Genomic DNA, 481,807 nt, shown 5'->3' with positions numbered 1-481,807 from the left:
GACAGTGGTAAACTAATGACTGCATCTAATTCCCAGCAGGTAAAGTTTATAACACACTGACGTTATAAAGTTAGTGACTATAATACATGGAATTAATAAATACTGTCCAATAAACATTTTTATAAGAAGCAACTTTGCATTGTATAATTCTTTATATATATACTAGCTGAAGGACGCGGCTTCGCACAGGTATATTTCATCCATTTCATTTAAAGTTTATGTGTGTCGTTAAAAGATATCAACAGTTTCCCCTGATAACGTGACCTCTACAGCCCCCTGCACCCTTAACAGTGACCTCCACAGCACCCCACCCCTTAAGACTTACCGCTCCCACAGTGCCCCACCTCCTTAAAATTTGACCTCCACAGCAGCCCACCCCCTTAACTTTGACCTTCGCAGCAGCCTGCCCCTTTAATAGTGAGTTCCACAGCACCCCAACCCCTTGACAGTAACCTCCACAGGGGATCGCCCCCTTAACAGTGACCTCTACAGCACCCCGTCCCTGAACAGTGACCTCCATAGGGGACAGTCGCCTTAACTGTGACCTCCACCATTCCCTGCCCCTTTAACAGAGACCTCCACAGTGCCTGCCCCTTTAACAGTGACTGCCACATCACTCCACTGCCCTAACAGTGACGTCACAGTACCCCACTGCCTTAACAGTGACCTCCACAGCAGATGCCCCCTTAACAGTGACCTCCACAGTGCCTGCCCCTTTAACAGTGACCTCCACAGCGGGCTGACAATCGTCCAATCGAATTCCTTGTCTTGAATGGGGTCCACGAACCGCATGCTGCGGTCCACACCGCAAAAAGGTAGTGCATGCACTACTTTTTTGCGGTGCGGAGGCATGTACAGTAAACCCACGGAAGCACTTCGTAGTGCTTCTGTGGGCTACCGATCCGTGCCTCCGTTCCGCATTCCCGGAATGCGGACACGATGAAGTGAATGTGTAGACGGGATGTGATGCGGGATGCACACGGCCTGTGCCCGTGTATTGCGGACCCCGCGGTATGCGGGCCGCAATACGGCCACAGCCAGGCAACGGCCATTTGCATGAGCCCTAACTCACACATAAGCTGTCTTATACTAAGAATGTCCTTCGTTGCCTATAGGGACTAATCAGAGCTCATATTAATGACCTGTAGGAAAACAGAAGCTGAGCTGCAATTGGTTGCTATATGCAACCCAGTGGCGTAGGGATCGCCATAGCAGCCATAGCAATGGCTATGGGGCCCTACGTCACTGGGGGCCCGGGCCGCCGGCTGAGGATTTAAAAAATAATAATTCATGTGGCGGTGCGATAGGGGGCGGCCTCTCCACCCAACCATCATTGGTGGCAGCGGCAGTTCCGATCGGAGTCCCAGCAGTGTAATGCTGGGGCTCTGATCGGTTACCATGGCAGCCAGGACGCTACTGGAGTCCTGTCTGCCATGGTCAGTATGTCAGCAGCATTATACACTGCTCAAAAAAATAAAGGGAACACAAAAATAACACATCCTAGATCTGAATTAATTAAATATTCTTCTGAAATACTTTGTTCTTTACATAGTTGAATGTGCTGACAACAAAATCACAAAAATAAAAAAAAGGAAATCAAATTTTTCAACCCATGGAGGTCTGGATTTGGAGCCCCCCTCAAAATTAAAGTGGAAAAACACACTACAGGCTGATCCAACTTTGATGTAATGTCCTTAAAACAAGTCAAAATGAGGCTCAGTAGTGTGTGTGGCCTCCACGTGCCTGTATGACCTCCCTACAACGCCTGTGCATGCTCCTGATGAGGTGGCGGATGGTCTCCTGAGGGATCTCCTCCCAGACCTGGACTAAAGCATCTGCCAACTCTGGACAGTCTGTGGTGCAACGTGACGTTGGTGGATAGAGCGAGACATGATGTCCCAGATGTGCTCAATTGGATTCAGGTCTGGGGAACGGGCGGGCCAGTCCATAGCATCAATGCCTTCATCTTGCAGGAACTGCTGACACACTCCAGCCACATGAGGTCTAGCATTGTCTTGCATTAGGAGGAACCCAGGGTCAACCGCACCAGCATAGGGTCTCACAAGGGGTCTGAGGATCTCATCTCGGTACCTAATGGCAGTCAGGCTACCTCTGGCGAGCACAGAGGGCTGTGCGGCCCTCCAAAGAAATGCCACCCCACACCATTACTGACCCAATGCCAAACCGGTCATGCTGGAGGATGTTGCAGGCAGCAGAACGTTCTCCACGGCGTCTCAAGACTCTGTCACGTCTGTCACATGTGCTCAGTGTGAACCTGCTTTCATCTGTGAAGAGCACAGGGCGCCAGTGGCGAATTTGCCAATCTTGGTGTTCTCTGGCAAATGCCAAACGTCCTGCACGGTGTTGGGCTGTAAGCCCAACCCCCACCTGTGGACGTCGGGCCCTCATATCACCCTCATGGAGTCTGTTTCTGACCGTTTGAGCAGACACATGCACATTTGTGGCCTGCTGGAAGTCATTTTGCAGGGCTCTGGCAGTGCTCCTCCTGTTCCTCCTTGCACAAAGGCGGAGGTAGCGGTCCTGCTGCTGGGTTGTTGCCCTCCTACGGCCTCCTCCACGTCTCCTGATGTACTGGCCTGTCTCCTGGTAGTGCCTCCATGCTCTGGACACTACGCTGACAGACACAGAAACCTTCTTGCCACAGCTCGCATTGATGTGCCATCCTGGATAAGCTGCACTACTTGAGCCACTTGTGTGGGTTGTAGACTCCGTCTCATGCTATCACTAGAGTGAAAGCACCGCCAGCATTCAAAAGTGACCAAAACATCAGCCAGGAAGCATAGGAACTGAGAATTGGTCTGTGGTCACCACCTGCAGAACCACTCCTTTATTGGGGGTGTCTTGCTAATTGCCTATAATTTCCACCTGTAGTCTATCCCATTTGCACAACAGCATGTGAAATTGATTGTCACTCAGTGTTGCTTCCTAAGTGGAAAGTTTGATTTCACAGAAGTGTGATTGACTTGGAGTTACATTGTGTTGTTTAAGTGTTCCCTTTATTTTTTTGAGCAGTGTACTTACATGCGCTGTGGCCGCCCGGTGCTCCTTCTTCTTGTAACTCGTCACAGGTCTGTGCAGCGCATTGCTATAAGCATAAGCAATGCACTGCACAGACCTGTGAGTTACAAAAAGAAGGAGCGCTGGGCGGCCACAACGCATGTAAGTATGCTGCTGACTAACTGACCATGGCAGCCAGTACTTCAGTAGCGTCCTGGCTGCCATGGTAACCGATCGGAGCCCCAGCATTACACTGCTGGGAGTCCGATCGGAACTGAACAGACATATAGCGCAAATTCCAGTTTTTGATAACGTTTTATGTTGCACTGAATTTTCTGCAAAATATATATATATATATTATTTATTTTTTTTGAGGGGGGGGGATCAGGGTGGCAGTGGATCTTGGGTGAGTTTCCACACTTTTTTCCCCAGGACTTGACCCCTGGAGTGGTCCCGCAGTCTGGGCGGCAGTTCTGACTAGTCCTACCAGCCGGAAGTGGAGGAGGCGGACTCGGAGAGTACAGCGAAGCTGCGTGCTGCTGGAGTGTGGGTGGCTGGCGCGTGTGGGTGGCTGGTTCAAGTGGCTGAGCTGAGGGCTGGCTCTGGCTGACTCTGGCTGGGGAGTGGGGACTGTAGTGGTGTGTCCGAAGCCCATGTACGGTATTTAGCCAGGATACCAGCTGGCAGCTGCATTATTTAATAGTGTGGTTGATTGCAAAGACACAGCCACCTATCTTCACCTTGCTCAGAGTCGCCTTCCATTCTTCCCGTTGTTTTTACGGTGGTCGCCGTTCCACTCAGTTCCACATCTCGACAGTCACTGGCACTGGCTGCTCCTGTTTCCCGTCAGCCGTGTCTCCTGCTCGCTCTTCATGACCGGGGTGTAGTCCCCAGCAGCTTGTAACCTTATTTACCGGAGCCGTTCCTGAGCTGTTTATTTCTGAAGATAGCTAACAGATGGTCAGTACATTTGTGCCAGTGTAGGAAATGGATGAATCTAAATGTCTGTGTATTAAAGATTGTTAAATTGTACAGGGGTCTGTAACACAAGAAGGTGAAAGTACATATCGTGGGGCGTGTATGTGTATTAGACAGAAGGTAGGGATATGTATCTTGTGTAGTTTGGGTATTAGGGAGAGTAAGGGGTATATATCTAGTGCTGATACACGTGTAGGTGAAGAGCGGCTCTGTATCAGCACTAGATATATACCCCTTACTCTCCCTAATACCCAAACTACACAAGATACATATCCCTACCTTCTGTCTAATACACATACACGCCCCACCATATGTACTTTCACCTTCTTGTGTTACAGACCCCTGTACAATTTAACAATCTTCTTTAATACACAGACATTTAGATAGTGTGAGGAATTCAGGTTAAAAGAGAAAAAAGGCTCAAAATAAGTAATACACAACATAGAATAATTAATTCACTGCCTAGACATCAGACATTAAAGGGGTTGTCCTGCCATATACTGTATATTGATGACCTTTCATCAGGATAGGTCATCAAGATCTGAACGGCGGGGGTCCGACACCCGTTTCCTCCGCCGATCAGCTGTTTGAAGAGGAGGCGGAGCTTCCTGTTTGTTACACTGCGCCACGTCTCAGAAGTGCAGTGTAATGACAAGTACTACTTGACTTCAATGGAGCGAGTACTTGTAATTACACTACGCCGCCGCTCCACAGGACCAGGAATGGAGCGCCGCCTCAAACAGCTCATCGGCAGGTGACCGACAGATATTGATAGCCTATCCTGACGATAGGTCACCTATCCTGATGATAGGTCACCAATATATATGTCAGGACAACGCCTTTAACATTTACTCAAACCCCCACACAGCAAAATCAGTCTTGGGGTCTGAGTTCTCTCTGGGGTGCTGGGTCACGTGCTGCTTGTGGACACGTTGTCACTGAGACCAGTCATTGGCTGCAGTGGTGCACGTTGCTCTGTCCATTCTGAAGTTTACAGGATGGGCACCAGAAGACAGCAGAAGCGAGCAAGGGATTATTTTTTTTCAACAGGTACAAAATGCTGCCACCGTTTAAAAGGGGTTGTCCAGGATTAGAGGGACATAGTTGCTTTCTTACAGGAACAGTGACACACCTGTATACAGGTGGTATATGGTATTTCAGCTCAGGGCCTACGGATATTATATAGGAGGGTCTCCCACTTTGGGCCCCCCTCTGTTCAAGAATGGAGACCCACTCTGTAAATTTGCCAGAACTAATGCATCCCATAATTCAGGTGGTCCATGCGCAGTCATCTCCTTGTTCCCGGTGGGCACTGCCACTGTAATGCTCACCTGTCCCCCTGCTCTTTGCCTGCAGTACCTCTATGTGCCTGTAGGGTGCATGCTCCCTTGCTCTCTTAAAAGGCCAGCGTGTACATACTAATCTGCCAGCCAATTCCTGACCCTTTTCAAGGTATGTAAGGTGGGAGGGTGCCTGAGCAATAGGTATTTTAGCCTGCTAGTTCACTGCAAAATTGCACCATATTACATTATGATCTCCAGTTTCCGACTTCTGCCTGTTGATCAGATTTGACACTATGCTTCCTGACCTAACTTCTCCATAACTCTCGTGTTGACCCTGAGCCACCTGCTCTGACCTTTGGCCTGTTTTCTGGATTGAACGAACTCTACCTGCCCTGACCTCGAATTGGCTACAATATTTTCCTTATCCCTTGGTGTTCTGCAACGGTATCATTTGGCCCTGGTGGTCACCAAACAGAGACTCCTCCAGGAGGTAGTGGACTGGTCATCACCCTGCAACAGAATCCAGATTACTATATAGGGGTGAAAGGTTGAAGAACTGGGGGCACCAAGGACAACGCACTCAGGAGTGGCCCCAAGCAATGGCGCAACTAATTGGGCCCTCAGTGGCAAGGTTCTCATGTCATTATTCCCCAGCTATCCTACATGCCTGCTGGGAATAGTGGGATATGCTCAGGTCATCGGGGGAAAGGGGCTAGATGAGTATTGCCTTTTACACTGCGTGCAGAATTATTAGGCAAATGAGTATTTTGACCACATCATCCTCTTTATGCATGTTGTCTTTCTCCAAGCTGTATAGGCTCGAAAGCCTACTACCAATTAAGCATATTAGGTGATGTGCATCTCTGTAATGAGAAGGGGTGTGGTCTAATGACATCAACACCCTATATTAGGTGTGCATAATTATTAGGCAACTTCCTTTCCTTTGGCAAAATGGGTCAAAAGAAGGACTTGACAGGCTCAGAAAAGTCAAAAATAGTGAGATATCTTGCAGAGGGATGCAGCACTCTTAAAAATGCAAAGCTTCTGAAGCGTGATCATCGAACAATCAAGCGTTTCATTCAAAATAGTCAACAGGGTCGCAAGAAGCGTGTGGAAAAACCAAGGCGACAAAAATAACTGCCCATGAACTGAGAAAAGTCAAGCGTGCAGCTGCCAAGATGCCACTTGCCACCAGTTTGGCCATATTTCAGAGCTGCAACATCACTGGAGTGCCCAAAAGCACAAGGTGTGCAATACTCAGAGACATGGCCAAGGTAAGAAAGGCTGAAAGACGACCACCACTGAACAAGACACACAAGCTGAAACGTCAAGACTGGGCCAAGAAATATCTCAAGACTGATTTTTCTAAGGTTTTATGGACTGATGAAATGAGAGTGAGTCTTGATGGGCCAGATGGATGGGCCCGTGGCTGGATTGGTAAAGGGCAGAGAGCTCCAGTCCGACTCAGACGCCAGCAAAGTGGAGGTGGAGTACTGGTTTGGGCTGGTATCATCAAAGATGAGCTTGTGGGGCCTTTTCGGGTTGAGGATGGAGTCAAGCTCAACTCCCAGTCCTACTGCCAGTTTCTGGAAGACACCTTCTTCAAGCAGTGGTACAGGAAGAAGTCTGCATCCTTCAAGAAAAACATGATTTTCATGCAGGACAATGCTCCATCACACGCGTCCAAGTACTCCACAGCGTGGCTGGCAAGAAAGGGTATAAAAGAAGAAAATCTAATGACATGGCCTCCTTGTTCACCTGATCTGAACCCCATTGAGAACCTGTGGTCCATCATCTGTTTTAAAATTGTTTTTATTGTTTTCCGACATGAAATAAACAACCAACATAAAGGTCAGCAATAATTCCAGTTTCCTTATTTTTTTTTTTTTTAAATATACACATACCCTGCTTATACAGTCTACAAGTATATTCATATAGTTGTCCCTATCGAATAATAACATGCTCATTGTTTTCCAGATGTTACCAGCAAAGAAAACGCCTCTGATCATCTTAATCTAAAAGGTATATGAGTATCCACTATATAATTAAATGGACTGACCCTAAACACAATAAAACAAAACAGAAACGAAAGCATAGGTTGGGGGAGGGGAGGGGGGGGACAAGTAGCTTTGTAAAGCACAGAATTCCATCGAGGCCGGCGTAAAGTGTAATGTCTCCTACTGACTCCAACCAGGAGCAACAGTATGGGTGTTCACAACCGAATGAGACCCTTTCAAAGGAAAGCAGCTCAAAAGGAGGAGGCCCACCCTCGCAAACAATACCTCTCACAGTAAATACTCAAATCCCAGAAAAATTCCTAAATGTTTTCCATGGATTCCAAACCATTTCGAATTGCATAGGGGTACGAGCATCCCAGTGTGCACTGTGGTCCATCATCAAATGTGAGATTTACAAGGAGGGAAAACAGTACACCTCTCTGAACAGTGTCTGGGAGGCTGTGGTTGCTGCTGCACGCAATGTTGATGGTGAACAGATCAAAACACTGACAGAATCCATGGATGGCAGGCTTTTGAGTGTCCTTGCAAAGAAAGGTGGCTATATTGGTCACTGATTTGTTTTTGTTTTGTTTTTGAATGTCAGAAATGTATATTTGTGAATGTTGAGATGTTATATTGGTTTCACTGGTAAAAATAAATAATTGAAATGGGTATATATTTGTTTTTTGTTAAGTTGCCTAATAATTATGCACAGTAATAGTCACCTGCACACACAGATATCCCCCTAAAATAGCTAAAACTAAAAACAAACTAAAAACTACTTCCAAAAATATTCAGCTTTGATATTAATGAGTTTTTTGGGTTCATTGAGAACATGGTTGTTGTTCAATAATAAAATTAATCCTCAAAAATACAACTTGCCTAATAATTCTGCACTCCCTGTATTATTTTATTAACATTACAAGTGCATAACTACTGTAAGTAGGGCACTAAGGGGTCAGCCTTTTCTAGTTACGTCCCTTGCCCCAAACCAAATCTATTGAGTGACACAGCAGATCCACATCCATTTCCGTTAAACATCCATTATGTAGACACATCCATGGATGGCCATTCACTTGTATGGCTGGCATGTAAAGCCATGTGTGGCTATCTGTGGCTACCCTTAGTCGGGTGAAGGGGAATAGAAATGCCCCTTTAATGACTCACTGATTTATTGCTTTTATTTTAGTGAAATGCACTTCGAGGAGATCTGTCCTTGTTACTCAATGTATTAAACTCTGCTTTTAATTTATCTTACCCATTAATCTGCATTTATTACTTATTGCTTTAATCCTGTAGCAATGAGTTATCCAGATGCTACAGATAATGTGCTCAGATGAGTCTTTATATTCCCTGCTCCCAAATAAACTGTGAAATATTCATTTGATTGCCCAATGTGGTTTTATCTCTTCTGTGTTTTACAGGTTTATGTGACTTGTGTATATAGATAAATGCAGTCAACGTGTGCGGAGAATTCTTACACGAGCTGAGCTCTGTGTTAAGGCCTCATTCACACGTCAGTGTTTTGGTCAGTGATTTCCATCAGTGTTTATGATGTTTATGAGCCAAAACCAGGATTGGAGTGCAGCGACCGGAACCGCAGGGGCGGCAATGTTTGAGTGTGGTGGCCTGATAGGGGTAGTAGTTGGTACTCACGTTTCTGCAGCTCCCTGTGCTCCTTCACCAGTTGGGAGGGGGGGGGGGTTGGGGTGGGGGGGTCCTTGCACAGTCTGATACTGTCTAACCAGCGCTGCCAGTGTGAGCCTTTGCAGTGAAACACCCCCAATGGGTAACACCTGGTTGTAGATTCATTAATACACTTCTAATAGCAATAACTGAGGAACCAAACACATTGGGGCACATTTATTAAGACCGCCGTTTTAGACGCCGGTCTTATTAAGCCCCTGTGCTGGCGGTGGATTTGCCGAAGTTATGAAGAGGCGCCAGCCGCTTCTAAAAGTAAAGCAGCTTCCATTTTCTAAACCAGGCGTAGAAAATGGTAAATGAGAGGGGCCTGCTGGCCCTACGCCCACTTTTCTAGACCTGGCGTGAGCAGAGTGAAGTCGCAGATTGCGGCGCAAAGGTCCAATGAGAATCAGAGCGCAGACATGACCCAGTCTAAGTAACTTTATTCTGTACTTACCAAAGTACTATGTATACTTATTTAGATACATTTATGGATAGATGCAGTTTGCTGCCTATATGTATCAAATAGAGAATGATAAGAACATCTATAGGAGTTGCTCCTGGTTCTAAAATTGAGCACTGTCAGGAATATTGGTGGAGCAGAGTAGTCGGTCCTCGAAGGGTCTTTTGTCTGGGCTGAGAGAATCCTAAAATTTCTGTGTGTGGGTGGGCGATAAATGATTACTAATGGCAATATTATATTTATTTTGTATATGTTTTCATGTGTCATGTGGTTTACTGCATGTGGGAAAGACCAATGAGGTGTTAAAGGTCTCACACTGTAAGATAAACGTTACAGGAGGATCAGGAAGGGAGGGGTCCAAATCCATATCCAAACACTTTACTGGGTAATCTGAGGATCTGAGATCTACAAGGAGACTCAGAATTGATACTTTCCCTTTTATATTTGTGAAGTAGGAACTGGAATATAGATAGATAGATATTCTCTGACCCTGGATCTTTCATGCAAAACCATTAAAATAAACCCTAATATCATGGTTCCAAGGATACTGTATTGTGAGACATGCAAAATTCTGGACACAAGTGGCAGAGTAGTGACTCCAAGAAAGATCTCACCTGCACCTGTAGATAAATAGAAGAACTGAGAGAGTACTCCTGAAGGAAAGCGAACAGACACTTATAGAAGGTTTAGAACAGCCAAGGCCATGCAGATACCGCACGTTTATGGCACTAAGACTTTACTGCTTGTGGAGAGGGTTAATTGCCTCCAGCACCCACGACACTTTGATACAGACTGGCCAGCCAGATCTAAGATCTGTACCCCACAGGCTGGGAATTGCAGAAAGAGGTAATGAGAATGGATTTGCATACCTGTGGTTATTCGGAAAGATTGCAAATGGTATCTAGAAAGGCTGGGGAAGGATTTCCACCATCATTACCTACAGTATACATAACTATTTGAAAAAAAGTCTACTCTGTGAAATATCCCAGAACTTTATTTAGTGTAATCAAACTGCCTTGGTCATTGACTCAACTCTCCATTCGCCAGCCCATACATCTGCCCCCCTGCCTTGCACCTATCTATCCAACATCAAGGGCAGACCACCCAAGACCAGGCAGGGGCCCCAGAAATTCTATAGTATGCCCCGAGTGCCGAAAGGGTGCACCCTCCATTTACTGCACGGTCCTAGGGAGCATTGGGAGTGAAGAAATCATGGACTGGAAAGGAAAATCAGCTGGAGCATTGATGGTGACACACAGCAGGATCTGGCACCCTAGAATGGCACTGGCATCTGGGGCAGGTCCAAGAAGAAACCAATACCATGGGGCTTGTTGAGCAGAGCAAAGAAAATTTAAAAAGATTTGGAGGTTTCTGATGACATCGTGTGTCACTTTCTACTATCTGGTTCTCAGCTGCAGCATTCCCCTATAACCCAGATGGTTTTGGGTTGGTAACAGACAATTAGTGTGACATAGGGTATATCCAAGCCTCACAAATACATAAACAGACTATCACCAGGAGGGCATAATATGCCTAAAAATTAGGGTCCAGAATATGACTACTATAATCCCAGACATTGTATCCACGGAACCAAACATAGATCATCACAAATTTCTATTGAGATCTAGATTTGGTTTAGTAAAACCATGGGGGGTCTGGGTGTTGGAGCCATTAAAGGGGCCCTAAGTTGCAGCTGTATTACAGCCGTCTGACACAGGAAATAATGGTCTTAGGCCTTCTGCACACTAATGTGTGCGCTCCGTGGCCGAATTGCGGACCGCATTTGCGAATGGTGCGGGATGGAAGCACGTAATGGAACATTACGGAAGCACTACAGAGTGCTTCCGTGGGGTTTCGTCCCGTTACTTCCGTTCCGCAAAAAGATAGAACATGTCCTATCTTTTTGGGGAACGGGCGGATTGCGGACCCATTCACTTTAATCTGCTGCAGCTGCCCTGCGGTCAGCGTTCGTGCATTGCGGCCCCGCAGCACGGCCACGGGGCGCACACGTTCGTGGGCAGGAGGCCTTAGTCTAAACATTGAGAAAAGAGGATTTATAGGAAAAATCTAATATGGAGCGTAATCTAACAGGATCAGGACTATTGATTTCATCCTGTCATAAAATTCTGGAGTTTCCTTTGAATATTTTTGGAAGGTGATCTCATAAAGGAGTCGCCGTTGTAAATGTAAAGCTGAATAACGTATGCAATTAAATGTTTCCATTTCAACGTACACCCATTTGTAAGCTGAACATATGGATCATTGTCTGCCTCCTAAAAAACCACATCATGATGTCTGGTGTAAGTGTGACTAATCGTATCTGAAATCAATCATGTATATTTCACGCAATATCCATTGCAGCGTGGTCATGATTCATTGTACAGTATTCATGGGAAACATTAGTTTTATATACAGGTCTAGGAAATTGAGCCCCACTGAGGGAATATCTAGCTAGGACTCTGTTCACATTGCCATATGTGCTGTGTTGCTAAATGTATGCGGCGTCGTACTGAAGAGCTCAGTGACTGGCGCTGTTATAGGACGCCACCTTTGTAAGAAGTTAGATTGTGAAATTTATCACCCTCCCTGTAAGTGGTATTTTTGTAAAGTGGAGCAGCTCCGCCATGATGTCGTAGACCACACAAACTCAGCGTCGGACCGCCGAGTGCTGAAGGGTATGCCACACAAAAATCATCTAAGCTCTGCTGCTCCACTAACTACAGAGTGATGATGTCACTGGAAGTGACATCATCACAGGAACTATATCAGAAAGAGTGGAGGCTGTTAAGGCTGCAAAAGGGGGCCCCACTCCATATTTGCACCCATGTTTTTGGAATGGGATGTCCGACATGCTCGTATACAGTATATGTGATGGTCAGGTGTCCACATCCTTTTGGCCACATACAGTAGTGTACTTACCCATTATTAAACATGCATTGTACTACCAAAGAAAGATAAATGGCCCCAAGGAGCTTTCTGATGCTGAAAATATTCAGTCCCTAGGTCACACATGGCCGGAAGAGCAGGAGTCTAACCAGCAAGGTTCATTTAAAGAGGACAGAGCTGAAACTGGTGACATAACTTTACATCCACTTCTTCACTGGTTCTGGAAATGTTTTTCTTCAAGGCCCCTCCACCTTGTTCTCCAGCTGGCAATGCTCATTGTTTCATCACTCGATGTCAGTGGCATGTCGGGTAGCCGCCAGTCAGTGTCAGTGGAGCGTCACCTCAGCCTTTAACACTGCGCAGTGAAGACCATACACTGGACAACTCACTAGAATCGGGCACCGAAACTGATGTCATCGAAGTAGTAAAATATAAAGAAAGCCAGGTAAATTTGCTATTGCTGTAATCATGACTACCCACAGAATAAAGCCATCGTCTATAATAGTGAAAACGCTGAAAATACTAAGGCTACATGCACACGACCGTATGTGTTTTGTGGTCCGCAAATTGCGGATCCGCAAAAAAAAAGGATGGCGTTCCGTATGGCATCCGTTTTTTTTTTTTTTTGCGGATCCGTTTTTTTTGCGGATCCATTATAATAATGCCTATCCTTGTCCGCAAACTAGAAAAAAATAGGACATGCACTATTTTTTTTGCGGCGCAATGGAACGGACATACTGATGCGGGGAGCACACGGTGTGCTGTCCGCGTTTTTTGCGGACCCATTGAAATGAATGGGTCCGCATCCTATCCGCAAAAAAAAAAAACGGAACAGACACGGAATCAAAATACGGTCGTGTGCATGAGGCCTAAACGCTGTAAAAAGAAAACCCAAAAATAATGGAAAAATTTTCGTTTTTTTCCCACCTCCCTGCAAAAATATTAAAAGTTATAAATTATATGTACCCCAGAATCATGCCATTAAAAATACAACCCATCCCTCATGCAGCAATGTTGACAGGAAAAAATAAATATATGGCTTGTGAAATGCAGAAATGAAAATATGAAAACAAAAACTGCATCATTAAAGTTGTCCCTCAAAATATCTACATTTTTCAAACCAGCACGTGGATTTGAATATTTTTGTAATTGCATGTAATAAGCATGTAATTAAAAGTTTAGTATAGCTATTGAGTTGGTCAATACAATCCATTTCTGTAGCCCCACCTGCTGTTTATTCTTTGCATTATTTCTCTGTCCACCTCAGAAACATTGTTGAGCTAGTCGCATATGCTCAGTTCCATCCTTCAATTGCCACCAGCGAGATCTTCTTTTAGAAGCTGTGACAGTTACAGGAAGAGTGCTGCAGCGATGGGACACCCCCCCTGAGCTGTGATAGGGAGAGAGCTGCAGCGATGGGACACCCCCCCTGAGCTGTGATAGGGAGAGAGCTGCAGCGATAGGACACACCCTCTGAGCTGTGATAGGGAGAGAGCTGCAGCAATAGGACACACCCTCTGAGCTGTGATAGGGAGAGAGCTGCAGCGATAGGACACACCCTCTGAGCTGTGATAGGGAGAGAGCTGCAGCAATAGGACACACCCTCTGAGCTGTGATAGGGAGAGAGCTGCAGCGATAGGACACACCCTCTGAGCTGTGATAGGGAGAGAGCTGCAGCAGAAGGACATACCTCCTGAGCAGCCAGCCTGGAAAAAGTCTGGCAGAGCAATTGGAGCAATGAAATGTTTACATTAATTATGGAATAACCCCTTTAAGTATCAAACTAACTCACGTCCTTAAGGCCTCTTTCACACGGGCGATATTTCCACGCAGGTGCAATGCGTGAGGTGAACGCATTGCACCCGCACTGAATCTGGACCCATTCATTTCTATGGGGCTGTGCACATGAGCGGTGATTTTCATGCATCACTTGTGCGTTGCGTGAAAATCGCAGCATGCTCTATTTTGTGTGTTTTTCACTCAACGCAAGCCACATAGAAGTGAATGGAGCTGCGTGAAAATAGCAAGCATCCGCAAGCAAGTGCGGATGCGGTGCGATTTTCACGCATGGTTGCTAGATGATCGGGATGGGGACCCGATCTTTATTATTTTCCCTTATTACATTGTTATAAGGGAAAATAATAGCATTCTTAATACAGAATGCTTAGTAAAATAGGGCTGGAGGGGTTAAAAAAAAAATAATAATAATTTAACTCACCTCATCCACTTGTTCGCGCAGCCCGGCTTCTCTTCTTTCTTCTTATTTGCTGTGCAGAAGGAAAAGGACCCGTGGTGACGTTACTGCGCTCATCACATGGTCCATTACATGATCCATCACCATGGTGATGGATCATGTGACGGACCATTTGATGAGCGCAGTGACATCACCACAGGTCCTTTTCCTGAAAGAAGAAGAAGAAAGAAGAGAAGCTGGGCTGCGTGAACAAGTGGATTAAGGTGAGTTAAAAAAAATTTTTTTAACCCCTCCAGCCCTATTGTACTATGCATTCTGTATTAAGAATGCTATTATTTTCCCTTATAACCATGCTATAAGGGAAAATAATAAAATCTACACAACACCTAACCCAAACCCGAACTTCTGTGAAGAAGTTCGGGTTTGGGTACCAAACATACTGATTTTTCATATGCGTGTGCAAAAATGTTTTGCACTTGCGTGGAAAAATCACACATTTTCCCGCGACGCACCCGCATCTTATACGGCCCAAATCCATGACGCATGTGTGAAAGAGGCCTAAGGCCCCTTTCACACGGACGAGATTTCCGCGCGGGTGCAATGCGTGAGGTGAACGCATTGCACCCGCACTGAATCCGGACCCATTCATTTCTATGGGGCTGTGCACATGAGCGGTGATTTTCACACATCACTTGTGCGTTGCATGAAAATCGCAGCATGTTCTATATTGTGCGTTTTTCACGCAACGCAGGCCCCATAGAAGTGAATGGGGCTGCGTGAAAATCGCAAGCATCCGCAAGCAAGTGCGGATGCGGTGCGATTTTCACGCACGGTTTCTAGGTGACGATCGGGATGGGGACTCGATCATTATTATTTTCCCTTATAACATGGTTATAAGGGAAAATAATAGCATTCTTAATACAGAATGCATAGTACAATAGGGCTGGAGGGGTTAATTTTTTTTTATGGTGATGGATCATGTGATGGACCATGTGATGAGCGCAGTGACGTCATCAAAGGTCCTATTCCTACTGCACAGCAAAGATGAAGACAGAAGAGATGCCGGCTGCGCGAACAAGTGTATTAAGGTGAGTTAAATATATATTATTTTTTTTAACCCCTCCAGCTCTATTGTACTATGCATTCTGTATTACGAATGCTATTATTTTCCCTTATAACCATGTTATAAGGGAAAATAATTACATCTACACAACCTTGAACTCAAACCTGAACTTCAATGAAGAAGTTCGGGTCTGGGTACCATATTCAGTTTTTTATCACGCGCGTGGAAAACGCATTGCACCCGCGCGATAAAAACTGAACAACGGAAAGCAAGTCAAAACTGACTGAAATTGCATACCTACTCGCGCGGGTTTGCCGCAATGCACCCGGGACTCATCCTGAGCCAAAACGTGAAGCCTGTGTGAAAGAGGCCTTTATATTTGGCTTCTCCTCATTAAACCCCATGGAGAAAAACAATTCCACAAAATCTGTTGAGTTTGTCTGCGTTGTCCTTTCTGTTGGGAATATTACTGCTGTATTACTTCTGCATCATATTACCATAACAGGTCCACTGGCCATTATACCAAATGACATCAAAAATATTGTGTGGTTTGGAGAATGGCCAAAGAATACAGTGGAGAGATTTGGAAGCTAATTGTACAAGAATTCTGGCTCAATTTACTCCAAAAACCTGGCATATGTGCTTTGTGCCTGATTTACACAGTTTTTGGGGAACATTATCCAGAAATATGCTTATATTAGGCATATTTTTTGGCGCAGATTGCACCACAATTTGCAACTTTTCCCCGCCTATCTCATTCATCATTTTCTATGACTGTTTTAGGTATGGAAAATGGTCTAAATGTAAGACAGCATGGAAGCCGTCTTACATTTAGAACTGGCGCTGGATGCGCCGAAGTTATGTAGAGGCCACACCTCTTCACAACTTCGGCGGATCCACCGCCAGATATAGGGGTTATTAAGACCGGCGTCTAAAACATCAATCTTTATAAATGACCCCCTTTGTGCCCCACTAGACAGTTTTGAAAAGTCTCTAGAAAGGTGAAGTTGTTTACAAAAGGAGGCTTGACACAGATCTATCTAATTTGCTAAACTGTTTCATAATTGGGCCAGAAAATGAGTTACTAAATATTGTTTTAAAGTAAGCCAACCAAGAGGTGTTTGTAAGGACGAGAAAAGGGTCTAACGTCCGGCAAGATGCACCAAATCCGCCACAAAGCGTGAGCCACTTTGATACATTTGGTGCATCTTCTGCCTGGTCTAGTGAAAAGCTTCCAATATGTAATTAATAATACATTTTCCCCAGTGTTCTTATCAGTTCGGGTAATATCTGTTTATGAATAGGGATGAGCGAACTCGGAGTACAAGGTTCGGGTTATCTAAAAAGTCTGTTATGGATTCCGCTACCAAGGACCATACGTTATGGTCTGTGGTAGCAGAATCCATAAGGGAATTCTTAAATAATCCGAACCTTGAAAACACAAGTTTGCTCAACACTATTTATGAACCCAGCAGTCTCGCCTCCTTTCGCAAATCCACCAGCAATGGCTGCTATATATTCAGTAAGGCTAAAAGACTACTGAAGGTACGCATAGCGGAGCATATCTCCAATATTAAAAAGGGTTATGAAAAACACACACTATCTAACCACTTTAAATCCACACACAATCAGGATCCAAAAGGTTTAACTTTTGCCGCTCTAGAAAAAGTCGAAATTGACTGGAGGGGTGGGAACCATATCAAAAAAATGTCAAGAACTGAATCTAGGCATATTTTTGAATTTAATACTCTTCTACCAGCAGGATTGAACGCTGAGTTAGAACTATATGGTTTCCTTTAGGATGGTGGGGCCCCTCACCGATGAAGGATCCGCGGGTTATAACCTACGCGGGCCCCCCCTCGGTGGGTGACCTCACTGCCCTATCTATTCTACTTCACATAATTTAAGAAGGCGATGTAATTATTCCAAATGATCAAACAAGACGAAAGTAAATATTAATAATTTTAGTAAATCTTAAATTTTTATTACAAAAGTAATTTTTAATTTTTTTTTTTTAATGTTTATTGTTATTTTATACTTTTTATTTATATCTATCTGTATATCTTAATTAGATTCTATAATATTGACAAAAAACCGCAAGAAATTTTTTTTTCTTGTTTTTTTACCCTCATGTATACTTACAGAAAAACGCAATATTACCGCAAGGGACAAATCCGCTTGGAATTAAAAACAATAGTAAAAATAATACTACTGATAGAGAATAATGATGAATATGTTCATCAAATAGTTTAGTAAAACTGATCTAATAAACCTCATGTTCTATACATTCTATCTATCCTCTACCTGCTGGTATTAGCGATTTAAAAAAAAAAAAATATAGAGAATAACAACATTGGTAAAAGACCTCAGAAAAATTACCTCTATGTATACACACAGCAAAATACAAAATTGTCTGCAAGGTCGCCTGGAATAAAAGGCTGACACAAATTGATATTCCCTATATGTTTTATTGACTCCATTTTTGTTCATTCTGTGTTTATTTTTATTTACATACAGTACAGACCAAAAGTTTGGACACACCTTCTCATTCAAAGAGTTTTCTTTATTTTCATGACTATGAAGGCATCAAAACTATGAATTAACACATGTGGAATTATATACATAACAAACAAGTGTGAAACAACTGAAAATATGTCATATTCTAGGTTCTTCAAAGTAGCCACCTTTTGCTTTGATTACTGCTTTGCACACTCTTGGCATTCTCTTGATGAGCTTCAAGAGGTAGTCCCCTGAAATGGTCTTCCAACCGTCTTGAATGAGTTCCCAGAGATGCTTAGCACTTGTTGTCCCTTTTGCCTTCACTCTGCAGTCCAGCTCAACCCAAACCATCTTGATTGGGTTCAGGTCCGGTGACTGTGGAGGCCAGGTCATCTGGCGCAGCACCCCATCACTCTCCTTCATGGTCAAATAGCCCTTACTTTCAAAGTTTTCCCAATTTTTCGGCTAACTGACTGACCTTAATTTCTTAAAGTAATGATGGCCACTCGTTTTTCTTTACTTAGCTGCTTTTTTCTTGCCATAATACAAATTCTAACAGTCTATTCAGTAGGACTATCAGCTGTGTATCCACCTGACTTCTCCTCAACGCCACTGATGGTCCCAACCCCATTTATAAGGCAAGAAATCCCACTTATTAAACCTGACAGGGCACACCTGTGAAGTGAAAACCATTTCAGGGGACTACCTCTTGAAGCTCATCAAGAGAATGCCAAGAGTGTGCAAAGCAGTAATCAAAGCAAAAGGTGGCTACTTTGAAGAACCTAGAATATGACATATTTTCAGTTGTTTCACACTTGTTTGTTATGTATATAATTCCACATGTGTTAATTCATAGTTTTGATGCCTTCAGTGTGAATCTACAATTTTCATAGTCATGAAAATAAAGAAAACTCTTTGAATGAGAAGGTGTGTCCAAACTTTTGGTCTGTACTGTATATCAATTTGTATATCACAGAGTTGACAAAATAGGATTGAATATGGGGTCAGATAAACATATAATCTCCTAATATGATTTGATACAAAGAAAATCGCATAGGGAGTACTATTATTGCTTTTTGAAAAAAACGCAGGAACAGCGCAGGATTACCGCAGGATAATTAATAATGGATAACAATGATGAATGTATCCACAGTATTTAGCGAAATATATCTCTGCACAATTTATAGACCGCATTTAACTCTTTAAGTTTTATATTGGAAATATATATAGATATAAATATGTTTGCTATAATAGCATTGTGAGTGTTTAGAAAATTCCACTCCATGATTTTAATGCATCTGAATCAATCCACACCTGGACAGCTGGATATAAAAGACGACCAGTCTCATGGGAAAACTAGCCACTGAGGAAGGAGTCGTAGCCAACTCCGAAACGCATTTGGTGAAAGAGGATCCCATGAAACTGAATATACAACCGGAATATTGAAGCGCTTTAAACCAACTATAAGGAGAGGGATCGGTATCGGTATCAAACAAAATTGGCAGGAGAAATCTAAGACTGATGGCCGCAGCAAAAACCAGCCTGCTGCTTGATCAGAGCACCTGGCAGGAATCTCCACCTACAAATTCTTAACTGCAGCACTCCTGCAATTGATGACCGAAGATCCCTGGATCCATACCCTGGAAGCTACATCACTGCCTGCAAGCGGAACACACGTGGGACGCCACGCTAACCGCAATACAGCCGGCATAACCGTGAGTAGAAAACTATTGCCGAACTAGTGCACATATAAAGTGAGCTTTGGGACATTAAAACCAAACCAAAGGAACATAAGTGATAAGATTACTTACCCCTATCCGTTAACACTGAGGACACTTTGGGAACTTTGTCCTGCAGTTCCTGAATACTACGAACTATGTTAAAGAGCTAAATATTTCTGACTGGCTATGTGAGCATCACCCTACGGACAAACCTAGTTGGAAGGATTTATACTTCTCTGTCCATATCAGGACTATATATTCAAGTGTGTGCATTTTTATTGATCTTATTAATTTTATTATGAGAATTTATAGCATGCGAATATTTGTTTAATCAAGTTTTATATGTTATTATACATATGTGCCATTGCACACAGTGTTTGTTTGAATAAACTGTATTACATTAAATCTCCTATGTGTATCCAAGTGTAGGTGTGCCCTACTACTCTTTCATTTATATATTCAGTAAGATATGCCATCGATCATTGGTGAGGAGGATAGCAGGAGGGCGGCCGAACTACTTATGAATGCAGTGCACTTATAGCTATGAGCTTGGTTGGTACATTATTTCTTCGCATCTGTTAACCAAATGGCTCTTTACTTGACTTTTTTTTTTGTGCCATTTGGTACAATAACCCAGACTGTCGGAATAGTACATGACAGCAATGATGTGTAGCCTCACCATTACCTAAATGTGCCGAGTTGCACAATATCAGACACAACCTACGGAGGACATATATGCCAATGTTTTTGAAATGAAGGCAGACATGTTTTTTCAATCCTGTACAACGCCTTAAAGGGGTTGTCCGGGTTCAGAGCTGAACCCGGACATATCTGATTCTTCCGCCACTCAGCCCCTCTGACATGAGCAACGGAGCATTTCACGTTCCAACGCTCTCCCTTTCCCTGCGCGATACGCTGTTTGTTTATATTTTTTACTCTGCTAGTAGGAGGCTTCCACCTAGCAGTCCACCCGGTGACGTCACCAGCACTGATGGGTGGGCTTTAGCGCTGCCCTAGCCGATTTACTGGCTAGGACAGCACTAAAGCCCGTCCATTAGTGCCAGAGATGTCACTGGGCTCACTACTAGGTGGAAGCAGAGACCTGGTACGTCACTGGATCTGCAGAAAAAGGGAGAGTATTGGAGCACTCATGCTCCGATGCTCATGTCAGAGGGGCTGAGTGGGAGAAGAGGGGTATAGGATAACCCCTTTAAAATAGGGCAGTATATTCTGATCACACATCTCCATATGACACCAAAGCACTCATTGGGAAACCCAGCCCCGGACTGATCGATATCATATAGGACAAAAACAGGTGAAGGACAAGCCACCAAGTCTCCAACTTTTTATTAAATCTTCTTCACATCCTTGAGAATCTGAATCTGCAAAGTCGTTAAATTGAATGAGAAGCACCTTTTCTATTTCCAAGGTCATCCATTCCCATAAAGTAAAGAATTTTATTGTTTTGGTTCCACATCTTCTTATTCTGTTCTTGGCCTTCTTTGCTCTTTTATGATTTATGCCCCCCTCCCGTTTCAAGGTCAGAACCATTCTGTGCAGCTGTTCAGCTTTCAGTACAACATGGGCTGTTCCCATTGCCAAGTTGTTCCATCGTTTCAGACAAATTTTTGAGACGTGCATCTCTCTGGTTAATGGGTGCGTCTCCCTTCAAGACGAGTGTGACCTCACACATTTATGAAAAACTCTTTATCATTGTTACTTTAGTGTTTATTTGAGAGGGGTTCTTGAGTAAGGGAGTGAGAGAATGGAAATTGCTCATGCTGAGGATTACAGAGGAAAGGAGACGTCTGGTCAATCATCGTCGTAGACATTCTTCAGAACCTTACATGCTTAACATTATAAAGAGTGTTTTGTCTTCTCCTTTATACAGTGAATACAGAACCTGGCAAGCGGCCCGATTAACTGGCTTCTGGATGTGATAACAATATGTGAGGCCTGGAGAACGTCGATCCTACAATTCTCTCGTAAGGCCACTTCATCTTATCATAGACATCCTCTCACATCTTCTAGAAAGCACTTTTTTTCCTGAATTAAACAAGATGTGTGTTTAGTCCTGAGTACTCAAAATTAATTTCTTCTTTACGTTCCGTTACAGTATTGCATGTTTGCTTAGAACTGGGATTCTTATTTTATTTTATTTTTTTATTATTGAAACATAACAAAACTATATAAATTTGGTATCACTGTATTAGCACCAATGGGCAGAATAAAAGTAGCGTATCATTTTTACTGTACAGTGAATGTGGTAAAAAGCAAAACCCATGAAACCATAGCAAAATCTGATTTTTTTTACCAATTCCTCCAGTACAAATTTTTATATATATAATACATCATATGGATTATTAAAAGGGTTTTCGGAAGTATAATATTGATGACATATCTGACCAGTGGAGGTCTGACTCTCCAGAGCCTCTTCAAACAGCTGATCGATGGGGGTGCCAGGAAGTGGACCCCCTATGATCAGATATTTTTGAGGATAGGCTATTAATACTGGTACCATTGGAAAGTACAGTTTTCGATGTACTGCGATGTAAACAGAAAAATGAAAAATGCTACGGCTTTTTGAAGGGAGGGAGTGAAACGCAAAAATGCAGAAAATGGTTGCATCGGGATGGGGTTTACTATATACGCTAAACATAAAAAATGAGCTTGGCCAGGACCCCCCTACTTGTCCAAGACTGGTTTTAATTAGAGCTGGATCCTTTCAGTGTTGAGCCCATTTAGAGGCTTAGGACCAAGAAGGGTGAATCTGTTTAGTGTAAGGTCCCATCTGACGAGGGAACAATTTGACCAAAATGTGCACTGAAAACCTCACATTTTCAAGTATGTAAATATATCAGTGATGCAATTCTGAATCATTCATAAGTTTACACGCGACTTAGTGCCCGCTTCTGCACTTTTTTGCTTTTGCACTGAAGTCACATCAACAGGCACCTGCACATTTGCTCCATTGGTTTGGATGTGCTGGCCTATTTAGTTTTTTTGCATTGTACATTTGAGGGTGGCGACTGCCTTAATCTTGGTCGTGCACAACTCCATCTGCCTAAGGATGTTTTAATTGGGTGCGGAATATAGCTGAACCCTACTGTACCTGTCCTGGGTTAATTTCGGAGGGCTAGGCCCAAGAAAGGGTTGGGTCCCATCTGATGATGTCGCCTTGTCATGGCAAATAGGTTCCCTTTGATCAAAATGGGCACTAAGAATCTTAAAATTGGAAGTATACTAAATATAGCTGTAATTCAATTCCAGTTAACGTCTGGGGTGGAATGACTCAACTTAGATACAGTGACACTGTAGGAAACGGACGGAGAGGCTTCTGGGCCTGGTCTGAGAAAGTGATCAGGACTAGACACAAGGGTGGAGGTTGCACGGGAGAAAAGGGTTGTGAAAGGTTGCCCGGGGGCTTGGGTGGAGGGCATACAAAAATTTGTCATTTCTAGTTACACCACTGGCCCTTAGAAGTAGTTTTTTTTTTTTTTTTTAAGTATAATCTACCATAGATTTCCCCCTCATTATTGATTGTCACTCTACATTTGATTGAATAGAGCATGTACAGTACTGGAGAAATTTGAAAAATAAATTATAGATAAAAGATGTTTTCTTATTTTTCTACAATTCTAGGTCTCTAGACATACCTGACATTTCCTCGAAGCACTTACACTTTCTTTTTTTGTGAGAAGAACAGCCCGAAGCTCTGAGCCCCAACATAATCCATGCCAGCAGTTATTTAGTGTTTATTGATTCCAATAGGCACAAATCCTTCATTCCATCTGCAACCACAGCGGCCCCAATATTAGGAAATGACTGGTTTCTGTGTTGAGACCCTAAACAGTCTGCGGCTTCCGACAATTTTCAATAAAAAATTAAAATTGAAAATTAAATAAAAATTAACCTGAATTAATCATAGAAATACATAACATGTACTTGGAAGGGTGAAGAACCTACAGGAAGACTCTGTGATCTGACGGCGTCAACAAGTGTTGGACAATAAGCTGCAGCTTTAAAGGGGTTGTTTGGGATTTTCAGAAACTTGAAATAGTACAACATAAAAAATAACCGTTACATAACCGTCAAATCCGCAGACTCTCCGGGGGATCCCTGATGGTCCTACAGCTTTGACTTCACATACATCATTCATGTTACCACTGCCATCAATCAGTGGTCTCAGCAGACATGTAGGTGACCGCTGAGGGCAGTGATTGGCTGCAGCAGACATGTGAATGATGTATGTAGTGTAGTATCACTTCAGGATCGGTGGGGTAAGAAATGTTTATTTGTTTAGGTTGCACCATTTCCTGCTCTTGCTCGAGTTTCTAAAAGTCCCTGAAACCCCTTAAATGTTAGTACTGTATGTAGTGTCACTCCCTCTATAACGTCATGACTCCGTACTGTGACCTTACGTGTTGGTCTTTCCAGTCAAGCACTGGCAGTCGTTCTGCTCTAAAAATGATTATTCTTGGCTTACGCCTGGATGACTATTCACAGTGCAGACAAGAGTGTAAAAATCAGCAATTCATCACCGGATTATTTCTATCACTCAGCAGGACGCGCGCCGCCCGCTGAAATACTATATGGTCTCGCGCTGCTTAATTCGTTTAATAGATTTTTTTACGCAGAATATGATTCTGTAGTCCATGCTTCCATTCTTTACACATATACGCCAATCCCTTCACACTTTCTAAATTACTTTAGTTTTTAAAGAGGTACTGCCATCATAAAACGTGATACAACAGGAATCGGTAGGGATCCCCCCTGTAAAACCTCCACAGATCCTGAAAGCCAACGTGGAATGCAGGACTAAATCAGCACTGTAGGTCCTTCATTTTCACAATTGTGAGGGTCCCAGAGGTTAGACCCTCGCCGATCATAAACTGATGGCATATCTTGTATCCACTGTATAACATGGGAATATCCCTTTCACGATGTGAAAAATAAAATGGTGCAAAAGCAGTATATTTGGACATTTTGGGTTCTCAGTACTGTATTTACTTGCACTGCCCCAAAGCTGTGATCTTAATGAGCAGCACAGTGTATGAACCCTTGTGGGTACCATGACGTAATTATAGCTAGATGGTACATAGCTTAGAAATACAGAGAAACACTGATCTAGCATGCCTCCTGTCTAGTGATGAGCAAACCCGGGGAAGTTTGGGTTTGGCGGGTTCGGCCGAACTTCAAGTCAAATTTTGGGTTCAAGACCCGAACCCAAACTCGAACCCCATTGAAGTCAATGGGGACTCAAACTTCACTTTATTACTTTCCATTATAACATGGTTATATCGGAAAATAACATAATATTTCAGACGGAATGCAAAAAGGACACCTTTAGAGGCCTTCCGTCATAATAGAAGTCTAGTCAGTTTTGCATTCCGTCAAAAATATTATGTTATTTTCCAAAATAACCATGTTATAACAGAAAATAATAAAGTAATTCATAAATTGCCCGAACCCCGAACCCGGACTTCAGTGAAAAAGTCAGAGTTCAGGTCCGGGTAACTGAACTCACAAAGTTCGGATTCGCTCATACCTACTGCTGTCCACTGTATTAAAGGGGCTATTCAGCAACATATCAATTATTTAAACCTGACCACTCTGTGGGACCTGTCGGGTGTAGCACCGGCCGCATGCACTCGGTATCACGGATTCGGACCCATTGACTTCAATGGGTCCGCAATCCTCAAGATACAGAGCGGTGCGGAGCAGAGGCACGGATCAGAAGCAAACGGAAGCACTATAAAGCGCTTCCATGGAATTTCGGTCCGTGCTTCCGCACCGCAAAAAAAATAGATTGCGGACTGATTCAAGTGAATGGATCCCCATCCCCAAAACGGCGTGCACTCTGCCGATACCCGTGCACTGCGGACCTCTATTGGCACGGGACAAACACGCTCGTGTGCATGAGCCCTAATGCTGTTCACACATCTGGAATCCGGACGTGTGAATCTGGCCTTAAAGGGATTCTGTCACCTCTTTTTACCCTATAGAGCCGCGGACATGCACGGCTAGATCGCCGCTAGCATGTCCGCAATATACTTGTCCCATATCTCTGTGTGGTTTTATTGAGTGTAAAAAAAAGTTTTTATATACGGTATATGTAAATCAGCCTGGCAAGGAGCCCAAGGGGCTGTACTAACCGTTCTGGAACCCAGCTACGCCCCCCTGTGAAGGGGCCCAGTAGTGCCTGTACCCATGAATCTGCTCCCTGCTCACAAAGTCAGATCGCCGTAATCTCGCGGTGCGCGAGCTCGCGCATGCGCAGTTCCTTCCCTGAGGCTGATGCCAGAACAGGGAAGGAACACTATACCGACACTGCGCATGCGCGAGCCCGCGCATTGCGAGATTACGGTGATCTAACTTTGTGAGCAGGGAGGAGATTCGTGGGTACAGGCGGTGCTGGGCTCCTTCACAGGGGGGCGTGGCTGGGCTCCTTCACAGGGGGGCGTGGCTGGGCTCCTTCACAGGGGGGCGTGGCTGGGCCCCTTCACAGGGGGGAGTGGCTGGGCTCCTTCACAGGGGGCGTGGCTGGGCTCCTTCACAGGGGGGCGTGGCTGGGCTTCTTCACAGGGGGGCGTGGCTGGGCTCCTTCACAGGGGGGCGTGGCTGGGCCCCTTCACAGGGGGGCGTGGCTGGGCTCCAGAATGGTTAGTTCCGCCCCTTCGGCTCCTTACCAGGCTGATTTACATATATATAAAATCTTTTTTTACACTCAATAAAACCACACAGAGATATGGGACAAGTATATGGCGGACATGCTAGCGGCGATCTAGCCGTGCATGTCCGCAGCTCTATAGGGTAAAAAGAGGTGACAGAATCCCTTTAAGCTTGGATTTTATGATGATGCACTATTCTGCTGAATTTACTGAGAACAATACTTAGTAAATAGTCATGACCTAGAAAACATGAGGACATTTGTTATAATCAGTTCCAAAATGTCCATAAAATGTTTTCTGTTGGCGACGTCAGACCAATATCAGTTCTTTGGATTCACCAGAAAAAATATCGCCATATCTATCTGTACAGAACATGTGCATGGCCGCTGCAGAGGATCCAAGCTGAGGGGCCCCTATGGTAAGTAAAATTGAGGGGACCCTGATGTCTCAGTTACTTAAAGAGAGGAAACGGTCGGGAGACACGGTTTCTCCTTGTGGCAATGCTCCCTGGGAAATAGTATGCAAATTAGCTCTCCAGACAAAAGGAAACAGTCTTTCTAGTGCCATCTATAGGTGGCTACCCTGTACATCAATGTCTGACCCATTAACCATCTGGCTGCTATTCCAAGTCATGTTTCCGGGCTCTTTAATGGGTCGGACAGGAGTAGCTATCTCTAGGAGGCACTTGTATAATCAGCAGCAGACATGTACGGAGCTTTTCTTTCCTAAACCCATTTGCTCTCCTGTCTCTAAAGCAAATCCATCTTTCAGGACACATAAAAATGATGAACTTGAAGTAATTTCATAATTAGTAGCATTTCAGCCTTTGAACATGAAACGGGAAGCTTGGCAGCTGCAGGTAACATCTGCTTGACAATGATAAACTACAGGTCAGTTACACAAGAGCCTGATCACAGAGCTCCCTATCCAGACTCCCAGGGCTCGTGCTCCACAACGAGACGTCTTAAAGTGCGTCTACTTCTGCAGAACAGCTGCTTTTCCAGATCTCAAGAAATGTGCGGGAGTTTGTCTAGAAATGTTGGGTGTGACATGTATTATTATAAAAACTTGACATATGGATAGATGGCGGCCCGCAGGGGTAGAAGGAACAATCCTTAAAGGGCAGATTTGTACCTATGACACTCGCTGACCTGTTACACGTGCACTTGGCAGCTGAAGACATCTGTGTTGCTGCTCGCTGGGAGCGCATAGTGACGTCATCACACGGGGAGCACAGGTCCTTCTGCATCAAGTGAGGAATGACTATCCCTGCGGGGTAATTAATTAATTTTAATTAAAGGGGGTGTCTCATCTCAGACAATGGGAGCATATCGCTAGGATATGACCTCATTGTCTGATAGGTGCGGGTCCCGGGTCCCGCAACTATTTTGAGAACAGAGCCTAGAAAAGGGTGGAGGGCGCACTGCGCAAGCGCAGCCGCCCTCCATTCATTTTCTATTGGGCCACCGCTGGCTCTGCTATTTCCGTCAGGCCCCTAAAAGTGAATGAGAGAGGTGGCCGGTCATGCGCGGTATGCTCCTATTCACTTCTATGTGGAGCGCGCTTGGTGGTGGCCGGACCAGAGTCCTCCAGCCACCATTTTGCGGGGCTCTGTTCCCGATATAGGTGCGAGTCCCAGCGGTGGTACCCGCATCTATAAGATAATGGGGGCATATCCTAGCGATGTGACCCCATTGTCTGAGATGAGACAACCCCTTTAACACTATAGGGCCCATGTGATGTCCAGGGGGCACTGTGGGGGACATTATGTATACTGTGAGGGCACCGCAGGGGGTGGGATTTAAAGGGAACCTGTCATGTGGATATTTGATTATAATCTAACTAATTATATACAATCATTAACTACTAAAAAGTGCCTTAGATGTATTCACTTACTGGTGTGACAGATGGTTATCTCATAATATACACACAAAGATGCCGCATGCCGCATGCTAATGAGCTGATCTGAGTCCAGCATGATGTCATTGAGTCCAGCGTATATTTAATTCAGAGCTATAGCCACTCCCCTGCCCACCTGCTGCTGATTCCTATGGAAACAAACTGTCATTCAGCAGCAGGTGGGCGGGGAGAGTCAGGAGCTCATGAATATTCATGACTCATCATTATCAGCTGGAGCTTTTCAATACTAGATGTTGGCAGATTGACCGGGTCAATTAAAGAAAGTGACCCAGCATTGTGCTAAGAGAATCAGTCACTTATTTATGTTGCCCTTAGTTAGGACACCATAAAACTGGTGACAGGTTCCCTTTAAAAAAAAAAAAAGCCAACGACATGCATCCATTTTTCATGGCCATTAAAAACGGATGCAAAACGGCCATTAAAAACTAAGACGGCTAGAAAACGGAAGCACACATGGCCATGAGAAACTAACAGCGTGTCCATTGTTAATGGCTGTCGTGCGAATGTAGCCTAAGAACACTGGAAAATCTCCCACCAGGAAATCAAACCCATACTGCAGCCCATGCTCCGGGAATAAGACTTTGACAAGCACATATGGAAGTGATGAGCTGGTATCCACATACTTTTCTCTGAAGGTTGAAGAGTCGATCATTTGTTATGTTATGTCAAATAAAGTCACAATCTATCATTCAACGGAAGTGCAATGAACAAACATTTACCCACTTAGCGCTGTGATATTTATACTGCAGGACGGGAACTTCCTTCTTACAAGTTTTTTATTTATTTTTTATTGTACGTTACTTATGGGTTTTTTTTAAGGATATTTTATAAAGATATATAGGACACACATACACTGGACAAAAATATAAACGCAACACTTTCGGTTTTGCTCCCATTTTGCATGAGCTGAACTCAAAGATCTGAAACATTTTCTACAGACACAAAAGACCCATTACTCTCAAATATTGTTCACAAATCTGTCTAAATCTGTGTTAGTGAGCACTTCTCCTTTGCCGAGATGATCGATCTCACCTCATAAGTGTGACATATCAAGGTGCTGATTAGACAGCATGAATATTGCACAGGTGTGCCTTAGACTGCCCACTATAAAAGGCCACTCTGAAATGTGCAGTTTGATCACACAGCGCAATGCCGCAGATGTCGCAACATTTGAGGGAGCGTGCAGTTGGCATGCTGACTGCAGGAATGTCTACCAGAGCTGTTGCCCGTGCAATGATTGTTTATTTCTCTACCATAATAAATAAATACATATAACAAACTGTACATATACTGTGGGGTAGGATAAAAGGTAAGCAGATGACTCAAACCAGCATGGAGCGAGGGCAGACTAAGGTGATAAGGTCCATGTATAGGGTTTTGTTTTGTTTTTTACTGCATTTTAAAAATTAAGCTACACGAAAAAGGAGATACACTTACCCGCACTTTTTGTCATGCTCCTGAAGCATATGAAATCTTCCATTTCCAGCTGGTGGATGGATGATAGATAGGGCTAAAAGGCCAGGGCTGCACCACCAATGAGGCCAGGTGAGGCGATCGCATCATGCAGCACCAGGTAGGGGCAAGAGGGGGGCAGCGGAAGGACCATGGGCAATAAGCGCTTTTATCGTGGAAACGCTCATCTCTACATATTCAACTGCATCGCTCTACTCAGGACAGCAATACAGTTGAATGCCGCGACAGAACACGGAGGCGATGCTTTCCTGGCCCACCGTTTCCTCTAATAGGCTTTAGCCCCAGTTCCTGCAGCCTATCAGAGGCCGGTGTTATCATTATCGCGCTGCCTGAGCCGGGCGTTTCAGTTTTCGCCTCAGGCTAATTGCACCCACTTTTAGGCCAATTTTTTCAATGACTGCATTTTATTTCACTTTGGGCCAAAAATATATTTTTTCAATTAGTCTTTATAAAAAAAGGTTCAGACATTTCTGAGACACAAGGGTTAAAATCAGTCTGCAAGCTGTCAGAGTCTATTTTCTTTCAATCCCATCCTCTGACGGATCATGTGTAGCTCTTATCTCTGATCTCCTGGCCTCATACACGCTCATTATAGCTCAATTCTTATCAACATGATAACAATAGTGCTTCAATAAGTGTTTATGAGATCAGGAGTTCAGAGATAACAGCTACACGTGAGCCCTCAGAGGATGGGATTCAACAAAGACGGATTTTTAACCCTTGTATCTCAGAAACTGCTGAACATTTTTAATAAAGAACAATTGCACAATTTATTTTTAGCCCAAAATGAGTAAAATGCAATCCTAAATAAAAAGCTGTCTGATGGAATTTAGGGAATAAAGTCTGTAATATACTCACTGTCAAACTCCCCCGCTGGTATTACAGTGACAATCCTCCCTGCACCTGTGCGGTGACTAGACCCCAGTTGGACATTACAGGTAAAAATCTTGCAAATTTAAGCCGAGGTGATGTTACAAAAATGCAAGTGATACGTGATTCTCATTAACCCACCTCAAATTTATCATGTCTCGACTGGTTGATACGGGGCCAAATGATGAATGTACGATGACCTTTCTTGGCCTTGGTGTCTCTTGTAAAAAGTTAAATGAGGTCACCATGGAGTGTCAGATAAGTTTTCACGATTTGCTCAAAGTGCTGAGAACCTCACATATGCAGTCATTTAGAAAGTAGGAAAGAACAAGATTCAACATCTGGGGCGCGCGCCTCTGCAATTATCCTCAGTATCACCAGTATATAAGACTTACAGAGGAGCCGTCCCCTCCCCTGACATGTCTGCTTCAGTAACTACCTGCATTCCCCATGTAATATCAATTCTGGAGCATCTATTCCTATGACTCTATTATTCCTGCTAGCAGTTCTGAATGAATTACTAGCAGTTTGAAGTAAAGGTCCAGACGGGTGTTACCAGTTGCGGTTGTGTCACTGACAGCACTGATTGGATAATGTCAGACTGTGCAGGGACACCCCCTCCAACTGGTAACTCCCAGCTGGACCTTTACTGTAATCCACTAGTAATCTATAACTTCTAGAAGGAATAATAAAGCAAGGGCACAACATACAGTTATAAGAATAGAGGCTCCAGAATTGGTATTACATGGGGGATGCAAGTAGTTACTAAAACAGACATGTCAGGGGAGGGGAGAGGCCCTCTTTAATCACTGTATAAAGAGCTAATTTTAAATTCTCTGCATTTTCAAGATCTCTGCCTTCTTTCAGGGAATGGAAAGCTAAAAATCTATCTGAATTAGATTTAACTCTCCTTACCAGCTCAGTGTCTGCTTCAGGTGGCCATGTTACAGAAGAAGAACCAGGGACGGCTTCAGATCTGTAGATTCCCGCAGTCAAAATCAATGACATGGCGGTGTGTTTTTTTATTTCTCAATCACACTGCTTGAATTATAACTGCCTAAATAAAACACAGAATTGCATGCACATCATTGCCTAAAGCCCCAATTTTGCCGGGTCATTCCCACAAACTGGCCTGCAAAAGGGTGGGCCTGTCCCAAAGTGGGTGTTTTATGGGCGTTCCAGTTATTTTGTGGCTTTCCTGGGTAGTCTGAGGGGGCAGGGCTTAAAGGCTATGTACTGTAAAACTTTGGAGGTAATTTTTTTATTATTCCATTGTACTCATTTTAAAGCTAAAAATATATTTTTAAATTGGTCTTTATTAACAATATGGAATCCTTTTTTTCTGTACAGAGCTGCGATGCAGCCTGTGGATTTTCTCTCTTTTCCGTCAGTTGGGGAGCTGACGGGCTCCTTATCTCTGCTCTGTGACCTTATAAACACTCATTATGGCTCAGTTCATATCCTACTGATGAGAATGTGGCTTAAATAAGTGTTTATGACCTCTCAGTAGTTTACAGATAAGGTTTATTAGATGATCGGACAAAGTGAAAGTGAAAGTATCAGTCATACAGCTAGAGAAAAAAGTTAACCTTTTGTGACAGAACGGCTCAATATTTTTAATAAAGGCCAATTGAAATATTATTTTTAGCCAAAAATGAGTAACATGCAATCATAAAAAAAAATTGCCTCTGAAGGTGTACATAGCCTTTAAATGTCCCAAATTTTACTTTTTCCATGTTGCGGAGCATGGACACAATATCTATACTTAATGAAGTTCTAGACAGTACAGACATAACAGTACTAGACAAGCATGGGCGGATTGGGAAAAAAAAACTAAAAGTGGCCCCATGTTTTAGGTGGGTTCAAACTGACAAAAGATGGGCCAAAACAAGTAGGCGGGGACAACTGAAGTAGGCGGGGCCTGCAATACTCTAGCGCGGCACAGAATACCGCCTCAGCAGCACCAAATACCACAGGGCAGCACAAAATACTGTCGTCCTCACCACAGTATTCAACTATATCACCATCATGAGGACGGTTATACAGTTGAGTTCAGGAGGGCACCTGCGGCCGTTGAGCATCAGATCATTTTGTACCTGGCCTGCGGCCATCAAGAAGGCTTGAGTGGCCCCCTGGGCATCGGCCCAAAGGGAAATTTCCCTGTAGGTTCTATGGCCAATCCGCCCCTGTAGACAAGGACCACGCGGAAGCTGTGAGAGGACCATTAGGGTGGATGAAATGGAGGTCCCCGATGTTGCAGGCCCTGTGGCTGTTGCGCTTTTAGCCCATGCTATTATGCTGCCCTGCTCAGGACCCATTCATTATCAGATGCCAGGACCCACTTCTCGTCATGCCTGATGGTAGGTAGACCTGCCAAAACTGCGTCCCGGTGGTCCTCCAAAAAAAATACGAAAATCCCATGTTACGTACTCTATCCTGCCTGTAATGTCTTCAGCCTCTATGCGTCATACCCAATATACATCATATATGTTACCTAAGACTGCAAGGTTAATTGCAGCTAAAGTCGATGACTCCCGCCGCAGACAGCGCAGCTCATAACCGCATGGTGGGTCATCCCCGTAGGTGCAGTATCACCCTCATCCTCCTCTCCTTCCTCCTCTGGTCTGACATCATTCTAATTGTGAAATACTACAGCTGCTTTTTTAATTGGACCAAGCTCGCTAAACTCACAGTAGGCAGAAAAAAAAAAAAAAAAAAAACACTTTAAAAGATCTGGTGAGCAGATGTTTCAGAAGGGGCTCTGTCCGATGCGGGAGCAGTTTCCTTGGAAGAAATCCCTCTTAAGTTGCTGAAACATGAAAAAAACCATTTTCCTCCTTCTCGTTGCTTTGCATTTGGACGAAGCTTTTGGATGGGGATTCAAGAACGGGATCCTGCACAACTCCATCTGGCTAGGTAAGCGATCCATCCGGGGTCAACTCGAAACAGTGGCCGCAGGCAAGCAGAGGTTCTCTGGGTGCTGGGGGACTACAAGTCTCAGGATGAGCAGGTCAATATATCAGTACATGATGTGACAGGCAACTTCTCGAGCACCAGAAGAAGTACAAGTCCCGGAATGAGGTAAGCATCTAATAGGGGATTCGCCATGTGGATCTCCTACCATACTGCTGTGTTTCCAGTCAAAGTCATGCTGGGACTACTAGTTCTACAATCTTACCTAAAGCCTGATAAAGGGAAAAATAAAATATTTGCCCCTCCGTCCGTAGCTCAGATCTTTCCTAGAAGTGCAGGACTCCATGTCTGCATCTCACAGAAACCCACATGTATTTCGCTTTGATGTGAATTACTACTTAGCACATCCCGGGACTAAATATATATTTCAGGAAGCAGCGCAGCGCAATTTTCTTGTCTGCCTTCTCTCTTTTTATTCCGGAACATTACCGCATCTCGTTATAGGACGTTTCCTGTATTTAACATTCTTTTATTTATTTATTTATTTTAATTGTCACCTCAAATATTTTAGAAATGTTTCTGAGCTGAACAGTCCTCAGCGCTGCGCGCCATCTGTATGGAGTGCGAGTGTTTCGCTATGAGGGCTCAGGCACACGAACGTATTTTCGTGTTCGTCATTCCGTCCGTATGCAGAACCATTCATTTCAATGGGTCCGCAAAAAAAAAAACTGAACTTACTTTGCGTGCATTCCGTATGTCCGCATTTGCGTTCCGCAAAATAATAGAACATGTCCTATTATTGTCCGTATAACAAAGATAGGACTGTTCTATAAAGGAGCTGTCTGTTCCGTTCTGCAAAATACGGAATGCACATGGGCGTCATCCGTATTTTTGGTGGATCCGTGTTTTGCAGATCGCAAAATACCTATGGTCGTGCGCATGAGCCCTGAATCTGTCCTCCTATTCAATTCTGGGTCGATGCTTCAGAGAGTTAGGGCTCATGTATACAAACGTATTTTTTGTTTGTGTCTTTTTTGCGGCCCACATGCGGAACCATTCATACTCCGTGTGCATTCCGTATCCGTATGTCCGCAAAAATAATTAGAACATTGTTTCAATGGATCCGCAAAAAAAAAAAAATGGATGTCACATGGATGTCATCCATTTTTTTGTGGATCTGTGTTTTGCGGACCACAAAATGCATACGGTCGTGTGCATGAGCCCTTATTCTGATTGTCAGACTGGAGTCGGGAAGGACATTTTTTTTCCCCCTAAGGCGCCGTGCACACGACCGTATCTGCTTTGCGGACAAATATTGTCCATGTTGCATCTGCATTTTTTGCAGACCCGTTGACTTCTTTGGATCAGCGGTCTGCATTTTGCATTCCACTATGGGACGCGTGCTAGCTTTCTGCATCTGCATGTCCGCTCCGCAAAAAGAATATGGACCATGGACCCATTGAAGTCAATGAAACGGCAAAAAAAATAAAAAATGCAGACGGCACTTGGACCGCATGCGCCATTTCCAGATCGCAAGATGGATACGGTCGTCTGCATGAGAAAATTGGCTTCTAACTCATAGTTGTTGTTTTTTTTTGCCTTCCTGTGGATCAGCTTTGCAGGATGAATGCATGTCTTTTTTCAGCTTTCCAAGCTGTTACTTTGTATTGTTGCTTATAGGAAAGTACAGTCTTTACATATATTATCCATCATATATTACTTATCATATCCTGCTAGAATATCAGCATGTGTTACATACTGTAAAGCAATACAACACAAGCGCCAGCTTCACGTGAAAAGGGATCCTCTCGGTGCATGAAAGGCCTGGAGCCAAATTCCAATGCGAATAAGGTCCAGCACGTCAAGATGGATCCAATTAAAATATCAGTCTTTATTATTAAAAGTTAAAAACTCCAGCACGGTACAGTCTTAACAGCTGTTACATAGTAGCATAGTTCCATAAAGATGTCCGTGAAGAATCCGTGTTTGGTCCGTGTGTCCGTTTTTTGTTTTTTGCCCTCTGTGTATCATACATTGCTAGGTTGAAAATTAACCAACCAATGTTCCGTGATACAGTGACAGAACATGGATGCCATCAGTGGTTTTTCAAGGAGCTAAAGACTTCACGGTCCACATCACGGACCAAATGAGTGCGCGTCTCCGTGACTTATCCACAGTGGAAAACCAAACGCATTACAATCAATGCTGTCCATGGAAAATGTGGATTGCACGCGTCCGTAAAAAAAAACAGGAATGTGAACAAGGCCTTATTTGGTGTTCCTATTAGGTACGATGCGCTTACAATACAAGTCGGAATCATTCTGGGCGTCTTTAATTCTTGACTACTTTGTCCATAAAAAAAAAAAAATGCAACCTCGTGCTGTTATATTAAACCCATTAACCATTCAAATTCTAGAGAGCGAGAGATTCGAGTAATCCTAGTAAATGCATCCAGAAATCAGTGCAGGTAGTTCAGCCTTCAGCACCGTCGGTGGTCCGGGTCCATTTTTAAACCATTTAGTATGAATTTTCAGAATTTTAATCCTAGTAAAAAAGGAATGAAATGAACATCAGGTCATAAGATGCAAAATGATTATATTATTTTTGCATGAGGAAAAGTTACACAATTTCCCTTTACACTGTATATACAGTCATGTGAAAAAATTAGGACACCCTTTGAAAGCATGTGGTTTTTTGTAACATTTTTAATAAATGGTTATTTCATCTCCGTTTCAACAATACAGAGAGATTAAAGTAATCCAACTAAACAAAGAAAACTGAAGAAAAGTCTTTTCAAGATCTTCTGTAAATGTCATTCTACAAAAATGCCTATTCTAACTGAGGAAAAAGATAGGACACCCTCACATGTATTCCCTCTTAAATTGGCTCAGATCTCACACAGGTATATCACACCAGGTGCACATAATTAGTAGATCGTTACTCTGCATGTTGAATGAGGCTTGCCCTATTTAAACCTCAGACATTTAGTTTGGTGTGCTCCTGACTGTTGAAGTGAGAGTGAGCACCATGGTGAGAGCAAAAGAGCTGTCAGAGGACTTCAGAAAAAAGATTGTAGCAGCCTATGAGTCTGGGAAGGGATTTAAAAAGATCTCAAAAGATTTTGAAATCAGCCATTCCACTGTCCGGAAGATAGTCTACAAGTGGAGGGCTTTCAAAACAACTGCCAACATGCCCAGGACTGGTCGCCCCGGCAAGTTCACCCCAAGAGCAGACCGCAAGATGCTAAAAGAGGTATCCAAAAACCCTAAAGTGTCATCTCGAGAACTACAGCAGGCTCTGGCTACTGTTGATGTAGAAGTACATGCCTCTACAATCAGAAAGAGACTGTACAAGTTTAACTTGCATGGGAGGTGTGCAAGGAGGAAACCTTTGCTTTCCAAGAGAAACATCGAGGCCAGACTGACATTTGCCAGCGATAAAGTTGACAAAGACCAGGACTTCTGGAATAATGTTCTTTGGACAGATGAGTCCAAAATTGAATTATTTGGACACAACAGCAGAGGACATGTTTGGCGTAAACCAAACACAGCATTCCAAGAAAAGAACCTCATACCAACTGTGAAGCATGGAGGTGGAAGTGTCATGGTTTGGGGCTGCTTTGCTGCAGCAGGACCTGGTCAGCTCACCATCATAGAATCCACGATGAATTCTACTGTGTATCAGAAGGTGCTTGAAGAACATGTGAGACCATCAGTTAGAAAATTAAAGCTGAAGCGGAACTGGACCATGCAACATGACAATGACCCAAAACATACTAGTAAATCAACCAAAGATTGGCTGAAAAAGAAGAAATGGAGAGTCCTGGAATGGCCAAGTCAAAGTCCAGATTTGAATCCCATTGAGATGCTGTGGGGTGACTTGAAAAGGGCTGTACGTGCAAGAAACCCCTCAAACATCTCACAGCTGAAAAAGTTCTGCATTGAGGAGTGGGGTAAAATTTCCTCAGACCGATGTCGAAGACTGGTAGATGGCTACAAGAACCGTCTCACTGCAGTTATTTCAGCCAAAGGAGGTAACACTCGCTATTAGGGGCAAGGGTGTCCTATCTTTTTCCTCAGTTAGAATAGGCATTTTTGTAGAATGACATTTACAGAAGATCTTGAAAAGACTTTTCTTCAGTTTTCTTTGTTTAGTCGGATTACTTTAATCTCTCTGTATTGTTGAAACGGAGATGAAATAACCATTTATTAAAAATGTTACAAAAAACCACATGCTTTAAAAGGGTGTCCTAATTTTTTCACAAGACTGTATAAATTCTTTGTATTATTCAAGATCTCTGCTTGCTGTCATTAAATAGGAACTTTCTGTCCTGGTCATGTGATGGATATAGCGTTTGATAAAAGTGACAAGCTGTGCCCCTCTGGGTCCATCACACGAAGAGGACAGATTTCTATCCACTGGATGTCAACAATGTAGTTTTGTGGCAAGTGACAGCAAGCAGGGATCTTTAAAACCACAAGGAATTAAATACAGTTGTGTTCAAAATAATAGCAGTGTGTTAAAAAAAAAAGTGAATAAAGCTCAAAATCCTTCTAATAGCTTTTATTTGCATACACACAAATGCATTGGGAACACTACACATTCTATTCCAAATCAAAACATGAAGAAAAATATATCAAATCTGTGTTGTTCCTCTAAAAAAATGGAAGAAAAGTGAATATTAGACTGTTCAAAAAAATAGCAGTGTTTGTATTCTTCTTTACAAGCTCAAACATTCACTATATAAACTGAAAAATGTTTGAATATTTTGCTTTCCTTTGAATCACTTCACTAATATTTAGTTGTATAACCGCTGTTTCTGAGAACTGCTGGACGTCTGTGCTGCTCGGAGTCACCACCTTCTGCCCCTGTGAACAGGTATTCCAGCCCAGGATGATTGGACTACATTCCACAGTTCTTCTCTATTTCTTGGTTTTGCCTCCGAAACTGCATTTTTTATGTCACCCACAAGTTTTCTATTGGATTAAGATCCGGGGATTGGGCCGACCGCTCCATAACGTCAATCTTGTTGGTCTGGAACCAAGATGTTGCACATTTACTGGTGTGTTTGGGGTCGTTGTCTTGTTGGAACACCCATTTCAAGGGCATTTCCTCTTCAGCATAAGGCAGCATGACCTCTTCAAGTATTCTGATGTATTCAAACTGATCCATGATCCCTGGTATGTGATAAATAGGCCCAACACCGTAGTATGAGACACATCCCCATATCATGATGCTTGCCCACCATGCTTCACGGTCTTCACAGTGTACTGTGGCTTGTATTCAGTGTTTGGGGGTCGTCTGACAAACTGTCTCCGGCCACTAGACCCAAAAAGAACAATCTTACTTTCATCAGTCCACAGAATGTCTCTTTAGGCCGTCAATGTGCTCTTTGGTAAATTGTAACCTCTTCAGCACATGTCTTTTTTCCACCAGTGGGACTTTGCGGGGGCTTCTTGCAGATAGCTTGGCTTCACATAGGCGTCTTCTAATTGTAACAGTACTCACAGGGAACTGTAGACCTTCTTTCATCTTCCTGGAGGTGATTGTTGAGTCCTTGCCATTTTGGCTTTTCTTCTATCCAGTCGAATGGTAGTTTTTCGCTTTCTTCCACGTCTTTCAGGTTTTGGTTTCCATTTTAAAGCATTTGTGATCATTTTAGCTGAGCAGCCTATCATGTTCTGCACTTCTTTATATGTTTTCCCCTCTCCAATCAACTTTTTAATGAAGGTACGCTGTTCTTCTGAACAATGTCTGGAGCGACCCATTTTACTCAGAATTTCAGAGAGAAATACACTGTAACCGGCAGGTACAACATTTGCTGCCTTCCTTCCTCATTACCTCACTCATTGAACTCCACACTGCTATTATTTTGAACATGCCCCTTTCAATAAGTGATTGAATTACAGAGAATCAGCAGCATGCATGTCATGACTGTTAGGTCTGTTGGGTTTCTATTACTCTATTATACCTGCTAGTAAATTATTTGCCATGTAGAAATATTATTTCTACCAAAAAGAGTGATTAATCGGGTTAGTGATGTCTGACTGCTATTATTTTGAACACAACTGTATCTCATTAAATTTAAACCCCCTAAACCAAACTGAGCAGGGCAACAGTATTAAAGGGGTATTCCGGTAACCTTAAGTTAACCCTATTCATTGGATATGTGATAACTAACTGATCAGTAAGGGGTCTGACCGCTAGGCCCCTGATGATCCTGAGAACAGGTGTCCTGTACCCACATCCTGGTGGTGCACAAGGTCGAGCGTGTGCCCTACTGCTCCATTCATTCTCTACACTGGTGATAGCTGATTGCAGCACTTGGCTAAAACAGATACACAAACAGAAACAAAACAAAATACAATGTACAAAGTATATAATAATAATAGTAATATAAATTAAATGGGTTTTCTCATCTTTGCCTCCTTTCTCATTTCTGCCCTCTGCTGGGCATTCTATCCGAGGTATAGGTTGGAATACCTGGAAGAGATATTCAGATGTATTTCACATTGGATCCTTTCACTATAATGAGGCAAAAGAAGTCCATGTTGGACACCATCTCACCTGGTGTTCATGTTTTGTTGCTGGAAAGAATAAGTCTACTTTCACACTCGCGGTAGCCTTTTCCAGAAGGCTGTTTCGGCGGGGGAACAGCCTGCCGGATCCGTGCTACTGCAAGTCTACTGTGAAGTCCGCTCCGGCCCCATTCACTAATGGGGGCGGGCCGGAGGTCTGGCCGCAGCACGGCAAACATGCCAAGAGGCGGCCGGACAAAAACCGCAGCATGCTGTAGTTTTATTCCAGCCGCCTCTCAGCATGTTTGCCGTGCTGCGGCCGGACCCCCGGCCACCCCCATTATAGTGAATGGGGCTGGAGCGGACTTTTGGCGGCACGGTGGAATTGTGGTAGCACGGATCCGGCAGGCTGTTCCCCAGCCGGAACAGCCGGCTGGAAAAGGCTACCGCGACTGTGAAAGTGGCCTAAGTCTTCCATGCAATTCTCCAAAGTGATCTCCGCCTACTTCATGGATCCTTCGCAGTACACACCTGAATACTTTCGGTATTCCAACATACAACCCCAATGGTAAGCCCATAGGAGGGCAAAAACAAGGTCTGAAAGGAGTCTTAGAAATTAGGGCATGTCCACAGTAAATGGCGGTAAAGTCCGAAACATGGTTGCCCGGCTGTATTGGGAACTCCCATCAAAATGAATGTAAAAAGCTACAGTCAGGTCCATAAATATTGGGACATCAACACAATTCTAAAATTTTTGGCTCTATACACCACCACAATGGATTTGAAATTAAATTAACAAGATGTGCTTTAACTGCAGAATGTCAGCTTTAATTTGAGGGTATTTACATCCAAATCAGGTGAACGGTGTAGGAATTACAGCAGTTTGCATATGTGCCTCCCACTTGTTAAGGAACCAAAAGAAATGGGACAGAATAATAATCATAAATCAAACTTTAACTTTTTAATACTTGGTTGCAAATCTTTTGCAGTCAATTACAGTCTGAAGTCTGGAACACAGACATCACCAGACGCTGGGTCTCATCCCTGGTGATGCTCTGCCAGGCCTCTACTGCAACTGTCTTCAGTTCCTGCTTGTTCTTGGGGCATTTTCCCTTCAGTTTTGTCTTCAGCAAGTGAAATGCATGCTCAATCGGATTCAGGTCCGGTGATTGACTCGGCCATTGCATAACATTCCACTTCTTTCCCTTAAAAAACTCTTTGGTTGATTTTGCAGTATGCTTTGGGTCATTGTCCATCTGCACTGTGAAGCGCCGTCCAATGAGTTCTGAAGCATTTGGCTGAATATGAGCAGATAGTATTGCCCGAAACACTTCAGAATTCATCCTGCTGCTTTTGTCAGCAGTCACATCATCAATAAATACAAGAGAACCAGTCCCATTGGCAGCCATGACACTACCACCACCAAGCTTCACTGATGAGGTGGTATGCTTAGGATCATGAGCAGTTCCTTTCCTTCTCCATACTCTTCTCTTCCCATCACTCTGGTACAAGTTGATCTTGGTCTCATCTGTCCATAGGATGTTGTTCCAGAACTGTGAAGGCTTTTTTAGATGTCGTTTGGCAAACTCTAATCTGGCCTTCCTGTTTTTGAGGCTCACCAATGGTTTACATCTTGTGGTGAACCCTCTGTATTCACTCTGGTGAAGTCTTCTCTTGATTGTTGACTTTGACACACATACACCTACCTCCTGGAGAGTGTTCTTGATCTGGCCAACTGTTGTGAAGGGTGTTTTCTTCACCAGGGAAAGAATTCTTCGGTCATTCACCAGTTGTTTTCCGTGGTCTTCCGGGTCTTTTGGTGTTGCTGAGCTCACTGGTGCGTTCCTTCTTTTTAAGAATGTTCCAAACAGTTGTTTTGGCCACGCCTAAAGTTTTTGCCATCTCTCTGATGGGTTTGTTGTGTTTTTTCAGCCTAATGATGGCTTGCTTCACTGATAGTGACAGGTCTTTGGATCTCATCTTGAGAGTTGACAGCAACAGATTCCAAATGCTAATAGCAGACTGGAAATTAACTCTGGACCTTTTATCTGCTCATTGTAATTGGGATAATGAGGGAATAACACACACCTGGCCATGGAACAGCTCAGAAGCCAATTGTCCCATTACTTTTGGTCCCATAACAAGTGGGAGGCACATATGCAAACTGTTGTAATTCCTACACCGTTCACCTGATTTGGATGTAAATACCCTCAAATTAAAGCTGACAGTCTGCAGTTAAAGCACATCTAGTTCGTTTTATTTCAAATCCGTTGTGGTGGTGTATAGAGCCAAAAATGTTAGAATTGTGTCGATGTCCCAATATTTATGGACCTGACTGTACGCAGGCGCGGGCACCTGACAGAGGCTGCTTGATGGGTTCAGGGGATCCCCATTCTGGAGACTGGTGGGAGTCAGGAGGTGGTACCTGCATCTAGCAGACGTTTATGGGAATTAAGCTTTAAGGCACCGGCACGTTGGCTTCCTAGCAAGTCAGGAATGTTTTGAAATTCATGAACTTTGTAAAATGAATTATGCAATATCCAGGATTTTGCCTGAGCTTTGTAAGCCAAGGTACAACATTTCCAAATCTCTCCCGCAAGGTGCTCTCCTCTGCATTAGGAAATGAATGTTGATCACCTAAATTAACTTTTAATGTGGAAAATATGGACTGCGTGGTCAAAGAAGTTAACGCTCACTTTTACTTCATAATAATTGATCAAATTCATCCATAGGAAAACCTGGCAATCCTCCTGGAGTTCTGACTGACAGGGCGCAGCTTGCAAGCAATTATCAGACCACAGAAAACTCGGGTTCTGGAATGTTCTTAAATTCTAAAATGAGAATTATTATTAAACTTTTTCTAAGCATTTGGCAACTCAATGTTCATAATGTCCAAGACCATATGACCTGATCCATCAAAAATGTAGCACTATGTCATGGAGGCAGATGAACTCCAAGAACGGAAGGAGCAGTACCCACGCTGCCAAGTTTGCCGCTACGTCTAATTTATTTTCAGCCATTTTTAATGGAATCTGTAAGCGCTTATAGTTCCCAAGAGTTCCTATACTCTGCCATCTCCTAATGCTTCAAATCCCACACATGTTTAATATCACTTTACGAGTTGGTGAAGTCTCCAATATTACACAACTATTGTCTCTTATCCCTTCATATTTTTGGTGTTCCAGTATGATTTCCTCATAGGCTCCTATCGTTACATGAAGAGGCACATTATAATAAAGCTGGTGTTGTGGAGCTATATTCAATGGGTTGTCTTATGAAGGTGCTTTAGTATATATGCTCTATATGGGGTCCCCATCTATAGTTAGAACCACACTAAAAGATGGAATCCTCAGGAGAAACCTGAATATACCAATAACCTCTTCACTGACCAGCAGGAAAGGCAAAATAAATCCCCTTTTACGGGCACCCTTACTTTCAAAGTTTTCCCAATTTTTCGGCTGACTGACTGACCTTCATTTCTTAAAGTAATGATGGCCACTCGTTTTTCTTTACTTAGCTGCTTTTTTCTTGCCATAATACAAATTCTAACAGCCTATTCAGTAGGACTATCAGCTGTGTATCCACCTGACTTCTCCTCAACGCCACTTATGGTCCCAACCCCATTTATAAGGCAAGAAATCCCACTTATTAAACCTGACAGGGCACACCTGTGAAGTGAAAACCATTTCAGGGGACTACCTCTTGAAGCTCATCAAGAGAATGCCAAGAGTGTGCAAAGCAGTAATCAAAGCAAAAGGTGGCTACTTTGAAGAACCTAGAATATGACATATTTTCAGTTGTTTCACACTTGTTTGTTATGTATATAATTCCACATGTGTTAATTCATAGTTTTGATGCCTTCAGTGTGAATCTACAATTTTCATAGTCATGAAAATAAAGAAAACTCTTTGAATGAGAAGGTGTGTCCAAACTTTTGGTCTGTACTGTATATAAAAATATTATTACTATTATTATTATATTGAAATTAAGAGAAAAACTGCAGTACTCTGCTTGTTGCCCAGGGCCTCATTTTCTATAAATGTGGAGACAGACAGATGGAAGGAAGAAGTAAATAGATGGAGTCTGGCAAACCCGGCAACAGTCCACGGCCTCCATTTCCTAGTGGGTCTCCACTGAAGATAGGATCCCCAGGAGCAACCTGAGTTTATAATTGACCCTCTCACTGACCTGCAGGGAATGTAAAAGACTCCCGTTCATTGTCCTAGAACACCAGAGAATTTACAACTAACCCTTTCACTATCCAAGACCTCCAAGGATTTTGAAATTACAAGAAAAACTAGCAAAAAAATGGCTAGTGGCGGGTACTATTTTTCTTGTTGTCAAGGGCCTCATTTCTTTTTATAAAACTAGATGCAGAGTTATGGTAAAGCCTTTAGTTATGTCAGGGAGTTATGTCAGGTCTAAGCCATAATATAATGTTTCATGGTGAAACGTGGAAAAGTCTGAGATGCTAAGAATTAATTTGTTGAAGGTTATAGGTTAAAGCCTTTAGTTATGTCAGGGGGTTAGTCTTATGGAGTGATTTCTCCTTAGTTGTGAGCTGCTCATGTTGTCCATTTCAGGAGCATCTCAGGTCACCAGGAACATGAAAAACATCTTTAAAAAAAACAATTTATGTATCTGTCTATTCATCTAATATTGTATATCCAAAGAATAGGCAGCACTCCAATTGTGAAAAAGGTGATGAGCCGTTTATTCCCAGGCAACGTTTCAGCCCACACAATGGGGCCTTTGTCAAGCTTAATAAATAGATAAATAGTTTTTAGTTTTTTTTTTAAAGATGTTTTTCATGTTTCTGGTGACCTGAGATGCTCCTGAAATGGACAACATGAGCAGCTCGCGACTAAGGAGAAATCACTCCATAGGACTAACCCCTGACATAACTAAAGGCTTTACCCTAACTCTGCATTTTATCTAAACCAGATCTCCATGCCTTCAACAAATTAATTCTTAGCATCTCAGACTGTTCCACGTTTCACCGTGAAACATTATATTATGGCTTAGACTCCACTGGAACGAACAAACAACCGTGTTTGCTCTAAAACAACAATGCTGGAGGTAATATATGGAGCGAAATCTGGAACACATGCAACAAAATAGGATTTTATTTCTAAAAAAGTTTGGTTTTCTGCCCAGGCCGCTGTCCAATACTTCCTGTCCATGAAGTTAAAGCTTTGTCTGTATCTGGCAGTAACGTACCGTACTATACGATGCTGGAGGTGGAGAAATAACTTGGAAGAGACATTCATAATAGTGATTTGTTTTACAGAACAAGCAGCTGGAGTCTATCACCGAGAATCAAGGAACGGAAAATACCAACTCACCTACAGAGAAGCGAGAGCCGTGTGTCAGTATGAGGGGGGTCAACTTGCTACATACGAGCAGCTGGAGGAAGCAAGGAAGATAGGTAAGAGCCCAGGACAGTATTATAAACCCAAATGTCAATATATTATACCACAACTGATCTTAAATTATGCAAAATCATCTTAAATTATGTCACAAATTGTGCCAAATAATTGTGGAATTTATGACGTGCCCCAAATGTATTATGTGTTTTAGACAACTTTGCCCTCACATATAATGGCTGTAGGTTAGCAAGAAGAGTGGGTAGATAGAAAAGAGTAACATATGACTGCCAGCTCAGACTACGCACTGGGTTTGTTTGTAGTCTGTAACCATGGAGACATATCCAGTAAGTTTTTATAGGAACTGTAGAGTATGTTCTCAGTTCCAGTTATGGACATAATGTGTTATCCATAACGTTATACAATATATGGCTATATTCTAAGGCAGGGTTCCTCAACTCCTGTCCTCAGGGCCCACCTGCCGGGCAGGGTTTCAGGATTTCCTTAGTATTGAGCAGGTTATATAATTAGTGTCCATGCATCAGTACTTACCACAGGTATTCATTCTGTGGGATATTCTCAAATCATGACCAGTAGGTGGGTCCCGAGGACTGGAATTGGGGAACACTGTTCTAAGGAACTTGTGTCTATTTTGGGTGGACCCACTGTCACAAACTGTTCCCTGGAAGGTAGGGGGTACTCTCTACAGCTAACTTCCACCAATTCATGGCATACATCATGTAATGTGAATTTTGCCAGAGGGTTATATGGATTGCGCTATACACTGACTACCATGACTTCCATTGCTGATGACTTGTTCTCTCTAGCATGACAAGGAAACATCAGCACCATGATTAGTAGGAACTGCTGGCTCCTCTCCGTCGTTTCCAACTGCTTGTCAGAGCTGTCAAGTGTGCCTCAGTTCACTGTAGGGGATTAATAACGTAGGTGCTGCAAACTTTCCTACTAATTACACAGTTGATTACTATTTGTTCCTTCTTTCTTGACTTAAAGCCTGATTCCATCCCAAAAAAAAACACCCTTGCCAAGCTAAAAAGAATCCCCAGCTCTATGCATATTAAATTTTTTCTACCTATCAAAATTTCTTCCTTTAGTTCAATCAAACATCTTCACAACTAAGTGCAGGACTAGAAGACTGTTGTAGTCTTCATGAGTGAAGCCTCCTAACCCTGTTCTTTTCATGGATGAAAGCTCACTGTCCTGTTAGGTTTATGGGTGGAGCCTCCCTTTCCCATTTTTCTTACTGGTGGAGCCTCCCTTTTCTGTTCTCTTCATGGGTGGAGCCTTTCTTTCCTCTCTTTATGGGTGGCCTCCTTGGCCTGTTCTCTTCATTGGTGGAACCTCCTGCTATGTTCTCTTGATTTGTGATATCTCCTTGCCATTTTCTCTTCATGGGTGACGAACTTGGTAAGATTTTCATTTATTTCTTCACAGGTTTACTGACCTAAACTTGCGGCATCATAGAGATGTATGCTGCTGTGAGTTTGGGACAGTGAACCAAGGTCAGGTCGGGAAATGCATCTGGAATCCAGCTACAGGAAGGAGGTTCTCTTTAAGCTCTTTAAATCCTTTGGGGGAATTTTTATTTTTATTTTTTATTATTGCATTGTACTCATTTAGAGCTAAAATCATATTTCCAAATGGTCTTTATTATAAATATGGAGCCCTTTTCTCTGCACAGCCTTGAGATTCTCTAGCAGCCTGCTGTCTGTTTTCACTCTGTTCCGTCAGGCAGCTCAGCTGACGGGCTCCTTATCTCTGATCCTATAAACACTCATTATAGCTCAATTCTTATCTTACTGATAGGAATGTGGCTTAAATAAGTGTTTTTCATTTTAGCAATTTAGAGATAAGGTTTATTAGATGGCGGGCACAAAGTGAAAGTAGGATTGACACGGCAACCCTTTGTGCCAGAATGGCTGAATATTTTTGATAAAGCCCAATGCAATCATAAATTTTTTTACGGCCCCCAAAAATGTACATAGCCTTTTAGACCATAAGCCATAAATGTATAGCATGTGGTCCTGGGGTTTAGACAAATGAACAAAACACTTGACAGAAAATAAGAGGAATAAAGGGGTTACCATGTGAAATTCCCTATAACAACCAAGCACAGAGTTCATAAAAGTCCCTCATATTAAAGGGGTTGTCCAGGCTACAGATACTTATGACCTAATCTTAGGATAGGACATCAGTATCAGAATTGGTCGGTTCTGACACCTGGCACATCCACTTATTAGCTGTTTCGGGTGCAGAAATCTATACACTGTACAGAGCGGGGTGCACTGCTCAGCTCCCATTCAAGTGAACTGATAACTGGGTGCCACTAATGTGAGGTCATTAATCCCCTGACCACAGAATACAGGAGTGTTCTAGATCTATTGTGTATTGTTTTGTTATATTGTCTTGGAAAAAAACAAATATGAAATCATCTTCTTTTAATTAACTGAATAACATTCATGATTCAGTTATTCATTGCCCTGAAAAATAACACAAATGTGATTGAATTCATGCCGTTATATATGCCTCTGGAACAGTCCTCCACCCCATGATAATGATGACTGACCATTGGTCCTATATATAAGGTCATGTTCTGTTCTTTCAAAAAATACAAAAAAATTAATAAAAATATATAAAAAGTAAAAAGTGCTCTGACTGTACTGAACGATTCAGTGCCTGCGGACCAAGCAGGTTACGTAGGAATAAATAAACCCAGATCCAAAAAAAGGTCTAATAACAGGCATCATCTCAACTGAAAGGAACCTTGTACACGGGCAGACAATCTGCTCATAACAAGTGTCGATCGAGGATCCATCAGGCCGATCACTGCTCATTTACTTCCATTTTAATGACGCTTTTATGGAGAGGGGTTTGTCTCCCCCCACACTCGTGCTGTTACATATTGTTGGCAGCACATCCCCTGTTTACATGGGTCGATGTGCTGCAAACAAATGCAAACAAATTTTTTATGTCTGCATCAACGACTAGCAAGCATTGTATCCTTTAGTGTTTGAACACAATGGGGGAGATTTATCAAAACAGGTATGAAGGAAAATGGTCTTGGTTGCCCATAGCAACCAATCAGATTCCACCTTTCATTTTCCAGAGCTCCTTTGGAAAATGAAAGGTGGGATGTGATTGGTTGCTATGGGCAACTAAGCCAGTTTTCCTTCACACCAGATTTGATAAATCTCACCAAATGACTGGGAAAAAACCGATCCGTCACCACTGACTTACATTGTTTTCAGCGCCGGATATGTTTTTTTTTTTGGTCACAAAAGGAATGCTGCCAGAACTGAAGACATCCTGATTAGGGATGAGCGAACTTCATATTTTGAAGTTCATGTTGTGGTATATGCTAAATTGCGTTATAGATTACGTTACCATGGACCATAACGCAATTCCATGACGGGAGGCATTCCGTTATTCATTCCGTCATAATAGAAGTCTATGGCCTGCATAACGGATTCGTCCTGTTTACGTTATGCAGGAGAGGACTCCAGCATAACGAAAACCCGACGGATCCGTTATGCAGGCCATAGACTTCTATTATGACGGAATGAATGCCTCTAAAGCAGCGGTTCACAAAATTTTCTGGTTGGGGGGCCACATTGTCAGCCTGAACAAATTCCAGGGGCCGAAAATAAAACTTTAAAGAGTATTACCAACTGAAATACTATATTTACGGCATATTGAACATACAGTATATATCATAAATGTCTAGTTACACTTCTAGTACTCCCATCTAATAGGACAATACATGAAAGATACATCTCAGCAGCCACACATAGACATACATGTCTATTACCAGATGGTTGGGGGCTGCATAGAATGGTATCGAGGGCCGCATGTGGCCCCCGGGGCCGCAGGTTGTGCACCCCTGCTCAAAATATGAAGTTCGCTCATCCCTAATCCTGATGCATCCAACAAAAAAAAAAAAAATTCCGGTATCAATTCTGCCGAATCTCAACACCGGAAAAACAACAACGCAAGTGTGAAAGTAGCCTCATTAAAAAGTACCTCAAATGGATCCACAGATCTCCCCGTTCATTGCTCCAATTGCTCTGCTAGATTTATTTCAAGCTGGCACCCTTAGGGGGCGTGTCCTCTCTGCTGCAGCTGGTAGCAGTTGTAGGATGGAACTGAGCACGTGCCTCCGTCTCAGTGAGAAGGACAGAGAAATATAGAAAAAGAACAAACAGCAGGTGGCGCTATACAGAGAGATTTCACTGAATAACTCAATAGCTATAATCGATTTTTAATTACTTGCAATTACAAATGTATTCAGATCCACGTGCTGGTTTGAAAACTGTAGAATATTTTTCCAATTTCCAAATCTGTGCTCGAGACAAGCATTGGGCTATCAGATCTTACTAGATGACCAGTTAACCCCTCAGCAACATGCACTGTGTATATACAGTATATGGTGCTGCCACATGTACTGCACGGTGCTCAGAGTGCTTAATTGGATGTCTGGCAGCATTACGCCGGCAAGTGCAACATTGCTGGCATTGTAGTTACAAGCCCCATCCACTATGGGCAGAGCCGTGTAGTTCTGGTGCCAAATTCCAGCACTGGAGACTCTGAACCAGCCAATCAGCGGAGGTGATGGAGGATCCGGTCACATAACTCAAAAACGTGATTTAATGATTAAGGTGCGTATAAATGTTAGAAGAAATTTCTAGGGGAAAAAGAAATAAAAATCACAGGAACATCACAAGACAGAACTATGAGAAAGATGCTCTAGAACTGCTATATCATGGGGAATGCAGGTATTTACTAAAACAGACAAGTCTTGAGAAGTCACAGGCCTTCTTTAAACTGACTATTGTCATCTGTACTGCTCTAAACGGACCTTATGAACAGTGTCGTTACTTATGATGACCTATCACAGTGTTCATTGGTTGGACAATATTGTTGCATTTTCTATAGTTCTATACTGTATTTATTTATTTATGCGACATCAGTTACATTTGTGATTTAATACTTAAAGGGGTTCTCCGGGAATTAAGAAACTGAAAATACTTAGAGATAACTTTATTATAAATATATTCCCAAATACCTGTCATTAGTTTTTTCTGGGGAGCAATCATCAGAGGAAATAAAATGGCCGCCGTCCTATTAGTGCACACAAAGCCTGTCCTAATCACCCAGGAGGACAAGTTACTGCACAACACTGAGCTAAAGAGCTGCCTCATCCTCCTCTCTGCTTGTCAGGGGTTATGATCCTGAATACAGCTGATAAAGATGAATCTCTGTAGGAAGAGATTCATGAGGAGACTTGAAATATTAATGACAGTACTGAGAAATGATGTGCTGCTGCTCATTCCTACTGAGATTCATCTGTATTCAGGATCACAGTCCCTGACAAGCAGAGCAGAGCGGAAGATGAGGCAGCTCTATAGCTCAGTGTTGTGAAGTAACTTGTCCTCCTGTGTGATTAGGACAGGTTCTGTGTGTACTAATAGGACGGCGGCCATTTTATTTCCCCTGATTGCTCCATAGACAAAACGAGGCATTATAAATAATGAAAGGTATTTGGGAAGGTATTTATAATTAAGTAATATTTACCGTAAGTACTTTCATTCCCTTAATTCCAGGAATCCTTAAGGCTCAATTCACACCTGAGCGTTTTACAGCGCGTTCCTACGCGCTGTAAAACGCTCAACAAGGAGAAACCAATGCTTCCCTATGGGAATGGTTCTCACCTGGGCGTTTTACAGCGCGTACGATCGCGCTGTAAAACGCCCGACGCTCACACAAGTTCGGTAGCGTTTTTTTGGGCGCTTGTCGCGCGTTCCCGTACATAGACTTTCGGGAACGCGCGACACTGTGTGCACACTTGTCTCTGTATGCGCGCTTGTAAACGCCCGTACAATCGCGCATACAGAGCGCTCGTTTCAGAACGCTCAGGTGTGAATTGAGCCTTAGGCTTCATGCACGCGGCCATTTCCTTATTTCAGTCCGCAAAATGTGGATATCTTTCGTGTGCATTCCATATTCTCACTCCCCATCCATAGGCATATTCTCGTCCGTCCCCCATTGACTTTCAATGGTGTTCAAGACGGACCCGTCATGGCTATAGAAGACATAATACAACCGGATCCGTTCATGACGGACGCATGCGGTTGTATTATTGTAACGGAAGCGCTTTTGCAGATCCATGACGGATCCGCAAAAAAACGCTAATGTGAAAGTAGACATAGCAACATCTTGGCACAGATCAGGATGGATTACAAAGATGATAGAGTTTACATTTGCCAAGCCAGTGTTTAATACCGTTTAATTATTCAATGATTATATATATTTTTTTAAATCTCATGTAAAAAATGTTTCCAAAAGCCAAACTTGACAGTGTTTACTTTTTCCCTAAAAAGCTCAGGGGTGAAATGTTTCCCCAAACATCTGCAATTCATTGAATTTTGGCAAGGGATAAATAATAGCACAGTGTAGGACAGAAGTGATAGGGCTCTGACAATTCTCCATGTACTCGCTAATATGAGATCATTTCCTTTGAAATGCCAGACATGCAAACAAAAACCTCCCTTTGTGATTTTTTTCACGAGTTGTGAAAACCATAATTGCCGGTACGTTAATCCAGAATAACTATTGCTTAACGCACTGATGTAGGCAAATTGAAACCTCCTGCCTTCTATCAAGAATATTTAGAGAAGCCCCAAGTAAGAAATGTAGAAGAGCATGAAGAGCAGTTGAAACTGACATTTATGGTTGGGGGAGGGGGGGAAAATCCGCTTTCTCAAGTGTTCTGATCCTTAAAGGGGTTGTCTGATTTCAATAGAAAAAAAAACAAACAAAAAAAATAAAATAAACTCCCCTGTGTTCCAGCGACACTGCTCCCATCCTGTCACTTCTAGTGCTTGCCAGAATGATGTTCCATGGTCATGTGACCATGGCAGCCATTGCGGGAATGCCACGTGTCCGCTGAGGCTCTGCTGTCACATGCCGCTGTGGTCATGTAACATCATCACTTCTGGTCCAACATGGACCAGGGATGAGAACCACCCCTTTACACCCTTTCCTGCCTGTCATTAAGTTTTTAAAGGGTAACTGTCATGTTGTCATCAGAAAATAAATTTTAGCACATGTTACTGCTGCAGCAGCATTATGCATAAAGCGATCTTTAGTTTCTTCACATACCACAGTTTTCCTTGAGTTTTTCCCTTAGTTACGGCTGTTTAAACATTTACAATATGAGGACCTTCTCAAGATGGCTCCTCTGCCAGTTCTCTGAGGTCAAAACTGCTTTCCCTCACTTCACATACACACTTGCTGTAGCCAGCAGCTCCCTGCCAGCCAATCAGATTGGATTACTGAGAGACACGCCTCCTCACTGAAGCCTAATGCAGGCATGTAGTGTGAAGGACCGCCCCTCCGTCTTCTGTTTATACTAAAAGGAAGACAGACAAGCCATAGCAACGCAGTCTTTTAAGGGAGCAGTGGAAAGGGACAGAGGACATTAATGAAAGCTGTTATTATAAGGTAATTACAGATCTTTTGGCAATCATTGACAGACTAACTCAGGTATACATGCCTAGCTGTAATAAACTAGCAAATAAAATAAAAAAAACAACATGACAGTTACCCTTTAAGGTCTGACAAGCCCTTTTAAAGGAAAACTCCACTTTTGCATAACATTTTACAGCTGTTAAATTTGGAAATATTGGATTACACTTAGATTCTCCTGGCGCTGTCATGAGACTGAGGTCTCCAGCCCTGGACAAGAAACAGGAACATAGTGAGCTTTAAAATGGGGAACACCCCCTACCACCTCATTTAATAGCAAGAATACTGTCCTGAGGTATACAATATCCACATAATTTAAAGGGGTTATCCCATAATTAATGTAAATCTCTAGAACCAGCCCTGTACCCCACATGGATCCACATTCATTAAGGTTGGCAGCTCGGGGGGGGGGGGGGGGGGGGGTTATACTTTCTCAGTGGACGTGTCCTTTTTCGGGGTGTTCATGTCCTTTCTGCTGCAGCTCTCTTCCTGTAAGACCTCATGCACACGGCCGTTGGCAATCCACAGCGACCGGCCGTGTGCACCCCGCATCATGGATGTGGACCCATTCACTTGAGTGCTTCCGTGGTGTTTCTTTCGGTTGTTCCGCACCGCAAATAACTATGACATGTCATTTTTTTGCGGTGCGGACAGACCACGGACCCATTCAAGTTGAATGGGTCCGGCCCGATGCACAGACGTTGCCCGTGCATTGGGGACCACAAAGCTACGTTACGGAGATGGCCAGAGAAACAAGGAAAAAGAACAAACAGCAGGTGGCGCTGTACAGATAGATTTTACTGAATAACTCAGTGGCTATGCTATATTTTTAATTACATGCAATTACAAAAGTATTCAGATCCAGGTGCTGGTTTGAAAACTTTAGAATATGTTTCATAGGAGAGTCCCTTTCATCATACGTATTTGGCAAGGGCCTATTTGATTACCCGGATTTCTGGAACATTGGATTAAATAAACTTTACTGTTCTTTACTGTGAGTTGCATGTAAACTATAAAGCGTCTTGTTTGCATTCACATCCAATAAACCTCCCAAGGCCTTTCGTATAAGTGGTTTTCCGTCTACCATTTGTCTGAACAAACAGCAAATGAAATGGACCGAGGACCGCACCGGACACGCCAGCGTCTGATCTCTAATGTGCCGTTCACCCATGGAAGAAATTACAAGCCATTAAACGCAATTAAGCCTCGCTATATCCCAAAAAAACAGCTACAGAAAACACATTCCCTCCGTACAATAAGGTCTTGTCTGTCCTCTGCAGGGTTCCATGTCTGTGCCGCGGGATGGCTACACAAGGGCAGGGTGGGCTATCCCATCGTCAAGCCCACATTCAACTGCGGATTCGGAAAGAAAGGCATCATTGACTATGGCTACCGGTTAAACAAGAGCGAAAAATGGGACGCCTACTGCTACAACCCTCATGGTGAGAGACGTACAACGTGCGGATTACGGACGTAGTAGGGGATGCTGACATTTCCAGAAATTAGCTTTTAATGTTAAGAGGTTGTAACCCTTAAGACAACTTATTCCCTATCTGCAAGATGGGGGATAAGTGTCTGATTGGAGGGGGTCTAACTGTTGGGGCCCTTGTCAATCATAAGAATGGGGACCCATGATCCCTGTTTGAATGGCGCAGCAAACTTCTGCTCCATTCAAGTCTATGGGACGCGACTATCGTCTAGTGCTCGGATGTCTCCGGCAGCCCCATAGTGTGGAATGGAGCGGTAGCATGCATGAGCATCATCCACATGGGGAGCATCCCCCCCCCCTGCACTTAGGGGTTACGTCGTCTTAATGGGCCTACCCCTTTAACTGCTTCTGGCAATGTCAATGTGATTTATACAGACTGAAATCTTGGTTTCTTAGAAACTGCATTGTGTTGTTTCTCTGTTATTACTCCTAGAAATGTATAAATAAATAAATAAATGGATAACGGAGGGTTACCATTCCTCTTTTTAAATGGGAGTTACAAATTGTAGTTGATCCAGAGGAAGGTAAAACCACCCTTGAAGGAAAGGGAGAGAAATGGGGCTGTAGAGAGATGCATCTGTAGAGGTCAGCAGCTTCTCACCACACTTACGCTGATCGCCCGAGCACTCCTGAATCACTCTGTGCTGCTGTGCAATTCTCTATGATCAGGCAGTTATAACTATTCCATCCTATCTATCCCCTCATTCATGTCTTCGATGGGGCAGGGAGAAAACAGTTAGGGCTCGTTCACACGACCGTTGGTGTCCCGTGCTGTGAACCGCAAATTGCAGGCGCATGGGGATCGCAGGCGCATGGGGATCGCAGACCCATTCACTTGAATGGGTCCGCGATCCCTCCGTTCCGCAAAAAGATAGAGCATGTTCTATCTTTTTGCGGAACGGAAGTACGGGGCGAAACCCCACAGAAGCACTCCGTAGTGCTTCCGTAGTGTTCAGTTCCGTGCTTCCGTTCCGCATCTCCGGATTTGCGGACCCATTGAAATGAATGGGTCCGCATCCGTGATGCGGAATGACAACAGAACGGTGCCCATGTATTGTGGATCCGCAAATGCGGTCCGCAATGCGGGAACGGGACACCAACGGTCGTGTGAACGAGCTCTTACAGCTAGGACATGGGTGGAGCCTGGAAATTTGAGTAACCGCTGAAACCCCAGCTATGCATAAACCCTTTCACTGCCCTCAACCACCAGGGATCCTCACACCAACCCCTTCACTGACCTAGACCATCAATATAATAACATTAAACCCTTCTCTGCCCTAGACCACCAGCCATACTGAGATTAACACTTCCACTGCCCTTGGCCATCAAGTATAATGTTAAAAATGTCACGGCCCTAGACCACCAAGCATACTGAAATTAACCCCATCACTAGATCACCAGGTATACTGACATTAACCCTTTCACTGTTCTAGACCACCAGGTATACTGACATTAACCCTTTCACTGTTCTAGACCACCAGGTATACTGACATTAATCCTTTTAGTTTTGTAGTCCACCAGGGGTTCTTACATTAACCATCTTAACTGCCCGAGCTCACCATGTATACTGGAAATAACCCCCTCACTGTCCTAGGCCACCAGGTAAACTGACATTCATCTCTTCTCTGCTCTAGACCACCAGGGATGCCGACACTAACACCCTTAGGGCTCATTCACACGACCGTATATTTTTTTCCATTTCAGTTCCGTTTTTTTTTTGCGGACCGCATGCGGAACCATGGGTCCGCAATAAAAACAGAAGGTACTCCATGTGCCTTCCGTTTCCGTATTTCTGTTCCGCAACCTTTTGAGCCTTGTCCTATTATTGTCGGCAAATCACGTTCCGTGGCTCCATTCAAGTCAATGGGTCCACCAAAAAAAAATACGGAATGCATACGGAACACATCTGCATGTCGTCCGTATTTTGCGGATCCGTGCCCACTTTGCCCATGTGTTTACTGTTTACAAACATTACAGTAATGATTACAAATTTTCTGTTTCCGTTTGCGATCCGCAAAAAACGGATCGCACACGGAAACCATACAGAGATTTTTTTTTTGTGGAAATACGGAACGGAAACACTACGGATACAAAAAAATGGAACAACGGATCCATGAAAAACGGACTGCAAAACACATACGGTCGTGTGAACAAGCCCTTAGCGGCACATTATGGGCTAATAGCTACTGATGCATTATGGGCCAGTAGGTACTATGAGTGCCGCTATATGATGTGCGATGTATGAGGCATTGTATTTGCTATGTCATGCAAACCAGAGGCACGTGGAGGCACAGGTTAGGGGCGCCTTATTACAGATTATTTCAAAATGAACCCTCAACATGGGGATACTGCCTATTATTTGGACACTACGTGTGGTATTATGTGGGCTGTATATGATAGTATTATCTTGCAACAATATGAAAGTCTGCCAATATCATGTGGCTTGTATATAGCACTATTGTCCTGAAAACTATAGGGGGCGGTAAAAAAACAACAACTTGATATGGGGTTACTTTTAGCCCAGGGCCCTGTTTCCTATAAAACCAGCTCTTTCTTCTTTCATTACATCCATGGCTTAAAAGTATTCTGACTAATATTTGCTTGTTCTGTCTCCAGCAAAAGAGTGCGGTGGGGTGCTGACCGAGCAGCAGCGAATTATTAAATCTCCAGGATATCCTAACGAATACGAGAATGAACAGATCTGTTACTGGCACATCCGGGTTAACGTCGGTCAGCCCATTGTCTTGCAGTTCCTAGAGATGGATATTGAAGAAGACACGGACTGCCTGTCCGACTACCTGGAAGTATATGACAGCTATGACGACGTTCACAATTTAGTGGGAAGGTAATTCATATCTACGGTAAAACCTACTACATGTGTGCGTCAGTGGCGAGCATGCATATGGATGGACAGGGGCGGATTGGGAACTTAAAGTGGCCCTGGAAAAAAAAAAAACTAAAAGTGGCCCCATGTTGAATTGATAGAAGACTGAATTGATAGAAGACGAGGCAAGAGAAGTAGACAGAGCCTGCAATACCATAGTGCACCACAAAGTAGCACAAAATACTGCCGCCCTCTCCACAGGATTAAACTGCATCAGTGTCCTGAGGATAGTAATACAGTTCAGGAGGGCAGCTGCGGCCGTACAGATCATTATGTATCAGGAGAGCTTAGGTGGCCCTCTGGGAATCGGCCCACCGGGGAATTTCCCTGTAGGGTCTGTGGCCGCCCCTGTGGATGGAGCTAGGTGCGGACTCTCTCCGCTCAGTCTGCCTGTAACCCGCAATAGTTGCATCGGTCAGTCAGCTGCACCACTGAGACCTACTGTATAAACCAGGCAGGTTAGGGCTCGGAGGATCCCGTTCTTCACAGGGGTAGTACTAGAAGTGGACATTTATGGCATATCCTGTGAAGATTTCAAAAAAATGTCAAAGTTAGGAATAGCCCTTTACAATTCTGCAGGTACTTGAGCTGAAAACTCCCTGCATATCCTGCTTGTTCAGCATCTGCTCAGTGCCTCCTTTGGTAATTTGCATTCTGAGAAGCGTATTCTTTATTTCAAGCAGCAGGGTACAGTAATCTAATATGCAGCAGGTAATGTTTTCTTTCTGCTAGGGGTGTGTCTGACAACAAGCATGTAGTCTGTTTCCATTGATAACAAACCGGAATGTGAATTTATCTAGGGAATATCGCATAGGCTGTGACTCAGGCACCGTACAAGTTATATCTGCATAGAAAGTGTTCAATGTGAACGTGTGCTTTAGGCTACATGCACACGAACATTGCTTGTTTCCATGTCCGTTCCGTTTTGTTTTTTTTTGCGGATAGGATGCGGACCCATTTATTTCAATGGGTCTGCAAAAAACGCGGACAGCACACCGTGTGCTGTCCGCATCAGTATGTCCGTTCCGTTGCCCCGCAAAAATAATGCTTGTCCTATTTTTTACTAGTTTGCGGACAAGGATAGGCATTATTACAATGGGGCCGCGAAGCGAAAAAAACGGAACGTCATCCTTTTTTTGCGGATCCGCAATTTGCGGACTGCAAAACACATACGGTCGTGTGCGTGTAGCCTTATGGAGAGATACAGGGAGTGCAGAATTATTAGGCAAGTTGTATTTTTGAGAATTAATTTTATTATTGAACAACAACCATGTTCTCAATGAACCCAAAAAACTCATTAATATCAAAGCTGAATATTTTTGGAAGTAGTTTTTAGTTTGTTTTTAGTTCTAGCTATTTTAGGGGGATATCTGTGTGTGCAGGTGACTATTACTGTGCATAATTATTAGGCAACTTAACAAAAAACAAATATATACCCATTTCAATTATTTATTTTTACCAGTGAAACCAATATAACATCTCAACATTCACAAATATACATTTCTGACATTCAAAAACAAAACAAAAACAAATCAGTGACCAATATAGCCACCTTTCTTTGCAAGGACACTCAAAAGCCTGCCATCCATGGATTCTGTCAGTGTTTTGATCTGTTCACCATCAACATTGCGTGCAGCAGCAACCACAGCCTCCCAGACACTGTTCAGAGAGGTGTACTGTTTTCCCTCCTTGTAAATCTCACATTTGATGATGGACCACAGGTTCTCAATGGGGTTCAGATCAGGTGAACAAGGAGGCCATGTCATTAGATTTTCTTCTTTTATACCCTTTCTTGCCAGCCACGCTGTGGACTACTTGGACGCGTGTGATGGAGCATTGTCCTGCATGAAAATCATGTTTTTCTTGAAGGATGCAGACTTCTTCCTGTACCACTGCTTGAAGAAGGTGTCTTCCAGAAACTGGCAGTAGGACTGGGAGTTGAGCTTGACTCCATCCTCAACCCGAAAAGGCCCCACAAGCTCATCTTTGATGATACCAGCCCAAACCAGTACTCCACCTCCACCTTGCTGGCGTCTGAGTCGGACTGGAGCTCTCTGCCCTTTACCAATCCAGCCACGGGCCCATCCATCTGGCCCATCAAGACTCACTCTCATTTCATCAGTCCATAAAACCTTAGAAAAATCAGTCTTGAGATATTTCTTGGCCCAGTCTTGACGTTTCAGCTTGTGTGTCTTGTTCAGTGGTGGTCGTCTTTCAGCCTTTCTTACTTTGGCCATGTCTCTGAGTATTGCACACCTTGTGCTTTTGGGCACTCCAGTGATGTTGCAGCTCTGAAATATGGCCAAACTGGTGGCAAGTGGCATCTTGGCAGCTGCACGCTTGACTTTTCTCAGTTCATGGGCAGTTATTTTGCACCTTGGTTTTTCCACACGCTTCTTGCGACCCTGTTGACTATTTTGAATGAAACGCTTGATTGTTCGATGATCACGCTTCAGAAGCTTTGCAATTTTAAGAGTGCTGCATCCCTCTGCAAGATATCTCACTATTTTTGACTTTTCTGAGCTTGTCAAGTCCTTCTTTTGACCCATTTTGCCAAACGAAAGGAAGTTGCCTAATAATTATGCACACCTGATATAGGGTGTTGATGTCATTAGACCACACCCCTTCTCATTACAGAGATGCACATCACCTAATATGCTTAATTGGTAGTAGGCTTTCGAGCCTATACAGCTTGGAGTAAGACAACATGCATAAAGAGGATGATGTGGTCAAAATACTCATTTGCCTAATAATTCTGCACGCAGTGTAGAAAGATTTGGCCACAATCAGGCGAAAGCTTCCAATATCAGAACATTTGTGTTTCAACCACAGGAATGCAAACATAATTTATTAGTACTGGCAGACCATTTGTAACATGTATTACATGACCGCTTAAACATAGGATAGGTGACTACATTTCCCGGAAATTGCCATGGCAACAACAGCAATCTTAAAAGATTTTCTAATTGTTTTACAGCTGTAGAACATACAAATAACTGGTAACACAAAATGAACATGTGTTTTTCTTACATTTTCTCTTCATTTTACTAGATTTTGTGGAGACATGCTTCCCGATGACATCATCAGTACAGGTATGACTACAGTTCAGCGAATAACTTATTGTCAGTAGAAATATTTGAAAAGGCTCATGCACACGACCGTGTGCTGCCCCTGGCCGTATTGCGGCCCGCATACGGCGGGTCCGCAATACACGGGCACCAGCCGTGTACATCCCGCATTATGGATCGTGGACCAATTCACTTCAAAGGGTCCGCAATCCGGGAGATGTGGAACGGAGGCAAGGAGTGGAAGCCCACGGAAGCACTACGGAAAGGCTTCCGTGGGTTTTCTGTCCGTGCCTCCACACCGCAAAAAAGTAGTGCGTGCGCTACTTTATTGCGGTGCGGACAGATCACGGATCTGTCTGCGGCCGCCGCACGGATGTTGTCGTGCATTGGGGACCGCAAATTGCAGTCCCCAATGCACAGAACAGCCAGCACACGGTCGTGTGCATGAGCCCTAAGAGGCATTCACTTTTCGGGCTCATGAACACGACGTGTGCTTCCGTTCAGTGCCTCTGTTCCGCATCTCCCGGATTGCGGACCCACTGATTGCATCTCCCGTGTATTGCGGACCCGCCATATGCGGTCGTGTGCATGAGCCCTAGCAAATTTACTATAATTTACACCAGGAAACTGGCGCAAATGACGACTAAAACCTACTTCAGATACGGACTGGAGTACGGTACATTTCAAAGTAGGCGCACAAACTGGCGGAGGACGCGACTAATGTACGGTATAGGGGTATTAATAAAGACCAGCGTAAAAATGTATGTACTATATGTATACATACACATACACACCATGTTTACTATGCATATAATATGCTTAAAATTGGCCCCACACTTTTGCTGCTGAAGTTCACACTAAATTCAGTGGCAGGAGATGGGGCGCAGAAAAAACCCTCTGACCGGTGGTTCTCTAGGTTTTAAAGCTACAACCTCTAGCATTACCCAACGGCATACTTGAAAACGTTTGACAAGGGACAAGATAAAATGTATGACTTATGCCCATTTATATAGGACACCCCCCACCTATGGCATTTGGACCCCATATAGTGCTATGTCCTTGTTAAGTACAACCTAACATAAATACAGGCCATGCGCCAGACCCCTTAAACAAATACACACCACACACCTCACTCCCCAAATAAATATATATAGATGGCAGACACAGTCCCTATTGAAACAAACCCCTGACCAGAACCCTCTTTGAACACAATCTAGTCTATTCTAGAGCAGAACCCCAGACCAGAACCTCAGAATACAGACCATAGGCTAAACCCCCTTACCATACCTACCTGGATACAGACCTCAGACCATACTTTCCCTACATGCAGACCCCAGACCATACCTACCTACATACAAACCCCAGACCATACCTGCCCTACATACAAACCACAGCTTATACCTTCCCTACATGCAGACCTCAGACCATGCCTCCCTGCATACAGACTCCAGACCATACTTCCCCTACATGCAGACCCCAGAGCATACCTGCCCTACATACAAACCATAGCTTATACCTCCCCTACATGCAGACCTCAGACCATACCTCCCTGCATACAGACTCCAGACCATACTTTCCCTACATGCAGACCCCAGAGCATACCTGCCCTCCATATAAACCACAGCCTATACCTCCCCTACATGCAGACCTCAGACCATACCTCCTTGCATACAGACTCCAGACCATACCTGCCCTCCATACAAACCACAGCTTATACCTCCCTGCATACAGACTCCAGACCATACTTCCCCTACATGCAGACCCCAGAGCATACCTGCCCTACATACAAACCACAGCCTATACCTCCCCTACATGCATACCCCAGACCATACTTTCCCTACATGATGCAGACCCCAGACCATACTTTCCCTACATAGAAACCCCAGACCATACCCGCCCTCCATACAAACCACAGCCTATACCTCCCCTAGATGCAGACCCCAGACCATACCTTTCTTACATACAGACCCCAGACCATACTTTCCCTACATGATGCAGACCCCAGACCATACTTTCCCTACATAGAAACCCCAAACTATACCTTCCTTACATACAGACCCCAGACCATACCGTCTTTACATACAGACCCCAGACCATACCGTCCTTACATACAGACCCCAGATTATACCTTCCTTACATACAGACCCCAGATTATACCTTCCTTACATACAGACCCCAGACCATACCTTCCTTACATACAGACCCCAGATTATACCTTCCTTACATACAGACCCCAGATTATACCTTCCTTACATACAGACCCCAGATTATACCTTCCTTACATACAGACCCCAGACCATACCTTCCTTACATACAGACCCCAGACCATACCTTCCTTACATACAGACCCCAGACCATACCTTCCTTACATACAGACCCCAGACCATATGTGTAGATGCTCACCTCTCCATGCTATTAGTTTACTTCATTCCTGAGTGCCACAACTGACAATGGTGGCATCAGGACATTCTTCAGACATCTCCTTTGTTCTTACACTTCTACAAACGTGCTGTGAAGATCAGGCTTTGATCTGCTCTTTATATAGAACAGGTCTCCCACTCACACCTGATTGTCATCTTATTGATAGAAATCACCCAACTTTATTTTCACCTTTATATTATCTTCTATTTCTAAAGGTTCACATACTTTTGCCACTCTCAGACCTGTGATATTGGATCATTGTCTTTAAATAAATGACCAAGTCTAATATTTGTGACTCATTTATTTGGTTATCTTTATCTACTTTTAGGAAATCTAAAGTAGTTTTAGGTCACATTTATGCAGACCTGTAGAACATTCTTAAGGGTCCACAGGCTTTCAAGGCTGTTCTTCTATGTTCCTTGCGGAGATTTGCACCCAGAGTTGTAAAAATATAACAAATTCCTTCTCATTTCAGGGAATGTCATGACGTTAAAGTTCTTGTCAGATGGTTCAGTCACGGGAGGAGGTTTCCAGATCAAGTACACAGCGCTCGAGCCGATCTCCATCCCAGGAACGAACGAAAGCTTCACGTCCAAAGCCTACAATGACTTTTTACATTACAATAATGAATGAAAACATTCATGAAAATACGTCCTCCGAGGCGCAGGGCGAGCGGAATGATTTGGATGGCGGTGGTGATTCATCCGTCCTAACGTGGACTGTTCTGGGCAAAGCTCCAATTGACTTGAACGGGTGATGACTGAAACACTTAGCGTCCCGCAGACTTTGATAGATGACTTCTTCAAGTTTCCATGTTACATTATGTAGTGACCGCGCTGATTAATGATGGGCACGCTGGCGGGCTGACATCTGTACATGCACAGGCTGGTGAAAGGGCAAATAAGCGTTATCCATTGCACATGTACAATTTTCCAATGTACTTTCTGTATTAATTCTTCACGGTTTTCAAGATCTCTGCTTGCTGTCATTCAGCAGGAACCTTAAAGGGGTGATCCCATCTCAGCCGTTTTTGGTTGGGATAAGATTAGCCATTGTATGTGGCTGTCAGGATGACGGAGCTACAGAAACAGGCAGGCTGGCCCTGCTACGCTGTGTGCTTAAAGGGGTTGGCCCATCTCACACATTGGGGACATATCGCTAGCATATGCCCCCAAATCTCTAAGGCCTCTTTCACACGGGCGAGTTTTCCGTGGTTGAACGCATTGCACCCGCACTGAATCCGGACCCATTTATTTCTATGGGGCTGTGCACATCAGCGTTGATTTTTACGCATCACTTGTGCGTTGCGTAAAAATCGCAGCATGTTCTATATTGTGCGTTTTTCACGCAACGCAGGCCCCATAGAAGTGAATGGGGCTGCGTAAAAATCGGAAGCATCCGCAAGCAAGTGCGGATGCGGTGTGATTTTTACGCATGGTTGCTAGGAGACGATCGGGATGGGGACCCGATTATTATTATTTTCCCTTATAACATGGTTATAAGGGAAAATAATAGCATTCTGAATACAGAATGCTAAGTAAATTAAGGATGGAGGGATAATTTTTAAAAAAATAATAATTAAACTGACCTCATCCACTTGTTCGCGCAGCCCGGCTTCTCTTCTTTCTTCTTCTTTGATGACCTGGGAGGAAAAGGACCTTTGGTGACGTCACTGTGCTCATCACATGGTCCATCACCATGGTGATGGATCATGTGATGGACCATGTGATGTGCGCAGTGACGTCACCAAAGGTCCTTTTCTCCCAGGTCATCAAAGAAGAAGAAAGAAGAGAAGCCGGGCTGCGCGAACAAGTGGATGAGGTGAGTTAAAAAAAAATTTATTATTTTTTTTAACCCCTCCAGCCCTATTGTACTATTCATTCTGTATTAAGAATGCTATTATTTTCCCTTATAACCATGTTATATTTACACAACACCGTTCCCAAACCCGAACTTCTGTGAAGAAGTTCGGGTTCGGGTCTGGGTACCAAACATGCCGTTTTTTCTCACGCGCGTGCAAAACGCATTAAAACGCCACCGCTCTCAGCTATTTTCGGAAGTGCACCAAGCAAGCACGGCCACCACTCCCTTCACTTCTGCGGGGCTGACGGAAATAGCCAGGAATGCGCTTGGCGATTTTCAGTGGTCCCATAGAAATGGAGAGCGGCCGTGCATGTGCAATCTGCTCTTCTTCGCTTTGTGGGCTCCGCTCTACAGATAAGGGCTCATGCACACAAACGTGTTTTCTTTCCACTTCCGTTCCGTTTTTTTTTGCAGACCGTATGCGGAACCATTCACTTCAATGAGGCTGTAGAAAATACAGAAGTTACTCAGCGTGCATTCTGTTTCCGTTTGTCCGCATGACCGTTCCGCAAAAAAGTAGTGCATGTCCTATTATCGTCCGCAAATCACGGTCAGAGGCCCTATTCAAGTCAATGGGTCCGCGAAAAAGACGGAACGCACACGGAACCCATCCGTATTTTGCGGATCCGTACTGTAGAAATGCTATGCCCAGCCCATATTGCTCATGTGTTTGGTGATTAATAAGTTACTGTTTCTGTATACGATCCGCAAAAAACGGATCAAATAGGGAAACCATACGGATATGTTTTGTGCAATAACGGAACAGAAGAGGACTTAAATCAGGGAAAAAAACAACTCAGATACGGAACAACGGATCCGTGAAAAATGGACCGGAAAACAACAACTTTCGTGTGCATGAGCCCTAAGTGTGGGTCCCAGAGGTGACACTGGGGGTATATGCCACCAATATGCCACCAATGTATGTAATGGACCAACCCCTTTACCTCCCACAGAAGTGAATGAGAGCTACCAAAACATTGTGGCATAGCCCGCCCGGCTGTGTCCGTAACTCCGACCACTGCACTACACGAAAGCCAGTCCAATCTCAGTGATGAATGGCTGAGAGGGGAGTGCCCCTTTAATTGTACACACAGGTGCACGGCTCGTTACAAGACATAGCTCTGATAACTGTAGTGTAAGGGGTTCCTATTGAATGACAGCAAGCAGAGATCTTGAAAACTGTGGAGGAATTGATAAAAAGGTATTACTGGAAAATTGCATAATTTTTCGGGTATGTTTATGGATTTCGTTGCAGATTCGCAGTAAATTTCCGCCTATTACTGTCTACAGAGAGGGGTGAAATTTGGTGTAAAAATGCAGAGAAAGATTTGCCGGCGCAGATTTAAAATCAGATTTTTTTATATTTATTCCACAGCGTGCAGATGAGATTGTTTTTTTATTTTTTGCATTACCCCTCAAGAAAGAATGTAAAGTTATAACAATGTATTCCTAAATTATAAACTTCAGTTCATTCAAATCCAAGCCGTGAAGTTGGTAAAAATTAGAAATGACTGTAATACCGTGTTTGGTGTGGGAGAGAATCGGGTGGGGTGGGATTCGGGGCTTTTTATAAGGATATAGCTACAATGGAAAGTAAGGCTACTTTCACACTTGCGGCAGTGTGATCCGGCGGGCAGTTCCGGATCCGCCGATTTGGATGTGACTGAAAGCATTTGTGAGACGGATCCGTCTTGTATTTTTTTTTCACATTTTTACCGGTCTGCGCATGCGCAGGGCCGGAAGGACGGATCCGGCATTCCATCACCGGAACTGCCTGCCGGATCCGTCAAAACGTATGCAAACTGATGGCATTTCGGATCCTGCATTTATTTTTTTCTCATTTCTTGCGGTCTGAGCATGCGCAGACCGCAATGCCGGAACCGTTTTGGGGATCTGAAAGTAATGCATTTCAATGGGAAAAAATGCCGGATCCGGCATTCCGGCTAGCGTTCCGGAATTTTGGACGGAGATAAAACCGCAGCATGCTGCGGTTTTATCTCCGTCCTTAAAAGTAAAAAAGACTGAACTGAAGACATCCTGATGCATCCTGAACTAAATGCTCTCCATTCATAATGCTTGGGGATAAAACTGATAAGTTATTTTCCAGTATTGAGCCCCTAGGACGGAACTCAGTGCCGGAAAAGAAAAACGCTAGTGTGAAAGTACCTTCTTGGATGGAAGCTATAGTGACAATTTGTGAGCCTTAGGGCTCATGCACACGACCGTGTGCTGGCCGGGCCCATGCTGTGGACCGCAAATTGCGCTCCGCAATACACGGGCACCGACTGTGGGGCAGCCGCATCCAGATCGCGGACCCCATTCACTTGAATGGGGCCTGTGATCCACATATGACGGTCCGCACCGCAAAAAAGTAGTGCATGCACTACTTTTTTGCGGTGCGGAGGCACGGCCAGAAACACCACGGAAGCACTCCGTAATGCTTCCGTGGGGTTCCGATCCTTGCTTCCGTTCTTGACCCATTCAAGTGATGCGGAATGCACACAGCCGGTGCTCATGAATTGCGGAACCGCCGTATGCGGGCCGCAATACGGCCACGGCAGGGCAACGGTCATGTGCATGAGCCCTTGAAGGGGTTTTCCGGTACTTAGATATTGAGGGCCTCAGGATAAGTCAGATTGGTGGGTGTCCGGCAGCTGGCACCCCTACTGGTCAGCTGTTTCAGGCAGCCATGGCCACCTGAGTTGGCAGAAGAAGGCTCAGTCCACCATGTAGTGGCCATGCCAGGTACTGCAGCTCACCTCCTATTCCAGTAAATGGGAGCTGGGCTCCAGTATAAGGGCTCATGCACACGACCGTGGTTTTTGACCACATTTCTTGCGAAAAAGCACTCCGCGTGCTGTCCACATTCGTATGTCCATTCCGCCTCCCCGCAAAAAAGTGTGAAAGAGGCCTAACAGTGGACGGAGCCTTCTTTCTACTATATATAGTTGCGCAAAACAACTAGGGGACCCCCACCAATCCCATATTATATAAGTACTGGAAAACCCTTTAAACACCAGCTTCCTCTCTGCATTCGCAGTCCTGTGGTCGCTCTATCACATTCTGATAGTCTGGCACAGAACTGGCTGATAACCGGGATAGGCGATAACGGCTAGATCAGTTGGGGTGCAACCGCTGGGACCGCCCTAATCACAAGAACAGGGGTCCTGAGATCCCCTTCTGAATGGGGCACTACAGCTCCATTCACCGTCTGATGGAGAAAGCTACCGAGACAGAGAATGGCGCAGTAACAAACAGGCTCGACCGCAAATGTGGACTCGTCACCGGTGGGGGTCTCAGTGGTTGGAAATCCACCGAACTAGCAGTTATCCTCCATTCAGTGACTAGGGGACAGAGTGCTGTCACCAGAATGGCCTTTTACATAACGGTTCTTCAGATCGGAGGTATGCCGGATGTACTGTACACTAACATTTCATGTTTACTCCACTGAGGCCTCATTCACACGAGTCAGGCTTTTTTCACACTTGCGTTTTTGCCTGATCCGGCAGGGATCAGGCAAAAACGCTTCCGTTCCTGATAATACAACGGTCTGCATCCGTTATGAACGGGTCTATTATCTTTAAAATAGCCACGACCGGCACTAAAACCATTGTGAGTCAATGGGAGGCAGATCCGTTTTCTATTGTGCCTGAGAAAACAGATCCGTCCCCATAGACTTGCATTGTGGGTCACGCCGGATCCGTTTTGCTCCGCATCCCATGACGGAAAGAAAACTGCAGTTCTCTATCCGGTATGAGACCGCAACCAAACGGAACAGCGTGCATTCTGGTGCGCTCCGTTCTGTTCAGTTACGTTTTGTCCCCACTGACAATGATTAGGGACACAACTGAAGCCTTTTTCTCTGGTATTGAGATCCTCTGCCGGATCTCAATACCGGAAAAGTTAAACGCAAGTGTGAAAGTAGCCTGATACGGATTGTGCCAGGATCGGTTCAGGAAAACTGATGGGTTTGGCGTTCAAGTTCAAGCAGTTATTTCTGCGATTTTGTTCAGTGTGTGCGTTTCTTCTGTCTGGATTGTATCCGGATCGCATGCGTTTTTCACTGAAGAATAACACTCTACATCTCCCAGCCACCATCAGTGAAAAACACACTGCATCCGGGTGCCTTTAGTTTTTCACGTAAGCCCCATTCACTTCTATGGAGCCAGAGCTGCGTGAAAAAATCACAATATCCAAGATGCTGCAATTTTTTCCTGAACGCAACGATGTTGCGTGAAAAAACGACGCCTGTGTGCACAGACCCATTGAAATGAATGGGTCAGGATTCAGTCCGGATGCTATGCGTTCACTACCTGCATCGCATCCAGATGAAAAACTCGCTCGTCTGAAAGCGCCCTAAGACCTCTTTCACATGAGCGAGTTTTCCGTCCAGAAAAACTCATGCAATTCGGAAGGAAAAAAACGGAAACACTGAACGCAATCACAGAAAAAACTGATGGAACTTGCCTGCAAAACCATCCGTTTTTATCCCGAACAGAACCTGATTCATTCTGTATCACTCGTGATACAAGTGTAGAGATGCTGTGCTGCCACCTTCTGGGAACATTTGGTACAACACATAATCTGTGCCCCGGTTTACTTTCATGCACTATTTTACTTACCATTCCCATTGCAGCATTAATTATCTTTATTTATTTATATTACACACTTTTATAGCGCTGACATATTCCGCAGCGCTTTACAGACATTAGCATTACACTGTCCCCATTGGAGCTCACAATCTAAGGTCCCTATCAGGATGTCTTCGGAGTGTAGGAGGAAACCGGAGAACCCGGAGGAAACCCGCGGGGAGAACATACAAACTAATAATCATCTGCTATTAGTAAAATTACATTTAGCTCAATGTAATTTTAGAAAATAAATCAGCTACAGGCGAATCGTTGCCTCTGATTAGCGTAATATCTAAAAAATGAACAATTACCAAGCAGAATCTGAGGGCTCTTACACATAGGTTTTTTAGATTTTTTTTCTCCTACAATGGATGCATGCATTTTTTTTGTTGAGGATTTTTTCATTCTAAATGTTCTGTTAAGGCCTCATGCACACGACCGTTGTTGTGTTCCGTTCCGCAAAGTGGGGTTCCGTTGTTCCGTGATCCGTTTTTGTTTCCGTGTGTCTGCCTTTATTTTTGGAGGATCACCAGACATGAAGGAAAGTAAAAAAAAGTCTAAGTCAAGTTTGCCATGCAAATGATAGGAAAAAAACGGACGCGGACGACAATCTTGTGTGCCTCCGCGTTTTTTCACGGTCCCATTGACTTGAATGGGTCCGCGAACTGTTTTCCGTGAAAAAAATAGGACAGGTTATATTTTTTTGACGGACTGGAACCACGGATCACGGACGCGGATGACAAACGGTGCATTAGCCGAGTTTTCAACGGTTCCGCAAAAAATCACGAAAAAACGGGAAAAACGGACACGGAATAAAACAACGGTCGTGTGCATGAGGCCTTAGAGGAAGCAAGGCTACTTACTAATACAGAAAAAATTCTGCAAGCCCATGTCTGACGGGTCATCACCGGGGTCAGACATAACATGTGCCCAGAAGGTGTGTGGGGGGGGGTGTTGCTTTAGATAGAACATGTCCTATACTTGTGAGTTTTGCGGACAAGAATAAGCATTGTTACAATCAGTCCGCCTGTATAATCAGACCACCCGGCCTCAGATCAGACCCTCATCAGACCCCCAGCCTCAGATCAGACCCCCAGCCTCATATCAGACCCCCCAGCCTCAGATCAGCCTCATCAGACCCCCCATCCTCAGATCAGACCCCAATAGGCCCCCCAGCCTCAGATCCGACCCCTATCAAACCCCCAGCCTCAGATCAGACCCCCCCAGCCTTAGATCAGACCCCCCCAGCCTCAGATCAGACCCCCAATAGGCCCCCCAGGCTCAGATTAGACCCCATCAGCCCCCCCCAGCCTCAGATCAGACCCACAATAGGCCCCCCAGGCTCAGATTAGACCCCATCAGACCCCCCTAGCCTCAGATCAGACCATCAGACCCTCCCCACCCTCAGATCAGCCCCAATCAGATCTCAGATCAGACATTTAAAATAAATACAAAAATAAACTTACCTCTTCAACTCCAGGCGGCACTGCCATTTGGCAGATTAACTTACCCTCCCTGGTCTTCTTCCTGCCGCACTGTACTGTGACCTGACAGCGCAGAGCGTCAGTTATAGTGTGCGTCTATGTGCACTACGTCTTGACACTGTACGTGTCAGGACACAGCGTGGGGCCGGAAGAAGACCAGGGAAGGTGAGTACAGCTAGCAATGGCTGTTCTCACCTTCCTGTGCCTCCTGCTTGCTAATGTCCGCTTCCATAATGGAAGCGGTCATTAGCATTTTCACAATATGTTCTGGCATGGGGGCCGGGGGTCACATGAAATGGTCCTGCGGGTCACATATGGCCCGTGGGCCGGAGGTTCCCCACCGCTGATTTATAGGAAGGAATTGCTTAAGCCATGCCCATTTTTGGCCGAGACAGCCCAAATTTGCTGGGACTGTCTCTAAACATTTGTGACAGTCCCAGAAAATGTGAGACTGTTGGCAACTATGGAACAACAGCCTCTATCTACCAATCCACCCCAGTAATAATTTTATTCCCAACTTCCCAATACATTTATGGAATATTAAAGAGGAGCTGTCCCCTGTGACATGTCTGTTTTAGTAACTACTTGCATTCCCTATGTAGTATGATTGTAGCAACAATAGTCTATTATTATGTTGTGCTGTTCCTCTATTATTCCTAATAGAAGTTTGGAATAAATGTACAACTGGTTGTTACCAGTTTGGGAGAAGGGGAGGGTCCCTGCAAAGTTTGACAATGACAGCACCGATTGGATACAGTGTCAGGGACACACCCCTAACTGGTAAAACCCATCTATACCTTTGGTCATAACCTTCTAGTAGGAATCATAGAGGAATGGCACAACATAGAGTCAAAACAAAAATTTGATCCAGAATTGTTATCTCACGAGAGACACAATTTTTTTATAAATATAGACATGTCAGAGGAAGTGACAGTCTCTCTTTAAATGGTGCCATTAGAAAGTCCAACTTGTCCCACAAAAAGAAAAACTCATACGGCTATGTGAATAGAAGAATAAAAAGAAAGTTATGTCAGGGAATATAAAAGAGGAAGGAAAAATGTATGCATTGGGAAGGGGTGTTACGGTGGGGAGTGGGGGAAACTCCCCACTGTACAATGAGGTGGGTATATGGGAATACAACTAGGCCTGGATGCCGGCATCGGGGAGCAGGACACCTCCTAAAGCCACCTTAATCCTGTCCCTGACTCCTAACTATATGAGTAGAACTAGATGGTAGGTGGGCTCATACACAGGAACCTAGGACCCTGAGTCGCCCTAAAGATCCCTGAAATAAGGTTAGGAGCAGGAGACGACCTGTTCATCCCAGACGCGGGTGAACAGGAGTCTCTACCAGCCTAGCTGCAAGGAAAGAGACAGCCAGTGAACAGTCACAGGATTGGTAGGTAAGAGCCCAGAAACAACACGTAGCTACCTGCGGTGGCCACAACAACGACCGGACCCCCATTCACACAGGAAGCATGGCGGCCCGTGGCAGAGCTGCTCACCGACTAGTGATTCCCCCTCCGGGGAAACCAGACACCCCCTTCCGGAAGTACAACAGACAGGGAAAATGTCTAGCAACCATGCTGGATTACAACACCAAACATACCAGACATGGAACACCAAACTAGACATTACAACACCAACCATACAAACCACACCACACATATAAGAGGGGTAGAGAAGGGAAGGTAAAGACATAGGGAACATAGGGGAGACATCATGGTGACATTGACAGATGGTATCTCCTGGTTAGGAGCAGCACTCCAGCTAACACAAAGGCTGAAGGGCAACTGACCTCAGACTCTAAACACCACAATATGAAGAGCCAAGAGGCCACACCTAGATGCCCACCAGCCAGATAATTAACCTCTCCGGCACCAGACAGGGAAGGCCCCAGGAGAAAGGAGGAGGCAGCGACATGCTACAACAACAACAACACAATGCCGCTGGCAAAAGCATGTTCGGCAACCGTGTCACGGTGAACACAACAGAGGCCGTGATAAGGGGTTAAATAACTGTTTGCAAACAGTTATTCATTCTGTTTCCACCATAAATATGCATGCTCGGCTACCTGTTCATTTCTATGGGGAGCAGGCAGATATCTGAGGTAGCGACCTATCTCAGATAGTGGGAAGGATGCAGACATTCTGGCACGCCTGATCCTTCTCCATCCCCCCAGACATCTTCTAGAGTTAGATGGCCTCCACATGTTAGTTAAAAGCAAGGGGAGTTATATCAAGCTGCTACCCAAACCAGGGAAAGATCCCGTGTCCCCGGGTTCCTACAGACCCATCTCCCTAATAAATGTGGACGCGAAACTGTTGGCCAAAATTGTAGCGGACCGTCTAGCTACATTTCTTCCACAGTTGGTAGGGAGGGAACAGGTGGGATTTGTGAAAGGCAGGTCAGCAGTAACAAACATAAGGACTGACTTGACGGTCCTGGACAGGGTCCAGAATCTCCCTGTTGAGGGGGAATCCCCAGCCATGCTCACCCTGGATGCGGAAAAGGCATTTGACAATGTAAGGTGGGCATGGCTGGGAGCAGTATTGGATAGGATGGGGTTCCAAGGGGCTTTCAGGACATATGTATCCCAAATGTACCATAATCCGAGAGCGAGGGTGTATACCCAAGGTTTTCTATCTAAGCCCTTTCAGCTTCAAAAGGGCACTCGACAGGGATGCCCACTATCCCCACTCCTGTTCAATTTAGCGCTAGAGCCACTAGCCAGAGGATTGTGTGATTCTAGTGTCTTTGAAGGTATCAAAGTGGGGGGATGTCAGGCAAAAGCGGCCTTGTTCGCTGATGACATAATTCTATTCCTGGCACGCCCAGAACAACATATAGGGAAGGTGATGGATTTGCTTAGTGAATTTGGGAAATACTCGGGATACTCAGTAAATAGGACTAAATGTGAAGTGCTTCCATTGGCACGAGGAGATGATGGGAGAAATATTGACACAGGGAGATTTGGTATAGCCAAACCGTCGACCCAACTTACCTATCTAGGGATCAAAATAGGGAAGTTACCACATTCCTTATATAGGTTGAACTACCCACCCTTGTTTACCAAAATTAAAAAAGATTTAGATAGGTGGAATAATTTGCCCTTGTCTTTAATGGGCAGGTGCCAACTGATAAAGATGATGGGAGCATCGAAGCTAATGTACCCCCTACAAACGATTCCTGTCCTCTTACGTCATGCTGATATAAGGGACCTGGAGAAGAAGTTTACTCAATTCCTGTGGAGGGGTAGGAGGGCAAGAATTGCGTTAAAAAAGTTAAAACTTAAGAAGGAGCAGGGGGGCCTTAACTTTCCAGACCTGCGAGGTTATAATCTAGCATGCCTTAGTAGACACATACTAGACTGGGTCAACAAGACTTCATTTTATTCAAACATACGAGTTGAGAGTCAGTTAGCATCACCGTGGAACCTGGCAGCGCTACTTCACACTAAAGTATCGAAACTTCCAGGTATAGCAAGGAGGTCTCTTATTCTCAGAGACACAATTATTACGTGGAAAAATGTGAGGAAACTGTTTGACTTGCCTTATCTGTTTTCTAAGCATCTACCTTTACAGGGTAATCCCAACTTCCCTTCTGGATATAGTGAGAAATCCTTTCTAGAATGGGCAAATAAAGGAGTGACTAAGGCAGGAGATCTGTTCCATGAGAAGGAAACCAGATGGGCATCACTGGGTGAGCTAACAGAGAGGTGGAATTTACAGAAACCGACACAGTTCCAATATATACAGGTTCTCAGCTATGTAAAGAGCATTATAAGTGATTTATCCAAGGAGGGGCAGAGAAACAAATTTGATTCCTTTTTAGGGCATAAGTGTAGAATGTCTATTTCAGAAATTTACATGATACTGAGGACAACCTGGGAAGATCAGTTAGCAGTCAACTTGTTCAAAAAATGGGAAAATCAGCTAGGGGTGGCGGAACTGGAATCAGTTGCCCGGACAGGTATTCAGGCGCTCTATAAAGCAGTACCAAATGAACAGATGAGAGAAACTCACTTCAAGATCCTACATAGGGCAATATATGGATTTAATTTACCGCATTCCCCAGCTAAACCTGATAGGATGACTGCATGTCCGAAGTGCAACACGCCAGGGACAGATTTGTTTCACGGTATTTGGACCTGCCCTAGTTTGACGAGCTTCTGGTCTCAAGTGCTTACAACTATGAGAAAGCTAGGCAGTAAACGCTCAGAACTATCACCCCTTCTGGTTATATTCCAGGCAGAAGAAAAACAATCATCTGATGATGAAAGGGGTAGTGAGAAGAAGGGCCTGAATACACTTGAACATAAGATAATGTTGGAGGCAAAGAGATGCATATTAACGCAGTGGCTATCGGCAGACATTCCTAGAGTGGAAATGTGGTTGAATAGAGTTAAACGCTTATTTCATCTCGAATGGTGTGAGGCTGTCACCAGGAAAGAAATGTTGGGGAAGAAATTGTACAAAGTATGGAGGGGTTTCATGTTACAGTTTATTTCCAATTCAGAATATCCCTTATTGATGGAACCCTTCAAACTTACAGCGTGGTACCTACAGGAGGATCTGAAGGACCAGTTGGGGGATCTGAAAGTGTGAAAACTTAAATAAAAAGGTTTTAAGTAAAGATAGTGAGACGTTCATAGTAACCGAGATGTTCAGATAAGACAAAAAGGGGATAAGGAGGGGGGATGAGAAGGGAGATATAGGGGAGGGGGTAGGGAGCCAGGGGGGGGAGGAATAAGGCAGTATTAAAGAAAGTTCATATGTTTTTGAATTGTTGAGGTAAAGATTTATTTTCAGCCGGAATTGCTATTTACAAAATTAACGTGCTAAATGTTAAATAAAGCAGAATATATTGGCTATTATGGGAGGGGGGGGGGGGGGGGAGGGAGAAAGAATTAAAGGGGAAAAAAATATTTGCTTGTCATGAATAGAATGTCAGATTGCTATGATGTTTTTTTTTAAATGACATGTATGTACAGTATGCATGTACTTTATTTTCCCTGAATAAAAACGTATTTAAAAAAAAAGGGGTGTATGTGAAGAGAGGTTGTCCTCAGAAATTCGAGAAATTATGGAGTGATTGATTATCTCATACTCATGTGGTTATTTAAGTTCTTAATGGGTTCACGACTTGTTTATGGGGAGAGGAGGGGGGGGTATGGGGGGGTATGGGGGGGGATGGGAGGGTGTTAGGATATATGCACCTTTTGTCTTAATGTTTGATCCTACATGTATACAAGCTATGTACAGCTATATGACGATATTGTGTGAAGTTATCATTAGATATCGCTGTACACTGATTTCACATTTTGAAAGAAAAAGACAATGTAATGTTTTGCAATATGATGCATTTATTGGATCAATAAAAACGATTTGATTTAAAATCGAAAAAAAAAAAAAAACGCAAGGGGAGCAATGCTCCACTCCTACATGGTAAAAAAGCGATGGGGGGAGCTTCAAAGTGGCAGAATGGGACAAGTTTCATCTCGAGTGCTCTGCACCCTAAGAGAAGACGTGGCCTGTCCGAATAGAGTCCACATTTAAATTTCAGGTTTTTCTCTGGTTGCTACGGGCAAAAAAACCATGTTGGGCATTGGACATAATTTATAAGCATGAAAACAGCATCATATCTGGTAACATGATAACTCGATCGAGAAGCCAGACACCAGGCAGCCGTCTACACGTCCTAATTCAGCAGCAGAGGATGGGAAAAAACTGAAAAATGAAAAAAATAAATAATTAGGAGCCATTTTTCAGCTTCATAATTTTATGCGATATTACTGTATGCGACCTCATTCAGTTCAATGGTCAGCGATAGGAGTCACGGTCATGATCACCGTGTAACCCCAGCTGTAAGTCTGATGGTGTCCACCCTGCTATTATTTGTCTGTTCCTATGACTATGTCTCTCCTCTTCTCCTCTGCACTCCCCACTGAACTTCAAAGAGTTATATCTCAGGCTGTATGTTGTCTAACTCCTGGTCTTATTTTAAAGCTTTTTTTTATTTTTTTATTCAAAATTACAATATTACAAAAAAAATTACTATTTTAAATTCCAAATAACCACCAATTTCCCACCCCTCCCTACCCTTGCGATGCGTCTCAAAGACCCTCTACCATCCCACTCAAACAGAAAAAGCGAAGGAAAAGAAGGACCAAAAAAGAGAGAATAATGGAAAAAGAAAAAGAAATCATGAAAGCGGCAACATAGAATTGGGGACAAGAAGGATTAAAGGGAACCTGTCACCGGGATTTTGTGTATAGAGCTGGGGACATGGGCTGCTAGATGGCCGCTAGCACATCCGCAATACCCAGTCCCCATAGCTCTGTGTGCTTTTATTGTGTATAAAACCGATTTGATACATATGCAAATTAACATGAGATGAGTCAGAGCTTGAAAATATGACTCTTCTCTGGTCACACAAGTAAGATATGACTCTTTTATGTTAATTTGCATATGTATCAAATCTTTTTTTTTACACAATAAAAGCACACAGAGCTATGGGGACTGGACATTGCGGATGTGCTAGCGGCCATCTAGCAACCCATGTCCTCAGCTCTATACCCAAAATCCCGGTGACAGGTTCCCTTTAAGGCCTCCAGGAATTCCATATCTTAGTCCACTTCTCCTGACTATTTCTTTGCCTATATAGGACATTCTCATAATTTTTAACCCTATTAACCAAGTTTATCCAAGTGTTCAAATTTGGAACATCTCGTGCGAACCAGACTCGAGTAATCAAAAGTCTCGCCAGGAACAGTATTCTATTCAAAAGTGGCTTCTTGTCTTTATTGCAATTTACCTTGGAGAGATCACTCAAAATGCAACATTCAACCATAAGTGGAGTCTCAATTTATGAGCAATAAAGTTATTGGACACGATCACAGCATATGTAGATGGTCAGCTGCAAAAAGGCCACACCGTGGACACTTAGAACTATCTCTTAACCCACACTTATTAAGCCATAAGGGCGTAACATATAATCTATGTAAAATATTAAATTGTATCACTACGTGATTAAAGTTATGTGATATTGTACTCAAATTCGCTAATATATTTCCCCATCCCTCTAATTGGATCCTTGGGCAGTCAACTCCCCAGACCCTTTGTCCTGGTGATTGTGTTTTAATAAATAGTGCCCTGAGTAATACTTTATACAAATGTGCAATTTTAACCCTGTGATCTAAATTCCCTAAAAAATCATTTAAAGAGGTAAAAAAAACTATCTCCAACAGGGATTTTTTCTTTACACTAGAAAGTGCAGAACGTAGTTGAAAATATCTAAACCAAGGCAAACCACCCATAGTCTCCCCTTGTGCTAACACCGAGAACAAAAGTATCTCTCTGTTCTTCACCACTTGTGTAACATATAAAATAAAAAATTTTTGCCAATACTGGTCTCCAGCTATTTTATCTAAACCTTGTAGTTAAGAATTATACCAAAGGGGAGTACACTGAAGAGATCCTGTTATTCCCAACCATCTTCTGAAAGTGTCCCATACCTTAGATAATAACTTTTTAGCTTCTCTATACTCCTGTTGCATATCAATCAAATGCCCCAATTCCAATAATGTGAATATATTATTATACGGAGATCTTCTCACCAGAGTGGTACACAGTAGACTTTTCTTCCATTCGCAATAAAGCCATAGTTGCCCGGCTATAAAATAGCCCTTGATTCAAACCTCCCTGATCCAAGGGCTTATGTAAGTGTTCCATTTTAAGCCTTACCCTCTATCTTCTCCCCAACAAATCATTAATAATTCTCTCGATAAGCTTAAAGAACTTATCCTCTATCCATATAGGTGAATTCCTAAGGATATAGAGGAGCTGGGGCAGAATCACCATCTTGAGCAGGGAGACTCTGTCAGCCCTGGATAAGGGAATTCGGAGACATATCCCAATTTTTTACCTCAATTAAGTTAATAATGGCATCAAATTAAGCTGTAAAAAATTTCAATCTTAGGAGATATAGTCATGCCCACATATTGGAAAGAGTTAGAAACATTCAACATAGTCAAAATTCCCTCAGTAGAGAGTACAAAACTATCCACTGGCATAAGGGTGGTTTTTGACCAGTTTATATCTAGGCCTGAAACCTTACCAAAGGAATTAACTATATGGATGAGTCTTGAAAGAGTTGTATTGGTATGATTTATAAAAAATAAGACATCATCCGCATATAGAGAGATGCGGTCCTCCACCCCCATTGCTCCAAACCCTTTAATCTTAGAGTCCTACCTAACAGCCAGAGCTAAGGGCTCGATATAAATATCAAATAGTAGTCGGGAGAGAGGACAACCTTGGCGAGTGCCCCTATTCAAGGCAAAGCTCGCTGTTAAACTCCCATTAATGTTCAATCTTGCCAAGGGGGACCTATACAACAATTTGATCATATCTATAAATCTGTCTCCAAACCCCATCCTACCCAAAACCTTCCAAAGGAATCTTTACTCCACCCTGTCAAAAGCCTTGGAAGCATCCAAGGACAGGATGGAGCGAGAGACCCCCCCCCCCGGAAGACTGAATGTTCGTAAACAACCGATGAAGATATAATGGGTACCCTTATTTGGAATGAACCCGTTCTGATCTGGGTGTATAATTGAAGGAATAACCTTGGAGCGTCTTGTAGTCAGAATCCTTGAGAGAAGCTTTACATCAGTATTCAGTAAGAATATGGATCTATATGACCCCAAATCCAAAGGATCGTTACCTTTTTTTTAATATTAATGCTATTACAGCTTCTGTCATTGATTCCGGTAGGGTCCCATCTTTTAACCCCTTCAGGACACAGCCTTATTTTTGCAAATCTGACCAGTGTCACTTTAAGTGCTGATAACTTTAAAACGCTTTGACTTATCCAGCCTATTCTGAGACTGTTTTTTCGTCACATATTGTACTTCATGACACTGGTAAAATAAAGTCCAAAAAATTCATTTTTATTTATAAAAAAATACCAAATACCAAATTTACCAAAAATTTGTAAAAAATTGCAAATTTCCAAGTTTCAATTTCTCTACTTCTATAATACATAGTAATACCTCCAAAAACAGTTATTACGTTACATTCCCCATATGTCTACTTCATGTTTGGATCATTTTGGGAATGATATTTTATTTTTTGGGGATGTTACAAGGCTTAGAAGTTTAGAAGCAAATCTTGAAATTTTTCAGAAATTTTCAAAAACCCAATTTTTGCGAGGCTTACATAATAGAAACCACCCAAAAATGACCCCATTCTATAAACTACACCCCTCAAGGTATTAAAAACAGAGTTTACAAACTTTGTTAACCCTTTAGGTGTTCCACAAGAATTAATGGAAAATAGAGATACAATTTCAAAATTTCACATTTTTGGCAGATTTTCCATTTTAATAATTTTTTTCCAGTTACAAATCAAGGGTTAACAGCCAAACCAAGCTCAATATTTATGGCCCTGATTCTGTAGTTTACAGAAACACCCCATATGTGGTCGTAAACCGCTGTACGGGCACACGGCAGGGCACAGAAGGAAAGGAATGCTATACGGTTTTTGGAAGGCAGGTTTTGCTGGACTGGTTTTCTTGACACCATGTCCCATTTGAAGCCCCCCTGATGCACCCCTAGAGTAGAAACTCCATAAAAGTGACCCCATCTAAGAAACTACACCCCTCAAGGTATTCAAAACTGATTTTACAAACGTCGTTAACCCTTTAGGTGTTCCACAAAAAATTATGGTAAATAGAGATACAATTTAAAAATTTCACTTTTTTGGCAGATTTTCAATTTTAATCCATTTTTCCCAGTAACAAAGCAAGGGTTAACAGCCAAACAAAACTCAATATTTATGGCCCTGATTCTGTAGTTTACAGAAACACCCCATATGTGGTCGTAAACCGCTGTGCGGGCACATGGCAGGGCGCAGAAGGAAAGGAATGCCATACGGTTTTCTTGACACCATGTCCCATTTGAAGCCCCCCTGATGCAACCCTAGATTAGAAACTCCATAAAAGTGACCCCATCTAAGAAACTACACCCCTCAAGGTATTCAAAACTGATTTTACAAACGTCGTTAACCCATTAGGTGTTCCACAAGAGTTATTGGCAAATGGAGATGAAATTTCAGAATTTCAATTTTTTAGCAAATTTTCCATTTTAATAAATTTTTCCCAGTAACGAATCAAGGGTTAACAGCCAAACAAAACTCAATATTTATGGCCCTGATTCTTTAGTTTACAGAAACACCCCATATGTGGTCGTAAACTGCTGTACGGGCACACGGCAGGGCGCAGAAGTAAAGGAATGCTATACGGTTTTTGGAAAGCAGATTTTGCTGGACTGTTTTTTTTGACACCATGTCCCATTTGAAGCCCCCCTGATGCACCCCTAGAGTAGAAACTCCAAAAAAGTGACCACATTTTAGAAACTACGGGATAGGGTGGCAGTTTTGTTGGTACTAGTTTAGGGTACATATGATTTTTGGTTGCTCTATATTACACTTTTTGTGAGGCAAGGTAACAAGAAATAGCTGTTTTGGCACCGTTTTTATTTTTTGTTATTTACAACATTCATCTGACAGGTTAGATAATGTGACATTTTTATAGACCAGGTTGTCACGGATGCGGCGATACCTAATATGTATACTTTTTTATTTATTTATGTAAGTTTTACACAATGATTTCTTTTTTTAAACAAAAAAATCATGTTTTAGTGTTTCCATAGTCTGAGAGCCATAATTTTTTCAGTTTTTGGGCGATTACCTTGGGTAGGGTATGATTTTTGTGAGATGAGATGACGGTTTTATTGGCACTATTTTGGGGTGCGTATGACTTTTTGATCGCTTGCTATTACACTTTTTGTGATGTAAGGTGACAAAAAATTGCTTTTTTTACACCGTTTTTATTTTTTTACGATATTCACCTGAGGGGTTAGGTCATGTGATATTCTTATAGAGCAAGTTATTACGGACGCTGCGATACCTAATATGTATACTTTTTTTTTTTTTATGTAAGTTTTACACAATGATTTCATTTTTGAAGCAAAAAAAATCATGTTTTAGTGTTTCCATAGTCTGAGAGCCATAATTTTTTTCAGTTTTTGGGCGATTACCTTGGGTAGGGTATGATTTTTGCGGGATGAGATGACGGTTTTATTGGAAATATTTTGGGGTGACAAAAAATTGTTTATTTAGCACAGTTTTTATTTTAAATTTTTTACGGTGTTCATCTGAGGGGTTAGGTCAAGTGATATTTTTATAGAGCCGGTCGATACGGACGCGGCGATACCTAATATGTATACTTTTTTTTATTTATGTAAGTTTTACACAATATTATCATTTTTGAAACAAAAGAAAAATTATGTTTTAGTGTCTCCATATTCTGAGAGCCATAGTTTTTTCAGTTTTCGGGCGATTATCTTAGGTAGGGTCTCATTTTTTGCAGGATGAGATGACTGTTTGATTGGCACTATTTTGGTGTGCATATGACTTTTTGATCGCTTGCTATTACACTTTTTGTTATGTAAGGTGGAAAAAATATGGTTTATTGAGCACAGTTTTTATTTTTTACGGTGTTCATCTGAGGGGTTAGGTTATGTGATATTTTTATAGAGTCGGTCGATACGGATGCGGCGATACCTAATATGTATACTTTTTTTATTTATGTAAGTTTTACACAATAACAGCTTTTTTAAAACAAAAAAAATGATGTTTTAGTGTCTCTATATTCTGAGCCATAGTTTTTTTTTATTTTTTGGGCGATTGTCTCAGGTAGGGGCTCATTTTTTGCAGGATGAGGTGACGGTTAATTTGGTACTATTTTGGTGGGAAAACGTCTTTTTGATCGCTTGCTGTTGTACTTTTTGTGATGTAAGGTGACAAAAAAATGGTTTATTTAGCACAGTTTTTATTTTTTTACGGTGTTCATCTGAGGGGTTAGGTCATGTGATATTTTTATAGAGCCGGTCGATATGGACGCGGCGATACCAAATATGTATACTTTTTTTTTTTACCAATTTTTTTTAACTTTATTTGGGGAAAATGACGTTTTTGTTTATTTTTACTTAAAACTTTTAATTTTTTGGGGGGAAAACTTTTTTTTCACGTTATTTTTTGTCCCACTTTGGGACTTGAACTTTTTGGGGTCTAATCCTTTACAATGCATTCCAATACTTCTGTATTGGAATGCATTGGCTGTATGAGTAATACTGTGTGTATTACTCATACAGCTTCCGGCCTGTGAGATCCAGGGGGCTGGATCTCACAGGCTCGTCACCGGAAGGCAGCACGATTCCTTCCTTAGGCATCGTGCTGCCTTCCATGCCATCAGGTCCCCCCTACAGCCGCATGGGGACCCGATGGCACCCCCGATCGCTGCTGCAAACCGCAGGTAAAGCCGCTCACCGACACGGGGGGGGGGGGTCGCGGGACCCCCCTTGCATATAGCCAAGGTGCCTGCTCAACGATTTGAGCAGGCACCGAGTTTTGATCCCCGCCCGCCGGTGATCGGAAATACACAGGACGTACCCGTACGCCCTATGTCCTTAAGTACCAGGACATCAGGGCATACTGGTACGCCCTGTGTCCTGAAGAGGTTAATGAGTCATCAAATACCTTCAGTAGACTAGGGAGAATTGTAGCTGGCCAGCTAATACCTGTCCTAGGCTGCTAACATAGCTTATATGTTTATACAGCTAAATCCTCCAATAACCTTAATACAGTTCCTATGTTTGTGTGTTAAAGACAAAAGCAGAGTTATTTACAGTGACTTCATGTTTGGATGTCATATAACTGTTATATATATTGTGTTGACAGGAGCAGAAAAGATAATATGCCTTTAAGATTCATTATATAATGTAAGGTAAGCTCAATGACACAGCACAAACAACAGAAAGCATAGAGTTAAACTGCTGTTGTTGGGCAGGAGTCTAAACCAATCACAGCCAGCCTCATACACAGCAAGAGTTTTGACCAATCACAGTCAGCCACACGCACAGCCTGTGTGGGAAATTCCCCTAGCAAGAGCGGCTGGAATCATTATTCACCAGAGAGAGGAGCTGAACAGACATTCACTCCACTAAGAGCTGTGTTTTATGGAAGCAAGAGGCCAAAATAGGTATCTAAAACAGTTATATAATGTTCCTACTGTTAATATAGTCATTAGAACTGTATACTAAATTAGTTATATATGTGTTTACTTACAGTTCCACCAATTGAAAACTATAAATACCATACAAACAATTGCAAACTACAAAGTTTACAATCCAAATTCAAATTCCATATTGCAATCCAAATTGCATACAACCATACCAGATCATACTCAACCAATCTGCATATAGTTACTGCTAACTGCATACTGTACTGCAAATTGCGACCAAATTCAGCAAGTAGAACTATTAGTTAGACCTCAGATATACCTCTCAGAGAGATCATAAAGTGCTTAAATAACTTAAAGTGAGAGTACAGATACTGAAGAGAGAAATATATCCACCATTTTCTGTTGAATGACAAGACTGAACAGTTGAACTACCATCCTATGCATACCGCCATTTTGTGAATCTTTATGTAACACATGTTTTATACATGGATTATCTGCTGTGGAGGCGGCAGTGTTATATGGAGAAAAGTTGAAGTTAATAAAGAAGTTATTTCAAGCATTTGGTGTGCTCTTTAAACCTACTGTTTCCATAGTACGGCGTTAGAGGAATTACAGAGTACTAGACAGTCTGGTTAGACTAAAAAGTCAGAGATATCAGAATCATATACCCAGCACCCCGCCTCAATGACAGGGCGCAGCGATCAGCCGAACCGCGTCAATTAACCCCTCATGTGGGTCATAGAGGCCGGGTATGTGATACCACCGACACCCGCAGCTTACATTTGTATTTAAGGGTTAATCATATGCATTGGTGGTGCATTGCACCCCCCTCTTCATTGTTATATGCATTGGTGGCAGTGGCCACAGGGTCCCCTCCCCCCTTCTTCATTGGTGGCAGTGGCAGCTTCCGATCGGAGCCCCGGCAGTGAAATTGCTGGGTCCGATCGGTTACCATGGCAGCCAGGACACTACTGAAGCCTTCCATGGCTGCCATGGTAAGCTCACTGCTGCTGTGTGCACAAAGCCCAGGGCAGCAGGGAGAGTGTAAAGTCTCTATTAGGTCTCTAGATCTCTATTAGGACAAGGGTTCTAGCCCCCTAATAGTTATTAAAGGGGTTGTCTCATCATAGACGATGAGGGCATATCGCTAGGATATGCCCTCATTGTCTTATATCGCACCTATATCGAGAACTGAGCCCCGCAAGGTGGTGGCTGGAGGACTCCGGTCCGGCCACCACCAAGCCGGCTCCCTATAGAAGTGAATGGGAGTGTATCGCGCATGCGCGGCCCCCGCTTCCATAGATTACTATGGGGCCGACGGAAATAGTCGAGCCAGCGCTCGGCTATTTTCGTCGGGCCCATAGAAAATGAATGGAGGGCACGCATGCGCAGTGCACCCTCCTTCACTTGCAGGGCGCCGTTCTCGATATCGGACCCGCACCTAAAAGTCAATGGGGGCATATACTAGCAATATGCCCCCATTGTCCATGATGAGATAACCCCTTTAAATAAAAAGTTTTTAAAAAGTTTTAAAAAAAACACCTAAATATAAAAAATCTTAATCACGCTCTTTCCCAATTTTACATATACAAATATATTAATATTAAAAAAATAAACAAATTAGGTCTGAACTATTAAAAAATATCTCATATGCGGTGAACGCCGTAACAGAAAAAAAAATAAACGCATGATTTGTCATTTTTTAGTCATCTCATCCTCATAGGACTGTTCTAGAATGGGACAGACGCTCCACAAAATATGGATCGCACACAGCTTTTTTGGTGTTTTATTTTTTTTGCATGGTATCGAATGGTATCGAGTATCGAATCAAAATTTTGGTATGGTGACAACCCTAAATAGGACATGTTCTATTTTTTGTGTAACGGCCTTGTGGACATACGGACACGGAATGCACACGGTGTCATTTCTGGGTTTTTTGGGGGCCCCATTGAAGTGAATGGTTCTGCATACGGGCCACAAAAAAATAACAAAACAGAACTGACAAGGACAAAAAGTAGGTTTATGTGCATGAGCTCTTATGGAGATGCCCTTTAAATCCACAACATATTGGGATCACGGCTGAACTGTCAGAGGTATAAAAAAAAAAAAAAAAAAAAAAGTAAAAGCTCAGCTGAGAATAAAGTGTAATGGCTCCGAAATATCTATTTATCTGCCCGTGACTACTGGGGTTAGTGCTGCAAATAGAGAACGACACGTCCCATCGATCAGCTCTGCGTTCCACTATCCACTGCCCATGTCTTCCTATATGTCCAGCTCTGACCGGCGTATCGATGTGCTCGGCTCTCCATTCAGCAGATTCTCTGCACGCTCTCCTCTCCTGTCTGTCTTCCCATCGATTCGCTCGACCTATCGATTATCTGTTTATGTCAATGCCCATCGACCAGTTCGTCGCTCCACTACCCCGCCTCCTGCTTTCTGTCCAATCTGGCGCCATTTTAGTCGGCGGGAGCTGAAGGGGGAGGCGTCAGCAGAGCGCGGGTAAATCAGGAGGGGACGGCAGCAGCGGCTGAGGACGGCGGTGCTCGTGGGCCCCGACAGGAGAGTGTGTTGCCTCCCCGGTCTTGTTGATGTAAGGACTGGTGAGGGGATTGGGGACCCCCCCATCCCCCCGCGGGGCTGTAGTTATGGGGAGTTGGTGTCATCGACTCAGGTGTCTGCAGGACTTCATGTCAGCTGCGGGTTGTTAGTTTGTGTGTGGTAAAGAGGTTCTGCAGCAGCTGCGGTGGGGGTGGTAAGAGGTATGCCTATGGAGCACCAATGACCAGGGTTTGCGTGTAGGACTACAACTCTCAGCATGCCCAGACAGCTTAATCCATTGAAGTGCAGTTAATTGGTTTCATGTGACTACTTAAAGGGGATGTCTGTATTGGGATCTATGGCTGCCGTAGACGGGGTGACCGGCTGGTTATTGCCCAGGTTGTCATGTGACAGCTGACTCAGGACATCCCCTTTAACTGGACACCGTAGCTCCTCCGCGATGTGGCGCGCTTCTCCTGTGCTGTGTTTCTGGCCTCAGCGCTGACACTGCGCTCCCTTACGGGTCCCTCCCTTCTAATGTCAGTGTTAGTGGGGTTTTTTTTTTGTCATTTGGTGGGTTGGCGGGTCCGTTCCCTTTAAGAGTTTATCCTCTGACCTCTGTTTGGTTTGCGCCCCGTCCGTGTTTTCTTTTTTCTTTGCAGGACACATTAGGCTGCGTTCACAGTAGCGTTAAGAAATCGGGAAGTTCATCGGATCTGGGATGGCCAGATAATACCGCGGACCGCGGGATCCCTATTGACTTCAGTGGGATTCAGTAGAAATGCCGGCTGTCGGTCGGATAAGATTTTGTTCAGCTGAAAGTCGTAGTTTTGCCGGAAACCGTCCGAATATCATTGTAATCAGTGGGTGTTCGACGGTTCCCGGCTATGCCGGATCTGTCGGAGTCTGGCAGGCTGTCCCTCTGCTGGGTTTCTTAAAGGGGTTTTCTGGGCTTTTACTATTGATGACCTCAGGAAAGGTCATCAGTATCAGATTGGCGGGAGCCTGACACCTGGCACCTCTGCCGAGAAGCTGCCCGAGGAGATGGTGCCCGCAGTGTCTGTCCTGCTTGCCGTTGCTGTCTATGGCAAAGACCGCAGACCTACAGCAGCGAACAGGAAGAGAGACGGCACCTGTGCACTGCGCGCGCCGTCTCCTCATACAGAAGATCGGGGTGCCAAGAGTCGGACCCCCTGCCGATCTGATATCGATGAGCTATTCTGAAGAGAGGTCATCAATAATAAAAGGCCAGAGAACCCCTTTAATTCTATTGTGTAGTCTGTCGTGCTGTCCTGCAAAAAAGCGTGCACAGACAGAAAGCTGGTGAAATGGAGGCCAAAGTCTGTACGTGCTACGTGGATACTAACGCTGCGTCTCTTGTTGTTGCCAGGGGTTCTCTCAGCCGAAGCCTTGCCAATTAGCCGACTGTTGGAGGAGCTGCCCTCTAGGTGGACAACCTTCTCATAGGAGCTCTCCAGGTAACGTGTGTTCACTGTGAGGGTGGTGCATAAATCCTGTCCTTTAAGGCTGTGTTCACACGGGCGAGATTTCCGCGCGGGTGCAATGCGGTAGGTGAACGTATTGCACCCGCACAGAATCCCGACCCATTCATTTCTATGGGGCTGTTCAGATGAGCGGTGATTTTCACGCATCACTTGTGCGTTGCGTGAAAATCGCAGCATGCTCTATATTCTGCGTTTTTCACGCAACGCAGGCCCCATAGAAGTGAATGGGGTTGCGTGAAAATCGCAAGCAAGTGCAGATGCGGTGCGATTTTCACGCACGGTTGCTAGTAGACGATCGGGATGGGGACCCGATCATTATTAGTTTCCCTTATAACATGGTTATAAGGGAAAATAATAGCATTCTGAATACAGAATGCATAGTAAAACAGCGCTGGAGGGGTTAAAAATAAAAAATAATTTAACTCCCCTTAGTCCACTTGATCGCGCAGCCCGGCTTCTCTTCTGTCTCCTTTGCTGAACAGGACCTGTGGTGAGCATTAATTACCGGTAAAGGACCTTTGGTGACGTCACTTCGGTCATCACATGGTACGTCACATGATCTTTTACCATGGTGATGGATCATGTGATGAGCGGAGTGACGTCACCACAGGTCCTGTTCAGCAAAGAAGACAGAAGGAGATGCCGGTCTGCGTGATCAAGTGGACTAAGGGGAGTTAAATTTTTATTTTATTTTTTAACCCCTCCAGCGCTGTTTTACTATGCAGTCTGTATTCAGAATGCTATTATTTTCCCTTTATAACCATGTTATAAGGGAAAATAATACAATCTACAGAACACCGATCCCAAAACCCGAACTTCTGTGAAGAAGTTCGGGTTTGGGTACCAAACATGCGCGTTTTTTCTCACGAGTGCAAAACGCAATAAAATGTTTTGCACTCGCGCGGAAAAATCGCGGGTGTTCCCGTAACGCACCCGCACATTTTCCCGCAATGCCCGTGTGAACCCAGCCTAAGGCCTCCTGCGCACGGCCGTGAGTGTTTTGCGGTCTTCAAATCGTGGCTCAACAACACTCAGATCCCGGCCATGTGCTCGCTACCTTTTATTTTATTTTATTTTATTTTTTTCCAAACTGCTCTAGAAAAGTCCTATCCTTGTCCTCAAAAACGGACAAGCCTAGAACATGTTGTTCAATCTTTCTTGTGGACGCTGTGCTGTCTCTACCTTTTGCGGCAAAAAATGTGGATAGGATGTGGACCGAACGTGCGGTCCTGCGCGTGATCCCTAAGATTACAGCTCTGTCTCAAAGGCCGCAGAATATGGACAACATATCTGTATGGCCGTACCAGTACATGGACATCTGGGCACCTGTGGAGCACGTCTGCTTCTTGGTCAGATGTTGTGGTCCCTGACATTTCCATTTATTGACTGAATTAATCTAGTAGGTACGGACAAGAATAGGGCATGTTTGTTCGGTGCCAGGGAACGGAGCAATGGATGCGGACAGCATGCGGCCTCATTGAAGTGGATAGGTCTGCACCCGAGCCGCAAAAACTGCGGCTCGGATGCAGACCAGAACAACGGTCGTGTGCATGAGGCCTAAGCCTGATGTTTTTTTTTTTATTTTATTTTTTCAAACTAAAGTTTGTAGATATTTTTATTTATTTTATTTTTTTCACCCCCCAAAGATTTAAAAAAAAATGGCTGCTGTTTTAGATGATTCACAATTGGTGCCTTTACTGGAGACTTTAGAGGACTCCTCTACCTCACACACAGAAAAGACTGATGCCTACCTCTCCACTGCCAAGTGAGTGACCAGTTACTGAATTGAATGTAAACTTGTCAGCTGAATCACTAGTGCCAATGTACTGTGATTGCCCATATTGTCTCCTATACGGGTTTGATTCATTTTTCCATCACGTTATACACTGCTTGTATCCAGGGGTTATGACTACCCTGCAATCCAGCAGTGGTGGACGCGCTTGCACACTATAGGACAAGGCTCCTGCCTCTCTGACGGCAGGAGTGTTCATAGGCTGGCGTTTTGTTTATTATACTGTGCAAGCGCGGCCACCGCTGCTGGATTGCAGAGTGGTCATAACCCCTGGATATCAGCAGTGTATATTGTGATGGAAAAATGAATCCAGCCAGCAAAGGAGGCAATATGGACAATCACAATACATTAGTAAGTTCCTTGTATTAACTTTCTGCCATTTGCTGTAGTGAGACAACCCCTTAAGAACACTGTACTGCTTCAGAGCTGATAAAGCATCTGCTGTGTCTGGTTCGCCTTCATGAGAATCAAAAACCTATTTTTTTTATTTATCTTTATTCTCTTGATCTAGCCGCCTTAGTGGAGAGGATGGCAAAGAGTTCACAGCTCTGGTTGCAAAAAACTTCTCACGTCTTTTCAACGTTTTTAAGGTACGACTATTGATTTTGCCTGTTGCCAAATAAAACTCTAACATCAAAGTATAGTTGCTGAGTAGTGACACTTTTGACTGGCATTGAAGAAATGTGAGCGGGTCATCAGTTTGTGTGCAATCTCTTTTGTGTCCTTCAGTGCCCCTTTGGCACAGCATTGCTACCACTATGTTGGGACTGGGAGGCACCTAGGGATCTGGTGAGAAAATGTCTTGCCAGTCAGACCCCACAGAGCAGTCCTGGCTTTCCTAGTGGCAACCAGTAGGTTTATGATGGTGGATAAATGATATTGGTGGGAAGACTCGGTGCTGGCAGTGCAGTTTCCTTTAGCATATTGTCTTAGGCTGCATTCACACGTGCGTGGAACACGGTCCGTGTGATACCGGCCTGGATTTCTTCTGAGTGCAGGAGCGCACGGCATCATTGGTTGATATGACGCCGTGCGCTTCCTGCTGCCGCCGCTATACAGTGATACACTGGTATGATCTATATACATCACTGTACAGCGGCGGCAGCAGGAAGCGCACGGCGTCATATCAAGCAATGATGCCGTGCGCTCCTGCACTCAGAAGAAATCCAGGCCGGTATCACACGGACCGTGTTCCACGCACGTGTGAATCCAGCCTTAGGAGATCGCGCTGCTGAAGCCTCTGCTCTTCATACTGAGCGAAGATGACTTCACCCCAGGAAAAGATTCATAGCTGTCCCCTCGGCAAATAGCTGTCAATTTACGTATAATGCACCAGAAGATCTCAGGAATAAGGGGCAGACAAAACAACGAAGGTAAAAAGTGGGACAGCGGTAGTTTGAATATTAATACCGGTGCTTTTATATATAGAGCTTATCCCAGAATGACATGGTAGGTGACGTCTGATTGATGGGGCACCCACCACTGTAACTTCCACCAGTTGTCACTACAGGGGTCCCCTGTGCCCCACTTGAATGGAGCTGAGGTCGAGCTTGCGTTCTGCTGTTCATTACAGACTATTGCATTGCCAGAAATAGGCAATCCAAGTGAGGGCTGCGCTAGGAATAAAACTTTTAAGACCTATATTAAAATATCCACAGGCAATATATTTTGCACCGCATTGCCAGAGATACCTGAACGCTGTACTTTGAACATTGAACAGCAGAACGCAAGCTCGACCTCAGCTCCATTCAATAACCAGCAGTCCCATAGTTATAATAATCTGTGTTTCTTTATCTTTTAGACACACATCAGTCACCAGCATTCTGATCTCAGTAATGCCGCACTTCAGACACTGGGATTTTGTGTTTTTAACAGTACGATAGCATCTGGCATATCAGGTAACGGGACAGAATGTGTGTGTGTATGTCCTTGCACTTTACCTATACAATATATTACTGTCAGTATACATTGCTATAGGTACATTTTGTTGCACCTTAGAACTTCGGGGCTCTCTGGGTGGATCAAATGGTTGCTGATTTGGCCACTTATTTTCTTTGCTGAGCTGACCCTAATAAACCTAGGATAGACATCATGGCTTTCTGTTATGATGGAGCCATGAAGCTATTGCAGTTCCTGACAGAGCCCATTGTTTTTAATGGGGTCACACTATATTGGTAACAGGTATAACGCTGCAGTCCGTTCTGCCAGAAAGCTCGTCAGAGATTTAATGTTATGAAATTAGTTTGCACTTCGTTTGGTGGTAAAAGCAGAATCGCATTATGGATTCCGTTACCACGGACCGTAACTCAATTCTATGACTGAGTGCATAACGTATTTCTGCTTTTACCTCCAAACGAAGTGCAAACTAATTTCAAAATGTGAAATTCGCTCATCTCTAGTCGTCGGAGCCCTATAGTGACGGTGAACTGTACGTAAAGCCACTCTTGTCTATAGACTGCATCTAAACAGTGGGCTTGAATAAAGGAGTCGCTCATCTATCAGTGTAACATGGGTTGGTCAGTTCACAACTGTAAGAATAGAGGGAAATACAGGCTCTTGGTACTGACTGCTCTTCTGTATTTAACATGTGTAACTATAGTCATACATATCTTTTCTTGTAGCATCTGAGGTGCAAGAATTGCTGTCTACCCTTAACAGTATTGCTGTAAAATCAGCCGATAAAAACTCATGCACAAGAGCACTTTGGGTGATTTCAAAACAAAACTTCTCCCCTGAAGAAGTTGGGAAAGTGGTAAGTGTGTGTTGTGTGTTTTTTTTTTTTTTTTTTTTTTTTTTTTTTGTTTTTTTTATATTTATTTTATTACGTTCTTGAAAAAAAAGTCGTGATTATTCAAAATGACCATTTAAATATGAATTGTTCCTGGTTCTGTTTTGTAGGTACCCTCTATACTTTCTACATTAGAAAATGTACTTAAGGATGTGCAGTCACTTGTCATTGCATATGAAGCACTGAATGTCATTATAAGGTAAGAATGTTTTAGTTTTTTTCTTAACATCAACTTTCATTTTGTAGGTCCGGACTGTGGAATTCTTAAAAGTTGTCTCATTGGGAGAAAAATTTGAAGATTGTTAAACTGGTTTTGTAGCCTAGGAAAGATGTAAATTTTTGGAGCAAATTTGTATTTAATTTTTTTTTTTATGATTTTACACCATATACCATGCAATGTGACGAATGGCTTTTTCAGTATTTTGCGGTCTGATTCAAACCAATCCTTTTTATTTTTATTAAAAAATTTTTGTTTCAGTACTGTTTCCGCTTCCGTTCCGTTTGTGATCCATTTTTTGTGGATTGGAAACGGAAGTATACAATAATGTTTAAAGAGTAAGTACATAAAAAAAATTGGGCTGGGCATAAAATTGTAAATAGATCCGCAAAAAACGGAACAGATACGGAAGACATACGGATGTATTCTGTCTTTTTTGCGGAACTATTGACTTGAATGGAGCCATGGAACGTGATTTGCGGGCAATAATAGGACATGTTCTATCTTTGAACGGAAATACGGAATGCATACAGAGTACCTTATGTTGTTTTTGTGGACCCATTGAAGTGAATGGCTACGCAAACGGAACACAAAAACAACGGAACGGAAACTTAAAAAGAAAAACGTTTGTGTGCAAGCGGCCTTACATTGTATAATGTATTTACTTGAATGGGACTTGGGGTACTTTCACGCTAGCGCTTTTCTTTTCCGCTATTGAGTTCCGTCCTAGGGGCTCAATATGGGGAAAAAACTGATCAGTTTTATCCCCATGCATTCTGAATGGAGAACATTCCGTTCAGGATGCATCAGTTCAGTCCCTTTTACGTTTTTTGGCTGGAGAAAATACTGCAGCATGCTGCAGTTTTCTCTCCGGCCAAAAATGCATTAATGCTGGATCCGGCCCCAAGTGTTCCAGCAAAACGGATCCGGAAAAATAAATACTGGATCAGTTACGGATCCGGTATTGCAATGTATTTGTCAGACGGATCGGTCTCACAAATGCGTCTGGATTGCCAGATCCAGAAGGCAGTTCCGGCGACGGAACTGCCTGCTGGAAACCTCTGCCGCAAGTGTGAAAGTAGCCTTAGCTGCACAAAGTCCATGAGACCGATGAACTTGATGTCACTGGTCTAGGAAGAGGCCGCAGCAGCATTTGTCTGCGCCCCACAGCCCCTTCCAACAGCGGATAGGTTACTGTGTTTTCACCCTAACCTATCAGATATTAAGGAGGATAGGTCCTCAATATTCAGATCCCCAAAAACCTATTTTAACCCTGTCTGCGTCCTGATTCATTTATAGTTCAAACAAAAAAGATTCTTAAAGCGTTCCTCAGCCTGCTTCATCTATCTGCTTATATATTATGCAAACCTTGAACGCGGTCATTGTTGTGTTTCAGGCTTTTGGAACAGGCCCCTGCACAGATGACGACAGAGGCTGTTAGATGGGCCAAGTTAATCCTTCCATTAGTCATTCACTCTGCACCAAAGGTTCGGATAAGAGCAGCGACAGGCCTAGAAATTGGAGTACCATTGTTGCTTCAGAAACAGCCGGAGGTGGCAGCTCTTACAGAACAACTCATGACATCTGTGAGTAATCCAAAGCCTGTAAAACGTTATTTCCATCCGATAATTTTTATTAATAGCTTTTAATATATATACCATTATAGAATAAAGTACAGAATGTGTCCTACACACTGTGTTCATATGATTAGAGAACAATTTCCTTCAGATAACGAAAACCGTTACCATTATAACTGTGCTCTAAAGCCCCCCCTCCCCCCACACACTTCAGCATTGACCGACTGTTTAAGGCCCCTTGCAGACGAGCGTGTCCGGATGCGTCCCGGTGCATTGCGGCAAACCCGAGCGAGTAGGTACGCAATTGCAGTCAGTTTTGACTGCGATTGCGTTCCGATGTTCAGTTTTTATCGCGTGGGTGCAATGTGTTTTGCACGCGCGTGATAAAAAACTGACTGTGGTACCCAGACCAGAACTTCTTCACAGAAGTTCAGGTTTGGGATAGTTGTAGTGTAGATTGTATTATTTCCCCTTATAACATGGTTATAAGGGAAAATAATAGCATTCTGAATACAGAATGCTTAGTACAATAGGGCTGGAGGGGTTAAAAAAAAAAAATTAACTCTCCTTAATCCACTTGTTCGCGCTGTCGGCATCTCTTCTGTCTTGTTCTGTGAGGAATAGAACCTTTGATGTCAATACGCTCATCACGTGGTCCGTCACATGACCTGGATCATGTAACTGACCATGTGATGAACGTAGTGACATCATCAAAGGTCCTATTCTCCTGTAGGTTTAAAGGGAGAAATTCAGGAAGCATGTGGTTGTTCCATAAGGGAGTAAACTCTGACTCCGATAACTCCTCTGAATTGTATAGATTTTTCCCATACTTTCCTTGTCAGCTGCACAAGCGTATTACGTTTATCCACTAGCGGTATTCCTGACCCTTCTAGCACCCACAGGAGCTCCCTTCCACCCAGTTTATGACTTAATATTTGGCCAGTCATGTCCATTGTGCCCAGATCTATCCAACCCCTAAAGTTTTGACATTTTGCCGCCAAGTAATATGTCCAGGGATTTCACACCCGCTGATTTCACATGTTGTAAGGTTTCCGGTTTAATTCTAGGGTGACCTCTCCTCCTCCATACCAACTCCCAGAAAATGGAATTGATTTTCTGGAACTTATCTAGTGATATCCAAACCGGGGCATTGTGTAGGACATATAATAGTTGAGGCATCATGGTCACTTCTAGGCGGTTAACTCTCCGCACCACGGACTGGAACGATTTACACCATGTCCTGGACTTGCGTCTAAACTCGGCAAGCGTTGGTGTTAGATTCAGCTCCTCAAAGTCCTCCAGGCGGGGCGAGATGTTAATCTCCAAATATTTAATAGTTTTAACACAGGGAATATTGTCCTCTATAGCAGTTGTCGAGGAGATTTGACCGTCCAGAAACATAAATGCTGACATGCCAGTTTATAGTCAAACCGGACAGCTCACCGACTCTAGCAATCGGCGACATGGTCTCCTTTGTTATGGACCGATCCATATTGGAAGCCCTGTACCGCTGGAGAGCTATGTATTGCTGCCGCAAGTGGTTCAATCGCTATTGCAAACAATAAGGGGGACAGTGGACACCCCTGACGGGTCCCTCTAGCTAACCTAAAGAATGAAGAGACACCCCCCCCCCCCCCATTGGCTCTAATGTGTGCTCTTGGATCTGAATTTAGTGTTTGCACCCACTTAATAAAACTGACCAAAGCCCATTGCATGTAACGTACACCACAAAAATCCCCATTCCACACTATCGAATGCCTTAGCGGTGTCAAGTGATAAGATTGCCCTATCTCTCCCATTGTCTGCCCCAAACTGTAGGCTGGTGAAGACCCTACATATGTTAATAGAAGTGGATATTTGGGTCATAAACCCCGTCTGATCTGAGTGTATTATGGACAATATCACTTTGGATAGTCTCATCGCAAGGGCCTTGGCCAGTATCTTGACGTCCTCTGCAAGCAACGAAATAGGCCTATAGGAGTCCGGAAATTTGGGATCCTTCCCTGGCTTAGGTATCGCCACAATGAGTGCTTCCTGCATTGATTTCAGAAGAGAGCCCACTTCTAGGGAGTGCTGGAAAACCTCCCGCAAAACTTTTTTATATACCTCGATCGGAAGACCGTCGGTACCTGGAGCCTCACATTTGACATGGTATTTAATGCTGCATCTAATTCTTCCAAGCTTATTGTGGCGTCTAACATTTCCCTATTCTCCAGCGCTAATTTGTACCGATCAATCCTGTCCAGAAATTCCACTATCTCCACCTCTGAGCAGGAGGTCTTAGATGTATATAAAGAGGAATAAAAGTTCTCCAAGATCTCCCCTGTACTTCAGAGTTCAGTGATGCAGGATGACCCCTGCTGGGCCTTGGAAATGACTGAAAGTAAATGCCCTACTCTTTCTCCTTCTGCGAAGAAGAGTCTTATGTAAAATTCTGTCTGCCACTTGAAGCAAATGACCTTTCAAAAGTGTATACTAGAGGTCGATGAGGGAGCTGAAACAAATGTCGATTCAGCTTCCTTTTACCTTTTCAGGCATGCCGACATCCACTTCCCTAGAATGGGATTTATGCCTACAAATTGGATCAATATCCCTCTTTAAAAAGCCTTTTATAGCATCCCAAATAGTATGTGTTGATGCCGTATCTGCGTTAAAAGAAAACAAATTCCCTCAATGCACCCTCAACGTCCTTCATATCGCCCAGAACTTGCAGTCAGAAAGCATTACACCTCCACGTCTTGGGTCCCGACCTAGTACCAATAGACAAGGATAGTTCTACCTTCAAAGGGGAGTGATCCGAAAGGGATCTAGGGAGGTATTCCGCAGAATGTATTAATGGAAACATGTTAGCTAAGACCAAATCAATTCTCGATGGAGAGGAGTAAGTGGACGAACTACATGAATACCTGCGCTCCTCTGGGTGCTGTAATCTCCAAATATCTAACAAACCTACCTCTGTCATAATGTTATAAAGAGGAGATGATCCTGGCTGTCTACCGATACTGAGCGCTCTACATCTATCCACCCCCTCGTCCGGCACATTATTAAAATAGCCTATTATCAACCAAGGAATCCCTGCACATTGAGCCAAGATTATCTAATACAAGTCTCAAGGAAAAAGCTGAACAAAATAGTAAAGCGACTCTTCCACCGGATCTTCTTATCTCCAGGTACCAGCGTCCTTTTGTCTTCAGTTGGTTCTCGTGTAGATCTAGCCATTTCAGCGCCTCCTCCGGATCGTCAAAAAAAATGCGTGGTCCCCATGGCCGCCACCCTCAGTTTTGCCGGGAACATCATGGAGTATGGAATTTGAAGAATCCGCAATCTCCTTTTGATAACCAGAAAACGCTCCCTTTTTTTTTTTTTTTTTTTTTGTGGACTTAGGTGGAATAATCCAGAAAGAATGAAATCCGTACTCCATTAATCTGGATGATCACGGGTTTGTCTCAATATAGTGTCTGTCTTTGTCATGAAGTATTTTAGCAAGAATCGGACGGGGTGGTCTCCCTGGGGGGAGCGGTCTCGAGGGCACCCTGTGCACCCGTTCCACAGCATGTTGAGATAAGCCCTTGTTTTGGAACTTTTGCGATATCCACTTCTCAATATAGTCAGTAGCGTTTACTCCTTCTGCTTTTTTGGGGACGCCCACAATTCTGATGTTGTTGCGTCGCGACCTATTCTCCAGATTGTCTGTTTTGGCGAACAGAGCAGCAATATCACGAGCGGTCGTCTTGGCTGCCATTTTGAGAGGACCTATTTCATCTTCCAGGCCAGACACCCTTTTTTCCACTTCAGTGGTTCTCTGCAATTTTATGTCAACCATTCCTTATAAGCAATAAATCTTCTTCTCTTAAGCTCCCCACTTGCAAAGATAGGGATTTGAGTGTTGTTAGTGTGCCACTGCCGACATAACCTCCTTTTTAGAGTCGGTTCCTTCTCAGAAGAAACATGGCCTTCCCTGGCAGCCCTTGTTTGCTTACCATGCGTTGTATGTGCCCGGGCACCATAATCTCTAATTTCTTCTTCCGAAGACCTCCTCCCCTCATCTGACTATTTTAATCCGCCATCATCTCGTCTCTGTGCAGCTCCCTTCCCTCCTCTGAGCTGCGCAGCTCTATCGCGACTCGGCCTCTCTTGTGGGTCCTCCCCTTCTTCCTCACCGGTGCCATGTTGTGGCTGTATCTCGCGCTCCGGTCTGGGCGCTGATTTGGCCTTCCTGGGTGTTATTCTTTGCTCCAGAGGACTTCTTTCTGTTGCCCCGCAAGTCTCACCCCTCTGTTGCTGTTTCAGCGTGCGAAGTACAGATACCGTGGATGTTTGTCAGGATATCGGCAGGAGCGCTTGCATGTGCATCTCGCACCATGCCGCGTCAGGCCACCACCCCCTCGTTATTTTCACCTTTTGTTGGGAAAGTGTAGTGCTGTTTTTGTTTTTTGTCTGCTAGGTTCTGCTCCTGCAAGTGCACTGGAAGCAGAGCTCCATAAAGCGCTGTCGGCACTTTGCAGCTTCACAGCCGCCCCCCCCTTTCCCTACTCTGACATCTTTGGTGGTACTCTAAGGGACCACAACAGTTGTCCCAAAGAGCGGGGGCTATGTAGCGGCTCAGGTCGGGTAAGACTTCACAACGATAACCCACTTCAAGTGCACTTGAGGAGCAGAACTTGGAAGAATAAAAGTTTATATTCACACTGCTCCTGATGAATAAAGCTGCACAGAACCATTCCCCAGCCGTTTGGTCAGAACGGCTTTGTCTCTTTGCCCTAATAACACTGTCGATTCTCTTTTTGTGCAGAAAATTATTTCTGAGCTCCACAAACTCTTCACAAGTAAGAATGAGACGTACGTGCTGAAGCTGTGGCCCTTGTTTGTGAAGCTCTTGGGGAAGGTAATGGCTGGTAACAATTTGGGTCAGTCTAGATGGGCGACTCATCGGTTTACAGTGATATATTTTGTTTTTTGTTTTTCCTTTCAGACACTGCATCGCAGCGGCAGCTTTATTAACTCTTTGCTGCAGTTGGAAGAACTAGGCTTTCGCAGTGCAACCCCAGCTGTGAAGAAAATTGCATTTATCGCTTGGAAAAGTCTTATTGACAACTTTGCATTGAATCCTGGTAATCTTAGTAATATCTGTTTAGTAATCCTACGAAGAAGTAATGCAGCCAACCTAGCCTGGCACAGCTAAGAATGTGGATAGAAACTTAGTATGACTTTTCTGTTGCATATATAGTGACAACATATTTCAGTGTTGTACTGAGACGGATCAGGCGCTATCGAAATTGGGCCAGTTAATGTATCATTATGTTCCTGAGGAGCTGGGGGCCTGGATGTCCATAGAATGCTTGGTTGTGCCAAGTCCTTCAGTGGCTTTGCTGATAGAAAAGGAGGTCCTGTGAGGCCTCCTATGATGCTTATACTTCCTGATAGGGTTTTATTATTTAGGTGGGACAGCCTTTACCTTGGAGCGTTCAGGTATTTTGTTAATCTGGCAATGAGTCTACAGCTCCCGCAGGATAAGATGGGCAATAACGATTGGTTGTATTCGTTTTTGTGACTTCATGTAAATGTTCTCTGTTTTTTCAGATATACTCTGCAGTTCAAAGCGAATAAAACTACTTATGCAGCCATTAAGTTCTATCAATGTTAGAACTGAGCTTTTGGCTCTCACAAAAGTCGAGGTCTGGTGGTATCTTCTACTGCGTCTTGGCTCTCAGCTGCCTACTCACTTTGAACAGGTAAACTAACCTCTGTTGGTCTTCTAACCTGGGCTATAAGGAGGCTTGTGTAGTAATATTTGGGCTATAGATATTGATGACCTATCCTCAGGATAGGTTATCATGATCAGAACAGCCAGGTACAGCACCCCTGTCTATCGGCTGTTTGAAGGGGCTGCGGTGCTAGTGCAAGATCGGCGTCCTCCTCAGTGTTCACCTGCACATGGTCTCCCCATGTAGAAGAAGTGCTGTGTAACTACAGCCTTTTCAACACCTTCAAACAGCTGGTCGGTTGGGTGTCAGGAGTCAGACCCCCGCTGATCTGATATTGTTGACTGTTTAAAATACCATTCAATCAATATTTTAACTCCTTGTTCTGTGGTGTTTTTTTATTTTTATTTTTTTATTTGTTTAGATTTTAAGGCAATTTTTATGGGAGTTGAAGAAATTGTATTTTGGTTCAAATTGGGGTAGATGACTTGCTAAGCCAGAAGTAATGTTTCCATCTTTGTTCAGGTCTGCCTGCCTCTCATTCAGAGCGCTTTAAGTGTAGACTGCCCTTCAACACCATTGCGTTCAGGCAACCAGAGTCTGGCGTCTTCAACACCCCTTCAGAAAGGTAAGCACTGCAATGATGTGCATCATCTGTCATCTCACCATATCCAAGACCAGACCAAATTCTTACTTTGAATCAATGTTGGGAAAATAAAAATGACAAAGTAAATTTTATTAAAGGAGTTCAAAGTTCTATGACAAATATTGCAAAATTGGCAGCACTGTACAAGGCTTACAGATTTCTTATGGAGACTGTATAATGTCTTCAGTAAGCATCTAGTGGTGGCTGCCAGAGGGCAGTTGGACCTCCACCGGTCAGACTCCTATGACCTTTCCCGTGGTTAAGAGGGCTATAGATCTTGGGGCAACCCTTTAAGTCTCTACATAGTTGATGAGGTAATAACTGAAATACAATTTACTATAGTTTTATAGATGACTCTACTCTCTCTTGGTTTTAGGAAGCTTCCCCTTTGGCAGTCCAGCGACCCCAAAAATAAACTTGAATTCCAGCCTTCTGGCGACTGTTGCGTTTCCATCAGTTCACCTCTTGGGCATTGAGATGATGCTCCATTTCCTCCTGGGTCCAGAGGTTGTTCAGTTTGCTGCTCGGCACAAGCTTGTGCTTAGTCTAGGTATGTGTGTGGATCTTTGCATGTGTTATGGTAATTATTCCATGCTCTTCAACTGGATCTTACTAAAACTGTTGTGCAGAGCCCCTCCAGCATCGCCTGATCAACAGCCCGTCGTTCTTCAGTAAACATGTGAGCACGCTGCTTGGTGCTGTACAGGATGGATTCATTACCATAGGAAAAGATGCTTCAGGTGAACAACTCCTAACTCTTTCCTTCCGCTCTGATAACAGAGTCACTATTTGATAAAAGGTTGGGGGGGCTTGTATCTTTTCAGTGTGTATCTTTGTAATTTATTCATTGTGTTTCTTCCCCTCCCAGGAGCTGTCCTTCATGCTGTGTGGAAGGACATGATAGAATTTGTAAAGGCATCAATGGAAACGGGTACTTTTACATATTATTTTTTTTTTTTATATATATATATTTTTTTTTAACCTCCTGTGGAAGACAATGATTGGCTTGTTAGAGTTAAAGGGGTATCCTGGTTATATTAAGTTATCACCTTGCCATAGGATAGCTGATAACTATTAGATCCATGGGGACCCTACTTCTGAGGCAATCGCTGATCACAAGGACTTTGTCCTGTACCCTATAGCACTCCACCTCCCCCCAAAAAATAATGCGTTCCCTTTGGAATGAATGGAACGGCTGCACTCGTGTCCAATCGGGGGCTCCACGGGGTATGGCTCCTGTTCTCATTATCAATGGGGGTCATCAACCGTAGAACCCCCACTGATATAATACTTATCCCCTATTCACAGGACAGGTGATATCTTAATATAACCAGGATACCCCTTTAAGGTGCATTCACACTTTATTTACAATGATTGTTTGGCGTGTCCTCTGGGAAAACCATGAAGCAGTGTCAGATCCATTGAATGACTTCTGTAGCCTGTTATGACAGAGACATGTCTGCTTGCATCAAGATACCAAATATGAAAATAGCCTTACTTGCTCTCTGCGTCATCAGTTTACCATTATGTGAGTTGTGATCTGGGAGAGCATACAGAGAATCCAGGTATATCGGTCTCCTAATCAGTGCCTGTCAGTATGTGTGCCTCCTTGCCATGACTGCCCCCAAGATCAGTGCACATGGTCAGGATATTAAAGGGGTTGGCCAGTTTACAAATGGCATTTCTCAAAATGTAATATATGCTCCATACAAGCAGACATGACTTTATTGTGTCCGCTGGAATCGGCAGAGAAAACATACTTACCTGGCATTTTCTCTATCCATGGGCTGCAAGATGGCAGCGGTCTCATGACTTGTTCCACAGACTGTTCCTAGCCAATAGTATTTCTGCGCAGGTGCTTAACGGGAAGTAGATGTGCCAGGCACGTTTGCAGATATAAGGTAATTCTGCTGTCTGCATCTGCACATGTGTTGGATACGTTCTATTGCCTTTCTGCGCCTGAGCTGGGAGACATTACAAAGTCGTATATACTTGTATGGGAGTTGTTTGACATTGAGAAATGCCATTGTTCGTTGGTACGTTTTGCACATGCAGCAGCTGATCTGGCAGGTTATTCCAGCAGAGAACAGCCTGCCAGATTCTGTAGTTTACCACCGGTTTCTCCATGGACTATAATGGGGGTCTCTCAGGCCACTTTCCGGCATAAATGCTGGGTTTCGGGCAGACAAAAAGCCATTCCATGCAACGGTTTTGTCCAGCTGACAGCCGGCAATTATGCCAGATATGCTGCAGATACGAACGTACCCTAAATTGTCCTGCCCCATTAGTTAGTTGGAGTGCTGCATGCCATGGTTACAAAGGTATATAAAAAGTTTTGTAATAGTTTTACTAATCTATAAGTTTACACTAAACATCTTGAAGGGGTATTCCGGTTGTTTGCAGAGTACAGCACTTGGCTATATCCGGAATTCCCATAGAAATGAATAGAGCCGTCCACGTGTGATTGGCCGCCCCCTTCATTGCAGGGGGGTTACCAGGGTTCCTGCAGTCGGACCCCCACCGATCTAATAGTTATCTCCTAAATTGGAATACCCCTTTTAAACATTAATGATTACAAGGTTCTCTTCCGACTTGCAGCTGCTCCTTATCCTAAAATTGTTTCCCTATTAAAATGTGCTTTGTTTCTACGTTTTTATTGAAATCGCTGATAGGAAGCAAGAAGGAAAGGCAAGGCTCAGAAGTGCTGACGTTTTTGCTGCAAGCTTTGAAAAACATTATTGTATCCAATGCTCTTCAAGTGGAGAAGTGCCTGGTAAGCACAGAAGAGAAGTGATGGGTCTCCTATATTTATTTCAGTATTCAGATTTTATTATATGAAATTGTTTTCCCTGCTTCAACAGTGTCTGCTTGAGTGCACCGTGAAGGGACTACCTCAGAAAGTGCTGGCGTCTGCAGCTTATCAGGTGGCAAATATGGATCTTCTTAATGTAAGAAAGTATTAGGTGTTTGCCACTTCAGCGTTGTTTGGTTTAACCTGTTGCACCTATAAGTAAAGGACCATTAACTCTAAAATAACAGCTTGGTTTTTGATCTGGCCATTGATGTTTTTGGCATATTGTAGGGCAGATTAGTCTGAGTGTGTACACTGCTCTGTCCATTCATCAAATGGAAGTTAAACACTCCTAAACTCGAGGGCAGAGATCCATGTCCTGCTCGCTTTTACCTGATGCAGCGGGTGTCAAGGAACCCGAGCTCCCACGATCGATGGGATTTTAGCGATTGATACACCATGAATGTCAGTGGTCAGTTTACCCTTTTAAATACTAAAGTGTTATCTTCTCTAATTGATCTATAATGGGCAGAACTGAAATGCCACATAACAGACCAGTGTGGCGCTGTTTTTCTAAGCTTGGACAAAATCTTGTTTCACACTTTCACATTGAACGCCCAAACCCCACAGCGTCGATAGATGTTTAAAATGCTGTCTTTTTGCGTCCGTGTGTGTAATAGACCTTTAAGGCTGGATTAAAGAGGACCTTTCATGGGTCCAGACATTATGAAATAACTAGCAGGTTATGTAGGGGCATAGTGCAGGGATGTAATATCGCTTACTAGTGTCCGTTCGGCGCCCCGTTCGCCCGCTGTGCCCCCCATTTACTTTTTGCTGCCTGGTATGCTAATGAATAGCATCGGTACAGGGAGGAGGAGACTGCACTGTCTCTCAATGGGCGTTTCCTTCTCCCGGGCTGTAGCGCCGTCCAATCGCAGCGGAGAGCGTCACAGCCAGGGAGAAAAACAAAACCTCTCCTTCTCCTTGGCTGCAATTGGACTGCGCTACAGCCAGGGAGAAGGAGACGCCCATTGAGAGACAGTGCAGTCTCCTCCTCCCTGTACCGATGCTATTCTTTAGCATACCAGGTGGGAAAAGTGAACAGGGGGCACAGCGGGGCGAACTGGACGCCGTACAGACACTAGTAAGCGATATTACAACCCTGCACTATGCCCTACATAACCTGCTAGTTATTGCATAATGTCTGGACCCATGAAAGGTCTTCTTTAGAGGCTGCTGTTTTAGCCAGTTAGAAGTGGTGATGATGGCATGTTGACTTCACAGCTCTTTTGGAAAATTTTATGTGCAATGGCTTTAACCTTTTCACTAGAAGGGAAATGCAGTCCATTGACTGTGTGGATGGTGGTGTCAAGCTCACTACATAGTTACAACACCCCTGGCTGTTTAACCACCCCCGGACCGCTGTACGCACAGACGCGTCCTGGAGGTGGTTGATTCATTCCTCCTGGACGCGCCGGCGCGTCCTCTCGCGATGGCTGAGATTTCCTGTGAACGCGCGCACACAGGCAGGCGCGCGCGCTCACAGGAACGGAAGGTAAGAAAGTGGATCTCCAGCCTGCCAGCGGCGATCGTTCGCTGGCACGCTGATGTGATTTTTTTAACCCCTAACAGGTATATTAGACGCTGTTATGATAACAGCGTCTAATATACCTGCTACCTGGTCCTCTGGTGGTCCCCTTTGTTTGGATCGACCACCAGAGGACACAGGTAGCTCAGTAATATGTTGCACCACACTACACTACACTACACCCCCCCCCCCCCCCCTGTCACTTATTAACCCCTTATTCACCCTTGATCACCCCTGATCACCCCATATAGACTCCCTGATCACCCCCCTGTCATTGATCACCCCCCTGTAAAGCTCCATTCAGACGTCCGCATGATTTTTACGGATCCACTGATAGATGGATCGGATCCGCAAAACGCACACGGACGTCTGAATGGAGCCTTACAGGGGCATGATCAATGACTGTGGTGATCACCCCCCTGTCATTGATCACCCCCCTGTCATTGATCACCCCTCTGTAAGGCTCCATTCAGACATTTTTTTGGCCCAAGTTAGCGGAATTTTTATTTTTTTTTCTTACAAAGTCTCATATTCCACTAACTTGTGTCAAAAAATAAAATCTCACATGAACTCACCATACCCCTCACGGAATCCAAATGCGTAAAATTTTTTAGACATTTATATTCCAGACTTCTTCTCACGCTTTAGGGCCCCTAGAATGCCAGGGCAGTATAAATACCCCACATGTGACCCCATTTCGGAAAGAAGACACCCCCAGGTATTCCGTGAGGGGCATATTGAGTCCATGAAAGATTGAAATTTTTGTCCCAAGTTAGCGGAAAGGGAGACTTTGTGAGAAAAAAATAAATAAAATCAATTTCCGCTAACTTGTGCCAAAAAAAAAAAATTTCTATGAACTCTCCATGCTCCTCATTGAATACCTTGGGGTGTCTTCTTTCCAAAATGGGGTCACATGTGGGGTATTTATACTGCCCTGGCATTCTAGGGGCCCTAAAGTGTGAGAAGAAGTCTGGAATATAAATGTCTAAAAATGCCCTCATAAAAGGAATGTGGGCCCCTTTGCGCATTTAGGCTGCAAAAAAGTGTCACACATGTGGTATCGCCGTACTCAGGAGAAGTTGGGGAATGTGTTTTGGGGTGTCATTTTACATATACCCATGCTGGGTGAGAGAAATATCTTGGCAAAAGACAACTTTTCCCATTTTTTTTTTTTTATACAAAGTTGGCATTTGACCAAGATATTTATCTCACCCAGCATGGGTATATGTAAAATGACACCCCAAAACACATTCCCCAACTTCTCCCGAGTACGGAGATACCACATGTGACACTTTTTTGCAGCCTAGGTGGGCAAAGGGCCCCACATTCCAAAGAGCACCTTTCGGATTTCACAGGTCATTTACCTACTTACCACACATTAGGGCCCCTGGAAAATGCCAGGGCAGTATAACTACCCCACAAGTGACCCCATTTTGGAAAGAAGACACCCCAAGGTATTCCGTGAGGGGCATGGCGAGTTCCTAGAATTTTTTATTTTTTGTCACAAGTTAGTGGAAAATGATTTTTTTTTTTTTTCTTACAAAGTCTCATATTCCACTAACTTGTGACAAAAAATAAAAACTTCCATGAACTCACTATGCCCATCAGCGAATACCTTGGGGTGTCTTCTTTCCAAAATGGGGTCACTTGTGGGGTAGTTATACTGCCCTGGCATTCTAGGGGCCCAAATGTGTGGTAAGGAGTTTGAAATCAAATTCTGTAAAAAATGACCAGTGAAATCCGAAAGGTGCTCTTTGGAATATGGGCCCCTTTGCCCACCTAGGCTGCAAAAAAGTGTCACACATCTGGTATCTCCGTACTCAGGAGAAGTTGGGGAATGTGTTTTGGGGTGTCATTTTACATATACCCATGCTGGGTGACATAAATATCTTGGCAAAAGACAACTTCCCATTTTTTTATACAAAGTTGGCATTTGACCAAGATATTTATCTCACCCAGCATGGGTATATGTAAAGACACCCCAAAACACATTCCTCAACTTCTCCTGAATACAGAGATTCCAGATGTGTGACACTTTTTTGCAGCCTAGGTGGGCAAAGGGGCCCATATTCCAAAGAGCACCTTTCGGATTTCACTCGTCATTTTTTACAGAATTTGATTTCAAACTCCTTACCACACATTTGGGCCCCTAGAATGCCAGGGCAGTATAACTACCCACCCCACAAGTGACCCCATTTTGGAAAGAAGAGACCCCAAGGTATTTCGTGATGGGCATAGTGAGTTCATAGAACTTTTTATTTTTTGTAACAAGTTAGTGGAATATGAGACTTTGTAAGAAAAAAAAAAAATCATCATTTTCCGCTAACTTGTGACAAAAAATAAAAAGTTCTATGAACTCACTATGCCCATCAGCGAATACCTTAGGGTGTCTACTTTCCGAAATGGGGTCACTTGTGGGGTGTTTGTACTGTCTGGGCATTGTAGAACCTCAGGAAACATGACAGGTGCTCAGAAAGTCAGAGCTGCTTCAAAAAGCGGAAATTCACATTTTTGTACCATAGTTTGTAAACGCTATAACTTTTACCCAAACCATTTTTTTTTTTTTACCCAAACATTTTTTTTTTTTATCAAAGACATGTAGAACAATAAATTTAGAGCAAAATTTATATATGGATCTCGTTTTTTTTGCAAAATTTTACAACTGAAAGTGAAAAATGTCATTTTTTTGCAAAAAAATCGTTAAATTTCGATTAATAACAAAAAAAGTAAAAATGTCAGCAGCAATGAAATACCACCAAATGAAAGCTCTATTAGTGAGAAGAAAAGGAGGTAAAATTCATTTGGGTGGTAAGTTGCATGACCGAGCAATAAACGGTGAAAGTAGTGTAGGTCAGAAGTGTAAAAAGTGGCCTGGTCTTTCAGGGTGTTTAAGCACTGGGGGCTGAGGTGGTTAAAGGAATAATTTTCTACCTAAATTTTGGGCTGCTTGAAAACAAGAAATTAGGAGAATCTTCAGTTATTTCACACTTAACATTTATTTAATCATGATAGTTTGGTATATTATACATGTACATAGTATGCAAAGAGGTATCACCCAGGGAAGGAGAACCATCTCGTTAACGCCACCTTTTTGAAAGCTGCTCCCTATTAAAGTCCAACTTTTTAGCAAGCCTTGGGACATGAGGGAGAATAAGCAAGCCAAATTATAAAATATCTGTCCTTTTACTTAATAGGGGGCGCAAAGCTATTTTAGGTTTAGTGGTCATTTATTGCACAGTGGGCGCATTTGCTCCTGTGAGTTGAAGTTTCTGTGGCCTTTGTTAGTTTTCATAGTCTGATTTGTAAAAATATCTTATGCCTTTTGTTACACCTGCCTTTTTATTTTAGGGGACTCCTGCGTTGTTTTTAATTCAGCTTCATTTCCACCCTGGGCTTCTGGAACATGGCGTTTCAGAGGAAAGGTAAGAGACAGCTGGCTTATTTGTGGTTTTTATGTTTTTATTGCAGTTGTCTCATTATTCCTTTTTTATATACCCAACCTTCCCCATTCTGACCCAAATTGGAGAGCCTCTGTTAGCAGGTCTTCTGGCAGACCTGAACCATTCTTGTGTAGCCACTGCTGTGGAAACCATGCTGATCGCCCCATGGCTGCCTTCTGATCTGAGACACCCCCTCTAGGGTATGGCCACACAGCGATTTTGGTCGCGCAAAGTGAAACCTCAGTAATTTTATCTATGTCTTTGCCTATTTGTCTTCTAGATTTTTTATGAATTATGAAACTCTTGTGAGCTACGTCTTCTCGGGTCCAACTTCTCCTTTGGCATTTAGCGAGTCGGTGCTCCAGGAGCTGAACCAAGGGGCTAAGTTACTTGAGAATAAAGAGCTGTTGTGGCGTATGTGGAGTATATTAATTAACCCATTGACAGAGAGGATTAATCAGGTGAGGTGTTGCGTTTTTGTTTTTTTGCAGCCAAAATTCTTACTTAGTCATCTGTGACATTAGGGGACACAGGCAAGACCATATGTACAGCTGCTGCTACTAGGAGGCAGACACTAAACTCTTCCCACCATCTATACTCTTCCTACAGGGACTAAGCTAAGACAGTTTTAGCTTGGTGTCCGTTCGAGACAGACTTATCTGCCAACAGTTGGGTCATCTTAGCTGTTAGTAACTGCTTAGAAGGCCCCTCCCCCTCCAAGGGCCAATGTACTGACAGGTGACACGGCTGGCGCTAGGGTGGACAGACACCGACTGTAAGGTAAATACCGTATTTCCTGCACTATAAGATGCTTGCATCTTTGAGTGGGCAGAACTTTACATTCCAGCAAGTGGGCTTTTCACTCTGGAATGTTTTTGTGATAGGTGGGGTCAGCCAGATGTGGACCTCATGGCCTTTGGTTGCTCAATCTCAGGCAGTTGATGCACTTGTTATCCTGTGGAGTCAGTTCACGTTTCTGCATGTCTTTCCCTTCTCTGGAAGATCAAGGCCGAAGGTCTCGCCGTGCTTCTTGCAGATTGGCAGCATGCCGTGTGGCACGCCTCTAATCTCCCTTCTCGCCAAGGAACAATGCTGGCTTCCGCTTCGAGAGGATCTTCTCTCTAAAAGCCCACTCTTTTTTTAACCAAATTTAGGTGCTGCATTTAACAGTATGGCCGAGTATCAGCGAAGGTTGTTCTGCCTTTTTTGTTTCTCTCCGTTTCATGCCCAAGAGCGTGCCCTACTCACTTTGGACTTGGTTTGGGCTATTCATATTTGTCTACCCCAGACGTCCTTGTTTGGGATCTCTTCATGATTCCAGATGACCCTAGAATGGCACTGGCAACGTTTAAAAGCCACAATTTCCCAGTGGGTTTGTTAAACCACTTTAAATGCGCACTGCACCAAAAACGGAGAACCTCCATTCTGCTTGGGCAGTAGGGTCCTCCCGGGCCCAGTGTGTAGGGCAGCGATCTGGTCGTTCTTGCACACCTCCTTGTGGTTTTATAGGGTGTACACCTTTGCAGACGCATCACTTGGGCACAAGATTCTGTGGTCGGCAGTTCACTGACCACTTCCATTACTTCTTTCTTGCCTATCCTTGGGACTGTTTTAGAACATCCCATGGTCTTGCGTGTGTCTGCTAAAAACACAAATAAGAGAAGTGGCTTTTTTTTTGTACTAACTGTAAAAATCTTTTCCATTATTAAGTGATGCAGCTCACACTTATTTATATTTTGCCTCAGTTTGTTTGGTTTCTTACATAGTTACTTTTTCTGCTTAGCTTTGTCCCTGTAGGAAGGTTATAGCTGGTGGAAGGTGCTCTCACACTTTTTGCTTAGTGTCTGCTTCCTAATGGCAGCAGTTATACCCATGGTCTTTTCTGTGTCTCCCAATGGAAGAGAGAATTTACTGTTAGTACAAAAAAACCTCTACTTTCTGTGGTATTTTTTATATTTTTATTTAATTTTCTTCCTGTTTAGACAAATGAAGTCAACCAGGGAGATGCTCTGGAGCACAATTTCAGTGCTTTGCACAATGCCTTGATGCTGCCCATTAATCACATCTTTCCAGTGGCAGAAATCCCTCAGGTAAGAAGTCTCTCTCATTACTACTTGCCAACTGGTTATTGGACACGTGACAAGTCCGATTGTATTGATCTTCTTGGCAGCCCACTATGAAGACTTTGATGCGGACGTGGTCAGAGCTATATAAGGTATTTTCCCGCTGCGCTGCGCTGGTCACAACCACGGATGAAAATGTTTGTTGTGAAGAACTCTGCTCCCGTATTCTAGTGGGACTTGGAGATCAGACCTTGGTGAGTAGAACTCCTTTATGTTACACTATCTTTATACTCGAATGGTATGTTGAACATGTTTATTTTTTATTTAATTGTATATTAAATATAGAAATGCCAATGCACATCTACAATAGATTCATGCACATTAGTACAAGGTAGAGGATGAAACATGTAAAGCATCACATTCATATTGATTGAGCACTTATAACACTCGATAATATTCAATGGTGGGAAATGAAAAACCGAGCAGTAACCTAACAAAGTGTACTCCAAAGTAGGACTACTGAGCAGCATATCCTAGAACAAAAAGACATCAAGTAGTAGTATTCTTTTTAACAATTACGGAGTTTCTTGACAGTTTCCATAGTAAAACATTATTATTTTTTTTTAAGGCTTTACCACTTTTGGAAAGACTTGTTCAAGTCATCACTGTAATTGTGGAGTGTGTCAACTTCTCTCCATACAGCACAAAGTACCAGCCTATAATAAAAGGTACGTTTTTCTGCTTTTGTGCCTCCCAAATAGGATTTAAAACTCAAAACTATAAGTTTGGGACTGCACATCGATTCTACTAACTTTAAAAGGGGGTGCAAAGCAGTTTGCAACTTTTTAAAAACCCCTCTAGAGTGTGCATCACCTTTTTTTTTAATTTTTTTTTTATTTTTATCTATTTCTGCCGTAATATATAAAAAAAAAAAATTATATATATATGTATATATCTATATCTATCCAAAAGGTGTGTGTGTGTGTGTGTGGTGGGTCTGGAACTAATGGTCTGTGGATGGCACTATTACTGGGGATCTGTGGATGACTGGCACTGTTATGGGCTGGGGGGGGGATCTGTGGATGGCACTGTTATATATGTGCCATCCACAGACCCCCCCCAGCCCATAACAGTGCCATCCACAGATCCCCCCCCCCCACAACGGCCGCCGCTCAAGTATACAAATATAAGATGTCTTATTCAATTAATAGTTATTAAACATGCCCCCTCACTCCTAATAGTACCTTACATCCTAACCGCTTCTGTAGAACCCGGGCGGCCGGCGCGTCACTCACTGACGCCACTTGCCTGCGCCGCCTGCTTCATTCGTAAAGTAGGCGGCGCAGGCGCGTGACATCAGGGAGTTACGCTGCTGCCTGCCGGCATTGTACTGAACGGGTTAGGATGTAAGGTACTATTAGGAGTTGAGGGACATGTTTAATGATTCAATTAATTGAATAAGACATCTTATATTAGTATACCGAAGCGGCGGGGCTATACTACACTGACTGCACCGCCCCGCCGCTATTGCTGGCCCCCAGCTCCTCCCCGAGTCCCCACTCGCTCCTACATCGCAGCTTGCAATGTAAACCTTCAAGCATTCGCCCCATAAGACGCAGGGGCATTTCTCCCCCATTTTGGGGGGAGAAAAAGTGCGTCTTATGGGGCGAAAAATACGAATATATATATAGAGAGAATATGAAAAAATGAGGATGCAGCACTCTGTCAATGGCGGGTGCAAGGTCAGGCCAGTGTGAATCAGCACCGGGATCCAAAGTAGTATACAGACGAAAGGAAGGCCAGCAGCACACCAAGGTTTTCAACAAAATGTGAAGTTTATTCCTCCAGAGTCAGCAGCGACGTTTCAACAGCTTGTTGCTGTCTTTCTCGTGCATGGCATTGGGGGACACAGCACCATGGGTATATGCCCAGCTGCCACTAGGAGGCTGACACTAGAAACAAAAAAGTGTTGGCTCCGCCCAGGTGGGCTATACCCCTCTGCAAGAGCCGAGATACACCAGTCTAGTTCTAGTGTCCGTAGGAGGCAGACATGACCTGTCTTGCAGGTCATCCTGCTGAATTTATTTTTTATTTTGTTCTATTTTTTCTCTTTTTTTCTACAGGTTCTTCCTGATGCAGGGGTGGCTCCATCGTGTTCCACTTTAGTTGCCCCCCTGCGGGCGCGTACTCAGGTACCCGGCAGCCACCTAGTCCCCACTTATCTGCTTCCGCAGAGGAATTCCGGCGGACCCACGGCTCCCGTGTTGAGTCCGCCGAGGGGGTGGTCATTGCTGCGCCTGAAAACGTCAGAAGGTGAGTATGGCAGTGTCTCCCCCTCCCCCTCCACCCTGTGTCTCCTTGTGTCCTGGCCCCCTTTTTAGCCTAGCACTTGGGTCCGGAGGAGTTCCTCCAACTTAGGGGGCACTGCACGCTTGCCTGGGGTTCTTTTCTGCGTGGGGCAAAACCTTTTGGGGCACCCTCGTTTCTAGGGTCTGGCCCTTTAAGACGGCCGGTTCTGTTTTTTTCGGCTCCTTCCCGTACTTACGGGTTTTCCCCTGCTCCTACCTGGCCTTCCGGGCCCCCGCACCCCGCCGGGGACTCGGCGCTGCTTCTCCGCTCCTGCTGCTGCCTCCGGGCGTTACCGCGATCGCGGGCGTCCGTTTCCGGCAGTTTTTTCTACTTTAGGCCCCGGCTTTTCTTCAGCCTAGGCCGCAGGTCACGTGGGGCGGAGCTCCGCTCCGCCTCCTGCCTTCCCGGGCTTTTCGCCTCTCCCTCCCCTCTGTGGGTGGCGCCCTGGGAGGCGCGCTTTTTCTTACCCCAGCGCGGGCTGCTGGGGGGGTGTGGCTTCCTCTACTACCGGCTCCTGTCCTGCCTGCAGCTTCTCCTGCGACTCGTCTCTCTGGACGTGCTTCTGTGGGACACAGCACCTTGGGTCTGGTAGGCAGCCTCTGGCTGACTCTTCTTTTTTGCTTTTGCAGGCTCCTCCATACCGCCCTCATGTCTTCTTCTGGTCGGGCCCCCACTCCCCCTGCCACCATTTCTACTCATTACGCCTGTTCTGTGTGTAGTAGGAAGTTCCCATGTGGTCAGTCTTCCTCTCTCTGTGTGCAGTGCCTTCCCCCCGGGCCCACCCAGTCCGCCCCTGCGGCCTCCTCCTTGTCGGTCCTTCCGGAATGGGCTGCTACCCTATCCCAGGCTATAGGTAACCTTGCCAGCCTCTCCCAATCCCTAGCGCAGTCCTTGGACCGCTTGCCCGCTCAGATTGCGGCCGCCTCGGGCAGGGACCCCCCCGCCGGGGAAGTCCGTTCCCGCTCTGGTACAAGGTCCAGCAAGCGACCTCGCACAGCCTCGGCCGGGTCCCATTCTTCCTCAGCTACCCCGGATCACTCCCCGGTTAGGTCTGAGTCGGGCGAAATTTCTCCTTCAGCCGCTTCCGCCGTTCCTGGGGACTCCTCCGCTTCTGATTCTGAATCAGAGCGGTGCTCGGCGATGTCTGCGGCCATTCAGGACCTCATCAAAGCCGTCCGTGACGCGCTCCATGTGCAGGACGTTCCCTCCTCCTCCTCCCTGGAGTCGGTGTCCTTCCGCCGGGCTAGACGTTCCACTGTGGTCTTCCCGAATCACGAGGATCTGGACGCGCTTCTGGCTAAGGAGTGGCGTCATCCTGATCGGCGCCTTCATCTTACCAGGGCCTCTGACGTCCCCTATCCCTTTTCTGAGGAGTCTGTCAACACCTGGACGGTCCCTCCTCAGGTGGACCCTCAGGTTGCTCGCCTGGCGAAGGCTACTACCCTTCCCCTGGCTGACGCGGCTTCCTTGTCGGATCCCGCTGACAAACGGGTCGACTCTTTGGCCAAGTCTGTTTTCGTCGCAGCGGGTGCCGCCATCCGCCCTGCGTTTGCCGCCTCCTGGGTGGCTAAGGCCTGCGCTATCTGGGCAAAACAGCTTGTTCGCGCCTTACCCCCAGACTCTGATCAAGGGGAACTGGCAGTGCTTGCCTCTCAAATTTACCAGGCGTCCAAATTTCTTTGCGATGCCTCTATGGAATCGGCCCGCCGATCCGGCCGTGCGGCCGCTAACTCTGTGGCCATTCGCCGCACCATCTGGCTTCGTTCTTGGGCGGCAGATTCCGCCTCCAAGAAGGCTCTGATTTCCCTTCCCTTTCTCGGTGGGAAGCTCTTTGGGAAGCGTTTGGAGGAGCTCATTTCGGAGGCCACTGGCGGTAAGAGCTCTCTTCTTCCCCAGAATCAGCCTCGCCGCCGTCGCTTTCCTGGGTCGTCCTCTCGGGCGCAGTCCTTTCGGGCCCCCGCTGCCCGAACTGACAAGAAGTCCTCCAGGCCTTCCTTTAAGGCCAAGCCCTCCTGGCATGCCAAGTCCAAACCTGCTCGCCCTCAGCCCACTAAACCTCCTTCCGCATGACTCTGTCAAGGTGGGAGGGCGTCTGCTCGCCTTTCAGGACGTCTGGCGAGCAAGCGTAGAAGACGCTTGGGTTCTGGAGGTAGTCTCCTCCGGATACAGGATCGAGTTTTCCGATCTTCCGCCGGGACGGTTCTTCCTGACGTCGCCCCCCAGGTCCCCCTCCAGGGCAGAAGGTTTTTTTCAGGCCATTCGTTCCCTTCGCTCTCTAGGGGTCATCGTTCCGGTTCCAGAATCAGAACGTTTTCGGGGGTTCTATTCGAATCTGTTCACGGTTCCCAAGAAGGACGGTTCGCTCCGTCCTATCCTGGACCTGAAGGCGCTGAATCACTTTGTCCGGGTCCGCCACTTTCGTATGGAATCCCTCCGGTCGGTGATCGCCTCCTTGGAGTCGGACGAGTTCCTGTCGTCCATCGACATTCAGGACGCCTATCTCCACGTACCCATTGCCCTCTCCCACCAAAGGTTCCTTCGCTTCGCGGTAGGTTCTCTTCATTTCCAATTCGTAGCCCTGCCCTTCGGCCTGGCCTCTGCTCCGAGGGTCTTCACCAAGGTGTTGGCGCCTCTCATGGCCCTTCTACGTACCAGGGGGGTCGCTTTGGTACCTTACCTGGACGACCTTCTGATTCGGGCCCCGTCGTTGGAGGACAACCTGTCCAGCCTGCACATCACCCTCTCAGCTCTTGCTCAGTTCGGGTGGCTCATCAACCACTCCAAGTCCTCCCTCGTCCCATGCCAGAGGATGCCTTTCCTGGGCATGATTTTCGACACTCTCCTCGGGCGGGTGTTTCTCCCCCCAGAGAAGATTGCCTCCCTTCAGGCGGGGGTGACTCTTCTCCGCGGTCCGTCCACCTTGACTATCAGGACGTGTATGCGCGTCCTGGGGAGGATGGTGGCTTCCTTCGAAGCCATTCCCTATTCCCAATTCCACTCCCGGGACCTTCAGTTGTTTCTCCTATCCAGGTGGGACAAGTCCCAGGCAGGTCTCGATCGCCTGGTTCGTCTCCCTCTCCAGCTTCGCCAGGACCTCTCCTGGTGGCTGCTTCCTCGGACGGTGTCCCTGGGCCGTTCTTTTCTTCCCCCCAGTTGGCGGGTGATCACGACGGACGCCAGCCTCTCGGGTTGGGGAGCTGTCCTCGACTCTCTCACAGTCCAGGGTCTTTGGTCTGCTCAGGAGTCCTCCCTGCAGATAAATGTACTCGAGCTCAGGGCAATTTTCCTGGCACTGTCTCACTGGACCCCACGTCTTCGCGGTCTCCCGGTCCGGGTTCAAACAGACAATTCCACCGCCGTGGCTTATCTGAACCACCAAGGGGGCACCAGGAGCGTGATGGCCTTGCAGGAAGCCTCCCATATCCTGCGCTGGGCAGAAAACCACGTTCCCGTCCTCTCTGCGGTGCACATTCCCGGGGTCGACAACTGGGCGGCAGACTTCCTCAGTCGTCAGCTAGTCGACCCGGGCGAATGGTCTCTTCACCCAGAGGTGTTCCTCCAACTTTGTCACCGATGGGGAGCTCCGGACGTGGATCTTTTCGCGTCACGTCTCAACCACAGGATTCCGCGCTATGTCGCGCGGTCCAGAGACCCTCAGGCTTTCGCGGTAGACGCCCTAGTTCTGCCTTGGTCTCAGTTCAACCTTCTGTACCTGTTCCCCCCCCATTCCCCTCCTGCCCCGAGTGCTCAAGCGTCTCAAGGCAGCCCGGGTTTCGGCAATCCTGGTGGCTCCAGATTGGCCCCGCAGGGCGTGGTACGCAGATCTAGTGTTTCTGCTCGCCGACGCTCCGTGGCGACTTCCTCTGCGCCACGATCTCCTTTCTCAGGGTCCTCTGTACCACCCGAATTTACTTCAGCTTCGTTTGACGGCGTGGCCGTTGAGACCGCGGTTTTGAAGTCCCGTGGCCTCTCGGATTCTGTCATTCAGACGATGCTTCACGCTCGCAAACCCCAGTCAGCCCGTATTTACTACCGGACCTGGAGAGCGTATTTTGCCTGGTGCGAGTCTGGGCGCTTCCGCCCTCTTAATTTCTCCGTCCCTAACGTTCTGGCCTTCCTTCAGGCCGGTTTTGAGAAGGGTCTTCGCCTGGCTTCTCTCAGAGGACAGATTTCGGCCCTCTCAGTCCTTTTCCAACGTCCTGTGGCCTCGCGGGCTCAGGTTAGGACTTTCCTACAGGGTGTCGCTCGTCGAGCCCCCCCCTTTCGTTTTCCAGTGGAGCCGTGGGACCTGAATCTCGTCCTTGGCGCCCTTCAGTCTTCTCCCTTCGAGCCTTTGGCAGAGATATCTCTGTCGTTTGTCTCGTTCAAGGTGGCCTTCTTAGTGGCAGTCACCTCCATCCGCCGGGTTTCCGAACTGGCGGCGCTTTCTTGCCGTTCGCCTTTCCTGGTTTTCCATCAGGACAAGGTGGTGTTGCGTCCCGTTCCCTCTTTCCTTCCAAAGGTGGTCTCCTCGTTTCATATCAATGAAGAGATCGTCCTTCCCTCTTTCTGCCCTAATCCTTCTCACCCTAGGGAGAAATCCCTCCATTGCCTTGACGTTGTTCGGGCCCTTCGCCTGTACCTTCGCCTCACGGAACCTTTCCGTCGTTCGGATTCCCTTTTCGTGGTCCCGGCGGGTCCTCGTAGGGGTTTGCCTGCCTCCAAGGCCACCATCTCTCGCTGGGTTCGGTCGGCTGTCAAGGAGGCCTATATCGCAAAGGGCCGTGCTCCCCCTTCCAGGTTGACCGCTCATTCGACTAGGGCAGTTGGGGCTTCCTGGGCGGTGCGTCATCAGGCATCTGCTTCCCAGGTCTGCCGGGCCGCCACCTGGGCGTCAGTTCACACTTTCTCTAAGTTTTATCACATTCATTCCCTGGCTTCCGCTGACGCTAGCCTGGGGCGCAAGGTTCTGCAAGCAGCTGTGCTTTAGATTGGCGACATGGCGTTCTTCTTCCCTCCCTCAGGGACTGCTTTGGGACGTCCCATGGTGCTGTGTCCCCCAATGCCATGCACGAGAAAAATTGATTTTTTGTACTCACCGTAAAATCCTTTTCTCGTAGTAGGCATTGGGGGACACAGATCCCTCCCATTTTCTTACTGAGTTTCTTCTTGTTGTGGTCCCGGCGATTTGTGGTCGTTGGGTTTCCCCAGTTGAAGACTTGTTGGCGTTCAGTTTTCTGTTTGTTCAGGTGTATGGCGTTCCTACTGCTTTTGTACCGACTGGTGTATCTCGGCTCTTGCAGAGGGGTATAGCCCACCTGGGCGGAGCCAACACTTTTTTGTTTCTAGTGTCAGCCTCCTAGTGGCAGCTGGGCATATACCCATGGTGCTGTGTCCCCCAATGCCTACTACGAGAAAAGGATTTTACGGTGAGTACAAAAAATCCATTTTTCTCAAGCTATGTGCATATGTGTTGCAAACATGCAATTTAAAGGTGCATCAATTACATAATTCAATTTAAACCAATTGATCCATGTACAAGAAAATTCATATAATACGTGGTTCTTTATATTTAACAAAATACATATAATATGCCGCAGTGTTGCAAAATACAGTGCATACATTAAATGTAAAAAATAATTCATACTGTGTACAATATGGGGCATAAACCCTAAATACTCTTCATTAGTGCAGGTGTGTTGTCCCTAATCACCACGTTAAAACTCACGATCAGCTGGTGCGCCGTGTCGCGCCGGCCCCACGGTCCCTGGCGGCGTCCCCGTTCACTCTCTGCGCATGCGTCAGAAACAGAAGTCTTGCGACGCTACGTGCGCAGAGAGACAAACCCAGAACCACAACCAAGATGGCCAAGCCTGTCCTCCGGTCAGTGTGCGCATGTCCTTGTGTAAGTAACGGCCTCCCATAGATGGTCACATGGGACAAATCACATGATCGGGAAACCAGGTAAATAACCTTGCATAAGAAATTCATAAGTGAGAATCCAGGTCAAGACTGCTGTGTATCCTCGATCCCACAAAAGGCAAATGCGGGAATCCAGGACCCAGCGTCCTGTCAACCTAGTGACTGGCCAAAATAACACCCTCACATGCGCGTACTGGGGGAGTCAGGCAACTGGTGACACCGACTGTCCGCTGCAACGAACCACTCACTGTCAAACTAAGGCAGTGGCAGCAAGTAGAGAGATAGAGAGAGAGATATAGATATATATCTATCTCTCTCTCCGCCCTACTTGCTGGTAGCCAGGTAATTAACATATTATAAAAGTGCGGTTTTTAAAGAAACTAGACAACCGATAAGGGTAAGAGCACTATATATTGAATAATCGCACTAAGGATTTTAATTAGCCCAAAAATGACTTTTGGGGGGTGACATAAGCCCTTTAATTGTTGTATAGTAGCAGTTTGTGGGAATAATTGGTAATATACTTTGAATGTAAATGCAATTTTTTAAATTTATTTATTAGGTCCTCAAACTCCAACAGACTGGGCTAAGAAGAAGAGAGGACCTCTGGGAAACCTACATTCAGCGTTGCAGCTACTTGAGAAGTTAATTGAAGGGTTTCACACATTGTGCTCTGATCAGAGCCTTCTGGAAGTCAGCGGCCCGACCTTGACTACTGTCGGCTCTTCCATCATAAGTTGCCTTTCTACCTGCCTCAGCCACATAAGTGTACCGTCAGTCCTCAGAACTGTGTTTTCATCACTCACAAAGCCCATCTCTGTATTCTATGCTAAAACTAAGTGAGTAACTAGTCACGTTTATTATAATTTGTTAAAAGTTCTGTCCATGTGCCCAATTAGAGCACATGGACAACATTATGTTGGGTCCCCTGCCCTGGACCCAATGGTATTCATAGTGAAGTGCCATTGACAAGAAGTCCTTAATTCGTATGGCTGTTCATCTAAGGGTCTATTCACACACAGCATACTTAGTTCACATTTCTATTATTTGGTCAGTTATTTTAATCCAGTTATTGGGAGCCAAAACCAGGTGTGGGTCAAAAACAGAATAGGTGCAAATCAAATGATTACACCCGATCTCTGAATAGGCTTCACTACTGGTTTTCGCTCACTATAAGGGTCCATTCACACGACCGTGCCATGTTTTGCTGTCTGCGGAAGGCATAGGACCGGTGCTATATAGAAAATGCCTATTCTTGTCCACAATTGCGGACAAGAATAGGATATGCTCTATATTTTTTGCGGGGCTGTGGAACAGAACAATGGCTATGGACAGCACACGGTGTGCTTTCCGCATCTTTTGCGGCCCCATTGAAATGAATGGTTCGGCAAAATTATGGAACGGAAGTGGACCTATTCATACGAGTCTGCTAGAAATAACTGACCAAATGACTGAAGTGTGAACTCAGCCTTGCCTGTCCCCATGCTGCTCAGTTTCAGCATACAGGCTGTCTGCGCTATATTTCTGGTCCCTGTCTGTCAACAACTGTTCAGTCAGGTCATGTATGCCACTGGAGATGGTGACTGGCCCCAGCGGTGACCTCAAGTAGCGCGTGATCTATCAGGGACTTGCTGTTAGGGAACACGTCAACACTGAGGTTAGTCTGTGGGCCTCAGCGGCATGTATGACTCTTCCGTGCGGATGTTGATAGACGGGGAGCCAGAGCTGAGCAGCAGTGAGCAGGTAAGTAGGTTCTTCAGTTCCCACTGGCTGGGGGTGGGATTTAAAAAAAAATCGACTACCCCTTTGATAGTACTGCAAATAAGCTTTAAGTGGTATAACTTATTACACTTTATGGAGGCTGAGTAACCTATCCCTAAAAAGCTGACAAGCGTCAATATTTTATGGGTCTAGTTATATAGACTGTCTTGTTAGTCTTATGTGCGACGGAGGTGGAATTCTGCTCAGAAGTAACAGAATTGTCTTCTACTTATAGGTCAGAATCACCGAAAGTGTACAGTAGCCTCAGCAATAAGGTGAGATGTTTGGTCCTGCTTTATTATATACATTTTTATAAATTTATATTGAGATTTACCTGTAAAAGACCCTCACGTTGTCTTTTCTGTTTCTATAGCTGGATAAACTTCTTGGAGATGTCCTGTCATGTCTTGGCTCCCGGTATACTGGCTCTTATGACAATGAACTTCTTGAAGTACTTTCACCTCTTCTTTGTGCCATATTTCTTCACAAGAGCAAAGCTTTCAGGAATCAAGCGACCCAGTTCTGGAATGGCTCGTTTGCCAAGGCTGCGGTGTTGGTTTATCCAGAGGAGATGAAGTATGAACTTAATTTCCCCCTTTTATGCTTGTTCTTAGAAAGCTCTGCTTTATGACAGCAAAACCTCATCTAGAAGACTGGAAGTATTATAGCTCTGCTCATCTGTTTTCTCTGATTGTTCTGTCTTTGAACAGACCGGTGTTAAGCCAAGTTAAGTTCAAAACGCCAATCCTGTTGCCCGGCTTCACCTGCTCAAATCCAACTGAAGAATCAAGTGGAGCATATTCTGATAATGTAAGTGAATTTTCACATAAATTATTAAGTGACTTAACTCATTTAGACAGCACCAGTCCTTATACCCTGTTGGCCTTTGTGTAGAACGGCTTTCGGCTTAGCAGATTGCTCAGTCATTGCTGCTTCATACCACAGAGCTGCATACACAGGACTATTAGCTTGTACAGTTATTATATGGTCATGTGCATAATGGGTTATAAGGGTTCGTACCATTACAACAACTTATGGCCCATCCACATGATGGTTGTGTCTGATTGGCCAGGCTTTGAATACTTTGGACCCCACAGGTCACAAGAATGTCTGCAGTGTTCCCCCACTTGAATAGAGCAGCGTACATGCATGGCCCATTCAGCTCTCTGGGACTCCTGGAGATGGCTGAGGCAAGTGCTCAGCTCTGTCCAGCAGCCTCATATAGTTGAATGGGCAAGCAACACGCATGTATGGGTGGTGCTCTATTTAAGCTGGATATATCATCAGCATCTGATCGGTGGGGGTCCGACACCCGGGACCCTCACCAATCAGCTGTTTGAGAAGGCAGCGGCGCTGGCAGTAGTGCCGCTGCCTTCTCGCTGTTTACCGCAGGCCCAGTGACGTCACTGCAGAACCCCTTTAAGGAACCCCAGAGGCTGGACCTTCATCAGCCACTTATCCTGTGAATAGGGGATAAGTTGTAATGGCACAACCCCTTTTAAGAGCAGCCCCTCCTCTGAAGATAAATGTGTATTATATATACTTTTTTTTTTTTTTTTATTTATTTTTTTTCTTCCTCCTATAAAGCTGTACAGCTCTGAGCTGGGCACCAAAATCAGTGGAATTGAAGTGAAGTCTGCAGGGAAAAGAGACTTCCTACCCGCCAGAGCCGAGGAGCTGAAAGAAAAAGGAACTCCCACTAAAGCTCCACAAGCTAAGGTAAGACATGCATTTTATTTGATCTTGAAATCCTCCTAATGCATTATTTCAATGATTAAAAACCTGTAGATACATCACTGTGAAAAGACCGGCTTCTTTATCGTTTGCATATTTTTTTCCAATTGTCGTCTGCACTAGGATAGTGATACGACGCCCATGCAGTATTTTCTGTCATTCTACATGCATCCTGATTTTAAGCCTCTATAGGCATCTCTAATAAACTTATCACAGTGGAGTTTTTACGGGGTTGTGCCATTAGTATATATTTATCCCGTGTCACTATTTATCAAACTGCTATTCTACAGTTATAAGACTTCCATACCTACCTACTGTGGCAAATCTTGATTTGATCTTCACTTGCTGTAGGTTACGTCCTGCATTTGACCGTTGTAAATTGTAATGTAGGATGCACAGGTGTCATTGGTAAGACCAAGGGGTGTGGTTAGTGTCACATGATCTGCTGATGTCAGGACACATCTCGCTGCCCTAAGGCATGATGGGACAGCAGACACGTCAGGAAGTAGGATTCAAACATGGGGGGAGGGGGGGGGGGTAATTGATGAAAATACACTTTAGAGTAAAAAGTAGTTTATGGGACAACCCCTTTAAATTTGCATCTGTATGTAAGCATTGAAATGTTTATGTAGCCCATAGAAACTATGGGATTCTTATATGTGAATACTTGTGGCAGGCTCTGCATTCTCCCATATTCTCCATATGTTGAGGGAGAGATGTATATAATCAATGGGCTATTAACTGTGCAGTTGAATCATGTAGTCTTATATCCTCACAGTATGGCTGACACATTTTTGCTTCTTTCCAGTTAAAGCTGGATTTTTCTTCTCCAAACACAAAAAAGAAACTTCTAGAAGAGGAACAATCTGTTGACTTTGTGTTTATCCCCCCTGAAACGAAGGAGCGAGTTCTGACCGAACATCAGAAAGAAGTTCTTCGTACGAAAAGGTTTGTAACTGGGACCATATCATATTGTCTAACCCAGGGATGCTCATCCTGCGGCCCTCCAGCTGTTGTAAAACTACAACTCCCACCATGCCCTGCTTAGGCTGATAGCTGTAGGCTGTCTGGGAATGATGGGAGTTGTAGTTTTACAACAGCTGGAGGGCCGCAGGTTTAGCATGTCTGGTTTAACCCAAAATAAAAATATGCAAGTTCTGGTTCTCTAAATTCAACTTTATTCTCTCAAATACTGTTTCCTACTGCATGTTGGTGAAATTCATTCACCAAAAGTCTTCAGACTTCCCTTTTTGATTTTGTTGAATGTCATGTCGACTTTCATCTTTTAGGGTGGACATACCCACCATGTACAACAACTTGGACGCATCTCAAGACACGACTTTGTTTACACAGTATACACAGAGCCAGGAAAACTCGCTGTAAGCCTTCAGATATTTTGTTTTACATTCTTCCACTTGCGTTACTTTATATGAAAGTCAAAATCTGAACTTTTATTTCTCTTCATATTAGAGAGAAACCAGTTTTAGATGACCCAAAAGAAGTTCTTCCTGTAGCAGAGGTATGCTTTCAAACATTTTAAGGCTTTTTAATATTCAGTTTCCGCCTCATAAAAGCAACTGATTCTCCCTGCATCCAGTAGTCTTTACGCTAGGGGTGCACCGAAATTCCGGCAGCCGAAAATATCTGCCGAAAATGTACCTAATCCATTTCGGCCGATATTGTTACATATCGGCCGAAAATATGGGGTGTGGGATTTGTCACCCACCAAGTAGCTCACAATCTGCGGGCGGGCGGTTTACTTTAAGTCACTGCATCTTTATTTTACCTTACAATCGTGACGCTCCAGTAACAACTCTGCAGGCAGAGCGGAGGGGGGCGTAACATCACTTACTCACGTGACGCGCCTGCTCCGCCTCCTTCATTCATAAAGTGGGCGGAGCAGGTGCGTCACGTGAGTAAGTGACGTTACGCCGCCCTCCGCTCTGCCTGCAGAGTTGTTACTAGAGCGTCATGATTGTAAGGTAAAATAAAGATGCAGTGAGTGATGCTGTGAGCAGGGGGATCGGTCTATGGCACTGCTATGGGGAGGGGGGATCTGTGCACTGTTATGCCCATAACAGTGCACATATCCCCCTCTCCATAACAGCGCCACCCACAGATCCCCTTCTCCATAACAGAGCCACCCACAGATCCCCTTCTCCATAACAGCGCCACCCACAGATCCCCTTCTCCATAACAGCGCCACCCACAGATCCCCTTCTCCATAACAGCGCCACCCACAGATCCCCTTCTCCATAACAGCGCCACCCACAGATCCCCCTTCTCCATAACAGAGCCACCCACAGATCCCCCTCTCCATAACAGAGCCACCCACAGATCCCCCCCTCCATAACAGCGGCACCCACAGATCCCCCTCTCCATAACAGCACCACCCACAGATCCCCTTCTCCATAACAGAGCCACCCACAGATCCCCCCCCCCCCCTCCATATATAATATGATTTATTAAATTCATGAAAAAGAATTATTAATAAAATCATTAAAAAAAGTATTTTAAAAGTATTTGGGCAAAAAGGCAGTTTCGGTCAAGGGCATCCAGAACTTTCGGTTTCGGACCAGAATTTTCATTTCGGTGCACCCCTACTTTAGGCCAATGCTCCTTGAAGGATGTGTTTTTAAATGGCCTCCAGAGCGCGGAGACCTCTCTCCATTGTTGGCTACCTTTTTATAAACCAATGTGCTGTCCTTTTATAGCCAAACCCAATAAGCCTCTCTGTAGACAGTTGTTAAAGGGGTTGGTCCATCTTGTACTTTGAGGGCATATCCTAGCGATATGCCCCCAATGTCTAATAGGTGGAGCCGTGTCCACGCTTTTGTGGTTTGCTTTCCCATTCATTTCAAAGAGCCTTCTGAAAATGGCCACGATTTTTGGTCATGGTGCGCCCTCTGTGGGTTCCTTTCTAAGGATAGGTGCGGGTCCCAGTGGTTGGACCCACACCTATCGCACATTGGGGGCATATCCTAGTGATACGCCCCCCAAAGTACAAGCTTCATTCTGGAGAAAAAGTACTTTTAATCCATTTGGAAATGAGAAGTTAAGTGCACAGTCCTGTCCCTGGCCATTTTGTGCACCCTTGCTCCTCCTGCTCCCTGAAAGCCCCTCCCTCCCTCTTCTTGATTGACAGAGCCAGGCAAGATGACTATGCAGGAACCTGACCCTGTCGTTCAATCAAAAAGGTGCAAGGGGAGCTCAGTGCCTTGGGTTCGCCCTCTGTGCACTTAAGTGAACGTTTGCATATGGATTAATCATACCTTCTCTTCACAGTAAAGCAACAGATCGCAAAGTGAAAGGTATCATTAGCAGAGCTAGCCTTACAAGGCATTGCTCCTGATTTAATAGAGTATTTCTTGGAGAGACACTCCCTTTAAAGAAAACACAAGCTTTGCTTCTCCTCATACTAGTTCTCCCTGTTTCACGTGTTAAAGGGGTTATCTAGGAAAAGATATTTGACTTATTCTCAGGATAGGTCGTCAGTATCAGATCTGCAGGGGTGCAACACCCGGGACCCCCACCGATCAGCTGTTAGAAGAGGCCTTACGCGCTACATTCTTAGACCAGTGACATCACTGTACATTGGTCACATGGCCTAGTTGCAGCTTGGCCCCATTAAAAAAAAAAAAAATCCCAAAAGACTGCACATCATATATAATCTAGTCTTTTATTTAAAGGGAACCTGTCATGTGGATATTAACTACTAAAAAGTACCTTTAGATGTATTCACTTACTGGTGTGACAGATGGTTACCTCATAATATACACACAAAGATGCCGCATGCTAATGAGCGGATTTGAGTCCAGCGTGATGTCAGTGAGTCCAGCGTTTTTTAATTCAGAGCTATAGCCACTCCCCTGCCCACCTGCTGCTGATTCATATGGAAAAAAACTGTCAATCAGCAGCCGGTAGGCGGAGAGAGTCAGGAGCTCATGAATATTCATGACTCATCATTATCAGCTGGAGCTTTTCAATACAAGATGTTGGCAGATTGACCGGGTCAATTAAAGAAAGTGACCCAGCATTTTGCTAAGAGAATCAGTCATTTATGTTGCCCTTAGTTAGGACACCATAAAACTGGTGACAGGATCCCTTTAAACATGTTTAAATAAAGATGAGATTATATGATGTGTGGCCTTCTTTTTGGAGTTTTTTTTTTTTTTTTTTTGCATTATTGGATTGCGCTTCATCCTACTTGTAGAATTGGGGAATGTAATTTTGTGTACTAATAATTCAGCCCTATTCAAGTCAATGGGGCTGGGTTGCAGTACCAAGCACAGCCACTATACGATGTTCGGCACTGTCTTTGGAATGCTGCCAGGAGCCTGCTTCGTTCACTAGAACTGTGAGCCCAGGGGCTCTCTGAAATGACTGATCGTGGGGTTGCCGGGACTTGGACCCCCGCTGATGTGATATTGGTGATCTATCTTGAAGATAAGTCATCATTATCTTTTCCCAGGTAACCCCTTTAAAGCACCATGAGAGCAATATACTTAAATAGAACCACATGTTGGGGGGAAATCATTGTCGTATTATTTTGATCATTTTATTTTTGTTGTATGCAGGTAGAAAAAAGTGAAGAAATTGAAAAATCTGAAGCTGCAACTAAGGAAGAGAAAATTTCAAATGAAGTAATAAATGTCGAAATGTTAGAGGACGATCCAAATGATAACATACCCGCTAATGATTCTTCAGCGTTAAACGCATCAAATGATTGTCAGAATACATCAAATACAAGCAATGGTTCTGCCTCTTCCGATATGGTTTCAGGTACTCCTCCCCCACCTATCAGCAGAAGGCAATCCTTCATCACTCTAGAAAAATTTGACAATTTGGAAATTCGTTCATTTAGCCCCTTGGCAGACAAAAAGTTTGTAAAGTCAAAAGAAGTTATTTTAGTTCCAGATAGCCAAGAAGCTGTGAATATAAAGGAAACGAGTGAAAATCTAGAGAATGAAAAAACTGCCCAAACTCCTGAAACAAAACACAACCAAACTGACGTTTCCAAATCCGACTCCAAGAGAGAAACGAGAGCGTCGCGTGCTGCTGAACAATCGAGGAGCCAAGTATCTGAAGACGATGGCAAGGAGTCTTTGAATGTCCGTGCTAAGATGGATGAAAGTAACTTTGTACCAGATTCTCAACCTTCACAAGTGGAGGAAAAGTCTGCGGAACTTGAGAAAGGAAAAACTGTGGCTGTTAGTAAAGCGGACACCAAGGAAAACACTCCACCCGACACAGACGAAACAGTCAATCATCAAAAAACACTTTCAAATCAGATTACCTTGAGACGTTCTTCTCGGAGGCAGTCGGAAATATTAGATGCTGTTAAAAATGAGAATGAGCCAGAAAAACTAATCCAAGCAAAAGGAGAGCCAAAAATAGTCTCCAGAAAGACCATGCCTACACGAGAGACTGCCAAAAGGCAACAGAGTGAAGCTATAGTGAAAAGTGAGGGTGAAGAGGACCTGAATACTTCTAGAAAACATCAAGATGAAGCTGAAGATAGTAGACTAGCAAACAGTTGTGATAAAGAGGATCTTCCAGACTCTAATTCTAGCAAGGACAGTCAAGAGAGATCAAAAGTGAGATCCCGTTATCAGACTCGACGATCCCTGCAAGCCGTTGTACCGGCTGTGGACAACTCTGAGTCGGAAAATTCGGAAGCTCTGGAAGGCTCCGTTAGGAAAAGGAGAAGGGGAAGACCAAGAAGCCTTGACAAATCTCTTAAGTATGAAAGCTCTCAGGAGTCTCAGACTGACGTAACTTTGAAACACCCTGAAGATTCCTTTAGTATCAGAGACCTCGATAAGTCTGAGTCAGAGAGAGATGATAAAACCTATACATTAGACTCTGATTACTCTGCATCCCATTTAAAGATTGTAAAGTCGGAACCAGATGAACGTGCTCCACTGGACTCTAAATTGGGTGCAGTAGAGAGCAACAAAACTTATGACATTTCTAAAAATGCTACCGAGGTTTACAGTACCACAGACAGTTTAATGACTGAACCCACTGCCGGAGACTTCTCCACTGCAGCCTCTGATGTTTTTCAAAGCTCAAAAAGTGTCCTCCGATCGCTTGATTGTCACCATAAACGAAGTAAGAGATTTAGACGGTCCAAGAGTAGGGACTGCTGCTCTGAGTCAGCAAGTAAAGATGCGGAAACCGAAGAACCTGAAAGTAAAAACCAGAAGATACACATGTCATCTACTATGGAACTTAACGATACTGTATTCTCGGGGCCATGTGCCATCAGCACACCACTAATCAATGATCAAGTCTTCTTCAAGACTGCTAGCGAGATCAGATCTGATACAGAATCTGAACAAGAACAGACTACCGCTCCTTTAAGTGACAGCCACAATGGCACTGAAGTAACACAAGTTTTTGTCGGAACAGAAACTATTGAAGCCCCTGAAACTTCTTCAGAGATCAGCGTTGATGAAACCGTGGTGGCAGGAAGTCCAAAGGATGCAAAGTCAGAGACTGTGGTGGTGGAGTGCGTGGAAAACGACAGTGAAGAGGATAAAGAAATGGAAGTTGAACTGAATACGGAGACAACCAGCGGCAAAACCTACGATATAGAAGTCGGTGATGTGCCTACAAGTAGTATCGTTGATGAAAAGCCTGAGGAGGTGGTCTTGGAAAATGCTCAGACTGTAATGGTAGATGAGGGAGATGGTCAAGAAAGAAATGACACTGAGCCTGAAACTGTTGAAGACCATGAAATTCAGGAGGTCAAAGCTTGTGAAGTTGCTGAAGAAAGCGTTGAAACTGCTGAGGAGGCTGAAGACAAGAGGACAATTGCAGCTGATGAGACCATTGTTAATGGTGCAGAAAATAATAATTTGCATGAAATGAATGCTGAGACTATCTCTGAAATCAAGAATGATACTGGCACTGTTCAAATGGATGCTGTCGTAGATGTAATACCCGATGGGGAGAAGGTTGATGAAAACACACAAGTCACTGAGAAAACGTATGAAGACCTTGGTGAAGGACGTTCCAACATAGACTCTCCACCGAAAGTGAAAGGATTTCCTTCCATGGTCATGGCTAATGACAGCCCAAGTGGAAGTTTCTGTTGGTCTCCATCTGCATCTCCTTCTACAAGTATCTTAAAGAAAGGATTGAAGAGACAGCAGGAAATTGAATCGCCATCTCCTGTTAACAAGGTAATTTTGCAATTTTGGTGTCCTCGAATTTAAAGGGAGTCTTTCACGCAGATTCACCCTATTAACCTAATAACAGTGTTATGTCCACGGCATCCCCCCTATTAGAACTGCACTTACCGTTAGTTCCTTGCTAGCATCGTTGTGCAGAAAAACACTTTTAATCCGTATGCAAATGAGGCTGTGAAGGTGCCATGGGGCGGAGTTACAACGGCCGGTGCCCAGACCCCCGGGTCATTTTCATACGAAGCCACTCCCCCTTCACCCCGTCTGCCCGCCCTTAGTCTCTGCTCTAACCTCCCTCCTCCTGGCCCTAATCCCGCGCATGCGCCGAACGTGATAACGCACGGTAAACTGCGATGCCCCGGCCCGACTGTGCTCGTTCATCGGCGCATGCGCGGGATCATATGCTAATGATCATTCTAATCAAAGGGCCATGCAAGTCAGTGAAGCTTTGCTTAGTGGCTTAGATGTCAGATTTCCATTAAGGGGGACTTGAGCCAAAGGGTTTGGTCTTTATTTTGGCGACTGTTGACTTTAAGCTCCAGTACCAACTCTGGTCTCCTGGCATGATACAGATCAGAAAAGGACTTTGAACGTTGGCAAGCAGGGAATTAATACTCATTGGTGCCATCATAGGTGATTCTAGTAGTGGTATAAACGCCACACTTGTTTTCTTGTAGATTCGGAGAGTATCATTTGCTGATCCCATATATCAAGAAGGGTTGGCGGATGACATTGATCGGCGAAGCCCTGTGATAAGGAATAGCTCCTCTCCATCTTCAAGAAGCCTAAAAATGTTGACTAACAATCAGCCAAAGGTAAGTTCTTTCCAGTACCTGGTCTGCACACTGATGTGAAGGGGTAGTCTGTGAGAAACTTTCCTTGGCCAAAGCAACCCTAGTCAGACATTCCAGCCAAGTGCCCCCCAAGACTAATCCGTCATGATAGTAATACACGATTACACCGTGACAGTTTCTTTATTCATGTTTAAAGGCTATGGACACCTTTTATGCACTAAAAATCAATAACCCCATATCTTACTGTAATGCAGCACATAATAAAATTGCACTTGTTTGTTTACTGGTATCGGCTTTGGTTCACATGCTCTCAGAAATGCTCTTCTATGAGATTCACTCACTGTTCGGATGCCTCGTCAGGCTCCATTCCTGTTGATTTCACATGCATCAGCCCTGCTGCCCCGCCCCCACATCCTGTTACATAGCACAAACCCGCCCCCACATGGTGTTACACAGCACAAACTCTACTGCCCCACCCCCACATCCTGTACAACCCCGCCCCCAAATCCTGTTACATAGCACAGCTAGCAGCCACTTACATACAGACTGCTGGAACTACTAAGTGACTTGGTAGTAAGATTTCATTCCAATCCACAACATGGTGAGTCTTGCAGTATTCTGCAGCCTGTAATCAGCAGATCTATTTCTCTTTCCCTTCTGTAGAAAGTCCATTATTTGTGGACACAATACATATTTCTGCTGATAACATTAGTGCAGCGATCTACAGTCAGAACCATGGCATTATAAGCAGGATATAGATCTCATTACTGACGCGCTCACTACCTGCGCTCTCTTCTGAATACAGTATTGTGTGCAGTCCGCACAGTGAGCGGTCACTTGTCCCTCACAGATGACGCACAATGCTATGTACACATAGAAGTACACAGTGGGGGAGATATATCAAAACTGGTGTAAAGTAGAATTGGCTTAGTTTCCCACATCAACCAATCAGATTCCTTCTTTCATTTTCCAATAAGGCTGTGAAAAAATGAAAGGTCTCTCTCTCGATCTAAATCTGTGTTAGTGAGCACTTCTCTTTACTGAGATAATCCATCCCACCTCACAGGTGTGGCATATCAGGGTGCTGATTAGACAGCATGAATATTGCACAATAAGAGGCCACTCTGTAATGTGCACAGTTTTGCCTTACTGGGGGGTGGGGGGGAGGGAGGAAGTCTGAAAACCAGTCAGTATCTGGTGTGGCCACCACTTGCCTCACGCAGTGCAACACATCTCCGTTGCACAGAGTTGATCGGGTTGTTGGTTGTGGCCTGTGGAATGTTGGTCCACTCCTCTACAATAGCTGTGCGAAGTTGCAGAATATTGGCAGGAACTGGAACACGCTGTCATATACGCCGATCCAGAGCATCCCAAACGTGCTCAATGGGTGACATGTCCGGTGAGTATGCTGGCCATGCAAGAACTGGGATGTTTTCAGCTTCCAGGAATTGTGTACAGATCCTTGCAATATGAGGCCGTGCATTATCTTGCTGCAACATGAGGTGATGGTCGTGGATGAATGGCACAACAATGGGCCTCAGGGTCTCGTCACAGTATATTCACAATGCCATCAATAAAATGCACGTGTTTGTTGTCCATAACATACGCCGGCCCATACCATAACCCCACCGCCACCATGGGCCACTCGATCCACAACGTTGACATCAGCAAACCGCTCACCCACACAATGCCACACACGCTGTCTGCCATCTGCCCTGAACAGTGAAAAACGGGACTCATCCGTGAACAGAACGCCTCTCCAAAGTGCCAGACGCCATCGAATGTGAGCATTTGCCCAATCAAGTCTGTTACGACAACGAACTGCAGTCAGGCCCAGACCCCGATGATGAGCATGCAGATGAGCTTCCCTGAGACGGTTTCTGACAGTTTGTGCAGAAATTCTTTGGTTATTCAAACCGATTGTTGCTGCAGCTGTCTGGGCGGCTGGTCTCAGATTATCATGGAGGTGAACATGCTGGAGGTGGAGGTCCTGGGCTGGTGTGGTTACACGTGGTCTGCGGTTGTGAGGCCGGTTGAATGTACTGCCAAATTCTCTGAAACGCCTTTGGAGACGGCTTATGGTAGAGAAATGAACATTCATTGCACGGACAACAGCTCTGGTAGACATTCCTGCAGTCAGCATGCCAATTGCACGCTCCCTCGAACATTGCGGCATCTGTGGCATTGTGCTGTGTGATCAAACTGCACATTTCTCCTTTTTTTTTTTTTTTTATATATATAAATAATCTTTATTAGAAAATTCCTTAGTCTTCAGCAATATTAATTTTACATTATAAAACAGCATAAACACAGTTTGCATAATACTCACCCACATTGCCCTGCTGCCTGTTCCACCCCTTCCAGGGGGGGGGGAACTATTATACCTCAACCCCCCCCCCCCCCCCCCCCCCCGTCATCCCCCACATTCTCAATCATTTCTGCCACAATCTAGCAAATCTTTTTTTTTTTTTTTTTTTTTTTTTTTTCTCTCCTTTATACCTTTCTTATATATTGCTGTGTATTTTATAATAATCCCTCTAATAAAGGCCTTTGCAGCCTCCCAAGCCCTGTTAATTTCCGCTGAATCCTCATTTCTCGCCCATATTCCTTGGGGGACACAGGAAACCATGGGTATAGCTCTGCTCCCTAGGAGGCGTGACACTAAGTGAAAGCTGTAAGCCCCTCCTCCATCAGCTATACCCTTCAGCCTGGAGAAGAGACTGCCAGTTTTTGCTTAGTGTCCAAGGAGGCAAGACACCCCCTGCTTATGCAGGGTTGTTTTTCCTATGATTTTTATTTTTGCGTTATTTGTTGTTTTTAATTCGATTTTTTTCTACCTACAGGGACAACAGAGGCGCATTAGACCCCTCTGTTTCTCCCGGGGTTGAGTTGCGCCAGTGCCGGTAATTCCGCACTGCCGCCTCCCCCACAGAAGACAAGGTGGACCAGGGCAGCCTCGCTCCCCTGCGTCCCGCCAGCTCAGGGTCGCCAAGTCCCTCCCCCGGTTTCCTGCCACTGCGGTGCCAGGAGCTGAAGGGGCGACCCTGCTGGACGGATTGAGGGTGAAGACAGCGGATGGTGAGAGTGGCTGCTCCAGCCTCCCCTTTTCCCTCCCTCCCACCGCTGCTACGTCCCCATGGCCATGGCCACTGCTACATGCACACTGCTACAGCCATTCCCACCACCCCTCCCGAGCCCCCCCCCCCCTTACCGGGCAATGTTGGAGGGGAGTTTTATCTGGGCACAGAGACGCTGCCTTACAGGGGACGGCTGCAGGCAAGCAAACCGTCGGCCAATTCGCAGGTTGAAGCAGGCGCGGCGGGGGCCGCTTACATGGTGTGAACGGCGCCATTTCATGGCCGGCACTTCTTCACTTGGGGGGTTAAAATCATTTTGCCGCGCGCGCGCGCGGCTCTGCTTCAGAGCGGCAGAGGGGGGGCGGAGCTTCCTACATGCGCTCCGCTACTTCCGGGTTCATCGCACAGTGCTGCGTGGAATCCTCTCTGCAGTGCGATCCGAAGCCGGTGCTGCTGCCTCTCCTCCACAGCCTCCTCAGTCTGTTCCCCTTACCGCTGCCGCTTGCATCATCCGGGTCTGGTAGGACTTTTAACCCCCTCCGTGCCACAGTACTGTCGCTTGGGTGTTATCCCCGTTCCTTTTCTTTGGGGTCTCCCACTTCAAGTGCAACATCTTGTTCCACCATGTCAGACCCTTCTGCAGCCGCCAAGCCTTGGTACCATGCCTGTACGGCTTGTAGGGAACCCTTTCCCCGGGGGCAGTCTGATCCGCACTGTACTGCATGCCGGGCTCCACCGCAGCCTCAGTCGCCCGCTGTGTCGCTCCCTGCTGCCTCTGACCCCCCTGATTGGGGTAGATCCCTGTCCCAGGCCGTGGAAAGCCTCACTCATGTCGTGGGCCGCCTAATAGACAGGCCACCTACCCCGCAGGACGCCTCACTGATTGTCGCGCCCTCCGGGTCCACTGCTTCTGCCGCTGCAGCGGGTTCACTCCCTCTTAGTGACCCCTCCCGAGCTAGGCACTCTCAGAAGCGTATTAGAGTAGAGCGAGCCTCCTCCTCGGATGCCTCCCTCTCCCCGCCACGCGTGCGCACCCAGACGAGCCTCTCCTCTCCAAAGGATTCGCTCTCTGAGGGTGAATTGGCGGTTTCAGATTTGGAAATGGACTCGGCCCTGCCGTCCAAGCTAGCCTCAGCGATGGGTCAACTCATCTCGGATATTCGTGACACCTTTAAGGTGCAGGATGATCCCCCTAGCTCGGACGCAGCTAGCGTCTCCTTTATCAGACCCAGGCAGGTCTCAAAAGTCTTTCCAATCCACTCTGATTTCTCCTCTGTGGTGTCTAAGGCTTGGGCTCGCCCGGACGCCCGTTTTGTCAACCCCAAGAAGCTGGACATTTGCTATCCCTTTCCAGCCGATGTCGTGGCCACATGGTCTTCCCCACCCAAGGTGGACCCCCCTGTGGCCCGGCTGTCAAAGAACACGGCCATCCCTGTTCCTGACGGGTCCTCTCTTCAGTCAGCGGAGGACCGTCGCATGGAGACCCTTTCCAAGGGCATTTTTGCTGCCTCCGGTTCTGCTCTCAGACCGGTTTTTGCCTCTGCTTGGGCAGGGAAAGCAATCTCTGCTTGGGGTGCGCAGCTGGAACAGGAGTTGGACTCGGACGTCCCCATCCAGGACCTACGTTCCTTGGCCCAGCTTATTATTCGGGCCGGGAATTTTGTTTGTGAGGCCTCCCTTGATGCGGGAGCCCTTATTGCACGCTCCTCCGCCCTGGCAGTTTCCGTCAGGAGGGAGCTCTGGCTGAAGGTTTGGAAAGCGGACGCTGCCTCCAAACGTTCCTTGGCGGGGCTACCGTTTGCGGGTTCCCGCCTTTTCGGGGTCCGCCTAGACGAACTTATTTCGGAGGCCACGGGTGGTAAAAGCACCCATCTTCCTCAACCCCAAGCCAGGGGCGCCCCCCGCGGACGCCCTGGTGCGTCTCGTTTTCGGTCCTCCCGCAGGGCCTCTGGGGCTCCCACCACAGCTGCCGCTTCGGCTCCTCCCCAGGACAAGCATAGGAAGCCGTTTTTTCGGGCGCAGCCCTCCTGGCGCAAGCCGCAGGCTGCCCGCACACCCGCAGCAAAGCAATCCTCTGCCTGAAGGCGCGCCCCCACCCACCCGGGTGGGGGGCCGGCTCCTCCTTTTCAGGGACGTCTGGTTGGCTCACGTCTCCGACGCCTGGGCCCTCGAAATTGTGTCCTCCGGATACAAAATCGAATTTGCATCCTTCCCTCCAGATCGGTTCTTTCGCACCCGCTCGCCACGGGACCCGAAACGCGCGGCTGCGTTCTCCGCGGCCGTTCAAGCCTTACTGGACAGGGGGGTGATTACCCCCGTTCCTCTAGAGGAAAGGTTCCAAGGGTTCTACTCGAACCTCTTTGTAGTTCCCAAAAAGGGAGGTTCGGTGCGGCCCATTTTGGACCTCAAAAAGCTCAACCGTTTTCTCCTCCTTCGACGGTTTCGGATGGAGTCCCTCCGTTACGCGGTGGCTTCCCTGGAGCAGGGAGATTTCATGTCTTCCATCGATATACAGGATGCCTACCTCCATGTTCCGGTAGCCCGGTGTCACCATCGCTTCCTCTGATTCGCCGTGGGGGACCTCCACTTCCAGTTTGTCGCCCTTCCCTTTGGGCTGGCAACAGCCCCCCGGGTGTTCACCAAGGTCCTGGCCCCGGTTTTGGCCTTACTCCGTTCCAGGGGTGTTTTTCTGCTACCGTACTTGGACGATATCCTCATCAAGGCTCCGTCCTTTTCTCAAGCGGTTGCCAGCGTGGATCTCACTCTAGAGACTCTGACGAGGTTCGGTTGGGTCATCAACTTCCCCAAGTCCTCCCTTCCCCCCTCCAGACAACTGGTCTTCCTGGGAATGCTTTTAGACACGGGAGCGGCGGAAGTACGTCTTCCCTCGGAAAAACGTCTGATCCTCCGTGGGGCGGTTCGGGGTCTCCTTCTCCACCGTCGACCGTCCTTCCGCTTCTGCATGCGGGTCTTGGGGCAGATGGTTGCCTGCTTCGAGGCGATCCCATTTGCGCAGTTTCACTCCCGCCCTCTCCAACGGGCGATCCTCTCCTCCTGGGACAAATCGCCGCAGTCTCTGGATCATCCCTTCCATCTATCGCCTCCGGTGAGGTCATCTCTCCGCTGGTGGTTACAGTCCCCTCTTCTGGGCAGGTCTTTTCTGCCACTCAACTGGTTGGTGGTTACAACCGATGCCAGTCTCTTGGGCTGGGGAGGCGTCTTTCCTCCCCGATCCGTCCAGGGCATTTGGTCTCCATTGGAGTCCAGACTCTCGATCAATGTCCTGGAACTGAGAGCGGCCCTTCTGTCTCTAAGACACTGGACTCATCTGTTGAAGGGTCATCCAGTTCGTGTACAATCGGACAACGCCACGGCTGTGGCGTACATAAACCACCAGGGGGGCACTCGCAGCGCTGCTGCAATGAGGGAGGTCTCCAGCATTCTCCGTTGGGCGGAAGCCCACGTCCCGGCCCTATCGGCAATTTTTATTCCAGGGGTGGACAATTGGGCGGCGGACTTCCTCAGTCGCACCACTGTCGACCCCGGCGAGTGGTCTCTTCACCCGGAGGTATTCGAGGCCATTTGCCTTCGTTGGGGCATATTGGACGTGGACCTCATGGCCTCCAAGTTCAATCACAAGGTCCCCGCCTATCTGTCCAGGGCCAGGGATCCGGGAGCTTGCAGAGCCGACGCCCTCGTTCTTCCTTGGCGAGGCTTCGCGCGTCCATACATATTCCCTCCCATCCCACTCCTGCCCAAGGTCCTTCGGAAGATCGCGGCGGAAGGCGTCTCGGTGATTCTGGTCGCTCCGGACTGGCCCCGCCGGTCTTGGTATGCCGACCTCATGCTGCTCCTGGCAGACGCGCCCTGGCCGCTGCCCGCCAGGGAAGATCTTCTCTCTCAGGGACCGATCTTCCACCTGCGTTTAAGGTCCCTACGTTTGACGGCGTGGTTGTTGAGACCACCGTCCTGACACGTAGGGGTTTTTCTGCGGACGTCGTCCGCACCATGATCCGCGCCCGTAAGCCGTCCTCTTCTAGGATCTATTATAGGACCTGGAGGACCTATTTGGGGTTCTGTGCCGATCTGGGGATTCCTCCGCTCCGCTTTTCTCTCCCCACCGTTTTGTCCTTCCTGCAGAGCGGACTTGCCCAAGGTCTGGGTCTTAGTTCTTTGAAGGGTCAGGTGTCTGCGCTGTCCATTTTGTTTCAGCGCCCACTGGCCCCCCTTGGTCCTGTCAAGACCTTCCTTCAGGGCGTGGCTCACGCGGTTCCCCCGTACCGCCCTCCGGTACCGCCCTGGGACCTGAACCTGGTTCTCTCAGCGCTCCAGGCTTCTCCTTTCGAGCCTCTGCGGACGGTTTCCTTGCGACTTCTGTCCTGCAAGGTTATTTTCCTTGTGGCCGTCACCTCTCTTCGGAGGGTGTCCGAATTGGCTGCACTCTCCTGTCTGGAACCTTTCCTAGTGTTCCACCAAGACAAGGTGGTCCTTCGTCCGGTCCCTTCCTTCCTTCCTAAGGTGGTCTCCGTCTTTCATCTGAACGAGGACATCGTTCTCCCCTCTTTGTGTCCTTCCCCTTCCCACCCCCGGGAGAGGGAGCTTCATCGCCTGGACGTTGTCAGGGCGCTCAAGGTTTACCTGGAGGTAACCAGCTCTTTCAGGCGTACTGACTCGCTCTTTGTGGTTCCGGAGGGGTCGCGCAGAGGGATGGCGGCATCCAAAGTTGCTATCGCCCGTTTTGTCAAGATGGCTGTTACTGAGGCTTATCTCGCCAAGGGCAAGGTTCCGCCCCTCGGTGTTACCGCTCACTCCACTAGAGCGGTCGGGGCTTCCTGGGCTCAGAGGAATCGGGCTTCTACGGAGCAGATTTGCAAGGCGGCCACTTGGTCCTCCTTGCACACCTTCACCAAGTTCTACAGGGTGCATACTCATGCGTCGGCTGACGCTGCTTTAGGCCGTCTGGTGTTGCAGGCGGCAGTTGATTGATGCCCCCGGTGTTGGTCTAGTTTGTTCTGGTCCCTCCCTTCTGGGACTGCTCTGGAACGTCCCATGGTTTCCTGTGTCCCCCAAGGAATATGGGCGAGAAAAGGAGACTTTTGTATTACTTACCAGTAAAGTCTCTTTCTCGCTCTTCCTTGGGGGACACAGCACCCGCCCTTCATTTGGGTTACAGTTGTGGTTCCGGCTTGGTTGCCCCCGTTGGGGCTTGACGGTTCTTTTTCCGGTTGGTGGTTATCTTTCACTACTTGGACACGCAACTGGCAGTCTCTTCTCCAGGCTGAGGGGTATAGCTGATGGAGGAGGGGCTTACAGCTTTCACTTAGTGTCACGCCTCCTAGGGAGCAGAGCTATACCCATGGTTTCCTGTGTCCCCCAAGGAAGAGCGAGAAAGAGACTTTACTGGTAAGTAATACAAAAGTCTCCTTTTTATAGAAAAATATTCCCTAATCTCTTTCAAAATTTTATCGTGTATGCCCATTATATTTATCCAACCTATATTTATTTTCATCCCTCTTGTTTTTACATTTATAATAGGGTTGTGATCTGAAATCCCATGTTGTCCATACCCAACTCGTTCAATATCCAGTGAGCCTTTATTATTAGTGAAGGCTAAATCAATCCGTGATAAACTCTTGTGTGTTTTAGAAAAACATGAGTATTTCTTTAATTTTGGGTGCATTACCCTCCAAATATCAATCCTGCCCAATTCTTCTGTGATACTTTTTAATTTAGAGCCCGTGCAATTTCCTTGAGTGTTCCCCATTCTACATCTATTTTCCCATCCATTACATTATTAAAATCCCCTCTATAAGCCCGTTCGACAAAGTTTGTGATCAGAAATATCCTGGCCCAGTTGTTCCATCAGCCAAGTTTGTATAAAACCACAAAAGTCTCGTTCCTCCGGAATCCCTAGACATCTCAAATTGGCCCTTCTGGACCTATTTTCTAATTCTAATTTATTTTTTAATTCTCTATTCTTTTCCTTTTTAGTGTGGTGTGTTTTTTTTTTCTCCTCCTTCCTTAACCGTTATCTGTAGGAGGTCCTCTGAGTCCGATATTCTTTTCTCTTCTTCTGTCAGCCTGTCTTTGTATTTTTGTAGATCTGCTCTATGAAGCCCAACAGCCTCCTTAATATTTCCAGTCTGGAGAGAGAGGTCTTTTATTGCCAAGCTACAATTCTTTATTTCTTGGAATATATCTTGCAGGCTAGGCACCTGCTCCCCTTTTTATTGGGGTTATTTTCCTCTACCTCTTTTAGCTGTTTGCTACCCCTCTCTCCCCAATCTGGGAATTCTTATCTGATATTTTCAAAATAATGTTCTCCACCAAACCAAAGGATTCCCCCTCCGTCTTGAGGTATATCATCCTTTTTCTTCTTAGGGGAGCTAATCTGTCCTCTCATATTGGTCAAGAATTGTTGCTTAGACCTTTCTGCTTTTTTAAACATTGGGGAAATTGAAGTATTAAACCCGGGTTGCCCCCTCACCTTTTTTTCCCTGCTCCTTGTCTAGCCATCTCTATCTTCCGTGGTTAACCAAGTCTGAGACTCCCTGACAATAAGACAGCCAATAACCTAACTCACTCTAAGGATAATTGGCTTATTACATTAAATCAAAATTCTTCAACCCCGCATCCCTGTAACTCTATGCAGATATTCCTTATTCGACCCCATTTATGACAGGCCGCTCATAAACAAAGTGTAACTATCCATTAGAGGGTGTAAAAAACTAGGTTAATAAAGAGCAATACGCTTTTCAGTTATTGAGCAGCCGGTCACAAAAGGGATCAAATAGGTTACAACTCGACAGCGAGAAGGTTATAATTCTATATCTGTCGCAATCCCAGTCCCAGTCCTTTTAATATAGTTGGCGCAATTGCACACGCTATCCATTTAGTGTAGATCCCGATGACTATGATTAACACAATTGAGCAGTCCCGATCACAGTATGATTAGCACAGTTGATCCAAATAATTCAGTTAATCCAGTTAAGCTCTCAGACCGGTTAGTGTACTTGACACAATTGGACGATTAGACATCCCAAATATCTCTGCACTGGAAGAACAGATCAGCTTTTTTCAATTGGAAGATAAACAAAACAATTGATTGGGTTAGTCAGTCAGTATAGTGAACTCCATTGAGCAGTCCCAAATATTCCCATAACTTGTGGGAGGTAACAGACTTATGTAATGTTTTAGCAGGCAAACAGTGGCTATCAAATCTTCAATCCGACCCATCCTTGCCTCATATGAGTCGATAGCATACCAATAGTGCTCTACTACTTTTCCACATAACTGTATGGCGCCCAGCACACCACTGTAGTCTCCTGTTCAAACCAACACTGTCCACACGGTTGAGCTTCGGTTTATGCACGATCGATAAGAGAGCAGAGCAGTTCTGATGTTTTATACAGCCACCAGCTGATCTCCAAATTCACAAGGGCCCCAACCAGATATACTGGGGGGGAGGAGAAGGGAGTTCAAAAGGGCTGCTCTGTTGCCTGCCACCCGGTTCCCAAGCTGAAGAAACCAGCTTAATGCCGTGTGCCGTTTAGGAGCAGGAAATAACAGAGCATACCTATATCAGCTATTAACAGTAGCAATCTCCCCTTTTCCTGCCGCACTCAATTTCTTGCGTTCTGAGTGCCCGCAGTCCTGGGGATAGAGGTAGAGACCATCCGGTGCTCACGCTTTAAAGCCAACTACTTGGTCATCCCGACCCCTCCAAAAGCCCCCACACTTGGATCCTTCTGTCGCATCAACCAAAGCTCCAGTCAGGTTCTACTCAGACTCTGCCTCCATACATCTCACCCCTGTGCCATCTCCTGGCAGACTGGGGGGGGGTGGAAGATTCAAGCGCTCCCGCCACCAAACGATCCGTCTCCCGACACATAGGTCCAACTATCACGGCACCCACACAATTCCGGATCCGAAAATCAGCCAGGCGGTCCACCCCCACAGCATGCAGCAGGAGGCAGTACGGCAGAGCAGTGGGCCGCAACTAAAGCTGCATCAGTTCCATCGCGGTGCAGGCTGGCGCTCAGCGGCCGGAAGAGAGGTGTGTACGTCACCTGCGTGCGTCCGCACACATGCTCCTCCTCTCCTCAAGCTGCACATTTCAGAGTGGCCTTTTATTGTGGGCAGTCTAAGGCACACCTGTGCAATATTCATGCTGTCTAATCAGCCCCTTGATATGCCACACCTGTGAGGTGGGATGGATTATCTCGGCAAAGGAGAAGTGCTCACTAACACAGATTTAGACAGATTTGTGAACAATATTTGAGAGTAAAAATGTTTCAGCAAAATCGAAAGTGTTGTGTTTATATTTTTGTTCAGTGTGTGTGTGTGTGTGTGTGTATATATATATATATATATATATATATATATATATATATATATATATATAATATATATTTTTTATTCATATTCGGCTCAGGTTATCTAAGAATTCCATTATGGATTCCGCTACCACGGACCATAAGGGTCTATTCACACGTCCAACTGTTTTGCCGTCCGCAAATTGCGTATCCGCAAAACGCAGACACCGGCAATGTGCATTTTGCAGACCACACATGCCCGGCACTATGATAGAAATGCCTATTCTTGTCTGCGGCTGACTAGAATAGGACATGCTCTATTGTTTTGGCGGTTCTGCGGAACGGAAGTGCGGATGCGGACAGCACATGGTGGTTCTTTTGTGGCCCCATTGAAAATGAATGGGTCCACACCAATTCCGCAAAATTGTGGAACGGATGTGGACCCATTATGCAGACGTGTGAATGGACCCTTAGTTATGGCCCGTGGTAGCAGAATCCATAACGGAATTCTTGCATAATGCATAACCTAAAATATAAATGTGTGTATATATAATATTTTACTCTTTTGTGAGGCAAGGTAACAAAAAAATGGCTGTTCTTGCGTTTTGTTTTTTTACAATGTTCACCTGACAAAGTAGATAATGTGATATTTTTATAGAGCAAGTCGTAACGACGCGGCGATACCTAATGTCTATTTTTTATTTTTTGGGGGTTTACGCAAAGTTTTGGGGGGAATTTTTTTTTCATTTTTTGAAAGCTATTTAAATTTTTGGGGCGACTCAGGTAGGATCTAATGTTTTGCTAGAAGAGATGATGGTTTGGTACCATTTTGGGGTACATATGAATTTTTGATCGCTTGGTATTACACTTTTTGTGATGGGGGAAAAAAAAAAATGCACTTTTATGGCGTTCACCAGACTGGTTGGATCACATGCTATTTTAAGCAGGTTGTTACTGACACAGTGATGCCTTATATGTGCATTTAAATAGTTATTTTACACAATAGAGGCATTTTTGCAAATGTTTGTTTCCATTTTTTTGTTTTGTTTGGGCAATTTGTCGTAGGCAGGGTCTAATTTTTTTTTTTGTGGGATGAGATGTTTGGTACCATTTTAAGGCACATATGATTTTGATCGCTTGGTATTACACTTTTTGTGTTGTGATAAATGGCTTTTTTTTTTTTTGCAGTTTGAAGCAGACTGTCAGCAGTATGTTACATCTGACAGCAGAGGTCGCACTACATTTATTTTATTTAATTTTCTTTTGCAGAAGAGTAAAAATACTCCAATTTTGAGTATTTTTATACGAGGAGTACGAATTTTGCAGTAATTCACATATATAATGCATAGGCCCGCATAACCTTATGAGGCTAATATTTCTGCAGGGAAACCATTACTAGTCTCCCATGCAGAAATGCAGACCATTTTACACCTGACGCTGCCATACACTGCGCCCACCTGACGCTGCCATACACTGCGCCCACCTGACGCTGCCATACACTGCGCCCACCTGACGCTGCCATACACTGCGCCCACCTGACGCTGCCATACACTGCGCCCACCTGACGCTGCCATACACTGCGCCCACCTGTGTGCACAACAAAATCCGTCAGATGACGGATTCTCTGTAAACTCAGGCTTCAGAACAAAATTGAAAAAAAATTTATGAATAGAACCAATTGGAGAAATTATTTTCTCCACAAAATTTAATTTAGTGTAAATTTATTTTTTTATTTTTTTAACAAAGGTGTCCATATCCTTTAAGTTGGGGAAATGGGTGCTTGCTTCACATGGCCATGTTAAAGGGGTGGTCCCATGACAACTGTTGTGATAAGTTGTTGCCACGGGATAGCCCCTTCAAGTCTGGAATTACACATGCAGCTTTTTATTTATTTATTTATTTTTAGACCATGACAGTAGCAGATTCAAAAGTAAATATATAAGGGAAGAACACCCTTCCTCCCAGATCCACAGATCTAAAACTGCATGTGTGATTGCAGCTTAAGGACACTTGGCTGCATGAAGAAACCACACTTTGGAGCCAGAATAGTAGTGCTTGTTGACTTGTATACTGTTTTATAAAATGGCAAGAAGTGATTTAGTAAAAATAAAAACCTATTTCATTGTTCAGATTAACACCACTCCAACCAAGGGATTTGTGTCTCCTGGAGCCCGAGTGCTTGGATTTAAAAGCTCAAAGAAAAGTTTGGTAAGCGGTCCGCTAAGCTCCATCTTGTGGAGGTGGTGGGTTGATATGGCATCCACTTCTTGGGCACTACTTTAGAGGGGTTTACTAGTATTTTGACTCTTCCTGTCTAGTTTTCAAAATTTTAAAATGTTGCTGCGTTATGATCAAGAATCCACCACGATCATGCGATATTCATGTATCATGGTTTGTGTAATTTTTTTTTGTTGCCTTAATACATTTTAGTAACTAGGGTTTACATTTTTAGATTTCAGAAATGACAAAAGAATCCATGCCTTCTCCAAAAGAGAGCGTCTACCCAGCCCTGATGAACTGCACAACTCCTGTAGATGTCATATTGCCCCAGATTACTTCCAACATGTGGTAAGTCGAATGGGAATTTTGATTTGAGACTGGCATATCCCCAGTAATCCACCTAAAAACTCTTGGGTTGTTTTTGTATTAGCTTCATTCACTTGCAAACTGAGCAGTCTATTTGTGTTAGTATGGAGTATGATAGGAGGATACTTTAATTCCTGCAGCATTTCGCTATTTCCTAACTTATGTCCATGTAAAGTAATTTTTATTAGCTAGTACGTTCTGTAGAGTGAACTTGCGAACTAGTGAAGTCCTGTGATCACAGCAGCATTGGCTCTCATTCAAGCAGGCAGTCTCTTACCCCAATTCAAAAGGGGAAGAGGCTACACTTCAAGATCTAAGGGAACAATAATGAAAAAAATTAATTCCCCAGTCAGTATCCAAAATGCAGCTTTTGACCCTGCCATTCGTTTCTACCCGGTGTGATTTCCACAAATCAGTTCAGTTGTTGCAGGCACTGCGTGCGATTCTAAATATACTTTTATTTCCTGTAGGGCAAGAGGATTGGGACAACTGATCCGTGCAAAAAACATTAAAACTATCGGTGACCTTAGTACTCTGACCCCCTGTGAAATAAAAACTCTGCCCATCCGTTCTCCAAAGATTTCTACAGTGAAGAAAGCCCTAAGAATCTACCATGAGCAGCAGGTAAGGGTTAAACCCGATGACGTTATAAATCCTAGCTAGTTATGCCCAGAGCCGGACTAAACCCACACCTGTCTATGCTTGTAGACCAAGTCTAAAGGCTATGATGAATTCGCTGTTCTTGATGAATCCGAGAAGCCACTGAATGGTGTCGATGAGAAGCCTGGGCCTGCTGATGAAGAGAAGATTGAGAGGGGTAATGGATTTCTCTATATTCTGTATCTGATGTAGTGGTCCGTAAGCCCAGACTGAGCAGCGCTATTCTGAGACATGCATCTCAGCAGCTGTTGTGGACCTTGTAGTGTTTGGAGAGCGCAGGCAGGTTGGAGACCACTGCTGTGAATTAAAGGGGACCTGTCGCCATGAAAATGCTAATTAATCTGCGGGCAGCTTGTTATGGAGAAAGAGATGAGAAGATTGATATGTAGTTTTATGGGAAAAGATTCAGTATTAGGCCCCTTGCAGACGAGCGTTCCTCCCGCAGCGAGTCCGCATCGCAGCACCTGGCCTGACCTCCCAGCACTGACTGGATTTACATAGCATTATATTGATTTAGAATTCTATGTAACCCTTACAGTTCTGGAATGTATTAGATAGCACTGGGGAGGGGGGGGGGGGTTAGTTGATGTCATAGTAACCCCTAGTATAGCTGTTAGGCTTTAAAGGGGTTTTCTGTCATCAGTATGTGATCAGTGGGGGTCTGACCCCTGCCGATCAGCTGTTTGAGAAGGCAGCGGCACTTCTGTGAGCGCCACTGCCTTCTCTCAGCTTTCCCTAGGCCTGTGACGACCCATTCGTGGATCACGTGGCCTAGGAGCAGCTCAGCCCTATTCAAGTAAATGAGGCTGAGCGTGATGCCAAGCACAGCCGCTGTACAGTATATGGAGCGGTGCTTGGTAAGCTTACAGGAGAGCCGCTCAGAATAACTGATCGATTGGGAATCCAACAGGTGTGTGACCCCCAACGATCTCATACTGATCTCATACTGATGACCTATAGAGGATAGGTCATCAATAAAAAAAATAATTATAATCTTGGAAAACCCTTTAATGTTTTGTGGCTTCCACATTCCTAGATTTACCAGAGGCATCGGCTACGACGTCCACTACAGAGACATCATCCACTCCAGACATTTTGGCCCAGATCGATGCTCTTTCGGTGATGTTCACTTCTGAAGAGCTTGGGAAGTATTCAGGAAGCCAGCTATTCGAGATGCAGGAAAAACTTGGAATGATCTCCAACTGTGTGTTCAGACATCTCCAGTCCCGGTGGAGGTCTCCACCTCACGGTGGTTCGGTTTAAGACTCCAGTACTTTCTGTCTCTGAGTCTCTCCTGTTACAGGACCTTTTTTTATTCCTATTTCTTAAGATGGAATTTTTATGACACTGAAGTTTTTTTTTCCATTTTTTAAGAAGACGTCCTGTGATGTCCCTTCTCCTTGTCTAGATTTCTTGCTGCTATATACATAGTGCTTTAAGTAGCAGATTATTTTTTTCCCCTGACTTTTTAATATTGTATAAGCCATCTATATATTACTTCGTCTTCACATGACAAAATATGCCAATACTTGAAACAGTATTTTTTTAAAAACAAGTTTTGTACATATCCCGACTATTACACATGAGGTCTTTATATTGTCATATAATTTAATGCTACCTTAAAATCCACTCTCCCATCCTCCACTCCATCCCCAGGCCCATGAACTAATGGGCTTTCAGTGATTTAGATAGCACTTGCATAGGTGGTGTGATTTTTGGGTACTGCAGCTTCACGGTATACGGGACATTATTTTACATACATCTACATAGAGATGGAGTGTGTCTAAATCACCACATAAATTTTTGCAACTTTTTCTGATATTCAGTGCATCTAAAATAAAGTATTTTTGTGGAAAAAATATATTACTGTTTTGTGTATACAGCTCCTATACAATGCTCTCCGTTTCCATGGTTTCAGACAAAGCGTGCAGCAGTGTTTCAGGCTCTGCTTCTTGAAGGTCACAATAGCGTTGCATACTGCTAAAATAAAAGAATAATTGATCGGAACTGATCCCAGGTAAATCCTTTAAAAAGGAACCGGACCTAATTCTACATACCTGTAGAAGAGGGGACAGATGGGAGGAAGAGGCACTGCAGGGGATCTGCTTGTATTCTGTATGCATGAAAAACCTATAGATTTGCATAGGAGCTGTATACATAAAACTTTTTTGTTTTTTTTTATCAAAAGTCTGGATACTCTGGAGATCTAAAAAAAACACAACACACTTACCCTTGAAATTTTATGAAGTGGGGGGGGGATAAAGGTCTAACTTTGCAGCCTATTTTTGCACGCAGGGAGCTTAGTTCATGTGATTTTAGGTTGCCCTTTTCATACATTGTACAGTATCAGCACCCCAGTGGCCTTTCACACCTCCTTTCTTCTACCCTTTATCAGAAGCTCCCCCTCCTCTGTAGCGGACAGATCCTAGTGTCCATTTTGTATATTGTGTATATAGTGGTGACTGCAGACTGATGCTCCTTTTGCTGGTAAAATCCACATTGTACATATAATTTAAGTCGGTTCCTCCAGGCTTCTTAATGTCATTTGCTACATATGTTCCCTTTTTAGAATTAAAATGTAAAATTTATTAAACTATTAAAGTACTCTTTCATGTCTACAGTGCTTACATTTTTTACAGAGATGAACAGCTTCTCGTCGTTCAGTGCTAGTGACTCTTTGGGGACGTTTATACCAAGGGCTTCAAACATTACATTAGAGCAGGGATGCTCAACTTGTGGCCCTCCAGCTGTTGCAAAACCAACTCCCAGCATGCCCTAATAGCTGTAGGATGTCCAGGTATACTGGGAGTTGTAGTTTTGCAACAGCTGGAGGGCTGCAGGTTGGGCATCCCTGCATTAGAGGGAATGCTTATCTCTCCCAATTCATCTAATATAACTGAGAGAAGGACGCTCGCTTCCTCAGCACTCCCTCAGTGCGCCTGCGCTGATGACGTCACCTCTAAACCCGAAAGAGAAGACGTCATCGGCGCAGGCGCGCTGAGGAAGAGAGCGTCCTTCTCTCAGAGCGCCTGCGCGGAATGAAGACACAAGGCGTGGGATTTGAAATGCTGACAGGGCCAGCCGGAGGAGGAGAGCACTCGCTGGCCCTGTCAGCCCCATCAACCTGAGGGGGGGGGGGGGGGGGGGGGGGGTTTAAAAGGAGGATGCGGCGGCGTCATTTGCATATTTTAAAAGCTTTATTTTTATTTTTTTTATGAAACGAACTCTCGGAACAAGTTAAGAGCCCTATATAGGGAATAGTCGCCCTATATAGGATTTTAATATGCCCAAAAATGAAAAATGAGTTTTGGGCGGTGCCCTTTAAGTCACGGTTTTGTCTGTGGCTCCTTTGCAGACCTAGTTGTCTGTCAAACCTTCCTTGCTTTTGTCCCTTTATGCAAGCATAAATATGGGATGTTGCAAATGTTTAATTTATACCAATGTGTACTTCACTCTCCCTATAATGGTGCTACCCAAACTGAGCTATAAAAGGGGTCTGCATACTCGCCAGATGCCACCATGGCTCTGAAGTAACCTTTTTAAAGCGGTGTTTCTCAACTCCAGTCTTCAAGGCCCATCTGTCAGTCATGTTATAAGGCAGGGATGCGGCCCTCCAGCTGTTGCAAAACTACAACTCCCATGCCTGGACAGCCCACAGTAATCAGCCTACAGCAGAGCATGGTGGGAGTTGTAGTTTTACAACAACTGGGGGGGCCACATGTTGAGCATCCCTGTTTAAAGTATTGAGCAGGTGATATAATTAGTGTCAGTGCATCAGGACTTACCCCAGGTATTCATTCTGTGGGATATTCTCAAATCATGACTGTAGGTTGGCCCTGAGCACTTGAGGAACACTGCTTTAAAGGGAACCTGTCCGCAGGGTTATGCTGCCCATTTCAAGGACCGTGTAAAGTAGTGACAGACTCTCTGATGTATATCTGGATATCACTTAAATATGCAGTAGTTTTCATAAAATGCCATTTTATCTGTTATCCTCTCAATGATGGGCGCACACTCTGGAATCCCCATTGAGTGTCAGACTCTAACCACTGACTTGCTGGTTATTAATGGCTGCCTTCCCATTACTGTGCACAGGGAGATTGCTATCAATCAGCAGTGGGTGGTCAGTGATCCTACCGCTGTTGAATATTGAGGACCCCACCTGGTAGATTTGGATTTTATTAAACTAATGCACATTGAAAAGTAAATGATGCACCTCTATAGTGTCAGTCACTACTTTATGCTACCCGCATATAGGGCAACATATGGCATTCCATTCAAAGACTGGAAAACGAAGCATTTGACATTTTGGCTCCGTACAGATGCCACGGAGAGGATCTCCTAATGTACAAGTTTATACAGCTGATACGGAAACTGATGCTGCCCCTAATGGCCTTCTGGAAAATAACTACCTCTAGTCTCCCATTATTAAAGAGGTTTTGCAGACTCCTGATGCTGATTAACCATCCTCAGGATTGGTCATCCTGCACCCCCACCAATCAGAATGTGAGCTGAGCTGCAGTACCCTGGCATGACCACTACACTATGAATGGCGCTGTGCTTTCAGCTCTGGTCCGGCTACAGGACCAGCTGATTTGTGAGGGTGCTGGACCCCACTAAGCACATATTGATGGCTTAGGCATGACAAGTGCATTACAAACTATAGATATTCTGAGCAGATACAACGGTAGATGTATTATTTTTTTTCTATGTTTTTACAGCCATAGTAATCCCTTAAATAAATGACACTAACATGGTACATACTGCAGAAACCCCAGCTTTATTGTTCACTAATGTACAGGGAGCACAAGGTGTTGACCCTAGAACATAATCATTTGCATGCAGAGTTCAGAAGCAGAGGAGGGGAGAGGCTCGTCCGTTTTTGTTATATCCTAGGGCGAATATCTAAACCAATGTAAAATGGTGGATTTTTCTCCGCCATGAAGAATCCTACGTCTGTGTACAGTAGGAAGCACTGAACATTACAATAGCAGGTCAAAATGCAGATGGCACAGTCAGAGTCTATCACGATATACGCGAGCTTTGAATGAATCGGTAAACGGCGATCCGCTGTCATTCTGAGATTAGCTGATGTTACCTAAGCTAAGAAAAAGGGAAGACAAGTCTTAGAACGTACAAGTCAAATGTTGGGAAAATGTCACATAAGATGTTCGGCTTGAAATAGTTTTTATTCCACATATAAGGCAAGATGACAAAAAAAAAAAGACAATGGCTGCCGCTCCTTTTGAGGGGTCTTTTTCGGATGGATATCCATCAGTACAGGAGCCGGCCTTTCAGTGGAGCATTAAATGGCTTCCACATAATTCGCTGGAAGCATGCCAGTCTTGCCAGTTCTCTGGACTGTCCCATACATCCAGCCTTCATCAATGGTCTGGACGTTTACTATAGTATCGCCATCCTTGAAGGTCACTTCATCGCCATCCGTTGCCCTGTAGTCGTACATGGCCCTGAAGGTTTTCTAGAAAAGGAAATATAGTTGGTTATTGCCTCCTTCATACCGCAATATAGTGCAGTCCTCTTTTAGGGAACTTTGATGACTAGCTTGGCTGCTTTTCAAAGGAACCTGACGTTTTCCACTAGAAGCCACTATGGTAGTGTGACCTCCGCCCTGTTAGTGCCCTGTAAATAAAGGGGTGTATCTGTCTGAATTAGGCCTCATACACATGACCATTTTGCAGTCTGTAAACCACAGATCTGCAAAATTTGGACACCTTCCGTGTGCGATCTGCATTTTTCTCCATCCCGTTACTAGAAATGACTATTCTTATCGGACAAGAATGGAACATGTTCTATAATTTGTGGAAAGGACACACTGAGGCGGACAGCACACTAATGCCATCGAGGTTTTTTTTGTGTGCAAGAATCCTAAATCTAAAGGTCGAAGTCTTGAGAAGGTTTTAACCTATCACGCTCAGTTGAATAATCAGCTGTCGGCAAATAATACGCTGCAAATTACAGCTTTAAAAAAAACAAAAAAAACTCCTCTGTCACTTCCTGTTGAAAGGCAGTAATCCTATACTGTAAGTCAGTGCTCAACCTTTTAAACAGTCCTTAAAACAGAATTTAGGATTACGCATACAGCTGTTACAGGATGATTGCTCCTCATCAGAGCAGAGACAACTGTCTTGGGTGAGAGGCTTTACTAACTAGGTGATCTCCACATAGAGATATAGTCCGATCCATAACATAATAAACACGTAAGAAATCGGCTATAAAAGATTATATAAATAAGATTAGTTGTTGGGTTTTCTTTAGATACCTATGTTCCGTTTCACCGAATTGACCTGTTTATTAATGCGGTGACAAACGTGAAGGGGAGACTAAGACTAATTGATGGAGATGCTTTTTCAACCTTTTAACAGACCTCTATGAAAATGTCAATCACCAAGATACCGACCTCTTAAACTACTAGGTCATCTTAAAGGAATGTTTCAGCCATATGTATAAAGATACAGAGATACTTACTCCAGTAGTGGATGGATGTGATGGGACTGACGAGGCTGTGGTTAGTTGAGTGGCCACAGAAGATGATCTCTGTTGGGGAAGCTCAGTAGTTTTGGTTTGCTTGTAACCTAGAACGTAATATGAAATTCATGAGAACAGGTAGCCTCTTGGTAGAATGTGTAAGCTAGAATTGCTGCTACAAGCGGTTATATATTGCCAGACACTATAGAGCTAGCGGGCTGCCTTGTGAAGCCCACTCTTACCTTGGTAAAATAGTATTTGTGAACTTTCCTTGTGGCCTATAGGTATTATGAAATAATGAAATGATAATTACTCATGTAGGGCTCTATGAGTCCGTCACCTCTCGTATTAACGGTCATCGTACCTGTTACACTGGTTGTAAAGAGACCACCATTGCTATAATAGGAATGGTGGTGGTCGGCGCCATCGGAGGGTTCGGATTTCTCATCTCCTGCGCTCAAGCTCAAGGCACTGGCAGAACGGGAGTGTTCACGGCTGCGGCGGGCTTGAACTGCAAATCAAAAGGGGTACAATAAAGAGAGGGTTCCCAAGGCAAAGACCAACCTGGTCTTGGTTTAGTCCTCTATGTCCTTTCAATGACTCAAACCAATTCCCCATCTTCTTGAGAGGGGAGTCCTGCACTGGTTCTTCAAACCCAGCAGCAAAAGGTATGGGATCAAACCAGGGTACCATGGCCCCCCCCCCCCCCCCCCCTCCCAGGGTACCATAGCAACCCCTAGGCCCCTGGTGTTGCTCTATATTCACTAAAGATAATGTTTATCCAAGTCTAAAATGCATTAACAAAGAATACCGAGATGTCGGGCAACGTACCAGAAAGCATGTGTAGGCTTCTTGATTGGATATTGTCCTCAGCAGGGTCATAGTCGAAGACTGATCCAGGATTTGTACGCCAGACTCTAAGATCTAAGAGGAGAAATATATAGACTGTTACACCTTAGATGGACTGCCTCCTCAGGGCCAAACTACCCTGATCAACGTCATAGGTATCAGGGGTAATGCTGTAAACGTTGCTTTCATGGCATAACATTTTCCGACCTGTAAGTGGCGATTGCCCACAAAGGGACATCCTAATTCCTCCATCACCTGTGACATCCTGATCCTGTTCACTCTTCTTTCGTTCAATCTCCACAACTTTCCTCTGAATTCCACGGTAGGTAATGTCACTAAAGTCAATGGTATTCTTCTTCACTCGTTCCGTTATTGGGTCGGTGACCACAGGTGTGAAGCTTCCCTTCTGCTTCTCAAAGTCCTCATGGTACTTCACCTAAAATGTAAAGGAATCGGAATAAAGGGTTTTAATTTTGGTTAAACAATGTGATGAAGTTGTCTCCGGGCACTACCACCAATCAGCTGTTCTGCAGTATTCTTTCTCCGGGCACTACCACCGATCAGGTGTTCTGCAGTAGCTTCCACATTGGAACTACAAAGTTCTGTTCATTGAGTAGTTGCCAGAGCTGATTCCCTTACGTCCTACCAGCAGCACAGATGGGGTTAACTACCCCCCGTGGACTGGTAGGACCGGCGGAATTTTAATGAGCCCAAGAACCAATAACAAAGCTTTACACCCCTACAAAAGGAGGGGACACCCCCCAGCCCACTGTATTCTTTTCTGTCCTCCGGACAGGTGGACTGGCGGTTCCCCTCCGTTTTTTTGGGGGGGGGGAAGTGTTTTTTTGATGTTTGGCGGTTTCTTTCCGCCTACTTTGGATATTTTGTATTTTTTTTTTTCCTCTTAGCCCCTCTTTACTACGTTTCGGGGCTTCTCCTTTTCTTACCTCCCCTCTTCTCCGGGCTCTCGACCGGCGCGGCTTTTTCACAGCGTCTCCGATGGGCGCCGCCATCACCGGAAGTGACGTCGGCCCCTTCTTGGCGTCACTTCCGGTTCCTGGCTTTCGTCGAGTATATTCCTTTTTCGGACAGATTTTTTGACTGTATTCTGGCTGCGAGGGGGGAGGGGGAGTATTTAGCCTATTTTTCGACTTGTAATATACTTATTTTGTCTGGGAGTTAGGATCTAGATTAGATCCTCCTGGGGGTGGGAGTTCCGCCTATTTAAAGAGGACCTTTCACTAGAATAGAAAATCTAAACTAAGTATACAGACATGGAGAGCGGCGCCCAGGGATCTCCGTGCACTTACTGTTATACCTGGGTGCCGCTCCATTCTCCCGGTATAGCCTCCAGTATCTTCATATGTTCGGCTCCACCCAGTTGAGCCATGCTGTAGCGCTGGCCAATCGCAGCGCTCAGCTCATAGCCTGAGAGTTTTTTTTTCTCTCAGGCTATGAGCTGAGCGCTGCGATTGGCCAGCGCTACAGCCTGGGAGAAAGAGACGCCGGTAGGCTCAACTGGGTGGAGCCGAACATATGAAGATACCGGAGGCTATACCGGGAGAACGGAGCGGCGTCCAGGTATAACAGTAAGTGCAGGGAGATGCCTGGGCGCCGCTCTCCATGTCTGTATACTTAGTTTAGATTTTCTATTCTAGTGAAAGGTCCTCTTTAAAGCTCCTTTAGTCTCTCAATCGTCCTCTGGGAGCACACGCTTTGTAAGCTAGCTCCCAGAGCCCATTAGTACCTGGTACTTCTACTATTGTTCTCATTGAGGTTTTTTCTGCTGCGCTACTTCAGGGGGGCCTCTGCTTACGCCCTTCTCCTGATGGTTGTCAAATTGTCAGAATTATTAATTCTCTTTTCTTTGCAGCGATGGCTTCACCTAAGGACCCGGAGACCCGTAAATTGGTCTCAAAGAGGAAGCATCTGGCCTGCTTTGACTGCAGTACGCTGCTGGATGACAATTGTCCCTTCTTGAGGTGCGAGGCTTGCCGTAGATCCCAGTCGGCCACGGGGAACCCACCATGCAAGAAATGTACGCGTGGGTTAAGGGATATGTCGACGAATCCATCAAGGGCGTGGTTAACCTGCTGGACGAGAGGCTTCCTGCCGCTACTCAAGCTCCCATGGATACCGCCTCGCCCCCGTGGAGAGGCCCATCGCAATTTCTTTGGTCTCCTCCTCTTTGGATGAAGAGGAGTTAACATCATGCTTTTTTTCCACCAGAGAGAACTCAGAAATTGCTAAAGTCCATCAGGTCGGGGGACCATGATGTTGACACCGGGGAGTCCTCCGATCCCGCCGGTCGGGCACAGCGTGTTTTCAAGGCGGAAGAGACTCTTTTTTCCGTTATGTGGATGGAATGGAAAAAGCCTGAGAAAGGTCCAGCCCTGACTAAGAAATTCAGGACCATGTTTCCCATGGCGAACTCCTTGGTGGAATCGTGGGGTTCCATTCCCAAGGTGGACATGGCTATCGCCAAACTGTCCAGACGCACTCTGGTGCCAGCAGATGATGGGTCTAGTCTGCAAGACCCCCTTGATAGGAGGGCAGAGTGCATATTAAGAAGAGGCTACTCGGCTGCTGCAGCCTCTGCTTCGACCACTATCGCGGCTACTGAAGTTTCATCCTTCCTCTGTTACCTCCTAAATCAGATCCAGACGGATGTGGACCAGAAGGTGTCCCGGGACGACATCCTGGCCGCATTTAAGACTGTCAACCTGGCGACTGACTTTCTGTGCGACACGGCACAGTTACAACAAAAATTGGCAGCCAAGTCCATGGCCCTGGTCTCTGCAGCCCGCAGGCCCTTATGGCTTAAACCATGGGTCGCGGATAACGCATCGAAGTATAATTTGTGCGATCTCCCTTTTGAGCCTGACCGCTTGTTCGGCTCACAATTTGACAAGATCATGGAGGATCTCTCCGATAAGAAGGGGAAAAGACTTCCCCAGCAGCCCTTTCGGGGACGGGGCAGACAAGAGTGTGGCGGTAGATCCGGCCAACAAGGACAAAATAGATCGTGTAGAGACTGGGGGGCGCAGCAAAAAATTTCTAAGCGCCCTCGCAGAGGAGCTAAGGAGGCTAAGCCCTCCTGACTATGGGCCTCTCGTAGGCTCTTGGTTAACCCCCTCTACTCCTGCCATCCTTCCGGAAGATTTTCCTATTCCTTGTGCCCGTTGGGGGGCGTCTCGCCCAGTTCAAGGATGTCTGGGCTCAGGAGATTCCGGACCCTTGGGTCCTAAAGGTCATTTCCGAGGGCTACTTAATAAACCTCAGGTCGTCTCCCCGGACAGATTTGTCGTCAACCATCGCCTACTGCCCGCCAGGCAGGCGATTCTGGAGGCCTATATCCAGGACTATATCCTCAAGGGCGCTCTGAAGGAGGTTCTGGCAGGAGAGCGGGGCTTAGGGATCTATTCTCCGGTTTTTCTAGTTCCCAAGAAATCTGGAGACCTCCGGATGATTATCGATTTGAGATTTTTCAATCGATTTATAAGGAAGGCAAAGTTTCGTATGGAAACCATCAGATCAACGTTCTCAACCACGGAGATGTAATGTCTACCCTGGACCTCAAGGATGCGTATCTTCACATCCCCATCCATCCTGCCTCCCAGAGGTATCTCAGGATCACGGTCTAGGTCTCGGGGGTCCTCAGGCACCTTCAATTTGTTGCCTTACCCTTCGGGATTTCCTCTGCTCCAGCCCCAAGGTGGTGGTTTCGGTGGTGGCAGCTTCGAGGCTTTAAGGGGTGACCATAATTCCTTACCTGGACGATTATCTCCTAAAAGCCTCCTCTGTTCCAGTTCTTACCCACCATCTTCATGTAGCTATCTCTTTTCTGCTCCGCCTAGGGTGGATCAAAAACTGGCAGAAGTCGAACATGAGCCCGTCGACTTCAGTAACCTAGCTAGGCTTCAAAGTAGACTCTGTTGGGATGTCCCTCCAGTTGACTCCAGAAAGAAGAACTCGGATTCTGGACCTGGCAAGGTTCCTATCTGTTCCTCGTCGAGTTTCCATGAGGACTCTCATGAAGATGTTGGGGCTCATGTCAGCGGCTGTGGAGGCAGTCCCTTGGGCTTTGTGGCACCTCCGCCCTCTACAATCGGAGGTCCTTGCCAAATGGGATGGCAGCCACGCCGGGCTAAATTCCATATGTTCCCTGTTTTGTCAGGCTCGAACCTCCCTGAGATGGTCGATCCATCTCTCGGGGGGTAAGTCTATAACCCAGCCATCCTGGGTCATATTGACTACGGATGCGTCCCAAGGAGGCTGAAGCGTTCACCTAGACGATTCCCCTGTCCAAGGGACTTGGTCTCCTCAGGAGCGGCTACTTTCCTCCAATCTCTGCGAGATTCGAGCCATCCGGCTAGCCCTCCTTCACTTTGCCCCCCGAATCCGGGGCTTGGCAGTGAGAGTACAGTCAGACAACATGACTGCGGTCCTGTACATCAACAAGCAGGGAGGCACAAGATCTCTACCCCTCCTTTCAGAGAACGGGGTAATTCTCAGTTGGGGTTTGCCAGAGGTAGATCTCATGGCAACGAGGTTCAATGCCAAGGTGGAGAGGTTCTGCTCCCTTTACAGGGAGGACAACCCCCTGGCGATAGATGCTCTGTGGATACTGTGGAGGTTTCGGCTGGCTTACATCTTCCCTCCCTTTTCCATAATACCGAGGGTATTGATGAAAATTCGTCAGGATCAGGCCTCGGTGTTAGCCATCATACCCTTTTGGCCCAAGAGATCCTGGTTTACCCAGCTCATTCAGATGAGTCGGGGACATTATTGGAGGCTCCCCCCACGGCAGACCCTGGTGTCATGGGATGCTTACCTCTGCCCAGATCTGCACAGGTTCAACCTGACAGCCTGGAGGTTGATCAGTCCCTTCCCAGAATAGAAGGGCTTTCGGAGTCGGTCCTGAGAACATTGTCACATTCAAGAGCAGAATCTACTAAGAAAGCCTACTCCAGAATCATGAAAATCTTCTCGTCATGGTGTGCTTCAAACCAGGTGGCGTCTGCAGATCTGCCCCTCTCTACGATACTTCAATTCCTACAGGACAGCCTAGACAGAGGCCTTGCTCCATCTACTCTGAGGGTCCAGATTTCTGCCATCTCGGCCTGTCTTAACAGACCCTATTCTCGGGACCCGCTCATCAAACGCTTCCTTAAAGGAGCAGAAAGATTGAAGCCTACAGTACTGAGGCCCATCCCTCAGTGGGACTTATCAGTTGTGCTCAGGGGGTCTAGCATCTCCCCCCTTTGAGCCTTTGGAGGAGGTGGATTTAAAGTTCGTGACTCTGAAGTTAGTCTTCTTACTGGCGACTAGATGAGAATCTCTTTATCCTGTTTGCCGGTAAGTCTAAAGGCCGCAAGGCATCCAAGGCGTCGATTAGTCGCTGGATTAAGGAGGCCATCAGAGAATCTTTTGTTTCTCAGGCTTTGGATCCTCCAGAGTTTGTAAAGGCCCATTCCACAAGGGGCATCTCTACTTCCTTTGCAGAAAGAAGTCTCCTTCCTCTGGAGATGATTTGTAAAGCTGCCTCCTGGAGCTCTGAATCCACTTTCATCTCCCACTACAGACTAGACGCCAGGGTAGCGAAGTTTTCGGCCTTTGGGCAGGCTATAGAGATGTTGCGAACATAAAATTTTCCGTTCGCGAACGCGAATTTTCGCAAATGTTCGCAACCCGGGCGAACTGCCATTGACTTCAATGGGCAGGCGAATTTTAAAACCCACAGGGACTCTTTCTGGCCACAATAGTGATGGAAAAGTTGTTTCAAGGGGATTAACACTTGGACTGTGGCATGCCGGAGGGGGATCCATGGCAAAACTCCCATGGAAAATTACGTACTTGACGCAGAGTCGAGTTTTAATCCATAAAGGGCATAAATCACCTAACATTCCTAAATTGTTTGGAATAACGTGTTTTAAAACATCAGGTATGATGTTGTATCGATCAGGTAGTGTAACAGTTACGCCCGCTTCACAGTGACAGACCAAACTCCCTGTTTAACGCACCGCAAACAGTCCATTTGCACAACCGCAAACTCCCCATTTGCACAAGGTTGTATACCAAGCTAGCAATGTCCCGTTTCTTGTCCTCACTGATGTCATTGAAGGTCTCTTCCTCCACCCAGCCACGTACAACACCAAGGGTCCCCGAAAGGTGACAACAAGCCCCCTGGGACGCCTGCTGTGGTTGGTCTTCCACCTCCTCAAAGCCACCTTCCTCCTCTGACTCCTCTTCTTCAGACTCTTCTCTCTGCGTTTCCTCTCTCTGCGTTATTATAAGGTGTGTTAAGTAGTACTATTCCTATCAGTTTAATCCCTGTTACGTCCCCTATCAGGGGACGTGTATATGGCATCGATTTTAGGAACGGGGAGATTGAAAAAGATGCTTGGTCGGTCCTCCTACTTCAAATTTGGGGCACTGCGCGTGCAATCTAATGTGCCGCCAGATAGTTGTGGTGTGTTATGTTGTTCTATTCTTATCAGTTTAATCCCTGTTACGTCCCCCTGGAACGCCTCAGACTCCACCAGCTTGTACGGTAAAAGCTGGCGGGCTAAGAGTTCAGACAAGCCAGCTGTCAGACGCCGGGCAAGGGGGTGACTTTGTGACATTGGCTTCTTACGCTCAAACATGTCCTTGACAGACACCTGACTGTGGGCAGATGAGCAGGAACTGCTCAAGGCGAGAGACGGAGTGGCGGATGGTTGAGAGGGGACAAGGAGGACAGCAGTGGTTGATGTGGCTGAAGATGCTGAACCAGGAGGAGGATGGCGGCTTTGAGTTTGTGTGCTGCTTGTACTCATGTGTTGATCCCATAGGCGTTTGTGATGTGCGATCATGTGCCTTCGCAAAGCAGTTGTACCTAGGTGGGTGTTGGACTTCCCACGACTCAGTTTCTTTTGGCACAGGTTGCAAATGGCATCGCTGTTGTCAGAGGCAGACACACAAAAAAAATGCCACACTGCTGAGCTCTGCAATGACGGCATTCTGTTGGTGGCAACAGCATGCGTTGATTGGCGTGCTGTCTGGCTGACCCCAGGTGCCGATGCATGCTGTCTGACTGTGCCACTAGCTCCTTGCGATGACCTCCCCCTGCTTCCAACTTGTCTCCTCCTCTGTGTCTCCCCATCAGAACTTTCCCCCTGTTCTTCTTCTCTTCGAGGAGGCACCCACGTGACATCCACGGACACATCGTCATCATCAACCGCTTCACTTGTATCTGACAACTCAGCAAAGGAAGCAGCAGCGGGTACAACATCATCATCATCACACCGTACGTCCATGTGTGTAATGCTGCCTGACTGAGACATATCCCTGTTATCTACATCCTCTGGCAATAATGGTTGCGCATGGAATCGAATGTGACACCAGATATGAATGGTGCTGAAGTGACACTATGCACTGCACTGGGCCTTAAACACTCAAACACGTGTGTAACTGACTTCTATTTATTCAGTCAAAATAGTTTTTTTTCTTTAAATGGAATCGAATGTGACACCAGATATGAATGGTGCTGAAGTGACACACTGCACTGGGCCTTAAACACACAAACACATGTGTAACTGACTGCTATTTATTCAGTCAAAATTGTTGTTTTTCTTTAAATGTAATCGAATGTGACACCAGATATGAGTTGCGCTGGTGACACTATGCACTTGCTGGCCTGTGAGCCTGACACACGCTGGCAGGCAGGCAGGCAACTGCAATTTGATTACACAGGGGGGGAAAAAAAAGCAGACTGATGTTCTAGCCCTAAAAAGGGCTTTTTGGGGTGCTGTCCTTACAGCAGAGATCAGATGAGTCCTTCAGGACTGTAGTGGACACTGAATACACTTGCCTAGCTATCGATTTCCCTATTAAATCAGCAGCAGCTACACTGTCCCTCCTTTCACTAAGAATGCAGCTTCCGAATGAATCTAAAATGGATGCTGTCCAGGAGGTGGGAGGGTCTGCTGCTGATTGGCTGGAATGTGTCTGCTGACTGTGAGGTACAGGGTCAAAGTTTACTCAATGATGATGTATAGGGGGCGGACCGAACATCGCATATGTTCGCCTGCCGCGGCGAACGCGAACAAGCTATGTTCGCCGGGAACTATTCGCCGGCGAACTATTCGGGACATCTCTAGCAGGCATGAGGGCCCTCCCTAGGGGTTCTTCTTGCTATCTCCCCATCTGTGCTGCTGGTAGGATGTAAGGGAATCGTTAATTTCTAACGATAATTTGTTTTCCCTTAGTCCTAACAGCAGTACACAAATTTCCCATCCTAGTAAGTTATTCTTGCTATAGACACAGTGGGCTGGGGGGTGTCCCCTCCTTTTGTAGGGGTGTAAAGCTTTGTTATTGGTTCTTGGGCTCATTAAAATTCCGCCAGTCCTACCAGTCCACGGGGGGTAGTTAACCCCATCTGTGCTGCTGTTAGGACTAAGGGAAAACAAATTATCGTTAGGAAATTAATGATTACCACCAGCACATGGGAGTAGGGAGGAGCGAACCTGAACATTACTGGCTTCGGGTGGGTTAGGAATTCCGTTATAGGTTCTGTTATAACTGACTATAATGGAATTCGTAGACTGAATGCAAGGGCATTTCGTTTTGATCTGTCATAATAGAACTCTATAGCCAAGCATAACAGATCTGTCTGGTTTCCGTTATCCAGGATGGAAAACAAAGTCCTGTTCCATCCTGCATAACGGAAACCAGACGGTGCTTGGCCATAGACTTCTATTATGACGGATCAAAACAGAATGCCTCTTAAAGGCTTCCGTTTTGCATTCCGTCTATGAATTCCGTTATAACGGAATTCCTAGCCCACCCAAACACCGAACCCGAACATAGTAAAGTTTGGGTTCGCTTATCCCTACCTGGGAGCAGTCGAACACAATGGACGGAGCAGTGTAGTGTCGGCACATATTTTTGGCACCAGAGCTACTGTGTAATAGCTGATCGGCAGGGATGCCGGGAGTCATTCAGATGAGATAGACCCTAGAAGGCATTGTGCCTGCTGTAAGAGTGAATTTCCTAGTGACAGATTTAACATACCCACAGAGTTGTTATGGGGTCAAATCTGATGCCTTACAACAACGTTCCCTAACCCTAATATCAATCTTGTTAAAAAGGTTATAGGAGATTGGTGTCTAGTATTGTAGCTCGGGCCTCCTTTTCATGCGTAGGACTGAGCTGCAATACCAGACACAACCTATGCACAGGAGAGGTATATAAAATAGAACCCATTTTTGTAATCCTGCAAGATAAATGACAAAACCGTTTGAAGGCTATGGAAGCCTTTGTTTTTTTTTGTTTTTCATTATTGCATTTTACACATTTTGGGCTAAAAATCTTTTTTTTCAATCGGTCTTTAATTAAAAAAAATTGTTTTTTAGATACAGGGGTTAAAATGAGTCTTTGCAAAGTATCACTTTTATCTCTGATCTCCTTACCTCATAAATACTCATTATAGCTAAACTTATCTATCTGATAAGAGTATTGCTTAAATGAGTGTGTGGTGTCTCACAGGGTGAAGTAATTGAGGGTATATATGTGTCTCCCAGGTTCTTAGCATATGCTGAAGAAAGTTATTTAGGAAAGGGTTAAAAAAAAAAAAACTAAGACTGGGTCCTGATGAGCTGCACCTGGGGAGTTGCCATAGGAACTGTGCTCAACCAGGTAACCTGTCAGGTAACGATAATACCCACTCTCATGTATGACGTAATACTGGGGAGGGATTTTCCTTTTTTCTGGGAATTGTGGGAAAAAAGGGGGGAAAATGTGGTGTCTCACAGGGTGAAGTAATTGAGGGTATATATGTGTCTCCCAGGTTCTTAGCATATGCTGAAGAAAGTTATTTAGGAAAGGGTTAAAAAAAAACTAAGCCTGGGTCCTGATGAGCTGCACCTGGGGAGTTGCTAGAAAACTAGGCTGTCAACACACTTGCTCATAACTTCCTGGGAGTGAGAGAAGCCACATCTCACTGAGGGACCCTGAAGGTCCAGAGCCTGCAAACTGCAAGTATCACAGGTTGCTGTTCAGACAGCGTGCTTATTTTGGGTGGACTGAGGATAGCTCATCCACGTCCTAGAGAGGGACCTATTGTTTAGTTAGAGCCTGGACAAGGCTAGGTGTTCCGTTTTTGTGTTTTAATGCAACCTGTGAAATAAAGCTGGCAGGACGCCAGTTGAAATGCACTTCTGTCTCCTGAGGTCTCCTTCTGCGAAATAATCTGACTAATCCCCCTACCTTTTCAGGGGTCCCAATAGAACAAACCCCTTGGGCAAACATCGATTTCGTATTTGGCATAGCACTCATATCACACTGCATGGGCTCTGAGTTTAACGGACAGTTAGCAGCAATATGTCCTGGTCCCCTACAACGGAAGCATTTGATAGGTTCTGGTCTCAGAAAGTCAGACTTGGACCTTTCAGAGCGTTCCGGCCAGAGTTCAGCTTTGGCCCTTGTGTCCCTGTTAGGGGCCCCACCCCTCGCAGGAGTACCCCCCTGCCGGGTACTTTCCTGGGTTAGGCGGGGCTTTTGTAACAGGTCCTTTGCCGCAGCATATCTTTCTACCAGAGAGACCAACTCATCTGCGCTGTTAGGGTCACCGTGGGTAACCCACTTGCATATTTCAGGTGGAAGGGCTCTAAGATATCTGTCCATTACCACACGTTGGACAACCTCTGGAGCCGATAGAACATCTGGTTGTAACCACTTCTTGGTTAAGTGTACCAGGTCGTACATTTGGGAGCGAGCTGGTTTGTCTGCCTGAAAAACCCAATGGTGCACTCTTTGGGCCCAGACGGGCCAAAATCTCCACTTTCAGCTTACAGTAATCCGGAGCGTCGGCAGGATCCAAATCATAATAAGACTTCTGAGCCTCTCCACTCAGAAAGGGGGCTATCAACCCGGCCCACTGATCTAGTGGCCATCTTTCACGCTCAGCGGTGCGCTCAAAGGTCATCAAATAAGCCTCCACATCATCCGTGGCAGCCATCTTTTGTAGGTAGTTCCCAGCACATATGTCCTTCTTCCCCATGGGACCAATTTCAGTCGACCAAGGGGTCTGGTCTGCAAAGCGCTGCACCACCTCAGTCAAAGCAACACGATCTTTGTTTTGCATCTCGGTTAGAGTGGTAAGTTGCATTGCCATAGACCGCGCCAGATCCTCTGTCTGCCGATTAGCTTCTTGCTGCACTTTGTTTGCATGTTGCTGGGCTGCGGTGGCTTGCAGCAAAGCCTTTAACATATCCTCCATGTCAGGAGTCTTTCTCTGCAGCAATGTAGCAGGTTTTACCCAGAACATATACCTGTTCCCAAGTCCAGAAACAATTTGTATTCAGGCGTTACCCTTAGCAACCAGCTGTTCAAGGACCAGAAAAATTTCCAGCAGCAAGCCCCCTTTAATTCCACACAGTTTTTTTAAATTTTTTTTAAAGTATTCAGCAGCACCTGTTCCACTGAGCAAACGGGCTTCTGGCCCTTTAAGTTCCCACACAGCACTGCAGCATTCAGCTTTTCTGAGGTGTCGTTGCCCGTATCCGACACCAATTGTGGCAGTCCGTTATTTAGCTCACCTTTCCAGAGGTGAAAAGGTAGGGGGATTAGTCAGATTATTTCGCAGAAGGAGACCTCAGGAGACAGAAGTGCATTTCAACTGGCGTCCTGCCAGCTTTATTTCACAGGTTGCATTAAAACACAAAAACATAAACGGAACACCTAGCCTTGTCCAGGCTCTAACTAAACAATAGGTCCCTCTCTAGGACGTGGATGAGCTATCCTCAGTCCACCCAAAATAAGCACGCTGTCTGAACAGCAACCTGTGATACTTGCAGTTTGCAGGCTCTGGACCTTCAGGGTCCCTCAGTGAGATGTGGCTTCTCTCACTCCCAGGAAGTTCTGAGCAAGTGTGTTGACAGCCCAGTTATCTAGCAACTCCCCAGGTGCAGCTCATCAGGACCCAGTCTTAGGTTTTTCTTAACCCTTTCCTAAATAACTTTCTTCAGCATATGCTAAGAACCTGGGAGACACATATATACCCTCAATTACTTCACCCTGTGAGACACCACAAGTGTTTGAGATCAGGAGATTAGAGCCGTCAGCTGATGGGACTGAGAAGTGATACTCTGCAAAGAGACTGATTTTTAACCCCTATACCTCAAAAAAAGGCAGAAAATTTTTAATAAAGACCAATTGAAAAAAAGGATTTTTAGCCCAAAAGGAATAAAATCCAATCATAAAAAATGCCCCAAAGGCGTCCATAGACTTTTAATATGCAGAATATTCATGACAAATAAGGTTAATAATAAGTTACCGCTGAAATGTTGCGCTGGGTTTCACGGACACGTCTCATTTCAGGAGTATCCATCACGTAGGCGGCTCTACCTTGTATCTGTTTGCGGAAGCTGTCAGAATACAGAACCTGAAGGTAAGGAGACGTACAGTCAGTGGATGGCCATGGCTGTCTGATGGGGGGGTTATTACGTGTGCTAGTAGCATAAACTAGAACAAGACAGTGAGTCGTTTGAGCCTTCTCGGGAGTGAGACACTGAAAGCATATTTCTTACCTGATCTTCATAAAATAACCTAGAACTAAAACTGCAAGTTTCCAGTAAAGTTTAATTGGTTACTTGTTAGCAATTCTTTATTACAAACGATTAACGTCCGGACTGATATTTCCATGTCCAGGTCTAATGTAATGGATTTTTTCAGCTTATTGTTGTCTTTTAGTAAATATCACCAATACTTTGCTTTTATTATCTACTGATCCTGCGTAAAAGCCATGTGTTTATACTCCATTCACATCCAAAGCTCTATTCAAACTTCCAGCTTACAGGACTGCAAATGCATAAAAAAAAACACATAAAAACAGTGTTAGGCAGAAAAACCACATCCTAAAAATCCAGATGAGGGTTCAACAACAGGTGTTTTTCAGCACAGAAAATACTCTGTGTGAACATACACTAAGGGGTTTACTGTGCCTCCTGATTTCAGTCTGTAGCCAGCTGGATTCTAAATGCAGCTTTGTATGTGACTGGAGTTTAAGACTACTTTCACACTAGTATTTTGGCTTTCCGTTTGTGAAATCCGTTCAGGGCTCTCGCAAGCGGTCCAAAACGGATCAGTTTTGCCCTAATGCATTAATGGAAAAGGATCCGCTCAGAATGCATCAGTTTGGCTCCATTCCTCTCTGGAGGCGGACACCATAACACTGCCTGCAGCATTTTGCTGTCCGCCTGACCAAGCGGAGCCAAACAGATTCATCCTGGCACACAATGTAAGTCAATGGGGACAGATCTGTGTTCTCTGACACAATCTGGCACAATAGAAAACGGATCCGTCCCCCATTGACTTTCAATGGTGTTCAAGATGGATCTGTCATGGCTATAGAAGGCATAATACAACTGGATCCGTTCATGACGGATGCATGCGGTTGTATTATTGTAATCGAAGCGTTTTTGCAGATCCATGACGGATCTGCAAAAAACGCTAGTGTGAAAGTATCCTAAGAAATTATGCTACCCAAGAGCAGTATAAAACAAATAAAGCAAAGATCCTCAAAATGTAGGTTAAAAGTGAGACTTTGCTACCAGAAGATCTACATTATATTTTGTGTTGAGTTTTGACATAAGCTGAAGTTGCAGAGCTTTTATTTTTTTTCCACCCATGGCAATGATTCCAGAGCTATGTATTGAGCACACTTTAAGTATTTTTTTTTTTATAATTGCATTTTACTAGTTTTGATCTAAAATTATTTTTTCAACTGGTCTTTATTAAAAATGTTCAGCCGTTTCTAAGTTACAAGGGTTAAAAATCTGTCTGTTTGCAGGCTGCTTCTGTTTTCTTTGAAACTTGTCATCTTACACCTCATGTAAAACTCTGATCTTCTGACTTCATAAGCCATATCAGTGTGCTAAAAATTGATCATGAGTATTTACGAGGTTAGAAGGTCAGAGATCAGAGCTTTACATGAGCTGTCAGGTGATAGGATTAAAAAAACAACAACAACAAAAACTGAAACTGACCGCCTGCAGGCTGATTTTTAACCCTGTATCCCAGAAATGTTTTTAATATAGACCAATTGATATCATTTTTAGCCCAAAATGAGTAAAATGCAATCATAAATAAATGCTCTTGAAGGTGTCCATAGCCTTTAAAGGGAACCTGTCACCGGGATTTGATGTATAGAGCTGAGGACATGGGTTTCTAGATGGCCGCTAGCACATCCGCAATACCCAGTCCCCATAGCTGTGTGTGCTTTTATTGTGGAAAAAAAACTATTTGATCCATATGCAAATTACCCTGAGATGTGTCTTGTACGTGAGATGAGTCCAGCGTGAAGGAGCCCAGCACCGCCCCGCATCCTCAGAATCTCCTCCTTGCTCCCCGACGTCGGACAGCCAGAGCGCCGTAATCTCGCGATGCGCGAGCTAGCGCATGCGCAGTGTCCTCATAGTGTTCCTTCCCTGTGCTGGCATCAGCCTCAGGGAAGGAACAGCGCATGCGCTAGCTCGCGCATCGCGAGATTACGGCGCTCTGGCTGTCTGACGTCGGGGAGCAAGGAGGAGATTCTGAGGATGCGGGGCGGTGCTGGGCTCCTTCACGCTGGACTCATCTCACGTACAGGACACATCTCAGGGTAATTTGCATATGTATCAAATAGTTTTTTTCCCACAATAAAAGCACACAGAGCTATAGGGACTGGGTATTGCAGATGTGCTAGCGGCCATCTAGCAACCCATGTCCTCAGCTCTATACATCAAATCCCGGTGACAGGTTCCCTTTAAAGCAACTGATCTGATCTCTTCTCTTCTGTACTAGCAAATTGAAAGGCAGATTCTGGTTCCCTATGATAACACTGAACTGTGGCAAGAGCAGGAACTGTTGTCATGCAAGCAGAACTCTTCTTTAAGGGGTTCTGCGAGACCAGGAACCCACATTTAGATGGCTGAGCAAGATGCAAAAAAAAAAAAAAAAGACCTGTCACAGGTGGATCTGAAGTATGATGTGCCACCTACATGCACCTCACTTCTGATTAGAGGCCTCGGTGGTCATGTCCTGTGCCTGCACCCATCAGCGGGAACCTGAAGCGGTAGAGTAGGGAGCTTGGTGCTGGACCCAGAGGGTCCTTGATTGGTCTTTCTTTTTTTTTTTTACTTTTGACCTCTGCTCTGCCATCTAAACAAGGTTCCCGGTTGCAGAGAACCCCTTTAAAGGAGACCTGCAACTTCAACCTATGGATTTGCTTAACATCATATTTTAACTAACTTATCTATAGATTTTCTAGTAGCCATTTTTTATGTCATTGACATCATGTAGTCCTTCTAGCTGATATTCTTGGGGTTCCCCTGGTTAATTTCTCTACGACTGTTATCATTTAGTATATCGTCAGAAGTGCAATCCTCAGGATCATGTTATGGTATTGTCATTTTTGATTAAGAGAGCAGAACACCGCACAGATGAGACTATTATCCGTGTTATCATAGGAATAAAGGCTGTTGTACGGAAATACCGAGCTAATATTTTCCTGGTTACGTTTAACCCTCTCCATCTCTGGAGTGACAGGCGTTGGTGTAGATTTTCCCAAATTTTCTTTGTATGTCACCTACAGCATATAAAGAAGCATCCACATATCACTACCACAAAAATTATACAGGAATCTAAATTCAGTGTGTAAGTCCAGGGGAAGCTGCACAGAGGAGGAGGTTTTAGGAGAAGACTGTGGTTATGCTTGAAGCAATGACAGGCACATTAGCTGGTAGCCTTCAAAATCATTAGTCAAAAAGTGGTGACAACAGACGCTTGTGAGATGCTTCTGTAAGCATTGCCCAACGTGTGGAAACCTTTTGTGTTGACACTTCTCCCCACCATTACCACTATGGAATGTATGAATCCAGCCATAACCTCTTCAGGACCTAGCGATTTTCCGATTTTGCGCTTTCGTTTTTTTTACTCCCTGCCTTCCAGGAGCCATAACGTTATTATTTTTCCATTTTTAAATAGCCATATGAGGGCTTGTTTTTTTTTTTTTTTGCTTTTTTGCACTTTTGTACTTACACATTTGTACTTTTCAATGGCACCATTTTCTATTGCATATAATATTGTGGGAAGCTGGAAAAAATTCCAAATGGGGTGGAATTGGAAACCAAACCCAATTCCACCATAGTTTTATGGGTTTATTTTTTATACGGCATTCTCTGTGTCGTAAAATGAACCTGTTCCCTTCACTAAGCGGGTCTATACAATTACAGTGATACCACATTTATATAGTTTTTCTTGTGTTTTAATTCTTTAAAAAAAGAAAAACTGAGAAAAACTGATTTTTTTTCATTTCATCGTCATATTCAGACCCACATAACTTTTTTCTAGTTATGTCTATGGAACTGTGTGAGGGTTTATTTTTGGTGAGACAATCTTTAATTTTTAATGGTACCATTTTGATGTGTGTATGGCTTTTTAATTTTTTTTAAAAAAAATTTTGGGGGGAGTTTTTTTTTTCCCATTACGGCATTCACCATGCTGAATAAATATGTTTATATTATAATCGTTACGGGCATTTTAGGATGTGGTGATGCCAATGATTTTTTTTTATTGTTCATATATTTTATTTTTTATATGAGGAAATGGGGTGATTTGAATTTTTGTATTTGTTTATATTTTTAAAATTAAAAACTTTTTTGGTCTCCCATAGACTGCCATGATTTAACATGGCAGCCTATTGGAGTTTTATTATGTTTTTCATAGGATCATTGCTGTGGCAGGCATTCAGAAGGCCTGTGGCTGCCACAGCAAGTGAACGGCAACCTCAATTTTAAGCGCTGGGGAACCATTCGGGCCCTAGGAAAGGCTGCTCACCAGGGTCCATGGTCAGCCGTATCACCTCGGCACAATCTTTAAAGTCCGGTGCAGAAGAGGGTATGGAGGTTTTCCCATCTCAACATTTGTGACATATTACTAAGATATGACACATATGTCAGATAAGTGCGGGTCCCACCACTGGGACCTGCTCTTATCTCCAAAATGGGACCCCCCAAGTGAAAGAAGCCGCACATGCACAGCCACCCGCCACTCTCTGTTATGGGAGTTCCGAAAATAGCTGAGTTCTGGCTTGGCTATTTCTGGAAGTTCCATAGCGGTGAACCGAGAGGTGGCCGTACTTGCACTGCTTCCTCTCTATTAACTACTCACTCAGCAGTGAATGGAGAAGACATGCATGCATGGTGTGCTCTCCTTCACTTCAAGGGCCCGTTCTGGAGAACTGAGCGGGTCACATAGGTGGGACCCACACCTACAGTATCTGACATTTTTGGCTTATCCTAGTGATATGCCACAAATGTTGAGATGGAAAAAACCCTTTAAAGGGGTTGTCCATGATTACTATTGATGGCTAATCCTCAGGTAGACCATCAATATCTGATCATGGGGGCCCAATGCCCCAAACCTTCGATAATCAACAGTTTTAGGGTAGCTCCAGTGCCAATTCTATTTCTTGCATAGTGGACGGAGCTGGTTACCTTTCATTTCAATGGGGCAGCCCTGCAGTAACCAGCTACGTCCACCACACAATGGACGCGGCTGTGTAATTCCACAGCTGGAGCTGATCGGCAGACGTCCAACAACCCGGTCTCCCGCCAACAAGAATGGTTATTGGTTCCACCAACCAACAGCGCCACCTGGTGTGAATGTGTTAGATACAATCGGTATTGTTAAGACTTTTCATTTGTTTAATCAGTTGTATATATTATTATATAGAAGGATGGAGGGATCATTTAGAAGCTAATAGGATTACTGTAGCATATTAAGTTATGGGTAGAGTTGTGTTACTTGGGGTAACAGGGCTGTATACAATAGGTTGCTTAGGGGAAGCAGTTGCATTGTAGAGTATTGTCCATTTGATACCATGCTAATGTTTTCTTGATTGCGTCTGACCCTCTCGATCTCAGGAGTGATAGGTATTGGGGTTCCATGCCCCATGTTCTCTTTGTATGAAACCTACAGGTTATAAACCAGTCAGTTAGCTATTTCGGACCGCAAATATATAGTCACCAAAAAAGTGTTAGACTTGATGAAAAAATTCAGTTCTCTGTTGATCCTCCAAGATGCAATCAGCCTGTGGCCGTATTAAAGGAGTTATCCAAGGTTTTGATATTGATGCCTATCCCCAGGATAGGTCATCAATATCAGATTAGTGGGGTCTGACTCCCGACACCCCCTCCGATCAGCAGTTTGAAGAGGCTGTGGCACTCTGGGGAGCACTGAAGCCTCTTCCTAGGCCAGTGACGTCATCGGTCACCTGGCGTAGACACAGCTCAGTCCCATTCAAGTTAAAGGGCCTGGGCTGCAATACCAAACACAGCCACTATCCAATGGACGGCACTGTGCTTGGTAAGCTCCGGTTGGCACCGCTGCCTCCTCAAACCGGAGGATAGGTCATCAATATCACAGTCTTGGAAAACCCCTTTAATACACCTACATGTCAAAACTATGGGGGACATTTACTAACACCAGTGATTTAAACGCCGGTCACCTAAGTTATGTAGAGGCGCCGGCCTCTACATAATTTAGGCACTGGCTGTGCGACTTGCAATGGAGCTGGCGTAGATTTAAACAATTTTCTATGCCAAAAAACAGGTGTAAAAATGATAAATGAGACAGGCCGGTCCGCTCACACCACGCCCCCTTTTTCTGCCACCTCGGAAAAGTGGCGTGAGCGGGGAAAAGTCGCAAATTCGGCCACAAATCCCCTTTGCAGACAAATCTGCAGCAAAAGCATGCCAAAAAGTGGCGTACCTTGCATAATAAATGACCCCCTATAACTCCCATTAGATATTGGAATCTATAACTCCATACACTACTGCCTCCTAACTGGTGGATTTCCAGCTGTGGTGAAATTACAGTGCTCAATATTCTGGCAGCCTGCGGAATGCTGAGAGTTGTAGTTTTTCCACAGGTTGAAGACCACCAATATGTTGAGTTTTCTCGGGAGCATCCTATAAGGAAGACAGTATTGCAATCAATGAATACAATACGAAACTGCTGAGGAGTTTTACAGGAGGAAAGAGGAGGATTATAAACGAGGCAACATAATAAAGTGAAAACTCGAGCCAGGGATCATCAGAGAAAAAGATTAGAAGACATATAATATGTGTGCAAGATGGGGTAGAGAAGGAAAAAGGTAACTCAAAAAGTAATAGGGAGGTGACTAGGAATTTTACGAAGGAAGATGTGTGATTTTTGATGAAGATTATTGACAAGCATCGTCCATGAGGTTATTACATTTCAGGATTTTTTTTTAAATGGTGTTAATGGGTTTATAAATACCGAGCTTATGTTTTCTTGGTTGCGTTTTACTCGCTCCATCTCAGGAGTCACAGGGACTGGGGTTGACATTCCCAGGTTTTCTTTGTACATAACCTGAAGGTACAAGATGGTACCCCAAAATTATTATAAATCATGAGGCAAAAATTAAAGGAATGTTTTTTTTTCTCTTTGTTGACTTGAGTTACAAGGTTGTCAGGGTGGATAATCAGTAATTAATTAGTATGATAATTCCATTCTGGTATAATAAGTTGCATTATTTTAATACTGTATTATTGCTTTAATTTTTAAAAAGTATTAATAAAAATTACTCTATAGTTTGAGTGTAAAAGTTAACAGACACTCGAAAATCAATGTCAGTTTAATCACTCAAAAAAAGTAAATGTCCAGTATTGGTTATAATGTCATTGGTTTAGAAAGTTTTTGTTAGGTGGGGGTTTAAACCAAATCCCATGTAGGATAGTACCATGCTAATGTTTTCCTGGTTGCGTCTGGCGCGCTTGATCTCAGGAGTCATAGCAGTGGGGGTTCCTTGCCCCAAGCTTTCCTTGTACATAACCTAGAGACACAACAGAGCAGCCAAGATAGTATTAATAACTAAATCCAATATTTACTAAATTAAGCAAAAATTCTACAAAAAGGCCGATTTCATAAAAGTTTTTTTTTTTTTTCAGTTATAATGTACAAAAAAATTTGAATGAAATTTAGAAATTATAATTTTTGGCTGGTATGATAAATATATTGTTTGCATAGTAATCCTGAAGTATTTTTCTCTGTCTCCTTGTTTTTTACAACTTAAAGCGGTATTCCCAGCTTAGTCTTTCATGGCGTGTCCACAGGATGCAGGACCCACACTTATCGTCAGAACAGAAGCCCAGTGGCAGTGGCCACCAGCTGCCGCATCCAGGCAGAGAATGAGTGGAGAGGTGGCTGCACATGTTCCAATCTCTTTCTATTCACTTCTATGGGAATCACGGAAAGGTGGACAGTATCTAGTTTTTAAACACAATGCCCAAAACTTTTTTGAAAAAAAATAACTGAAAGGATTTTAAAGCCTGTAATTGTGTAAGCTGTCTGAAATTCATATACCCTGCCATCCACCTCTCTCTGCTTAAACCTTGAAGAACTCCCTCCTTAAACTGAACCTCCATACCATAATGTCTCCCCAACTGCCGAAAGTACCCAGTCATCATATCTCCAATGATTTCTGCTTGTTTCATCCGATGGAAAACTTTGCCAAAAAAACAACTGTATTAATCCTGGATGAAGTATGCAAATTGGCTTCTTGAAGTCAATAGGGCAGCGGTCTTGATGCTCCAAGTCATACTAGGTGCATCCCCGTCCTGCCTCTTTTCCCCGATTGATGGCTCTGCAGGTGCCGACTCCTGAGAGTGAGCCTCTGAAGCCAAGAACACTAAAGATCAACTCACCGCACAGACCCTGAAAATGAAACAGAACCGTGCATGTGTGGGATCTCAGGCGCATCACATCTGAAGAAAAAAAGTACTGAGCCATCCATATGGTTAGAGACAGGACTAGGCGTGGTTAGCCTGTCTTGGAATGTCAAGACCGCTGTCCCCTTTGCCAAAGTTTTCCATCGGATGAAAGAGACAAAGACATCATTGCAGACATGATGACTATAGCTGTGAGGTATGATGAAAGATAATAAAAAATATACAAATGTATATATTTTTCTAATTTTTAGATTAAGTGTCACTTTTATGAATTCGGACCATGACAAATACCTACATAAGCTTATATAACTTGAGAAAATAGGCGTGGAATGTCTGTTTTGTGGGATATATAACATCCTATAATACGTGTAAGATAATGGAAACAAGGCGGCACTGCCTTCACTGGTATAGCCTTTGGTAATGCAAAACCGCTACTGTGGTTAGGTATACTCCGCTACCTGGTGCTCAGCGACATAGAGGTTAGATCAATAGTTCATGATGTGGAGAGAAACAATAAAGAAGATCGCGGCACTCACCGGAGTTGAAATAATGTTGCTGCTTTATTGAAAAACTTATTTGAAAGATAGTGCATGGAGGATCCTGGGGCGGACACACTATAGCAAGCGGCGACGTCCGTTTCGCGCGCGGGATCGATCCGTCGCCGCTTGCTACAGTGTGTCCGCCCCAGGATCCTCCATGCACTATCTTTCAAAGAAGTTTTTCAATAAAGCAGCAACATTATTTCAACTCCGGTGAGTGCCGCGATCTTCTTTATTGTTTCTCATGATATATAACATCCTAGTTCCAAAAATTCTTGTCAATTAGAGTGACAACTAATGTAAAACTCAAACGGGTTTAAACCAAGTTAAGAAAAAGTCTTTAAAAATATTAGATTTGAACTGGTGCATTTGTAGTTGGTTCAATATCCCAACCTCAAGAGAGTATTGAATTTGGAAATGTGGAGCTGTTGCACTAATTTGAGCAACTCAGGGGAGTATCCTAATCTGGCCCCACCCCTGAGCTGTCAACATTGCCCACATAACACCAAGCTCTCTCCTGTCGAGCTGCAGAACATAGTAATACTGGATGCTTTAAACACTTTCAACTACAATGTATTGATTACAACATTGAAGTGTAACCTGATATTCTGATAAGGTAGATTGATATGACATTATAATATGTAATAGTAAATACTTTAACAAGGCAAATTGCACTGATGATTACACTGCTCATTTACTCCTTTTACCATTATGATCTATCTATCTATCTATCTATCTATCTGTCTATCATCTATCTATCTATCTATCTATCTATCATCTATCTATCATCCATCTATCTATCTATCTATCTGTCTATCATCTATCTGTCTATCTATCTATCATCTATCTATCATCCATCTATCTATCTATCTGTCTATCATCTATCTATCTTAAATGTATTCTATGTATCTAGCTATCCAAATTCTATCATGTTTCTTTCTCTATTTCTCTCTCTATTTTTCTTTCTCTCTTTACCGTATCTCTTTCTCTCTCAATCTCTCTATCTCACTCTCTATTTCTCTCTCTCAATTGCTCTATTTGTTTCTCTCTATTTCTCTCTATTTTCTCTCTCTCTCTAGTTTTCTATCTCTTTCTCTCTCTGTTTCTCACTTTCTTATCTCTCTTTCTCTTTCGATCTGAATCTCTATATTTCTCTTTTGCTTTCAATCTCTCCATCTCTCTTTCTCTCTCTATTTCTCTCTCAATCTCTTAATTTATATATTTCTCAGTCTCTCTTTCTCTCTGTTTCTGTCTTTCTCTCTCTCTCTCTTTCTATTTCTTTCCACATACGCCCTGTAACTGGTCATTTAATGCTATAACATGTTACTTAAAGACATTTCTAAACAATAGTAAGGTATTAATGTCTTCAGTTATATAGTATGGTTAGGCAGCATACCGTATTACATTACAGTAGAAATGAGGAAGAAATGGAGTTAGTTATGTAATTAATATACTGTTAAAATCAGGAAGAAGTAATAATCTGTTTGCTAATTTGCACTCTGAACACACAAGGGCAGATATTTCTATCATGTGGATTAATAATGAGGAATATGAGGGATGCTGACATTAGGAAGGAATAGAAGGGCCATTTAGTAAAGGGAGAAGAGAGACATGGTCAAACACAATGACTGAGGAGGAAAAACATAATATCAGCCACTACCGAGCTGATGTTCTTCTGTGTCTCCTTCACTCGTTTGACTTCTGGCAGATCAGCAACTGGTGTTCCTTGCCCAATAGTTTCCTTGTATTTAATCTATAAGATTACACATAATGGAGAGACAAAAAAAACGATGGACATTTAGCACATTGGACAGTTCCATACATGACGGCATGTATGATTGTACACAGATGTCATACAGATAGACAATGGAAATTAAATATCCTTCGAGAACCATGACATTGCTGTCTACTATGTACTAATATACATAATACTGGTGTCTACCATGTGCTAAGACATGTCAAAGGAGCCTTTAAGGTTGAGGTACCTCACTTGGAGTCATGGAAGACTATGAGAGGTTTCTATAATTCAGAATTAGATTTCGTTAGGGAAAGTCATCTTTCCATAAAAAAACAGCATTGAGATTTTCTGCTCTCGAAGAATTCAATTATAGGAAAATTCCTAAAGAGCATTTCCAAAATAATGAATTTATGGATAGGTGCAATCAACTTCTATGTGTAAATATACACACAAAAAACTCAATCCTTATGATAGTAAACCTCTCTTCTGAATCCTTCCAGGCTGTCCGCAAACCTTCAATAGCTCGTTCGTCTGACAGATATTCCTCCTCACCTCCCCATACACGGGTACAATCAATTTGTTTGCGCGTGCATGTGTTTTGAATGGGGAGAGAGGAATAAGCTGCTGCCAGACACTTCTGCTGATGGCTTATTTTTATTCTGAACAAAGGATTGGGCATGTTGAAACTTAACATGCCGATCCTTTTTCTCCTGACATCCGCTGAACAACCATCTACTACACTTTACATGGCTGGCCCATGCCAAGATAATTGACGGTTTGTCCGTCCTTGGTTTTAAGTCTATACCCAAGCTTTGTTCCCTTCACTTCAATGTGGGGGAAGGGATGTGACAACCAGTGCGCATATTTATAATACAGAGCTGTGGTTGTCACCATTTCCTGACTAAGGTTGTCCCACAAAAAGCAATATCAACGAATAACGCCAAAATAACTATTAACTAAGTGTAATACGGCTTACAGTGTTACTTCTAATATTATAGTTATGGTTATGTTATATATAGTAATAATACAATTATGATCATGTGATATATAGTTATAACATAATTCTGTTAATGTTATATAAGCATTAAGTACAATTATGAACATGCCATATGGAGTTATAGTGATGGTAATGTTATACAGTATATAGTTACAGTACAATTATGACCCTGCTATATGAAGTATAGTGATAGAACCGTTATGTATTTACCGGTATATATATATATATATAAAATATAGTGATGGTAATGATAAATAGATAATTATCATATAATTATGGTAACATAATATAGTAGTTATATATTTATGGTAATGTTATATATATATATATATATATATATATATATATATATAGTGCAATTATGATAATTTATGGTAATGTTATATATATTACAATTATTTTGTTATATATAGATATAATATAGTTATTGTAATGCTATATATAGTTATAGCACATTGATGATCATGTTATATATAGTTAGAATATGGTTATAGTAATGTTATTAATATAGAAGTAATATAGTTATGGTAATGATATATATATATATATATATATATTACAATTATGATCACGTTAGGCTAGTTTCAAACTAGCGTTAAAATCTTCCAGCAGGCTGTGCCAGAGTTCATTGTATCCGACATAGCTCAAAAAAGGCGGAGCACTGCCGGTGTTCTGCCACTTTTCTATACCCGGACAAAAGTCGATATCCCCGGAAGTGATGTAGCTGCACCGGAAGTCACGTGGACGCGTTGGAATCAGCTGGAGGAGGGGGTGTGCGCGCTGCGCAAGCGCATTTGACTAAAGTATAGTAATCTGGCAGAACGCCGCAAGCCCGTAATCTACATTAATTTGTACCCTCGCGGGCTCGGCCTCGCTGCGCTCGGTATTTGCTAAAACGGACTCTATGCCGCCATTGATAGTAAAGAAAGAGATTGATGGTAAAGAAAGAGATGGATAGTAAAGAAATGGAGGGCTGGGAAAATGCAGGGGCGTTCTGCCAGATTAAAATACTTTAGCCGAATGCGCTTGTGCAGCGTGCACACCCCCTCCTCCAGCTGATTCCAACGTGTCCACGTGACTTCCGGTGCAGCTACATCACTTCCGGGTATAGACTTTTGTCCGGGTATAGAAAAGTGGCAGAACACCGGGACCCATTGACTATAATAGGACCCATCAGGGAAATGGCCTAATTTTTGCATTAGTTCCAGGCATTAGCAGGACAAAAAAAAGTGCTTACAGCGGTTTTTGTCCAACCAAATGCCGACAATAGGCCGGATCCCCACTGGGTCCCATCATAGCCAATGGGCTCCGGCATTAAAGGAGGTATTTGGATTTGCTGGAACAGGCTACTGGAAGATTTTAATGCTAGTGTGAAACTATCCTTACATTTACAGTTATAATATAGGTATGGTAATGTTATATATAGTCATAGTACAATCATGATCATGTTACATACAGTTAATGTGATGGTAATGTTATATGTAGTTTTAGTTTTTTGGAAAACACATTTTATCACTTATTATTATTATTATTATTATTAGCAAGATTTTTTATGTTTCATTTACAACTAATGAGATGCTTAGAAAAAGTTAAAATAACCAAGTGACAACTCTTGCAGCAAGCTCTTATCGGGTCATATGAAGGATGAAGAATTTTAATGTTATCATGGCAAGTCAGCTATGAGGCTTTTTATAATTTATTTGTGAATTTAATCATTTTGTACCGTGCTAATGGCATCCTGTGTTCTCTTAATTCTGTCCATCTCTGGGGTGTGCCCAACAGATGTTCCCGTTCCAATTTCTTCTTTATACAGAATCTTAATAGTCAGAATCGAGATGACAGGTTAACAAACACTACAAAACCTTTTCTTTTTTTTGCACTTCTGCCTTGTACAGGTCGTTGGTAGCAATCTTTAGAATTTGGAAATTGTAAATTTAGAAATTTCTGTAAATTGGTCAGCTAATCAGTTAATCAGGAATTCCATCTAGAAGATCTGAAATCTGGAAGAGTCTTTGTAATTTTTTTCCTTTTTTTTTACATGACAGTATATCTACTTAAAACAGATGAATTACAAAGACAAGACAATAGACAAAAAAACATAAAAGTGGGACAAAGACAATTTTGATCAGACCCCACAAATATAATAAACTGGATCTATCTAATTCATTGGCAGGAGCCGATGAGATCAGTGGCCGTTATCTTGTTAGCTTCCTCTGTGTAGGACTAGGTTATACTATTTGTCTCGTACAATATTATGAGATTATTTGTGTTAGAATTTTTTGGAAAAGGAATTGTAAAATAATATACCGAGCTGAAATTCTTTTGGTTTTCTTTAACACGCAGAATTTCTGGCGTGTCTTTAACCACTGTGACTTTTCCTTTACTTTGTTTAAGGTCATCTTGATACTGTAGCTATAAGAAAAGAGTAGACATCATATTAAAGATTCTAGGAAAAGAATAAGAAATTCTATTAGGGAAATCAGTCAACTGGCTAATTCATGATGATCAAGATCAAAATCAGGACGTAGATACAGACTTTACAGATAATTCAACAAAATATCGACATTGCATTATGCATTATAATGCAATATATGACACCAATATGATTTTAAGCCTGAACTAAATAAAATGAACATAAATGTGTCACATGACTGAAGACAAGTAGTCAGCATTTACCACATTTCGAGAAGATAGAGGGGAGACTTTTTGGAAAAATTTCGATTTTTGTATTACAGTATATGCAACCGTTGGTGATATATGTAAAACCAGTGATAATGAGATCGATGGTGGTGATTCATTCACCAACGTCATTTTCATAGTAAAGACTATACAATGAAATTAATGTACTAATTATTAGCTATAGGTAACATATATATTTATTTAAATGGGTTGTCCACTTTGGGCAATCCTTTTTTGTTAGAAGGGTTCCCAATGGCAAAGATGTCTAGCAACTGGTAACCCCAGTGATCAGCTGTGATCTATAGAGTAAACTGACAGCAGGTGTTAATTTCCTCTACAGCGCCACCACAGGGGAAAAAAAGAGTTACATGGTGTCGATTAAAATCAATGGTCTGCCCATGTAATGCACAGATAGGTTGGATTTTCCAGAGACATTGTCTGTGTTGTCCAGTTAGTTGATGGAGGCCAGAGAGACCCTCTGCTCTTCTCAATAGGGTATTTGACAATGGGCAGATGTGTACATAGAGTTGGAACCCCAGAGCAGAATTCAAACTAGGGCCCTAGCTCTAGTACAGGTTCACACCATTGCATACCTAGATCAAGGGTATAAAGAGCCCAACGCTTATTTCCTACTCGGCTCACATTCCTTATATCACAGCAGGGTAGCACTCTTGTGGAGGAGTGCAATTCCTAGTTTCCTACCACAAAATACTTATCCAGCAAACCTAAGGTGGGAGTTCTCTGTTCTCAATGAGCCCCATGTCGGCTGCACGTTCCACCTCCTATAGTATGTACATGCTTGACAATGGATTCTCTAAATCACACAACTTTATCTTATCCATCTTCTGGTCTCTTCCCATACTTGAAGGGCTCCAGGGATTGTCCTATTGTGAGTTCTGTCCTGTGAAATGCTGAGTTGCCTTTTCTATAGTTTTTGTTTTTTGGTAACTACAGTAGATGTAATTGAAAGAAACAGACTATCATTAGTAGACTTACAATACTGAAGTTCTTCTGGTTTTCACGGACTCTCTGCATTTCTGGGGTGTCAAATACAGATACATAATAAGACATATTTCTTTCTGCTTCCTCTTTGTATTTTTTCTGTTGGATGTGAAGAATAAGCAATTAAGTAAAAAAATAAATAAAAAATGTACATTTCCAAACGAAAGTTTCATGTCCTGTAACACATTTCAGTATACAGAAATCTGTATTAGTCTAAGATAAAAAAATAAATAAAGAGAAAGTGTAATGTAATGTCATAAAAAGAACATTTTCACACATGACTCTCATTCTGCTTATGTTAGTATTGTATTTTGTAAGGCTTCATACACTCTGCAAAATTTGTGACAAACAAAGTTGTTAGGGGTCAATATTAGAGACTTTTGTGTGTCTTCATATGACGCTGAATTCTCCCCTAGATTCAATGTTTTTAGAGAAGAATATGGCATGTAATGGAACTTTTGAAATTTTTTGATATCTTGGATTCCATATAAGAAAATACTCTGTACTCTTCTGTATGAAATAGAGGCTTACAAAAGGTACATTACTGGCCTATACTGGCCTGCGTACCATATGAAGGATTTCCCTTCATTGACAAATGTTTGTAGCCCATCGTCAAAACAGGTCACTTCTCCAACAACCTCAACCTTAGCCCAACCACTTGACTCTGCACAGCAGCAAAGTTTTACTTTCTCTAAAACATCCGAAAGAAGCTTTTTAATGAAGAATGAAGCATGTGATCACCTGGCTAGAAAGGTTCTTGACTTGTTGAGCATGGATAATTTCTGGTGTGTCCACCACAGATGTGTAATTGGCCTTATCCATTTCAGCAGAATGCTTGTATTTCACCTACAGAAGGATAGAAACAATTACAATTTTTCTTGTTTCACTGCATTCAGACAAGGCTTGACCTTACTAGTCTTATACATTATATGAAATGTGGTTTGAACAAACAATCAAGTACCTGGCTTGTGATATCAGTTGCATTCTTTGCCCTCATAAAGTCTGGAGTTTCCATGGACAAGGCTGATATACCCCTTCCTTTGATCTCCAATTCCAACGTCTTTCTATATTCTTTCTGTTAGGTAAAAGTTAAAATAAAAATGGTATGCGTTTTTTAAGGTTAGCAGAGAAGTGGTATAAATAAGTCCTGGTGCCAAAAATTGGTATACAGACAGACGATGGTGTAAAATAGCAAAATAAGCACTGTGTTGAATTGCTTGCCGTTCCAGCACTGCCATTCCGGTCCTCCCTGCCAATCTCTGCTTACAGGACTCCACTACAGACATCATGTCAACAATACATGACTTCTGCAGCCAATCACTGACCTCAATGTTGAGTTCAGTGATTGGCTGAGGAGGTCACATCTTGTTGATATGACTTCAGCATTGCAGCCATATAAACTAAACCAGTGGGGAGGACCAGAATGTCGGCACTGGATCGGTGGGCAATTCAACAAGTAATGCTTATTTTACACTGTCCCCTGCCTGTGCCCCAATTTTTGTCTCCGACAAGAGAGAATCGATTCTAAACGGAATTTTGTGTGACTTGGGAGAAAGTGAGACAAGAGAGTGAGGGAGAAGGACATGTAGAGGGCGAGAGAGCTTTTCAGGCAATTGGACCCCAATTCAAGTTTAAGAAATTTACTTATCTCTAAATATATTCATAAAATATATCCAATGTCTTTCCCACCTTGAAAGGGGCAATGCAATCAAATATGGTCTTCCAGCAATACATAGATATAAGCGAGAAGTTCACACTGGTGGAGTGTTATAAGCTCAGACCACCACTGATTTCCACATTGATCGGCTTGTGAAACTATACAGAGCTACTGTACATTTTTGCCACTGATCAAAGGTAATGTAAGAAAATCATCGTAGATTTCAATGGCCCTTAATTTTGAACAGTTATTGCAGTCTCAAAAAGGTGGCGAAGGGGTTTGGTTCCTGTATAGTCTAGCAAAAATGCAGTAGTCTCAGCTTACTGACCAATATGGTCATCACTCATGAAGTCTCTATGAGATCAGTGTTCAGGTCCAAAAAGTTTTTGTTGTTTCTCTCTAAATCCATATAAACTAACCTAAATGAAGAAAATGACCAAACCAAGTAAATACCTCATTTAATATTTGAGTTGCGTTCTTGGCTCTTAATAGCTCAGGGGTCTCTTCCAACTCAGTGAGGCCCCGTCCTTTGATAGTATCATCCAGGTCTTTCCTGTACTCTTTCTAAAGGATCATCAAATTAAAAAAAAAATGAATTATTCATTCACATCGAAAATTTCCGAAAAAAGTCCCAATAATACAAACAAACAAACACAACAACAACACTGAACAATTCTACACATAACGGCATAAAAATACACGTTTACTATTTGGTTACTCCTAATGGCCAGTGCAGTATAAGACATTATTTGTTTCATTGAAATATGCAAGTTATTTAATAAATGCCAAGATTTAGTGGAAACAGAAGCAATGTTTGGAGTGAAATTGTTATATAAATGATAGCACAAATACAGTGATTAGATAAAACAGACATACAACACACAGTAATACTGTACAGAAGACGAGAACACAAAGAAATGGGATGTAGCGGTGATTAGTGGAATTATTCTGATTGGTTGTAGAGGGGAGAGATGGAGCAGATGCTACCTCGTTCCCTATTTTTGTGGCATGTCTGACATGTAACAATGACAGCGTAACCTCCAAACCAGTAAGGTTTTTGCCCTTAATATATTCTTCCAAGTCTTTCTTATATTCTTTCTGATGAAGGCAGGAAGAGAAAAATGATACAGAGTAGAATACTAATTACTTTCATTTCTATACTTCTAACCATAGCCTTCGCTTTGTTAAATGGAAAAGTTAAAAGTTTTTTTTCCCGGCACTTAGACATTGATGAGCTCTTCTCCAGATTAGTCATCAATATCAGATCGGTAGGGGTCCGCCACTCGGTACCACCACCGATCTACTGTTCGAGGCAGCTGCTTGTGCTGGAAAGTATACATTGGACAGAGCTAGAAGCAGAAGGCTTTGTTCACTGTACAGGTTCCTGCACCGTGGCTCGGTGATTGTGCTTGGTATCAGATCTGATATTGACGACCTAGGTCATCGGTATCTAAGTACCGGAAAACCCCTTTAACCTTTTATGAAAATCAGTTATGTTGTATAATGTATTGATTAAAATTATTAGCCTATAGAAAACAAGGGGGAAATGCTCCTTAATTTTTATTGCAACTTAGCAGATTTGTACCTGTGAAACCGGCTGACCTGTTACATGTGCACTTGGCAGCTGAAGGCATCTGTGTTGGTCCCATGTTCATATGTGCCCGCATTGCTGAGGAGCCACGGGGGCATTGCCGTTACACCTAGAGTATCTACTGGATCTGCAACTGTCGAGCCCTCTGTATGATCACTTTTACACTGGTCCTGTCAATCAAAGTGAAGAGGATGTGGCAGTTGCAGAGAGAGCAAAGCCCCTCGGTGTAATGGCAGCGCCCCCATTGCCCCTGGAGGCTCATTTGCATATATTAAAACAATTGTTCTTAGCAATGCGGGCACATATGAACATGGGACCAACACAGACGCCAGTGTCATAGGTACAGATCTGCTGACAGATGCCCTTTAAAATTTGCCTATTAACTTGCAGTACCATTTTTGAACAGTGGGGGAGTCAGTCTACGGTAGAACTCTCTGTGCCACCAGCTTTACAGATAAGACATTGATGAGTTCATCTTAAATTAAACACTCACTGAAAAAAGCAGGTACATTGTACAGAGACATTTACAGTATATTTTATTAAGGAACTACTATCCCTATAAAGAGTTTTTGCTTTTGAACACTTTTACAATGCTCATAAAACGTTGAGTGACTTTGTAAGTTCATTGTTCTACTTATCGTGTACTGACTCTATGTTATGGTCATGTAATATAATCCAGAGTTGCATTCACAAATCTGAAGGCTTTTCAGCTGAAATCTCCAGTACTTAGTGGCTCAAGTTTGCACAGATGATTTCTATTCAGACAGGTGTCATTTTCCCACCGGACATTGTACAGGAATTTCATATATGAAAAGCTAACAGGAACTTATGTAGGCGGTTAGGGGATTGTCTGTCAACAAGCATGTTGACAGAGAGCAATAACAATAAAAACAGAATTGTGAGCACAGCTCTGGAGTAAGATACAAAGTACAATATAACTCAGCATTGGTATGAGATATGTAAATAAGTAAAGTTACTCAACTTATTATGTAGATTGTGTTTCTATATATTCTCTTTATAATGTTCAGTTGTGAACATAAAAATCAAATACTAATAACGTGGCTATTTTTGTCAGAGTATGAGGAACTACATAGACTACACTGAATAATATCCGATGGACCAGTACGGTTATATTTCTTATACATGTATATTTCAGCATGTATAAGTTTTCCATTTAACAAAAACATTAACAACTTTAAGTTTCTAGGCTTAAAGGACTAACATATCAGTTGATGTACAGCGACAGCATAAATGAACATGGATCCAACTGTGCTTTTAACGAGTTCCAAATATATAGGTATTAGGTATATATTTGAGAGAAGTCGAATGCAATAGTAAACAAAAGACATCTGAAACTAAAAACCAAAAGGACGCCTGCATAAAAAAAACTGACAAAAATATTCGGAAATATTATCAGATTTGTGTTACCCAAAAGTTTATCTGCAGTAACATCTACAATTGTAAGATAATAAAATATTAAAACATTTAAAACCTAAAATAAAAAAGTAGAAAAAGTGATTTCTGTTTAACATATTGACATTTTAAAATGATTAATTTTACTAAATTAAAATTTGCTAACAAAAATGAAAGGATGCTCCTAGCTTTGGTTTATGACCTTGTAAATGTGATAAATACGAAAGTCTGTACTATGGTCTATGTGAAGTGTACTTATAACACTTACCTCGCTTTGCATGTGCTGTGACTCTTTAGCGGTGACATAAGTTGGGGTCTCAAAGTCCAGCATAGCTTTACCTTTTTCTTTTTCATACTGCTCTTTATATTTGACCTAATTTTAGGAAAAATTTAAAAAAGACGATAAGCTCAGTTGACCGATTGTCGCAAAGCACAGATATTTTATACATAGTAAGGAAAAAAAATGAAAAATGATGAAAATAATCCATAGATTGCTTTTCATGACCCTAACATGTACCCAGTTTTCTTCACTAGTCAGTTTTAATTATTTCATGATGATTTTTAGTGTTTGTGCCCAGTTTTTTATGCATTAAACATTGACAATCAGTACTGTCTATTTACAGAAAATTACCTATTGTTTTAATCACGTTTTTATGTTAACCCTTTAAGGACCCTAAGATTTAACTTTTTTGCGTTTTGGTTTTTCACTCCCCGCCTTCAAATAGTCCTAACTTTTTTATTTTTCCATTCACATAGCCTTGTCAGGGCTTATTTTGTTGCGGGACAAGTTGTACTTTCTAATGGCACCATTTACGGTTGCATACCATGTTGTAGGAAGTGGAAAGAAAAATTCCAAATGGGGTAGAATTGGGAAAAAACGCTATTCTAATAAAGGTTTTTTAAATTTTTTTACACTGTACACTATACAGTAAAATTGACCTGTTATCTTCATTCTCCAGGTCAGTACGGTTACAACGATACCACACTTGTATAATTTTTCTTGCGTTTTAATACTGAATATTTTTTTTTAAACCTTTGAGGAAAAATAAAAAATGTATAACCATATACTGACCCCTATAACTTTTTTGTAGTTATGTTTAGAGGGCTGTGTGAGGGCTCATTTTTTGCGGGACTATCTGTTCTTTTCAGTGATACCAATTTGAAGTGTGTGCGAATTTTTGATCACTTTTTATTTAAAAAAATTATTGGGTAGTTGAAGTGCCCAAAAATGGCAAATTAGCTGTTTTTTCCCCCCCCCTGTTACGCCATTTTTCGTATGCCATTAATATTGTTATATTTTAATTGTATGGGCATTTTTGCACACGGCGATGCCCATGATGTTTATTTTTTTTATTTGTTAAGTATTTTTATTTTAAGGAAAGGCGGGTGATTTGAACTTTTAGTTTTTTTTTTTTTTCTTTACTTTTTAATTTTTTTTAAGTCACCTTGGGTGACAATAACTGGCAATTATTAGATTGCCCATTGTGTTCATTGATAGCTATATAGCCATCATTGAACACTTAATTTTCAATATAATAATACAATGCTTCCACCTAGTGGCCTGTATTGGTATATTCCTGAAATATACTCTGAAGCCTGCTTGAGGCTTCGGTCTATTTCAGCCATGTAACAGGTTCCCCGATCTCAGCCGGGAACGCTTCCGGATTGATCAGATGCCGTGGTCACATTTGACCACAGCATCTGAAGGGGAAAATGTATGCGATCAGCCTTATTTAAAATAGCAGAAACCCAGCGGCTATGGCGCCCACTGCATGTGCCAGCGGACGCCATGTTTAGGGACTGAACTTCCGCCGTACATATACAGCGGAGGTCCTTAAAGGGGTTGTCCAAGTTATATTTATTGATGACCTATCCTCAGGATAGGTCATCAATATCAGATCAGCTGGGGTCCGACATCCGGCACCCCCGCTGATCAGCTGTTTGAAGAGAAGGCGCGCACCATGCCAGCGCCGCCTCCTCTTCACTGTTTACCTTCCCGCCGTTACATCTGCAGCGGTGAGCAGGTGTAGCTACACCTAACCGTCCCATTAATTTCAATGGGACGAATCTTTCCCATATACTTGTATAGGAGCGATCCGTCCCATTGAAATAAATGGGACAGTTAGGTGTAATTACACCTGCTCACCGCTGCAGAGGCGACAGCGAGAAGGTAACAGTGAAGAGGAGGCACCTTCTCTTCAAACAGCTGATCGACGGGGGTGCCGGTTGTGACCTGAGGATAGGTCATCAATAAATATACCTTGAACAACCCCTTTAAGGGGTTAAACTTTTCTTTTTTTTTTTGGTTGGTGTTGTTTAATTTTTGGTCTCTCTATATTATAAAATCTATATAATCCTGCAATTTTTGCACTGGCCATTAGGCCTAATAATAGGTCATGGCTTTCTGTGCTGTAGAGGTAACTTTTCAGTAGTCATCTCATTATCATTATAGGCAGGATTACAAAGAACACCTCTGTATATAAACAGGATCCACCATTCACAATAGGTGATATAACTTCTTTTCGGCTTCCTCCTGACCTCTGCACAGGTCACAGAGCATGCCCAGAAAACTTTTCCATAGAAGTCAATGAGGCCCGCTACAGTCTATGGTGTCTTATGGTGGCTGCTCTCAAAGAACGGGGGGGGGGGGGGGGGGGGGGGGTTTTGACTATAGTTGAGCGAACCCGAACTGCAAAGTTCAGGTTCGTACCGAAATTACCTGGACCCGAACCCAGACTTTTTCACTGAACTTCGGGTTCGGTGTTCAGGTGATTTTTATTATTTTCTGTTATAAAATGGTTATAACGGAAAATAATAGCAGTCTTAAAACAGAATGCTAAATAAAATGTCTACTGAGGGGTTAAAAATAAAGCTCACCTCATCCACTTCTATTTATCCACTCCTATCTTTATTCAGCAGGACCTGCGCTCACCATTCTGTTTTAAGAATGCTATTATTTTCCGTTATAACCATGTTATAACAGAAAATAAAGTGAAGTTCAGGTCCCCATTGACTTAAATGGGGTCCATTTTTGGGGTCAAGTTCGGGTCCCGAACTTTGACCTGAAGTTTGGCCGAACCCGAACCTCCACGGGTTCGCTCAACCCTAGTCTTGACATATTTTAGGCCTAGTGGCCAGTGAAAACTGCATGATTTTAGAATTTGTATTTAAATGTAGATAATGGTATGCAAAAAGAAAAGAAAATCAGCAATTCTAAAAACTTGATTTGAACAGCAAGTCATTTTTTACGTAAGTAATTTACAATCTCACTGTTTTCAATTATCAAAAAAAAGTACTAATTTTCAAGACTGGAGCAAAATCTGTCAGAGATTTTTCATTCTGGAACATGCTGGGCAGCAGATAAGCTGATAATAGTTATTTCACAGGAGCTTAATGTATGAAGACTGAACAGGTTTCATCTTGGTAAAAAATAAAAATATATTTTACATTCTACTCTTCTACTAAACTGACAAAAATTGAAAAAGGAAGGACATTAGTATTTATCTCTAGAAATACATTTTAAATGTTATAGACGGGCGGCTCCTGTTGGTGAAAATGGTGTTTACAAATTTCATAAAAAGACCTTTGCATACCAAAAATTTGCTAATTAGTTGTTTTCTGTTTGAAAAGGTATAATTTTTATTAGGAATGCCATTTTAGAAATTAAAATAAAGGATGGAATACAATATAGTTTTTTTTTTACTTTACAGCTAAATTACTTTTTAGCTGTAAAAAAAAAAATACTAAAATAAAAAAGTTATTTTTTAAAATTGTGCCCCATTTCCCTTACAGTCAGCCTCTCTGTGAGAAGTCCGGCTGCATTAATATCCACAGCTTACTGCTTTTGCGGGTACATGGTCTCGACTCTCCATTAAAACTGCAGACTCAGCAAAGATGTCCAGAGTCATGAAGAGGCCACCGAGTCATCTACATGGCAATCTTTCTATCAAAGCTTGCCCCTCGCTCTGTAATTGTCACATCTTCTAACAGTAGATATGGCTGATGGCAGGTGAGGGGTGGAACTGAGCACGTGTGACCACTTCAGTGAGGTGGACAGAGAAGTAAGGAAAGAAACAAACAGCAGGTGGTGCTATACAGATACTGTTTCTTACATAACTCCATGGCCACACTAAATGTTTAATTGCAATTCACATCTACTGTAGGTGCTGGTTTGAAAAATTTTGAATATTTTTTGTGAGATAACCCCTTCAAATTCGCACAGTACATCATAGAATTTACACACAGCATTAGGAAGTCGAATGTAAAACTTACTATGCTCTGCAGATCTGTTGCTTCCTTTACATGAACTTGTTCAAGTGTATCAGGCACCATTTGGTAGTGACCCTTACTCTTCTGATATTCCTTCTTGTACCGGTACTGAAGGGAAGTGTCAAAAACTGCCTTAATCATAGCCTAACACATTATCTGGCTGCTACTGGATCCAATACTTATTTTACAGAATGTGAAGTTCCAGATTAAATTGAAAAAAATCTGACTTAATAATTTTGTGAAATAATCGAAGTAATACCAATGATCTATATTTATACAACTCCAATTTATTCAAAAGTGCTTAATATTATTATAGTAATATATATATATATATATATAAAAATCCATATTCTAGGATTCATTGAAATAATATTAATAGAAATAATGGGACTCTAGTGCTTTAGTTATTCTTAAATTGTATATATATATCATTTGAATCCTGCTAAAATCAGATATAAGATAAAATATTAATATATTTTATACTTTATATATCAATTATGTTATTTTTTAAATGTTATATTTTTTTTACCAAGAAAACAAATTAAGCTTTATTAAAAACAGCCAAACTGCTGCTAAACTACTGAATTATTAGAAAAGTAAGCGGTTACAGTTTTTTTTAATTGATGACAAATAATAATTACTATATTATTGTGTATAATTGTTGTTACATTAAAAATATTAAATATTATTCAGCATAGTTAATATGGACAAATAAAAGAATGAAAAGACTATATGAATTAGCTATTAGTTAAGCTCCTTATTTTGTCACTTTATAAATATCCACCCTTAAAAGGCATCTGTCAGCAGTTTTGTACCTATGACACTGGATGACCTGTTACATGTGCTCTTGGCAGCTGAAGGCATCTGTGCTGGTCCCATGTTCATATACGCCCACATTGCTGAGAAAAATAATGTTTTAATATATGCAAATGAGCCTCTAGGAGCAACGGGGGTGTTGTCGTTACACCTAGAGGCTCTGCTCTCTCTGTAACTACTGCACCCTCTGCACTTTGACAGGGCCAAGCAGTGAAAACGTCATCACACCGGGCCCTGTCAATCAAAATGCAGCGGGCGTGGCAGTTGCAGAGAGAGCTGAGTCTCTAAGAGTAAGGCCAACGCCCCTGTTGCTCCTAGAGGCTTATTAGCATATATTAAAAGATCATTTTTCTCAGCAATGCGGGCACATATGAACATGGGACTAACGCAGATGTCTTGAGCTGCCAAGTGCACATGTAACAGGTCAGCCAGTTTCATAGGTACCAATCTGCTAACAGCTGCCCTTTAAACACCATTGAGGGTTTTTTAACCTAGATAGGTTCAAGACTCTGTGGCAATTAATTTCCTGCAGTAGAACCTTTTTTCTTATATAAAGCTACAAACCCCTGCATAGACATATTTATACATGCTAAAACTGAGGCTCCGCTCCACTAGAGGGAGCTTATGAGCTTTCTGCATACTGTTGATACACTGAATTCAATAATAAAACTGTATGCAGTAAGCCCCTTAGCTCCCCCTAGTGATGACTGCAGGAAGCCAGAGTGCTATGTTTTAAATACTTGCCCATGTAGGAGATTTAGAGCTCTGTATCAGAAAAATAGAGAACTGGCTACTATCAAGATATATTAGGAAATAAATAAAAGTTTTGAACCTAAAATCCGCATGGTGATAAAAGGTGAAGAAGGTTAACGTTAAGTTTAATAAGCTTAGCTATATTAATATCTAGTAATGAGCCGGATGGAATTTAAGTCAGTCAGTAAGGAAAGGATAGCTACCAACTGATGCCCAAGATGAAAAGCAGAATTATTAGCTTTATCAGTTATAGCAGGAAGAAAAATAAGTAAGAATTACTCAGGTTGATTATTTTTGGTGTAGGACTTACATCACTTGATAGTTTGCTTGTACTAGTGATATGTTGCATGTTCAAGGACTCCGCCATATCGGTGACTGGTTTGTGGAGCTTCTTAAGGTCGGCCTTATATATAACCTGCAATGAAAAGATGAAAGACATTTTCAAACTAAAACAAATAGAAATAAAATATTAAAAATATTAAAAAACTAATCGAGTGAACTCATTTTTCTAAAGCAGCAAGAGGGCTGCTTAAAGGCTATGTGCACCTTTTGGAGGCAATTTTTGTTTATGATTGCATTTCACTAATTTTTGGCTAAATATCATATTTTCAATTGACCTTTATTAAAAATATTGAGCCATTATGTCACAAAGGGTTAACTGTTTTTCTAGCTGTGTGACTGATACTTTCACTTTGTGCCAGTCATCTAATAAACCTTATCTCTAAACTACTAAGAAGTCATAAACACTTATTTAAGCCACATTATCTTATCAGTAATATAAGGATTGAGCTTTAATGTGTGTTTATAATGTCAGAGAGCAGAGATAAGGAGCCTGTCTGCTCCTCATATGACGGGAAAGACAGAAAATCCACAGGCAGCTAGTAGAGTATCTCAACTATGTACACAAAAAAGGATTCCATATTTTTAATAAAGAATAAAAATATATATATATTTTTAGCTCAAAATAAGTAAAACGCAATAATAATAATAAAAAAAATCCCCCCCCCCCCTGTACATACAGTACAGCATATTTTTTTGTTCTGCTTGGGAGAACAAAAGTAGGAACATAAGTACCAATTGTTTCCTTAAACTGTTTGGTAAATTAGCCCCAATGTTTCTAAAGACAAATCAAATTCTTTATTTGATCATATTATCATTTTAATAGTAATTTACCTCACTAGCTAGTGTATTTGCATCCTTCAAAGTCTGGTAAATTTTGGCCTCTTTCAGATCGTAATGAGGTTTCTTGCCCTTATCTTTTGAAAAGTTTTCCTTGTACTTCACCTGTTGAAAAATATAATGAATATCAAATTACTAAAGATCGTGCAATTAAATCCTATATGATCGGGAGGCAGAAACACCTAAAATAAAGACAGCCATAATAATACCTAAACAAGAAAACAAATAAATTGTTAAGACTATCGCAGAAACATGCTCCAAATCATAAACCTTCCAATGTATGAAAAAACAGTGCAAGATATCACAGAAAAGGGACAAAAATGATGTGCATTCTTTGTCCTCATTTTAACAGTAAATCAACTTTGAAATAATGGCTTGAAATATTTAGTCTAATTATTTGCAGGAAAAATATTTGGTTTTGTCCAGTCGAGTACAAACATATGCACATTATTTATGTTGAGATTTGAAATTGTAGATTGCATGCAATGGACAGGAGAAAAATTTAATAGATTCAAATTTTAAAATAAGAATACTTTTATCACAACATTTTTAACTCTGTGTATGAAATGATTAAAATGAATGAATACTGATGACTAACCATACTTTTGGGAACTTACCTCAGACTTCATTTTATGACACATAAAAGGTAAATCGGATCAATGAATATGCAAAAAGTTTTCTTCTAAAAAATAAAAGGTCACTCCAGCATGCACAAAGGGCACTTATAAACCCTTGCTGTCAATTTACCTGACAATGAAGCAGTTTCCCATTTAAAACCTACTACAGCAAACAATTCTAAGTCTCACATGGTCAATGATACTTAGGCCCATTCATAATGTACTGTATTTAACAGTTTTAATTCCGGATGTAGCTCTTTTTTTATTCCGGATGTAGCTCTTGGATCCCCACAATTTTACTGAACCAAATTTTTACAGCACCATTGATCTCGATTGTCTTGTAAGTTATGTTCTGTGGAACCGTGGGTGGATCCAGCCAGTGTTAAATAGTGAATGCAAACAATTAACTGTGGGTCCAAAATGCCAATCTGAATGAGGCCTTTTTTGGTGCTGTTTTCTCTTTTTTGCTCTGATTAGGTTTGTTCTTCTAAATTACTGTAGTGTTTAAACATAATTTAAACAAAATGACAATTACAGCGGAAACTATACATATGAATACAGCTGAATGAATTGTAATCATACTAATCATACAAAGGGATGTCTGGGCAATTATATTTTTTTAAAGACTCAACATGGCGTAAAAAAAATAACACGATTAATGCTCAACTTATTGCAGCTCCTGCTCCAGCACTTCCTGTCCCCAGCTGGTTTCTGCTTCCTGTTTTCTGCTCCCTTGTCACTAACAGGAAATGACTCATCAGCCAATCACTGGTCAGCCCCAGCAGTGACCCGCCCCTAGCCAGTGAGTGAGTGAACGATCATTTCCTAAAAGAGAACAGGAAGTAGATTGTAGTGGGGATCGGAAAGCATTGGAATGGAAGCAGCAGAAGATCGGTAAGGTATGACTGATTATTTTATACCATTCTGAGCCTTTTTAATGTAATTGGCCAAAGAACCACTTTAATAATAAGAGTGAGAGGCTTTTTTTATATCTATTTACTCATAATGTTTTAATTGGGAAACTGCCATTTGCTGAAATTTGAAAATTTGGAGCACAGGCAAGGCACCCTACAAGTCACTGATGAACATGCTCATCTTACATTACTAGTGAGCTCATTAGCTTTCTTTAGTGTCCGCATGATGGGAGTGTCATAAGATGCTGCTCCATGGCCCCTCAGCTTTCCTTTGGCATACTCAGCCTACAATATGCAGCAAAACATTGGATTAGCAAAGCAGGTTAGGTCTCCTCAACCTCAAAGAGGACACTGGAGTCATCGGTGCCGTAGGTCCTCTGGATGCGAATGGAAACAAGGCGTGTTAATACAAGATAAAGTACAACTGTGACTTTGGACTGTACGGTGGATTCAGAGCAGATTTCACCCTATCCACTTCAAAGGATGAAAAGTCTACTGCTAATCTGCAACGTATTGAGCATGCTGAGGATTTAAAAATCTGCAGCATGCTCATATTTCCATGCAGATGGTTTCCGCTAACATAAATTGAGTTTTGAAAATAGTATCCACATCTATTGCTAAGGATTTTCAGTGCAAATCAATTCCGCCGAATGTGAAAATTAATAATAATACTGATGATAAAAGAAATAGTGAAAAACTATACTACTGTATTTTTTTTTTTTTTTTATGTTAGTCTACTTTCACACTCGCGTTTTGGCTTTCCGTTTGTGAGATGCATTCAGGGCTCTCACAAGCGGTCCAAAACGTATCAGTTTGCTTTCTGATGGAAAAGGATCCGCTCAGAATGCATCAGTTCAGTCTCCATTCAGCTTTTGAGACGGACATCATAACACTGCCTGCAGCGTTTTGGTTTCCATCTGACGAAACTGAGCCAAACGGATCCGTCCTGGCACACAATGTAAGTCAATGGGGACGAATCCGTTTTCACTGACACAATCTGGCACAAAAGAAAACAGATCCGTCCTCCATTAACTTTCAATGGTGTTCAAGACGGATCCGTCTTGGCTATTTTAAAGATAATACAAACTGAACCGTTCTGAACGGATGCAGACGGTTGTATTATCTGAACGGATCCGTCCATGACAGATCCGCACAAAACGCGAGTGTGAAGGTAGCCTTAGTTTGACCACAGTCTTTATTAATTTGTATTAAATAAAAATGGTGGGTTTTGGGGTATTGGATAGAACTCCATAACCCTCCTGGAATTGTTATTGAGCAGTACTCCCTGTGAACACAGTCGTGGATCCTGTGCATGATGACTTTTGCATTAATATAGATCACAAATAACTCTCATAGATCCCATTATCATCTGAAAATTCTAAATTCTACTAGAAAAAGATCACACTTTTTTTGTCTTTTTTATTAGAAAGCTAGCACGCAATACTGTCACTGTAAATCTATTTATATTGTACATTAGGATATATTTAACCAGAATTATCGATAATGAAAGGTCTTAAATAACTGGTCAGGTCCCTGTCCCCTCTAAGAGCAGCATAGTGACAGGTGCTGATTTCAGGTCAGGAGTTAATTTGAAGTTGTGCTTAAGAACCCGCATGTCAAAAAGCGCAGATAGTGGCCAGCATGACAGCAAGGAGTCCATGGCATTCATGAAATGCAGGCTCTCCTGCCCTCGAGTCGCTGATTGACAGGTTTCCCTGTATGCATAGTAATAGGGAGGGATCTGTCAATCAGCAGCTGGAGAGCGGGGAAGCCTGCACCTCACAGACACATCAGACTCCTCGCTGCAGCGCTGACTGTGCACTGCTTTTTAACATGTGAGTTCTCAAGCACCCTCTGACTTCTGGCAACCCCAACGATCAACTGTTTGAAGTGACCGCAGCGCTGGTATGAGCTCTGCATTGTCTTCACTGTTTGCCTGTCGACATTACAGTGGCGAGCAGTATTATTACAGATCCTCCGTCCCATTATGAAACAGAGGAGCTGCAATAGCGAGCAGGTAAACAGTGAAGAGAAGGCAGCGCTCATATGAGCGCCGTGGTTTCTTCAAACAGCTGATCGGTGGGAGTGCTGGGAGTTGGACCCTGCTGATCTGATAATCATTACCTATCCTGGGGAGAAGTCAACTGGACAACCCCTTTAATTCTATAGACTGCAGGCTTCTCCATTAGATAATTAATTAGGTCTTACTTGGCTTGTAAGTTTGGATACTTCTTGGGCTAATTCGATGTCCGGTCGCCCCAGGCTTGTGATACCACGGGCGCCCTCTTCACGGGCCTTAGCTTTGTACTGGATCTAAAGGAAAAATCGAGCATGTTATATTACATAGCGTGCATTTGAGTATGTATACAGCATATATAAATGGGTACTCACATTGCTGACCAGCTTGGCCACCTCGGTTGCTTTCTTAATGTCAGGTCTATCAACAATGCTGGTGTAGTTGAGATGAGCTTTGGCATCTTTCCTGTATGACAGCTACAATATGAATTACAGATTATTCTTTCATATTTGACTTGCATAAATTGCCCACCAAGAGATCTGGATAGTTTCCTTTGCTTAGCCTCCACCAACAGTAAAAGTTTGTTTGGCTTCACGGAGCCGCTATTAGTTGGCCTATGCCTTTGTAATATGGACCCATAAAGACTCCAAGGTCCATGTATGCAGAAATGTAGTGTGACTAATATATCTTGCACTACTATTTTTATAAACCTAGTATTTATACAATTGCCAACCATACACCATTACTCACATTACTTTGTGCCTTGGCAACGTCCATTGCGTGTTTAACCTCAGGTGGTTCCTGCATATTGGCATAGTTGGACTTGCCCTTCTCCTTCTGGAATTTATTTTTATATTGTTTCTAAAAAAAAAATAGGTTTTCGCACACAGTTACAAAAAATTTAAATTTATAAAACTATAGAACATTAAATTTTAGGGATGGATTTTTCTAGGTCTTTTTGTTAATTGAACATGCCCAGTTTCAATTGAAGGTAGCCGGCTGGTCAGCACCCCCCTAAGGATGCCACCACTAGCCATACATTTCTTCTCTAGCAGCCACGTTCAGGTTTCGAGATAATAGGTGTAGGGTGACAACAGATATAGCTGCACACTTCCTGTTGACACTTCCAAAAATGGCCACTGAACAAAACAGAAAAATGACCAAACTTTTCTAAATTCAGATTTCCTAATGTACGACCATGTTTAAGTTTTTGGCGAAAGTCTCATGGCTGTATCATGGTCTCGTTGTTTGCTGTGACAAGTTAGCCGTGCATTCTGGTTGCCTGGGGCAACATGTTGTTTATGCAGCATGTGTGTGCTTTACTCCTTTCTCTTAGTTCCTTCTCTATCTGGTGCGTGTGGGGTTAAGTTCCTGGCTGGGTGTGGTCACTTGGAGCTATTTAGCCTGTGGCTGGTAGTCTGCGGTGTGTTGTTGGCCCAGCTTCCGTTGGTGCTGGAGCTTTGCTTCTGTCCTGGGTATTCCACCTGCCCAGTCCTTGAGAGCCACCTTGTGGGACAGCAATGTCTCCTCTTTGTCTTCTACCCTACCTTCCCTATTCTATGTGTAGTGTGGGTTATGTTCATGGTTTGTGTTGTTATGTCTAGTTGTTGTTTCATGTCTGGTCTGACTTTGGTGTGTACAGTCCTGCATGGATGCTAGACTCTTCCCTGTCTTTTTGTGCCTTCGGTGAGAGGGCTCCTGAGTTCCCTGGAGGGGGAACGAAAAGGCAGTGTGCAGCTCTGCCTGAGGCCACCATGTATCCTGTCTGCATGGGGGGTTCAGGCAGTTACTGGTGTGCTGGGTTCTGTGTGTGTTGTTTGTACTTTGTCCTGTATGGTGTTTGGGTTCCAGTACATTTGCATGGATTACAGCTTGCTGCTCACTGTCATGTCTCTATGTTTCTAGGTCTGAGGGAGATCCTGGTTCATCCTTCTGGTGGAGGAACTGGTCGTCTCTAGTCCTGACACTATAGCCCGGGTTCTACAGGGTGTTTTAGGGCCCTAGGTTACGGTGTATGAACGTCCCTACCATCAAGGCCTGTTCATACTTATAGTTAGTCAGGACTTGCATTAGGGTGGCTCTAGGAGGTGAGCAGCTCCCTTACCCCAGTGTCCAGGCCTAGTTTCTGTTCCCGCTTCCATCGGTGTTCGGTGTGGAGTATACCCCCCACACCGCACCATGACAGAAAGCTTATATAAGCTTTGGCTTAGGTAGATTGCCCTTATGGTTGTCATACCCTTCAATAGCCCGTTCCTGCTTTCAGTAAACATCACCTATAATGGAAGAGTTAGGACACCCTACAGAAGAGAATAAGCTGGTGCCACTGAAATCAGCTGGTTTAGCTAACTTTGCTGTTACTGTATGTGTATGGCCACCTTTAGTGCAGGTTTGGACTATCCCAGCGTGCGGTGGGCCTACGATTTGTCAAAGTCATGATCCGCCAAAGACAGTGTCATTTGGAGATAACTTTTTATGGAATGATCACAAATAAACTCAACAGACCTAATTGATTATATGTCTGAAGAAAAAATGCACAGGTTCTGTATCAATGGAGGGTGGACCCTCTGAATCATTTCCTCTGGTGGGCCCAAGGTAACCCAGTCCAATGCTGCCTTTGTTGCTACCACTGGAGTTGGTCACGTGGTTTATGTGATGCAAATGGTAGAGGCCTCTAACCAAATACGCTGATTGGTTCTATATCTTAATATTATGAATACTCATAATGGTCTCATAACTTGCGGCATGCATTACAGTCACACTTTTGCGCTCACCTCGCTGAGAATCTTAGTCACTTTCTTGACATGAGTTGTGTCACGTGTTTCCGGCAGGGTTGTAAAGGTGCATTGTGACAGGCGCTTTTTCACTGCTTCCTTGTATTTGTTCTGAAAAAAGAAAGAAAATTCAAGATTTATTTCCAGCCAGTAATTTCTATCTGTATGAGTCCCTATGCAGTTACCCCTTCCATCAGTGGTGGCCTCCAGGATGAAGTAATTTATCAGAAAATCGGATTATGAAATTAGCACACAATGGTTGACATCAACCTTAATAAAAGCCATTAATGGTTTAGTATAAGTCATCCGGCTTGAACTTACATCAGATGCAAGATTGCTGGCAGATTTAGCATGGATGATCTGAGGTGTATCTGAAACAATTCCAAATTCTCCTTGGTATGTTCCTTTCTCATACTTCTTCCTATATTTCACCTGCAAAGCCACCAAAATATCAGTTATGTACACCAATAAACTGCACTTGCACCAGGAACATGGAATGTGAATGTCCACCCTTCATCACATATTTTTTTTTTTATCCAATTAGGTCTAAAATTCGATGCTTGCGCTACGATATGCCATCACTTAAAGATATGTGGATGTCTGACCTCTGGGATCTTGAGAATGAAAAGGACGGAGAGCAAAAATAGCAATACTGCCCCATAACTGCTCCTCCACAGTGGCGCCCCCGCCACCTCCTGGGCAGGGAACTGCAGCACAGCTCCATTCAAATGTATGGGATGGATGCAGTTTCCAAGGTGCTGCATCCTTTTCATTCTCATGATTAGTGGAGGTCCCAGAGGACTCATTTCCACCATTCATAAAGTGATGGTGTATCCTAGCAAAACACCATTGCATACAAGATGGGAATACCTATCTAATGTTTTAATATATGTTTATATGAAGTTAGATTATTACTATACAAAATTCCAAATTCCCTGCATAGCCATAGAGTTAAAAAATTAAATTCTGCCTGCATGTACCACTAGGAGGCACTAAGAAACGTACTGCATACAGTTTTTACATTGAATTCAATAATAGCGCAGTATGCAGTAAACACCTAAGCTCCCCCTAGTGGTGAAAATGTCAGCACTTAATTCTATGCTATGGAGGGGATTCAGAGCATTCTAAAGAGATATACTTACTAACATATTAATCAGAACGCAATCTTGGACTTTATAAACCAGATGGTACTTAAAGGTGGACATAGTGAGGCTACTTTCACATTTGTGCTTTCCCTTTCCGCTATTGAGATCCGTCATAGGATCTCAATAGCAGGGGAAAACGCTCCCATTTTGTCCCCATTCATTGTCAATGGGGGAAAAACTGAACAGAGTGCAGCAGAATGCATTCCGATCCGTTTTCTCGAACACAAAAGAGACGGATCCGTCTTGGCTATTTTATAGATAATACAACCGGATCCATTCAGAACGGATGCAGGCGGTTGTATTATAATGACAGAAGCGTTTTTGCTGATCCATCAAAAACGCTGGTGTGAAAGTAGCCTGAGATATATTTCTCAGCATCCATACTGGTCAGTACACTGAAGGATGAGTGATATTTTTTAAAACATGTAAATTATGTAGATTGAATATTCCAAATTAAAGATCACAAATATAATATTTGCATGGGTGTGCACCAATGTATTACTAAAAATATAAAAACTGCACTTTAATAAACCTCACATAATTATGAAATGCACCGCCATGAGTCTTATCAGTAAGAGAGACTATGATACTTCCATCCTGGACAGACCTTGAACCCAAGTTTAGAGAAGAATGAGTTGAAGTTTTTGTTGATTACTCACATTACTGTTCATTTCGGCATTCTTGAGAGCTAGGACAGTGTCCTTGTCATCGGTGATTGAGAGCTTGCATCCTTTCAGGAACTCTCTGTCAAGTTTGTAGTCATACTGGAAAAAATAGTGCATGATTTAATACAAAAAATTATAAAGCGAACATAAGAACTGGGGCACAGCTTGAAACTAATGGGCTACAATGCTAAATTGGTACAAGGCCCTCCCTGAAACATCACAAACAGGGACTGTAGTGGACCAGTCTAGCCACTCATTGATACTACTACTTGGTTTTGTGGTAGAGGTGCCTTCGGTTTCTGCTGGATGGCAGGGTACGACACTGCCTCCGTTTATGCCTATATCGCTGCATGTACAACATATATCTTCCTTGCATGTAATGATGATTGCTAACAGGGCGAGCTCCAGGTGTATGTTGGCTTTTGGACAACAAAGCCACACTATACACCCTTTCTACCACACAGTTTTATCCAGATCACCCTAGACCCCCAAGGCCAGTGGACGTTGGCATCTGCCACGGTTTGCCTAGTGCTCACATAGACCACCCAAGCTCAACTGGTCCTGCTAACAACACAACCCCAAAGTATGATAGTTTTTGATTACCTTAAATCTCATTCCAAACTATCTTAATAGGACTTTGCTAAGAAGGGGTTGTCTCATTAGGAAAAACCTTGTCCTAATGTCCTATTAGGTAATATGTACATCCATCACAGATGATGGTTCTCCACCAAGGGATCCCACTCTATGAGCCAGGACGGAAAGCCATTCTGTAAGAGCGGCTCTAGTTGTGATGGATTAGAGCCATCAAGGATAGCTACTTATCTGAATGGCCACTGTGTAATACCACATTTGCCAGGAGTGCCAGAATTGGGACCTGAGGCGATCAAATGATCATCCCAGTGGTCACATTCTGAAAGGAATTATCCCTAATGAGCAACCGCTCTAAGTGTGAAGAAGTGACTTTCCAAGACATTTCCACGAACAAAGTTGCTTACATCGCTCTGCTGCATAGATGATTTTGCATTCTGCACAAAGTCGGGTCTATCGACAGTCCATTGCCATTGAGCCTTGGTGGCTTCATACTTCTTCTTGTAATCCAACTGTGCAAAAACAGCAATAATGTAGAGGATTACTATTCCGATAGAGGAGACGTGGCTTTCAATGAGAGCTAGTAGAAGGGCTACCTACATTGCTGATGGATTTGTAGGCTTCTTTGGCCCTCTTGATCTGTACAGAATCGGACAACATGGTACAGTGTCCTCTGCTCTTCTCATATAGTTCCTTATATTTCAGCTGTGAAAGACAAAACAAGACAATTACTGATCAAGATAATTCAGAGTGGTATAAATATACATCATCTGAGATCTGAAGACACTGGGGGACTTCTACCAGGGAAAATGCACTATAAGTCAACAAAATTATGCCAAAAAGCTGGTGTACAATGATGCGTGCCAGATTTATTATGTCTGAGACACTTTTTGTGCCTCACTAGACATTTTAAATATTAGAAAAGGTGGTGCGACTAAGCAGAGACACCAAATGTGCCAGATTGTAATAGTGCACAAATTATTGGTGAAAAGCAAGCCAAGAGGCATAAAGAAGAGAAAAGTCTCTAACAACATGTGCCAAATTTATCATATTGTGATAGATCCGGCACAGCTTCCGCCTGTCTCATCTAGTTTTATGCTGTCTTCTCCTCGGGATAGGTCATTGATATCTGATCTTTGGGAGTCTGACACCCTGCAACCCCGCTCACCAGCTGTTTGAAGAGAAAGCAATGCTGTGGCCTCCTCACTAAATACCAAGCACAGTGCCGTGCATTTGGATATTGGCAGTGCATTCGAATGGGACAGAGCTGCACATAGGCCACGTTACTGATGAACATGACGTCACTGGCCTAGGAAGAGCTCACAGTGCTCAGTGAAGTGCCGTGGTCTCCTTAAACAGCTTATTGGTGCTGGTGTAGGAAGCCAGACCACCATCAATCAGATATTGATGACCTACCCTGAGGATAGCACATCAATATTAAACTCGAAAAAACACTTTAATACATCTACATGGTTACAATGCCAGCAGGGGATCACCTCCAATTCAGAAAAGACAGTGAGGTCTGTTTTTAAATTCTACTCCATTATTGATGAGCTAGAGGTGGTAACACCCAGAAGATCCTGCCACTATGGTCAGGGTCAGCGCATCCAATGTATTTAGTGGGGAGTTTCCCAACATCGGCTCTTGGGGGGTGGATGGGGGGTGAAGATTTGGGAATGTTGAATTTCAGCATTCCAGATCCTTTGCTCCTGCTCCTACCTCTGGGAGGAGTTTGTCAGCGCTTTAATCCCCTCTCACCTTTAACAAAACAGTTGTCATTGGGTTAATACGTACCTCACTGATCTTGTCTTGGACCTTGCGAGCGTGGATCAGTGATGGCGTGTCATGGATCGTGGTGTAGGATTTGGCTTTGACTTTGTTCCAATCCATTTTGTAAATAATCTGCAATCGTGAAAACAAGAATATTAGTGCATATGGACAACACACTTCATGTTACATAAAATAAGTAATCTGAACAGAGTCATGGTGAGGTCTACTGCTTACAGAGCTTTGTATCTTATAAGTTTAGTATCCGCTACTTTTTTGGATAGGCCTGCTATGCTGGTGTTGTCAAATCATTCAAAAATATATACATGCAACACGTTTTCAAAAACTCCTACGGGCACATTTATTAAGACCGGCGTTTTAGACGCCAGTCTTAAAAAAGCCCCGTAGCTGGCGGTGGATCTGCCGAAGCTATGAAGAAAATGGTAAATGAGACCCATGCCCTTCCCCACCCACACCACGCCCTCAATTTTAGACCTGGCTTTAGTAGGGCGAAGTTGCGCCGCTATCTGTGCCTGAAATTTAGCCATATTTAAGCATAGTAAATGACCCCTCCCCCTAATGTTGAAAGCTGTAAAACATTAAGAGTATGTCCATACAGGACGGAATTGCTGCAGTGGATTTGTGAAGGTAAAATCCACAGCGGTATACAGGGGCGGGTTTGGTATTTCTGGAGCCCCAAGCAAATGTGGGCCCATCACATCGCTAAGCTGTGCCTCAATGCACCACTAGGCTCTGCCTAACAGCAACACTAAGCTCTGCTCTTGTTGGCCGACTAAGCCCGACTCTTAGCCTAGCAGTGCAGCCTGGGCGTTTCTTCTCCTGCTCTACAGCTGATATTGACCCCCTCAACCATCTGCACAGGCAAAATTTCCAAACCTTTAGTATTTTTTTTCAGGGGACCACTTGTAACCAGCAGGGGAGTTCCCTGATCTCTGGGGCCCCAAGGATTTGCTTGATTTGCATGGTGGTAGATTCTGCCCCTGCAGACAGTAGCAGGTAAGTGGGTGAGGTTTTATGAATTTTTTCATACATGTCAACTTCTGATGGTTATTGGTTGCAAATTTGTGTTTGTTCCTTGTATCAAGGGGATTAATTATCGCGGTCTCAGTGGGCGTTTGAAGGGCTGCCTGGAGAGAGAAGACAATGCATAGTTGTGATGCGCCTTGCTTCTCCTCCCCCTCTGGATGTCTCACTCAGGCAGTGCTCAAGTTGAGTGAGGTACCTGAAAAAGGAGGTGGGAGGCCCGAGGCCCATCAAACCTGTGCACTGTCTTTTCTCTCTCCACGGGCATTCCCGGCAGCGCTACCTGAGTGAGAGAGAGGCCAGTTCCAAAGTTTGCATCGGGCCCATAGTAGTCTGGCTACAACACTGAGTCTATGTTACTAAATAGTGTGAAGGCAGTACATTTCTATGTACCCTGGGGCATAACTATAGGCAAAGCAGGGGAAGGGGCTGCTTTGGGGCGTGACCTCAGAAGGGGCCCACCCAGGAGAAGGACTAACATATTTTAGTGTCAGAGCCCCCTCAACAGTATTATACAATGACATTATATACAGAGACACTGTAGAAAATGGACTGAGAGGTTGCCGGGCCTTGTCTCAGACAGCGATCTTGACAAGTCACTGGGGTGGGGTTTACTCAGGATGAGGGGGTTGCAAAGAAGTTTCTGGGGGGGCCTGTTCAAAATTTGCTGTGGGGCCCAGTCATTTCTAGTTACACCGCTGTATGTACCTCTTATTACACTTACTTATATAGCGCTGACATATTCCGCAGCACTTTACAGATATTAGCATCACACTGTCCCTATCAGTATGACCTTGGAGTGTTGGGGGAAACCGTAGTATACAGAAGAAACCTATGCAAACACAGGGCAAACATACAAACCTAGGACCCCAGAGCTGCAAGGCACCAGTGCTAACCACTGAGCCACCGCGCTGCCCCGATAAATACTTATCACCATACTCACGTCACTGATCTGTTTCCCGGCCTTCTGAGCTCGGTTGTGCTCGGGTGTGTCTACGACTGACGTGTACTTGTCCTTCCCCTTTTCATAGAGTTCCTTATACTTCCACTATAGAGAAAAGCACACAGCCATATACACCATGCTTAACATAAGGCTCTCCTTATTAGGCATGCATGGGGGGGGGGTCTAAATATTTAGAGGGGAGTTCTGTTTGTGTTGTTTCTGTTGTTTTACAGCATACAGCATGATGTATGTGGTAATATGTATTTCAGTATCTGCTACGTAGTATCGTATTGTATTTTATAGAGTGATATAATAGAGCACAGCACCAGTGTATAATGAAGTATAATAATGAGGGTTATAAAGTGATGGCATACTGCTAGGATATGACATCACTTTATGACTGGTGGGGTTCCGACCTCCGACGCTGTAGCACGGCACCCGCCTTCCACAGCGGCACCCTGCCCACCCGCTGAGCAGGGAACTGCAACATGGGGCCAGCTGGAGATCCCTGCAAGAGGTAAGTCCCTTCCAATTATAAAGTGATAGCAATATGATATAATTTGTAAGATGGCAATACCTCTTTAATGTGTGATACACTAAAATATAGTACAGTATATATATGTGATATTTGTGTTGCGGCATAATATAGCATAGTGTAATATTTTTGTGGTGTAGCATGTTTGTATACAGTAAATTGCTATGTGGTATGATATAGTATAGAGCAGAGTGCTATAACAGCAGTTTACATGTAATGACGTATAATAATATGTAATATAATATAATAACATATCGTATAGTATAGCGCAGAGTGCTATAGCATCAGTTTATATGTAATGACTTATACTAATATGTAATATAATAATGTATTGTGTAGTACAGTATAGAGCAGAGTGCTATAACATCAGTTAATAGGTAATGACGTATACTAATATGTAATATAATATAACATATCGTATAGTATAGTGCAGTGTGCTATAGCATCAGTTTATATGTAACGACTTATACTAATATGTAATATAATACAATAATGCCTCATATAGTATAGCGCAGTGTGCTATAGCATCAGTTTATATGTAACGACTTATACTAATATGTAATATAATACAATAATGCCTCATATAGTATAGTGCAGTGTTCTATACCATCAGCTAATATGTAAGATGTACACCAATATGTGATATAATAACGTATCGTGTAGTATAGTATAGAGCAGTGTGCTATAACATCAGTTTACATGTAATGATGTACACTAATATGTAATATAATAATGTATCATATAGTACAGGTGTGCTATAACATTGGTTAATATGTAACAACATACTAATATGTCATATAATAATACTGTATAGTATAGTGAAGAGTGCTATAACAGCGGGTAATATCTAATGACGTATATTAATTTGTCATATAATAAAGTGTAGTGTAGCATCATTTAGTATAAAGTATATAAATGCATGGTATAAAATAGTACATTTTACACAGCAGCAGCCATACTATAGCACAACAGGTACATGTCAGATCAGCATGCCGTACATGTCTGCTGTGTACATGTGTATGAGCCACAAAGCCATCAATCTTCACAGCAATCCACTGAAGCCTCCTCACACCATGCAACACACAGACACGGACGTCGACCACAGACACCAGACGATACACATCTACAGCTAACACCAACTTTTCTGAAACACACCCAGCATGCGAGATGGATGGGATCGCCAGGTTTAATTCAATAACGAGGCGCTCCCCCCATGTGCCCGAACCGCAGTGGGTGCGCGCTGCTACCTTTCTCCGTCCCATTCAGACTGAGGATTGATTATTCCATTGTAGTGGTGCAGTCTCATCACTCCCACGTTACATCTCCTTAGTGACACAATTACACTTGCCTGTCCGTGTGAGTGGTCCAGATTAGATTGCTTCTACACAGAAGCTGTTACTTATCCGATGAGTGGGATAAGGGCTCTTAACACTGACAGATACGCTGCGCGCTGCGAGGCTCTGCACGCTTATTGACAGGAATTAAATTGCTCATTGCTCATCATGAAACCGGTGAGATTTGCAGTTGGACCTGACCCCCGTACATTGAGGCAGTCTGAGCCGCCGCTATACATTAGATACGTTAATATTCCGTGTGCGAGATTGGAAAATAAAAGCCAAGCCTATAACTGGCAGATTTCACATAAGGGCGGGTTCGACAGGACTATTTTTTCCGTCATGTATAACGGAAACAAACGGAACTGTTATTTGGCTCTATAGACATGTATTAGGACGGAGCAAAAACAGAATGCCTCTTAAAGGAGTCTACGCTGATAACATATATTGAAGGACTGACACAAATGGCAAAAATTTCCGTGACCGTGGGTTGTCGAAGCCCCCGATTGGTAGACTGATCTGGTTATATATAAGATGAATGCAGGGCTCTACAAAAACAGGGGCCCTCGGGTTCAAATCCAAAACCCTTTCACTGTGAGATAAGGTTTCACATCTCATAAGGAGATAGCATTTCGCTAGTACATGCCATTACTTAAAGGGAGGCTGTCACCAGGAATTCACTACAAACCAGGCACAATGCCTGATAGGACTAGCTCAGCTCAATGCAATGATACCTTTCACCTAGCAATCTGTTGCTTCATTCTCGAGAATTTTTTTTTTAAAATCCATATGTAAATAAGCAGTTAAGTGCACCAAGGCCTGCCCAAGCCGCTCTGTGCACCCTTCTTCTTCCTCCTCCTTCCTCTACTAGCATCTCCTTCTTGATTGGCAGTGAGATGACTATGCTGTATTCTGGTCCTGTCTCGAAGGAGTGCGTAGGGCTTGAAGAGGAAGCAGGAAGAGCAAGGGGTTGCTGTGTTTTTGACAGATGATTGTTAGACTATGCTATTCTTTCTGTCAAAAACATGACACCGTAATTCGTTTGTCCGAGTTCTTCTTTTATTGTTTCGAACTGATGGGAACTTACCTTCCCAAGCCCCCTCCGATCCACTACCACTGCGCTTTTCTGTTTGTTCTCTCCGCCGTGTTGTATTGTTTCGGCTGCAGCCATGACATCCCATATACTGCTGCAGCCATGACATCCCATATACTGCTGCAGCCATGACATCCCATATACTGCTGCAGCCATGACATCCCATATACTGCTGCAGCCATGACATCCCATATACTGCTGCAGCCATGACATCCCATATACTGCTGCAGCCATGACATCCGATATACTGCTGCAGCCATGACATCCCATATACTGCTGCAGCCATGACATCCCATATACTGCTGCAGCCATGACATCCCATATACTGCTGCAGCCATGACATCCCATATACTGCTGCAGCCATGACATCCGATATACTGCTGCAGCCATGACATCCGATATACTGCTGCAGCCATGACATCCGATATACTGCTGCAGCCATGACATTTCACATACTGCTGCAGCCATGACATCCCATATACTGCTGCAGCCATGACATCCCATATACTGCTGCAGCCATGACATCCCATATACTGCTGCAGCCATGACATCCCATATACTGCTGCCGCCATGACATCCCATATACTGCTGCAGCCATGACATCCCACATACTGCTGCAGCCATGACATCCCATATACTGCTGCAGCCATGACATCCCTTATACTGCTGCAGCCATGACATCCCATATACTGCTGCAGCCATGACATCCCATATACTGCTGCAGCCATGACATCCCACATACTGCTGCAGCCATGACATCCCACATACTGCTGCAGCCATGACATCCCATATACTGCTGCAGCCATGACCTCCCATATACTGCTGCAGCCATGACCTCCCATATACTGCTGCAGCCATGACCTCCCATATACTGCTGCAGCCATGACATCCCATATACTGCTGCAGCCATGACATCCCATATAGTGCTGCAGCCATGACATCCCATATACTGCTGCAGCCATGACATCCCATATAGTGCTGCAGCCATGACATCCCATATACTGCTGCAGCCATGACATCCCATATACTGCTGCAGCCATGACCTCCCATATACTGCTGCAGCCATGACCTCCCATATACTGCTGCAGCCATGACCTCCCATATAGTGCTGCAGCCATGACATCCCATATACTGCTGCAGCCATGACATCCCATATACTGCTGCAGCCATGACATCCCACATACTGCTGCAGCCATGACATCCCATATAGTGCTGCAGCCATGACATCCCATATACTGCTGCAGCCAATCACTGGCCTCAGCCTTCTTCTGGCACACATCACTGAGACCAGTGGCTGGGTGCAGTGGTCACGTGCTGCATATGGGACTTCACTGCTGCAGCTAAAAAATGTGTCACAGCTAGATTGGAGAGAGCTGGGGAAAGTAAGGTGATTTTTTTAAAATTAAGAGAATTTTTAAGAGTCTTCATTCAGTTTGGGACAATAAGATCCCATGTTTTTGACGTTAAGAATACCAGTCTCAAAAACATCAGTCAAAAACGCAGCAACCCTGACCGAAACTCAGCAGACACCATTGGCATCACTGTGTTGGGTTCTCCTTGAACTTGGACACCCCCTTCAACAGAAGTGACCACAATGCTAATGTGCACAGAGCATTTGCAGTTACTATACATTTAGCGTTTTAATTGCCACCAATAGCTATTCTAAGATTAAGCGCATGTCGTCTAAGAGCGTGGTATATTACAGCTGTATTAGTGCGCAGTATGGCAGCATTCTTATAGGTAGGATGAAAGCTGCACTTCAATGTTGGAAATACTGTAGCATAGAGTGAAGCATGCATTTTTCACTTTTCATATTACCTGACTCCACATACTGGTGTTGTACATTGCCCGTATCATGTCTGGCCTTCGAATTTCATTGCATCCATGTTGGAGCAGGATCTTGGCCTTAGATTTGTACTTTTTCTGTTCATGCAAAGACCAACAAAGTACAGAAAAGACATGTAAGACAGCTCTAGATCCCTTGAAATGCATCGGAAGGGATGTAGGCGGAGATACTCTATGTACTGAGGAATTACGTGGCAAACATTAGGATGTAGAAAAATATTGTGTTTATTTTAAAATCTTTAATAATTTTTAGATTTAGCAGATTCCATTTTATCATTTCAGATCTGTATATTTTGTTTTAGAAAGGTTTGCCATGTATATTTCAGAGTACATACAGCATTCTTTGAAGGCTCACTCAAATATGAACGAGACATTTGAGTGGCACAGTTGAAAATGAGACACCCTATCCTGAAGACGCCCTACACAGACAAAGAACAGAATGGCCACAGGCCACAGCGTGCCGCCGCCGCCGCCACCGGGCAGCTTCGTTACCTGACTAATCTGTTCACTTGCACTTTTAGCCAGAAGGTGTCTAGGATCATCCACCACAACGCTGTAATGTGTTTTCTCCTTCTCAAAAGCAGCTTTGTATAATTTCTGCTCAGAACAGCATATTGGGTTATAGTTTAATAGCAGCATATTTTTCAGAACATTTTTTTTAAAGAAACATTACCTTTGGATTTTAAAATATCAATAAATATAATTATGTGGACGAAGACCTTCATGGCAACCTTCAAACTCAATAAGATAATAATCATCATCATCGTAAATAATAATTATTGTCATCTTGACAACAATGCCACTGACTGATACTTTAACATCTTAAAATGACAGATGTATAAATAAAAATCATGACAATAATAAATGATAAACAAAAGACATTTAAAGCATATAAAACTATATATATATATATATATACACAATATTAACACTAATTAAAAAATCATATAAAAAAAAATTAAAAATGTAGGTAACTTAAAGGCTATGGAAACCTTCAGGGCAATTTTTTTATGATTACATTTTACTCATTTTGGGCTAGAAATCATACTGCCTACGGTGAGTTCTGTGAAGCCTTATCTCTGATCTCCTGACCTCAGAAACACTTATTTAAGCCATATTCATATCAGTTTAGTTCTTATCAGTTTGAGTTTAGTGGTAATTAGTGATGGACAAACATCGGCCGGTATGGTTCGCGAACTCGATTGCGCGAACGCGATCAAATATTCGCGAACCGCAAGTTTGCGGCGGGCCCCATTTACTTTAATGGCAGGCGAACCTGAAAAACCTTCAGCTCATATTTGCAGCCACCAAATACTTAGTAGAAGTGTACAAATAGTCCCACAACATGGACAGTGACATACTAGAGGGGGATCAATGGCAAAAATCCCAACAAAAAATATGTATCTTAATCAGGGGCCATTATTATGCGTCTTAAAGGGAAATTCTCTGAAATGTGCCCTGTTGGAGCCTAGAAAATTTTTATTTTAGGCCACAGAAGTACGGGCCTTAAAAATTAGGCATTCACCTGACATAAAAGAAATTGTGATTATGTGGCTCGAGGTACATTATGCGTTCACTGAATAATAATTTTACTGTAGCCCACTTTTTTGGGGGGGCAACTGGTATATCACACCAGTAGAAATTATTTGTTCCAATGTTGTTTGTCACTCTGTGTAGCTGCGGTAACGCAGAAAAACCACAAACAAATGCTGCACTACCTGAATGCACTATATAGAAAGTATATAATTGGTATATCACACCCCAGCTTCAATCAGTTTTTTGGGGGGGCAACTGGTATATCACACCAGTAGAAATTATTTGTTCCAATGTTGTTTGTCCCTCTGTGTAGCTGCGGTAACGCAGCAGAACCGCACACAACTGCTGCACAATACAAATGCACTATAATATACTTTTTATGTTAGAAAGTACATTATAAGTATATCGCACCCCTCTGTGTATCACACCTATCGATAGCACACCTATACCAGACCTTAAAAGGACTTTTATGGCCCTATTAGCTAGCGTTTGGTGTCCCTAACAGTCTGTCCCTGCTCCACACAGCAACCTCTCCCTACACTGGCAAAAAATGGTGGCCAGATCAGGTTTATTTATAAGGTAGGGGGTATGTCCATATGCTGAAACGTCTCAATTGGCTGTCCTGTACCACTTGATGGATGTGTCATGGGTCAAAGTTCTTCACAATGTAAAAGAATATGGCGCCGGCGGACATTGCCATATGCTCGCCCGTTCGGCGAATCGCGAACGAGCAAAGTTCGCCGCAAAACGACCGCCGGGAGAACCGCAAGGCCATCTCTAGTGGTAATGAGTGTTTATGAGGTCAGGAGATCAGAAATAAGGCTTCACGTGAGCTGTGTGCAGTGGATTTTTAACTGCATGGATCACAAAAACTGCTGAAATTGTTTAGTAAAGACCAGTTGTAAAAAAATATATATTTTTAACCCAAAAAGAGTAAAACGCAATCATAAAAAAATGGCCCTGAAAGTGTCTGTAGCCTTTAAACTTAAATTAACTTAAAATAATAAGATATACAAATTGGATTACATACTGTATAACAAAAAATCTTATAGTTTGCAAACAAAATGGAATCAAAGTAAAAGAAAACAAAGACAATAAGCAATAATATTCTAAAAATGAATACAATTTAAAATTTATAAAATTTAAATCAATGAAATCTGTAATTTTCATTTAAAGTGACACTGGCTGAGATGCAGCTTGGAGTTCATAACATTATTATTGTCTTTTTTTTTACGTTGAAAAAAGGAGCTATAAAGTTACATACATTTACACAGAATTATTTTTAAATAATAGTTGTAATATTATTCTAAGGCTTATGGCCCCATTAACATCATCTTATATGGTTTTCAATTGTAAAACTGTAATTTTTGGGTAATTTTTTTTACAGTTTTTATGGTGGTAGAACTTCAACTACCTCAAGTAATGGTAGATATGAATATGCTATGTAAAAAAAAAAAAAGCTTTAAAATAATAGTAAATAAAACATAGTGGTATAAACTAAAAATATCTTTTTAGGGTGATTGTAACCAGAAATGAGCATCCTAAAGGCTGTTCTTTCTCCGATCACCTTACCTCGTTCACCAGCTGAGATGCATATTTGAAGTGGCTGAGCAGAGGAGTATCGACAGTGGGTTTGAATATTGACTTGGTCTTTTCAAAAGACTGACGGTACTTGTACTGAGGAAGAAAGAAACATAAATCATTCAGTAAGTTTTCTGTTATCCAAATTATTTTACACTTAGGATAGGCCATCAGTATCTGATCGGTGGGATCGGACACCCAGCACTCCCACCAATCAGCCGTTTCAGAGTACCTACAGCACCGGAAGTTGGAGCCAGAACTGCATAGCTCCATCCATTGTGTAGGAGACAGAGACGGATAATGCAGTATTCACTTCAGTAGTAACTAGCTCCATCCAGTATACAATGGACGTAGCTGTGCAATTCTGGCACCGACTTCTGATGCCGTAGCTACTCTGAAAGAGCTGAATGGCGGGAGTGTGGGGTGTCAGAACCACGCTGATCAGATAATGAGGACCTATCCAGAAGTCATGGCATCAGTAGTAAAATCCTAGAATATTTCTTAAAGTATCTCAGAGCTGCCTCAAAGTTCACTTGCCCAATGGGGGAATTGGTGGTAATTCCCTTCGGGAGGGACATGAAGGTGGTTTATGATAAAGACCTCTATCAAGGCTTGTGATACTGTAGGTAACTATTATACATACTGCAGAAGCACACACAAAATTTTTGTTTAAATTGCATGTTTGACCTTTTGGATAAAGGCCTAGAGGAGTAATTAAAATTAGACCTACGTGGTCTTTATGAATTGATCTATATTGACGTAAATCTACAGGAACCTAGCTGTAAATGACAGCAGCTTCTATGGGGGCCAGTGAACAAGGTGGTCCGGATGGAGTTGAAAACTTGAAGTGCAGTGAACGATCAGGATCGATGATGGAAGGGGAGAGTGTAAATTACAGATTACTGGGGGACCAATGTAAGGAGAAAAAGAAACGGGACAGAGCGGAGAGCACAAAAAGGTTGTCTTGAGTTGCTCAGTTTTGCTATGGGTCCCCATAGTTACCTGCTACGTCCCCAGCTATGAAGTCTGCAGTGTCATCTCTCGTAGATATGATTATACTAAGTGTTCATTTTTGTACCAAGTCTTAAATAACGAGTAAATACAAATCAACAGTTTTGAAGCAACTGTAATGTAATAGCTCAGCCAGGTGAGATGGATGTCTCCGTACTTACTCCACTGTAGAGTTTTTTGTTTTGTCCCGCAAGAGTAAAATCGGGGGTATCCCAGGCATAGCAGCCAAAACCCTTAAGCCAGGTCAAATCTTCTTTGTACTTGAACTGCAGGCAAAAATATATATAGTTAGTATTTCTTTTCAAATCATTCAGTTCTTGTGCATGTTCTTCAGTCACAGAACAGGTAACTCACAGACGTACAGTCTTGGGCCTCATGCCATGCATGCTGCATTACACATATACAGTCATGTGAAAAAATTAGGACACCCTTTGAAAGCATGTGGTTTTTTGTAACATTTTTAATAAATGGTTATTTCATCTCCGTTTCAACAATACAGAGAGATTAAAGTAATCCAACTAAACAAAGAAAACTGAAGAAAAGTCTTTTCAAGATCTTCTGTAAATGTCATTCTACAAAAATGCCTATTCTAACTGAGGAAAAAGATAGGACACCCTCACATGTATTCCCTCTTAAATTGGCTCAGATCTCACACAGGTATATCACACCAGGTGCACATAATTAGTAGATCGTTACTCTGCATGTTGAATGAGGCTTGCCCTATTTAAACCTCAGACATTTAGTTTGGTGTGCTCCTGACTGTTGAAGTGAGAGTGAGCACCATGGTGAGAGCAAAAGAGCTGTCAGAGGACTTCAGAAAAAAGATTGTAGCAGCCTATGAGTCTGGGAAGGGATTTAAAAAGATCTCAAAAGATTTTGAAATCAGCCATTCCACTGTCCGGAAGATAGTCTACAAGTGGAGGGCTTTCAAAACAACTGCCAACATGCCCAGGACTGGTCGCCCCAGCAAGTTCACCCCAAGAGCAGACCGCAAGATGCTAAAAGAGGTATCCAAAAACCCTAAAGTGTCATCTCGAGAACTACAGCAGGCTCTGGCTACTGTTGATGTAGAAGTACATGCCTCTACAATCAGAAAGAGACTGTACAAGTTTAACTTGCATGGGAGGTGTGCAAGGAGGAAACCTTTGCTTTCCAAGAGAAACATCGAGGCCAGACTGACATTTGCCAGCGATAAAGTTGACAAAGACCAGGACTTCTGGAATAATGTTCTTTGGACAGATGAGTCCAAAATTGAATTATTTGGACACAACAGCAGAGGACATGTTTGGCGTAAACCAAACACAGCATTCCAAGAAAAGAACCTCATACCAACTGTGAAGCATGGAGGTGGAAGTGTCATGGTTTGGGGCTGCTTTGCTGCAGCAGGACCTGGTCAGCTCACCATCATAGAATCCACGATGAATTCTACTGTGTATCAGAAGGTGCTTGAAGAACATGTGAGACCATCAGTTAGAAAATTAAAGCTGAAGCGGAACTGGACCATGCAACATAACAATGACCCAAAACATACTAGTAAATCAACCAAAGATTGGCTGAAAAAGAAGAAATGGAGAGTCCTGGAATGGCCAAGTCAAAGTCCAGATTTGAATCCCATTGAGATGCTGTGGGGTGACTTGAAAAGGGCTGTACGTGCAAGAAACCCCTCAAACATCTCACAGCTGAAAAAGTTCTGCATTGAGGAGTGGGGTAAAATTTCCTCAGACCGATGTCGAAGACTGGTAGATGGCTACAAGAACCGTCTCACTGCAGTTATTTCAGCCAAAGGAGGTAACACTCGCTATTAGGGGCAAGGGTGTCCTATCTTTTTCCTCAGTTAGAATAGGCATTTTTGTAGAATGACATTTACAGAAGATCTTGAAAAGACTTTTCTTCAGTTTTCTTTGTTTAGTCGGATTACTTTAATCTCTCTGTATTGTTGAAACGGAGATGAAATAACCATTTATTAAAAATGTTACAAAAAACCACATGCTTTCAAAGGGTGTCCTAATTTTTTCACATGACTGTATTCATAACATGGTGCCTATAGGTCATTCATATGTCAAGGTCCTTTTACATGGACTGATCATCAGGCCAATTATCAGGGACGAGCATTTGTAGAAACATTCATTCCCGATAATCAGCCTGTGTAAAACGTGCCCGGGAGATCACCCTATGAATGCGCAAGCCCTCGTTTATCAGGTGATCGTGTCGTGCCGCCGGCACAAAAAATCAGTGTTCCTGCGCAGCAGCTCATACTATCTAAAGAGCGGTCTGCTGCCCAAGAACAAAGATTTTCTATGGGGAAAAGCGATCACTGTATCGATCGCTCTATACATCAGAGGTGATTGCTGCCGATCAGGCAATTATCGGGAATGTCTGGTTCATTCCCGATAATTGCCTGACACATCTCATCCATGTGAAAGGAACCCTTTATATTCTCATTTGAATTTCCCTCAGAAATCACAGCTCAGCGGGGTTTCGGAAGCTGGATCTGCATCAATCAAGTGATCAATCTGAAACAGGGTTTCCTCACGAGATCTAGTGATACGCCAATTACATTATATGATGTACTGTACATCCATTCATAGTTTGTTTTGTGCATCTGATAAAACGAATTGACTAGATGTAAAGATGGACCGTGCTGTATTATATCATTGTGCCTTTTTATGTCTTGTTTTTATATTCTTTTAATAGCATTGTTTACAATGTCTTGTTAATCACCCAGTTCAGGTAAGATCCAATCAACCAAACAGCTCTTCACAATGTAATTTTCTCTATTTTAATTAGCTTTAGTTGTGAAGAGCTTTCAGCCTGGAGACAAACACAAATGAAATCAGTTCCATGGACCGACTATTAGTATGTGCTTTATTATTGTATTCTGTATATCCCAAACTTTTAAAGCTTTGCTAACTCATTGTCGATGGATGCAATGTGCTTGGAATGTACTCTCTAAGTACGTCAGATTCATGGATGTGAAGGGAAATCCTCGTCTGAGCCAGCCTCATGTTGGATGGTGCCAAAATAATGCCAAATAATGGCAGTCATAAAGTGTATTAATAACACTGCCATAAAGTGTCCTCAGATAACACTGACAGACAGTTAATTAGCCCTACTAAATCAATGAACTACAGGAAGACGCTGCATTGAATTGGACACTAAAGGGGGCATTTACTAAGACCAGCGTATTACACGCCAGTCTTAACCATTCCTCCTTTGGCGTCAGATGTACCACAATTATTATGAGACACATGCGTCTTCATAATTGTGGTGCATCTCTGCAGGTCCGTGCGCAAAAACGGAAATCTTAACCATCAAGAGAGCTGGTGTAGATTTCCGCTATAATCTATGGACATTACCCTGCATGGATTATAACAAATCTGCCACCACATGCTCCCTGCGCGGCTCCACTCACTTTTTGGAAAAGTGGTAAGTGAGGCTTCAACCCTTTCCCCCAAGAGTTGAAAATTTTGCAGAAGTATGGCATGCGCCAAACTTTGTGTTTTTTTTTTCCGTGCCAGTTTTCTGGTGTATAGGGGGTAATATATGTCCCCATAGATGTGTAGACCATGAGTCCAAATTTTCAGCAGGCAGGACTAACACAAGTAGGCAGGGTCCGATTTTTAACAGGCTCCCTACTTGGCAGACATATATGTATTCGCATGGAGTGTCTGCAGTGTAGAGCATTGTGGAAAATGATTCCACCGTTAAAGGTTATGGACACCTTTTGGGCAATTTTCTTATTGCATTTTAATCATTTTTCAATAGAAAGTTATTAAAAGTTTTCTGCAGTTTTTGAGATACAGGGGTTAGAAATCACTCTGTTTACAGACTATTGCTTACATCAGCTGACGGCTCATGTGAAGCCTTATCTCTGATCTCCTCACCTCATGAACACTCATCTAAAGGGTTTTTCTGGGATTTTAATACTGATGACCTATCCACAGGATAAGTCATCAATATCAGATCGGTGGGGGTCCGACACCCGGCACCCCCGCTGATCAGCTGGTTGAAGAGAAGGCCGTGCTCTGTGCGAGTGCTGCCTTCCCTTCATTGTTTACCTGCTCCCCGTCAACATCGCAGCGGTGAGAAGGTGTAATTACAGTCCATCCCATTCATTTCAAAGGGACGGCTACGCTTGAATAGAAAGAAGCCGTCCAATTGAATAGAATGCGATGGATTGTAATTACACCCGCTCACCGATGCAATGTCGACGGCGAGCAGGTAGACAATGAAGGGAAGGCAGCTCTCGCAGGGAGCACGGCCTTCTCTTCAACCAGCTGATCAGCGTGGGTGCCAGGTATCGGGTGTCGGACCCCCGCCGATTTGATATTGATGACCTATTCTGGGGATAGGTCATCGATATTAAAATACCGGAAAACCCATTTAAGCTATGATATTATCAGTTTTATAAAAGTTTAGCTATAATGAGTGTTTATGAGGTCACGAAATCTGAGATAGGGCTTCACATACGCCGTCAGCTGACAGGACACAGAAGCGATAGCTTGCAGACTGATTTTTAACCGATGTATCTCAAAAACTGTTTAAAACTTTTAATATAGACCAACTGAAAAAAAGATTTTTAGCTTAAAATTAGTAAATTGTAATCAGAAAAAATGTTGCCCTGAAGGTGTCCATAGCCTCTAAGCACATAAAATATTTACAATAATCCAAATGCACTATATATAAATGTGTTATCTAAATAAAGTACGGAACTGTAATTTCCTATATACCTGTTCCAAGATCCTTCCTACCAGAACCAAGTCCAATATATAGATACAGTAAGTACAGTAAGTTTAACCATGTAGCCCTCACTTATGGCTGCCTAAATATTATATTATAATATTCTAGGTGTTTGTAGAATAATTATGGTCTCCGACTTAGGGCCTTCTAGCAGTTGTGGTTTCCCAACTGCCAAAAAGCCCTGGCTATGAGACCTCTGATACGTGGTATTGTCTACAGAAATACAACCATATTTGAAGTATCATTTTTGCAAAAATGTAAGGAATTTCTAATTGGTTACAATAAGAGAATCTCTTGGTCCCTTTGTAAAAATAATTATTACAAACAACAAGTATTAATAATGTGTAATCATGGAAATTGTTCTACTCACATCACTAACTGAGTCGGTGACGGCACGATGATGGAAGTACTCAGGACGGTCAGGGATGGATCTCCAAATGCCCAACTGACTGGCATATTTCTCTTTATATTTTACCTAAAGAGAAAACAACAAGGCAAATATAATCATCGGAGGCTATACTGTGATTTATAAAAATTTTGAACCAAACGCATGTAGATCCTTACATTACTGATGTCGTCAGTAACCTTGCGGTGGTAGACGATATCCAAGGCATCCTTTACGGTGTGGTACTTGCCTTTGGCTTGTTCAAAGGTTTCTTTATAGCGCAGCTAAAAATGAGAAAAAAATTTAATAAATATAAATATCAAGTAATTCATTTTATTAAGTACTAGGTAATGTCCCCTTGAAGCTAATAAGAAATGAAAAAATTAGATACAATAATGACTGGATTTTTTATATATTTTTTAAATGTATTAAATATATTTATTTTAGTAAATAATTGATGAAAAAAATTTGATTTGGCTTAGATTGGATGATTATTTTTTATTGGCAGACTTGACATATGCATAGTGCCACACGTAGGGCATTTAAAAAGAAAATGCTTATTATTATTTTTAAAGTAAGTGGTTTGGATAAAATTGCCACAGACAATTGTTTCCAGAGCCAACCACATTTTATAGCCAGATCTGGCAAGCTGACACGTTTTACAAGAAATTGGGTTATTTGACAGCTTGGTACAAATAGGTACAATAAATATGGCAGGTAACCAAGTCGTCGGTTCAAAATTAGATATTTTCTTACTTTAGTATTACCATGAAATGAAAGACTATGGGGGGCATTTATAATTGTAGGTGTGTTTGAGGCTATTTTTTTTAGTGTGGAGTTGCTTTGTGCATCTGCACCAAATATAGAAAGATGGTGCTAGGTTTTATTAAATTTGACACAAGAGTCACGGGGTTTCGCCACTGTCAGTGAAACTACGCCAAGGGGTTGCCTGGTGTGGAGATGCAACTTTAAAAAAAAAGTCGCACTTCATAAATTAACCATAAAAGTGTTCTAATCTGTATTCCTGACCAATTTCTCACTCCAATTTTGTGGCAAAGCTCAACTAATGTCACAAAATTTCATCAAAATGTAACTCACAACAAAGCTTACAACATTTTTATGCCACAAAACTGGCATAGCAGATTTGATAAATGTCCCCCTATATTCTTAAAAAAAGGTGATCCGTATTTTATAGGGCGGAGCCTCTGACAAAAAAAAGCCCTGAAAGGTCAAGCAGAAGACAACCCCATTGGGAGGTCACTTCAGAGCAAATCACTTGTCACTAGGGTCTGTTTTATGGGTTAAGTCACAAAAAAAACAAATAGACCTTATTGATGATCTGTCCAAAGTTTTCCATGTAATTAAAAGTGGACGTGCACAGGTTCTCTATAGAAGATGGGTGGGCAGTCTGGTGGGCCCAAGGAACCCAAGTCTTCACACTGTATAGTGAAGTACTGTATAGCATTCATATAAGAGACTATAGCTCATATGCAAGACTCACATCACTAGCATTGAGGTAGGCTTTCTTGGCTCGCAAAATGATGGGAGTATCAGCAACTGTTATATATTTGTGCTTCAGCTTTTCGTATTGAGCTTTGTATTTTTTCTGAAAAAGAAGAATGGAAATTTCAGTGAACAAAATATCTAAAGGAATAGTATTATCAGATTTACAAATATTCAAAAAGGCTATATACATATGTGTGTTAAGCATATCTAACATGCATTCATTTTTCATCCACCATCCATCAGTCTCTACTTCCTTCTAAGCTATATTCAATAGGTTAGCAAGAAGCAGGTCTCAAATGGAAAGCAGGATAACTGCAGATACAGACTACACACGGTTCATTTGTAGTCTGTTACCATGGAGACACATAGGACTGTATAGGATCTGTAAGAGATTTTTATTCAAGACTATTTATAAAATTGTTTCATCTCTTATTTTAGGTGCATTTAGGTCCATCAGTTCCATAGATGTGAACGAAACAGTGATCATGCACTATTACGCCATTTGCAAAGGAGACTCAGGGACCCCCATTTTAATGACGGCTGGAGATCCCACTGGTCAGAAATGTTCTGTTTGACCAATAATTTTTTCTTGTCTAGCTCCAGTTAATATGAATTAGGATTAGGCATGGTTCCATTAAATCATATCTCAAGCTTGAAGTCTTACCTCGCTGACGAAATCCTTGACATGCTTAGCCAGACTGAGGGCTTTGGTCTGTCCACCTGCATGGTGATGGGGTCTTTCTTTGGATGCCACCTCAACATACAGGTACTATGGGGTAAAATAAAAATAGGCATATTACAGTCATGTGACAAGTTTGCATATTTAATGCATTGTGATATTTTCAAAATCATTTTTTTTTTGTTTTGTTTCTGTTTTTTTTACCTGGCTCTGAATTTGTTGTCCTTTCTTGGCTCTGAGGAAGTCTGGAGTTTCTATAACTGATGTATAGATAGATTTTTGCTTGTTGCCAGCTGCGCGGTATACAACCTAAAGATATATAAAAAGGTCCATGTTAATTCACCAAATCTTCTAAACATAATAATAGATAAAATGAGCTACTTATGAGTCAGGTTATGATTATACGCAGGTTAAAAGTTTTCTTATGTTGACAGCCCCTTTTTCAATTGAAGCAGGTCCGACCAGTGTCTTCTCAAACAGTTCAAACATCCCAGATGTTGGACCCACACAAATCAGATACTGATGACCTATCAGTTAAAAAATCTCTTAATAATCCTTTTAGTAGAGCATATGGAAAGAGGATGTTGAGATGAGTCAACCCGTTTAAACCTTTGAGAGTGCCAAGAAGTCAATCTAATAAAACCTATATTTTATTAAAAAAAGGACAAAATTTTATTTTGGTAGTGCAAAAATATCCACATGATATATTATCTTTAACGCAAAATTCCCATCTTTCATGGTATTCATAGTATAGCCATGTGCCATAAATCTCTAATAGATGCGGGCTGCACCTCTGGCCCCCAACCCTCATTCCACTTTGTGAGGTGGTCGCATGTGGACAGTTCTTAAGCTTGGCTGTTTCTGTGACTCCCATAGAGGTGAATGGAGAGAGCCACATGACCACCTCTTCATTCACTCTCCACCTGGATGTGATGGCCAGTGGCAACCTTTCTGGGTGGGACAGAGTTTGGTGGGCACCCATTCTGGAGGTAAGTATGGGTCCCAGAGGTGGGAGTCAAATCTATCAGATATTTATGTCTAAACAGATATCTATGATGATAATATCCCTACAATTTTTGGAGTTATTACAAGATTCTGTATAAAAAAATGAAAGTACTTTAAATGAGGTCGTTTTGTAAAGCTTGCTTATATGACTGTGGAAGTACAATGATACGGTAGGTCATTTTGCCCATACACCACTCCCATACAGTGCTACTGTTCTCCTCTGGGTCCGATGGGCTACCCAGGAAGACAGGCTAGGTTACGAATGCTATCTCCACACCCCATATCGCTGTACCACTGTAAGTCCCATTGTAAGACAAGGATTACACTTTTAGTAATGTAAAGTTCTTGCCTGACTGAGATGTGTCTTCAGCTCCTGGATGGTCCTGTGTTCTGGAGTATCCAAGACCACGCTGTATTTATCCAGCATCTTCTTAGCAGGCGTGGTGTACTGATAGTGGGACTGATGAAAAAAAGGTGCAGAGAGAGGTATGTTAGGATTACAGAAGAGGAAATAACTAGGACAAGTAGACTATGTACACAAGGAGCAATAGCTAGGACAATAGACTAGACTGAGAAATAATTTTTACCTACCCAGAGTTTGCGGAGGTGACGTGATCTCACCATGTCTGGAGTGTCATACAAAAGGCAACCCAGACCTTTCAGCCATTGCAGGTCTTCCTTGTACTTATTCTAGTAGATATAATTAGACATAGTTCAGTGAGTAATGTATGGGTAATCACGCATTGACAATTTGGGGATAACTAGGACCTTCGAAGAGGAGATAATGACTTACCTCGCTAGTAATTTCTCCAACATAGCGGCAGTGAATAGTCTGGGGGGTAAATGGCATGGAGATCATATGACCTTGGAGTTTGTGGTAATCGGATTTGTACACCAGCTAAAAGACAAAATAAGGACAATTGAAGATTTCATGGCTACCAGTGGCCGCCTAGAAGAAGACTGTAGACCTTAAAGATAGATAACCGACATCACTAATAGCTTCCTGGGTGGTTTTGACTTGGCGGATTTCTGGAGTATCTGGAGTGGTGTGGATCTTATCCTTCATCTTGTGGTACAATTGTCTGTAGAGCCTCTGAAATACAAGAAAGAGAATTTGACAATGTGTTGAAAAATGGAATAGAACAGTTTTACACTTTGTTCTGCAGATAACTGAGGTTTAATTGGTTAAGTTAAAGCCTACTTTAAAATATCCTAATAGGGTATTCTGACCGTACAGTCTTCCCTGGTTCCTTACCAATTGGCTAGAGTAGACAGTGTCTATAAAGAACACTTCTCACTGTGGAGGACCTGGAGACCTTTTAATTCAATGGGAACTGTGTAATACTTAATTTATCCTGTAGGAGTGCTGCAGGGAAATTGAACATTTGGGTCCTACAGCTGATTGTTGGGAGCTCCAGCAGTGAGATACCCGGTAGTAAGCTTAATACCATGGGTTCATTGGGACAAGTGATTGTACACACAACCCCTTAAAGGTTTGATTTTCCAATAAGTTACTGAAATGTAAGACTTGTTGAAGTCTTGAATTATTTACCTCATTAACGATATTATTCACTTTCTTTACATTGACAAAGCTGACGTTGTCGGGAGGTAGAGTGTAAGACTTGGCCTTCAGGTGTTCATATACTTCTTTGTACTTCAACTGTGTTAATTCATAAGAAAAAGAAGATTAGAATCTAATAGGATCAATCTGCTTCATACCACAGTATATATAGGAGGTCAGGGTGCAGCAGATACAGAAGGTGAATATTATACACAATATCATTACCAGTATACAGTACCTATATATTATAAACTTGAGGTGTACATGAAGATGTCAGGTATGTATGTATGCTGGAACAGAGCTGGACAACAGCACAAGAGCCAAAAACCAATGTTACATAGAGCAGTATGACTTACATAACTGCCGATGGTCTGAGCTTTCTTGGCTTGTACAATTGACGGCATGTCTTTTGGAAGACTGTAACCTTTAGGCAGGGATTTGATAGTAGCATCACGATAAAGATTCTGTATAAAAAATGTATATACAAGAAGGTTATTAAATCTATCTATCTTATATCTATCTACAGTATCCATCTATCTGTCTTCCAATTATCTAAAAATACTACATTCTTATTCAGAAACCAGTATCCCGTAATACCAGTATATACTTGATAAATGCACTCACATCACTGCGTATCTTGTAGGCATTAGTGGCTCTGTCCAGTTCAACATTTTTCGTAGTTGATGTCATTTTTCCTCTAATGTTCTGCTCATAATCAGTATGATACACAACCTGCGGAACAGAAAACCTTTAGTTACACCGATACCGCATCTCACATTTCCTATATGTTGTTAAATGGTACTGACAATGTCCTGCATAGCCTAATAGCTTGATGACAACTATAAGGTCGCCCTCCAGTTTTCTGGCATACAGGAGTCAGTAAATGTTACACAATAAGAATTTTATGCCAAAATGTGCCTTTAAAAAAATAAATAAATTTCCACTGCTCTTCCTACTTGAGGGTGGGGTTAGCGGGATGGGGTTCCAATAGATTAACTATCATTTACTTTGGAAATTGTCAAAAATTCTATTGCAGTTGTACACCAGATCCTAGACTTGGCACAGTTTTGCTTTTCTAGCGCACAGACTGACAGAAGATGTACCAAATTGATTAGGAGGACTTCACCCCGTAATGAATTTTGTGCATTTACTTTAGCGCATTCACATGACTGGGAAGGTGGAGGAAACTCTCTCTGTGTCAGAACAAGCCCAGAACTGGAGGTGCTGGGACCATGAGGCAGGTTCTAGAATAGGAGCAGTACTCTGAATGAAAGTATCTAGTACTAAGTAATAGTCATTTGGGTGACAATCAGAACATTTTATTTCCCTGAACAATACCTTTAATGGTATATCTTCAGAGTAACAGTTACCAATGGGGAGACCCAGGGGACAGTATTGGGCCCTTCTCTCTTTTTAAAAGGTAAATGACTTTGTAAAGGACTTAGGGCTCATGCACACAACCATATTTTGCATCTGTGTCCATTCCACAATTTTTTGATGGATTGCACATGGACCAATCATGTCTATGGGTCCACCAAAAAAAGGGCAGCATTTGGATGTCATCTGTGTGCTGCCTGCCTCCATGTGTCTGTAGTGGTATAACTGTAGTGGTATAACTTTGGTGTGATCCCTTAACATGGGACCTAAATCCAAATTCTATGCTTCCTCCAGGGGTAGGAGTGTATGACCAGTCATTAAAAGATTCACACCAAGATAAAGCATCTCTTCTAAGCCTTCCCCCGAAAATTCTTTATTTTCTAGGAAAAAGTCCTGTGATTGTGTCATGTAACAAGGACCTACGGTATATGTTTTCATAGCATGTCATCTGGTAGCAATTAGTGTTGCCTTTACACAGGAAGTTAAAGGGGTTGTCCAGGTTCAGAGCTGAACCCGGACATATTCCTGTTTTCACCCACGCAGGCCCTCTGACATGAGCATCGGAGCATTTACAGGCTAGGGCAGTGCTAAAGCCCGCTCATTAGTGCTGGTGACGTCACCGGGCTCCCTGCTAGGTGAAAGCCTCCGCCTAGCTTTACCCATGGAGAGCCTGGTGCGTCACCGGATCTCCAGAAAAAGCCATTGCCCTGTGCGATTCAGCGCAGGGCAAGGGAGAGCATTGGAGCATGAAAAGACGACCTAAAGGAGGCCTGAACTATCACTGTAAATATGGAAACCCTCTAAAATATAACTTTTATTCTGAAATGTTAAAATATATAGTATGTATACAAAAAAATCCCCAAATAAAAAAATAATACACAGATAGATATTCACTTGTCTAGTGATCACCCGCCCCGAGGGGCAAACCCATTTCTCGGTGGCTAAACCCTAAATTGACACCTGGAAGACCCTCAAAATATACATACCATATATTTTAACATTTCTGAATAATTCCATGTTTACAGTTATAGTGTAATAATTTTCCCTCTTCCCGAATACGTTGTTCTGTGATATTCTAAGGGTGACCTTATTACAATATCCAAATAATTGACCTATCACTGCATCCTATGGCAGAGAGATCCATAGTTTTCATGCTCTCACTTCCTCCTTCTACTTACCTTACTCATAGAATAGGTGAAAAGATAAAGAGAGATGACTTACATCACTGCTCTGTTGTCCACTGGCGACAGCTTGAAGATAGACTGGAGTCTCCATAACTGAGGTGTAAGTCTTCTTCATCTGCTCAGCTTTAGCTTTGTATTTGAACTGGAAAAAAAATAGTTTTTTTTCTGCTTTTAATAATTACATCTTATATATAGTCATCATAATCCCCTGACCAGAGCACTACACTTACATCACTACGTAGGTCATACGCGTGCTTGGCATGTAGGATCTCAGGTGTATCCCAAACGAAGCAGCCCAATCCTTTCAACCAGTTGAGGTCATCTTTATAGACAATCTACGATGGGAGAAAGACCAAGAACAGGTTCATAGTCCACCAAATGCATCCCAAAAATGTAATCTATGAAGAACTGTGGGTTGACTCGTACTCACATCACTCAACTGATCGTTGACTTTGCGAGCATGGACGTAGAGCTGGAGGTCGGGGAGGCAGATCCATTCATGGAGATACTTCCTGTAGTCAATTTCACTGACTTTATTTTGTGTTTCCCGGGCAGTGATGATGTCCAGCATATCAGGAGCAATGTGAATCTTAGCCTTGTTCTTTTCATAGGTGTCTCGGTACAAACGCTACAAAGAAAATTTGAGACGTTTGAGAAAAATAGCTGCTGACTATAATATCCAATTACACATGGAAGGCTAAGTGCACTTTTGTGGGGTTTAAATGAATTTATTTTAAAGTTTTTATTTTGAAGTTTTATTCAAATTTTAGAAATGGCGGAGCAATCAATAAATTGGTTGCAAAAGTGTACATACTCTCGAAGTAGTGCAATTAAGTCTATATTAGCATCAGCATATCAGATTTATTGGCTATGAGAAATTGGTTTTCACAAATTGTGGAGAATTTTGGGCATCATGCACATACTGCAAATAGAAGACTCATTATGATGAGTATTTAACAGATTAAATTTTGTATTTGCAGAAAATAAGTTTGAACTGAGGGGGGGGGGGGGGCATACACGTTAGTTCGCATTTGTGGAAGGTATTTCTTGGGAGATTTTCCCAAAGTAGACCTCAGATGGATGCCACTGAATGGGAATACAGTGTTGTCTGTCGCCTATAGGCTCCTATATTTTGAAAAAGTATACCGCACAGTATATTAACATATTTTAGCCCAATTACACTGTTTTGGCCTCTGTCGAGTTTATGGGGGCCCGTGAAAATGCCTTCATGTTAGCTGACAAATGCAATGTGGTAGCAGCCTTAGATGACTGTTGGTTGACAGCTATCTCTCCCAGCTTCCCCACACTCATGCATGTCGGGCTCAGAGAGCATATTTACTTCAATAGGAAATGGGAAACAGGTTTATCTCCTGTAAGAACAATTGAGCCAACTTCTGACAACATTCCCCCTAGAACTGCTGTTGTAGGACTGTTGGGCTGCCCCATCAAAATTAATGGAAGGTGAGATGGTGGCTCCATCTCAGAAAATTGAAAGCATGCTCCTGTTGAAATTATTTGGTTTGGTCAACATTTATCAAATATACATAGCCAGTCTTAGTGTGTGTGAATAATGATGTTGATCTTCGAAGACATATTAAAACAGTAACCCCCTTTGAGAATACTCACATCCAGAGGAAGCTTGCCCACTCGGATACATCTTGCAGTGTTTGGATCATCCTGAATACCTTTTGGTAGAGTGTAGAGGGCTTTAAATTTCTCGTATTCCTCACGGTACTTCACCTAGATAAGAACAGAATAAAGACCATTGTATGACAATAACAACTTTTTATAGACTTGCATTAAGAAAGTAAAGGAAACGTGTACTTACTGTACTGGCAATGTGCTTGTTTTGTTTAGCAAAGGCCAAGGCCACTGTGTCAGGAGGAAGCTGGTAGCTTGTGGCTTTGATGGTATCCCAGGATTGTTTGTACAGGTTCTAAGGAATAAAATGCATTTCATTGTTTATCTTGAATGGCAGATTCCATATTTGTTCATCAGACACTAAACATTAGATATCAGTACATACACTGCTGAAAAGTTCCTTAAGGTTATGGGTACGGTTGTAATCTACGGTTTCCAGAACTGTTGTGTACTTATCCTTGCCCTTGTGGAAGTCCTCTTTGTACTTGAGCTGAAATGGAGGGAATGAATAACATGATGAGATAAATTGATCGTCTAGACAAGCTATGAATGTTTAAGGAAACCTCTCTCATTGAAAAATGTAGTCCAATCTGCAGGCAACATGTTATAGAGCAGGAGGAGCAGAGAAGATTGATATATGGTTTTGGGGGTTAAGGTTCAGGATAACTTGTTATTTAAATCTCTGCTTATTGTACTCTTAGGAGTCAAGTGGCTGGAGGACTCTACCCACAGGACTCTGAGGATAAAAATAAGCAGAGATTTAGATTAATTATATACAAGGTGAATCGTTTCCCACAAAGCTATATATCAATCTGCTCAGCATCTCCTGCTCTATAGCATGTTGCCTGCAGATCGGATGGAATTGTCAATTAGAGAGGTTCCCTTTAATTAGAATTATTCTGATACTCACATCACTAGCATTGATGCCACTTTGGACAGCTGTGACATACACTGGAGTATCGGTGACAACACTGTAGTTCTTCAAGTTTTCTTTACCTCCATGTGTGTATTGGATCTAAGAGGAGACAAAATATATAATAACTTTTAATTTCAAAAACATGTTGGAGGAAATCCAAACCAACATGGGGAGAACATACAAACTCCTTGAATTTGTTGCCCCTGGTTAGATTCAGACAAAGGACCCCAGTGCTAACCACCCAACCCAGTAGAACATATTGCTACAATAGGAACAAGAGGCAAAAAAGCATACAAAGGCATCTTATCTATCATGCAATAAAGAGTTAACAATTTAGAATTTGGGAATATGCCAGAAACAATCCATTAATTAGAAAAGCTACACGCCTAAGGTATGACTTACTTGACTCTGAAGGTTATAGGAGTTCTTAGCAAGTAAGATTTCTGGAGTGTCCCACACATAACATCCAATGCCCTTCAGCCATGTTAGATCTTCTTTGTAGAGTACCTACAATGAAACAAAAACATATCAATTGATAATACGGTTTAAAAAGAGTTTGATGCAAATATTTAATTCGGTCATTTGTAATTGTATTTTCATACATACATCACTCAAGATATCATTGGCTTTTTTGGCATGAATGACCATCTGTTCATCTGGTAGACATGTCCATTCATGGAGATAGTGACGATATTCAATGTCACTAAGGATATGTTGGCATTTCTTGGCAAGGACGTTGTTAAGCATGTCACTTGGAATATTGATCTTGGCCTTGTTGTCTTCATAATTCTTCTTGTAGGCCAGCTAATAAACATAAGAAGTATGAATATTTTTAAAGTTGGTTAATGAAGTTTAAAAACTCAAAGAGAACTAGGAAAAATCACAGAAACACACCTTCTGACATCAAAAGGTTGGTTGTGCCTAAAGGCTGGATCTAAAAACACCATCAATAATTTTATATTCTAGGACTAGCAGCACTCCTTACATGGCTTATATTGTCAGAAAACTACCTAATGATTTCATAATTTTCCTTGTCACTATGTATATAAAAGGAATACTGCAATTTCTGCAGTTTAATGGCTACTGAGCACTTACAACAAGCTAATATTTCCTGTCATTTTCTTGTGTGTCAGAGTATGCTCACAACACTCTTACTTGAACCAGAGCATGCTCACAACACTCTTATGTGTCAGAGTATACTCTCAACACTCTTATGCGTCACAGAGTATGCTCACAACACTCTTCCTTGTCACAGAGCATGCTCACAACACTCTTATGTGTCACAGAGTATGCTCACAACACTCTTCCTTGTCACAGAGCATGCTCACAACACTCTTATGTGTCACAGAGTATGCTCACAACACTCTTCCTTGTCACAGAGCATGCTCACAACACTCTTATGTGTCACAGAGTATGCTCACAACACTCTTCCTTGTCACAGAGCATGCTCACAACACTCTTATGTGTCACAGAGTATGCTCACAACACTCTTCCTTGTCACAGAGCATGCTCACAACACTCTTATGTGTCAGACTATGCTCACAACACTCTTCCTTGTCACAGAGCATGCTCACAACACTCTTATGTGTCACAGAGTATGCTCACTACACTGTTTCGTGTAAGTTAACACATTTTCTAAATGATCATATTTCTTGGTGCCTGTTACAAGACAATTCTCTGCAGCTGTACAGAAAATTGGGAACACATTCCTTTGAAGCATAGAGGTGGATGACTAATTTCCTTCACATACTGTTAAGTGGCACAAGCTGTTGATTGACTGAGTATCTTTAAAATAAACATGCTGCCATGTAAAAGATGGACTCAAACAAAAATATGGAAAACTTTCGTTGATGCAGCCTCAGACTGTAGAAATCAATAATGACAAAAACTCAATCTTACCAAGCTCTTCATCTTCTGGAACGCCAATGAATGCACAACGCTGGGGAAGTCAGTAATGTGGGTACCAGCAAGATAGTGACCCTTTTCCTTTTCGTGATGCTCTTTGTATTTTAGCTGTGAACCAAAACGGATACATTGATTGAGTGTTTTAGTGTGACTGATACAATACTAAGACGTGAACTACATATTAGATGTTGAACTTACTTCGCTGGAAACAATCCTAGCGTGTTTGGCACCAACTATGGGGATATAGCTGGCGTCCAGTAGGTAGCCCAGTGCTTTAGTGCTGTCCCAGGAATCCTTGTACAGTTTCTGAGGGGGAAGAGAAATAATACATTCTCAGGCTGATAAAAGGGTCAATAATTTATACCTAACAAAGACAACTGGAGAACATAGGTAGAATCATGTACCTACAATCCTACATGTGACCCAGGGCAACATACACAGAGAACTTTTTATTAGATCTTTTGTATGGCACACAGAAATAGAAATAGCTCACTATTACGATAATGCAAGAAGATATGATTTAATAAGAGGGTAAAAAATAATAAAATAAAAAAAAGATTTAAAAAAATAATGAAAAATGAGAATAAATTTAGATAATTGATCACGTAAATCACGTAATGTAATTGTGGGAAAAGGCGGACTGGGTTATCTGTAATTTGGGGAGGGCAGGACATTATTAATTGTTATCTGGTGTCAATATAGAAGAGCATAGCTCATACCCGTCATTACAGTACTTACATCACTAGACAGCTTGGACATCTCCCTAGAATGTGAGATTAGAGGAGTGTCTTCAGAGCCGATGTATTTGCCTTTGTCCAAGTTGAAGGTTTCTTTGTATTTCAGCTATAAAACAAAACACATCAGAATAATATATTAGATAATTAGATTCCATAGATATTACATAGAAGGATAGATAAATATGTGATTGATATGGGATAGACAGACAAAAAGATAGATAGAAAGATATGAGATTCAGGGACAGGATCTCAAAACCAGAGTGCACCCCAAAGGGAAGAAAGGGTGCGCCCCTCCCATCACTGCATGGCCCAGGGGAGTATTAGAGTGAGTAACTACTACTGCCCCCATCATCACTACTTCCTCTCCTATCATCTCTGCGCTGCTGGACACACTGCATTAGGCCTCATGCACACAACAGTATCCGTTTTGCAGTCCGCAAACCACGGATCAGCAAAATACAGACGTGGTCCGTGTTGCATCCGCATTTTATGCAGACTCATTGATTTGAGGGGGTTTTTGATCTGCATTTTGAGGCCAAGCATAGGACATATTCTATCTCTTTGTGGAACGGACATACGGATGCGGAAGGCACACAAAAGAGAATGGAGCCTGGCCTGCACTTGGCTACAAAATGCAGTTCACGGACCCACTGAAGTCCCTGGGTCCGCAAAAAAAAATTGTGGACGGCACACGGACCACTTCTGTATTTTGCTGGTTTGCGGACTGCAAATTACAGGGATCGTGTGCATGGCGCCTTTGCAGCATGTACGGACACCTGAAAACAAGAAAAGAAAAAAGACAAATATAAGGCAAAGATAACTCACATCACTTTGGTTGATGGCATTCATTTTGGCGAGCACAATGTCTGGTGTGTCAACCACATGGGTGTAGTTGGAAAAGTTGTCATGTGCTTCCTGCTTATAGGCTCTCTACAATGCAAAAAAACAGACAGAAAAACATAAGTCATTCGAGCAACATTTGTTTATTTTAATACTAATTGCTGCTACAAGCCAGAATACAGCCGCATCCGTGTGGACCGAGACATGGGGGGCTAAGATAAGTACTGATACCTATGTAATTGAATGGATCATTCTATTGGGCTTCACTTTATTGCATCCGATTGTTGTATGTACTGTGACTCAGTGGGAAGATGTGGTTTTGAGTTTGGGTGTGCGGTCACCAGCACAGCCCAGCAAAGGGACTACCGCCTCAGAAACTGGGATCATCACCAACAGGTCCCCTGATGAGTTGGACTAATGTCCAACGAAACGCGTTGGGACATTCACTGGGACTAAAAGAATGACAATTTTTGGGATAATTACTAGGACCAAAAGAATGACATATTGGTAACAGGGCCCTCCACCACAGTGTGATGAAGCTGAGCAGTCTCCATTGCTGCGCAGGGACAGGGAGGGCTTAATAGGTGTCCACGGGCAACTGTGGGACAATTCTGTGGATAGTGCGACTGTCACTTTAAGGTACATCCATTGTAGGGAGAGACTAGTTGTTAGAGACCCAGTATTAGTACTAATTGCAATTAGAATTTATCTATATCAGTTGAATGTTGTGGTAACTTGAGTTTGTATAAGTATTAATGAAATGGAGAAAACGACTATTCAGTTTGGCTTGGCCATTACTGATGTTCTAATATTTTTTCTTGATTATCAACATAAGTCATTTGCACTAAAACAATTAAAAAACATTTGAGAAGACCACACCTTTCTAGACCAACTTTTGGTGGTCGTCTCAAAGTGGTTTCACTATGTCTTTAAAAAACAATAATCAAACCATCCGTACAAACCTCATTGACCAGCTCTTGAGCGTTCTTCACTTTCTTGTGCTCTACAGAGTCTAATGGAATCCACCCACAACCACGAATCCATTCCAGGTCAGATTTATAGATACTCTAGAGTGAGAATTGATGAGATGAGTAGCTGTGAAAGTACATGGAACACTCTACGGTCAAATGTTGAAGAAAGCCTCCATAACTTACATCACTCTGCAGATCATAAGCCTTTCTGGCTTGTATGCAGTCATTCTGGTCAGGGTGGCATGTCCATTGGTGGAGGTAATGACGATAGTCAATTCCGCTGGCCAAGGTCTGCCCTTGTTTGGCTGTTTCAATTGATACCATGTCATGAGGAATATGAATTTTCGACTTAAGCTTCTGATAAAGCTTTTTGTATTCTCTATCATTCTGGATCAGGTTGGCATGTTTGAACCATTTTAGTTTGGGATCGGCATCAGCATTTGGAACGCCAACATAGTGACCTTTCTGTTTGATGTAATCGGCTTTGTACTTCAGCTAAAAAAAATAAAATCAATATAAGATGGAGCCTCAGTAACCTTATTCCAGTCTCAGTGATTACTACATGGATCCAGTACATATAATCATGTACTACCACAAGTCTTCACACTTCATCAGCAGAAAAGCTCCCAGCGCTCACGCTAAATCGACCTGTGGGGTCCAATTAAACCGACAGAGTCCAATAAACTGTCCTTTTGGCCTCTCTACGAGTCTATGGTGTAGTACAATAACATTGATTGCTTATAACAGTTTTTTTTATAGTATTTCATGAAATATTGATGGATTGTATTAAATTAGCCTTAATTCATACATTTAGGAGACATAGTTACCTCGCTCTGGGCAATGCCGCTGTTTTTGGCATGCTTTATCTGTACTGCATCATGGGGTAATATGTAGCTAGTGGCCTTAACATTCTCCCAGCCTTCTTTGTACAATTTCTAGAACAGAAATAAATAAAAAGAAAGTTAGCTGTGAAGATAGATGGATAGATAAATGTAGGATGGGCAGAATCATAGAAAGATAGATACATGATAGATAGATAGATAGATAGATAGATAGATAGATAGATAGATAGATAGATAGATAGATAGATATAGAAGGAGATATGGATATTAGATAGATAAATAGATAGATAGATAGATAGATAGATAGATAGATATAGAAGGAGATATGGATATTAGATAGATAGATAGATAGATAGATAGATAGATATGAGATAGATAAATGATAGATGGACAGAATGATGGAAAGATAGATATGAGATAGATAGATATATAGATATATAGATCGATACATAATAGATAATAGATAGATTAGATGATATATAGATAATACATTAGATAGTAGATAGACAGACAATGAGGAATACATATAACGATACCTACATTATTGACGTTCTTGGCCGCCTCTTTTGCGGTTAGCAATAGGGGAGTATCACTTAAAGCTGTGTATTTTGACTTAATGTCATTCCAAGCTTCGTGATATTTAATCTGAAAAGAAAAGCAATATTGACGATAAGGGGCTGTTCACATTATATTTTTCTCCCACGTTTAACATATACGTTAGAAAAAAAAGGAAGCGTAGTACACTATGTTTTTCCTTCCTGCAGATCCCCGCAAAAAAATACGTTAATGGATATGTTTTTTAGAACGGAACCCTATAGTGACGGATGACACGGTATGGCAGCCATCTGAGGCATCCGTTTAACCTACATGTCATGTGTATACGTTAAGTGTACGACAAAAACATGATGTGAACACAGCCTAAGAACAGGATATTTTGCAAGCTGGTACAACACAATCACGGGATGGAAAGTACACCACTCAATACAGCAATATGTATAGTTGCCCTTATTAGAGGGCAAATGGTTCATGACAGGTCTATTATACTGTCTCGGATAAGACACGAAAGGAGCGGTAAAGAGAGCAGAAACTGAGCAGAGGATGGGGTGGGGTTATCTGTGGAGACTTGATGACATCAGAGTCAGAGGATAGGATTACCGGTGGAGGGTTGGTGACATCAGAGTGAAGGAACAAAGTCTAGTGACCTTGGACTAAAGGGATGGGATTAACTGTGGATAACTGTTGACATCAGCATAATGGAACAGGGGGATCTAGGGAGAGCTAGTGACATCAGAGTGAAGGGACGTGGTTATCTGGGGAGGCCTAGTGACATCAGAGTGTTGAGACAGGGTTATCTGGGGAGGCCTAGTGACATAAGAGTGTGGGGACAGGGTTATCTGAGGAGGCCTAGTGACATCAGAGTGTGGGGACAGGGTTATCTGAGGAGGCCTAGTGACATCAGACTCTGGGGACAGGGTTATCTAGGGAGGGCCGGTGACATCAAAGTGAGAAGATGGGGTTATGTGGGACATCATATTGAGGGTACGAGGTTTCCTGAAGTGGGCTGGTGACATCAGAGTGAGGGGATGGGGTTATTTGGCTTGAGCTGATGACATCAGAGTTTAGAGGATTGTGTTATTTCGGGAAGACTGGTGACATCTGAGTGAGAAGTCCAGGTTATCTTGGGAAGATAAGTGTTGTCACTTCTATCTCAAGTTCCAGACCCTCATGTTTTAAAGGGATAGTAAAGTACAGTTCCCTAAAGAGCTAGCACTATTTATAGGATACCATGAAATAAAGTTATGTCAAATTATAAAAAATGTAAATACTTACATCACTTAGGATTTCTGCACCTTGCTTAGCTGAGACATAATCCACTCTGTCGGTGACGGGTGTAAAGCTGAGAGTGTCTGGCTTAGTTCTATACTTATTCTGCAAATAAAAAAAACAATTAAGTTTTTTACTTTTATCATGTAATCAAATATATAGGATTGTAATTTTTTATGCACTATTATAATAGAGAGGAATTAACTATACCTCGCTTATAATGTCCTGGGCGTTCTTAACCTTCTTAACATCTATTGAATCATTTGGAAACCATCCAATTCCACGGAGCCACTCCAGGTCTGACTTGTAGACTGCCTGCAAGTAAAGAGGAATATAAATAGATACTACAGGGTGGCAGTAAAGTTGTATTATTTGTATCTGGTTAGAATTGCTAGAATCTACTGGTTGTTTACTGTATACTGCAAATTCGACATCTTTGAAGGTACTAATGACTATTTATAAGAACTTTCAAAGTGATACAGTTTTTCACCCTGGCTACTGGAAAACACATAATAGGCAGGCATTTCCTGTATTTCTGCAGCTCACTTTCCAGCTTTGCTTTGTACACTGAGACAGAGTCAGCAGAGTCACCTCATTTTCATAAAGAGCTGGCACTATTATACTGTTTGGGACCTAGACAAGGCAAGATATCAACACCATATGTGTGGGAATAGGCTCTGTATTGTGCCCCACTGCCATCCCTTTTTCTCTGAGGAAGGGGACTGAATTCATTTATGGACACTTTTCTGTCTGTCAACTTCCATTAATTGCAGCTGCCAGCAAGCATTCACAATGGCGTTAGAATGTGTACGTCTCCACTACGTCACCCCCACAACAATTATTGAGTTGGAATTTTTCTAACCTCTTTTGTGGGTGCTTCATTAGGTGCTCTGTTACAGGCAGCAGCATTAAGAATGAGCCCAGCTAGTGCCTCTAGAAACTATCTAAGGCAGTTATACATTGACACATCAGCCATATTTCACACAAAAAAAGAATCGTGTCTACTCTAATGTACACAAATGTTTAGGCAAGATCTGTATCACATCATCATATTCAACTTTTTGATGTTATATAGTCGGTTTGTGCATATTAATCAAGATAAATTTGTCTTGAACTTGGTTGAGTGTTTGGCATAGTCCCATCAACACGTTCAAAATTGTTAACTCACATCGCTCTGGAGGTTGTAGGCCTTTCTAGCTTGAATGACGTCATTCTGATCTGGTAGACATGTCCATTGATGCAAGTATTGTCGGTAATCAATGTCGGTGACCAATTTCTGACATTGCTTGACTGCAACGATAGACATCATATCTACAGGTAGATGCATACAAGTCTTTGTTTTCTCAAAGTCCTTCTTGTATTCCAGGTCACTAAGAAGTTTAGATGCCTTCAAATACCAGGCCAGTTTGTTGTCATCTCGAGCTGTGGGCGTTCCGACATAATGACCCTTCTGTTTCTCATGGGTTAACTTGTATTTATACTGTAGGAAGCGTTGAAAACAAGGACAATAAGGACAAATTTGTTTGTTAATTTCTAGAGCTTCAAAATGCACACACTTGGTTAAAACTGGGTTGAGAATGATATAATTGTAAAAAATAAAGAAAATGTCAAACTGATCACACAGTAAAGTCATACTCACATCACTTGCAATATCTCTTGAGGCTTTAGCTGCTTTGATGGCAACTGCATCAGAATGGAGGTCATAAATCATTTTCACCTTATCCCAGCCTTCCCTGTAAAGTTTCTGAAATAAGAAAAAAAGTGTAAGAATATAAAAAGGAGCATAATATATTTCCAAAAGAAAGGTTATGCCCTGGAGTGTAAGCTAGATGCAGCAGGCTAGATGTGGACCAACTTTTTTTGCTATGAGAGCCATGTTGTTGGATTACAGTGCTTGAAGAGGATGCGATTGAAATTTTGACTTATGTCAGAAAGTAACAATAAGTGTCTAAGAAGTTGGCAACCTCTTTGAATCTATTCTTGTGATTTCAGTATGACCAATGACTAGCCATTTGGATGTGATGTTGGCCCTTTTGCATCGCATCCTGTCTTTTCTAAAGGCTAATCACATTGTCCGTTGATGTGAGGTTAATCTAAATTGTAATCTTAGAACTTGACAAATGTAGTCATGAAAGCCACTTACATTGCTGACATTTTGAGAGTTAGCTTTGGACAGCAAAATCTCAGGAGTATCCGGCATGATGTGTATAGTTCTCTTGTCTTGTTCCCAGGCCTCTTTATATTTGGACTTTAAAAATAAAATAAATCAAGTTAATAGACTGTAATATTTTGCATTACTGTCTTGAATAATTACCATGAAGCCATATTGTCATCTCAACATACGTCACTGATCTGGTCAGCATTGGTCTTTGCCAGGATGACGGATGGTAGGTCCACAATGCTGGTGAACTTCAAGTTACTGGCTGGTTGACGGTAAAGGTGCTCACTCAAAATGTCTTGAGCGTTTTTCACTTTCTTAACTTCTATTGAGCCATTTGGCATCCACCCACATCCTCGAATCCATTCTAGATCTGATTTGTAGACATTCTAGAATGACAATGCGTAAGATACTTTAATTCTGATTGATTTTCTTGACATGCTGTACACTACAAATAGGATCTAGTTTAAGTACAGGGAAATTAAAGGGGTTGTGTAGACTACTTGGGAGCTCTTTATTTTCTATTATTTTATTTCTTCTATTTTCTTTTACATTCTTGCATTTGGAACAATACAAGTCTACTTTTACTTATCATACAGCCAAAAATTACAGATGATGTGTCCTTCCATACCTTTCCACTTGGCTTGATATATTCTAGATGTGTGCTGAGTGTTGTTTATACTATATGTGTCTATACAGTATGTGGCCACGCAGTGGTTGTGATGTGTTATATGGTTTGTTGGGAGTTGGACAGCACGTTGCAATAATATGTTAAATTTGTATAGTGAGAAACTGGAAATTTGCAGTAAGGTAAGTAATGAATATACAGTAGTCTTTTCCTATCAATAAACAAGCCGATGGAATAAAGAAATTCTAAATGCAAACTTATAATATTGGAAATACGGAATTAAAAAGGAAAAAAAAAAATATATATATATATATATATATAAAATCTAACCAGTAGCCTAGTGATTACTTACGCTCAATATATTGCGATATTTGTTTCACACTAACTTTGTTAGTATATCGATAAGTGGAAAAGTCTACTGTCAATCCTTCTTGGTTAGTCAGTAATAGTATTAGGCTATGGTGGTCGGTAAATCGCCTATCATAAAGAATGAGACTTACATCACTCTGGAGCTCATAAGCTTTCTTGGCTTGGATGCAGTCGTTTTGGTCAGGGTGACATGTCCACTGGTGCAGATAATGACGGTAATCAATCTCACTGGCCGCTGCTTGGACTTGCTTGGCTGTCACAATGGACACCATATCTACTGGTAAGTGAATCTTGGTCTTTGTCTTCTCGTAATCACACTTGTATCTTAAGTCACTTGGAAGCTTGCCAGAATTGATCAACCACATCAGTTTAGGGTCATCCTTGGCTGAGGGGGTTCCAATATAGTGACCCTTCTGTTTCTCATAGGTAGTTTTATATTTGTACTAGAATCAGAAAATAAAGATATCATTTAATTAGAGTCAAAATATTTTTAGGATGCAATCGTTAATCAAGGTGGATTCATGTTTTTGAGGTTAAAATATGGTTTTGGAGAAAAACATGAGTATATTTCCCCAAAAGACCCCTTACTTGATGATTGAGGCATGGCCTTTACCACAGAGGAATAGTTTAATTTGTGCCAGGGGAGTATTGAGTCAAACATGCAGCAATATATATCAAGTTAAAATCCTTACGTCACTAGCAATGTCTCTTGACGCCCTGGCACTGCGGATAGCGATGGCATCTGCTTTTATGTCACAGTCCTGCTTGGCTTTATCCCAATCTTTTCTGTACAATTTCTGGAAAGAAAATATGGGACATTTACGTTGATTAACTGGAAAGTTTCTAATTCTATTGTTAATTTTTACACGATCGAGGAAGGGCTTACATCGCTGACGTTCGCTGCATTGATCTTGGACTGGACCATCTGTGGAGTGTCTGAAGGGAGGCTGAATTTAGTTTTGTCTTTATCCCATGCATCTCTGTATATATGCTGGATATAAGAAATGGAAACAAACAGCTTAATTAAAATACAACACTTACACGATTATAATGTATGTTTAAATCCCTATTGGGTCAGAATATGGGACGTAAAATATGGAATTATTTCCATCTTGGAAACATGAGGTCATTGCAGGATAAAGCTCATATTAAACCCTAATGGGAATAAATATATTCCCAAGAAAAATCATAAAATCCAGGGGATTCTTTGGGAATATAAAAAAAGGAAAATACTAATTTAATACAGAGCCTTACGTTTCTGCAGATCCATTATCATACAATTACTTGATGTTAGTATCTTTTTTCCCATAGAATATATTTATGTATATTTACATGCTATGGACACCTTTGGGGGCTATTTTTTTATTAGTCTTTCTAATTTTGTCGCAAATATTTTTTTTCCCCAATTTTTAAAACATTTTCAACAGTTTTTTTGTACATTTGCAGGCTAGCAGGCTATCTGCTTCATACTAAATCCATCAAAAAACTGCTCTGTCGGCCGGATCTGTAGTCCCTATTTATAAACTCCTGACAGCTTATAAACGCTCATCAAACAAATAAGAATTTAGCTATAATGAGTGTTTATGAGCTGTCAGGATTTTAGAGAAAAGGACTACAGATCAAGCCGCCAGAATAGCTCCCTGACAGATTAATTGTGAAGCAGAGAGCTGGCTAGTCAGCAAATGTCCTGGAACTAAAAGCTGTAGAAGAAAAACTGTTGAAATTAAAAAAATATATATATATTTTTAGCCCAAAATGAGTAGAATACTAGAATGCGATAATACAAATGCCCCCAAAAGGTTTCCACAGCGTTCAAGATTTCAAATGAAACCAGTGTCAACCAATGTCACTCACATCACTGATCTGAAGAGCGTTGGTCTTAGCCAGGAGGATCTCAGGAGCATCAACAATGCTGGTGAACTTGATTGTGTCTGGAAGCTGACGATAATGATGATCACTTAAGATTTTCTGAGCTTTCTTTACTTTGTTGACCTCAAGGGAGTCGTTTGGAATCCAGCCACAGCCACGGATCCATTCCATGTCAGATTTGTAGAGCCACTGTGAATGAAATTACATTGTATATGATGTTGAGAATAGTCACATAGCAGTTACACTAATACATAATTTTTATAAAATCTACCAAGCATGAAAGCTTCCAATATAAAAAGCTTCTGAATAAAACAGAAAAGCAACTCAACTGAGTTAAAATAACATGTCCAAGTACTCATGTGTAGGAATGTTTAAAAAGTAGTTAAAAGAAACACAACATACATCACTCTGGAGATTATAGGCTTTCTTGGCCTGGATGACATCATTCTGGTCAGGAAGGCATGTCCATTGGTGAAGATAATGACGGTAGTCAATGTCGCTGACCAGTTTCTGGCAGTTCTTGGCCAAAAGCACAGACAGCATTTCCACAGGGGTGTTGTACTTGGTCTTTAGCTTTTCAAAGTCCTTCTTGTACTCCCGGTCACTCTGGATCTTAGCAACGTGCATGGCCCATACGGATTTAGGATCATCCATTAGGCTTCTGAACCCAACATGATGGCCTTGCTGCTTACGGTATCCAGTTTTGTATTTATACTGAAAAGAAAATGATAAAATTATCATATGTAGCTAAAAATTTATTTCCAAAAATATTCATATCTTAATATTGTCTACTCTTGTTCATGTAAACCATGTAAGATTATGTACGCATGGACCTTAAGATGTTCCACCAAAATTACTATATCTTGAGCTAGATATCCTGTATGATCTTCTGTACTTTGAAGATTTTACTTCTAATCTGGGTCAAGGAAAAATGTAATAGTGTATGTTCTGGTGTAAGTTTAGGATTGCGATCATACAGAACGGAGTCTATAAAACTTACATCACTAGCGATATCTCTGGAAGCTCTGGCGGCTTTGATCGCAATGGCATCAGCCTTCAAGTCATATCCTTTTGCCTTGGCTTCATCCCATCCTTGGGTATACAATTTCTTAAGAAAGAATAAACTTGTTATCTCTAAAACATACATTTACTGACATATGTTATTCATAATGTATATGATCCTATCCCCTTGGTAATACAGTACTTACATTGCTAACATTTACTTTATTGGCCTTAGCCAGCAAAATTTCAGGAGTATCCGGCATGACGTGAATAGTACGTTTGTCATTATTCCAGGCATCAGTGTACAAGTGCTGAAAAACAAAGCATAGAAGACATTGAAAACCAAGTATTATGAATGCATACATTTCCAGTGGTAGCCAGAGAATGCATGTACTTATGATCTGAATTTCTGGAGTGGCTGGACAACAATAACTTATTATACTGGATCTCACATGGTACAGTAGGACTATGTGATGTATTTTTGATATACAATACAATGTGCTTCACTCTTAAAGTGAATATCATCTAATGTTGTAGGATGGGCAAAGCTTTCAAAGATGTTTTTTAAGTAATGATGATGAATGCTTAAAAATTAGGGAACAACATAGGCTGGAGTGTAAAACCCATCATTTTGAGCTCTGCTCAATTGTACATAACTTACTTTATCCATGAGCTGAGCATTATTCTTTGCAAGAACCAGTTCCAGTGAATCAGGAACAGAGGTGAACTTGAAGGTATCTGGTTTCTGACGATAACTCTTTTCACTCAGTATCTCCATAGCCTTCTTTGCTTTTTCCACGTCCAAGGAACCAACAGGGACCCAACCAATGCCTTTGAGCCATTCCAGATCAGATTTGTAGACGGCCTAAGAACAATGGTGAAATTATTATATAGATATCTGGTATGTCAGAACATGAGACCATTTAATGGGCTGCTTCACATACATCACTCTGGAGTTCATAGGCTTTCTTGGCCTGGATGACGTCATTCTGGTCGGGAAGGCATGTCCATTGGTGAAGGTAATGGCGGTAGTCAATGTCGCTGACCAGTTTCTGGCAGTTCTTGGCCAAAAGCACAGACAGCATTTCCACAGGGCTGTTGTACTTGGTCTTTGACTTCTCAAACTCCTTCTTATACTCTCGATCACTTTGGATCTTAGCAACGTGCATGGCCCATACGGATTTTGGATCATCCAATAGGCTTCTGAACCCAACATGATGGCCTTGCTGCTGACGATATCCTTTTTTGTATTTATACTAGAAACCAAAAAATATAAAATTATTTTCATAATCAGCTTAAATATATTTTCAAAAATATTCATCTCTTAATTTTTATTGTCTTCTCAAAATTTTGTACATCATGAAAGTTTATAAATGGGGACCTAAAGATGTTCTACACAAATGACTACGACTTGAAGCATTCATTAGATGTCCTCCATGATCTTCTTTACTTTGAGAATGTTACTACTATTTTGGATCAGGAAATATGTAATAGTGTTTGTTTTTTGTGTAAGTTTAGCATTGTGATCATACAGGACAGATCATTCCATTCCAGTCAATAGAACTTACATCACTAGCGATATCTCTGGAAGCCTTGGCAGCTTTGATTGCAATGGCGTCTGCCTTCAAGTCATATCCTTTCGCCTTGGCTTTGTCCCATCCTTCGGTATACAGTTTCTGCAGAATGAATAAACCTCTGTTACTGTATCTCTAAAACATACATTTACTGACATACATTACTCATAATGTATATGACCCCATCCCCTTGGTAATGTAGTACTTACATTGCTGACATTTACTTTGTTGGCCTTAGCCAGCAAGATTTCAGGAGTATCCGGTATAACATGAATGGCACCCTTCTCATTATTCCAGGCATCAGTGTACAAGCGCTGAAAGACAGAGCATAGTAGAAAATGAAAACCATGAACTATGAATGCATACATTGCTAGAGTCAACCAGTGGCTACTGTGAAATTACGAAAACCACAAAGATCGGCAGTTCTGGAGTGACTGGGTAACACCTATTGGCCAATCTCTCATGGTACAGTGGAAAGCATTTTCAACATATGAAAAAATGTGCTTCACTCTTGAAGTAAAAATTATCAACTGTTCTACAATGAGCACAGTTTTAAAAGATGATTGATAGGTTAAAATTGATGGGAAATGTGGAGAATTAGAAAACAAGTAAAATTGAAGTGTAAGTCTCATAATTTTTCTTTTGGAGCATTGTATATAACTTACTTTATCCATGATCTGAGCATTATTCTTGGCAAGAACCAGTTCCATTGAATCAGGAACAGAGGTGAACTTGAAGGTATCTGGTTTCTGACGATAACTCTTTTCACTCAGTATCTCCATAGCCTTCTTCGCTTTTTCCACGTCCAAGGAACCAACAGGGACCCAACCAATGCCTTTGAGCCATTCCAGATCAGATTTGTAGACGGCCTAAGAACAATGGTGAAATTATTATATAGATATCTGGTATGTCAGAACATGAGACCATTTAATGGGCTGCTTCACATACATCACTCTGGAGTTCATAGGCTTTCTTGGCCTGGATGACGTCATTCTGGTCGGGAAGGCATGTCCATTGGTGAAGGTAATGGCGGTAGTCAATGTCGCTGACCAGTTTCTGGCAGTTCTTGGCCAAAAGCACAGACAGCATTTCCACAGGGCTGTTGTACCTGGTTTTTGACTTCTCAAAGTCCTTCTTGTACTCGCGGTCACTCTGGATCTTAGCAACGTGCATGGCCCATACGGATTTAGGATCATCCAGTAGGCTTCTGAATCCAACATGATGGCCTTGCTGCTGACGATATCCTTTCTTGTATTTATACTATAAAGAAAAAATATAAATATATAGGTAGAGTGATATAATAATAAAATAATAATATATAAATGTAATATACAGTGGTTGTTGTTATTTATTTATGGGCCTTCTTGGTGAACCCCTGGAAGATTAAAGTTCTACCACTGCAAATATTACTTCTGAAAGTTGGAAAAAAATATAATGTTTGTTGAGGTAGAACTGCAAGTTTTGGTGCGGCAGTACTTACATCACTAATTATGTCTCTTGAAGCTTTGGCTGCTTTGATTGCGATGGCATCAACACGTAAATCATAACCTTTCTTCTTACCTTCTTCCAAGGCAAGTCTATACTGTTTCTAAAATAAGAAAACAAAAATGGTATTAGTTAAACTGGAAACTAGAGCCACCATGCTTGTGAAAACAATGAAGGAGATGCAGCACTTATTCAAGTACCACAAATTATTTGCTGATCCGTGGGGGTCTTGAGTGTCAGGCTGTCATTGATCAAATATTGATGGTCGCAAGTCTCAGAACACCCCTTTAAGAACTACGATAAGAATAGCAGGTTAGCTGCATTGTCTAATGATGTTGCTCTTCCCTTTCTCTTGGTCTGTTCTGCAGCTCTACCTGTTCTGATTGGCTGCTGTTTATTAGACCACGTTCACCACCCACCCCTGATGAACTGATTATCAGATAGCGGTCACACACATATAGTGAATCAATTGATCCCAAATTCCTTAAGGATCCTTGGGTTCCTCCTGAAGTTATTTAAATGATTTATCTCTTTAACGTCGCATCTTTAATTGTACTATATATGGATGTGGATATCATTCATGACATCATAAAAGTCAATAGTGTTTGTGTACTGTAAGCTGGATATTCATTCAGGTTCCTCACCTATACAATGGTGATAACGTGTATTGGCAATTGATAGAAGCAACTTTTGCCACCTTATTTAGGTGTGTTTTCCCAACCTATGCCCCCATAAGTGACACTTACCTCACTGTAATTGATACGATTTTGTTTTGCAAGTTCAATTTCAGGAGTGTCGGGCATCACATGGATTGTAGTCTTGTCCTTGTTCCAAGCGTCTGTATACAAGCGCTAGAAAAGAGGGAGAATTGTATAATTAGTGCCTATACAACCAGATATATCTGCTGCAACTCCTCAGGCATGTTAAAGGGGTTTTCCGGGATTTTAATACTGATGACCTATCCTCATAATAGGTCATCAATATCAAAATAGCGGGGGTGCCCGCTGTCGAACCCTCGCCAATCTGATACTGATGATCCTGAGTATAGCTCATTAATATTAAAATTCCAGAAAACCCCTTTAAGGCTCTTGTAAACTGGTATTTTACAGCTCCATATTGTATGGATCCAAAATACATATGTCATAGAGGTTCAACAGGCCTCTACTGTATCTACATATTTCTTCATACAGAAGTTTATTTTTTTATTCAGCACAAATCATGCTCCATCAGACTTTATATGTGCAGAGGTCTCATTTATCAAAACTGCCTAAGAGTAAAATTGTCTTAGTTGCCCAGAGCAACCAATCAGAGCTCAGCTTTCATTTTAAGGAATGAATGCTGAGCTCTGATTGGTTGCTTCAGGCAACTAAGACAGTTGTGGAGTGGGCCTGCATGCATGTTGGTACCTGCACTCATTGGATACAGTGGAGGCCATTTTGGCACCCTACATTACAGTTATTGAGGCAGACCCAGCATTCATGTGGAACCTACACTCCCTGAAGTGTATGGTAGCCGTCATGGCACCTACCAGGTAGAATTTAGTGTTAGGAACCCGTCTAACAGAGATCGCCTTGACGTGCGGCAGACGGGCTCAAATAATTTTGTACAAAACGATTTGCCAAGTATCTCTCACTTATAGTGTAGCACTTGTAATTATTATGCAATTTTGTACTCTATATTGCAGTGAGTTGTCGCATTGCATGTTTTTGTCTTTTAACTAAGACAGTTTGTTAGACAGTTTTGATAAATGAGGCCAATAGAGTCTAACGAAGGTCGTATGGTAATCCAGAGGTGTCTGCCATTGTTCTTCTACAGATTACCTTATGGTTAGTATATAAATGTGTATAAATAAATATATATATATATATATATATATATATATATAATGTGTGTGGTAAAGTGCTGGAAGGGGTGTATATTTCACCTAGAGTCCTCAGCTGGGTGAGAAGCCAGAAAGCTGTATTTGTTTCAGAAAAGTGTAGCTGCTTTATTCAGATTTTATTTATGGGCTTTTTTATTTTTTGTATGGAAGGTAGGATTGGTAGAGGGACCTACCATTCCACCCAACTCCAGTACAGCTATACCCCCTAGCATTAAGTGTTCTCAAGTGTAGCCACAGGGATTGTTACTGGGGAATAAATAGAGGCCTCAGAGCCTCAGTCACTGTTAGAGCATGCTGGCTGTTTGACCGTGTGGCTGTGCAAAGCCTGATCCCCCCCCCCCCCCGTATTTGGATTTGCAACATTGGTGAGAGAGAAATCTCTATATAGTTAGTGCCCTGATGGCAGGTATTTATTTGATGTTTTTATGTTATGCTTCGTGTGCTGTGTACAGGACGCCCTGTATTGTGTTGTTTGGACAAATATACAGGTTCTTCTAAAAAAATTAGCATATTGTGATAAAGTTCATTATTTTCTGTAATGTACTGATAAACATTAGACTTTCATATATTTTTGATTCATTACACACAACTGAAGTAGTTCAAGCCTTTTCTTGTTTTAATATTGATGATTTTGGCATACAGCTCATAAAAACCCAAAATTCCTATCTAAAAAAATTAGCATATCATGAAAAGGTTCTCTAAACGAGCTATTAACCTAATCATCTGAATCAACTAATTAACTCTAAACACCTGCAAAAGATTCCTGAGGCTTTTAAAAACTCCCAGCCTGGTTCATTACTCAAAACCACAATCATGGGTAAGACTGCCGACCTGACTGCTGTCCAGAAGGCCATCATTGACACCCTCAAGCAAGAGGGTAAGACACAGAAAGAAATTTCTGAACGAATAGGCTGTTCCCAGAGTGCTGTATCAAGGCACCTCAGTGGGAAGTCTGTGGGAAGGAAAAAGTGTGGCAGAAAACGCTGCACAACGAGAAGAGGTGACCGGACCCTGAGGAAGATTGTGGAGAAGGACCGATTCCAGACCTTGGGGGACCTGCGGAAGCAGTGGACTGAGTCTGGAGTAGAAATATCCAGAGCCACCGTGTACAGGCGTGTGCAGGAAATGGGCTACAGGTGCCGCATTCCCCAGGTCAAGCCACTTTTGAACCAGAAACAGTGGCAGAAGCGCCTGACCTGGGCTACAGAGAAGCTTTTTTCGGATGAAAGCAAATTTTGCATGTCATTCGGAAATCAAGGTTCCAGAGTCTGGAGGAAGACTGTGGAGAGGGAAATGCCAAAATGCCTGAAGTCCAGTGTCAAGTACCCACAGTCAGTGATGGTCTGGGGTGCCATGTCAGCTGCTGGTGTTGGTCCACTGTGTTTTATCAAGGGCAGGGTCAATGCAGCTAGCTATCGGGAGATTTTGGAGCACTTCATGCTTCCATCTGCTGAAAAGCTTTATAGAGATGAAGATTTCATTTTTCAGCACGACCTGGCACCTGCTCACAGTGCCAAAACCACTGGTAAACGGTTTACTGACCATGGTATTACTGTGCTCAATTGGCCTGCCAACTCTCCTGACCTGAACCCCATAGAGAATCTGTGGGATATTGGGAAGAGAAAGTTGAGAGACGCAAGACCCAACACTCTGGATGAGCTTAAGGCCGCTATGGAAGCATCCTGGGCCTCCATAACACCTCAGCAGTGCCACAGGCTGATTGCCTCCATGCCACGCCGCATTGAAGCAGTCATTTCTGCAAAAGGATTCCCGACCAAGTATTGAGTGCATAACTGAACTTAATTATTTGAAGGTTGACTTTTTTTGTATTAAAAACACTTTTCTTTTATTGGTCGGATGAAATATGCTAATTTTTTGAGATAGGAATTTTGGGTTTTCATGAGCTGTATGCCAAAATCATCAATATTAAAACAAGAAAAGGCTTGAACTACTTCAGTTGTGTGTAATGAATCTAAAATATATGAAAGTCTAATGTTTATCAGTACATTACAGAAAATAATGAACTTTATCACAATATGCTAATTTTTTGAGAAGAACCTGTATATATATCTTTATTTATTTTTTCCTGTGCATCCTATGGCAGCAAAGTCACAAATCTGTGCTGCCTACGGACTATAGGAAATAAAAATTTAAGGTAAATAAATGTTCTATATAGGTATAGAAAGAAAGAGATAGAGGAGCAAAACAGTCAGAGGTACAGTAGGACTAAAACTTTAAAAAAAAAACATTATAAACCTGATGATTGACTTGATTTTTATTGCATCTGAATTTCAGCAGATACTGCATTTCTTAATGCTCACCTTATTCATGATTTCAGCATTGGCTTTTGCAAGATTTAACTCCAGAGAGTCGGTCACACTAGTAAACTTCAGAGTATCTGGCTTCTGGCGGTATTTGTTTTCACTTAGAATTTCACCCGCTCTTTTGGTCTTCTCCACCTCCAATGAGCCTATTGGAACCCACCCAATTCCTTTCAGCCACTGCATATCTGACTTGTACTGATTCTGTAGCAAAACAAATATCAGAAAATACATTTAGCATAGTAAGGAGACAGTTTGGGAAATTGCGGCACTAAAATAATGCCCTAGGTGGCTCAACTTCAGCCTCTGGTAGCTGTTCACCAGCACAGACAATGGGTTCACTGCCTGTTTTTTATCTTCTGTTACACCCTCTGAAAACTTTAACAACTGTTGCTCTAGAACGGATCACTAATGTAGCAGTTTTGCTTCTTCCAATTCAGTGTCTGTGAGAGCATGTCCTAATATGTCTTGTATATGTATAGCATATAACCATAATGCCAATCTAATAGTATATACATGATAGTATGATGTGACACTCACATCACTCTGGAGATCATAGACCTTCCTGGCATGGACAACATCATTTTGGTCTGGTAGACATGTCCATTGGTGCAGGTACTTCCTGTAGTCGATGTCGCTGACCAGTGTCTGGCATTTCTTGGCCAACACAATATCCAGCATGTCGACCGGCATGTTAAACTTTGTCTTCCACTTCTCAAAGTCCTTATGGTATTCTCTTTGACTCTGGATCTTGCCCACATGCATGGCCCATACGGACTGGGGATCATCTTGTAGGCTTCGGAAACCGACGTGGTGTCCTAGTTGCTTACGGTATCCGGTTTTGTATTTGTACTGGAGAAAAGAGAATGAAAAAGTCAGCTATCAAAATCCACTTTATATCCTTTATTATGGCATTATTCATTTGAATGGGACTGAGCTGCAACTAGGCCATGTTACCAATAAACTTGATGTCATTGACCTAGGAAGAAACTGGTCATTGGAGTGCCACGACCTCTTCAAAGCGGCACCAATCAGATATGGATGACCTATCCTGAGAATAGGTCATCAATACAGAAGACCTGGAATGTACCTTCTCAATTGTATACTTACATCGCTGGCAATATCTCTGGATGCTTTTGCAACTTTGATGGCTATGGCATCAAGCCTCAAGTCATAGCCCTTCTTCTTTGATTCTTCTACAGCCTGCTTATAAAGACTCTATATAGGAAAGAGAAAGCTGATTTAGTGTATAGCACCAAAGACTGAACATTAGAAAACTTGCTTTTATGCATCCTTTGACTGAGGAAGGAAACCCACAGAAAGATGAGAGAATATACTAACACCGTATATGATGGTGGGTTATGATTATGAACCCATAGTCCCAGCACTGGAGCTCTTCCCCATTGCATGCCTTATATATTACATATACATTGTTATTTTCAATATTTGCTTACAGTGCTGTAGTTCATTTTGTTCTGTCGGGCCAGCTCAATTTCTGGGGTGTCCGGCATGATATGAATGGAAGTTTTGTCTTTATTCCAGGCTTCGGTGTAGAGTCGCTAAAAAACATAATGCATGCAGTATGTTTATAACTTTTCTTGTATACAATTATATATACATCTTACTTTATGCAGCAGTATTGACAACCATGTACTGTGCATCCTGAATGTGCACCGCACACCACTGGCCATAAAGCAAATCATGCAGAGATACTGTATCTATAGTTGTTACTTGATAGGTATTTCTTCTTTCTTTGTTCTTCGCATAGTATCTATATCTATATACAGTGTATGAACTTACCTTGTTCATTATTTCGGCATTGGCTTTGGCCAGGTTGAGGTCGAGAGAGTCTGTGACACTGGTGAATTTAATGGTGTTTGGGGGCTGCCTGTATTTATTTTCGCTCAAAATCTCTCCGGCTTTCTTTGTCTTCTCGACATCTAGAGAACCGATGGGGACCCAGCCTATTCCCTTTAACCATTGCAGATCAGACTTGTACAAATTCTGTGGAGAAAAACAATCTATGAAACATAATATGCATTCCAGAAAAAAGAGCAGAGAGTGAACCTGTACCCAGAACCTTTACAAAAATACCACCACACAAACCAGAAAATAATACCGTCACAATATACAACTAATCAAGCTACACAGTACCTAACAATAACCTCCTATAATCTCCTATACTACCCGACGCTCACTGCCTAAAAACAGCATGTACACAATGTCCAGATAACAGTGCTCAGGTCTTGTGTTGCCAGTCATCCGAGACTTGCAGTTGCTGTGAATCGTCCTGAGGACTCTTGTGGAGACCCAAGAGCTTTTGCTCCTTTTGCCCTCCCTACAAGTCGACCATGTCTGTTCTATTCGAGCTGTGTTATCAGTTACGAGCATGGAAAGTATGTCTAAACATCATTCAGTAATATTCTAAGTCGAGTTCTCTGCTTTTTTTCCTGAGGTAAACTCACATCACTCTGGAGTTCATAGACCTTCCTGGCATGGACAACGTCATTCTGATCTGGCAGACATGTCCACTGGTGCAGGTATCTCTTGTAGTCGATGTCGCTGACCAAAGTCTGGCATTTCTTGGCCAACAGGATGCCCAGCATATCCACAGGCATGTTAAATTTGGTTTTCCACTTATCGAAATCTTTCTTGTACTCCCTATCACTCTGGATTTTAGCCACATGCCTGGACCAGACCAATTTCGGGTCATCTTGTACATTGCGGAATCCAACATGGTGTCCCAGTTGTTTCCTGTAGGCAGTCTTGTACTTGTACTAGGGAAACAAAGGATCATTTTTCAATATTAGAAAGTCTTGCTTATTACATCTTGCGTCATAAGACCCACAGATGAACATATGTGAATACATTAAATAAAAACTTACATCACTGGCAATATCTCTAGATGCTCTAGCTGCCTTTATCGAAATGGCATCTGAACGAAGGTCATAGCCCTTTGCCTTGGATTCTTCAAGAGCTTGTCTGTACAGTTTCTACAAAAAAAAGGTAATAATCACTACTTGGTTGACTGTTAGGGGGATAACTCTCATCTTCCTCCTTTTATGGGAATCTGTATTCTCTTCTTTAAATTGGCAGATACCCGTCTTGCCCCATTGGTGTTAAAGTCTAGTAGGCTGCTGTATGCGGCGGTGATGTCAGACCCTGCTGGTGATACTGGTCACCAAGACACATAGATTCCTGGCCACCAAGAGGAGAATCCTGGCATCAGAGGAAGCCCAAGCAGTGCTTTATGTTGACATAAGGGGCAGTGTGACGGCACTGAACCGAAATGGGCATGGTGTTACTGAGTAAGAAGTCAACAACAGGAGGGCATATATAGAGAGGAAGGCACAAGAGATGCCGAGAACAGGATTGACCATGTGGTGTGATATAAGGATCTATTCTGGATTATGCAGATTAGCAAATTTATGTGCAGCTGCCATGTTACAAGCCGGTCCTCTGAGTGCTGAAGGACACTGAGAGTCTGGCTGATGTATGCAGCCAGTGGATAGACCTGCCTGCAGATGATTAGTTGTCCTGGAACGGACTACAAGGCTTATCTTTCTTATGGTTCAGAGTTAATGGACCAATGCGGCTAAAGGGAACGAGTTCACGTGTATAGGTGTGGCAGAGAGAAGTATCTCAAAGACTCAGTTGGACAAACTAAGAGCCATCAGCCACTTTGGTACAACCCAACTTGGTGACACCTCTGGTGGAGGTGAGGTCTATGACCTCACTTCATGTAAGACTCCACCTGTCATGCTACTGTTCTAATAAAATATTTCCTTTCACTGTAGCATTCTGGGGAACCCCTTGATTATTAAGCAGTGAGGATTAATATTAAAGCGACAGCCCCCAGTTTAAAAAAAAATCACATTAACTGGGGAATGAACAGATCTGTCAATATGCACCAGGTAGTCTGAAAAGCAGTGCGGCCTTCTTGGATGGCAGAAGAAGAACCCGGGCACTAGCTCCAGCTGAAAAGGGAGCATTATCCCTCCCATGCAGTCAGCTTGTCAAAGTTCTCGTGTCAGCTTTAACCACTGGAGGGCCAATTTGTATACAGCTGCATACAGCTTTCATTGACCTCAATAAGAAATGTGTCCATGCCGACCAGCCCCCCAAGTAATCAAGTGGGCACTCTTATGCTAACAAGACAACTGTGCGAGGGAAGAAACCAAAGAAACCAAGTAAATGAATTGCAAACTTGCTGGAATTTACACAAACCGATTTTTTTTAATGCATCGCTGTCATGGTTGACTAAAGTTAAATAACAGAAGGCATGTTATATTGCCTTTACTTACATCGCTGCAGTTAATCTTGTTTTGTTTGGCGAGAAGGATCTCAGGTATATCGGGCATTATGTGGATTTGTGTTTTATCCTTGTTCCATGCATCGGTATACAAGCGCTGAAATAAAGAAAATAATGTAAGAATCACCAGTAAAAAAAAATCAAGTCTAAACCATCTAATATATAAAGCTGTGTGTGTGTGTGTATGTATGTATGTACGTCCACTAAAGGAATCCGTACCGTCGCATTTACAATCACGAAATTTGGCACACAGGTACATCAGGTGTCCGGGGAGGTTTTAGACCAGGTCTCAGCTCTCTAGGATATACCGTACCTGAGATATTCCCAAAAAATGCATTAGCCAATAGAAGCTTGGTCACATGACCCTTATCAGCCAGTAGAAGCTCCACATACACAGTTTTACTCCAGGTTTCCATAACAACCCAGCCATTTTTCTTCACTGCTGTAGGTGAGCTTTAAAGTTAATCTGTCACCAGGATAATTGCTATTGAAGTAAAGCCATGGCCTAATAGCACTTAGTACCTTATTTCAAGATGTGCCTTTGTTCCAGCAATAGATGTTTTTATCCTCGAAAAATCCAGTTTATTTGGTATGCAAATGAGCCAGTAAGGTGCCCAGAGGGGCGTCACTTTTGCTGAAACGGGCCCAGTCACGCCCCCTGCCACAATGTGTCCACCCTCAAAAGACTTAAAACCCCGCCCCCAGGTCCCGCTAAGCCACGTTCCCACTCCATGAAGGTAAAAAACAACTTCTGTCAGCTGCAGGGGTGGGAGGGAGGGTGACAATGCTGCTGTCTTACCGTGAGCTGTTCAAAAAGACACACCCCCGATCCAGTTAGGCCACCCCCTCTCCCACTCCTCAGCCGACTGAGATTTAAGAAATGAAATTAAAAATCAACTTCTAGGTCCCGCTAAGCCACGCCCCTGATATGGTTAGGCCACGCCCCATCCACTCCTCAGCCGACGGGGATTTAAAAAATGAAGGTAAAAATCAACTTCTGACAGCTGCAGGGGTGGGAGGGAGGGTGACTTTCTCCCTTCAGTTCCCACTCAGACAGCACAATGCTGCTGTATTACAGTGAGCTGTTCAAAAGGACACGCCCCCGATCCAGTAAAGGACACCGTTAAGGGGGTGGGCCCATGTGGAGGTCACTGTCAAGGGGGTGGTATGCTGTGAAAGTCGAAGTTAAGGGGGTGGGCTGCTCTGGAGGTCCAATTTTAAGGGATGGGGCACTGTGGGAGGTCACTGGTTTGGGGGCGGGGTGCTGTAGATGTCATTGTTATAGTGGATAGTGTTGATATCTTTTAACGACACACACAAACATGAAATGAAATTGATTAAATATACCCGAGCTAAGCCGGGTCCTCCAGCTAGTTTCTAGATAAAATGGAGTAAAAACAATACCTTATTCATGATGCCTGCATTGGATTTAGCCAGCTCCATTTCCAAGGAGTCGGTAATGCTGGTGAAACGGAATTTGTCTGGGTGTTGACGATACTTTTTCTCGCTTATAATGACTGAAGCTCGTTTGTTCTTCTCATCATCCAAGGAACCAGCAGGAGACCAGCCGATTCCTTTAAGCCACTGCAGATCTGACTTATATTGTAGCTATAGGATGGCAAACAATTGTATAGGTTATTGGGATGAATTCATATCAATCAGATTAATGATCAACTAATTGTTGGATGGGAAATCATTGAACAGTGGTTGGATCAGGACAAATGGTCCTATTTCTGTGCAGCCTAGGCCTACCTCTCTGTATGTTAAAATAAGCAGCAAATCCACAGCAATATCTGCTTTATTACATAGGATTTGCATTAGGAAGGTGAAATCTGCCACGGAAATCCACAAGATAAATAGGCCTTCCCCAGAAAAACTTCCATGATGTTTTCTGGTAAATGTAGATGGGGTTTTAAAAAAACCATTGTGCGTCAGGGCTTTCATTTGCAATTGATTGCTACATGTAAATGAAGCTCTTACCTCCTTTACTGAACAGGCAATTATCAGGAACAAACAGTTCCTGATAATTGCCTGCTGAGTCCGCATATGTAAAGGGCACAAAAGTTGGTTGACAGCTATCTATGTACCTTTAGTACAACATGCAATATCATCTCCATTATAGCTGCAGCTTATCTTCTGTGACAACAAGGTATGGGCAGAATTCAATCAAACATGGCCAAACCTTCTTTCCCCTGATGTATTCTGACAAGGGACTGCCAAACTGCCCCTATACACTTTAGACTTCTAGCTAATTATTTTGATGGGTACAGCTATCTCTAGACATTAGATCATTGGCCACCCTCACTAATATTGTCTGTATGTGCCAAGAAGTATCTAATGTCTATAACCACTCTGAGGGCAGGAAGACCTAGAAATGAAACAAGGGTTCCATTTCGGTTTGAAATATGGTAAAATTATTTCCTAAATCAAACAATGTAAGCAGTTCATGTGGTGCCCACCGAATTACCAGAGAATCCTCCAGTGGGCCCAGGCTCTGATACAATAGTGGGCCCCAAAAGTCCAGGAGAAAAAAAATATTTGGAGCTGCCTTTGGAGCCACTATTTTTTACCCCTAGGGTCTATTTCTTTGAATCAAAATCTTTTAGACTTTGGCCCCAGAAAGTAATTTCCTGTGGCAGGCCCAAGGAACCCCAGTTCAACCCTGACTCAAGGTCCATGATGTATAATGGCGCTGTGTACTTACATCACTCTGTATGTCGTAGACCTTCCTGGCCTGCACCACATCATTCTGGTCCGGTAGACAGGTCCATTTATGAAGGAAGTTTTTGTAGTCAATATCACTGACTAGAGTCTGGCATTTCTTGGCCAGCAATATTCCCAGCATATCCACTGGAGTATTGTACTTGGTCCTCCATTTTTCATATTCCTTCTTGTATTCTCTGTCACTCTGAATCTTGGCCACGTGCATGGCCCATACAGACTTGGGGTCATCTTGGAGACTGCGGAAACCAATGTGGTGTCCTTGTTGCTTTCTGTAAGCGATTTTGTATTTGTACTGTAGATGGTTAGGAAAAAAATTGTAGAGAGATAACATTGGAAGTCAATGTATAGAAAGCCAATTCCCATCAAACTATTACAAACTACAAGCAACAAATTAGATTTTCAAGTTTTAGCAACAAAATTTTGGAAAGGATCAATCAGAAGCCAATCTTACATCACTGGCAATGTCTCTTGATGATTTGGCAGCCTTAATTGGTATGGCATCGACACGCAGGTCATAACCCTTCTTCTTTAATTCCTCATAGCCAGATTTGTAGATTTTCTGTAAAAGAAGTAATATTGCTATTTAGTAAATTTTATGTGAAAATAGATTTTTAAAGTAGATGATACATGATGATATTAATTCGTTCTAGACGCCAACATCTATCTATTTCTACCACGACTTAAATGATAAGATTCGGCACCACCACTAGGTGGAGCTTAAGAGCCTACTGCATACTGGTTTATTATTGAGTTTAATGGCAGCTGTATAAATTTGTATGTGGTGGCTGCAGGCAGACGGGCAGCATGGCAGATCATATCTATAACTAGAGCGTCCTAACTGGTATGTTCATTTTTATGGGCTAGGTAGACGTCACCCAGCAAGGCATTAAATAGATTTTTTGGAACGTAAATATTAATTACTTATTCTAAAGCCTGTGTTTGACTGGCCGATTGTCGGCCAGTTTATCGTTAACGAGCGACCGCTCCTCCCCATACTCTGGAGGAGATCACTGCACGCAATAGCGGCTGTCTCCTCTGCTAGTGAGCAGGCGATTGCCGGTAAGGAACACTTCCCTCCTGACAATCGCCTGCTAGATCATTTAATCTAATACAGCCTTTAGGATAGGTCATCAGTATCAGATCGGCGGGGAATAAACTTTTGCAGGAGCGCCGGAACCAGGAAGCAGAACTACACAGTGGATGGATGGAACTGAGCATGTGCAACCTGTAGGTGGACGTGCACAGTAATCTACAGATGAAACACCAGAGGCGCCATTTTCATGAAATCAAGAGAATATCTCACAACTGGAGCATTTAACACAACTCTATGCAGGCCTAACAATAACTACCACGTCTGCATCTTTGCAAATTCAGTTTATTGCACGCTAATTTCGACAAATCCTCTTTCTTAGCCAACTTTGCTTACTTGTTCCAATCTACTGAATACTCACCTCACTTAGGTTTAGAAAATTAGTTTTTGCTTGTAGGATCTCCGGTGTGTCTGGCATGACATGAATTTGTCTCTTGTCTTTTTCCCAGGCTTCTATGTAAAGTTTCTACAGAAAGAAAGTTAATTCATCAAAGAAAAGCACAATAATAGATACAATACAAAGCTGCAACGACCTGCAAAGTACAGCCTTGCCCATTAGTTTTTTGCAAATACAGCCTTGCCCATTAGTTTTTTGCCCCAATTTTCGTGGTACCTGTTTTTACAAAACCTGAAAGCGCCATCCTATCTAGGACTTGTAAAAGCTCCTAGACTTTTTTTCGAATACTAGATTAATATGTATTAATGAACTTACACGGTTCATGGTCTGTGCATTGTTCTTGGCCAAGACGAGCTCCATCGAGTCGGGCAAACTTGTGAATTTAAATTTGTCTGGGTGCTGGCGGTATTTCTTCTCACTGACAATTTCCATGGCTTTCCTGTTTTTCTCAGCTTCTTGAGATCCAAATGGAATCCATCCTACACCCTTCATAAATTCATTGTAATCTGCTTTGTAGATATTCTGAAAGAAAAAGAAAGTGTTCATCCATGTCTTCAGCCACTAATTAAATGCCGATGCTGTACGGAATTCCTCAAAAACTTACATCACTTTGAAGATCATTCCTCTTTCTTGCTAGGACGAAGGCGGTCTGGTCTGGGAGACAAGTCCAGTTATGTAGAGGTCGTCTGTAGTCGATGTCACTGACAAGTGTCTGGCATTTCTTGGCCAACAGGAAGCCCAACATGTCTACTGGCATGTTAAACTTGGTCCTCCATTTGTCAAAGTCCTTCTTGTACTCGCGATCACTCTGGATCTTGGCCACATGCATGGCCCATACTGACTTGGGATCATCCTGTAGGCTTCGGAAGCCAACGTGGTGTCCTAGTTGCTTACGGTATCCGGTTTTGTATTTGTACTGGAGAAGAGAGAATGAGAACGTCAGCCATTAAATGCCACTTTATATCCTTCAATATGGAGTGTCTAACTGTGAAACAAAAAGCTTCCAGAAGGCTAGCCATCTCACCGTACCCATCGATGGGCATTGGGTTATCATTAGTGATGAGCAAAATTCTCCAAAATTCGATTCGGCTGCTTCGCCGAATTTTACAAAATAATTAGCTTTGTGGCAAATTACTTCGTCACGAGACGCATTTCTTTGTAAATAGCAGGTACAATGACAGGGAACCGCAACTGTGCCGCCCCCCCGTCATTGAACCCCTCCGATGCCGTGTTCATCACTGATCGCGGCATCTGAGATGAATATTAAATCATTTTAGAGGTTACTCAGTTAAAAAAAATTATAAATTTTACTAAATTCATCCATTTCATAGCAAAGAGGCTGCTGTGGCCATCTTGCTTGAAGATCTAGCGCCAAATCTCATATGTCACCGTGCATCAGATTTCGCACGGGATCTTCAAGCAAGATGGCCGTGGTGGCTTCTTCGCACTCAAACGGATAAGGTAAGTATTATTTTTTCTTTATTTTTTCCTGCCATTCCTGGGGAAATCAATTTCAAAACTTTCCTGAAATTCAGATGAATTCCACTTTGTCAGCTTCGATTCGCTCAGGCGCACTAGTTATCATACTTACGTCACTAGCAATATCTCTAGATGCTTTGGCGGCTTTAATAGAAATAGCATCAGGCCTGAGATCATAGCCTTTCTTTATTGTCTCTGCCCATCCCGATTTGTACAGTTTCTGCAAAGAAAGACAAATGTCAGGAGAATTAAAGAACAAAAAATATTTAGAAAGTTACAGAAATCTTATCGCCTGTGAACAATATACAATATTTTTGCACATTTTGTTTGACGCAGTAGTAATGTAACTCCCTACTGCACCTTTATTTAAAGGGGCGCAGTTTCTTCTCCTATCATGTCTTATTTTAGTAACTACTTGTAATAAAAGTTCTGGAGCATCTATTTTTATGGCTCCATGTTGTGCCAATCCTTTATTATTCCTGATAGAAGTTAATAATGAATTGCTAGCAGTTGGCAGTGAAGGTCCAAATGGGTGTTACCAAGTGGGGGGTATCCCTGCACAGTCTGACACAGGTAGCACTGATTGGATAGTGTCAGACTGTGCAGGGACACACCTACAACTGGTAACATCCAGCTGGACCTTCATTGCAAACTGCAGGCAAATTATTCATAGACTTCTAGAAAGAATAATAAAGGAATTGCACAACATAGAGTCATAAGAATAGAAGTTCCAGAGCTTTTATTAGATATGGATGCAAGTAGTTACTAAAACAGACAAGTCAGGAGAGGGGTGGACGGGTGCTCTTTAAAGGGAGAAGCTGTACGTAATATTGCATTAGTCCCATTTAAATCATTGGGCATGTGATCTATAGACAGGTTGGTTCTGCCAGAGTCCAGAGAAGGGGACCCTAAAGAAGACCCTCCAGAGTTACCTCCTTATACCCTAATAGGGTATATGGATGGGGGTTACTCCTTTAACTTGTTTATAGCTTTAAAGGGGTTGACCAGATTAGGAAAACATGACTGCTTTCTTACAAAAATAGTGCCACCCCTGTCCACAGGTTGTGCGTGGTATTGCAGCTCATCCATCCACCTGCAATACGGAAAGTATTCCTAGACCTAATTCAATAGCGAACCATAGACCGGCCCCATTTATTGTGTTTCTTACACCTTCACGTTATTTCAATTCAATGACTTGATGTATGGTGCTTTCTATAGGGTTCATTCATCTGAAATGTAGGGCAAACAGCGGGTACCCATGGGTTTGTGGGATGTCCTTTCATCCGCGGTACAGTATATAAATGACCGTACTTACATCGCTGAAGGTGATCATGTTCTGTTTAGCCTGGAGGATATCGGGGGTGTCTGGCATCACGTGGATCTTTGTCTTATCCTTCTCCCATGCTTGAGTGTATAAGTGCTGGAAACAAAATGATAATCACAAACTTATATACATATAATCCCAAAATAACAGATCTCAAAATCTCGTTCACTTTTGATCAGTAAACTTTGGTGGACTCATATATATATATTTTTCTTATTTCTCCACTTTTTTACCTGGTTGATGACAATAGCGTTCTGCTTGGCTAACTCCATGTCCATAGAATCCATATGTTTGGTAAAAGCGAACTTGCTGGGGTGCTGGCGATACTTGGATTCACTGATGATCTCTGAAGATTTCCTGCTTTTCTCCACGTCCAAAGATCCCAGGGGGCTCCAGCCCATACCCTTGTACCATGTCTTGTAGTCCTGCTTGTATTCATTCTGCAAAGAAAAATGGTTGCAGGTCTCAAGAAGGAGAAAGACGCAATGCCCTTTTGGGGGATAAATAGTAGGTTTAAAGGGAATGTGTCACCTATAGTTGGTTGTATATTTTTCATTTCATTTTTTTATGTAAGATTGCGGGAGCGACCATCTTGCCCGAGCTATTGTTAATAGCAATTAAAAATATAATGGACAGCAGCCACATAGGCCACATACAAAATATCTTGGATGGGATTCTATGTAAGAGGTTTCTAAGCATGCTTTCGGACCTATGTAGAGTCACTGTGCTGCGTGAATGGTGGATGCATCATTGTAATCCTGACTGTGATGATAATGAAGTGACTGCTGATAAGTGATCTGTACAGAACGGGACATATCAGCCCTCGCAGAAAATTACAGGATTTTAGGATTACAAAAGAAATTGACATGGGAAATAGTAAAAAAGTATCAGAGATTCTAAAAATATGTTTAATTAAAAAAAAATTTGATTTAAACAATAAGTTTTTTCTGATGACATGCTCCCGTAAATGTCTTTTGGCATCGCATATTTAAAGCCCCTAGCCAGAACAGGTCACTTGCCCTGCTGTCAGACTTCTGGGGACTTTACAGGGGTTTTCCAGGACCAGGACCCTCTTTAACTAACCCCTAGGGCATTTGGTGCCTATTCAAAAACTCATGCTGACCACCTTAATGCTGCTCCATTCCAGTGCCCTGGCTTCATTCAGTGATCTTCCAGTCTCCAGCCTGTTTACTTCCAGGTCGATGGGGGTAACATGCACAAACGCAGCCAATGACTGGTGATGTGTCCCCAAGTGGCAGGTGACCCAGCAATGGCATGCTGTTTGGGGACACATCACCGTTGAAGCCAGTCATTGGTTGCAGCAGTGCATGTTACTCCATCCAACTGGAAGCAACCAGGCTGGGGATCAGAAGAAGGAGCGGGTTAAAGTGATTTTTTATTAGGTACCCTATGCTGCAGGGTCTAGGGAGAAGACACCAAAAGGCTTATAATCACTTCTATCTTTTTTGCCACTATATAGTGAGTAGAAGCATAAGGCTACTTTCACACTAGCGTTTTTGCTGGATCCGGCAGGGCTCAGCAAAAACGCTCTGTTACTGATAATACAACCGTCTGCATCCGTTAAGAACGGATCCGGTTGTATTATCTTTAACATTGCCAAGACAGATCCGTCATGAACTGCATTGAAAGTCAATGGGGGACGGATCCGTTTTCTATTGTGTCAGAGAAAACGGATCCGTCCCCATTGACTTGCATTGGGGGTAATGCCGGATCCGTGTTGCTCCGCATTCCAGGACGGAAAACAAAATACAACATGCTGCGGTTTGCTCTCCGGTATGGGAACGCAACCAAACGGAACGATATGCATTTTGGTGTACTCCGTTCAGTGACAATGAATGGGGATAAAACTGAAGCGCTAGTGTGAAAGTAGCCTAATAAAGAGAATTATTATAAAATAAAACAAAACAAGATAAATAAAACAGCACTCATGCCATGCCAAACCATTCGCCATAGCCGCCTCATTCACCCGAGACTACTGTACACACAGTATGTATAACACATGTATAAACACTACCAAAACAAAATTGGGAACCCTGCCTAATATTTTAATTTAGTGTCAGCTTGTAAATATAAAGGATTATAAATTTAAAAGAATATATTTTTTACAGTTTGAACATACTACCCCTAATAAAACAAAAAACAAAAAAAGTATTCAAAATCGGCCACAAAAATTATTTTGGTAGCTCAACAAATAAAACTAAAGGGGTTGTGCCACTAATATAAATTCATCCTGCCCAACGGATATCACTGTTATGTCAATTTCCCCAAATACCACCATTTAACAAATGAAAAAACTTTATTTTTCAAAAGTTATTAGCCTACCCTTGTATCCTGTGGCATATCACTTTTGATTTTCAGTTGCTGTAGGTTACGTCCTGCATTGGAGCCTTATAATGTAGGAAGTCTCATTGGTAAGAACCAGGGGCAGACTGGCCATAGACCCTACAAGGAAACTTCCCGGGGAGCTAATGCCCAGGGGGCCACCTGAGCCCTCCTTACTGTCGCCATCCATGGTAAGTAATGATCTGATGGTCCCCTTCTTACTCCTGAATTCATTTGTATTGATATCCTAAGGCAACTGGAGAACAGATGGCGCTGGCCACCACAGTGGGGCAATTAATGGGGAGATATTTTCTGCTGATAAGGCAGTATTTTACGATGTACTGTGGTTTTTAGCTCTGCTGAGGTGATATCATGTGCCACAATATGGTATTGTTGGCCTCGCCTACTTGTTTTGCCCTGCCTTTTGTCAATTTGGATCCGACTACAAAATGGGCCACTTCTGGCTTTTTCCAGGACAACGTTGGTTGCCAATCCGCCCCCATGGTAGGAACAAAGGGTTTTGGTTAGTGCACAAAATTGTACAGTGCAAATCACAACTTACGTCACTCTGGATTAGGTTCATGTTCTTGGCAAGCTGAACTTGCATTGCATCCGGCAGGAGAATGTACTTGTGGAGTAGATTCTTGTAATGGACATTGGAGGCCACGGCCTGAGCCTCCTTGGCCGCCATGACACTAAACATGGACACAGGAGTGTGGTATTTGGTCTTGGTCTTCTCATAATCTTTCTTGTACTCCCGATCGCTCTGCATTTTGGCAACATTCATGTAGTGGACTAGTTTGGGGTCATCTTGCAGGTTACGGAATCCAACCATCTTTCCTTTGCTGTTCTCATAAGCTTTCTTGTATTTATACTGAAAAGAAGAAAGAGGGTTTTAAAAGTAAGAACGATAAGCTGTGATTATGACTTCCTGGTACATACGTATGTGCATAAGATTGCCGGTCACGCAAACTCAGTAGATGCCTTACACACTGAGACTCAGTTAATGTGCACCCAGGGGCCTATTACAAAACACAGAATAGACCCCATCCTCACTGACAACTGCACTACTTTTTATAATTCAAGTTCATTTCCATCATAATTTAGTAACTCAACTTTTAAAAGGTCGGAGCTCCAGTTTTCAAACACAGAGCCCCAAATCTCCTGTTTCGCAAAGTAAATGAAAAGCTCTGGCAGCCTGCAGCCACCACTAGGGGGAGCTCTAGTGCATATGGATCGAAACAGTTAAAATTTAAAGGGTACCTGACATTTTAAAAAACTTGTCATAGTGACACGTCAGAAGTTTTCATCAATGGTGGTCTGGGTTCTGATGAGAGCCCCAATGATCTCTAACACAAAGAAGGAGAAGCGCAAAGCTAAGCACTGTGCCTCTTTGTTTCAGATCGGTTTTCCTGGGAGAGCAGAACAAGCAATAGACGGACTCTGCTATTTCTGTGTGTGGGAAAGCAGGAGAGGCAGGTTAGTTTCAGACCCTCTTCCATAACAGTTGCATGGTCTGCCTGTATGGAGGGCATGCCACTACCTGTAGCCATCAAATTAATAATTGAATAATCGATAGCCTTGGCAACCTCTTATATATGTACAGTTGGAAGGTTAAAGACCTCTTTATTCCACCATATAACTTTCTAGCATATTGATAAAATATCACAAACATGTCTTGAAGGAGCCTATTCTTAAAATGAAGGAGCTACACCATATTTCTGAACACCCTGGACCTTTTGACTCCATTAGCCACTGTAGTCTACACTTAGGTGACACAATTAACGCCTTGCAGTCAACTGACCAGTTTATTGTCTCTAAAGTTAAGTCATGCAGCCCCGACAAGAAGTGAAGGGGCATAGAATTGTGAATTTTTCAGACAACCAATACATTTTTTAGAAGGAACTTACGTCACTAGCAATGTCCCTGGATGCCTTTGCAGCTTTGATGGATATGGCATCGACTTTGATATCATATCCTTTCTTCTTAGACTCTTCCAAGGCTTGCTTGTATTTTTTCTGCAAAATAAATGAAAATAATATAAATATACCGTGAAGATTTATAAAGCCAATGCTCAGTTTCTATGAGGAGGTAAGTTCTAGACTTGACAGCGGCGAATCAATGGATGTCGTATATCTGGACTTCTCCAAAGCATTTGACACTGTACCACATAAAAGGTTAGTATATAAAATGAGAATGCTCGGACTGGGAGAAAACGTCTGTATGTGGGTAAGTAACTGGCTCAATGATAGAAAACAGAGGGTGGTTATTAACGGTACACACTCAGATTGGGTCACTGTCACTAGTGGGGTACCTCAGGGGTCAGTATTGGGCCCTATTCTCTTCAATATATTTATTAATGATCTTGTAGAAGGATTGCATAGTAAAATATCAATTTTCGCAGATGACACTAAACTGTGTAAAGTCATTTATACTGAAGAGGACAGTATACTACTACAGAGGGATCTGGATAGATTGGAGGCTTGGGCAGAGAAGTGGCAGATGAGGTTTAACACTGACAAATGTAAAGTTATGCACATGGGAAGGAATAATGCAAGTCACCCGTACATACTAAATGGTAAAACACTCGGTAACACTGACATGGAAAAGGATCTAGGAATTTTAATAAACAGCAAACTAAGTTGCAAAAACCAGTGTCAGGCAGCTGCTGCCAAGGCCAATAAGATAATGGGTTGCATCAAAAGGGGCATAGATGCCCGCGATGAGAACATAGTCCTACCACTTTACAAATCGCTAGTCAGACCACACATGGAGGACTGTGTGCAGTTCTGGGCTCCTGTAAACAAGGCAGACATAGCAGAGCTGGAGAGGGTCCAGAGGAGGGCAACTAAAGTAATAACTGGAATGGGGCAACTACAGTACCCTGAAAGATTATCAAAATTAGGGTTATTCACTTTAGAAAAAAGACGACTGAGGGGAGATCTAATTACTATGTATAAATATATCAGGGGTCAGTACAAAGATCTCTCCCACCATCTATTTATCCCCAGGACTGTGACTGTGACGAGGGGACATCCTCTGCGTCTGGAGGAAAGAAGGTTTGTACACAAACATAGAAGAGGATTCTTTACGGTAAGAGCAGTGAGACTATGGAACTCTCTGCCTGAGGAGGTGGTGATGGTGAGTACAATAAAGGAATTCAAGAGGGGCCTGGATGTATTTCTGGAGTGTAATAATATTACAGGCTATAGCTACTAGAGAGGGGTCGTTGATCCAGGGAGTTATTCTGATTGCCTGATTGGAGTCGGGAAGGAATTTTTTATTCCCCTAAAGTGGGGAAAATTGGCTTCTACCTCACAGTTTTTTTTTTTTGCCTTCCTCTGGATCAACTTGCAGGATAACAGGCCGAACTGGATGGACAAATGTCTTTTTTCGGCCTTATGTACTATGTTACTATGTTGCTTCTACCTTAATTTGGCCCAGAAAGGTGGGGCACAGACCTTGCACCACATTTATTATGACACCTGGAAGAAGCATCATGTGATGCAAAATGGCCACCATGCCCGATTAGGAGTTGGGAGCCCACTGTAAGCCTCTACACTAAGTGGGATTATACGGATGTTTTGGAAGACTGTTGAATAGTTTATGGTGAGTGCCATGCATCTGCTCTTTTTGTCTATACAGGTATTGTCACATTTATCATATGTTTTAGACACTTTTTGCGCCTTTTCTGACAAGGAGCAAGGTTTAGCAGGAAATGGTTGTAGCTTAAAATGTATGCCCAAATTTTGAGGCTTACAGTATTAGTCAATCTCCCCCAATGTGCCCAGAAGGGCAGAATATTTCACAACCAGGGAAAGACTATTGGATCAACCTGCTAGTCAGTATATAACGAAAAATATTTGCAGTTAAATTGAATTACATTTAGCATTTTGCTCAGCTATGCTTGTAGTTTTAGATAGAACATATCTCAAGCATAAAATACTTACCTCGCTGATATTAAAAGCATTAGCCTTTGCCAGAAGAAATTCTGGTGTATCGGGCATGACGTGAATGGTTCTTTTATCTTTCTCCCAGGCTTCTTTGTATAGGTGCTAGAAAAGAAACCCAAAATACATTGGAATCCATATTTAAGTTCTATAAATCTGTGTACATTTGACCCTTAAACTCTAAAACCCTTTTGTTCTTAGGTCGGAAGTCATTTTGTTGCCTAGCAAATCAGATTTCCAGTGTTCTGTAGCCGGTATGGAGCTGGAGAACTAAATGGGATTAGTGCATACCTAAAAAAATGATATTGTGGCCTTTTACATATTTTGTTTACTCCACTACAATCCATGCTCACATTCTAGGTCATGGGAACCCATGTTGATCACTACCCATATTTTGTAGAAGAGAAGGTTGGTGGAAGGCTGGAAATCCCGGTGATCTGGTTTGCTTTCAACTTGTTTAATAAAGGAGTTGTCCAGGACCCCGGGATAATCGAAATGGTAATTATGGGGAATAAGTAAAAATTTTTAAATAACTTTTTTAAAGCCATTCTGAGCCATTGAACAACCCATTGAAAGGAGTTTTGCCACTAAGAATATTTTTCATTTATCCTGTGGAACTAGGAACTCTTCACCCTTACTCTAGTGATTGTGGGGGTCCCATTGTGGGGGGCAGATACATTTATCTCACAGATTCTCAGAGCAAAAACCTACAAGAAATAGATTGTTGAGCAAGTGCGTGCCAACCATTGGAGGATGGGAACAACTTGAACTGGATCTGTCTCTTGATGGACTCCTCTATGGGACGTACACTCTTGATTTGGGTTATTTTGTTGCCTTTAAACAGTGTCAGTGTATCACTATATATTTTATTTCAATACATATGTATATGATTAAAAAATGTATATCCTTGGGACTTACTTTGTTCATGATTTGTGCATTGCTCTTTGCTAAGACCATTTCCATAGAGTCTACAAGACTTGTGAATTTCAAGGTATCTGGGTGCTGGCGGTATTTCTTCTCACTGATAATTTCCATGGCCTTCTTGTTCTTCTCATTATCCTGGGATCCATAGGGGACCCATCCAACGCCTTTCATATAATCGTTATAGTCAGACTTGTAAACATTCTAAGGGTAAAAAAAGACAGATATACTATTTATCATACAATCTATATACTGTAAAAAGTATATCCTGGGCAGCCACTTCATATTTTAGCCCTCTGCTTACTCCATATGGTTTCATACAGTTGCCATTGCACTCAATGGGAGCTCAGGAGTGAACCGCCAATGAGGCGAGGTGAGGCGATAGGGGCAAGAGGGAGGCAGCGGAAGGAGGATTGTCTGTTTCTGCAGTATAGTATTGGGAAGCACAGCGGGCACAGTATGTGGTGGTGTATTACTCTGTATGTTTTGTAGCTCTGTATGTAATGTTTTCTAAGTATGTATTTAACAGCAGGGCTGGAGGGAAGGGGTTAGGTTAAGAAATTGGCATTGGGGGGTTGGGGCACCGTTTCAGTTTTCACCTCAGGCAGCATAAAGGCTAGGTGCACCCCTGTGGGAGTTGTATCAATATATATGATGTGAGCTCCCTCTAGTGGTAGCTGGAGGCAGCCTGTATTTTATCATTTTACTCTGTGATTGGAGCTCAGTTTGAGAAAAAAACTTTTTTTCCCCCATAAAGGTGTATGATAAAGTTTCTAGGTAAAGAACTGTGGCCCTCCTTAAGGTTCTAGGCTTCAGACATTGCCCGATTACCCAAATGGTCAGAATTCCCATGGTGTGAAAAACAACCTGTTGCTATATGACCCTATATAACTTACATCACTCTGTATTTGCATTCTGTTCCTGGACAGCTCAAACTGCATTGCGTCAGGCAGCAGACTGTAGTGGTGGATGAGATGCTTGTAGTTGATATTAGTTGCCACATTTTGTGCCAGTTTAGCAGCAGTAACACTGAACATGTCCACGGGGGTGTGGAACCGAGTCTTTGACTTCTCATAGTCTTTCTTATATTCCCGCTCAGACTGCATCTTGGCCACATTCATGAAATGCACTAATTTTGGGTCATCCTGGAGGCTCCGGAATCCAATGTGCTTCCCTCTGGACTGTTCATAGGCTTTCTTGTATTTATACTGTGAACAACATCCGATGAGGAAAGATTAGTAATGGAGTAAATAAAAAAGACTTTGGTTTATATTGTTCTGATAGACGTACATCACTAGCAATATCTCTTGAAGCTCTAGCGGCTTTGATGGCTATGGCATCGTTTTTCAAGTCATATCCCTTCTTCTTATCGTCCACCCAGGCTTGCTTGTACTGTTTCTAAAAGGGGCAGAAGAATTTACTTAATGAATAAACAATCCTGACAAATGCTCAAATTCAGCTACATTGCTGTGCACAATCCATACAAGTGATTGACCTTACTTTCGAGAACACGGTATAAGTCAATGGTGCACAACCTATGGCTCACTATCCGTTGGGAATGTATAACTTCCTGCATGCTGGGAATTATTGTTTCCCAATAACAGCAGAGCCATAGTTTGCTGGCGTCTGGTATCAGCTATGCATGTTGGATACTAGTGAGAGATAATGTAGTAGGGCGTGTAGGCATCATATGATACATGTTAGGAGGACCATAAACACTCATTGACCAGAAAATGGCGCACCAAGAAGGAGTTGGAATCAAATAAGGCTTTATGTGAGGGAATGCCATGATGATATATGTAAGTGATTACAATATTAGAATTAAATGATATATTTATTGGGAAAACTGTATAGTTGGAAGGAGGTTCTACTGCCATAGCTCCATGGGAGGTACTGAAACAGCACAACGCTGGCGAGATGAGACAACCCTTTTAGGCACTTCGGTTCTGTAACAGTTTCTCTGTTGCTGGTCTTCAAGTCTAAGGTCTGTTTCACACTTGTGTTGTGGCTTTCCGGTTTTGAGATCCGGCAGAGAATCTCAAAACAGGGCCAAAACGGATCAGTTTTGTCCCCATTCATTGTCAATGGGGATAAAACCGATCAGGATGCACTGCTTTCCATTTTGCTGTATTTTTTGACCGGACAGAAAACCACTGCAAGCTGTGGTTTTGAGTCCAGTCTGCGAAACAGAACAAACCGGATCTGGTATGAAAATTAATGTAAGTCAGTGGTGCTGGATACATTTTTTTTGTTAGATTTAATACAACCGGATCCAGCCGAGACGGATGCATCCAGATGTATTAAATGGCAAAATCCGGGTTTGTGATCCAACAGAATTCACAACGCAAGTGTGAAACAGGCCTAACTTCTCAAGGGCAAATGTACCCAATATGTCCTCATCCCTCTTCAATTCCAACATCTGATATAGATTTTTTCTCTCTATGTGTGAACTATTAACTTACTTCACTCGTGTTGATTGTGTTAGCTTTAGCCAGGATTATTTCTGGAGTATCGGGCATCACATGGATCTTGGACTTGTCTTTCTCCCAGGTTTCTGTGTAGAGTCTCTGCAGAAATAGATATGAGTATTACAGAACATGCAGTAGTAGAAGTAGTTGTAGTATTTTTGCTTTTTCTTACAGCATATGTATCTCTATGACAATGTCATCTTCCAGCAGCTCTCCCTTGACATTCCCATAGTTCTGGACATCTGATTGTCTGAGATGGCTGAGCACTAGAGGATATATGGGGAGCAAGTACCTTAAGGCTACATTCATGTTGCGTTTGTAGGTACTTTTGTCCTGTGTACTGGATACATCAACATATTGATAGATCCCCATTCATCCAAGGGATTCCAAAAAAAGTGTCCCTTTGGGCTGGTGTGTGCAGGTTAGACTATTCCATATAGCGACATTGGGTAAAACAATCCATCCTGTATGGTATATGTTTTTTTTTTTTTTACAGTGAGAGCCAATGGGCAACAGAATGCACTGTATATGGAGGTATATGTTGGGAAATCTTTCTGATGTGTAGATCCAACAGACACTGCAAAATACAATGTCTAAGGAGCCTAAGAGGAAACGTGTCATTAGAAGGAGCCCATTGATCCCAAGGAACCCAGGTGGCCTATGGTTGGTACCCTAAGAGGCTTGCCTCCAAATGGTGTACAAATAACCATACCATTGCTAATTATATGATATGAGTGTGCTGTCTAGATGACAGTGCCATACGTTTGTCTGATCACACTTCCATACAGTTGCATAAATACAAATGCAATCAGGGGCGGACTGGTCATGGACTCTATTTCCCAATTTGGATGATTATGGTTTACAGCTTATAAAATCACCAAAGTCTCAATCTCGGGTACCCTTTGCTCAGGGGGTATGGGTTAATTAGCTGACTAGAGTGTGACACTTTGAGCCTAGAATATTGAACCTTTTCACAAAATTCGAATTTTAAGCTGCATTAATGCAATTCCTTTTAAGTTGCATTACTGAAATAAATGGACTTTTGCACGATATTCAAATTTTTTGAGTTTCACCTGCACATAATGATCTGATCCTCTCAGCATTAATTAATAATCCTAGGAGCATCGGGTACTTATGCACCTAGTCAGTAGCCACAGATGCCCTCCTGAACTCTTCTGTATCACTGTCCCCAGAAGTGTGATATGCCAGCATTGTATGCTGCACTGTAGTTTTTGGTTTTGTTGGGGCAGTATTCTCGTGGCACTATGGTATTACTGGCCTCACCTACTTCTGATGCCCCTGCCTACTTTGGGTTTGTGCTTCCACTGCCTACTAGTGTTACCCCCTCTTCTGTCAATTAGGACTTGCCTACTTGTATTTTTTTTGCAGGGCCACTTTAAGTTCTCAGTCCACCTGTAAATGGGATACAGTGCCACCACCAACATACACCACACAAATAAAATACTGTACGGTACCGTCATAGAGTGCTCACATACTAGCCATATATAGTGACCAAATAACAGATCCATACAGTATTAATTAATATTATGACTCATCGTGGTTGGAAGACTTGGGTGTCCGGCATTCTGTTGCACGCCCCTCAGCAGGAGCGGTTAATACACCCTGTATGACCACACAAGCCGCACATACCTATAACTGGTCGTCCAAGGGACATTTACAGGAGCAAAACTAAAGGCCAAAATATGCAGGTTATGCACCGAAATGTCCTTACATGTGGAGGCGGCCATTACCTTATTCATTGTCAGTGCATTAGCTTTTGCAAGAACTTGATCCATCGCATCAATCGGAATGGTAAATTTCCATTGGTCTGGCTTTTGCTTGTATTTCTTGTCACTGAGAATGTCTACGCCTTTCCTGGCTTTTTCAACATCCAAGGAACCAATTGGAACCCAACCAACTCCTTTCAGCCAGTTGTTGAAGTCTGTCTTGTACTGGTTCTGTAATATAAGATAAGAAACGTTATAATGGACAAATATACCACGACATACCTGCGATTTGTGATTTATCCCATGACGAAAATGGATTTCGATTGTGGTCATACATAAAAAATGGATCCCGTTCCCAAATTATTTGTTTTTTAACCTGTATTAACTTGTACAATAATGGAGCCCATGTCATCAAACTACTTAAAGGAATTGTCTATTTTTTTTTAAAATGTTTTCCATTCACTGCTTTAGCTGAATGCAGATTGTCTTACTGTTCCCTACGGTGCTATCACAGGGAAAATTGCATGTCATATGGTCTCCATTAACATTAATTAGCTTTACATGTAACGTATTGATGTGTCAGGCACTCTGTTGCTAATTGATGAGGAACCCCATATGTATTAACTTAAAATGCCTTAATAGGGTACAGTATTTGACAATACAGATAACCCCTTTAAGGTTTTAGAAGTAGAAATGGTGCATCGATGGTAGATAGTTACTATTAAACATATCATTGGCATCTGGATCTTTGGTAAGTATGATATAACTACTACTGGGTTGGTACTACCATCAACAGTGTCCACAATCACGGGCAGAGGTTCTAGCTATACACTTCATCAGAGGCCGACAGGTGAGAATTACTCACATCGCTCTGGATCTGCATCATGTTCCTCGACAGCTGCAAGTTCATAGCATCGGGCAGAAGAGTGTAACTATGGATCGGCTGTTTGTAGTTTATGTTGGAGGAGATTTCTTGAGCTTTCTTGGCTGCGGTGATGTTGAACATATCCAGAGGTGTGTGATACTTAGTCTTGCTCTTCTGATAGTCTTTCGTGTACTCCCGCTCAGACTGCATTTTGGCGACGTGCATGTAATGGACCAGTTTAGGATCATCCTGAAGGCTTCGGAATCCCACGTGGTGCCCTCTGGCCTTTTGATAAGCCTCTTTATATTTAAACTAAAGTGGAAAGAGAAGTTATCCAAAATACAATTCCACGGGTGAGATGTACAATATGTAGGGAATAAGATACTCACGTCACTGGCGATGTTTCTTGATGCCTTGGCTGCCACAACGGCTATGGCGTCTGGTTTAAGGTCGTATCCTTTAGCGAGGTGCTTGAGCCACGCGGCTTTGTAGTTAGACTAAATTAAGAGGAGGCAACAAGAGGGTGAAAAAATAATTCCCTGAGGTTATGTCCATGTCATTCCTGTAATCGAATCTATATATTGTTTGGTGATAACACTACACCTTGATCTTCTATATACATTAACCAAGCACTTGTCTATCTTTTTTATACTGTTATCCCACTTAACACACAAATTTGCCTAAAAAACATAAAACCACATGCATTTTTAGTGGTGTTTTTGTGTTTAAACATGCGAAAATTGATAGAAAGAATAGCATAAGCGGCGGCATGACCAGACGAGTCAGATGTAGATTAATGTTCTTTATTAGTATCTTTTACAGGTTCGCGCGTTACGGGTCCCTTATTCAGACTGAAGAGCAGCTGCACATTAATCTACTTCGTCTGGTCGCGCCGCCGCTTATCCTATTCTTTATTTCACTGTACCTGACTGTGCACATCTGTGCATGAAAGGAGACGCCTGGCAGCACAGGCACCTATATGCTACATGCAGTTTTGGATGTTGTGCTCCTAGCACAGAGGTAGCCAACCTCCGGTACTGCAGCTGTTGTGAAACTACAACTCCCAGTATGCATACTTGCTCGGCTCTTCTAAGAACTCTCGTAGAAATGAATGGAGCATGTTGGGAATTATAGTTTCACAACAGCCGGAGGGCCGAAGGTTGTTGATCCCTGTCCTAGCACAACACCACAAGGTGACCCTGGAGCATTTTACCCCCTGCATGTATATCGGTCCTACCGATGAGCGCTGCTCTCCCCTTTCTCCTATTTTAACATGGGAAAATTGCTATTTTTTTTCCAAGCATTTTTTTAAACCCTTTCACTATAGGAAAAATACACTATTGCTTCAACAGACTGCATAAAAAAAAAGAAGCCATAATTACAAAAAAGCCTCCAATATAAAAAGAAAAAACACCAACAAAAACACTAGCAAAAAACACGTGTCCTGCGTTTCATATTTCCCATGTGGGACTTTCATATGTGGAGCTGGTGTTTTTCAAAACAAAAATGCACAAATGTATAAAAAAGTATATGTGCAAAAAACACAAAAGTGATGAAAAACGCTCTTGTCCAGGGGTCAACGTCTGGTATCGCAGCTCAGCCTCATTTAAATGAATGGAGCTGAGCTGAGCTAAGCTGCAATACCAGACGTAGCCCATGGACGTGAGTGATGTTCTCATACAATACCTTAATGACAAACTGGCAGAAAAACTGCAGATTCCTTTCAACTAATCCAATTTAACCCCTTAATTACCTTTCACACTTCTCAGGTCTGTACTATGGGGTTTTTTGACCATGCACTCACCCGTGGTACTCGTAAGGGTCACACTCACCTCACTTATATTTTGGGCGTTGACTCTTGCTTGGACAAAGTTGGGATCATCTGGATTCAGAACATACTTGTGTTTTATTTTCTCACCCTCTGCTTTGTATGTGATCTATGGAAAGACACAAAAAGATGAACACAGCGACAATGTAGTACACTGAGACCTTTCCAAAAGATGAACTCTTTAAGAAGACCACCCTTAATCTAGACTGGATATGGATGCTTCAATTCCCTTATATACTTTGTCTATTCAAGTTCTTCTTAGAAAAGACCACTTCTCAAGAAGACTATTTTCACTGAAAACTTTAGCTGTCGGTCTCCAAGAGAGTAACTCTGGGGGGTGCAGAGGTAGCAGTCCCCCCCATGACCTGAGGGAGCACAGAGGTCTTTTTTTCTGCCCCATAAGAACTCACAATTATAAATGGCACATGGTAGGTAGGGTCTCCAATTATGGATTTTGCCAAAGATCTTCAAGATATGTCTCTGGTCAGCTGAAAGGTGCTCATTAGCTACAGGTCAAAATGAATTTTATAGTCTTAAAGTAGGAAACCATACATGTAGGTGTAATTATACGCTGGAATACTTACATCACTTCTCTGTTTAGTATTGCTCTGAGCCAGAGTAATATCCATAGAATCTGGGATACTGGTAAACTTGAGAGTGTCGGGGTGCTGTCTGTACTTCTTCTCGCTTATGGCATCTCCAGCTTTCCTTACTTTTTCTACATCTAATGAACCCAAAGGACTCCAGCCAATACCCTTAAACCAGGTGTTGTAGTCCTCTTTATAGACATTCTGGTTTGAAAACAGAGAATTGATTGGTTATTTCAATATGCAAATCCTATATAAGTCCTTGAGAACATCTTGAAGGCCATACTCACATCGCTCTGGATTTGCATCATGTTCTTTGACAACCCCACACTGATCGCATCCGGCAAAAAGGTGTAATGATGGATTGGCTGTTTATAATGGATATTGGTGGCCGCTTCCTGGGACTTCTTGGCAGCTGTGATGCTGACCATATCTAGAGGAGTATGATACTTGGTCTTGCTGGTTTCATAGTCCTTCTTGTATTCCCGGTCTGACTGCATCTTGGCCACAGCCATAAAGTGCACCAGTTTAGGATCATCCTGCAGACTTCTAAAGCCTATCTGTTGACCCTTGGCTTTTTCATAAGCTTGCTTGTACTTATACTAAAAGAAAGAATTTTCAGAGGCAATATTTAGTATCAGATAGACAACCGTAAGGATGTAGATGATGGACAAACGCCATGTTCACAATGATAAACTAGACTAATGGGCATATAATGGTATAATGCTCTTAAAGTAGCTGCCTCATCTGCCTTCTCCTTGGCCCAGCTCTTGATCATCATCAAAACTTTCCTATCTCATAAAGTGATGGTAGTAAATTACTACTAGTAATGCGACCTACTGCCACCTCCACTAATCCTGAAAATGAAGGGGCTACTGCTGATTCAGCACTGCAGCCTCTTCACAGCCTTTCCCTGGACAGGGCAACTCCAGTTCCATTGCATTAAATGGGTCCAGCTGCATCTCCTTGCACAGCCAGGTGCGTTTGTAAAGGAAAAGACAGTGAAGAAGATGCTGCAGCGCTGAATCAGTGCTTCATCCCATTTCATTTTAGAACCAGTCGGATTGCACCACCATAAAGTTATAGAATATCTGAAAGAACATCCCTTTAAAAGATTTATTTGGAAAAAAGCTATTTTCTTAGAAGTATACCCTGATCAGAAGGCGTCCATCTACTGTGATTCCTAGCAGTTAACTGTAACCCATGGGGGAACCTGCAGCAAGTGGTCAATTCTCCTGCAGCGCCACCGCAGGGGAAATAAAGCATTACACAGTGCCCACTCAAATCAATGGACTATCCACATAAAGCATGGACATCTCAGGTCCTCAAGTGCAAGATTTACTTTTTATAGTCACCTTCCTTTCCAGCTAATCAATGAGGTTTCTGAATGAGGACCTCCCTGAATGCTGAAGAATTTCTTAATAGGGTATTTCATCTCAACTACTACCCAACATTTTATTATGATTGCACTGGTAGGTTGTCTTCACACGCTGCAGATTTTGTTGCAGAATTTTCTGCGACTGAAAAAACTGTTCCATTCACCTCAATGGGACTTATAGAAATCCATGTTCTTGCTGTCCCATTTAAATGAAGGGAACTGATATAGTTTGGTAGTAAAGTCATCTTGAACTTTTATTGTCTTTGGGATTATGGGGTGACCATTCCTTATCCAAAGCAGCTGTTTCGGGAGCAAAACTTCTACCTTTTTATGATCTATACAGGTGAAACTCGAATTTTTTTTATATTGTGCAAAGTTCATTTATTTCAGTAATGCAACTTAAAAGGTGAAACTAATATATGCGATAGACTCATTACATGCAAAGCGAGATATGTCAAGCCTTTATTTGTTATAATTTGGATGATTATGGCTTACAGCTTATGAAACCCCAAAGTCACAATCTCAGGTTCCCTTTGCTCAGGGGGTATGGGTTAATTAGCTGACTAGAGTGTGACACTTTGAGCCTAGAATATTGAACCTTTTCCCAAAATTCTAATTTTAATTAGCATTACTGAAATAAATGGACTTTTGCACGATATTCTAATTTTTCGAGTTTCACTTGTATAGTCATTATAGAGTCATTATAGACAAAATCGTCTTTAATACTTACATCACTAGCAATATTTCTACAAGCCTTTGCAGCGACAATAGGAATCGAGTCCCCCAAAACATGGTGTCCTTTAGCGATTGTCCTCTGCCAGTCTTGTTTGTAGAAGCTCTGAAAAGTGAAATATCAATTAAATCATATTATTGAATACTTGCAATAAAGATGTCGGATGGCTTATTACACTGCAGTTGTCACTTCCAATCACCATAGACTTAGGGCTCAGGCACAAGACTGTATTATGGCTCCAATAGCTATAACTGAGCTTCTATAGGTGAGAGTGAGGCACCTCCTGTACCTCCTGCAGCCTCTGATGTCATTTGGAGGTATCATTTTTTTCTGTTAAATTTCATATGAATTCCACAGAAAAGTAAATCCCGGCATGATCTATCAGATGTATGTAAAGAAAGATAGGATATTTTTTTCCGTATCTCACCATGGAAGACCTATAAATGATGATTTATGTTCTTGTCATTCAGATATCTACCGTATCTTAGCTATGCTGAGAATTTGCTTTTCAAGATAACAAATTGTTCTGTGTAGCAGAATATGTTGTCACTAGAGATGAGCAAATCTATTCGCATATTCAGAGATTCGTTCCAAATCTCCGATTTTTTTAGGCACTGAATCGAACCCCTAATCTTTTCAGGTTCAATTCGGATGAATTTTGTAAAACGGCGCCCAGCGCATAAGCAATCGATTGTGTTCTGTCCCCACCAGGCAGGAGGTAATTGTAGTTCGTTGTGGCCAAGTAATAAACCGAAGTTTGCAGCCGGCAACAATAAAAGTATATACAGTTACACCTGACGCTGTATCAGACTGAGGGGGCGGGCGAGCGAAAATGAAAAAATTCGGGAAAAATGAATGAAACGAGATAGGAGCTTTTCATTAAAATTTCCAGGGCAATTGGAGCAACTTTGGTTCAGAGCGAATAGATTCGCACCTGAACCAAACTTTTTGAGAAATTCAGCGAATATGAAACAAACCGAATCTTGGAAGATTTGCTCATCTCTAGTTGTCCCTGTGTAAGCAAACGTGTAAAACTCCTGAGCTGAATTCAAATATTCTTGCTTATTGGACAGTCATATAAAAAGGCATTTTGCTTGTAAGGCTACTTTCACACTAGCGTTAATATTTTCCTGTATTGAGATCCGTCATAGGGTCTTAATACCGGAAAAAAAACGCTTCCGTTTTGTCCCCATTCATTGTCAATGGGGACAAAACGTAACTGAACAGAACGGAATGTTCCAAAATGCATTCCGTTCCATTCTCGTACCGGAGAGCAAACTGGGATGGGATGCGGAGCAAGACGGATCCGGCGTGACCCACAATGCAAGTCAATGGGGAGGGATACGTTTTCTCTGACACAATCTGACACAATAGAAAACTGATCCATCCCCCATTGACTTTCAATGGAGTTCATGACGGATCTGTCTTGGGTATGTTAAAGATAATACAACCGGATCCGTTCATAACGGATGCAGACGGTTGTATTATCAGTAACGGAAGCGTTTTTGCTGAACTATGCCGGATCCAGCAAAAATGCTGGTGTGAAAGCCCAAAATCAGGTGCTGCTAACACAAAATCATAAGGGTGTGTTCACACTGAGCTTTTGTGTGCTCAAAATAAAATAAAACTTCAGGATTCCTCATGTTTTTTTGGATGCAGTTCTTACTGTAATGCATTTTTTTATGTGTTTTTTTTATCTTGCTCATTTCCATGGCAAGTTTGGATGTGGATTTGATACAGAATATACTTTTCATATATTTCTTTTTTCAATTAATTTTTTTAAAAAGCAAGCAGGAAAAAACATATTTAAAAATGAATGGTGACGGTTTTCCCACTTGGGCTTGTTCACACGAACATATGTGTTCCGTTTCCATATTGTGGACTTCATATGCGGATCTGCAATACACGGACACCGTTCCTTGTGAATTCCGCATCGCGGATGCGGACCCATTCGCTTCAATCGGTCCGCAAGTCCAGAGATGCGGAACGGAAGCACGGAACGGAACGCTACGGAAGCACTACGGAGTGCTTCCATGGGGTTCCATTCCGTACTTTCATTCCGCAAAAAGATAGAACTTGCTTCTTTTTGCGGAACTGAAGGATGCGGACCCATTCAAGTTGAATGGGTCTGGATCCGTCCCGGAGCCTGCACGAACGTTCTCCGTGCATTGGGGACCGCAATGCACGGAGCGGAACACATACGTTCGTGTGAACAAGCCCTAATGGAGATTATTTCCAAGCTGTGCAGAATCTGCACCAAAGTCCACGATGACTCTGTGTGAACATTGACAAGTGGTGATAATGGTGCAGCAGTTACACTTGGGTGGATATACCATTTGTACAGGCTGTGCAGCTTCATGGGCCCAGTATGGGGCACACTGCCACCTTAAGAGCAGATATTTACTATCTATTGGATTAGAAGTGCTGGATTATCAGGCTTTCTGAATTGCTTGGTTCCATATTACAGAAATGTCACTGTAATAAAGGAATACACCGTAACTTCAAAATGTATTTCTCTGTCTGTGTCAACAACCAATGAACCTGCCATGCTGCCATGTTGTAGGTTACGTGGTAACGTGCATTATCTTAACGTAACACAAGGACTTACATCACTCATATTAGTTGCATTGTACTTCGCCTGGATGAAGTTGGGGGCATCAGGAGGTAAATGATATGTGTGCAAAGTCTTCTCTCCTGAAGATCTGTATAGTTTCTGTAAAAAAAAAACATCAAGAAGAAAAGCTTATACCTGCGGACTTGCTATGACTCCTATAAAATATGTTTTAAAATGTGCGAAAAACACAAAATGATGACATGCCACAAAGAATCATGTTAAAAAAAGCAATGTCCAGTAAAGTTGCACCAAGTTACTCACATCACTGAGCTGGAGGGCATTGATCTTAGACTGGACCATGACTGGTGAGTCAGTGACACTAGTAAATTTGATTGTATCTGGGTGTTGTCTATATTTCTTCTCATTTAGGGCATCTCCAGCCTTTTTGGCCTTCTCAACATCAAGAGATCCTAGGGGTATCCATCCTGTGCCTTTCAACCAACCAAGATCTGACTTGTAGAGGTTCTGCAGAAAAAAAGAATAAAGTGAATAAAGCTTAGACATAGAGTAAACCCACTACATTGACCTGCTTAAAGTCTCCAAGAAACTCACATCACTTTGTATCTCCATCATCTTTTTGGATAATTCAACACTCATTGCATCTGGGAGGTAGGTGTAGTGATGGATTGGCTGCTTATAATGGATACCGCTGGCAATTTCTTGCGCCTTCTTCGCAGCCACCACATTGACCATATCTAGTGGAGTATTATACTTGGTCTTTGTGTTCTCATAGTCTTTTTTATATTCTCGTTCGGACTGCATCTTAGCAACGTGCATGTAGAGTACAAGTTTGGGATCATCTTGAAGGCTTCGGAAACCAACAAGCTTGCCTTTCTGGTCCTCATAAGATTTCTTATATTGTACCTGTAACCATAGTTAAACATTAAGACATTAATGATTTTTAGGTTTTGAAATTTTTGAATCAACCATTAACCTGATGATATTTATCACAATGTTTTATTAAATTTAGCATACATATATAATCCCAAAAATATAATCTATCCAATGGTCTTCTTCAACGCTGAACTTTAGGTTGATCCACCACTGAATTATTTATGATGGGAGTTGAAGAGGTTCTCTGCTATGCACAATACCTACTTGTTAGAAGGGACCCTTGGAAGGGCCCCTTGATAATAAGTTAATCACATAGTGTTCTTCTGTTAGAAGCTCCAGCAACCAACCGTAATCTGTGAGAAAACCTGGCAATAAGTGTTCAATTTCCCTACAGTGCCACCACAGGGGAGGGGACATTACATGATACATTAATCTCTAAGGATAATAACTAAGAATTTCCTAAGAGGGCTTATTCAAATGGAGTTTCTAAATTAGACAATCTCTTTAGGTATACTGATGGCCTATTCTTAGGATAAATCATTTCAATATGACGTCCAAATTAATGTCCAACATTTTAAACAGCCTTGAAACAGGGCTAAGGATATATAACACAAACCAGAGACACCCATAAAATTAAACATAAAGACCGCTTACATCACTGGCTGCCTTCCTTGCAGCTTTAGCAGCCTTAATTGGGATGGCATCAATTCTCAGGTCATATCCTTTAGAATTTAATTCTTCTAATTCTTGTTTGTAGCAATTCTGAAAGGAATTTAAAAAAAAAAATTATTGGAAAACTGAAGGTCCAATATACTAGGCTTCTTAGGTATTGGTAGGCATAGAACTGAGATTCTTACATCACTGAGATTATATGCATTCACTCTGGCTTGTATAAATTGTGGCATATCAGCAGGTAAGGAGTACTTGTTGTGAATAGTCTTCTCACCTTCTGCCTTATAAAGAATCTACAAAGGGAGAAAAAGAATTCTGTCATTTAGAGAAATGTCCTAGAATGTTTAATCTAGAATCCTCATTGAATACAATAATGAGGAGATACTCACATCACTCCTCTGTTTCTGATTGATTTTCGCTTGAACTAGGACAGGGTCATCTTCTATAGAAGTGAATTTAATAGTATCTGGGTGCTGGCGATATTTTCTCTGGGAAAATAAATCCTAATATTAGTGGTCCAGATCATGATATTGGTTATATGTGATACTACAGTATTTAAGTATGAAACTCAATCTTTGATGGTTTCCAACAAAATAGACTAAGGTAAACCTGGTGGTGATATTTAACTCCCAATGACTATTTAAGAGGTGATGAATGGATAACACTATATTTTACCACAAAAACTGTCCTTGACCAATTTACCAATCTCCTCTCTCTATGCACATTACAACCTTTTTTGTTTAATCTGCTGGTTGAAGCACCCCAACAAAGATCATCTTCCATCACTGCTTCTGGATTCATGTGTGAGATCTATCTGGTCTGTTCTCCTCATGAGTAGAGTCTCCTTTCCCTGTCTTTTTCATTGGTCAAGTCTCCTTGCTCTGTTCTTTTCATGGGTGGGGCCTCCTAGCCCTGTTCTTTTCATAGGTGGAGCCTCCTTGCCCTGTTCTCTTCATGAGTGGGGCATCCTTGCCCTGTTCTCTTCATGGATGGGACATCCTTGCCCTGTTCTCTTTATGGGTGGAGCCTCCTTGCCCTGTTCTCTTTATGGATGGAGCCTCACTGTCCTGTTCTCTTCATGGGTGGAGTCTAACTATCCTGTTCTCTTCATGGGTGGAGTCTAACAGTCCTATTTTATTAAAAGCTGAAACCACCCTGCCACGTTCTCTGGAGCCTCCTTGTTCTGTTGACTTCATGGGTAAGGGCTCCCTACGCTGTTCACTCCTGAATCCTTGTCCTTGTGAATTATGGTCTGTCCATACATCAGTTCTGTTAGGCTATAGTCTATGGTCATGTAGGCAACTGATGGGGTTTTCTGACAGTTCAACATTGATCATCAATATCTGGCACCCAAAAAATCTGCTGTTTGAAGAGGCATAACACTATATTTTACCACAAAAACTGTCCTTGACCAATTTACCAATCTCCTCTCTCTATGCACATTACAACCTTTTTTGTTTAATCTGCTGGTTGAAGCACCCCAACAAAAGATAATCTTCCATCACTGCTTTCGGTTTCATGAGTTAGACCTATCTGGTCTGTTCGCCTCATGAGTACAGTCTCCGTTCCCTGTCTTTTTCATTGGTCAAGTCTCCTTGCTCTGTTCTCTTCATGGGTGGGGCCTCCTTCCCCTGTTCTCTTCATGGGTTGGGACTCCTTGACCTGTTCTCTTCATGGGCGGGGCCTTCTTGCCCTGTTCTCTTCATGGGTGGAGCCTCCTTGCCCTGTTCTCTTCATGAGTGGGGCCTCCTTGCCCTGTTCTCTTCATAGGTGGGGCATCCTTGCCCTGTTCTCCTTATGGGTGGAGCCTCCTTGCCCTATTCTCTTTATGGATGGAGCCTCACTGTCCTGTTCTCTTCATGGGTGGAGTCTAACAGTCCTATTTTATTAACAGCTGAAACCTCCCTGTCACGTTCTCTGGAGCCTGCTTGTTCTGTTCACTTCATGGGTGAAGACTCCCTGCGCTGTTCACTCCCGAATCCTTGTCCTTATGTGAAATATGGTCTGCCCACACATCAGTTCTGTTAGCAGGCTAGAGTCTGTGGCCATGTAGGCAAGTGATGGGGTTTTCTGACAGTTCAACATTGATCATCAATATCTGGCACCCGAAAAATCAGCTGTTTGAAGAGGCAGCGGGGCTTTGGTGAAAACTGCGACCTCTTCAAACAGCTAAGGACATCCCAAAGACCTATCCTCGAAAACCGCTTTAATTATTAAAGAATATAGTAGGATAAAGACTGGTATAATGTAGAATTTTTTGTTCCATTGAACATGAATAGATTTTGAAGGACCAACATGAGAGATATTACACTAGCTGCACTGATAAAAGTGTATGACTCCCATGACTGATTTGAACCTGCAGATATATGACTATATCTTCATAGGGCTTTTTCTAAAAATTACCCCATCACTGCATTAAAACATGATTACCTCATCAAGTATCTGTGAAGCCTTCTTGGCATTTTCAACATCCAGGGATCCATAAGGTATCCATCCACATCCTTTTACCCAGCTGTTATAATCTGCTTTGTAATCCGTCTAAAAGATAAAGAAATTAAATGATGTGATTCCATAAAAATTTTCATAAGAGAACTTCCAAAAAGAAGTAAAATAGCAATGGGTGGATTACGGTGACTTACATCACTCTGCAGAGTGTAGGCTTTCTTCGCTGCAGATAGGCTGATACTATCAGGAGGATAGAGATAAGAATGGACTAGATGCTTATAGTCAATATTGCTGGCAATAGACTGAGCTTTCTTTGCCAACTGGATTGGGATCATATCCAGACGTGCAGAGTATTTGGTCTTTGTTTTTTCATAGTGCTTTTTGTATTCAATCTAGAATGAACAAAGAGGAGAAATCAATCAGTGATATACCAGGTTAAATCTAAAGGGATCATCGTATAATAAAATATCTGTATTTTTCATTGGGTTATCGTATAAACTCGAACTATATGTGGGACTTTACACCATGGGAGCAGCCCATGCAAGGCTGCCTCCATGTTTCACCATCCTCATGGATAGTCTGTGCTTTGGGGCTCTTTCTAGACAATAAAGGAAGAAGTTACCACAATGTCATGCCAAACTTTGTGCCAACAGAGTATTGAGTGGTTTAGAAAGGGCTGGGCTCTCCTTCTGGGAGATGGTTGAGGTTGACCAGCACAAGAAAATGACCCCATAGATATTTGCCTTGGAGCCCCTTCTGATGTCTACGTGTGTAGCTACCACTATGTCATGTCATCATTTTGTACAGATGTCTGGCGTGGACTGACCATAGACAATACAGGGTAATTTCGCAGTGGGACGGTGCCCAGGGAGCTACCCAGGTTCTCCTGATGCTCTCAGCATTAATGAATGATAGCCATAGGATGGTGACACTGTTGAATATTGTGGCAGGAGCGGTAGTATTTTGTGCTCCACTATGGTAATTGGTTCTGCTGGAGCAGTATTTTGTGCTGCACTATGATATTTGGTTCTGCCAGGGTGGTATTTTATGCTGCACTATGATATTTGGTTCTGCCAGGGTGGTATTTTGTGCTGCACTATGATATTTGGTTCTGCCAGGGTGGTATTTTGTGCTGCACTATGATATTTGGTTCTGCCAGGGTGGTATTTTGTGCTGCACTATGATGTTTGGTTCTGCCAGGGTGGTATTTTGTGCTGCACTATGATATTTGGTTCTGCCAGGGTGGTATTTTGTGCTGCACTATGATATTACTTCTGTTGTCCCTGCCTGCTAGTGTTTGCCTGGTCTACTTCTGTTGTCCTGTCTTCCGTCAATTTAGAACCTCCTACAACATGGGGCCACTTTTAGATGTTTTTCCAGGGCCACTTTAAGTTTCCAGTGGGACAGAAGATCCAGTCACAACCAGGCTCTGCAGCCTGATGAAGGGCGCAATGTCCTCTCTGCCAGGTAACAACACGCTGTATCATTGATAGCAATGGACTTACATCACTTTGGTTATGAGCCACTTTCGCAGAGTGTAACATCTTGGGGTCATCGTGGATACTAAGAGCTCCGATCATCTTCCCTCTGGTGAACTCATAATCTTTCTTATATTGCACCTGCAAATAAGGGAGACGCATCACAAAAGGAATATAAATACCAGCAAATGATGAAAACTTGTACAAAATAAAAATAGCAATGAAGCATCACAAAAGTACAAAAATAAAATTAATGAGCAATTTCAAGGGGAATTTTTTTTTACTGCCTTGTATATAGACCAACACTGAAGTACAGTAACATAAAGGAATACATCTACCTCTCTGACCAAAATGACTTTATATATGGACATACATGTTCCTGATCTCTTTGCACAATATTTCATTTGTCAGAGCAGCATTACATGCTGCGGTGCTGTTGTTCCTGCTTAGGACAGTCATTTCTCTAAGCCTAGATGCACCAAATCGCTCAAACATTTTAATGCAAATTATGCCAAAATCTAGGTGCACTAAATGTAGGCCGATGTGTCTTCTTCTGCCTACTGTACAGAAGTAGAAATATCCATATGAAAGGATTAGGGCACAGTGGAAGCCAGCGACCAAAATGTCTTTCTTCAGGCACAGTCAGGCAAATCCCAAAAATTCTAAGTGACCCTTTTTATTTTAATGTTTTTTTTTTTTGTATTTTGGTATTTGTAAAGCAAGAATAGCATTGTAGACTGCGCTTTTCTTAGCCAATGAAAGAATGAACCTTAATTAATAATAGTCTGCGGAAATAGTCAAGGACTGTCTCGTAATACATCTGTTCATAAATCCCAAAGAAACCTTCTCATGTTACTTACATCGCTGGCTTTTTTAGAATTGGCTTTCGCGGCCACCAGTGGAATAGCATCAATTTTAATTTCAAATTTCTTTGCCTTGGACTTATCCCAGTCATATTTATACCATTTCTGCAAGGACAAAATGAAAAATAATGGAACATACATCGGGAACATTGGTGTCTATAGTGTATCCATTTACTAAACTACATTCCATCAATAAGTCGGAGGAATTCACTTACATCACTGAGGTTATACGCATTCAATCTAGACTGGAGGATGAAAGGAGAATCTGAGGGAATAGAACACTTGAATTTTTCCTGTTCGTGTTTGGCTTTATAATTGAGCTGAAATAAATGAAGAGAAAAATATTATAACATCAAGACACTAGTGTGGCCAAATCCGCCATTCTATATTAGACACTGGCTGCCATTCTACATTACACGCTGGCTGCCATTCTATATTACACGCTGGCTGCTATTCTATATTAGACACTGGCTGCGATTCTATATTACACGCTGGCTGCCATTCTATATTACACGCTGGCTGCCATTCTATATTAGACACTGGCTGCCATTCTATATTATACACTGGCTGCCATTCTATATTAGACACTGGCTGCCATTCTATATTAGACACTGGCTGCCATTCTATATTACACGCTGGCTGCCATTCTATATTAGACGCTGGCTGCCATTCTATATTACACACTGGCTGCCATTCTATATTAGACACTGGCTGCCATTCTATATTACACACTGGCTGCCATTCTATATTACACACTGGCTGCCATTCTATATTACACGCTGGCTGCTATTCTATATTAGACACTGGCTGCCATTCTATATTACACACTGGCTGCCATTCTATATTACACGCTGGCTGCCATTCTATATTACACGCTGGCTGCCATTCTATATAAGACACTGGCTGCCATTCTATATAAGACACTGGCTGCCATTCTATATAAGACACTGGCTGCCATTCTATATAAGACACTGGCTGCCATTCTATATTACACACTGACTGCCATTCTATATTACACACTGGCTGCCATTCTATATTACACGCTGGCTGCCATTCTATATTACACGCTGGCTGCCATTCTATATTAGACACTGGCTGTCATTCTATATTACACGCTGGCTGCCATTCTATATTACACGCTGGCTGCCATTCTATATTACACGCTGGCTGCCATTCTATATTACACGCTGGCTGCCATTCTATATTACACGCTGGCTGCCATTCTATATTACACGCTGGCTGCCATTCTATATAAGACACTGGCTGCCATTCTATATTACACGCTGGCTGCTATTCTATATTACACACTGGCTGCCATTCTATATTACACACTGGCTGCCATTCTATATTAGACACTGGCTGCCATTCTATATTACACACTGGCTGCTATTCTATATTACACACTGGCTGCCATTCTATATTACACGCTGGCTGCCATTCTATATAAGACACTGGCTGCCATTCTATATAAGACACTGGCTGCCATTCTATATTACACGCTGGCTGCCATTCTATATTACACGCTGGCTGCCATTCTATATAAGAAACTGGCTGCCATTCTATATAAGACACTGGCTGCCATTCTATATTACACACTGGCTGCCATTCTATATTACACGCTGGCTGCCATTCTATATTAGACACTGGCTGCCATTCTATATTACACGCTGGCTGCTATTCTATATTACACGCTGGCTGCTATTCTATATTACACGCTGGCTGCCTTTCTATATTACACGCTGGCTGCCATTCTATATAAGACACTGGCTGCCATTCTATATTACACGCTGGCTGCCATTCTATATAAGACACTGGCTGCCATTCTATATTACACGCTGGCTGCCATTCTATATTACACGCTGGCTGCCATTCTATATAAGACACTGGCTGCCATTCTATATTACACGCTGGCTGCCATTCTATATTACACACTGTCTGTCATTCTATATTAGACACTGTCTGTCATTCTATATTACACACTGTCTGTCATTCTATATTAGACACTGGCTGTCATTCTATATTAGACACTGGCTGTCATTCTATATTACACGCTGGCTGCCATTCTATATTACACGCTGGCTGCCATTCTATATTACACGCTGGCTGCCATTCTATGTTACACGCTGGCTGCCATTCTATATTACACGCTGGCTGCCATTCTATATTAGACACTGGCTGTCATTCTATATTACACGCTGGCTGCCATTCTATATAAGACACTGGCTGTCATTCTATATAAGACACTGGCTGTCATTCCATATTACACACTGGCTGCCATTCTATATTACACGCTGGCTGCCTTTCTATATTACACGCTGGCTGCCATTCTATATAAGACACTGGCTGTCATTCTATATTACACGCTGGCTGCCATTCTATATAAGACACTGGCTGCCATTCTATATAAGACACTGGCTGCCATTCTATATTACACGCTGGCTGCCATTCTATATTACACGCTGGCTGGCATTCTATATTACACGCTGGCTGCCATTCTATATTACACGCTGGCTGCCATTCTATATTACACGCTGGCTGCCATTCTATATTACACGCTGGCTGCCATTCTATGTTACACGCTGGCTGCCATTCTATGTTACACGCTGGCTGCCATTCTATATTACACGCTGGCTGCCATTCTATATAAGACACTGGCTGTCATTCTATATAAGACACTGGCTGTCATTCTATATAAGACACTGGCTGCCATTCTATATTACACGCTGGCTGTCATTCCATATTACACACTGGCTGCCATTCTATATTACACGCTGGCTGCCATTCTATATTACACGCTGGCTGCCATTCTATATAAGACACTGGCTGTCATTCTATATTACACGCTGGCTGCCATTCTATATAAGACACTGGCTGTCATTCTATATTACACACTGGCTGCCATTCTATATAAGACACTGGCTGCCATTCTATATTACACGCTGGCTGCCATTCTATATTACACGCTGGCTGCCATTCTATATTACACGCTGGCTGCCATTCTATATTACACGCTGGCTGCCATTCTATATTACACGCTGGCTGCCATTCTATATTACACGCTGGCTGCCATTCTATATTACACACTGTCTGTCATTCTATATTAGACACTGTCTGTCATTCTATATTACACACTGTCTGTCATTCTATATTAGACACTGGCTGTCATTCTATATTAGACACTGGCTGTCATTCTATATTACACGCTGGCTGCCATTCTATTTTACACGCTGGCTGCCATTCTATATAAGACACTGTCTGTCATTCTATATTACACGCTGGCTGCCATTCTATATTAGACACTGGCTGTCATTCTATATTACACGCTGGCTGCCATTCTATATTACACGCTGGCTGCTATTCTATATTACACACTGGCTGCCATTCTATATTAGACACTGGCTGCCATTCTATATTACAAGCTGGCTGCCATTCTATATTACACGCTGGCTGCCATTCTATATTACACGCTGGCTGCCATTCTATATTATACGCTGGCTGCCATTCTATATTACACACTGGCTGCCATTCTATAATAGACACTGGCTGCCATTCTATATTACACGCTGGCTGCCATTGTATATTACACGCTGGCTGCCATTCTATATTACACGCTGGCTGCCATTCTATATTACACGCTGGCTGCCATTCTATATTAGACACTGGCTGCCATTCTATATTACACGCTGGCTGCCATTCTATATTACACGCTGGCTGCCATTCTATATTAGACACTGGCTGCCATTCTATATTACACGCTGGCTGCCATTCTATATTACACGCTGGCTGCCATTCTATATTACACGCTGGCTGTCATTCTATATAAGCACTCGCTGCTATTCTGTATGCATGTGTTTTGGCTCTTGTGTTTATTTGTTACATCCACCATTACATACATAATGTAATATTCAATACTTACATCGCTGAGCTGCTTGGAGTTCGCCTCGGCTTGGACCTGTACTGGGGAATCAGTCACTTGAGTGAATTTTAACTTATCGGGGTGTTTCTTGTAGACATACTGAAAAAAAAAATCAAACATTTATCTGGATTAGAGTGAAAAAGAGTTATAGCCAAAGAGTCCCTATAGGTTGCATTATACAACTCAATTCAAATGTATACACTTTTGTTATGTTGTTATTAATTGCCGATTAATTCTTCGAAGAGTGGACTGCCATTGAAAAGCGTAAAAACTAATGTACATGAATGAGCTACTATAGACCAAGAACCCTGATACTCCCACATGGTCAAAAATCTTATTTTTTTCATTTTTCACCCACTAATTTGTTCATATTCCGAGAAAATTGCCAGGCTGATATTTATCTATGGCTTCAAAGATTAAAGAGGTTGTATGAGATTAACAAAACAGCACCTCCCTTGACCACAGGCTGTGTCTGGTATTCCGCAGTGCTTTTACAGACATTATAATCACTTGCTGTTCCCAGTGGAGCTCACGATCTAAGGCCCCTATCAGTATGTCTTTTGAAGTGTGGGAGTAAATCAGAGAACCCGAAGGGAAATCCACACAAACACAGGGAGAACATACAAACTCCATGCAGATGTTGTCCTTGGTCGGATTTGAATCCAGGTCCCCAGTACAGTGCTAATAATTGAGACACCACACTTCTTAATAATATGAGATCGGCGGTGGTCCAACTCTTGGCTCTGCTACTACGACTAAAAGTCCGAAGCTGTGTCTGGCAAACAATGGAGGGGCCTAGCGCTTGCTGGATGGTTGTGTACAATGGGTGAGGTTTGGCGACTCTGTGTTCAACATGAACATCGTCATATGGCACCAACTTCCAATAAACGCAAAAGAAGTTGAAGGTTCTTCATTGGTCAACTTGTAGCAGAAAGCGCTGTATCCACAGTACTCTTCCTTTCCATCTTCAACCAAAGACGTAACTTAACGCTCCTGAGTCCAGTGCTAAAGGTACCTTTACACGAGGAAATGATAGGTACGATTGAGCGAAGGCTTGTTTCTTGGTGTAGTGAACGTTTCAACAATGACCCTTTAGACACACAGATTATCGTTCACAAAATCGTAATATCGATCGCATAATCTATCGTTTCTAAGGCTGACTGTCGCGTTGAATGGTGTTGTGGACATATTAATCGTCTGTAATCGTGCGTGCAGGGAACGGTTCCTGTTTACACGTATGAAATCGTTAACGTCCAAAGAGGATTTTTGTGCCCTCACAAACCAACGAGAAATCTACCGATTGTCGGTTGTCACTCTGTCGTTCATTGCTTTTGCACTGCTCGATAATCATGCAGTTTCGCATGATTTAACGATAATTTACACGTGTAAAGGTGTAAAGCTCCCCAACTATCATGCATCCTTTAGCCCCCTTTTACACAAACAATACAGATTGGCTCAGGATGCGTTCAGTGAAACGCGCACCATTTTGCAAGCAAGTTCAGCCACTTTTGTCTACATTTGGGCTCAGCGTGAAAAAAATAAAAAATGAAGGTTTACGAACAACATCTCCTAGCACCCATCAGTGAAAAACGCATTGCATCCGGACTTCATCCAGGTTACATCTGGATGCAATACGTTTTTCACTGAAGCCACATTCACTTCTATGGGGCTAGGGCTGCGTGAAAAAACGCAGAATATAGAACATGCTGCGGTTCTCACGCAACGTAGAACTGATGCGTGAAAAAAAAACGCTTATGTACACAGACGCATTGAAATGAATTGGCCAGGATTCAGTGTAGGTGTGATGCATGAAGTGAACGCATAGCGGAATGAAGAGCGTGCGTCAAAATCGTCCGTGTGAAAGGAGCCTTATAGTACTGGTCCCCTCCTATAGACCCCTTTGAGCCCTAGGGCTGACTTACATCTTTACACTGATCTAACTTCTTGGAGGCTTCGTATTCGGCGGTAAGAGTCTGGGGGAAGTAACAATTGGCCTTCTCGTCTTCATAGTCGGCTTTGTAATTTTTCTGGTATAAAAAGAAAACGGTGAAAATGTTTTAGGGCACAAGTCTTCCCGTGGGGAATTTAACGCTAAGTGCTATGTACACTTACTTCACTTATTAAGTTGGAGACTTTGGCGCAATGAAGCATGTACGGATTCTCGTAACTGCCGATGTAATGTCCCTGCACGTTCTTATGATAGTGATCCTTATAATTAATCTGAAAAACAGAACAAAGGAGATAAATACTGATGCATCACTGAAAGAGAATAATCTATGTGTCACAAAAATAAAAAAAATTCGGCCAGTTTATACCAGATAGCAGCACATATCTGTTTTTTCTTAACTGTTTTTATTTTCTGATTTCAGTTTTTTTTATTCTATTTCTGAACATGATTATGGGGGTGGCCATCTTGACTAAATGCTCTTAACAGCATTTAGAAAGCATTGAGAAAATTGCTTTATGGCATCTCCATGGGCCATAGACACAATGGTCAGGAGAGGACCTCGGTGACTTCCATGGGAGAGTCTTCTAGGCACGCTCTGTGACCTGTGCAGAGGTCATTGTACAAGGGAAGAATAGGTAAGCTCTGACATTCACCTATTGTGAATGGTGGATCCTGTCTTTATCTAAACACAGAGGTGATATCTGTCGATTTAATCCTGTCTGTAATGATAAGCAGATAACTGCAGTAAAGTGATCTGTACAGACCAAGAAATGGCGCCTATTATTAGTGGCCAGTGCAAAAACTGCAGGGTTTTAAAAGTTTTGTTTAAAGATAGTGACATCACCAAAAATTATTTAAAAATGTGTTTAACAAAAACACGACCTAAGCAATAGGTCATTTTTCGGATGATACATTTCCTTTATGGATTGCTATTTTTTGCCAACAATATGCAAACTTTATGAATGATCTTGTTCTTCCCCACACACTTTGCATCGGGCAGTATTTTCAATTAACATTAATCGACCTGTTATATTGGTAATTGGCGCTTGCTATGGACAAGAATCTGTGGATTTGGACTCTGATGTAGAACTATCTGCCCAGTCATGGAGCTGCACAGGAAACGATAGGGTAATGCTTGGCACATAACTGCTGGTGATATAAATGATATTGGCCCCTTATAACTAATCATTGTCAACATTACTACCCAGAATGGCCTCCTTTTGGGGCGTGCCCTGCTCAGTGCTGTCCATACAGTTTATAAATACCGTACAGTGCCTGACCACCACCACCATATAGTGCCCCAATAACACTGCCAAAGGTTTGCATGAGGAACACTGCAGCAATATCTCATGCACTGAACTGACTGTAGGACTGGGAAGTGCATCCAGCGGCATCTCCTATAGGTGTGACATGTCAGATCATACACAATGAGCCCTGCTTAGTACTCACATCAGAGTAGTTCTTTAGGACATTATCAAGCTTAAACTTGGGGGTGTCGCAGTAGTTAATACTAGTTCCTTTGGCTTTTTCATATGATTCCTTATATAATATCTGAAAGAAACAAAAATAATATGTAGATAGATAGATAGATAGATAGATAATAGATAGCTGATAGATAGATAGATAGATAGATAGATAGATAGATAGATAGATAGTTATAGATTAGATAGATAGATAGTTATAGATTAGATAGATAGATATATAGATAGATATAGATAAGAAAGAAAGGTAGATACACAAACAATTAGGTAGATATAATTTCTGAAAGAAACAAAAATATGTATTTAGATGCCGATAGTCACAGATAGATATAGATAGATAGATATATAGATAATAAATTAGATAGATAGAAAGGTAGGTAGATAGAAAGGTAGGTAGACAGATAGACAGGTAGATAGATAGATAGATAGATAGATAGATAGATAGATAGAAGATAGATAGATAGATAGATAGATAGATAGATAGATAGATAGATAGATAGATAGATAGATAGATAGATAGACCATTAGGTAGATATAATTTCTGAAACAAACAAAAATATGTATTTAGATGCCGACAGACACAGATAGACATCGGTAGATAGATATAGATAGATATAGGTAGATAGATATAGATATAGATAGATACAGTAGATAGATATAGATAGATATAGATAGATATAGATAATAGATAGATAGATAGATATAGATAGATATAGATAGATATAGATAGATAGATAGATAGATAGATAGATAGATAGATAGATAGATAGATAATAGATAGATAGATAGATAGATAGATAGATAGATAGATAGATAGCCGTACATCGCTCAGGGCATTTCCAGCTTTTCTGAGTTGCCGCAGTAATGGGTTCTCTGTGGCGGGAAGAGTGTGGTAGCCTGTGGGTCCCTTGGCCCTCTCATAATCTGCTTTGTACTTCACCTATAAAAACAACGAGGATAATAAATGCTTCTTCTCATAAAAACGTGTTTCTGGTACAACAGCATACTGCAGTTTATATTTGGAGTGACCCTCCAGTGCCGTGAGATCTCTAAACTTCTTCACACTTAAACTATAGAACTTCTTTCCAGATTTAAGGAAATCCCACCATGTATCAGTACATGGACCACTGTATCAGTTCCAACCAGATGTGTGCTCCATATGTGTAATTTTGTGTTTGGTGAATAGGCTCCATTGACTATTCATGTCATATGTTGTTTGAGCTTTCCTCCGCCCTCTTACCGTGCTAGCATTGATGCCGGCTTTCCTCTTCGTCTGATACTCCGGAGTTTCTGTCTGAATGAAGTTGATTTGGTCTTTAGTGTTCTCAAAGTCTTGTTGATATTTTCTCTGTCAGTAGAAAAAAAAAATAAAGAAGTTTATAAGGGTTCACTTACTTTTAATCTTGTTACAGTATGTGTGTTATCATAAAATCTACTCACATCACTCAGATTGTCGGCATTCATTCTTGCAACTGCACTTTCATAGCAAGGAGTCTGACTCGATTTGCCTTTAACGTTCTTCTTGTAATCCTCGTGGTATTTTATCTGTGTCCGGTAAGAAGCAATAGTATGTCAGAAAGTGGAGAAGTTCAGAAAAAAACACTAAAAACTAGGTGAAAAGGAAGAGTAAACAATAAAAGGTATTCCAGTCATGTCCAGAAATGGAAAGGAATATCGTAAAGATTGATCGGGGCTGTATTATGCAGGTTCTGCACTGACGAAACAACAGGACCACTTTCAGGTCATTTGGATTTTATTTCTAATCATAAAATCCATCATGGAGGCCATTATGAAAGCTGAACACTTAGGCTGGGTTCACACTTGAGCGTTTTACAGCGCGTTCAAACGCGCTGTAAAACGCTCAACACATGAAAACCAATGCTTCCCTATGGCCCTGGTTCTCACTTGAGCGTTTTACAGCGCGTTTGAACGCGCTGAAAAACGCCCTACGCTCAAACAAGTTCTTGAGCTTCTTTGGGGCGTTTTGACGCGCGTTTGTAGCCATAGGACACTGCAGTCAATCACACAAACGCGCGTCAAACGCGCGTTTACTATTGCAAAAAACGTGCATAAAAACGCGCGACAAAAACGCGCGTTAAACGCGCATATCAAATACGCTCAGGTCTGAACCCAGCCTAAGGGTGGAGTCACAATTCAACAAGCTTTTGGCCACCACAATGGGAATTTCTAGCACCAAAGTGGTTCCAGCACTTCAGTTAGTATTAAAACCCACTAAATTTGGATCAACGTTGAGGATCCTGTGAGAGGAACCTTCAATAACCTACAGTTTTCTCAACTAAATAACTAAGATACGAAGCCAAGGAATCCATAGTGTAAAAGTCACTCCACAAACCAGGTGCCATGTTGAACATGGAGGATAGGCCATAAATATCAACTGACCAAGGGGTTTCCCCACTAACAACACTTACTCTTGATCCACAGGATGGGAGATAAATGTCTGATCATTGGGGGTCCAACTGCTGGCAGAGATCACAAAAATGGAGGCCCCAATGTATCTTGTGAGAATGGAGTGGTGGTGCACACGTGTGAAGACTTCTCCATTCACTTATATGGGACAGGCAGAGATAGAATCGAGTGCTGTACCCGAAAGCCCCATAGAAGTGAAGGAATCTGTGGTCACAAGTGCTCACCACCACTCCTTTCTTATAGGGGACTCTGGGACCTCTGTTTTGGGGATCACTTTTGGTCCCAGCAGTTGGACCCCAAGCGATCATATTCTTATTGCCTATCCTGTGGATAGGCATTGCTAATGGGAAAACACTTTTTAAGTTACCTTCAGCTGTATGGTGCTGTTACAGAGATCCCCTGCTGTCCTCTACTGGGCCACAGCTGAAGCCTGAGTGGCCTGAGCCACGTCAGAGTCAGTACAGTAAATCTACTCAAACACATACCTGCCAACTCTCCAGGAGATCAAGAAAAAGGGGAGACCTCCCGGAAGACCTTGCAAATCTTTCGCACAGCTCATGGAGGGCGGTTTATTCCCAGAAAACAGCTCTCCATGAGCACTGTATGACTGTATGTGATGTCAAGCTGTAGCCTCGGGGCCCATACATGACATGAGGGGTGCACCAAGCCTGAACAAGGTAAAAGTAGGGAACATGTATAAACACTATTTGGTGGCTAAGGTGTTCCTTTAAAGCCTCATGCACACGATAGTATCTGTTTTGTGGTCCACAAATCGTTGATCCGCAAAATATCGTTGATGCAGTCCCTGTTGCATGCGCATTTTTTGCAGACCCTTTGACTTGTATGGGTCCTTGTTTTACAGACAAGCATAGGACATGTTCTATCACCTTACAGAATTGATATACGGATATGGAAAGCACACGGATCATTATAAAAACAAATGGGTCTGCAAATAAAATGCGGACAGCACATGGACTGCATCTGTATTTTGTGGATCTGTGATTTGCGGACCACAAAACGGATACAGTCATGTGCATGGGGCCTAAATATTTCAGCTTTACTTGTAGATCCTTCCAGTGGATCTGTCAACTGAATATGCTATCCTGTCCTTAAGTCCGCTGTATTCTTGGTGGTAGCACTATTTTAGTGCAGTTTTCGCTAATAGGAGTACAAAGTTTACAATATGCTGCCTTTACATGGGGCAGAACATTCTGTTCGCAGATTCACTGAAAGGGGTTGTGCCACATGAAGGGTCCCTATGGTCAGGCCTCAATGATCAGATATTTATCCCCTACGCTGTGGATAGGGGACAAGTTTCTAACTTGGCACAACCCCTTTAAGCATGATGATTAAGAGCAATTGTGCCTAAAAAAATTACATCCTTTCACACTCATGAGTTCTAGATGTTCTACCAATAATTCCAAATGATAGCCTACAGGGGATTGACAATCATGACCAGGGTACCCCGTGGAATACAATGAATTAGAATATCTTACATCACTCAGTTGCTGGGTTACTTTCTTGGCCATCTCAATATCGGGTCGATCAGCCAGGGAGGTGAACTGAAGCTTTTGTTCATTTTGTCCCTTCTTATAATTGATCTGTAAGAGATGGAAATTCTTTACGTAAGTTTTAAAGATGGGATGTACGTTTCCATACAGCATATATTCCCATACTCTACAAATTTCTAGCAGCCAAGTTCCAAGGTAATAAAACACCATGTGAAAAAATAAAAACTCAGATTTTTGGCCAGTTCCAACATGCTCTACATCTTCATAAAGTTTTACTACCTTGAAACTGACCCTTCCAGAGACCCTCTACTGTCCCCTACTAGACGGCAGTTGAAGTCCATCCTGGACCACCGAGCAATAGCATGAGCAATTTGATGGGCAGTATAGAGAATACTATGCCAATTGTATTGGTTGGCTGATGTAGCATTTCCAATGCTGCCTGCCAGGTAACTTATGCCAGTGTGGCTTAGTCGCCATGTTGTATGGTCAACATAGGCTTCAGCGCCATTCTAGTGATGGTCAGTGTGGGATCTCAGGAAAGATTGCGCTCAGATGAGTTAGGCTACATGCACACAATCGTATGTATTTTGCGTTCTGCAAAATACGGATACAGGCTCTAAGCATACTGCATTTTTCAATGGCCCAATAGTAAAAATGCCTATACTTGTCCGCAAAAAACAAACATGAATAGGACATGTTCTATCATTTGTGGAACGGCCACATGGATACAGACAGCACACAGAATTTTTGTGGCCCAATAGAAATGAATGGGTCTGCGTGCAATCCACAAAAATCCTAGGCCGAAATCTATTTGGGGAATGTTGAGATGCCTGGATGTGGCTGGATTTTACGCTTTTGCCAGCGTTACCCTACTGTATATTTAGAATATGTTAATATTAATTTAATGAATAACTATGTGGATAAATTTCCCTCATTATTATACTATAGACTCCTTGATATACATACATCACTCAAAGCTTTCTGAGCTGCAGCAACTCTCCTTAGTTCTGGACTGTCTGAGTAAGGGAAAAAGGTTGCCTTGTCCTCTTCCCAGTCGGCTGTGTACAGTTTCTAGAGAAGAGATAGAGAAAAAAATAAATACTACACCAAAGTTTAGAGGTCGAATGGGTTGCAAACACAACTGGACTTTCATGCAAAACTCTACACTAAGATATATTGTAACACTTGCCTTGCTGAATAATGAAGTATTTTTCACTGCCTGAACAAGTTCTGGAGCGTCAGGGGGCAAAAGGTACTTTTCCTTAGTATCTTCCCAGTTTTGCTTGTACAGAACCTGAAATTACAAAACAATAGGTAAGTTCCATCATGTGACAACCACTGAGATACTAGAGAGGAAGCACATGCCTTTTGAGATAGAGCTCACTTACCTTGCTCACTTGTTGAGAGACCTTTTTAGCATGCTCTATATCTCTGGCCTTTTCATCAACGTGGCAGTTGGTTCTGGCAACATTACCATCCATACGATACTTCACCTATGACAGGATGGAAAGGCAGTTAACAGACGATTATCCCTCATTTTACATGCAGTCTGTTGCTTATCCAAAATCTGGAAACTCTTATTGACGGACAGATTATTGTTAACGAGCGTTCGTGGGAATGTTTGTTAACGATGATCTGGCAGTCTAATACGTTCATCAGGCAATCGGAATCTTTCAGTATGCTTAACAATTATCGTTTGCCAGCGGCAGATCGTGCTGTGTAATCACAATCTGCTCCCGGGAAACAACTAGACAGCATGGGGATGAGAGATGGCATAACGATCACTCCTCCCCATGCTGTGGAGGAGATCGCTGCATGTAATAGCAATGGTCTTCTCCACTAGCGAGCAGGCAATTGCTGGGAAGGAACGCTTACTTTCCAATAATTGTCTGCATCATCGGCTGGTCTAATACAACCTTTAATATGTTTCTGGTCTCTTGATAGGTAATTATCTCTACTTTAGTGTCATGGACCAAATGGATACTATGATAATTGTGTGTCTCGGAGGTGGTGGTGGGGTGTTAGGATAAAGGTCCAATATATTATCTCTTGGACATACAGCATACAATTACTCTTAAATTTGACAACTTTGATCCTCATAAGTATAAAAAAAAGGTATAAAAAAGTAATCTCTGACACTTGATGCCCCCAAATAAATAAACTCATATGCTTGTAGACCCCAAAGCACTCTACTCCAATACTTATAGACCCTGGATAAGACTACTTTGATACTTGTAGACCCTGGATAAGACCACTCTGATACTTGTAGACCCAGAAAAAGATCACAATGATACTTGTAGACCTTGGATAAGACCATTCTGATACTTGTAAACCTGGGAAAATACTACTTTTATACGTGCAGACCCTGGATAAGACAACTTTGATACTTGCAGAGCCTGGATAAGACAACTCTGATACCTGTAGACCCAGGAAAAGACCACAGTGATACTTGCAGACCTCAGATAAGACCATTATGATAATTGCAAATCCAAAATAAAACCATTGTGATACTTGTAGCCTCTGGATAAGACCACTCTAATATGTGTAGATCCATAGATAAGACCATTCTAATACTGGTAAACCCTGGATAAAACTAATCTGATATATGTTGACCTGGGAATAGACTACTCTGAGACGTCTAGTCCATGAATGAGACCATTCTAATATTTGCAAGCCCTGGATAAGACCACTGTACTAATAATTGTACACTCTAGATAAGACTACTTTGACACTTGTAGACTCTAGATAAGACTACTCTGATACTTGCAAATTCTATATAAGAGCAATCTGGTATTTGTAGACTCTACTTAAGAGCACTTTTATACTTGTAGATAAGAGGACTCTGATGTGTGTAGACTCTAGAAACTTGTGAACCATGGATAATATAATTCCAATATTTGTAAAGGCGGCCATACACATTAGTCTAAAGTTTATCAAAACAGACAATATCAACCAAACCAAATGTTTGTTGGGTGAAATTTAACAATCGTTTTAGCCAATTGATCATAGACAGTGTTGTGTTTGATATTTTCGCCTAATATTTGGACAAAACATATTTAATTCAAAGAAAGATCATTTGTGGACGAAAGATATTTCTTTGAAAGAATGTTCCAGAAAGATTTTTAACATCGTCTGATTTCATTGAACATGTACAGTATGACCAGTTTGAACAACTGTAAAGGCGAATATGGACAAAAATATGTATGGTCTTGACTTGTCTGAGAAAAGATCGGTCACCAAATGCTTGTTTACTCAACTGATTTTTAGCTATTAACCCACTTCTATCTAATGTGTACAGCCACCTTAAGCCCCGGATAAGACTACTCTAAGACCTTCGATAAGACCACACTGACACCTGTGGACTCTAGATAAGACCACTCTGACACCTGTGGACTCTCGGTATGACCAGTCTGACACCTGTGGACTCACGGTAAGACTACTCTTTTACTTGTAGACTCTAGATAAGACCACCCTGATACTTGTAAATAATAGATAAAACCACTCTGATAATTGCACACCATGGATAATACCATTCTAGTATATGAAAACCTTGCATAGGACTACTCTAACACTTTTAGACACTCTCATACTTGTAGAACTGGGAAAGGACCACTTTGACGCATGAGGACTCTAGGTAAAACTACTTTGACATTTGTGGACTCTACGTAAGGACATTCTGATACTTGTAGACTCTAGATAAGACTAATCTGATACTTGTAGACTCTAGACAAGACCACTCTGATCCTTGTAAACTGTAAATAAAACCACTCTGGTACTTACACACCATGTATAATACCATTCTAACCCTGCATAATACTACTCTAATACTTTTACACTCTGGATAAGACCTTTCTCATACTTGTAGAAACTGGAAAATACCACTGTGATACTTGTAGATCCAGATTAAGACCACTGTAATACTTGTAGAACCAGGTTAAGACCACTTTTATACTTGTAGATCCAGGTTAAGACCCCTGTGATCCAGGTTAAGACCACTGTAATACTTGTAGACCCAGGTTAAGACCACTGGGATTCTTGTAGAACCAGGTTAAGACCACTTTTAAACTTGTAGATCCAGGTTAAGACCACTTCGATATTTATAGACCTTGGTCAGTAATACCCTAATATTTTTAAACCCCAAATCTTGCCAACCAATAAAGAAAGACATAAAATTTTAGGCGCAAATGGATGCTACTCAGATAGTTGCAGGGCAATCCCAATTTAATTCCAATACTTGGATTTGCCACTAACGAAAGATGGGTGCAGCACATTGCTAAAATAACTTTTATGCGAAAAAAACTACTTACCTCACTTAACTGGTCTTGGACTTTCTTGATCCTTCTGAGTTCGGGAGTATCAGTAGTACTGACGGTCGGCTCTCCCTTTTGCTTTTGAAATTTCTCTTTATATTTGTTCTAAGACATAAGATATTTAGAATTGCACAACTTAGTTTCTACCACTTCTTACCGATATGCTCCAATATTTGTATTACAATATCTAATCATGTCAAAAGCTATTTAAACCACTTTAATAATATGACCCAGTATTGTGTAATATGTTCTAATATATTATACTATTATTATTATTATTATAATACTTGACAACACTTTCACGTTCCGGTTCGTTAGTTCTGAGAACCGTTCCCCCACGTACATAATTTTAGCCTTACTATGACTACAATGAGGTATAATGCATATACACACCTGACTGAACATGTCTTGCATTTTCTTGCTGTGTGCTATATAAGGCGTCATAAACTTCGTCGTATCCACCTTTTTCCGAATTCTCTTCTTCCTCTCGGCAGGAGGAGCAGCATCAGGCTGAGGTTCAAAAAATAACAAATTAGTCAGATATTTTTCTGTGTTACTCCATGCCTCAGGATATCTTGTAGAGCTAGCTCAGCTGAAGGTAATGATACATTTCACATAGTGAGCTATTGCTTCATTCTGGAGAAAAAAAGTACTTTTATTCCATATGCAAATGAGTAGTTAAATGCACCAAGGGTGGGTCCAAGCCATTCTGTGCACCCTTACTTCACCTGCTTCCCGTGCCAGCCCCTCCCTCTCCTTAACTGACAGGGCCAGACTCATGAATAGTCTTCTTGCCTGGCCCTTTTAATCAAGCAGTGGAGGGAGGGCTGGCGGAGGAGGCAGGAGGAGCAAAGGTGCACAGCAAGGGCCTAGCTATAGGGGGTGCAGAGGTAGTAGTCGCTACTGGACCCAGGAGCCTGAGGGGGCCCAAAGACCCTTGCACCATATAAGAAGACACACATAGCACTGAGGGAAGGGGGGCCCAAGCTGAACTCTTGCACCAGGGCCCATGAGCTTTTAGCTACGCCCCTGGTGCACAGACTTGCTTGAGGAGGAGCAAGGCTCACTGCCTATGGAACGTGGCTGGGCTCCAGCATGGTGAAGTACAGCCCCTTGGGATTCTTTCAACCTAATTAACATATTTATCAAAACATGTTTTTAGGGGAATAGTGAACATTGTTCTTGTCCGCATGAAATGCACAAAAACCACGGACTGGACGTGCACAAAAAATATGGTTATGTGAATGCACCGTTAGACACACAGCAAAGATGGCCATTTAATGAATGTTATGCTTTTGCTGGCAGCGTCTGGACATCATCACGCCATGATCAGGACCAGGAGTGTTAATGCATTTGTATTTTCTTTCGTTTTAATCTTCATGAAACCGCTTAATAAAGGATTTTTCCACTGGAAAATTCTATTGAATGTAAATATATTATTGGAACAACCTAGAGTGGTCAGGCCAAGAAATATTTGGTGAGAGATAGATGGATGGATGGATGGATGGATAGATAGATAGATAGATAGCTAATAGATATATTGATAGATAAGATAGATTAGATAGATAGATAGATAGATAGATAGATAGATAGATAGATAGATAGATAGATAGACACCAATCAATCATAACAGTAAAGCCTCCTGCCAAATATTGTGAGGCTCCCCATTGTGCCATCAGAAGCAAACGTGACCAAGTCTAGGCATGGTCTCTACACAACCTCTGAAGGTGACCTATGGTATCTGACACTAAGAAATCACAGCAGATCTTTTAAGTTGTGAGGTGCAGCCTTCATAATCAGATTTGTTTTTCCAACAAATCCCACACATGCATTGTAGTCATCACAGGGTAAATAGATTTTTCACTAAATTTTCCTTTTTAGATCCCATTGGGCTTTATACACTTACAGATGCAAGCTAAATTCATAACGGTCAAATATTGAATAGTTTTCTCTTACAAAATACTAAGATTCTCTGATGGAAAAATAACCCGAGAGTAGTTTAATGGTAAGCTAAAGATGAAAGGTTTTTACTTTGCTTTGAGTGGTGGTCTGGTAAGATATCTGGGGAGACGTATGGTGAGATGTCTCGTATGATGTCACCTCCTCCGGTCCCCCATCTTCAATGACTGTTTCTTCATAGTACTATAAAAAGATAGAAAATCCAGACATTCAGAGCTCTTAAACCAGCAAATATGAGCATCACAGACAGTTCAACCATAATAAAATATACAATATTCACACATACCGGCCATGTGTATGACAGATCAGACTGGATTGGCCATTTTACTAACTTGTATTGTACAGTATTAATGTAATACAGTATACCATAGACGTGAGATAATCTGTGAGTACAATAAAACCAAAATGCTAATTTTACCGGCAACTTAATTTAAATTTTTAAGGTTCTGGTCACATTTCCATTCTGGATTTTAGTATTTTTGAGACATCCTGGTCATCAAAAACACAGGAACCTTGATGACAACGTTAACGGTCCCAATAATAAGTAAATTAGGTCCATCAGGTTATGTTGGCATCCATTTATGGATCCATCTCAGAGTGGCTCTGGTAGGAATGGAAGCCATGATGGTAGTGAGACTGCAGCCTAATTCAATCACATACCTTACTTAAAGTTTTTTTTCCATCTAGACAATAGGGGCATATCGCCCGTACACTGAGAATGGAGCCCTGAAAGTGGTGGAGGGCATGCTGGCTCGGCTATTTCGTGGGGCCATAGAAATGAATAGGAGCGGTGGCTGCGCAAGGGTGGTGCGCTTCCATTCACTTTTATGGGGACAGCGCTTGGTGGTGGCCGGACCCAGGGAACCCGGGGTCCTCCAGCCACCACCTTCCCCGCACCATTCTCGATAAAGGTGCGGGACCCGCACCTATCAGACAATGGGGACATATCCTAGCAATATGCCCCCATTGTCACAGATTGGAATACCCCTTTAAATACAGTACTATACAGCTAAGAACTGCTGCTGAAAAGTCAATGTAAGGTTTAATACAAACACATATACATGCAGAGGATGAGGTAGGTGTCCCTAGTCACACCGTAAACCCACAGAGCAGGGGAAGACACAGAAAACAGCAGGTCCCAGTATGAGAAAAGTACATGGGTCCATGCTCTCCGATAGCTCCACCAGTATTTGTAAAATTAAATAGCTAAGTTCTTTTTGTGGCAGCAGTGTCCCCCTTAAAGGGGTTCTCCGGGAATGATTTAAAATGGCCTCCAGCAACCTGTCCTAGAATGTGAGCATGACTGGTTGCCATCACTTGCAAAGTTGCCTAGAGGGGTGAGAGGGCATGACCTCACTACACCATGCCCTGCTCTACAATAGATGATTATGATGTAATCCTGCCTACGTTATGCATCATGGCTGAGCAGCCTGACAGGAAAACTCACCAGATAGTATATTCACTCACATGTAGTATATGCAAGTGCCAGAGCGTAGTATGCAGTGAGACCACCCACTTACTACCAGGCAGCACTGCACCTGGAGGCAGACAGTCCTGCTGCCACTATAGGACAGATTGCTGGCGGCCATTTTAGATTTTTACCGGAGAACCCCTTTAAGGAGGACCTTTCATGCGATTTTATTAAGGGAGATATATACCTTTACTTGCGCTGATGCTGCCACCCTGCTTGATTTTTTAAAATATGCCACCTATACCCCGCTGTGCCCCGCCGGATTTCTCCCACTCAGTAGGCTAATACTGAGCATCGGAACAGGGAGGAGGAGACGCCAGGGTTTCTCAATGGGCGTCTACTATTCCCTAGCTGTAGCGCTGTCCAATCACAGCGCAGAGCGTCACAGCCAGGGAGCTTTTTTCTCCCTGTCTGTGACGCTCTGCGCTGCGATTGGACAGCGCTACAGCCATGGAGAAGGAGACGCCCATTTAGAAACCTTGGCGTCTCCTCCTCATTGTTCCGATGCTCAGTATGAACATACTGAGCGGGAGAAATCTGGCGGGGCCAAGCTGGGCATAGGAGGCATATTTGAAAAAATCAAGTAGGGTGGCAGCATCAGCGCAAGTACAGGTATATATCTCCCTTAATAAAATCTCATGAAAGGTCCTCTTTAAGTACTGTACAGCGATCAATGAGAAACTGATTTGTTGGCTAATCACTGGGAATTCTTACATGGGGGCTATGATGGGAACAAGTATTTAAAAGTGTGATCATTTACCCAATCATTGGCCCATCAAGTAGACCTTAAAGGGAATGTGCCACCGATATGTTTTTTTCTGCTAGTTAAAACCATCAACACATTCTAATCTGTTTTTACTTTCTGATTTTTATTCTATTTCCTGAACATTATCATGGAGGGCAGCCATCTTGTCTGAGCATAAATCGGGAAATTTTAGCACTCCAAAGGTCCAAATACAAATCAAGACTTCATTTAAATGGTGCTTAAATAAAGTCCCGATGTGCATTTGAACCTTTGGCATGCTAGAATTTCCTGATTCATACTCTGGGGTGGGATCCCTATTCTAAGCATACATTACAATTGTAGAGTGCCACAGGATATCTATCATGTTTTTAACAGCATTTAGAGATATGCTTTACAGCAGCCACCATGGGCCATAGACACAATCGATAGGAGGGGACCTCATTGATTTTCATGGGAGAGTTTTTCTAGGCATGCTCTGTAACCTGTGCCGAGGTCAGGAGGGAGCTGATAAGCTGCAACATCACCTACTGTGATAGGTGGACCCTGTGTTATCTACATATAGGTGATACTTGCCATCCTGCCTGTAATGATATAGAGGAGACTGCTGAAAAGTGATCTATACAAACCAAGAAGTGGCAGCTATTATTTAACATAAAAACTGGATTTAAACAATTGGTCATTTTCTGATTACACATTCCCTTTAAGAAGGAAAACACATTTGAAAATAGCACGAGTATCAGCTAACTAAGCAATATATAAAAATAGATAAAAATGATTGGCAAATTAGGTTTGAGAGTCAAACAGCTTGAACCATTTTTTCCAGATTGCACAATGGGTACATTCCTGGGTTGGCTGTCAATCTTTCCTTGACACACCAAAAACAAATTTAGATGTGTTTTCATTGGGGATTACACATATGACAGTGCACATGTATTTATGATGACACCATAGTTCTTATTTTAAAATGGATAGGTTGGCAAGATTGCTCTCCCTCTCCTGATACCTGAAATATTTACAGAGCTTAAATACTGTGTCGCTAGGCGATCACCAAAAGGTATAAGATTTTTGCCATGCATCCAGCAAATACCAGATTCCAGTTACATCACTGTAAATTAAGGGACTGCTTTTATTTTAAAGAGAAAGCATTAGGCAGTTATGGGAGCAGAAATGTATCAAGGGGCTGATGTGGAACCCATGGCGGTACCCTAAACAATTGTGAACACCTCTATCCAATACTGAACTGACATTTTGGCTTAACATTCCAGATTTTGTGATTAAAATGCACAGTTAGATCTTAATGTAACAATCAGTATTACATACTTTTACTGATAATTCATATAATTAACAGTTGTTTCAATATAGAAAAATACTAATGTGCATAAATGTATTTGCACAAGACTAAATCATTCTTCATAGTCAACCCCTAGTAACAGTGAAAGTTAACACCCAAAATTCCTTTCTGCGCAGAGGAAGTCTAAGTACATTGCAACAGTTATTTTTACTCTGAAGTCATCAGGGATCACTGATGTCGCTCTCTACACCGATCAGGAAGGTTCTAGAAAAGCCACGACTGTAGAATTCATTTATCAGCAAGTATTTGCCTTTACCTAACCACTTTGCACAGATTTTAGACATTGCTGCCTGCAAATACAGGATCCATCTACATGGGCCAAATAAAAATGTATCATGTATCAAGGGTCATATAATATTCAATAGATTCATGGCTCCAACAATTCCAAAAGCCATGTATTTAATGTCCATTATACATACATCTACTGGGAAAGCACTACTAAGATAATATTATGTACAATTTTAGTATAATATAAAAAGAATATATTAAAGTAGTAAATTATAATATTATTTTACTAATTTTATTTTAAGAGGTTTGAATTCTTATTATATTATTTTTATTCTTAGTGTTGTAGATTATTATTATTATTATTATTATTAATAAACAAAATGTATTTTTAATGGTAATTGTCACTTTGTATTCACCCTTAATGCATGTGGTAATAAATACTGGGTGATAAATTATTATCTTCTCATTTTTGATGGCGTCACATCAGATGAACTTTTACAGTTTGCAGGACCAGGATCACATATAGCAAATGCTAATTTTAAACACTTCTACCAGACACGTCTTTGCAGGGAAGCTCCCATTTCCCAAATTATTTTCTTGGGGCATTACAGCGCCTATTTGCATAATGTCCATGTAGCAGATTATCTACAGAAGGGAGTTTTTAAGCTGGGGACCTGTATTGCATAAACTGATGGGAGCTGAATAACATAAATAATGGAAGCACTGGATCAGTTGCATGCTGGACACGGATGTCGCCCAAGGGATCCCATTCACTATAATAGGGTCTGTCAGGCTTCCATTGGGGAGCCTGGCATTTTACCACACAAAATTTTGCAGCATGCTTAGATATTTTGGAATTTTTTGCCGAATTTTGGAATTTTTCACGGAATCCATAAAGGGGGATCCTATTGGACACATCTTTGTCAAAGCTTTCTAAAGGGCTCTGGCTGCGCCTGAAGGTTTAATTTTAGTGACATTCCAAAAATGTAAGAAGAAGAAAAAGTAAGAAGAAGTGCTAAAAAGCTTAAAGAAGGCCTCATGTACATGGCTGTATAATGGATGTGTCTAAACAAGTTGTCTCAAAAAGTTGTCTCCAGATAGGGACCCCGTCTTTTGACTAACAGCAGAGAGATGCTCTGTACAAACACCACCCATTCTGGTGGGCTTGTGCCATCCTTCAAGGGTTTCAAAATAATCAGATGGACCCACCAGATTATACCATAGGGTACTCTACTGGTCTCATGTTCTAAAACTGCGATGGGTCCCACCACAAAAAGGCTATCAGGTCCAGCAGCACATACCTGCAATTAGCACTGGAGAACTTTACAAGTTGCTATCACTCTTTTTTTTCTATATTATTAGTCCACATTTATTTCATCATTTTTATCTAAAAGGGGTAATACAGTTTCAGCAACCCAAGAACCAAGAGGAAACCCTCACAAGCATGAAGCGAACATACAAACTCTAAGCAGATGTTGCCCTTGAATAGGATTTGAACCCAAGATCCCAGTGATGCTAAGCAACAGCGCTAACGACTGAGCCACCCTGCTGAAATCTTCCCACTAAAGGAAAAATATTATCAGTCTAACCTCTGATATACTAATAAATCAACATTTTTAGTTTTTTGGGGCATTTTTGTTTTTGAGCCAAAGCTAGGACTGGATCCAGAGAAGAATGAAGACATAAAGGAAAGACTTTTTTAAGATTATTTAAAAAATGTTGTCCTAAGTTTTAGACGCCGGTCTTAATAAGGCCCTACGCTGGCGGTAAAATAAGGCCCTACGCTGGCACCGAAATTATGTAGGGGCTTCAGGCAGATCCACCGCCACTTCCAAATCTATGTCAGCTCCCTTGCTGGAGTAGATTTAGACCATTTTCTATGCCTAAAACAGGTGTAGAAACTGATGAATGAGACGGGCCTGCCGGCCCGCCTCCTTCACCGTCTACTTTTTTAGACCTGACGTGAGCAGGGAAAAGTCGCAGATTGCGGCACAAAGAACCTTTGCGCTGCAATCTGCGGCAGAAATACGCCTAATATAGATGTATTTCTGTTAGTAAATAACCCCCCTAGTCCTTACTCCATAACCTAAACCTGACCATAACACAAAGCCACAAATTTATGAATGGTTTAGTATTGGAATTTTAAACAGGTGGTCCATGATTAAAAAAGCATGGCTGTTTTCTTCCAAAAACAGCACCACACCTGTCCACAGGTTGTGTTTGGTATTACAGCACAGCTGCACTGAAGTGAAGAGGGCTGATCAGCTATACTACATATAAACTGTGGACAGGTGTGTCACTTTTTTTGGAAGGAAGGAAAAAGCAAATATTTTCTAATCATGGAGAACCCCGTTAAATCAAATACATGCCAGGTGCAATACAAGAAACCAAAACTGTGAGAGAGCTAGTGAACCTCATGGAGCTATCCTGCAACCATTTATCATATACAGCATCAGTAGGGTTCCTCTTAATAAGATGCATGTATTACTATTATGATATCATTCACATGGGTACATAAAAGTCTTTATTTAGATTCTGATATTTTATTGAATAAAATATTTATGGGGGTCTTTATTTTTGCATACATTATATATTCCAAGTACTATATTGTTTTTCCCTCTCTGCGAGCGGAGAATTCGCCATATGTTGTGGTGCTGATGGGACAAGGGAAAACAGATTTACATTTTAAATCTAATGTTTTTACACATTAGTTATGTGTCTGTTTACTCTATATTTTTAATGAGATTTATTTCAGGCTGGCAACTGAGGGTTGTGTCCTTCTCAGAGGGTATATTCTTTCTGCTGCAGCTCTCTCCCTGTCACTGTCACAACTTCTAACAGTAGATCTGGCTGGTCGCAGTTGAAGAACAGAACTGAGCATGTGCGACCACCTCTGCAATGTTACTAAGGTGGACAGAGGAATAATCAAAAGAACAAACAGCAGATGGCGCTATACAGATGCATTTTATGGAATAGCTCAGTGGCTATCCTAAATTTTAATTACATGCAATTACAAAAGTATTCAGATCCAGGTGCTGGTTTGAAAAATTTAGAATATTTTTCATGGGACAACCTGCTTTAAGTGTTTTTATTTGTTCTTTTTTTATTTTTTATTTTTTTTAAACAATGTATGAAAGATGCTATATTCTATTTAGGAGCAACTATAAGGGTCCATTCACACGTCCGCAATTTTGCGGAACAGGTGCGGACCCATTCATTTACAATGGGGCCGGAATGTGCTATCCGCATCCGCATTTGTGGATTCGCACTTCCGGATCTGCACTTCCGTTCTGCAAAAAAATAGAACATGTCCTAAAAGGCATTTTCTATGAGAGTGTCGGCGATGTGAAACGCAAATTGCCGGTGTCCGTGTTTTGCGGATCCGCAATTTGCGGATGCGCAAAACACATATAGACGTGTAAATGGACCCTAAGTGACATATATATAGGACACATTCAGTACTGCAGGAGTCTGAAGGTTGCACCCAGCTAGCTCAGCCCAGATCTCGTTACACCTAGACACTAAAACTATTTTAGCCGACATGCCATTTCAGTGTTAACATCCAGTAAATTATAGAAGCAGCCGTCTGTTTCCAATCCAGGCCTGAGCCTGCAGCCACCGCCAGTCTACTGACAGAAAGGCCTCATCTCATATATTATTTTACAATTTCAGCATTTCTATGTAGTTGCTGTTTATGTGGTCAGACTTGGCGTGCCGCTTATGTGGTCAGATGAGATATATGAAAACCGGCTAAAAGGAAAACTGTCTTTGCTGCCCATGGCAACCAATCACAGAGCAGCTTTCACTTTCAAAGAGCTCTCTAAGAAATAAAAGCGGCGCTGTGATAGGTTGCTATAGGCAACAAAGAAAATTTTATAACTCTCCCTATAGCCAACAGCTAGGCTCACACCTGCATTTGGCCTTTCCTTCCAGGTTCTTTAGGGGTTTCTTTCACTTTTGATGACTCTTTTGGCGCACTTTCACGTGCCAGAAGTGATGTTTTAGTTACAGGAACCTTAGTGGTACCTGGTTTGACACCTTTGCAAAGGTTTGAGGTTTGTCCAGGGAGGTTCAGGTCCATCTAGATTCTAGAACATCATAATGACTTTGATTATAATCCTAAAGGGGTTATTCAAGAATGGGGATGGTTTTTGGACCCCCCCCCCATTCCCATTCTGCCAGACCTACAAAGGGAACATGACTTACATGGTGCCTGGCGCTGGGCTTTCCGTTTCTTCTCCTGCAGGCCTGCGATACTTCACTAGACTCCATCAATGTTAGCATCCAGTTGGACGTCGCCGCAGCCAATCACAGGCCATGGTGGTGTTTTGTCTCCCCTTACGTCATGTGACTATTTGTGATTGGCTGCGGTAATGTCAAACCAGATGTTAACATTGATGGAGCCCAGTGGAGCATTGCAGGCCTGCAGGAGAAGGAGTGGAGACCCAGTGCCAGGAAGCATGTAAGTCATCTTCCCTTTGCAGGTCCAGCAGAATGGGAGGTTTGCCAAAAGGTCCCCCCTATTCTAGCACAACCCCTTTAAGCCTTAGTACAGTGTTGATAGAGCCTACAGGTGCCCATACACCACTAATAGCTGTCAGCTGGACGATCGTTAGACTGACAGCAATCTATCCTGAATATGTATTTTCAATGTTGAATAAGGAGAAAGCTTCTGCCAGACATTTCATATGTCCTAAGGACCTAGGAGAACAAAAGGATCAGGAAAGAACTTCCATTCGCCCGATCCTTCCCTCCCCGGACATTATATGATTGTCAGAGGTTCCTGCCCAAAAAGGAAGGTTTGGGCAGTAATACAATAATGTGTATGGAGACTTTTAGAAATATTCTGAAACTGAAAACTAAGGGTTTGCTCCTCAATCCTTGAAAATTTGAGGAGCAAATGTTTGTCTTGAGGGCAGCATGCACCAGACTCCAAACATCAATATGGAGGATGGGAGTGCTCTGCTGGGGTGGTAAAGCCTAACCTGTAAAGAACCTGAAACCTCAGGTGTTAATGCAGTTAATTTCCATATTATACAACCCCCCTTCCCATCTCACTTTCCTATTGGTCAGGGTTTCTCACATGGTGCTTCAGATGTCCTTGTGTACCTGTAACATGGTCACCACAAAACAGAGGCTCAAAAAAAAAAAAAATAATAATGATAATCCTTCAATGGCTCCAAAGTGTGAAGACCCCACCAAACACTAATATCTCTTAGGGTACTTTCACACTAGCGTTATTCTTTTCCGGTATTGAGTTCCGTCCTAGGGGAAAAAACGCCTACCGGAAAAAACGCCTAAGTTTTATCCTAATGCATTCTGAATGGAAAGCATTCCGTTCAGGATGCATCAGGATGTCTTCAGTTCAGTCCCTCTTACGGTATTTGGCCGGAGAAAATACCGCAGCATGCTGCGGTATTTTCTCCAGCCAAAATTCCGGAACACTTGCCTGATTGCCGGATCCGGCATTAATTTCCATTGATATGTATTAATGCCGGATCTGGTACCTAGTGTTTCAGCAAAACTGATCCGGTTTCCCGGTCTGCGCATGCGCAGACCTTTAAAAATGTAAAAAAAAAAAATACCGGATCCGTTTTTCCAGATGACACTGGAGAGACGGATCTGGAATTTCAATGCATTTGTCAGACGGATCCGCATCCGGATCCATCTATACATGATATCCGTTTGCATACGGATTTCCGGATCCGGCAGGCAGTTCCGGCAACGGATCCTCACAACGCAAGTATGAAATTACCCTTAGTGTTTAGGAACCAAGTGAATGTAATGTGGCAGCCACATTGGACTATCCAGGATTACATTTTTTTAAACACACTATAAAAGACACATTTATGCAAAACTGGTCCATGACTTTGATAAATGTCCATAATGTGCTCACAATTTGAAGACCAGATCTCATGGATCGTGACTCCAGGTCTTCCTTTATTTCTGTGCATCCACTGATGAAGAGTAGGTCCACATGCAGCAAATTTCTACACTAAATCCATTACAAATTGGAATTTTCAATCTGATTGAATCAATGTGAAACCTCCTGCAGCTTAGACACCATCTAGTACCCAATATGGCTGCTGATTTATAAAGCCTATAATGCCACTGTGGCATGAAGTCATCGTCAGGTGGCCATTTTGAACTCTGAGGAGGCCCTTGTTCATAATGCCATTGAGCAAGCACATTACCTACAGGACTGTAGCTTCTACATGTCAAAAACTAATGATTCTCTGGTTATGTTGCTACCCATTCAGCAGAGGCAGCTGCACCCGCACAGGTCACACACCTTTAAGGTAAGTCCAGACTGTCCCAAATTCAAGGATTGTCTTCAGGAGGTGACATGAGATCAATTTATTAGGGGAAAATGATTTAATGAAATGAGTGGTGTCACGGGGCGCCAAAGGCGCACTCGGTCTCCCATCAGCCGCAGACCTGCTGCTTAGCTTCGGGAGCGAGGATCTGTGTTTGGCCTCGTTCCCAGGGCGGCTTTGCTAGCTGGGAGGCTCCCTGCTCCTAGGTCTGCCTTGAGCGCCGAGCTGATCACTCGGTGCTCGACTTGTCTGTCTGTCGGTCAGACCCCACTATAAATACAGGCAGCCTGCTGTCCACAGGTTGCCTGTTAATTCTAGGTTCCTGGCTATTTGTTGGACTACTGATTACTCACCTGATCCTGTTCCCTGACGATCCTTTGCCTGCTCCTCCTGTACTGCGCATCCCTCCTGGTATTGTGACCTCGGCTCCCACCTGACTACTCTTTGCGGACTCCTCTGGTACTTCTCTACTCTCCTGGTATTTGACCCCGGCTTCTCCTGACCATTCTTTGCTGAACCGGTATCTGCCGGTTATCTGCCGGTATCTCTCAGTCCTCGTAGGTGGAGAGGCCAAATTCTCCAGAGGAGTGATGTGAGGTTCAATGGGGGGATATGTACCAAGACAGTACACAACTGTGATACCTCTTGGCGCAAACAGTAGATATTATTACAATTTTCTTTATTTTTTTATTTTTTAAAAGTGTGGAGTGACAACGCGTTTTGGAGTGGATGTACTCCTTTTTCAAGTCTTTTGGGTACGTGCTAATGCAGATAGCGTAGCTTCTCACATATGGATGGTCCAAGCTGTAAGATCCAAGCAGCTGCAGGCAGCGCGGCCTCCTGCCTGCAGCTGCTTGGATCTTACAGCTTGGACCATCCATATGTGAGAAGCTACGTACATGGGAAGCTGGGCTATTTAAAGGGCCCTACTGTGGACATGCGCAGTTGTCGCCCCTGAGGAAGCCAGAGAGCGAAACCCGGGTCGGGCAGGAACGTTATTGATTTTATCATTGTGATATGCCTTTTATCTACCCTTGTCTGTGAGTAGAATAAAACTTTTTATATTAACAACTAAGAGGGTACTTCACTATATGCCGGTCATTTAATCCTGCAGAGGAGGCGGTCTGAGGAGGATCGAACCCTTTGAGAAAGGAGGACGAAGGCTAATACCCCGATTCATTTCACTTGTGCATCGGATGACTAAATCACAAGCAGCCCGGTTTCAAACTTTTACTACATGGTATCCCGGAAAATATTTTATCTGACAGGGGTGTGCAGTTTGTGTCCAAATTTTGGAGGGCTTTCTGTCAAAGATGTCAGATTTTGTTGTCTTTTTCCTCCGCCTACCACCCTGAGAGTAATGGGCAGACTGAATGCCTTAATCAGTCTGTGGAACAATTCCTGAGGTCGTATGTTGCTGATGACCAGCAATTATGGATTAAATACCTTCCGTTGGCAGAATTTGCTTATAATAACCGTGGTAATTCTTCTGCTGGGGTCTCCCCTTTCTTTTGTAACCATGGTTTTCATACCCGTTTTCATTCTGGGTCGTCCGTCTCCTCCTCTAACCCTGAAGCGGATAAACTCTCCTCCGAACTGTGCACAGTTTGGGCCCGAGTTCAATCGAACCTAGAAAAGGCTCAAAGTTCCCAAAAACTCAAGGCCAATAGGAAACGTTCCAAGGGGGTGAACTTTCAGGTTGGGGATAAGGTATGGTTGTCCTCCAAGAATCTATCTCTCAAGGTAGCTTCTAGAAAATTTGCTCCTCGTTTTATTGGACCGTATAAGATCACGGAGGTGATTAATCCGGTATCGTTTAAGTTGGAGGTGCCCGAGTCGTTCCACATTCATAATGTATTTCATAAATCTCTACTTAAAAAATATTTTTAACCTGTTGTACCGTCGAAAGCCTCGCCCCCGCTGGTTCTTGTTAATGATGCTGTTGAGTATGTGGTGTCTAAGATAGTGGATGTCAGGAGAGTGCGTAATTCCTTACAGTACCTGATTCACTGGAAGGGGTATGGACCCGAAGAGAGATCTTGGGTTCCTGCTAGGGAGGTTCATGCTCCTAGACTGGTTCAAAAATTTAATTTAGAAAACCCTGAAAGGCCATTGCCTGAAGTCTTGGGTCCGGTGGCCCCTCGTAAAAGGGGGAGTACTGTCACCGGGCGCCAAAGGCGCACTCGGTCTCCCATCAGCCGCAGACCTGCTGCTTAGCTTCGGGAGCGAGGATCTGTGTTTGGCCTCGTTCCCAGGGCGGCTTTGCTAGCTGGGAGGCTCCCTGCTCCTAAGTCTGCCTTGAGCGCCGAGCTGATCACTTGGTGCTCGACTTGTCTGTCTGTCGGTCATGTGACACTGGCCACGTCACATGACCCTCAGACCCCACCATAAATACAAGCAGCCTGCTGGCCACAGGTTGCCTGTTAATTCTAGGTTCCTGGCTATTTGTTGGACTAGTGAATACTCACCTGATCCTGTTCCCTGACGATCCTTTGCCTGCTCCTCCTGTACTGCGCATCCCTCTTGGTATCGTGACCTTGGCTCCCACCTGACTACTCTTTGCGGACTCCTCTAGTACTTCTCCTAGTATTTGACCCCGGCTTCTCCAGACCATTCTTTGGTTAACCCTTTGTACTGCGTAGCTCTCTTAGTTCTGACCCGGTCCGTTTACATTCCGTTATTTGTCTTGTCTGTCTTCCCAGCACGTATCCTAAGTTAGGGACTGCCGTCTAGTTGTCCCCTGTCATTAGGACTTGCGAGGCAAGTAGGCAGGGCCAGGGGTGAGGGTGGAGCGCAGTGGTCACTATCCTTCCCCCTGTGTGTAGTGTACGTGACCGTCACAAGTGGACAATGGACATGAATGATGGCTTATATTTTTTTCCCATTTTCTAAGAAATCATAAAGATTTTTTCCAACATTTTAATTTTTTTTTAACTTTTTGGGAAATTATTGGCCTAGTTTCCATGTAAATGGTTCAGGTCCCAGATAATCCTATGTACAGAAGAAAACAGTACCACAACTTCCAAGTCATAAGGAAGCTGAGATCTGGGGTGTTTTCTGAATACTGGGGGGCTGTTTGCCACACGTAATTTTCTTCTATTGGATAACAAACCAAATAGCACCTCAGCAGGGCTAATGATTTCCATTCAGCCTCATGAAGGTACTATTTTGCCAGCAGTCATTATGGATGAATATGGGATGGGGGGTAATTGGGATTAATTACAGTCACCACAGAATCTTAAGATTTTAAAATGGAGTAAAGCCATAAAAAATTATAACTTCCGTTCATAACGGAACCAAGAAAACCATAATAGATCCACTTTCCAATGGATCCCTTTGAACCATGATGGATCTCACTGACTTCAGGTTTCAGTTGGGAGATCTGATATAAGCACTGCAAGCCGCAAAAATACCCCTGACGGAAAGTCAAAAATGCTGATGTCTACAGAGACCGGCTTCAAGTATGTCATGGGAAACTTTTCTAACCAAGATCAAGTCATCACGACCATTTCCATATGTTTGTTAGCTTTGAATTTCGAAATTCGATAAGATCATATCAATAAACTTGTAAACCAAAGAAACTGAGAACATCCCAGAGAAGAGCGAGAGATCATGAGAACTAGAACATCTTCTAGAAAAAATAAACTTTTTCAAAATGTAATCTTAAATTGCTAAAATAATCACCATTTTTGTTGCTTCATTTATTACTTCTAATTAACCCCCTCACCCCAAATAGCAGCGGATGACATGACAGTGAGCTTGACGGCTGCATCCTGGCACATGCCTATCATATCTCTGCATGCTTCCAGATCTGCTGACTTAATAGGTATCACAGTACATGGGGATCACTCTATCTGCATCAAACCTGTTAGCTGAGGTGGTGGCCAAATGAATGCTACATGTGTCTGCTATAAATAACAACATATTCCGCAGGAACGTCTCTCCACAATCCTGCAAAACACCTCAATAAACCAAGAACCAGGACGTGCCGCCACCATGGACAGGACAAGATGGCCATTTCTCCCCAGTCACATCACACGTCACCTGACGGCAGCAGGCGTGTGAGAGAGGAGCATTTATCAAAACTGAAATTCTTACCTCATACTCCTCATATTCCTCCTCGTCCGACATTTTGAGGTTTCTACCAGTCACCTACAAAACTGATGAGAAAATAACATGTTTAAATGTAACGTATCTAGAAAAAATGGAAATTATTATGTATTAAGAAACTCAAGATAGAAATATAAATATAAGTTAGATAGAAGATAGATATATAGATATTAAGACAGATATTAAGTAAATAAAAAGATGAATAGATCTTGATGTATGAGATCCAAAAGTAGATAGATAGATAATAGATAGAAGATAGATAGATAATAGATAGATAGATAGATCATAGATAGATAGATAATAGATAGAAGATAGATAGATCATAGATAGGAGATAGATAGATAGATAGATAATAGATAGGAGATAGATAGATAGATAGATAGATAGATAGATAATAGATAGATAATAGATAGATAGATAGATAGATAGATAGATAGATAGATAATAGATAGATAATAGATAGATAGATAGATAGATAGATAGATAGATAGATAGATAATAGATAGATAATAGATAGATAGATAGATAGATAGATAGATAGATAGATAGATAATAGATAGATAATAGATAGATAGATAGATAGATAGATAGATAGATAGATAGATAGATAGATAGAAAAATATAAATTAAGGTAAGTCAGATATTAGATAAGTAAATAGATGAATAGATCTGATGAATGAGATATAAAATTAGATAGATAGATAGATAGATAGATAGATAGATGCAATAAATACAGTCTATATATGATAGATCTGATCACAGTGTGTATTATATGTAATAAACACAAGGGTAACAGTGACCTTCTGGGATTATATGCGTTCCGCACAGCATGGGCCTGTTCTGTTGATCCCTGTTTTTTTTCTGCAGCGTTTTTTTGGACCAGACCTGGAAAATATAAAAATTCATATATTTTTTTTCCTCTTTTCCCCCGGATTTATGAGAATGACAGGAGGCGTTACTGGTTTGTGCTGGTGTGGAATGCTATAGCTAGGCCTGTCAGAATTGGCCGTTTTATAACAGCGCAGTCCCCGGAGTTCGTGGTTGAAGCCTTGGAGCAGCTGCCGCCTCTCCGGGAGTTATGCGGCATGTAAGTTAATACCGCCAGCTGATTGGTGGGTTTTGTTTAGCCTGTCCAACTGTAATGCCTTCTGAGGAAACTGCAGCCTACTAGTGCAGGTTAAATATAGGAACACGTAATGCTGCTCCTTTTTAGTGCCAAGAAAATAAATAAATAACTTAATAAAAATAAAAAAAATTAAATATTACAAAATAAGTGCAATTCTGTGGCGCACTAGTGCACACACAGTGCCCGTCTATAGGGCAGTCACCATTGTGTATGCCATGATGGCACACTATAACATTTTGCTCTTACTTATAATCTGCTTAGCCCTATACTAAAATACTATCAGCGAGGATGTGAAGTCCAGCCAAACTATGGCTATACAGTGACCACTGGTCAGAGAAGACCTTCTCACGCAAGACCATAGCAGTGGCTGGGTTATGGTCCTAGAGGAAGTCAACCAACCAATAATATCCTATGCAGGCAATACAAAAGTCTTCAGTATGGAAAGAGGAAAGAAAAAAAAAAGCTCTTACCAGTATTATTTAATTAATTTCCTTAGCAGCAAAGCCTCCAACTCTTCCCTCCTCAGAAACGCTGGTCAAGAGCAGAGCAAATGCTCCAGCTCCTAAATTATCATGTGCCTCCGGCAGCCAATCCTGGCGTGGTTTGCTCAGGTTTCAGATGCTAAATATACTTGGTGACCCTTTTGAAGACCACCTGTTCAGCAAATCCGTGGAGAGCAGGACTAGTAGTCATCTTCATTCTTAGCAAATAATAACAAGTGAGGTTGCACCCAAAGATGACATTATTTACAGATTGTTTTTATTTTTTATTTTTTTTATGCATTTAGCTTTTTTTTATTTACCTATTTATTTAATTATGTATTTATTTTTTTATTTTTTAGGAAAAGGACAGCAAATTTCATACGCACTCAGAGAAGGAATACAAAGCTCCAGTACTTAAACTGTATAGGTCTGTGTAATATTTGTGTAATTAAAAATCAAAACAGTGCATTTCTTGAATAGTTTTGCTATGTTCTCAGAAGGGTATTTTCTTTTTCATATTAATCAGTTAATATTTTAATAAGTTATCAGTTAAAACCTTGGAAAACTTTTGGCCCTTCAGATGTCAGATAAAAGACTTTGACTGTATTTGTTTTCTAATAAGAATAATTACCGGTATAATTTAATAATAATAATAATAATAATAATAATAATAATAATAATAATAATAATATTGTGTAAACTAAGTTTCTACGTGGATGGATTCATATTGAGTAAAAGAATCAAATACTGAAAAAATGTAAACCCCCAAAAAAAAATTTATAAAAATAATCTTGTATAAACTAATTTTCTAAGTGGATTGATTCATAATATTACTGTATATTAAGTAATACAATTAAATATTACAAAAAATACAAATATAAAAATGATAATAAAAATGAACAACCAATACAATAACAATAATAGTAATAAAAAAAAAAAATAGGCCCCATTCAGATGACCATACGGCCACCGTGCCCATGTTGCAGACCACAAACAGCGGGTCTGCAAAACACGGATACTGGCTGAGTGCCCTCCGTGCTGCGGTGCAGACACATTGATTGGAATGGGTCTGTGATCTGCAACATACGGCAAAAGATAGGACATGTTCTATCTTTTGCAGTGTGGAGGCACGGATCAGAAGCCCACGGAAACACACGGAATCCCCTCTGTGGGCTTTCGGGTCTGTGCCTCTGCAATGCAAAACATAGAACATGTCCTACCTTTTGCCGTACGTTGCAGATCACAGACCCATTTAAATCAATGGGTCCGCACCGCAGCACGGAGGGCACTCAGCCAGTAACCGTGTTTTTTGGAACTGCTGTTTTGGATGCGCAACACGGGGACAGTGTCCATAAGTTTGTCTGAATGGGGCATAATTGTAATGTATAAATTAATATAATTTTTTTTTTAAAATGAACAAAATAATAATATGCACTGCAGTATCAAAAACTGAAATCCATAGCATATAATATACAAAAATACCCGACAAGGGCTTTATGCAAATCTTATTGCTTTTTACCCCCTGCTTTCCCAAAGCCATACTTTCTAATGGCTTTGGGATAGATCATCAGCATCTGATCGGCGGGGGTCCGACACCTGGGACCCCCGCCGATCAGCTGTTTGAGAAGGCAGCGGCCTTCCTAACTGTTTACCGCTGGCCCAGTGACGTCACGACTAGTATCAACTTGCCTGGGCGCGGCTAAGCACTGTTCACTTGAATGGAGTTTATCCCCGCCCAGGCCAGTTGATACTAGTCGTGACGTCACTGGGCCAGCGGTAAACAGTGAGAAGGCCGAGGCGCTGCTGGAGCGCCGCTGCCTTATCAAACAGCTGATTGGCGGGGGTCCCGGGCGTCGGACGACCGCTGATCAGATGCTGATGATTTATCCAGAGGATAGATCATCAGTTTAAACAAACTGCAGAACCCCTTTAATACTGCATATATGTAGTGGGAAGCTGGAAAAATATTCCAAATGGGGTAGAAATTGAATATTTTTATGGGTTTTATGGGTTTTGTTTTTACGTTCCATATGTGGTTAAAATTACCTGTTACCTTCATTCTCTGGGTCAGTAAGAGTACACAATACGATGACTACGTTTGTATAGTTTTTCTTGTTTTACTATTTAAAAAGAAATGGAAATTTTGAAAAATGTTTTTAATATTTTAAAAAACTTTTTTTTACACCTACAAGTTGTATAATCAGGACATCAGACAACACACAGGATTAGCACCACTTAGCTGTAATCTACACTATACAGTCAGGTCCATAAATATTGGGACATCGACACCATTCTAAAATGTTTGGCTCTATACACCACCACAATGGATTTGAAATGAAACGAACAAGATGTGCTTTAACTGCAGACTGTCAGCTTTAATTTGAGGGTATTTACATCCAGATCAGGTGAACGGCGTATGAATTACAACAGTTTACATATGTGCCTCCCACTTGTTAAGGAACCAAAAGTATTGGGACAGAATAATAAACATAAATCAAACTTTTACTTTTTAATACTTGGTTGCAAATCCTTTGCAGTCAATTACAGCCTGAAGTCTGGAACGCATAGACATCACCAGACGCTGGGTTTCATCCCTGGTGATGCTCTGCCAGGGCTCTACTGCAACTGTCTTCAGTTCCTGCTTGTTCTTGGGGCATTTTCCCTTCAGTTTTGTCTTCAGCAAGTGAAATGCATGCTCAATCGGATTCAGGTCAGGAGATTGACTTGGCCATTGCATAACATTCCACTTCTTTCTCTTAAAAAACTCTTTGGTTGCTTTTGCAGTATGCTTTGGGTCATTGTCCATCTGCACTGTGAAGCGCCGTCCAATGAGTTATGAAGCATTTGGCTGAATATTAGCAGATAATATTGCCCAAAACACTTCAGAATTCATCCTGCTTTTGTCAGCAGTCACATCATCAATAAATACAAGAGAGCCAGTTCCATTGGCAGCCATACATGCCCACGCCATGACACTACCACCACCATGCTTCACTGATGAGGTGGTATGCTTAGGATCATGAGCAGTTCCTTTCCTTCTCCACACTCTTCTCTTCCCATCCCTCTAGTACAAGTTGATCTTGGTCTCATCTGTCCATAGGATGTTGTTCCAGAACTGTGAAGGCTTTTTTAGATGTCGTTTGGCAAACTCTAATCTGGCCTTCCTGTTTTTGATGCTCACCAATGGTTTACATCTTGTCGTGAACCCTCTGTATTCCCTCTGGTGAAGTCTTCTCTTGATTGTTTACTTTGACACACATACACCTACCTCCTGGAGAGTGTTCTTGATCTGGCCAACTGTTGTGAAGGGTGTTTTCTTTACCAGGGAAAGAATTCTTCGGTCATCCACCACAGTTGTTTTCCGTGGTCTTCCAGCTCTTTTGGTGTCACTGAGCTCACCGATGCGTTCCTTCTTTTTAAGAATGTTACAAACAGTTGTTTTGGCCAGGCCTAATGTTTTTGCTATCTCTCTGATGGGTTTGTTTTGTTTTTTCAGCCTAATCATGGCTTGCTTCACTGATAGTGACAGCTCTTTGGATCTCATCTTGAGAGTTGACAGCAACAGATTCCAAATGGAAATAGCACACTTGAAATGAACTCTGGACCTTTTATCTGCTCCTTGTAATTGGGATAATGAGGTAATAACACACACCTGGCCATGGAACAGCTGAGAAGCTAATTGTCCCATTACTTTTGGTTCCTTAACAAGTGGGAGGCACATATGCAAACTGTTGTAATTCCTACGCCGTTCACCTGATTTGGATGTAAATACCCTCAAATTAAAGCTGACAGTCTGCATTTAAAGCACATCTTGTTCGTTTCATTTCAAATCCATTGTGGTGGTGTATAGAGCCAAAAATGTTAAAATTGTGTCCATGTCCCAATATTTATGGACCTGACTGTATATCTCGTATCTCTCTACAGAAGAAATAGTGCCGTCATAATGGCAAGTGATTGACTTCAGAGTCAGCTCCCAATCAGGTTGTCTTCTGCAGAACCGCTATTGTTTTAGGGGCTCATTATTGTGTCTGGACCGACCACAGGATCCTAAGGTGGGGCAGTCCGACCCTGCAATCTGATATCTCTGTACATCAATCTATATCTGCCTGTCTCTCCTGTGAGTAGTCAGCCCTATCATTACAGCACATCTGTTCTCTCCACACTCGTCATATAATGTGATCATCTCTCCAAATGGGTCCATCGCACTGTGAATGCTATGTGGTCAGTGAATTGGGTTACCCTGCATATGAACGATAGGAATTATTCACTGGGGACTAGTAACATTGCTAAGACATTCTGTGGTTGGTATATGGGAGACATGAGAGTCTATTTAAATTATATTCTCATGAAAATTGTCCTATTGTCTATGTATCTCTGTGTACTGCATGACTCCAGAACTTCAAATCCTCCTCTCCTCTGTCTTCAGCACCATACTAATTTCAGCTACATGAATTGGATATGGTTGTTGACAGTGCTCATGACATGACAGGGTCCCATCCTTATTGGACTAGGGCATCTTGGCATGACGGTGCTCCATCCTTGTTGGACCACAGTATCTTGATAGGACATGACCCCACGCTTGTTGGACCAGTGTCACGGCCATGCCCATGACCGTGACTCCTCTTACCGCATGCGGTTGTCTGCGGTTTTGTATGGGCGTTCAACCACGGGTGAGGGCCGCTTGTCTGTGGTCTCACTTGTGGTTGCCGCGGACAACCAGTGTTGCATTTTGCAGCAGAGCAGCCTGAACGTTCCTAGGCAGCTTGCTGCCCGGGCATGCGGTCACACCTAGCAACCCTTTTGTTAGGTGTGTGTGGTGTGTGCACTGTGTATTATGTTTTGTGTGCACTTCCCCTTTTAGTTGTGTCTTTCCCTTCTGTGTTACTGGAAGGGTTAACTTCCTTCCCAGTGTGTGTGTGATGTCACTGGGTGTGTCCAATCCTTGGGTGTGGCCACTTGGGCCTATAAAGACCCTCTCTCTTGCAGAGCTCAGTAGGTTGCTTCAGCATGCTTGCTGATAGCAGCCTCCTGTGTTTGTCATCCGCCAGTGAGAGCCACCACTGTGGTCATAGTTTACAGTTTAAGTTTAAGTTTATGTTTATGTCCTCTTATGTCATGTTGTATGTGATGTTCTGTTGGGACCTTCCTTGTCACTTTGTGCAGTTTACGGTTCTGGATTCCTGTTGCTCAGGGATCCAGTCAGCAAGGCTGTGGCAGGTTGGTGGAACTTCTAGTTCGCCTGCCATACCCGTAAAACTGTTTGTGTTCCCCTTTTTCCCAACAGCTTGGCCAGTGAGACTCCTGCTCCTCCGCGTCTAGGAGGAGTAGGTCGTCTTACCCTGACTCCTAGCGCAGGGACCGGACGGAGGGTGAGTTAGGGATCCGAGGTTCCTGCGCATGGGTCCTCCTACCTTTAAGGTCGGCCCATGCAGTTAGGAGTTAGGGTCAGGGTAGGGACGCTGTTAGGAGGTGACCTGCTCCCTATCCTGTTCTCCTGGCCGAGTAGGCCAACAGCATCTGGCATTGCACGGCTGAGGATTTCCCCCATCCTCAGCCGTGACAACCGGTCCATTTTGGCATTACATGGCCATAACCTTGTCGGATCAGGATATTTGCATGAAAGTGCCCCATTCTTATCTGACCAGGGTATCTTGGCATGACAGGGTCCCACCCTTGTTGGACCAGGTTATCTTGGCATGGCAGGGCCCCATTTTTTGTTGGTAGGATATGGTCCCATCCTAGCTGGACCAGTGTTCCTTGGCCTAACATAGTCACATCCTTATGTGACCAGGGTATCTTGACATCTTGTAAATCAGAGTGAGGCCACAGCACTCATCTACTAATGGCTTTTGTGGGTGCACGTCCCAAGTTGATTCCTTCCACCGTAGGAATCTTTATAAATCGTCCCTATTACGTTTTGAGACAGCACACCAAAGAGATAATGTTCATAAATTCACTATTTATTCATTCAAATTTCAACACAAGTGGTATATTCCAACATTTATTGCAACGTTTCGGGCCCAATTGGTGTTGAAATTTGAATGAATAAAAAGTGAATTTCAGGGTATCTTGACATGGCAAGGCCCCATTCTTTTCTGACCAGGGCACCTTGGCTTAACATGGCCCCATTCTTGTCAGACCAGGGTATCTCGGCAAGACAGGGCCGCATCCTTATCTGATCAGGTTATCTTGGCATGACAGGGCCCCCATCTTTGTCAGACCAAGGCATCTTGGTATGACATAGCTCCATCCTTGTTGGACCAGTGTATCTTGGTATGACAGAGGGCCATCCTTATCTGACCAGGGTTATCTTGGCAAGACAGGTCCCTATCCTTATCGGATCAGGGTATCTCGGCATAACCCCCCATTCTTGGGATGACATCCTTGTTAGACCAGAGTATTTTGGCAGGACATGGCCCCATCCTTGTCAGAAAAAGGTATCTTGGCCCCATTCTTGTTGGACCAGGGCATCTTGGCATGGCCCCATCCCTGTCAGACCAGGGTATCTAAGCATGACATTGCCCCATCTTTGTCTGACCAAGATATCTTGGCATGACAGGGCCCCATCCTTGTCAAACCAGGGTATTTTGGCATTACAGAGTCCCATCCTTGTCGGACCAGGGCATCTTGGCATGATAGTGCCCCATCCTAGTTGCACCAGAGTATCTTGGCATGACATGACCCTATCCTTGTCACACCAGGTTATTTTGGCATTACAGAGACCCATCCATTTCGGACCAGAGTATCTTAGCCTAACATGGCCCTCTTCATGTCGAAACCAGGACATCTTGGCAGGACATGGCTCCATCCTTGTCGAACCAGGGTACCTTAGGCCTTTTTGAGTAAATGATTCTGAGGGTCCACACACAGGACATTCCATTAATAAGGTCTAATAGATTATTTGTGAATCATCCCATAAGAAATAGACCCTAGTGGCAAGTGATTGGCCCCAAACTCACCTTCAAATGGGTTTGTCTTCCTCTGGAGCTTTGCGAACCATTAATGTGTCAGAGCCTTGGCAAATTGGAGGTTCCTCTGGTATAATAATAGGCCAATCAGTACCTGAGCCCCATAGTTATTGTCACTTTTATAATACTTTTTTCAATTTTCAAAACTTCACAGACGAGGACATCCCAAGAAAAGTAAGTGCAGACAAGGCTGATTTGTAGGGAACACTGTACCCTGCATTGCAAATCAACAGCATTGGGTTTTGGGTCATACACATGTGGCAGAAATTTTATTATTGGAAAAACTAGCATCTAGCAGATTATTTAATCCACAGCATCCTCAGTCTGTTGTGGAAATGGCACAGATCATCACTGCAGATTTCACCCCTACAATGTATAAGAGTTAAATTCATGCTGAAATCACAGCACAGACCACTGCAAAATTTGCATGTGGCACTTGAGAACTTTAATACGGAATTGGAGCAGATGTTTGTCTAGATCCGCCATGACTGGACCCTAAGAGAGAAAAACTTGGGAGATTAATCAGTAATACACTGTAAAATACAAAACTTTCTGAGAAATAAATTATGGCAAATATATTAAAATGGTGCCTATGGAATAAGACATCTGCCACGACTTGCTGGACATACTAGAAAGTTTTCACTTCCTTACACTAGTTCAAAGCTTGCTTACTTAAAGGGATTATCCCATAATTGATGTAAAAATCGAAAACCGGACATCATATAGTGTACAGTATGACGATGTATTTCTAACAAAGCTAGAACCAGTCATGTGTCTCACATGGATCAGGAGATCTCCCCATTCATTGCTACAATATGTGTGTCCATTCTGCTGCAGCTCTCTCACTATAACAGTTGAGGGGCTGTCCTTTCTGCAGCAGCTCTCTCCCTATCAGAGTTCAAGGGCATGTCCTTTCTGCCCTGTCACTATCACAGCTCAGGAAGCATGCCCGTTGTGCAGCAGCTCTCTCCGTGTAATTGTCACAGCTTCTAACAGTAGATACAGCTGGCGGCAGTTGAAGGATGGAACTGAGCATGTGCGACCATTCAAATAATTGGGAGCAGATCTTTAGTTTGCCGGCACCGCAACCTACACAGCGTCTGGAGCTGTATGCTTCATACACTGTATAGTTTCTGGAGCCACTGATGCCTGAAACAGCTTATCGGCCGGGGTTCTGGGTGTAGGACACCAATGATATTGATGACCTACCCTGAGGATGTCATCAATTTCTGTAGCCTGGAGGACCCCTTTAAATGGGTTTGCTAGGATATGTCACCTCTGGTACCATGTCCTATCTCCAGAACTGAAGGAGAGCATGCCACATATGGGGGAAGGGGGAGGGGGTTCTCTCCGTTCACTGCTATGGGAATTCTGAAAATAGTCAAGCGAGTGCGCTCGGCTTTTTTTGGAAGTTCCATAGAGGTGCACTGCGCCTCTGTATTTACCACTATGGGAGTGCCGGAAATAGCTGAAGGAGCTGATGGAGGGTAGCTGTGCAGTACCCCGGCGATGGGGGTATCTGCAAAGTTTGGTTTGTTATGTAATGTTTGTAATGTTATCTTATGTTTGCACTTTACACTAGCAGGTGAGGTATGGTTGGCATCAGGTATCAGGCTAACCACCCCATTCCTCCCCTCTTGGTAGGAGAGGGCTGGTCCTACCTCCTGCCAGGAGAGGGGAGGATTAGCTGAGGAGTGAGGAAGCACGTCTCATTGTTCCTGCTCCAAGGGCCTGAGGGGCCTGGGAACCATCCAATCTGTGAGACCACTACTCCATACTCCAGAGACCGAAGGATCCAAAAACTACAGATATTCTGCCACAGCAGAGTGACTGGCAACCATAGCTTTGCAGACCCTGCTGCAGGAGAGGGACTACAACTCAGACACTCATCACCTAGATCACATCCAGGTGTCACGGCCACGGTTATGGCCGTGACTCCTTGGGAGCCGCATACTGTTGCCCGCGGTTTTGGGTTGTAGTGTCAACCGCAGCTTGAGGCATAATGTAGTTAGCCTCAGGTGCGGTTGCCGCGGACAACAGCTATGTGTGCGGTTCCCTTGGAGTTATGTGCACGTTTGTATGCACTTTTGGTATGTCTGTGTGCACTCTGTTTTGTGTGTGGTGTGCACTGACATCTTCCCTTCACTGTGGTTGCCCGTGGCAACGTTTGGTTGTATGTGTACATGTGGTGGCAGTGTCCCGGCCTTCGGGCTGACTCCCAGGACACGCTTGCCACCCATGTCGTTGCCTGCGGCAACAGCCACAGTGTGTTTGTAGTTTTGACACTTCCCCTTTTAGTTATGCTTTCCCTTCTGTGGTATTGGAAGGGTTAACTCCCTTTCTGTTTGTCTGAGTCACGGGGTGTGTCTGACTGTTGGGTGTGGCCTCTTGGCCCTATAAAGCCTCAGTTGTAGGCAGTAGCCAGAGAGGGTGTTTCAGCCATGCTGGCTGTAGACATCCTCCTGGTTACTTACCAACTGCCAGTGGGGGCCAACCTTCTGGTCATAAGCTTATATATGTCCTTTGGTGTCTGAAGATGTGTTTGCTTTATGTTGTTTTTTTGCACCTGTGGTCCTGGGTTCCCGTGTGTTGTATGTTTGTGTGCTGAGTCCTGCTGTCTGTGGGCAGTACACCCACATGGGTTCCAGGCTTGGTTGTCTGTGGCAGGTCAGTGTGATGTTTATGGCAAGTACCTGCCACTGCCACAGGTTGCACTTGTTCTCCCTTCCTTGCAGCTTGGCCAGTTAGACTCCTGTTCCTCCGTATCCAGAAGGAACAGGATGTCTTACTCTGACTCCTAGCCTAGGGACCGGCAGAGGGCGAGTAGGGATCCGAGGTTCCTGCGCATGGGTCCTCCTACCTTCAAGGTCGCCCCATGCAGGTAGGAGTTAGGGTCAGATTAGGGACGCTGTAGGAGGTGACCTGCTCCCTAATCCTGTTTGTCCTGGTCAAGCAGCGACCACCATCCTTCGGCACACGGCTGAGGGTTTCCCCCATCCTCAGCCGTGACACCAGGCCAGACCAACTAATAAAAGCTACATTACACAGTGGACAACCATAGCCACAAGTGCCTGCTTACAGCTGTCAGCCAAAAGTTCAGGGGAGAGACATCAGCAAGATAGCATACCAGAGGTGCCATTATCTGCTACTTTACCAACCACTATACCTCATCATCTGGGGAGATAGATTGCACTATGTACAAACTACAGTTGGATGTACTACAACTCCTATTTTGCACTGTCAAGAGATACATTTATTCTTCTGCTTTTGGCCTGATTCGGCCTGGAGGGGTCCACAATGACACATCATCTCATCAGGGCCACTATCACTCCCATCCTCTGCCCTGGCTCCTCAGGAGCTCGCTGCAGCTGAACTTGCACAGTCTGCTCTCCTTCACTTCGTGGGGCCCATTCTAGAGATAGGAGTGGGTCCCAGAGGTGATATGCCATCAATGCCTGAGATAGGAATAACCCTTTTATAGGGGACATGTCACCAAAAAAAAATTTGACAGTTAAAACCAGATAGCAACACATAGCCTTATTTCCTAATCTGTTTTTATTTTCTGATTGCAGATTTTTTTTAATTCTATTTCCAACATGATTATGGGGGCAGAAGGTATTTAGAAGGAGAGGACCTCATTGACTTCTATGGGAAAGTTTTCTATGGCATGCTCTACAACCTGTGCAGAGGTTAGGAGGGAGTAGATAAGCTTTGACAATCACCTACTGTGAATGGTGGACTGGTCTATACACAGAGTTGCTATCTGTCATTGTAATCCCGTATGTAATGATAAGCAGATAACTGCAGTAAAGTGAACTGCACAGACCAAGAATTGACGCCTATTATTAGGCTTAGTGGCCAGTGCAAAAACTGCAGGATTTTATGGTTTTTGTTTAAATATAGATATTGAGATGGGAAATTAAAAATAACAACCCCAAAAATTCTTAAAAAATATGGTTAACATAAAAATGTGATTTAAATAATAGGTCATTTTTTGATGACACATTCCCTTGAAGTTTATCTCACTTAGGCCGGGATTTGACCAGCATTGACCCTATCTTCATCAGTTCAAACACACTGACCTTCACACAAAAACACCCATGTCCCTCCTCGGGAACAATGACGGCTGCTGCCGTCTCCCCTCCGGTGTGGATGACCATGACTGCTGAGACATTAATAGAAAGCAGATCAGGAAGGATAACACGTTGATATGTGGGGGCTAATTTAGAAATTGCTCATCCACCGCACCATGTTTTCTTGTCCAGTTTAGATCATGACCTCCCATTATAATCCTTTTTACAGCGGCGCTCAGGTTACCGACCTTCATGAGTCCGATTTCCCTGTTTACAACACACAATCTGCATAACTGGGCGACACATCAGGTGCCGTGGCCTATACCTATGGGTCGGTATAGCCTATTGTAATATGTGATGCTGCAAACTACTCCTCAATACCCAAGATATACGGTAACTAGAGAACATGGAATACACCTTACAAGGAATAGACCTAACTGCAGATGGACAGATGTAGCGGAGCTGAGTCTGAGACATGGTGACAAAAGTGCAATTTAGTCAACATTTTTTTTCATCGACAATGCCAAACTGTTGCACAGTCCATTGAAAATTTGCAAATATCACAAATGCTTAAAGGAGTTGTTCAGTATTTTCATATTGATGGTCATCAATATCAAATCAGCAGAGGTCTGACATCCCACACCCATGGCTGTTTGGTTGGTTCCAGAACTACACAGCTCCATGCATTGTGTAGCGGACAGCGCTGCTTACTGCAGTGCTGCACCCATCCACTTACACCAGTTCCATCTACTCCATCTGATATTTGTGGCCATCAAAATACTGGACAACCCCATTAAGGTCCTGTTCACATCAGCATCATGGTTTCCTTTAAAAAAAGGTGGTGCACGCCTGTAACTTGCTCTTCTCTTCCACGTGTAAAAACACTGCAGTTTCACACAGCTGCCACTAGGGGGAATCTCAATACATAGACATTATTATAGCTCCTATAATAGATGTATAAATTCTTATTCACTGAGCTCCCCCTAGTGGTGGCTGCAGACAGCCAGCTTTGTAACATAAGAGAAGCAGGAGATTTATCTATACACGTCTGTATACACGTCTGTCATTACCCAGCTATATAGCCTCATGTAATAATGACCTCATATTACACGTATATGAAGAAGCACATGATTTACCGCTCAGAGACAGCTGCACCTGTGGATTTCTGACACGACCTGAGCATGGCTGCCAGCTGTTATTAGGAGCTCAGCTAAAAAAATATATCAGAGAATTGCATAAATAGCAGTTCCCTAATAATACGATAATATTTTGAAGGGCTGTGGGGAATTTTACATCCTTTGTGCTTGTCAAGTTCCGTCTACAGTACAGGCAATGATGACAAAAATTCCAAGGATAATGAGAAATTATCTTTGAGGCTACCCTTTAGGCCTCATGCATGCAAACGTATTTTCATTCCTTGTCCGTTCTGTTTTTTTTTGCGGACCGTATACGGAACCATTAATTTCAATGGGTCCGCAAAAAAAAAAAACTGAAGGTACTCCGTGTGCATTCCGTTTCTGTATGTCCGTATGTCCATTCCGCATTACAGACAAGGATAGGACTGTTCTATTAGGGGCCAGCTTTTCCGTTCCGCAAAATACGTAATGTACACGGATGTCATAAATTTTTTTTGCGGGGTTGTGCATGAGGCCTTAGGTACGTTTTTTTTATGATTGCACTATACTCATTTTGGGGTAAAAATCTTTTTTTTCCCAATTGGTCTTTGTCAACAAATTTCATCAGTTTCCTTCTACAGCTTTCAGTTTCAGTGTATCTGCAGACCTTTGCTCTATGCTTCACACTGAGTCAGTCAGAGAGCTGCATGGCTGGCTGAATTTGTAGCCCTTATCTGCACTTTTTTGCTGACAACTCCTAAACACTCATCATAGATAAATTCCTAGCAATTTGGTAAGAATTTAGCTTAAAAAGGTTATCCGATCCCTGAAATACCCCCCCATATACCCTCGCCCCTTACACACAATGTACTTACCTGGGTCCCCGCTCCCTGTGCCGATCCTGGTCCCCACACAGCCGCCGCTGCTTCTCCCCGTGCGTGGATGAAAACATCCGGTGTTGGGGAAGGACTAGTGATGGACGAAAAACCTTCAGCTCATATTTGCAGCCACCAAATACTTAGTATAAGTGCGCAAATAGTCCCACAACATGGACAGTGACATTCTAGAGGGGGATCAATGACAAAAATTTCAACCAAAAATATGTATCTTAATCAGGGGACATTGTTATGCGTCTTAAAGGGAAATTCTCTGAAATGTGACCTGTAGGAGCCTAGAAATGTTTTATTTTAGGCCACGGGAGTCACCTGACATAAAAGAAATTCTGATTATGTGGCTCGAGATATATTATGCGGTCAATGGATAAAAATTTTACTGTAGACCACTGGACTACAGGACCCAAACATTAGGCATTAGGCATTCACCAGACAGAAAAGATCAAGTGATTATGTGGCCGGAGGTATATTACACGGTGAATGGATATCAATTTTACTGCAGGCCAGTACAAATACAGGTTAAATACATATGTTTAAAAGAACTAAAAATATAAAATTGGATTAAAAACATGGCTAACGAAATCCCCCCTCTTGAAAAAACGCCTAAAGATAATAGTTGAAATTCGATAACACGTGGTGGTCACTGGTGTTGAATTCCTCCGAGGCCCCAACAATTATTAATTCACCGTACAGAAAAAAACAAGTAAGTATGTGGCTGGAGGTAGATTACACGGTCATTGGTTATCAATTTGACAGCAGGCCAGTGGACTACAGGCACCAAAAATTATGCATTCAGCGGACAGAAAAGAACAAGTAAGTATGTGGCTGGAGGTAAATTACACGGTCATTGGATATCAATTTTTCAGCAGGCCAGTGGACTACAGGCCCCAAAAATTATGCATTCAGCGGACAGAAAGGAACAAGTAAGTATGTGGCTGGAGGTAAATTACACGGTCATTGGATATCAATTTTACAGCAGGCCAGTGGACTACAGGCCCCAAATATTATTCATTCAGCGGACAGAAAAGAACAAGTAAGTATGTGGCTGGAGGTAGATTACACAGTCATTGGATATCAATTTTACAGCTGGCCAGTGGACTACAGGCCCCAAAAATTATGCATTCAGCGGACAGAAAAGAACAAGTATGTAGCTGGAGGTAAATTACACGGTCATTGGATATCAATTTTACTGCAAGCCAGTGTATTACAGGACCTAAAAATTATGCATTCACCGTACAGAAAAGATCAAGTGATTATGTGGCTGGAGGTATATTAGATGGTCAATGAATATCAATTTTACTGAAGGCCAGTACAAATACAGGTCAAATACATATGTTTAAAAGAACTAAAAATATTAAATTGGATTAAAAACATGGCTAACGAAATCCCCCCTCTTGGAAAAAAACCCTAATGATAATAGTTGAAACACGTGGTCATCACAGGTGTTGAATTCCTCCGAGGCCCAAAACATTAGGCATTCAACGGACATAAGACAGGGACCATTTTTTATTCTTGGTCTTGTAGGATATGTGTGGGCTGGCATGAGGAAATTCATTTAAACGTGGTCGTCACAGGTGTTGAATTCCTTCGAGATCCATGCCTCATTCCTTTTTAGAAATGTGAGGTAGTCCACACTGCTAGGCGAGTGCGCTTATCGGTCATGATCCCCCCTGCTGCGGTGAACGTCTTTTCGGACAGGACACTGGATAAGGAACAAGCCAAGAGTTCCATGGCAAATTGTGCCAACTCTGGCCACAGCTTATGCCTGCACACCCAGTAGTCCAGGGGTTCCTCGCTTCTCAGAGCGTCCACATCGGCCGTTAACCCGATGTAGTCGGACACCTGTCATACTAGGCGTTCCCTGAGGCTGGATCCGGAGGGCAGCTGTTGATGGGTTGGCTGCAAGAATGATCTTATATCCGAAGTGACCAACACATCTTCAAACCGCCCTCTTCTTGCATGCGCTGTTGGATTGGTACCCGCAACTGTTTCTCTGTGAGTGGAAATTCCTCGCCCGCAAAAGCAGAATGCAGCATTTCTCGAAGCAAGGGCTGGAAGTGCTGCATTCTGACAGCCCTCTGTGATGCTGGTAACATGTTTGCCATTTAGTGTTTGTACCGGGGGTCTAAGTACGTTGCCACCCAGTACTGGTCCTTGCCCTTTATGCTTTTTATACGGGGGTCCCTCTTCAAACACTGGAGCATGAAGGCCCCCATTTGCACTAAACTGGAAGCGGTGGAGTGGCCTGACTCCTGCTCATCGCCCAGGATAATGTCGTCCTCGGTCTCCTAACCCCGGCCACGGACAACACAAGGGATCCCAGAAAAGTTTAAAGCATGCTCTTCTTGCTCCTCCTCCGCCCCGGCACCATCCTCCTCTGACTTCTCTTCAGACTCCTGTTGACTTGTCTCAGATGGAGTAGCCCCCCCTGGGAATTCATCCAGCATTGCGACTTCCTCATCTTCCTGCTCCTCGACGGCTTGATCCATGACACGGCACAATGCACGCTCCAGAAAGAAGGCGTAAGGTACAATGTCACTGATGGCGCCCTGGCTGCGACTGACCAGTTTGGTGATCTCATCAAATTGCAGCAGAAGTCTGCATGCGTCGCGCATGAACAGCCACTGGCGCTGTGAAAATAAAACAAGCTTCCCAGATCCTGCCGCAGAGTTCGTACAGGTAGTCATTAACGGCACGTTTCTGCTGGAGCAGCCTATCAAGCATATACAAGGTGAAGTTCCAGCACGTCGGGCAGTCACAAATCAGACGTCTGACGGGTAGGTGGTGTCGCTGCTGAACGTCAGCAAGGCGAGCCATGGCCGTGTAAGATCTTCTAAAATAGCCAGAGATTTTCCTGGCCTGCCGCAAGATGTCCTGGACCCCGGGGTATTTGGCAACGAATCGCTGCATGACTAAGTTCAGGACGTGTGCCATGCACTGCATGTGTATCATTTTGCCCTGTTTTAGCTCGCTCAGCAGATTGGCACCGTTGTCGCACACTACTTTACCAACTGTCAAATTGAGCAGGGTTAGCCACTGATCTGCCTGTGACGGCAAAGCTGAAAGGAGTGCAGGACCGGTGTGACTCTTGGCTTCCAGGCACAACAGCCTCAGCACAGCATGGCAGCATCTCACCTGGCACATCAAATAAGTTCTGGGGAGCTTGGGGTGCCCAGCGGAAGAGGCGGTAGCAGTGGAAAAGCAGTCAGCCGAGGAGGAGATGGAGGATGGGGTAGGAGGAGGAGAAAAAGAGGCAGGCCTGCATGCAATCCGTGGCGGTAACACCAAATCCACACGGATGCCACGGGTTACATGCTTGACGGCCGTCAGAAGGTTCACCCAGTGGGCAGTAAAAGTTATGTACCTTCCCTGCCTGTGTTTGCTAGACCACGTGTCTGTGGTCAGATGTATCTTGGCACCGACACTGTGTGCCAGAGATACATTCACTTTCCGCTGAACGTGGCCATATAGCTCTGGGATGCCCTTCTGGGAGAAATATTTCCTTCTGGGGACTTTCCATTGCGGTCTGCCAATGGCCAGAAATTTTCTAAAGGCCTGTGAGTCCACCAGTTTATATGGCAGTAGTTGGCGGGCTAGCAGCTCCAACAAGCCGGCAGTCAGCCGTTGGGCAAGAGGGTTATCCGGCATCATCATCTTTTTACGCTCGAACATTTGGGCCACGGAAGCCTGCCAGATGAACGCAACGACGCACGGTGGAAGGTGGAGTGGAGGACAAATGGGAGGAGAGAGTAGAAGGAGAAGAGGCAGGACGTAGTGCGCCGGGAATGTGGCTTTGTGGGTTCTGACGTTGTTGCTCCCACTGGGCTCGGTGATGGGAGGCCAGGTGCCTTCTTAAGGCAGTCGTCCCTAGGTGAGTGTTGGGCTTACCGCGACTTATGCGTTGACAGCACAGGCTGCAGATGGCAACACTATTGTCAGCAGCGGACACGATAAAAAAAGCCCACACTGCGGAGCCATGTGCCGGCGTCCTGGGAGCGCAAGATGTGACCGTGCATGTCTGATGGCTCGCTCCTGATACATTTGCAGTCTGCTTTTTGTCTCCTGTGCACTGTAAGTTCTGACTGCTTCTCCTCCCTCTCTGCTGCTCCATCTCTCCCTCTGAACTCCCCTCCTCTTCTTCTCTTGTGGGCACCCACGTGACGTCTATCGACACATCATCATTGTCACCTTCACTACCACTGACATTAAACCCTGTTCCAAATTATTCTGCAAATGATATTTTTCTCATTTACCTAAATAATTGATGTAAATAACAGTCAGCATAATTCTCATGTTATCAAGAGTACAATTAAAATTTAATTGAACAAACCTCCTAATGATAACAATATTTTTTTTAAACATAAAAAACTTACAATGCACTGCTCCAAATTATTACGCACACTACTAAGTTTCAAGACACTTTATAGGTTGTAAAGAACTGAAAATTGTCATTTGTTGTGTTTGCAGCATATTTACTGAAATCAAAAGCAATTTCAATCAAACTTTTAACAACACTTTAACTTTTTAAACATTTTAACAGGTCACGTTTCATTTTAACATAAAACCCCTATTTAATGGCAGCTTCACGAGTCTTGCATCCATTGAACTTGTGAGTTTTGGACAGTTTCTGCGTGAATTTGTTTGCAAGATGTCAGAATAGCCTCCCAGAGCTGCTGCACCCTCATAGATCTTTTGCTTGAGGATGCTCCAAAGGTTCTCAAATTGAGGTCAGGGGAGGATGGAGGCCACACCATGACTTTCTCTCCTTTTATCCCAATAGCAGCCATTGATGCAGAGGTATTCTTTGCAGCACAAGATGGTGCATTGTCAAGCATGAAGATGATTTTCTTACGGAAAGCATAGTTCTTCCTTCTGTACCAGGGAAGAAAGTGGTCAGTCAGAAACTCCACATACTTTGCAGAGGTCATCTTTACAACTTCGGGGACCCTAAAGGGACCGACCAGCTCTCTTCCCATGATTCCAGCCCAAAACATGACTCCACCACCGCCTTGCTGACGTTGCAGCATTGTTGGAACAAGTTGGCCGTTCACCAACCATACACTAACTCCATCCATCTGGACCATCCAGGGTTGCACGGCAGTCATCAGTGAACAGGAATGTTTGAAAATTAGTCTTAATGTATTTTTCAGCCCAATGCAGCCGTTTCTGCTTGTGAGCATTGGTTAGTGGTGGCCGAATAGAAGGTTTATGCACAGTTGCAAGAGTCTGGAGGACCCTACACCTTGATGTCCATGGGACTCCAGAGGCACCAGCAGCTTCAAATATCTGTTTGCTGCTATGTAATGGTATTTTAGCAGCTGCTCTCTTGATGCGATGCATGGATCTGGCAGAAATCTTCCTCGATGTGCCTTTATCTGCACGAACCCGCCTGTGCTCTGAATCAGCCACAAAACTCTTAATAAGGCGATGATGACACTTACGTTTTCGTGAAATATATAATGTTTTCATACCTCGTCCAAGGCATTGAACTATTTCTCTCTTTTCGGCAGCAGAGAGATCCTTTTTCTTCCCCATATTGCTTGAGAATGGTGCTCTGCTTAATAATGTGGAACACCCTCCTTTAGTAGTTTTTCCTTAAATTGGGCTCACCTGCCAATCTAATTATCACAGGTGTCCGAGATTGTTTTCAGTGATCAAAAGAGCCCTGAGACACAATGCCATCCATGAGTTTAACTGAAAAACTAAATATTTTATCTTTGTGACACTTAAATTGGATTTGCATAATAATTTGGGTGTAGAGATCTCGGAGTAGGCAGCAACAGCGGGGGCCACCCTCCTTGGGCTGATCTGGGTACTGTCGTCAGACTGCTGGGTGGCGACTGTTGATACCTCCTCTTCCTGATCCGATGCCAAGAATGGCTGCGCATCGGTAAGGTCTTGTAATGGATGGGAAAATAATTCCTCTGACTCGAGCGGAGGGGATATGGTGGTGGTGGTGGTGTCTTTGGGGGTGCACACAGCAGAGAGTGAGGAGGGTGCAGATGGAGAGGATGAGGAGGGTGCAGAAGCGGAAGGCTGAGTGAGCCACTCCACCAACTCTGGTGCGTCCTTTGACGTAATCGCACGCACCTTCTGCAACTTCCCACTTAGGCTCCGGCCTGGTGCACCTGCCCGACCCCTACCACCCCTGGGGAATGGCGGCCTCTTCCTATGCCTGTCATTTTCAAAATCACCCTGTGACAAAAGTCCCTATAGAAGAGCAGTATTTGTGGAAGAAGGTATATCACACCCCTGCTTCAATCAGTTTTTTTGTGGGGCAACTGGTATATCACACCAGTAGAAATTATTTGTTCCAATAGCGTTTGTCACTCTGTGTAGATGCGGTAACGCAGCAGAACCGCAAACAAATGCTGCACTACCTGAATGCACTATATGGAAAGTATATTATAGGTATATCACACCTCTGCCTCAATACATTTTTTGGGGGGCAAATGGTATATCGCACCAGTAGAAATTATTTATTCCAATAGCGTTAGTCCCTCTATCTAGCTGCAGTATCTCAGCAGAACCGCACACAACTGCTGCACAATACAAATGCACTATAATATACTTTCTATGTTAGAAAGTATATTATAAGTATATTACACCCCTCTGTGTATCGCACCTATCGATAGTACACCTATACCAGTGCTTAAAAGGACTTTTGTGGCCCTATTAGCTAGTGTTTCGTGTCCCTAACAGTTTGTCCCTGCTCCGCACAGCAACCTTTCCCTACACTGGCAAAACACTGAATGTAAAATGGCGGCCAGATCAGGTTTATTTATAAGGTAGGGGGTATGTCCATGTGCTGAAATGTCTCAATTGGCTGTCCTGTACCAGCTGATGGATGTGTCATGTAAAAGAATATGTGTCCGGCGAACATCGCCATATGTTCGAACCGCAAATGAGCAAAGTTTGCCGCGAAACAACCACCGGGCGAACCGCAAGGCCATCTCTAATAAGGACTACAAATCCAGCCATAGAGCAGTTCTCTGACGGATTTGGTGTCTGCAGATACTGAAACTGAAAGCTGTAGAAGAAAAACTGTTGATTTTTTTAAAAAGATTTACTGAAATAAAACATTTTTAGCCCAAAATGAGTGGAATGCAATCATAAAAAAAGTGGGGGATGCAAGTAGTTACTGTTTTAGTAACTACTTGCATCCCCCACTTTTTTTATGATTGTATTCCACTCATTTTGGGCTAAAAATGTTTTATTTCAGTATTCACCAAAACAGACATGTCAGGAGAGGAGACGGGTCCTTTTTAAATCAGCTCCAAAGGTCTCCATCATATACAAGGCTGTATTATGGTCTATGAATGCATGGTGAGATTCCATTGAGGCATAAGGCGCTGTGCACTTCATGCCTCATTAATGCCACCTATAACGATCTGGTCATAAAACGTATTTTAATTTTGTCAAGTCAGGGTTTTAGGGTACTTTCACACTAGCGGCACGGACCTCTGGCAGGCTGTCCCGGCGGGTGAACAGCCTGTTGGATCCGTCCTGCCGCTAGTGCACGCGTGCCCCCGGTCTACCGCTCCGGCCCCATTGACTATAATGGGGGTGGGGCAGAGTTCCGGCGGCAGCGCACGCCGAGAGGCTGCCAGAATAAAAGTACGACATGTAGTACTTTTATTCCGGCGGCCTCTCGGCGTGTGCTGCCGCCGGAACTCCGCACCGCCACCATTATAGTCAATGGGGTCGGAGCGGTAGTCCGGGGGCACGCGTGCACTAGCGGCAGGACGGATCCAACAGGCTGTTCACCCGCCGGGACAGCCTGCCAGAGTCCCTTGCCGCTAGTGTGAAACTAGCCTTATTCAGTTGGATTTGCACCTTCCTTTGCTTTTCCTGTCCTAGGCGTCCATACCGCGACCCATATGATTCCATGAGGCACTGTGCACTTTATGCCTCAGTTCCGCCACTTTTCTAAGTAGTTACGGACGTCACCAAGCATTGCAACCTGATAGAAAGGTATCAAGCCATCGGTGGATGTCTTAGATTAATTGCACACACGGGTTACATGACACCCTTCTGGAATTTGGATAGACCTAAGGGAATCCCAGATGGAAAAGCAGAACCTGACGTGGGTCGCTCCAGGGTAACAACTTAACAGATTGGCCCCCGGCCTCGACAAGTGACATGGGATCGCTGCAGCATTAACCTCCCTAATGCATCTTATATCTGCAGTAACATAGGCGAAGAAGCGGCGGGCTGGGGAATAAACCTACACAGCAGCTGCAGGACGCCTCTGCTGGAAGACGGAGCGCAACAGCTGCAATGTGTTTGTCTGTGGAAAACATGACATAAGCAAGTGAGGGGCCCAATCAGCGGAGGGCATGGCTGCCCCTGTCCATTATATATATAGCACCTCTCAGCTAGAGGCTAAATGAGAAATCAATTCTGGGTGAGCAGCTATTCGCATAACTCTTTTGTCTCGTTCTTCTCTTGGTCCAACTTGAAATTTAGGATAAATTGACAACGGAGTGCTGCCATTCCCCTTGTGAAAGGGGCGTGTCCCTACACTGTCTGACACCGGCCCGTCAGTGCAGACACCGCCAGACTGTGTAGGGACACACCCCTTTCACAGAGTGAATGGCAGCACTCAGTAGTCAATTGTTTTATACATTTTAACTGGGAATAATGGAGGAACAGCAAAATGCAGCGTTCTGAGAAAAAAAAAGACCTAGAATTGTTATTTCAAAAGAAATACCGGTACAAGCAAGTCAGCAGCGTTGACAGATCCTCATTAGGCCTCCTGCACACAACAATTTTTTTGGTCTGTGTCCGATCCGCATTTTTTGCGGATTAATTTCTATGGATCTTCAAAAAAAAAATATTAAGAAAATGGGACGGCACACGCATGTCATCTGTGTACTGTCTGGATACGTATGGACAGGTTGCAAATGATAGAACCTGTCCTAATCTTGTCCGTTTTGCAGAAAAGAATAGTCTTTTTTTTTTTTTTTTACAGAAGGCCCCAGGAAAATTTCATGGAAGCATCCGTATTTTGCAGATCCGCAATTTGTGGACTGCAAAATAGATACGGTCATGTGCAGGAGGTCTTCTGTAGCTGTATACGTGGTGTGTCCTCCTCTGCTATACATTACCATTCCATACTGGCTCTCATGGAAAAAGATCATAAAACGCTTGGAGAACTCTAGTAAATTATAGTAGGATTACATATAGCGCCGGCACTATTTTTCTTATGTTTAGGGAACATTTAGCAACATTTGATCACAGAACCTGATCCGATATTTGCAGTTAGCATGCATTGCAAAAGTTCAACTAAAATAGACTGAGAAGTTTCAGGCAGATCGGATTTCTGGAAGCTGCGGTAATAAAAAATCCTAAGAGCTAACAGAGCTCCCTCTTGTGGGCAGAAGACATACTGCGCAGCCAAAGAATTGATTTTATATCTGAGGATGGAGTAAAGCCGGCCATACACCCATTAATGTCCTCACTGCGGCAGGACTGGCCATTAATCTGCAGTGCATTGGAGACTCCCTAGATAAGGACTGGGCAGTTGGACATGACTGGATGTGCAAGTGTACGTGGGGGGTCTGGAGGGTCAGAGAACCATACAGGGAGTGCAGAATTATTAGGCAAATGAGTATTTTGACCACATCATCCTCTTTATGCATGTTGTCTTACTCCAAGCTGTATAGGCTCGAAAGCCTACTACCAATTAAGCATATTAGGTGATGTGCATCTCTGTAATGAGAAGGGGTGTGGTCTAATGACATCAACACCCTATATCAGGTGTGCATAATTATTAGGCAACTTCCTTTCCTTTGGCAAAATGGGTCAAAAGAAGGACTTGACAGGCTCAGAAAAGTCAAAAATAGTGAGATATCTTGCAGAGGGATGCAGCACTCTTAAAATTGCAAAGCTTCTGAAGCGTGATCATCGAACAATCAAGCGTTTCATTCAAAATAGTCAACAGGGTCGCAAGAAGCGTGTGGAAAAACCAAGGCGCAAAATAACTGCCCATGAACTGAGAAAAGTCAAGCGTGCAGCTGCCAAGATGCCACTTGCCACCAGTTTGGCCATATTTCAGAGCTGCAACATCACTGGAGTGCCCAAAAGCACAAGGTGTGCAATACTCAGAGACATGGCCAAGGTAAGAAAGGCTGAAAGACGACCACCACTGAACAAGACACACAAGCTGAAACGTCAAGACTGGGCCAAGAAATATCTCAAGACTGATTTTTCTAAGGTTTTATGGACTGATGAAATGAGAGTGAGTCTTGATGGGCCAGATGGATGGGCCCGTGGCTGGATTGGTAAAGGGCAGAGAGCTCCAGTCCGACTCAGACGCCAGCAAGGTGGAGGTGGAGTACTGGTTTGGGCTGGTATCATCAAAGATGAGCTTGTGGGGCTTTTTCGGGTTGAGGATGGAGTCAAGCTCAACTCCCAGTCCTACTGCCAGTTTCTGGAAGACACCTTCTTCAAGCAGTGGTACAGGAAGAAGTCTGCATCCTTCAAGAAAAACATGATTTTCATGCAGGACAATGCTCCATCACACGCGTCCAAGTACTCCACAGCGTGGCTGGCAAGAAAGGGTATAAAAGAAGAAAATCTAATGACATGGCCTCCTTGTTCACCTGATCTGAACCCCATTGAGAACCTGTGGTCCATCATCAAATGTGAGATTTACAAGGAGGGAAAACAGTACACCTCTCTGAACAGTGTCTGGGAGGCTGTGGTTGCTGCTGCACGCAATGTTGATGGTGAACAGATCAAAACACTGACAGAATCCATGGATGGCAGGCTTTTGAGTGTCCTTGCAAAGAAAAGGTGGCTATATTGGTCACTGATTTGTTTTTGTTTTGTTTTTGAATGTCAGAAATGTATATTTGTGAATGTTGAGATGTTATATTGGTTTCACTGGTAAAAATAAATAATTGAAATGGGTATATATTAGTTTTTTGTTAAGTTGCCTAATAATTATGCACAGTAATAGTCACCTGCACACACAGATATCCCCCTAAAATAGCTAAAACTAAAAACTACTTCCAAAAATATTCAGCTTTGATATTAATGAGTTTGTTGGGTTCATTGAGAACATGGTTGTTGTTCAATAATAAAATTAATCCTCAAAAATACAACTTGCCTAATAATTCTGCACTCCCTGTATGTATTTTGCAGCCTGCAAAATACGGATACCGTCTGTGATGCAATTACATTTTTTGCAGACCCATTGACTTGTGTGCCCCGCAAATAGCGGTCTGCAATGCACAGGCACCAGCTGTGTGCCCGCAGTTTGCGAATGAGGACCCATTCACTTTCATTGGTCCGTGATCCGCAAGATTCAGCTCTCACCGCAAAAAAAAATAGAACATGTACCACTCCATATCTTTCGGATTGCCGACTATAATAGGACATTTCTATTTTTTGGGGAACGGACGTACGGAAACTGAATGCAAACAGAGTAACTTCCATTTTTTGGGAGGGGGAGGGGAGGAGAGGACTCATTGAAATGAATGGTTCCGCATACAGTCCGCAAAAAAAAACAACACAAAACGGACACGGAAAGAAAATAAGTTCATGTGCATGAGCCCTTATATTGAGTTTCAGTGAATAAAGGTAACGGCGCAGTTTATTGCCAGGGTTTGAGGCACATTATTTGCAGGATAAGTGATACATAGCAGATTGTGTGGGGGTCTGATGAGTGGGGAAGAGCAAGGGGTCCCCCAAGTCTCCTCTCTGAATGGAGTGTACATATTGGCCCACCAGTCCATTCACTTCTAGGGGCTACTGTAGGTCCAGGGAGCGGGACTTCCCCCAGGGACCACCGACCCTGTGGATAGGTGATGAATACTTTTTGGGGGATAACCCCTTCAAAGGATTTACATACCGTTAGTATGATTCCAGTTGTATCCACCATCAGAGCTGCACAAGATAAAAAATACAGGAAGACAGCGTCCTCCGACCTGTATCTCACACGCTGACATTGCTTTCCTCCCCCTCTATATTTAGATTACCAATTAGTGAGGACAAGTCCTGTAGTCAGCAACTTGCATCAATTCAAGGTGACTCAAAGCCAAAGCCTAAGGGCGATGACCTCCTTATCCAGATCTAGCTTCCTGTCGCACCACACATAACAGCATACTGGCCATCTCTCCCCAAGAAAACCACTTTTCAATTCAGTTTTGGTTGAGCATTTTAATGACATTGTATACAGTAAAATTATTCTCACTGGACAGGCTCCTCTTAGGGCTGTCTCACACGAGCCGATCCCGTGCGTGTCATCTGCAGCGTGAATGAGAGCAAAGCCGCGCTCCGGACAGCAGACACACGGAGCAGTAACACGACTGATAATGGTCTCTGCCTCTGTGGGATCTTTCTACTACAAAATCACAGTGAGATAAAGTGGTCACCGTGGTTTTGTAGTAAAAAGATCACAGAGAGGCACGGAGCATTATCAATCATGTTACTGCTCCGTGTCTCTCACGTAGCGGATGACACACACGGCATCCGCTCATGTGAAACAGCCCTTACTAAGGCCTCCTACAGTACGCAAATCACGGATCTGCAAAATACGGAGGCGGTCAGTGTGCATCCCGCAATTTTCACGGGACCCACTGTGTAAAAAAATAAAAAGAATAAAAATGAAAAAAAAGCAGCCTATTCTTGTGTGCAAAACGGACAAAAATAGGACAGGTTCTATAATTTGCAGCCGCAAAAAATGCGTATCGGACACAGACCAAAAATACAGTAGTGTGTATTACGTCTAAGGATGCATTTACACCAACAGAGACAGATTTTCTGATCAATCATTGGTCAGATGGCCGCTTACACGCGCAGATCTGTCGTTATACGCACCAACTGTTGGTCTGATCGGACAGAAATTGGTGAGATAATCTGTTGGTGTAAATGCACCCTAAGGCTCATTCCCTGCAGTACATGCGCTGATAATCTCCCTCACTGGGGGTCTAGTATTATATCTGCACTGACGGCCTGGTGAGCGAGGGGGGCAGCAGCCTGAACCAATGATATGACTGGGGTCTTTGACTCCGGGTTTGACACTGCCTAAACTGGTAAAATAAATCTTCAAGATATTAATAAGGGGTGTGTTTATGTCATGTACACACTACAGATTTTATGCTACATAATTGAATTTTTGCAAGCATTTTTTATTACAATTTTATTTTTATTTTTATAAACCCCATTAAATGTGCAGACAGTAGTCCTGGGACCCTTTCTGGGGGCCCAGGGCTGACTGTACAGTGTTCCTCCAGTCCCATATTGTGCCATCTGGAACCCCGCTTATCTTTCATCATGCTGTTTTCACGGTTGTTGAGAGCAATAAAAGGGTTAAACTTATTCAGCAGGAGCGCCCGATGCAAAGCATCACAGGAGACCCGTGAAGGGCTCATTCTACAAAGCCACTAAAACACAGGACTGTAGAATAAGGTCCTTTGGCCTCGTCCACATTTCTGTTTTTCAAGGACGTGTGCTGTCCGCATTTTCCCACGGACAGCACACGTACCCATTGATTTCAATGTGTCTGTTCACATTTCAGTATTTTTTTTTTTACTGACTGCGGGTCAGTAAAATAAAATCATGGAGGCATGCACTTCTTTGATCTGTGACACGGTCCAAGCACGCCCATTGAAGTCTATAGGTACGTGAAAATCACAGACACAACAAGGATGGCAACCGATTGCATCCGTTTTTCACTGTGAATTACGGATGACACACGTATGGTAAAAAACGGACACATGGACCAACCACGGATCCTTTACAGACACCTTCATAGATGAAACATGTACGCTTTTTTTCACGGATGTGACACTGACACGGAAATGTAGACGAGGCCTGAACCCCCACCAAGCGGTACTTATGAAGAAAGCCATACTTACCTGCTTTCCATCTCTCAACTTCTACACAGACAGGGTCACATGCGCCACTGCAGCCAATGGCTAGCCTCAGTGGTGACATGCAGTAATGTCCACTGCTGAGGCCAGTCATTGGCTGCAGCAGCACACGCGACACTGTCCATCCAGATGTTTACAGGATGGGCTGGCAGTCCGGCCCGGGAGCCACTGAGCTGGAATGGAGTGGCAGGGAGCAGATATGGGTTTCTTCACAGGTACTGCTGGGTGGGTGGTTTTTAAAAAAAAATCCTGGAAAACCCTTTCACAGCTGGCATAACAAGACATATTGCCAGGTGTTAAGGGGTTTTCCGGGATTTTCATAATGATCCGGATCGGTCATCAATATGAGATCTTCCGGGGTCCGACTCCAGGCAACCCCCACAGAAGTCGTGGCGCTCAGGCCTCTTCCTAAGTCATGTGACATCACGGATAACAGTCACATGGCCTAGGAGCAGTTTTGTCCTATCCAAGTGAATGGCACTGTGCATGGTAAGCTGTGAGGAGGCCGTAGTCTCCTTTAACAACTTATCTCCCTTCCCCCCCCCCCCCCCCACAGATCTCTCAGTGATGATCATCAATATGAGAATCCTGGAATACCCCTTTTAAGCAGTACAACAAAGTAATTAACAGGAATGACACCAGAGCACCTTCCCCCCATGTTATTTTATTATCACCAGGTCAAACTTATTTCAGAAAGTTTTCCGAACAAGAGCATGGGGGGGGGTCAAATAAAGAACGATGGGAGCATGACATGCAAGTCGACATAAGCCAAGGAATGTACCATTAAAAATCAAGACTAAAAATGAAAAAGTGCCAAATATTAGAGCATTCAAGTGAGTACTGTGCAATATTCACGGTCGTCAAGGCGAATCTTCTGTACAGTGGTACAGGATAGGAGCATGCGTACACGCGGGAAATACAGAGATATGTACAGAGTCGCTGGTTACAATACTGCGCAGTCTATGCTTCATTCGCTGTTATCAGCTTCCTCCCACATTCAGAATCAAAGCTAGAATATAAAAAGTTTTAAAAACCACCTTCTCTGACCTTCCATGGGCAGTGCGGGTGGGGGTGGGGGGAGGTCTTAGGCTAAAAAGAATGGTCCGGTCGATCACAGCTTTCATAGGACACAGGAGCAGTAGTCTCTGGAGTCGTCCCGTTGATGAAACCACTGGAACACGACGCTCATAAATACTTGGTTTGCAGCAGTTCAGGGATTCATAAATACAGTATGTCTGAAGTCTAATGTCTCTTCACAGCTCACGGGGGTCATCTGGACTTTAGTCTTGACATCATCCACTCCAGTCCTTGACAAAGGCTAAACGATGTGAAAAGAATGAAAAATGAACGATGGAACGGGCAACCAGCAATGGACATGCTCTTCAGATGGCCACCTATATGACTGACACTATCGCCCAAGTTTCCCAAATGCCGTAATGGCAAACACGCCAAGTTACGCATCATCACCTGCCGTACAGGGATCCAGTAACGGTGAAAAGAGTCGTCCCACACATAGCAAGCACTCACATGGCTATAGTGATGGAAAAATACAGTTAGGGCTCTTGAAATGCCACAAAAAAAAAATATATAATAACTAACATTAAAAATAGTCAGCCGTTTCTGAGATACAGATGTTGAAAGTCAGTCTGTCCCTTTCTGTTTTCTTGGAATCCAGTCATCTGATGGCTCATGTGAAGCCTTATAGCCTCATTCGCACGTCAGTGTTTTGTTCAGTGATTTCCATCAGTGACTGTGAGCCAAAACCAGAATTAGAGCCTCCACAGACATAAGGTATAAGGGAAAGATCTGCACCTGTTCTGTGTTTAGAGCCGCACCTGGTTTTGGCTCAAAATCACTGATGGAAATCACTGACCGAACACTGATGTGTGAATGAGGCATATCTCTGATCTCCTGACCTCATAAACACTCATTATAGCTCAATTCTTATCAAACCGATAGGAATGTGGCTTAAATAAGTGTTAATGTGGTCAGGAGATCATTACATGAGAACTAAACATGAGCCGTGAGAGGATCGTAAATAGGGAAGAGCGAATCGACTTCGGATTCGCATAAAGCTTTGTTTAGAATACTGTACGGTGCGAGCGCTCTGTACAGTATTAGAATGTATTGGCTCCTATGAGCCGAAGTTATTACTTTGCGAAGTCTCGCAAGAATTCGGGTAATAACTTCAGAAATGAATTGTTAAAAACCTTTTACTGAACTCTGTTTCGGTTCCAAGTGGTACCTTGAACCGGACCTGCGGACCGCCAAGCAACAACTTTCGTGTGCATGAGCCCTTATACCCACATCTCACCAACGCAGTCCAAATATCCAATGCATGCACACCTCCACATGTACGGTATAATTTTTCCACTTAGTATCCCTCCTTATAGTACATTTGGTCTTCTTACATCCCACAGATTTTTCGTGCTGATAGGGCCCCGTACTATTTTTGCTACACATTACAAGTCAGTACAAATGATGGACTGGAGCCTCACCCCTCTCCAGTGAGCGCACAGCAGGCTTGTATGTGCCACTGATGATCCTTCACAGAGGTCAGCTTCAAGAACTGGGAGATTTCAGCCACTGTCATGCACTCCTTCACATCTTGTTTATTTGCGAAGACCAGCAGTCCAGCTTTCTTTAGGTCCTTCAGTTTTCAAAAGGGTTAAAAACTATGATCATCTCGGTATCTAGATGGCACGCCTTTATTTTTTCATTGAACTCGCTAAGGGCTCTTTCACACCTGCGTTATTGTCTTCCGGCATAGAGTTCCGTCGTCGGGGCTCTATGCCGGAAGAATCCTGATCAGTTTTATCCTAATGCATTCTGAATGGAGAGAAATCCATTCAGGATGCATCAGGATTTCTTCAGTTCCGGAACGGAACGTTTTTTGGCCGGAGAAAATACTGCAGCATGCTGCGCTTTTTGCTCCGGCCAAAAATCCGGAACACACACCGCAATGCCGGATCCGGAATTAATGCCCATTGAAAGGCATTGATCCGGATCCGGCCTTAAGCTAAACGTCGTTTCGGCGCATTGCCGGACCCGACATTTAGCTTTTTCTGAATGGTTACCATGGCTGCCGGGACGCTAAAGTCCTGGCAGCCATGGTAAAGTGTAGTGGGGAGCGGGGAGCAGTATACTTACCGTCCGTGCGGCTTCCCGGGCGCTCCAGAGTGACGTCAGGGCGCCCCAAGCGCATGGATCATGTGATCGCATTGGACACGTCATCCATGCGCATGGGGCGCTCTGACGTCATTCTGGAGCGCCCCGGGAGCCGCACGGACTGTAAGTATACCGCTCCCCGCTCCTACTATGGCAACCAGGACCTTAATAGCGTCCTGGGTGCCATAGTAACACTGAAAGCATTTTGAAGACGGCTCCGTCTTCAAATGCTTTCAGTACACTTGCGTTTTTCCGGATCCGGAGTGTAATTCCGGCAAGTGGAGTACATGCCGGATCCGGACAACGCAAGTGTGAAAGAGGCCTAATCTACTTTACAACATTCAAAACGGGTTCTGATCTTTTCCTGTTCATAGCTGTAGTTCGGCTACAATTGCATCCCATCTAGGCAATCCTCTGTGAGCCAAACAGCCCGCATTCGATATATTAAGCAAATATCTTAGGCCTCATGCACACGGCCATTGTTTCGGTCCGCATCCGAGCCGCAGTTTTGGCGGCTCGGATGTGGACCCATTCACTTCAATGGGGCCGCAAAAGATGCGGACAGCACTCCGTGTGCTGTCCGCATCCGTTGCTCCGTTCCTAGCATCGCAAAAAAAATATAACCTGTCCTATTCTTGTCCGCGCTTTGCGGACAAGAATAGTCAGTTATATTAAAGGCTGTCCGTGCCGTTCCACAAATTGCGGAACGCACACGGACTCCATCCGTGTTTTGCGGATCCGCATTTTGCGGACCGCAAAACACACAAAGGTCGTGTGCATGAGGCCTTACATTGTAGAAAATTCAGGGCAACAGAGAAATTCGTGCTGTCGATGTGTTCAGCTCACAGAGGATTATCTGGACCACATGCAATTACCACAAACTTGCAGCTGCGAGCAGGACATTATTTTCAGCTTTCTATTCACTGACAGCAAGAATATGTCTTCAAAAGAGCTGAAACAAAAAAATGACAAAGTTGCAGAGCTTTTCAGCAGTTTCACACTTCAGAATGAATTCTTAAAATAGACTTCCTGCAAACTAACACTAGCAGTTATTTGCTTTAAACCCAACACCATATATAGAACATCAAAGGGATTGTCTCATCTCAGACATTGGTGGCATATCCTAGCAAGACCTGCACCTATCTCCAGAATAGGACCCCTAAAGTGAGCAGAGAGCAGCCACACGTGTGGTCGCTCTACATTCATTTCAATGGAACTACTGAAAATAGTTGAGCCAGTCCCATAGAAATGAATGGAGCGGTGGCAGCGCACCTTGCATGCACGGTGCACTCCCTTTCACTTTTGGGGGTCTGTTCTGGAGTTTGGTGAGGGTCCCTACGTGTCCAGTGCCCTCTGATCTGAGTGACTACTCTAGCAGTCTCCTGATTGGACACAAAAGCAGTCAATCAGAGCAGAGGGAAGGGGCTGAGAAGCCTTCAGTGCAGAGAGCCCAAGGTACTGAACATGAAGGGACTGCCTCAAGGACACTTGCAGTTAGAGTGCCAGAGGGATGTAAATTTCAATTTCACGGTCCCGACTCTAGGTATACTCTCACCATTACCGTCAGGCCTTGTTCACATTTCCGTTTTTCACTGACGTGCGCTGTCTGCATTTTCCACAGCACACGGAGCCATGTGCGCATATCAGTATTTATTTTACTGACCGTGGGTCAGTAAAAAAAAAAAAAACAAGGAGACATGCACGGCTTTGATCCGTGATGCGGACCAAACGTTCATTGTACTCTATGGGTCTGCGAAAATCACGGACACAACACGGTTTGCAAATTAATTTTCAGCTGAGCAGCGTCCATAGATTAATTAATGGACATCTTCACGGATAAAACACAGACATGAAACTGAAGGAAATGTGAACGAGGCCTTACAGTGCCGTCAGCCGTTTGGAGGACTAAGCTGTAATACCCCTCAAAAAAATATCCAAGGAGCTAGAAGAGGAGAATCCTGTCAGTCACCGAGTTCCTTCCAAACAGCTGTGCCGCAAGGACACTAGGCATCACTGATTGGAGCAGATCTGCTGTCTGACAGGTCTCTTCTCCTAGAGTACCATCCATACATCCTTAAAGGGGTTGTCTGGGTTCAGAGCTGAACCCGGGCATACCCATAATTTCACACAGGCAACCACCCTGACAAGAGCATTGGAGCATTTCATTTTTTTATTGTAGATTTTTAATTTTTAACCCCTTAGTGACATAACAAATTTTAGCCTTAAGGACCAGCAACATTTTTCCGCAAACGTGATAACTTCAATCTGTGGGACACTATCCATATGATGTTGCCAAATTTATATATATTTTATATTATATATTTTTTTCTCTTCTTCCTGCAGCCTGTCAGCAAACCCAACTGTCCCCATCCCCTCCTCCTCCAGGCTGGCTGAGATCACAGCCAGCTGAAGGGGGAAGCGCTGTTTTAACTCTACATATCTTGGGCTGAATAGCTAGATATATGAACATGTTTGAAAGCTGACAATCTAAGTTTTAAAACAAGACCAGAATCACAGCCTTCTCTCTACTATAACGGGAGATATAGCTGTTAGAAATCAGGTCAGAAGTGAAACCTGATTTAATTTTCAGCTGCTACCACTCCTGACCCAGTATCTAACAGCTATATCTTCTGAAGTAGAGGATATATTGCTGTGATGCTTAGACTGTCAGATTTCAAACAAGACCAGGCTCATATCTGTAACTGCTACCGATCCCATAATAAGAGGGGTTAAAGCAGCCCTCCTCCTTTTTCACAAAGCCTGAGCTAAAGCAAAACTCTTAGGCCTCTTTTACACGGGCGTTACGGATTGGGGCCAGATAGGATGCGGGTGCGTGGCGGGGAAATCGTGCGAATGAGCACACAATTGAATGTGGTACCCAGACCCAAACTTCTTCAATGAAGTTCGGGTTTGGGTTAGTTGTAGTGTAGATTTTATTATTTTCCCTTAGAACATGGTTATAAGGGAAAATAATAGCATTCTTTAATACAGAATACTTAGTAGAAGGTCAATTGAGGGTTAAAAAAAAATAATAATAAAACAAATTAACTCACCTCCTCCATAGCTGCCGGTCTCTGCTCTTTCTTCAGGACCTGTGGTGACGTCACTGAGCTCATCACATGGCCCAATCACATGGTTCATCACCACAGTGATGGACCATGTGATGTGACATCACCACAGGTCCTTTACCCGGCAGCTCATGATTAAAGAAGTAAGAAGAGATCGGCAACTACGCGATCAAGAGGAGAAGGTGAGTTAATTATTATTTTTTTAATCCCTCAATCCACATTTTACTAAGCATTTTGTATTAAGAATGCTATTATTTTCCCTTATGTGATAAGGGAAAATAATAAAGATCGGGTCCCCATCCCGATCGTCACCTAGCAACCATTAGTGAAAATCGCACCGCATCCACACTTGCTTGCAGATGCTTGCGATTTTCACGCAGCTACATTCACTTCTATAGGGCCTGCGTTATGTGAAAAACTCACAAAATAGAGCATGCTGTGATTTTCACGCAACGCACAAGTGATGCGTGAAAATCACCGCTCATGTGAACAGCCCCATAGAAATGAATAGGTCCGGATTCAGTGCGGGTGCAATGCGTTCACCTACCGCATTCCCCCCTCGCGGAAATCTCGCCCGTGTGAAAGGGGCCTTAAGGGGTTACAGGAGGCACATCTTGTTTTCAGGTTCCTTTTAAATTATATCCACTGCATACACCTGGTAGCTGCAGCCATTTCCTTTCACTGTATTTGAACATGTGACCTACTAACAAAAAGTAATGTTGTTCTATGACTCAAACCACTAAATGTGAGTAATGACTAAACTCAGTTTTACGAGCTGGAACTTACCTCATGAGATAACATTTTATACAGCTCCTCTCTGGTCACAGATATCCGCTCTCTATCGGTGCTATCCACAACCACTATTACAAACTGCAGGTGAAGAGAGGACACATGTCAGGCAAGGACAGAACAAAAAACGTGCAAAATATGATTTACATGGGGATAAAATAAACAGAAAAAAAACATTTACTTCAATGGGAATGACCTGCAATATCAGTCAGAACCACTGTCAAAATTATGGAACTGCCCCTGGTGAACCCCAGCACCATGGTCATCCTTAGTCTGGAGACCGTCCGCCCCCCCCCCCCCGACCCAACTATCTTAAAGAAAAGCGATAAATAGTGTCATCCCAGAAAATGCTTTTAAATGATAAGTCCCTTGAACAAATATTAATTTACTCTGAGAACAGCAGGAAGTGCCATAACAAGTACCGAGCAGCAGGGGGTGCCTCAAGTACATAACAACAATATCTACAGAGAGGAGAGTTTTTGAATGATTCCAACTGAAAACATGTTATATTTTGGGTGATCTCGCAGAGAAATGTAATATATTATTGTGGGATAACCCCTTCAAGGCCACCAGCAGAAGTTCAAGAAACGCAATAAATGCTGTTTGCCACCATGGTAAGTAAATATGAATGCAAGTTGTTTTTTTGGGTTTTTTTTTTACGTAAAACTTCCAATAGTCCAGCATTTCCAATAATTCAGCACCTTTGTCCCCAGAATCTGAATTTTACTGTAAGTGTAAGCAGCGTCGGACTGGGGTTCCTAGGGCCCACCAGAGGAAATTATTCTGAAGACCCAACCCCCATATCATCAAAAAAGTGGAAAATGATTGGATCCAAAAGGCAGTTAAATATCTTTTTTTCTCCTGGATCTTTGGTGCCCTTTATGGTAGAGCCTGGGCCCATCAGAGGATTCTCTGGTACTCTTTTGGGCCAGTCCGACACTGAGTGTAGGTTCACCCTAGAGGGGTTTTCAAGATAGGGGTTAATTGACCATGGGGACCCACATCGATCATGAGAACAGGGGTCCTGTGTTACCCTGTTAAACAGATTGGCGATTGCTTGCAGTGTGCACATGTACAGTCTTGGGCAATGCCATAGAATGAATAAATGTGTGATCACCGCTCCATTTAAACAGGGGAAGACGGGACCCCAGTTCTGGTGATTGGCAGGGCTCCCAGCAGTCAGACGCCCACTGATCAGACACTTATCCCACTATCCTCTGCTAGGTAGTGAGTGAACAAATTGTCTTCTACAGGCATCAGCCTTAACAGGGTGGGCAGGAAACGCATGGAATGCACTTTGTGATGTCACCGTTCCCGCTGAGTATCGTCTTCGGTTACACGCTTGCCTCAGTATTTGTATAATAAGTGTTCCAAGAAGAGCGGAGAGATTCCTGACCACCGATGTCCCACATGAGAAACCTTGTGTTATTCACCACGATCTCCTCCACGTTGCTGCCTATTGTCGGAGACGTGTGGACGACTTCATTCATGGAACTGGAAAAGAAAGACAGATGCGGGTCATTACTTCACAGATCACAGCGCAAATAACGAGGCTCCACCGCAAGTCACATGACGGCTGCAGGGATTCTGACCACAAGTCCCTAACAGGAAAACAGTGAGATCTTACGAGAAGCCCCAACAAAACACTTTGGGGGGAGATTGCGCCTTAAAAGTGACGTCAAAAAGTCACAAACTATGTGTGCATCTCTCGGCTTTTCCGCCACTCTCACCACTTTCCTTAAAGGTGGTGTGGCAAGGTCAGGAAGGGGGCGCGGACAGTCACCACAACAAATTTATGACATTTACGCCAGTTTTCTGGTGAAAAAGAAGCCAGAAATGTATGGCAGCTCTGAGCAGACGCACATTTCTGTCTAGGCGCACAGACTGCCGGAGGGCCTGCGCCTCGTCATAAATTAGCTGCATCCTCTGGCAGCGCTGGGGATATCAAGACAAATAAAAGAAAATAACATTTTTGCACAAATAAGATGACATTTTCTTAGGGTACTTTCACATTAGCGGCAGGGGAGTCCAGCAGACTGTTCAGGCGGGTGGACAGCCTGTCGGATCTGTCCTGCCGCTAGTTCATGTGTGCCCCTGGCCTGCTGCTCTATAATGACTATAATGGGGGCGGGTGCGGAGTTCCGGCGGCAGCACAGCAGCGCACAGCGAGAGGCAGCCGGACTAAAAGTACGACATGCAGAACTTTTAGTCCGGCTGCCTCTCGCCGTGCGCTGCCATCGGAACTCCGCCCCCGCTATAGAGCGGCAGGCCAGGGGCACACATGAACCAGCGGCAGGACGGATCCGACAGGCTGTTCACCCGCCAGAACAGCCTGTCAGACTATGTCAGGAAATCCTCCCAAGATATACTTCTGATCTACCCAGCAAATGCAGTTTGCAAAGATCTTAACAAAGGTAAACTTCGGGAGGCGTTGGGATTAGATTTAGGGCTCATGCACACGGCCGTTGTTTGGGTCCACATCTGAAGAGCATTTTTTGCGGCTCAGAAGCGGACCTATTCACTTCAATGTGGCCGTTAAAGATGCGGACACCGCTCCGTGTGCCATCCGCATCCGTTGCTGCGTTCCATGTCCCCGCAAAAAAAAAGAAAAGGAACATGTCTTATTCTTGTGTGTTTTGTCCATTTCTATCGTAGGCCGCCGATTCCATTCCACAAACTGCGGAACACACACGGCCGGCATCTGTGTTTTGCAGATCCACAATCTACGGCGTGCAAGACACGGCGCGGTCGTGTGCATGAGCCCTTATGCTTATTATTATTAAAGTTCATTCTGAATTAATGGGAATCGATAAGACCCCAAAAAAAAAAGGAGGTGAAAAATATGCAGGTGTCAATAAAGGGGTATAATATATCACAGCCAAGCCTTGCCCCCGAGGTACGTACAACTGATACAGTATAGTCGTCTTCCCCGCATTATCCAGGCCCACGATGATGACTTTGTGCTCTGAAATACAGAAATTTTAATTGCTTCCATGTGTCCAAAATAAAGGAGTAACATTACAGTCTTGAAATACCCTACGCTTTGTGTCTGCAGCTCTCATGCACACCTATGCGTCTCCGTGGTTACAATGTATTTTGCTATCAGAACAGGGGGCTGCAGGATCAGACTATAGCAGGTTTGTTGTGGACTGTTTCCATGGAGACGCATAGGGGCTCGAAACAAAAACAACAAAACACAAACAAACAATAAGATATTTGGAATCAAGGCTTTTCATGGAGATACAAAATTGCTTAAAGGGAACCTGTCACCGGGATTTTGTGTATAGAGCTGAGGACATGGGTTGCTAGATGGCCGCTAGCACATCCGCAATACCCAGTCCCCATAGCTCTGTGTGCTTTTATTGTGTAAAAAACCCGATTTGATACATATGCAAATTAACCTGAGATGAGTCAGAGCTTGAAAATATGACTCTTCTCTGGTCACACAAGTAAGATATGACTCTTTTATGTTAATTTGCATATGTGTCAAATTGGTTTCTTTACACAATAAAAGCACACAGAGCTATGGGGACTGGGTATTGTGGATGTGCTAGCAGCCATCTAGCAACCCATGTCCTCAGCTCTATACACAAAATCCCAGTGACAGGTTCCCTTTAATTTGTTTCAATATTGCACATTAAAAATAATCTTTACATTCAATTATTTCAATTGAGGCACAAGAAGAAAAATAAGAGCCCAGAGCTTGAAGCTCATGTCAGATAAGGCCAAACAGGGCTCAGCCCGTCAGATAGGTTTTCACTCTGAGATCTGTTGCAGTGAACACAATACACCGTCCAAGAGCAAACAATGAATCATTAATAGTACGGACAAAGGCCTCGACGCCCTCGGAACAAGCCTCCCAGCGAGGGGGGCCCTCGTACAGCGACTACGTCTCACTGCAATGCCGTATCTGGGATGTTTTTTGGAAATGTTACACTCGTTAAAGGGGTACTCTCACCTCAGACATTGATATCCACAGGATATGCCACAAATGTGTGATAGATTCGGGTCTAAAGAGAACAAAACACTGTAAGGCCGTGGCCACCTCCGCAGTGGGATGGGATTGGGAGACCCCTGTGGGTGGATATGCCACTTCTAGCCTCCGGCTATACAGGGAGCTGCTGCATGGCGCCATTTCATTTGCATCGTGACTACAGAAGAACGAATCGATTTGTATGAATCAAATTCCTTCAGAAGTCAACCTCCTTGAGCGGCAAGGGTCGGGCCCCACGGATCAAGAGACTTCCCCTTGATTGACAGGACCAGACCTCTCACCAAGCCCTGTCAATGTCACACCTGCGGCTCAAGGAGAAGCGCCTGCACAGTTGACAATTGTGCTGCTCAGGTGGCAGTAGCAGAGCCCCAGCACTTGTGTCACTACTTTGAGCAATGGTGCAGACGCAAGACTTTCAGGGCCAGGTGAGAACGTCTGGATCTGTCAGTCAAGGGGGAGTCTCTTGAGCATCGGGGCCAGCCGCTCGCCGCTCAAGAAGGCCAATTACGGAATTAATTTGACTCGTACAAATCGACTCGCTCATCTCTAATTGGGACGACTGTGGTTCCTCGCCGGGGAACAGCTTTGCCGTGGAAACCTACAAACCGCCGCTGCAGACCTTTAATGTGAAGAATTGATGGGGGCTCCCAAAGGTGATGCCACTACTTTATAAGATGTAAATATCCCTTTAAGCATGGCATATTTTCCCCCTTCTCTCTTTCCGACAGCAGTAACTTTCCTTATTTTAGTTCACACGGTTATACGAGGTCTTGTGTTTCGAGGGGTCATGTTTTTTCTGGTTCACTACAGCGAAAAGTATTTGTATTTCTTGTGCATTTTATAAAACCTGTTATATGAGTTTTTATTTTTTTCTTGTCGATACAAAACTACTGATAGACATAGGTAGGGGCCGGGGACAGGAGGGGATACATACCTCTGTCCTTAGTGGACGCAGTGCGGAAACAGAAACTCAGTCTTTGTTCCTGTTGGCACCATTCCGGCAAGTGCACTGGGGGTGGGCCCGCAGGCTGCAGCACTGCCCCTCTGCTCTGCGTGGCGGCTGCAGCCCTGCCCCTCTGCTCTGCGTGGCGGCTGCAGCCCTGCCCCTCTGCTCTGCGTGGCGGCTGCAGCCCTGCCCCTCTGCTCTGCGTGGCGGCTGCAGCCCTGCCCCTCTGCTCTGCGTGGCGGCTGCAGCCCTGCCCCTCTGCTCTGCGTGGCGGCTGCAGCCCTGCCCCTCTGCTCTGCGTGGCGGCTGCAGCCCTGCCCCTCTGCTCTGCGTGGCGGCTGCAGCCCTGCCCCTCTGCTCTGCGTGGCGGCTGCAGCCCAGCCCCTCTGCTCTGCGTGGCGGCTGCAGCCCTGCCCCTCTGCTCTGCGTGGCGGCTGCAGCGTGAACCAGGAGACGGCTTCAGCCATTACTCACAGCAGAAGAAAGCGGCCTTGAGCCACTCATACATTACCTGTAAAGCAACACACCCTGTGGCCCCCACCCTCGATGCACTTGGCGGAGCAGCGCATACAGGATTTTTTATTTTTTTTAGTACTAAAACCAAAGACAGAGGTATGTATCTTCTATCCATGTCCGCATTACGGACAAGGATAGGACTGTTTTACTAGGGGCCAGCTGTTCCGTTCCGCATTAATACGGAATGCACACAGACATCATCCGTATTTTCTGTGGATCAGTTTTTTGCGGACCACAAGATACATACAGTCGTGTGCATGAGGCCTTACAATACATTAAAGGGGTTCTCATCTCAGACAATGGGGGCATATCGCTCGGATATGCCCCCATTGTCTTATAGGTGCGGGTCCCGCACCTATATCGAGAACGGAGCCCCGAAAGTGAAGGAGAGCGCACTGCGCATGCACAGCCACCCTCCATTCATTTCTATAGGGCCGCTGAAAATAGCCTAGCGCTGGCTCGGCTTTTGCTGTCTGCCCCATAGAAATGAATGGGAGCATGGGCCGCGCATGCGCAGTGCGCTTCCATTCACTTTTATGGGAGAGGCGGGGATTAGCGCTTGGTGGTGGACGGACCCCGGGAAATCTGGGGTCCTCCAGCCACAGCGCTCCCCCCCTCCGTTCTCGATATAGGTGCAGGTCCCAGCAGTGGGACCCGCACCTATCAGACAATGGGGGCATATCCTAGCGATATGCCCCCATTGTCTAAGATGGGAATACCCCTTTAAATTAGTTCCATGCAATTATCGCCAGGCCCAGGCTATCATTACTGGGCTACATTCACACACAAAGGGCGGGAACTTTGGAACTCGAATATGTGGGACGCGCGCGGCTGGTGTCAGAGTTTGGGCTCGTTCACATGAACGTTTTCAAATCTACATCAGCTGATTTCTGGCACGCGGACTGCCCAAAGATGTGCCACATTTATGAGGAGGCGTGTCTCACACGTGGTACGGATTTTAAATTCACAGTATGTCAATTCCAACAACCCCTTTATTAGACTCCAGCAAAGGTTGTGTCCCCTGTGATGCACAATATGGGCGTGCACGCCAGGCTGTACGGGCATATGGAGACTTTCCCCCATTATCACCACACTCAGTATCGCTGGGGTAGCGGGCTTTTACGTGGCAAGATAAACGTGGCAACAAGCGGTGAGATCTGCCACAGTTCCAGCCTCATCGACTTTCCCTTGACTTCTTCTCCATTAGGAGTCCATATAAAGGTCTGAACAGTGACGTGCACTAAGACGGGACCGCGCCAGGCAAAACGTGCCGAAGGCGTATCGGACCACGCACATTCTGCCTGTCGAGCATCTTTACTGGAGGACAAAGGTCATGCTGGGAGTTGTAGTTCAACACGAAGTGTCATGCTGGGAAGCGTAGTTCAATGACTTTATCGATGATACCAGATCAGTAGCTATCATTCTATAAGTCATGATGGGAGTTGTAGTTTGACAAAAGCTGTCACTCTACAAGCCATGCTGGAAGTTGTAGTTCAGCACCAGCTGTCACCATAGAGACTGCTCTAAATGTCTGCCCCCTTAAGACGTCCAGCTCTTACCCTGATGGCTGAACAGCCTCCATATCTTCGTGAAGAGGATTCCCATCCTGGGACGTGTTCCTGTCAGCAGCACAGGAAACTAGAGGCCGCTTCACGCTACTGGCCGCTCCTCCAGTGACATCTCTCGGCCACTAGACGCTACTGGCAGCCGCCATGTCCACAGCGACAGCAGGTAACTAACACCCCGACTTACTCATCTGACAGCGTTCAGCACGTCGCACCGCTGCTCACGTCAGCAGGAGGCGCCCGAACCGGTCATAGGCCGTGAAGACTGTCAGCTCAAACTGTGTCCTCCATGCTGCGGAGATGTTCCCGACGTCTGTCCCGTAAGGTTGTACAGTGGTTGGTCTTCAACAAAATGGCGGCTTACCTTATGCTTCAACAGCGTCAATGGAGACATAAATTCATTTGACCAGAGAAAACTGAAACCTGTTGGCTGGGGAATATTTAATGATACTCTAAAGAGTGATTTACAAGGGTGTAAGTGAAATTAATACCTGCTAATTGCATAATTGGCGTTTTAAACAAGTGGGTAGATGGATGTAGTGGTGTTGCTCGTAGCAACCAATCAGAATCCAGCTGCCATTATGCTCTGCTGGTTAGAAAATAAAAGCTGCAATCTGATTGGTTGCTATGGCTGTCCACAAGCAGAAAGTTATCAGGCCTTCTTCACCCAACCCGTCCAATAGCAATATGTGCCTTGCTGCCCATAGCAACCAATCACAGTGCAGCTTTCATTTTTCCACAGTGGTTTAAGAAATAAAAGCTGAGCTCTCATTGGTTGATCAGTTTTTCTGAAGCCAGATCACCGATGTTATTTTATAAAATGCTATTAAATTGGCCAACATGTGTGGAATAGACTCAGAGAACGCCTGAAATAAAGTGCTATTGCTTCAAACATACTGTTTATGTTTAAAACAAAAAAACACCCCCATTCACTTGGGACAAATTTGCTACTCCTTGCATATACACTACTAAATATGCAGTGTGCAGGTATACGTAGCAATGTAAGCACCAAAGGGGTCACCGTCCTCGCATCTGGCATCAATTTGTGCATTTTTAAAGGGCATCTGTCAGCAGTTTTGTACCTATGACACTGGCTGACCTGTTACATGTGCACTTGGCAGCTGAAAGCATCTAGGAGCAACGGGGGCGTAGGTACAGGAAAGAGGCTCGCATTATAGAAGAGGACCGCCGGTGAGCCTCTTTACTGTACGGCTCCTGTGCCGGATTCTGAAGCGCACGGTGCAGTGTGAGACTTTAGGAGAAGTCAGGGCCAAGTGTGATGATGTTTTCACTACCTGGTCCTGTCAATCAAAGTGCAGAGGGCATAGCAGTTGCAGAGAGAGCAGAGCCTCTAGGTGTAACGGCAACGCCCCCGTTGCTCCTAGAGGTTCATTTGCATATATTAAAACATTATTTTTCTCAGCAGTGCGGGCACATATGAACATGGGACCAACACAGATGTCTTCAGCTGCCATGTGCACATGTAACGGGTCAGCCAGTGTCATAGGTACAAAACTGCTGACAGATGCTTTTTAACAGTTGATTGTAGGGGTGACGAGAGACCGACCACCACCAGTCTAATAGATAGGTGAAGGAAAGGCCATCAGTATTGTAATTGGTATCCATGTAACACAGTAACATAGTTTATAAGGCACTTGGCAGCTAAAAAAAGACCTTCGTCCATCCAGTTCGGCCTGTTATCCTGCAAGTTGATCCAGAGGAAGGCAAAAAAAACCACTGTGAGATAGAAGCCAATTTTCCTCACTCTAGGGGAAAAAAAATTCCTTCCCGACTCCAATCAGGCATCAGAATAAGGGCTCGTTCACACGAACATTTTTTATGCGTTTCGTATACGGGCCGTATTTGGCGTTCCTTATATGGTCCATATACGGAACCATTCATTTCAATGGGTCCACAAAAGATGCAGACAGCACTCTGTGTGCTGTCCGCATCCGTTGCCCCGCTCCATGGCCCCGCAAAAATTGTTAGGCATGTCCTATTCTTGTCCGTTTTGTGGACAAGAATAGGCATTTCTATAATAGGCCTCCTGTTCCGTTCCGCAAATTGCGGAAGACACATGGGCGGAATCCGTTTTTTACAGATCCGCAATATGCGGATCGCAAAAAACGGCACGGTCGTGTGAACGAGCCCCAAGGGTTCATGCACACAAACGTATTTTCTTTCCGTTTCCGTTCCGGGTTTTTTTTGCGGACCATATGCGGAACCATTCATTTCAATGGGTCCGCAAAGAAAATGGAAGCTACTCCGTGTGCATTCCGTTTCCGTATGTCCGTTCCGCAAAAAAATAGAACATGTCCTATTATTGTCCGCATTACGGACAAGGATAGTACTGTTCTATTAGGGGCCAGCTGTTCCATTCCACAAAATACAGAATGCACACGGACGTCATCCGTATTTTTTGCGGTTCCGGTTTTTGCGGACCTCAAATTACATACGGTCGTGTGCATGACTCCTAGCTCCCTGGATTAACGACCCCTCTCTAGTAGCTATAGCCTGCAATATTTTAACACTCCAGAAATACATCCAGGCCCCTCATGAACTCCTTTATTGTACTCACCATCACCACCTCCTCAAGCAGAGAGCTCCATAGTCTCACTGCTCTTACCGTAAAGAATCCTTTTCTATGTTTGTGTACAAACCTTCTTTCCTCCAGACGCAGAGGATTTCCCCTCGTCACAGTCACAGTCCTGGGGATAAATAGATGATGGGAGAGATCTCTGTACTGACCCCTGATATATTTATACATAGTTATTAGATCTCCCCTCAGTCGTCTTTTTTCTAAAGTGAATAACCCTAATGTTGATAATCTTTCAGGGTACTGTAGTTGCCCCATTCCAGTTATTACTTTAGTTGCCCTCCTCTGGACCCTCTCCTGCTCTGCTATGTCTGCCTTATTCACAGGAGCCCAGAACTGTACACAGTACTTCATGTGTGGTCTGACTAGTGATTTGTAAAGTGGTAGGACTATGTTCTCATCACGGGCATCTATGTCCCTTTTGATGCAACCCATTATCTTATTGGCCTTGGCAGCAGCCGCCTGACACGGGTTACTACAGTTAAGTTTGCTGTCCAGTAAAATTCCTAGGTCCTTTTCCATGTCAGTGTTAGGGCTCGTTCACACGAACGTGTGCTGCATGTTGCCGTATTACGGACAGAACACTACGGAGTGCTTTCTGGGGTTCCCTTCCGTGCCTCCGCACCGCAAAAAGATAGAACATGCTCTATCTTTTTGCGGAACGGAGGGATCGCAGACCCATTTAAGTGAATGGGTCCACGATCCCCATGCGGCTGGGCCACGGTCGGTGCCCGCGCATTGCGGACTGCAATTTGCAGTCCACGGCACGGGCTAACGAGCCCTTCACCAGTGTTTTACCATTTAGTATGTACTGGTGACTTGCATTATTCCTTCCTATGTGCATAACCTTACATTTGTCAGATTGACATCTGTAACTGGGGTCGTGCAGTGAGGCAGAAGAGAAGTTTTAGGGCCTCCGTTCTAGTGATTGGTAGGGCCCCATCCAATCGGACATTTATCACCTATCTTATACATATCATCTGTGTCCAGTTTTACTTTCATTTAGGGCTTGTTCAAACGACCATTGCTCCTCCGTTGCCGTATTGCGGCCCGCATACGGTGGGTCCGCAATACACGGGGCACCGGCCGTGTGCATTCCGCATCACGGATGTGGACCCATTCACTTGAATGGGTCCGCAAATCCGGAACGGAGCCACGGAACGTAACCCTTACGGAAGCACTACGGAGTGTTTCTGTGGGTTCCCATCCGTGCCTCCGCACCGCAAAAAGATAGAACTTGCTCTATCTTTTTGCGGAACAGAGGGATCGCGGACAGCACGGGCACAGAGGGGCAACGGTCGTGTGAACAAGCCCTTATAGGGTTTATTCACATGTTGCAGTCATATCCCTGACGTGTGAATACACTCTTACAATAACCTGTGGCACTTGGACTATGACTCGTCACGTGACTGGATTGAGTAGTTAGGACTCCCGGCTGCAAAGGTCACACTGAATTTCGATCACACACTTACTGACGTATAACGAGGGAGGAGGATAAGGTATTTATCTAGATGCTCAGGTTGTTATAGGTCCACGCGCTGCCTTGGATTTCACTGCAAATCTGCGCAAAATCCACATATGTGTCGTGTAGATTTGCCATGGACTTAACCCTGTGCATTGCAAAGGGTGAAATCTGCTTTGCAAAACTGCAACAAGACTGCAGCAGAACTGCCATGCTGCAATGAAATCTGCATTAGGTCTGTTTCACACGAGCGTGTGTGAGCGCGATCCTCCGTCCTGGACACTGCTCGCGCAGGGCATTATAATGATTTATAATGCTGTGTGCCTCTGCATGACCTTATTGCCACAGAATGATACTGACAGCTTTATGTCACTATGATTCTGCAGCAAAAAGGTCATGCAGAGAGACACAGCATTAGGCCTCTTGTACACGACCGTATGTATTTTGCGGTCCGCAAAAATCGGATCTGCAAAAAATACGGATGACATCTGTGTGCATTACGTATTTTGTGGAACAGAACAGCTGGCCCCTAATAGTACAGGACTATTTTTGTCCATAATGCGGACAATAATAGGACATGCAGAAACGGAATGCACATGGAGTAACTTCCGTATTTTTTGCGGCCACATTGAAGTTAATGGTTCCGCAAAAAAAAACAACGGAACGGACACGGAAATAAATTACGTTCATGTGCAAGAGGCCTTATAAATCATTATAATGCCCTGCGCTGCAGTGTCCAGGACGGAGGGACGCGCTCACACACGGAGCGTGATCCCTGCACTGCACTGCATGTGAAACAGCCCTTATGCTATCAATTTAGGGAGACACCTATGTCATTTCCCGTCAAAAAATTACTTGCTGGTTGAATAAAAGTAACTTTAAGTGAAAATTTGGTCAGCACTGTATACTGAATCTTTTACCACAAACCACAGAGATAGCTGACAGCCGTGTGCTCTGCACTGATGAGGGGTAATCTCCCCGAAAACAGCTGTCTGCAGATGAGGTACTGGCCAGGCTATAATCCTAAGTTATGTCTCAAGGCCTGTTTAAAAGGTAAAACGTTGACTTTGACCTCGTTCACATTTTCGTGTCCGTTTGACATCTGTGGAAAAATCAGTCCGTGTTTTATCCATGAAGAATCTATGTTTGGTCTGTGTGTCCATGAAGGGAATGGAGCGGTGGCCGCTCTTGCATGACGCACTTACCATTCATTACTACAGGACTTCTGAAAATAGCAGAGCATGCAATTTTCAGCACTCCCATAGGAATTAATGGTGGGTGGCCGTTCATGGGACCTGCACTTATCAGACATTGGAGGCTTATCCTAGCGATATGCCCCCAATGTATGAGATGGGCCAACCCCTTTAAGGCCCCCATGCATAAAAGTAGTCTGAATCCACCAATTACAGTGGGACTAGCTGAATATCTTGTGTTTAAGGCCTCTTTCAGAAAGGCGTTGCGGGAAAAGGTGCGGGTACGTTGCGGGAACATGCGCATTTTTCCGCGCGAGTGCAAAACCTTGTAATGCGTTTTGCACGCGCGTGAGAAAAATCACGCATGTTTGGTACCCAAACCCGAACTTCTTCACAGAAGTTCGGGCTTGGGATCGGTGTTCTGTAGATTGTATTATTTTCCCTTATAACATGGTTATAAGGGAAAATAATAGCATTCTGAATACAGAATGCAGAGTAAAATAGCGCTGGATGGGTTAAAAAATAAATAAATAATAATTTAACTCACCTTAATCCACTTGATCGCGCAGCCGCCATCTCTTCTGTCTTCTTTCTTTGCTGTGTGGAGGAAAAGGACCTGTGGTGACATCACTCCGGTCATCACATGGTCCATCACATGATCCATCACCATGGTAAAAGATCATGTGATGGATCATGTGATGACCGGAGTGACGTCACCACAGGTCCTTTTCCGCCACACAGCAAAGAAAGAAGACAGAAGAGATGCCGGCTGCGCGATCAAGTGGATTAAGGTGAGTTACATTTTTTTTTTTTTTTTTAACCCCTCCAGCGCTATTTTACTATGCATTCTGTATTCAGAATGCTATTATTTTCCCTTATAACCATGTTATAAGGGAAAATAATAATGATCGGGTCCCCATACCCGGCACACAGCCTCTATGACTGCGCGCTGCGATCCGTCACTATTAACCCCTCAGATGTGGCACCTGAGGGGTTAATAGCGGCGGATCGCAGCGCCCAGTCATAAAGGCTGGGTGCCGGGTATGGGATATGTCCGGCACCCACAGCGCAGCCTGCGTTTGTATTAAGCATAAACGATATTCATTGGTGGTGCAGTGCACCGCACCCCCCAACCCCAGTATTATAAATTAGAATCATTGGTGGCAGTTCCGATCGGAGCCCCAGCAGTGTAATCCTGGGGCTCCGATCGGTTACCATGGCAGCCAGGACGCTACTCAAGCCCTGGCTGCCATAGTCGGCTGGCTCCCTGCTGCTGTGTGCACAGAGCACAGAGCAGCAGGGACAGTGTGAGGTCCTATTCACCCTGATAGAGATCTATCAGGGTGAATAGGACAAGGGATGAAAGATCCCAGGTTCTAGCCCCTAAGGAAGTAAATAGATATTAAATAAAAAGTAAAAAAAAAACAAACACCAAAATATTAAGTTTAAATCACTCCCTTGCCCAATTTTACATATAAAATATATAAACAATAAAAAAAAATACATATCGTCACGCCCGAAAAAGTGCGAACTATTAAAATATTTAAAAATTTCTCCTATGCAGTGAATGCCGTAACAGAAAAAAAAAAAAAGTGCAATTTGCAATTTTTTTGTCACCTTGTCCCGACAAAAATTATGATCGGACTGTTCTATTATGGTCCAGACGTTCCATAAAATGTGGAATGCACGCGGCTTTTTTGGTGTTTTATTTTTTCACGTGGTATCGAGTATCGCAATACTTTTTTATGGTATCGAAATAGAGTCAAAATTTTGGTATTTTGACAACCCTAGGTAAGACATGTGTGTTTTTTTTTTTATTATACTGTAATTATATGTATTTTAAATCTGGCGACTAAAAATTTAAATTTGGCTCCTAAATTTTTCAGGTTAGGAGCCAATTGCTCCTTGAAAATTTTTTTTGTCTTGAGCCTTGCATTAGATATACCACGGAACACAGTGAAGACAGTCTTTATCAAGTGGAGAAAATATGGCACAACAGTGACATTACCAAGAACTGGACCTTTCTTCAAAATTGATGAAAAGACGAGAAGAAAACTGGTCTGGGAGGCAACCAAGAGGCCTACAGCAACATTAAAGGAGCTGTAGGAATATCTGGCAAGTACTGGCTGTGTGGTACATGTGACAACAATCTCCCGTATTCTTCATATGTCTGGGCTATGGGGTAGAGTGGCAAGACGAAAGCCTTTTCTTACGAAGAAAAACATCCAAGCCAGGCTACATTTTGCAAAAACACATCTGAAGTCTCCCAAAAGCATGTGGGAAAAGGTGTTATGGTCTGATGAAACCAAGGTTGAACTTTTTGGCCATAATGCCAAAAGATATGTTTGGCGTAAAAACAACACTCTACATCACCAAAAGAACACCATACCCACAGTGAAGCATGGTGGTGGCAGCATCATGCCAAGGGGCTGTTTTTCTTCACCTGGAACTGGGACCTTAGTTAAACTAGAGGGAATTATGAACAGTTCCAAATACCAGTCCATATTGCCACAAAACCTTCAGGCTTCTGCTAGAAAGCTGAACACGAAGAGGAACTTCACCTTTCAGCATGACAACGACCCAAAGCATACATCTAAATCAACAAAGGAATTGCTTCACCAGAAGAAGATTCAAGTTTTGGAATGGCCCAGCCAGAGCCCAGACCTGAATCCGATTGAAAATCTGTGGGGTGATCTGAAGAGGGCTGTGCCCAGCCCCCGCAATCTGACAGATTTGGAGTGTTTTTGCAAAGAAGAGTGAGTCAAAATGTGCCATGCTGATAGACTCATACCCAAAAAGACTAAGTGCCCTAATAAAATCAAAAGGTGCTTCAACAAAGTATTAGTTTAAGGGTGTGCACACTTATGCAACCACATTATTTTATTTTTATATTTTTTCTTCCCTCCACCTAAAAAAAATCAGTTTGTTTTTCAATTGAGTTGCACAGTTTATAGGTCACATTAAAGGTGGGAAAAGTTCTGAAATGATTTATCTTTGTCTCATTTTTTTACATCACAGAAACCTGACATTTTAACTGGAGTGTGTAGACTTTTTATATCCACTGTATATAAAAAAAAAATTGCATCAGTACTATAGTGCATAATGAGCTCATTCATCTCCATTCAGCAGAAATAAATAAAGACACAAACCACAAAAATTTAAAAGATTTTTCATTTATTATAGAAAAAAAAATGTTAATGCAGTTAAATCTTTTTTACACTTCTAAATTCCATAAAACAAGTCCAGAGAAATTGGGATGCCAGAAGCATGCAGTCTGCATTTGCTTTGTTAAATGTTCCTTTTTTTCACAAAAATAACACCACTTTTAGTTTTTTTTTAAATCTCTGTAAGCCACTGAAGCAGAGGGAGAGCAGAGCATGCAACACTTTACGCCTTTGCATAGTCATTTTTTTTTTTTTACCCAGCATGCCTTGTTGAATGCTACACATATCCATAGATAAAAGTAGAAAGGGTTAACCAGCAAAAACATACAAATCCCCCCCCCCCCCCCCCCGACTCTTTTGGTTTAGTAAAGGCAAAATTAAATTTCCACACTCCAGCTTCAAATAATCAGCTTTGGGTATAGATCGGTTTCACAACATGACATAAGCCTAAGTGGGAATTCACGTTTACTATAATGGTGACATAACGGATTATTTTATTATTTTGTGGGATTATAATGATATATTTGCTCTGTCAACTTTATTTTTTTATTTATTTGCTTTCAACACTGACTTTTTTTTTCTAGTACATGTTAATAAAGCGCTATCTACGTACATACAGTATGTGCTCTTGTTATAACATATCAGACAATTGATGGCATCCATATTGTGTGCCCAACCCGTCTTTATATTTACAATTTTTTTACAAAAAATAATTGGCCCTAAAATAAATTAATACATTTTACTGCTACAATATGCCACCTCTGGGACCCTCAGGTATCTCTAAAATGGAGCCCGCAAAGTGAGGAGAGCGGACTGCGCGTGTGCGGCCGTCCTCCATTCATTTCTATGGGAGTGCCGAAACAAAGTCCCATTTCATTCCAAGTCCATTAGTTTCCGTTTCCATAGAAATGAATGGGAAGCAACTGTGCAAGCGCCGCCACAGCTCCAATTACTTCTATGGGATTGATGGAAATAGCTGAGCCAGCGCTCGGCTTTTGCGGAGGGCGGGGCGCGCATGCACAGTCCGCTTTCCTTCATTTTGCAGGTTCCGTTTTAGAGATAGCTGCGGGTCCCACGGCTATCAGACATTGGTGGCATAGTCGAGCAGTATGCCACCCATGTTTGAGATGACACGACCCCTTTAAGAAAGAAGAGGATGACTCAAGACTTTTAGATTTTTCGGGGGAAAATGGCTTTCAAAGCAGTTGTCCAGAACCAGAAAAAGATGGCCGCTTTCTTTAAAAAAAACCAGAACCATACCTATCCACAGGTTGTGTGTCATATCAGAGTTCAGCCCCATTCACTTCAATGGAGCTGAGCTGGAACATCAGCCGCGACCTGTGGACTGAGGGTCTGTTTTTCTAATCTTCAAAAACTCTTTAAAGGGGTTTTCCAGCTTCCCAATATTGACCTATCCTCAGGATAGGTAATCAATATCCGATTGGTTGCGGTCCAAGAGAAGCCCCACCGATCAGCTGTTCCCTGCAGCCGCTGGCGCACAGTTCCGTTCAGAGTGTAGTGGTCGTGCCAGGTTACATTCAAGTGAATGGGAGCTGAGCTGCAGTAACCCATTATGGCGACTACACTTTAAACGGAGTAGTGCTTCATGCTCAGTTTAAAGTGCCAGTTCCGATGCTGGCGGTCACAGGGGATGCTGGGTGTCAGACCCCCACCAATCTGATATTGATGACCTATCCTGAGGATAAAGGCAAAGGTGTAGAGCAGCACTAACGGACCTCACCGACCAATACCGGAATGCATCAGCCACAACAGGACCACAGATCCGCAGCAGTCCACCGAACAGCAGAAAGAAAAGAGGTTACAGCAGCATCTCCGGTGTATCCTTCATTGAAGCCTTGAGTGCGTACAGAAAGCAAAAATACGACGTTTCGACTACATAGTAGCCTTTATCAAGCCTTGAGCTTGATAAAGGCTACTATGTAGCCGAAACGTCGTATTTTTGCTTTCTGTACTCACTCAAGGCTTCAATAAAGGATACACCGGAGATGCCGCTGTAACCTCTTTTCTTTCTGCTATCCTGAGGATAGGCACTCAATATTAGGCCTCATGCACACGGCCGTACCACAATTTGCGGTCCCCAGTGCATAGGCAACATCAGTGCAGATTCTGCAAACGGATCCAGACTCATTCAGCTTGAATGGGTCCGTGATCCGTCCTCACTGTCCTATTTTTTCGCTGTGGGGAGGCACGGAGAGAAACCCCACGGAAGTATTCGGTAGTGCTTCCGTGGCGTCCCGCGCCTCCATTCCGCACCTTCCGAATTGCGGACCCATTCAAGTGAATGCGGTGAGCACACAGCCGGTGCCCACGTATTACGGACCCGCTCTTTGCGGGCCGCAATACGGCAACAGCCATGTGCAAGAGGCCTTAGAAGCTCAGAAACCCCTTTTAATGGCCCGCCTTGTCAAGCAGAATGGTTGAGCACACAGAATGGCTGCCGCCACTGTAGGCGACTGACCCACCTTAATACTCATGTGGTTTCATCATGCTATACACCATGGCAATAATGTCAATGCTACTTTTCACATGAAGAGAAAGCCTTATATGATGGTGAAAAATAAAATATGAACCCGTAAAAATATATATATATGGCAATATGACACCGAACATTAAATGAAACACATCGTGGTGACACATTAATCTACAGATCTGAATATATATATATTTTTTTCAATTTTCTTTATTAAAAACACAGCTGCCAGACGGGACAATCATTCTTTTTTTTCTGTAAACTAATCATCTTGTGCTAATTAATACAAATGTGCTTTATTACTTCAGTTTCAAATATTTCTTCATTTTGGCAAAATATATATATATGTGTATATCTTCTCTATTTATAATCTAGAACTATCTATACATTACATTATTTGGTCTATTCACCAGAAAATGATCACGTTGAATATAGGTGCCCAGGGGATGCTATTGCATTTGGGTAAGTGCCGGTTGGGATGTGGCCATCCGATTGGCTGGGGAATTTTGGGCACCTTCAAAATTGAAGATTTTATGGAGAATAATGAGCCACATCCTCCACACAGGGGAGCTCCCTGGTACTGTGTATGTCCCGATGCTTAGGTCCCGTTCACACACCGCCCTATAGTATGATCGCACTCCATATCACATTAAAGGCTAATGTCCACCCTTCAACACTATTTTTAAAAAAAATGTAAATAGGTCACAAGGTCAGTGCAGATTAATTTCTTAATAAATCCTTTAGTGGACTGGGGCTAATATTTTTGTGAAAGAAAGCTCTAAATCTCCCCCATAACAGTTAAATGTTAAAATTAAGGATACCACTCACCACCACTAGAGGGAGCCTTGAGGTTTAGCGCAGGGTTTTTCAGGAGTTAACTGTTGATGACCTATCCCCAAAAAAGATCACCAGTATCTGATCAGTGGGAGTCCCGCTCCGAGCAACACCGCCAATAAAGCTGTTGAGCTCAGGCTCGCACTGTGGCTTCTTCCTCGGCCTGTTTCATCTTGTTTGTCAGTCACATGGCCTTTCAAGTGAATGGGATTAAACTGCAATACCAAGCACAGCCACTATACAATGTACAGTGCTGTGCTTGGTATACAATGAAGTGATAATAGTGCTTATCCATGCACCGGGGCCTCTTCAAACAGCTGATCGGCGGGCGTTCCAGAAGTTGGACCCCCACCAATCTGATATTGATGACCTATCCTGACGATAGTTCTTGATTGTTTAACCTCTGGAAGATCCCTTTAAAAAGAAGTCAATATTAAAACAGTATGCTGAAAGCTGTAAAGCTCCCCCTAGTGGTGGACATAGGCAGCCAGAATTTTATAATGTAAAGGTATGGAAAATTTGTCTGAAAGCGCTCAGATTGGGATAAAAAAAAAAAAGATACTTGCTTTCACGGATCCACCATCACTCCTGCTCCATCACTAGTGGTTCTCCGCAGGTTTCTGCATCCTGGTCCTTTCTTGACACACAGGAGATGCCTTTTCCGCCAAGCACTGGTTGAGGTGGGTCACTGCTATGGCCAGTATTTCGCTGAGCAGGCATCTCCAGGCATTTCCTGTGTGTCCAGGAAGCAGAGACCAACCGGCCCCCTTGGAACGGAAGCGCCAGTGGATCGCTGAGAGTGGTTATACCTTCTTTTATTGTCACTTTTTTTATCACAGTCTAAGGCCCACCTGGACATCCGTTTATCTTTTTGGCTTTTTGAAGAGATTTGTATCACAAAAAAGAAATGGCATTCTGGCCTCTATAATGATATATTCTGAAAAATAATCATTACATAATTTTGGACCATAAAACTTCAGGTGGGCCTGTAGAAAAATAACTAGTAAACTACCTGTGAACTGGATGCTATAGATTCTGATTATTTCGCATATTTGATATGCGCTGTGTGAACCTGGCCCTACAAGAGCATGCCCACTATGTTTCTGGAAGTCTACCTAGAAGTATGGGAGATGAAAAGGACTAAACAGGACATCAAAGGTCACACCTGACTGATTAGAGACAACCCCTTTTAAAATATAGATGCCAGCTGCTTAGCTGACCCCTTCAGGTCCCGCCCTCAGCAATCTGCTGATTTTTGCGAGAGGAAGTCATAACCAGCCAGACATTTCCCCTGCGGTGGCCACTGCAGGGGAAATGTAGTATTACAAGGCAGCCATTCCGATAGATGGTCATCCATGTAGTACAAGGTTGGCTTGAGTCTGCCAGAATGGGAACCATTTGTATTTGATGTTCATATGCTGTAATACAGCGAATGGACCGGAGTTGTCTTCATTAGACAACCCCTTTAAATTGCAAACTTCTGCCGTATGGTGTACCTACTCTATGCTCAGCACTGCTGTGGGACCTGAGAAGTGGGAGAGCCAGCTGTAAACCGCAATTCAGCCATGCACCAATTCCTCATATCAACCCGCTTCTGTCCTAGGCTTTGCAGCTCTGCACAGGCTACTGGACAGTTCACAGCCCTTTGAGGACAGGTATAGATGTGTATGGTTCCTACCACTTTTCATGACGACTGTCAAATGTGGAGCTTCTGGTTTAGATTTATCATGGGAGTTATTGCGAAATATTTTTTTGCACTAGAGTAGACCTAAAAAAAAACATGTATTTTTGCTGTATCTCATTGCAGTCATCTACTGAGTCAACATGTATTTTTGCTGTATCTCATTGCAGTCATCTACTGAGTCATGTTCCTGGAACCTTCTAAGTCACACAAAATCTCCTCCAATCATCCAGTATAAACTATAGGGAGCAGATGACACGGACCTCACATTTTTGTGGCATTTTCCAACCAACTTCAATTGGGAAGACATAGCCTAAAGGCTCACTTTTGCAGTACCTCAATATGTGATGATACCAGAACCACAATGCAGATCATAGAACACCACTACCACCATGTGTGAACTCAGCCTGATACAGTTGACCAGCAATGACAATAATACTGTACAATTGGCCCGCGATTGGTGAAAGCAGCAAGGAGGTCCTAATTCCTGATCATGGCTGGTGCCTTGCAGCAACACTTACTATATCAATAACCGAAGTGGTCCTTGTTTGGTTGATGAAACGGCTAGACTCGAGCTACTGGTTTTCTGCTGAATAGACCATTACCAGTACCAATCTGTACTAGTGCATACTATATCCCCCAATATGGTGTCAGCTGGTTGAGGAACATTGCGCACACTACTGAACAATGCAAGGTCCTAAATGGCATTATCTAAAGAATGGTGGGCAATCAGTTGACTTTTTGAAACTGTCTACCAACACAAATAAAATTATATTGGTGGACCTTCATCAATATGATGCTTGTAATTTGTCTCAGTGTGATAGAACTGCCCAAAGAGCCAGAACAAGTTAATTAAAGGGGTTGTCCACTTTTGGAAACCCATTCTCATATACTCTTTTAGGGAGTTCTCAGTTAATAGAGGGGGGTTCTCTTGTTCAGAATCTTGGCCAGAGCAGAGAGATTACATGGAGCGTCTCTCACACTGGAGGACCTGTCCTGTCCTGTAGACAGCTAAATGACTGTGTAATATTTAATTCGTCCTGTGGTGGCACTGTAGGCAAATATAAGATTTGTTCCACAGATTACAGCTGTTTGCTGTGGATCACTGCACTTTGTGATCAGATTATTATTAAGGGACCCTTCTAACAAGTAGGGATTGTCAAAAGTGGGCACCCTCTTTAGGACAGAACCACGCAGGATGTATTTAGTAGTGGAAAGTCAATAGCGTATTTGGGCAGAGATCCCCTTCAAAATCCACATGCAGATTATTAGTTTTGGGCGTCCATGCACCAGAACATGAAATCGAGGCCAGCTCCTTGCTGATTTCTGGTGTAGTCTTGGCCAGTTTTGTGGCACAAGTCTTGGGTAAATTTGTTGGGCAAGAACCCTGCCCCTTCCCACCCATGCCCTATTCACATTATTGAAAAGTGAGCAAGGCGTAAAAGGGGAAAAAGTCGCTCATTTTTGCAAACAACTTGACTTGTGTCAAAATTGGCATCTGTTCTACCCCAGAAAACTTAGAATATACAGTACAATAGAAACTTTGATAAATTCCCACTAGTTTCTATACATGAGACCCAACATGGGCATACAGCCCCATTTAACCAAAAGTCAAAGTGTTTTCATAGCAACTAATCATGTATCATATTTACAGTGCAGTTTACAACGTAAAAGCTGAACTCGGATTGGTTACTACGGGAAAGACGTCATATACCCAGGAGGAAGATGAAAGTTTTAGAGCGGGCAGTGAGTATGTAAGGAAATGTCAAGTAAAGTCTGTGCTGTATGTACCTACATGATCCTGCCTCTTATATAACAATCTAATATAACAACCTAAGTGCTTAAAGGGGTTTTCCAGGACTTAGATATTGATGTCCGAACCTCATGATAGGTCATCAATATCAGATCAGTGGGGGTCCGACATCCCCACTTTTAAGCTGCTTCGGGAAGCCACCGTGCAGTTCAGCGCTCATACACTTAAAGGCTATGTACACTTTCAGGGGCAATTTTTTATGATTGCATTTTACTAATTTTAAGCTAAAAATCATTTTTTTCAATTGGTCTTTATTAAAAATATTGCTGTTCTGTCACAAAGGGTTGTGCCGGTCGTCTAATGAACCTTATCTCTAAATTACTAAAAGGTCCTAAACACTTATTTAGGGCACATTCTTTTCAGTAAGATAAGAACTGATGGTTAGCAATGGTGCTTTGTTGCGCTAGGGTCCTAGGTTCGAATCTGACCAAGGACAACATCTGCATGGAGTTTGTATGTTCTCCCCGTGGGTTTCCTTCCAGTTGGTTGCTAATGTCTGTAAAGTGCTGCAGAATATAGTAGCGCTATATAAGTGCATAAAATAAATAAATAAACTGAGCTATAATGAGTGTTTAGGAGGTTAGAGAGATAAGGAGCCCGTCAGTTTAGTTGCCTTATGAAATAGAGAGAAAATTCAGATACTGCTACTAGAGAATCTCAAAGCTGTACAGAGAAAAGGGGCTCCAAATTTATTTAAAGACCAATAGAAAAAAGGATTTTCAGCTCAAAATGAGTATAGTGCAAAAATAAAAAAAAAGTGACCCTAAAGGTGTACTGGAGCTAAGCTGCAGTACCCCGTTACGACCACCACACAGTGGGCGGAGCCTTCTGCTTTTGGCCTTGGCGGCTGCCTGAAACAGCTGATCAATGGGGGTGCCAAGTATCAGAACCGTACCGATGTGATACAGGACGGTGTTGAAAGTTGCGGCGGAGGCAGCAGTATTTTGTGCTGCACTGTGTATTTGGCTCCGCTGGGGCAGTATTTTGTGCTGCAATACAATAAATCTGGCTCCGCCTACTTGTATTGTCCCCACCTTCTGTCAATTTCGACCCGCCTACAACATGGGGCCACTTTTAGTTGTTGTTTTTTTTTTCCAGGGCCACTTTAAGTTCCCACTCCGCCCCTAGGTCTAGTAGTGGTTCTGGATGGTTCTTATTGTGAAGAAGACCCACCAAGTTGAAGAGACCACTGCTATCTAGACTTGGTCATCTAAACCAGGGGCGCAACTTGAAGCTCCTGAGCCCCAATGTATGTAATAGGGCCCCCGCCTACCATAATACTGGTGTAATTTTTGGTGGCAGAGTGGACTTTGCGCACTCTCAGGTACCAGGGCCCAGCTGCTACCTCCGCACCCCCTATTGCTACACCCCTGGGGCAAACTATGCTGCTTCTTGTTAACCTGTTGTATGTTTTAGACTATGAGAAAAAAAATAAGTAGCTGAATATTCACACACAAAGTACATGGGTATAAGGTCACGTACAGCATCATGCCACTGCTACCCATGGCGCTACCATGCTGATGACACATTATATATAATGGCAGTAATAATAGTGCAGTCTGGGCAAAATTTAGAGTTCCGCTTTAAGAAAGTGGGTATTTTTTCTTGTAATTAGTCTTGCTTGGTAATTGTGTCCCTGCGTAACGTGCAAAAAAATATGGAATAGCACAAAAGTCACTCATCAGTTTTCTTCTCAGTTACCCTGCGCATCTAAATGATCTTCTTAAAGGGATTCTCCCACCATAAGAACTTATGCCCTTATCCACAGCAGTCAGACTGCCGCCAGTCACAAGAATGAAGTGTTGGAGTCCCTGGAGGGAACGGAGCGGGGTTACACTTGCATGCTGCCGTTTCATTAGACTCTATAGAACTACTGACTTGCCTATCTCCGACAGTCCCATAGAGTTGAATATGGCAGCAGCCCACATATGGGACCACCCTAGCACCTCATTCTGATGATCAGTGGGGGTCCCAGCGTTTGGCCCCCACATATCAGGAACTTATCACCTGTCTTGTGGATAGGAGATAAGGATAGGAAGGTGGTGGGACAAACCCTTTAAAGGGCATCTGTCAGCAGCTTTGTACCTATGACACTGGCTGACCTGTTACATGTGCACTTGGTAGATGAAGACATCTATGTTGGTCCCATGTTCATATGTGCCCGCATTGATGAGAAAAATTATGTTTTAATATATGCAAATAAGCCTCTAGGAGCAACGGGGGCATTGCCCTTACTCCTAGAGACTCTACTCTCTCTGCAACTGCTGCGCTTTCTCCACTCTAATTGACGGGGCCAGGCAGGTGTGGTCACGTTTACACTGCCTGGACCTGTCAATCAAAGTACAGAAAATGCGGCAGTTGCAGAGAGAGCAGAGCCTCTAGGAGTAACAGCATCACCCCTGTTGCTCCTAGAGGCTCATTTGCATATATTAAAACTTCATGTTTCTCAGCAATGTGGGCACATATGAACATGGGACCAACACAAATGTCTTCAGCTGCCAAGTGCACATGTAACAGGTCAGCCAGTGTCATAGGTACAAATCTGCTGACAGATGCCCTTTAAGTCCATCATGATAGAGCCAGGAGTCTGTACAAAGGGGGCGGTAATGATCTCTTCCAAATATAAAGTGCTCAGTAGCATAAATGTATAACCAAATCAATTACAATTATTTAAGGCAATGGGCAAACCCCCACCAGTATACTACCTATTATATACAATACCTTCCGTATATGAGACTTGAATATACCATTGCAGACAAGAACTGTTAGCATTGCCCAGTCGCTATCTACCTGAAAGCTCCTGCTATACAGCACCCTGAACCAAAGGGGCTGTATACTGTGCCTGGCATCCTGCTGAACTGGACATATAGTGGAGCAATGCCGGCTACTTTCAGCCAATCAGTACACACAATGCTCCTCCCTCCAGATGTCTTTTTCAGTTGGATGCCAGCTGCAGTGTTGGAGCTCTTAGCCCCCACAAATGTAACCCCTTATGGTCATCTTTAAACAGTTTTTATTTTTTACTTTGTATTCTTATTCTCTATTATTGAAATCAATGGGGAAAATTGCTACAAAAATGTATTAGGATGGAATTTTCTATCTGGCCCAGGATTTTAGAAACCTGCGTGGAGGTGGCCTGACGGAAGACTGGAAGAGAGGTTTTTAGCATTTTTGTTGCTTTACTTTTCAGTCATTTCGTTAATTATTTCTCACTAAATAACCTTAAAATATAAACTAGGTCCAAAGGAAAACCCAAAAATATATGCAAGCAAAAAAATGTGACTATGCCGTATACAATTCACGTATTTCTAATATGTTGACATGCCGCAGATTCTCCCCCTTTGGAATTTTTACAGTACCCGCAAAGTGGATAAGATTTAAAGAAGTCGCATCCAAATGCAGTGTAAAAAACAGCAAATTGACATTCTGTGGATTTTAAATCTACAGCATGTCAATATATGCAGCAGAGCTTAGCCTTTGCAGTGCAGCCTGTGAAATTTGCTCCCCCAAGTTCTGGTCTTGTACAGATCCGGCAATGCTTGCTTGCATTTGTCTATGGAAAGAAGGATACTTCTATAGGTTTTCTGTAAATCCAGCCTGTATGGACACGGGTATGCACAGTACATTTTATCTATATTGTGTCACCTTATCTACCCCCTGATGATCCTTGTCTTTAGGTGAAACGCGTAGGGGTTCTCTTTTTGTTTACATAAGTATCGGTATCCGATTATCTGTGGTATGCCGAACTTAATTGATATACTTATATATTTTTGAAAATATCTCTTTGTTTATCTAAACTTGTATGTTAGATCCCTTGTTGATAGGGTTTTTAACAGGGATGCTCTAGGATTAGGCACGGGGACAGGGAACCTCCACCATCAGGGGGTGACCCTGGGCTGAGGATAGACTAGGGTATTACAGGGATAGCATCCCCTGTGGTCCCCTGATCATCCTCCTTTTTCTTCATTCTTTTTTCCCCCGCTGCTTCATCAATTATATGTTCCCTTAGGGAATTACGTCACGTATCGTTAATTAATAGGTACTTTTTGTACTAATACCCATTACTTGAATAATAAAGGCATATTTTAAGTCACGTTCTTTTCCTGTGTTAAACCTGACCTAATTTGTAATGTGATTCGGCTAAATCATTTGAATCCTTTTCTTCTGTGATATACTTGTGAGGGTGCCCTCAACATAATGCAGGGGCCACACCTGCAATCCCACAGCAAACCTACAGCATAACTACTTTATTAGACCAGTCGCTTAGCATTCCAAAGCCTGTGTTAAATATACATCAGTACCTGTCTACTGCAAATAGTAGGACTCTCCTTTCTAAAGCATGAAGACCTTGATTCAGTAAAGGAATCCCACATATTCCAGAAATGAGGTGAAAAAAGCAACAGTAAATAAAATTAATATTGCAAGATCATGAAAAGCATGACGTCAGAGGAGCAGCGTTCATTAATCCGATAAACATGAATACAACGTTTGCCAATCTAGTCACTGGGCCAAGAAAAGACATGGTATGCTATCATAGGCACGCAATCTTCTCAAGGAACGCAAGCATAAGCAGTTTGTGAGGGACCTTGGTGAATTTAGGGAAAATAAAATAGAAAAAGTGGGGCTCCGTCTGTATCGGAAGTCTCGTCGTCTGACACACAACAGGTGTCCAACAAGGGTGGCTACAGCAAGGGGGCTCCCTTTAGAAAAGGGAGAAGATGGCGAGGATTGGGGCAGAGAGATGGGAAATCCGAAGGGAGGAAGCCATCAGGGCACCTTCTCATCCTCCTCCTCGTCTACTCCCTTGGGCAATATCAATCCACCGACCTCCTCTTTTTTAGTACAGAACCAGATCCCGTATCAATTGCGAGATCGGAACAGGGGCAGCGACAATCGAGCACTAGTAACGACTAACAAGTCATAAATCTTTCTTCACGGGTGTTCAATAAAACTGAAATACATGTATTAAGAAAGGGTCTCTCCTTTGTACCCACAACAGAATTTAGACTATTTACGTGGGTGAAAGATTTAAACCTTTTCTGTAGAAAATTGAAGTGGCACAAGTTCTTTAGGAATACCAACAGACAATCCCGTGAAAAATTAGGGATCAATGAGTGTGACTTCCCAGATTTACAGGTATTTATGGATCTCTGGCAAGAGGGTTCACGTAACCCGGGTGAAGGCCCCTTTACTGACCTGTGTCTCAAAAGCACCGAAATGCCACCTGTTTTCAACTATGAGTATATTGATATATTTTTACAGTTGGTCACCTCTGATCTGGAGAACCTCGAGATCGGACGCCCCCTCCGGTATAATTTGTCCCGGGAGGAGGCAGTAGCTCTCAGGGCTCTGGAAAGAGATGAGTCAATTATAATCAAACTATCGGACAAGGGTGGCAATTTGGTCGTGATGAATCATGAAAGATACCAAAGGATGTGTTTAGATATCCTTAGAGACCAGGGGGGCTATCGTATTCTTCAGGCCGACCCTACTACTATTTATTTAACTGAATTGAAACAGATCCTCAAAAGTGGAGTAGAGAAAAAAGTAATCAACGAGACAGAATATAATTTTATTCTGCCTGCTACACCACAAATTGCGACATTTTATGGGTTACCAAAAATCCATAAAGGTACCACCCCCCTCAAAGGTCGTCCTATTGTATCAGGGGTTTATTCACTGATCCAAAATTCCGGGATATATATCGATCGGGTACTGAGACCGTTCGTTCTCTCCTTGCCATCCTACACGAGGGATACTACCGATTTTTTAAAATAAAATTGAGACTCTTACTGTAGATCCAAGCTGTATACTTGCGAGTATTGATGTAGAGTCACTCTACAGCACAATCCCGCATGAGAAGGGACTGGCCGCGGTGACATTATCTGAGCACCAGGGGCACACACTGTAGGGCACACAATCAGTTCATTTTGACATTACTGGAATTCATCCTCACACACAACTTCTTCCTGTTTAATTCACGGTTCTACCACCAGCTCATGGGGACGACGATGGGGAGACCATGTGCCCCCACTTACGCCAACCTCTTCCTGGGCTGGTCGGAGGACAACATTTTATTTCCAGACCACCACACCTGGTGGAACGTCAAGATTTTGTACTGGACACATTATATTGACGATATTTTCGTGATCTGGAAGGGTAGTAGGGATGAATTTATCACATTAATTAACACCCTGAATGCCAATGAAATTGGTTTGAAGTTCACTCAAGAGATCCAGGAGGAACACATTACTTTCCCTGATGTAAGAGTACATAAACGAGGCGAGAGACTTATGACCACTATCTACAGAAAGTCTACGACCACTAATTCTATTTTACACTGGAATAGTCATCATCCTCTGGCCTTATAAAAGGGGATACCAAAGGGCCAGTATCTACGTGTTCGGAGATATTGCTCCAAACCAGAAGATTTCCATATTGAGGCCAATTAATTAAAATTTAAATTACAGAATAGATTGCTGGATAGGGGATACCCAGGAGATATACTGAGGAGGGTGTTTGGGGAAGTACAGGTACAGGATAGAATCAATCTCCTGACTCCTAAAACACCCTCGGTCACTACTCAATCCCGATTCGTCTAATTTCAACCTATGATAGAGCAAATGAGGAAATTAGAACTATTCTCAATAAGTATTGGCCCATTCTTCCAATGGACCCTGATCTGTTGAATGCCATTGCTACATTACATATCGGAAAGGCAGAAGTCTTAGGGATCGGCTAGTACACAGCCATTACACAGCCCCCTTGGGAGTAGGTACATGGCTGGATCAGAGACCCGTAGGCATGTTCCGTTGCGGGACATGTAAGGCTTGTGAATATGTTTCTACCTCAAAGACAATCATTAGCTCCAATATCAATCCGAGTGTCCCAGTAAAGGATTTTGTCAATTGTAAGACCAGAGGTGTGGTTTATATCTGCCAGTGCCCGTGTCCCAAAGATTACATAGGCAAGACAGTGAGAGAACTTAGAAGGAGGACCCGTGAGCATATAAACGATATATGTGGTCTTGGGTCAGTTTTTAATGATGGTGCAGTGTATTTATGTAGAAGGGGGCCTTTTTGCACCCTTCTATATTTCTATATTTTTTCTATATATTATTATTTTTTGATTGCACGCTCTTGATTGCCCCGAAGATTATTAGGAAACACAGCCCCGTTCAATTTGTTTGTATTCTGATTACCTGGAATACAGTTATATTGCTAGGCGGGGCTATCTTCTTCTTGTATCTATGAGGCATCAGCAGAGATCCGGACCGGAAGTGCGCAATGCGTTCCACCGCTTGCGTTCCACGGCCCGGACCAGAAGTGGATATATGCGTTCCATCTTGTGCGCTCCACGCCTCCGAATGGCATTCCCCGTCACCAGAAATTGATGTCCCGACGGGAGGAAATTGAACAGCGTTTATTTATTTAAACTAGGGGACTCCAGATGGCGATCATGTGTGCGTCATGCTGCACCATCTACTCAGCCGTACGCAGGACGGGGGGGCCGGTACGCGTGAGTAATGATCTGTGGCATAGATATTTGATGCTAACAGTATCCATGTTTTTGGCATTGAGACTTTTGTTCTCTCTGGTTTCAGGTCTATCAGGGCATTTATACCCTTGGAAACTTGCCTTGTGTACTCTGGTTATCCCTGAACATCGGTCTGTGTAGTTGTCTATGTTCTTCACCATTTCATCTATCAGTATACTGGTGTTGTATACCCTTTATGTATTGTCTTTTTGTCTATAGTGGCACTGTTTCCCATGCGGACCCCCTGAGGAACCCTGAAGGGGGAAACGCGTTGGGGTAGAGGGAAACCCCTTTTATTAGGGTCTGTCTAGGGTTTGTAGGTAGGCACGAGGACTGAGGGTTTCCACCATTAGGAGATTTCTCCAGGCTTTAGGGGTTATAAGTAGGGTGTTTCTAGGGCAAGGGTGTTTCATTACTTCCCCTTACTCTGCCTAACTACCTTCCCCTATGGTGTTACCGTATCTATGTTCATCGTCACTGACTGGGATATGTGTTTATATGTACATGACCTGATTGATAGGTCTTTTTAGAGGATCATAATAAATATCAACATTTTAAGGTCTTTTTTTGATTTGGTGTAGTGTTATCATAGGCACGCATGACTGGTCAGTATAAAATCATAGGAGTATAACATTCAACAAAGTAACAAAGTACTTTGGCACTCAAGGCAGAGAAGATAATATATGTCCTTTCCAAGAAGCCAGTCCAATTCTAAATTTTTCAAACCAGCACCAGGATTTGAGTACATTTTCAATTGCATGTAATGAAAAAATTAGCATGGCCATCAAGGTATGCAATCAAATAAATCTATCTGTCCACCTTGCTGCGGTGGTCACACATGCTCAGTTTCATCCTACAACTGCCGCCAGCTGGATCTACTGTTAGAAGCTGTGACAGTTACAGGAAGAGAGCTGCTTCAGAAAGGACAAACACCTTTAGCTGTGATAGTAAGAGAGCTGCACCAGAAAGGACACAACCCCTGAGCTGTAATAAGAAGAGAGCTGCAGCAGAAAGAATGCGCCCCCTGAGAAAGGCCACGCTCCTGAAATAAATCTAACAGAGCAATTGGAACAATGAATGGGGAGATCTCTGGGTTAGTGTGCAGTACAGGGATGATTCTAGCTTTGTTAGATATAGATTGTCATGTGCTATATGATGTCCGATTTTCATTCTTTACATTAATCATGGGATAACCCCTCTAAAGGAACCTTCTGGGCACTAATGTAAGAGGGGGTACCTGACATGGGGTTGGTGCTCTTTGAATCCCTGGGTCATGCATCACCTATCCAGGCCCTCCATGAGAAATAATGGAGTGTATGATTTAATATAGCCATGCACTACTCAATGAACTCAGATCTTAAAATACTGGGACGGACTAGTAATATTGCACCCAAAGAGGGGCGCCTAACCCGAACAGCTTCTTTATTTTACTGGTATTCGTGAAATTAGACTATATCTATCAACATATTCCCAATGGTAATGTCATTGATATGAATGTGCCAGTATATATAGTGAACCGACGGAAAACGCAACCAGACACGAAATTATTTCAGCTAATATAGTGCATGCATCTTGATGCTCCACCACAAGGCCTTGGAAAACAGAAGCAAGCAAATCAGAGAAGAAAAAAAAGAGTCATTCATTAGGAGACATCTCCAGCGAGCAGACATGTTGAAACTAGTGTAACAGATGTGCAGCCTATCGTATAACCAGGGATGAAGGGGCAGAGGTTGCAATAGTACCCGGACCCTGGTACCTGTGGGGGGGGGGGGGGGGCAGCCGTAGTACCTATGGGGGCCCCTCTGCTACATAAGAAAACAGTAATATGAATAGAATATGATGTTTGTAGGGTCCCTGGTATGAGTGCATTGGGGGTCAGGGGTTTCAAGCTACCCCCTCTGCATGTGACATACTTGTCAGCAGATTTAGGTTAATGCAACCTACTGTAATCACATGCCTACATCAACTAATCCCATTAACCTATTCAGTGCTGGAGTGCTACTGACATGATAAAAAGGCATTTAAGGCAAATAAATCAGTTCTGTCTTAAAGGCTATAAACACCTTCAGGGGCAATTTTTTTATGATTGCATTTTACTCATTTTCAGCAGGTTTTGTCAGCTGTGAGCATCTTACTTTCAATTTGAGTCCTCATCTGAGGGTTATGTATATCCCTTATCTTTGAACTGATAGCAGCTCATAAACACTTAATTAAGCCATATTCTTATCAGTAATCAGTGGTCTCCAGCCGAGCCACCGGCCGGGAAACAGTATAAACACAGAGCCTGCTATTAGAGAATCTCAAGGCTGTACAGAGAAAGAGGCTCAACATTTTTTAATAACGACCAATTGAAAAAATGATTTTTAACTCCAAATGAGTACAATGCAATAATAAAAAAAATGCCCCCAAAAGGTGTCCACAGCCTTTAAACCATCCTGCTGAGACATTTTTATTTTTTTGCGAAAATTTCCCACACTTCTAAAATCTATACTACAAAACCACCCTTTATACAGCGCTGTTTTAATGTTGTAGGTAATTTCTCTGTACATTATATGGGCTGTCAAAGTGTTTTACATGAAAGCACCATTTGAATTATCTCATTCAATTGTAACAGAACCAGGGTTATAACAAGCATATTCACATTATACACCATATTAAATTCAGCCAGATCATAGTCACCCCTGCCCACTATGAATACGTTGTCAATAACCACCAGGTTTTAAAAAAAAAAAAAAGTCCTATTAATAGTGCCATCCGTTATTTAAAGGGGTTATCCGGTTTCAGAAACCACTTTCTAAAAGGCCTATGAGGGAACTCTGATACAGCTACCTAGAGGGTCTCATGTACCGGAGGGCCAGACACATCCGTTGACTCTATATTCAACCCATTCATTTCATTTGGGTCCTTGTTATGCTTTATTCCACCTGCGGAGGCGCTGCAGGGATATTTAACACTTGTTGCCCGAGAATACAACTGATCATAAGGGATCCCTTCTAAAAAGTAAGGTTTGTTCAAAGTAGACAACCACTTGAACTCTGTATAGCAAAATAATTAGGTGAAAATTCCCCAAAAATTTGCATTGGATTATATTTAAGGAGCATTTGTTGATGGCTTGCCTACAAACTTCATGGAAATAACTAGGGTTACCAACAGTAAAAGGAGTTGTACAGGATTAAAAAAAAACATGGCTGCCATCTTCCACAATCAGTGCCACATATTCTGTAATTCTTATTCACAGAAGTGGGCATACGGTACCAAGAACGGGGATTGGGGTCTATTTGTTTGTGGGCCTGTAGGGGCTCCTAGGGGTCAGACCCCTTAATACACAATAGATTGATCCTATTGGATCCATTCATAATCTACTGTGAATGGAGATTACCAGGCCTTCTCATGCAGCCACTCAGGAAAAAAAATAATATGACCGCTTTGCTTCTCACCTGCAAAATAAGGGGAGCCAGAAGTGTCCGGCAGCTGCCCTACCTCCCCTTTTTTCCAAAGGGATATTAATGAGCGGATCAGAGGTGGGGCTAGCAGCCGTATTACATTCCTCTGGTTTGTCCCTACAGACTGCACTCTAACCTGGAAAGAGGTTTTCTCAGTTAAAAATCTGATTAATAACGCAAGCTGAAATAACAAATCACATGATTTGTTCCTATCTACTTTTGAACTGAACAACAAAGTAATTTTAGAGAGACTGATTGTTAGAGGGGACTTTATTATCGATGACACATCCTTAGGATAGGTCATCAATATCAGATCTGCAGGAGTCCGACTCCCGGCACTATTATGCTCCAGTGGCACCTGGAAGGTCCAAGAGTGGGCACATGCTTTACTGACCATCAACCACCCCTTTGTATACGGCCTCGACTTATGAATGTAATAGAGGGAAGGTCACGTGTTAAGGACCCCCATTAGTCAGAGCAGAGAGCTACAAAGGGTGCCTCTCATAGACCTATAAACCAGCTCATAAAGTCTTCTGTTCCTGTGTATGAACACTGTTTGAGGCATTTACATTGGTATACAATAATCTGCTCTGACCGTCCTGCCCCGTTTTCAGCTCTGATGCGTAATATACGTTATTTACAAATGACTATTCTCATGCATGCAACTAAAAACAGACACCTGCATTAATTTGGGCGACATGGCAGTGGACGTTGCATACAGAATCCACATTTTTCGTACGACGGTGAATTTAAGAATGTTGCCAGGTACATCAGTTGCTAGGATGCCAAGAAAATAACTTGCATATATAACATTTTTAATTTGTCTTCTATGAGCACCTGAAAGAAGTCTAAAACTATGTTACTGGTCAATCACAGAAATATAAGTTACACATCTTTTGAGGTGCAGGATAATGTCAAGTTAAGCCAGACACTTTCAATTTTATTCTATTGACATTTTTTGGGTTTTTATATGGGTCATACAAGGTTGGGAGGGCTGTGCATTAGCAAAAGATTAAGCTGGAACCCCTCCCGGTATGGTTCATGCGAGCGCAACCACCATCCCAGGCAAATGGACTCAGAAGCTAGTTCTTCTACCTGGAATAGAAGAGCCACAGTTAGGTTCATCCCGCCCATGAGGAACCATGGACGGGGCCAACCTGAGCTGCAGCAGAAAATGCTAAATGCTGACTGTTTTGGAATAACTATTTTTGGATTGTAACAAAAGTTATTAAAATACAACCCTTTAATTGACATTATCCTGATTTATTTTTCGATAGCAGAAACACACTGCAGTTAGCAAAATATCTCTGTTTTTTTTTTCACGTTAAACTAGATAATATTTTTTGTTGTAGGAAATGATTAATACATATATTGTTTGCTATGATTTGTATCCAAATAGTGAATTTGATGTCATTATTGCCCAGTTTTCTCTATCAGTTCGACACACAAAAAAAGCCCTAAACCTTTGAGAATTTGTTTAAAAATGTAAAATAATTCGTATCAGATTTTTGGAAAGTTTTAAAAGTCATTTTTGGAGATCTCTGTATTTTTTCTGTATTATTATGAAACCTGCTTAAGATATGTTTTATACTATATAGTAAAAATAACTGTACTATATAGAGATTTTTATATTTTTTTATTAAACATCCTCTTTTCTATTCCCCATCCCACCCATAATCCTGTCCAGGTTATTTTTTAAAGTGAATGCAACATGCTGAAGTAGACTTTCCAGTCAATTTACCCAAATTCCAACAGGAATTGGCTTTATAAATTGGTTCCAACTGGAACTGTTCTTTGGAAATTTCCCAGTGCGGGAAATTGTTCCTATACGTGCCTTGACAAGTACCCTAAAACAGAAGTGACCTACTAAAATCCTTAAAAGCCATGGGCCGAATAAGCTGTAAGAGTCTCCTGCCATGGATACACTTTTAAGTACTCTATGCTATGAACAGATTGCACCAATGGAAGGGCAACTGGAACTGTCACTGAAAACCATCTATTTATAATGGCGAACCAACATTGGCGAGACAACATAACGATAGAAGACAGGATCAAAACTATTCCACATGCATTTCCAACAAGTTGGAAAACCCCATTGTGCTTGTTCTTCCCCCTACACAATTCACTTATCATATTAAGTAGAAAAATTAGCACTCAAGTCTCTTGCCTGCTTATGTGAAGACCCTTGTGGTGGCTCACTCTGAAACATCTACTCTTGCCATCATTAGAAGTCACATATGTTCAGATACGAAAAAATCCTCATAGAAGACACATTGAAGAACCCATGAAGAGACTTATCCATGCTAGGACCGGTTGCTGTCTATGGAGGGAGACTTTGAGGACCCACCCCTGAACAAGTGACTTTGCAAGACCTGCCCATGCTTTACTAGGTCCTTTCATTGAACCTCATGCAAGGAGATCTCCAAGACTTTCCAACGGCCCAGGGTATCAAGAAGTAAAGTGGACGACCCCTGCCCTAGACTACAAAATGGACGTGTGCAATAATCCATGTAAACACATACTGCTCAAATGTAAATGTCAAAGCAAAAAGGTCTGTCGAGAGGGCACAATAAATTTCTACCTACACGTCTATACTGATGGATGTGGTTAAGCATTTTGCCGGGGATGTAGCATCAAGTGACACTACAGGTGGCAAAATAAAGTGATTTGTATATTCTATCTACCTTATGTTGCTGTCAGTAACCTTTTTGTTGTCTGTCTGACCTGCAATGCATAAGAAAACAATGCACTGCAAATCTCCTGGACAGCAAACCGGTAAGTGACCACTATCTTTTTTTTTTTTGTTTGTTTGTTTGTTTTTTTCTGTTTTTATCAAGTTCAAAAAAACTCAAAGCCTGTGCCTGGAATCATGGCTATATCCTCCCGGGGAGCCGCGGTTCCGATGAGGTTTATAAGTGTCCTGGTAGGAGTCGGAGTACTCTTCTTCCACAAGAGGATAATGGTCACGACTGTGTTGAGAACTGGAAGACAAGCGGTTTCTGCTTTTCCGAGCTCTTTCATTGTGATAATTTTCATCTGAGGTCATTAAACTTCGTCTCTCGATAGGGGAATTTTCAGTCGAGTGGTTACTGTGTCTCATGCGTTGGCCCTGAAAATAGTAATAAATGAGATATGTTTTAAGGTGCTTCAGTCTGGTACACTGGTTTTGACCTATATAACTGGACCTGGTTTTCCATTCTCACCTCATAGGGTGGCTCCATTTTGGATGTTATATTGTACATTTAATCATACTATGATGTTGAGTAACTTTGCTTTCATTATTTTGTAGTGATCTGAAGGAGGTTGTCTAGTGCCCATTATAGTTGGGATAGGTCATCAATGTCAGATATGCTGGGGCTGACTTCAGCTGTTTGAAGAGAAAGCAGTGCTTGTATGAGCGCTGCCTTCTCTTCATTGTTTACCTGCTCGCTGTCGCAACTGCAGTGGTGAACAGGTGTAATTACATCTCAGCCATCCCATTCACTTCAATGGGTTCCTTCCTATTCAGTAGTACATAGCCGTCTCATTAAAGTGTTTGAAGAGAAAGCAGTGCTTGTACGAGCGCTGCCTTCTCTTCATTGTTTACCTGCTCGCCGTTGGAACTGCAGTGGTGAGCAGAGTAATTACATCTCAGCCGTTCCACTCACTTCAATAGGCTCCTTCCTATTCAGTAGTACATAGCCGTCCCATTAAAGTGATTGGGACGGCTGAGATGTAATTACACTGCTCTCTGCTGCAGTTGCGACGGTGAGCAGGTAAACAATGAAGAGCAGGTAGAGCTCATATGATCGGCGGGGATCCTAGGTCATCAATATAAAAACGCGGATAAACCCTTTAAAGGGAACCTGTCACCGGGATTTTGTGTATAGAGCTGATGACATGGGTTGCTAGATGGCCGCTAGAACATCCGATATACCTAGTCCCCATAGCTCTGTGTGCTTTTATTGTGTAAAAAAAACTGATTTGATATATATGCAAATTAACCTGAGATGAGTCCTGTACGTGAGATGAGTCCAGCGTGAAGGAGCCCAGCACCGCCCCGCATCCTCGGAATCTCCTCCTTGCTCCCCAACGTCAGAAAGCTAGAGCGCCGAAATGTCGCGATGTGTGAGCTAGCGCATGCGCAGTGTGGTCATAGTGTTCCTTCCCTGTGCTGGCATCAGCCTCAGGGAATGAACTGCGCATGCGCCAGCTCGCGCATCGCGAGATTACGGCGCTCTAGCTTTCTGACGTCGGGGAGCAAGGAGGAGATTCTGAGGATGTCGGGCGGTGCTGGGCTCCTTCACGCTGGACTCATCTCAGGGACAGGACTCATCTCAGGTTAATTTGCATATGTATCAAATAGTTTTTTTTACACAATAAAAGCACACAGAGCTATGGGGACTGGGTATATCGGATGTTCTAGCGGCCATCTAGCAACCCATGTCCTCAGCTCTATACACAAAATCCCGGTGACAGGTTCCCTTTAAGCAACAAAATTAAGTAAAAATGTGACTATACATTAAAGGGAACCTGTCACATGGAACACGATGTCTGAGCTGCAGGCAGCATGTTATAGAGCAGGAGGAGCTGAGCAGATTAATATATAGTTTTGTGGGAAAAGATTCTGAAAAACTTGTAATTTATTCATTTAAATTTCTGCCCATTCTGGGCTTTGACGTCAAGTGATTGACAGCTTGCCCTCTATGACTGTATACAGAGATAGCTGTCAATCACTGATAGGACCGCCTCCTTGACGTCAAAGCCCAGAATGAGCAGAAATTTAAATGAATGAAATACAAGTTTTACTGAATCTTTTCCCACAAAACGATATATCAATCTGCTCAGCTCCTCCTGGTCTTTAACATGCTGCCTGCAGCTCAGACACCGTGTTCCATGCGACAAGTTCCCTTTCCATGGTTTTTCATCCTGTAGGTTGTTGCCTGTTGCCACCACTAGAGGGCGATCTAGATGAACCTGTATTTAGCTTCTATTTTACCTGCATAGGAGGGGCAGATCAATTGGCCCATCGGTAAAATTCCTAAAGAGGTTTATTGCCAATCTGCCCCTAATTTCCTGTATGGCAACAAACAACTGAATATATGTAAAAAGAGAGGAACGGCACTTAATAAATGCGGCAATGTCCCAATGCGTCACGGCTCCAGCCTCCTTGCAGTTTTGCCTGAGAAAGTCATTACCCTGGACTTTAAAGGCGTCATCCCAGGAGTGGTACCTGCTGTAATCCAGAGATTGCTGTTGGATATGATGTAAGAGCTGTAGATCCTAGATTTCTTCCCAGAAGAGGAGTCATCGGTGTGCTACTAGTGGTGTGCGTAGCTCGCCAGTAAGCTTCTAGATAATCCGCCAAGTGCTCACAGGCGTCTTCTAGCTGATTCTCATCCAAAATGACATCGAACATTTCCTGTTCAGCACAAATGCAGATAGTAAATATCTCAAGGCACCCACGGACAAATCATAGCAAGTAGTGTTGGGTTATCCCATCTTAGACAATGAGGGCTTATCGCTAGGACATGCCCCCATTGTCTGATAGGTGCGGGTACTACCTCTGGGACCCGCACCTACAAGGAGAAGGGAGTCGGGGAGAGTTGTGGCTGGAGGACCCCAGATTTTCACCACCAGGCGCCGCATGCGCGGCCACCGCTCCCATTCATTCCTATGGGGCTGACGGAAATAGTTGGCAGCTCCCTATAAATGAATGGAGGGCGGCTGCGAATGCGCAGTGCGCCCTCCTCAACTTTATTCGCTCCGTTCTCCTTGTAGGTGCGGGTCCCAGAGGTGGGACCCACATCTATGAGACAATGGGGGCATATCCTAGCGATATGCCCCCATTGTCTAAGAAGGGATAACCCCTTTAAAGGACCACTCCAGGCAAATACTGTGTTATGCCTTGGTAAGGCTCGAGGGGCGGAGCGTGACACCGTTTTTTATTTTTACTCTCTGTATCATGTTTCGCCCCTTCAGGCCCTGCACTAAAAATAAGATAACATATCAGTCCCTTCAGGATACGGCGACACTGCGATCTTGGTCACGCCCTATTATCGCTGTGTAGCAGGGCAGTCATAGAAATGAAGGGGGCCGCAGCACGACTCAAACGTGTGCCACAACCATGGCCCTAGAATCCAAAAAGTACAACTGGGTTGAATTTTTTTGCTTTTGGGGCCTCGTGGTCATTGCACAATATTTCTATGATGAATAACAGAGGAATGGCACAATGCAGAATTGTAAAAAAAAAGAATACATGATATGATCTAGATTGTTATTATATGGGGATTACAAGTACAGGAAAACCTATCCAAAGACCACCCCCTTAGTCCAGACCAGATGGTATATGCCTGGGATGCTCAACCTGCAGCCTTCCAGCCAGGCTTGGACTGGCCCATATGCAGGGGTGCTCCTAACCTTTCGGCTGCCTGTGGCAAAAACTGAACGGCGCCCCATTCTTCCCCCACATGCCAATTTCTTAACCTAACCCCTTTGCCACAATTAAAAAGCACTGTGCATGCAGCTGTACAGTGGGCCCCCAGAACCAGTTTTACTGGTGGGCCCAAGACACCCCAGTCCAACACTGCCTCCAGCTGTTGCAAAACTACAACTCCCAGTATGCCCTAATGGCTGAAGCCTGTCCAGGCATGCTGGGAGTTGTAATTTTGCAACAGCTGGAGGGCCGCAGGTTGGGCATCCCTGCTATATGGTATACAATACAATGTCATGTCCGATAGAGCAGACAGAACTCCCTGCGACCACTCCAGTGCACATTGTACGGAAATGGTGGGGGCCCTCACAGGAATCCATCATACATTTATAGGTAGATATGCGCCATTCTTACGGTACAATGCGATAACATTGCATGTACTCACTGGTGGACACTGGGCGAGTTTGTCGGCAGCTACTAACTGTACATTTAAGTGTTTGCTTTGGGATTTTCCTCTGGATTTAATGAGTCGCTGTAATACCTAGAATAAAATCATCAAGAATCAGATTTTTCTGCATTTACATTTCACATTGTAGCAAAATACACTTACAAACATTGGAAAAACACCATTGCAGATGATAGCAGACGGTATGTGGCCAGGATGGTAAATGAAGAGGCCATGACACTTACACCATAGATTATAATGGACCGCCAGTGAGAAGCTGAGCAAGGTTTACAGAGGTTAATGGTGGGGGTGGGGGGGTCTTAGTGGTCATACATTTATGAAATATCATAACAATATACTATAAATGTAAAGTGTGACATACCCCTTTAAGGAGAATCTGTCACCAGCGACCTCCCTATCCAGCTGTTTGCATAGGGGCGCCGTTCCCCTTTTTCTTAATATGCAAATTAGGCTTTTGGTGCAATGAGGGAGTCACCATTGCTCTTATTGCACCCAAGCTCTGCTCTTTTCTGTGGTCAGCCCCTCTTTCGCTCCTTTCCACTGCCTTGTCAATCAAAGCAGCCAGGGAGGGTCTGGCCACAGATAGGAGCAGAGCATGGGTGCAACAAGAGCAATGGTGACGCCCTCATTACACCAAAGGCCTAATTTGCATATTAACCTCCCTGACGGTATTCCCGAGCGTGACTCGGGGTTAATTTTCGCTGCCAGGAGCGGTAACCCCGAGTCACGTTCGGGGTAACATTGCAAAGTCCCTTCACCTTCTGCCGGCGATCCGGCGATGTCCTCCGCTTGTGTTGTGCCAGATCTCTATAGCTTGAGAAAAAGTCTATACCGGAAGTGACGCGGCCGCACAGGAATCAGCTGGAGGAGGGTGTGCGCGGTGCTGCGCAAGCGCACATCCACTGGCTTAGGAAGGAATCGTTGCAGCCCCGAGATGAAGTACTTTGTGCACCGCGCGTGCGCACTTAGGGGTATAGAGATTTTGCAGCGCACAATGTTGCATCAGATCTCCCTACCCCTGAGTGCGCACGCGCACACAAATAATCAGTTGCAGTTCATCCTGATTTGATCTGATGATTTGTGCGCGCGTGCGCACTCAAGGGTAGGGAGATCTGATGCAACATTGTGCGCTGCTAAATCTCTATGTGCGGTGCACAAAGTACTTCTATTGCGGCGCTGCAACGATTCTTCCCTAAGCCAGTGGATGTGCGCTTGTGCAGCAATGCGCACACCATCCTCCAGCTGATTCCTGTCCGGCCGCGTCACTTCCTGTGCGGCCGCGTCACTTCCGGTATAGACTTTTCGCAAGGTATAGAGATCTGGCAGAATACCAGCCGGCATTTGACTTCCTGGTTCCGTTCCCTGCGAACAGCAGCTGCGCATGGGAGCGGAACTGGGCGGGAAATTCAAATAAATATAAACATTAAAAGTGACAAACACACATAAAAGAGGTTATACATTGTAATCTGAGATGATTACACTGTATAACCTCAGATCTGACATTTGATGACTGTACAGTGCCCCTTGCCTGCCATTTTACTGTCATTTGTGCCCATAAAATATTTATGCAAAAAATTGTACCACTTTTGGTACAAAATTCCTGACATAATCATACCGCCAGGGAGGTTAAGAAAAAGTATCATAACTCGGGAACGGAGCCTCGGATCAACAAAAGAAAAACAGTGTTTTATCAGGTGAACCACAGCTACATGTCTATGCAGACAGCCGGATAGAGAGGTCACTGGTGACAGATTCCCAACCCCTAAAATGCCAGGTTATACTTACCCTGCTCCCCAGCAACCGTGCCACTCCTGATGCCTGTACGGCCACCGCAGCATCTACCCGTCTCGCAGATCAAAGCATCCAGCGACGGGGGTTGGGGAAAGGCAGCCAATAGCAGGCCGCGGCGGGAACGAGCCTCCCTAGCGTCACCCCCACAGGTTCCCCCCCCCCCCAGGTATCGGATGTTTTGATCAGCGCGACGGGGAGGTGCAGCGGCGGCCGCACGGGCATCAGCAGCGATGTGGGTGCCGGGGAGCGAAGTATAACCCGTATGAGGTGTCCGGGCATTTTGGCTGGCATTATACGGGTTGGATTAACCCATTAAGGCACAACATGGTCATAAAAGACAGGGCCTGAGTAATAGTCATTAGAAGCTTCTTCCATTCATTTTGCCGTGTTACTCCTGTCAGAGGAACCCATCAATTTCCACAGCATCTGCTTCAGCGGGGGCAGCCCTCCAACAAGTACAGGGCTTTTTAAATGTTTGACTCCTTATTCCCTAAAGATAAACGGTGTCAGATGTGCCTGGTAGCTGCATATCGCATGCCCTCTGTAGAATTAACATGTTTTTATCCTGTTTAGCCCAATGGGAACACAAGTGGGTAAGTTATTATTATACATCTATGACCAACCTATAGTGATTGTCTACCGTAAATATCTTTTTTCAATCTAAATAGGTTAAAAATAATGTATTTTTGAATATATACACCTTTATAGCAGTTGGACCTCGGTTTTCTGATAAAGAGCTCTAAATTTCCTGCCTAGACAAATATATAAAGATAATATTTTGGCTGCCTGCAGCCACCACTAGAGGGAGCTCACTGGGAGATAATTACATTGAGCTTGCTAATAAGACAGTATGCAGTAAGCTGCCCCTAGTGGTGATTGCAGGTAGCAAGTAAGTTGTACTGTATATAACGCAGAATTCAGTCCCCTCTGTTGTGCAATGTGACGTTTCCTCCTTGTCTCATCAGGATAAAACAGTTCTAATTAGGCCTCAAGCACACAACAGTATGTATTTTGCGGTCTGCAAAGCACGGATCCGCCAAAAAATACGGATGACGTCCCTGTGCATAACAGAACAGCTGGCCCCTAATAGAACAGTCCGTAATGTGGACAATAATAGGACATGTTCTATTTTTTTGGAGGAAGGGACATACGGAAACGGAATGCACACGAACCCATTGAAATGAATGATTCCGCATACAGTCTGCAAAAAAATCTGTTTGTGTGCATGAGGCCTTATGCTGCAGGAATTAGAGAGGCAATCTATGGCCGCATCAGATTGAGATGGAAGTGTGGTCGATTTTACCATCAAAAAATCCAGACTTTTTCTCCATCCAATCTAGAAGAGCAGTTGAGAGGGATTCGACAAGATTTATATAATAAAATGCAAAATGATAAATATGAAAGAAAGACCACATATCAGAATCTAACTAAAAGGTCATCGAAAATCGGTGCAAGAGCTAAAAAAGAATGATTCGACATGAATAGCGTCATATAATCATGGTTTAACAACTTGACGGAAGGTCTTGCCCCAAGGGCTTACATTATATTTACTGGCATTTTTTTTAAGGTGGAAATTCTTTTTAAGGTGAACCGAAGTGGGTGCATGACATAACCCATGAACATTTCTCAGACGTGACAGATACCGCTACCTTTGGAGAAGACACTTTGACATGAACAATAATCGGTGCTAATGACGTCTTGATTAGTTGTGCCGGATGATTAATGGTATCTGCATCTAGGATTACGAGCTGTAAAGACCGAGCCAATTCAAAGATTCTCTCTATTTCACTCTGTACTTCAGCTGCGAAAAATAATGGAAGCAATTATTATTATTATGCAAATATAATCCAGTCAATTCTCAGCAAGCAAATAATCAGCAGCGAATAAAAAAAAATAAAAAATCTGTTTGTTCTCATTGTAATTGCCTTAGGACACATGGAGCATGTATCGCGAATCCAAGGCGCCCTCTGCTGGCAATGGCAGGTATTTCAGATACGGTGTAACTGTTTTTGGGGAGCTCCAAAAAGGATCGGACACATTTCGCTTCCACGACCGAGTCTGTTGTTCTCCTGGGAGATAAGCGGCCACCAGAGGTGTCTGGCAGCAGCTCACTTATCTCTCCTTGTTAAAAAATACATACATGCTGAGCCGACCTGAGCATGATTGTGTGTGGTGGAGTCGCGGGAGAAAGCTGTGGGGCCAATCAAGTGTTTTTAATAGCAATTTTTATAACCGTTTTTTTTATTTATTTTGTAACATGCATTTTCATCAGGCGTTTCTGAAGTCCTATGGAGAGGACTATGAGAAAACACCAGAAAACACACCATATCCAGAGCATGCTGTGCTTTAAAGGGCATCTGTCAGCAGTTTTGTACCTATGACACTGTCTGACCTGTTACATGTGCACTTGGCAACTGAAGGCATCTGTGTTGGTCCCATATTCATATGTGCCCACATTGCTGAGAAAAATGATGTTTTACTATATGCAAATGAGCCTCTAGGAGCAACGGGGGCGTTGCCGTTACACCTAGAGGCTCTGCTCTCTCTGCAACTGCCGCGCCCTCTGCACTTAGAAGAAGTCAGGGCCAAGCGTGATCACGTTTACACTGCCTGGTCCTGTCAATCAAAGTGCAGAGGGCGCGGCAGTTGCAGAGAGAGCAGGGCCTCTAGGTGTAACGGCAACGCCCCCGTTGCTCCTAGAGGCTCATTTGCATATATTAAAACATCATATTCCCCAGCAATGAGGGCACATACGTATGAACATGGGACCAACACAGATGCCTTCAGCTGCCAAGTGCACATGTAACGGGTCAGCCAGTGTCATAGGTACAAAACTGCTGACAGATGCTCTTTAAAAAAAAAAAAAGCCAAAAAGCTGAAAAAGGACAAAACCAATAATCACTTTTCAATCATTTTCTATAGATGTTACAGTATTTTTGTACAAAAGAAAAAAACGATGTAAAAAAATGGTAACAAAACTGCTGTGCAAAGAAACTGCGTGAATTCATCCTGTTCACATGTGGCATCGGCGCTACAGATTTCCCATTGCAAATTTGCCTGCAGAAATCCTCAGCATGTTACAGTGCCAGCAGTTTTTACAAAATCTCATCCATGCATGGCGGAAAAAACTGTAAAAGAATCTGGCTTTAACTTGCCGAGTGGAGGGTGAAATCTGCGGGAGTATTAGCCCCTTGAATTCTGCAGTGGAACGGACCTGGCCCATGGGGATGTATCCTTAAAGGGGCAGGGCGGGCTATCAATATGTGATCTGGACGTACTGTTGCGAACAGCACACAGTGTGCTGCCCGCATCTTATGCGGCCCCATTGAAATGAATGGGTCCACATCTGATCCTACTACGTCCCTGTGCATGAGCCCTAAAGAAGGGGCTGACACATGACACTTGGAACTGACTGACACGTGAGCCCCAAGAGGTCTAACGACAACGCGGATATAAACTTTCCTTAGTGTAATTACGGAATCCGCGGACTGCGTATTAGAGGATCTTGGTCCGTCTGGTGGTGGGTCCATTCAATATATTGTCCACAAGACTCATTAATAGCTCAGAACACGAGGCATGGCTCTATAAATATACACGTGTTATCTGTGTGCATGCGCTTTACACGGAATCACATTATCAGGTTTAAGAAATCTGCTGTTCACATCTAATTATCGCTTTCCTGGGTGATGACTGGATATAGCTACACTGCTTACTACGCGGCTCAAAATATGGTGAGAATGTTCACAAATTATCAGCAAGTAGAAACCAGTTAATGTCATTAATGAGCTATTCCAGTGTGTATATATATATATATATATATATCGAGAAAGAGAGATAGATAGGATATATAAATATCTTAAAGTGTAACTGTCATTCTATTTTTATTTGTGTAATGTATCGGGGCAGTGATGCCGACCATTTTTGTAATATACTTTAATTACTGAAATCGTACATTTCTATTTAAAAAATAGCTCTTAAGTGGCCCATTTTGAGCCTTAGCAACGCTCCTCTGTCTTCCTACATAACTGTGGAGACGCGCTCCATACTGACTGCGTTATGAAAGCAGAAGACAGAGGAGCGTTGCTAAGGCTCAAAATGGGCCACTTAAGAGCTATTTTTTAAATAGAAATGTACGATTTCAGTAATTAAAGTATATTACAAAAATGGTCGGCATCACTGCCCCGATACATTACACAAATAAAAATAGAATGACAGTTACACTTTAAGATTGATATATCAGATTGCACATTTTTCTTACAAAGTCTGTTTAGAAAGCAGAAAAAAAACAAATGCTAAATGGATCTACAGATGTGTCCTTCCTAGACTTGTGTCTAAATCAGACATATCCCAAGCTCCCTATCAATCAGCAGGGAAAATGAGCAGCTAAGGTTCTGGCAGCAAAGATGCAGCGCCGCCACAGGAGAAATCAAGCATTATGCAGTCCCCCCTGAAATCTGTGGGTTTTGTGCTAAGATGTCAGTCTTTAATTTAAAGGGTTGTCCCACAAAAAAAATTCTACATTTTTCAAACTGGCACCTGAATCTGAATACTTTTGTAATTGCACATAATTAATTTATTATAGACATTAAATTATTCAATAAAATCTATTTGTGTAGCGCCATCTGCTGTTTTTTATTTTCTTTATTTCTCTGTCCACCTCACTAAGGTGGTCGCACATGCTCAGTTCCAGCCTTCAACTGCCATCAGCCATATCCCCCTGTTAGAAGCTTTGACAGTTACAAGGAGAGAGCAGCAGAAAAGACACACCCCCTGAGAAAGGACACGCCCGCTGAGCTGCCAGCCTGAAGATAATCTAGCAGAGCAATTGGAGCAATTATTGGTGAGATCTCTGGATCCATGTGAGGTACAGGGCTGGTTCTAGCTTTGTTAAAAATAGATTGTCATATACTTTATATGATGTCTGATTTTATTTTTTTTACGTTATTCATGGGATACCCAACCCAACAGCTGCATTTTATAGGCAATTAAAGGAATTTTCCAAGACCCCAAAAAATTTAAGGTAAAGGCAAGGAGTGTTATAAAGCAGAAGAAGCTTTACTCACCTGTCTGATCGCCCACCATTCTAGCGCTGCAGCTCCAACGCTCCCACTGGTCTTTGCTTCTGATGATGTCCATGACTACCCAATGTGATCACTACAGCTAATCACTAGCCCCGGTGGTCATATGGGATAGCCAGGACGAGACCAGAGCTGCAGGGATAATGTACTCAAGTAGCCCTTGTGACCGCAGAGGCTAGTAAGAAGCCGTTGAGTAGTTGTGAACATCAAAGTAAACAGACTGTAGGAGAGCGGCAGCGTTTGGACAGGTGAGTAATGCTTCTTTTTTTATATCATAGCACTCCCTGCATTTACTTAAAGAGTCACTGAGTTTTCATAAAACTTGGGTCTGAATGCTGAGACCCCCACCGATCACTAGAACGAGGAGAAAGAAGAGCTCACATATTGCGCGCTCTCTGCAGGGTCGGAATTGAGACCAGCCCATAGACTTTCCATTGTGTCTATTGTCTATGACATTGATATTACTTACATGAAAACTCAGTAACCGTTACATTTTTTACTGCCTCTTTACCGGTAAATCCCTTTAATAAAGGATTCCTTTAAATGGGTTTCCCAGGTAGAAAAAAAAACCTGTTACCATAATATATAATACAATTTTGATGGGATCCCTGTGCTGTGAGCGCTGCTCGTAATCCTTCAAACATAAAAGATCAGTGGAATCATTACCTGGAACAATGTACTTGTCGTCGGATTTTAATTAAAGGTAGAAGCCCCCGCTGGTTAACATTTCATTCAGACTATTGATTTTTGTGCCTGATCTTTGCTTTTCACATCAACAACCTTGGCAAGATCTACGGCGTATCTAGAAATGTAACTGGATTTGTTGTGTTAGCTTGTATGCTAATTCACAGTGACACCCGTTGTCAGTCACGGCGAGTGCAGCCCGCGTTAAAGGGCCGCATCATTCTTCTCCGAGAAAACCGCTTTAGATGCCCAGTGGTCTGGAGTGCATTTCATAAACGGAGGGAATGTGTACAGACAAACGTGCCCAGTGATTGCCAGGAAACATTAGTGGTGCACTCAAAGAATAGAATGACAATAACATTTTATTTTTTTGCAAATAAGCGCGAAGCCGTACACGGGAAATATGGATTCGTGCAAGAGCAAGCAGTGGATTATATAACTAAAAATGCTGGTTATGCAGAGCATATAATTACAGCTATATCCGTATCCCATATGAAATATTCATATCATGAGATACGTGCAATTTAAACAGGATTTTCATATTGATGGTCTATACTCTTATTTTGAGCACCCCCAACGATCAGTTGTTTGAGAAAGCCATGGTGTTAAGCGAAGCTCTGGTCCTGGCAGCTTACCAAGCATAGCCCAATCTATTGGATAGCAGCTGGGCTTGCTACAGCAAGGGACTGAGCTGCACCTAGGACATGAGACCAATGAATGGTGATGTCACATGGCTTAGGAAGAGGCCTAAGCGCTCACAAAGTGCCACAACCTTTTTGTACAGCTGATTGTCAGGGTTCCTGGGAGTCAGATCCCCGCTGATCTCATATTGATGACCTATGCTGAAGATAGGCCATCAATATGAAAATCCTGGAAAACCCCTTTAAAAACAGGGGTATCCAGGATTTTATATGATGGGCTGCTCTTAGGATAGGCTATTACTGAGAGATTTCCCAGAACGAATGGGCAGATCCTTCATTGCACAACTGACAATGCGGCATTCTCATCCACACATTGGTGTCTGGAACTACAACGTCCTAAGTCCTAATAATTTAAGTTGCAGTGCCAAAAACAGCCACACGGGGCACTTTGTGGAAGATGCTGCAGTGAAGTTGTCTTACCTTCGGGGGCCTAGGGGTGGGATCCCAACCAATCACAAACTGATGGTTTATTCTAAAGATCGGCCCAGTGGTTTACTGGCCATAGACCCTACAGGGAAATTTCCCTGTGGGCTGATGGTCTGGGGGCTTCCAGTTAGTACATAGTGATCTGATGCTCTTAGCTTTAATTAATGCTAGGAGCATCTGGTACATAAACACCTGGCTGGCAGAAGAAAGTACTCTCCTCAATTCAACTGAATTGCCGTCCTCAGGACGGTGATAGGGTTGAATACCGTGGTGGCGGTGGTAGTATTTTGTGCTGCACTAATTATTTTTGGCCCTGCCTACTTGTGTTGCCCAGCCTTCAACATGGGGCCACTTTTTTTTTTTTTCCAGGGCCACTGTAAGTTCCCAGTCCACTTCTGGATAGGCCTTCAGTGAAAAATCCTTAAAGGCCCAACCTGTGGCCCTCCAGCTGTTGTAAAACTACAACTCCCAGCATGCCCTCATAGCTGTGGGCTGTCCAGGCATGATGGAACTTGTAGTTTTGCAACAGCTGGGAGGCCTCAGGTTGGGCATTCCTGAAATAGGAGAACTGACATATAAAGCATCATTAAAACTAAAGAGGGGTTGTATGCTGGCTGCCTTCGGCTTCTAAAAACACAGGAGCGACCATTCACTATAGGTCATGGTCACAGCTCACTTCCTCCCCCTCCCTGCACAATGACTTCTGCACAGGTCGCAGAGCATGCCCACCCCACAACACACTCAACGATCATCTCCTGTCTACAGGATGCCTTGGTCCATATCTAAAGCTGCTTAGGCAAGATGGCTGCCTCCAATAAAAAAAATTTTTTTTTTAAATCTCCACTCCAGAAAATAAAAACAAGTGATAAAAAAGAGTATGTATGAGTAAAAAAATATATAAATGATGCAGTCCTTTAAAGGGTTTATCCCATAACTAATGTAAAAAATGAAAATCAGACATCATATAGGACATGACATTCTTTTTCTCACAAAGCTAGAACCAGCCCTGTACCTCACATGGATCCAGAGATCTCCCCAATCATTGCTCTGCTACATTTATATCAAGCTGACAGCTCAAGGGGCGTGTCTTTTCTGCTGTAGCTAAGGGGGCGTGTCCATGCTCTCCCTATCACAGCTCAGGAGGCAGTTGAAGGATGCAACTGAGCATGTGCGGCCTTCTCATTGAGCAGGACAAAGAAATAGGAAAAAACTAACAGCAGGTGGCGCTATACAGATAGATTTCATAGAATAACTCAGTAGCTATAATACATTTTTAATTACATGCAATTACAAAAGTATTCAGATACGGGTTCTGGTTTGAAAACTGTAGACTATTTTTTGTGGGAGAACCCCTTTGAAGTTGACATATTCCCTGTAAATTGCTGACACAGAAATGCACAGTTTCTAATGATGTACAAAGCTCTTACCCAAACTGGACCTGGTGTTGGAGCGTTCAATTATTGCTCTTCTGCTGGGATTATTCAGCACTGATCTCTTGGCCAGAGAAATGTCAGCGGTGACCCTTGTGATGGATATCCTAGGAAAAGGCATAATGTGTTAAAATGACAGTTCTGTCTGCAGTAAACATACCGATCTAGATTAGGAGACAAGTTCATCGATTTTCTTACTTTATTTCCTTTCTCCTTTGTGGCAGCATTTTCTATTCAGTATAGCGAGTCTCAGGATACATAGAGAGGAATAGGGACCCACCCATATTAAATATGGCTACAAAAAACATTTTGTGTATACAGCTCCTATGTAGACCTATGTATACAGCTCCTTGTAAACCCTCTACATGAAATTAAAAAAATAAGAGGTCTACCTTTTCTTTTTTCTATAAATGGCACCATTCTTGATCAAAGGCCGTGTCAGGTATTGCAGCCCAGCACCATCTACAAGCTGCAATACCAGATACAATCCATGCACTAGAGTGGAGCTGTTTCTGACTTGGTGAGGACATGAGGGCGCATAGGTTTGCTCGGGAGCTCTATGTACAAAACGGTGCACGGTGATGTCTACGGTTCAGCACACCAAGTGGCCTCCTTATGCTACTGCGCGACCTACTGCGCTTCTACGAGCCATGCAGCTATGCACAAACAGCACGCCTATGCCTGTATACAGTATACAATGTCCTAAAAGATCAATAAATGACATCGTACCGTGTTAGTGTAAGCGCACAGAACCTATATAACCTATAGGATATTCCCAGTCAGATGCTTGATGTTTCTGTCCCTCACCTCCCATCAAACCTGTGCTTCAGGAAGTCAAAAAGGGCTTTCTGCATCATGTCCGTCACCTTCCCAGAAGAGAGGAGAATGAGGAGTCAAGGAGGACAAGAGAGAGAAAAATAGACAAAGGTGAGAAAGGAGACAGAGGAAATCTCTACACTTCATTCTATCCAGCAGCCGGAAAGTCACCGCTCCGGGTAATTCATGCAAGGGGTTAACAGCTAGAGATAATGTTCAGTATTCAACTATCTTTTCTTTGAAGAATCAATTATCGCCCACAAAAATAATCTTGCAGGTTTCACTCTCTTTGAAGGGACATAAGCAGAATTCTTTTCATGCTGATTTTAACATCTATCTATCTAATATATATCTATCTATCTATCTATCTATCTATCTATCTATCTATCTATCTATCTATCTATCTATTATCTATCTATCTATTTATATAACATCTATCTAATATCTATCTATTATTTATCTATCTATCTATCTATCTATCTATCTATTATCTATCTCATATCTATCTATTATCTATCTATCTATCTATATAACATCTATCTAATATCTATCTATCTATCTAATATCTATCTATTATCTATCTATCTATCTATCATCTATCTATTATCTAATATCTATCTATCTATCATCTATCTATTATCTAATATCTATCTATCTATCTATCTATCTATCTAATATCTATCTATCCCACATCTATCTATATAATATTTATCTATTATCTATCTATAATCTATCTATCTATCTATCTATCTATCTATCTATCTATCTATAATATCTATCTATCTATAATATCTATCTATCTATCTATCTATCTATCTATCTTATCTATCATATCTATCTATCTATCTATCTATCTATCTATCTATCTATCTATCTATCTATCTAAACACGGACACCGGCCATGTGAGTTCCACATTTTGCAGAGCGCACATGGCCCGCACTATAATGGAAATGCCTTTTCTTGTCTGCGGACAAGAATAGGACATGTTCTATTGTTTTTGCGGGGCCGCGGAACGGAAGTGCGGATGCGGACAGCACACTGTGTGCTGTCCGCATCTTTTGCGGCCCCATTGAAAATGAATAGGTCCGCACCCGTTCCGCAAAATTGCGGAACGGATGCGGACCCATTTTGCGGACGTGTGAATGGACCCTAACTGCAATCAGCTTCTGCTATAAAAGCTAACCTGCCCTCTCACTCCTTGCCAGAGTTTAGGTCCCTAGTTGTCTAATTAAGGCCTCATGCACACAACCGTTGTTGTCTTCCGTTCCGCAAAATGGGGTTCCGTTGTTCCGTGATCCGTTTCCGTTTCCGTGTGTCTTCCTTTATTTTTGGAGGACCACCAGACATAAAGGAATGTTAAAAAAAGTCTAAGACAGGTTTGCCATGCAAATGATAGGAATAAAACGGACGCGCGGACGCGGATGACAATCTTGTGTGCCTCCATGTTTTTTAGCGGTCCCATTGACTTGAATGGGTCCGCGAACCGTTTTCCACGGAAATAATAGGACAGGTTATATTGACGGACTGGAACCACGGATCACGGACGCGGATGGCAAACGGTGCACTAGCCGCATTTTTAACGGCTCCATAGAAATAAATGGGTCCGCACCTGAAACGCTAAAATCGGCGGAATGGACGCGGAAGCAAACAACGGTCGTGTGCATGAAGCCTAAGGCTACTTTTACATTAACGTTTTTGCGGATCAGAAAAAACGCTTCCGTTACCATAATACAACCGCATGCATCCATCATGAACGGATCCCGTTGTATTATGTCTTCTATAGCCGTGACGGATCCGTCTTGAACACCACTGAAAGTCAATGTTGACGGATCAGTTTTCTATTGTGTCAGAGAAAACGGATCCGCCCCCATTGACTTACATTGTGTGCCAGGAAGGATCCGTCTTGCTCCGCACCACATCACGGACAGAAAAACGCTGCTTGCAGCGTTATTCTGTCCACGATGGGAGCGCAACCAAACGTAACGGAATGCATTTTGGAGCATTCCGTTTCGTTCAGTTCAGTTTTATCCTCATTGACAATAAATGGGGACTAAACTGAAGCGTTTTCTTCCGCTATTGAGATCCTATGACAGATCTCAGTAGCGGAATTGCAAACACTAATGTGAAAGTAACCTAACCATTGAAGGTATGCTGTTCTGTCTGTGTGCCATGTACTGCACTTCTGCCTATTTACCGACTCCAATATTCTACTTCCTGCCCTGACCTCGTATTAGTTTTTCGAATATGCAAAAATTCCTGTTCTGTTTCCTGACTTCAAGTGGTTCCTAATCCTTGGTGCTCTGCATCGTTGCCTCTGACCACCGTGGATCAGCTGCCAACCACACTGGGACTACTCCAGGAGGTAGCAGACTGGCTGGTTCCCTACAGTGAAGTCCACATTCCTGTAGAGGGTTAAAGGGTGAATACCTGTGGACTACAAGGACAATGCTCTTAGGTTTACCAAAAAGCCAAAGCAGTTAGATGGCATGGTGGGTCCATGCCCACTGTCCATAACATCTATCTATCTATCTATCTATCTATCTATCTATCTATCTATCTATCTATCTAATAAATGCTGCTCTTCCCTCTCACTCTTTGCCAGAGCTTAGGTTCCTAGTTGACAAGTTAACCAGTGAAGGTATGCTCTTCTGCCTGCTGATACTCTGCTGTCTGCCCTGACCTCGGATTCGTTTCTCGGATACGTATGAACTTTTCTGTCCTGATCTAAGCCTGTGTCCTGACTTTGAGTGTCTCCTAATCCTTGGTGCTTCACACCGTTGTCTCTATCTATCTCTCATATCTATCTATGCTTCGTATCTCAATCTATCTATTCCATTTCATCCCAGTCCATCCTTCAAAGCTGTATGTGGGATACACACATCAATTGGATACAAATATTAACCAAACCTTTAGATTAACAAGAGAAAAGGACATTGTCAATGAAATATGGTATAAGAGGCAACCACGACTACTACAGGAGTCACTGTCAGAGGCAAGATAGAGCAGAAGAAGGAGGGCAGAGAGGAATCAGTAGGTAAAAGGACAGGGTTGTGTGGAACACAGTGCCATTAATATCTATAAAGGGAATGTCTACCTTTGAGTTTATCGGTATAACCTACAGTATAGATATAGGTGAACAACTTTTTACATTAGTCTTGGTTTACAACCTACATAAAAACCCAGACCTGCATTTGGAAACAGAACACACTTGTCAGACAAACGCTTAAATTTGCAAATTTATGGCGAATATTAGGCCATAAATTTGCGAAACATTGCGAAAACGAATATTGCCTATGCCGCTCATAACTAATCATCGGGAGAAGAGGGTGGCAGCTTGCCCGTGAGGCAGCGGCAGAGCCAGCAAGTCGCTAGCGTGACCGGGAGTCAGCAGGGTGGCAGCAGTGGGAGGTCGGGAGCAGAACGTGCCCAGCGTAGACCAACCGCTTCGCAGGAGCCTACCTGGAAAGTAGTGGTGGAGGGGTTCACAGAAGCAGAGACGGTAGCAGTCAGTCAGTGCGGAGTGTTGGGGGTAAAATCACCTACTCAGCGGTGTGGCAGTTTTTTGTTACGCCGCCAGAGGAGGTGAACATGGCCATTTGTAGAATCTGTGGGCAGAAGGTGAAGCGTGGCCAGGATGCCAATGTTGGCACCACGGCCCTGCATCAACATATGCAGCGTCACCATAAAGTGGCCTGGGAGAACCGTGGCTCTGATGTGGTGGTCCAGCCTGCCGCAGCAACTGCATCACCCGGTGGCACGCACCTGATTTCAGGCAGTCAAGGCTCCACCACCTCAGCCGAAGGGAGCTGTCTCTCCTTCCCATCATCTGCTGGCCCTGATGCTCCCACTCCTTCCCCTACTCCTCGTCAGTCATTCTATCAGCAATCGATCACCGAAGCGATTGCCAAGAGACAGCAGTATGCGTGCACTCATCCAACGGCACAGAAGCTGAATATGCTCCTGGCCAAGTTGCTGGTGGTGCAGTCCCTCCCTTTCCAAGTGATGGACTCTGCACCTTTCAGAAAACTGATGGCTTGTGCCGAGCCAAGGCGGAGAGTCCCAAGCCATCATTTCTTTGCCAAAAAGGCAGTACCAGCCCTGCTCACGTATCTAGAGCAGAAGGTGGGCCAGTTGAGCCTGTTAGTGTCTGCCAAAGTGCACGGCAGCACCGACGTGTGGAGCTGTAACTACGGTCAGGGACAATACATGTCCTTTATGACCCACTGGGTGAATGTGGTTCCTGCACAGCCACACCAGCAACTTGGCCATGTGACGCCACTTCCGCCTCCACTTTCTCATGCCGTTGGTCCTGCGACAATGTCCACCTCTGCCTCCTCATCCACCACCATGTCCTCAGCCTCCACTGCAGGGACAATTCACAGTGCCCCTCCAGCATACCACATGTGCAGGGCACGGCGGTGTCACGCTGTTCTGCACCTCATTTGCCTGGGCAAATGGAGTCACACAGGGGAGGAACTGCTCTGCATCCTTCATCAAGAAATCGAATCCTGGCTTTCCCTGCCACAACTCAAAATTGGAACCATGGTGACCGACAACGGAAAAACATTGTGTCGGCGCTGCATCAAGGAGGGCTGAGCCATGTGCCCTGCATGGCACACGTGTTCAATCTGGTTGTCAAGCGGTTCCTGAAGTCTTCCACCCATCTGCAAGACATCCTAAAAATGACCAGGAAACTTTGCATGTGCTTCAGCCACTCGTACACTGCAAAGCACACCCTCCTTGAGCTGCAGAACGGCATCCCCCAACATAGGCTGATATGCGACGTTTCCACCCATTGGAATTCCACCCTCCATATGTTGGACCACGATTTTCTTGATGATCCAAGCGGACAGAGGTGTACTCCCCTGTGTAACTTCGATGTCAGCCAGTGGCAGCTCATGCGTGACACCTGCTGTTTGCTCAGGCATTTTTAGGAGGTCACGTTATTTGTCAGTCAGCAGGACTATGGGATGAACAACGTCATTCCACTGTTTCATGTCCTGGAACAGATGCTGGTAAATCTTGCTAGTCAGGTGACTGGAGACTTGGCGCCTAGCTCTCACGGCCACATGAGCCCTGTGGGGGCTGAACTGGAGGAGGAGGAGAAGGACATTGAAGCACAAGCAATGTGTAGCGAAATGGGTGGTTTTTCTACACAGGTGACAGGAGAGGAGGAGCAGGAGCAGCCAGAGGAGCTACAGGGCGATGAGGAAGATGAGGCAGAGGACCCAGACACACCGTGGCAGTATGCAGTGGAGAGGGAGGCAGGGAGCCCCTCCGAGTCACTTGAACAATTGGCCTGATGCATGCTTGCTTGCGTAGTGACAGCCGAATTGTCACCATTCGGCAGAGGGATGACTTCTGGCTCTCGGTTTCTTCTGGCTACCTGCCTCAGCTACTATTCTGATGCTGCCACCCGCCTGATGCCACACATCTGATGCCAAGTGCTCCTTCTTTTACCCACCATCTTCAGCTGGTACTGGTATTGCCACCCACCTCCCCACTCTGTCACCGGGTCACTCTGTGGTCTCCTGATGCTGCTGCCACCTCCACACTATGTCAGCTTGCCACTCTGTGGCCTCCTGATGCTGCTGCTGCCACCTCCACACTCTTTCATTGTGCCACTCTGTGGCCTCCTCTTGATGCTGCTGCTGCCACCTCCACACTGTCATTGTGCCACCCTGTGGCCTCATCCTGATGCTGCTGCTGCCGGGACCTACACACTCTGTCATTGTGCCACTCTGTAGCCTCCTGATGCTGCTGCTGCCACCTCCACACTGTCATTGTGTAACTCTGTGGCCTCCTCCTGATGCTGCTGCCACCTCCACACTGTCATTGGGTCACTCTGTGGTCTCCTCATGCTGCTTCCACCTCACCACTATGTCATAGAGCCACTCTGTGGACTTCTCATGCTGTTCCCACCGTCCCCACTTCATGACCGGGCCACTATTTTGCCTTTCGGCCTGGCTGACATCATCATTTATTTGACCCTTCTTCTGATCTGTCATAAGGAAGGAAAAATGAGACACACAACGAATTCCTGTCTGTTTAGCAGCTGTAAGGCCTGTATAGTAATATCAGAATTGGCTTATGATTTGGTAGCCAAAAGCAGGAGTGGGTACAAAACAGAGAAGACATGCAAATATTCCATTCACGTGTCATCTCTGTTTTGGATCCACTCCTATTTTTTAGGGTTTTAGCAATACTGATAGATTACTGACCAAATGCTGACCGAGTGAAGGCAGATGCTCCACAGACAGGATCCATTTTTTGGGGGTAATTGTTCTGACGGATCAGAGGAAGGGCAAAATAATCAGTGACGTCAAAACCAACTTACTGCTGAAACCCTCTCCACTCTGTTGGGGGGGCTCTACTTGTATAGGTGTTTAATAGAACAGGTTCTGTAGACATCTATGTGGAATCAGCTGACGACAGTGTAAAAGGAGTGCGCTTCTTTTTGACGCTAACATCGACCTTGAGTTATTTGGTCAGTTTTGGCCCCGTAACTGCCCAAATAAGTGAAGTGTGCAGTGATTCTACGTTTGTGTGCATGAGCCCTAAGGCTGCGTTCACATCTGCATCGATGGCTCCTTTATTCTGGACTATTTTCTCTGCTAAAAACAGTAACAAGACGGATCCCAGTATAGTCAATGGGATCTGTTAGAAATAGAAGATATATTATTTATTGTCTATATATTTAATCATGAAAGTAAAATGAAATAAATTGACACATTCACTTTAATTCTACATGACAATTATATGGTGCTCGGGAGTCGTTTTAAGTGTGCTGAATGTGTATGGTTTCACCTCCGTGAAGATCGTTCATATCCCATCCCTGTCCAAATTCATCAAACCCTGTGGTCAATGACATTGGGTGCCCGGTCGACATACCTCATAGCCTTTAAGTGATGGACCCACTAACACGACAGGCCTCATGGATGGCACAACATCGTAAGGCGCAACATGTTCAGTCTGGAAACACAAGAATATGTCATTAATGACTGTGCAGCTGGCACTCAGAGGACGAGCTGCGAGAGGCAGTCAAAACAACTCACCACTTTCTGCTTCGGCTTGGCTAGAAAACAAAGAGAATACAATCAAATCCATGTACAGAGAGCTTTTGAATGGAACGCATGTGCCGTTGTATCGAGAAGAAACGTTATCATGGTGCCGATAAATTCCGAAATAACCACCAAAGAATGTATAATTCATGGGCAAAATTTTTAATAATAATAATCGCAATGTAGTGCAAAATAATATTCCCTTCACTCAAATTGTGAACACCCCCGTATTATTATGGAGAACCTCAATAATTGTGTTACCATGATTACTGCCATGCCAGTGTGTCCCCATTAACAGGGCTAGCTGAAGTGCCCCCAAAAAACTGTGCAAATCAGAGTGCTCCCATGTATAGCGCCAGCTAGAGTGTCTCCATCGATTGTGCGGCCACATTTCTACCAGAAATAGTGCCACCGAGAGTGCTTACATGAACAGCATCAGCCCACATGTGTCACGGCTGTGTCATGGTCTGGTGGTAGTGGACCGTGACACTTGTGCCGTGCATGCTTGTTGCCGGTGGCAACGTGTTGTTTTAGCATGTGTGGTCACTTCCCCTTTTAGTCTGGTGTTCCTTTCCATTTTGGTGTGTACGGGGTTAACGTGTGTGCAAGGTGGAGTTGGGAGTGGCCTCATGGCTCTTCTTATGTTGGAGTTGTGAGCCTGAGGTCAGTTTTTTGTCTGCCTTTGTAGGAGAAGGAGCTTTGCTCCTCTCTGGATGTTTCACCTGTCCGTGTGTGCCTCCTTGTGGAACATCAAGGTCTTTAGCGATGTCTCCCTATGTTCTTCTCCTTGTTCCCTACCTTACCTGTTGTTATGTTTGGTGTGGGATTGTTTTGGGGATTTTTTGTTATGTCTAGTTTGGTGTTCTATGGTGTAATGCCCAGCATGGTTGCTAGACATCCCCTTGTTTGTCTGTGCCTCCGGAAGGGGGTCTCAGGGTTCCCCGGAGGGGGAACCACTAGTCAATGTGTAACTCTGGTGGGGCCTCCATGCATCCTATCCGCATGGGGCTCCAGGCAGTTTCTGGTTTGCTGGATTCCATGTTTGTGTTTTGTGCTGTGTCCTGTGAGGTGAATGGGTTCCAGTACATCTGCATGGGGTCCAGTCGTCGTGGTTGCAGCGGCAGATAAGTGCATGTTGTTCGGGGCTCTTACCTGACGATCCAGTAGCTGTGCACTGTTTGTCCCTTACCTGGCAGCTAGGCCAGTGAGACTCCTGTTCATCCATGTCTGGGATAAACAGGTCGTCTCATCCCCTTTCTCTATTTGAGGGATTATCAGGGCGACTCAGGGTCCTAGGTTTCCTGGGTATGAGCCTTCCTACTATCCAGGTCCGCTCATACAGTGAGGAGTTAGGGTGAGGATTAGGGATGCAATAGGAGGTGACCAGCTCTTATCCCAGCCTCTGGCCTAGTTGCTTTCCCACATTCCCTACATTGTACGGTGGGGTGTTTCCCCCACTCCTCACCGTGACAACATGACCGAGGACAACTAGAGTGCTCACATGAATGGTGCTTGCCAGAGTGCCCCATATGAATAACATCAGCCCCCATGAATAGGGGCAACTAGAGTGCCCCATTGAGGAGTACCGGCCAATATACCTATGAATAGTGATAGATACAGTGTTCCCTAACAATAGTTGCAGCCACAGTGCCCACATAAATAGTGCCACCCAGAGTGCCCACTTGAACAGTTTTACCCAGAGTGTCCCCTATAAATTATCTAATTTTATATTAATAGTGACAACTACTTTGTGCACATATGAAAGGTTCTTCTATCTGGAGCTGGAGTGCCCTCTATAAGTAGTGACAACTATATGCTCTCTATGCATAGTGACAGCCACAGTGGCCGAATAAATAGTGCCATCCTGCGTGCCTACTTGAACAGTTCCACCCAGAGTGCCGCCTATAAGTAATATCTGTTTACATGAATAGCGACTACTATTGAGTGCACATATGAATAGGGTCTCCTATCTGGGGCAAATGAATACTGCCAGCTGAAGTGTCCCCTATATATAGTGACAACTATATGCTCTCTACAAATAATGACACCCACAATGCCTACATAAATAGCGCCACCCAGAGTGCCCCCTATAAGTAATATCTGTTTATATTAATAGCGACAACTATTGAGTGCAACTATACATAGTATCTCCTATTGTGGGCAAATGAATACTGCCAGCTGGAGTGCCCCCTATAAATAGTGACAAGTATATGCTCTCTATGAAGAATAACACCCATAGTGCATACATAAATAGTGCCATCCAGGGTGCTCACTTGAACAGTACCGCTCAAAGTGCCCCCTATAAGTAATATCTGTTTACACGAATAGCGACCACTATTGAGTGCATATATGAATAGTGTCTCCTATCTGGGGCAAATGAATACTGCCAGCTGGAGTGCCCCCTAAAAATAATGTCAACTATGTGCTCTCTATAATACAGTCCTGATCAAAAGTTTAAGACCACTTGAAAAATGGCAAAAAAAATCATATTTAGCATGGCTGGATCTTAACAAGGTTCCAAGTAGAGCTTCAGCATGCAACAAGAAGAAATGGGAGTGAGACAAAACATTTTTTGAGCATTCAATTTAATGAAAACAACGAATAAACTGAAACAGGCTGTTTTTCAGCTGATCAAGAGTTTAGGACCACACCTCCAAAAAAAAACGAAACCCCCCCAAAACAGAAATCCAACTTCCAAACATGAACTCAGTAATGAGTAGCTCCGCTTTTATTGTTGATCACTTCCAAAATTCGTTTCGGCATGCTTGATGCAAGTGTTTCCATGAGGTGAGTGGGAACATTTCTCCAAGTGGTGAAGACGGCCGCACGAAGGCCATCTACTGTCTGGAACTGTTGTCCATTTTTGTAAACTTCCCTTGCCATCCATCCCCAAAGGTTCTCAACTGGATTTAGATCAGGGGAACACGCAGGATGGGCCAAAAGAGTGATGTTATTCTCCTGGAAGAAGTTCCTTGTCCTGCGGGCATTGTGTACTGTAGCGTTGTCCTGTTGAAAAACCCAGTCGTTACCACACAGACGAGGGCCCTCAGTCATGAGGAATGCTCTCTGCAAAATCTGGACATAGCCAGCGGCCATTTGACGCCCCTGCACTTCCTGAAGCTCCATTGTTCCACTGAAGGAAAAAGCACCCCAGACCATTATGGCGCCCCCTCCACTGTGGCGCGTAGAAAACATCTCAGGTGGGATCTGCTTGTCATGCCAGTAACGTTGGAAACCATCAGGACCATCAAGGTTACATTTTTTCTCATCAGAGAATAAAACTTTCTTCCACCTTTGAATGTCCCATGTTTGGTGGTCTCTTGCAAAGTCCAAACGAGCAGTTCTGTGGCGTTCAAGGAGACGAGGTCTTTGAAGACGTTTTTTGTTTTTGAAGCCCTTCAGTCTCAGATGCCGTCTGATGGTTATGGGGCTACAGTCAGCACCAGTAAGGGCCTTAATTTGGGTCGAGGATCGTCCAGTGTCTTGACGGACAGCCAATTGGATCCTCCGGCTCAGAGCTGATGACATTTTTTTGGGTCTTCCACTTGACTTTTTTGTCCCATAACCCTCAGGATCATTTAAGAAATTCCAAATGACTGTCTTACTGCGTCCCACCTCAGCAGCGATGGCGCGCTGTGAGAGACCCTGCTTATGCAGTTCAACAACCCGACCACGTTCAAAAAGGGAGAGTTTTTTTCCCTTTGCCATCACAACGTGTGACTACCTGACAGAAAATGACAATGAATCCACATCTTTGCACAGATTTGGCCTTTTAAAGGCATGTGGTCCTAAACTTTTGATCAGCTGAAAAACAGCCTGTTTCAGTTTATTCATTGTTTTCATTAAATTGAATGCTCAAAAAATGTTTTGTCTCACTCCCATTTCTTCTTGTTGCATGTTGAAGCTCTACTTGGAACCTTGTTAAAATCCAACAATGTAAAATATGATTTTTTGCCATTTTTCAAGTGGTCTTAAACTTTTGATCAGGACTGTAGTGACAGCTGCAGTGCTGAATTGACTAATGGTAGTCATAGTGCTGAAATGAAACGTTCCAACCAGAGTTCCCCCATGAATACTGCCAGCCATAGTGATCCGAGAAAAAATAGAGCCATCCAGAGTACCCCCATTAAATGTTAGTGTGTTTAAGTAGAAAATGTGAGCTTGCCTTTTCCTCCCCCCATTCTCTGTTCTCCAGCAGAAAGTGAATGGGACGCAAGCAAGCAGAGGTCAGTACAGGAGAGTATTATTAATCCAATGGGAGTGATCAGCGACTGCTCCGGCAGGTCACCTGCCGATTTAGGTTTTGGGCATGGTATGCCAGATATCGAGGAAAATAAAGATTAAGCAATTGAATATCAAAATGCGCAATCTGTTTGTACTCAGGGAAGATAAGCCTCCTCCAAAGGTGTCTGGCAGCACCTTACTACCCTCTCCTCATACAGAAAACATGTACGTGAACTACGCTATGTAAGGTAAATGACCAGCTTAAAAAAAATAATAATAAAAAAAATGCTGAATTGAATTTTTAACAACTTGTCTAAACTGAAGAACTGATTCTAGAAGGAATGCTCTTACAATTACAATCTGTGTTTCCTTAGTCTCATTCAAATGAATCTGAGTAAGCTGCAATACCAGAATCAGCCACTGGGCAAGAGTGATGCTACTTCGGAAAAAAAATTAAATCTGATCTTTTTGTAATGTCATTCAATCCTTTTAAAAAAAACTGCTTCTCCACTGACGCCAAGTGTGTTCTTTTTGTCTAAATTTGGTCATGATAAAAGTAGCACTAAGTGGTGGCCCAAGGAACTATAGAGAACTGTGTAACATTTCTGCGGTATCTGATTTTCCTACAGGTCCATACTCTTGGCTGGAGCATTTAGTGGTTGCTTTGATGTCAGTGCTTCTGACTTTCTAATATTAGTATGCAGCTCCACGGTCCCATTATGCGTGTTGACAGGCTACTGCAGATAACCGGTTTTCTCCCATCACCATCCTCCGATATGTCCTTATTCTGAGGATCCATCACCTTGCAGCTCTGTTTATATGCACGCATAATCCTAATTGTTATTTATTTCAGAGGAACCCAAGCCTTAGAGTTATGGTAAATTTGCCATCCCAGTTATTTTGCCAAAATTAGTATTTTCGACCCACCAGTGGGAATGATGCCAACTTCCCATCCTCCAGTTATGCTGATCATGTGCATGTCACACTTTAATTTCATTGTAAGCTTAGTTTTAAGGTCTAATAGTAGTTTGTGGATCCACCCATAAAGATAAACCCTAGTGATAGCTTCAAGTTGGATTTTGTAAAAGGGCCCATTGTAGTGTAAAAACATAGGCCAGACAGAGAATATTTAGTTCTTTAGCAATGGCAGCTGTGTCCAGTGGTTGAGGCATAATAATGACATTGTATGGCAGCAGAATTCAGGGGGAAGCTTTCAGACCACCATTTCCTCCTATGGACAATCTCAGGATTTGGTAGTCTGAGGGCATTGTGGACATTACTTATTGTAAAACCATTCTAAAGAAAGGATTCGATCGGTTATCTGTAGCACCAATGGCAGTACTCCTACTGGACAGCTGTTTAAGGATTCATGTTGTCTTGCCTGTAACATCATGGACTGTTTCAATAAGGTTGCTTTCTGTCGCATGTGATAAGTATAAGGATTTAACCTCATAAATTTCACCAGTTGACTAATGTTAGTGTGTAGCATAATAGTTTGTAATAGTAGTAAAAATAATGGGACTAGTCAGCCATTAGAAACTATTCTCAGCTTTGCTGTGTAGACTGGGGCAGGGTCAGCAAAGTCCTCGCATTAGCATTAAAAGACAGGATAGACAGAGTCATCTCATTATGATTTAATAAGAGATAACAGCTGTAGTGTACCTTTATAGAACTGGATAAGGCAATTAGAGATAAGACATTGTATACTGCTCCACTGTCATGCCATTATCTTTAGGAGAGGGACCATAATCCATCTCTTCCAAAAGACTTTATTGGTCTATTGAAAAATCTCTGACTATTAACTCTCATTCATGTGATCTGCCATAAAACACCACGACCTGCTGCACCGGCCATTCAGACAATGCAGGATGGAAGTCTGGGCCTCCAAAATCATGTCGAGAAGTTCTTCATTTGCGAATAAAAAATGAATAGCTAGAACATTAAAAAAAATAATAATTCTACAATAAAATAATAAATTATCAATTAAATTTACTTGATATAAGAACACAGAGAAGAGGCAAAAAAATTGCTAGTAAAAGTGTCAGCTGTATAAAAAATGAACTTGAAATTGTACATCAGTCCATTAATAAGACACCAATAATATGACAAATAGCCCTAAAGCGTTTACATTGATTGATATCGGATGGCAGATCATTTCAGAAATATACTATGCCAGTGATGGCGAACCTTTTACAGACCGAGTGTCCAAACTGCAACCCAAAACCACACATATTTATCGCAAAGTGCCAACATGGCAATTTAACCTGAATACTACAGTCCAATACACTACATCTTCCATGTACTTTATCATTTAGCTATAATAGCCTGCCTACTTTCAATGCCTGTGCCGTTCATAGTGCGCGCTGCGCTCATGAATGGCAGGAAAAGTCTAAGGCATATTGGTACACCATATAGACTATTTCCAGGGTGCGGGTGCCCACAGAGAGGGCTCTGAGTGCCACCTCTGGCACCCATGCCATTGGTTCGCCACCATTGTATTATGCCATGTAAGACACCTTCAAACAAAACCTTATATCACCCAGTGTCTACCAGAGAGAAAAGCAAATGGATCCTCACCAGCAGATGGTGGGGTTGCACGAAATGTTCCCGTTACCATTTCTCCAAGGCTTGAGGAAGAAGTGCCACTTGGTTTACTGCAGAAATAAATTGCACAATGAATCAGACAACTATGCGCTGTAGACCAATAATTTACTACAGTCAACATCTATGGAAAGTGATGAGCAATTACAGTAGAGAAATATTTTGCTTTACTTATTTTATGCTAATTTCATGTTACATGACGTTTTCTTCTCCAGTCAAGTCTAAGGATCCATTCCCACAACTGCGTCCATTTTGCATGCCGCATCGTGGTGCAGACCCATTGACTTTAATAGGTCCGCTATCTGAAAAGTAGGACGTGTCTTATCTTTTACAGCACGGCCGCATAAACCTGGAGGCACACTGAAGCCCTTCCAGCCCCACCGCAAAACATAAAGACGTCCTATTCTTCGCCACATCTTGCTGATTGCAGACCCATTGAAGTCAATGGGTCTGCACCTCGATGCAGTGTGCACATGGCCGGTATCCATGTTTTCTGGATCTGCGGCCCGCAAAATGGACACCTTTATGAGAATAGACCCTAAAGCCCAGACTTCTGCTGGTTTCTATATACTAGATTGCAGGGAAATCGCAATTGCAAATCCTCAGCAAATCCATTCCTTGTGGACATACCCCTACGGAGGAAACTAGCACTACACTAGCGCTGTGGCCCCTTCATACTCAGGATAGTCTTGTTTTTTTGTTGGATGATATGTACATTTTTTACATACAACTTAGGCACTATTCATATTGCATTTTTTTCCCTTTAATCAAAGGTATACATCAGGAGCATTCTCCGGCATGTTCTGAAACGCTGCGTCATATGTCACTGTATAGATCGCCCATTGGCTCCCAATGTAAAACAACATGTACCACACAGTAAACAAAAAGGTATACTAGCTCAACATATGCCATAAGGTACGTTGGCGGGCAAAGGTACTTAAAATCCACCTGTAGAACGACACAAAAACACAAACCAAATGTAAGGGATAATTTATTGAAACTTCTACAGGCAGACAACGCGTTTCGGAGTTCAAAGGACTCCTTTTTCAAGTCTAATGGTATACTTGCATATCAGCATCAAAAAACCTGCACGTGTGACCGTACTTTAACAGTGGTGTTTATAGGGCAGCATCTAAGGCGCTAAAGAGTGCTGGAAGGCAGCAGTTTGACCAATTAAGGTCCTGTTTTGGATTCTTCTGGATAATCGCAATTTATGAAAGCCTGGACTTACCTTGTATGAAATCGTCCTCTCTTCTGTTCTTGCTGTATCCTGATATTCTCCAATCTCAGCGGACTTGGAATGAAGCCGATCTCGCAACCTTCTTTGACTAACCTCCCAATCCACCAGTCATTGTTATATTTCTGAAGTCCACAAACATTCATCTTACAATATATAAATGAACATTGCCAAAAACTCTTACATTTTTTGCAAAAATCCATCTCATGCTAGTATTTTTTCTCAGCCAGCAGAGTTTTTCTGTAATCTTGAGCCGTACAGTCACCATATCATATGGTGGCATGTAGGAGGGTTGTATAAAGCACTTCTGTAGAGGGTTACTGTTTGGCCCTGTTGCGTTGGCCACTCCATTTAGTCAACCTGTTGGACTGTTACGGGACAATTGCTATACCTTTAAGTGCTTGCTATCTACATGCCAACATCTCCCTGCAGTTATCTGTGCTGCGTAACTTTCAGTAATGATATGCCATGTTACCTAATGTGATGTGTCACATGTGCTGTGTGGATCTCATACTGTTGAGAAACACCAGCTGGGGTACTACAAGGTAAGGTACGGCACTTAGAGAAGGTAAAACGCCCTGTGTGTCTGAACATATAGAGTAGCTGTTAAATACTAGGAAATGCCGCAGACAACCTGCGGCAACCTATCACCACTCTGGGAGTGACATATAGGATGGACAGAGACCTTTTAAATATGTGACTTGACTCACTTAATTTATTCAGGTTCTTAAGTTGTATTGAGAGGACTGAGAGAACATGGCAGAGAGATGATAAATAACAAATCTCTGCAGACTTTATGCGAGTAGCAGGCAGGAGAATGAAGAGTGAGCTGGGAAGCTGCAACTGGAAACAAAGCCAGCAATATTCTAGCTGGTAGCTAGCTAGCAGTGGAGGTGATTGGTAATTAGGTATTAGAGTTCAACACCTCAGGCCCACAGAGCAGCTAAACATTACAGAGGAATTGAGGATGAAGCTGGGGGGTAGAATGAAGCCACCTAATATGTGCATCCTGGGAACAGCGAAGACCTATATAATAGGCCTGTGACCAAAACCAGCAAGCCTATAAAAAACTCTGTACAAGAGTCTGTGTGTAGTGTATAAAACTATGCAGATTGGTTGGACCTGCGCCCAACCTAGAGTTGGGGGCTGCAATACTATTCAGGGTCAAAAAAATTCTGTTTGTTAGGTCTGACCTACTTACAGTCACAAAATTGATTTTATGAGATTCCAGAGTATCTTTACTAGAATATTGGAATTTCATTGGTTGGGGAATTAATACAATTTTATCTATATATCTGGCATTATGTAACTGAGAAGATTTGAAACAAGAAAAAAATAACCAAAACCACCAAAGGAAGGTGTCCGGCGCCACGCACCTCTATAGATATCAGCTAAAAAGAACTAGGTTCAGCGTATAGTCACTAGTACAAAATACATATATAAATAAAATGTAGGATGCGTACCGACACCTTAGATATAAGGCCTCGTCATAGATTATCCGTAGAAATTAACAGCATAAATAGCGGAACTTACTTCACCAGGGAGGAATCCAATAGGATAAGCTCAAGACACCCATTGGATTTACCCCCCTCGTCTGGATCACCCGTAGAGTCACAGGATGAAAACAGCAGGTCCACACTCGGATCTTCTTGAAACTTCCTTTATTCAAAATACAGGCAAAATGATGAGCTCAAAGCGTTTCGGGGTCTTCCAAACACCCCTTCCTCAGGAGCAAAGGAAAGTAGTACAGTTGCTTCCTATATATAGGAGAAACTTTACAAACAAATCCACGCTTAGAATAACGTCACTTCCGGTTCCTGCATGGACCGGAAGTGGCGATGCGTTCCACAGTGAAACGCAATGGATCGACTTCAAAAATGGCTGTATAATAACCCCGTCTTATGAAAAACTTTTAGCAAGGTCCCCTTAATAGTGTGCATTTGGGAAAGAAAACATGCTTACAGCACGAAGGTCAACTCTATTTGTGGTGGCCTGCCGGCCGTCACTTCCGGTATCGGACTAAATAGGAAGTGCCCATGCGTTCCACAGTGGAACGCATCCGATGCGATAACACTCAATTGGCGCTCCTATGGAGAGCTTCAGATGGGATTTTCGACCCATCATGTTCATATTAATAAGTTAAAGGGCCGGTCAACAGGGTCTTATAAATTTCTTGACGGTATTATATAGAAAAAATGGGGGGCCTTAGATTACATAATCCGGATGCCCCTGATATCCACTAGAGGGCTTCAGTTACTGCTAGCTATGTACAAAAGAACGGGAAAAGCAGAAAGAGATGGAAAAGAAAAAATTTTAGGAAAATTCTGAATTTCTAAAAAATATACATATAAATGTAGATATAAATATAACAGGGCTGGGTGGTATAACCTTAAATGAATCGCACAATGAATTCTTCTAGGGAAAATATAGATATAGGGATGTATATGTATAGGTGTATAAATAAAAGGGCTGTCGACACATGTACAGAAAAATAATATATATATATATCTATGGAACTAAGGGTAATCCTAATCTAGAATAACAGAGACCTATTATATAGAGGTTGAGGTCTATTAGAATATACCGTAAGTATTTTCTGGCATAAATACATATTCTCCAATAAAAATTGGTGAAAAAATTGGGGAAAAATATAAATATATATAAAAAGACATTCATAAATGGGGGCGCATATGTTGCAAAAGGCCAAAATAAATAAATAAATATATATATATACAGTACAGACCAAAAGTTTGGACACACCTTCTCATTCAAAGAGTTTTCTTTATTTTCATGACTATGAAGGCATCAAAACTATGAATTAACACATGTGGAATTATATACATAACAAACAAGTGTGAAACAACTGAAAATATGTCATATTCTAGGTTCTTCAAAGTAGCCACCTTTTGCTTTGATTACTGCTTTGCACACTCTTGGCATTCTCTTGATGAGCTTCAAGAGGTAGTCCCCTGAAATGGTTTTCACTTCACAGGTGTGCCCTGTCAGGTTTAATAAGTGGGATTTCTTGCCTTATAAATGGGGTTGGGACCATCAGTTGCGTTGAGGAGAAGTCAGGTGGATACACAGCTGATAGTCCTACTGAATAGACTGTTAGAATTTGTATTATGGCAAGAAAAAAGCAGCTAAGTAAAGAAAAACGAGTGGCCATCATTACTTTAAGAAATGAAGGTCAGTCAGTCAGCCGAAAAATTGGGAAAACTTTGAAAGTAAGGGCTATTTGACCATGAAGGAGAGTGATGGGGTGCTGCGCCAGATGACCTGGCCTCCACAGTCACCGGACCTGAACACAATCGAGATGGTTTGGGGTGAGCTGGACCGCAGAGTGAAGGCAAAAGGGCCAACAAGTGCTAAGCATCTCTGGGAACTCATTCAAGACTGTTGGAAGACCATTTCAGGGAACTACCTCTTGAAGCTCATCAAGAGAATGCCAAGAGTGTGCAAAGCAGTAATCAAAGCAAAAGGTGGCTACTTTGAAGAACCTAGAATATGACATATTTTCAGTTGTTTCACACTTGTTTGTTATGTATATAATTCCACATGTGTTAATTCATAGTTTTGATGCCTTCATAGTCATGAAAATAAAGAAAACTCTTTGAATGAGAAGGTGTGTCCAAACTTTTGGTCTGTACTGTATATATATATAATTTTTCTGTACATGTGTCCACAGCCCTTTTATTTATACACCTATACATATACATCCCTATATCTATATTTTCCCTAGAAGAATTCATTGTGCGATTCATTTAAGGTTATACCACCCAGCCCTGTTATATTTATATCTACATTTATATGTAAATTTTTTTGAAATTCAGAATATTCAAAAAATGTAATCTTTTCCATCTCTTTCTGCTTTTCCCCTTCTTTTGTACATAGCTAGCAGTAACGGATGCCCTCTAGTGGATATCAGGGGTATCCGGATTATGTAATCTAAGGCCCCCCATTTTTTCTATATAATACCGTCAAGAAATTTATAAGACCCTGTTGACCGGCCCTTTAACTTATTAATATGAACATGATGGGTCGAAAATTCCATCTGAAACTCTCCATAGGAGCGCCAATTGAGTGTTATCGCATCGGATGCGTTCCACTGTGGAACGCATGGGCACTTCCTATTTAGTCCGATACCGGAAGTGACGGCCGGCAGGCCGCCACAAATAGAGTTGACCTTCGTGCTGTAAGCATGTTTTCTTTCCCAAATGCACACTATTAAGGGGACCTTGCTAAAGGTTCTTCTTAAGACGGGGTTATTATACGGCCATTTTTGAAGTCGATCCATTGCGTTCCACTGTGGAACGCATCGCCACTTCCGGTCCATGCAGGAACCGGAAGTGACGTTATTCTAAGCGTGGATTTGTTTGTAAAGTTTCTCCTATATATAGGAAGCAACTGTACTACTTTATATCATTGCTCCTTAGGAAGGGGTGTTTGGAAGACCCCGAAACGCGTTGAGCTCATCATTTTGCCTGTATTTTGAATAAAGGAAGTTTCAAGAAGATCCGAGTGTGGACCTGCTGTTTTCATCCTGTGACTCTACGGGTGATCCAGGCGAGGGGGGTAAATCCAATGGGTGTCTTGAGTTTATCCTATTGGATTCCTCCCTGGGGAAGTAAGTTCCGCTATTTATGCTGTTAATTTTACGGATAATCTATGACGAGGCCTTATATCTAAGGTGTCGGTACGCATCCTACATTTTATTTATATATGTATTTTGTACTAGTGACTATACGCTGAACCTAGTTCTTTTTAGCTGATATCTATAGAGGTGTGTGGCGCCGGACACCTTCCTTTGGTGGTTTTGGTTATTTTTTCTTGTTTCAAATCTTACCATTAATTGTGACAGTATCTATACTTCACAATAACCTACACTGGCAGCCTGCTCCATTCCTCTGTTCCCAATCTCTCTTCTCTATCATAGATTTTTTCCTAAACCTAGTTCGATCTCTGGCGCCCTCCTGTGCCTCTCATTCACGATCCCCTTGGAGGTGTATACCAAAGGGGTAATCTGGTTGATTGACACACTCTAGTTTTTTTCCTTTCTCTTCTGTACTACATTATGTAACTGAGGCATTTGTGAAGGAGTTCAGATATTGGTATGTATTTCCAGAAATATTTCATTGGCAGTTTTAAGGCTCTGCAGTAGATCAGGAGGAAGTAATAATATATTGTTGGCAAAGGCTTTTGTGCTGAAGAGGTTAATCAAATCCTTCCTCCGGAGATCTGGCAGCTGGTCAGTTTTCCTTTTAGCCTTAACAAGCTGCGGTCTGACCGCTGATGTTATATTAGCTGGTGACAGGTGGTAAGAGAAATCCATCCCAGATTTACCTCTTTAATGTGTAAAAAATCCTTGGCATCGAAAGAAATAGCAGTGCCCGGTACAGGGACATCTTCATCCAGAGCCCCGCAGTAACTCACATTCGTCCTCACAGCAAATGCCACTGGCTTGGTCTAAAGACACAAAGACCCATCATGAATATGCATATAAATCTTACTATCCTATTAAATAGTCAATATTAACTTGACCAACTCCAGCATATGCTGCCAGGTTACTAGAATCAAATCCGTTCTTATGGAATTGCAGATGTAGCAGAGCTGAGTTTGGTACTGAACTGGTTCTTTTGTGCTCTGTGACAGAAGGCTGTACATACCATACAGGTAAACCATGCTTTTGCTAGGAGCCCAAAGGAGAAGGGGTTCCCCCAACTTTGATTTCCTAATGGAAACTGACTCAAGGTTCATCCTCATTATGGGCAGTGGAACAGGAGTCAACATCTGGTGATTTGCATTCTTCAAAGTAAACTTTACATGAAGAAATCAGTAATCTTAGTAACAGTTCCTCGAGCATGAAATAGAGCAGAGCACTGCATGGAAGAAGCTGTTGACTGGTTCCAATAGAAACCTCTGAACTGTGAATGCAGCTCTGCAGTATAATACAGGCTCAGGATCCACACATGATATGTAATGCAACATATTTACAAAGTTACTCAACTTTCTAAGTACATTCATTCTATATATAAACTGTTAAAGGGTTTCAGAGGTGACAATATGCTTAAACCTTGTGTGAAGTGTTCTTGCCTCCACCAGTAGTCTACAACTGGAGTGGGGGGAGTAACTGGGTGGAGTGGCTTGAGTAACTGTTGTGTGGTTTAAAGGGACTCTGTCACCACTTTCTAACCCCCCCTTTTCAAAGTATTGTTATCTGCATGGCGCCCCTGTGATTATAAATGTGTTGTTAGAAGTTAAATTCGCCGTCTCCTTTTGATAAAAAGAGCTTTTATCTAACCTGTCAATCTTCTTGATAAGGTGCCCAGGGCGTTTCTTTTCGTCTCAATCTGCCGCCCGCCGCCGCCACCGTTGGTGCCCAGCTCCTCCCCTCATGCTTTCAGCGCCGCCTGAATGTAATCAAATACGCCTCCGGCTCTCTCTCAGTGCCCCCTCCTCCTTTTCAAAGATCCCGCGCGTGCGCACAGGGCTGTGCCTGATGCGCCCGTGCGGACATTTACAATCAGCCTCATTGAGCGAAGTGCGCATGCGCGCACTTCGCTCAACCTCCTCATCAGACGAGCACTGCAGCCGGCTGGCTGCAGTGCTCGTCTGATGAGGAGGTTGAGCGAAGTGCGCGCATGCGCACTTCGCTCAATGAGGCTGATTGTAAATGTCCGCACGGGCGCATCAGGCACAGCCCTGTGCGCACGCGCGGGATCTTTGAAAAGGAGGAGGGGGCACTGAGAGAGAGCCGGAGGCGTATTTGATTACATTCAGGCGGCGCTGAAAGCATGAGGGGAGGAGCTGGGCACCAACGGTGGCGGCGGCGGGCGGCAGATTGAGACGAAAAGAAACGCCCTGGGCACCTTATCAAGAAGATTGACAGGTTAGATAAAAGCTCTTTTTATCAAAAGGAGACGGCGAATTTAACTTCTAACAACACATTTATAATCACAGGGGCGCCATGCAGATAACAATACTTTGAAAAGGGGGGGTTAGAAAGTGGTGACAGAGTCCCTTTAAGTAGGTGGAGTAACTGTGGAAAGGTTGGACTGGGCAGAGTAACTTTATGGAGTGGGCAGAGTAACTGTGTGGAGTGTTTGGAGTGAGTAAAGATAGTAAACATTACACTAACCAATTGATTGAACAAATTTAAAAAGTGCACATGGCAAGCTTGATAGAGTGAGAAATGCATTTCAACTTTTATTAATTTAAATAGCACATTTAATTGCAATGTTGTTGCCCAAAGTGCTTTACAGTTACATTAAAACATACATTTATAAAAACATTAGCAGCCAATTTGTGTAGGTGGGCTTGAAAATGAGGGAGTGGTGACAGTTTAGAAATCATGTCCTGATTTTTCAGCTCACACTCTAGCTTTTGTCACTCTGCTGGCTGCTCACACACCTGGGTTCCTATGGCAACTCACTCTACAGCAAGGGCAGAGAAGAGCAGTTAAAAACAAACTGCTCCAACTTGCTCACTTCACTGGGGTTTGCCATCTTCAAACGGTTGTAGTTTAAAAATTATAAATCCTACAACAAAGAGACCTAGACCTACATTTTGATGCATAGTATGTCTCTGAAATATTAAAAATGAAGGCACATTTACAGTTTAGAAATTGCCCTTCAAATTTGAGGTGGCTAGAGTGGAGTTTCAATGAATGTCAATGGGTGGCGTGAGTTGCAAACAAATGGTCATATTGTGAAAACCATCAGCACTATGGCTTAGCCGTGGACATTGTTAGTGGCAGCAGGAATAGCTGAACGTTTTGATATAAGATTTGTGTAGGTGGGCTTGTAAATGAGGGAGTGGTGGCAGTTTAGAAATCAAGTCCTGATTTGTCAGCTCTCACTCTAGTTTTGAACATTCCGCCATTCATTCCTATAGGACCAATTTCGCCACAAAAACGCCAATATTTTGTGAACCATTTGGCAAAACGTTCCACAAAGTAATAGCACACCAATCGGGAACAATCTGCACGTTTCGGTATATTACTGTCTATGTAGTGTAAAAACTGTGGGAGGAGTTAGGGTGGTAAATTTGCCTATAATAATAAGAATATATATATGAGATAACAGTAAGTAGTCTTGCCATGCAAGAACACTTAATTAAAAGAGAAACACATTGTAACCCCATACCCATATATTTTCTGCAAATAGAGACCTGGCCCCTTGTAAAAATGCTATTCAGCAAATTATAGTCAGAGGCACCTTCATGCAATTTTGCTTGAGTTTTGTAAGAAAGGCATGAACACTAGAGAACTGGCAGTAACAGACTGTGATAAGGAAGTGATGTGATAACATGAAGAAAAGTTCCTGTATTCCAAATGAGGGACAATAGAGGATGTACAGGGGGAGAGATGCCACTAGCAGGCTTTGATTGGTAAGTGGAGCGATAACATGAAGAAACGTTGCTGTCAAACGTTGGGTCAATGGAGGATGTACAGGGGGAGAGATGTCAGTAACATGCTTTGATTGGTAAGAGGGGCAATAACATGAAGAAAAGTTCCTGCATTTCCCTCAGGGGCCACTGGTGGATATACAGGGAGACATTTGACAGTAACAGACTAGTAAGAGTGGTGATAACAGAAATATTCCTGTATACACCATTGGGGTCAATGGAGGCTGCACAGGAGAGGAGATGCCAGTAACAGGCTTTAATTGGTAAGGCTGAGTTCACACTTCAGTTACTTGATCAGTTATTTTGATCAGTTACTGTGAGCCAAAAACAGGTGTGGGTCAAAAACACAATAGGTGGAATCCTTTAAATTACACTTGATCTCTGTGTACGCTTCACTACTGGTTTTGGCTCACAATAACTGATGGCAATAACTGATCAAATAACTGAAGTGTCAACTTGGCCTAAGAGGGGCGATAACATGAAAACAAGTTCCTGTATCTGCCTCAGGGGCCACTGGTGGGTATACAGGAAGACATATGACAATAACAAGATTTGACTAGTAAGAGGGGTGATAAGAAATAAATATTCCTGTATACTCCTTTGAGGGTCAATGGAAGCTGTACGGGGGAGAGATGTCAGTAGTATTAGTAACAGACTTTGGATTGATAAAAGGGGTGATAACATGAAGAAATGTTCCTGTATACCTCAACGGGGTCAATGGAGGCTGTACAGAAGGAGAGATGTCAGTAGTATTAGTAACAGACTTTGGTGGCTTAGTGGTTAGCACTCCCAATCTAACCAACGACAGCATCTGCATGGAGTTTGTATGTCCTCCCCTTGTTTGCATGGGTTTGCTCCCACAAAGACATACCTTAGGGCAGCGAGAGATAATAAAAGTAAAGTGCTGCGGAATATGTCAGCGCTATATAAGCGAGTAAAATCAATAAATAAAAATGATCTTCCCAGCAACCATCTGTAGTATTAGGAGGGATGGATGCAGCAAGTCTCTCTGGAGCACACCCCCAGCAGAAACAGTCTAGTGTAGTTGCTCCCCCTATTGCGAATAGATGAGACTCCCCTCTCTAATAAGAGTCAGGTATTATTATATAATGTAGTTTATATTAATAACAGATTATAATTATTACATTCGAGGATGCCCCCATTGCAGGTACTATGGGGACTGAAGGAAGGACCGCTTAGGATGACTAGTGTGAACTCCTTCCTGGATCAAGAAGCGGGATTGTGTTGGTGTCAGTCAGTACTGGGAAATGTAGACTGTTTATGTTATAGGGTCCGTTTTTCTCAACATTTATTAAATGACTTGGTTTATATGATGGCTATGGCACAATTACTGCCCATTATATTAAGTCCACATGACGTTATTATTTGTAGCTATGTATTTGGCATAATTGATGTCGGGTGCAGTATCTTTTCTATCACTTTTCACCTCCTGATATGTCTTACTTTGGCTCTCTCAAGTTGTACTGCAGCTTGCTGTTCTCTCTCTTGGCGTATTGCTTCTCTGTCTTCTTCCAGAGAGGCATCAGAATCGGATGGTCTGCTAGTGTAAGAATCTGCTGATCCCTAGGAGACAGAGAACAGGAATTAGGTCACATGCAATGCACAGAGGAATATATGGGGTATATTGAAGCAAAAACACCTGGATTAGCTGCTGTCTCTTTTGAAGGTTTCCAATCAAGTCCCCCCTCAATTACCCAAAATGTTCTTAACATCCCTTCAAAGATCCAGTATTGTCAGGTGTCAGAGGCATCCTATGGCATGGATCCACTCAGGGGTGCACCTAGCATTTCTGCTGCCTGAGGCGAAAACTGAAACAGCGCCCCCTCCCCAATGCCAGTTTCTTAACCTAACCTCTTCCCTTCAGCCCATGGCCCTTCGGCCCCTACCTGGTGCTGCCTGAGGCGATCGCCTCACCTGGCCTCATTGGTGATGCACCCCTGGATCCAAAACATTATGATGATTTATAATGCTGTGTGTTCCTGCCTGATCTCAACTCCTATGACTTGCACTCACATAATGCCGTCAGTACAAATCATTAGTGTTATGATTGGGCAGAGACACACAGCATTATAAATCATTATAATGCCGTGGATCCATGTCATAGGACCAGCATTCAGGATGGGCAATACCTCAGACATATTTCTTGCACTGAATACACGCTCGTGTGAAATTGGCCAATGCCTAAGACTACACCCAGGCTTTTTGTAGTGCTACAAGATTGGTTTTAAAGGGCATCTGTCAGCAGTTTTGTACCTATGAAACTGGCCGACCTGTTACATGTGCGCTTAGCAGCTGAAAGCATCTGTGTTAGTCCCATGTTCATATGTGCCCGCACTGCTGAGAAAAATTAAGCTTTAATATATGCAAATTTGTCTCTAAGAGCAACGGGGGCGTTGCTGTTACACTTAGAGGCTCTGCTCTCTGTGCAACTGCCGTGTCCTCTGTACTTCAATTGAATTAAAGTGCAGAGGGCATGGCAGTTGCAGAGAGAGCAGAGCCTCTAAGTGTACTGGCAACGCCCCTGTTTCTCCTAGAGGATTATTTGCATATATTAAAACTTCACTTTTCTCAGCAATTCGAGCACATATGAACATGGGACCAACACAGATGCTTTTGGCTGCCAAGCGCACATGTAACAGGTCAGCCAGTGTCATAGGTACAAATCTGCCGGCAGATGCCCTTTAACTATTAAGTGACATGCAATTTAAAGAGCACCTTTCACTAGAATAAAACATCTAAACTAACTATACAGACATGAGCGGCGCCCAGGGATCCCCCTGCACTTACTGTTATCCCCGGGCGCCGCTCCGTTCTCCGGTTATAGCCTCCGGTATCTTCATAGTTAGGCTCCACCCAGGGGAACCTGCCGGGGTCTCCTTCTCACATGCTGTAGCGCTGGCCAATCGCAGCGCTCAGCTCATAGCCTGAGAGAGAAAAAAGCCTCTCAGGCTATGAGCTGAGCGCTGCGATTGGCCAGTGCTACAGCATAGGAGAAAGAGACGCCGTCAGGTTCCCCTGGGTGGAGCCTAACTATGAAGATACCGGAGGCTATAACCGGAGAACGGAGCGGCGCCCGGGGATAACAGTAAGTGCAGGGGGATCCCTGGGCGCCGCTCTACATGTCTGTATAGTTAGTTTAGATGTTTTATTCTAGTGAAAGGTCCTCTTTAATGTCTTCCCTTGGACAGCAGCTATAGCTAAATACAAACCGGATTCCAAAAAAGTTGGGACACTAAACAAATTGTGAATAAAAACTGAATGCAATGATGTGGAGATGGCAAATGTCAATATTTTATTTGTAATAGAACGTAGATGACAGATCAAACGTTTAATCCGAGTAAATCTATCATTTTAAAGGAAAAATACGTTGATTTAAAATTTCACGGTGTCAACAAATCCCCAAAAAGTTGGGACAAGTAGCAATAAGAAGCTGGAAAAAGTAAATTTGAGCATAACGAAGAGCTGGAAGAGCAATTAACACTAATTAGGTCAATTGGCAACATGATTGGGTATAAAAAGAGCTTCTCAGAGTGGCAGTGTCTCTCAGAAGCCAAGATGGGTAGAGGATCACCAATTCCCACAATGTTGCGCAGAAAGATAGTGGAGCAATATCAGAAAGGTGTTACCCAGCGAAAAATTGCAAAGACTTTGCATCTATCATCATCAACTGTACATAACATCATCCGAAGATTCAGAGAATCTGGAACAATCTCTGTGCGTAAGGGTCAAGGCCGTAAAACCATACTGGATGCCCGTGATCTCCGGGCCCTTAAACGACACTGCACCACAAACAGGAATGCTACTGTAAAGGAAATCACAGAATGGGCTCAGGAATACTTCCAGAAACCATTGTCAGTGAACACAATCCACCGTGCCATCCGCCGTTGCCAGCTGAAACTCTACAGTGCAAAGAAGAAGCCATTTCTAAGCAAGATCCACAAGCTCAGGCGTTTTCACTGGGCCAGGGATAATTTAAAATGGAGTGTGGCAAAATGGAAGACTGTTCTGTGGTCAGACGAGTCACGATTCGAAGTTCTTTTTGGAAATCTGGGACGCCATGTCATCCGGACCAAAGAGGACAAGGACAACCCAAGTTGTTATCAACGCTCAGTTCAGAAGCCTGCATCTCTGATGGTATGGGGTTGCATGAGTGCGTGTGGCATGGGCAGCTTGCATGTCTGGAAAGGCACCATCAATGCAGAAAAATATATTCAGGTTCTAGAACAACATATGCTCCCATCCAGACGTCATCTCTTTCAGGGAAGACCCTGCATTTTTCAACAAGATAATGCCAGACCACATTCTGCATCAATCACAACATCATGGCTGCGTAGGAGAAGGATCCGGGTACTGAAATGGCCAGTCTGCAGTCCAGATCTTTCACCTATAGAGAACATTTGGCGCATCATAAAGAGGAAGGTGCAACAAAGAAGGCCCAAGACGATTGAACAGTTAGAGGCCTGTATTAGACAAGAACGGGAGAGCATTCCTATTTCTAAACTTGAGAAACTGGTTTCCTCGGTCCCCAGACGTCTGTTGAGTGTTGTAAGAAGAAGGGGAGATGCCACACAGTGGTGAAAATGGCCTTGTCCCAACTTTTTGGGGATTTGTTGACACCATGAAATTCTGATTCAACATATTTTTCCCTTAAAATGGTACATTTTCTCAGTTTAAACTTTTGTTCCGTGATTTATGTTCTATTCTGAATAAAATATTAGAAGTTGGCACCTCCACATCATTGCATTCAGTTTTTATTCACGATTTGTATAGTGTCCCAACTTTTTTGGAATCCGGTTTGTAGTTGGAATAAAGTCTATGTGCATCCTCCGCCTAAGGCTAGGGCTACAAGTAGACTTTTTGTAACACTTTTCATTGATTTTCACTGCACAACTGCCTGCAGTGCACAAGATTGCATAAAGGTCAGTTTACTGTTTTAGACTGCAGCCAACATATTCCACAGCGCTTTACAGTTCAGGAATACAAACAGTCATAAATGACATAGCAACAGAAATTTCAATAATTACAACAAAAAGAATGAGGGTGCTGCTCGCAACAGTTTACAATCTATGAGGATCAATGAAAAGTGCTACAAAAACTCTACTTTTAGCCCCAGCCTTATGGCTCATGCAAATAAACGTGTGCCGGCCGTGCCCGTATTGCAACCCGCAAACAGCGGGTCCACAATACGGAAGATACAGAGCAGTATGGAGCAGAAGTCCACGAAAGCACTATGGAGCACTTCCTTGTCATTTCGGTCCGTGTCTCTGCACCGCAAAAAGAATAGAACTGACCCCTGAGGTACCTAACTAGTGACAGTGACCCAATCTGAGTGTGTACCTGTCACGGTCTCTCCCGTGACAGAGGTCCGAAGATCTAAGAGACTGGCTGCACGTGATGTGATCTGACAGCCTCTTTGGTTTCACTTATTTCTGTGTTGTTGCTGGTTATGACCACACCTCTCGTCTCAGGTGTAGCTTAAGTGGTCATTCCAACTCCTCTATTTAGTCTGGTCTCACCCATCATGCTATGCGGTTGATAGCTCCTTTCTGGTTGTGGAAGTGCTGGTGTTTGGTTCTCCACTGAGTTCCTGCTCTTCCGCGTACTTTGGAGTTAAGTGTCTTTTTCCTATTTCTAGTTTGTTGTGTTTCCCTATCTTTTGGTATTAGGCCTGAGGGAGTCTCCTGTTCCTTCATCTGGGAAGAATAGGTAATCTTTTGTCCTGACACTATTTCCAGGGCCCTTTAGGGTCAGATAGGGCTTTAGGTTCCTGCGTATGAACATTCCTACCATCGAAGTCTGTTCATACTGATAGTAGATAAAATAGGGAGGGGGGGTAGGGTGTGAAGACACTCCCAATCTCCCTCCAAATAGACCCTGGAAAAGCAGCAATCCAAACAAGGGGAGATGGGAAAGGGGGGTGGGGGGTTGGGCTAGGTAACAAGTGATAGTAGGATATATTGTGGAAAATATAGGGCAATAAAAAACAATAAAAAAAACTGTGGTGTGGATTAAAATCAATGGGTGAAGAACAGGATGGAAGGAAATAAATAAAAAAAAAAAAAAAAAATATATATATACACTGCGTGCAGACTTATTAGGCAAATGAGTATTTTGACCACATCATCCTCTTTATGCATGTTGTCTTACTCCAAGCTGTATAGGCACGAAAGCCTACTACCAATTAAGCATATTAGGTGATGTGCATCTCTGTAATGAGAAGGGGTGTGGTCTAATGACATCAACACCCTATATTAGGTGTGCATAATTATTAGGCAACTTCCTTTCCTTTGGCAAAATGGGTCAAAAGAAGGACTTGACAGGCTCAGAAAAGTCAAAAATAGTGAGATATCTTGCAGAGGGATGCAGCACTCTTAAAATTGCAAAGCTTCTGAAGCGTGATCATCGAACAATCAAGCGTTTCATTCAAAATAGTCAACAGGGTCGCAAGAAGCGTGTGGAAAAACCAAGGCGCAAAATAACTGCCCATGAACTGAGAAAAGTCAAGTGTGCAGCTGCCAAGATGCCACTTGCCACCAGTTTGGCCATATTTCAGAGCTACAACATCACTGGAGTGCCCAAAAGCACAAGGTGTGCAATACTCAGAGACATGGCCAAGGTAAGAAAGGCTGAAAGACGACCACCACTGAACAAGACACACAAGCTGAAACGTCAAGACTGGGCCAAGAAATATCTCAAGACTGATTTTTCTAAGGTTTTATGGACTGATGAAATGAGAGTGAGTCTTGATGGGCCAGATGGATGGGCCCGTGGCTGGATTGGTAAAGGGCAGAGAGCTCCAGTCTGACTCAGACGCCAGCAAGGTGGAGGTAGAGTACTGGTTTGGGCTGGTATCATCAAAGATGAGCTTGTGGGGCCTTTTCGGGTTGAGGATGGAGTCAAGCTCAACTCCCAGTCCTACTGCCAGTTTCTGGAAGACACCTTCTTCAAGCAGTGGTACAGGAAGAAGTCTGCATCCTTCAAGAAAAACATGATTTTCATGCAGGACAATGCTCCATCACACGCGTCCAAGTCCTCCACAGCGTGGCTGGCAAGAAAGGGTATAGAAGAAGAAAATCTAATGACATGGCCTCCTTGTTCACCTGATCTGAACCCCATTGAGAACCTGTGGTCCATCATCAAATGTGAGATTTACAAGGAGGGAAAACAGTACACCTCTCTGAACAATGTCTGGGAGGCTGTGGTTGCTGCTGCATGCAATGTTGATGGTGAACAGATCAAAACACTGACAGAATCCATGGATGGCAGGCTTTTGAGCGTCCTTGCAAAGAAAGGTGGCTATATTGGTCACTGATTTGTTTTTGTTTTGTTTTTGAATGTCAGAAATGTATATTTGTGAATGTTGAGATGTTATATTGGTTTCACTGGTAAAAATAAATAATTGAAATGGGTATATATTTGTTTTTTGTTAAGTTGCCTAATAATTATGCACAGTAATAGTCACCCGCACACACAGATATCCCCCTAAAATAGCTAAAACTAAAAACTACTTCTAAAAATATTCAGCTTTGATATTAATGAGTTTTTTGGGTTCATTGAGAACATGGTTGTTGTTCAATAATAAAATTAATCCTCAAAAATACAACTTGCCTAATAATTCTGCACTCCCTGTATATATATATATATATATATATATATATCCATGGAAAAGGTCTGGCAGCCCTCCCTTTAAAACTTTTGCAGGTATAGGGTGCCCGCGGTGATCCCTCGATTCAGGACGGGAGACAAACAATGAAAGTCCGCAGCACTCCTTCAAAGATAAAATGTGCTCTTTATTCACACATATCAAGTAACAACGTTTCGGTTCTCTCCCACTTGACTTGAGAAAGGTTCTGTGAGAGAACCGAAACGTTGTCACTTGATATGTGTGAATAAAGAGCACATTTTATCTTTGAAGGAGTGCTGTGGACTTTCATTGTCTATATATACAGTACAGACCAAAAGTTTGGACACCTTCTCATTCAAAGAGTTTTCTTTATTTTCATGACTATGAAACTTGTAGATTCACACTGAAGGCATCAAAACTATGAATTAACACATGTGGAATTATATACATAACAAACAAGTGTGAAACAACTGAAAATATGTCATATTCTAGGTTCTTCAAAGTAGCCACCTTTTGCTTTGATTACTGCTTTGCACACTCTTGCCATTCTCTTGATGAGCTTCAAGAGGTAGTCCCCTGAAATGGTTTTCACTTCACAGGTGTGCCCTGTCAGGTTTAATAAGTGGTATTTATTGCCTTATAAATGGGGTTGGGACCATCAGTTGCGTTGAGAAGTCAGGTGGATACACAGCTGATAGTCCTACTGAATAGACCAGGCATGCTCAACCTGCGGCCCTCCAGCTGTTGTAAAACTACAACTCCCACAATGCCCTGCTGTAGGCTGATAGCTGAAGGCTGTTCAGGCAGGCTGGGAGTTGTAGTTTTGCAACAGCTGGAGGGCCGCAGGTTGAGCATGCCTGGAATAGACTGTTAGAATTTGTATTATGGCAAGAAAAAAGCAGCTAAGTAAAGAAAATCGAGTGGCCATCATTACTTTAAGAAATGAAGGTCCCAAAAAATTGGGAAAACTTTGAAAGTAAGGGCTATTTGACCATGAAGGAGAGTGATGGGGTGCTGCGCCAGATGACCTGGCCTCCACAGTCACCGGACCTGAACCCAATCGAGATGGTTTGGGATGAGCTGGACCTCAGAGTGAAGGCAAAGGGGCCAACAAGTGCTAAGCATCTCTGGGAACTCCTTCAAGACTGTTGGAAGACCATTTCAGGGGACTACCTCTTGAAGCTCATCAAGAGAATGCCAAGAGTGTGCAAAGCAGTAATCAAAGCAAAAGGTGGCTACTTTGAAGAACCTAGAATATGACATATTTTCAGTTGTTTCACACTTGTTTGTTATGTATATAATTCCACATGTGTTAATTCATAGTTTTGATGCCTTCATAGTCATGAAAATAAAGAAAACTCTTTGAATGAGAAGGTGTGTCCAAACTTTTGGTCTGTACTGTATATATATATATATATATATATATATATATATATAAATGTATATGACTTAGAATCACTTAAAATTGGTGTAGCGCTAAAAATTGGGGGAACCATCTTCACCAACACAACCTCCGCCCCGCTTGAACAGATCCAGCACACAAATCCTGAACACACTTATCTCCACCCCAGAACCTCCCCGGCTTCAATTCCCATCCCCCCCCTGAACAACTAGCACCACTCAAAATCACCAGTTCTTTCAGTCCGATCCCAAACCCCCAAAAAACATCGAATCCCGCCACAGAGGGTGCAGAGGAGGACAAAAGAAATACACAAATAAACAAAAAACACAAGGACCCCACCCCACCAAAAGAAGACCTTGATTCCCTAAAAAAATAGGCATATTCAATCCATCCCATTACACTCTAAAGACCAACTAAATCAAAATATTAAGCAAAGGACTAACCTTCTGCCTCACCAACAAACCAGACCTTTTCGAATTATTTGTTGATCTAAACCAGTTCACTAGAAAAATCACCCTCCAACGTCATTTTTCCATGAAAAACGCTGCAACTAATCCCACCCGACCAACCAACCAAGCACCACTCTTCACCACCACAACAACTGATCAGACAACTCCCCTTCCTCCCCCACACCTCGAGCCCAGGCACAATCAAGCCACCTCTAAAATGAAAATCCTCCTTCTATCCACTCGAAAGCAGAGGCCCACATCTCAAGAGTTTCTACAATATGGTCCTAGATGACCTGAAGGAAGCTTTCGCCATCCCCCAGTCCACTGACAAACAACCCACCACAAAGAAAAATAAAAAATCACCCCCCCTGACCAAGGGCACAATAATCTCAACCCGGACCTAAGAAAAGCTGTAAAAAGTCTAAAATGCAACAAAGACATCATAATAAAAAACGCAGACAAAGGCGGTGGCAGATTACGATAAAGAAGCCATGAGAATTCTATCGGACACCAACTATTACAAACCCCTCCCACAAGATTCCACAAAAGATTTCAAAACTAGACTACATAACCTGATAGACCATGGAGTCTCCTCCGGGGTCCTTGACAAAAAGCAAAACAACCACCTGAAAATACCACACCCCAATGTAGCACGGTTTTATTACCTTCCCAAAATACACAAATTCCTCACAAATCCACCTGGCAGACCCATCATTTCCGGTATAGACTCCCTAACATCAAACCTATCAGAATATATAGACGGCATCCTCCAAAGGTATGTCAATACCCTTCTCTCCTACCTAAAAGACTCATCTGACCTCATCCAAAACCTAGAGGGCATCTCCTGGCAGAGCAACTACATCTGAGCCACCTTAGACGTCACAGCTCTGTACAGCAACATCATACATTAGGTCTCAAGGCTACCCAACAATTTTTAGAAACTGACACCCTGATGCCCACCTCACAAAAAGAGTTCATCCTTGAATCCATTGATTTCATCCTACGTCACAACTACTTCTTATACAATAACAAATTTTATATTCAGGTAAAAGGAACAGCCATGGGCACTAAATTTGCACCATCATATGTCAACCTTTTCATGGGAGCTTTTGAATCCGAACTCAACATACGAAACCACCCCAATGTCGTTTTCTACAAAAGATACATCGACGATATCATTTTAATCTGTCAGGGAGACAACACCGACCTATGCACATACATCAAGACACTAAACCAAAATAAATGGAACCTACACTTAATTTCTGAGTCCCATCCCACAGAGGCCATTTTCTTCGACTTACACCTCATCAGCAGCAATAATACAATTTCCACACGTACACACTTCAAAAAAGTAGACGCTAACAGCTTCCTGGACTTCAAAAGCAGCCATTACCACAAATGGAAGCCCAACATACCGTTCAGTCAAATGAAGAGAATTAGACGCAACTGCACAGACAATACCACCATGGACCAACAACTAGATACCCTCAGTAAAAGATTCATTGACAAAGGTTACCCTCCCCAACTCATCAAAGACTCCAGAACCAGGATCTCACAAATTGATCAAAAAACGAGTTTACAACCAAAAAACACCACTCAGAACCCCAAAAAAACACAATTCACACCCGGTCTGTCCGGAAGTGCAAATGCTGCACATGATATATACATCAACAGATGAAAAAATTGCTCTTCCACAACCCATAGGAACACTTCACCCCAAACAATCCATGAACTGCGGCAGCAGAAACATAATATATCTGCTCCAATGCCCCTGCACCAACTATTACATCGGCCGCACCACACAAACCCTCCGCGAACGTATGAACGAACACTGATCCAACATCACCAGAAAAATCCAAACACACAGAATATCACGACACTTCTCTCTAGTACATGAAGGCAGGGGTCAAGTCCTGGGGAAAAAAGTGTGGGAACTCACCCAAGATCCACTGCAACCCCCCCCCCCCCCAAATAAATAAATATATATTTTGCTGAAAATTCAGTGCAAAATTTATTGTAAAGTGCCAGTTTACACAAACAACTGCAAAATTAACATGAAATAAACATGGAGATCCCAGTGCCAGCTGCCTTGCTGGTGGACGATTGGCATATACTTCTGCTGTGGCCCACAGCAGAAGTATATGCCAATCGTCCACCAGCAAGGCAGCTGGCACTGGGATCTCCATGTTATTGGTCAGTTAATACATCAGGGACCCCCTGGCATGGGGCCTGGGCATAGCTAAGTGCAAACTGGGTGATCCATAGGCAGGACCGGGTGGCTGCCCTCATCCACCAGCCCGTCCCTAATGCCAGTCAATACCCCCTTAGGAAACTCTCATCAGATGTGAGAGCAGCAGCGATCGATCAGCCAGGATTAATGTGCACAGTAGGAGGCCTCGCTTAGGCAAGTGACAAACTGCCCCCCTCATTCTTAGGCAAGTGACAAACTCAGCTCTGCTACATCTACAATGAGCAACTACAACAAATGTAATGCCAAACTGCAGTTCCTCTATGTGATGCCTTGGATAGCTTCCACTGGACCCACAGGCTATGGGTCCAGTTGAAGCTATCTGAGGCATCACAATCGCATAGAGGAACTGCAGTTTGGCATTACATTTGTTGTAGTTGCTCATTGTAGATGTAGTAGAGCTGGGTTTGTCACTTGCCTAAGATTGAGGAGGGGGGGGGAGCAGTTTGTCACTTGCCTAAGGCCAGGGTAAGGGGGGCCTCCCACCCAGGCTGTGCACATTAATCCTGGCTGATCGATCTCTTCTGGCCTGCTGCTGTGCTGCCTGCAGTCACATCTGATGAGAGTACTGACTGAGATAAAAGAGGGGGTATTGACTGGTCTGGTCTGGGGCTGCTGGCCACCGGCGCTCCCACCAGGCGGGTTAGGGCCCCCGGACTCACTCAGGGACAGTCACAGACACTTAGACTGGTCTGGACCGGACCACCAGGACCCCGGTCCGGTCGGATGGTCCAGCCACGCTCACCTCAGCAGATGCAGGGGCGTACACAGAAATCATTGGGCCCCATAGCTTTTATGCCTTGCAGGATAGCAGGAAATCTGAGTGACATTACATGATGTAATAGCACCCAGCTTTTCTGCTCTCCTGCATGGCACATGTGGAGAGACATGAGAAAGCTGAGTAACACAACCCTCATATCTTCTCCTGCCTCTGCACTTGTGCCATGCAGGACATCAGGAAAGCTGAGTCACATTACATAATGTAGTGACACCCAGCTTCCCTCCTGTTCTGAATGGCATATGTGCAGAGGAATAGCATGGGAAAGCTGAGTGACCTTGCCCCCTTCCGCACACATACACCTCTGCACTGTCCTCACCTACAAGTCCTCACTTACTTCATTACTGGTTGTGGCAATCCAGAGGAATCAGGCGGGGGCGGAGCTAACAGACAGGAGGCGGAGCTAGGAGGCGGGGCTAGCAGAGACAGTTAGGAAGATAGACAGGGGCGGGGACTCTCCTCCACTGCAGGGCCCCCCCTTCCTCACGGGCCCCATAGCAGCTGCGTGGTCTGCCTATATGGTAGGTACGCCGCCAGGCAGTCGCAGGCTCAGGATAGGAGGAGGGGAACTCTCAGCCAGGAGGGGGGGGGGGAGTCAGTCAGTGAGTCTTCCGTCCTTAACTGAAGCCGCTCCCCTTCCCTCCTCACTTAGCCTGCCCTGCACAGTGCGAGTCACGCAGGGCCTCGCCTCCGCTCCGCCCCCTGTTAATCTGATTTCACCGCTTCCTCCTGGTCCTTTTGCCTTGAAAGGGAACGGCGTTCCTGCCATGAAAAAAGTGCAGGAACGCCGTTCCCACGCGTTCCCCCTCGACTCGACCCCTGCATGAAGGCAACCCCACCGGCCTTAGAGTAAACCCCCTTGAACAAGTAACATCGTCGTTCCAGCATCTCTGTCAAAAAGAGATGTTCTGGATTTATCGCCTTAACACCCTCACCCTCTTCGGCCTCAACAAAATGCTCGAACATACCAATTATTAATTGTCACCTTGGTCTATTGACATAACATTGGACCTTCACCACCGGCCCCCAACCAACAATCAACAACACGTCAATCCCTCCCCCCTCCCATCCCATCCGCTCCTCTCCACCCCTCCGCCACCCATCTTTTAACCACCTCACACACAGACCCACCTCCAATCACAACAACACTCAACACATGTGCACCCACACACCACTAGGGATCCCTCTACATATTTTTTATATATTTTTTACATTCTTAATACACACCTCTAATACACATTTTTATATACATATACACACACAACTCCCCCTTTAGGTATTTAATAATTTGCAACCTTACATTGTCATTTTCTGTACAACATCATATGTACAACCTTACACAAACCCATCCTCTCTCGACACCACCCCCTGTCACATCTGATCATTTTCTCCCCAAAACACAGTAAACTCACCATATTATTTGGTTGAATATAGATAAATATTGATAGCCCTCCAATAAAGAATAAACAACCAACCTATCTGACCCTTTTGCTCCTTTTGCTCTTTTAATCTTCCCCCACCATCTATCATCCATCCATACCTCCACCGCACATAACTCCACCCCAACAGATGACATCACCACACAACACACACAGCATCCATGCACAATCGCAACCGCCCACCCTGAACCCTGACGTCACCACAGATGACGGCACTCAGCTTGCAAACAACTTTTTGACCACCCCCTCTTCTTTTTGGCGCATTTTTCAGCCAATTAGACCAACAACCAGGCCATAAATAGCCCCACCATTCACATCACAAGTAATACTACTCCTGATGAAGGGACATCGTCCCAAAACGCGTTGAGCCAGCTTTTTTACATTAATAAAAAAAATTTGAACAGAAGCTTCCTGACTGTGGCTGCCTTCATCTTTCACCATCTAGAGGCGAACCTGGCTGGGGGGGGGGGGTATTAGTTTACCGGTGTATTATGCTTATCCGAGTAAACCCCCTCCCCCCCCCCCTCCTGTGAAGTGAGTAACATCTTATTGTGCAGACTTACACCGAAGTGTATTCATCTGTGCATCCATTCGCCACTTAGGTGTCAATTTTTAGCGCTACACCAATTTTAAGTGATTTTAAGTAATATACATTTATATATATATATATATATATATATATATATATATATATATACACTTATAATTTTATTTTCAATGCTTTTGATTTTTATTTTCTTTCCTTCCATCCTGTTCTTCACCCATTGATTTTAATCTACACCACAGTTTTTTATTGCCCTATATTTTCCACAATATATCCTACTATCACTTGTTACCTAGCCCTACCCCCCACCCCCCTTTCCCATCGTTCCTTGTTTGGATTGGCGCTTTTCCAGGGTCTACTTGGAGGGAAACTGGGAGTGTCTTCACACCCTACCCCCCCCCCCTTTTTTTATCTGCAATTACCTGCGGACTCTTCTGCAGGGCCGACCCTCTATAGCAGCTTTTCCCCCCCTACCCCGCATACTCATCCCCTCCTCCATCCCCTGGCGCCTCCGGTTACCTCTGGTCCCCTGGACACCCGTTCCACTGGATCCCAGTTAACCCTCAAACTCTCTCTTTCTCTGCATACTGATAGTAGTCAGGGTTCAGTTTAGGGATTCACTAAGTGTTGATCTTTCCCTAGTTTCCAGGCCTTGTACCTCTTCCTATCCCTCCTGTGTTTGGTTTGGAGTTTACCACCCACACCGCGCCGTGACAGTACCATTAATAACCACCCTCTGTTTTCTATCACTGAGCCAGTTACTTACCCACATACAGACATTTTCTCCCAGTCCGAGCATTCTCATTTTATATACTAACCTTTCATGTGGTACAGTGTCAAATGCTTTGGAGAAGTCCAGATATACAGTACAGACCAAAAGTTTGGACACACCTTCTCATTCAAAGAGTTTTCTTTATTTTCATGACTATGAAAATTGTAGATTCACACTGAAGGCATCAAAACTATGAATTAACACATGTGGAATTATATACATAACAAACAAGTGTGAAACAACTGAAAATATGTCATATTCTAGGTTCTTCAAAGTAGCCACCTTTTGCTTTGATTACTGCTTTGCACACTCTTGGCATTCTCTTGATGAGCTTCAAGAGGTAATCCCCTGAAATGGTTTTCACTTCACAGGTGTGCCCTGTCAGGTTTAATAAGTGGGATTTCTTGCCTTATAAATGGGGTTGGGACCATCAGTTGCGTTGAGGAGAAGTCAGGTGGATACACAGCTGATAGTCCTACTGAATAGACTGTTAGAATTTGTATCATGGCAAGAAAAAATCAGCTAAGTAAAGAAAAACAAATGGCCATCATTACTTTAAGAAATTAAGGTCAGTCAGCCGAAAAATTGGGAAAACTTTGAAAGTAAGGGCTATTTGACCATGAAGGAGAGTGATGGGGTGCTGCGCCAGATGACCTGGCCTCCACAGTCACCGGACCTGAACCCAATCGAGATGGTTTGGGGTGAGCTGGACCGCAAAGTGAAGGCAAAAGGGCCAACAAGTGCTAAACATCTCTGGGAACTCCTTCAAGACTGTTGGAAGACCATTTCAGGGGACTACCTCTTGAAGCTCATCAAGAGAATGCCAAGAGTGTGCAAAGCAATAATCAAAGCAAAAGGTGGCTACTTTGAAGAACCTAGACTATGACATATTTTCAGTTGTTTCACACTTGTTTGTTATGTATATAATTCCACATGTGTTAATTCATAGTTTTGATGCCTTCATAGTCATGAAAATAAAGAAAACTCTTTGAATGAGAAGGTGTGTCCAAACTTTTGGTCTGTACTGTATGACATCCATTGATTCGCCGCTGTCAAGTCTAGAACTTACCTCCTCATAGAAACTGATTAAATTAGTTTGACATGACCGATCCCTCATGAAGCCATGACGATATGGCGTTATTTGCTTATTTTCATTGAGGTACTCCAAGATAGCATCTCTTAGAAAACCTACAGTTTTCCCATGACAGATGTGTACCATCCCAGAGTTATGTTACGAAACTCTTTTACCCGTTACAACCTGTTAAGTGTATCTGCATTGTCATCCTGTGTAATTTAACATCACATCCTCACTAATGTGCAGTGAAACCCTTGTTAAATGTATTTGCTGTAATTTCCATGTACACCAGCAGGTGGCAGCAATGTGTTACCAGGAACTTAGTTCAGTTTAGCATATCTAGACTGGAATAGTACATTCCAGTTTAGCTCCCCCCTCTTTGAGCAGAGTGGGCTCGCCCACGTCCTGCCTCATGGGGAGGAAAGGAAGTTAGAGTTAGTGTGCCAGCCACCCCGGCTAGGGGAAGGCTGTGCTGGCAGGAGCTCCCAGTTCTAGGGATGCCAACCCAGGATCGTGTCTCGGCTGAGACAAAAGATCACCATTCCCAGTCTGAGCCTTTCAGCCTCAGCTGGTGACAAGCAAGCAGCCACCTCCAGAACTCCAGGAAGAACCATACCCTGTGAGCATAACTGTGAGTACCGTCCAGAGACCAGGAGAAGCCAAATTCCTCCTCAGCTAGTCAGTCCCATACACAGCAGAAGATAGAGCAGAAGATAGTAATTCCTGCCATATTCTCCAGGCATATGATAGAAGCAGAAGACAGATTCCTGCCATACATTGCCCATACCTGCTGGGACCAAGGACTATTGCTATATCTCGTGTGGATTATTGCTGCATCCAGTAAAGACCAGTTTGAATTATATTCCAAGTCTGGATCTCATTCATTACTACCAAGTTCCTCAATTACTCCTACTAGCAACACACTCATTTATTGCAAGTGAGCCAGGATCCAGGAGTCCAGCCATACCCAGGTAGGAGACACCGTTGACACTATTGCCACTATTACACAGAGACATTACACCACTCTGGCATTCCTACCCTGGTACGTGAGTTACTACACCTTAAAGGGCCCTGCGACAGTACCCTGCGCACGCTGCAATTGGCGTCACGAACAAAAACTATTACCTACACCTGACCCAGTCATTGCATATTATAGCGTCAGAGTGCATTATTCCAATCCGGCTTACTGCAGATGTTAAGCTTACCGGCCTATCGTTTCCGGGCTCTGTTTTTGGACCCTTTTTGAATATTGGCACCACATTTGCTATGCGCCAATCCTGTGGAACACTCCCTGTCAGCATAGAGTCCTTAAATCAGAAATAAGGGTCTGGCTATGACATTACTTAATTCTCTTAGGATACGGGGGTGTATGCCATCTGGTCCTGGCGATTTGTCTATTTTAATCTTTTTAAGACGCCACTGTACTTCTTCCTGGGTCGAACAGGGCACTTTTAATGGGGAATTTACTTTTACATTCTATTTTCCTCAGTGAATACAGTGGAGAAAAAAATATTTAATAGCTTTGCTTTCTCCTCGTTGCTCTCTGCGACTCCCCCTCATTACTCTGTAGAGGGCCGACACCTTCAGATTTATACTTTTTACCATTTATATAATTGAAGCACATTTTAGGGTTAGTTTTGCTCTCTTTGGCAATTAATCTCTCGGCTTCTAGTTTGGCTGCTTTTATTTGTTTTTTACATATTCTATTTTTTTCATTATAGTTTTTCAGTGCTTCCTCACTACCCTGCTGTTTTAGTTATTTAAATGCTTTCTTTTTGTCATTTATTGCTTTCTTTACAGTTCTGTGGCCTCTCTTATTTGGCTAAATTTAGCTTTTTTGAAGTTTGGTATTTTTGTTCCTCCCTGAAGAAACACTCTTTTGAATGACAATTTGAAGGTTATTACTTTATGGTCACTATTTCCCTGGTGTCCTCCGACCTGCACATCTGTTGTTCTGTCAGGTCTATTGGTTACTACTAAGTCTAGTATGGCCGTCCCTCTAGTCGGATCCTGAACCAGTTGGGAAAGGTAATTGTCTTCGGTTATTGCCAAGAACCTGTTTCCTTCATGAGATATACAGGTTTCAGTTTCCCAGTCTATATCTGGGTAGTTGAAGTCCCCCATAATAACAACCTCGTTATGATCTGCCGCCTCGTCTATCTCGTTTAGTAGCAGATTTTCTGTGGACTCTGGTATATTAGGTGGTTTATAGTAAACTCCTATTAGTATTTTATTACATGCTCAGTTTTTTTGCTGACGTTCCCAAGTTGAATGGGTCTGCATCTGTCAGCGCAGGCCACATGCACGACAATGCATGAGCCCTTATGGCGGCACGCAGAGCCTTCTGCGGGTTCAGTACGGTATGTTGGAGATAAATATTGATTCCAGTGGAGCATAACTGTTTAACATGGCATGGGATGGAGAAAGCTGCAAATTAGCTTCTCCCCACATAAAATTGGAGTCGTATGGAGCTTCATCAGGCACCGTGAATTTCCGTGGCAGCCCTATTGTGGCTCCGTACAGAAGACCTTGATGTATCAGTGGTGAGAAAGCAGCAGAATGCTGGATGTTACAAGAACTTCCATAGAGCGGTTGTGTGTTGCTGTAATTTCAGAGACTCTAGCGGGTGCTTGTGCTGCATTATTCAATCACTATAGTTACAGGCAGAAGATTGCAGTGAAGCTGCTGTATGTGTGTCATCTCAAGTCTCCCCGGGACTCCCAGAACTGGCTTGCATTTCCCAGAATTAAAGGGGACTCGTCAGCAGGTCCATGGCTTTATTTGATTTGATTTGCTTTGTATGCAGGTCATGATGCAAATAAATAGGGGTTCCTGTGAAGCCCCATTCTCCTGGGACACAAAAACCATAAACACATTGGTCTTTCCACTGCAGAAAACAATGGGCTTGGGTAATAGGCACTAGCGCAGTGCCCGGGGCGGGTCTGCCAGTCTCTGGTTGGGCATCTGTTACAGTATGCGTGATCCGAGGAAGCAGCAGCAAATCTCAGACCACAAAACATTGTGTGACTGGCGCAATTATTTTAGATTTGCAGTATAGTTCTGCCACAAGCCCAAGAGGAGCGGAGCAGAGGATGGGAGTGGTAGTGGCTCTGGCTGCAACGATTATTCACAGTGACAATCCATACATCGATGCTCCCTAGTGCCAGGGCAGTGATAGGAAGGTGCACCCTTTGTTCCCCGGGACACACCTTGATATGGGGGCTCCTGCCTAATGGTAGTTGGGGTCTCCTTGGTGTTAACGTTTATGGGTGCAAGGTAGGAGATGCAGGTGCAGCGGCCGGCGTATTATGCTGGAGTCAGTAATCAGGGCAGTTGCAGAAAATAAATGTCTCTCTTTACTAAAGTGCAGATTCCAAAGGTAGCAAAAAACAGCTCCAAACAATTGACAGAGCAGATCTTCCCAGATAGCAATGTATAATTATAGGCCAGGATGGGGGTTGTAGTACTCCTTCCTCTGTCATCCCAAAGTCTCTCTCTGCAAAATCTAAGGCTGGCAATATTACTCTTGCAATTCCCAGGCTGAGGGGTATAGGTTTAAGACATGGTTGGCCAGGATCGAGTCTACGAGTGAAGGGTAGTAAAGTAATGTTGTAATGTACTTCTCACTGCAGTAAAGTTTCTATCAGCCTTAAAGGGAAGCGGTCACCATGAAAATACAAAACAATCTGCAGGCAGCGTGATATAGAGCAGGAGGAGCTGAGCAGATTGATGTATAGTTTTGTGAGAAAAGGTTTGGTATAACTTAGATTTTATTTATTTAAATTCCTGTTCATTCCGAGCTTTGAAGTCAAGGAGGTGGTCCTATCAGTAATAGGACCGTCTCCTTGACTTCAAAGCTCAGAATGAGTAGGAGTTTAAAGTAATGAAATCCAAGTTACAATGAATCTTTTCCCATAAAACTATCTATCAATCTGCTCAGCTCCTCCTGCTCTATATCACGCTGCCTGCAGCTCAGACACCAGGTTCAACGTGACAGGTTCCCTTTAAACAGCAAATACCTTACTGACTGACTCCACTGCTCGGCCATTAAGACTCTTGACCTTCTTAGTTCTTTCCTTTCTCTGCCTATTTCTGAAGCACCTTTGAATAGCAATGACTTTCTTGTTCAAAGGTGATGATTCACTGGAAACCAGACCTAGATTTCTGGGAAGTGAGCACAAGTAGCCTCTGTCACTTCCGCAGCTAGATTACTCAGCTGAGGGGCGGTCCTAAGACCACACCTAAGTTCCTGCAGGGACTTAGTCAGGATCATTAACCCTAACTGATCCATACAGCAGTATACTGGTATATTACAAGGTATTAGCATATTAAATAACACTGCACATAACAAGAACAGTTTGCAAGTACCCTATTCTGAGGTACTGTATCTGTGAAAAAATAAATAAAAATACCACCCAAATCACAAACAGGTCACAAGCAAATCAGTGGCACTGTACTTGCATTGGTGCCAATGCTGGAAATGTCTGTGACCTGTGAACAGAGATCCAACAGTGTTTTGCAACTATCTTGTCTCGTGGCATAAGATCACAGGTCGCAATGTGATCCCTTTAAAAACCATTAGATGCAATGCTGTAATGAGATATTCATAAGGCGTGTCGGGTGCCATTGCGCAGTGTGAACCTGTCAGAAGTGCCAATAACCTCCATAGAATGGAAAACACTCAATATATAAAAATCTATAGTTTATTTAAATATCACGTATAAATGCCAAACACATCACATCAAATAGAGGCCAGATGGAATAAAGCCCCCATGGTGTTGCTGCAGAATCAAGGCATATACAGGGTAAACAAACTAGACCTGTGATGGTTAACCTCTGGCACTCCAGCTATGGTAAAATTAGAACTCCCAAGATGTACACTTGCTTAGCTGTTCTCAGAACTCCATAGGATAGAATGGAGCATGCTGGGGGTCGTAGTTTTACCACAGCTGGAGTGCCGGAGGTTAGCTATCACTGAACTAGACCAATATATATATATCAATATGTATTTTGAATAAATATCCCATAAATAACAGAAGTCATGTTATACAGCTCCAGCAACTGCAACTATTATATTGGAGGAGTGGCGATCTCCTTGGAGTCATTGCACACCTGACCAGTTAATCTGTCCTTGAGGCTGGTTTTAAAGTCAGTATAAAACTGAGTCTGCTTGTATAGAACCTACCATTAGCCATCTGGCTCCAGGAGAAGTATATGGTAGGTTCAGCATGCATGTTGGTACTTGCATCCCTGGATCCGATGAAAGCTGTAATGGCACCGGACGGGGTTACAAGCAAAGTGTACTTGGCTTGCATGCTGACCTGCATTCCCTGGATTTTATGTGGCTGTCATGGCCCATGAACAGGTAGGAACAAGAGTTAGGGACCACTCATGAGACAGCCTTGACGCGGTGAGTGGCTTACTATGCTTTGGCCAAAATATAAACCAATGTCTCATCCAGCATGGAGGGCAGAGTGCTGGATGTAGTGTGCGATCACATTTGCATTTTCCGTTTGCAACTATTATATATATGTTCCCAAAGTACCTATTTGTATGAGTGTAATAATTAAAAGGTACAATACCGCGACTAAATGGACAATGGTCACCCAAAAAATTTTTTAATGACCACCACCCCAAATAGAGTCCAACACTCACACAATACAGGCAAATTAGGGATCAATAGGCCTAATCCACATAGCCAATTCAAAATAACATTAGAATGACATATGAGCTAGGCGAAATGGATAGCCATCCTTAAAGAGGGTTATCCCATGACTAATGTGAAAAATGAAAATCAGACATCATATAGTACATGACAATCTCTTTCTAACAAAGCTGGAACTAGCCCTGTACCTCACATGGGTCCAGAGATCTCCCCATTCATTGCTCTGCTACATTTATATCAAGCTGGCAGCTCAGGGGAGTGTCTTTTCTGCTCCAGCTAAGGGGGCGTGTCTCAGTTCTCCCTATCACAGCTCAGGAGGAGTGTCTCAGTTCTCCCTATCACAGCTCAGGAGGCAGTTGAAGGATGAAACTGAGCATGTGCGGTCTTGTCAGTGAGCAGGACAGAGAAATAAGGAAAAAATAAACAACGGGTGGCGCTGTACAGATAGATTTTATTGAATAACTCAGTAGCTGTGCTAAATTTTTAATTACATGCACATACAAAAGTATTCAGATCCAAATAAATATATACAGTGCAGCTGCAAGATCAAATATAGAGCAAGAAGAAAAAGGCATAATAAATATATTCAAATACCCATAATGGCAATGGTCAGGTCTACCGTGCCGTGTATAAGAAAAACCCTCGACGCTCGTTTCGCCACCAAAATGGCTTCGTCGGGAGGCAGTAGATGTGAAACAAATGGGGTAATTTGTAGGCCTAAAAATGCACAGAACATGGAACTCTTTAGGGCGCATACCTGCCATAATGCAGTGAGACCCATCGTCACGGTGCTCCGGCCCGCCCCCAACTGACGTGCGTTGCGTCCAACAAGGTCACGTGAGAATGCGCAGAACGCTGTAGCCATAGGAACAGGCCAAATGCAACACAGCGCGATGGGACCCTGCAGCGCATATACAGGTTGCGCACAAGCCCAAATGCTGTGCACATGCTGACATAGAATAGCCCCCGAAAAATAATAGGATAAATATGTAATATAATACATGGACAATAGAGGGAAAAATAACAAAATATGAAAATATAAAGGTGTAAACAGTGACCATCGCCACGTATGTACATAAAGTGACTAGTGCAATTACGTGAAAATTGATAATGAAAAAAAGAAAATCGTGCAAATGTGAATATAATACAAATAAATAAAAAATATATATAAATAATTCATTGTACAGTATATGTATTTTGTGTATACCACACTAAACTCAGAGTGGGATTCTGATATATGATAATAATTAGAAACACTGAACTAAATAGTGCAATAGTGATAGCTAAAACCCCACAATATTACAAGTAGCTACAATAACGTAACCACGGGCTAAAAGTGCGAAAATGACCACAGTAGAGAGATACAATTAAATTATTTATCCAAACAAAAACTGTCCATGATGTCCGACTCCATATAGTACCATTGTGTAGCCACAGCCTAAACAATCACGTTTGTCAACCCCCTTGTTTTACATTAGATCACTTACATTACATTGTTGCACTGCACGGTGTTGGCGTCTTTATTAACATAATTACATGACGTCATGAGTGATATTAGGCACATTGCCCAGTAGTGTGGCCAAGCCTCCAATCAACAAGACAACACTTAAAGGCCTTGTGGCAAGATATCAATTTATGCTTGGATCAGGAAAACGAGGGTGTCACGGACGTTCCCGTGACAGGTGCCAGGAGATCAGTGGTTTGATCTGACTGGTTCCTTGTGGATCAATTTGTGTCTGTGTTGTTTCTGGTAATGGCAACACCCCTTACCTCAGGTGTTGCTTATGTGGTCATTTAACCTTTCCTATTTATTGTGGCTTCTCCCTCCATGCTGTGCAGTTTATAGCTTCAGTCTTGTTGTGGATTGCTGGTGTTTGGATCTTGGCAGAGTTCCTGTGCTTCCATAGCCATTTGAAGTTAAGTGTCTTCTTTCCCTTTAGTTTATTTTTGGGGTTTTCTTGTGTTGTTATTTTCCCTGCCATTTGTGCTTAGGCCTGAGGGAGACTCCTGTTCGTCCTACCGTTTAGAGGAACAGGTTGTCTCTTGTGCTGACATTAGTACCAGGGTCCTACAGGGTGAGTTAGGACTTTAGGTTCTTGTGTATGAACTCACCCACCTTTGGGGTCAGTTCATACTTGCAGTCAGCACTTTTGATTTAGGTTTCTTTAGGAGGTGACCTGCTCCTTTCCCTAGTTTCCAGGCCTTTTCCCCTCACTGCTTTTCCTCCTACGTTCGGTGTGGGTCTCCCTCCCACACCGAAGCGTGACTATGTATGACTCTATAGGACTGCTGGCGGTAGATTATATGGGATAGGCTGATATCTTGAAAAACTCTTTAATAATTATCTATATAATAAAGATCATTCTGAAGGTGTAGTAGATGCCTACAAAAGATGTTAATGGACGGTCCTAATTTTAAAACAGACAAGTAAAGGCTCATGCACACGACCGTATGTATTTTGCGGTCTGCAAAAACGGAACAGCTGGCCCCTAGTAGAACAGTACTATCCTTGTCCGGAATGCGGACAATAATAGGACATGTTCTATTCTTTTGCGGAACAAACATACAGAAACGGAATGCACACGGAGTAACTTCAGTTTTTTTTGCAGACCCATTGAAATGAATGGTTCAGCATACGGTCTGCAAAAAAAACGAAACGGACACGGAAAGAAAATACGTTTGTGTGCATGAGCCCTAACTACGCTTTCAGATGACTTTTCAGGACAAGCCGTTATGTGTGTGTACAAGAGGAATACCACTATGTCTGCCCATTATAAGACTTGTATCTGGCAGTTTTTTTTGCAGTTTATGTGTCTATGTCTGTGCCTCTCTATCACTCCAGCTCCATAGACTTCTATGGGCAGCTGGAATCTGAGTTGACGTTCTGTCTTGATCCCCCAGGATGGATTCAGCCGAGAATCCAGAGTGAATGTTAGTTTGGGAAAGGGGGAATAGGGAAAGAGCTTAAAAAGTGGAGAAGGAGGAATTTTTTTATGGTAAGATATATTGCAAAGTTTCTTACATTCGTTTGTTGTAAAGTTAGTAACCATTTAAGTATAATTTTTTTGCCTCTGTGTGCAGTGCTCATATTCTGTGCATACAGGATGTATAAATATTCAATGTATAATAATATATAAAAGTGTGATGTGACTATTGCTACTTGGGTACAGGGTTGGTGTTATGTTGGCAACCCATGTCCACCATTGCTCCACTATCCCTGGTTGGCGCGACCGTCGCTTCACTCACCCTGTGTGTATTGAGGCTTGCATTCAGTGAAACTCCTCTGTAGTACTGCAGGAATTAACCTTCCCTTTTGCTTTCTGTTCAGCTGCTGACTAAGGTGCTGATCAACCCTCCTGTTTATTCTATTCTGTTGATTCCTCCCCTTTGCCTGAGCAAAGGTTTCTAGCTATCTAGTATACCAGTAGAGAAGTATACTATTTTCCCACTATTTCGGTCTGTTCACCGACTTTTCTGGCCCCGGATTGTCTCTCTAATGCACACAAACAAGCCTGCCCTGACTTTGGACTGTTTCCTGATTACAAGTATTGCCTGAACTCTTGGTGTTTCACAATGGAGTCTCTGACCCCTTTGGGTCAGCTGCCAACTACATCGGGACTACTCCAGGAGGTACTGCTTGGTTGGTTCCCTGCGGGGAACTCCAGATCCCTGTACAGGCATTAAAGGGTGAATAAGTAGGAACCACCAGGACAAAGCCTTAGGCCTGTCTTTGCAGCCAGAGGAACTGGACTAAAGTGTGGAAATTGCAGCCTGTGTTAGATCTAACGGTCCATGCATGATAAAGACTGTGATGACTCTATCAAACTTTACTGCTAAGTAAAGAACCATTGTTAAATGCAAAACCTGCCTCATCATTGCATGCACCAACCCCTGCACCACCACAGTACTGTATTGTCTTTTATCCATTTCCACTGGGACCCTGTCTTGCACCCCCAACACCCACCAACCTCAAGGGTACCTGAACCACCACTAGGCAGGAGCCTCCCAAAGACCAGTGTGTCCCCAACTGAACCAGTGTGCGCCCCCCTTTCAGTGTGCAGCGGCCCAGGGAGAGCTGGAGAGAACTAACATCTGGTCTACACCACCACTTCCTTCCTCTCTGCTTCATGCCTACCCTGTGGGACGCTACATATAAGGTGCTGTGCATGGAGAAACAATGAAGAGCCTACAGTGCTTACAGGGGTTGTCCCACAAAAAATATTCGACATTTTTCAAACTAACACCTGGATCTGGATACTTTTGTAATTGCATGTAATAAAAATATTTGTCTAGCCACTGAGTTATTCACTAACACCTATCTGTATAGCGCCACCTGCTGATTGTTCTTTTTCCTTCTTTTCTATGTCCACTTGGCTAAGGTGGTCGCACATGCTCAGTTCCATTCTTCAACCGCCACTAGCATTATCTCCTGTTAGAAGATGTGACAGTTATAGGGAGACAGCTGCAGCAGAAAGAACACGCACCCTAATTGTAGGAGAAAAGACACTCCCCTGAGATGCCAGCTTGATATAAATCTAGCAGAGCCATGAATGTGGAGATCTCTGGATCCATGTGAGGTACAGGGCTGGTTCTAGCTTTCTTAGAAAGAGACTGTCATGTTCTATATGATGTCTGATTTTCATTATTTTACATTAATCATGGGATAATCCCTTTAAAATGGTCATTCTCCTGGTGAGGGTCCCAGGGGCATGTCTCTCACCAATAATACATTGATGGCATATGCTAAGGATAGGCCATCAATTAAAAGTCAAGAATTACCCCTTTCCAGCTGCAACTTACCACTGCTATCTTCCTAACAGGGTTGTCCACTTTAAAAACCTATTTTTATACCCTATTACACCCTAAAAAAGATTTAAGTTTTCTGGTCATTTTATATTTATGGCCTATTCTCTGATCATCTGTTTGAAGAGACTGTGGCGCTATGGTTAACACTACGACCTCCTCACAGCAGACCAAGCACAACGTACATTGTATAGCAGCTGTGCTTGGTATCGCAGCACGGCCCCATTCTCTTGAGTTGTGCCTATACCATCTGATCGGCAGGGTGCTGGGAGTTGGATTCCCGCAGGTTTTGATGACCTATCCTGAGGATGGGCCATTAATATCAAACTCCTGGAAACCACATTGTAGGGGGAAAAAAAATTAACGGTTTTTATTTTCACTTAAACTCAGTAAAGCTGTTTGCATTTGTCAGAAAGTCGTTTTCACAAACACACTCAGTGTGAAATTATAGGTGTGTAGTATGGAGGCTCATGTTGGGAGCATTCATCAGCTTACATTCTTTCTTCTCTTAAATCTCTCATGTCTACAACTTAACATCTTGAGTGGTATAACACGAGTTTCAGAGTGCCTTGCAACCTGCATGTGTGGACACCAGCCTCCACAAAGCCCATCGGTGTGGACTAGGGGTGGAAGTTAGGTAGCGGCAGCCAGTGCCGTGGGACTAGGGCCCAGTAGATAAAGGGGCCCACTGCCACCTTAAGAGCAGTTAGAAGCTTCCTAAACTGCATGTGAAGCCAGCCATACACTTGAACTATCTCTCCTGATCCCCCGTACACATACACCTTTGGCTCACCCGAGTGTTTGTGTGTTGTGAATGGGAGGTAGTTGCTGACAGAAGCTTGTTTCCTCGAAGACAAAAGAATTAGGCGCATTAAAATCCGACCCTTCTCTTCCCCAACCTTCCCTTTGAGGAGAGTCAAGAGGTTTTCATACACATCAGTTGGTTGGTGCTGGTCCATTGTGAGAGAGAAGGAAATATTGTGAAAAAGGTGGGTGCTCTATCATGAAGTCTACCCTTCCAAGAGATGACCTGACAGGTGCCAGCAGTTGATCCACCTTCAATCTAATATTGATGATCTATTCTGAGGAGTGATCATCAGTGATGTTTAATGCCCAGAAAATCCCTCACCTTGATTAAAACTGTATAGAATGTTTATTGCAAATCTGGTTTTATATATTTCACTAGTGAGTCAATCTAGGGCCCCTACTTTACACTGTTTCACATCTAACCATCTTGGCACATGATGGTTTGTCCTTTTCTTTCCTGTCCTTTGTAGTTTTGCTGTGGCTTAAGGTGCCTTTGGAGTGTTGAACACAAACCAGTCTGATCAACCTTATCTGCTCCCTCTTTTGAAGATCCAATAGTTTCCACTGGTGGATATACTCCAATAGGGCTGGATTTAGCATGAGAAAGGGCTGTAAATATATAACTACATAATGTACCTGACCAAAAAATACACAACCAAGAATGATCCGAGAAAGACATGCCGGTGTGTTACCTTCAGTTGACTTTTGGAGGCCTTAGGAAAACCCATCACTGCAGAGCTAATTTAGGATTATGATCTGTCTTGAGCACACATCCCACATTACATTTTTCAAGGTTTAGTGTCCTTTTAAGTCCCAGCCCACCTCTACATAAGATATCCTCCAGCCTTGATCCAGCTTTAGTCCTCATTCACTGACCATTTGAGATGGTGCATCTGATTTCATCTACTTTGGCCAACTACTAAAGCTGTGTCAGACTGGGGCTCCTTGGGTCTAATAGAGGAAATGATTCTGAGGGCTACTCTCCATGTGAATAAAACACATGCATGTCCTTTTAGTTGTATTATCTTGTAATACCAATAAACTGTAAATTGGTTACTTATAAATCATCCAATAAGAAATAGATGTAGTAACAAGTGATTAGATCTTAATTGGGTTATTTTCTGCTGGAACTTCAAGGCCAATATTACATCAGAGCCTGGGACCACTGGAGGATCCTTTGCTACCCTGGTGATCCAATCTAACTGTAATGGGCAATGGGTGTGAAACCACTGTGCCAACTAACCTGTTTGGCTTTAGGCTAAACCTAGAGGTTTCCTGAGTCTATCTCCCAAATCTGTGCTTTCCTTCTCTGATACAGTCACAGGGACAGGGGTACAATATCTCTTTTCTCTTTCTATCCCTCTCATCAGAATGTGGCACTACATTGCCCAGCAAAGTCATTTAGCAGATGGCCAGTCTGCCTCTCAAAGTATGCCTGGATGCCTAAGCTCTAAATTATTCCAGATACAAGTGCTGTGGAGTCAAAAAGCAGCATGCAGGTTCTCTCCACAGTCTTTTTAGCATGTACTTCTCCTCTCAAAGGCTGATACATTCCAACATAACTCATTTGCTTCCTCAGAGGCTGATGTATGGCTCTGTCTCGAAAGTTGGCTCGTGGTTCTACCCAGGGCGGCTTTCTTTTTGCTTTCTCACAGTTTTCTGTCTCTCATCACACTGCCCCGAACTAACAAACCCAGCCCCTCCGTATGGGAAAGGTGTAGCAGACCCACCTAGCAACTTTCACTAAATAGGCCGGTTAACCCCTTATGCAGTCTGTAGAATAGAAAGTGCACAGAAAATACATTTTTAAGCCCTTATGGAGTGGGCTACCAGCGACTGCATATATTGTACAGGTGTGACAGTGGTTAGTGCTGCAGCTCAGACCTATAAGCAAAGTACCAGCAACTCCCACCATTCATACTTGGATGGATTAACCTAATGGCCCATCGACTCTCCCCTGTCAGATGATGACGGTGGAAAGAAGGATCTGACAAGCTGAATTCCAACTCCCAATTCTTTTGTCCCGGCAGGAGATACTCCACTACCAGTGGTGTCTAGCAGTGGCTTTCTCTACTTTCCTCACTAAAAATACATACATGCTTGGCCGAAACAACCATTCATGTGTATGGGGAGTCGAGAGAAATAGCTGCCGGACAGTAGCATGGTAGTGATTTGTGGTTACACAGCATTTCTCCATCATCTATAGTTCTAAGTCACTGAGCTCTCCTCTTCTGTCACACTTTTTAGGAATGTATAAAATATTCTTGGGTGACAACTAATAACACTACCATTATAGCTCTCATAGGGTCAGCTGTTGTTATCTGGCTTTTCTGGAACCCTGAATTTTGCTAGTTATTCATTAAGACAAATAAGTATCACTACATAATTATGCAGATCTGCCGAAACGGAAGCCTACTATAGAAGTCCAATTTTTCATTAGTTTGACCACTTTGAATCAGTAGTCCTTAAACCATATAGATCCTACTTAGAAACCCTTACCAGCTGTCCATATGAACACGTAAAGGGACCACAATGGTCGTGTTGTCCATAATGCCTAGGTGATGCATCAGTATGACAACACATCATCATGTAAGCGGTGAGGATAGATAGGTGGGGAACGGCAGTGCAGTGATATCCCAGTGTATAACTAATATGTAGCCTGCATGTATTAGTACAACACAGCTACTGAACTATAGCAGGTTATACCTGGCATTGTGCTCTGACAACTTTGCCGTATTGGATATGGGAACCAAATCTCCTGGGGTTGCACCATTTGCAAGAACTAGTTTACAGAACATGAGAGGCCCTGCCATGAATCTTGAGGTCCACTAGGATTAATGGCTCTGAATTATCACATGGGACAGTATCATGGAACATGTGGTTATAGTTGGTAGTTTTTTTTAAGCTTCCCTTTAATTTAATAGTTGTATAACAGGTTGGTTGGAGTTGTGGCTTGAATCTCCTGAACCTCCTGAAGACAGTGGTGTACATAGAAGATAGAAGGCGTTATAGCAATGATCATATGGGTTCCCAATTATGGTGCCAGGTTTTATCACTCAGGACAAAAGGATCTGCTGTTATCATGAGTCTTAGGCCAGTTCCTCTGGAGATGTACAGCCCTGTACAGGTTCTCCCCACTCATTAGCCAAGGGGATGGAACCAGCCAAGGCTGAACCACTCTCTGGAAGGGCCCCATAGCAGCTGCACGGTAGGTCCCTTGACCAGGGCCTCCACATTTGTCACTTATAATACCATTGTCAACTCCTTTGGTAGGAAGGTCTTTAGAGGTCTTTGGGTTTGGGCTTCTGAGGCACCAGGGCTAGGTGTAACAACAACAATCCCTGACAACCAACGGTGATGCCACTAATTAATTAATGGACTACAACAGGGACAGCTATCCCCATACTGTAATAAAAAATAATAACCAAGCACAAGAACTCCAGAGGAACATTGCTAACATAGACAAAGAACGAACCAATTTATGTCTATCTAGGCATAATTTCTAGCGTGTCCTAGTCAGCCTATCAATACACAGCCCACCTCCACCCCCTCATTTCATCAACATACAATCCTCCAGAGATTACTGCCCACTCTGTCCAAACAACATCAGCAGTGGCAGCGGCGTACTGTAAGTCACTTAAAGATGGCTCATTTAAAAGACTTTCCTCTTATTATTTTGCAAATGTCTGTTACATAATGCATTGTGTTCATCTCACAATTCATCATTATTTCTCTATACTTCAGTCAAGGCCAAAACGCACACCGCCTTCATTTTCCGCCTGACAGAATTTTAACCACTTCACGCTCTCAGTCATGTTCACACTTTGAACATCCTTTGTGATGGAATATAATTTGCTCATAGCCAATTAAACAATGACATCAATAGAAAGAGACAGTGGGGCAGATCTACGAATCCTGTCTACTTGTTAGACAGTGTAAAGGAAAAGTAGGCAGTCTAAAAATGCTCCAGATTTATCACAGCTGCTCATGCTAGATGATAGATCTGGTGCACCATTAGTCCAAGTCTGGTCTAAGTTTATGCCACCTATTAATTGTTTTAATTTGAACCAGATTTTTTTGGGGCAAAATTTTGGCGCATATAGTCATATCTTAGGCCATGCCCCTTTCCCAGCACTAGCCCGTTTTTTGGACAAGCCTGCCAGATGCACTCTCAGCAGAGCAGGAGAAATTAAGACGTCACGATATTCTTCTTCCTGTGTTGACAAGAGGCGGCCATCTTATTTATTCCCTTGCATGGTATAGACCAATAACACTTCCTGACACTTGCAGACCTCCACATGATCGTGGGGATTTGCACATCTCAAGTGGCTCTTCGTGATGAGCGGCAGGGGCAATATTCGAATTCGCGATATTTTGCGAATATTTAGGCGAATATTCGCCATATATTCGAGAATTCGTGATCTCCAGGCATTATTTTATTGATTACGAAAAAAAAAAAAGATATATTTTGCGATATTCTAAATATTTGTGAATTCTCGAAGTGCCAATATTCGCGATTAAAATTTGCAATTCGAATATTCGTGATCAACACTGGTTTTTCACAGGTTTCCTTTAAAAAATGTTTTGAATATATTATTGTAACTGCTAAAAATAATGCTGTACTCCAGAGCAGGGGGTAACTGCAAATGATTTCTTATTAAATGTAATGGTAATATATTGTTATGTTATCCTTTGTAATCTCTTGTATACTTTTAGCATAGCACTGTATGGTAGTGACGGAGGTAACTGACAGCCATTTGCAGGAGGGTAAGGTGGTGGCTGGCTCTACCAATAGCTCTAGGGAGTTAGGAGGAAGAGGAAGTAAAATCCATGTGCTCCCTCTCCTTGGGCCTCAATTTCCAGAGACTAACAGATCTCCGTGTGATTGCTGTAAGATCTACAGCAAGAGGGAAAGGAGAGAAAGGAGAAAGCTCAGAAATCTACATGGCCTTATTAAACAATCTCTCAATAAAAAGTGTTTATTAAAAAAAAGAAATCTGCATGGCCGAGCGACAAGAGTCAGTCAGTAAGGTAACCGCTATTAAGGGCAATACAGACTTTTCTGCCAAGGAAAGATTGCAGTTAGGACAGCCTACACACTTAAGGAACTACCGGCCAGTCGTATCGCTCAACCTGTATACTGCAGTGCGCACTACAAATGTAATTGCAAAAATACAGTCGTCTACCATAGATTCTATTGAGAGAGAGGATTTAGCAAGATGGCCTTAATTTCTACCCTTGTCTAAATCCATTATCTGGGAGAGAATTTCACTGTGTACAGTTGTTTTTCTATATTGGATATACTACAACTCATATGTTTCACTATAATAAAGAGGGATGTTTGTGCAACGGGTGCCTCCCCCCAGGGCCCTCTATATAACGAGACCCAGGTGTAGGAATGCCGAGTGGTATGTTGCGGCCTAAAATGCCTCTATGTGTGTCACTGTGCTCCTACCTGGATACCGCTGCACCCCTGGCCTTGGCTCCAAAGCAATAAATAGGGGGAATAATTGAGGGATTTCAAGAAATAACTTGAGTCCAGACCTTGAGATGCTTTACTTGAATAAACGTTTCTCCAAACAGTTTCAGGCTCTGTCTTGGTTCCAGCAGGCTTTAGCATTAAACTGGCAGGCAAACTCAATTCTGTTATATCTTTCTCTCACTCTGCTGTACTGACAAGCTAACTTGGTTTCTTTGTTTCCTCTTTATGATGCACTTTACTCTATAGTGTAGCTCTATAGTGTAGTGGTTAACATTCTTGGCTGTAATGTAGAAGGTTGTGAGTTCAAATCCTGCCAGAAATAGAGGCTAAATTAGATTTAAATACACTGACTCGAGCACACGCGATGTTCGGCCGAGCATGCTCGCCCAACACTACTCACTGTATGAGTACATTTTACTTGTAGATCATTGCCCTAAGGACACATACGTCTGCCTTAGATTATAGAGGACAAACTTATCGTTGACCATACCTTAAAAATGTGTAATAAATACAATTTGGCACAATCCAAAGTGGTAAAGTCCACTGAACAGACAGCCGCCATTTTAACGTCTGTTTTTTATTTTTTTTATTTTAGAAAACCCCTGTTTAACCTCTTTTACCAGTGCCGCAACATGTTTCTCAGCTCAAAGTCTGACACAGAAGGGGAAAAGAGCCATATGATTTTCCATGTGATTTTTCCAGCAGCTCTGAAGCCGCCAGTAAGGCATTAAACATTCAGCAGCTCTCCCTATGTTGTTGCTTTGCACAGGGTGAGGTCGGCTTTCACAGCCTACGGAATAATTTGATTCAAATACAGCACAATTGCGCAGGTAAAGATTACAGTGGAACCCGTATTTACTCCATGGGATGCTGTAACATATGAAAGCTAATTGATCCTCTTCAATTTGTAGCAAATAATTTCCCTCGAAAAGCTTCCAAATAGCTTGAAAATAATACTAAGTACTGCTCCTTCCATTCAGACGCATTCACACTTGCTGATGGCTTTCCCAAACTCTAATTAAAAGGAAAAGGGTTTTTCTTTCCTCCAAAACAGCGCCACAATTCTCCATGGCCAGTATATGGAATTGCAGCTTAGCCCCAATAAAATGAATGTTCAAATGTGTCGCTGTTTTTGGAACAAAAAAAAAACTTTTTTTATTATTATGTTATATAACCCCTTATATACCATACAGCATCTCGGGCCATTAATGCCTTTGGTGGAGTTTTGATTGTGATTACATATTTTATAGACTTACATATTTAAAGGGAATGTGTCATGGAACCTAATAATATGCAACACTTCATTGTCTTTAGAAACAATGTTTCAGCAGTCACCTCCTTATCGTTACAGGCAGGATTACAATGACAGCATCTCTATACATAGATAACACAGGATCCTCCATTTACAATAGGTGATATCACAGCTTATCTACACCCTCCTGACCTCTACACGGGTCACAGAGCATGCCTAGAAAACTCTCCTATGTAAGTCAATGGGGTAATTTCCTGTAAAGTGTATCTCTAAATTCTGTTAATAACTGCTCAGGCAAGATGTCTGCCCCCATGGCCATGTTCAGGAGATACATTGCTACAATTGCAGTACCCCAGAGCAGGAGGTATCTGAAAATGGTTTGTTATTTAATGTTATGTAATGTAATGTTATGTCATGTATTGTTATGTTATGTATTGTACCCAGTATAGCTGTGTATGGATGGCACAACCAGGGTCAAAAGGGGTTGTGCAGCAATTTATATTGATTACCTATCTGACTGGCGGGAGTCCGACACCTGGCAACCCCGTCGATCAGCTGTTTGATGAGGAGGCAGCACTCAATGCAAGCTCCACTTCCTGGTCATTACACTACGCGTAGTATCCGGTGCAGCGGCAGTGTACTGTAGTTACAAGCACTTGCTCAATTCAAGTGAATGGGGTGAGTGCTTGTCATTACACCGCACTTCCGAGACAAAGTGCAGTGTAATGAACAGGAAGCGGTACTCGCATGGAGCGCTGCCTCCTCTTTAAACAGCCGGCTGTTGGACCCCAGCCGATCAAATATTGACGACCTATTCTGAGGATAGGTCATTAATATAGATCGATGCACAACCCCTTTAATTACTCCTGGTTCAGCCCTTTGCTGGAGGTTGGGTGTGGATCTTGGAGCTCAGTTAAGCCTCATTCACACGTCAGTGTTTCACGTATGTGTGCTGTACGTGTTCTCCGCCGACAGCACACGTCCTCATTCATTTGAATGTGTGTATTCACACATCAGTGTGGGTCCGTGTTTTCAGCATGGATGCATGTCCTATCTTGTTCCGTGTTCCCAGATCCCTCACGCCCATTATAGTCTATGGGTCCGTGAAAACCACGGATGCAACACGGATGCCACCCGAGTTGCATCCATGTTTCACGGATCATTAGGAAGAGATGCTTTTAAAATTATTTTTGAGCTGTTCAGTGTCAGTGAAACACGGATGCAACACGGACAGCAAAAAACAGACACACGGACCCATACAGATCCTTCATGGACAGCTTCACGGCTGCATCACTGACCACCTGCTCACGGATTTGAGCACGGACATGTGAATGAGGCTTTAGTCAGTCTTAGGTGCAGGGCTGTCTTTAACAAGGGGCAAAAGGGGCAGCTGCCCCGGGCCCAGTTGCTCCTGGGGGGCCCAAGGCAGCTGCCTCTTGAGCCCTGCTAGCCACTGCCCCGAGTGTCAGGCTGTCAGCTACACAGGGGGTGCTGCCATGCCATGCCTGCCGTCACTCCAGGCAGCGTACTGTGAGAGCTGTGATTCTCTAGGACCTTAGATGACATCATCACCATGTGACCAGTAACCTAGCAATATTACTGGTCACATGGCTATGAGGTCATCAAGGTCCTTTCTACCAGGAGGGTTGCAGGAGAAGTTTGCCTTAACTGTGGAGCTTTGTTTGTGAAGATTACATCAGAAAAAGGTGACAGGGGCTGTTATGCTAATATACTGTAGACTACTGTATAGTGGGGTGCTGTATAGTGTGGGGGCCTGGATACTGTGGGGGGCTGTATACTGTATACTGTGGGTGCTGTATATTGTGGAGTGCTATACTGCTGTACTGTATAGTGTGGGGGGCTGTATACTGTATACTGTGGGTGCTGTATATTGTGGAGTGCTATACTGCTGTACTGTATACTGTGGGGGGCTGTATAGTGTGGGGGCTGTATACTGTATATTGTGGAGTGCTATACTGCTGTACTGTATAGTGTGGGGGGCTGTATACTGTATACTGTGGGTGCTGTATATTGTGGAGTGCTATACTGCTGTACTGTATACTGTGGGGGGCTGTATACTGTGGGGGACTGTATACTGTGGGTGCTGTATATTGTGGAGTGCTATACTGCTGTACTGTATACTGTGGGGGCTGTATACTGTAGGTGCTGTATATTGTGGAGTGCTATACTGCTGTACTGTATAGTGTAGGGGGCTGTATAGTGTGGGGTGCTGTATACGGTGAGGTGCTATACTGCTCTACTGTATACTGTGAGGTGTTGTATACTGTGGGGTGCTGTATACTGTGGGCTGCTATACTGCTCTACTATATACTGTGGGGTACTGTATAGTGTGGGGTGCTATACTGCATACTGTGTGGTGCTGTATACTATAGGGTGCTATACTGCATACTGTGGGTTGCTGTATACTATAGGGTGCTATACTGCATACTGTGGGGTGCTGGGGTGCACTGTAACGCTAGGGTGAGCCGAGCCCTGGTCTCCTTCCTGCAGAGCGGTGCCCACTCCCAGCCTGAGCCCAGCTGCCCAGAGCACTGATCCTGAGCCGCTGGAGTCTTCAGAACTGGAAGTATTTACAGTCATTCACTGTACTCTACCAGATGTGTGGATTTTGTGTGTGTGTGTTGTGGTGGAGGGCGTGATTGCCTGCTAAGGTGTGGGAAGGCGGGATCCAGGGGGCCCAAGTCAATTTTTGCCCAGGGTCCAATCAATATTAAAGACGGCCCTGCTTAGGTGCGATTTCAGAGAGAGAGAAAACTGTGCCTTAGGCCTCTTTCACACGAGCGTAACGGATTAGGTCCGGATGCGTTCAGGATGCGTTCAGTGAAACTCGCACCAGTTTCAAGTTCAGTCAGTTTTGTCTGCAATTGCGTTCAGTTGTTCAGTTTTTTCTCCGCGAGTGCAATGTGTTTTGATGCGTTTTTCACATGCGTGATAAAAAAACGGAAGGTTTACAAACAACATCTCCTAGCAACCATCAGTGAAAAGCGCATTTCATCCGCACTTGCTTCCGGATGTGTTTTTCACTGAAGTCCCATTAACTTTTATGGGGCCAGGGCTGCGTGAAAAACGCAGAATATAGAACATGCTGCGTTTTTCACGCAACGCAGAACTGATGCGTGAAAAAAAAAATGCTCATGTACACAGACCCATTGAAATTAATGGGTCAGGATTCAGTGCGGGTGCTATTAGTTCACACCACGCATTGCACCCGCGCGGAAAACTCGCTCGTGTGAAAGAGGTCTTATGCCTTCTTTTCTCAGACCCAGAAAGCTCCAGAGACTAACAGATCTCTGTGTAAATTACTGCAAGATTAAGAGAAAGAGAAGGAAGGAAGGAATTGGAGAACTTGGAATCTGCATGGAAAAGCATAGGAGTCAGCAAGGTAACCTGCTACTACAGCCATTCTAACTTTGCTGCTGTGAGGGACATAGTTAAGACATCCTTCACGCCTGAACATGTCCTGGCCAGACTCTAAAGCCATTATTGCTAAGGTACTGTTGCCAGTCATAGATTCTACTGGTAGAGATTTTAGCAAGATCAAAAGGAAAGAGGGCCATTACTCCAATCTTGACCTTAATCCTTGCACTGTGTACAGTTGGAACTGTGTCTGCTATAATTGGATGTTCTACCTCTGGCCTGGTTTTCTAACTTCAGCACCATATACCAGCCATTGCCCTACACACGCCTTGCCTCACACCAATACAGACAGTTAACAGGCACCCCAACTACCATTAGGCAGGAGCCCCAAAACAAAGGTGTGTCTCAGAAAAAGAAAGGTTGCACAGCCCTAGGGAGCAACTGTATAAGGAACGCCATCGTGATTGAGTGACAGCCAGAGCCACTACCACTTCCATCCTCCTCTCTGGCTCCTCTTGGGCCACTGCACAATGAAAAAAAAAAAAAAGATATCTGGTCCCTGCTGAGCTCCACTTTTTGCTCCTGTTCTCGACACGCAAGGAAATGGCCCGGTAACCCCATATCAGAGAGCAATTGGCTCAGTGCCATTCCCAGCCATTTTCTGTTGTGTCGAGAAGAGGAGAAGGGGGTATAGCAAAGCGGAGAACTGGTCACCGTTGGAACAGCAGTAGCAAGAAATCAGCGAGGTGAGTATAAGATTATTTTTAAAAAACATTTGCAGGTCATTGAGTACTCTATAAATTGTGCTCGAATATCCCTTTAACTGTGCCAGTCTAGTGCTCCCAATAAACAGAATTGCCCTTAGCAACCAATCAGAGCACATCTTCCTTATCTCACTGTGCTCTTGAAAAATGAAAGCTGTGCTCTGATTGGTTGCTGTGGGTTGCTGAAAGTGAAATGGTCTTTGTAGTCCATATCAACCAGTCACAACGCAGCTTTCATTTTTTGAGAGCAGGATAAAATAAGAAAGCTGTGCTCTGATTGGTTGCTATAGGCAACAGGCGCAGTTTCATAAACCTCCTGTGTACAGAGTGCTTCTTATAAACTACAGTGCCAGCAGAGTATACCAGCAGAGGGCACCCTATAAACAACACCAGCACAGTGCTCCCCATAAACACCCCATAATGGTAGCATGGTGCTTTGCAATGGCAGCCTGGGAGCAGCGTGTGGAGGATGGGAGCGGTAGTGACTCTGAGAGTAATCCTCACACTGATATCCCCTTAGAGCCATGCAGTGACAGGAGGGTGCACCTTTACTTTCCTCAGAGCACATTCTGATGTTAGGACTCCTTCCTTGTGGCAGTTGGGGTGCCCTTGGTGTTTGGGGTTTTGGCAGAGTGCAAAGCAGGAGGTGTAGGTGCAATGGCCGGAAAATGGTGCTGAAGTCAGTGACCCGGTCAGTTGTAGTAAATAAATAAGTCTCTCTTTACTCAAGTGCAAAATAGGAGGAGTAGTTCATCCAACAGTATCAAGGCACAGTTCCAAGGCATATAACACAGTGCAATCCTTCCTCAATAACATTGTATGGATCGATGGCAGAAATGATGGAGGTTGTGGTACTCCTATTTTTCTTTAGAAAAAAGAGATGATGGTTTTTTGGGTGCAAGCAGACATGTGTCCTTTCTTTGGCACAGCTAGGCTGGAACTCCCCTACAGACAAGGGCGGCCCCGGGTCCATCTACTAGCAACCTAAAGGGGCTGGGTCGGGGTTGTTAACTGTGACCTATCCATACAGTACTATTAAGTAGGCAAACATAAATACAACAAATTTTCACTTGTCAATTTAACATTGAAACAAGCAACCTTTTTGCAATGACATTATTTTGGGGTGCTGCAGCTTTCCTTCACAAAGCCATAGAATTAAAATAAATTATACAATTCTGGCTGCTTTCTACCGCAATAAAGAGGAGTATACTCCAAGTAATGTGGGTAATATAAATATATATGATTCGCCCTAGTAGTGTCCACAATGCCTGATGCCTAATTTCTAAGCATTTCCAACCTTGGCCGAGATTTACTTGACACATGACTGAGTGAGACGAACGCCTAGGGCAGTGAAAGTGAACCTTTTAGAGACTGAGTGCCCAAACTGCAACCCAAAACCCACTTATTTATCGCAAAGTGCCAACACGACAATTTAACCTGAATACTACAGTCCAGTATAGTATATCTTCCATGCCTGCATTCAGTGCGCTGCCTGTGCCGTTCATAGTGTGCCCTGTGCTGATGAATGGCAGGAAAAGTCTAAAGCATATTGGTACACCTTAGACTTTTTCCAGGGTGCAGGTGCCCACAGAGAGGGCTCTGAGTGCCGCCTCTGGCATCCATGCCATAGGTTCGCCACCACTGACCTAGGGTCATCACCTAGTTAGGCTGGTGTTTAATCTGTACCAGCTCCCTTGTCTTCTGGTAATTTTCAGCAGCCAAGGAGGTATAAGATACCTCCTTGCTACTAATGGCTCTTAACAGCCAGGTCTTGTTTTTAAAACAAGACCAGGATCGAGGTGCTAGCCACCATACAGACTGAGATATAACCTTTAGAAACCTAGTTGGGAGTTTTATTGCCTTTAATAGTGTGAACATTCCAAGCCTATGTTATACAGTATAGGGATTTGATATATGCTCTGTTATAAATACTATTTATATTGTACATTACTTTATATAAAGCATGGTGGTGCTCAACATCGCACACTCTAAAATTGGCCACACCCTTTTCAATATGGCGCTGGGGTAAGATATGTCCCCAGATGCCTGGATGCTGAAGAATGACATGTCAGTGGCTCTTCTGTAGCAGGCCGCTGCACCAGTGTTGGTACATTCTCCTCATGTAGACCAGTGGCTAAATTATAGGAGGAAATCTCACCCCATCTTAGGGAGCTTGCTGGTGTGCTCAAGTTTTGATTGCACTCTGTGATTGCTGGGTTCTGAAAACAGTCACAGCCTGGATGGATACCATGAAAGTGGTAGTAGCTGGGGCTATGGGAGTGCAGTCTGCCATGGTGGCCTGTGTTGCAGTACCAGCCACATAGTGACCAATACAGAGGTAGGAGGCAGCAAGCAGTAGCGTGGCCTACAGTCAAGTCTTAGGTATGCTCTGCATAATTGTCACGGCTGAGGATGGGGGAAATCCTCAGCCGTGTGGAGCCCGGTAATGTTATGGCTGCTTGACCAAGAAGACAGGATTAGGGAGCAGGTCACCTCCTAAACGCATCCCTAACCTGACCCTGGCTCCTAGCTACATGAGCCAACCTTGATGGTAGGAGGGCTCATGCTCCGGAACCTAGAAGTCCCTGCTAGCCCTCAAGATGGCCCTAACCTAGGAGCCGAGTAAGACAACCCACTCCTCCTAGACACGGAGGAGCAGGAGTCTCAACGGCCAAGCTGCTGGAAAAGGGGAAACATAAACAGCTCTATGGATATGGCAGGTGAACAAAGAGTTCCACCTACCTGCCACAGCCTTGCTGACTGGATCCCTGTGTAAGCAGGGTGCAGATCACAAACGCATCCCCACACAGGGACCCAGATCCATAGCTGCACAAGATCACAACAAAACATCAAACGGACATCACACATCACTAGAAATAACTTAAAGCGACATTATGGTTATGACCACAGGGGTGGCTCTTACTGGCAGGTAGTAAAGACAGGAGGCTGCTTTCAGCTAAGCATGGCTGAAGCAACCTGCAGACCTGCAAAAGCAGTGAGGCTTTATAGGCCAAGAAGCCACACCCCACAGTCGGACACACCCAGTGAGACACACACACACTGGGAAGGGAGTTAACCCTTCCAGCACCAAAGAAGGGAAAACACCACTTAAAGGAGACGTGCACACAATAACATAAAAAGCAAGTGCACACATACACACATCACACAAAACCGCATGCACAACATAGCAAGCTGCAATGGCACAGCTCAGACTGCTACGCTGCCACATACATACTGTTGCCAGCGGCAACCACAGGTGAGGCAAATACCACGGCCCTCACCTGTGATTGAACACCAAAGAAAACCGCTGACAACCGCATGCGGTTCAGGAGTCACGGTCATAGCCATGGCCGTGACAATAATACTGTGAATGCACCATACAGCCACATACCCCTGAATTAGGGAAGAAACGCAAGAATTGCATCACACCACATGGGAACCTACCCTGCGACAATTCTGAATAGAGTTGCTGTAATGTTCAAGAACTGTGCCTCTCATCATAGACAACTTGTTGCCTACCTGTATATGGCTGGAGCTCCGCTCCTGTGAAGGATGCCATCTTAAGTTGCCATCCTACAATAAAGTTGAAGGGGTATTCCCATCACAATGATCACTGTTAAATCTGTTAATGATTTGACAGTGATCATTTTTCTAAATACATTTTATTACTCAATTCCCACCCTTTTTGAGAAAATAAGTCCCCTCTTACCTGATTGTTGTCTTTCGTTTCCCCTGGTTACGGCCACCTCTCCTGTCGAATCCCGCCGGGCCGCGCTTGCGCAGGATCTTGAAGATTCTCTCCCGGCCGGGCCGCGCAATGTCCCGAACGCGCACGCTGCCGCACATGCGCCATGATGACTTCTTCCTGGCCAGTATAGTACAGAGCCGCGAACGCGCACGCCGGCTCTGTACTATACAGGCCAGGAATAAGTTACCATGGCGCATGCGCGGCGGCGTGCGCGTTCGGGACATGGCGCGGCCCAGCCAGGAGAAAAACTTTAGTCTTCTGCGCAAGCGCGGCCCGGCCGGGAGAAGACGTCAATCAAGCCCAGCCGAATCTAGGAAGTGAACGTCGCGCTGGACGAAGGTAAGTATGAAAACTGAAGATGGGAATACCCCTTTAACTGTTGTTGCAGCACCCACCCACAACTCGATTATACAGCACGGGACAGAAACAGCCCTACACATAGCTCGGCCACAACTACACAAGAGAGGAACTGGTGCATATCATAACTACAACTCTTTTGTTACACTCCTGGCACCACTGACCCAAAGATTGTTGGACTGGGGTTTCTTGGACCCACTAGAGGGAATTATTCTCATGGCCCACTCCATATATCATCAATAAAGTTTAATTGGTTTTGAATCAAAGGAAAAGACCCTAGTGGCAAGTGATAGGCTCCAAAGAAAATTATTTGCTGGGGACAAGTGCCAGAGTTCCTGGATGATGGAAGGAATTTTGCTCTACTTGTTTTTTTTCTTTGAGCAGGGATGTTACATAAGGTCTTAAGAAAAACAATTTAAGGTAAAGTTTCCAATCTCTGCCTCTCCAGTGGTTGCAAAACTACAACTCCCAGCAAGACTTGACAGACTCTCAAAGTATGCTAAAACCAATAGATTCAGAACATCTGTAGATCTTCAAGTTGGACCAGTGCCATAGACAGTAGACTTTAAGCTCAAGAACTCTATGAGGAAATGGCTCACACAAGAGCTGTTCTTAGGGGAATCATGGACCAGACAGGATGATTCTTGTCCAATATTGCCTAGGGTGTCTGGCCGCCGTTCTTCCTTGTGATGTATTATGCCCATAGATCTATATGGATGTATAACTGAAGCTGCTTCAGTTTTAATGTTTAGTTCCAGTGTTTTAAAAAAGATTTCGAACTAAATCATTAATAATGTCCAAAGCAAAAGTTAGAGATGCAGTAAAAGGCTGATATTAGCATTTTTAGCTTAGTCCTAGCACACATTCTCTGTAAACGTATCAACAGAAAGTACAGCTGTGGTATATAAATTTATACCTATGCTGAAGGACGAGTGAAAGGGGGTCTTAGTAAGGAGCCTTAATGGAGGGCCAAGCGGCTCTAGCACTTAGGCGGACAACTTGAAGTCATGGACCACGAACTGTGCTAAGATGGTGGTGGCCACATGGTCCTTTGCTCAGGGTTATCTAGGTAGGAAAGATGTAAGGTGGTGGCAGTGTTGCCTGCATTTTGAATACCTAGGATCTAGGTGTAAGGTAGCAAAATAGGAACAGGTGATTGTAAAGTGGTTTGAAGGTTTTCTAAGAGATGCTATCTTGGAGTACCTCAATGAAAATAAGTGAATAATGATGTATCAGCATGGCTTCATGAGGGATCGGTCATGTCAAACTAATTTAATCAGTTTCTATGAGGAGATAAGTTCTAGACTTGACCGCGGCGAGTCAGTGGATGTCGTATACCTTGACTTCTCCAAAGCATTTGACACTGTACCGCATAAAAGGTTAGTATATAAAATGAGAATGCTCGGACTGGGAGAAAATGTCTGTATGTGGGTAAGTAACTGGCTGAGTAATAGAAAACAGAGGGTGGTTATTAATGGTACACACACAGATTGGGTCACTGTCACTAGTGGAGTACCTCAGGGGTCATTATTGGAGGGGTCACCATCACTATTGGGTACCACAGGGGTCAGTGTTGGGCCCTATTCCCTTCAATATTTTTATTAATGATCTTGTAGAGGGGCTGCTGTAAAATATAAATTCTTGCAGATGATACTAAACTGTGTAAAGTAATTAACACAGAAGAGGACAGTATACTCTATATATACTACAGAGGACAGTATACTGTATATATACACTACAGAGGACAGTATACGGCTGCAGATGGATCTGGATAGATTGCAGGCTTGGGCAGAGAAGTGGCAGATGAGGTTTAACACTGACAAATGTAAAGTTATGCACATGGGAAGGAATAATGCAAGTCACCCGTACATACTAAATGGTAAAACACTGGGTAACACTGACATGGAAAAGGATCTAGGAATTTTAGTGAACAGCAAACTAAGCTGTAGAAACCAGTGTCAGGCGGCTGCTGCCAAGGCCAATAAGATAATGGGTTGCGTCAGAAGGGGCATAGATGCCGGTGATAAGAACATAGTCCTACCGCTTTACAAATCACTAGTCAGACCACACATGGAGGACTGTGTACAGTTCTGGGCTCCTGTGAACAAGGCAGACATAGCAGAGCTGGAGAGGGTCCAGAGGAGGGCAACTAAAGTAATAACTGGAATGGGGCAACTACAGTACCCTGAAAGATTATCAAAATTAGGGTTATTCATGATTAGAAATAAGACGACTGAGGGGAGATCTAATTACTATGTATAAATATATCAGGGGTCAGTACAGAGATCTCTCCCATCATCTATTTATCCCCAGGACTGTGACTGTGACGAGGGGACATCCTCTGCGTCTGGAGGAAAGAAGGTTTGTACACAAACATAGAAGAGGATTCTTTACGGTAAGAGCAGTGAGACTATGGAACTCTCTGCCTGAGGAGGTGGTGATGGTGAGTTCACTAAAAGAGTTCAAGAGGGGCCTGGATGTATTTCTGGAGTGTAATAATATTACAGGCTATAGCTACTAGAGAGGGGTCGTTGATCCAGGGAGTTATTCTGATGCCTGATTGGAGTCAGGAAGGAATTTTTTCCCCTAAAAAGAGGAAAATTGGCTTCTACCTCACAAGGTTTTTATTTTTTATTTTTTTTGCCTTCCTCTGGATCAGCTTGCAGGATAACAGGTTGAACTGGATGGACAGGTGTCTTTTTTCAGCCTTACAAACTAAATTACTATGTTACTAGTATGTTTAAAATAAAAGGTAGAGAGGTGTAGAGCAGATGAAGCTATGATCACCCAACCAACCTTTTAAAGTAAGGTTTCAATTGTTGTTGTGTGTTTGATTTGTGAAACTCTGGTTCTCGGCTCAGTCCAGTGGTAGTTGTATGGTATGGTCACAGCAGGTGTTCCACAAGCTGATGACTTTCCTCATTGGTGCAGATCCCCTGGTGTCTCATGTGGCCTATGTGGTCAAGCTCGTTGGTCAGAGGGACCAGTTTGTTGCAGATGGACACAACTGGAGCTTTAAAGACAAGTGGCCAAGACAGGTGGGGCCCCAGATCAAGTACTGCAGTACCATGATGGAGTTAAGCTCCACTTTGGTCAATGCTGAAATGCTACCACAAATTTTGCAGTAGAAATTACCATTGTAGTATGTAATGGGGGTTGTATATTATGTGAAGGTGGGAGGTTTGAGTCCCTATAGTTTAGCTTGCGCACTTCTTTGTCACAACAACCACTATGTATAATATTGCAGTCTTTCTTGTCAATCTGTTTCCATCTCCATAACTTCTCCTCTACAGTCTTTACTCTACAGCTGTCTCAAGTGCATCTCCCACATATTAGACAGAAGAGATCCTGGTGCAAACCCATAGTCCATGCAGACATCATCAGAGTCAGAAAAATATGGCAACCATGACACAGACAGGATAAGCAGCAATACTATTAGGTAACATTAGAAGTGTAACTATCTCTAAGGGTCTGTTCACATATGTTCAGCACTTCAGTCAATTATGACAAAACTAACTTTATGGTTTCCTTTGGGATCCGTTTTGGCATGGCACATCTCCCTGAGCCGGACAGGTGCACAAAGTTCTCAACCTTTCCATCAGAAGTACCTGGCTCAGATACAACTGTTATATGTGAATAGACCCTAAATAGCACTGGTTCAGAGCCAAATAGTGGTCCCCTGAGCAGGTATGGGACCTGTGCTTTCCAATTGTTAATTTGATTAGAAAGGGAAAAACTTACCTGGACAACCTATTTTTGCATAGCTTGGCAAATTAAAAACTCAGGGTTATGGGAAATCTGGAGGACATCTTAAGGACTTTGATTTACATTAGATTTTTCATTTTAGGTGGAAACGCCCATTTCGTCAATTATGACATTAATGGATCATGATTGGCTCTGATTTACCAAGTTCATGTTCCTAAATGCACATGCCATAATCTAAGGTTAAATAACCAACTAAAATAAGGCTCCAAATAACCAACTAACCAACTAAAATAAGGCTCCAAACTTGATGACCAAGTTAGGATGACCAAAATTCGCAGGTAGAACTTTCTTGTAACTGTTATGATTAGGCCTAAGGCAATGTAGAATTAAATCCATGAATGTAACAGTGAATACTGTGACATTGGATATTTTTTTATTTTAGACTTCAACATTCCTTAAGGGGGTTTCCCACCTTTCCCAGATTTATGGTATATCCCCAGGACTCGCTTAGACTTCACTGCATATACCTTAATGCATAACAGCCGGGAGTCTTGGGATTACCATTCTTTCACTAGGTGGAGGCCCCATACGTGAGAACTCCACCGATCAGACATTTCTGGCTGTGGTAGAAAACAACTTCAATTATTACTCCAGGGTGAAAACTTTTTGCATAGAGTACTCTGTACTTGAAAATGAGACAGAGGAATTACTCCATGTGGTCATCAGTTCTGGTCCAACATTGCAAACATTGTGCAGGCTGCATCTATTAGGAGGTCATTTTTGAACTGTCCCAAAACTACTGATACTTCCTGGTTTAAAGCACTGGTGACCAGGGTAAGAGTTTCAGGGTTCAAAGATGGGCCCAGCTCCTTCCAAAGCCCAAGAAAAACATAATGCTCTGATATGGACCAGAGGATGAATTTTTCCAAAACTTTTTTCTCTTTTGAAATGTACGTGTTCTTTGCTATTACCCCTGAAACTTTCTGAAGTCACCACAGCAGCGCTGCAGCTTTAGGCCTTATGTAGACTGCAGTGCCCGGAGCTTATATTGCAAGTAATGTTATATGTTGCTTCCATACAACACCATATGTACAGTCAAACAAGGCAATGTTTTTTATATGGAATATGAAAGCAACCCTCGAGGTAGAGCAGAAGGGCACCATACTACTGGGTGCTGCATCGGAGGATGTTCGGAGCCATATTATAGTGATGATGTGAATGAGCCCTAATACATATTAGACCTGCCAATAACAGCCATTGAAATTTTTACAAAAGCTTTATACAGTATGGACATTGGGGTGTTTTTTGCCAGAGAAATAGGGGAGCACTAACTGCAGGTGAAGCATGTGATATGGAAGAGCAATACAAGGGTTCCTAGCAGTCAAACCTGAATTTTCTGGCTTTACGTTGATCTCTACAGTAGGGGACCCAGGTAAGTAGGACATTTCAACATTTTATACGCAATAATTCATTTAAAAATTCCAAGCAATGTAAAGTATCCTAGTATAAAATAAAAGTAAAAAATACCAGGGTTTTAGATCAATCCTGAGAACACAATATTAGTTGCACTATATCGTCACTAGAAGATGTTAAAAGACTTGTCTACAAAACCACAGCACCGGGTGAGCCACAGCGACACTAATCAAGAACAGGCGATGCTTTAGCCCATTCATTTATATTGTGTTTAACTTAATTTCCCAAAAAGCTGATCTTGAGGACCGCAACCACAAGGGGAAGGAAGCAGAGTCAAACTGTCCCTCCAGAGTACCAAGGACCCTGCGAAGGGCTGAGGCCCTGACACTTATAGGCTCTAACACTCCAGCAGAAGACAACCCCATTTGGAGGTGACTTTGAGGCCAATCATTTACCCTTAGGATCTACTCTATTTCGTATGGGATAATTCACAAATAAACAATTAGATGGCATAGATGATATGTCCAGTGTGTGCAATGATAACAGGGTTATGATGCAAGTAAAAGTGGACGTGCACATGTTCTGCATAGATGGAGGGTGGACCTCCGAGTGGGCCCAAGGAGGTATTATCTGTTCACACCCATTCAACATATATACTCCTGACCCTTTTCTCTGCAGCTTTAGGTCCTGAAATCAATGACCTTATATTATCACAGTCTATATGTAGTGTACGGGGACTGTAATGCCCGTCACTACAGAAGGGTCACTTGTGTGCTGTCGTTCCCCCTTATTTATGGGGAAGTTGGTATAAGTCGTCTTTATAAAATGTAATGTAATGTAATGCTATGTATTTCCCTGTTACTGTAAAATGTGCATGTACAGGCCTGCTAGGGGTGTCATTCCCACTCTTAGTCACTAGAGGGAGCAAGGGAGCCCTAGTTTATATAAGGCCCAGTCAGGGAAGGAAAAGTCAGTCTGTAGTTAGAGTCTAGCCCAACCAGAGTGAGAACCAAGTTGGAGACTAGACAATGTCAGAGTCAAGTCCAGGCCTGAAGCCTGCGGACCAGGAGAGGGTATTGCAGTCCCTGTAACCGGGTTCCAGATCCAAGGAGAAGGTTCCCCTCCTGAGTTTATATCTGCAGAAGCAGGAACACCACAGTTAAACAGCCTGGGAGTTCAGAAGTTTCTAGAGTCAGTGCTGAGAGAGACAGAGGCAAGCTCAGAGAAGCAAGAGGTACTCAAGACAACAGAGGAGGTACTTGATAAAGATAAAACCAAGGATATACGCCAGAACTAGGGCATTGGGCCTTGGAGAAGAGTTTCTATGTTCCAGGATCAGTCAGGAATAGAGTGCAAGCCGCCTGTACTACAAATCCTGTGTTTAACACTCTGAAGTCACCTTGCTATATATTGCCTGCATCAAATGTACTGAAACCAACTGTCTTCAAAGGAACTGCGCTTCCATCTATGTCCATGTATGATGACTACTAAAGTTTGAGTTCTGTTTTAACATCACGTGGTTCCTCAGTTATTCCTGCTATCAGCAAACGGCGTGCCACCGTTTAATTGGCACTGGCGTCACGAACATTTCTTATCATCACCTGCCCTTGCAGAGAGTCAGCTGTCTCAGGTTAGTGTCACGATTGCACTACAACACCCAGGAACATTTTTAAATCTAACTTGAGTACGCTGCATATATGTTAAAGCAGGGGCATCACTACAGGGAGGGAAGCTGTAATCAGGCCCTGGAGCCTGAGGGGGCCAAATGATCCTTTTGCCCCATATGAAGAAACAAGTGCTATGAATAACATATGATAGCATGGGGGCCCAATGACAGATTTCCCATTGGGGCAAAGTTGCTTCAAGATACCCTCTTGGACTGAAGATACAGAAGTAGTGGTCATGCTGTGTGCTAAATATACAGAAGTAGTGGTCATGCTGTGGGCTGAAGATACAGAAGTAGTGGTCATGCTATGGGCTGGAGATACAGAAGTACTGGTCATGCTGTGGGCTGAAGATACAGAAGTAGTGGTCATGCTGTGGGCTGAGGATACAGAAGTAGTGGTCATGCTGTGTGCTAAATATACAGAAGTAGTGGTCATGCTGTGGGCTGAAGATACAGAAGTAGTGGTCATGCTATGGGCTGAAGATACAGAAGTAGTGGTCATGCTGTGGGCTGAAGATACAGAAGTAGTGGTCATGCTGTGTGCTAAATAAACAGAAGTAGTGATCATGCTGTGGGCTAAGGATACAGAAGTAGTGATCATGCTGTGGGCTGAAGACACAGAAGTAGTGGTCATGCTGTGGGCTGAGGATACAGAAGTAGTGGTCATGCTGTGGGCTGAAGATACAGAAGTAGTGGTCATGCTGTGGGCTGAAGATACAGAAGTAGTGATCATGCTGTGGGCTGAAGATACAGAAGTAGTGGTCATGCTGTGGGCTGAAGATACAGAAGTAGTGGTCATGCTGAGGGCTGAAGATACAGAAGTAGTGGTCATGCTGTGGGCTGAAGATACAGAAGTAGTGGTCATGCTGTGGGCTGAAGATACAGAAGTAGTGGTCATGCTGTGGGCTGAAGATACAGAAGTAGTGGTCATGCTGTGGGCTGAAGATACAGAAGTAGTGGTCATGCTGTGGGCTGAGGATACAGAAGTAGTGGTCATGCTGTGGGCTGAGGATACAGAAGTAGTGGTCATGCTGTGTGCTAAATATACAGAAGTAGTGGTCATGCTGTGGGCTGAAGATACAGAAGTAGTGGTCATGCTATGGGCTGAAGATACAGAAGTAGTGGTCATACTGTGGGCTGAAGATACAGAAGTAGTGGTCATGCTGTGGGCTGAAGATACAGAAGTAGTGGTCATGCTGTGGGCTGAAGATACAGAAGTAGTGGTCATGCTGTGGGCTGAAGGTACAGAAGTAGTGGTCATGCTGTGGGCTGAAGATACAGAAGTAGTGGTCATGCTGTGGGCTGAAGATACAGAAGTAGTGGTCATGCTATGGGCTGAAGATACAGAAGTAGTGGTCATACTGTGGGCTGAAGATACAGAAGTAGTGGTCATGTTGTGGGCTGAAGATACAGAAGTAGTGGTCATGCTGTGGGCTGAAGATACAGAAGTAGTGGTCATGCTGTGGGCTGAAGATACAGAAGTAGTGGTCATGCTGTGGGCTGAAGATACAGAAGTAGTGGTCATGCTGTGGGCTGAGGATACAGAAGTAGTGGTCATGCTGTGTGCTAAATATACAGAAGTAGTGGTCATGCTGTGGGCTGAAGATACAGAAGTAGTGGTCATGCTATGGGCTGAAGATACAGAAGTAGTGGTCATGCTGTGGGCTGAAGATACAGAAGTAGTGGTCATGCTGTGGGCTGAAGATACAGAAGTAGTGGTCATGCTGTGGGCTGAAGATACAGAAGTAGTGGTCATGCTGTGGGCTGAAGATACAGAAGTAGTGGTCATGCTGTGGGCTGAAGATACAGAAGTAGTGGTCATGCTGTGGGCTGAGGATACAGAAGTAGTGGTCATGTTGTGTGCTAAATATACAGAAGTAGTGGTCATGCTGTGGGCTGAAGATACAGAAGTAGTGGTCATGCTATGGGCTGAAGATACAGAAGTAGTGGTCATACTGTGGGCTGAAGATACAGAAGTAGTGGTCATGCTGTGGGCTGAAGATACAGAAGTAGTGGTCATGCTGTGGGCTGAAGATACAGAAGTAGTGGTCATGCTGTGGGCTGAAGATACAGAAGTAGTGGTCATGCTGTGGGCTGAAGGTACAGAAGTAGTGGTCATGCTGTGGGCTGAAGATGCAGAAGTAGTGGTCATGCTGTGGGCTGAAGATACAGAAGTAGTGGTCATGCTGTGGGCTGAAGATACAGAAGTAGTGGTCATGCTGTGGGCTGAAGATACAGAAGTAGTGGTCATGCTGTGGGCTGAAGATACAGAAGTAGTGGTCATGCTGTGGGCTGAAGATACAGAAGTAGTGGTCATGCTGTGGGCTGAAGATACAGAAGTAGTGGTCATGCTGTGGGCTGAAGGTACAGAAGTAGTGGTCATGCTGTGGGCTGAAGATGCAGAAGTAGTGGTCATGCTGTGGGCTGAAGATACAGAAGTAGTGGTCATGCTGTGGGCTGAAGATACAGAAGTAGTGGTCATGCTGTGGGCTGAAGATACAGAAGTAGTGGTCATGCTGTGGGCTGAAAGACACGGACCTCCTTGAAATATGTCATACCCAAGGCATGCTGTGATTGATAGGTACATTAAAGCCTTAAAGAAGTCCACGTTTTTCTTGGTCTGTGGTCAATTTCCAGTTCTTTGTCAGCAATATTTAACTCATCACATGCCAAAGATCGTTCCGCACATCTCATGAAATTCTACAATCTCATAGACCCATTCCAAATGTGTCAGTCCACCTCTGATGGAAACAGGAGGTCAGTGTTTCTGAATTTCCCTCCAAGAGCTGCTGTTACTACACAGAGGCTACATTTCCAGAGGCCGAGTGTGTGTCTCTTCTTCTAAAGATCCCTCCTCCACCTCCTCCCTCCCGAAAGGATGGATCCTCCACATCTCTTTTTTTTTTTTTTTTCTCAGGCAGGAGAAGCATTGCCCTGCCTCCTCCTCCTCCTTCCAGTTTCACCATCGACATTTCAGTGCAAAAGATTGCAAAAAAAATAAAATAAAAAATGCCTATTTGTGTTAGCAAAGTCCACCTCAGTACATCACTGGTTAATACTGCAGGAGACGTTCAATGTGCACATGGGCCGCGGTGCAAATCTCCCATCAGAAAGCCACAATTGACACCATAAAGCCTGATCACTGGTGATGCTGGGTGGAAGGGAAAGAGCGCAGCATCGCAGCTGACATGTAATCTTAGCTGCTCCCCTGTGGTTATCACACCAGTAAGTTTACACATCTGCAATGACGTATACACCGGACCCCTTTATGAAAATCAATGACTTCTTGCATAATCCCTTGTATAGAGTCCTGCCTGATATATTGTTGCATTGCTGTTACCCCACCGGGAACCCTTCCCCAATCCTTTACCCTTTCCATCCCAAGCATGTCCATAACATCCAACCTATTGGCCTTTACAGAAGAACCCAACCCAACCTAAATCCAATTTCTAACCAGATACCTGAACAGCAAGGAGAAGACGTTAAAGGGGTACATCATGTATGCTCGTGCAGATACCTTTCCAACCAAGGCGGCCATTTACCCTCCGAAAGCCCGAAATCCCATCACACAAGCCATTCCGTAGAAGGGGCCATAACCCACCTTCTTCCAAACGGGGTCCCTTTAAGCATCATGAATGACCATAGGCATTAACCTGTTATCGGATTGAGCATGCATCTGCACCTAGCAGTCATCTAGATGGTGTCCCTGCTCTGCAAAAGGAAGGAAGAAGAGGGAAATAAAAAGAAATGCTTACCGCCTCCGAATCTTCAAATCCATGTAGGTACAAATTGTCGTACATGGAGGTCTAGAATCCAATGCACCTTTCAGTACGGAAACAAAAAGCTAGCACGACCACTGCTGGGAATGGAAGGCCTCGGCGAGACACGGAGCCTGCTCGGTGATTTTTTTTTGTGTGTGTGTGTTTGTATTCCCCAGCCAAGATGCTGTTCATTCATATTATAGTGGGGAGGTTATCCCTAGAGGCAGTTCAGACCTGGCATTTTTATCTGTGTTCCAAATTCAGAGCATGAAAGCAAAAAAAAAAAAAAAAAACCCTTCCCCACCAAGGACTGGTGAGAGACCTAGGAATGTGCCCTGCGATTGGCTGGAGCCTCTCAGCTGAATGCTCATTTGCTTTGATAGTAAGATGACGAGCAGAAGGTCTATAATGTGCAATGCAAGAATCCTTCCCCGGCTCCTTCTCCCTTTTTTTCCCCCACCCCTTTCCTCCCTCTTCCCGTTCTTGTTCATTTTTACTTTAAAATCATGAAATAAAAAAAAATTCAGGTCCCGCTGCGTGGAATTTTTTTAATGTTCCTAAAGAACGTGATTCAGGAAGAATAAAACACCTTTGATAGCGTGCAAAGTCGGCCGCGGGCGCAGCTTTCGTCGTTTTCTGTAAAAAGAGATTGTTGCAGTTCCATTAAATTCTTCCGTTTCGTCCCAGTAATTCTTATTTTTATTTTTTTATGACGGTAATCGGAATCATTTGTATGGAAGGTGAATTGGGAAGTCGTTAGCGCTCGCGATAGGGTGCTGACATCAGCTGAGCGCCGCTCGTCCTTTCGAAAAATAAAAATTTTTAAAAAACGACATCCAGCATCTTTTTAAAGAAAAGTCATTTCTGGGAAAGCTGGGTGACGGACAATATGGCTGAATCATCATTCCCCAAAAGCACTGTAATCCAGCTTTCCTCCTGATAAGGGTGCATTCACACGACCGTTGTTGTGTTCCGTGTCCGTTGTTCCGTTTTCCGTGATTTTCTGCGGACCCATTGACTTTCAATGGGTCCGTTGAAAACTCGGATAATGCACCGTTTGTCATCCGCGTCCGTGATCCGTGTTTCCAGTCCGTCAAAAAAATATGACATGTCCTATTTTTTTTTCACGGACAACGGTTCGCGGACCCATTCAAGTCAA

The 481,807-nt window shown here is 43.3% G+C and overlaps 5 protein-coding genes across 15 annotated transcripts; 2 read left to right on the top strand and 3 right to left on the bottom strand.

The window, feature by feature from the left end:
• Positions 1-33,493: 33,493 nt before the first annotated feature.
• TNFAIP6 (TNF alpha induced protein 6) lies at positions 33,494-64,131 on the top strand. Its single transcript, XM_040441365.1, has 6 exons — positions 33,494-33,638; positions 45,444-45,581; positions 54,345-54,506; positions 57,170-57,398; positions 60,489-60,529; positions 63,402-64,131. Exons 1-6 carry the CDS (start codon positions 33,539-33,541, stop codon positions 63,557-63,559), a joined length of 828 nt encoding a protein of 275 aa, XP_040297299.1. The 5' UTR covers positions 33,494-33,538; the 3' UTR covers positions 63,560-64,131.
• Positions 64,132-86,278: 22,147 nt separating this feature from the next.
• On the top strand, positions 86,279-147,260 carry RIF1 (replication timing regulatory factor 1). 2 transcript variants are annotated; one of them, XM_040441363.1, is made up of 37 exons: positions 86,279-86,580; positions 87,919-88,006; positions 89,680-89,798; positions 90,337-90,415; positions 91,627-91,723; positions 92,447-92,577; positions 92,724-92,812; positions 94,227-94,416; positions 99,200-99,292; positions 99,380-99,518; positions 99,988-100,139; positions 100,635-100,737; positions 101,132-101,305; positions 101,385-101,495; positions 101,624-101,686; positions 103,428-103,528; positions 103,617-103,703; positions 108,483-108,556; positions 108,855-109,035; positions 110,557-110,664; positions 110,745-110,891; positions 111,266-111,365; positions 119,450-119,726; positions 120,884-120,923; positions 121,022-121,224; positions 121,359-121,458; positions 122,236-122,367; positions 123,191-123,330; positions 123,672-123,761; positions 123,853-123,901; positions 126,960-129,572; positions 130,253-130,390; positions 143,892-143,969; positions 144,214-144,329; positions 144,818-144,971; positions 145,056-145,164; positions 146,044-147,260. In XM_040441363.1, exons 3-37 carry the CDS (start codon positions 89,692-89,694, stop codon positions 146,268-146,270), a joined length of 6,792 nt encoding a protein of 2,263 aa, XP_040297297.1. In that variant the 5' UTR covers positions 86,279-86,580; positions 87,919-88,006; positions 89,680-89,691; the 3' UTR covers positions 146,271-147,260. The 2 variants fall into 2 exon arrangements, with proteins under 2 accessions (XP_040297297.1, XP_040297298.1); XM_040441364.1 differs by lacking the exon at positions 87,919-88,006 and having other exon boundaries at positions 146,044-146,270.
• A 2,508-nt stretch (positions 147,261-149,768) lies between these two features.
• Positions 149,769-319,084, bottom strand: NEB (nebulin). 10 transcript variants are annotated; one of them, XM_040441352.1, is made up of 146 exons: positions 318,959-319,084; positions 318,163-318,247; positions 317,351-317,412; positions 303,213-303,323; positions 301,575-301,691; positions 301,179-301,286; positions 298,260-298,364; positions 298,061-298,165; positions 297,838-297,942; positions 296,857-296,961; positions 294,374-294,478; positions 294,174-294,281; positions 293,757-293,873; positions 292,902-293,003; positions 291,617-291,724; positions 291,427-291,531; positions 289,505-289,603; positions 285,804-285,908; positions 285,586-285,693; positions 284,753-284,866; positions 283,442-283,639; positions 283,233-283,340; positions 281,192-281,290; positions 280,988-281,095; positions 280,785-280,892; positions 279,849-280,160; positions 279,558-279,761; positions 279,291-279,395; positions 276,680-276,787; positions 274,862-275,173; positions 274,569-274,775; positions 273,989-274,093; positions 272,546-272,653; positions 272,157-272,468; positions 271,316-271,522; positions 269,559-269,663; positions 268,387-268,494; positions 267,993-268,304; positions 267,094-267,300; positions 266,176-266,280; positions 264,136-264,243; positions 262,788-263,099; positions 260,116-260,322; positions 259,874-259,978; positions 258,671-258,778; positions 257,684-257,995; positions 257,395-257,601; positions 257,044-257,148; positions 256,044-256,151; positions 255,573-255,884; positions 254,273-254,476; positions 252,861-252,965; positions 251,442-251,549; positions 251,022-251,333; positions 250,357-250,560; positions 250,011-250,115; positions 249,667-249,774; positions 249,097-249,408; positions 248,557-248,760; positions 245,100-245,204; positions 244,349-244,456; positions 243,817-244,128; positions 243,534-243,737; positions 243,078-243,182; positions 242,863-242,970; positions 242,239-242,550; positions 241,956-242,159; positions 241,501-241,605; positions 241,293-241,400; positions 240,695-241,006; positions 240,278-240,481; positions 239,310-239,414; positions 239,116-239,220; positions 238,555-238,866; positions 237,612-237,815; positions 237,412-237,516; positions 236,908-237,012; positions 236,437-236,748; positions 235,479-235,583; positions 235,275-235,373; positions 233,985-234,089; positions 233,430-233,537; positions 232,786-233,097; positions 232,594-232,698; positions 231,617-231,721; positions 230,793-230,897; positions 230,253-230,360; positions 230,049-230,162; positions 228,756-228,953; positions 228,552-228,656; positions 228,144-228,248; positions 227,619-227,723; positions 227,421-227,528; positions 227,219-227,332; positions 226,023-226,220; positions 225,823-225,927; positions 225,630-225,734; positions 223,656-223,763; positions 223,388-223,495; positions 223,023-223,130; positions 222,459-222,563; positions 222,264-222,368; positions 222,062-222,160; positions 221,820-221,930; positions 220,670-220,774; positions 220,451-220,555; positions 219,782-219,886; positions 218,460-218,564; positions 218,266-218,370; positions 213,317-213,421; positions 212,136-212,240; positions 209,001-209,105; positions 204,221-204,325; positions 202,261-202,368; positions 201,067-201,171; positions 200,874-200,978; positions 199,873-199,977; positions 198,390-198,500; positions 198,069-198,179; positions 196,048-196,158; positions 195,672-195,773; positions 195,489-195,593; positions 193,467-193,565; positions 191,744-191,854; positions 190,881-190,985; positions 189,005-189,109; positions 185,001-185,105; positions 182,716-182,826; positions 182,182-182,292; positions 181,033-181,146; positions 180,813-180,917; positions 180,066-180,170; positions 178,698-178,802; positions 178,114-178,206; positions 175,316-175,408; positions 172,129-172,221; positions 171,666-171,758; positions 170,244-170,336; positions 167,857-167,949; positions 164,659-164,766; positions 152,598-152,778; positions 152,325-152,417; positions 151,858-151,998; positions 151,736-151,771; positions 151,494-151,600; positions 149,769-150,486 (listed from the first exon to the last, which is right to left on the bottom strand). In XM_040441352.1, exons 3-146 carry the CDS (start codon positions 317,381-317,383, stop codon positions 150,313-150,315), a joined length of 19,914 nt encoding a protein of 6,637 aa, XP_040297286.1. In that variant the 5' UTR covers positions 317,384-317,412; positions 318,163-318,247; positions 318,959-319,084; the 3' UTR covers positions 149,769-150,312. The 10 variants fall into 10 exon arrangements, with proteins under 10 accessions (XP_040297286.1, XP_040297288.1, XP_040297289.1 ...); XM_040441354.1 differs by lacking the exon at positions 167,857-167,949; XM_040441355.1 differs by lacking the exon at positions 171,666-171,758.
• A 27,463-nt stretch (positions 319,085-346,547) lies between these two features.
• On the bottom strand, positions 346,548-360,181 carry ARL5A (ADP ribosylation factor like GTPase 5A). The gene is made up of 6 exons (XM_040441351.1): positions 359,943-360,181; positions 355,832-355,892; positions 354,274-354,421; positions 352,925-353,008; positions 348,401-348,552; positions 346,548-347,220 (listed from the first exon to the last, which is right to left on the bottom strand). Exons 1-6 carry the CDS (start codon positions 359,986-359,988, stop codon positions 347,172-347,174), a joined length of 540 nt encoding a protein of 179 aa, XP_040297285.1. The 5' UTR covers positions 359,989-360,181; the 3' UTR covers positions 346,548-347,171.
• Positions 360,182-387,716: 27,535 nt separating this feature from the next.
• On the bottom strand, positions 387,717-480,850 carry CACNB4 (calcium voltage-gated channel auxiliary subunit beta 4). Its single transcript, XM_040441350.1, has 13 exons — positions 480,643-480,850; positions 428,960-429,079; positions 424,433-424,555; positions 419,084-419,214; positions 417,829-417,905; positions 411,022-411,041; positions 410,858-410,938; positions 403,957-404,015; positions 403,147-403,256; positions 396,480-396,631; positions 393,019-393,114; positions 391,374-391,562; positions 387,717-389,270 (listed from the first exon to the last, which is right to left on the bottom strand). The coding sequence occupies exons 1-13, from the start codon at positions 480,685-480,687 to the stop codon at positions 389,010-389,012; spliced, it is 1,464 nt and encodes a 487-aa protein (XP_040297284.1). The 5' UTR covers positions 480,688-480,850; the 3' UTR covers positions 387,717-389,009.
• Positions 480,851-481,807: the final 957 nt, after the last annotated feature.

This window comes from Bufo bufo, chromosome 7, assembly GCF_905171765.1.
Source record: "Bufo bufo chromosome 7, aBufBuf1.1, whole genome shotgun sequence".
NCBI classification, from domain to species: Eukaryota; Metazoa; Chordata; class Amphibia; order Anura; family Bufonidae; genus Bufo; species Bufo bufo.
Note: the sequence above shows the minus strand (reverse complement) of the source record. Positions and strands in the feature narration are given on the sequence as shown.

Bases quoted from the DNA above. Each gene is read 5' to 3' on its own strand.
- TNFAIP6 (XM_040441365.1), top strand. From the start codon at position 33,539: ATGAAAAAAACCATTTTCCTCCTTCTCGTTGCTTTGCATTTGGACGAA. The intron at 45,582-54,344 runs GTAAGAGCCCAG...TGTCCTCTGCAG, and splicing joins GGAGGAAGCAAGGAAGATAG to GGTTCCATGTCTGTGCCGCG. The intron at 54,507-57,169 runs GTGAGAGACGTA...TTCTGTCTCCAG, and splicing joins CTACTGCTACAACCCTCATG to CAAAAGAGTGCGGTGGGGTG.
- RIF1 (XM_040441363.1), top strand. From the start codon at position 89,692: ATGGCTGCTGTTTTAGATGATTCACAATTGGTGCCTTTACTGGAGACT. The intron at 94,417-99,199 runs GTGAGTAATCCA...CTTTTTGTGCAG, and splicing joins CAGAACAACTCATGACATCT to AAAATTATTTCTGAGCTCCA. The intron at 111,366-119,449 runs GTACGTTTTTCT...TTTATTTATTAG, and splicing joins GTACCAGCCTATAATAAAAG to GTCCTCAAACTCCAACAGAC.
- NEB (XM_040441352.1), bottom strand. From the start codon at position 317,383: ATGTCGGACGAGGAGGAATATGAGGAGTATGAG. The intron at 294,479-296,856 runs GTAAGATATTCT...TACCGGACACAG, and splicing joins TAACCCAGCAACTGAGTGAT to ATAAAATACCACGAGGATTA. The intron at 240,482-240,694 runs GTATGTTGTGTT...TTTCATTCACAG, and splicing joins CCTATAATCTCCAGAGTGAT to TGGCTCTACAAATCTGACAT.
- ARL5A (XM_040441351.1), bottom strand. From the start codon at position 359,988: ATGGGAATCCTCTTCACGAAGATATGGAGGCTGTTCAGCCATCAGG. The intron at 354,422-355,831 runs GTACGTACCTCG...TTTCTTTTCCAG, and splicing joins ACGACTATACTGTATCAGTT to TTCCATGAATGAAGTCGTCC. The intron at 347,221-348,400 runs GTGAGGCTCCAG...CACATCGTTTAG, and splicing joins TGTGCGCTCACTGGAGAGGG to CCTTTGTCAAGGACTGGAGT.
- CACNB4 (XM_040441350.1), bottom strand. From the start codon at position 480,687: ATGTACGACAATTTGTACCTACATGGATTTGAAGATTCGGAGGCG. The intron at 396,632-403,146 runs GTAAGAGCTTTG...TATTTTTCGCAG, and splicing joins CAACACCAGGTCCAGTTTGG to CTGAAGTACAGAGTGAAATA. The intron at 389,271-391,373 runs GTACCACTCCTG...TACTATTTTCAG, and splicing joins CAATCTCTGGATTACAGCAG to GGCCAACGCATGAGACACAG.